This window comes from Meleagris gallopavo, chromosome 9, assembly GCF_905368555.1.
Source record: "Meleagris gallopavo chromosome 9, MGAL_WU_HG_1.1, whole genome shotgun sequence".
NCBI lineage: Eukaryota > Metazoa > Chordata > Aves > Galliformes > Phasianidae > Meleagris > Meleagris gallopavo.
In genome coordinates, this window is record NC_139412.1 from 18,020,157 (window position 1) to 18,452,049 (window position 431,893).

General features: G+C 39.4%; 1 protein-coding gene across 6 annotated transcripts; it reads right to left on the bottom strand.

Annotated features, from left to right (window-relative positions):
- Window positions 1-23,575: 23,575 nt before the first annotated feature.
- Window positions 23,576-371,191, bottom strand: AFF2 (ALF transcription elongation factor 2). 6 transcript variants are annotated; one of them, XM_085230947.1, is made up of 22 exons: window positions 371,057-371,191; window positions 282,757-282,877; window positions 272,883-273,773; window positions 186,753-186,797; window positions 164,431-164,517; window positions 161,763-161,799; window positions 161,452-161,503; window positions 124,803-124,854; window positions 106,784-106,821; window positions 94,578-94,610; window positions 64,156-64,318; window positions 62,645-63,664; window positions 60,420-60,541; window positions 54,040-54,274; window positions 52,106-52,245; window positions 51,518-51,581; window positions 48,159-48,295; window positions 44,359-44,430; window positions 43,895-43,988; window positions 40,584-40,633; window positions 37,362-37,576; window positions 23,576-33,084 (listed from the first exon to the last, which is right to left on the bottom strand). In XM_085230947.1, exons 1-22 carry the CDS (start codon window positions 371,101-371,103, stop codon window positions 32,963-32,965), a joined length of 3,837 nt encoding a protein of 1,278 aa, XP_085087073.1. In that variant the 5' UTR covers window positions 371,104-371,191; the 3' UTR covers window positions 23,576-32,962. The 6 variants fall into 6 exon arrangements, with proteins under 6 accessions (XP_085087073.1, XP_085087072.1, XP_085087074.1 ...); XM_085230946.1 differs by having other exon boundaries at window positions 164,425-164,517; XM_085230948.1 differs by lacking the exon at window positions 371,057-371,191 and adding an exon at window positions 337,013-337,196 and having other exon boundaries at window positions 164,425-164,517.
- Between the last annotated feature and the right edge of the window lie 60,702 nt (window positions 371,192-431,893).

Sequence of the window (431,893 nt, forward strand, 5' to 3'; positions counted from 1 at the left end):
TTAATTAATGAGAATGTATTCTGCACAGAGATTTTTGAGCCCCTTGTTAGCCAGGGAGTGATCATGGTGAGGTTGTTGTCACTACGTGGAGTTGAATGTTGGGTGATCTAACAGCCTTCACAGCACCAGCTTTGAGGATTGCAAGCAATGTTTCAGGCACCCACCTAGACATACTGTTTTTCACTGTAGTTGCAAAATTCAAATGTGTGCTCAAATTCATCAGTGAGACAAACTTACTCGAGACACATGCCAAGATGCATGCTGACAGCGCAGTGCTACATTGGCCAAGGAATGGTTGGTTTGCCTGTGTGTGATCTGCACCTGCCCTGAGTCTCTGCGGATCCCTGTTTTAAGGGACTGAAGTAGTGTCCTTGCTTTGCGCTGGGCTTTTACTGATCAGGAGTTCCTTGTCAGTAGGAGCAATTCCTGCTATCTCTTGCCTGATGCAAACAGGATAAGCGGTAGCAGGGGATTTCTGATCCTCCTGTAAATGGAAACTCCTGGTACTATCCCACATGAAGCAAAGTGTACTGGGTGAGAATGAGATATATCTCTTCTTCTGCCTCGTTTGTTTGAGATCTTACACAGACATCAACTATTTGAAGTCATGCTTGTCTTATCTTCGAGAGATTTTTTGCGGTATTTCCCAAATCATTCCCAACAGATAGCAGGTAACTGGGAAATGATGGGATGGCAGCATGCTTCTGCTTGCCTTGGCTGCTCCTGGGAAGCAGTGGGGAAAGATGAGTTTTACTGCCTCATGTCCAAGTGATGTCATTGCCTTGGTGCAAGCGAGTGCAATGCCATCAATTTCTGCTGATTATACCAAAGTTGAAATTATTCCACAGTATTTTGTTGCATCCCTTTATTTGATTTTATTTCTGCTTCCTGTACCATAAGGCTGACCATCTGAACCATGCAATGTGTAACAATTTACAGTAAACCCTCCTTCTTCAGCTCAGTAATGGATGGAAACAATTCTGGACTTAATGATATAAGTGAGGAAATACAGTCATTCTTAACCAATCTCGTAATGCCCTTTTGGAAAAATGATACTTTAGGCTACTTTTATCATTTGATTTACAAGTCACAAATCTGTGTAAGAAACTAGACTTTAAGTCAGTTGTATACATTATAAACTAAGCAGGGCCGGTTCACAAATGATTTTACAGGTCCATACACTTCCCTGGAGGAGCCATCTCCTTCCTGCTGGCCAGACACATTGCCTTGAAACGGCTGCCAACTTTTTAAGAGTTCCTTTTTGGCTATATTCTTCTTTTCATAGCAGCGTTCATGGCCTCAGCCCAGGTTCATAACGAACAAAGTGTAAAATTAATCAATGGATTGATACACTGCTTAGAATAAAAACAGCACGGTTTTGGCTACATTTTCTGCCTCAGCAGCCAAAGGACTGCATGTGTGTACATGAAATGTAATTTAGTTTTTCCTTTGCTGCCTGTTGATTTTCCTCTAATTCATTTTCCTTTTGCTTCTTATTGAGTCTCCTGTGTCTGGTAAATTTAACCCTGCAGAGCCCAGTCTGTGCAGCACACAACAAGCAGAGGGACCTGTAGGTGGGCACTGGTGTGCCTGCAGGCTTCTTTAGCGGCTGGAAGGGATAAGATGATAGCCAGGAAAAGGTCTGTGTGAGTGTGGCAGCCCATAAGTAAATCCCTTGATAGGTAAAAACTACGTGGAGTTTTAATGACTTGTAAAGCCCTAAGAAAACCTCTCACTTGATATTTATTGCTTTGGATGTCTTCCAAATGAACTTCATCTCACCTGGAAAAGGTTAACATGGACTGGGAGTTGAGTAAATCTAACTCAGCCTTTTTGTGTGCTAGTGTGCCTTTGATTAACCTACCATGATCAATGGAGGCTGATCCTCTCCTCCATGGACAGAAACCTCAGCTGTCACAGGAAGATGCAACTTGAGGCCCTGTGCTACAGAACTTGAGAACCTACACATACACACTCACACTTTAAAATAACACTAGAGACTATTAGTCAAACATCTTGAAGAAGAAAGCAAGGCTTGCACTTTTTGAAGCAAGAGAAGGAGTTGGGCATGGCACTGGGTAATGGCATATATATCACAGACATCAATGAGCCCTCTTCAGACAGGTGAAAGTTGACAAAAGCTATGTTGGCAACTTTAAATTCAGAAGAAGCTGGTCTGGGAAGAAGTTAATCATATTGTAGGCACTGTCTAGTGCTACTCAATCTCATTTCTATCACTTTCAAAGTCGTGTGTTTTTAAAAATACCAAAAGCAATTTAAAAACGCATCTAACAGTAATCACTTCATTGGAAACAATGCACTGCAGTAACATAAAACTGCAGCCACTTTCCTTCAAAGATTTATGAGACAGACTAGTTTTCTCACGACTTGTGTTATTCCTGCCTTATTGTTTTGTCAGCACTGGGTATGGAAAGTAGATGATATGTGAGCACTCTCTGACACTAGGAAGCTTTAGAGTTTTGATTAGGTAACAAAGTTGAAAAACTGAGTTTGCTTGCCCTGTTCAATGTCTGTGATGTACATTTGGGTACAGCAAGTGTGCTGAAGGACTGCTGCCCTCATGCAGCCACTCTGCACCACAGCTTGCATGTGGGATTGCAGATCCCAGGGATACCATCCTCAGCCTTATGCTGGATTTCCTCTGAAAATCCAACTGATTGTAAATATCGGAGTCGGATGCTGACCCTGCAGTGTAAAAAGATAGAGAAGAAATGGAGAAATGAAAACATTCAAGGGCATGTGAAAATGTGATGGAATGGGTCTTGTGATCAGATCAGCGAGAAATGCTTGTGCTGTGGCCAAGGGGATGGCAGCCCTGTTTGTGGTGGCCAGCTGCCCTTGTCCCTTAGATGTCAGTGGCGTGAGGTAATGATGCTGGGCAGAAATGAGGAGACTGCGTGGGAAAAAAGTCCTCAGCCATTCCCTAGGAGCATCTACAGCCTTTGAAAGCCTGGAGAATTCAGTGGTCACTGTTGGCAGAAGTGCCAGGTGTTCATCTTACGGGTGGCTTGGGGGGATGTGTGCTGCCAGCTCTGGCTTGGACTTTTCAAAGTGAGAAAAAGACAGCTGTTTCCAGTGGTTCAAATGAATGTTGATATAAAACCTCAATTAGAATCATAGAATCATAGAATCACCAAGGTTGGAAAAGACCTAAAAGATCATCCAGTCCAACCATTTACCTATTACCGATAGCTCCCACTAAACCATGTCCCTCAACACAGCATCCAGTCTTTCCTTGAACACCCCCAGGGCTGGCGACTCCACCACCTCCTTGGGCAGTCCATTCCAGTGCCTGACCACCCTTTCTGAAAAGTAATACTTCCTAATTAGATAGTTGATCCTCCTATTACAAGCATGCCTCTTGACTTGCACATTCTAATACAAAGTGTCTGTTACATCATCAATGGTAATACAAAGAAGTATGTGCTTTTAAGCATGCTTTTAAATTTATACTAGTCCTGGAAGAGGAATCTCATTAATACATATTTTTTAATATATGTGTGAAGAGAAAAAAAAGTAGAAATAAATGGAGAAACAAATAAATTACCACCCTGGAATGTACTACAAAGTGCTTTCATTATAACCATGCACAAAATAAAAGCATAAAAATGCTCCTGTTTCATGTATTATTGCTATTGGTGCTTTTTGTCCTCTTCCTCTGATGACATTCCCAACAACGTTTTTATATAATTTAAAAAAATTAATTGCAACCTCTTCAAAACAAAAATATTTTTAAAAGTTTATCATTGAAGTCTCATAATTCAGTGTTTCCAATTTTGTCATTGGCATCTTGCAAGTCTCAAGTTCCTTGAGCAGATCTACTCGTTGCACAGCTGGCTGACATCTACCAGGCACATTTACTGATGCAAGACTATTTTGTAGGCTTAGGCCACATATTCATAATAATTTATAACAATTCATTAAAAATGAGTTGCCTGTATTCTTAATAGAACAGCAGTTTATGTATTTTGAAATAGTGATTACTTTGCTGTAGCTCATTAGGAAATACTAATTTAATTTCTATTTAATTACAATCCAGTTACTACCATTTATTACCAATAGTTCTAATGAGGTAAAATAAGAGATGTATTGAAAACTAATGACAGTGTTATAAAGGTTCATTTGGAATTACGCAAAAAAATTCTACTTAATTTCAAAGGAATTCTTCTGCTTCATATACAGGAGTTGGGACGTGGCTGGGATTCTTGCTGAAGGGCTGGCTTGTGCCAAACATGTTTGGTGTGTCTCAGGTGTCCTGCAGAGATATGGGTGCTCAAACAGGAGCTGTAATGGCACAGGATGAGAACTATGGGGAAGAGCAGTTCTGTCCAACTCAATGGGGGGGGATAATTTCTGAGTTAGTAAGAAGGAGGGGTGGTTGTATGCAGAGCAGGGAATTAAATATGTCTGAGAAGGCATGGCAATGTAAAAAGAATTAAAACTAAAAAGAAGAAGCATTGAAGTGTTGTCCTTGGTTTTATCCTGAGTCTGAGAAAAGAACTCTAGCTGTTAATGAGCAATGCAGCTTTTCTCCACTAAGAGCACTGCTGTGCTTTGTTGGTGGAGGTTCCAGGACAGTAGGTCATGAAATGTTTGAGGGACACCATCCTCCGATAAAGTGTTTTCAGGCAAGATTGGGATTTATTAAAAAACAAACACCCCCCATGGAGCTTGACAAAGAATTGTACAGGCAAGCTACACCACTCTGGGTCCAAGAGTCTGCCTTGTGCTTGTCCAGGGACATGGTGCAGTCCCTCAAGTGAAACCAGGACTGTATTTGGGCTCTCTTCCTCCCAGCTTCGTGAAATCTTGGCTCTGCTCTAATTTTAGACATCTTTTGAAACAAAACTATGGAGTCTTTCCTACTTCCCTGTAGCAAGGCTACCTTAAAGTGCTTTTGTGATAGTTATTTTTGCTTTGAGCTGTACAGCCTGGAACATCTGTAAAAAGCTACTCTGAGCTTGCCTTGCTTGCATTAAGGGTTGTTGCCTAAATTTCCTCTTAAAAGCAATGTTACAATTCCATCTCTGGTGTAAGATGTTCTCTACAGTAACAGGCACTCCACCAGGGACTGACGGCACAATCCTAACTCAAAAAATTCAGAAAAACCTTTCTACAATCAGCACAAGGCTCAGGGTAGTTGTAGCTCCCACTTACACAGGCCTTCATATTTTCCCTCATTCTAATTTCTCCCTTCTCTTTATTTCTCTCTGTGTATATCACCTTTTTTCATGTCTCTCCAGATGCATTTCCCAGCATCAGATAATTGAAAGTCAGTGAGTTTCAGGTTATTTTGCTAAAAGATGCCTATTATTTTGATGAAGCAGGTGCATGGAATTTAAAAAAAAAAAACCCTTCCATAATTGCTACTTTACTATCAGGCTTCTGCTGCTTAATCCTCTTCGATTTTGGTAGAACAAGTTTTCTATCTCCTCTAGGATGATTACAGGGAACATTGCTCTGTTTCTCCTACAGAATCCATTCCTAGTGGATATTAAGCCTGGGTTATCAATTAAAGTTTATTTCTGTGCCAAGTGATTAGAGCCAGGATTGTGTGTGACTTCTAGCATAAAGCAAGTCTGAAGTGATTTCTGCAATTAATATTAATTAATCACTGATATGTCAAATGTTCACAAATGAATGCATGGAATGAGCATGTACAGTTTACCATAGTAACCTGGGATTGAAATAATGTTTGAACTGCTCTTGTTTAAAGCATTTGGCAACAATTTCCATAAAGTCTTCTTGATGTAATTAGCTAGAAAAAGAGGAGAATCTGAGTGACTAGTTAGAGTATTCAAAGTATTTCTGCACTACTGCCTCTTAATCAAATGGCTGACACATCCCCTCTTGTACTCTGCTCTCACCTCTGGCTCTGACAAGTATCAAAGCTTTGGTTTAGAATTCTGCCTGTTATTGGCTTTTCTGGGTGAAAGTAACACCCAAATCCAAGCACACCAGGAATCTTAAAATATGCATGTGTGTAAAGAGAGCATAGGGGTTTGTATAGACTCAGATTTTGGCAGCTCAGAATCAGAAAACTAACCACATGTCATTCACATTTAGCACAGACCAGCTCATGACCCCATCCTCCTTTTCCCCACTGTGGGGCTGGGATATCCCTGATCTTATACTGGCATCCCTGGAAAGATTATCTGCTGCCCAGTGTAGGTTGACTTCCACTCTGAACATAGAAATAAATCCTCTACTTTCTCCATGGTGGAGATGGAAAGTCTGATGCTGATGTAGAAGTGATAAATGCCAGCCCTGAGAAGAGGAATCTACTGGAATTTGGAAGGTGGGAAAAGGGACATGCTGACAGGTTGGTTTAGAAGAATGAGATGAGGCCCCAAGGAAGTGGAGAGAGAGCTTGGTAGTGGGCAGCTCAACACTGATAAGAAGTAATGCAGCATGATGCATGCCCATAGACTGGGCAAGAACTGTAACTAGTTCAGCACGTACAGAGAATGAATAATGAACAGCTTGTGCCAGCTGTCACACAAAAGATTTTGAAAAAGCCTAAATCCTGTACTGCACGGTTGTCCTCTGTCTTGCCAACCTTCATGGTGGCATTGCTTACCTTCAGAGTGCCTGATGTCGTGCACACTTATTTGGAATAGACACATAGGACACATGGGTGAACATGTAGAGGTACAGCAACCTCAAACATGGGCATACGGTAATAGCTAGAGACCCCTAGTGCATATGACTGAATAATTTGTTTTCATTTATTGAGAGCGTAGTGATTGCCTTAACATACTGAGTGACACAGGCGTGTTTACAAGTACTTAAGTGGCACTTACATCTGTAGTATCTGATTGCCTGTTTAAAGTGCAGTGAAATTGGGAAGGAATCGTTATTCCTGTTTTGGAGACTGAAAAGACAAGGATAAAAATTCAAATGTCTTGAAGGTTGCACAAAAAGCCAATAACATGTTTAAAAATGGATAAAGAATTTTCATACTGTCAATCTTGTTCTTTAGGTAATCTTGGAGCCAGAAACTCATAGGGTCATATTACTGACAAAATGGTAAAAAGATATGGAATGACCATTGCATCTTTGCCTGTTTAAACCAGATGAGTATCTGGCAAATGGGATTCAATTATCCCACAATACTAATTGCACAATCCATTCCCACTGACATTACCTTTACTTTTGGCAAGAATATAAAAAGTTTTGCCAGGCACTCAGGCATTTTCCCTGCAATGATGTTCTTTACACATGCAACACCCTTTGTACAGGTGGCACAAAACATGTTACAGCTTATTCAGCTGTGTGTCATACCCGGAACCTCTTCTGGATGTTGACCTAGTCCCCACATGTGTGCTGTTCAGGTGACTGGTCTCCAAACTTAGTGCTAGAGCAAGGTGCTGGAGCTGTGTGTGTTCATCACCAGTGAGTGTAGCCAGGAGTATGTGGTAAATGTGTCACTGACAAACACAAATTTCTCCTAAGAAATGCATTTCTTATTGGAAGCTTCCTTGTTAGCACTTGTCTTGTTCACTTGTCTTGTTCAGCAAGTGCCTGGTTTATCTGTTACTCACTTCGTCATAAATCTTAGACAAAAGTAGTTATGAGGAAAGCATATTTCATTCTTTTATGGAATTCCTTAAAGCTGATGAGAGCAGTCAGATGACTATTTTCATCAATGAATCTTTGATAAAGTATTAGGAAACAAAGATGATGTCTTTTAATAGACCATTATCACCTGCCTTGGGTGCAAGGAGCTCTCATACATTCCAAAAGTAAAATAATGGCAGAATAAAACACAACTTAGAAATAATATCCCCAGAAAGGGCCTTATTTTCCTTCTAAAAATGATTTTGAATGTATTTTGTGTTTAATAACTGCTGAACTCTCGTACATCTGCATGGGAGGCAGATGCAGTGAAGCCCCACTGCCTTGGATTCGTGCAGCACCTGTGTGGCGGTGTGCACACACCTACCCCGTGCTTATTCATGTCATGTGACTGCCAAGTGCAAAGCAAAGACACAGATTTTCTCACCACTGGACCATGAAATGTCACAGCAAACCAGTGTCCTTCCAGTCTTTTATGAAGCAGAGGACCTTTTGCAAAGTATTTTGTCTCCTTCCCCACCTTCTTTCACACTCCATCTTGCCTGCCCCACCTGGCAGGGCTGCATTTAATCATGCAAAGAAATGCCAGGAAATGGAGTTTTTTCCAAGAGGGTAAGGAATAGCAGAAGATATTTGCTCCTTCTGCCACCTGTTTCTGTCCATCCTGAGCTCACTTAACCGTCCCCTATGTGAGCGCAGACTAGGCTATGTGACAGAGAGTGGTGGAGATGCCCACGCTGTGAAAGTCTGGATCAGAATCTCCTTGGTGGGGAATACATGGATGAGAAGAGTCCTCAAAATGTTTTGCAGGACCAGACACTCAGGAAATAATCTCAGAGCAGTGAAACTGGGAGAGAAGTTAAAGAGAGGGAGTAGAGAAAAGAAGCATAAGGGAGAGTAATGGATGTAGATTTTTGCATTTAAGTAATGCTGCTGCCTGTGAGAGACAGTGATTCCAGAGAAGGCCAAGATAAAATCTTTGAGGAAACCCAAGAAAAAGATGTGAATGCAGCAATGAGCAAGTTGGGCATTCTGTGCTTATTTCAAAGAGGCTTCAAGGACAGAAGTTGATAGAAAAGTGTGTTTCTCTGTTTCAGGATAGATAAAGCATAAATGTCTCAAAGTCTAATGGAGAGAATGATGAGGAATGCTTGTGACTTGCTTTCCTGAGCTTTGGAGCGTGGTGTGCACAAATGGCCGCAGCACAGCAGCTGTGGCATGCACTCTGCAGCAGCAGCAGGGCAGGAGCCACCAGAAGCAGGAGGCCTCAGCGCTGCCAGCTGCATTGCGGGCTGAGCAGCAGGGGCTTGTGCAATGCTTGAGAGCAAGTAACAGCATATTTTGGGAGATGAATGTGTGTCTGACAACAAGCACGCATTAACTGGCACTTAATTAAAATTGTGAATCTTATAGTTTTTTTTTCTGCATGGCACGTATTCTGTATCCTCCATTCTACTCAGGTAGCTTTTCCTTTAATGATCTTTGCAGGCCATCTTTGAGGAAGAAGCAAGCAAGAGATTAATAAAAGTGTGAACAGGTGGTTGCTCAGTTTCTAAAAAAGACTGGCAGTGCAATAGTTTCCTAATTATTATTATACCTTTAAAAGGTTTTTAAATACATGATAATATATTTCCACATCGCTTCTTCTTGCACCACTCTTGCTCCTGGCATTATTTCTCATTCAGAGTAATAATTAATGAGAGCTGAGTTGTCTAGTATGTATTTTATTCCTTCTGTTTCAGACTCTTAAGTAACCGTCTTGTCACATTTGTTAAGCAAATTTTCACACATTGTGTGTAATTTCAGCAATATGTGAGAATGCCTCTCAAAAATGCCTTGAGTATTTGTTTTATATATCTTGATAACATTTTCATTTTTTTTTCCTTGAAAGCAGTATTTCTTCATAGTCCCTCAGAGAAATGGATGATACATAATTGCTGCTGTTTTTTATGGAGGTAAAAGAAAACAAAGAAATTTTTCTAATTATATGGGGGCAATAGTAATAGCAACAGCAATTTTATTTCTTAATTTTAAAGAGAGCACTCTGGTCTAGCTTATGGGCTGGAAACGGCACAATTAGAATCAAAATAAGTACTTCCTTCTCAATAGCTACCTGCTTAGGTAAGAATTGTGTGCGTCTTTAACTAAAGAAAGTGATTTAATGTAGATGATGGACCATTCAGACTGTCAAAAGAACAGTGCTCTAATGAGAGCTCAGCACGTCCATTGTGTGTTTGTCAGCTTGATCTGTGTGCCTGTAAAATGTTTATTTCCTAACAGAAATCATCCTCACTATAGGCTAAATAAAGGCTTATTTGGACCCCAATCCATCACTCATGGAGTGATGGAGCGGCTCCTCGAGCACACAGTGGCCTGGGAACTTTGTTTGCATGCAGGAAGACTTAGACATAATTCTCTAATAATACACACATGATTACTTGAATGAAAGCCACCTGGGTGATTACACTTCGTATGCGGCAGACTTTGGGGAATACCATGAGTTTTTCAGTGCTGTGCAGCTCCGTGAGCAGGACTTTTCTCTATGGAGTTTTTCATTTATTGGTTTCCAAAAAGAGTGAGTCAGTGGGCCTGCAGCTCTTACAAAACATTTTTACTGCAGTTTTTCATTGGCAAGTGCAACTCTCCCACCTGGTTCTCCCATTTATCTTTAATCACACTTTTACTGCGTTGGGTCGCGGTAACCATTTGCCCTCAGGGTCCCTCTAAGGCCTTGGAAATCTCTTTCTGGTGACCTTTTCCATGCTTTGCTGGAGATGTGGTCAATGCCAGCCTCATAAGGGAGATTAACCTACAAAGAGGAATGATTAATTAAGCAAATTTGAGGGAAAGGCAGATCAATTTGTAAAACCGTTCCACCATGCTGAAGGCTAGAAATTCTCTGTAGAAAAAGAGCCGTCCTTTCCTACACAGGCATATATGGGATGGAAACTGAAACGCAATATTGCTGACGTCATGATGAGTGAATGCTGAGAGCTGAGGTTTGAGCTTGAGCTCTCTATGCCTCCCCTCCAAGGTGCAAAATTATGTTTTATCACACAATTACATATCATGATGTTTTGGATAATTTTTAAAAATGTTTCCTTTCACTTTTAATTCAAAATATTTTAATGGAGCTCATTCAACCTCCTCCCTTTGCAGTTTTCTGCTCTGAATTTTTTTGAATGTTGGCTTTTTACTTTGATTTAAGAATAAGAATGCTTCCCAGTTTTCATGCATAGACCAGGAAATCACTTCTCATCATGTTCCAGCCAGGCTGGAGCTCAGACTTTGAATGGTGACTCCGGATCTCAACTAAGGATTCTCAATTAGAAGCCAGGAAGAGGTCTATGCTTCCATGAAGCCCTATGGGAGTTTGTCTTCATTAGGCCCAAGCAGGTGAGCTCATTGTCACATGCATTGCTACAAGACTTCTGCATCCCGTGTAAACTCCAATACCTTTCCAACGGCCTCAATGTAAACTGCTGGCTGTTGGTTTGGCCATAAGTTTAGACCTTGTCAGCTGATGCGGTAAACGTCTCAGGGTTTGTTTCTGGCTGTGTGTACAAGTATTCTTTGTTCTTGCATCTTACAGCAGCAAACACCCTCCATAAAGGTGGTCTGTACTGTCCTCAGTGCTATGGGGTGTGCTTTGGTGGCAATGCAGCGTCCAGTAGCAGAAACACCAGCAGAGATGCTGCTGGTCCCTCTTGCTGTGTGCACACTGCATTTCTTATCAGCAGGGATTTAAATGAGACCACGTGTCTATCCATTCCCAGCAAAGGCATGTTATGGCTATTTGGGATCAGGGGGTGAGATTTCTTTTGCAAGACACACTCTAGGGGACAGGGTAACCCTCAGCAAATAGGACCAAAGTAGTGAGGGGCTCATTTCAGGTGAATGTCCCTTCTCCAAAGCAGAATCAATGGCTGCCTGTTGTGCATGCATGATTTCTGTTTATCAGCATAGCATGATTTTCAAAGGAAGTGGGCTGGAGTTGGGCTCTCCTGTGTCCTGTGTTGCCCCCAGACCATCTCTGGGGAATTTTTTATGGCCACCATCACTGGGGACATAGTCTGAGGCTCTGAAGCTGATGCTGAAAGTCTGGGTGTGCAGGGGATAGACACTGGCCTGGCTTCGGCTGCCTGTGCCAGGACCACATTTGTGCACCTCAGTACTTACACTGAGTCAAGGATGCTTCAACTCCATCTGCTGCTCTGCCAGAAAAGCGCTGGGAGGCACAAGGAGCTGGGAGGGAACAGAACCAGGACAGCAGACTCAAACTGGACAAAAGGACATTCCATGCTGTATGTTCTCATGCTCTACAATAAAACTGGAGAAATTGGTCAGATGGGGTGCTGTTGGGCACCACTTGAGGTGACATCATTTATTTATTTATTTATTTATTTATTCATTCATTCATTCATTCATTCATTCATTCATTTATTATCTATTGCTTACTTCTTTCCTTTCTCTCATTAAAATCTCCTTAACTCAACTCATGAGCTCTCGCACTTTTACCTTTCTGATTCTGTTCCCCATCCTGCTGAGCAGAGCTGAGCAAGCGGCCACGTGGTGCTGAGGTGCCTGCACAACAACCCCTAATTCCCATACTTTCAAAAACATAACTGGGAGGGTGCTAAAAGCAGCCTTGTATGCAATAATAGAGAGTGATTTTGCCCTCCCCACTATGAGAAGCTGTGCAATAAATATGTTAATATCTGCCTTTAAGGCTTTCTTACTAAACCCTGTAATTTCCTTAAAATTCTTTTTGTATTAAAATTCCAAACCTCTTTGAGATGAGCTTTTTTGGACTGTAATTGGGCTATTCATTCCCTGTGCATACAGTGATCCTAATCTAATATGTAACAAGAACTTAAAAGCTAATCAATAATGGAACACGATTCTCTATCAGTAGAGCTGTCTGTTGACTCCTGTGAGAGGGATCTTCACAAGACAGCTCGGCTCTGATGACAGCCTTATATTTATTTTAAACATGAAGTTATAACATCATCTTTCTCTGTATTGTCACTTCCAATTATTTTTGGAACAAACACCAGGGGGAAACGAGATCCTCATCCTGAAGTGTGCATTCATATTTGATAAATAGCTACAAATTCTGGAGAATGTTTACTGAAATGTGGTCTTGAAATGCTTTCATGTGCATTTTTACTAAAGCCATAGATTATCTATTGCAAAATATGCCCAGGCTTTACCAAGTTAGCCTTTCCTCTGCCTCAAAAGTGAAGAAAGGGGCTTATTACCCCAGTGCTGGATGTCTGTGTTTTCCTTTGGTAAAACCAAGGTAAAATTAGCATTAAGAAGGAATCAATGTGAACCCCCACTTATTGTCCTTCAGTGGAAGTCAAGAAGCCTTTTATGCCCTCATGTGCAAAAGACAAATTCCCACTTTTCATATCTACACAGTGGCTTGAGATGGAGAGGGTGGAGGGAATGGGGTTGAGTGAGTACGCAGATGTGCCTGAAACCGTATCAATCATAGGCATGAGAAAATGCTGCCTGTTTAATAGGCAGACTGAACCAAAATGCACATCTGGATTTTGAATTGTATAGGCTCTCTCAATAGAATGAAAGTAGAAGACATGTTACATCATTCCCACAGCTCTGGCCATTTGTGCTCTGCACCACTTTCCCTCTGAGCCACACAGGGGATGCAGGAGCTGAAGCCCTACAGTTGTAGCCATGTTTGGCCCCCTTGCTGCTGTCTGGAGCTAATTAACATGCATTTTGGAAATATTCGGTGGGTCTCTGATGTCACCTATGCTTTCACGGAGTCGTGGATTTAATCTGGAATTACTCAGTGTATGGGGGATCAGGAGCTGGCTGGGAAAGCTCCTCCCAAGAGAGTCCTAAATGCCAGTGATTTCAAGTGATTATTTATTGAGCTTTATAATAGTGCATATATCCTCATACACACTCTTCTCCTACAAATTACCCTATAACTTTCCAGTCCTTCATTATGGTGTAGAGGTTAAGGCTTTCCTAAGTAATCAAAACATCCAGGAAGAGAAGCTTGCTAAATGCTGAGCTAAGCTTGAACACTGACCCTATCCTTTTACTGTATCAGAAACTTTATGTACATCATAAAATGGAATAATTGCTGTGGTAACTGCTCATTCATATTAACTAAAGGAGTAAACAGAGTTGTGTAGACTTGAGTGCTGACATTGGGAGCGCAAGGGAGGTCTCCTCATCGAAAAGTTTAATTGATACAAGTACCCTATAGGAAAACCTGCTTCTTTCTTTCTTTCTTTCTTTTTTTTTTTTTTTTTTTTTTTTCCCCTTAATAAGTATATTTAACATCTTCAAGGCATTTCTCTTTCATTTTGCTTTTTTGTTTTGCAAAGCCTTTGGGCATAGAAGGCAATCAGACAGTTGCAAGAAGATGGCAGATCAAGCACAAGGCTTTGTTTACCTTCCTTTCACTCCTGCTTTTACAAGTGCAATGATTTGACCTTGGCCTTCTCTCAGACGATGTTCATTATCTCAGGTATGCTGCAGAGAGGGAAGTGTGTACTCCTCCTCTTTACGTGACCAGCGGAGCAGTATTCCCAGGTCTGAGCTCTGTGGTGATATTGATTCCTTACCTTTCCTTTCGCACATCATTTCACTGCTACTTTGATCACTTCCACAGTAAAATTAATAACTTACAGAGTGCTGTTAGATGCTCTGAGAGGTCTGCAGAAAACAATGCCAGTGGGATGACTGGGAATTTTACAAAGGTCAGTCCTGGACTGAGTTCTTAGCCTGCAACCTATAGGACACTTGCACCATTAGAAAACATATATATGTGTATATGCATAAAGGTATAAATCTACATTACTCGTCTCTCTGGTTTGTTCATTTGTGGTAGTTGTACTTTAAGCTGAAGGTTGACTGTTCTGATTTTCTCCAGATGTGAGCATAAAGCTCATGCCTTTTATAAAGCTCTAATGATGGAAAAAAATTGGTGCCGGTTTCAGCTGCAAGTCCCAATACTGGGCAGGATGTGTATGCTGTTGGCAATCATTCTTGACTGCCAGGTTTCTTCACTAGGCCTTGGGAGGCCATTGCAAATGTGGGCTGTCCTTTTTCTGGTCATCCCAGGGAAGCTGAGGGCTGGTTGGGACATGTGCTGTGATACTGAATGGGTGAGCTGTGGTGCTCTTGGTTGAATCGGGGCTTTAAAATGTATGTTCAGGGGTGACCTTCCTAGTGATAAAGAGCACACTCTTCAGTGTGGGATCATTCATATGGTGAGTCACTGTGCTAAAGGTAAATTGCAGCTCATCTATGCTTGTCAGTTGGAAAGAAAACACATTTTATTGGTGGCAGCTATTTCTTTTACTGCATGTTTACAATGACAGTTGTTAGCTACAGGGCTACCAGCACTGAGTTGAAAACTTCTGGGTTCTGAAGCCACAGCACATGCATGCTGTTATTTACCTCTGGACTCCACACTGAGGCACTAGGGATCAAATTATTTTCCTGTGCTAGTGAAGCCACTCCCAATGCATCTAGCCCAAGAAGCAGAATGAATGTAGCTGGATTGCTAAAGATACCTCCTATCAATTCCTAAACACACTCTCTGTAAGCCTTAGTTTAGCATTTTTCCTTTTGCCAAGCTGAGGCTCAGTCTGCTCTTGAATAATAAATGTAAGTTTTTGACTGACATTTAGTGGTAAGCATTTAGCTATCTCAATGTCTTGTCAAGTCATCCTTTGATAAAAGCATTTTAGGTGCCACAAAATGTAATCACTTCACTGCAGCATTCTACATTGCAGATTCAAGTTTCTCAGCACATTTTTCAGCTAAGGATCTTTGGCACCATCGATAGATCTATTCCGAGGATGATTTTGGATGGATCTATTAATATTGTCTCTAAGAGTAATAAGTCTCGCTCTTTTACAAAATGAATCATCTATCTCTCCTTTGGACAAGTGAAATTTTCCCCCATTGGCCAGGGTTTCCTGTTTTTTACTAGCCTTCATATAGCAGTGAAGTGATTTCAAAAAATATTCAGCTCCGTTTTGGGGCCAAGTAGTACATTTTTTGGTTATTTGTTCTTCTAGACAGGCAGTGTCACCATTAGTCATACTTCAGAATGATGGTTTACTTTCATTATTCACTGCTGGCACTGCTTCCGATTCAGCGCTTTCCTACTCGGCAAGATTTTCCTGTACTAATTCATCTGAAACATTTCTAGAAGAGTTTTTATCAAAGGACACATTCTCAACATTAATAAAATGAAGGGGTTTTGAAACAGCCTGTAGTTCTGATTCTTTACAAATGAACACTTTAAAGGTATTCACTCTACGTATGTAAGCACAATATGTACACTAACACTGTGGCTACTGCAACAGAACCAGCAGCTCTGGCATGGTTCAGGATGTGGCTCTCGGTCACCACCACTCAGCTCCATGTTTGAGAGAGAGCAGAGATGGACTTCAACATTCATCAGTGCCATCCAGCCTTAACAGGCCTTGGCATTTCCCTTAGCACTTGTGAATATGCCTGTTCCCTCCTTCCTTCCCTTTCAACCTACCTCCCTCTTTCCTTTCCTCCCTTCTTTTTCCCTTCTTTCTTCCCCTCCTTCCTTCCCCACCTCAGGGCATTTTTGATTTTTTTCAGATCCCCATTGGTTATGGTTGACATTTTTGAGCCCAGGTATTACCAGGTGTTCTTGTTGCTCAGATACCATCAAGCTCTCCAAACCAGTACAAAGCTCTGGGCTTTCAGCCAATTTACTCACAGGTTTATCATATGCTGACATTGTTTCTCTATAAATAGGTCTACCTTTACTGACACTATTGATTCAACTGCCTCTCTTCTCACTAATTCTCTTTTTAATGTATCCAACCTGCCTCAGTATTTCACCTAATGAAAGGCTGAAGTCAGAGGGGTAGAGGTCAAAGAGGTTAACTACCAAGCGTAAAGGTCCTGGGCTTTAAAGTCAGTGTTTGCAATGTGAGACTCACAGTCTGTCAGCAGAGTATGTCTGCAAGTTTGAGCTCTCTTTCCCTCCAGAAGAACACAAATCATTCAGCCAATTTCACATTTTATTAGTAATAATTTGAATTTATATGAGTTTGTTTTTCAAAACACCACTTCTGATTCATTCATGGGTTAACAAGTATTACATGCACCCTAATCTACCCATCTCAGACTACATGGCTCTGAAAACAGGGAGTACACTTTCCCTCACACATTTACAAACACATCTACACATCTCACATGCTGCTTTTCTTGGAGCAAACCCAAAATAACAAATGAATGTTGTAGCTGTCTCACTCATAAGTTAAACACAGCTTTAATAGGTAATGTATGAATTTTCTCTATATGGGAACTATTTATTTTTTTGTAACTGGCTGCCTGGGCAGCTTCTGTACACAGCCCATCTCTAACACAGTGGGATCTGATGTGTTCAACAGCAAGTCCCACTGTCCCTGCATGCAGCAGAGGCTCACAGCACTGTGGGCTGGGGTCTGCTCCAGGCTGTGCTTCCACCCTGAGTCATGCCTCAGGTGGCTGCAGAGTCCTTGCACCCTTGCAGAAAAGGAGTCCTCTGCAAACGAGTGGTCAGAGCCACGGAACTGTGGCTGAGTGATGGGGAGGACCACACTGCTGAGTGGAGGTGAGTGCACAGGGAGATGCCAGGGGCCAGGCACTGAGGCCATACTTTCTAGTGATGAGAGAAAGAAAGACAGAGCTGCAGAATGAGATCAACATAGGGGAAAGCCTGCTAGGATACAAAACTCTGAGTCTTCCAAGGTGACTCAGCAGGACAAACCTGAAGATAGCCCTGTCAATGATTCCTGAAGACTCCAGAGATGCTGGGAAAGCTCTGCTCTACCACAGGAGCACAGGTGTGATAGGAGAATGGGTGCCAAGTGACAGCATCACTCCAAGGAGGTGCCTGGGACCTGGCTGTTTGCTGTTCTACACTACAGCCTTTCCTGCCCTCACCACGTCTCCGGCCTGGCTGTGTCCCAGCACAGCTGCCAGCCCTGGTATTGCCACCACAGTGGGGTAAGACTTAATTAGTCCAGGTGCCTACTAGCATTTAAATGCACTGAGGACTGTGATTATAAAATGTCTGAAGCTAAACACCTCTTCTAATCCTCTTCTGCAGTGACCCAGGAGAGGTACCACTATGGGGCCACTGACGCCTGCAGTGCTACAAACCCACACTCAGCCTCCCTCTGGGTAGACCCGGGTGGTTCTCTGCCGAGACCAGAGTGAGACAAACACATCTGAGGTGGTAGAAAGGCCTTGGCCCCACATGCTGCTCAGTGGTATGGGCCAGAAGAGCTTTTCTCTTTGAGCTTCACTCAAATCAAAAGAATCCTTCTCTGGAGAATCAAGACCATTCTGTTTCAGATTCAAATCCAGCTCTGATCAAAAAGAAGCTTTAAGGTGTTGTACTGTATTTAGCAGAAGACCACATGCTCCCTCTTCCACTCTGCTCGCAAGTTTTCACGCGTCCATTCTCACCGCATATTTGTGTTTCAGCTGGGGAACACTACTGCAGAGGTGTGCTCAGCATTTCAGGGGATCTTGGCAGAGCAGAATTTCTGCTTTGTTTCTGTGTTTATTTATTGACACTCATGCTGTGGGACTCATCTCTGGTGGGGATTACTCCTGCCTCAGTGGCTGTGGCCTTGGGATGTGCAGGAGCTGCGGAGCACCAGCAAAGAGCTGGTAGCACCTGGGACCTGGTGGCATCTGGGATCTGGTTGAACAGCAGGGGGAATGAAGCACTTGGGTCTGGCAGGGGAAGATGTAGGGCTGCCAGAGCAACAGGCATTACACGCCGTGGTCCGATAGGCAGCATCCCCACTCCATAGTAAGTCATAGGAGATAAGAAAGCATGCTCCAGTGCTAAAAGTGTATGTTGTCTCTGATTTTAGAAATGTTGTCTTTAACCTGAAAACTAGAGATTTTCATTTACTCTTTGTTCTGAACTGTAATGAGCCCTTTAACGGTGTAAATAAGAAGATCTAAAAATCCAATAAACGATTATGTCACAAATGGCAGTCATCTGCCATGAAGGCCTCTGTGTTATAAGTATCAAACAGTTGGAGACAAATGCTCCTGTATAATACTCTAAATAGCCTCTCAGCCTAGTACTAATTAAACTGAAGCTTTGACTCTCCTGGACATGGAATATATGAACCAATTAAGAAAATATCTCTTCTTTTCTGTGAGACTTGCACCATTCTTCTTAAAATAAAGCAAAACAACAAAAAAAGGGGTGGGGGATGGGGCATGACACCTGAAAAACAAGAAAGAAAAGAGTTCCGCATAAAAGACCACACTGATGCACCGGGGATACAGTAAAGAGACATTTCTGCTTTAAGCAAATTTTGCACCTGTAACCTGCAGAAATATAGCCATAGCACTTGAAAAATTGCTTCAATGCTGCACAGTGCCATGAAAATTTATCTTTAAGATGATTTTATTGCATGGTTACCCTAGGCAATTAAATCAATAAATCTTAACTGTCAGAAAGGTTGGCCTGCTGCCAGGAATAAATGAAATGCACAGAAACAGTAAATAAAAGGTTTCTGACAACTCATTCTAGGAATTATTTAGCAGTTGGGCTTTTTGTTGGTGGTGGTATTGGTGTACTTTTGTCTTTGGCATTTATTGACATTCTCCATGAGAAATGATTATGCTAACATAAACAGTGCAGCACCGAGATATAGATAGATGGGCGAGAAGATGGGCTCTTCAGGGTAATGAATTACCCTCCTGGAATCAGAGGCTAACAGTGACTTTGGGGACTGGTAGCACAGGTGGAGGTGACCTCAGTGAGTGGGGCCTGAGCCATGGGCTGGCAGCGTTCTGAAGTCCCAGTGCCATGCAATGGGGGTTTTGGTGCTCCATTATGAAAACAGACGTGATATTTTCACTGATTGATTCAGAGATGACTGAGATTGAAATGCCTTAGAGGTGAGATGTAGAGGTGACATTTCCGTGGGCCTGGAGAGCTCAGTGTTCACTGCAGGAGATGCTGGGTTTGACAGCAAAATCATAGTCACTCTGCATTGTTTTCCAGGCTGGTGTAGGAAATCTGAAGGCCTGAAGCTCACTTCACTTACCTTGGTGCTTGACTTGGTAAGACAGTGGGAAGCAACTTAGAATTAGGCTCTCTCCAGAAGACACTGAAGTGGACTCAGATGATCTGATTAACAAATGAATGGATTCTTTGAGGTCACTGTGGCTCAACCTCCAAAAGCCAACAGCAAAATTTCCAGGGCACATTGCTTCTCTGACTCCTCCCGTCCCACAGACAGTTTTGCATATTTTTTTGTTCCTCCATGGCAAATATTCTGCCTCGTGTCTGACGTGCGGAAATCAAACTCTATAACCACAGAGTAATTATAAAGCAGGTATGATTAATCTGTGCTGCCCACACGCCAGATGCAGAGGGTGTATTCCCACCTAGCCTGCATACTGCAGGACAAGAAAGGCACATACTTAAAGAGCAAGCTGCTTACATTAGATGTCCAAGAAAAGGCTGGGTTATTACAGTAAGTCCCCAAAATGATTGACATTCTTCCTCTCGCCCCAAGTCTCAGCTCTTTTACACACACGTATCTCTTGATGGTCTTTCTGATGAAGATCCTCATCTCATTTTATTGGGCTTGGGTTAGGATGGAGGACATTTGGCTGGTTCTAACTGGTCATCTCATCGGCCACAACTCCGTTCACCAATCTGCTGCTTCTTTGTTAATTTGTGGTTTGCCATCTCAGTCTAGCCTCTCGCATTCCAGAGATAGGATAGCTAACAATGTTACTTGGAAGAAGAGGAGACTCGTAGCACTCGTCTGCACTGATTGTCTAAGTCTGTAGAAAAACATCTGTTATCGGCAGCGAGAACCTGGCTTAGCAAGATCAAACCTGCAGCTGCCAATTCGACACTCCATAAGGCACGTGACTTTTAACCTAACTTACTTTCCTTAATTCATGTCCCCACTGCACAGGACAGCACATGCTCGGGGCTCTGCAGTTCTGGGCCTTTGGGGGTGCCCTGGGCAGGAGGGTGCTCCTGGTTCCTCTGCTTCCAGACCACAGGGGGCATAGGGGATCTGACTGTCATGCTTAACTGAGTGAGCTGCATCCTCTTCCAGGTGCCGCCAATGTTAACAGGCTTTTGCAACTCTGATTGGCAAGCAGCTTCTCATTGCAGATAATTCGCTGCCAGCACATCCCGAACATATAGGTGATTGCTCTCAAATTGATGGCTTGAAGCACAACAACAGCCTTTTTATTTACTTCCTGCTTGATAGGCAGTGAATGTAGAGTTGCCAGAAAAAAAATAAGGGAAGAAAAACATGCTGCAGGATTTGCTGCCTGATAGAGCCTTATGAGGCTGCAAACTGGAGCAAGGCCTTGGTGATCCTCACACTCAACATCACCCATGCACTCAACATCAACCCCCAGTCAACAGGCCCTGTCTGAGTCCCATCCTCCTGGGGCTGGCTGAAAAGCAGGGGGCAAATGGTGATGGTGGGAGGATTCATTGTTTTACTTTTCTACTCAAATGTTCCTTTCAAAATGCCAACTCTGTGGCAAGTCTTCATGCATTTCCACAAGTACCAGCAGCCACATCTTCAAGACAGCTGCAAGCCAACAGTGGTAAAACCCAGAGTCCAACAGATGTACCTTGCGTCCAGAGGCTGTGCCCACACCTGTGTGTGAGAATTCACAAAAACAATTGCAAATACAGCCAGAGATACAATCAGAAAGCAGTTGAGAGCAGTGTCAGAGTTAGTTTTTCAGTTGAATAACATTTACCTTAAAGGAAATCTGACCCTAAATGTTATTACCCAGATTTGCCAGACATTCTTGGCCTAGGAAGAAGCGTGGTGCTGTCGGGCAGTGTCTTTCCTTCTGCAGCCCAGCTCCAGAGGCCTGACCAACAAGTTCACTCTTTGCCTTTGGTTTTCTTCATGGCTCACAGGTGTGCAGGGTCCCAGAAGAGAGGAGGGCATTCTCATTTCCAGAAGGACAGTCTACATTCTTCACTAAAAAAATACCAACAGGGATTTCCCACGAAGTCCTACGACCACAAACTTCTGTTTAACATTATCTTCACATGTGAATCTTGTGCCGACTACATTTACATCAGCTATAACAAAGACCTGCCAACTGTGTGGACACAGTATGGGGGAAAACACTGAAAATCTCTATGCACATGTGCTCTTTTTAATCAAAAGGATAAAAGAATATCTGCACTTGCTTTGAAATGCAGGTGGTAGTGACATTCCTCTGCATAACTTGGAGCCTACACAGCATCGCTTCCCTTCTGGACCAGGTAGAAGGGGATTTAGGCTATGCTTCCTGCTCCTGAGCTCTCCGTACTGTGGGAAGCTCCAGCTGAACTTCTTGTTTTTCATAAACTCTATGTTGCTCTTCCTGGCAAGAAAACATCCCTTGCTCTCAAACAGTTTCTTGTCATAGGCAAGTTTCATGAGACAGCAGTTAAATCACCTGCTGGCTGAGGAGTGATGCTGTGGCCTGTCCCAAGATGGCACCGCTCCCCCCAGCACCCTGCCTGCTGCCACCATGGTGGGTGGGATGACATCTCCTGGGTCGAGAAGGGCAGTTGGGCATCTCAGGCAGAGAATGTGTGCTGTTAGGGATGCATATGAGCATCCAAAAACCCTCCTTCACTGTCTTGCCACTGTCATGGTCTGAGGGGACATTCCTCCACCCTCCAGCCAGCAGGCTGGTAGCTTTTGCTGCTGTGGAACTCCTAGGGAGTGGTAATTAATCATTTTCTTTCCTTTTTTTTTTTTTTTTTTTTCTTCTGAGTTATGCAGTAGCACTAACAAAACAGTGCAGATATCTGATTCATCATTCATTGCTGGGATCACAGAGCACTTGGCGGCTGATTACAAGGTTCCATACACAGGGAAGGCCATTCGCTGCCTGGCTTATGTCACACTTCCAGCTGGTTTCTGGGCAGACCCAGAAGATGCTGAGGGCACATGCAGCATCTGACCTCCCTCTGCCCCAAAAGAGCCTGTCCCTAAGATGTTGAGAGGAAACATCCCCTCTGTCTCCTTGAAAGTTGATGGCAGAGGTAGTATAGAACTGGCTTTAAATACCGCATTCAGATTTTCTTCTGAAGTGATCTGCTGCTTAGAAAAGGGATGCCTTGCAGGTAACCATTCAAACAGGTGTGATGTGGAGCAGTCAGCCAGGACAGCTCTGAACCGCTTTGTGCAATGAGAAAGGTGCAGAGCAGCTGGAGATCCCAGAGACCTCCCTGTGTTAAGCAAAGCCTCACAGTAAATAGCCTTGAATCACAACACCTACTTATGTTTTAGTCTCAAGGCATCCTTCTGCAATGCCGTCTGTGCTCTGGGTCCATATCCACCCCCAACATTGCCAAAGAGAGAAGTGGCATCCCAGCTCATGATTAGCATCTCTCTAGAGCTTTTTACATCTCTTTTGAGCTGGTATTCTTGGCACAGGCTCTTAGAGCTATTTCTGAAATGATGCTACAAAGCCTGGCGTTTCTCATTTTGTCATCCTGGAAAGCCCTCGGGGAGAAATGCATCCCTGTAGAGGGGGTCAGTGTGCTGAATCACACCACTTTAGTCATGCTAAAGCCTTGGGCTGCTTGTCAGCAAGAAATCAAAAAAATCCTGCCTTTGGAGCTCATCTCCTTTGCTCTCCAAGTTCGGTTTGGGAAAGACAGAATTGAGGCTTCTGTCTTGCAGATGAGCCCTTGTAGGGTGGGGTCACACCCAGCTGGTGCTGTTCCTCCCAGCTGCTATCAGCAACACATCATTATTTTCTAACATCAAGTCATCTCAGGTCTCTGTAATGATAGAAACTCATTGATTAAAAATTAAAACCTATGGCAACTCTCCCCCAAACAGTACTTACTGTACCATACTTATTCTATCCTGAGAGGGGAAGGAGAAAATGGCAGAAGACAGAATAATTCATAGTGATAAAATGGGTTACATTTTCATAAAAATTTTATTTTACTTTTTTTTGTTTTGTTTTTAAATAATTCAATGCACTGGCAGTATGATTAATCCCTCTATGAGAGACACGAATGTACCAGTTCAACCAATATTATTTATACAGGGACATTGTGTTTAAAAACAACAAAAGTACATTTAAAATGTTTGTACATAAAGTATTACTGTTATTTCTTCTTTTTTTTTTCTCTCTGAAAACAGATGTAAACAAAATGCATAATTGTGCAACACGTCGGAAATACAAAGCAAAACAGGCAAGATACAATTTTATACATATAAAGCAAAAGAAATCAAACTTTTGTAACTATACAACATTTCAGTAATTGCTTGACATTTTAACTGTTACCTTGGTCTGTACAAAACATCTTAACTTATACTTAAAACTTTACAAGAATAACATGCTTGTTCAGAACAAAGACACCTTATGGAATTGCAGTGATTATTGGTATGATATTTGCAGACATAAGGAAAAAAGAAAGCTACTTCAATAGTAAATAAAAAGCAAGAATGGAAGGTAAAGGGCCATTTACTAAACTGTAATCTAATTCCAGTAGATAATTAAGTTGAACTGCAATGCAGAAATTAAATCTGACTTTTGTTGGAAGACCACAAGGTCATCATGTTGCTCTGCTTCCGGGAACCAGATGGAAGTATATATAATTTTTCCTGATATTTTGGTAGGCATATACAAACACACACACAAAAGAAAGACAAAAACGAAGAACAGTACTTGCCAGAACAGCTAATAATGACAGGCAAGTGGATGAGCTTACCGCGCTGCTCAAAAGATGGCCAGGTGAAGAACACCACCAGCAAGGGCAAACATCCTCTGAGTTAGCCAGCCTTACTTTTCCTGAATTTTACTTGTAGTTTGCTTTTTTTTTTTGTGTGTGTCAGAAAACAATTTGAGTCGGGCCATTTAAAAAATACTGGGAGTGCTACAGTCAAAGATCAAATGCAAACCAGAATGCTCAAAGTCAAAACAAAAGAACCAGACCATTAGGCTTCTTTTCATACTTTGCTATGATACGCCATAGGCCTTCTGAATGTGGGTTTTAAAGAAACAGCATTTAAGATTCAGTGGAAGCTATGCAATCCAAAGACGTCAAAAATACAGACAGAAATAAATAATGCAATATTTTATGGAATTACAAGGACTGTCAGCTTGGATAAAAAGTACGTAATTTTAAGTGTCCTCAAATGATGCATATGGCTAAAATTAAACTCCTGATTGCATCCATCTGATATATTCAGTGCCTGATTCTGCAGTCTGCAGACTGAGCACTAATTCACACAGTTACTCCCGTGGATTTCAGTGCAGCAACCTGTTGATTAAGATGCTCAGGGGAAGAATGGCAGAATTGAGACTAGATAAATATTTGCCATGACTTTTGCATGCACAAAATCCATTTGGTTTAGAAAACACACTTGAGCCTGCTGCAGCGCCTTTGAATGAAAGTAATAGATTCCATCTCTAGAGCAAGAGCATTTATGACACATTTGAATTTATCTGCCATTTTTTTAATGGAAGTGAATGCTGAGACCAGAGATATTTAAACTCAGGGGTAATTAAATTGCAACATACTTTTAGTTAAAGAAAAAGAAAAACAAAAACATATGCAAGCCTAGATGGCATGCAAAATTTACCCTTCAATTCTCTTAGCAGGGATTATCTGGTGTTCAATCAGAACAATTCAACATACACTCAGCTTCAATATGTATTTATAAAGCTGCATTAGAGCACATAGCACAGTACAAAAAGGGAGAGGACCAGTTTTTCATCTGGTGTAAATCAGCACTAACATCTATGGATCTATTCACAAACACATCAGCTGAAGCTTTGGCCCACAGTCATCAGAAACATCCAGCTATGGTTCACTCTGTATGTTAAACACGTTGGTGGTGGAAGTGCAGAGAGAAAGTGTAATCAACATCAGATAAAGAGCTACCGTGTTAGTTTCATTTCTGATAAACTTTTCCAGACTGTGTGGTCTAAAGCAGTTTTATGATGTGCTCCGTACTGCATAACTTTGCAAAGTACATTATTTCCTTCCAGGAAACGATTATGGTACATTAATCATTTCACTGGCATGATCAGTAAAAAGGCATGATGATAAAAGCTTTGGGAGTTTATCTGCATAAAGACATATTGGCAAAAATTAGTCCGGGATTAAAGGGTTCGCTCATCACTGTGTGCGTATTGGATGAACTCCACTGAAATCAGTATTCCTATACCAATTTGCACCAGTTGAGGAAATTGTACTCTACCACTGTCATAAATAAAGCATGTTGGTTGTTATCCCCTATGCAGTTCACTCATAATTTCAAGAGTAAATACCTTCTGCCAGTGGGTTAAAGCTTCTTCAAGTTCATGACTCCACATTAACTGTCACAGAAGTCACAGGTGCTTTCCCTGAGCAAGGGCTGTGTCAACATAAAATCTGGATGAAGAGGGAGTCTGCTTGTAGTTATTCTAGCACCAGTCCAGAGAATTTCAGAGGGGTGAGAGCTCAGCCAGAACACAAATGGGTGTAATTCCATTGAACTAATTGGTTTAATGCGACTTACGATCTGGCCCAATAACATTAACTCTGGTAATGCTACACCATTTTTATAGCCAGCTTCTCCTTCAATAAACAGTGCTCAAAGCTTAGTGAGACTTGTATGATTGCCATGCGACAGCAGAATTTGGTCCAATGAATTCCACAAATGGAGTCAAGTTCCTTTACATTTACTTAGCTCAACGTTTGGTCCCTTTTAGTTATTGTTGTCCATTAAAATAATGAAATTCCCTGTGGAATTTGAATTTCCTTCTAACCTAGAGAAGGAAATACTTGAGTAGAAATTAGGAATATCTTTACTTGATGAATTTCAATGGAATTACAACAGGGTGATACTCACACAACTGTGTAAATTCTTATCTATCACAGAGGGGTTACAGAGCTTGCATAGAGGGGAACTCAGTGGAAATTAAAGAAGAAAACAAGTCTCAAACAGTTGCATCATCTGCTCACATGGCTAATACCATGGCATCAGTGGGGCTCAGCTAAGGCCCTCTAAGCACAAGTACTCCTGTGGACACTACAGTATCAACTGCAATCTAGCTCACAGTAAATATTTCTATATATGATGTTAGTGCATGCAGCACTTCTGCCAACTTGTTTGCTGTTTCTACACACGGAACAGGTAAAAGGAAGATCCAAGTCACTTCTGCAGCCACAGAGGACCAAGACCAAGAGGACCAAAAGCAAGGCAGAGCCAGAGCTCATCCGGTACCCAGGCAGTGGAGCTGGGGTCTTGCTGTCCTGTTGGGCATGGCATCGGCGTCACCATGCCTCCAGCACACCCACACCGTGGGCAGCACTTGTGGGACCACACAGTGCACAGCTGTGGTCTGATGCCCCCGAGCTGCCAAGCTGAGTGCCCAAGGCACCTTGCTGTGCTGCATCCTGCAGCAGGTAAGACCTTTCCTGCTGCCTCTCTGTAGAGCACTGAGAGTGTACAGCTCTACTCAAGTGGACTGTGGGGTCCCCATGCTTGGTCCTTGGGGAAGTGGCAAAACAAAATGGTTTTATCCTATGGAGACTTCAGGGCAGTGACAAGCACTGTCTCTCTGTGACATGTGGTGGCACCCTGAGTTAGTCACCTTAAGGAACCAGATGGGATAGCATCATATTCAGACTTTGTATGATACCATGGCACAGCTTGCAGGATATATCAACAGTAATGAATTCCCTTTCCACAGAAACACACGTGTGTTAAATTGATAGTGCCAGTCCATACAAACTTGCCCCAGTTCCTTTAAACCACTTTTCACGTTTTTACTATTACCTGCTAAAATTACAGCATCAATGAATTGCCTGAGATGTTGCTGTTTACCCTGTGATTCTGAGCACAGTTATTCTTTCCAGAGTTTCTGCTGCAGTAACTCCAGGCCGAGTTTGATTCTCATTTGACATCAGTGTTATACAATAATTCATCTGCATCTGAATTTGCTTTCAGTTCTATCCGCAGAGCTGTGTGGTCCTGCTGGCTGTACAAGATTTGATCTCAGCATCTTCTGACTTCAACAGCTACCACCATCGGTTAAGCTGGCATGAGATGATCAGAATCACTGATCATGGAAGACAACAGAATCAGACAAAATATATTTTTTAACAGAACGGCAAAAGTAAAGCTACCAAAAGCACTGGAGGAAGGTCGGAACATAGTATTGTAGAGATGGCAGCTGCTCTGTAATTCAGGCAGAAACATTCCCCATTCACTAGCAGGAAGATTTCATAGTGAAGGAGAGCCTAACTGGCTTTTAGTCTTCACCTATAGGCTACAAAATACCAAGTGATATATCATATCTAGTGAGATATATATTACTCTATAAATCATTAGGCAGTACAGAATGTCTGCATGCATTGCTGTGACCAGTGATCTGATTCTAACACAGAAGCACAGAAATATTCAAGAAATTTAGCCCTCTCAACATTAACATGACTTGTTTGTTTTATATTTATGAACCAGTATGTAAAGCTGGAAGATGTCATAAGGACAATGGACTGGTTTCTCATCTTTGTCCCCTCTGCCTCACTCCCAGTGCATGCTGCCGAGCTCAGGGAGATGGTGTGCGAGGCAAAGGCCCTTTGCGTTGATGCCTTGCTTCAGGTCTGCCATGTATTGACATGTCTACACTCGGTTGAGAATGGCAAATTAATCCTCTTTGGTGAACTGTGAAATTTTTTTCCTTTCTTAAAAGTTCAAGACACTGGCCAGTTGCAGAGGAGTTAAGTTGAAAAAACCTTCAGAACTGACGCTGGCTTCAGGAACCAAGACAGAACTCCTGCTACTTTCTGTCATACCTCCCTTGCTTGCAAGGAGAAAATAGATGCTAATAGGGCTATACAAAAACTACACAAGGAAACATTAACATCCTACCACCACACTGCACCCATGAGGGTGTTTCCTTTTTAAGGCTTTCGCATCATTTTTCTGAGTTATGAAGTAATGAGCGCAGAACTTTGTTGCAAATCCATGTCCAAATCCACAGATACGTGCACACACACCACTATGCACATCTCAGTACTGTGTGCAGCAGTTTCTCCTGAGCTCAATACGAAGAAGCCTAATAATAACTAAATCAGAATCCTTTACAGGCCTCATTTCTTTCCTAATATTTTAAACTGCACTCACAAAAGTTATCACTGGATTTAGACATCATTGAATTCTGATAAAAATACAACGCAAACATCTGTTCCAAAGTACCAAAAAACTTAACAGTGGATTTAAAAGATTACAGTGGAAGAACATCATAAACTCAGAGCATAGAAATTAAGGTCCAGATTCCAACTTCTCAGATTTTGCTTCTTTTGGAGGAATGTAGATCTTGATCCTTATTCTTTACAAAATGCACACTGCGGAAATCAACATATCTCTCCTTCTCTTTCAAAGGAGACCAAATGAGCTAGTATATTAATGGAGAGGCTATTTAAATAATTCAAAGTCCAAAGATCATACAAGAAGACATGAAATGAAGCTAAAAGAAGCAAGCTGGGAAGGCTGCCATCAACACTGTCAACACAAAGGCACTAAGCTAAACCAGAATGAAAATAAAATAAAATAAAGTAAAATAAAATAAAATAAAATAAAATAGCCAAATACTGGGCCAAGTCCAGCTATCAAGCATGAACTATTTACGCTGTTAATTTTCTATAGTGAAAGGTGTGCTTTATCCTTCCAAAGAAGCCAACAGAGCATGGCTGAAATCAGTGACCGCAGACATAGTAGAGGTAGATGATCCATACAGGATACATCTGAGGCTTTCCCTTCAAGCCCTGCTCTCCTGGACCATGGTTTCTCAACACGTCATCATATGGTTAGAGAAAGTCACTGTAATCCAAGCAGGACATTCTGCCTGCACACTGTCAAATCCTTCATTTAAGACCTGCAGCAGCTCCTGGCATAGAGGTTAAGTGCTATGTAAATGTCTCAGTTGAGCACTTAGGACTTTGCTACCATCGGATTGTGTACTGATGGAGTTCTGAAATGCTTGCAGTTAGCCCTTCACTTGCATTCTCCTTTCACTGCTGAGCTGTGGATATTGTGCAAAACTCCTGAAGCATGGCACACAAATGATACTTTTGTCAGCTCTGGCCATTTTTTATGAAGTTTGGTTTCCTTCTTACAGTCCAGCTGCAGAAATCAAGAGATTACATTAGTGTCTCAGTTCCTCACTATTAAAAACAAATATGCCATTTCTGGCCCTCAGCATGATCAAAAAATGCCTGAAAAAGGGTATTGAAATCAGCATCAAAGCTTGTTATCCATAAGGCAACATATGAACAGCAACAATTTTTTTTTTTAAAACCATGATTTGGAGTCAATTTTGTGATTTTTTGGTGCTTGGTTCACGACTTTGAATGCCCGAAGTGGGCAGTGTTAAGAGCAGACATAGCAAATGCCCAACACACACAGCTTCCCTGTGGATTGCAACAAACAAACAAGTTTGTTTGATTAACTCCACTGGAAATAATATCTTAAGGGGTAAAACGATTCCACAAAGATGACATGTTGGCATTTGAAATGAGATGAATACAGTGCATGTAAAAGTGCAATAATCCTTAATAACTAACTCAAAAGAAGCATCATCCCCAGGGATAAGAAGGTAATTCACTCTCCATATTTAATTTGTTTCTAAGCTGCTTTTGAAACAAGACAGCTAAATAGTAAGTTGGCTTGTGATCCTAGGCTTGACTGCTGGACTTAATATAATCAAGCCATTGATTCAGCATACATTTCAAACTTAGTGACAGGAAGCAAAATCAGGTGGGATAATTCCTTAAGCTGTTTAAGCAAAAGATTGTACATGGGGTACATTTAGAGATAGGAGTTTCCTGCAAGCAACAGGCAAAAGATAACATGCTGTCTGCACTGAGTGACTGCAGCTAACTCTTTGACCAGTCTTGTGCCTAAAGATTGTATTTCAAATTGTGTTTCAAGACATAGCCTTCGTAAGTGCACGGCAGTCTGGGGTTTCAGTCTACGTTAAAGGAACGAGGGACGACAATGCACTTGATTAGACTGAATCTCATCAGCAAGATCTTGCAAAGGGAATGGAAAACTCTGGCTTGTGATAAAACCACCTCAACACTGCTTCATCTGTTAAAAAACAATACTGGAAGTGTTTTTAAAAACCCAATACTTTTATTCTACATTTCTGATTTGTCTCCACCATTGTGGTTTTATTCTTTAGCTGCTGGGGCCAGAATCAGCTTGACAAAAGCTGTCGGATTCATGTTTCAGCCGTGTTACTGAAACCTTCCAAGAGCAGATAAGAGTGTATTGACCACTTCAGGAACAGGAATGTGCAGATAAGACAGGATGTGCATGTTCTGCCAATGTCCTTTGCAGACGACCAACTCTAAACTGGATGATTACTCTAATGATGCACCTTGACTATGTTTGCAATACAGTCTTGTGAGGAAAAAAAAAAAGCAAATATTGCTTTTTAAGAAAAGGTAGCATTACAGGCAACTAATACACAACAGCTACAGTAATGTCTGTAGCTGTAATCTTAAATGTGTACTGGGCAGAGTCCTCCAACTGCTCTTATTGCAAATATCCAAGGCCTGCTCTAAAAACCATAACAGTCTGAACCTTTTAAATGCAAATTTGTCCTATTTATCTGGTCGCAACCCAGTGAGTAGAATCCAATAACTCACCATACAGGATTATATAGCAGAAGGTAATTGCAACTAACTAATACCTGGATGGCATTTAAACACATATTGTATTATTTCAATGAGATGAGACAGAATAATATTTACATTGCTATGAGCATCTTCTGTTTACAGAAATTGAATTTACAGTTCAGTAAGGTATGCAGGCGTTACATCAAGAATGAGATGAGACCATTTAAAGTCTTGTGAATTATTGATATAAATTCATTTTGTTTTGTTTCATGCACCGGCGCTTCTTGCAGTGGCACCAGAAGAGCAGTGCAGTTTATAACAAGAGGAAAAAAAAAAGAAGAGGAAAGAGCAAATGTGAAATGGTGTAATTTATTCACAATTGCTTTGAAATTCTATCTGAATTGTCTCATTATTATTCACGCATTAGAAAAAATGGTCTGAAACATGACAGCATGGGTAAATAGCAGAGCTTGGAAAATAGGTAATTTGACTGAAGTATTCATGGCCATTATTAAACAAATGTTATATTGCTTTTGGATAAATCCGTTGATTTTATTTAATTTATCATTGTTTTCATGATAGCAAGGTAAGTAATACCATTTGTTCCTAATGCTCTGAAATGAACAAAACAGGTGTAAATTGATGCCACATGGAATTACATTGTTTCAACAGCAGTTGGTTAGTTAAACTTCCAGAGAGTCTCATGAAGAATCTGCATACACTTATTAATGGAGTTTTACATACAATATCAATGCTTAGAATGTAGCATTCCCATTAAAATCTGCTTTCACTGAGTCTCACTTCGCAAGAAGAGATTGTTCTGTGAAGGAAAATCTTGGATGAGTATTCATTTGAGACTAACAGTAAAACGGAAAGAAAATTCACAGATTTAGCATAGGAACGGCAGAGGAGACTATGAAAGCTAATATTTTGAAATTGCCTAAAAACTGCAATAAATTGTGCTGCCTACTGAAATTATTAAGCCAACAATAAATAGGTAGAATGGAATATCAAAACCTCATTGCATAGTATGTCATCTTTCTTTAATGAGGCATTCCTTCAACCTTTTACCTCTTAACACCTTTGGTGATCTTACATTATGTACCTGTTAGATATTCAACGTTTTCTTCTGGAGATTAAGCCTATTGGAAGCATGAAATCTTAGTAATGTACTGTGTAAGATAACAATGCCAGAATTAAGTGGTGAAAAGCTTGGTACAGGCTCAGAAGATGATTTTGAGTGAATAGCTATAAGTTCTACTAATTTATTTCAGAAGGGACTTCTCATATATACCCTCAAATATTTAAGACGCTTTGTACTATTTCTCAGGAATCCGTATCTTCTCAAAGTGCTTTTTTGTTTTCACTTGAAGGCAGCATGGACTTTAAACAATACTGCAGGGAATGTACCGTTCCATAAAGCACATAAGGATGGCAGGATCCAGGAGACACAAGGCATAGAAAATTGTCAAAAATGATTAGATGGTACAACACATACTGCTCTTAAGTCATAAGTTCCATTTACGATGACTTCTACTTCCAATAGATAGGATATTAAAAAATGCAATAAAAATGAAGTTACATGAATAAATTTCCAGAAATGAGTGGAGTTCCACCAGTGATCGTCTGTGCGCTGGCAGAGGTAGAAGAATGGGGATGTTATGAGCAGGGCAGCAGTCACTACAACAAATGAGCCTCAATGTGGAGCCAGTGGAGTCCTTGGCGAACGTAACGAACCAGATTGGTCATACTGCTGTGTTGTGTTAAGGGTCCCATCACCGAGTCCAGGTCTACAAAGAATTCTGCAATACACAGCAAGCAAAGTTATTGTTTTGGGCAATGGTACATGGGTTATCATGATTTCACATGCATTAGCAGCAATGTACTCTGTGTGTTCCTATATTCTTGTGCACATTAGTACATGGGTAGTAGGAAATAACTAAACAAAGGCAAAAAACATATGAATTAGGTCAAATTAGACTTTCCATGCTGGAAGCAAACTCCAGTGTGGTATGACTGCTTGCTATAGTGAGCTTGGAATCGTAGAATCACCAAGGCTGGAAAAGAGCTCTGAGATCACCCAGTCCAACCACCCACCTATCACCAATATTTCCCACTAAAGTATGTCACACGTACAACATCTTCACTTTCAGGTTTTTAAGTCTAGCCTAGGCTTGCTGAGTATGTGATTTAAATAGTGGACAATGAACTGCAGCACTTCCTTTTCTACGCTGCACCTTCTCCTGGGCATGAAGAGCTAGTCTGCATCTTAAAAAACCTTCTTGTTCTTTCTCCTAGCCTTCTATTTCTGCTTCTCCCATTGCACAGGTTCTAGCCATTTGCTCATTCAGTTTCAAGCTCCAAAGGACATGTTTGGAGTGGAAAGGGTGGAGGAAGAGGAGAGAGGCAACAGGGGAGAAAAACAGCAAGTAGGAGATAGGATCCTCCAAGGGGAAAGAAGAGATGGGTAAGGCCCCTGGGATTTGATGCTGGGAAGGGTTATCAGGAAATCACCGAACAGAGAGATGCAGGTAGAAAGAACACATAGGTTGAGAGAACAAAGTATACCATGTGCTGGATGTTCTCTAGGTGAAAAGCTAATCCTGTTATGGTCAACAGACACTTCCTAACTGCTTTCAATGGAGAATTGACTTGTGCCTTCTATTGTCTCACAGAATTATGCTCACTGCGGCACAGACAATCCCACATATGCAACATTTACACTGTATTCAGGAGAGTGGGAGACAATCACAACAATGGCTCAGATCTTGCATTCTCACCCTATCTAAAATCCAGTGTGAGGCACGCAGCCAACTAACACGGCTGCTGCTCTGGAGTGCAGATGTCAGTTACAAAAACATTATCAATATTTTCTTCAGCAAGTAAGTGCTGCTTTGAGGTTTTCTATCCAAGTATTGATAGCCTGACCCTGGTCAGCATGAAAACTATGGTACTATCACAGCACAAAGCGATTTGGCTGGAGGCAAACATATAACGAAAGCTTAGAGCTATCACCAGTTGAGTTAAGATGCTGCATCTAGCAGTTACTGTTCATCTTCCTTTCTCTGTCTTTTATTCCACTCCTCTAGTGTGAAATCAATACAATTAGGAGTGAAAAAACTAATCGTCTGCATTCTAGTTACCTCATTCTAGGCTCAAATAAATAATAATTTTAAACACTGAGGATTCACCTTAAAGCTTAATTTTGGTTCAACAACTTCAAAATATTTCTCAAAGAAAGCCATAAGCACTGAAGCCACTTATTAAACTCATATGTGAAAGAGCAGGCTTTCATCACTATAGAGTTGACTGTTTTCTACTGTAGAAAAGAAGTGCTGTTATCTTTGGAAGCTTTAAAAAATATCTCATTTGGCAAAGTCAGCTGAGAATTTGGTTGTGTGAATGGTGAAAAACTCTCTTGGTGACCCACTATGAACCAGAACATGGGTTGGCTTGGGGAAGCCTGTCATTTTGCCTGCAGATACAGCTTTCATAACAAATGCCATCTATTTTCCCACACATTCTAAGCTCCATGGACATGGCAAAATTCAACCAGAGGTACATGGCAGATCGTTTCTGCTTTTCTTTTCAAACCAGATTGGCTTGGCAGGTCATAGTTCTGCTGCTCTTCCTCTTGCTATGCTTTTTTATTTTAATGGCACATCTTTTGTCAAGCTGACAAGAAAGGCTTCTGTCTCCTGCTCTGAGCCAGATGGACATGAGTCAAGTCCAAACTGGGAGCGTGGCATATTTAGAGGAACACAAAACCGAAGATGACAGCCATGCACATGGGGAAGCTTCAAAGCTCCGATAATGCAGAGATCTCTTGTATCTGCATGGACATGACCAAAGAAACATCTATGACAGCAATAAGACCCAGAAGTAAAGGCTATTAGACAGTACAATGATGGGGCCACATTTTTATTTGAACTATGTTAGCTCATCAGGGACATGTCCTTGGGCAAGACAGCCCCTGTGATTCAGAAGACAACAGAAACAATGAGAACCGACCACAAAAACAGAAGATTCATTTTCCATTTAAATCCTTTTTTTTTTTCCTTCCGCCTCTCCTTCTCTTTCACCCCTCTCTCCTTCCCTCCCTCTTTTTTTGGAGGGGACTGAGGGGGGAAGAACAGCTCTTACTTCCAGGAAACAAGAAATCCTTTTTTTTTTTTTTTTTTTTTTTTTTTTTAAGATGAACTGACTGATTAAACACCCCTAAATCAGAAATGAAGAGATTTGTTCTTTACTTGGGCTTCAAGGTAGAGTCCGAGGTTTGCACCTGTCCTATCTGCTTTCATGAAACATGTTGAACACTCAGTCCCCAGGCCAGTGAACCAGAGCTTGTGCATGGCAACATAGATATGACTATCACAGCGCTTCTCATATATTTTTATTACAGCATGCGTTTTTCAAATTGCAGTTTAATTGTGTTTAAAAATGCAACTTTACATCTAGTGCTTAATTAGAAATTAGATATCTTTTCAGATAAAATGTAAAGACAGACACATATGAAACTCTGATCTCTCTACCATGGATTATAACATTTAAATGAAATTTGAAGTTACATGAACTTTCCATTCACTGTAACAAGGCTGGAGGTTGTGAAACAAGATATGAAGGAGCAGGGCACAACCCTAGATATCTTGCCCATGTGAGAAACTCTTATTTATGCATTTAGTCCCACTAAAGGCAAGGGACTGCTCATCTGAATAAACATTACTTCTGTATGGCTTTGCAGAATTGGGCTTGTCTGACTGTAAATCAAAAGGAGAACAAAGAAGAGTGTTGAGGGAGAAAAGCAGAAAGAGTCAGCAGGCTTTTTCTCATCCAGCTCTAAGGCTGATAACAGCAGTGGCTGGGTACATTTTCTGTCTGTTGGCTGAATGCCTGAGCTATTTTGACTCAATACCAAGCAGAACATTTAACAACTCCACAACACACAGGGCTAATTACAAGACTATCACCATCCTTCTCCTATCAGAACATCCTTCTGCATTCCCACTGTAATATTATGCAGTACATTTGACAGGGAATCACTTTCATACTTCGTGAAAATGGATGTAAATATGGAAAAAATCCAAAATGCTACTAAATTAACCAGTGCAAACAAAGGCAAGAAGCAGTAGGGAAGACTGGACAGAACTTCTATCCTCACCCAGGGATAGATCATTATGACCCACTATTCAGACATAAAAACCTATAAATCTCAAGCTTGGTTTCTCTAACTCAGTGGAAATTTGCCACTAACATTAATGGGACTAAGATCAAACTGCATAGAGCAAGCTCATTTGTCAGGGGAAGCCAGCCATCTGAAATCCCAGTTTAAGAGAATGAGCCAATTCATGATGAGAATACTTCCCAGTTAGGCTCTGCACCTCCAGTATGAAAGAAAGCTTTGAGAGTGATTTGTGTAAGCCCATGGCTGGATTCTGAATAATTATGGGGCAGCTCACAGATAGGCCAAATCTGTCCTTTAGTTACACCTCTGCAACTCCACTATATTCAATATAACCTACTTCGAACTACTTGGCAAAAGTCTTTTGAAATAACTGCAATAAAAACATACATTTTGATGTTAGAAATAAGTGAGTGGATTTGCAATCCAAAATAGGAGAATCAAGGATGGGTTTTTTAATAGGCACGTCCTAACCAGACTCCCTGCAGAAATATAACATCTTATGTTTGCTTACTATCCCAATCAGCATTTTAATAGTCTTAAACCGGTTGACAGAGCAGTCTGAAAATAACCTCAGTGCTCTATGAGAAGCTGAAACCGTGAACAAATTCGCAGACTCAAAAGCTCTCATCACTTGGGGCTCATGTTTGCTAAATTATTTGCCAGCTGCTCTGATAACCCCACGTTCAACTTGTTACACATCTCCCCTCTTGCTTGACAGGAGAAGATATGCCTTGGCTACAGTGACCAGCAAGCAGATTTAGTCTGTTTGCTCAAGCTGTCACAGTTGTGTTCTTAGATGTGGTTGTTTTGGGTCCAACTCCAAATAAGACCTACGAGAACAGAAAGCAAGCTAAAGCAGATAAGCCCAAGCAGACAAAGAGGAAGCATGCAGGGCACCTTTATTCTCCTTAGTCAGCTTGTCAGCCATGTCCCAGTGCTCGTAGCTCCGCAGAACATTGTTGGTGATGTTGACGTGGCTGGCAGCCATGTGGTGGATGCGCTGAGGGATGGTGATGGTCCCCGCTGAGGAGGAGCCAGTGGTGCCTGCACTGGCTCCGGCAGAGCTGACAGGGGATGGACTCAGGGACATAGGCGATGGTGTTTCTGTGCTCCTGCAAGACAGAAAGGGAGAATGAGTCCCCTTTGTGCATATTGCCAACCTAAATGCACTTGAAAAACCAGCTCTGCGCCCCAGTGAGGCAAGAATGTGCAACAGTATCTCCTGGTTTTATGAGAGAGGGGAGCTTATAAATTGGGGCTGATTGAAACTAAAAAGGAATTTAATTTTCCCTATAAATGAACGTGTTATTTAAAAAAGAACCACACACGTGTCTATCCTAAAAATAGAGCAATCTTTCAGAGAAAGAAATATCTCATAGCTGCAATGATTTTTCTACCTGCTGCCAGAAGCTGCTATGGCACTTAGAAAACACTCAGTGTGCAATATCAGCCAATTATTATTAGCATTTTGTGGAAACCACAATGACAGTTTGCTCCAAATGCAGTCATCACAATAAGTAAAGCGTGAGTCTTAAAAGCACCCTGCAGAGCAGCATTAGGAGCTGAGGGTACTGCAGGATTACGAATATCTCTATAGGATTCTTTAAGACTGGCTATGGAAATTCGGTTCTAATTGCCTACAGTTCATCTGTACAAGTTTATACAGAACAGTGTTTTAAGTTACTTACTTAGAGCAGTATTAATGTTCTAATATAGATTTTCCTTTAATTCCAACACCAGAGATTAGGAATCACCTACTGGCTGCAGGCAGCATGGAGGTAGGCACAGCAAGCTCATGTTTAGAGCTGTGCAGGGCTGAATGCTCACATTTCAGCTATTCTCTTTGAAAATTGGTTTCAGTGAACAAGATCAAGGGTTCCAAAAATCTCTCCTCTTGCACCCATTTGGAAGCACTTACCTAAACAAATGCATTCGATTTACTATAGAGCACACTTGAAATGCAGGGTCAAGATGCTCCTGCTGCTCTGTTCATGAAGCAAAGACCCCCAGGCTCTCTGAGCGGGGATGTTACAATCCCCCTCTAGAGCTGCAGCCATTGATGTACAACAGCATACAGCTCACTCAGACTTGCTACTGGCCTGGGTAGAAAGGTTCCTCTTGGCTTTATGAGCCACCAACAATGACCCTACCCACGAAACCCAGGCAGAGACCTGCTGTGCTGACACCCTGCAGGTGCAGTGCTGGGCTAATAGGCATTAGTGGCGACAGTTCTTGCTGCCGAGTTTCCTGCAGTGCCCTGCTATTCCCAGTGCTCAACAAAAGATTCTTCAAGATGTGATACATCCTTTTTCCAGAGCTAGACGACAAGTTTATTCAGTAGCCAGTAGCTTTTTACACAGCTTATGTGTTATGTTTTGAGCATGTCCTATGGCACAAATGCTTTATTTTTAAGTCTCAAAGCATCCTGGTTATTTGACATGCCACTTTAATGCACAGAAGAACTGAACTATACTCAGTTAGGTCTGGGAGTAGTTAAAAATCATAAGAATCTGAGGGGACTGGGAATATTTTGTTAGAGCCACTTACAATGAGCTGACGCACTTCTGCCAAGTAAAGCACATTGTTCATTGGATTTACCCTGTTGTGCACAGCCATTATTACTGTGGTGAGTCTATTAAATCTCTCTATTTTGTATTTTGTGTCGCTAGAGGTGGGAAACATTTCTGTAATGATACCAGGGAAAACTTGTTTCATTGCCAGCCTGGAACTCAGGCCAACTTCATAGAGGTTCACAATCCTTTCAAAGAAAAGTGGCCAGAAATTCCAGTAAACCAGGCTGAGATTTTTGCTTGTTTGAAATCCTGGGCCAGACAACACTTCATGGCAATACATAAGTTTTGCTTTGTTAAAAAACAGATTTAAGAATATCCTGCTGTCTCCTCCTCTTGAACCTGACCACTGATCTCCCTTCAGTGGTGCCACATTCTAATGGTGTTTGGTCACTCCTATGCAGTATGTGGCTTTTTTTTCCCTATCTGATTGAAAAGTGCAGAAGGATAAGAAGAAACTGTAGAGCCAGCAGCTCTGGGGAAGGCAGAGGGTCTCCCAGTGTCAGCATCAGGCCCAGAGCCACACCCTAAAATATTTTGAAATATCTAAGACAGTATTTTCTTTCAAGCAAAACGATGGAATTTCTGGTTTTGCACTGAATCAGAACAAAATTTGTATGAAAATTTAAATTCTTTGTGAGCCCCTCTACTGCTGTATTATTTTGCTTACTTATTTGGTTGCTCAGGAATGCCTAACAGTCATCTCTTCTCATGAATCACCAGAAAGCCCATTAACAAAAATAATTTTCACCTAGAATTCAGCCTACTCAAACAAAGGAGGAATGAAAGGTCAAATCCTCCTCCTTTGTTTTATCTGTATGTGTGGCCAGGAGAAAGGAGCAGTAGAATGCATGTACCAGATGGCAATAGTAGTCACAAGTTATAGGCAAGGTTGCAGTGGCAATTGAACAGCAGAGCATAGCTGCATTACTCAGGTTTCACGTTTCAGATAAGGATGTTAGTACAGAGCCTCTGATAATTGATTGACTAAGTGCCCTCACAGTTTCACCACTATTATACCTCTAGTTTTATTAAAATGCACTTATCATATATCAACGAAAAATTCATTGGCCTTTCATTACTGAACAAATCACTGAAAAATCTTTGCAATGAAGGTTAACTTTACTTTGACTTCCTGAAATGACATGGTTCTTGCTAGCTAATTAACAGATATTTTTATGGCCTTCATTTAGCTGGAGAAGCAAGCTGTTAAAGAATTCATCACAGAGGCACCATAGCTGCTTTTAGACTTATGAGGAACAAAGAGGAAGGTCTGTATCAGCTCTTCCTTCCCACCCACCTTGGATTGCTCACATGGGTAACTAATTTAGCCCAGTGGGAACTTCTCATCCCCACAAGCCAAAGGCAGATACAGTGACCGTTAACCTTTAAGATAAATTCTGTAGCCTGCTGGATATTTGAAACACATCTGCAGCTCCCAAACCATTGCATCATGGCCTTGCCTTTGCCTTTAACATGCCCCAAACATTCCCCACCCATTCTGGAAACACTTGTTCTCAGATAGAAGTACTTAGCAGAAAATACTCACTTTCCATTGCCGCCCCAAGGTGAGGGGGCCTGTGAGGCTTTTGAAGAGTTCTGTAAGTACAAAACCAAAATGTAAATAAAAGAGATGCAAGAAGGATGAAGTACATTAATACAAAGACTAAAGGTTCAATGTTGCCTGGTTTAGCTGCAAGAGCTGCAGTGCATGTAGCAGAACAGCAACCCTGCACACTGGTCTCACAAACAAGTGGTCTGTGGATGACAGGTAGGTTCCAGCCAGTAGCTTGAAAGCCACTTGACGAAAGAGCAAATGCAATAAAGCCCCAGCAAAAACAAAGGTGATTTACAAAGAATTGGTTTAATTACCATTTAAACTTAGTCTGTAAAATAAGTTCTTCAGAATGCAAATGACTTTTTGTCTTTAGGGAGACCTGCAATCATTAATTGGAACCAAAAAGAATTCTAGTTGATGACTTACTAAAATGCAGTTCCCCCAGGTTGCTAGGGAAGTTGTCTTGAGATTCAGATAGTAGGAGAAATAAAACTTCTACATAAGGAACTGCTTGAATTCTCTTGTTTTTATTTATTTTATTTGCATGAATGGATTTTCCTTACCTGCTTACTCAGTTTGACTCTCACATCTGTGTAGCATCTTGTACAACTCTCTACAAAGACTCAGATTGGATAGTACCTTTCTTAATTCCCATAAAATCACTAGTATCATGGCAGAAGCCATCTACGTGTGCTCTAAGAAAACAATTGATCTGAGGTCCCTTACAAAGCGGTCAGCACAGAGTGAAAATTCAGACATATTTCACAAATTCTCTGCGAAGTATTACTATTGTTATTACAAGATTAATCTGATTCCTATAATCACTATGTTCCATGTGGGGCAAAGAGATTCAGTGGAGCTCAGGATCATGCAACTGACTCTGAGAGTAAACTCCTATCCCTGACTTCTTAATTACGGCTGAACTTGCCAAACAGTGTTGACCAAAGCAGAAAACACTGCCTAGACATAACAGTGCTGTCTGTACAGCACATCACTGCATTTCATTAAAGATGTGAGCATGAACCGGAACATTTGCTGCAGAGCACATGTATATTTTTGCCACCAGCATGTATGCAAGAAAGAGGCAGATTCTAAACTGCTCTGGAAAATCTTCAGAGATGAAAAATGAGCTTTGAGATTAGTTTCTGCCATTTGGGGATCATTTCCGACAGTATCTGGAGTAACTATCTCAAGACTAGACCTCAATGAGAGGGACTTACTTGACAATTAGGATATTTGAAATATTTTTATCAAGGACTACTGACAACGTATTTTCAAAAAAGTTAAACATTCTCCTGAAATTCACAGGTGTAACAAATGAAATGACGTTACTTTCACAGGTTTTACAAAATTTGATTTCAATTTTAAGCATTTATATTTTGACTATATTTTAATCCAAGTTGTTTCTGAATTTCAAAACTTTTTTATGATTGAAAGGTTATTTTGAAACATCTAACTGGAAATTAATCAGAACCAGCTCTGTCTACAGATGTTTTCAATTTGAACAAAGTGGCAGTTGTGAGGAAAAACAGGAAAAACTATTCTATCAAAATATTAATCTCCAGTTCAGCTGTAAGCACTGGACTGCTTTTCACAATTAAAATTGTGCAAAACTTTGAATAACAATTCCATTAAAACAGTTAATCCATTTAATTTGTATTAAAGGTTCTTGCTAGTGAACACAGAGAACATTGTGCAGCAATACAAAACTAATATCTATTTAATAGCTCTATTCTTGTCTTTTCTCCTTGCATGCATTCACTACAAAATGATCCTGAATATAAAATCTGTATAGACTCAAAAGCTATTTCTAGCATACAAGTCGCAGTGGCCCATAACATACATCCAGTAACATCAGCTGAAATACTCAGCAAAATTAGAAAGCCTGCAAACAACTTTTTGGGCATTTTTTAAATTACTTTTTAATTTTCTTCGTTCTTCACTGTATATATGCTCTTTACTTCACACAGCTAGAGAATGTAAAGTGATTTTAAGGAACAAGAGAATCACATCCCCCTTCCTTTGTACCTTCTTACTTTGTTTTTAATAAATCATTGCTGCTTGCTGATAAAATCTAATAATCATTTTTTAAAGAGACAACCTATATCTATCCTGGATAAAATCTGAGGTGAAAGGAATGCATTTCATGATAATGCTGAGGCTACCAACACACCCAGTTCAAATATTATTTGCTGCACAAACTCCTGCTTGAAAATTCACTGAAGACAACACAAGAACTCCTAATGACTTCAAGACACCCTCCATTTAGGCACAAGGTCAGATGTCCTGTTACTGGATTACCAAGATGCACAGACACAACCAAGTTTCTATCTATCACACATAGAACAACAGTCAAGCCCAGGCTGAATAGCAGTTTGTAGCAAGTTCATAGTGCAGTTTTACAGCAGAAAACCATTTCATGACCATTTACATGAAAATATTAAAGCTGAGTGTTAGGAGATTTAGAGTTTGCAGTAGTAGTAAGCCAAAGAGGCTTAAAAAAACCAAACAAACATCAAAAAAGACGGATGGGCTGCCATAGCTGCACAACTAGACAACAATGTAATAGAAAATAGTAACCAAGTACAAGAATAAATGCATGCTTCAAACTGTGTTAACTAGTGAAATATGTATATCAGAACGTTGGGAGAACTGAAGAAATTCTGTTTCATAATTTAGAGAAAGCAAGAAATTGTTCTTATGCTGTACAAATAGCAATTGCCAAAGTAAAGGAAAATATCATTAAGTCAGAACAGTCACTTGCTCTCCACTCTTTCAAGGGAAAGGAAAACAAGAAAGTTCCTCAGAAACAAATGGAGTGCTAAAGGCAGCTCCTACTGAGGCTGAGTTGTAAGGCAGCAAGCAGACTTACTCTGGAGATAGCTGAACCCAATTAAAGAAGAGCCACCAAAAATCTCTGAATTTAAAAACTAAATTTAATGACGTAAAGCCTAAAGAACTGCTTTATCATGGTTCTTTGCAGGGGGGGGGGTGTGAGGAGAGGGCTCAGCACGTAATCACTTACATATTGAAGTCTTTACAAAATCTTGCATAAAGATTACACAGAGTTAAGAATAATGTTATTTTAGTAGAGTTACTGAATATGATCTTTTGAATCAAGTGACTAATCCAAACATCCCTCAAATCACTTCTGTCCCCACTCCCCTGCAGACACCCTCCCTACATTTTTCAGGGGAGAGGTTAAACGGGGGGCTTTTAAGTCATGCAGTTATACTGTGAGAGCTCTCAGTGCCAGTATGAATTTCATTTTATATCAATAAATAAAACAGAATAAAGATTACCTTAAAATATTCCATCAGAGATCTGGAGTACTTCATAGCATGGTCCTTCTTTAGCTTAAACATTCTCAAGTACAGAAGCGATAAGCATCGGTAGCTGTGGTAATTAGGAAAGGATTGTGTTAATTCCACTGCTAAATGAAACTTAAAAACTGAAGGTAAAAAAAAGAAGAAAAAAGTAAGAAAGCTGGCCTATATTTTGTGGTTTCTGTTCTAAGGTTAGATTTTGAAACATAAGCAAATGGAAGGAAAAAAAAAAGGTCAAAAGCATTATAATCCAATCTTGATAAGAATATAAATTAGAAGAATAAATGTTTAGTCAGCTGCTGAAGAAATCCATTAGTTATCCTTTAATAGTTTAATGGAAAACAAGAATAATGATCTTCTGTAAGCTGCTTAAGTAATTCAGTACTTTTTAAGTCCTCCTGAAGATTTCAGCTGCTTCTCATTGTCGCAGTGGGACTTACCATAAAACTGCTAGTTTCTTGTCCCCTTCTGTGGCAGAAGAGCCTGTGAAATTCTTGAGCCTCATTGCATACCTTGTGAAAAAGGTAAGGAGAGAAGAAACATGTTCAGTTGTTTTGAGAAATACTACTGTCACGCTGAAAAATAACAGATGCACAAAGGTAAGCTTACAGCCTCAACAGCTAATGATCACATTGTTCCATAATGGTAAGATGATGTAAAATTCAACAGAAAGCACCACTTAAAATTGGGAGGGCTGAAGTAGATCATCAACCCACTTTAAGGGCCAATACGGTGAAATGTTCTTGGGGATATTACTGATGCAGAGGCCTGCAAACACCTGTGATGAGTGTTGGAGAGGGTCCAGAGGAGAGCCACAAAGATGATCAGGGGACTGGAGCACCTCCACTACGAAGACAGGCTGAGGGAGCTGGGCTTGTTCAGCCTGGAGGAAAGAAGGCTGCGGGGTGACCTCATTGCAGCCTTCAGTACCTAAAGGGAGCCTACAGACAGGAGGGGAATCAACTCTTTGGAAGGGGAGATAACAGCAGGACAAGGGGAAATGGTTTGAAGTTGAGGGAGGGCAGATTTAGGTTGGATGTCAGGGGGAAGTTCTTTGCAGAGAGAGTGGTGAGGTGCTGGAACAGCTGCCCAGAGAGGCTGTGGATGCCCGTCCATCCCTGGAGGTGTTTAATGCCAGGCTGGATGGGGCCCTGAGCAGCCTGGGCTGGTATTAAATGTGGAGGTTGGTGGCCCTGCATGTGGCAGGGAGTTGGAGATTCATCATCCTTGAGGTCCCTCCCAACCCTGGCCATTCTGTGATACTGTCCCTCTGTATGCTGAAGAGTAAAGTAATATGGAAAAATGTTTTACATAAAACATTTTGGGCTTGAATGATGATTACAAAATCCTTTTCGTAAGTACTATTTCAAAGTTTTTAATATATATTCATTTTTTTCTATGTATTTTATATGGAAAATGATGTTAAATACAAGAAAGGTCATGCTCATGGTTTTTTAAGTTCTTCAGTCCATTAATTTACAAATCTTATATACTTTGTCTCCTTTCTCTATTTAATTGCTGTTGTCCAGCATTTGGACAATGAAAGACTGAGAAGATATTCATCCTCTTCCTCTCTTATTTTTTTCTTTAACTGAGCACACTCCATGTCATGCATTTAGTCTCTTGAAAATCAATTCATCACATAAACTCATTGTTCTGAGCCCTAATGCAATTTCACAGGTACTTGTGTTAGAATAAGTAATAGGGTTCAGTGTTGCATAAGAAAGTTTTAAGGTATTCAGGCAATCTTGATGAGTTCTCATTTACAAGGAGGTAATGGAGTGCAGGCAGGCAGTGCTGCTCTCAGCCTGCCTTCCTCTCACCATCCCCATTATCAGCTCGCAGTCTGCAGCTGTAGCACAAACCCTGATGTGCTTCCTCCCTGTCCTATCTCACCTGCTTTTTGATATTGTTGTTCTACTCATACTGAATGAGTCCAGTCAAACACAGAGTGCTGCGTCTCTTTGGGATTTTCAATATTATGTTGGGGATTTTAGCATTACCATCAACCAAAAGACCTTTGAATGTCACACCTCTGATATTCCCAATCTCTTTGATGCTCTGCTTGCTTTGACAAATAGATGTCTGATGCAGATACTCAGGTCAGACACAGATAATGCAAAAAGGAAAAAAAAAATGGGCCTCCAAGAGGGGGAGGAGTGAAAATGAGAAAAGCCTTCTGTTTCATAGCCCACAGTAAAAAATCTATGTTAATATTATGAGCCACATTACAGAAGTGCACGTGCACTGCTGCATGTTTCCTTTGTGCATTCAGCATCCACAGTAGCCCACAAGAGGCTTGTATTTGTCCCTAGAGATTACTGAACTGGAACCAGCCTGCTGCTCACCTGGGCAATCACCTTTTTTCCATGTCTGTCCACTGATGCCAATTAAATGGTCAAATCAGTTTAACCTCTGCCTACAAGATGCTGCATACATGAATTTGTGGACGAGGCTCCATCTTTGATGGTAGGTGGTAGAGTTCACCTCACCTGACTGGAGCTATGTAGAAATTGGAGGTCAACTGTAAGGAACTCCTAGAGATTGCTCTAAAATCAGAAGTGGTTCAAAAAGCAGTCCAGAAGCAGTGCAGGTGCTGCTTCCATGCCAAGATCTATTTATTGTCCATCCCCAGTGGGCCAGGAGCTGCCAGGAAGCTCTGCTATGTGCAGAGGGGCCATAGGTGCTGCTGAAAGTTGGCTGCATCATGGTACAGCCATGGACTCAGCTGACTCCATCCCACACTGGAGCTGTAGGTAGAGGGGAGCTGCTCTTGGAGCTGCCACACACGTGTTGTGGCTCTTGAATCCAGATCCACTTCTGAACACAGACTGCGGGGTTGAGGAACAAGATTTTCAACTGCGCTTAATGGTTTCCTTAAGAAATGAAAATAAATGTGGTGTCTACTACTCACTTCTTTAAAGTGAGTTTGCCCTCCTGTATAGCTGTAGTTATGTAGTGCAGCACAAAAGGTACCAAACTATCTGCTGTTGGAGTACAGGAGGAGTTCCAGCACAGGGAAACAGATTTTCTTAATTCCACCGCACCTGAGGGTTTAAACTTGGATCCTAAACATTGGGTGAATATCATTTTTTGTTGAGTAACCTCTTTGACTTTCTTCCTCTCTTCAAAAAGAATAGAATGTAACAACATTTTAAATATTGAACAGGCGTATTATTAACCTGAGAGTAAGAGCTTCTTAAAATCTGATACATTTTATAATGTAAATACCTACTTATTCAAAATGTAAAACATGCATTATTTTTTGACTGCCTTTAATAGCTAATCTGGCATATTGAAATCCTGCATGCCAAAAAACAACTTTTGTTCTATTAAAAAGCAAACATTTAGAGGTCTGATTAACCACCTTCTCTATCTCTTGTGTATACTGCCAGTAATTACACTGACATCAATGATGAAATTCCCAGCATACGCAGGGGAAAGCAAAGGTGCATCACAATGAAGAAGAAAAACCCTATTGTTCTACTTACAGGTAAATTTAATCCTACTTGATTTCACTTTGATAATTTGCATAGGTAAAGCAAAGAAAACCCGAGTTGCTTGGGAGACCATTATTTCTATGAACTACACATTATGAAATAGGTAACAGCAGCAGATTTTTAAACACTGATTTTACTAGTAAGTACAAGCTCTCTCATCTGTATTCTAGCCTGTAAGTCTACAAAACTGCATTAAAGTGAATTCATCTGGATTGCATTCATCATTAAAAAGTATACTTCTTTAACACAATACAAGCAAAAAGCTTCCTTCACCTTCCACTATGATTTTAAGTGCCAGGTTTCAGGTTTCAGCTCTTTTTTTTTTTTTACTACCAAGTTATAAACCTCTAAATCAAGGTTTGTAATAGAAATCCTGATAGACTCACTTTAGTGTTCTGAATTATAAAACTACACCTTCTAAAAGACAAGTGTCATTGCCAAACAGTGAAATTACTATACTTTACTTCCACCCACTACATCTCAATTTTAATTTTATGAATATTGCAAATTATAACACTCACATTATAACCTCTAAAGGGGATAATTTATAAAAGCAGTGTCCATCAATTATAAATTTTCCATGACATTAATAAAATGGCAAGAACTAATTATGATGACTTCTGAGATGAAGATGCTTTGGACAAATCATTAATACGTTGAAATTATATTTTTTAAAACATAGCAGGTTCTAATTATGACTGAAATGAGCTTATGAAAATGATCACAGAAAGGACATTAACCTGATGAGTTCCACAGTCTCTGAGTACATGGTATATGGAGATTTAGCTTCTAATGGATCTCGCTCCATAGCGTTCCCACACTCGATGAAGGACAGGGCAGCATCAGCATAATTCACTGCTTTGCCGAACTTCTCCAGCTGAAATGGGAATGATATCATCAAGGAAATCCTTCAGCTTTAATTTTGAGGCAGACAGATCATAATAGAAAGCAACACCAGCATTAAGATGAAAGCAAAGCATCGCCACAAGTTAGGGGTGAATGTATACAGAAATTGAAGCCAGGTGTATGTTTATACCAAATCTTTTCAGGTGATATATGGCCAGGCACTGCACAGAAAGCCACATGACATCCATGGGTTTACAAAGGCAATGAGCAAATCAATACTGCTCTTCAATACATAAACTAAGTTTGTGTGCAAGTATGCATGGGTTAAGCAACAGATCTGAGCCATTTGTAAGTTGTCACAATCTGAGGTGACAGTTGATGGAAAAAAAAAAAAAAAAGCCCTCATCATTTATATAGTGATTGAAAGAGGGGAAGAAAGAAAAAGGAGAAAATATAGCACTGCTAAATATTTTATTTTACTAGGATTTTATTGCGAAAGGTTTTAGCTCTCATAATGGTTGTGATTAAACTGACTTAGACATCCTGATTTCTTTTTTATGTGTAATGAATATTATATATGACATTTTTATAGTAAGTATTTTATAATAGTATTTAACATTTTCCATTTTTGATAGCTGGATGTAAGAGATCCGATATACTTTAAGTCATTTATAACATTTCTGTGGATGTCTTTAATATTTTGATGCATCTGCTTGTGTTTCTCATTCATTAAACGAAAGCTTATTCTACCAATATATTTAGCAGAACACCTAATATCAGTTCAAGGTAACAGCATCTCCGGCTTTGCGGCTACTCCTTTTAAGTACTACCCTCTGCGTTTATGGAAGGTTTTAATTTCAAGCCCTGCACTTGCACACTGATTACATTCAAAGCCTTTGTAAGATGGATAGGGATTACCTGAATGATTAAAAAAGGGGAAACATTTCTGGATGTTTTCCCTGTACTCCACTGTACTCCTCAGCATATACTGCTACTTCCTTGCTTCATGTCTTCCAAAGAAAACACATGTATTACAAAGGGAGGAAGCTGGCTGTGAGCAGATTGAGTTTACACACAGCTTGAGACAGAAATGGGATTCCCCCCTGTACTTTTCTCCATACTGACTCCAGTAGAGTAACTGGAATTGCTCCAGCTCACCATAGCACAGCTGAGAATAGAGCAAGCTCAGTTGGTGGATACTGCAATGTGTCCAAACCAGTTGATTCCTTACTGCTGTGCCAGACAAGGAGAGGTTTTCAAGGTGTTGCTTCCATGATACAAAATGCTGTGTCCTTCGCCAGAGATCTCTGTGCCATACAAGCTCAGACACAGCACTGCCATACATCTCATTTACGTTTGATGACATATTCTGAGGCCACGTGTGGTATCTTCCCAACCACTAAAACACATCTTTCATTTCTGCGAGTTCTTTGTTATGTCACCACCAAGTAACCAGAAGCAATTGTTTCTATAGGACATCTAACACTTCAGGTTTTCACAGCAAACGTGTTACATGGAGATAATTTGAGTGCAGCTGTATTGAGTGGGTGGGTGCAGGGGGAAAGGTTGAGACCTAAGTAGCGGAAAGCAAAAAGCAGATTGTTGGTGGGTATCTATGTCTGCCAACAAGTCTTATCGTAGTGTCTGCCCCACATTCCCGTAGGAGCACTCGGGGTGTCAAACTGCATGTGACAGGAGAGGCCTGCCCGCGGGTAGCAGCATGACATGCTCTGCCTGCTCCTCTTAGTTCTGCTTGAGAAGCACCACTAATTCCACAAGGCATAGTCAAAGGTAAGAGGATGGAAGACAGGTCAACACTTATGGAGCAAATCAGACTGTGGAGGAAAGTGAATTGACATAACACGTTGAGATCATCAGGAGCCTGAGCCTCTAAATATTTGCTAGCGCGGAGCAGGCAGCCCTGTGCCAGGTTTCTAAAGGTCAGCCAGCTGAGGGAGGTGCTGCCAGGCTGCTTCTGCCAGCCTTCCTGAGTGAGGCCCCAGCACCGTGAGGAAGCCAGATCTGGGCCAGGCCACAGGCCTCGGAGCTCACCAGCCCCTCTGGATGGGTACCTTGGGAGGGAAGCTGCTGCCTTGGTGACAATTGCGGTGGGATGACAGAAGCCCACACCCATCTCCCATAGAAAACACGCTTTATAATGCAGGGAAAGCTGAAGCAGGCAGCTTGGTGCATCAAATTCTCCTTTACTCTTTCAGCTTATCGACAGCAGAGGGAAAGCAGTGGTTTCTTAATTTTTACAACGTAGCATTTATTTTTTGACAAGCATTTATTTCCAGGCACAAAAATCTCTGATGTAGGATGGCACTGTATGCACACACACAACTGCCCAAATAATCAGTGAAGGTGAAGAATCACCCAAATTACAAGTGAAAAAGAACTGGAGGGATGAAATGAATGGCCACACTCTAAGGCATCTTGGTTTAAATAAATAGATGAACCAAGTTCCACTTAGCTTGCATAAATGAGCTGCTATTCTGCGATCTGTATGGCATAGAGGAGCAAAGACCATACTGCAAACAAATGACTATTAAAGGCACTTCAGTGTTAGCAATATGTCAGACTGAACAAACTATGACTGAAATCTATCAGAATTGTAATGTATCAGATATGGTAGTTCTATCGAAATCAAATCTCTGCAAAATTAGGCCAGTTTAGGTACAATTTAATCTGGGACAAAAGGAGAGAAAAAGCTTTCCCAGCACTGAAATACCTCATTGCAAGACTTTTTTGTAAAAAAAAAGTGCATTCAGTCTTTATTTACCAGCCTAATAGCATGCAATAAAAACAAATGCACTATTTAAAAATCAATTCCTCTAAATTTTAAACAACTGGATTTAAAATATCAAATAGTTTTGCCAAATGATGATGAAATTTGCCTTTTTTAGCTTTCAATATTTTTGTTTTGTGCTCAAAGCAAGGATAAAGGCAAATTTCAAAAACACATCAACTTTTTTGATATTATCTTACATACTTTCCACAGTATGATTGTTGCTTCTCCCCAGAAGAGAAACCAGCTATTGTAAAAAGTTTATTTCAGGGTGTTAAAGCCTAGGAATGATGCTCAGGCTTTGGCTTATTGTGGGCAGTGTGTTTACAGAGTACACTTTGAAGCATATTTTAGTCCACAGAAGGGCTCCTTTGGTTTCTGAGGCTTTAGGCAAGATTAAGAATTCAAATTTTTGTAATACCCAGCTCCATAGTGGAGATAGACAAAAAAGCCTTGAAAACTTACCAATGCATCTGCTTTATGCTTTAGCTTCTTAGCTTCTTGCATATAATAATCTGCATTGTGGAGCCTAAAGAGACAAAATCAATTATTTCAAGTCTTTGTTTTCATACAGTTGGACAAACATTGTTTGAGAAAAGTGCTTACTGCTCCCTAGAACAATTTAGATATATATACCCACTTATCACTTTCAGTCTTATCCTGATATTAACCTGAAACTGCCATATGAAAAGATTTGATGAGTTACCAGAATGCAAAATAACTAGCTGTGGAAACTGGCCACCCAAAGGAGCCATTAACATCTGCTGAACAGAGGAAAAGGAAAAATATTTTAAACTAATTAGAAAAAAATTAAGAAGAATTACTGTGAGCCAGCATTCATAATCTGAAAACATTTATCAGCAGAGACTTCATTAATCAGTGATAACAGTTCATTAGTAAAGTTTCAAATTGTATGTGTCATTGTGCAGTACTGACCACACGCATGCCCAAAGCTACCATTATAATTAAAGACACTTTTCTTTCACTGGGAACTCTACAAAAATCCCAAGTACCTAACACGCAACTAACACAAAAAGATCTAATAGTACTCACACATCATCAAATGTGATTTTAGGTCTTCTGGACTCAGAATTCCCATTGGAAAGAGTTGGCATTGCAGACCAAATGTCTGTTTCTAGATGGTTTGTATCAAGAACAGTGTTGGCTGTTGGTGCATTGTGGGTTTCTTCGTCCTAGAAAAATGGACTGCTATTATTTGAATATTCATAATATTCAAATATTATTCATAATTCAAAATTCAAAGAAAGCTAAGGTACATGCATGTTTACCCAACTATGTCCAGGAGACCTCATAAAATCATCTTCCATCCTTTATAATGTGACCCGATTAGATTAATTAGGCATTATGTCTCCAGTCCAAGGTGATAGTCATCCTGGACAATACAGTGCTACTGACAACACACTCATTAAAGCCAAGTTGGGCTGCAGGGCTGGAAAGAAACTCAGTATGAGGTAGATCACACTAATGTGACAGTTTTTCTACAGAATTAGTAGATAATTGTAAGGTGAATGAGAAGTCTGCTCAGATTTCAGCAAGGAACAGTTTCCTCATTCTTATTATACTGAACAGAAGGAAGAATGAAAAACAGAAGTTGGGAGTTGTGACTTTGCATGGACTGAAAATAAAAGCATAATAATGGTATTTAAATCAGGCAATTACAACTTTCAACCAGATAAACTAAACTATAGATGAACCAAAGAACAGATAAAGAATTCTAGCATATTTTAGAATACAAAAATATTTTAGAAGACAAATGTTTTGGGGATCAAGATAATAGATAAAGCAAGGAAAATCCAAATTGGAGGTGCTGGGAGTGAGAGGAAGTGGCCTTGCTCTTTACATAGCATAGTTTATTTGCTGACATAAACAGTTCATTTTGGCACTGATTTCTCTTGAAGGCATTTATATTACTCTTGCAGCTTGAAGTGACACAATGATATCAGAAAGCAACAGGGCTGAATGATAAGGTGAAGCGATTTGCCACCTATGTTCCAGTGCGACTTCTGAGTTTTGCTATTACAGTGTATGGCAACAACCTCTCACAAGGTGGCGAACTGTGAAAAATGGGGTTACACATGTCCTTTTCTGCAGAAGAATTCTCCTCCTGTCTTTTAATTCTGACAGTCATACTAAGATACGGTTTGATACTGAGAGAAGTTTGAAGTTCTATTTATTTTCTAAAATCAGCCAGAAAACTGAGTTTTCCCTCTTTTCTGTAAAAGCAGAGGACCAACTGATGTGAAATTTTACTTTCTTTTTTTTTTTTAAAAAAAGTCAATTTGCTATGCAGCTTCTAGCTTTGTTTCTTTTTCATGTACATTTAGTATGAAATCATCTAAATCTGGTGAAAGGCAAGAAAGTATTGTTTATGTAAAAATGTTTAGTGGCAAGTTAGTCCTAACAGAATGATGCTTTTACTGGAAAACTAATGACTATTTGCATGATCTCTGAAAAATCAGTACAAAATTTATGAAGATGAGGTGCAAATACACCTAACTTCTAGAAATTGGGAGTCTGCAAACCTGTGAGAAGACATTTTAGTTTTTAGTGTGCTATGGACAGGTTAGATTTTTACTGTCTGTTTAGTTTAGTCCATAATATTTGGCATAACTTAAGTTTGCTCCAGAATTTGTAGTAATTATTAACATTAAAGATACCAGTATTCTTGATGCTTTGAAAACAGCGTGTGTTGTATCTGCAGAGTTGAGAATGGGACAAACTCTGCGCTCTGAAGGCCAGGGTGTTGCAGGGCACTGTGTGAAGTAGATGCCTAACGCTGAGCTAAAAATGGAACTTGCAATAGTCATTTATGCACAGCTCTGCATGGATCCACGCCTTGCTGCTCTAGAGTGGGGCTACCTAAGGATTTAAAAATAGATACTAGAGAAAAATAAATAAATAAACAAAACCCAGAATAAAGGTAATTTTATCTTGTCCTTTTCCAGCAACTGAGATCTGTTACTTACACAGATTCCTTTGGGGTTAGAAGAAGATTTATTTTCATTCTTTCTGTGTTTAGAAACCGAGGAGGAAGAGCTGCTGGTCTGAGGGGTGTTGGTGATGTTGGTTTCTTGGCTGAAGGAGCTGTTGTCACTGCTGTGCCGACGGTGCACAGGCTCGTCCAACAGGGGGGATAATGGAGGAGGGAAGAGCTTATCTTCTCGTTTCTTTGCCATCTTCTTCACCGAGTTACTGCTGCTCCTGGGACACAGATAAGAATCATTTGTATGTCAAGAACCAGTTTCTCCTCCATAGCACAAAGCTCTGGATTTTATTTAATGAAAAGCCAGCTCTGCCCTTAAATATGTGCTGTGATCCCCCATGTCCTAGCAGCTAAGTCAAAAGGAGACAGGCAGTGAAAACTGCTGTTTCAATGGCCACAAAAACCTCCTGCTTTGGAGGACAACTTGCAGTGCATTAGTATAAATTGCATCCACTTTAAATGCTAATTTGAGTCAGTCATAATTTGAGAGGTCATAGAGGTTCTGACTCAGCAAAGTGCTGAAAAGTTTTATGCACAGGGGTTAGTGTACTTGACACCAAGTATAGCTATTTATGTATTTAACATTAAGCATCTTTTAAAGAGGTAGATTAGGGCTCACATAAGCAACCTCTGCAAAAACACATAATAGCACATGTCACGTGAACAAAAATAATACTTAATAACAACTACAAAACGATAGCCATAACAATAATAAGATAATAATTATTTGACCTCTAGAATAAAACCAATGTTCAACACTATATTAAAATGATACATTGTTGCTGGCAAAAGCCCTTGAGCAAATATTGGTTGATGAATTGAAGGTGATTCAGAAAATGAATGTGGTTTTGACATGAAAGCTCAAGTAATATGATAATCTATTGTCTGTTTTATGTACAGAAATTGTTAGCTGGCTACAAAAGGCAGCTGTGATACACAGTAAAAACAACAACCAAAAAACCATGCTAGACCTTTCTTCCCTCAAATCCATCAAGAAAAAAAAACAACACAAAACAGCTCCATAGCGACTGTTTAACATATTAATCTACTCATAGATTTTTGTATTAGGTGCTGCTCTAATTCAGTCAATGAAGATAACCTGAATTTTAATCTTTTGTTGGACATCTAATAGCGCAGTACACAATCATTCACTTTTCATGATTATTGACTAACATTTCAATAACAAATTAAGTCAACAAGAATTTATGTTTCATTCCTAGTTGCTTTCAGTCAGTGTCAGGAATTATAAATTTACTTTGCTTTAAAGTAACAAGCAAAAAAGAAGAATCAACCCATGTTTCCCTATTTCTTATTTGACATGCAGTCTAGATTTTTTTGCATTTTCACCAAAAGTGTCAGTATCTACACCTGCTTTGGTCAGTCCCCCTGCTTTGGGCCTTTGGCAGTACAAAAATATTTCAGCCTCTCTGTTTTCATAACAGAGTGATATCAAACAAAACCCCTATGCTTCAGGTTTTATAGCACTTCTACTCAAAACTCTTTCAGTTCAACTGAAGCAGAGTTTAAAATAACTTATTTGAAATTCTGTAATATTAAAGATCTTCAGACTAAAGAAATAAAATCAGCACAGAATTTATATTGCCTTGCAGCAGGGCAGGTATGGATGCTCTCCTGCTTGGAAAACACATGGGCCTAAAGATCAAAGGGAAGCAATCAGATCAGAGGAGATGGGCAATTCTTTGAGAAGACATTTTATGAACATGTGGTCCTGCAAATGTACTCCAAAAAGTTCTCTCTCAAGGCCCCATCTGCTAGCTTTCTTACCACCAAAGGGTATTTTGGAACTCAGACAAGTCACCATTGCTATAGTAAAATAATACTCTGAACTTTTTCCAAAGGAAAATTTTCCAAAAGAAAGCAAATGCTTCTCCAAGAAAGCATACATGCATTATTGGATTGTTCAGAGGAAAAACAGACACAACTAAAGAAAAACCAAAGAGTAGAACTGAAATCCTCTGCCTCCCAAGCGAGTGGGCTGCCCTGAGCACGGTGTGCAGTAGTGCTGTCTAACAAATGTATATGGATGGGAGCACAGAGCGAGGTGGTTCTAATTGCCCTGCACAGAGAGCTTCGGAAAGAGAACAGCAACTGAACCTTACAGATCTACCTGAAAAGTGCCCGTAGGAAAATGTAAGGTGAGTCACTAGCTAAATTCACTGTAGAAACCACTAGTGAGGTTTCTCAGTACATCTTTGCCTGTTTCCAGGCCTAAAGCAAGATTCTGACACTTGTGTGGGACGGTGCATGGCACATACACAGCAAGTGAAACAACATTTCTCAGTTGCTACACAGAGATGGAGGGATTAAGAAAGTTGTACAAGAAAAAAATGAAGAAAGTTGCAAGTTCCACAGCAGAAGTACCTTCTCTAAATGAGGCTCAACGATTCTATGATTCTCTGATTCTATATATAAATTCCAGAAGAGAAATTATATTCAGAGATCTGACCTCCCTTTTGGACACTACTCAAAACTTTGTTCACTTCAGCTTTGCATTCAAGCACAAGATGGAACAAATGAAGATGCAGGAGTCATTCTGTGGTAAGAAAACATGACTACAACTGAAAGGGCACTTGAGGATATATTTTTTCTGCATGACAAAAATCCAAAACCCAATGACAATACCTAATAATGTTTTTTCTGGTTGCCGACTTAATCCTGTACATTTACAGGATTACCAGGAATTACCCTCATTATTTAGCAATGTTACCTCCCTCAGATTTACATCAAAGCATTTACATTAACAATAACCTCAATGAAACAGGTTGTTACCAGCAGTTAACCAGATTGTCACTTTGCTTTGGACTGTTAATGGGCTAAGAAACTAGTCTTTGATTGCAGTAATCACTAATTCTGAATGAATTTATTACAATAATTACCAAGACTCAATGGTTTAATTGGCTGACATGATTATTAGTTAAACCATATTTAAAATCTAGGGAGAAGCACAATAAAAGTGCAAAGCAAAAAACACCAGCAGAACTGGTCTTCTGGCTGCAGTTTAATCTTTGTGTTGGAGAAGGCCAATTATCAAAGAACAAGAGGACTCCCGTCTGCTTTTTTTTTTTTTTTCAGCCTTATTTCTTTTAGGACAGAAAGCAAGCAAGCAGGGAACAAGAGGTCAGTGAGTGAAGGAGAGAGAATTTCCATCTACTCTAACAATTCATTCTGCTTTCCTTTACCCTTTCTTTAACTACTCCTTGTGGTATGTGGTTGTAGCGCTGGCCTATTAGTGAGACAAAAGCCATTGTCTGTGCCAATCACTTGGCTTTCCTTTGCCTCTACTCTCCTTGTCCACAAAGAAATGCTGCACGTGGATGGTGTATCTGATTTTCTGCAGGGGGTTAGCAGGGAAAGGTCACTCTAGCATTAGCTTGGACCATATGGCAGCAACTGAATGAAGCTGAAGTTGTCACAGATGTAGAAGGCTGCCACTGCCGTGAATGAACTGCAACAAATGCCGTTGTGAGTACCCAAGGGATCCACTAATATATGTTGTGAAATACAGGTGTGTGTTTAGTTAAAGGTCAAACAAAAGTGAACAGAAAATCTTGAAAATCAGCCTAGCTAGATGGCAGGCATGCTTCCCCAGTATGATTCCAGTCTGATTTCAGACTCATAGTTTGCATCAGCACATAACTCTCTGTGTTATTACAAACTGCCAAATGTTGTCAAATACTGCTCTGTCTGGACTGGATCTACAGATCAGGTATTCAGATACAAACGGTATTCAGCAGCACACAGAAATAATGCTTAAATTAAAATTGCTCTGGCAATCAAGTAAATACACAAGCAATTCTCTGCTGCAAAGTGGGCAACTGATCTGACAAAAACACAGCCTCACAGCAGTGTTTCAAGCAATTACTATGAATTACTTGGGCATAAAATAGTATCCTTTATTCCTTCATATGCTTTGAAATATTAGGAATGAGGAAAATACCATGATGATTGTTTGAACAATTTTATTTTGAGTGTCACATCAGATTTATGAAAAAGCATGAGCTCCTGATTTTGTGAGGGAAGGAACAAGAAATAACTAGTTGCTCGTACAATGACTACATAAAACAAAATTGTTATCCAGTTGTCAAATGGCTTTTAAGTTCATAACTGACCATCTGAAATTTCTACACTAAAATTGTACTTGTAGTTATAGGAACTGGTAGAAATTTGGCATATAATTGTTCATATTAGACATGTAATACTTAATTGTGCATCCTTGCTGCTTTACTGAGCCCACACATTTAGTAACAGATTATGAGAGAAAGAATTTAAATACCTAACGCACATATAGTCAGCTAGTAGGAGCTACAAAAGCATAGGTGTGCCTGTCTTCACCCAATTTCTTCCTGAATGTCTCCTTATTTTACTCCAGAATTCACGGTCCTTTGGTCAAAACATTTCTGCAACTATAAAAGAGCCCAACGAGAGTCTCTGAAGTCTGCCTTGGTGTACTTGGTTTGTTGGCACAGAGAGCATGTTCTAACTAGAGATCTACAGTTCTTCCCAAGAGAGAGAATCCACCACGAGACACTGCACCTTCATGGATGAACAGCACTTTCCGCTCTAGCCAAATCATCCTTATTTCTAAAAATCCTTGTGTAGAGAGCTCTGAATGAAAATGAAGGACTTTGGGGAGCAAGGAAGGTTTAAACAGCAAAGCTTTTCTTTCAGCCTTTCATCACTGAAGTGTTATTTTCCCCCATGCCTTTGAACAACACATAGTTTTACCCTCTCCTTTTTTCTGCCTCCCCTTAAAATTCTGCTTAACCCTGTGGAACACAGAACTACTTCTGATTGCTTAAAAACAACCTGGGGCTCTCCAGAAATTTGTTGCCATGCAGTTCAGTCAGCTCCCTAATCTATTGGGAAATATGTTGATCTGTATTCAGAGGCACATCAGATAGAGTTGGAGACTTGAATTATCAAATAATATTGCATTTGTTTTAAATGAACTCAACAGACACTAATAATAAACTTTGTGTGATCCAGGTCTCTGCAGCTGAAGTCAGAAAGTTTTGTATCAAAACTTGAAGCAGATGAGAGGAAAAGATAGCATATAGAAACAACTACTGATGGACACAAGCAAAAAGAAATAACTACCGATGGACACAATTATATTTTTACAGAGAATACCAAAGGCTAGAAAGCTCTGAGGAGCCAAGTTAATGATCTGGCAAACAAGCTCAAATTAAGAAACATCAGGTTGGGGGTGGATCCTTTGGGTTTGCTGAAGACAAGAATAGAAAGATTTTTGTAATGGATTGTGGAGGTGTTGGGGATGGATAATTCTTATTCTCTCTGCAATATATCTGTACTCGTACTTCTAGCAATGACAGTCAGGCAACGCCCATCATGATGTTTATAAAATGTGCAACATATTACAGATCACACTGTTACTTTCAAATCATCTGCCTTTTCCAGACTCCAACTCTGATGTTTTCAGTGGTACAATGTAGTTGTTAGTTCAAGGACTGAAGCTCATCTGTAATTACACTTGTATAAACGAAATAATGCTCAACCTTCTTTATGGGATTTAAAATCTGTGCATTGTCTTAATGATTTTTGAACTTTCTCTAAATTTAGATACAAAAACAGTCAAATTGTTTTCAGAAGCACATTGTGCATTTGATTCTTTGCTTGTCCTACTGGGAAGCAGAAAGCAATGCCTCATCTCAAAAGAAAAAAAAAGCACAAAATTGATGACAGAAGGGAATTGGGTTCTTTGGTTATTTATAGAATGTTAATCTTCTGATTATTATAATCAGAATCATTATTTATGTGGTGCCTGTTTGATGAAACATTCCAGCCATCTCTCAAAGACACCGAAAGGCACAAACGACTTGATTATGTCTGCTGAAACACAATGCTTGTGTCTGAATCATTTAGGGTCTCACCTCTGGCATTTCTGTATACACAATTAAAGTATAAGAGCCACTGAAATGAATGGCAAAGTCATTATTTCGTTCAAGAAAACTGAGAATAATCTCTTAAGAAAACAATTCAAAAAAATATTTTCTAGTCAATCAAATAGAGCCCATTCTGGCTCTACTGTGGTGAAGGATGATGGAGGCAAGAAAAAGCCTTTAAAGAATGTGGTCCTGTGGTTCTGTGAAATGCAATATGGTGAAAAAAGTAACTTCGTAACTCCGGGCTGTGGTGGGACTCTAATTTCCTGTGGCCCATGAGAAGGCTGACTGAATCTCATCCAAAATCACATGGACCCTCTTTCTCTGAGATGGGAATAGCGATGTCACTTACGCTTGCCCATTTTGCTCTACAGCAAATGCATTTGTTGAATAATACTGTGAAACCCCTCTTGAATGTTATAAGAGAAAAAGAACTTACTCTTTAGTGCTGGTTAATCTGTGATTCGGTATTGGAGAGATACAAGGTGGGAGCAAGCATGAAGCCGAAGGGTCCTCCAGGCGCTGCTTCTTGGTTTCAACAAAGGTTTCCAGGTTTTCCGACTGTTTTAACAAAAAATGTACAACTTGAAAAATCAAGCATCTATGCACATTAGGAGCTGCTCAGGAATCTCAGTATATTTTCTTTACTGTAGCAGTGGTTGAAATACTGGCCTATGAGAAGTCACCTGAAATCAGGGCTAAACATGTTCCAAGGACATGACAAGTTATATAACCAGTGACATAGCCAGTCAATTAGGAAGCAAAATACCTCATATGCCATAGTTATCTTCTTCAGCGCACTGGAATTTAATTAATATTTCAGATGGACTGACTTGATAGCACCAAATCTTACTCAAGTATGTAGCTTTTATTCATTTACTTAATGGAAGTCCAAGGGTAAACTTCCTTGAGTAAGTATTTCTCTCAGGACTTAAAGACTACTGCTCTAAGGAGGCAGTCATTAACAGTGATAGCTGGTGTGAAATTTGCTTTGAAAGATTCCGTGGTGCATGACTTCTGTGCCTGAACTGGGCCGATACAAGCAAAGCTGATTATTGCTCTATCACTGGAACCTTCACAGCATTCTTCAATCCTGTTAGTATACAGCTAAAATAAATCTTTTAATAGCACGATTCAGAATCCAAATCTGGCTCTTCCTACTCTGTTTTAACTGTTAATGCCATTGTAATTTGTTTGTTTCCTCTTGGGTAGAGATGAACAATCATTAAGAAGCTGAACAGGCTGTTTCAGAGTGTAGCTCATGTTTGTGCAATCCCAGAGTGAGGTACCTCACAATGCTCCTTTGTGATTCACAATTCCAGCTAATGAAATTCCGCAGTTCCATTTTATTTGTTTTCCCTGGGAGCACTGAGTTAAGTTGCCAGTAGCATACTCTTGTTTTAGCCATCATACTGACACTCCACAGTGACCTAGCAAGAACTCTTTTTTTTTTTCCTGTTTTTCTTTTTTCCCTGTTTAATTAATATACACCCTATTGGACATACATATAAGCACTGACATTTATACATCCCTTTTCTCTTTATTCTTTTCTCCTTCCTTCTTACCTCTCTGCCTTTTGTGTATAGCTAGAATATACATGGAATAAAAACCTGCTGAGTTTGCTTGTGATTATTTCATTTAATTCAACAGGGAAGGAGCCAGTGCAGTGACTCATGTAGGCAGGGTGCAGACCCTGTGTCTGCCTGGCATTGTCTGTTTTCCATGTATTAACTCTCTTGTATGGCTGGACGGCTCAAATTCAGTATTTCAATGCCATTCAGAAGTCCACTAGAACAGACAGCTGAAGTTACATTCATAATGATTTAGAAAACCTGGGGTATAAAACATATGCAATGATAACTTCTCACAAGGAGACCAGAGCACAGACATTTTAGTTGGAAAAAAAAAAAAAACAAAAACAAAAAACCAACAACTACAAAAAATAATTTATGATATAAAACTCCTGTTTCTTTTCTGAGAACACATTTAGTTTGAAGAGCACTGTCATATCCTACAAGATAGGATACCCTTGGGCATAAATAACATAAACACATGATAAAACATAATGCCTTAAGTCAAAACATATTTGCTTTTCCAGGTAGCTGCATACACAGAGCAGCTAGTTAAGCAAATGACATGTCTGTGAATCACATTCATTTGTGTAACAAAAAGATATAAAGACTAAATTCACCATGAGCACAAGCAAGCACCATTTCATAGACTTTAATGAAGTTATGCTTGTTTAAGCAAGTGGTGAAAATGCATTAATTCTGCCAACAATAAAACTTGCCTTCCAAACAGAAGTCACGTTTTCTGAATATGGATGAGCCCTTAGCACTTGTCATGGGGAGTTCTTCTGCAGATTGCAGAACACTGCAAATTAGCATGCAAAGAGCAAACACAGTGAAAAAGCTGGTACGATAAATCTAAAAAAAAAAAATCACCAACCAACTTTGTTCATTGATTTTGAAAAGTGATGTCCATTTTCTTTCTTACTGATTTCTTACATTAATTTGTAATGTACAGGCAAATGTTTGTCTTCTGCAAAAATAATAAAGCCTTAGTGGTACCATGTCTCCTTACAGCCCTGCTGTAATGATTGCTGTCCTAACCTCAAGGATGCACAGAAATAGTGTTTTCTTATGAATGATGAAAATTACTTACCTTGTGTTTCCTTTTGGATTTTGTGGATGTTTTTTCAGCTGCTGCGGTAGGGGACTCTCGAGATGGTCGTCTGTGTTTCACATTTGCCTCTCTTGGTTCGGTTTTCACAGATGTGGTCTCAAAAGGCTCTTGTCCAGGTATCCTAGAGAGTAAACTAAGGTCTATTTTCACCCAAAGAGATTTGAGTTCTTCATATTCTCTCAGTGGGGACAGAAGTTCATTTTGTACAGTTGGGATAGGAGAAAAGAGCTGCTCCTCCAAGTCATTGCTGGTCTGGTCGATGGATGTGTTGCTGCCATTGCTAGTTAAGCTACTTACACTGAGGATGTTACTGCCAGAGTCCTTCACTTTGATGCCGTTGGCCGGTCCACTACAAGCTGGCAATATCTTAGCCTGCAGGCTCTCCTCCTGATCTGTATTTGAGTCAGAAGTAGATGAATCAGTTTCAATAAATTCCCGGGACTTGGGGACAATTTTGCTGGGGCCTCTGTACTTTTTCTTCTCCGAAGTGAGACCTGTGCTCGTTCGAGGTTCCTTCCTTGGGGCGGTCTTGCCAACTGCTGCTTTAGTTCGAACCTTTGGCTGCTCAGGGGGTTCCTGTGTGTCTTTTTCTTTGGGAGTGTTGCTGGTATTATTTGGTTTGGGCCAGTTATACTCTTCTACACTGGAAGTCCTTTCTACCTTTTTGGGTTGCTTTTTCCCAGTAGTCCTTTGTGCAACTGGCTCATTATGAGCTGGCGACTTCTGCTTGGAGCTTTTTGCCTCTGGGGTTTTCTGGGCAACCCGTGGTTTGGCTTTCTCGCGGATGGGACTGAGGATCGCCCGGTCTTTGGAATCGGTTGGGGGCAGGCTGTTGCTGAGCTTCCCTTTGTTTTGCCCTTCAGCCTGCTGGCTGCTCTGCGGCTGGGAGCTGGTCTCACCGTGAGGCTCATTTTGATTGCTGATGATGGTCTTGTTGTGGGGGTTCACTTTATTTAGCCACTTATCCAGCTGCCATTTGTTTGTTGAGGGGGGTTCAGGCTGCAGTGTGAAGAACAAGGAGCAAGTCTCAGATAGAAGCAAAGCTTTTCCCTTTAAGTGAAGATGTTTTTAATGCACCTTTTTATTTCAGTCAACTAGTGGTGACTGCTAGTTTTATGGGAGCATTTATGGAGTATTTATGGTTAATTAGGCTTCCTTATCTGGTTTACAATGTGGCCCTGGAGAAATTTAATACAACTAAAAAGTTTAGCTGGTCCCTGAAGATACAGTTTCGTCACGTTGCCTTTCCTTAGCCCCAGCTGAATACTGTGTCAATAAAATCTCTAGCTACTGGCAGAAATCTAAATATTTCTTTAAAGCAATTCAAATGTAGGCCAGAAGGATTCTTCCAAAAGCTAGAATGAGTATGTGGGTCATACAAGTAAAACTGTAAAGGGAGAAAAAAAGTCAACAGCATCAAACTGCATAGAGCTCTGACATTTTCCACCCTCTCTGCTCCTGCCAGGGAGGTGCAGCGAGCATGGCCATACCTCTGGCGTGGCACTGCGTGACTCCTCGTTGCAGTCGCTGTCACTGGAGCTGCTCTCACTGTCGGAGTCAGACTCAGAGCTGCTCTCGGACTCACTGGAGCTCCCGGAGCCACCGCTGGAATGGGCTAAGCCAGCTGCATGTGCCACCGACACCGGCAGGCCGCTGTGGGGAGAAGATCCTCTCTGGTTAGTATGCTGCTTGTTGACCAGATTTTAAAGTCTTAGGTTGAGGGAGGCACCCAAAGAATTCTGCTCACTCCAACTGTCCTCAGCATCAGCTCTTGCTCTCTCAGTGCAGACCCCAAGGACTCTCCAGCAGCCATGTCTCCATGTAGGGACCAAGGAGGTGGCTGGCCTTATGCTCCTTGTGGAACGCTGATAGTGGTGTTAATACCATCATGATCATCATCACCACCCTCAAGTGAGAAACACTTTAGTATCTTCAGCCCATTAGCCCAATAATTGCAAAAACTAACAATCACACAAATAATTTATTAATGAAATCACACTTTCCAGATTTTTTACTGGTTCATTTATAATTTATGATCAAGAAAAGGACAGCAGGCAACTAATATTGGGCAGAGCATTTTAAAAATTAATTTTAATGAATATTTTTGCACTGTAGTGTATGAAAATTACCTACTTTGACAAATCTCCAAGGAGCGCCCAAGAATTTTTTATTTATTGCTGTTTTTTTTTTTTTTTTTCTCTCAGAAGAAAGATTGCTTTATGATAATTTCGTGGAAAAATTGTGTTCCTACTGAAAGTACGTCTCTGTGAAATCTATTTTTTCTGTGTGTTCAACTGTCCTCCAAGATTTATTTATTAGCAGTGTGCTGTGTCTCATTGTTTTTCCTCAGCATTTATTTCTATACTTAGAGTCTGGATGACCCCAGTTTTCAGAGCTGCAGAAATTTTCCAGCTGGAGTCTTTATACGCTCACCTTTATTCTATTTTATTTTGCCAGAGCAATAACCATAAGGTTTTATGTCTCTTCAGCTGATCTATACAGAGACTTTGATGATTGATTTTAAATTTGTGAAGCTGGCAAAGCAAAGCGTTTGAAAATTGACACCATTTGCTAGTATTCTTATGGATATTCAATATCTCACTTTAATATATCATCTGTTGTGTGTTTCCCATATTGAGTGATCCATGAAAGCCCTGAAGTTATAACACTTTTTCCCTTCATTTCTATCTGCTTTTCTACTGTTCTCTGAGAAGGATTCACATCAGCCAGGCACACGCGCTCTCCCTCACCTTTCAAGCTGAGATTCTATGCGCATCAAGATACCCTCTTAAATAACACTGTAAGCAAGCAAATGGGAGCTGGAAAAGCCAGAAAGAACTGATGTTTGATCCTGCTCCACTACAGTCTTCTGAAGTATTGCCATTGGCTTCCATGACAATAATATATGGTCTTTAATCTTTTTCTTAAGCTAAGCTACTTTCTCTCTCTCTCTCCCCCCTTGTTGGTAAAGCGGTCCCTTGCACTGCGGTTGGTAACATAACTGCATCTTTGAGCATTGCAAGGGCCCTGCAGTGCCCATTGACAAAAACAGCTTGGTGCTTCAGGGCGTATTAATGAAACAAAATTACTCACTTGGGTAATTGCAACAGATCACTAACTTAGTTGCTCATTAAGTGCATATACTTTTCTTTTTTTAGAGGCTCTTCACTCAACTGAGTCTGAAGATTTAGTTGCCAAATTTCAATGGGAAGTAACAGCTAAATCTGAGGACCACCGCTACTTTGTACAATTAAACATTAGTAAATTAAAAAAAAAAAAGTCTTAGAATTTATATTTTATTTCAATTTTTAGAAACCATTTTAGCTTTGTATTTTATTTTTATTTTTTAATTTTTTAGTCCTTTTTTATGTAACCCCCCCATTCAGTAAAGCACAAGAAAATGTAAGGAAGGTATTTATTTATTTATTTATTTCCAGAAAACAGATCAGTGGAGTAAAATTGAGTGTGTTTGTGGGGGAGTTTCACTTTCAGTATCTATCTTGTTATTTTGGTCTTAGATTTTCTATTTTGAAAACACTGAAAGTAGATGAAAACTGAGTTTTCCTATTTTATTACAATTGTCTGCAAGAAGGAGTAAGAATAATAATAAAAAAAAATTCAAGGATTTCCAAACTGATAGGAATATGCTTCACTTCTATTCTAAAATACCAGAATGGAACACTGACCTTAAAACAATATGCCATTCACTGCTATCAGAACAAAGAATTTTGTTTCAGCCATCTGCAGAGATTTAACGCACCTTTGTAGCAGGGCACATAAACCTGCAACAGCCTCTTGTGGTGATGAATCACCTTTTCTGGGAGTAGTTTTTTTAATGCAACCCCCACCCCCCCCAGGCACGTATGTGGGTCTGCTCATGCCTAATTGTGCAGATATGCCTAAAAAAATCCTCTGTTGTCAGTGCTTGCAAATGTGCTCTCATTAATATCACTGATTTAAACAACATCACCTCTTAGAATGGATCAAAGAAGCAAAGGGCAGTACCTCAGCAGCTAAGGCCCAGACCTTTCCAACCTTTAATTACAACCTACATTTTTTAGCACTTTGGAAGAGAACTGACATTGTAGCTGGGATGTGCTTACAGAAAACACCAGGAGTTGTACTGCAGCAGAGTGTGCTGTCTGACAAAGAGCTCAAAGGGCAAGACTAAGATCTTGGGAGGAGATGGCAGCTACAGCCAGGCCTTATTTTCTATTTTTCTGCACACTAGCATCAGAAAAAGTTATCATATGCCAAGGATTACTGAGTAACATAGCTCTGCAAGGAACCAGACAGACTCAAAATAATGTTTTTCATACAAAGCACAATGAGGTCATATTTGTCTTTCATCTGGGATAATAAAATTATGCCATGGCTACATCAGGCAGCTTCATGCTGAAGACATTATTGTTAATCAACATTTTTAAGCAGAAGCATTCACATATCATCATGTAGTTTGAGTTGGGAGTAACACTGTTTGTATGCATTGCAAAGCAACCAGATGATACCCCAAGTGCCTTTCATAGCATCTCACAGCACTAAAGACAGAAAGCTCCTGCATAAAGCTACTTGCACAATCAGATTCTAATAGTGCTATTCAGCAGAAGAAAATGCACAAAACTTTCACATAAAAAAATGGAAAAAAAAAAAAAAAAAGCATCCTTGCCTCCAAGAAGAAAATGAACTTAGTAGAGAGAATTCTGTTTTGTTGTTTAATCTTCTAGCTCAGAACAACTGCTTCCTTTGCACTCTTCCCAATCACTTCCTCAGCTTTAAAGTTACTACACCACATACTTTAAGAGATGCTCTGATAGATTCTGCAAATGTGCATTCAAGCAGCTGTTATACAAATAAACTGAGCTTCTTCACAGAAGTATCAACTACATGAACTCAAGGTTGCCTCTGTAAAAGACTTTCAAAGCAAGCTTTGTTGTGTTGCTAAGATCCAGACAAGGAATGCCAGCCTGGACAAGGTTTAAAATGGATTTAAAGCATTTTATTATCAGACACAAGTCCTCAGAGTGACTAAAGGAGGCAGGAAACACTGGTATTTGAAACTCTTGAATTTTTATTTCCCAGCAGGAGATGAACACTCATATTGTTCCTCAGTGTTTGAGTGGACAATGTTGTTATTTCATTTGAACTGAAAAAAAAAAAAAAATAATAAAAACAATGCTGCGCAATGGAACACAGTGTTGTTTGAGTAAATAACACTTACAAGAAAGCCAGTTCATTATTACCACTTGAGATTGGAGACCTCTACTGAGTCCAGTGACCTGCTGTGCTGGGAGCTATGTAAATTCACGATGAGACACAATCTTTGGGCCAAAGAGCTTGCAATCCAAACACACAAAGCAAACATTAGAGGTATTATGATCCTCCTCGTACTCAGTTCAGGCCTCACAAACTCCATGCATGGCCCCTCTGCAATAATGGAAACATCAATTTTTTCCCCTTCACATTTTGTGCTCCACATTTTCCAGGCCCTATGCTCAGCACTTCAGATGAATGCTGCAGGGCAGTCAGACATGTTGTGCCCTGGTCAAGAGCTGTGACCACAACAGTCCTCAGGAGAAAAAAAATACACATGTAACTCAGCAATAAGGCTCCCCATTCCTCAGACCAGCTGGGTCAATATCTGCTTACCCCTCTCCAAAGTCACTTTTCCTGTAGCACGAAGATGGGAGATGCTGGAATGAAACCCACTGCAGATGGAAGGCGAACTAAAACTCCATCCTTCGCAAAGGTCACTGCAATAACATTTCTAACTGCCTGCTGGTAAGCATTTCAGGTTGCCTTCCTGCTATCAGGTAATGAAGCAGACAGAACAGACTTACACATCTAAAATTAATTTGGAAGGAAGCTCATCTGCAGCACTTCCACCTATTTCCCTTCTTCTGCTCTCACAGCACATGGCACTTCTCCTGGCAGCGTGATGGTGCACAGTGTGGGCACAAAGCATGAGATGAGAAATGTCTCAAGGGAGAAGACAAACACCATCATCACTGGTACCTGACAGCATTTTTCAGCATATTTGAGATCAAACTTGAACTACATATAGAGCAGCTGAGACTTCAGGTGTGTGGCATCTGTCAAGAGCAGGCAGTGGAGTCAGCTGCTGATGGTTCATAGCAGGAAATTGCAATCAGGCTCTCAGGCACACCAGTAGTCTTTCACTCAGTGTGGTGGACTGTTACAGTTTGATTTGCCTAAATTGAAATGTTTCCCTTCAGCTTTTCTGGTTGTATTTATTTACTTTTTGTTTATTTGGTTGGTTTTGACTCAAGAGATCTTTTTCCAGAGCCAGCGAAAGCAGATCTGGCATTAGTATGTGTCTGGATTACTACATTGCCTAGAGAAGTGAAGACCCAACATACACCTTACACTTTGTTACAGTTCTCATCAGTACTATTATTACTATGTTTTCTACACATCATTTAATGTAATGATGTAATAAATGGCTTATGAGATTAGATGTGGTTGTTAGAATAAAAATAATTTGAACTACTAAAGCTCATTAACCTCCAATAGGAAAAATAATAAACAATTTACCCTGTAAATATGTATTTAAAAAAAAAAAAAAAAGCAAAAAGCTGTGAAAAGAATTCAGACTACTGCAGTAAAACTCATCAAGGAAGAAAAATTCCTAACAAATCCTTAGATATTTCCCTGAACTTTTCAGCAATTAGTTGCAGTCATGCTAATTGCTGTGAAGAGGATTTGGCAAACTGATGGTGCCATCCAACAATAGCTTTATTCATTCTAACCAATAATGATGAATTGGCCTCTTGTTCCTTTGCTCTACCCAAAAATCAAAATGTAAACTTTGAGAAAGCAGAGCACCACAGGGTAGTGGGAAAATGTAGATGGAAACTGAGCAGTAAGTCAACAGTGTATCAATGCTAGCAATGTGTTTGTACCAAAAATCAGTACTCTACAAAGACTGCTTCACTGCACTGGTGTATTTTTAGGGAAAATGTGACCAATGATATCTGTAAAAGGGAAGGTCTATACTGGAAATGTGACTACAGACTCAACAGGCTTATTGATCTTCCTGTTAAGGCACTGGATTGGAATTTGCATGAATTTTACTGCATCCAAGAAGTATTTCTGAGCATCACTTCCTGCTGAGACAAGACACTATATTGCCTATCCTCAGTCTGACTTGTCTATTTTTATACTCTTCAGAACAAAGAATGATTGCAAAGGGCACTGGGAAGCAAGCACCCAGTTCTGTGCACTCTCCATAATCCAGCAGAGCAGACTGTGGCACTCACTCACGGGGAGATACGCTGCTCTCCCACTCACTACACTGAATTTTGAGAGAAGACAGGGAGGAACAAACTAGCATCATCTTTTCAGAAGCTGGCCCAATCCCTCCTGCAGAGCCCATTCCTATAGAAAAACAGAATGAACCCGAGGGGCATTGCTAGGATTTACTGGACTAGCCAAATTCCTTGTAAACATTCAAAAAAAGTCTGCTTCATTATTCTAACAGATAATAATAGAGCAGAACCTAGTAGATTAATATTTAGTGTCAGAATTTAATACCATAACTGTTCAACAACAGAGTTTTATTTCTCACACTGTTTTCAGGAAATAATATTCTCTTCTAATTCGAAAGGGAGCTGCCATTTCTTTATAACAAATTGTTCATATCTATATCTTCAAACGTAGATATGACTGCTATTAGATTGCTTTTTAAAGAAAAGGATCACTTTGAATGAGTTGTTCACTGCCTCTCTATTGGTTAGTGTTAAATTATTTATCATCAGGCTGGTAGGATTCAAATCTAAACTTTCAAAGACTGGACTGACACAGGAACTGAAAACTGTATTAAGTCTTTATGAAATATTAAACACCACCCAGGTCAATGAAATGAAATAAGGCGTGGAAATTGTTACTTCAGCTAACATTAGCACACATAGTAAGACATCACTTATGATGGTTGTCTCATGTCAAAACACACGGAGAGCAAAAACCCCTACAGTATGTGATTCGGGATGTGGCAGCTCATCTGGTGGCATCAGTCCTGAGCACTGTAATGCAAATAGGAGATCTGATTTATTTTGAGGGGGAGGGTAATTTACAAGAAGTTGTGTGTAGAAAACCACATTCTCGTTTTACTATGTTCAAAAGTAAATGTTTTAATCAAAGACTGTTTATAACAAGGTTGATAGAGTTACCAAAACAGGCTTTTTTTTCTGTACACATATAACCCTTTTATACTTTCAGCTTTAAGGACCATAAAAAAGGATAGTAAAGATGAAAGAAATAAAAAGAATGACAGAACTAACTCCTCTGAGCCGCAATCTATGTCAAAGCAGAACTAAAGTGATTGACAGCTTGCATTAGTAATGAATAGAGTGGGGAAAAACTGCCAAGAATCTGTAACAAGGTCAAAGCCTTCCAATAAAGAATTACATTAGCCACAAATTCTAGGTGGAACTGTGCATATACTTCAGCAGTGTAACTTTAACCACAGTACTGTTTCTACTGTCTTATTGTGACCTTTTTCCTGGTTTTCTTCCTGAGTTACAGTAAAGAAATTCTTACTCCTCACCACACCTGTGAAGAAGAACAGGTGTAACATATCAAACTCCCTGAGAAATTATGAAAAACAATCAGCAGATGAAGAGGAATTTTAATGGCACATTCCTGTTGGTACACACAAAAAACTTTCTGAACTATTGGTATGTTAATTGCTCTCCTTTCAATTTCCCAGCATTCTTATACACACACGACACGGAAGGGAAGGGGATTTTGCATATTAAAAGCAATACTGTATCCATGATTTGTGCACGCGTCACCCTAGTCACCTCAGAGATTGGAAACAATCTTGTCAGCATGATATTAGTCAGAGGATGTGATGTATGCAGACTTTCTGATGTACAATATTTTAGTGAATGGATTAATGTGTCAGACTATTATTGCGCTGTGCCACGATGTGCTTCTATTTGCTTGGCATGTGGAACAACAAGAATGCTCTGTCACCAAAGGCCTCATTTGATGTAAATGGGACCATTTTGTTTTATCAGTACTGCCTCTGTGAATCCAGCTAGATGAGCATTGATATGAGGTCTGCTCCAAAGGTAATGCCTCCTGTGTTATGATGTTGGCCCACGATATCAGAGGTGGGTGTTGGTGGGATGGCAGTAGAGGCTGAACCTTCCCACCAATATCCCATTACACTGTGTGGCCGTGTGACAGATGGCAGCAGAGGGGCACTCTGACAGAATGGTGTCTGACATGGAAGTGCGTATGGAGCAAAGGTGTGTCACTGCACTGCACTGCATCCGTGCAGTAAAAATGGCACCCATTGACATTCATGGATGCCTGCTGAACACTGATGGAGATCAAACAGTAGATGTGAGCACAGTGAGGCTGAGTGGTGCATTTCAGCAGTGGTGACAGTGACAGTGGTCACCTTTGCTGGTGCAGATGTTTACGAGCATGGTGTGCAGATTCCTGTTCATCACTGATGAAACTGCAAAGCTAATGCAGAGCTAACAGTGATGACTACATTGAAAAATAGTGCTTTGTAGTGGAGAGTTTTCTCTATCAAAAAGTGTTATTGTACTTTTGTATCTGCTGTAGTTTCCATGGAAATAAATAGGAGGCATTACTTTCTGACTTACTGACGTATATAGAAACTTATTTATTGTCCATAACGAAAATGTAGAAAACTACATCTTCCAGTACACTCTGTGCCTCTCTGAAAGTTAATGGATACTGATTTATAATTTTATGTTAACATCCATTTGTACTCAAGTGAGTCACTTATTAGCACTTCTGCTTTACTTATTTCAGCAGAAAGTCCAAGTGTGGCCATGATAAAAAAAAAAAATGTCTAAAGCAAAGTATTGCCTTTTTTTTCTCAATCATGTAAGGCAGAAACTTGGAAAAACGACATTGAAAATGAACCACATGACTCAATTCTAGACATTCAGCCTACAGGGCCCTGCGGGAACAGTAACTGGGAGTTATGCCACCAAAATTGTAGTGGTTCAGATAGATCCACATGAAGCTCCTAATCCCCATTGTCTCTAGTTGCATCTGCTATTTGAGAGGAAAGCTCATTTTACTATACCTAGCAACCAAGCAGTCAGAAAACATGAGGAAGAAGGATTTTTTTCCTTTCGACATGTAAGACAACACCTCTGAGCTTGAAACGGTGCCAAAAAGCGTATCTTGATCTTCCACAGCTTTACAGCAACACAGTCATTCACACCTGCATGCTTTATACGAGTGGTATGAGGTCAGCTCAGGGAACTGCCTGGGAATTTGCTCTCCGGGCGAATCCCTTGGGTGCGGTGCAGCAGCATAACCAACCCTAGACCAGAGCAAAGAGGATGAACTGGGACATATGTTCCTACAGGCCAGCAAAGGGGAACAGCCTGGTAGCCTGGTGCAGCCAAAGACACCTCTGTTTAGAAAGGGCTCAACATGGCTGTTCTCAGGAACGTGAGGGAAACAAGAAATGTAAAAAAAAAAAAAAAAAAAAAAAAAGCAGAGATAAAAAACTGAGCCCAATCAAAACAGTGTGTATAATATTTAATTAAATGAGCTTCACCTGCCACAAGCTGGTAGCAATCTGCATGCCTTATATACTGCACAAAGCATGAATCACCAGGACTGGTGCTGTGGTTTGTTGGTTTGTACTCAAATGAGTAAGACATGAACAATCCATCGCTGCTGAAATGGCTACTGAGCTGCTACTGAGCACTGTGGTTAAAGCACTGCTTTGAAACTCTGACAAACTCATTAAATTCTGCATCTCTCTGGGATTTCATGGGTAAAACAAATTCTTGATGCTCCTTTCCAGGTGTTATTAATAGAGATGGTATTGTGAGCATATACAAGCATACTTCATCAGAGCTGAGTTGTAGGATAACAGGCACTAAGAAAACCCATGAGCAGACAGCTTCACTGCTACTTCCATGAAATGGAATCATTGTTATTAATATTGGGCAATTACTCTGAAATACTTTTGGAGAAAGTATTCCTAAATATACATGATGAATTTATGGTACACCATCAAAGCACATAATGGTTACAAAAATGCACAGTACTTGTTTTTTGAACAAGCAGAAAATATTCTAGGAGAACATTAATAGAGATGAATGTTGAAACATAGATGTCCTCCTTACACTTTATTTTAAAATGAGGTGAAAACTTCCCTTCAGAGTGGAAATATGAACTTTCTGGTTTTCAGCCCAGTATGAGGTCCTTTTGCCAGTTACATTATATACTGCTTTATTTATTTTAAAACAAAGCAAAACATAAAACATTGAATCTAGTTAGGGTTAAACATTGTCTTGAAGGATCTTATGTTAGAACAGAGCTAAATCTTTAAGCAGCATCCACAGCTAATTATGACATACATAAGTTTAAAAAAAGGTGTTTTTTTGAGTGATAAATGAACCTGCAGATTCTTCACAACATTCACTATATATCAGAAAAGACCATTAATAAACAGTCAAAAAAGAATGAGTTACTACAAGTATCTGATCTCATACTTTGCCTAATACCATCAGTGTCATGTTTAAACCTGACATCTTAAATCTTCCACATGAAAACCCTTTAAGACAAAAGGTTCAGCTATTTTAAATAGCATTTTCTATGCTTTTTATTTTGAATGACAGCCAAAGAGAACAGCGAATTTTTAATTCTTTAAACTTATCTGGCTAAAAATCTTTAGCCTTTCTCATCCATATCACAGCCCTTTTCCTGGGATTTTGTGGGCAAGCAGTTAACATTTCTTCCAGTAGGAGCTGTTGGTGCTCAGCACCTTCAGAATGGTGCTGTGTGAGAGTCAGGTCAAAATACTGCAGAGAAAAGGACTGCACTATCTGTGTGCCTGCTGAGGACAAGTTTGGAGTCAGTTTTGATTTAGACAGGAAAGACTAATTGGGACCACCAAAGTAACAGTTGCATTGCTGGATGCCTTCCAGAAGTGCTACTTTAGCACTTTACCTCTTGGAACACTATCTGCTTTCTTAATCCAGGCCAAGAGGAACAGGGATACAGGCAGAGCCCGTAGACAACCATTGCACCTTGTCTATTTTTTCAATATGGACAAAATGACCAAGACCTTCAGGACTAGTTAAATTCTAGTTTCTCATTGAGTAAATGTTTCTCACTGAAAACCTTCCAAGTAAGATGCTTTCATTCTGGATACACGTTCTTGAATTACAGGAAATCGATTTTTCAGCATCATCATCTATTTTCCCCAGACCGACGACAGATTATTGCATTAGTAACCTGCTGGAGGTTCCTGACAAGCAAAGGTCAGGAAAACCCAAGGCCCGTGTGGCTACAGAGGTAAATAAGCAAAGGTCGATTTCTCTTGAACTTCTTATAGTTTTCAACTTGAAAATCATTCCTTTAGTAAGGTGCAAAAGTGTTCTTTACACATCTGCCCAGGCAGAGTCAATCTCCTAATGCCTAATGTAGCACAGTGGCTAATTGTCTGTTACATGAGACTTGAAGCTCTCTTGCTCATTAATAACAAAACGAGGAGTGAGGTGTCACTCTACCAGAAGGGAAGTGGAGAAGTACTGGCTTATTTCTTTTCTGCATTAGAATTAAACAACAGCAACGACTACAACAGAAAAATGCACCCCTCTCTAGTTTTGCCTGCAGTATTTGGGATAGCATAGGCAGTACAGTTTTATTAACAAAGGACAGTGCCCAGATTCCAACCTTCACAGAATAAGGAAGAACAAACTAAAACAGGCTGAGCAGCACTGATTGCTTCTGCACCAGTTTTCCAAGACAGCTCCACTAGTGTTTGCATCTCCTGCAAATGCTCAGGGAGAGACACAAACACGGCCCAGGCCTGAAAGGCTCATACTGAACTTCAGTGCTGAGCTGGAAACTACTTGGTAGTAACACTGCTTGGCTGATCTTTCTGTCTTTGCAGAGCAAAATCTATGCGGCTAGGAGAGCCAAACTGTAAGTCCACACAACACCTTCAAAACTCTGGAACAAGATTTACAATCTTGGAACAATCTTAATCAATGCTTTGTTTCCTCCTTTGCTTTCTTAAAAATAAAATAAAATAAAATAGTAATAATAATAATAAAAAAATCCCCAAAATGTTCTTACAAGTGAGCTATGCAGAGGCTGCTGTGAGAAAACATGGTGTGGCAGCATGTTCCTCCCACCACGCTCAAGTCGGGCTGGATTCCTGCACCAATGGGAGTTTGACACAGGCAGGGTTTTTGAGCTGAAGTTTGTACTTGCTAGTTTTGAAGTGAAGAGGCTGTTATCTTTAAACCTGAATTCATGAAACATTACTTATCGTCCAGGTCACTCATGGGCTCAGGATCTCACATTTGGCTCCCGAGTTTGGAGCAAAAATGCACACTGCATATCTGGTGTTTGGGTTCAAGCCCATCTTGAATATAAATTTAGAATGAAAGAAATGCATACAAATACTAGGCACATTATAGTACACTGCCAGCTGTTTTCTTCTACTTACAAGACTGTTTCTGAGAAAGTAATTTTTTATTATTTATTTATTTATTTATTTTTGTATGTGGTGGAATATGTGAGTGATGACAAGCTGGTATCCCTGAGTTCAATGTGAACCTGACCTCATTCTCAAGTTTAAGGTGCCTCTTGTTCATGACACATGCTTTCCTAGACCTCTCAGGCTACATTCTTTATTAGATTTCTTGAGAAATGGAACAGTGTGCTCACAGCCTTTTTTTTTTTTTAAATTTTCCCTTGAAAAATATCTGTGTTCTATCTGTGCTTCAGTGACAGCCTGCTGCTCATTTCCAAGGAAATTCATGCCAGAAGTCCAGATAGCAGTTGTCTCACAGGCTGGTATAGACAGAGCTGGCCTTGTGGGTCATGTTCCCAACTGAGTAATGGACTCGCTATATTATCCCTGGCAAGCCTTGCAGGTTGGAATTTTCAAGCAAAAGCAAACAAAATCAACTTTTGTTTTGTGATTTGATTATTTTTTAATGCTACGGTTTATTCATTTTTGTTTATAAATTTGAGGGTCCAATGGTTTTTATGTGCTGCAATCCCAAATAGGTCTCTGTCTATTATCATGTTTTATATACATATGGGAAATGAAATGTAAGTCTGATGCAATTACAGTTGTGTGCTGTGCAAGACAATACTGTAAACACAATGACAGCCTGAAAAGCTGCTTAGCAAAATGATCTTAATATACAAGGCAGTGTGAAAATGTAAAAAGAATCTATAATGACAACAAAGATTAGCTATTTGCTCTCTAACCTTATTTACAGAAGCAATCAGAGGTATTCAGGTCAAGTTAACGACCCTGTCTTCAATTAATTCAATTGTCTACAAACAGCACTAATGTAGTGGTTGTCTCAGAGTCTGCCACACAGTCTCTGAGGGAATACGTAAGATTCCATTAAAAGTGACAATAATAATGCATTTATTACCGAAACACTATTGTATTATAAATAAATTCCTGATTTTAAATTATGCTCTATGCTCTAACAGAAATTCAATTACTGAAATAATAAAAAAGACGGTGTATTTGCCAAGTGCTCGGACTATAATTTGGCTGCTTAGTTACCAGCAGTTGGCTCTTCTGCAACTTCTTGTTCACAGAGTATTTCTTTTGAATAAATGCCAGAACTTTTCATACAAATTTCATGAACAAGTTGCAAAATGAAATTTTGAGCTTTTGAATCCAATTATGAAAGACATAACTAAATCTATTATTGAAAAAATATTCTTGAAAGCCCTTCTTGCTGTTGTTCATCTCCGTGTAGTAATTGAGGTAAGCACAGGTGCTGCTCATTATGGGCCATTGTGCACCATCTGAATTCTGGGAACTGTAGAACTCAAATAGTCTCAACTCTGTTTGTGTGAATAGCAAACAGGCACGACTTGGAAGTTGTTTGTATGAGCTTGCACATTGCTCTTCTGGGACTCTTAAGGCACCTGTGTACCCTTTTGAAGCCAAAACAGTATCATTTATGTTCTGGCTATTCTTGCTACAATGATTTTGCAGGAGTAACATATTTCCCCACTCTTCTTCCCCCAGGCTGCTGTTAACAGTTGAAATATGAACAAAAGAAACAAGGACGTAACAATTATCTAATATACTGGGGACGAGCAGCTGTAGAGAAGTTCTTTTAGGCTTGATGAGATTCAGGGAATACCTGTGAGGAGAAGTCCATACTTAGTTTTGTTCCCTTTCTAAACCAGTTTCTCATGGTATACAGTTAGGCATAAAATACAATTTCATTTATTTCCCAAGAACTGGTATGTATTCTCTCTTTGGGGCACAGCCATGGGCTAATAACTCACCCCTCGTCTTCAGATTTTTTCTACGTAAAACATGAAGAGATGCATGCACCTTGCATCCTGCTACGTGAGTGCAAATGAAAAACTGCTGACAAGTCTTCCTACTGCATCCCACAGGTGTCTGCAGCCATATGGCGATGCGCAAATGGGCCCTGGCTCTTCAAGGGATCACAACTCTCACCTCTGTGTATTTCAAAACATGCTGTCTTGACAATATACTTCTGCTGATGGTGATTATACCTTATACTTGTATTTGTTGATGTATTACTGGTAGTTATCAGCAGAGATGCTACTAAAACATCTGGGGATGGAGTGTGCATGTGTGAGAGCAGCAGCCAGGCAGCCCAAAGAAAGGAAACATGGAAATGAAGTTCCTGCAGTCTCAGTGTTAAACTGAAAGACAATTTTTTTTTTTTTTTTTCCTGACAATGATTCCAGTGTAACTAGAGCTGCCACAGTTCAAGCACTTCGGAGAAAATATCAAGCTGATGGGAGATGCTATCAGACAACACTCTGCAGAGTTCAGCAAGCACAAGAACTCCTCCAGCAGGTAGACGATTTAGATATGATTCATTATCTGCGCTATGATTCCTCAAAACTTGCAGCAACGAAAGTTAGATGACATTATTTGAATTAACATTTGTCAAATGTTGTTTGCAGTTACAGCTGCAGACTTTAGTGCCACCTGGAAGCCAAATTATGACTCAGGAAGGGGAAACAACTCCATACAACAAACCAACAATTAAAGAAGGTAACCGCTTTCCTAAGCTTTAGGGAAAAAAACGAACAAACTTGCAAGAAGGCTTGGGATCTCAGTGGGCTGCTTGGTTCCATATTAGAAACTGGCTGGTGACATTGGAGAGGACCATATTTACATTAGACTCCAGACTCCTGAAGAGGGTTGAACTGGCAGTGAGACATAAAGAAAATCCCCTATTCGGTGTCTGACTTCAGCTCTTGAAAGCAGACTTCTCTTTCAGCTAGGAAACCAGAAGGAATCTGAACAAAAGTGAATATTTCCTTCCAGTTGTGGGACCACACATAGAAAGGAGGAGGAGAAGGAGAATGAGAAGCAGAACGAGAAGGAGAAGGAGATGGAGAAGGAGAAGGAAGTTGAGAACACTCACAGTCCAAAAACACTTCAGGAACTTTAGTGGAAGACATACTATCACGCCAAACTAAATGTTGAATGAAGTTCAACAGCAAAACAACATATAAAAGGATGAGAAATAAGGAGTTTTGTTGGGTAAGGTAGAGACCAAAACTGTCCCCATGCATTCAAGTTCCAAGCCTAATGCAGTGGAATTCCGAGAGCACAAAGCTACATTTGTATACAGGTACTGTATTTAAGTAGGAATATGACATGTTTTAATACATGGGTGTCAATTATTTGGGGTTTAGGCTTTTTCACTGGTGATCATAAAAGAGGATTGTTGATATTCTGCAACCTGTACCCTAACAGTAAACCAAACTCCTATAAAAAGTTAATTACCATCACTGAGAAAAAATAGTTTTAAGTCTAAAAGGACTGGGTACAGACTTGATTTTTGCTGAATTTTGTTCAAGTTGTATATATACACATTTAATACAATCATCCCAATACACACTTGCACTTCTGTATAGCCATGAGAGAGAATCAGGAGAAAGGTATTTGCTATGTCCATTCTTCAACTTAGTAACTTCTGCTCACATGAGGGGAAGCTGCTCATCATCTGTGGGAATGACTTGGTTTCAGCTGGGACAGAGTTGATTTTTTGCATAGTATCTGGCTTTAGGAGAAAACGCTTTGGCTCTAGGAGAACAGCAGTGTTGATAACACACCAATGTTTTAGTTGTTGCTGAGCCAAGGATGTTTCAGTTTCTCAGCTTCTTGCACTACCCTGCCAGAAGGGGCTGCAGGGGACAAGGAGCTGGGAGGAGACAGAACCAGGACAGCTGACCTAAGCCGGCCCAAAGTGATATTCGGTACCATGTAGCAATGTGTGACAAAACTGTAACACTGAAGGGGGTTGGCTGGGGGAACTGCTGGTGCTTAGGGAGCTGCTGGGGGACAGTAGGGGGTGAGCAATTACTTTGTGCATCACATGTTTTGTATATATGTATATATTATTACTATAATTACTGTTATTTCTCTCTCTTCCTTTTTATCTCAGTAAACAGTTTTTTTTTTTTTTTTTTTTTTTTTTTTTTTCCCTCAACCCATGAGTTCTACTCTTTTTTCTGATTCTCCCCCTCATCCCAGTGGAAAGGGAACAGTGAACGAAGGGCTGCGTGTTGTTCAGCTGCCTGCTGGGTTAAACCACAACAGGGAGAAAAGCTGTGTAAGTGGGATAGTCAAGGTAATTTGCCACAGCCATTTCTTTCTTCCCAGGGAAACTAGACATTGCAAGAGGGGTAACAGACTGTCCTTCGAAAGGAAGTAAGTGTGAGCACTTGCTTTGTGTAGGGGATGCTTTCACAGGTTTCCATACTGTGTCTCAAGCTTGTGACATGTTGCCACAGTCCTGAACTGGGCAAGATTTAGAATGCCAGATATGGGAGTCATGAAACACAAAAGAACATTATTTGCAACTGTGGCTTTAAGGGAAAATACAGGAGAGAAAAGACAAAATGAGAGCTGAAAGAAGTAACAGATGAAAAGGGCAGCCAGACAGAGCCTGTGATAGGACAGAAAAACGGGGAACTCTTGGGAAGAGAACTGGGGAGATACAAGAACAAGTGAGTAGCCACAGCCACAGAGAAAGAAGGGCTCTGTTGAACAATCTGTCATTCTTGTTAAGAAGTGGCCTAGAGTTTGCGGACTGAAGATGGCCTTGCATTTCATAGAGCCCTGGACCACATGATTTTTGGGAGGTACTACAGCTAGGTAATGATAGAGCAAGTGTAAACATCTGGCCCACAAAAAGCTTTGGAAAGACTTAGCTCTCAATCCTCCTACAGAGATCTAATAGATTGTTTTGTCATTCCTTACTCCTGCTGAAAACCTTCTTCTCCTCTGCAGTAGTTTAATTTACTAAATGTCTCCTCTACACAACGGAGAAAGCAAAGTCTCACTCTCCTGATCTTCATGTTTGCATAGCTCTGTGTATTTCTTCAGTTCAGCCATGGCTGTGGCACAACTGTGTGATAAGTTATTCGACTGAACTGAACTGAAATATGGCCTGAGATGTTCAGACATAATGTGAGGAGGTTGACACGAGCAGCAGTGCAGGCAGACATTTAGGCAGATTATAATTATTCAAGTAGCAATTCAGCTCGGTTACCAGAATTAATAATTTTAACTCAAATTCTTACGAGAAAGCAATGCAATAATTAATGACTGCAAATGCAAATGAACGAGACATTTGTTTCATACCAAATCTGAAGCAACACCTCTTATAGCACAGTGGCGTCCATCACAACCATGAGGTCATTGATTCAAAGCTGATGTGGGGAGAAGGGCTACCTAATTATCCTCCATATCACTTTCTGCAACATCCAAATGACCTGGAACGGGTATCTATTCAAGCACTGATACAGGTCAGCCCTGCACAGCTTCTGAAGAAGGCTGGAGGAGAACAGCACGAGTGGGCATGGCTGAGGGCCAACGGAGCATTTAACTGTCCTTATTCCTACAGCAGATTCACATGTACTGAAAAGTAGGCTTAATGAGAGAGTGTTAATTTATATCCATCCATAAGAGCATTACAGGGCTCTAACACTGACCAACCATGGGTCTAACAGGTTTTAATACTTTGATGCTCTGCGTGGACCAAGTAAAGTTACAGGCATGATAACATCCAGTAAGTCCAACAGAAATGGACATCTGCCAAAGTGAGTCCAGATATTAAATATGACTAATGTTGTTTGACAGTGTTCACAGAAGGTGCATTGGAGTCTCACTACTTCCTTATCATTACCACAGAAAGAGAAAGGTAAAGCACTGCAGGAATATAAATAATTTGAAAAGCCTCATAGACAATATTCTACTGTGCACCTCATTTGCACTTAAAAAAACCTGCCCTACAGACCTTATGTACTTTTAAGATTCATCTGAAAGATACATGAAGAAGTCTTCCAGTCAAAAATGTACATATTTAATGGAATTAGATCTCTAGGCAAGAAAATGTCAGAAGAAAAGGAGAAATATTAAAGTGAATGCAGGGTGCTCCTTTCTAGTGCTTTCCTGCTTTGATAAATATCTTCTGGGATGTCATTTACTAGAAAGTCATGATTTAACAAAAAGAAAAACTGCAGTATAAAATATACTCTCTTTATTGCTGAAGTAAGTTGCTATTTTCATATTTTCCCTCTGTATTCTGCTTTTGTCAGCCAGAGGCCTTGATATTTGCTTTTGTATCATCCCTATTGAAAATGCAGTGCTTATTGTGAAATATTCAATTGCAGAGTTCTTCTGATTACATGGCAAAGGGAGATCACAGGGATCTGTATTGCCACAGTCCTTTCTCTGCCTTCCAGTCTCATGCGAGGGCAAACAAAATTAAAATAATAATAATAAAAAAAGTAAAGAACCCTGATTGTGATGTTCAGTAATCACCTTGGGCCCAATGGACTTGAACAAAATCCTCTTTATTCAGTGCCAGTGACTCCAGCTGCCGTTGCTGAACAGCTGCTGAGTATCTTCAGAGGCCTTCACTCCTCTGCTGCTGGCAAAATGAAAGCTCCTAAAGGTATCAATTCACGTGCAGTCCTGTAGAGGCCCACAGCCTGGACCTGGCCAGCTTGGGTAGGGGCACTGTGATCTACTTTAACTAACATGAACGATCTTGTGCTCCAGTGGTGATGCAAAGGTTGCACCACAAATCTTCCCCAAAGTGGGACTTGAGAAGTGCAACCCTAATCAGCAATTCCCCAGAATGGGTAGCAGAGCTACAAGAAGCCCCCTCCTCCCCCCTGGGATGACCTGACAAAAAAAAAATTCTCATTAAAATTGGTATTGCTGCCAGCAAGAAAATTTCAAAATTCCCTCTAAAGCAATCCATTTCTGTTCAGAAAATTCAAATAAAATATTTTGAGTATCATCCACAATGAAATATTTTGTTTTATTAAATTGAATTAAGGTGTTTCACATAATAAGTTGAGCTCAGAGTGTAGTCTCCACTGAGAACTTTAAGTTGTCTCCATCCTGTCTATGAGGGATGAATCTTGTACAGTGTAGTGCAAAGCCAATGGAACCTTTCAATCAATTTAATAAAAGTATGTTGCTTTCAGGACTGTCAAAATATTTTATGTAGTTTGAGATAGTTATGAAAAACCACTTCATATAGCTGAATTCATACTCAAATTACAGTTTACTTTCCGTATAAAAATGGCCAATTTTTCAGACTACACTTGAAATTTCCTGATTCTTCTGCATGACCAATGACTGTGTTATTTCACATACTTTCACAAAAAGACAAAAGAGAATCTGCTAAGAGTTCTCAGCCCCTTTTGTACATCTAGATGTAGATTTGTGCTGATGTAATTATAAAAGTGATTTTTTTTTCTTCTGCATACTTGTATGCCATCTAGGATACATATATATTACATGGATAGCTGCATATAGTATGAATATTCTATGTATGAAGTCCTTAATAAAATATCTTACACCATGTGCATTCCCCACAACAATTAACTGAATCCAAAGCAAAAGCTTCAGCGCTTCTTCTTTCTATGAGGGCTTTTAAGATGCTGAATCTTGGCAACTGAGCAAGAAAGTTCTGAATTGTCTGAACAATACCACGGAGATTTTGGCAAAGAAAAGGCAATCAGAGAAAATTAGGATTCTTACTTAAATGTCTTGTTTTTAGACCACTGTACTAGATTTTACCAGAGCCGTTTCTCCAACTTACTGGAAGCAGAATGCTGCTGCAGTGGAATACAACCAGTGACATCCATTTATGTCTTGTTCAATGCCTGCACATCTCCCCCACACATATTCCATACCGATCCACATTTTCACACATCTGCTTCCCACTGCATAAGGGGAATTCACCCTATAAATGCCAACACTGTATTACCTTGAGGGTGTTCTTTTCATTCCAAACACGCTGCCTTTTTGGTGTACCAGATGCTGAAGCAGTCCCATCATCATCTGTATCACCCCCACTGCACCAACCTGCTTGCACCTCAGAAAAGAGCAGTTTCAGGCTGTTCACCACCCAGGCAGGCATTTCTGTATCAGTTATATTCACTTCACATTTTAAAGACTTTTTTAAATGCTGTTTTTGCATTTTGCAAAATGAGATGTGTGAAGATCCCTCGGTAGCTGTCTGGGACGTGTGATGCACGTAGGTATGTGTTCGATCACAGTTACTTGTTTCTACACAGAATTTCACTGCCACTGCAAGTCTTGGAGGAACTGATCCAGCTCACATTAACTTCACTAAGAGCTGGAGCTGGTTCTAAGCCACACTGGTAAAGTGCTACTGCTCTGAATTACAAAAAAGTAAACCAAACTTCCACAACTTTACAGGGAAACATCATACTCTTCTTCCTTCTTTCTGTTTGGTTTTACTGAAAGTATTCTCAGCTTTAAGACAAGATCTCCCCAAACATTTCTGGTGACTCAGAACAGAATCTGCCCGTACTTGCAGAGTTAAGGCTACAATAAGCTCAGCTATGTAAGACAAGCTTTTACTTACATTCTATTTAATAAGTAGGATTTTTTTTTTTTAAATCTTTCATCTAGAGAATTAGCTTGCTTACCCAAAGCAACAAGCTGTCTCTCTTCTCTGTATGCCACATATACCTCGCGGCTTCAGCAATGAGCCCTTATCATCTTGCCAGCTTTCTCTTTTTCTGCAGTGCTTTGGAGCCAAATTCTCCGCTAGATATCTCCAAAGAAATCAATAGAGATATGCCAGAAGAGGTTTGGGTTCATGGGACAAAGCCTTCACTGTTATAGAATGATGTTGATCTAACAATGTAAATGGAGAAAGACTGTTTCACACTACCTGAGGACTGTGCATTGTATCTGTAATGACAGCATGGCTATCAATGGCATCTGTGTCTCTCTGCTTTCAGCCTGCAGATGATTTTAAGTTGTCAGGTGCATTTTCTTTTGTTATTAAATGCAGTGATTTTCTCCTACATGCTGGGTAGTCCAGTCAGCCCACTGACTGAAGCAGTACCTTGTTCCTAATATGGCTAAGGGAGACCAATGGCCCAGTGCTACAAGAGTGCTCTGACTACTCACAAACAAGGCCAAAACATATTCCGGTGGCATTTAGTATTTAAAATTTCCTCTTTTGCAATCTGCAACAAGGGACACTGCAATAAGTGGTGGAGACGGTGCACTCCAGCCTCCTGCTCATTAATGTTTACATGGGGAAAAAGATACTTTGCTTTTGACTTTCTGAGCCGTGTTGAGAAATTTATTTCAGTAGTGTCAGTTGTATAAGATGATAAAAATGGTGCAAATCATGCAAAGGAAGAGAAGCTGACTTAGCATGATTTGAGTTTATGCAATAAATAAGGTTACTCATTAATTGAGGGAGTGCTATTTGTAATTGTTCCTCTCTAATAAATGGATTAGAACATATGTTTTAATGTGCATCTTTTCTCATTGTTTTGGACACAAGAGTATGTACAAAACTGGAAAAATAAAAAACCAAAAACGACCAGTGATACAGAAAACAGACAGTGGGAGACAAATGGAGAGTTATGCAAGATTTAAAAAAATACCACGGTCACTTCCTGGAAAAGAAATCGCCCAACGAGCCCAATAACTTTCCCAATATGTGCAGTAAATGATGACATGAATGAGATGTATTGTTCATCACGGTACATAAATAATGCCTAATGCCAAGCATTCATTTAGCACTCTACAGCACAGGACTTCAGCTGCTGAGGAGTGAATAGCGTTATCTTAGGAAATCAAGAGCACAATTCGATGTCAGCTTGATTCTGGGGTGCTGACACAGCCCTCTTCAGAGCCCTGCTTCATGCTTGGCTCCTGAGGAGACCCAGGACAACGGCAGCTGCAACACTGCTTGATGACAACACTGCACAGAGGCAGGTAGCAGAACCTGCCATGCTGCCATGACTGGACATACGTGTACTCCTCCAAGGATGGCTAGCCAGGCTTCCCTGCAAGGGACCAGCATCAGGCATCGGCAAGGTAGCAGAGAAAACAAAGCCTACAAGTTTTCACTCCATCATATAGCTGAAAAATCTTTAGGGCTACCACAGTATAAAGACACTGTAATTAGGTCCTGGCCCTAGATTTGAGTAATCCTGCCTCATCTCCTGGCTGTGGAGAGGTGCTTCACAAAGCCCTCATGCAGAGTCGGGCTGTGCCCCAGCCCACAGACATGAGAGCATCCCTTCCCTGGGCACGAATCTCTTCTGTACACTTTGCTCTCCCCCACCCTGGCAGTGCTCGCTGCCCTAGGCTTTGCATTGCAGCATGTTTGCCTTCCACCTCTTGTGGTCATAAGTCACTGCTGAGGCATTTCCCAGCAATGTAGCACATGGGTGTCATCAGGCCTCTAATCGTTGGTGCACTTGGTCTAAAAGGAACTCTGCAATATCAATTCTTCTAATGGTATTAAAGGAGGCAGTATTACTTTTCATTTGTCCAAAGTAATCTAATTCAGTGTAACATAGTCGAAATTTCATTTCCTATATCTTTATTAAAGCAGTGCCACTCTTCAAAGAGAAATGTTAGCAGAAGAAAAAACAGAAATTGTTTTTATTGTTTAGATTTTTTTTTCTAAAGGAAACAAGAAAGGCTGAAGGTAGACTGGCTCCATATTAGCTTGTTATCAGCCATGAATCATAGAGATTTAAAGAAGAAAATAATAAAAATAAATAAATAAAAGACTTGCAACTGCAATGTAATCCAGTTTCCAGTGATTGGAGGGATTCATTTAAATCTCACTGAAGGAGTTCTAGTTAGCCAGGGTATCTGCCAGCTCTTACAAAGAGCAAATACTTATTCCAGGGGTGTGTACCAGATACTTGTATAATTGAATGGACTTGACAAAGTTTGAGGTATGTTTTTGCTTTGTGATATATAACTTCATCTGGAATGTTTTGCTCCCATTATCCTGCACTGGGACAGGGAAGTCTTTTAAGAAACATGGAGTTCAGTGTTTCAAACTGTTTGAAATAAGATGGAATGCTCAGATGGTATTTGCTTATAGAAACATTTTAATGCTTTAATTAGTGCCTTTACTGCAAGCAAAGTATCAAAACTTCACTGACAAATATTATGGGAATATAGTAAGGCAAATCTCAAAAGATGCTCAGTTTATCAACAAATGACACTATCTAATAGTACCTTGCTTAACAGTAAATGAATTACAGAAGCATTAATGACTTTGAAGTTAATAAAGCCTATATTGGCTTTCAATAATTGGCATTTGTTTAGCTGCTATGATTGTAGCTATTCATTTCTAGTTGAGCAATGTAAGATAGCAGAAGTTTCACCTTTCACAAGTTTTAAATCCCTGTAGAATTGACAGAAAAACTGTAACCACAAATTGGTTTGCAATTTTCCTCTTTCTTCCCAGAGAGCTCTATATGGTTATATTACGAACCTTGCTTCAAACAAACTGCTTCTGACTTTTATGATCCTTTTGTGATCTAAATGGCTATCTCATAAGATATTCCACTGCAGCTCCTTTTTCAATTGCTTTTACTGTGAAATGGCATTCTGGAGATTTCTGGGGACCATTTCACACTCTTGCGGTATTGATTTGCTAAACCTGATGATAGGTTTATACTTAAGATGCAGTCTAGTATATGAACGAAGTGTAAAGCTTATGAAGAACAGATTCAGGACTTTCAATAACCCCATCTTCTTGATGGGGCTTGCCTCTTTAAAGTAGGTTAGTGTCCCACACTAAATTCTTGAGTGCAGGGTGCTATATGGGCTCCATTTCTAATTGTAGTGGAATGTAATGCTTCCATTACACTGAATTACAGTCACAGAAAAGCATGGGGAAGGTTAATGCTAGTAACTTGTAACTTTCCAACGTAAGGTCAGAGCAAATAGACAACAGCGCTTGGGATCTGAAATGGGAAAATACACGTGAAATTGTTTCTTGAGTTCTCACTTCTGAGGTTGACAGAGGATAGATTTTCTCCTGGGTGCACTAGAGAAGTAACAAGAAAACTAATGTCTTTGAGCTTTGTTGTTGCAGATAATCATTTTTCTTTAAAAGGCTGATCATTGTGCAATGCCTATAGGGCTTAGGAAAAAGTCATCTTTGATGAAATTACAGCATTAAAATGAGTTAGAAATATTTTTATGAAGAAAATGGCACTTAATATTTACAGGGCCAAAACAAAAAACCCATGACTCTGCCTTTATTTTAGCAAATGCAATGAAATTAAGAGACACGCCCAGGTAACTCAGCTGAAGCAGAATAAAACAATCAGGCAATCACAACTGCAGTGAGGAACACAGATAGAGCAAAGAAACACCCTGCCGGAGCCCAGGCACTGAGATCCAGAACATTTTGTTCAGGAGAGAAAAGGGAGAAAAAAAAATATGTTTGAGCAGCATTGCACATACATAACCATGTGCACACGACTTTGCTGGTGCTCCTCTAATGCTAATAAACTCATGTAGGAGGGTGGAAAAGCAAGGCAGTGAGGTCCTGGGAGTTTCTGGAATGTAGGCTGTAGTTAGGTCTCTGTATGCCTATATCTGGGCAAATTAGAAAGAACTGAGAAATTCAGTGCAGCCGATGGCACAGGACAAAAGGAACAGGGAATCCTTTACTCTTTTACCAAGATTGCTAGAGCAGTGATTAAAATATCATTTCACTGTAACTCAATTATGTGTTAAAAATGGAATCAAAATGGCTACCTTCAAAAGAGACACAAATAAATATGCTAGAGTCCTGAACAATCCCCTGCATATATCGGACACATGGCTTTATTTTGAAATATGTGGATGAATTCTGGACTATGTGTGTCAGTGATAATATGGTTGTGTATATCTGGTAAATGAAGTCCTATTGCTTATTGATATCAAACAAAGGAAGAAGTTCCTCTTGCAATATCCAAAATAAAGGAAGATAACACTAGTTATTGCTGACTAGGGTGAGCTTTTGCTTACAGAACAAGTTCTGCATGATCATTTCTAGCTTGACGTCTGACTTCTTTCTTCCTACTTTCAGCCACTTCCATCGTTTTGTTTTGTTTTTGAATCTCTATCCCTCTGTGGTGTATGATATGCTCTACTCTTTTAAATGTCAGACTAGAATGAAATTTGGGATTTTCCTCAGTATAATCTTCAAGCCAAAATAGAAGCACATAAAACAAAAGAACTTGCATTGCTGCAAGAACACTGACAGCAGGCGGTACTTGAAGAAATTCCTATGCAGTGGGTTAGCAAATAGACAATCAGAGCTGCTAAGCTTTCAATTGATGGTCAGGGATTTTGAAATGGGTTGCTGTGCATTTTTGCTTGCTTGTTTGTGTGTGTGTGTACAGTTTTGTGTCTTGCTAAACTGAAGCTTTACATATGTGCAAAAGAAGCTGAAAAGTTCATACCCTCCACGATCTTCAGACTTACATAAGGAGTCCTGCAACATGTGCACCCATTTCAAGCTTTTATTAAGTGCTGGTAAGCTATCCATTATAGATCACATAAATTGCCTAAATCATCTTCATTACTATATTACATTTTTATTATAGATCTGGCAAGAAATATCCATCAAGACTAAAGCCTAACTTACTGTCACAGTAGTTATACGATAGACCTGGATATATTATATTATATATTAACAGTCTGGGTGAGAGAATAGGGAGTATGCTTGTTAAATTAGCAAATAATTCCCACGGCATACTTGCATCTAGATGCTCTTATTTATTTGTCTGTCTGTCTGACTGACTGTCTCTCCATCTATATATCTTCAGACAGATCTATGGAAATGAGACCTACACAGCTGGATGCAGTAGAGACCATGGTGCACATTGGTTCTGTCACACACCTAAAACTTTCACCTTACCTTTGCCTCTCAGATCTTTTTCTTTCACCAGATTAAAATTTTCCGTGTTCTGAGATAAATACCTTTGTGTCTATATTTGTTGTAGTTTGTTTGTTTTTTCTTTCCTCCACAGTGTTTACAGATTATTAATACAAAGCACCTTGGGCTGTTAGTAGCTGAACATGCCTTGGCCCTGTACACACATGGGTTGTGTACACAGCTACAGCACTTCAGAAGGTGCATTTCACAACACGGTCATTAACATCCACTCTCTGGATAAGGAGGGACTGAACTCAAAGTAAATTTAACAAGAATTATTCTGTGATTATCTTGTAAAGTATTTTGACAACGTCTCTGAAGACTTAACCAAACATTCCCAAAGCAAATGAAGCAGATGACATTACTCTTCCCCCATAACTTCATGCCCTGAGCTCCTATGAATGGAGAACTGCCAAGATCAGATTCCCAGTCTCAGTGAAGGTATTGGGACTAACAGTGAGGAAAAACTTGTCTGTGCTAGCAAAATATACTGTAAACAGCCCTCTGCACCGCATCAAGGAGGGACTCAACATCCTAGTTTTCAGAACAGCTTTACTAGGAATGATTCCCTTGGAAATCCACTGTGACTACCAACCTCCAATCTTCAAACTTTGTTCAACAGCTTCTGCATTCCAAATGCCTTTGTTGGGTAAATCAAGTCTCTCTTATTTTAGGAAATCACACCAATTAGGCTTTTTAAAAATAACCAAAGAGCATAAGAAGTTTACCTTTAAGAGTAAAGAACTTTATGCAAATATGCTAGGAGGAGATTGAACAATCCAAAATATTCAGTGTTATTTTTCTACGGATATTCTAGATAAATATTCACAATACATGAGCCACTTTTCAGTGCTGGTATCAATATCAAAAGACTGGAAAATCTTAAAACACTGAAAGACCATCTGTGCACGCTAGCAACTGCCAAATCTGCAACTGTGGTTTCTTCCCTGCTAATTCCATATTTTCACGACAGATTAATGGGCACCATTTATGCAGAATAAATAAATGTGGAAGTCCCGCCTTCCCCCTTCACCGCACCTCATCATTTTACTGATTTGCACCAGACCACTGAGCACATTAATGCAAGTGAGCCGCTGTCTGGATTCAAAAACGATCACACTTGGTAGAGAAGGAACACTTGGCACTGCCAATTTCTTTACAGACTGAAAGTCCTTGAAGTTGAAATGAAATATATTTAGAGAGCTCCAGACTTCAAGCAACACAGATAAACTGCAGAAGTTGAAGGATTTCTCTTTCCTTTCACCAACTGAAGTTTGACTTATGTATGGGCAGAAAAGCAGGCGGATATTTTACATTTGCTACTCCTGTTTCACCAAGTGCGTTCATCTTGTTATTTCTTTCGAGAGGCATTACAGACACAAACGTTTTTACTTTTAGCTTGCTAACTTATGCCAGTTAGTGTAAAATTACAGGACTGAGAATAAAGTCAGATAATCAAACCTTTATATGTGCTTTAAAGGAAAAATTTGTTCTATATACGGTCAGACTTACCCAATTTAGAATTTGCTAATCTTTCCATTTAGTAATTTGCATGCCTGCATGCACACACGTGCATTCAGCAACATACATACTTCACAGTTTTAATTAGAGAGTCACATTTCAGAGAGCTCTTATACTATTCAGATTGCATTGATTTCTATAAAATTTATTATTGTAGCTGTTACCACATACTTAGTAGTCTGTTTAATCTATGAAAGTTTAACTATAGGCGTCTAACACATTATCTGCCACCTCCATGATTTCTTTGTGTGTGAATGGGATGCTAATTGCAAATTTGGAATGCAAATAGTTCATAATCCTTTTAGACACATTTCTTTTAAGAGGAAGAGATTTGCCTTTACTGTATGTCCCCATTCACCTTAGCTCCAAGTTTTGCTAAGAGGAATAAGATGATAAAACCTGTTGGGGCATTTTCTGACAGATCTTATCCTGGCTGACTTTATTATGGCATATTATGTCTAAAAAAAATTGCTAGGAACCAGGCATTTCATTGACAAGACGTGAGCATGCCACACGCCACGAGAAGCCCACATGCCATGGATTTGTAGAAACAACACAGAGGATTGCTGCTGTGCAAGGTCTGACAGAGCTATCTGTTGAAATTCTTTGCTGCTTTCTTAATAGACTCTGTCTCCTCTCCTTGCTTTTAAGTACACATTAGGTTAAAAACAAAGCCTAGAAGTTCCTCCAAGTGAAGCACAAGTCAGGAGCCATGCAGACTGTCTAATTCTAAGTGACAAAGAAAGAAGGTAGGGCAGCTTGGGTTCACACTGAGCCTGAACAACTAGCAGATTAAACATTTTGCTTATGTTTTCTACTAAGTAGTCTCCCACCTCCTAGTACACTATTGCTTCTAGTGAGGTAACTCAGCAATAAAAAGGTTAAATTAACCTAAAAGAAATGACTACAGAAATCAAGAGAAAAATGTAATCTTCTCTTCAAGATGCTTTTCTGGATCTTTTTTATTTTGCTAAACACAGACAACAAGAGCTAGTCCAATTCCTTATCTGTTCCAGACAGCTTTTGAAAACCTGGACTATACCAAAAATCTCTGCTGGATTTATTTCCTATCTGCTTTATTTTTGCATATATTAAATGATTGGTTTTGATGCAATTTTTTTATATTTACATCAATGTGTAACTCAGTCATATACATTCATAAAGTCAATAGCATATTAAATAGAACTTTGATTATTACTTAAGTAACGACTCTGAAATTACTTCAGTGAAAGCTTAATGGGGCTCAGTGGGACTCGAGCAGATGATGAAGTATTTTCTGAATCAGAGTTATTTCCTGGTGACCATCTATGGCTAAAATGACAAGAACCAAGAAGCAAGAAAAAATGTTGATAAAGTTGAAGAAATAATTTATTCACCTTAGGATGATACTGACTGCACCTGCTTGTTCATGCAGAGTGTGGCAATGTCATCATTTTGAAGGGAACCAGTTATTCAGTCTCTAGATCAAAATAAATATATCAAAGCCTAGAAAGAAGAAGGGAAAAAAACACCACTAACCCAGAAGGCAGTTAAAAAAATTAAAATCTGTCAAAAACCATGGAATTCCTCAATTATAGCTTATCCAAGATTTTATGGGGAGAAAAAGCTTACTCTTTTGAACCAATACTGTTTACAGTTGCTGCAATGAAAATTCTAATTTTGTGCTCTAATGAACACAAAACGATCCATAGTCAACCTTGGCAAAACTTATAATGACTGTGTAATTGAAGTGACTTTGTCACATTAAAAAAAAATTGTTTCATAAAACTGTAGTAACTGCCAAGAAATAAAACTATGGGAAAGGCACTCCTGGATGTGTGATACGGAGAGCTGTATAGCCTTTGTAGCTTGTAAAGGTTGGGCTTGCAAAGCTGTGACACATTCATATGCAGTCGCTCTCCTCACAGCACGTTAAGGCTAATTGTGAATTACAGCGAGTGCTTCACCGTGGATGTGTGACACTGAATTTGCTATCTAAAAACAGTGCTTGTGCTGTCATGCTGTGTGCCGCAGTCATTATGGAGGGAGATGACAGGCGAACTTCAGTGAGAGCGTGTTGTGACACAAACCAAATGACTCTCCTCTTGGAAACTCCATGGAGAAGGTGCACCAAAGAGAGAAATGAGATCGCAGACTTTTGAGAAGAACAGAGCCTCAAGCAGTGGCATGCTTAGAAGGTTCTCCAAGGTTCCAGATTTCTCCAAAGATTCCCTAACAGAGCTCGCTGACTTCTGACTGCGGTGCATGAGCGTGAGCTTATGCTCTCTGTGGTGTATGTTCTGGACTGGCTGCCTTTATTCTCTGAGTTTCCCTCATCCTCTCTCTACACACTGAACTCCCAATACAGCCCATACCTGTGTCCTCCAACGGGCACAGCACTCAGCCTCCCAGTCTTCCTGAACAGATGGGAACAGCAGAAGGAGAGAAGGTAAGCACCAGGAAAGGAGCAGCTCTGTGTCCACAAAGCATGCTAGTATTTAACAGGTGCTGTGTTGAAATACAGAGGGATCAATTAGAATCAGAAGTTCAAACTTTCCTCTGATGTAATTCCACTTGCACAGAACTTGGCTTTAAGTACCACAGTTTTGATTTCAAATATGAGTGAACAAATATTTTCTATTTATTTAGTACAGCGATGGCTTCAGCAAGGAGGCAGTGTAAGTCCTGTAAAGAATGCTAATCACAATTTTTTTTTTCTGAGTATTCCTTAATGATCTAGGGATTGGGCACCTAAATGTCTTTAGGGGAAATCAATAGATAATTCCTCCCCATTTTCACTTGGTAAGGATTTTTCCAGAGATCAGTGTTTCAAAAGACTTTTCACGGCGCTCTTTCACTTTAAAAACTAATCTGATTCAACATGAAGTTCCATTATGAAGAAACTGTTAAATGCAATGACACTGGTTATGGAAAACTGAAATGTAGTGAGAGAAACCTAACATCAACCCATAGGAACTTCTGCTGTCTTTGAATGACACGAGGAGCTCAATATACCTAATCATCAAAGTAAAGCCCACTGGGAACCGAACTACAGCTGAACTGCAGAGGGTTGCTACCTGATTGCTAGACCCAGAAGCGCTAAGCCATATGCCGCTTATTCCTTTGTCGTGGTAGCTTACCATGATTGATACCAAGGACGACTCTCCTCTTCGCTGTGAAACAATGAAGACAACAGGAAGTAAGAAACAGAGTATAGAGATTATAATTTTACAATCCTAATTTTTAAATCTCTCAGTTCCTGGAGTTCAGTGCACTAAATTCCTGTGTGCAAATGCTTTTCCATCTTTCTTTAGAAAGATATATTTTTTTCACCATCCTTGTGCCAGTCTCCTTGATTTTTCTTCCTTGCTCACCCGTCTCTCTGAATCAGCCTTTTCCCAGCACTCCTCCAGCCTCCACACAAAGGCACCACAAGGTCAGCGGAGGGCCCTGGTACAGGGGTGCCCTGCACGTTCCCTTTCCTGGCTGGAGGCGGAATGCGCTCTGTTTACAATATGCTTGGTTTCCACTTGACAAGGCCTGGAAGCCACTGTGTATATCTGAACCTACATCCCATAGGTAGAGAGAGCACACTGCTGTCGAGATGCAGCCCGCTTCTACAATTAAAGAGCCAGCAAGCTGACAAGGCCTGATGGATGAGGCGATACTGAACACACGTTACATCTGTAACGTGAGCGTTACACGACTCACAGCAACTCGCTGCACGACACAAAACAAAAATCAGCTCAGACGTTACAAGCACCCCCACTCCAACTATGCTAATCTCTTCTTTCATCCATGATCTTTGCAAGTGACATAGCGTTATGGTAAAATGGTCGGCACTTAAAAGAATATCTGCAGCCTCTCTGCCACTATTAATAAAAATATTTAATGCTCTTGTTAGGAGGCACAATTTGATTACTGAACTGTTATCCAACAAATCCTGAAAACAATTCAAAGTGAATTTCCCTAATATGTCTATTTTTCTATCCTGCCAGAAGGGCTGCTAATGAATTTGCTGCTTGAATGAACAGACAGATTGGGAACTATAACTGTGCTGGCCTGGGCAACATGGCACTGGCACCAAAAACCTATTTGTACCCATGAAAAGTTCTCTCCAGAGTATGTATCTCATCCAGAGGTGATTTTCCAATAAAATCAGCCTCGATTATTGCAAGTGCAGGAGCAATCCCTGAGGGAGTATATCAGGCAATTCAATACTAGGAAATGTTGTACTAGGCAAAATTAACCTTGTAGCAGTGTTATTTCCTTTCTTTTGTATTCATCGATCCTAAATGACTGGATTTTTTTTGTTTCTCTCAAATAGCAGAAGATTTTTTTTTGTACTTATATTAAAAAAAAACAACAAAAACACACACACACACACACACAAAACATTTGAAAGATACCCGTTTTTCTTTTTATTACACATTTTACCACCAAAGCAAAGGGCTGCTTGCTATGTGACAAGCTCTTTTTGAGGGATATATCAGCAAAGATAACAAGGAGAATATGTGGATATCAAAGAGCACCACATTTATTCTGTCCTATCTCTAAGACCTCATAAGGCAGAGGAAACCTACTATGAGTGCTGTTCCAAAATTAATGCCTCCTACATTATGATGTTGGCCTATGACATCAGAGGTGAATGTGATAAGATGGAAGTAGATGCAATATTCTCCTACCAATATTCTGTTTTTGTTGTTGTGTGACAGATGGCAGTACAGGGGCAATCTGACAGAATGCCATCTGACATGGAAGTGCAAATAAAACAAAGGTGTGCCACTGAATTCCTCCATGTGGATGTAGCAGCACCCACTGGTATTCACTGATGGTTGCTGAATGTCTAGGGAGACCAAACAGTAGATATGAGCAGAGTGGGGGGTGGGGAGTGTGTTTCAGCAGTGGTGACAGCAACTGATGGTCATCGCTGCTGGTGCAGATGTTTACGAGTGTGGTATCTTGTTCATCACTACTGAAATTGCATCACTGATGGTACTGACTATATTGAAAAATACTGAGCAAATTCTCAGCTACAAAATCTTGTACTCTTCGCATCTGTTGTAATTTCCAAAGAAATAAATAGGAGGCATTACCTTAGGAATAACCTACATTTATTACCAAGAGGCCAAAAGCCAGAAGAACAGAGGAAACTTCATTCTCCCCTCTCACTGCAGTGCAAAATTAGAAGTTCCAATGAAGCAAGAGAGCGGACAGAGGGATTCCAATGTCTAAGAGGTTTAAGATAGACTCAGTCCAATCCCACTGCCAGGTAGCTTTGCATTGCCTCAGGAAGGCTCTCAAAGGCAGGAATCTTCATCTGGAGAATATCGATACAGTGCTAGACCCTAAGTAAATTAGATACTCATGTAAGCACACTAAAACTACTTGCTCTCATTATTTTTCTTCCACGAGGACAGAAGTGGCATAGCAATAAAATTCAAGAGTACATGTGATCTGTTTGCTCCTGTGTAGGATTCAGGGATCTATTCTGAAACCAGGATATTCCCATTCACGCTGGGATCAGGCGTTTTCTTTGATTTTGCTTGTATCTGTTGCTTGGTTGCAATATCTTTGCTCAGAAACACATTTTTAGAGCATTAATTTTGAAAAGATCAGTAGTTAGAAAACAGCTGTTACTTACTACGATGCCCAAGGCAAACACTTAAAATAATTGTTTGAATAAATGCTATGTGGATTAAAGTTGATAATGAGGAAGACAAGTACAAAGCCTAAAATGACCAGCAACATAGAATGAGAACCCGCATACTCCTTTGACCCACAATAAATTGGAAAAAATATTGACCTTGGCTGATTTTCAAAGGAAGAAATGAGAAAAAAAAGAGCTTTTGTTTGCTTCAAACTTCCACTTCATTTTTTCCCTAAAACCTCCGAAATCTGACCTAAATTTAATCTTGACAAACTGTGTCACAACAAAGGTGAGAAAATGCAGTTTTGAAAAATAACAAAAGTGACCCAGTTAAAGAGAAAAATACATATTTTTGCCCAGCTGCAATAGTTGTGGTAATTTTTACACAAAAGATCAAGTGGAATATGCATTTCTCAGTGAATAAAAAATATGCTGAAGAAAAGTTTACTCTAGCAATCCAAAGTTGTGTGATGGCTCCCGAGCAACGAGTTTGGCTCAGGAGCTGCAGCCAGTGTGTGTAGTTGGATTCAGCAGTGCTTGGTATTGATGGTGTGTGCTCAGATTTGTAAGAGATTAGATGAATGAGCTCTCAGAGTGTCCATTTCACTGTCTTGTAAGCAAATGTGCTCACACAGCAATTTAACCATCTACTACAAGTTATACAATCAAGTCAGAAACTTTTCACTTCAAAAATGCACTGTTCTCTTTCCAAGTACCTGTTGTGGTGGGTAGCCAAAAACCTTCAAAATACAAACAATTCCATATTTCAGACTTAACCAATGTGACTCATTTGCACAATTTAAAGTTCAAACAAACTGCTAGTCAAGTGAATTATAACTTATTATCACAGGCTAGAGACTTTTAATACATTCTGTGGTTGGGACAGGACTGATTTACTGTTTTGGGCCCTGCCAGTTCTTACCATGCATCATTTCCTTAGAAATAAAAATAGCCCTACTGTGGTTATCCTTTGGACTGATAAAAATATATCTAACAAGATGTGTCAGAGGGACAAAATTCAGAAAATAAAGGTAAAATATTAAACAGAGTTATTATTTTATGTCTAAAGCACTATATCTTCCAGCTGCTGTGATGACTTTGGAATAAAGCAAAAGGTACTGCAGAAAAGAAAAAAGATCTAAAGGAGAAATTGAGCTCTGATAAAACCACATGGGTATAGATGAATTGTCAGGGCTTTGCAAGAGTCAAAATTTACATAAAAATCAGTATTTAGGGATTAGTGTGCTATCATCAAAAAGGATTTAATATGTGCATTTCTTTGCAAACAGTTTAAAAGCGGCAATTTTATAATCCATTTCCAACACTAACCTTTAACTTGTAAGAGTAAAATAATCCCTCGTAACATTTCTAGAGTTCACATTTTGCTGAGAAAATGTAGCTCCCTAAATAAAACTCTCTGGAAAACCTATGTTTGGTTTTCATAGTGATACTCCAAGATCCAACCCCGCTGGAAGCTCTGCATGCCTGTGCAGATGCAACCATGTGGGCCAGAACCAGTGGCATTTTGAGTTTGGCCAGCTCTCGAGGGACTCGGCTGCTGGTGCAATAAACTGCTCTGATTGACCGAACTCTGCAACTGTGTGGATGCCTAAGTGGACAGACTAGGAGGATCAGGGACTAAAGAACATTGTCTGTAATTGCCTGTAAGCAGGTTTTTCCCTGGATTTCTGCTGGGGATTTGAGTGCTTTCACATGCTAGACTTAAAGTATTAAAACATAAATATGAATGGATTTCTTTGAGAAATGAATGTGAGCAGGCAGTTTAGGCCCTGTGTTGTAATGGATTTTTAGAACTAATTCAGTTGGTGCTGGCTGATTTAGTAGTTAGACAGATATGGACTAAGGAACGTTTATAAGCAGAGACTAACAGGTGATGGCTGTAAATTGCCTGGGAGTTTCACTGAAAATGAGATTTATAGCAAGTTTTGGCTTTTTGTTTAGTTGAATGTGGTTTGATTTCAAGTTCTTTAGCAAATGTCCTTTAGATTCATCTACTCATATGCATATACTCATACAATATGCCTGCATAAATATGGCTATGTAGATACGCATGTACATATATACGCATGCATATGTATATAAAGACACCTTCCCATACATAAATGCAAGTTTTTTCAACCTACACAATCTTTTTTTCTTTTTTTTCTACAGCAGAAATTGCTGAGTACCAGTGGCACACCACCACCTTTGTTGGTTACAAGTGCCTGATCTGACCAGCAAAAACAAACCTTCAAACCCAGCTCAGTGGCCTGCACATTTGACAACAGGAGCAAAAGATCTGTTTATGGTTATCACTATTACAGCATACATTAAGTGACCCTCGGAGTCTGACCTGTTTGCCCTCCTCCATATTGAGTCAATAAGAGAATCCTCTGGCTCTGCATGACTTGCTTAGACCTTAGACCTTTCATGCAAGTCTACCCAGGAAGGGAAAAACAAGATGCCATTCCAGCTGGTAAAACAAAGGTATTTTTTTAAAATGCAAACAGTAGAAATAGTCATTCCTATTCCATTTATAATGAAGGATGAAAAGGCCACAAAAAATACCACTGTGCTTTGCAAATGAGAGGTCAATTGAAATGTCAACATATAAATAGTTAATGGGTTGCAATTCCAACAATGGCTGGGACAGAAAATTGTACCAAGTCAAGACTGATGGCCTTCTGAGAAGATGAGTTTTATGACAGGAAAAAACAATAACCACCAAAAATCTTTCTGGTTAACAAACGTGTGGTTGGTCTTGTCAGTGATGGAAAACAAATAAATTTCAAAAATATAAAAAGCAGTAGGATTTTAACATAAGCTATAACCCTATAACATAAATCTGGTAGTCATTAAGTCTACAGCAAATTTAAACATGTGCAGGTGCTTGGGGGAAATGGCAATGCTTTCTATTGAAGATTTTAATGCTCTGTAATAGAAGAGAGGATAAAGGACACTCAAGGAAGCCAGAATTTTCTTTCCGAAAGCAAGAAGTCAATTTGAATATTATATAGTTCTACAGAAGTTCATGGAGTACAAGAGCTGCTCTTAAAAATATTCATTTTTTATAAAAAAAAAATATATAAAAAAAATATGTATCTTAAAAAATTATTTAATTCTGCTGTGCTGGATGAAACCAGGGTTTTAACTAAATCATTCTTTCAACTGACTGCATTTTCCCAAGGAGTCCCTCTGGTCATTTTCATAAAGGACTGCAATCTGAAGCTTTTGAGCCAGGCTGTATCCAGTTCTCAGTCAGAAGAGCAGCACCATAAAAAGAACTCATCTCTCCAATGTGAAAAAGAATAAAAAGAAACCAGTTATCTTCCTAACCACTGCCTCCATCTGACTGGCTGCCTCAAAGACTTCCTTTCCCAATTGCAAAGAGATTTGCCTTTGGTTGCTTTAGCTCACTGGTGGACTCACAGTCTTAGAGGGAAAAAGAGCATTATTAATAGTGGCTTTTGAGTAGGAAAACTCCTTGGTCTACACAGCAGAGATATGTCGTATCATGAATGAGAAATAGCAAGTAATCTTTTGTTATTTTGCATAACATAGCTACTTGCATGGATTCCTGTGAACGTATGAGGAAAAGGGTTTTAAACAAACAAAATACAGTAGTTTTTCAAGCAGCGTAGTGTTCAGTGCCGCAGGACGTTGTGGGGACAAAAGGTATAAACAGATTTTAAATGAGATTTTGCATGGAGAATAAGTGCATTGGTAACTCCTAAACACAGGATGTGAGATCATGGAAGTGTGAACTGTTGTGCACAGGAAAATGGAAGAGATGCTTTGAAGGTTGCTTCTCTAATTTCTGTCCTTTCCCCGCAGTCTGCCACTGGCAGTAATAACGTACTGAGCTAGCAGACCTTCAGACTACATTAACGTACAGGCTGCCAAGCAAAATCTTGTACTTGAAAGCAAGGCTTAACCCTGACTGTACTCAGATCTGATGGGATCCTGCAGCTCGACCCACTGAGACAAGGGACAAATGATTTGGTCAACTCAACACAGATACAATGCATTTTGGCTCCTAGGCTGATATGGGCTTTCATTGCCTACCCAGGTCTGGAAAAAAGCCTGAGAACTGTGATCATCAGCTGGATTTCAGAACAAGGCTGCTATTGAATTTTAATGAGAATCCAAATCACAGAGTATATAATAGATTATTTCCTCTGGATATGTCATAATTGAAAACAATTTCTCATGTAACAGCTCTTCAGAAATCAGAAAGTGTTCACAGAGTAAACTTGTTTAAGTAATGTTACTTCTTTCAGACGCAGGGATGGGAACAGCATGATAAGAACTAGCAAGTAAGAAAGTATCTAGGACTTTGCATACAAGAAATCCCTTCCCTGCTACTGTCAATATAAATATGGATTAAGTCTGTGATGGACAGCAAGTTCTCCTTTTATGACAGAGGAAGAGGAGTATAAAATAAGTTAAGTTAATAGAATCTGCAGTTGTAGGGTGACTCTGATGCCACATATGACAGAAGAGGGCCTTATGCTTTTGGAGATGCAATTGCATTATTTTCACCAAAAAAAGTCAGTTCAGCAGGTGCAGAGACTTCTCAGCTACTTTCTCTGTGCTTTTTAATGGTAGTAGTATGTTAGATGAGGCTACCAATATACTATGATGAGTTCCTCTGCATGTGTTGTGTCTTCTTGTCGTGCTATAAACAACATGGAACTGAGATCATGCCTTGTGAAGAAGTCAAATGCCACCTGCATTCCTCTGACCTTCAGGAAGTTTGTATAACTGATATGAACTGGATGAACTCAGTCTAAGCACCTACAAACCCTTGGATAGTAAGAAATCAGTTGCACAACTGCCTAATTGAACTGTAGAAGGAAAACTTCCTTGGTTTTCTTTTTCCCCTCCTGAAGTTTTAGGCAACGGAAGGACAAAATAAAAATTAAGTAAGCTTCCCCCTATACCTGAAACCTGCAACATTAATTAGAAGACAAGATGTATGAGGAGCAGCTGAGCTCCCATGGTTCGTTCAGTCCAGAAAAGAGGAGGCTGAGGAGAGGTCCCATGGCAGCCTCACAGGGGAGTGGAGTGGCAGCACTGACACAGAATCACAGAACATCTTGGGCTGGAAGAGATCTCAGAGATCATCCAGTTCCAACCACCTGCCATAGGCAGGGTAGCCAACCACTAAATCAGGGCCATTCAGCCTGATCTTGGACATCTCCAAGAATGGTGCACCCACAGATTATCTGGATAGCAGTGCCAGGTCTCACAACCCTCTCAGTGAAAATTTACCCTCTGGCAACTAACTTAAATCTCTCCTCTTTCAGTTTAAAACCATTCCCCCTTGTTCTATCACTATCTACCCATGTAAAAGGTTGATTTGCCTCCTGCTTTAAGTACCTCCCTTTAAGTACTGGGAGACTGCAATGAGGTCTCCATGGATCCTTCTTTTCTCCAGGATGAACAAGCCCATCTCCCTCAGCCTATTCATAGGACAGGTGCTCCAGCCCTCTGAGCATCTTTGTGACCCCAGACCTCTGCTCTCATGTGACAGCAAAAGGACTCAAGGGAAGTGCACAGAGCTGTGTCAGATGAGATTCAGGCTGGGTGTTAAGAAAAAGTTCTTCACCAGGGGGTGGTTGGGCTTGGTACAGGCTCTACAGGGTCACAGACCCAAGCTGCTGGAATTCAGGGAGAATTTAGATACAGCTCTCACAGATAAGGTTTGGATTTTGGGTGCTCCTGTGTGGAGCCAGGAACTGGATCTCGATGAATCCTTTGGGTTCCTTCCAACTCAAGATATTTTATGGCTCTGTGATTCTAATAACCAAGCAACAAAAGCAAACAGACTATTTCTACAAAAATCTTTGTCGTGTTCCTTAACTAGCATGCTAAACAGTGGTACTACTAAGAACTGAACTAGGGATATTATGAAAACAACAGTCTTTAAAAGGGAATTATTTCTGATTCCAGGTTTGGGAAATAAGAACTATGTCAGAGCAACATAAAAACAAGGAAGTTTTTAATGCTAATGACAACAGATAATATCTTTTTATATATATTTATATACACATATATATATTGTAACAGATGTCAAATGCAGCTAGATTCAACTCAACTTATTAGTGCATGGCTTTTAGCCAAAAGCAATTCACATTTGCAGAAGTGTACTATCACATATGTCTTAATAACAGAAATGTGTTTTGAAAAATGTATGTGGTAAGTCACATATGGCAGAAGGAATCTGTACAGCTTTCAATTCTTACGACAATAGAAGCTACCAACTTTATTTTGCATAGCTGAAGAACATTAAAATTCAAGCAAAATTCTCTTTGACATTTCAGAGCTACAAAAGCAACAGCACTAAAAGCTAGATGTGCTTGAGGTATGCTTAGTGAGGCTGTGCTGCTTGTATACCAGGGCTGCTCTGAAAGTAATTCCTACTATGTTATGATGTTGGCCCATGACACCAGAGACAACTGTTGATGGAATGTTAGTAGAGGCTGAACCCTCTTCAGCAATATTCCCTCGCATTTTGTTTCTGTGCGAAAGATGGCAGCAAAGGGGCAGTCTGACAAAATGGTGTCTGACATAGAACAGTGTAGGGAGCAAAGGTGTGTCACTGAATTCCTCCATGAGGGAAAAAGTGGCACCCACTGGCATTCATCGACACTTTGCTGAATGTTGATGGAAACCGAAAAGTGGATGTGAGCACAGTGAGGGGTCAGTGTTGTGTTTCAGCAAAGACAAGAGTGATCAAGTGATCACCTCCACTTGTGCAAATGTTTGCAAGCATGGCCTGCAGGCTCTTGTTCATTGCTGGCAAAAATGCACAGCTAGTGGTGGTATCTGTGCTGAAAAATAATGTTCTGTAATTGGGAATTTTCTCTATCAAGTAGTGTTTTTGTACTCTTTGCGTTTGTTGTAGTTTCTGTGAAAATAAATAGGAGGCATTACATTCAGGCAGATAAGAGATACATGTTTGAAGCGTATTTGTAAGGTAGATAAGAAACTGGTTGGATGGTTGCAGCAAGAGGGTTGTGACCAAGAGCTCCTATGTCCAGGTAGAGCATGGTCATTGCTGGTGTCCCCAGGGATCCATCTTTAGAGTGGTGCTCTTTAACATTTTTATCAATGACACAGCAAACTCAGGTTTGCTGATAACACCAAGCTGAGTAGTGTAGTCGAGAGAACAGAAGAAAGGCATCCAGAGGGACCTGGACTGGCTCAAAAAGTGGGTGCATGTGAACTTAACAAGGTTCAATAAGGCCAAGTGCGAGGTGTGGCACTTGGGTTGGGACAATCCCAGATATAAGCAAAGACTGGGAGAACTACTTGAGTGCAATCCTGTGAAGATTGGGACCTTGGGTGTCCTAGTAGACAAAAAGATGGACAGGAGCCACCAGTGTGCACTTGTAGCCTGGAAGATAAACAGTATTCTGGACTGCATTAACAGAGGGTTAAACGGTAGGGAGAGGGATGTGATGAGATAATTGTCCCTCTCTACTCTGCCCTCATGAGGCCCTGTCTAGAGCACTAGGTACAGGTCTGGGGCCCTCAGCTCAGGAGGTCCAGAGTAACCATATAGATGCTCAGAGGGCTGGAGAACCACTCATACAAAGAAAGGCCAAGGGAGATAGGCTGGTTTCACCTGGTGAAGAGAAGGCTCAGGGAGATCTCACTGAACCTTAAAGGGAGTTTATAAGCAGGAGGGAAATCAACTTTTTACACCGCTAGTAGTGACAGGACAAGGGCGAACCCAAGACATTCTGATTTTGTGATCCTATGACTTTCAGAGCAACCTATGTAAATGTAATCTATGTCCACAACTGCTATTTTAGAGATACTATTTTTGCTTTTGCCCTAAGAGGTAATATTTTAGCATAAAATTGTAATTGCATAGAGGTAACTTAAATAGTTACATTTCACTGAAAAATGAGACAGATTTATCAGCTGTTCATTATACAGGCTGTAATTAATATGTATAATGTATTCCCTAGGGTACTAATTGAAGCTGCAACCATGAATACAGTCAGAGAGAAGTTAAACAACTAGTTGGGGGAAAAATACATGGTGAAATATGCACACGTAGGTGGAAAGAGTGAGACTATCCATCTGGCCTTCTTCCATTTCAAAATATTACTCTTATTTAAGGCCCATAAAATAATTATTTAACCTAAATCCCCCACTTCCGTACACCCAAATCTCTTTTACAGAGTAATTGGGCATCAGTATCACACATATGCTATTTAATGACTGCAAAGCTCAATACCTTTGTCTCACTTGGGGAAACTCAATTTAGTTGAGCCATTCCTGAGAGTTTGACCCAAAATATTAAAAAAGTGAATTAATGAAAAATGACTGTTTTGGAGTTGCTGCCCAGGACTCTCATCACCTTACAGCACCTCGATTCTCTAGAAGATGAACTGAAATCACAGCTCATTTCATACTTTCTATTAAACAAACCACCAGGTAACAATGACTTTAATTCAGCTTGCACTGAGTTTGAACTAGCCCTACAGGCAAGAAAGGTCCCTTGTCACATTAAAAGTTTAATGTGCTACCAAGTCCCCACTGGATGCTATTTCTAATTTTTATCAGATTAAATGAAACATAAAGAGAGAGTGATTTATGACTATCTTGCATCTTGTCTAATCACTCCAAGGAGTGTTCATACACATTTTGCATTCACTTTATAAGGTATAAATGACTATACATGATGGAAACACAGTGAGAGATCAAACTGTATATTCTTTTGCTATGTGTGCTAAAACACAATGATTTGCAAGTTCTGTCAGTGCATGTTCTTACAAATACTAAGCCACTGTCGTCCAAAACCTGCATGAGAAGCAGACTACAATGAAAGCAAGAACATTTACTCTGTCTCTGACAGGAATATATAGTTACTGGGATTTAGTTAAACTGCAATAATCACCTACTGAAGCTAAAAATCTGTGTTTTATTGGTGCAGGAAAACCCATTAAGACTGGAACATTTGTTATTTAAAGGGAATCACTGATGTTGGTAGCTTTAACTGAAAATGCCTTTTCTCAAAGAGCTAGGACATCTATAAAGCAACTTTCTTAATTCAGTAATAAACGGTTGAGTGTTACTTCTAGTGCACTAAGATTTAAGAACTTCTCATGAAATGCCCTGGAAATTGCTCCCTTGTAGCTTGCTCATACTTCATAGAGACCAACTGTAGAGAGCAGAAACATACATCTGTGTGTGGTGTGAGAAAGACACACATACTGAGTGAGAGAGCACTTAATCAACAGGATGGCAAAGCCTTGATACACAGGTGCAAAATATTCCCATGTGTCTAGAAATCATTTGGCATATTCCTAGTTACTTCCCTCCTGTCAGACCTTCTCAAGGATTGCAATTAAAAATCATAATCTTTTTAGCATGTACAAACCTCCCCAAGGCTAGGAGCACTATGTATTGAGTATGACTGTGATATTTTTTGGCAGCTATTCATAGACAACACATTAATTTATGGAAACTGGATGAATCTTGGGTAGTGCAATCATTAGAGACACATGAGAAATCAAAAGATTTCCTCAACAATACTGACCTTCTAATAGCTATTACTAGGGACAATCTGAATTCCATTTTCTTTTTTACTGCCCTCCTTGCTGTGTGGCTTTTTAGTGATTATACACAAGAAGTTCATTCAAGTTACATTTCCCAATAGATAAAAGAATAACTTACTTTACAGGAATGTTTCTCAATTTTGTCTTTTCAGCAGCCTGTAAACAGAAGAGGGGTGGGGGAGACAAACAATTACACAACACAACTAAGCACAACCAACCTGCACCCAACCTGCACTACTGGATGCTCTTCAGAAGACCACACTCTGGCACCTGGCCGTGGCCAGAGCAGAGGAATGTGTCTTCAGTAGCTGGCCCCTTTCAGGGTCTTAAATACTTCTACCCAAGTTTGTGATATGAGTGTGGCTTGTTTGTTTTTAATGGCTATCATTCTTGAGGAACATTACTTTACTTCCCACTCTGAGTCTGGCCTCTTTTGTCACAACCTATCTGCCCATACCCAGAACAGGAACAACAACAGGAAAAATTAAAGGGAAGAACAGACTTCGTTTCCAAAACAGTTTTTATTTGCCAACAACAGAAATGGCAAGGGATGACCAAATGTTCGGATCAATTTCCTCTTGTGAAACCTTCGAGAAAACACACTCAAATCATCTAAATGAGTAAATCTTTGGCCCTCTCAGCCTGCACCACGTCAGACACAGAGCCCGGTTCCAGTTTATTGCTGAACCCATTGATCTGTGTACAGTTCATTTATCATTCATGAAAAGAGCCAGTGATCTTCACAGTATATTAGAAGAAACAACTCAGATCATCTGTCAACGGCCCTCTTATTTCTGTTTCCCTCTCCATGGGGATTTCATCTTCTTCGATTTTTCTTGAATTAAAATGTTGCTAAGCAACACAGCTAGAGCACTGATGGCAGAGCCATGCCAGTCTATCACACTGGTTAAGTGGCTCAAGATTTTAGTGGAGGATTTTAGGGTGGGTTTTTTTTTTTTTTTAATGTTTCTGTACTATAATTATGTAATCTAAACCAACCTTGCATCTCCTCTCAATTTTTCAGAAAAGGTAAATAACATTTTGCCACGTGCTTTTCCCTTACATTTGTCAGCAGTGTAGCACAGACTTTAGTTAACACACTTCACTGACCACAAGTCAGGTGGTTAACTATAAATTTTTTTAATGTCCTTAAGCAATTACAATCTCCGTTGACAAACAGTCAGCAGATAACAATTCCAAACATACATGAACAAGCAAACAGTCTTGGCAAGGCATACAACAATTAACATGCAAAAAGGGAGAGGGGTGAGAGTGGGATATGTACTTTCAGTTTTCCATGAATTACCAAATAATGGAGTCTGACTCCCCTACAGCATGGTATTAGAATTCCTTGAGAGGGCCGTAGCCAATATTCCCAGGCAAGAAGGGAGATTTCTAGATATCGTTAGGGAGCATAATATGACCTGATGTTTGCTGGTTTCAGTCCAGCTGAGAGGGGATCCCACTCAGTATTGGTCCCTGTGCTGTTTTATACTCTGCTAGCGTCTGGTTACTTAATCGCTACAGTGCACGCTGCTTCTGCTAAATGGGGTTAGTCCAATAAGCTGTGCTAGGCTTGCCTCATGGATGAGGAAGGAAAGCCTCCCCTGGGTCCTACAGGAGGTAGTTGCACTTCTTTATTTAAGCCTAGAGGCACAAGACCAAATCTGTGAGTGTCGTTGTGTGCTTCTGTTTCACCATAGCACTGCTTGGTTTTGTATAATTAGCCACGCATTTGCCAGTAATCCACCAAACTGGTGCTGGGCCAGGCTTTTGACATTAACTAGGCTGTGACTGGGGGGGCAGAATCAAGGTCCCCAGTGATGCAACCACCACAGCTGCACCAAGAGGGTGGACAGGAAGACTAGGCAGAAAACCGCTATCAGACCTTCCTTTCACCCAACTATGCTTTTCCCTTTCTTCAGTGTGCCTTTTGAGGAGAATCCCACACATTTTAGTGCAGGAGGGTTTGAACATCACCTTCAGAGAAACTAGTGTTTTGTACCACTTCAGGAAATTCCTTCTAGCATTCACAGAACCAGACTACAACAGATTTATGTGTGGGAAGCAGTCAGATGATTAGTGAGATTATAAGTACGGGTCGTGGGGAAAGGCAGAAGACAACTGATCCATAAACTTATTACACAAAGAAAAGTTTCACTGTTTAATTACCTGTGGAGGTATCTTTGTAAAGCCTACCAAAAATTGGACAGGAGGATTTTGGTGAGGAACTTTAACCTCTGCTATGCTTGGAAATAAAATTGTTCCCATATAGGAACTGCTAATATTAGCGTTCCTGAAAAAAATGATCACATAAGCCCACGAAGAATTAAATACTTTATGAAAACTGACTAACTTTTGAAACCTCTGGGATCTGCACAATTGGGTTCCAAATTTTGCCAGAATTAGTTCTCCTTTGGGCTCTACAATAGGACTAGCTTATCAGAATATCTTCTATTTTGGCTCTTTTGCCTCCAATCACTACAAAGATAAAATCTTTGATTAAATCTGTGGAAATCCTTAATAATAACTTTAAATTAGGGGGAAAGAATTAAGGCTTGTGACAGCTGACAAGGAAAAACAACAATACCCTGGGTTGGCTCCCAGAATGTGAAGAAAGATGCATTTGTTTCAATTGGTTTACATTTTTCATCCAAAGGATAAATTGATGAAGGTATGATGGTAAACAACTATTTTGGTTGTACAGTACAGATGCTAAATAAAACACTTAAAACTCAGGAAAAACTGAAGTTAAGATTGCACAAAAACATATTATGCACCCAAACCAATTATGATTTCTCAAAGAAGCCCATAAATGAAATCGAATTCCTGTCTCATTAGTGAAATAGTGTGAGTTGTGCATCCTTCCAATAAAACTCTCCCAAATCTTCATTTTTTTTTAGCTGTCACATGTAGGCACAAAATCAAAAAGCATGTTATTAAGGAATATTCCTCAATAATAAACTACATGTAACAGGATGCAAATACTTCATTTACAATGGATTAAAATATCACTGAAAACTACATTTCAGTTCCCCAATCCTCCCATTAAATGTCAAGTTATAGTCCCATCCTGCGAGGAACTAGAATTATTTTTAAAGTTTATAAAGATCCTTTCACTATGGCAGAAGATTTTCTGACTGTGCAGTGACACTTTCATTTGGTCCAGATACCAAATATCTGGACTACAAAAATTCTGATTTCAGGCATGTGAAACATGGATCTAAATCTCATACAGGCTTTTTTTCCTTCTAAATTATTCAAAAGTCACTACAAAAAATGGATATCGAAATACAGACAAGGAAAATAAAACAGAAGAGCAAAGAGTGTCTAGGATCAGAAGTAAATACAGTCAATTCTAATATAAAGTGAAGCAGAGGATATTCAGGAGTGCATGTGCGTGATGGTATGAGCTAAACTGTTTGCATGAAAGATTAAAGAAGATGAAGATATTTCAGAGAGTGACAGCTGGCAATGTGAAAGTCATGGAATATTAAAGAACAGAGTCTAAATTGGGCATTTGATTTTTGATTACTTAGCAATGTGGATGTTTACTCTAAAACATGGTAGCTTCAGGAACAAGGAATTACAGAGGTACATTCTGACACATCTCAGATTTTTACATTAAAAATTTTTCATTTTTCCTCCCGTGTTATTGGGAGAAGGCACTTTCCTAGCTCTAAGAAAAGGCACACTGTGGGGAGAGTGTTGTCCACACATACATTCACTCATATAGAGTTTTAGAAAAATAATCTGGTCTTGTACTAAATGTGGAGGTTGGCGGCCCTGCCTGCAGTAGGAGGGTTGGAGCTTGATCATCCTTGAGGTCTCTTCCAACCCAAGCCATTCTATGATTCTATGATATTGCAAGTTCTCAGTTCAATCTACGTATTAGCCTAGTTCAGTGTTGGATGATGCAACTGATCATTTCCTATTTCAGATGATGCAGTTTGCCTCTGAGTGAGAACGTGATGTTAAACACAGCACACAGTTTGGCAGGGGTTCTATCTGAAACAGAAATGCAGAATGCCTTCTGCTTTTATTTATCTTGTAGGTGCTGCTCATTCATTTTTCAAAGCGTATTTGTTGAGATATCATGAGCACGCCCAGTGGCAGAAGATAAAGAAAGACAAAATCAGAGTGACATTGAGTAACTCTACACATCAAGCTTTGATGCAGAAGCATATTGTTTGAAAATATTTGGTGTACAGCAGGTCTGTCAATTAGAGCTAATTATATTTCTCTGATCAGGAAGAATGCAATCTTGTTTTAGGCGGGTTTCTTTGAAATGTATGACTTTTATATAACTTCATTATAAGAAAATACTTCTCCCAAATTACTTTTTTGCTGAGCTGCTCAGCTATTGACTCAAATTGTCTGCGTTGAGTAGTTCTCTCTGCTTTGATAATTAACTTTTGATCATTACTGAATTTAGCAGTTCTTGTCAGATGTGTTCATAGCCATCCTCCTCAAACTATTTCAGTGTTCAGTGCCTTTAATCTTTGAACAAAATGATTTCATTGAGCCCCCATCAGCTTTGCTACTCAGTTAATAATTCCTGTTTCTCATCTTCACGACTAAGCTTGATTTGTTTTAGACTTGATGCAAGCTTTTGATTATTAATTTAAGATATTTCAAAGACAAATACATTATAAGAGTTATTTTCTATCTTAGATTCCTAGGCTTTACAAGTAAGAAACTGGTTCTAACTCCACATTATTTCCGAAACTTAATGTACTAAAAGTACTATCTAGAAATAGAGTAGGTAGGATGCTCCTAAATCATAATAAACTTACACTGAGAAGGAAAAGATGCTGCAAAAGAGTGGCATGAAATTGGACTGATATAATATAACATTCAATTGGTGTTAAGAGAATTACATCATGGGACTTTTGTTAATTTTGAGCTTGAAAATGTGCATTAAAATAATTTAGGATGATTAGAAAATGGAAGCCAGAATGAACTAGACAATCATTCCACTGTAAATTGTAATTTCCTTTTTTTTCCCCCCCCTCCCAATTATGGCTTTTCCATAATTGTACCTCTACTCTATAAGATCTTATTTCAACAGTTGACTGTAGTAATGAATAAGAAAAAAAGATGCTGAAGAACACATAAAAAGCAGTAAGATACAGAGGATCATTCATCGGAGAGACTTCGCCTGGAGATGTTCTTCTATGACTTTTATAACTGTGAAAGACTAACCCTAGCCCTGTGAAAGACTTCTACTCCATATTTCTTCTTCATATGTTACATCACTCTTGATTTTGGCATGAGTTGTTCAAGAATCATTTGCACAGTGCTTTATTTGTGTAGTGTGAATAGACCCACAAACTTATTTCATTAGCAGATATTTAAACATGATACAAAAGAGCTAACACAGGAACAATGCCTGGCTGCTTCTAGGTTGTGCACAAGAACCACAGAAGGGGAAAAATGACACTTTTTCTTCATGACTGTCAGTCACCAGACTGACTTTTGAAAAGAAGGAACCAGAAAAAGTACTACAGTCAGTACGTTTCTGACATCACAAAGGCCTGGGGAGAATGAAGTCACAAGAGGCCAGCTCAAAAATATCAGTGTAAAATAATTGGAACTATTGAAGGTAAATTAGATTTTCAGAAAAGTTTTAAAGGGGAAATGTCTGCTCTCCAAAGAAAATTAACATTTTCCATTGCAGAGTTGAAAATCCAGTATTTGAAGTGCTTGATTTTATGGAAGTGAAGTTTGAAAATGTCAGTATTTTTTAAGAATGCCTCCTTAAAGTCTTGATTCAGAAGTACTGGTAGCCACCTGAGAAGGCAATTGCTGAGCCTTGAAGAGTCTCTTCGCCTGAGACAGATGGCACTTCAAGCCACTGAATCGTGACGGCAGAAGGAGACAGGCCTCCATGCTTTAATTTTTTCCAGAGCTGCTGCAAATCTAATTTGCATTCACCTCCTAGTTTCTAACCAGTTCTGTATTCCCAGATGAATATCTAAGCAACTCAACACATATTTATATTCTACCATGCTGTTCTTCTGTCTTGTGGGTAAAGAAGAGACACCTCATGGACTCAGCTCAACAATCCAATAAAAACAAAGACACTCTTTAAATTTCTTGATTTGTAACAGACTGTAGATTATCACTTGTCTTGGAAGTTATACTGTGCACTTTTATTTATACAGAATACGTCATCTATGATCCTGACTGCTCTGTATTGCGGTCTGATTCTGTAATGACATGTTTAGTTCCGTGTATGACTTCCTGTGCTTGTAGCAAACTAAACATCTAGAACTGTGCTGGGAAACATAAATTTGAACATGAGGACTGAAGGATTAATATGTATTGGTGTATGCATAAATCTGTGGCTTGTTCTTCTTTTTCTTTCTTTCTTTATTTTTTTTCTTTACTTCATTGGTTACACTCTCCTCTATTTGTCCCCTAATGTCAACAGAGGAGACTGTATTTCCTTCTCGCTAATTGCCTCTGACATGAAGTTAGTAACCTCATATTTGAAATTCTGTGTGTGATGTTTTAGGTCAACTCCACCTTGAGGACAAAAAGCCCAATATTATCATATCTAGAACCAAAAACAATGATGAAGGCACTTTCCTCATTGTATTTTTAGAAAATGAGTACACTTCCTTCAGAAGCCAAACACATAGGATGGTTCATTTGAGATTCATTTTTTGAAATAACAAGTCACCATGCATATCATCTCTACAAATCAGCGCTGTTCATTGGACTCTTGTTGTGTCTGAACTACAGAGAACACTTCATCACTGCTTTCGGCAATTTAGTAATCTTTCTGGCTTTACCAACAGACACTCAAGAATACTTAGGGTAAAATTTTACCAGTAGGAAATTTAATTTCAGCTGGCACAGCAGAGGCCGGGTAAAATGAAAAAGAGTTTAAGTGAGCAAGACTAAAACAGTCATCTCCGTGTTAGGAATTAACTGCATCCATGAAGTGAATTGCTTTTAATAGAGAAACACTGTAGATATATTCGGGCTTCTGTCAGTATTTTTCCCAAAATCTGTTTACATCATGCCAGTGGTCAAAACCAATCTAAGTATGTAATTAAAAATCTGACCAATTCCCATCCTTGACAGACAATTCCATATTAAGAAAAACCTGGACTTAAGAATCATTGTATCTTGAAGGTAGAAGTTTGCAGCAGTATTTACATTTCCAAAAATGTGGAACTACAATACGACATTATAAATTCTATCAAGCCAATTTCTGTAGGACTATATTCTAAAGCATTTTCAAGTTCCTTTACAAATACGAATTAACTCTCAGAACATCTCATGAAATCCAGTACATTTAAATGGTCTCACAATACCAGTTTGGTCATTGTTGAGTTCTGTGGTACAGAACAGAACTCTTTACTAAATAGACGCTTGATTTTTCATAAGAATTGTTCTATCTGAACCAAGTTGAAAAAATTAGGATAAATAGGACTGGTTGGAGACTGGGGGTAGCCAACAGAAAAAGGAAGACTTTCTCTTGGTGGAAGAAGGTTGGGTTAGAAATCATTTGGGCAAACTTAACTCCCACAGGTTCACAGGCCTTGATGGGAGGCATCCACAAGTGCTAGGCGACCCTCCATCAACCATGACGCAGAATGGGAATGGCACCTGAAGACTGGAAGAAGGCCATTGTCACTTCAGTCTTCAAAAAGGGCAAAAAGGAGGACCTGGGAAACTATAGACCTGTCAGCCTCATCTCCATCACAGAAAAGGTGATGGAATAGCTCATCCTGGAGGCCACCTTTAAGCATGTGGAGGATAAGAGAGGTGATCAGGGGCAGTTGACACGACTTCACTACAGGAAAATCATGCTTAGCCAATCTGATAGTCTTCTGAGACAGAATGACAGAGATTGTGGGGAGACAAGTGGATGTCGTCTACCTGGATTTCAGCAAGGCTTTCAATACTGTCTCCCATGACAGCCATGACATACCTGAGACATACCTGAGACATACCTGAGACTGTTCAGCCTGGAGAAGACTGAGAGGGGATCTTATTAATTTGTACAAATATCTTAAGGAAAGGCATAAATGGGATGGCCAGGCTGTTCTCTGTGGTGCCTGGCAACAAGACAAGAGGCCATGGGCTCAAACTCAAACACAGAAAGTTCTATCTGCACATGAGAAAAACTTCTTTATTGTGTGACTGAGCACTGGAATGGGTTGCGCAGAAAAGCAGTGGAGTTTCCTTCTCTGGAGATATTAAAAACCTGCCTGGATATGATCCTGGGCAATGTGTTCTAGGTGATCCTGCCTGAAGCAGGGAGGTTGATCTAGATGATGCCAAGTAGCCTCTTCCAACCCCTACCATTCTAAGATTCTGCAATTCTGGGAAGTACTTCTTTAAGAAAAAAAATATCTGAATTGAAATTCTAGTTATACACAACATTTGTTAGTAAATAAATTGTTACAAATTCATTACAAAAACCCCAGGCTTAGCAGATGATTAGTCCTACTTTGAAAATGTAAAATATTTAGCTGGGAATAAAATGTACTATTGTATTCTTATTTACTGATGGCTTCTCTTCAAAAGTGTTTGATTCAACATCCCAGAAGGCTAATAAAACAAAAAAATCCATTATTTGCTGGGCTTACTCTACACCCATGTATTTATCATCACACGACAAAGTATCTTAAGAAAAAAAAAAAAAAACAGAAAAAATGGTCAAGAAAATTTTACAAGAGAACAAAAAGAGTAAGTCTTCTCAAAAGTTTCCTAAAGAAAGAAGGAGAAAAATAAATAAATTCAAATAATGTCTTGGTACTTCATTGTGCAGGTGCAGATAGTCTCTACTATCGGTGTATTCCGTGGTTGTCCCTGTCCAGCAGAATGAGTATAATTATTTGTATCTATCTCAATCTCTGCGACTTATCTGAATAAGTGCTGGTGTTTTGAAGCCTTGTAATGAAGTGTACTTTTGGTGTGCATCTAATTGCTACTTTCGCAGCATTCATGTGAGTTAAGACTATCTTTGCCAAAATGCAAAGGAGGCTAGGCAAATATCTCTGAAACAGCCTCTCCTACTTCAGTTCCTTTACAGTTTATACGCTTAGATTCTTTACAGTGGCAAAGTTCTTTAACTCATTCCTCCAGGATTCCAATCTATCCTAAGTTTTGTCCCTACTCTTAATGAAGGAAGAGTTTCCTAGATTTGAGAAGCAAAAGGTCTGAGTCAAAGAGTACCAGAACTGGTAGTGCTGGAAAGGTATGTATCGATATTGCTATTGTTCATTTGTTCGTGCTGTTTGTTTGTTTTTTTTTTCCATATACAGGATTTTAAGGATTTTAGTTTATACTGAACATCAAATTTACCCTGAATATTAAATCAAATAGGCAATAGCAGTAAACACACATAAAAAAACTCTTTGCTACACTTGGTCTGATTTACCATATTGCTCAGATGACTTCGCCAAATTACTCACAATATATTGCCATGAAGAGTGGTAGCTTTGTAAAGCACACATGTTCTGTGGGAGAGAAGCAGGCCCAAGCCTGCAGTGTCACACTGTGCTTCAAGCCTGCTCCTACAATGAGTAGGAGGTCTGTTCTTGGAAGATTCATCCTGATAGTACAAAGTGAAGTACCTCCAACTCCAACAAACCTTTCAGTGGCAGATGCACTCATCGTAAGAAAAATTAGGGTGTTTAGTTCTCATTACCATTGTCCTCCTGGAATTCCTCCAGAGGAAATCAACTTTCAGTTCCTCTTCCCTTATTCCGGCTGACAAGTTAATTACTGGATTTATCATGCCCTTTTCATCACCTACTTCTATGCTTGTTCTGGCCACCTATGAGTCCCTCTGTCGAGATACTTGCAGCCCCTCAGCCTTAAGCGAATACTAGTGCTATATTCTACTAGTGTGAAAAACTCCTAGGAATTCAGATTTTGAGGTTCACATACACAGTCGCCTGGGCTTTTACATAAGAGCAGTGCTGCAGATGGCCAGTATAGAAAAGCCAGACAATTTCTTTACCAAAAAGCTTTGCAAAGCATGCATAATAAAAATTACACTCTCCTTTTGAGGAGAAAAGGAAGATGAATGTTTCCTGTGTGGTTGGATTAGTGAGTGTTGAGCACCTAGACGGCCCACAGATACCACAGACCTCAGATTTATTTTTATAGGACAGTACAGTCAAGTCTGGCTTTTCCTTTAACAACAACAATATTGGTGTCAATCAATTATCTCAGCTGCTGCTGCCTTTGCTTGCTGCCAAAACAGTGCAAGACTTTTACATAAGTGGCATATGTATGCCAAAGGACTTGGGGAAATGTATTTTTCTCCATGCTAATAATAAAGCCTTCTTTATAAAAACATGTGTGCACAGGCATGCATGCACACACAGAGTACGTGATCCATCCTGAGGACTGAAAGCTGTATTTCCCTCCTCCCTCCCATTCCCAAAAAGCTGGCAGATCTCCAATGTATGGGCCTTATGGCTCTGCTCAGGAACAAATGGTCTTTCCACCTCCACTTAATTAGTGATAGAGGCACCAGGTCTGTGTCTAAAGCTTTTCCTTGAGGTGAATGATTTCTAGTGGCACGGCTGATAGTTTGGCTGCTTCAGGCTAGTGGCATGAAAAACTAAACCTGTGAAATGCAAATGCTTAAGAGAGCGCTGAGGGGCCTGCTTATTTGTGGGAATGTGAAGAGAGAAATTCTTGCAGCCATATTTATCCTTCTTTTCAACAAAGGCATTTCAGTCTTGGCTAGAGCTGCTCACCTTCCAGTATTTTCCTTTCTTGCATTATTTTCTCTACTGCAGTAGAAAGTTTTTTAGTCACTGAGATGCCAGTGCATACTAGGCAACCCATGGGAAAGGCAATTCAGTGGGAGGGATGGGGCTTCTCCAGTTCCTCCAATGCTGATGCATGCAACTGAGGTAAGACCATGCCTGCAGTCTGCAGGGGCAACCTTCTTGTTGTTGATCTATACAACTGTACAGTCTACAGCAACCATTACTCCTGAGGGCTGTATTAATCCCTGTCCCCAGTAAGAGATGACCTCTGCAATAACAACATGTGCAGAAACAGTTACACGAGATTCTTTGAGTCTGAAAAAGTGAAAAGCCTTTGATAACACCATACAGTTTAGTGGTGTGCCTTGTTCTTTGCTCATAACTACATCAAGTTCACCTCATATCTCACAGCAGCTGCAGAAAGCTTTTGCTGATAATGAACAAACACAACGATAGGAACCTATGTCACTGCCATGTGAATTAGTACCTCAGACGTCAGCCATCAAATCCCTTATTTCCAAAGACTGGTCTAACAGAAGATGGAGAATTCCTTTCACGTGGTTGATGATACACAGCTGTTTCTACTAGTGTTGTGCAGAATAAAATAATTTGAGTATCAATTTAAAGGGACTGAGGTAGCAAGTAGAGGCATATCTTCATGAAAGGATTTTTCATAGTTACAGACTGAGAAGAATGACTGCACTATCCTAATAGCTTCTGTTTTCATTAATGGCTCAATGAAAACATTTCCCTACAATTACAAAACATGACTGTAGATCTTAAATGCTGGAAAGTGGGCTTTTTATCAAAACACACTGCTGTGGCTACAACAGATGCTGCATCACTCTGGGATTTAGATGAAACCTGGTGACAGATAAACTGTTTACATTAAAGACTCTATCAAAGTTATTTTGCACCTAGTTTCATCCTAATCCATCTGATTTTTCCACAGCTTTGACAAGATGACCTCTCTCACTGTGTGTGCAGTATTGATGTCATTACTGAAGAGCTGTTCTTCAGCCTTTCTGCTGATAGATAACAAAGTAAATGGAAATGCAGCGAAACCTTGGGGAGTAAACAGCTTATTCAGGATCCAGCTAAAAAAATGGGATAAATGACCACAGGAAAGGATATCTATTGTTACAACGAAAGTGGTAGACATATCACTTTAAAACATGTTTGAAAACAACAGCATAGTGCATCTTTGCATGTCATAGGTTTTAAAAAAAATTAATTGAATATTTGAACGTTCAGTATGCATTATAACAACTCAAAGCTCAGCTGATCGCCTTTTTAGATTGAGCTACAAAGTCAAACATTTTGTAGGTAATTGCCTAGTAGTAACCTAGCAAAAAATAAAAATGTTTGTGTAAAATACAGAAGACAGATCAAGGCCATGAATTATGTGTATGTCTTGTGTTTGTCTTGTCACAACAATGTCTCTGTAGTTGGTTATCAGAGGAGTTCAAATAAGGTGACAATCATTAAGTGAAGAAGGGGAAAAAAAGACCCAATACAATAGAAAAGAAAAACATCTCATTTGTTTGCCAAAAATACTATTTACATGAAAACAATGCAGTTAGTATCAAAGTTTCTTTAGTTAAAATGCACACAGATAACTAGTGATGTGCTTTCAATTAGGAATGCATTTCAGAGGTTAACAGGACTATTTCTTAGGCAGAAGAACAAAGAGGAGCTTGTTAAGAAAACTGAGTACACTACAGCTCCTTATAATACTGTATCCAGACAAAGCTCTTTTAGCTGAACCAAGCTACTAATTGAAAACAATCACTACTCTTTCTAATTTCCGAGTTAGTTTCTTAACACAGTAATAAAGCCTTCTAAAAATCACTATTCTTACAGAAGAGCATCAATAGCAGCATCTCTGAAATACCTTGTCAGCTAATGTTTTTACTATGAACCTGTGTGTCATCTGCCTTGACACCATCTGTTGTGGGCAACCTAAAAAATATTGTGCAAGAGGAGCTTTGAATGCAGTATGAGTGCAGTGCTCCTCTCTGTAGAGTTTAACACCCAGGCAGTGCTTAAAAGTAACAATACTTCTCAAACAATATATTAAACATTTATAATACCTGGTATTATAAATATATGACATAAAAATCCATTGGGTTGGTCAGTATGCATATTGAAAACCATTTGAGTAGGTCAAATTTTTGATATCTTAAAACTTTAAAGGCAGCAATTTTAATAAAGCTGTCAGTGCAATTTTCTTTGTAAAAACATTTGCGACTGATTATGCTGCTTATATTGAAAAAGAAACACAAGGTCTATATCTTTAGATCTTTTATTGAACTGTGAGCACAGCATCAATAACTGCTTCTCAGCTGTAAATGAAAATTGATTCCAGATCTAACCTGTCGTTTTCTGTGGGTCTTTAATCCCAAATCACCCACAGTGAAAGACATAAGAATCAGCATTTTGTCTAAGAGACAAAGCATGTGTCATGTGGCCAGATCTAAATTGTCTACACTGAAGATGTGGGATGTGTTTACATGTGTTAGATATAGGTGATAACTGCAGTCTCTCCAAGAGAGGCCCAAAAAATGATGACCGGAGGTTGAGTAACTTCTAGCTTCCTTCACGACCTATAGCTATGATCAATACAGTCCAAAGATTTACAGATCAGAAGGGACCCTCGAGGATAATCTCATTGGACTTCCTGCCTAAGAACTTCTATTCCAAGCCCACAGCTGCCAGAGCATGTAGTAATGGCGTCTAAAAAGAGAGGAAAACCACGAATTTTCCTTGCAGTGTGCAGTGGTTTGACTCTAGGTAGTTTGGATTTCCACTCACCACTTCCTTGATGAAGTTTCTTAAGCCTTTTGGAGTGCAATTAGAGAGGATAGTCTCTTCTTTTCCTAGCAGAACCAAGAAGACCTAACATTTTCAAATTAAGAAGGGTTCTCCAGAACATAGCCCTTAGAAACCACTTCCAGCCTGTATGAAAAGTTGATGTTGAAAAGTGAACAGTGTATTCAGTAACAAACCCACTAATGCTATCTAAATAGACTAAATACCTTTCACTAGCTTCAAACTATTAGTCCTCATTTTATCAAAAAATCAGGCTCAGCCTCATCAGGTCAGAATGATCATGATTTAGGTTTCTCCTCAACACTGAGGAGAAGAGGAAGGAGCTGTATAATAACTGAAAAAATACGAGGTTCATGGTCCTCTAAGTGCAATGCCGATCAGAAATATGTGTGCTTATTTGCAGGAGTGAAAGTACAGGACATGAGAGTTTTGTTTATTGCAGGCAAGCTTCTAACAGACTTGCAACAAGACAGATGGACTACTAGTAGTCTCAGAAGACAAGCTGATAGATCACTCTCCACATACCATAGACATTCACTAAAAGCTGGTATCAAGGCACATTTATGGATCACTGCCACCACTGCCCCTTCCATGCAAGTACTGAAGGGTCCCAAGCAATTCTCAAGAGACAAATACAAGCCTAGGTCCTAGGACTCCCCACTGGCCGCTGTTCTCAAAGAATTTCAGCTTCCTTGAAATACTAGTCAAAAGATTATGTTTTTTACATGTCGTATTTTTATAAATAAAAACGAGTAAATGCTAGCTTGTGCTTCACTTCAGCTACAAGCCTATAGCAGAAAAAAATCTGAAAAATTGCAATGAGAATGATTCTTTAGAACAGTGCTGCATAAATTGTTACAATGGTTTTGAGTTTTAATCTTTCTATCCCTTCTAAGTATACACGTGTACAGCTGTAGTTATTTGCATGCAAAATTCCTATGTTAATAAAAACATATTTTTATAAACCCACATTTTTATAAACCCACAGCTGAAAATTCAACATCTTCTAATTTGCATATTGTAATCACCCTCATCCGTCCCTCATGAGTGGATGTTCTGCATATCTTTTGTAAACAATATTTTGCAGACAAAAAACATCGCCGTTACTTTGTTGATGTTTATGTGTCCGACCAATGTGCTTGGTCAACCTTCTTTCCACACCCAGGCCCCCTTCTTTCCTTTAGAGAGTGATGGCAGAAGCTGCTGAAGTGTGAAGGTATTGTCAGTGTAATGCTTGAGTGATGCAGCACAGCCATACTGCTCAGCTTTGCAAGGCCTTACTCTGGGATGCAGTGTGACAAGAATTTAAAGGACAGTCAGATACAGTCACATTTCCAGGAAATCTAAAAACCTGTGGAATTCTTTCCCATAGTATATATCATATTGCTTATACTTTCTATTTGTAATGCACATACAAATGACGCACAGACATGCTTGTGGGCTACATAGGAAAGGTACATTATTCTTGTTAAGTGCAGGAAACTGAAGAAATATGACTGGTGTGCTTAGTGTCCAAACAGTTCATTTATTTTTTACATGATTGGATCCATTCTTGTTTTGAATCTCTAAATATAGATACCATAATCTGCCTCTTTAGAAGACACTTGGGAGATCTAAGGAGATATTAATCAACGCTTATCACTCAGAGTGACATGAAACTCATACTGCTTAAAGGAAAAGAACAGAAACAAAAACATTTTCTGTGAACTATAAAGCTTTGAGAATAGACATGAATGCTCCTTACTGCAGCTCTCTCGTTTTCAGCATATGCTGTCAAACATGTTGCTGTAAAGTCTTGTGAAGTTTTGGTGCAGTTTGAGGCTTCCTGCAGCTTGGGCACAGCTGCACACCTAAGTTGCTGCCTCTGACCTGTGAGCAAGGAAACACTGCTTCCCAGCACCGCCCTGCCTTTGGCTAAAGGACGTGCACTGACAGTACAGCAGCAGTGCTTTTAGAGCAATTCTACGTTGTGGTTGAGACAAAACGTGGGCTTCCTGCACAGGGTTGACATCAGAGATAACACCGGGTCAGTGTAAATTGCATAAATCTGGAGTCTGCTGAAATCAAGGGAAAATTGAAATAGCAAAAAACAAAAAACCAAAAAAAACCCAAAAAACAAAAAACAAACAAACAAACAAACAAAAAAAAAGCAGAAAAAACAACCCCAAAATAAAGCCTGCCTAAGGATATTTTACTGTTTCTAAATTTTGCAGATTTCAATGTCACAATGTCAGCCTATGGGAATATTTGGGCAAGCCAACATGCATGTTGCATCAATGCAGCCTTTTGATTCTTGGCCTTCATGTGAGAATGCCAGCTGTTCTCGGTGCTAATCGTACTGACTTGTACGACTAAGGGGTCAAATGACACTGGAAGGTGCATTTTGCCTGATATGACTCTAAAGTGTGGGTGTCCAACCTTCTGGCTAGCCTGGGCTGTGCTGAGTGAAGAGGAATTTTCTTGGGCTGCATGTAAAATACAACATAGTTAATGTATAGAAATAACAAAATTTCTTTTTTTTTTTTTTTTGCATTTTTATTTGCATATATATATAAAGAGGACAATATAAAGCTTGTGGGATATTTGACCTTGTTTTTGAGAAATTAATGAGTAAGTTAAATTATTAACTTATAAAACAACACATGCCCAATATTAATAATTAAATAAGAAAATCTACTTGTTGGCTTAATAGTAAAAAGGCGCACACTCTTGTAGGTAGGTTGAAATATCACTGCTGACAATAACCAAGTTTTACTTGCTAAGTGGCACAAGTCCATGCCCTGTGTAACACACGTGGGTTTCCATTTGATCGAGAGTGTATGGCAGGCACGAGAGGCAGAGCTGGCACTGCTCTGCACCCTCTCCTCCACCGTGTTCTGCCGTCTCCTACGCAGTCCACATTCAAGCTATGCATAATCAATTCATGAAAAATATTGCCAAAAATCACATAGTAATGCTAAAACTGTGTGGCCTTGTGGAGCCACATTACTGGCTGTCCATGGCTGCACGCAGCCTGTGGGCCATGGGTTGGACACATATGCCTTAAAGGATGGATTAGGTGGGTTGAAGGAGAGCATTCAGGTAATTTAAGAGTAAATAAGAAATAAACATCCACCCATATTTAACATTTCCCTGCTGAACAGATCAGATTAGGCTACTATAGCTTACTTTCCTCATTACTACGGATCTCAGTCTATAGTAGGGCTGCTCCAAAAGTAATGTCTCCTATTTTATTATGTTGGCCCACAATATCAGATAGACGTTGGCAGGATGTCAGTAGAGTCTGAACCTTACTGCCAATACTTTGTTATATTTTGTCACTGTGTGACAGATGGCAGTAGAGGGGTAGTCTGACAGAATGGTGTCTGACATGGAAATGCAAATGAAGTAAAGGTGTGACATTGAATTCCTCCATGCAGAAACAAATGGCACCTACTGGCATTCATTTATGCTTGCTGAAAATTTATGGAGACCAAACAGGGGATGTGAACACAGTGACTGCTGTGTGGTGCATTTCAGCAGTGGTGATAGTAAGAGTGGGACACCTCCACTGGTGCAGGTGTTTGTGAACATGGCCTATGGGCTGTTGTTCATCTCTAGCAAAAATACTTAGCTAATGATGGTGACTATGATCAGAAAAAGTGTTTTGTGGCTGAGAATTTGTTCTATCAAACAATGTTGTTGTGCTCTTTGTATCTATTGTACTTGCCATGGAGATAAATAGGAGGTATTATTTTGAGAGCAACCTATGGATGAATTTAAACCAAAGACTCAGTGTTTTTAATAAGAACGTCGAGGATATGAATTTCACCAGCCTTTTTTTTCCCAGTATTACTCATAAATATTTATAGAGTGGGAAAAGAATTACATCAGACAACTTTCTGAAAATTTTTCTTTGTTAACGTTACAAGACTTTCAGCTTTGATTTAGATCTACACAGTGAAGATTCTACCTCTCACAAATGAGAATTGCTGAATTACTTTTTATGAGACTCCAGCCCTTTTGTCACTTATTGGAGCAAAGCTTAAAGACTCAAACTTCATGTGTGCAATTCCACAGATGAATTGCGAAGTGCAAAACAACTCTACAGTCACGATAGTGTTCTGATGTGGTCATTTTACACCCACTTCCAAACAGGTCATCGATTTCAGAAATTGAGTGTGAAACAAATGGAGGTTGCTCCACAGTTAATTTGGTACGATGGATAGGAACTCAGACCACATTAGTATTCCCAGATGACAACATGCTTGTTCTCCTATTCCAAAATTAGCATTCATTGTTTTGTTTCAGTTTAACCTATTTCACAGTTAATGCAAAACAGCCAAAATGTATTCTTATTTAAGAAGACGTTTCCTCCCACCTGAGCAGACTTAGAAGTGACTGAAAAAGATTCAGAAATGGTTTTATGTGCAGGTAAAATCTAAGATAATGGATCTCAAGATGCTTTTGATGCAAGTACAGTAAATGATCATACAGACACATTCAAGTGACAAAAAAAAAGTAAAAATCAACCTTTGTCAGATTATATGGTCAATGCACTGAGATGTATTTTACCTGTTCATTGTCATCTTCATCACTGCTGAGTTTGAGATCATCCTCAAGCATCCTGAAAAAAACAACACCCAAGAGGCAGAATTACATTCAATGAATTAAAGTTATATAAAATGGGCTGAACCACTCTTTCAGTTCAACAACAGCAGAATCAGAGCCGTGCTAAGGAAACTGATGAATACTCTGTGTATGTATGTTTTTAGATCTGTGAGACGCTAGTTAAGAACAAATGACTTTCAGACTTGTCCATTAGGAAGTTTGGCAGTCAGCTCCTCCTTCACGTTCTCTTTTATTTGCAGATTATCTCATAGTGATTAGTCCATATAAAATGATGTGTATTTCTGTGGCAGAAGGGGAAAGGGAAATTCAGTTCTGAGACTGTTAAAAGGAGAAAAAAGGTGCACCACTGTGTTTCATCCTGGATCTAGGATATTACTGATCTTTTTTGAGGCCTGTACTGATCCCACCTCACCTAACTGACAATGCAGAATGGGGAATAGAAAGGGTAGGAGTTTTTCTCAGTTTTGATGCGTCCTCCCAGTTGTTAATATCTTTTTTTTTTCTTATAGAGATATCTCATGTTACTGCTCCCTGCCCTTCCTTAAAGGGAAGAAAACTCCCAACAGGTCAGGCAGCCCCAAAGCCTCCTTCCTTTTCTTTGACATAAGAAAGAGGTGAATAAAGGTAAATAATGCATACTGTTATATTAACACTTGTCTCACGTAACTTTTTTTTCTTTTTTTTAAAGGCAAAATTAGTATATTTCAAAACACAAAAATGGGGTAAAAACTCATTATTTGCTGTTGTTTGCCTTTGAAGTAAAGGTCTTTCATGGTCTGTCTACCTAGAAAAACATGACTAACAGTGAGCAAACATTTAGACTTTTATCAGGTGGTACTTCTCAGAGCTGATATTCCTCTGGGCACACTTCATAGATTCACAGAATCATAAATGGCTTGGGCTGGAAGGGACCCCATTGATCTTGTTCCAGCTCCCCCTGCCACAGGCAGGGCCACCACCCTCCAGATCTGGTACCAGCCCAGTCTGCCCAGGCCTACATCCAACCTGGCCTTGAACACCTCCAGGGACAGAGCATCCACAGCCTCTGTAGGCAGCTGATCCAACACCTCACCTCTGGTATTGCAGGCTGACAAACAAATCAGCATGTCATCCGGCCTGCTGTGACACTCACTGACATCACCGAGCCTCCTTCCCCCTCTCTGATCTGCCTCACTCTCTGCAGGAGAACGACAAATTGCAGCTTCCACTTCCCTTCTGCTTTGATGGAGACTGAAGTCTATGATTTTTTTTTTATTGTTAGCCTTTAAATAACTGTAGCAATCAATAGATGTTCCAATTATTTTTTTGTTGTTTGAGGACTACTTGCGGAAGCCTCGTGGCATATGGAATTTTAAAGAGGGGACAGTAATGCCAGTGGGAAAACATAAGTTTGAAGCCTGCGGTGCTCATAAAAACAGAAAGTGCAAGGAGATCCTTAAACTGGTTTGTAAGTCATCTGTCTTTAAGTGACCTCTGTTGTCGGACAGCTCAGTGGTTACAAAGTATCTGGACACATAACTACTAGTCATTAACCTCTTGATAAATGGCAGATGCCTCCCTGTAATATGTGAACCCATAAAATAAGACTGTAGTGTGGATAAGGAATCTTTTAGAAGTAAGAATTCTTCAGGAAATATTAATCTTTAGAGGCCTGGACTTCGGTGATGAGCAGGAACTTTTTACGTTGTTTATCTAGCAGACAGACCCATTTGTTTCCCCAGTGCCATTACTTGCAGTGCCATGCTCAGCGTACTGCCGTGCCTCGCTCCATCCACAGCCCCAGGTTCTCATCTGCAAGTCTCATTACACACCAGGACGACAATACCCCCAGGAAATGGAGACTACCTTAATATAGGGCTATATCATCCTGACTCTTGACTCTAATTCAGTCCAACACTCTAACTTTTAAATCTACATCTCACTTCAATGTGTAAATTATCTACTGCTTTAAAGCAGCACTGCTAGGTAATGTACTTATTATTTTTAATGCAGATCTAACAGGACATGATGCAAAGGATCTTTTCATGAATGAAGCCCAAAGGGTTCGTTTTTATTTTCCTCTTTCCAGTCATCTTATTTTTTTCATCTGTTCTAGGTTAAATTCAATTTTTTACATATTCTAGTAGAAATGAGCCAAAAAGGACAAAGGAAATTCCATGTTAGATAAATGGAAAGAAGAAAGGAAAAAAAAAAACAAAAAATAAAACCCAAAAAACAAAAGAAAGATAAATGAATACACTTACTAAACTAGCCAACAGTCATCTGAAACGGGTGATTAATAACTGTCCTTATACAGCCTACTCTGCAGACCCTTTCAGAGAAGTACAGCAAGCACAAGACATGTTTATTGAATATTGAAAAATATAGAATGGATATAAAACATGATTAGTAGGAAGGACAACTGTTAGAGTTGGTTTCAGATAAACTAAATTTGCAGGATTTATGAGTTCCCTTCAAGAGACTAATGGATGTTTAGGCGACTAGAGAGAGGAAAAAAATTGGTTTTCGGTATTTCTTTAGCAGTTCCAAGCTTATCATTTGGAGTATATAATTCTTCTTAGCCAGTTCTGCTAAACAAAGAATATGTCATCTCATTCAGTTACAAAACTCAAAGGTTAAACAACTAAACCACACAGCTTCTAAAATGCATCACATTCTTCAGACAGATGGAATAATTAAGGAGAAACTGAGTAGAGTATCAACAATAAATATATTATGGTAGGGAGAGAAGTGAGGGGATAAATTAAAAATACATAGTATGTTCAAATGAAAGTAGGATGCTGAAAAGTTCAAATAACCTGCTCCCAGGGGGTGTTGGCTAGAAGATGCAATATTTTACAGAAAGCAGAGGACTACATGGTCTTCCACAATTTTAAACTGTGCTTAATATTCTGAAGGCCTAGTAGCTTGTACCATTTAATGTTTCTATTAACTCTCATTTATAAGCAAATAGCATCTGATGACACTTAAAACCCAATAAGGTCTTTCTAAGATTGCCAGCAACCATAACCCCAGGGTGACTATTTCACCGTCATTCATCGAGTTCAGCCTCAAATAGAGACAGAAGAGCTCTGTATCAATAGTTTTCCCAAACATTATCTCTCAGTTCTGAACATGAAATTAGGCGTTCATCAGTGAGAGATTCTCCTAAATTCACGTATTATCTATTCTGCTCTACGTACCTGCCGACCTCAAAAGACACCCAGAATGGAGATTACAGTGTACATTTGTTATTAAGATTAGGCCAGCTATTAATAAGGGCCAATTCTGAGGATATATTAAAATTACAATGAATAGCCTCAATGAGGGCAAATCAAAGAGAAAACTGCCTGTATCAAAAAACTATTTCCAGAGGTGTTATAAATTCATTTTATTTCCTATTCTTCTCTGACCCAGTTGACATTAACATTGAATATACATGTACTTGTTTGTCTTTTCATCCACAGCTAATGCAAAACACCACTTTAGGGGAAGAGTGGGATTAAGTAGGATTTTTGATTTTATTATTAGAGCAATGCCATTTACTCTAACAGACAAAGTTGTGTCAGCATATTTATTATAATCTACAATTTTCAGAGGTTTACAGTTTGGAATGTGAAATTCCTGCAATGCAGAAACATGGTGACAAAACAACACGTTTATAAGTATAAGTAAGTAGGGACGACACTGACTATAACACCCACTTTCTCCAGGGATGGGTATGCTCTCAAAGCACATACTTCTTACAAATTTAACTAGGGAAATGTCTGAACGAGGGCTTTATTAGGATGATATCTGTCAGAGTCTTAGTAGAGACTATAATAACAAAATATCATTTTTAGAGCCCCCAGCTTGCACTGGACATCAGAATGTCATGAAATATTCCAAAATCAAAATGAGCTTTTTAAGATCAGTTTATTATGATTTTGGTCCAGCAAGTTAAATTATCTTCTCTCTTTGTCTCCACATGTATTTTTCAAAAATATCATTTTTTATTAATCAGAAACCTCTCTGTGTCTACCAACAGGCAATATTAAAAGATAATGCGTGTATCACATATTCTGTTTCTCAGCAGGAAAGAGTGTTTTACACATTTTTTTTCTCATGTTCAACACAAAGAGTCACACAGTTCCTCCAACCACTCCAAATGGTTTACAGCAGCTAAAATCTAAGGCTAGGCACCTGCCTGAGCTGCTCTAAGAAGCCGAGAACAGAGGAGGCCGAAGCTGCAGAGCAAGATAGCATAGGACTTCATGGGACACCTGAATCACTGAAATGGGCTTTCCAAGCCATCATTACAGGGAGGAACTACAGCAGCAGAACCCTAAAATTAGCCTGGGTCTGGGTATGTAGCTTACTGGGGTGCCACCAAGCTTGGCTAAATACACACAGAAACAGTTCGCATCTTTAGTGCGCATCAGACCTGCTGTTTTGGGATCTTTTGATTACCAAGACAGGACTTGATTATGAGGTGTGAGATAATCTCCTCCCTGAAAAATTACTGTCCACCACATCACAGTACACCATAATTTCAGGTACATTTTCATTTTACAGAGCATTAGAACTTCTTAAGGGACTATTCTCACAGTTCAACATTCTTTATTTGATTTAATGTGTACCTTATTTAAATGCTTTTTAGAAGTGAATCGAGTCTGGATTGCCAGCAACCTTCCAATAACTTTACACAGTTCTTCCTGCCTGGGATGTGTAGGGCTGTGTTGGGAATACGCTGTATATAATAAGATGTTGTAGGTTTCATGTGTCAGTATCAAGAAGGAGGTGCTTAAAATATTTTCTAAATGGAATCCATGTTCTGCACTTCTAATTGGCTCTCTGATCAGTTCACCCCTGTGTTGAAGCTCCACTGACATGCAAAAAAGCCTTGTGAGAATGGAAAGCAAGGGCAAAGGCTATTGCAAGCTGACAGCATAGGGAATACTGTGAATACTGTGCAGTTCCCTAATCCTAAGCTGCCCAGAAAATTAACTTGATCATGTCAAACCACATTTGTACAAAATAGATCTCACATTTGCGTTGTATTACAACAAACACGAACATTGCTTCTGCAAGAAGGACAGTCTATGGTGACAGAAAGAAACAACATGCCTTATCTGCTGGATTTGTCTCTGGTAAAATCATTCATCATATAATCATTCCATGATTATGGAATGGCCTGGGTTGAAAAAGACCATAAAGACCATCCAGTTTCAACCCCCTGCTGTGTGCAGGTCGCCAACCAGCAGCCCAGGCTGCCCAGAGCCACATCCAGCCTGGCCTTGAAAGCCTGCAGGGATGGGGCATCCACAATCTCCTTTGGCAACCTGTTCCAGTGCCTCACCACCCTGTGTGAAAAACTTCCTCCTAATATCTAATATGAACAGAATCAGGGTGGTAGACTGTACTGCTACAATTTGGCTTTAGTGAAAAGGTAAGGATGAAAGTAAGCCTAGAGACACAAAAGGCACAGCAAAGCACTGATCAGGAGAAGCAGTGGTAAGTACAGGGAGCGTATAGAGAACATACGGGCTTTCCAAGGAAAGAAGTTCCTTCTTGCTTTAACCTCCTTTTGATACAAATGGACACTTTAAAATGAAGGTTTGTGTGACTCAGATTAGAGATGTGCCACAACTAGTTATTCTGTTCGTTACACAGAAAACACAGCCTGTTGTAGCAAATTTCACCTCTTCTACATAATAAGCCTTAAAAACAGAACAGGCAGGAACCAAACATGTTTTTGTGGTGAAAAAAGTAGTGCTTTACCAGCTTGAGCATTGAATGTGGAGAGAACACCTGTCCATGGAAATAGTGACCAGCAACTGGTGAGATACAACTTTTTCTCCCTCTGAACTGTCATGGAAATAAGGCCATTCGTTCAACACAATCTACACTGCCTTATCCTGTGGACACATTCTGAATTGTTTTTCCATTTTCCTAGTGCATTTCTCTGTAGCACATAAGACTTCTCTTGAGAGTAGTAACTCAAAAGGTATCATGCAAATGACAAACTGTATAATGGAATTCAGATGTATTTCAAGACTGTGTTGCACACACTGGAGCACAATTTTATCATTTATCAAGGGGGAGAAAGGGGCTCTATGTGTGTGAAAACATCTAATGATAGATTTCCCCCGAGAAGTTTATAATGCAGTGGACAAAGAACCTGGGGAAATGAAAATAAATGGTAGAGTAATACCAAAGGAAAAAAGAAGAGCTTTTGTTTTAAAACATCCCATCTATAAATCTTGAAACCTGATATTCATTCTTTTGCTGAAATGTGCAAGTCATCTTTAAAATATTTCCTCTGAGACAGTGTAAGAGTTACAGTAAAAGAAAATCTCAGAAGATTAAATGGAATTTATAAGCACAATTTACTCTAATATTCAGGGCCACTTGTCCAGCAATTTTATACATACTTAAATATAGTTTCATAATTTTTCTTTCTCCTCATCCAGTGCTTCCCTTTATTACATTCTGGTCAATGACATGCTCATTCTGGTGAGCTCTTTCTCAAAGGAGTAACTTCTACTCATTTGAGTAGCTTCAGAGGCCCGATTAAAATTAATTTTCTTGAAGAACCAATCAGACCTTCAGCCTCTGACCTGAAGATGCCTCCCTTTAGAAAGAACTGAAGTCATATTGTATGCCTTCACTGCAAAAAAGCCTATAAGCAATAAAGGTTCCTGGTCTCTTCCCTCCCACAGGAGAGGCACACTTTAGTGTGTCAGCCTCCTTCTGGTCCAGTTGATGGAGAAAGATGTCTTGCTAATAAACACTCCATTGTGTGTTGTCACACTCATTCTGCCTTAGTGCTTCTGGCACCATATCAGTAATTAATATAATTACAGCTGGTGAGAGAAATGTAACCCCTGTGATTATCTGTTGGGTGCCTCACAATCAGAAAGTGCACTTCATTACTCATCTCTCCATATCATCTCTTAATTTCAAAAGGATTAAGCAAAATATATTCTTTCAGTGGAATAATTTTTTTATCTAGCCATCTATTAATCTCTATGTTTGAAAATCTCTTCAAGAAAACTAAAATATTAAGTTGGTACTAAATGCGCTATCATGACCTCTCCATTGGCAGACATTTTGTTTTTCATTGAAGCTGAGACAAGAACTATGTGAGGAGGGAGAAAATTGCTACAAAATTTTATCTGTTTGTTACAAGCATAGATGGAACTCCATATGTTTAGTTCAAATAATACTGGTCATATCAAATAATTTTCTGACTCACACCCTTACTGAGGTCCAATCCTGCCCCCAAGGAGAAGGTCCAGTAACATGGGAGTAGGATTGGCATATGTACACACAGAGGCTTTGGGAAGTTAGTACACATTTACACAGTGATTGATAATTCCACAGCAACTTGCAAAGGTAACTTTAAAAAATCATACCAGAAAATATATTAAAAAGCGTTGTTCAGCTGGGAAAAAGTAACATGAGACTGGTTCATCTATCTAATGCTCTACAGTGCATACGGAAGGACATTACTTTCATTCATCGATTACATATTTTATTTTATTCCATTTTCAATATGATAGGAAAGTGACTCCTTTAAGGAGCTGCTTGATGAGCTGTCGGTACCAACATGACATTCACAAATTGTCCTCTGTGCTGCTTTCCCCTTGCAGTGACTAATCTCGCAACTGAAGAGAAAAGCCTTTTTGTTTATGCAGATTGGAAATGAGTTCTGCCTGGAAATCTTAAGCTTCAATAACCTGGTCTGGAGTGGAAGCAGCTTTTCTGTTCATTTTTTGCAGCTCTGACCTCTACTTAAATATATAAAATCATTTCTGCCATTTGAAGCATTTGCTTTTAATTCTAAATTGCTGTCTGTAAAGTTCAGTGTCATGGAGAGACACTGCACTTCAGTGTTAGAGATAAGAACGACATGGAGCCCCCAAGGCTCTTTACAGGGGCAGGGCAGTACAGACTGAGATTAACTCTGTCTCCCTACAGCATGGGTGCTAGGACTGAGAGGAGCTGCACAGATGGATGATGAGATAGAGAAATTCATTCAGTGCCTGCTGTGTGGGAAGGCTGCAAAGCTGCTCACCAGCAGCTCTAGTCTGTTCCAGCCTCTGAGCTCCAGTGGCAGGCACGACCCTTCCACTCAATTGGTGTTGGGACCAGCACTTGCCTGTCCCACAGCTCATCTGCAGTAGCCACTGAGGTCCTACACCTCCAACATGCAGCACAACATGCACAAGGAGACTTCTGCCTCTTTCTGACTGCCTGGGCACAGTCCTGCAGCTGGACCTTAAGAGGATGGGGGCAGCTTTGCAGTCTTCCTCCACAAGATTAGTCCACTTCGTCCACTTCTCAGATACTAGAGTGGATCTGAAATCCAAAAGAGATTCAGAGAGAACTCTGAGTCAGCAAGCCACAGCACCTGCCTGGACCTTGGATGCTGAGTACAGGGTGCCAAGTAAAAAAAGAGTTCATCAGAGGATAATTTCTCACTAGTTCGGAATCTGCTTCCCTACTTCAAATTCATTTAGCCATAACAAGGCCCAACAACCTCTTGACTACAATTACCATGAGAGCTATTTCACTCCATAGTCTCTTTTTCTTGACGAGTTCTTTGAACAGTGTTCATAGCCAACACATGCCTATTCCCTGAAACCAAACACAGGTCTACAAAAGGGCACTGATTAGTTACTGTTTCTCAGTTCAGACACAACATCTGCTGCGGGTTCACAGTACTCTAATCCAAAATGGGAACTTTTTGCTCAGTTTTCATAGCTTCAGCACATATAGAACAGAAAAACTATTTTTCTGGGCCCATCAGAGTTTTCCAGCCCAAATGTGGATGCCATGAGGTTTGTGTCTCGGTTAAGCAGGTAGGTACAAAAAGTGTAGACAGAGAAAGAAAATCCATTTAAAAGTAGTGGCAGTAAAGTGGAAAAGAGAAAAGTCAGAGGTGAATGATATGGAAGAAGAAAACACCAAGGATAAACTAAAAAAAAAAAAAGTAAATCACTGTGCTTTTGTAGGATAGACACTTGTGCCCATCTTGCTTTGGAGGAATAACTAAAGAGCTAGGAAAGGAAAAGATATATTGTCTCTTCTTCCTAACACGAAGCACATTTTCCCCTGTTAGAAGCACTATTTTTAAAATGACCATTGAAAAACATTCACACAAATTACAATGCTTGCTAAAATGAGGAAGCTAGCAAATTCTTAAAAGGAACCCAGGAAATCCTCTATAGCTCAGAGCAGTGCTCATCTACTAACCATCAAAGAAAGGAAAGAGAATTTGGCAAAGAAAAGCTGAAGGCAAAGCCTGTCAGCTTCTTTCACAACAATGGCCGCTCTAAAATAGCTGTACTGTGAACAATGTGCTTGTATTTTAAATAGTTCAGTGTGAGTAGACCCTAATTAGATGAGTGGAAAAATGGCAACAAAGACTCTGGCACTGACCTCGGGTTGAGAGATTTTTGAATTCCTTGTGTCAATTTGTCCTCATGAATGAATTGCTGGACTTGAGTGTACTGTAATGCAATGAAGGGGCTTGGCTACTTCATTTCACTGCAAGTGAACAACAACTTCATAAAACTGTAAAGTATGTCTTTGGTTGTTGAAAAGGAAGGCTCAAGGTGTTTAATAAAGCCTTGCAATGGGAGCTCTTCCAGAGGCAGTAACTGAAGAGGCAAAGCCATGCAGCCACGTGACAGTTTGCAGTGATGTGTTAAGCCACAGAGAATGAGACATTTAGCTTTGGAAATAGTGTGTGTTCATATGGAGCAAAGTGAAATTTGTCACACAGCAGATTTTTCAAGAATGCCTTAAGCTTAGCACTTGACTTAAAGAGAGATTTTCACGGGGTGCGTTACCAAAGCAGGATTCCAAGAAGGAATGGTACTGGTGTACTGGTGGTGCAGGACAAATAAAGAGCAGGGGTTGGGCATGGGGAAGATGAACAAGTGCCAGGGGGTTATTATGACTGCTAACAGAAATGACAGGTTTTCAGTGCTGCAAAGGCATTACACCTTTATAAACATACTGCAGGACCCTGACTGGTACACAAGGCTGTTCAGGGCTGATCAACCAGCAAAGAAATCCCCACAGTAAGCAAGGATGAGATGATCTCAGGGAAGATAAATTCCATTTTCACAGCATTAAATTCTTGATCAGTATTGAAAGCCAATTCTATTGAAGCTCCAAAATCCCACATCCAGAATCCACACCTGTCCCATAGATCCAAAACAAACTTTGTAAAGACAGTTCAATTCTATCCTTAAATGAATATCCCGTGGATCAAGCTAAAACTGTAAAAACAGATTAAACCCAGCATGTACTAAAATTAATATAAATAGAGGGGAAAACTAGAAAAAAAGAAAAAAGGACATTATTTCTGAGTCTGGATGATTTATAAGGTACTGAGTATGCACGATAGAAATCAAGTACCAGGCACAGTTCTGAAAACACTGACTCATGGAACTAATCCTTGCTCCTGCAAGCACTATTTTTCAGGCTCAGATCCAAACACAATGCCTGACACTGTATGCTCTGATAATCACTCTAAGATAAACAGATATGAATAACTGCAAATACTTTCAAGCATTTCCTTTCACTTATAGAGCAAAAAGAAAAATTAGAGGATAAAATGAAAATGTATGTTTCCACTTCCAGGTTTCATACATCATTAATTCTGTAAAAATATATCAGCCTTGCTGATATTTTCTCTCTGCTTGGCAAGCTAGGAGAATGCAATATGCTTGATAATCTGATTGAAAATTTGATCCCATTGTTTAACAAAATGTGGATTGTTTCATAAGGGGCTCCACCATGTCTGTGCACATTTTCCTCTAAGTAACAGTGTACGACTTGTATTTCCCCAGACAGTTGAACATTTATGTTGATGTACTTGGCTGCAAACCCAATCTTGCACTGGCTGTAATACAGGAAAATTTTCCCCAGTATTTGAATGATGGCACTGAAATAATTTTACAGTGCCTTCTGTGCATGCAAAACAAGTTTCTGATACGTGTAGGGTGCTCCAAAAATAATGCCTCATATTTGTTTCCACAGAAACTAGAATAAATACAAAGAGGGCAATGACAGTACTTCATAGAGAAAATTCTGGCTACGAAACACTATTTTTCAATATAGGAAGCACAATTAGAGATGCATTTTCATCAGTGATGAACAAGAGTCATAAACATCAGCATGGATGTCTGGAATGTAGCTTGTCTTTCATTTCTCTGTTGACACTGCTGAAATGCACCACCTACTGCTCACTGTGCTCACATTCACTGTTTGGTCTCCATAAGCATTCAGCAAGTGTTGATGAATGTCAGTGGGTGCTGTTTTTTTCCTTGTGGAGGAATGAAATCTCACCCCTTTGCTTCATTTGCACTTTCATATCAGACATCACTCTGTCAGACTGCTTCTCTGCTACCATTTGTCACATGGCCACAAAATGTAATGGAATACTGGTGGAAAGGTACAAACTACTGCCATATCACCAACATCCGTCCCTGACATCATGGGCCAACATCATAACATAGTAGGCATTACATTCGGAGCAGCCCTGGTATACAAGCAGCACAGCCTCACTAAGCATACCTCAAGCATGTCTAGCTTTTAGTGCTGCTGCTTTTGCAGCTCTGAAATGTCAAAGAGAATTTTGCTTGAATTTTAATGTTCTTCAGCTATGCAAAATAAAGTTGGTAGCTTCCATTGTCGTAAGGGTTGAAAGCTGTACAGATTCCTTCTGCCATATGTGACTTACCACATACATTTCTCAAAACACATTTCTGTTATTAAGGTAGACTTACCGAAAGCTCAGTGTTAGGTCTTACTGAATGTTTGTTTTCCCTATAAAATACACCACGTGGCTAAACTGAGCTTTGGTCTGAAATCTACAGAGGCCTTTATTTTTTTCAGCACTGCTGCAAAAAGCACTACTCTGAAAAACTAGCACTTCCCCACATTCACACATACCACACATAAAATACTCTCTGTTTTATACATTTCCTAGGAAATCTACATTATTTTTGAACTACCCACTCAGTTTGTTTTTGAGGAGACTTCTCCAGTACTAGAATAATGAAGCTGGAAGGAAAGAAGAACAGAATATTCAGTTGTTTGTTTAAAGCGGTATAGTAAGGATATTCACTGCCACTGTTCATATCTAATTAATGGCACTGATTCTAGTGACAACATGACATGTCATTTCCAAAACCAGGAGAAAGATGACCTCCTTACGAGGAGTTTGAAACTTTTTCTCCCAAAGCCATCGCTTTATTGCAAAGCCTTTAAAATACATGGTCTGGTTGATTCTCTGTGAGGTGGGTTAATATTCTTTTCACACTTCCAAATTAATTTAGTTATCAGGTGAAATGCACAACACCACAATAAAAACCCTTGAAAATCATAGCGTGGTTCTCAGTGACAGGAACATCATAGGAAAGAAAATTCCAGAATACTGATTTTTTTGCCTTTTTGTACATTTATACCTGGCACCTGGTTTCTATGTCCATGATGCCCCTCTCCCTGGAAGCACTCAAGGCCAGGCTGGACAGTGCTGTGAGTAACTTGCTCTAGTGGGAGATGTCTCTGCCTATAGCATGGGAGTTGGAACTGGATGATCTTGATGGTAACTTCCCACCCAAACCATTCTATGATTCTATGATCTTAATGTTATTCTAAGGCAATTAAGCAAGAATAGTACTACATTAAATTGGTAAACAGATATTAAACCTTTTCTTCTAGGGCAAAACTTACAAGGCAATGCAGTCCAAATTTAATTTCATTGATGAAGTGTAATGACATCATGACATTACAGGGACAAATTTTACTATAATATGTCAAAGTTGTCAGACTGGATCCAGCCTGTAGTATATCTAGGTTTACATCTTGTTTACAGGAGATGGTTCAATGCAACAATTTGTAATCACCTAATTATTTTTCCTAATATAACTGGAAAGAGACATTGGTTCATTATGCCTGTGGAGCACGTGTCTCCCAAATTCTTTATTGCATTCTCTTTTCAGAATCATTTTTTGTACCCTGATTCTGTTGTTGGCAGCAGCCTGAGTCCCAATTCTGTGCTGAGTAAGAACATATTTGTTTTCCTTGGCTTTTCAATTTTCATGGAATTCTTCCTTTCATTTTTATTGTAAGAAAAGCAATGGGAACTTCATAGGATCTAAGAAGACATAGGTGCTTGCCTCCTATTGAATTTCACTAGGATTTCAAAAACTTAATCTCCTACCAGTACAATGTATCTCTTTTTTTCTACACTATTAATTTTTTACTTTCTCATCTTACTTCATCTACTTGGTGCTGAAACCCTAAGTCTTAGTGACAGTGTCTGAGGAACATGTGTGTAAGTTAAGCTTATGTCTGACATGCAAGGCCTTCCAACTTCTGATCACAGCCCAGTGGAAATAGGATGAGTCCCACAAAGAGAAAAAGATACATCTTGCATTTGGTGGAAGAGCTGCTAATTGACAAACACAGTTGATACAAATGGTTGGGTAGTTGGGTAACCATCAGGATGCAACACTATCTTTAATTTCCTGAAGAAATTCAAAAGTTGTATTTCAAATCCAATTCAAATTGGTGCTCAGAGATGATTTCTCTCTAATTCTCTTCTGGTTGTCAGTAGTGTAGTTTTCAAAATCTCAGATATGACACTGTCAAACAAGAAGCTCAAGACACAATGTGTTTAGCACAAAACCTAGCTATTATTCCTGGTGTCTCTATGTTCCAGCTGTTGTCACATTCAAGAATTCCTCAATTGCCTCGAATTCTGCATTTATTTTACTTTTCCAGACTTCTGCCAATGAAAATACTTCAGCACTGCTTGAAGAGAAAATAATCTTGTCAGTTTTATTGAACCATACTTGAGATTATGAAGGTCATGCTAACTACAAGTCTGCTCCAATTGCTATAGGGTTGACTGAGGTGGGTTTTTTATTTTATTTTTGGTTTTCCCCTTGCTCCCACCACAAAGTAATAGGGATTTTCCCCTTTCATTCATCTTGCCTTTTGTTGTTTTTAATCGACCACCCATCAGTGCCGAATTGCCTTGTAACTGTCTGCTGAGCTTTCATTTGACAGAGATAGCTGCTATTGTTAACAGGAGCCTTCACTTCAGCCCATTTAACTTTCCTCAGTTTGACAGCTTCACAATAGCCACCTTCCATCTAAAGAAAACTGTGATTTAGTAGAAAAGGAATGTGGGACAACAGCCTGATCTGTCACTCAGTCTCCAGTGAGTTCTCTTGGCATCAAGTTCCCCCACAAAGCCAGAGGATGAAACACTACATGAAAATAAGGCAGGCATGTGATGCACTCCATTATACATACTGGTAAAATGTAACAGCAATCATACTCAAAAAGACAACCTTTCCCCATCAGTAATACCTTGCACTGAGCAGCTAAATAAATATTTTAATTGATTTTAAATTTTCATTTTTATATTCTGGATTGATGTTTGACTTTTTCTTCTGCTTTATTTACCTAGTAATTGTTCTCAAATTGCCTTACAACAATTCCTAGTGGAAACAACACGTCACAAGTAAATGAAAGCTTCAATTAGACTGATCTTTGGTCTTATTCCGTGCAAGTCTACATGAAAAGATGGAGATGATTTAAGAGCCTGGATGTGTTCTCTTGCTGACAATTAAAACCATGAAATTACAGCTGTCTAAGTTCAGAATAGTTCTCAGCTCACCCCCACACTCAGTTCTCAAAACACAGGTGGTTTGGAAATATTGCTGTAGCTGACTCTTCTGTGCTGTGCATTTATGCCTAGTGTCCTTGTGCATTTATGCTAACATTTGGTTTTATAATTTGGCACAAATGACAAGCTGTAGACATCCCACTATTAGATTTGTAGGCACCATTTTTTTTTTCTTTCTAGCCATATTTAAATAACTGTATTATTTTCTTGTCCAGAATCCTGGATCCCCATTTGATGAACGCTTTCTTGTTAAAAAATGTGTCTGGAAAATGGAATTTGATTACCATAAAGCATAATTTATTTCAGTCTATCTATATTCCTCTCCTTAGAGCTCTCATTAACTTCAAAAGAAGAGGAATGAGGAAACGAGTGCAGCTGCACACTGCAAAAGGAACTCAGCTAAACTGACTGCCACGTTCATCTGAGTTTGAAAACCATTTTCTAATATTTACAACAAAGAAGCTACCCTGCTAGTGGTGACAGATCACGAAAAAACATACACGTTTTTGTTTTGCAGCTGTCATTCAAAACTTAGGTTAGGGATTTACAACCACAGCAAAGGAAGGTGTGTTCAGAACTGGAGACAGAAAATTGGACAACAGATAAATTCCAGGAAGAACAACATTTACTAGAGAAGCATCTGCCCAGTTTAGATGTGAGAGGGCACCGATGAGGCTTTAACTAGGAAGAGCACCAGGCCTCTCCACTGTTTCTAATTAGGGAGGACATTCCTCATTTTATAGCTCCTGTGGTCTAATTTGTAGAGAGCCATATCCCCTAAAGCTTTCAGTAAACCAAATTAAAACTCATTCCATCAAGGAGTTTTAGCAATATATGGTCTCTGAAGACAATGCATACTCATGGTCACAGAGCTGCTTCAGGCAATTGGATAGGGACATATTCTTTCTTTCTTTTTGGGTGTGTGTGTGTGTGAGAGGAGGCTGTACTTTTTCCTTTCTGTTAGGAAACAGTAAATTTCTTCTAGGAAAATATATTTGTAAGACCAGTAGATCTGGTTCTATTTAAACAGTCATTCATTCATATGAAAGCACAGTACATACAGTCTCTTAACTAATTTTCCTGGCATTCTGTGACTTTTAATTGGAACACTTTTTTAAAATTTTTCCCTACTTTTTTATATAAGACACCTCAAAGTTTCAAGCAGCTGAGTGGACAATGCTAGCAATTTTTCTTTCTCTGAATGAACAAAAGTTAAGGTTTTCTGGGAGACTTTAGGCTTCACAAATGCTTTTGAAATTTCCAGTCCTTTCTTAATTCAAAAAATATTCCTATTGTGCAACATTTACACAAACATCCCACACTTTACTCTACTGGTTTTTAACCTAGGCCTGAACAAGGAGTGTAAATTCAGTCTGTTATCCTGTTCAACCCTTAGCCTCCATGTTGTCTCTATCAACAGGAGTGCCAATTAAAATTATAGTTTCTGGATTTGGACACATGCCCATTAGACTCGAACTGAGACCGTCAGTGCATTTCCACACAGGGCACCAAATGGCTCTTAGAATGTAATGATCTCTGCTTGCTACAAACCTGCTTTGAATTTCAACAGGTAACCCAAGGGTGAGAGGGTCCAGCTTAATGTCAGTGCAGCCTGCACCAGCTGGGCGAAGTTACAAGAATTGAGTGTCGCTTCATCTCTCAACTGGTTGCACCGTGTACATATCATTTCTTGAAAGAGTTTCCCTCTTCCATTTCTGTGGTATCTGATGTAAAGTCCAGGACCTGCAAGTCCCATATCTGCTTGAATCAATCCATGGCACAAACACTCACTTAGATGCTTATTTCCTTTCCCATGCAAAGGTGCTGAGACGCACTTCTTCAAGAGGTAAGAAAGTATTTATCACAGTTGGTATAATTACAGAATTACAAGTGAAAAACAAGGGCTGAGGGATCTAATGAATAAGTGGAAGACTGCAGGCTAATATCAGACAAAGTAACTGCAGTCAAAATATTCTGCCAGCAAGAGGTGATACGTTCCCTGCCTGGAGCAATCGCGCCGCACACTCTGAATACAGGCAGCTGATAGTTTTGTGTACATGATGTGAAGCTGTTCCACTAAACACTCCAGGCTCATTTTGACAATGGGAGGCCAAAGCGTTTCATATTGCTTCACTACAACAGTTCAATATCAGAAGCGCCCGGTGTGAAAACTGAGGAGCGGCCTGCAAGGTGCGTTGGCCTGGGGAGGCTGACAGAATGGGGATCCCCCTGGCACCCACCCTCATGCCCCAGAGGTGCTGGGCCCATTACACCACCTCCCAGATCTCTGCTCAGTATTAGACTTTTCTCTCTCATTGTGCCTTTATCAACTTGTTTCAAAACCCCTCGAATACATTGTTGTCTAAAGGCCTATCTATGCTTCCTGTGAGTTATCTTCATTGTCAGTGCACTGATAAAGTTAACTCAAAGCAAACTGGTGTGAGCAAGAGCTACTGTGTAATGCTGCATCATGCATCTTCTCAAACTAGTTAAATCTCGGCAAGAAGTTAAAAGAAAAAAAAGATCTATTTAAAACCAGATTAAGCTCCAGCTGCTAAAGCATAATAAATTGCTCTATTTTAACTGACTGAACTGTGCACGCTTAGAATACTAGGGCATATTTCATTTGGGTTTATGCAATTGTTCAGTCTACTTTTCTACCATTTCACCCATCATCAGAAGAGAGAACTTGTCAGGCAAAATTACAGTTAATGATGTTTAATGGTGGCTAAGCTCGATAGGCTTGTTTATTTCTTTTCTTTTTTGTTGCTTTACTCTGACTGAAATAATGAAAATATTACATGAATAACTTCTATATTATTTGCAGGAAAAGCTTCTATTACCAATGCTAGGTAACATAAAGCTTTATCTGATTTATACAGCAATCTATATAAATCTGCTTTTATGTTTTATTTGATTTCAGCCATTAGGCTGTGCGAGGAAGTAACTCTAAAATATATATCATAGTGGCAATTCACTGTACTATACCAAATTAATCTACATAAATCTATACCTGTATGCAGGGAACCAGCATGGCAACACCACCAGTGCAAAACAGGAACAGCTGCCAGTAATTCTACTTGTAGGCTTTCTAGGAAATTCAAGCTTTTTTTTTTTTTTTTTTTTTTTCCCAAGCCATTGAGCAGAATACAAATGTCCTCCACTGAAAAATTCCTCTGTCAAAATGAACTGTATCATCCTTACCATAGCTCTTAGATTTTAAATTTCAGAATATGCAACTGAATGTTAGAAGAGTTATTTCCTTTTTATGACAGATCTGAAGTCAGAGGGCCTGAGCATGAATGGGCTGTTTGGAATAGAATATCCTATACAAACCCATGTTCCTTACGGATTTAGAGTTCCTAGTGCAGCTGAAGCCAGTGTGCTTTGTATAGCTGAATGAGGCCAGCTGGCAAAGTAGGAGCGTATCAGTATTCTGACTGCTTTTCTTTTGTTCGAATATTACCTCAGTGGCCATACACTAAACGACGTGAATTTGATGGGTTTGACTATGACCTCAGCTAAACTGAACAATATGAAGCCGGTACGTCTGTAATCTCAGGCTTGCTATTTTTCAATTTATTTTTCACCTGATTTGTATTAAGATGTGGTTCAAATTTTAAAATAAAAATAAAAAGGGCCCTTCTGCATTCCAAATCAATCAGCAAATGCTGGCATGCCAGAAGGCAGGCTTCATCTGGCTCTTCACACCACATTTGGTGGATCCCTGACTTATGAGAGCTTGATTTCTGAATGTTTATGCAGAAAGAAATGCTTTGCACATCCGCTCCTTCTCAGATAGCCTACAGGGATTTCTGGCTGTATTTACATTTTTTTCCCCTGCCTTCCAGGTTTTCTCCCTGTGGACGCATACAGACATAGTGACAGCAGGAGTAGGCTCGACTTGAGCAGCATCAGTACGTATTGCTATTGATACTCACTCCATGAGATAAGCTGCACATCTGTCTTTACTTTTACCAAGTTCCATAAGAATAAACATGAACATGAACGCAGGCTGACCACGGAGAGCTTACTGTGCTCTTTTACAGCCCCGTCCCATCGCGGGGCTTCTGTCACTTTTGTCTGAGCATCGGGTCACAAGAGTTCAAAGCGCAGTCAATTAATCAAATGGTTTCTATGAATGTAAATGCAGTTCAATAACTGTTTCCTGTTCAACATAACCAAGGAAATAAAGGAGGAGGTTAATGTGGGGATAGCTGGGTTACGTGTGGAGCTATAAGCAGCAATCTTTGATTAGCCATCAGCAGACTGGTGCAGTTATTTTAAGTGAGACAAAGGAACAAGCAGAGGACATTTATGGTCTGATCCTGCTCTCAATAAAGTCAGGTTGATTCTGTCATTGACTTATGCCTACCAGCTCAGGATCTATGATCATGACAATTAAACTAACACAGCAGCAAAGAAAAAAAAATCAAAAGAAAGCTATACAAAAATTCTCTCTTAAGACATACTGTGTTTATATTATGAAGGATATAGGATACAAGTTATGAGGTGAAATAACTGCTTTCAGGAGAAGGAGTTCTGAATCTGGGACACAGCAGCCAATACTCTGAATTGATAGTGAGAAAGATTTTACACCAGTGTAGCAGACTTTATATCTGCTCTATCAGTGGTAGAAGGTTGGCATTGTAATGCTGCTGGTTTCAGTTGCTGAAAGTGGAAGTAGCTCAAACTGCTCCATTTCTGGTGCCCAAAATTTATCTATCCAATGGGGAGGGAAGAAGCAAACTCTTTGCCAGCCACTCTGTTAGAAGGGCTTTTCTCTATCTTGCCTTTCAAAAAGTGGGATTTGGATTCACAGTGCCCATGTCTGGTAATAGAGGGCTGAAATAAGCCATCTGACCAGGATGAGACTGCTCCTTTTTGATGGGATTAAAAGCAAAATAAATGTGTTTCTAACCACTGAAGACAGCAAGCTTCAGAGGGCTTAAATGGGAAAGGCTAGTTTATATTGAGCCAATTCTGAGTAGTGCCGCACATGTCAAATAACACTTCACTTGACAAATGGTCCCAAAGAAATCTATGGGGCTCTTTGAGGAGCAAGGTGGTATTGGTATTAGTAAGGAGATTAGAACCTGCTGCTTGTTTTAGTTTCAGAGAGATTTCAAAAATGTGTTTGCTGTAATTTTCCCTTCCTTCTAGGATCGCAGCTGTTCACTTGGCCTGGCCTTAGAGGGAGAGTGATGTGAAAACTGCACCAGTGAAAAAAATAATAAAAAAAAAATCATAAACCTTCTAATATATGGCTAACATAGATTTTCCCTCCTGTAAAATATGTGGCATAAACAAATTCCATAATGATGCTATGTGTTATAAAAGTTTTATTGGCACTTGTTTGGGATTACCCGCATAACTCACTTGTGAGTTCACTACTCATGGGTAATGCACTCATCTCAAATGCATGCTAATAAACAGCTTATGTGAAAAGCCCTATTAGAGTTTGCCAGGGATTAAACTAACAGGTTTTTTACAGAAGCCTCTTATGTCAGGGAGTTTCACAGAAATTACAAACGATCTTAGTCTGTAATAGGTCATGTTCTCATCAGGTTTATCCCAAGCATCCTTTATTAAATCTCTAAGTTCTGAAGCAATGACATGGATATCCATTCTGTGACTTCACGTTTCTCCCCTCCCTACCTCTAACCACACCTTTGTGTCACCTTACAAACATGCCACTGCACCCAAAGAGAACAAGACTCTTTGTGTTAAGTGAACACAAAGACACAGCACAAAAGAGTCCTTGCTGTAGCAGCTATACCACCTAAACTGAAAAGATGGGGAATATGAAAAAAAACACGATTGGTATTTACAGACTGAGAACCCAGGCACAGTCTCCAAAAGGTCATACAGGAAGTTGGAATTAAAATCAAATTTTCCCAAGCACTGCTTCAGTGTCTTAACAACAGATTTATCTCTCTTTCTCACCCTATTCTGTTTTGATTCATCTACTGCACGTCATGCTCATCTCTGTACATTTAAACATCTCTCTTCAGTACTGCAAGCATCATGGTCAGCATCTATCATTATTTAAAGCACCACACACACAAGCTGCACACCTGGACAAATACATCTGTGAGGAGTGTGAGTAAGGTTGTCAGGTCAGGCACTCAGTGGGTGAGAAAGTGAGAGCTATGTTTTCCACAAATTGCTGTTACCAACCAACCTTGTAATTCAATTCTCAGTCTCCATTCCTTAGCCCCACACAGAAGCTTGCAATAGAAACAGGAACAGAGCTGATGCTGAAAGGCAGAGTTAAGCTGTTATTATTCAGTTTTTTTTCCTCATTTCCCCTACTTTATTCTCCCTATATATTCTGACTCACAATTATGTATCTGAGAATGTATTACAGAGGCAACAGTCACACATTGTGCATTCCTGTGCTCAACCTGACATAAGGCCACCTTATGTCAAAGAATCTTCCCTGGACACACGCGTGTCTCTTGCTTGGAACTAATTAGGGAAAAGTTGTATCATTAACCAGTGATTTCTTAAGGCTCACGGCATTTAAAGCCAATGATGCAACTGTGGGATTTTAACATAAAGCAATGGGAAGATGTGTTTTTCCCTACTTTCTTTCTAGGAAAATTGTTTCGAATGAAGTAGTCACCCAAAAGATAATTCCAGGCTAATACCTTGAATGGAAAATTTCCAGTTTAAGTTAAGTTTTGTGATCATAAATGGCCACTATTACAAGGTCTTTTACCAAGATATGAATATGATGTAGACAAATAAACATACGTATGCAAGATGTCCACGAATGGAAAGAAAAAAATCCATGTACTAAATTACATTTCTACATTTTTCGTTGACATCTGTCTGGGAAGAAAAGTTTTTTGACCAGTTATCTCTATATCTCTACAAAAACTGATTTTTTTTCTCAATTTTACCCAAATTTGCTTTAATAAGGTTTCTTTCCAACCACAGCAAGCATGCCCAATTATTTACTTTTGCTTTTATTTTCTCACTTTCAGTCTTTCTACCGTGAAGGGAAAAAATGAAAAAGAGGCAGAAAGACTCCCAAAGTACCTAACCTTTCTTCTTAAAGCAAATATTTCCTTTCAGTTCTCATTCTGTGAAAATTTATGAGAGGTTCTCTAAAATCCGAAGAATTTACCTGTTATAAACAACCTCAGTGGTGTCTGATAATGAAAACAGTTAAGCTCAAACTGTACTTAATTTATACAGTAAGGAGATATAAGCAGTCAACACCAGAATCCTGTGGAGGAATTAAATATTCTCTTTTTCTTTACCAGTTCAAGTATGGTTTTTACCCCTCTACTGCTCAAGCTCAGCAGGTGCGGGGAAAATGGATCAGCTCAGTCATCCAGCAAGAAGTTATGGCAGATGTTGGGAAAAGAGATGCAAGTCTGCACAGGGGAAGTCAGATAGGTAGAAAGTTTACTGATTTTCAGAACATTCTCAGTCATCAATAGAGGAATAAACACGCCATCTGTTTTCATTGAACTCATTGGCAAAGCTATTGCATTGCTGAAAAGAACTTTTTTTATTTTTTGCATAAGCAAGTACATTGCTGAGATGGGTTAGAGCAAGAGGAGGAAAGTGTCTGAATCAACAGAATAGATCAGATGCCCTGGATAAATGCTAGGTGGAAAGATATAGGAAGGACAAACACATACTCTGCTTAGAATATATTAAAAATGAAATGTCAGAGGACCAGTCAGCCCGGGAAAGGGAATGGAAAGAAGGAAAGTAATAAAGCAATAATCTCAAATGCAGCTCGGAATTACCCAAAGTCTGCAGTGCTCTGTAAGGATTTTAAAAAATTTGTTAGGAATTAGGCGAGCAGGGTCAATAAACTTAAACTCTGTCAATAATCACTCTGTAATACGTACAAGGGTCTTCCACCACAGTGCCTAAAGGCTACTTCTGAACTTAGAACTGAACTTCAAAAATTTAAAGAGATCCATTTACTGCAGCAAGTCATTTCAGCAAATCTTCAGTGGAAGAAAGTCTAAAAATAGAGCTGTTTTTTAACACTCAGGACTGAACCCCTCCCATAAAGCACCTACAAACCAAACTATGCTGAGAGGAATATTTACTGACAACTTTTGAAGTCATGATCCTGGCCATAACAGTACCTCATATGACTGCACAGGGATTTGGGAGGCTGGAACAGGCCACACAAGGAACGACCAGGTTATCAAAACACAGAGCCCAACTCTGCACTTGTCATGTGCAGATCAAGGTTTGGTCTCCACATCTCCGAAGAATTAAGGCCATGTCTCCACTGTATCAAGGTGTGTGTAAAGTGATTTGTAGCTCACGATGACCAAACTGATGCCAGTGCAGGGGCTGGCACAGCTCTTGGCCCTTCGGTGATGGCGAGCGTTATGTCCTTGTGGGAACCCCACAGGTTTACATGATGCTGTCATGGTCTGTGTGGAAGCACAAGCTCCTCAGCACTGGCTCTGGGAGCTCTAATGCTGGGTGACAGCACGGCTGTCCTCACAACTCCCATCCTTGCAGGGAATTGTGAATGTCACCCCAGCCCAAGCAGCTCCTGGCACAGCCATCAGGAATATCTTGATGTGCAGCCTTCAGGAGAATGACTACAAATTTAATGCAAGTTTATGTTTTACTCGAGAATCTAGATAAAGCACGTGTTCAAAGTTAAAAGCCTCCCAATCTCTATTCTATAATTCAAAACACTGTTTAGTAAGGGATGCTATCCATACTGAATTGCTACAGATACCAAATGCCAGAGATAACAGCCACTTGAAGTGTTTAGCTCCTAGTGAAGCATGGGAGTCATGTGCTATACATCAAAAATCAAAATAAAAAGGAACTGTGTTTGGAGAGAACTACCTAAACCATGGGTGTTGCCAAAAGGACTATCTAGGCCATAAAAGCAGACCTTGTTCTTTTTTTCTCAGATGACATAACAGTTGTCTTGTTAAATGGCTCCCCAGAAGTAAGTGGCGATGGTACGTTATCGGAAAATAGAAAATGACCAGAAGTAGTTGGTAAGTGTGGTTCTTAAAATGGACCTCCGTGTCCTTCAGATAAATGACACTACTAGCTGAAATGGCTCTGTGTGACTAAATACAATGGGATAGTACTCCAACGTTAAATCACTCAATTTTTCTGGAAACACAGGAAGGAAAATGGATCCACGAAATTTCCTATTTGCAACAAATTTGACTGCAACATCATGTTGCAGATGAAAATATGTGATAAATTAAAAAAAATTCAGCTTTAGGTTAACTGTTATTTTCCAGTTAGAATTTCTGTCAGACTGCCATGGCATATAATCTAAATTCCTTGGGGATTCATGGCAATATAAAGCAAAACAAAACAAAAACAAAACAGAAAAAACCCCCACACTAGATGGCTCTTTTGTTTGTTTGTTTTTTCCCCATTCAAAAACAACAGAAGGCTCAGGTCTACTTTCACCTCTCTTTTTCAGCAGGAAATTTTTGTTTCAGTACAACTTGAAATTTTTGATAACAAAATAGAGGACTGGAGCACCTCTCCTAAGAAGACAGGTTGAGGGAGCTGTGCTTGCTCTGCCTGGAGAAAAGAAGGCTCCAGGGGGACCTCACTGTGGCCTTCCAGTACTTAAAGGGAGCTTATAAACAGCAGGCAGACTGGCTTCTGACACAGTCAGAGAGTGTTAGGACAAGGAGGAATGGTTTTAAACTAAAAGAGGTGAGAAATTTTTCACCGAAATGGTGGTGAGGCCCTGGCACTGCTGCCCCAAGCCATGGGTGCCCATCCCTGGATGTGCCCAAGGCTGAGCTGCGTGGGACCCAGGCAGTCTGAGCTAGTGGGGCAGAACTAGATATTCTTTAGGTCCCTTCCAACCCAAGTTATCCTATGATTCTATGAAAAGCCAATCAGGTCTTCTACACATGAATGCATGTGAGTGTTGAAACACCTCCATACCCTCTGGATTGAAAAGAATGCACTTGGTAACTGCTTGAGTGCCTTGAAGGCTGTCCTGAGAAGGCACAACAAATCCTAGCACGTAGTAAATGAAAAAATGGAGCATATATTTCTGTATGGGGAATGAATGTGACAGATTCGTGACAAATCCACCTGAATGCTGCTCACAACTTCGTGAAACTAGGTGCTCACTAGTGCTGAATAATTAGCAACAGAAAACCTGATGATTTTGACTGCATCCTTTCTTCGTTCTGTTAAGTTACTCTTTCCAAAACACAGTGAAAACAACTGCAGCTTGAGGGATAGTAAGACTAGCCACACTTCTTTTCTGAGTATAAGCTTTGGCACTGTAAAAGATTAATATTAACAAGGGGAAAAATCTGTCATGGACAAACAGTAAAAACAAACAGTAACAACCACTTAAATTTGTTAATCTGAGAAATTCTTTCCTCTGATTCTCTTTCACAAACAAAATATATTTTACATGAGGCTCTATCCATTATGTTCATCCTTGGTGTAGTTACAAGGCAAAAAAAATGTGGATTATTGATGAAATAGATCATAATGGTTCTTTCCAAGCCATTATCATTTATCATTTAAATGTGTATTCGATGAGCTTTAATCTGCAAATTTGTCATGATTGGGAGCCATTACGATTTAATAGATTCATTATGTTTGCTTTATTCTTTCTTTAATATGATGCATAGTGTACATTCTGTAGACAACACGTGAAGAAACGGTACTTATCAGAATGAACTTTTTAAAAAGTTACTACCTGTGAACAGCTGCTTATTAAAGCCTTTAGTCTTTAAAAAACAAGAGTTCTGGAGTGCCACGTTATTACACTAATAAAAAAGTCCTGGAAAATCTTCACAACCGAGCATAGTGCTCACTCTTCTTACAGTCTCAATCTCCAATTACTTCTAACAGCACCAAGACCAGTCATAGCTGAGATTTCATCCACACACATTTCCACCAGTCCCCTAGATAGCTACTTTTTCTACATGTTGAGACAAAGCAAACAAAATCAATGATTGGTTTCTTACTGATATTAATCCATCTGAACTGTGTACCATGTAGTCCAAGACCTACGTCAATCCTTGCGTATTTTTTTTAATCTATAAGTGTCCATTAATAATAATAGTATGTGACTCCAGCTAAAGAAATTAGCATTGACAATTCCGTATTTTGCAGAAGAAATATAATACTGGATGCCTAGCTCAGTATTTGCACAACTACAAGGCTTAAAAAAAATACAAAAATGAATGCAGTTGGCAATATGTCTTTTACTGATTTTTAGCTATGGCAGACTAATTCCATATCCAGTCTGTACATAATTCAATTAACACTTATCTTACTCAAGTTTTTCAGTTTCCTGAATAAAATCCCTTTGAAAAGGAGCTGCATAGTATCTGAGCAAACTCCTCTTGTAGTCAACCAGCAACACTTCTGTTCTCACTGAAAAAGAGATGGTAAATAATGAGAAAAAGCACATCAGCTCAGAATTCAGATCACACTCTGGCTGTGATCCCCTTTTTCTTCTTAACATTTAATGCGGTACGATGGAAGGATCCTCAGCCAGGCATTAGGCAAGATGTCAACGTGAGGTCTGAACAATATCCACACCATGGGATGGGACATCTCACAACCTCCCCATTTACAGCAGGCTGCTCTTCTCTGATTTGAGGTGGACATAAAGGCAAGGGATGTGCACAGTTGATAGACAGCTCTGCCAGGATTATTTGGAATCTGGCCTTCCAAATGGCCATAAAACCTAAGTACATGTGCAGTTGGGTAAGCAGCCTGCAGTCCTGCTGCTGTGGAGCTGCCCTGCAGTGGATGAAAACTCACCAAGCCTCCATGGGAGGCTCTGCATGCCCTGGGAGGTAGGCCCAATTGCCCCTCCATGCTCCAAGGCTGCTGAAAGCAATGACAGCTGAAGGCTTTTCTCATTACAATATTATAATTCCACGCAAAGCTAGCAGATAGCTGAGGTAGGACTGCATGACACCACGGCTGCCCTGCCCATGTGAGGTACATGTGGGCACTTTTCATGCTGCCCTCAAGCACTGTTCATGTACTAATGAATTACTCATGGCTTTTGCAAGGAGGACTGACTTTTTCCTTAAATACAGACATTTCCAAGCATAAAAATATATGTGTCTAAAATAAAAAGGAACTATCCATTGGGCTTGAAATAAAATAATCTCACAAAAAAAGGGAAGTATTTTTTAACTGCACATATCTACTTTATAGCACTGGTCTCTTAATTTAGTGCTTATGAGTTAAGGAAACAGCTCCTTGGTGGATTACTTTTCATAGTTTGCTCAGTAATGTGTTTACAAAGCCATTGTTACAACTAGATGCTTATATATTTTGATATACAGCACACACTACAACAGTACATCTTCAGAGATTTCATACTTATTTTAAAGACCTATTTAAATGTCTTTTTACCTTTCCTCCTGGCAAAACACAAGTTTATTGCCAGACACTCCAGGGCTCCATATTACCGTCTGACAGTAATTAAAGGCAGTATTAGTGGTGCTTTTACAGGAAATGACAACAGTGGTAGTTGTATGCTGGGATGGGCCGAACACATCTCTGATTGTAACTCCTCTGATACAATTAACTTGCTCTAGGAACTAATTTGACACTTGAAATTTCAAATGAGTGGCCTCTATTTTTAACTGTCTGACACCACTGAAGCACATAACTCTGAGAAATGTTAAGTGGATTTTATTTTCCTTTGATAGAAAATGGCTTATCTATTCATCTGCTTTCTGCTGTGTATTATGTCAACAGTCTATTCCAGAAATCAGTTTTTTTAAACATGAGATTATAATGCATTATTTTAACACAACCTGCACTTACCTAATGCTTACCTGCTCTTAAAAATGGACAGTATTAGTGATAACCACTATCTCTAAACCACCAACAGTGAATGATACAAAATACATTATCCAAAACTTTGTGATTGTGATCACCTATAATCATACAATTCACCAACAGGTAACAAACCAAATACATTAGCAGTATGGTGTAAAGAAAACTAAAGGAAGTATTTTTCTGTGCGCATCCTCTACTTGGAATCAGACTCCAAACATGGTCTTAGGATTTTGCAGTGACTGTGAACATCAGCTTTGACAAAAATAATTCTTCAAAATATTTAATGCCATCTACCTACAGCTGTTAAATTTCCATCTAGTTATACCCTACAAATCAATCTCATTCTACTGCTATGTAACTATGGATATCTAGCAGTACAGAGCATCTAATCCAGTGCAGTGCAATCTGCTTATCCATTAAGAAGTCTCCCTTAGCTAGAATGTAAAACTTACCCACCTTAATAATTAAAAAAATCTTTTTTTTTTTTTTTAATAAACGAGGTAGCAATTCCTACAGGGACTTTAGGAAAAGAAGATGGTAAGAGTCCCCTTGGCGATGAGGTGGTCATTATGGCCACCCATGAGAAGGGAAGAACAGGAGTGGAGCCCTCAGAGAATCCTCAGGACCCTTGTGTGTTTTGAGAAAGCCACAGTTAACATGGAAGATCCAATGATCTTCATGGTTACTGGATTTTGGGGTAACAGGGTGTCCTGGGTCGAATGGAAAGGAGCAGGAAATCCATTACATGACCCCAGCATCTGATTCCTTCATGTTTTGCTCTTTTTGGAAAGAAAAATTACCTCCCACAGCAATGAAGGTCTTGCGTCATCATCTCTGTCTCTTGCATCAATTAGATTGAAAAATAATTTGTATTATACTTGATCCAAGATATCACTACCTAAATGATGTTTATTCCTTTCCATTTACAGGGTAGACAATTGCATGGATCCATGCAATGTCAGTTGCAACACTGTGACATTTATTTTGCTCTCTGATGCCTGGTTAAAGGAAACAAGCAGAAAGTGATTTAAGTGGCCACTCTCTAGCTCCTGCTAGTGGCCTGGTCGGGGTGGTTTAGACCCCTATGAGCACGTCCCCAGGTCCACTCTTGCCATGCAGGCTCATTTGCAGCCACCTCTAATACCACAGCCCAGCTGTGCTGGATGCTTCAGGATGTATTTTATTTGCACTGCAGCAGATTTTGCCTAAAACAATCAAGATACCATTTTCTGTTCTCTCTTCCTTGTATTATTATTATTATTTTTAAGTACAGGGAAAGGCAGATTATTTCAGTTAAGAGCCTGTCACTGACAGCTGTAAGCAACCTCTCTTCAGTTCAGTGCCGCAGTTGCAGTTTTAAGTTTCTCCCTGCTTCTGTCAGGATCTAATTTTCAAGGCCTGTTGCCATGGCAGCAAGTTGGAATTTTAATCCAGTACTAAAGGTCAAGACAGGTCACCAGTTTCAGTTCCTCTTCAATCTCTCCATAAAGTACCACAAAAAGAAGCTGAGATAAAGGTTTGACCTCACCAAAAATTCCAGTCTAGCACACAGTCAGACTTGAAACTATATGATTTGTATAGGCTTTCCAATTTGTCTGGAACTATTAAAATTCATGCTAAATCAAAAACGGGCAGCACTGATTTACCTTCCTCTCCCTCTGCAGAAAAGAAATACAGATCCTCAAAATGCAGTAGAATACATGTGGTACCAAAAAAGCAAATACTCACATGGAATATATGGCAGGTTGTGAAAGCAATCCCCTCATTACTGGAGATATTTACTACTTTTACAGTCTGAGCTGAGCCTGACAGCTACACTGAAGTCTTCCTTGTTGATATAAGGTAGAATCAACATCTTTCTTTCAAAACCTGGGAAGATCTTTTTTGAAGTAATTTGACTAAACAAGACTTTTCAATAAGAGACAATTTCCTGAAAGCTAAACTACCTACAGAATTTTATTTTATTTTATTTTTAGTATTTTTATCTTGAAGGATAAAAAAATCCCTCACGGAAATTGGGAAATGACTTTCTATTTGGCAATTTTCTGCACTCCCCTCAACCCTGTGCTTTTTGTAACACGGATTTTAATTAAACAATCAGTTTGCATCTGCTGGAGTAATGCTACAGATACCTCCCTCCTCCTCTAGGGCTACATCCCTTATTAAGGAAGCTATGGTTACAGTATTAGCAGATTCTCAACGTGCACTTTTGCAAGATGCACAGGCACAAGTGAGGCAAGCAGCTCTTCCTCCTGGAACTCAAAACAGTAAGTAGTACAGCAGTGGAGAAAACTTTCCTGCTTTTTTGTCATTTGGGAGGACCCATATATAAGGTAAAGACATTCTGAATCTGTAACTCCAAGGGCCATCCAAGACGAAGGATAATGCAGTGAGCATGGCCTAGCCTCGTGGGGTGTTGTGAGAACTTCTCTTCATAAAAAATAAGCCCTCTGGCCAGAAAACTGATAGGGTTTGGAGCCCTGCTGAGCCCTCAGCCCACAGGATAATGGTGGCAATATAAGTTCATCTGGATGGAGAGTATAAAGCTGAGAAAAATGTAGTGGATTATTGAGGTTGTCAGAGGGATTCAGAGGAAAGATGCAAAGGATTAAGTTGTGATACTAGAAGTGCCTGTTAGCCTTACCTAGGATACTCAGGACACAGACTGGGAGTTTCAAGCCCATTCTGGATTTATGAATGTCAAGCTTCCTTGCAAAATCCATTCTTCTTTCAAGTTTATCACCCATTTCCAATTACAACTACTTTGTTGCATGGTGCAGACAAATCTTGGAGACAATTTTCTCAGCTTACCTCAGGCTTCTCATGACTCAATAACTAGTAAGGTATGAAAATAAGAATGAAAGTGACTAGAGGAGGAAGCATCAGCAGGAAACAGCATGTGAGCTAAATGACTGGGCTCTGAACCTGAAGTTTACTAAGAAATCAGTGTTAAGAGGGAGCAGGGTGAGGCCCAAATTATGGTGAAAAGAGCAAGGAAGAAGTTAGATCATATGGATTTCATCTGTAAGTGTGACACTGCTGGCTGTGGTGGCCTTCTCTGCTCTGTTCTGATATACACTCAGATTTACCAAGTACATTTGCTTTTGAAAATTAATGTTTGAAGTTGCTCTGAAGTTTGGAAGTGATTTCTTTCCACAAAAATGTAAATTGAGAGATTGGTTTCAGGCTTAAGTCATGACGGCACAACATATGCTGCTGCTTGTGGAAAACTCTTTAAATACAGGAAAACCTGTGGCAGATTTAGTCTTACTGTTTTCCAAAATGGTAACTGATACATAGCAGACAGGGAAATACATCCTGAACCCAAACATGTTAACATGTGTCATTTACCTGTCTCTATTAATATTGACACTTTGGTGGTCACGCTTCAGTGATAGCATATATTTAGCTGTGCTGCATTGTACTTGAGAACAAAGTATTTCAGTGTTCAGGGTAAAAAATGTTCATTTAATGAGAGTTTATGTAGTATCAGATGAAATTCAAATGCTTTAATGCTTATTTGAGGTGCAGTCATCAAAGCTGGTAAGACTGCAGTTGCTTAGGTTGTTTCAGGCATTCTCAGAAGGACAATAATTATACCTGTAACAGTCAAGAAAAATTATTCAACATTGATCAGCAAAGTATGAGAGAATTAATTTAGTTCTGTTCATACAATCTTTTAAACTGATTTATAAACATGTCAGGAGAAAGAGATCGTGAAAAAGAATGTAGTAGGAAATAACTTTATTTTGACAGGAAGGTTAAACTGTATGCAAGCCAGCTGAATAATGAAAACAAATTAGAAGTCTAATTTAGAAATTATTTTGAATAATTGGTTTATTTTCACAGATACAGGGTTTTTAGTTGGCGCTGAATTTTAAAATACTTAAGAGCAAAAATGTTTTGCTTCTATAAGCAACTGGCCATAGGAAATGTCTGCATATTTTAGTCCCGATTACTTAGGACTGTGCTCAATAGGAGAAGCCTGCGGCAGTGAGGAATAAAAAGATATAATCATGACTGATTATCATTGTTCCAAATCCCAGGTGGTAACTCCTCAGATCTTATCAGAGTGAGAGGATGCAAAGGAAACCTCTAACTAATAAAACAAAACAAAAGATGAAAGAGGAATGGTATCTTACCAGACAGACCTTCTATTTTCATTTTCTATTTGTCCCTTTAATACGGTGCACTGCAGCTCTCTAAAGACTAATGGAGTTCCAATTAAATGCCAGTGTTGTTTCACTTATCATAATTTGTACATGGCAGTGTAAGTCCCTTGTATTCATAACTTTCCCAGTTTACCCAGAGGGAATATCCTTGGAACTTCCCACTTCTAACAAACAGGCAGTACTTAGTCTAGTGATTAAAGCTTGCCACGCTTGCTGAGTGAAAACGAATGTACACTATAAAACAAAGCAGGCTATCACTACTGGTGGGATCAATTGATGCTCTTGTGTTTTAATATCATTGATTAAAACCTGTAATTAGAAATACTGACATTTCATCTTCTTGAGAGTATCACATCTGGATTGGTCTGTGACTGGAACGCAGATACAAAATTAGATATGTATTCTTCCTAATTCAGATGGAGATGAATATTTCTTTGTTAATTTCTTTGTGATTGAACTGGAAATCATGCATCAACACTGAATGCATCTCAGGTTTTTAAAATTGAATCCTTCCAAGATTAAAAATTCATCAACGTTTCTTGACTTGAACATTCCAAATAACAACATTACTTGTTGCAGCATTATCCAATATACAATCCTTGGTGTAAAATCCTCTTGATGTCTGATTACTCTTCTTAAGGACTTCATGCTGATTCATTTCAAACTGTGAATTACCTTTAATTCATAGCTTGAACATGCTGCCAAATTTTGGTTTGTATGCTTTCATGTGGCTGCCCCTGACAGAGTGAAGAACTTCCAAAAAGCCATTAGATACTTAGGAAAAGTAGTTAGATGTCAGGAAGCACATCTCCATTTTCAAACAGTTTTCCATGAAGTACTGTGATAATCTATAGGATTAGAAAAGCACTAATATTTACTGAAATGTTTTTAGAGCCATGAAGTGAAACCTTGGCGCAGAATCCAGTGGTGTGCATCTTTTGAGAAGTTCTTGAAATTTCACAGAATAGGTTTTAGCTCCTTGTTTTGTTTTTTCAAACCCCCTGCATTTAGCTGCCCTCTAGCCCCCACACAGGTTATGCATCATTAAGTACAGTGGAGCACAAAAACACTATAAAGATAAAATAAGTTGGTTTTGTTTCAACCATAAAAATTGTTGCTCTATGTTTTCAATGGCTTCTGGCAGTTCACCCAGCCCTAGAAAAGGCCTTTCAATACTGTATTAATACAGCAAGTATAGGAAGTCATTTTATGAAAAGGGAAGAATACCATTATGATTACACTATTCTTTTTAGCTGGGCTTTTATGGAAACTAACCAAGACTACTCTGCAGTATGATTTCCAAACACAGGATGTGCTTGATTAAAAAGGTTCTGGGTAGTTTCCAACTGGGCATAGGCCAAGTGCTAACAACCAAACAGAACAAAAGAACTGGATGTTTGAGGATGACATACTTGCAGTGGTAATTATATAACAGATCTTAAGTCACGAGCTGAGTATATACCCTTGAATGCATGGCAGCTGACAGAAAATCCTTCTTAATGCAACTGGTTGCACCTATTCTGTTCCTACTAGCTATGTTTCGTAACAAACTAATCAGAGTGGACTGGCTGAAAACTGACTGCATAGCACCCCATGGAGCATTACAGTGAATTTGAAATAAATTAACAACAACAGCAAGAAAAGAGAGTAAAAATTAAAAAAATAAAACAAAACAAAACAAACAAAAAAAAAAACAGAAGGAAGCCAAGTGGCGTAGATTTACCTAGCCGAGTTTCAACTCTAAAAAGCTACCATGATATACACACACCCATGCACGCACTTGTTCAAAATTTCACTCATGAATTTTGAGTAGAATTTAAGATCTGAGGTTGGATACGTGAGTCATTGAAATAATCCCAACATCATCCATTTGGTCTGATCTTTTGTAATGCCACTGCTTCTACAAACAAATTCTGTAATGAGATACAGGCAGCTTGGCTGCTGGAGCACAGTACAGAATCATGGAGGCAGAGCATCTTCATTTTGCATGTATGACTCAATTAGTCATGGTATAACACAGTGATACGACAAAGGCAAGCACATTAGTATCAATTCCTACAGAAGAATGTCCAGGTTAAAAAGATCTCTAACAGAGAATATCAGTGAGAAAATATAAATCCAGTCAGGTTTGGTCAAACTGAAATCATAGAGTCATAGAATGGATCTCTAAAGATCATCTAGTTCCAAATTCCCCGCCACTGGCAGGGACATCTTCGAGTAGATCAAGGTTGGTCAAGGTCCCATCCAACCTGACTTTGAGCACTTTCAGGTCCCTTGTCACCCTGTTCCACTGCTGGTTGCATCCTCATATTAATGAATTTTTTCCTTACATCTAACTTAAATCTATTCCCTTCTAGTTTAAAACTTCTACTCTTTCTTCTATCAGTACATACTCTGATAAAGAGTCTCTCTACTTCTTTATTGTAAGCCCACTTACTTGTATTTGAAGGCTGAAATATGGTCTCCCAGAGCTTTCTCGGAACCAAACAACTCAACTCTCTCAGCCTCCCACTGGCAAAATACATGAAGATTTGGTGGGGGTACAGTTTTGAAATCAGTAAGATCATGTGGTGTGGTTGACAGTGTAGCAAAAAATGTTCCTGGGGATAAGTTGGACTGAAATTTTACTCATACACTCCAGTATCCCTGACCCTATTCAGTATCAGAAAGATTAAGTCCTTCCTAATACAATTGTATTCTGATAAATACTGAATTATTAAAATACACAACTAGCACAGGAGCTGTCAGTGTATCAGAGTTTATTTAGATCACACTATCCAGCTCTAACTACTTGATTCCATTATGTCTTTCTGCCCCACTTTCTGCTTTAATTTCATTATGCCCAACTATGTCCCAGTGTACAATAATTCCTGTCGAACACGGTGGTGGCTGCACACTCAGATCTAAAGAAACAAATTGGCCTCGTAATACCAAGTCTCACAGTGGACTGCCTTCTAACCTCACAAAGCCCTGTGGAAATTCTTGGAAGCTGCCTTAACAATTTTTCTGCAGTAAAAGAGAAAAAGTGATAGTAATGGGTTAGCTGATCTTCATTTGGAAGCTAAAAATAAAAGTAGCTTTATTGCAGCTCTGATCTCTCATGTGTAAAATCTATCACCTACCATAAGAAGGCAGTTCATTGCAGCAGAAATCTGATTGATAGTACTGGAACTTTAGATCAAGCAGCAGAACAGAGAGCAACTGGTTCATAAAATGTACTCAGTGTCTTTGAGTTTTATATCAGGCTTCCTATAGAGAGCTTTGGTCCCATTAAATGCACTATATACCACTGAGCTCTGAAGTACTGTTCTTTTGAAATCCAGCTTATAACTATAAACCATGATTGACAAGTCTATTACTGTTAGTTACAAACTATTGAAATACTGTATTTTATAGTATGCTCACTAAAATATTTTTCTCAGTGAAGTCCCAATACACTTTCTTTAGGAGAAAAACCATTTTAAGATGCGATAATATATATATTTTTATTTTTAATGTTTTTTATTTTTATTTTTTACCAGAGAATGTGCTTGGTGTTAGGTTTGGGCCACTTAGATGTTCTAAAACATGAACATACCTATTCTGCTATGAAGAACTGAGGGTCCAGCTGGATAGAGTCTTTAAAATTAAAGTCAGAAATCAATCATCAGGAAATCAAAATAGAAAAGGGGAAGCACTAATTTGATACTAAGTTTCATAAACAAATGCTCTTCATTCAAAATAATGTACTTATCATTAGCATTCCTCCCCAGTTCCTTTGCAGAGATTTACTCACAGAGCTAACTTTATTTGAATGAGTACTTCCGTGACTTCGGGAGTAAAGAACTGAACTTGAAGAGATTACTAAGTGTACCACAGAACTGGATACCAGCGGTCTAGTCCCAAATCTTGTATGCAGTTGCAAACAGATCCCTGAATTCCAGCAAGTTATTTCCTATACACAAAATTGCATTAAAATCAATATACTTAAATTAATTAAGAACAAACAAAAAACAAAAAACAAAAAAGTTATCTCTTCACTGAGTTTTGTTCCCCTATACGAATTTAGTCAAAATTGTGTCCTAAGTGAGTGAAAGGGAAACCACTAGAATAATTTTGAAGTCATTCTAAATGAACACATTGTATTTACACAAACTTCAGCTAAGCTGGCACAGTGCTGTATTCTGTAGTCTAAAACACTTGAACACAGAAATAAAATAATAGCCCTAAACTGAAATCAGACTCACATACTTAAAAAGTGGCAAAACAACAAACTACTTATCAGAGTAAGTATTTAATTCCTATTTGCAAATTATTTTGAGATCCTCAGGTAAAAGTAAGGAAACAGTTCAGTCTCAACGCAGTGCCATGTTATTACAATCTTAAACCAGGAAAGCACAAAAGAAAAATGGTTTAGCACAGTGGAGAACAAGCTCTTCTACAACTTTCCACTGTCATATTTATAGATCATCTGTGATTTTCAGCAGTTTCATTGTGTAAGAAGCCCAAGACCCACTTTTCAACACCAGCTAGTAGTATCATTCTGTATTATGCATTTAACTCTTCCTCACAGAAAAAAATTAAAATTCATGCATCATCTATTCATTGGGTTGCATTTTCTTTTCTAAGAAGCTTAGAGTCTGATGAAAGAAGCATAAAAGTGATTTAATTCTAGCAAGCTGTACAACTAAAATCAGCATTATTTCTGCTTAATAAACTCATCTTTCATACATAGCTCTGTTAGCTAATGCTTAAAAAGAAGAAACAGTAATAAGCACTGAAAACATAAAACTGGTTTATGGCTAATTTTTAAGGACTACTGAAAACACCTGAACACCAGGACAACATTATGAGTGGAGCCAGATTTCAGTTACCTTTGCAGAAATAGGCTCATTCTCTGTGATAAATTTAAAAAAGATGTAAAGCTGGAAATAATAATACTTACGACTTTTGTGGCACTGACTTAGTTGCAACTTTCCCTCCTGGATCACTCCACTCTGCAAACAAAGGAAACACATTTTCAAATGTCAAAAGATTACTGTAGAATTAAAATGCACCCAAAGCTGTCAGCCCATCTAATTATACTCGGTTTCACAACATGCCACAATGCATAACATGTAATAAAAAATGGAACTGATTTGCTTTAGCACCACAGAAAGTATTTTTTTTGCCTTTGATTTAATGATGTTAAACAGGAAAAAAAAACAAAACAACAACCTAACCCTGACTCTTAGGATCAGGATGATAAAGACCTACTTTGTACATTGTATCCTGAGGTCAGATGTTGGGAGTCCTATAAAGAAGAACACATGAAATGTCAGCATTAGTTACATGAGATGAAGAAGGTAAGATATATCTTAGCTTGCTAGATTAAGGACACTAGCATTATGTAAATAAGGAAGGAGATGCTACAGACAACAGATCACGTGGCAACACCGGTGACATTAGTTCAAAACACTATTAAGCATGGAGACAGAGCACTAGTTACGGACAATTTTGTAGTTCAGACAACAGCTTGTCCCCAGCTGCCATAAATCTCCATCCCCCACCTTTTTTCAGGCATGGACATATACAAATGTGATGCATCTGTGATGTAAAATTTAAGTACGATAAATTTAACACCGCTGCCTTTCATTTATGATCTTGTTGCTTGAAAATACAGAAATCTTTTCTTGATAGACATAGCGGTTTTCTCTGGGCTGTGAAACACAGGGTTTGATAGAGATGCAATAAGCATTTCCTTGCCTGATGGACACTATTTCATTTCCTTTTAAATCAATGGGAATACAACTCTACACTGGAAAATAATCTGGCTTGCAACCCTGAGCATGCTAATGCAGGGATTTTTGTTGGCTCATAATATCTAAGCTACCTTCATGTCACGGTGGTTTCTTGCTTAGTTTTTCTCTAGGCTCTACAGTCCACAGTGATTGCAATCAGCTTTCCTTCCAAGCAGAGTCTGATCATTTCAAATTGAGGTGTTATTTACAACATTGCCTTACAGCCAAGCACTACTTTGCTGGAAGTGTTAGTTCTATAGGATGTAAAAGTCATTAAAGTCCTCACTGCACTTCCTCTTAGGGCATTATTAGTTCCTAATATTGTACTGTGCTGTCAGTCAGTCCCTTGTGAAGTAAATTGTGCCCTAAGAGTAAACATGGCACTTTAAATTTGAATTTCAACAGGATAAATTGTTCTGATAAGTTCCACTTTTCTAATCACGTCTTTTGTATATGTTTTTCATGAAGATACTTATTCTTCTAGTTAAATTCAGAACTTCAAATGGTGTGTCTCTGGGTTAAGTGGTCACAGAACCTAGCCATGGTATGTCTAATATCAATATTTGGCTAGCTATAAATGATTTAGTGTGATGTTCAGAGAATAAATTTATGGGGTTTTTTGTTGTTGTTGTTGTTTGTTTTTTTAATGGTAAAACTAACTAACCCAGAAATATGTATGTGCTCACTTATTTCCTAAACTCCTAGCACAAATAACTTATATTCTATATTCAAGTGATATGATCAACAATTCTATGATCAACATTTAACATGTCCAGAAATTATTAACACTGATGTGGATATTAAAAGTTCAAAGCCAACAGTAGGAACAGATAAGCAAAATAAAATTTCAGCTTCTCTGAACTTCTGCTTATCCTGCTCTCAATGGAGACAGCAGCTGTCTGCAGTACTCATGTCCGAATAACCCATCAAAAACAGAACACTAAATTAAACCAGAGTATAAATAAAAAAACACATCTTCCTGCAGGCAAAAAAACTCCACTCTCACTTATATATGTATTCACACAGGTAGGAATTCATCTAAACAGGTTCAACTGACTTTAACCAGATTTACAGAGAGGATTCTATTCTTGTATGATTATGATTTATGGTGTTTATTGCTGCAGCAGTTAACTTCACTGACACTGGCAGTGCTGGAAGAGTAACAATCACATTCCATCAAAATACGACATTCTGGGCACTGGCTGTGTTATTTTTAAGGAGCCACAGCTACTGCTAATTTCATACAATTTCCAATTAAGTATAGTGACTACATTTCAGACAGGGGAGTAAGAGGAAAATCACATTCCAGCTTCTAAGGGAGGACATGACTGCATGAACCATAGTGTCAAGTAGTACCAGTACGTCTTTAAAAGCTATTTTCCAAAGTCCTTCCTTTAGAATATATGTAGCTCCATGTCAGTCTGGTTTACATTCCCTGCTAGGGGAAATTCTCCTCATCCCCAAACATCATCAGCTCACAGGTGTTCAGGTCCCAGCAAATGTTAACCCTGGCTGAGACTGCTCTGGGTGCAAGCTCGATCTCTTACTGCTGTACCAGAATCACAGCTAGAAGGCAACAACAAAATTTGGGCTGAAGTCATGTTCAAATCATACAGTTTAACAGTTCACTGCATGTGAGGTGAACTGCAAGGTAGTCTCCAGGCCATGCTTTGGATGTGGCAAACATCGAGTGCATGCTTTTAACAAGACCAATACTAGGCAATGTGTTTTGCAACCACGTGCCCTTGGAGCATGCATGTTACAGATGCCACAGCACTGTGCACCAGCAGAAATGCAATTTCACCGTAATTTGACCATGCAGCCTAAAGTTCATCATGCAGTAATCACAAGGACACAAAATACCATATCAGTCACTGTGTTACACAATGAAAAACAAACAAAAGGCATTATATTGGATGTAGAAAGGCTATTGTAATGAGAGGTAAAGCTCACTTTGTTCACTTCTACAGCTTTAAATATACAGTCCTACTCATAGTAACAATCTAATTGGGAATATCCAACTAAAAATAGCCTTAGAAATTCAAAAATTACAAAAATAACAAATTACAAAAATAAGTCCTCCAATGAAGAACACTCAGCAGAACAGAATGTTAATTGGGTCACTGGTTATAGCTTACTTGTACCTTGCTTGGGATAGAAAACTTGGTCTGTTCAGCCTTTCCAGGAGTGTGAATAGCAGTAAGAGGAGGAGGCCAGGAATGGGTCATCTCCTAGAGAAGAAAAAAACATGCTTTTGAAAATAAATTCATGTAAGTGGAGAGGGGAAAAATGATCATGTATTCTCCCCAGAGCCTGAGGATGCAATTGTTTAGGAAGCATCACCACCCCCCTTATGTGGTAGATGAACACCCTAGCTGCCCACCAGGCATTACTTCCTGGAGAAGAGGGTGAGGATGGATTTCACTCATTAAAATTTTGACCATATGTGTATTCCTCAGGTGGCATCTGGTTCCATCTGGTCAGCCTGTTAAGCTCATCATAAGCATAGAGGAGGTTTTACCTGCAGTGTCCAAGCAGGAAGGGGGTCTCTCCTGGACTGCATTAGGTGCAACCCCATAGAGGATTACATGGTGGCAAAATGCAAGGCTGTGTGTTAGGTAGTGGCAAAATTAACCACAGGCAGCTCTAGAAAAATCTCGACTGGGCTTGCGGGATGAATGCCTGGCATAGAAGAGAATGGGTACAATGCTTTAAGTACTAAAGCATCTTCTCACAGCTCTGGCAACAGCTACTTACAGTGGTATGCAGTGTCACTTTATCAGAGCACTATCAATTTCATTTTAAAATGAGGGACTGAGAGATAAGGTGACTTGTATGGAGTTACACAGGAAGCCTGTCCTTTACTAGGAAGCTCAAAACACTTATGAAGACCTGCAAAAGAGACCATCTAAGCAATACACTCATTTTTGTTATCAGTGTCTTGATTTATCATTTGTATACGTGTGTTCCAACTGTCTTCAAAGAAAGCACTTAGGTTCCTGTGGCTATGAGATACAAAGAGAAGTGAAAGTGATCACCAGGCTTTCTCACATCAAGGCCCAGAACCATCACCCCACTCAGCTCAGTGGGACTGGAATGAGACTTATGTTCAGTAGAGGGGAAAAACTGGTTTAACAGAGAAACTGAAAAAAGTTTGGTTTAGGTCAAGCTTATGGATGCCCTTGTCATGGGTATGCTTTATGATAGATGCTACTGCATCCTCTCTTATCTTTGTTTTTAATTTGGTGAATATTCAGACAGGCAGTAATATTTGTCTCTGGTGATGTTCTGATCATCTTGATTATTTTTGTTGCCAGAACTGATTCTTTCTTGAGTAAAAGTGAGTTTGATTTAGGAACTTATGCATGCAATGGCCATGATCCTGACTGCAGTGAACTGAACTTCCCAGCTGCTATTTCACACTAGTCAAGCCCAGGACATAAGCAATAAAACTTCTGAGCGCATAAGTTTCTGCAGGTATAATGACCACCAGTGCAAATGCCCTACAAGTGAAAATAACACAAATAATACAAATAATTCTGTAAAAAATAGCTGTTATCAAAATGGTAGCATAGTGGTTGCATGTGGGCTGCAGGGGTGGCCTGCTCTACAGCTGGATGTTGTTACATATTTCTCTGAAGACCCAGCCAGCAAGTTTTGTATCTCAGGTTGTTCCTCAAAAATCCCATGTCATAGGTAGGGAAAAAGAAAGGAAAAACTACATGTCACAGACCCCAGTCAAGCAAGTGGGTATGTAACCTTCTCCCACACCTCTGCAAGGCATTGCTTTTTCTTATTGAAGACCATCAGATTTCCATTCTTAGTGTTGCTGCTTCTGCAGCAAAGCTTTACTTGTTGCTTCGGCAGATGGTGGAGGGTGCCGATGTCTAGGGCCTGTTTTCATTGCCCAAAGCCCGAACTGTGGCAAGGAGAAGGAATGGGAAAGTTCATGAATGGTTCATCCCTTCTGGTAAGTGAGTCTGCAGCAGCTCAGCATGACAATGAGAAGCAAGTTGCTTTACTGCACTGATTGTCTAACTTCTACACAGAAGTAGGTGGCAAAAAATTTAAGCATTCAGCATTAAGCTATTCAGTGAGACGCTATAACCCAAATTCTGTATGCCTCTGCCAAAGTCTACGCCACAGAGGCTGCTTTGTGGCAAATCTCTTCATAACAAAATGACGAAACAGAGACTATATCACATAATTAAAAGAGGGACAGGCAGGCAGCCTGATTGAAGGCTGAAATGAAGTAGAAATGAAGCGTATTTTAGAGCTGCAATTATTGGCTTGATTTCAGTCTCTTCCTGACCAAGAATAAAAGGGAGGACAGAGACATTGGGATTCATGCGAAGGTGACACCAGCAAAAATTTTGGAACACTTATTGCTGAAATGCATCCAGCATCCACTGAGAACCAACTCAATGGTCTGAATGTAAGCAAATCTGCTCATCTCCCTGTGAGGGGACAACCAAATGTAAAACCATGAGAAAAACTAAAAATGATTCTGCTATTATTTGAGGAAAATCAATTACAAGGTAGGAGATTCTGACTCCACTGAAGTCGCAGGCAAATGACAGATTTGGTGACGTTAAAACTATCTAACCCATGTGTTCAATAAGTGACCTTGGGAGCACCAAAGTGTATTGCAAAGGTACAAGTGAGCTATGAAAGCATCATAGCATTTCAGTTATTCAATAGAAAATTTCAGATAGGATCATATATAGAAAGCAACACAAGGGTTTAAAGCTCAGCAAATAAAGAAACATTGCACACATGGAAGCAAGAAGATAGCATACAGGCATTTACAGAAAAATGCCTACAGATACATGCTATAGTACTGGTAACTGCACAGTGCCCCCACCCCACACAGTGCACATTCTAGTCACACAGAGCACCACTGAGCTACAGAATGACATACAGAAACGGCACTGCACTGCTTCAGGGAAGGGTCAAAACCTCCACCCCACACTGCAGAGATGTGACAGCCAGCTTAACTCTCCTACTTTGTTCCTTAAGCACATGCACATTACTTTGGAGAATCGGGGCCCAAGAGCAAAGTATGTCATTTGTTTAACCATCTACAGGGCTTCAGAATTCTTTGCAGTGCCCTGATTGCTTTTGGAGGGCCCTCATCTTTAAGTGCTTGCAAAGTTCTACTTTGTTTGATCTAACATAGCTATCTTTTAATATATTGTAACAATAAGGAGCCACTTAATTGAAGTGAGTGTGTTGTAGATTACAGAATCATAGAATGGTTTGGGTTAAAAGGGACCTTTAAGATCATCTAGTTCCAGCCCCCCTGCTATACACAGGGACACCTCCCATTAGACCAGGTTGCTCACAGCCCCATCCAGCCTGGCCTTGAGTACCTCTAGGTTGGGGGCACCCACAACCTCTCTGGGCAACCTTAAAGGGATTGAGTTAAGATGTGCATATAAGCATCTTTATTTGTAAACACTTCACAAAGGAGAAAGAGAATCATAATCTCTTTTTTTTTCTTTTTCTTTTTTCCCGAGGAGAGTTAAAAGAACAAAAAAGTTTGATCAAACCAAATTTGGAAGTATTTAGAAATTCCTGGAAGTAACAATAACACAACTGAGAATACAAAATGCCTTAAGGAAGAATTTAATGGAAACCAAGTAATCCCACAAAATCAAGTTAGGATTTATTTTCACATGGTTTGGACTTAAAGTAATTCCAAAATAATGTTAAATATTGGAGTGGGCAGATGACTGCTATGGAAGCATACATTTTTTACAGACCTGGAGATTAAATGAGAAAGTAAACCTGCACAGTTTGTTGGCTTGAAAGTCACTGTGGTCCTCTGATGTAGTAACATCAAGCATTCTCCTTCCTGAAAACTATTTAAACATGTTTTAATTGAATCCATGTGTTTTATTTATATATGAGCTAAGCACGCTTGTCTCTTCAGTTCGGTCTGCTTTTTTTCAGCTAGAAAAGCCCTCAGGTAGGTATCTAAGATGTACACGTGCAGAAGAGCTCTAACAAATCACTGAAAATGCAACTACAGGTTGTACAACAGAGCTACAGGTCCAAATTGGGGTCTAAAAGGAAGGAGGAGGGAAGGACTGAAGCCTGCCTGTTTCTAAGGAGCAGAGCAGAGGGGATATGAAGCAGATGGTAAATAGCTTTAAAAAATCAGTCACTAAAATTAATAGCCACCTTCCAGATTTATTTCCTTTCTCTATGTTTCATTTTTCTATCATTTCCTTCTTGCTCAAAATGAAAATGCTGTGTTTTAAATACAGGTAAAAGCACGGAGTCTGGCTCTAGGAGGCCACTGGGAAAAAAAAGCAGCTAGATCATGTACGCTGTGTCCATCCTGAAGCAGCTTCTTTCCTACAGTGCACTTTAAACTGCTTAGCCTGATCTAATTTGAGGTCTCCTAAGATATAAGACTTGTGCAACTCCCCTTGGGAGTAGCAAGGGGAGACATGAGAATAGACTGCAATTACAGAAAGGGCTGTTGCAAAAGGAGAGAATAATCTTTTCTTCAGTTTTCCAGTGGATATGAACTTAAACTGCAGCCAGAAGGACACACACACACACAAAAGCTTTCTAACAGGAAGGACAGTGCAGCACTGAAACAGATCATTCATGCAGAACACAATCTCCATCTTTGTAAGAGCACATTTAGGAACAGATTTGCAGCCATCAGTCAGGAACAGCTTGGGTAGAAATGATTCCAGCACTTGGACATGGATGTGTAGTAGATGATGGGATTCCTAAGATCCCACCCAGCACAACAGTGCCTTTTCTTGGCTTGACAGATCTCTCTTGGCTACCCCTACTGCCTCTTGTGGATAGCAGATCCATAAAAATGGAGAAGAAATAAACAATCCTGGTGTTTTTCTCTTCCTTAGCACTGGGGTTTACAAAGGCAGTTTCAGCACTGAATCTTTGCCCATTACAGGGAGAAGGAGGAAGAACAATCCTGTATGCATCGTTGCTGCTAAACAGAGCTTATTTCAGGTATTTTCTCTGTCAGCTGCCCTACTCACTCCTTTTAGATCTTAGCTAAATCTGTTGCTTTAAACTTTCTCTGATTTTTGGTTACACAGTAAGTTAAAGTTGAGTTCAGAAAAAAATTACTATATGATGAATAGACGTTCCAAAGTTATTACAAACTTAATGTTACAGCTGGTGCTAAGCAACCTATTGCCTTGATGGAACAAAGATAACCAAGTGATTTACCATTTATTAAGGCCTCTATAAATGATTTATTAATGTTTAATTAACTATTTATCAATGCAATCTTAATAAAAAGTGTGTCTTGTTTCAAAGTATCTTCCTTGTTTCAGTACTTATACAAATTTGATCAAACTCTCCCTGCTAGGAAGCCAGTAGTGCATGAGGGGCAGCCATGTTGTATGTGTGTGACATATAAAAACTATGTCAACTCTTTCCCTTTGGGGAAAAGGCTAAGGGAAGAATTTATATATATATATGTATATATACATATATTAATAAAAGCAAATTACACTAAAGCCTAATGGAACACAAAGACAATAAAACTAAGGGTTGTTTTTCATATATATTCCTTCTGAAGGAATGGAAAATTGACATAAACACTTGGGAATAGCCTGACTGGTAATTGGTCTGGCTTATACTGTGCCAAAGGCTTCATTAGGAAGGGATTTAGGACATTAAGAAATTATTGGTAGGGACATGACAGATAAGTTCATATATATGGATTTGATTATCATGTTTCAGCATTTAAAATACTTCTCAGCATCAAAGGGATTCCAGATATTTTTCCCTGAAGGGAAAATACATAAATAAAGATTTCAGTGATGGACCAATGGCCTCCAAGACAAAGAGAACTCTCCTGGTATGAGTATTACTTCAGGAAACTTTTTACTCATGTAAATGTTTTAGCAAATTTATCACCAGCAGCAAGTGCCCAGCACTTATTTTCTTCTGCAATGATGTCTTTGTTGTACTAAAATCTATCTTGCTACTGTACCAAAAATTACTAGAAAGCCATTTGGAAATACAGTGCATGCACACACAAGCTTCTTATTACAGAGCTAGAGTTTATTCTACAAAAAGCAGCCATGTCCCTGACCATAATCTAAAAACACAGTGTTCACCTTGTGAGTTTTCTCCATGACAACAAATAATTCCTTCTGCTCAGTTGGTGAGCAAGATGCATTCCATTGCCTCCCATGGTAAACATCTACTCCTTTCCATATTCCCCATATAGAAGGGGAAGGACAGACAGAAATCATTTATAGTGAAAATAAATATAGAAATCACTTTCAAAACTAATAAAGGTAAAACATTACAGCAAATATTTCCTTTTTTTCCCTTGCAAACATTTGGGAACTGTTTACAAAAAGAAACTGATAGCAATACAGACATTTTCTGTTGAGCTTCCTAATATTCTCTGCTTCCTGTATGCTTCACATTTTTCAATATATTTTCCTCATACTGTAGTTTCTATAACTAATAACAGTCATCATCTTTGCTTAGAGCATTTAGAAGACAATAAAAAATAGCAAATAATGATTGATAGTCTTATTGCTCTAATCAATCTTGTGTATATAAACTGAAACAATTCTCCATTACAGTGAGAAGGTATCAACAGGCAGCTTCAAGGGAGAGTAATGAAGCTGCACCACATGAACCCATTACTAGATTTCCAATTCAGCAAGTCTGACACAACCCTAAAACTAACCACAGCCTATATGATAGTGTGTCAAACATTACCAAATGGCTTAGCTCTCTGCTGGGTAGTGGGTCCCTGATGCTGTGCAGGTGCCAGAACAAGCCTAGGCTCTTTCCCGAGACTTGTTGGATGCTTCTCTCCAAGGTGAATCAAGGTAGTTTTCTTCAGGACACATCCCAGGAAGACCGTATGGCCAAAAACTGCCCTGAATTTGGCTCACGCTGTCCACGAGAGTCCTTCAATTCAATTCCAAGCAGATTTTGTGTTCTTGAGCACCTTCTTACATACTCCTGTCACTTTCAGGAACATGCAGCATAACTCCCTAGTGGTCCTACTATAGAAAAACCATTATGATGGACTACGATCAAACAAGACGTGTGGAAGCTGTAGCTCAACTGTTGTCAGGCTTAGGTGATTTGCATGAGTAAAGGGCAGAAGGAACATTGAGGGTTCACAGAACATAATTGGCAATATAAAAGCATGCAGTGTAAATAATGAAGCAGAACTTTACATGAAGCCCACAGGAGAGCTCCCATGAGAAGTTTTTTATGGTGAAATAGAGTTAAGATTTCTGTGGAATTTACAATGTGGAATGTGTGAGATCCTGGGCCACGTAGGGTATCCAGAACTAGATGTTGAGCTAATACCAAGTACAAAGCCCCACAGGAAGAGTGGTAAGATGCTGGAACAGGCTGCCCAGAGAGTCTGTTGGATGCTCCATCCCTGGAGGTGTTCAAGACATGGGGAGACCTGGGTAGCCTGGTCTAGTACCAGATCTGGAGGATGGTGGCCCTGCCTGTGGCAGGGGGGGTTGGAAACTGATGGACCTTGGGGTCCCTTCCAACCCAAGCCATTCTATGGTTCTACAAAAAGTTAATCACACTCCCCATAAATATTCAGGTACTTGAGGTCATGTATAGTAAGCCCACTTACAGAAAGCCAGGTGTCTTTCTTTTGTGACTAAACTAATCACGCTGTTGCCCAATACACAACATCAGAGTCTTGATGCAGACAGCACGGCTAACGCAACACCTCCTGTTCTTGGCAGCTTCTCATCCACACTGAGATGCACAGCCGTATCTCCTTCATTTTATTTATTCAAATGATACTTGTAGCCATATCCAGGAATGGCACATCTAATTTTCTTGAGTTCATGGGAGTTTCATCTTCCAAGAGATAGAAAGAGTGCACTGAACTGTTAAATACAACATAACATCCTGGCAGTACAGCAATATAATATAAACAAAGGCACAATAAGTAATAAAAAAGTTAATTCCTTAAAAAGTTCCTAATACCAACAATTTCATCTTTGCAATTTAAAAAACATTGGCAACATTTCTCCAAGTAAATAAGCAACTGTGTTTTGAAACTATTCACTGCTGGCACTTGTTTAAGGGAATCTGGTAATTTGTTCCATCCATCCCAAGCTTCACAAGCAAAAAGGCATGTCTCGAATTGCCTGTTTTCTTTGAAACTTAGGGTTCACACCAAAAGGAGAGCAAAACTATAATTTAGAGTTACAAAACAAGACTGCACCTACCCTGAGGCACACAACTGCGCACATTTATATGACACGTTGCACCATCTCCTTTATGTTGCCAGATATAATCAATTCCTGGTTTACTTTATTATTATTTTTTTCTTCCATACAAATAGTAGCAGCCCATGACAAGACCTTATCCATGTAATCTATCAAAAAAAGCATTTAATTTCTGCATCTGCTTACACCAACCTAAAAATAAAAATAAAATAAAAATAAAAAAATAATATCTCCAAATTCAGTATCAAGCAAAATTAAATGGGTAAACTGCAAAACATCTTGCTCTGTAGATTTAGCACAGAAACCTCTTAGGTTGAGCACTACATTTTAGACCCATGCAGCGAGTTTATAAACCACATCCTGACAATATGATGAAACTCAATCTAAAAATCTCCCAGAATTTAAAAGCACTGACTTGTGCCAGAAGATACCAGCTTTAGCCTTCAAGCAGGGACATCAATTAGCTGAAATAGTGTATAGAGGGAAATTAAGAAACCAGGATAGGCAACTCGTTTCAGTTTAAAGCTGAAGTCTTTTGCTTAAAGCATGTTTTGCCTTCATTAAATTTGGACTGCAAGTTGTTACTCATCAAATACAAATAAATGAATCTACCACACACTGTTGTACAATACACATTGAAATCTTTTACAAAGGCTGCTTTTTTTTTGCCTTCAAAATCAAAACACTGCCAGATCTCTTTTATGCTGCCACACAAGCAGTACTGTATCCTGAGTTTTCCTGGGGGGGGAGGAGGGGGGAAGAGTGATAGAGTAACATTTATTTTTAATGTGTTTTCCTCTGACATGACTCATCCACACCTCAACTGGAATGCCACTAAAACAGTGATGTGAGTTTGAAGTGGAAACATAGTGCAAGCCAAGAAAAGCTAAAAACTGCTGTCCTTTTTCACCATTTCTTTTTCTTCATCTCTCTGATGCTCTCTTTACCAGCACACCATGTGTCTCAGTTTGTCCCCTACTTCACGAAGAATGCACTCTCCCCTACTGTATATAATTTCCTTCCTGGTGCTTACAGCAGAGACCGAATGCTTTGGGGGCAAAGGCTGCTCATTTTTTGCCTTATGCCATACCCAGGACAGTGCTGGATCTTCACAGTGACTATATGCTGGACAATCCTGGGTGGACAACATAGCCAGCTTGATCGGCATTCAGTAAGCCTGGGATGCTCACAAAAGCTCAATCTGAAGCCTGATCATTGTACTCTCTAATTTGGCACTTTGATTTTTTTTGTAAGGTCAAAAGCTCAGCGTGTTTGCCAAGAGTAAACTATGGGTTCTGGCCTGTTAAAGAGGGAGAGTCCCCGCTGCTTCTGACACTCAACACTTTAATTCCTTTCTCCTAAAGAAAGACCTAAGCAGCCACCTGGAAGCTTACTCAGTATTTATTATAGTAATTTTAGTCTTTGGAAAAGAACATGCATTTCAGTCTTGATTTCCATGCATTTCAGTCTTGATTTCCTTTTCTTCACTTGTGCCTTGATGCAGATCTACTCCTGCATCTGCATGTCCTATAAATCATGCCAACACTGCCCCTTAATCCACTCCTGCTAGGCCAATGAGTGAAGAAAAATAGAGGTGTGTTTTAGAAGATGCTTTGATACAGTGTAAACTTAGTTGGCTGTCAACCTTACTGAAGCAAGAAAAACAACTTTTTTTTTAATCTCCTTTAAGGTATGGCAGATCCAGCGTATTTCTATTAGACTTCCACTGTTGCATGCTTACATTTGATTCCCCATTTCCCAGCTCATTTTTTCTTACAAAGCTACAAGCCTGAGGTTGGAAGCATTAACCACTCACAAACGCTGCTAAAACGTGACACCTGAGGACACCTGGTCCCACACAAAATGGTCCCAGCATTCAAAACCAGCATGCTCAGGCTGAACACCAGATGAACATATTGTCATGGAGGATTGCTTTCCATGCCTACATTGTTTTTAAACCACACAATAGGAAACTACACTGAAATGAAATTCTATTAACAGGGCTGAAAAACAGCAAAGTCCATAACCTTTCTTTTTCCAAACTATGCCTTTTTTTTTCCCCCCACAGGAAAAGGATGCAAAAGCCACGGCACTAAATAGCACTAAGCTTGGTGCTCCAGCACTTAAAAATTATATATTTGCATTACTAGATATGTTTTGTCTTTGTTGCTGCTAGCTGGTCAAAAAGAAATAGTAAGTTGTTCACTAGTAATAGTTTATCAGGGGTCATATGAGCAATCTGGAAAAAACTTGGAGCATCCCCCAAAAAAGACCACCCAGTAAGCCAATAGTTGCTAGTCATCTCTAAGCAGCACTGTTATTTGCAACTCCAGCTGGTGTCAAACAGTGACAACTAGCAGTTATCATACAAACTCAAACTGGAATAAATTTGCCAAATAATACTTTTTTTTTTTTTTTCTTTTTCAGCAGAGTACGTCATTTATTATCTCGTTCAAGCATGTCCTTTACCAAAAGGAGCAGTTGATCTCACTTTGCTGAAGAGATGCAAAGGCTAAAAGCAATAACATGGCTTTTTTTTTTTTTTTTTTTTTTTAAGGGTAACTTCTGTCTTAGGTGAAAGACGCTATAAAATGGCAATGCTGCAGCAAAAGGAGACAGAATGATACATTTAGTGAAATTCCCAGTCTAAGCCTTTTCAAAGAGCACAATCAGTTAGTATAACATTCCTAAGGGTTCCTTCCTAGCTTTCTTGTGGTTTACACTTATCATATTAAGCAAAATGGTAATGAGGAGATCACAACAACTTCTTTTAAAAGCAACAATAGCTCAATTGCCAAGAAAAAAGAAGAGTGATAAATATGTTCATGGTAAGAAACCTCCAGTGAATGGCTTAGTATTGAAGCTGTGTTCTCTTTTTTTTTGTTTTCTGAACTCAGGAACAACAAGGGGCTGCTCTTCAAAAAGAAATCTCTGCACCAGTTTTCATTTCATTGGTAAAACACTCCTTTTCCAGATAAACTGGCAGCTCAGGCCTCTTACTGAATAGATAAAGGGCTTGTGAGATTCAAAATGATACAATGCTGGAATAAGTGGGAAGGGACTAATTGGTTAAATTAACAACAACAAAAAACAAAAAACCCAAAACAAATAAAAAAACCCAATTCACACTACTGGGAATGTTCTGCTACAGAGCACATACAAAGGTTTTTTTTTGTTTTTTTTTTTCTTCTGAGGCTCAGTAGAATACTTTTAAAGCTTGCTGTACCTTGGGGTGTGGGATGCAAATAACGTATACTTCAACAGGATATACTCAATACAAAGAAATTCAAGGACTACAACACCTAAAGGAGCCTTTAACACTTAGTGCTTATATAATAAATTCAATCAGAAGATCTCAAAGAATTCCTCACAAGAGACAATACCCAGTGTTTTCCAGTTTGCCTCCAGAGATGAAATTTAGTCCATGCCTTAAATGATCCGTTGAGACAATAGCAACTCCAAGGGACAGTAACCTGGCCTTTTTTTCCCATTAGCATCACATACGTTTCTTAAGTGCATATATGCCTGTGTTGTTCCTGTTTCGCCCTGCAAAGCACTAGACGGTCTTATTTATAGCTCTTCCTCAACAACAAAAAATATATTTGCTTAGACATTGCACAGAAACTTTGGAATAGAGAAAATCTTTAAAGGAAAGCTTTCAATTGCTGAAAGTAGGGTTTCTAGTGAGCTCGTCCGGGGAGCCTGCTAAGAATTACGGCAACACAGCAAGTGAATTGAAGAGTCCGTATAGAACGTTGAGCAAACATAAACCTGGACACTTCGCTTGGAGCTTCATATTCATGTCTATAGTCTGTTTGTATCTCCTGCCCCTGAACAATGGTCAACAAACACCTAAATGCCAGGAACTGTTAAAATAATCTTCCTTTCTAATGCTACATGCTCACTTTTTGTTCTGCTGTCTTTTGCAAGACTGAGTGCCTGAATGACTGCTTTTAAATAAAAAAGAAATGTGAAAAATTCCTTGAGGGGAAAAAAAAAAAAAGCAAAAAGCAAAAAAAAAGAAGCATTCTGATCAGATTTGCTAGCTATCCAAACAAACTGTTACCAAGCCGACATAAATCAACGTGGCAGGATCTACAGGCTAATTAAATAAATGTGACAATTTTAAAGTGACAGTCTGAAAACTCTCAGAAGTGTCTTCCATCCATAACGTGCATCCTTTTCAAAAGCTTATTAAAAGCCATGTACTATATTAAGAAACTGAAAGTGACTTAAATATTCAATAAAAAACACAGTTATAGGTACAATTTGAAATATATGTCTCAAGTAGATAGGAAGTTCATAAAGTTTCTCAGAACATTAAATTCAATGACACACTTTGTTTAAAGAAACATTAGAAATTATCTATAGAAGTGGATAAGCCACAGTAAGCAGTATAATTTTAAATATCTAATTTTGCACAGTTATAACACCAATAATTCCAGCCAAAGTCCCCAGCACATCTTGCTAGGAACTAATTTAACTTTGAAGTGCAATGTCAGTGTGGGTGAGATTCTCCTTCTCTGTTTCATTGAAGGAGAAATTGTGGAGTGAAGAGGCATCTCAGTGTTATGCAGAAAGATTAAAGATGTTCTATCTGAGTGTAAATAGTCAAACATTTACTGAGAGGGTGTTCCGAGAGATAGGAAGATCGACCATATCTGTCACTTAGTGGCAGGAGTGAAATGGCAGTCTGTATTTTGCCAGCTTAAACAATCTCCACATGTATTAAGGAAAGGATCATCAGAAAGCACACTGCTGACTATGCAGTCTGAAAGTCTTAATATCAAAGAAATAAGGTACTCCCACCCCCAAAAAATGACTTTTGGAATTATTCTCCCTACATAATATGGAATAACTGCTGATGCTTGCAGAACAGCCTTCCCATGTTAGACAGCTTTAGCAAACCCATGGAGGCTGACAACAGCATTGACATATCACTCCTCCACTGGAACAGTCTGCCTGCCTATACAAAGGCAATACTCTTCTTCAAAGGCAATACTTTTTGACCAGTATCTCCGGTAGTGTCTGTAATCTTAACTTAAAAGGACTGGGAGCATCCTGGGTTCAATTTAGACTGAAGTACATTAAGAAGGCCAGCAGGAAGAGGGAGGTGGATGTCTCCCTCTACTCTGCCTTTTTGAGGCCCCTCTTGGAGGTCTGCATCCAGGCCTGGGGCTACAGCATAAGAAGTATGTGCAGAGAAGTGCCAAGAAGATGCTCAGAGGGCTGAAGTACCTCTCCTGTGAAGAAAGGATGAGGGAATTGGGCCTTAAAGAAGGCTTGGAGAATAAAAGGCTCTGGGGAGACCTCACAGCGACTTTCCAGAACTTGAAGGGAGTGTATAAGCAGGAAGGGAGGACCAACTTTTTATGTGGTCTATTAGTGGTAGGACAAGGGGGAATGATTTTAAACAAAAAGAGGGAAGATTTAGGTTATATGTTAGGTAGACATTCTTTAGTCTGAGGGTGGTGAGGCACTGGCACATGCTGTACACAGAAGTTCTGCATGTCCCATCTCTGGAGAGGTTTGAGGCCATGTTGGATGGGGCCGTGGGCAGCCCTACTTAGTGGTTGGCCATCCTGTCCTCTGCAAGACATGGGAGCTCGATGATCTTTAAGGTCTCTTCCAACCTAAGCCATTCAGTGATTCTGTGATTCTATGATTCTGTGATCAACAATCCTTTCACTGTTTTCTTCACCTTCCTTCTTAAACCACAAGAGCATGTAAAACATCAAAGGTTGCAAAATGACAGGTATAGTTAAAACAGTAAAACTCAGTGTTTTCAAGTATATGGACCCTCGTTGGTCCATTTTTTTTTTCTTCTTTTCTCTAGTTCAAAATCTTTCCTTATATGTATAAGGAAATACATGTATATATATTTTTAATTTAATCACATCTTCCAATCCCATCTTCCCTTAGATGCTGTAAGTCTGTCTAGTTTATTGTAGTTCTGTCCAATTTAGCCTCCATGGGCCCAATCAGCCTCTTCAGTATAGTGTTGACTTATGGGAAGCTTCCCACCCAAGATTTTAAATCTTCAATACTCACCCTTAGGCAAATGAGATAAAATCCTCACAGAAGACATCTATAAGCTTTGTCATTTCAAACCAAAACTGTTTTTAAAGCATGCACTCATTTCAGAAAGTCTAACTTTTCAATGTCTTCATTTTGTTCCTAAACCAATTTATTACGTAGAGTACACATTATTAATCTATTTAAATGAAAGGTAACATTGCTTGCAGTTTAAACACTCATGCCCATATATAACCATGTTTCATTTTGACAGGATAAGATGAAATAACAGAAATGATTAATCTGAGACCAGAGGAATATTCTACTACCTATATTTCAAAAGAGGATTTGATTTTTGTCCTTAATAATTTTGCAATAATATATGTAAGAGGAACATACTAGCTTCTGGTTGTTTTTCTGCTTGACCTCACCGGATGTTGTAACAGTATTTGTTGTTACCAGCCATTTTGGAACTGAAAACACTACTCCAGGATAGACACAGAGCAGGCTCTGAAGTTTCTAAGGATGTTTTTAAACAATATAAGTAATGTAGTCCACAAGGTATTTGAGGAAGGATGCAGAGACAGAGCAAAGCATTAAAACAGCATAGAAGTACTCAAAATTTTCCAATTAGTTCACCAGTTTCATTCTTTTTTTGTTCATGGATGCATACAAAAAGTCAAACTTCATGAGAAATCCAGATCTCTGTTTTCTCTAGCCCTCTCACTCAAAGATAAAAGAGTTAATCTTTATTTATATTGATGAAAAGGAACAGGAAGTCAGATCTTGTGAGTTCACAAATCTGGAGCAGAAATCCTATGGCTCTGTAGTTTTACAATGTAGGACAAAGGAAGACATTATGAACAAAAGACCTTGCAAATGAGTAAACAAGCTCAGCAGCTACTTGCACCAGACATAAACAACATAAAGTTGTTTTTGATATTGTCATCATAACAGAGTAATGAGTAAGAGCGAACACACCTAGCATGTAATGCATGTGTACTGGCAGCGTACACTGGATCATTTCTGAAGTGACTACTCATGAGGAAGAAAAACTAGAAGTGGTTGGGCTGGGTCTTGTGCAAAACACATGCTAGAATTAACACACTTTCATTTAGTAGAGGAGATGAGAGCCCTTTCATTCTCTCCAGGAGCAGCAATACACGCCCAAATATTCATGACATCAGTAATGAGTAATTTGAGTAAATTTAGAGTAATTTTAGTGGCATTGTAGAATCAGGCAATGATAGCAAAACTATATAATAATACTGAAATCAGCAATCACAGAATCACCAAGGTTGGAAAAGACCTTCAAGATCATCCAGTCCAACCATCCACCCATCACCAATAGTTCTCACTAATCCATGTCCCTCAACACAAAATCCAAACGTTTGCTGAACACCTCCAGGGTCGGTGACTCCACACCTCCCTGTGCAGCCCATTCCAGTGCCTGACCACTCTTTCAGACAAGTAGTATTTCCTAACATCCAGCCTAAATCTCCCCTGGTGCAGCTTGAAGCCATTCCTTCTAGTCCTATCACCAGTTACACGAGAGAAGAGGCTGACCCACAGCTCACTACAACCTCCCTTCAGGTAGTTGTAGAGAGCAATGAGTTCTGCCCTGAGCCTCCTCTTCTCCAGACTGAACAATCCCAGCTCCTTCAGCCTCCTCACAAGGCCTGTGCTCCAGACCCCTCACAGCTTTGTCACCCTTATCTGAACCCGCTCCAGGGCCTCAATGTCTTTCTTGCAGTGAGGGCCCAAAACTGGACACAGTACTCGAGGTGTGGCCTCACCAGAGCTGCGTACAGGGGGAGATTCAACTTGGCACTACAAAAATATGTTAAAATAATATGTTTAAGGAGATAAGAATGGAATTGAATACTGAGTTTGAAATAGGTGCACTGCAGTCTCCCTCTCCTATCCTGAATACTTCTTGTAATCTTTTGTTGTTATTATTATTATTATTAAAATGTAAACAAGCTGCAGTGGACCCCTATAATGATCAGATTTTATGTTTTGAAGTTCTTTACTAAATAATTTCTTTAATACTATCATGAAAATAAAACCTTTTTTTTTTGCAGGCTGGAATCAGACCTTGCTTGTCTGTTCTGATAAAGGTTTAATCTTTTGCTGCCTTCCATCTGAAGAACCATATACCATACATCACGCAGGTGGAAAATACCACCTTCTGAATACAGAAACGCTGCACACTCACATACATTTGTCAGATCAGATAGTCAACTTTTTCTCTCCAGTACCTTCCCAACAGTATGAAGTCTGCTTTGAATTGATCTGGTAGTAAAAAAGCATATTTCTAATATGTCTCAACATCACAAGTGAACTCCTCTCATGCCTAACCTGGGCCTTGCCAACAGTGCAACTGTGGCCCACAAAATCACCACAGACGCAAAGTATTTGAGCACTGACTAATGCCAACCTCCTACTCAGCTAGCTTGAAGTTAACTTCAGGGCCTCCAAATTATGTACCTAAAGTTAGTATATTGTCTGCTCTTGAGGTGTCTTTCTCATGAGTGACACCATCATGTTGTCACTGCAATGAAATAGCCAAAAGCTTGACTAATCCTGTCCTGCTGTGTTCAGTTACAACTTGCAGAGGCCAGGATGAGCCTCTATGCCAGGGGTCTGCTCTTGACTGAGAAGACCTAAGGCTTCTAGCTCTCAAAGAGTCTTTTGCTTTTTTAAAGACCATGCCAGGATGTCTTCAAATGACTCAAATTATTGATCTCAATGTGTGTGTATGTGTACGACTGGATAATGCACACACACACACACCAAAAAAAAAAAAAAAAAAAAAAAAAAAAAAAAAAAAAAAAAAAAAAAAAAAAAAAGCCCAAACTGCTGGAAAGGGACTTTTTCTGAATTCCTTCCTGGAATTATTGATGAATTCTACTAATACTGAGCTGAGAACTAAGCAGATGACCTACTGACCCAGGAGAGAACTGCTCTGAAAAAACTATTTAGCATTTCCATTTTTCTGGAGTAAAACTACATCCAGACAGCTATCAGAATAAAGGACTGGTAGCTGCTTTCACATATTCCCAAAGCAACGCAGGAGAAACTACTTTTTATGTTATAACAACAGCAGCAGTGTAAGTGAAGCTGCTGTCAATTCATACCAGTGTGGAAGGATGAAGAATTCCATGAAGTCAAATGACATCAGAGGTCAGTGGAATTACCCCCTGATTTATTTTGGTGTGCAAGCAGAAACTGACTCTGCTTCCATTCAGAAAAGTACTGTTAAAAAGCTGAAAATGTAATGAATTGGATATTGCTAAGAAAGGTATAGTTTTTATCCATCCAAATCTTCATGTGCATAGCCACATCTAAAAGAAAAAGACCATGCTGTATTGTGTTTTTCAAAGCAGGCTATTGCCCATTCCTTACACAATTCCAAGGTCTGCACGCCAGACAAGGGACAAAGGCCACAGATACACGTTTACACGTGGGTTAACTTTTCAATTCATTTTTTTCATTTCAACAGAAAGAATAAATCACCTTAGAAGCAGCTTGACAGAAAACATACGGTGCTGGGCTATTTTTATAGTACACCTAAGACATAAGGATTCATTTATTTACTCAGCTATTTAAAAGTGGCTACTCTTACTCATTCTCTGGACAGCTAAATGCCAGGTTGCTAAGTTACTGTTACTTGACATCATCTCCTCCCCAATGTGTTCCCACATTTGACAGGTTCAAATGATTTACTAGGCCAGTCAGCTCGTTATTCACTTGTCCAATGACGTCTGGATAATCATTTTAAATTCACATCATGTCCTCCCCAGCAAGCCCCCAGGTTCCACTTGAAAATATTTAAACTGCTTGTCAGCTACTAAGTGAGTTTGTAACCACACCAGACTGCATACCTGTATTTTTCAAATTACAATTAATGTAATTACGTTTAGCAATGTTCTTCAATGTTGGTTTGTACTTTAGAAGAGAAAACATTTACTGAGGGGGCAAATAATGGGCTGTATTTGTTATGGTCTAATTTTGCTCTGCGAACAGCTCACCTCAGCTGCGGATGATACATATTAAATCCATTAGTGCTTTCAATTGGCATGAGGAAGGTAACACTACACGTAATTTACCCAATCAAGGGCATTTTCACCTGCTGATCAATTTACATATTCTCCAATGTCATTAGATGTGAGCTTGTCATCAGAAGAATAGAATATCATACAAATTACAGACTTTGCTCGTTTAACTCCAGTCATTTTTATACTAATTGCAATCTAAATTACATTTAGGATTAGTTTTGCTTCCAGACTAGAAAGCTTTTAAATAATATCACAATATCCACGTAGCATCAGAAGTCTGCTGAGTTCCTTGATGCCACACTACAGTGAACAATGGATATACAAAAATTCTTTTGTTTCTCTGAGGGGGACAGAGAGAAGTCCCTGCCCAGACAGCGAGCAGCACCCACCTGCCAGCTTCACATGTACAGACCTGAGACTCACCTCTACAGGATTACATCTACACAACCTCGCCTAAACACCTCGCCCAAAATTTCAATTCAAGTGAATAATTTCAATACAAGTCCTCAAGAAATTTTATTTAAAGTTTCCTTTCTTTCTTGTGTGATGCTGTATGCTTATCTCCTCTTTATCCAGAGGCAAACCCATGCTGAAGGTTGTCCCTTCTATGCTCTCTGTAGGCAGAAAAGGAGTCCTGCAAGCTTGCACACTACACACAGCCCTAGATTTGGATCGGCATAATGCCTTCAAATGATATACAATGACAGCAAGGCACATTGGCATAAAGTACTGATATATGTGGCACAACTAACAGCTTTAGAGTATTGGTTTAAAATGTCAGTTCTCTTTCCCCATCTGCACTTTGTATCACAACATTTCAGTGAATTCATTTTTCAATGCCTGCATGTAGCAAGTGGCAACTTAATTTAAATCCATATTAATAAGTTGTGAATTACACGCACATACTGTTGATTGCCTATTTTCCACATTATCCACATGCTCAAAGCCAACATTCTGGTCGAAAAAAATAGTAACATTTTGGAACAGAAAAAAGTATACCAACGACCATTCACTTTTATGTTTCAATTTGGTGTTAACAACCTGTGCTAAATGCAGATCTCCTGCACTACATTTATAGCTTGGCCGTAGGTGTACAACAGGGGTTTTATTTTATTATTTAATTTTAATTTTTAACAACTTTCTCAGACACTCTGGTTAGAAAAACAAAAGGAACGGGAGACTAGGCTGCCATTAACCTTTGTTTGTAGTATCACAAACAGTTCTTGGAGCGTTTACACAAGATGACCCAAGTAGCTAAGTGTTTCAGGAAATCTGAAGGACTGTGAAATTTTGTAAGTGGGCTCAAGATCTTACTCCTCACTCAGTTGGAAAGTTTGGTCCTTAAACTCAATTCAGTACTTTTTGTTTGTTTGTTTGTTTGTTTTTGTTTTTTAATTAAAAAAGGAAAAAAGAGATAAGAAATTGCAGACCTCTACAATTACAAAAAACATTTTTCAAATTTAGCTTGAAAAAAGAGCTCAGTAAAATATGACGTCACAATTCTTAGCTTAACTCCCTCTTCCTTGCAAAGCCTGGCAAAAAACCCTGAAAGTGCTACTATGCCTTTTGGAGGGGTAACATTGAATTAAGGCACTTAATTTTGTGACTTGAAAGAAGAAAAAAACCCAAACTTCAAGTAAGAGATGCCCTCAAAGCAGCTGACAGGGCAGAGTGGGAGCAGGCAGGTGAGGGGGGGCACTTTGGCGTGTGCAGCTCTGCAGTAGACATGGCCAGGAGCAAAAATTGCCAGTCCTTGCCAAGCGTTTGCTGAGCAGCTGCAGGAGTACAGTGGTGTTCATTTTGGATTAAAAGCTGCATATGTGAGTGCGTAATACAGCCAGACATTTTGAGCTGAACTCTGGTTCTGTTTCCATTGGCTAGAATGCATGCTGTTGTACTCCCACCTATCTACCTTTGGGACATCAGTGCTCTGTAACCCTTGTGTTATTTCTGCAGCTTCCCCGACAGAGATGGAAATGTTAGTATCCATTTTTTTTCACCTGGGGAAGCTGTCACCAGAAAGCTAATACCCACGTTCCCAAAGGCTCTTCAGAGCCTGAGTCAATGACCCTAGTAAGCCAGAAATATCTGACGAAGCTGGGAACTTAATCCAGGTTCTCAAAGCACAAATTGCTGCTGCAACCAAGGCTTGTTCTTTCTGTCTGAATCTCCTGACACAGGACTCCCACAAGAAGCCTCAAAGCTAGATTTTGACTACTGCTGGACATCACCTTATCTTACTCCTTTTTTAACTGTTGCCTATCAAGTAGAATATGACACTCTGCATGCAGCCAAAACACCTTTCCCACCAGCTTATTCTGCATTACAAATGTGACAAGAACAAAGACATTGACAAAACTTGAGTACTTCTGTTCCAGGTGTGCTTCAGCACCATATAAATTTGAAAGCCTAAAAGCACTGCCATTGAAGGCAATCAGTTGGGACTGGGACTTGGGACTCAGCCTTTGATGGGCAGCCCCAGGAGCAGATCTGTGATCTCTGGCTTTCACACACTTAGAGACTTAGTTGATCCAAACCCGCTGAAGGAGACAGGAAAACTTGCACTAATCCTGGTGGTTTTCAGAATGGAGTCTGTGAAATTCCAGCGCTATTTGTTGACTCAAATTTCAGTTATGGGGTAGGAAACAGGATCGTCTCCTCTTGATTAGAAAAAAAGAAAATATTTCTGCTTCCTATGATTTATATGCACTGTTCTCACATAAAAGCTGTCAACTGGATGATTGATCCCTGGCGTTTGCTACATCACATTTCTCTTTGGTAGTGTTGACTGAAAACAACTGCTTTCCCCACTTAACACGTCAATTATTCCAAGAACAGTAATGTACCTAATCAAATAATATAAACAGGAGAAGAGATGATTTAAAGGTATCACGTAGTCTAAAAACTGCACTTCAACATTTGCTTTGGTTTTGCTTCCTTATGTCATCTAAGCAGTAAACTGCTGCTCACTTTGAACATTGAAAATAAATTGCATTTATGTCCTTGCATTAATTTCTGCTAGGTGCACATACTGACACAAAGTCCTCTTTGACTGCAGGTCTGCACATGCATGGTTGCCTGCTGGTTCAACTTGTGCAGACACACTGACAACCCATAAGGACATCGCATCAACCCAAGATAACGTGTACTTGAAAAACAGGAACAGGTTTCCACTCAGTTTCAATGAATAGTGCAAAGCCTGCTTTATTTAATGAACACGGTAGTGTCCTTTTAAGCAAGTTTGACACCACTGTTGTTCTTGACTTTGGGTCTGGATGAGTTTACACCAGTTGCTCCAATTGAAGAAGACATGGCCAGCACAAATTTCCACTGAGGTTTTATCCTCTCTACATCGAAATCAGCAGTTGGGCTGGAGATCCCACAGTGGCAGCTCTGACAGATTAGAAACTCAAACTGTGAGGACAAAACCCAAAATGCCAGACAGAAACTGGTGGGTTGCAAACCTACTAGTCCCAGACAAATCTCACTGTCAACACGGAACCTCAACTTTGGAATGTCTGAAAAGCCCACCTTACAGTTACAGTAAGGCAGATTTAGGCATATGCAGCACATTTCCCATGCTCTCTTTTTCTTGTTACGTGATCTTAGCACAATTAGTTTCTCAGTTTGGAGTAGCTTGTAGAGTTTTTTTGTTTTCTACATTTAAGCACTAACCAGAACTTCTAACCAAAAAAAAAAAAAAAGAAAAAAAATGTCTGTACATCTTCCACAAAACTACAAGTGCTGGGAAACTATACTGTGGGGAAAGAAGTAAGATTGTAGACCACTATGGGAGAATTAAGGGAACTTTGCCCTAGAGTGGGAGAGAAATTGATTTTGGAGAGACTTAGAGAGCCTGAGAACTTAAAAACAAATTAACAGGAAAGGATGTAATTCCTGACCAAGACAAGTTGCAGATGTCTTGGGAGGAAAACCAAGACAAGTTGCAGAGTGCAGGGAGAAAGAATATTAGAACTAAACTTAGCCAGTAAGGATCATCCTGAGCCCACCAGGCTGTGTCTCTTTGATACAAATCCACTAATAACTTACTATTTAACTATGATGTTAAAGACAGCCCTTCTCCATGAAAGATGAAATAAGAACACTACAATTAAAAGAAAAAAAAATACAGCAAAAGAAAAGTGTATTACTCACACGCAGTATTTCTTCCACACAGCTGGAGTCATTGGGAAGGGTAACCTAGGTTTGAAGAAAAAAAAATGTTTAGTTAGGCACTAGATGCAAAGTTCAGTGACTTCAGGTGCACAGCTATCAAACAACTGCCTCTGTCTGAAGACTGCTGCATCCATGATTGCTGCATACCAAGTTTTCCAGTTCAGATCAACAAAAGTCATCAGTAGGACTCATTTTGTCACAATTTGCTGCATTATTGTTTGTTCTGCACTACTTTGTGCAAACAATGACACTGTTGGAACAATTAAGTACTCTGATTTCCTCACAGTTGAGAACTGGCAGTTGAATTGCCTGAAACATCTGTAATAGAAGAAGATCCTACTGTTACTCCCAGCAGCAGCCTTCACAGAGAACTCAAGGTTTGGTTTAACTTGCAGCATGCTGTGCCAGAAGGCAGAGATGGCAACACTTAGGAGAAAGTTATTACCTTCAGCTATCTCACTCTACAGTTTCATACACTAACAACCAAGATGGCTATTAAAACTTGCACACATACACTGTAGTAAAGTACTGGTAAAATACTGGCTGGACTATAAGGGCTGAGTCTAATTTTCTTGTCTCTCATGTCACTAGCCTGTTCCATGTAAAGTTTCATGTCAAGACTGAACAGCACACAGTAGTCCACCTCAAGAGGCTTGGCAGGTATCTTTTCTCCCATGCACATACACAATGATGCCCTTAACACCTTCCAGCTGAATATACTTGTTTAAATGATTGTTGCAGTATTTTCCACAGTCCCTCACTCCAGTGTTACTAAATGTCACAGAAGCTCTAAACGCTGTGAACAACAACATAAACAGCAGACAGACAAGACCTGTATGCAAAATATTTTACAATACTTGCAGGCACTTCCAATGGATACTCATCATGGCAGTAGAACAGCAGAGCCAATACACAGGGAGGTACCAGAAACAGGTTAAGCCAAGTACCTTATGCCGTAACAATTCAGTGAGACATTTCTACCTCTTGATGACTAGTTTGATAATGGACGCTCGTGACTGAGATTCATCTGTGCCATTCAAATCTGCTACAGAGCTTGACTGAAAGCATGACTATGGCTTTCCTCCTAGACTTCAACAAGCACAAAGCTTCAAGAATAAATCCACACAAGTGATAAAAGTCAAAGACCAGGAAGACCAAACAGGTCACCATGTTCATTTCCTATTAATGTCGCACACTTTATATTCTGGTAGTGGTGTTAGTCTAGCTCAAAAACTGCAGGGAACTGGGTCCCCAATTCCTTCTCTGAATAAAATATGGAGTAGCGTTTAAAAATATTTATCCCTTTTCTGTGATAATTAGTTAAAATTCTGCTTTTGGTGTTACCTCAGCCTGCCTGTAGAGCTCTTCCCACAACCTACTTCCCTTCTTTCTTACAGCAGGCACAGATATGTAGAATTATACGCGACTTTTCTCAAATGCCGTATGTTCAACTTTTACTTCTTTCCCAATAAGCAAGATGTTCCATTCTTTTGGCTTATTTCACTACTGCTATCTGAATTCCCAACAGTTCAGCAGTATCTTGGTAAAGATGTATTGAAGAGAAAATGACCACACTGAAGTAGTTAGTAATTTCATCTACAACATCAACAGCAGATTATCATTTTCCATAATACCATTTAAAAACACTCAATCAATGAAAAAAACTCCAATTCTGCCCAGCAAATCTAGGCTGAAAGATTCCAGTGGATTGTCAGCATTAGCTACATGGATTCCACCTTCCTCCTGTACTACTTGATATTCCAGAACTTAATTGACCTTCCCTCAATCTCCTCAATTAAATTTTGCTTAAACCACTTCTTTTTTCCTCTCAGTGCTTTTAAACTCTTTGCTAATCTGGGTTTTCCATACCTAGCTTCCAATTCAGAGAGGATAATCTGCCTCGGATAATTGAAAAAGTATTATTGCAATGTGCAGTAGGATAGTAAGAGAACAAATGCCTAATGCACTCCTGATTCTTTTTCATTGAGGAAGTGGTATGTTGGAATATGAGAAAACAAACTAAGTATTACTGTAATAAGCTTGCAGTTTACACACCAACCAAAAAATCTCTCAGAGCAGCTACAAGAGCAGCTCAAAATATGTCTGAGTTGGTCAGACTGGGAAAAGTGACAGAGGTACAGAAGCCATCTCTCTATTTTATGCTCCTCCCTGACATTACACACAGCGTTTCCAATGGTTAGCTTGGACACTGTGTGTATTCTTCTGTTTAGAAATGCCATAATTGTGCACTGAACACAAGGCAGACCACGCACTTACTTTACAGTGCTCTCTCAACTCACAGCCCTGTTTATGTTACTTCAGAACAAATGGTGTTAATAATAATAAACATACTACTCTACTGCAGTAAAGCCCTTTATATATTATACAATCACAACAAGCTTCTGCTGGCAGCACTTACTAATGACTGTAAATGTTCATGCATCAGTTTAATTGTGTTAATGGCAGAGATGATTTTAATGGCTTGACAGAACTTTTGTTCCCTTTGGCATTGCTTTGTTTTGAATCACTGGTATTAAAGTAATGCAAGATGTCAAAGTACTGTGATTGTCATATAGAGAGATCCAAAAAGGAGCTAGCACAAAGAGGAAACATTTAGATTGATGCAAACATTAAAAGAATAATTATTACAACATGACTATCAGAGAGAAGATCAATGTAAGAGTTTTTCAATACATTACTATTAATGGATTTCTCAAGAAATGAGACCATTTTTCTAAATTCATGCTACAGTTGCATGTATTCAAGTTCTAGGGAACTTGAAAGGCACAGATCTATTGGAGACTTGGAATACTCAGGGGGGAAAAAAGAAGAAGAAGTAGAAGAAGAAGAAGAAGAAGAAGAAGAAACGAGCAGACTCCCAGCCTTTCAAAGTATGAATCAAAAATTGCAGGTTAATTTTCCACAAATATCTGCATCCAGCATAAAAATGCATTGCCTACCATGCAAACCATGCAGTCCAAGCACAGGTAGATCAGAGTAGAACAAAACACAGCAAGTAGCTTCACCTCACTGAGTATTAGTACTATAAAATTTTATTGTTACATTTGCCATTAATAAAATGCCACATTTCTCCAGGAGTTTAATCAATGTTGGACATCCCATAGTGTTACCTTCCCCAAAATCAAGCAGTTTAGAAAGCATTATGTGATTCTCCACTCCTTGGCTTTTTGAGCATTCACTGAAAACCAGATTTTAAACCTGAGGACCCAGCTTTCACTTGTGCATGCTTTTGATGCGTTTCTTCCTTTGTGAGCAGCATGGTCTAAACCAGCCAAAAAGACAGACTCCAGGAATTTTGTCTCTGAATGACTGAGCAGTTACATCTCACATCACGAGCTGCTATCAGCCAGCATGAGCTCTGGACTGAAGAACAGTTAATATTACATAAGCTGAAGATTGAAGTCCTGAGGTAATATGACTTCAATCAAAACAAAAAGATTTCATAACAGCTACATGTTACACTGAACTTATCTTTCAATTTCATTTTAATCTGGCAAACCTCTTTTGCATCAGAATGCTTCATGTTTACTTTTAGATATTGCTCCCAGGCTTAAGGAAAAAAAAAGAAAGGAAGAAAAAAACCTAAAGGTTAGATGGTCAAAATCTCCCAGCTTGTATTATAAGGCTCTTCACATTTCGGTCTTATAAGAGAAAGAACAGAACTTAAATGATGTGGAACCAAAGGTTTAATGTATGGCTTGGATGGCTCAGTGCTAAACTTTAAAGAGAAGGAAGGAGGGCAGAAATACTAGAGTGAGGGAATAGTAGCCCAATGTCATGCAGATCAAATGGCATGGGGTTAGTGGTTACACTATCTGATGAGTCATGTTGATCTAACCTTCCATTTATTCATTCAACAGTTCCTTGACCACTCTTAGCTCCTGGACAATTTATAACCTGCATTAGATCAGAATTTGTTTTTGTGGCCACAGAGAAATCACATAAAGTCTCTTTTCCCTGGCATGTCTTCCAAAGGTTAGCAACAAAATCTTCCAAAAAACTTATCAAAAAACTCCTGAAAATTGAAATGCAGTGTCGGGAAGCAGAAATACACACTGAATAATGACTTTACCAAAATTGACTGCCTATATTGTCATCTGAATAAACTGTTTGTGAACAATCCTTCTGGCTCTATTGGTGCATAACTGGCATTCAGTAATCAGTTCTTCCTATCTTTGTTTAATTGGAAAGATAAAGGTAGAATGCTAAACAATTGTAGGAACTCACTCTCATCTTTTGCATAGGAGCACCTATGTGTTTATTCATTAAGAGCTCTTTCACTGTCATCTCCTTTATCAAGAGAGCCATTTTGACTCTGGGAGATGAAGCTCATATGACGACTTACTCCTTCAAACACAAACTGATTTTACACTTGCTAGCAAGAAAGGATATTGTGCATGAGCATTGATTGATCATTTCCACTGTACACTACATGGAGATAAGAGGAAAACTCTTAGAAAACCAGAAGCAGCAAAACCAAGTCTGTCAGCAGAAACTTCATCTTACAAATGCCTTCAGCTCCTGGTAGCTTTTTTAAGAACAGATAGTGCTTCTTTTTTTTTTTTTTTTTTTTTTTATTAATGCATGTGGGAAATGGATCAGGCAGTGCACAAAGCAGAGGGGTTTCCAGGTACGATGGAAAAATCTTCCCTGAGCTAGGTCTTAAACCCATCAGAATATTATGACTGGTGATGCTAGATCTCACCAGAGACCCACTCAGTCCATGGACCATAAGAACAGAGTATTAGTCTCCTAAGTCACACTGATATTTAAAACCCTCCAGATTCAAGCAAGCTGCAGCTCACAGAACAGTCTTAGCTAGTCATGGTAGTGCATGGGTCAGCATGCTGAACAACCTGTAAGAGAATTACTGCCCATGAACCTCTCTCCTGTCTTTCTGGTTGCACTTAACACACAGAATCCAGCTGCAGTGAGTTCCACAAGTTCAGCACACGGTGGCCAGAACTCCTCTTGCCTGCTAGTAGGATGGACTAAAATACATGACTGTTCAGTGTAGTCAGGCTCAGTTAACATGAAAAAGATGAGATGGGATTAAACCATGTAAGAGACACAATGTTGAGGCTGTATTTTCCTGTTATAGTACCATTTGTGGACTCCAAATTGAATTTGAATTTGCATTTGGATTTTGTTCAAGAATTTCACAAAGTTCAAACACCAGTAAATTCAGCAGTTGAGATAGAATAACCCAACACAGCAACATAGTCTGAGGGAAAACAACCTAGAAAGATAGTTTGCAAGCAAGGACCTGGGGGTATTGGTGGCCAACTGCTTGAACAGGAGTCAGCAGTGTGCCTGGCACAAAGACAACCAAGGACACACTGGGCTGTAACAGTAAGAATGTAGCTAGCATGGAATTTCTATTCAGTACTCCAACCCGAGTACTTTGCTTGACTCTGGGCTTCCCAGTATGCAAAACACATTGGTATACTGGAGCAAGGCCTCCTACATGGCTGGGCCTGGAGCCTGCGGCACATGAAGAGAGGCTGAGGCCGTTGGAAGAAGACAAGGCAAAGGGTAGCATCTACCTCATGGGAAAGAGCCAGACTCTTCCCATAGCTTCAGGGGCTAAATGAGAGGCAGTAGAGACTTGTCAGAACATGGGAAATTCCAGTTCATTATTGGTAAAACTATTTCCACCATGAGGGTGGTTAGATACTGGAGCAGGTATCAAAGATGTGAGAGAACGTCCATCCTTAGAGATTCTCACAATTCAACTGGACAAGCCACTGAATAGCCTGCAATAAACAGACCTGCTCTGAGCAGGAAGTTGGACTAAATGGCCTTCAAAGGTCCTTTCAGCATGAATGAAACTATGATCCTGTTCTTGCAATTTTCTCACCAGAAGTCTACAAAGATGCAATTCTTTGTCTGCATTTGAAAGGAGTATACAGCCAGTCCTCTTCAACATCAGCTTTTCTTCCATCAGTATCTCCTTTTATGTTCAGGGTTTGTTTCCCCTTTCCAGACATTCCCTACATCTCTTCTGGACTCACTCCTGTTCAATAGCTGTGTGTCCCTCAGCTGCAATCTGGCTATACGTTACTCCTTCTGAGGAAGACTGTTTCACATTTCCTTGAATTTAACTTCATACCACTGCACAGAGACCACTGTTCTAATTTATTTGGGTTGCTTTACATTTCACGTTTTTTGTCTGTTTCCTGTTTTGCTAATATTTTTCCCAAAAGGGTTGTTCATGTTAAAGACATCTGAAATAGACATTAAGCTGATCTCACTAGCTGAAATGATCTTCTTTACTAACTTTAGTGCAAATAGGTGAAGAGTGGGAGCAGCAAAAGAGCAAGGAATAAATATCACAGTCTAAGTGGTATTTTTTCAGATGTATTTGATATTCATGAGGTTATCACCAACGTATGTATTGGTACTGTATGTTTGGTCCATGGATAGGTTACTGGACTTGGTGGGTCTCTGCTGTGATCTAGCATTGTCAGTCATAATATCCTGATGGGTCTAAGACCTATCAGACTCAGGAAGCTGAATTAAGACAAACAAGGTGGTATTAAGAAAAATAATTGCTTCCTTGGTATTCAAATACATATATGTGTTTTTCACAGGGTTATTCATTCTCAAGGGAACCATTTGTGGGTCCCAAGTAATGTATATTCACTGTTTTCTTTTGGTACTTCCACCATCTTGGAACCAAAATACCACGAAAAGACTACATTTTTCATTATTTCAACCCTCAAAATATATCCTAGGGCTTACTAGAAGGTCTGTGAAAACATATTCTTTGTATATATAAAAAAAAGAGAGAAAGAAGAATGCTTAAAACAAAATATAGAGAGCTTCTTCTCTGCTCACCATTAATGCAAACACTACACTATGAAGGAGTTGTGTCAAATATGCATTTACTGGAGAATCTGGTAACAAGAAAAAGTTTTAGGGAGCAGACCAGACTAATTGATTTATTAGCTAAGACAGCCTGGTCTGCAGTCAGTGCTGCTTTTCAAGTGTTGGATGAAGAAGTATATGCCTGTTCCCTCAAGTACATCACATACACTAGGAAAAACAACTTACTATTGTGGTCCAAAATGTGCCTGATTCAGACTCCCACTGACTTCCCTAGTGAACTTCCCCAGAAGTCTCAAGTTGAGAAGCCCAAACTAACAACAACAGGTAGCTTTAGTTTTTTTTATAAAAGCTAATGGCTCCAACATACTCCCCTCCAGTCACCCCCGTCAAAATGGTGCTGTTACACCAAAGCGGGGCTCTTAGGTGCTAACTCACAATCTGGAAAGCATTATACTTTGGTTTCCCTACAATGAATTCAGCCTACAACAACCTCCCAGTCAGAGCAACTGCAAGGACACTGTTTCTTCTCTGGCATTTAGTTCTGCTGCGGTAACCTTTAAACTGGGTGGATCTGGATGTGACAATTTTATTTGTCTTGTTCTTTGTGTGTGATATTCAGCCCATTTTTTTTTTCTTTTTTTTCATTTCTTTGATGTTTTCTTTTATAAATACCATTTCAATGTTGATCAGCATAAAATAGTTTCCATGAAAACACAACATGCTGATGTTTAATTTAAACTCAATAGTTCTCCATTATTTTCATGTAGCAAGTTGTCAAACACTATTAGAGAGAGAAACCTGATAAAGCAATCTCTCACTTCAGAGTGTCTGGGGTTTTTCTTAATGTTGGTAAGGCTCCAGATTTTGCTTATGGAATAAATATTCTGAATGTAGTGTCATAGAAGCTCTCCATGATGACAATGCCAGACTAACCACTCATGTTAGTTTTCGGTCAGGTCCCAACTAAGATTTTTTTTGCCTCTTATTTGTGACCAAACATTGATGTTGCTTGCATGGGAGCTGTTACATGCCATTAAATATTGATAGAGAACAATCAAGTTTGGAAATTAATTTTTTCCTTTTTCTTCCTTCTCTGTTTATCTTTCCCCCGTCCTCTTCTGCCATCCAACAACTGCAAGTACTCATTTCCCTACGTAACATAAGTACGTTCTCTCATGTGCCTTATTCTGGGAGCAGCCACCTTGTACGTCTCCATTACACTGATGATAAAAAGCACACTGACCTAAAATGCCACTGTGCTCTTGTCCACTTTAAAGATCAAAGCCTGACTAGCAGACTATGCAACCCTCTGGTGCGGTGAGATATGTGGTGCAGCAGAAATAAAGATTAAGTGCCTGCTTCTTGTCTTACTTGTACCAGTGTGAAATCCAACTCCTCTAAAGACAGTGAGGCAGCACAAATACAGAAGGAGTGTGAAGTGAGTTTGGCTTCTGAATCTATTTGCTCTCAGTAATAGTAATGTAAATAAGAAGCTGCATTCATTCTCGGTGTAACCCTAGGAGAAACCTCTTGGAAATCATTCAAAATCCCTCTTCTCTACAGACACAATTATAAAAATTTAATACAACTTGGATCTGGATGTCCTTTAAATCTATTTTACATTAGTGTCATTTAGTGTCTGTTCCCAGTACATGCCAGCAGAATCAGGCAGCAGGCTGTGACAATGCAAGTCCACTGATGTCAGTGCAGTTGCATCAGTGTAGCCTGAAGCACTATTTGACCTCACGAATCCAGGCTGTAGCATCTTTTTTGTGCTTTGTAAGAGTAACTTTTTTAAGCACCTGTTTACATTTGACAATGTCTTTACTGTGGCTGTAAACGCAGCAAGCAACTGTGTTCCTTAGCTGCTCCACTTCACTTTTTTAAGCAGGTATGGACATCCTCACAGAACAATGTACTCCTGTGTTTAATTTGTACAGCAATACAAGCTGCAAGGCCAATGCTGGGACCCGAATTAATTGCTCAAAGCTTGTTTGCCAATACCAAGTTTTCATATGTCTCTTCACCACTGGCACAGCTTGCAAATGGCATCCTCAGTCTGGCTCTTCCTGAGCAAAGGCCAGAACTGAAAGGGCAAGGACACAGAAACAAAACAAATGCAATTTGAAATATCTTCAAGTTGAAATAACAGCATGCCTTTTAGCATATTTCCTACATAAACTTCAGTCAAATAAACAAAGTTCCTATATGAAGTAAAAGCCACTTTCCTATTATGAATACCAACAAAGTAGCACAATTAGTGAGTAAGACTTTATTGGGATCTGATCCAAACTCAGACTACATTAAGAGCTAGATCTTACATTCATTATTATCCCAATTGCCACCGAATGTCCTGGTTATCACACAAAAGGGGAGGTAAAACAATGCTTTTTGGACAGTGCAAAACTTAGAACAAAGAAAATCTGATTTTGAACGGGATCTTTATGACCTCCCTTTTATTACATTTCTAATTAAAATCCTTTGATCTATTAATGCCAAGGGATGCTGCTGAATGTATACAAGACAGAAGTCGCACTTTTCCTGAGCTCCCCAAATCTCTTAGAGTTGTGTGGACTTATGTTACGTGCAGCTAAACTGCTCACTGAAATGAAAAGATATCTAAGAATAACTCACTTCCATTAGATTTATAAATCACATTAATTAATTCAACATCTCCAGTGGTGTAGAGAACAAACCCTAATGCAAGATCTAATTAAAGAAAAGGGGGAAAAAAATTGGAATTGAAACACAGAAGTAACTGCTTAGCCTCAAATTAATGAGGCGCTATGCTAAGCAAGAATGTCCATAAATCCCTAATGAGGATTTTAAACACATTAAAACTTCCTAATACAAAGTGTTTGCCTTCCTTTTATGCAATAACAAATAAGCCAATAATTTTCTGCCTCTAAATGACACTATTAACTGTCATGGCATGTTTTATTTGACAAACCCTCCATTCAAATACAGTAAAACCAATTAATTTGCCTGCTGTGAAGTGTGTTTCTTGATAGCTTTTATGTGATTTTTCTTCTCAAACAAATGTAAATAGGAGGTCAATGTAGGTGCCTGATTTTGCTTAAAAATATGCTGCAATAACTATAGATTTTCTCATCAGTTTGCATTTCAAATGAATTGAAAGATAACCTCCATTTTCAGGTCATCAATCACATAATGGCCTCCTGATAAGTAAACAGTTACAGAGTAAGAGTTTTATTACTAGGGAAATGGTCCCGCATTTGAGCTGCAATAGTTGCAAAATTACCACTTTGTTCTGTTATAAATAACGGTTCACGCTCGCAGCTCTTGGCCTCCCTGCCTTCCTCACCAGCCTGGCACCCACCGGCCGCCAACGGAACAAAATAAGCATAACCAAGCACCTAGTGCCAAGTCGCTTCTTTCGCACCACAGCAAAGCTCCAGTTCTCTTAAGCATAAGCATGGACACCTGGGTTTTTTGGTCAGAAAAAATCTACAGAACAAATAAAAGATAATTCTGTGCTTTCAGTGTTCCCCTGGGCCCCCTTTCATAGATATCACTTAGCAATGAAAAGAAAGACCATGCTACCACTGCCCACAATTACGGCGTATCTGAATCTCTCTCACTTCTCTAAGGTTTTGTTACTTGGATGATCACCTTATTAAAAAGTGTGCATTCTGTACTTCAGAAATGCACTGTTTTCAATCCGTGTCCATTGCGTGAACTGAACCGCATTGTAAACTGAAGGTAAAAATAGAGGATAATGCTCGGTGCACCATGCTTCATGGGCCCTAACTGAATGCCAATTAATCTTTACAACACATATACAGTTGGATAGGCTCTTGCATTGTATCATGATCCCATGGAGAATGGGGTTTATTTGTCTTAAGATGGAAACACATCTTGAAAAAAACCTACACAACACAGCACATACTCATACATGCAGAAGGAACAACAGATGAAATAAAACAGAGATGCCTACCAGCATTGAAAAGGACAGAAGTGCTCACATATTTAATCGCTTGCGATAGATTACCAGCTAATATTTATGAAGCATACCAGGACAGCTGATTTCCAATTTGCACTATCTTGTATCTGTGTTTCTTATCCAAACAAGCAAACAAAATATGCCTAATTCCAGCAGGCATTGCCAAGACCTCCTGACACATGAGGAGAGCTTGTGAGAGGCGGAACAGGGACAAACCAAAGCCAGAGAAGGTGCTGTGCACTTCTGCTAGCTATCCTTCCCTCCTCTGAGGCACACTGCCACAAATCCTTTCTTTCTCTCTTTCCCTACAGAAAATGCTGTTCCCTTTGCTAGAAATATTTGCCTCATGACCTTTCCTAAGGGATGTCTGGGAAAATAATTTCTGTTTACATATTATCATATAAAATTATATACATGTGTATCAAAATAAGAAGCAAAATGCATTATGCAAATATGTTGTGGGTTTTTTTTTTGTTTTGTTGTTGTTGTTGTTTTTATTTCAGTTTGTTTTTTTTTTTTTTAAACTACAATCCCATCTAATAAATTTAGGAACTGAATCACTGTAGTTTCTAAAAATAAATGTACAAGACCCCTTTCCTTGCCTGAACAATGACAAAATCATGTTCTTTCCATATACTCTCAGCTGTTAAAAATTCCCAAATTAAACTTTAAAGAATATATGAGCCAGAACTATGCTTGACATGGTCGAATATCAGAGAATCAGTTTCACGATGGATACAAGCTTTAGAGCTTAAGATAAAACATATAGTAAACCCTATTTTCTTCTCTTTGAAATCCAGAGTTTCTGAAGTCTGACCTAAGTTCCACCTCTCAAGAATGCAGCAGTCTGCATCTAATTTTGCTGATAAAATGTAAACAAAAATGATTTATATTTCTGTAAAAGATCCGATCCGATATCCCACATCAACAGCTTTTACATTCACTTCTTAATCGAGACATTGAATTGGGCTAAGACCACCTGACATTATTTCACTTCTGACCTTTTCAACTGTCAGAGCAGACAGATTTTTATCCTACAAGATTCGAGCCAAAGCCTCAAAGGTGCAGTGCCAGAGCATTAATCCATTTCACTAGACAGTCATTGAAATTATAATTCAAAGTTCAACTTACTTTAGCATTTTATGCTGAAATACTTTTGGCAGCCCAGGGCAGAAAGTCGAAATCTGGTTTCCAATGGAGACCATTTCCAATGGTTTCTAAATGTTGGCAGAAAAATTCCTTATTGTCAAAGAGATCAGCAGATGCCAGCTTCCATTAATTTACTTTCCGTGACTGCTGCTCACTTCAGGAAGCCTTTCTTTACCTAAGGATGTTAACCTGCTGCCGGATCCCATCAGAAACAGACTAGAAAAGACACTAATCTATTAGGAGGCTGGGGACACCTCAGGGAAATCCCCTTCAGCAGCCAGGGCAATTCCCACTCCTCCATTTATTCTGACTGATGCCAAAAGCAGAAAAACAAATCTGCACAGAAGACATAACGTGGATCTGTAAAAGCTCCCAACCCAAGCTAAATCAACTGACCTACACGTATAAAACTATCAAGAGTAACTCCAGAATCTGAAAGCACCAGCAGGCAGCTTTTCCTCTTCAGAAACGGGTTGTCATAAAGGAAAAAGAGACTTTTGAATCTGAAAATAACATCACCATTTTAAGTAGTCAGTGGGCTATAAATCCTCTGTTCTGGTATTCTCGAGCTGTTCAGAGGTCTTTGGCCAGGAAGTTTCCTATAAATAACAGTTTATTATTCTTAGACTAATCTCAAAAGCTATCTAAACATGCATTTAAGTTAAATTAGAGGACATGTTTCATTAAAACCTAGGGTTTTTTTTCTTCATTTTTACAGTTGGGGCTGACTAGCAATTCTGGGTGACTTTTCCAGATGTTAAAAAGTTTCTTTTTTAAGAACAGAATGGAGGAAGAGGAAGCATGAGATCCAATATCTTTTAAGCAAGGTTTATTATTATGTTTTTTTTTTAACAACATTTGCAGGACCACTGTTGTACTTGGTCTAAAATTATACTCTATCTATATCTGCTCAACATTCCTTAAATCCCTGACACCAGGATATTAACATCTTAATTCAGAGCACCGAGAAATAATGCTGCAGCAGTATATGAGCAATGGGAAGAAAACAGCAACATGAAACAAAGATGCAGCCTGACATGGGGGAACAACGATGGCAATTCTCCTCAATGCTGACGGAACCTGAGCTGTTTTGCAGCCGTGCCCTGCCACAGGTTTTGCCCAGAAGACCGCATTAGCTGGCTGCCTGAGGGATCTCCTTGAGGTGCTGCGATCTCAAGGCTCAGCTCTCCAAGTTAATCTGTTCGGGCAAGGAGAGCACAGACTGACTCTGAGGCAATGTAACTCTGACAGGAGGGCATCTGAGACAAGTACCAGAATTGCACGACTCCTAAAGGACATCGACAGTGACATTTGACAGCCTTCTGGACCCTTGGAGAGGGTGTTCTGGCACTTTGTGCTTTAGCACCTTTAATCACATTGCTGTTGCCAATGTTGCCAACTCTGAGGTATGTTACCAGCCTCTGCCCATGTGCACACATGGTTACATTCATGTACCTGAGCACACACATACTTTTCTTTCTCTTTCTTCCTGCGTACATCTGAATGCCAAAGAAGATCTCCAGATGTGGACTGGCACTAGCACCGCTGCACACACACATGATGCCTTCTGAGGTAGATCTGTTTGCATCCAAGTATGGATACAGGATGGGCAAACAATCACTCTTTAGATTCCTGTCTGGGCTATTACCTTTGATCCACAGCTTGCTGCACTGCTCGACCCACCTATGTTGTTGCTGATCCAATGCACAACTCCCATTGCCTACAGTGGGATCAAGGAGACAAGACCTTTATGATTCAGCTTTCACTGGAAACAGAGAGTCAAGCAATTTTATCACAAATTTTATGATAAACATTCTGACTAAATTGAATGAAGTACAAAATAACAGAATTTTGCAACCACAAAGACAGGGGAATTTGGGAATCTATAATCTCACTTTGCTGTAGAGGTGTACTGCAAATTTGGGCAAGTTAATTAACTTCTGGGTTTCTTCATTTGCACATCTGCATACACAGAAGAAGCAATTCCTAATTAGCCATCTACCCTACTTGTTACAGCTGGAAAACAGTGGTCTGGAGATCCTCAGCAGGATGGTATGCTATAGGAGTGACATATAAAAGAGAAAGCTGTATACAACTGGAGATTCCTGACTGCTGTAAATGTCAGTCCTCAATAAATGGTTTGACCTTTCTTTCTATTATTTCTATTTTATAACTGAAGTCAGGTCTGACACAATGAGCATTTCAGGGGAATAAATGCAGCTTGGGGATGGCTTTGCAGTTTCACATCTCACATCACACCCTTGAAATGCAGTGATGTCCCCAGAAATACAAGGCTGTCTTTTACTTAAGCCCCAAGGACCTCCCAGCATCAGTTGCTGGCTGATCTAACAAGGCAGTGAGCCCATTATCAGCATGTCTCTACAAGCCAACGAGGCTTCTTTTAGAGGAACTACTTAAAGCATACAGCAGCTTGATCGTAGAAAAGTTATTCTTTAGGCTTTTAATTGAGACCTTCCACACTCAGAGTCACCTTCTGGATGAACCCACTTCTGCACTGACTACACAAAGTGGCCAGGGTCACCACTCTGCTTAATCGGGATGTCTCACTTAAGGACTGAAAGTTAGGATAAATAAATATGAATCAGAATATCCACAATTGTGCACTGCTGTTCATGAGCCAGACTGAACTCGCAGTGCAGAAATGGAAACAGATGGTTGATAAATTTGCCATGAGACAGTGGCTTGGGGATCTGCATGCAGGACTGAGAGCCAACCACTCTTGTCAAGCTAGACAATAAGTAATTTGCTGTCTAATGATAATTTTGAATTTGAGGGAGGAAGGGAAATTGCTTTGATTTGGACTTAAAACAACACTTAAAAATTTTTCAGAAAGCTGAAAGATTGAAATTGTTCATTTTGTGTAGATTTTAAAAACTTCACCGTGACAAAAATGGATATCTCTCCTACGGATTCCAGTCTGGAAGACACTTCCATTAAGACAACAAAATAAAGCTATGGTAGGAAGTTTAGAAGGGAACAACATAGAATTTGTTTAAAAAAAAAAAAAAAATCGGGAAAACATTTAAATTGCCTGCTTGTGGTTTTCATCATTCCCCAGAATTTTAAAAAATGAATAAATTTTAAAAATATATGTTAGCAGAAACGGCAGAGCTGATAAATTTGAACTTCCACTGCAAAGCTGGTGTGTCTCAAGCTGCTTAGCTGTATGGCTGAATTATAGATGCTCACAGCTTTTGCAATAGGCTATGAAAACACAAGTTTCCTTTCCACGTATCTCTTGGTTCATTAAAATCACAGCCCTGTTGCAGAGTTAAGGGTTTGGATTTTCGGACACAAATGTCTGCTTGTGTGCAACTGGTAAGTTCAACAGAATGAAATGAAGAGACTCTCAGAAGCGAGCAAACTGCCCAATTTTCCCATTGGATTGTCTGGGGAACAGCTACACTTTAATTGGCTGAAAGGAAAAAGCTGTCGTATCGGAAACGGTTAGGAGAGAGAAAACACTGGCAGAATGATGTCTTCCTAGGCGAGGATAGCCCAAGTCTTAATTCTGTGTGTCAGGGCAAGATAACACACAGCCGTACACATATGATGTCTTCAGCTCTTCAGGAGATAGGATTTTACTTGATGTTTTGTAATATTATTTTAGAGACTTTATTTAGAGACTCTGTGTTTGCAGAACACACAACAAGGAAAAAATGTCGTGTAAACCTCCATCTGGATACCACTTACAGGGATTTGCAATCATTATAATCCAAGTAATCACAGCTATATTAATTACAATAGGAAAAAAAATACAGATACACCACCGGTAGGCATTCCACGTGCTAACAAGCATTTACTTTCCAGCATCAGCATTTCCAACTCTCCCTATCTGATGTCTGTGCACTTCCAAACACATACATTTACATACATGTGCGTGCACCCCCAGGTCAGCACCCAGCACCTATCAGCTCAGGGTGTTCTCAGTGCATTGGGGTAAAGCTGTGCCTGCTGCTGCCCTGCCCTACCTGCAGGGATTCTGACATTCTGACATTGGATAGCTTGTGCTAGTTTGGAAAGTTTCCTTCCAAACAACAAAGGTGAAAATCTTAGGGCTTGATTCTCCACTGCCACTCAACAGCTGGAAGGGAGGCTCAAAATCAATCCAAGTGGTGCTGGGTGCAACGCCGGCCGAAGAGAAACAGCAACCCAAGCTCTCTTTAAGCCGTCACAGCTTAAAGTCTACAAAGCTTGACAGCATTTGCACTCTGAGCAAAGCCATTGGCATTTTCAAGTCTTAGGTAGATAGATGGCTATCTGTGTATTTTTGTGTATAATGTCACGTGTATTTGTAAATACACAGATGATTTCCATACACACCCATGCGCCACACAATGCAATGATAAATTATTCTAATAAATGGCATTACTCCAAGTAGGTAACAAGGATAAATGTAATTGCACAAGGTCTAAACAGGGTGTAAATCAGCATTAGAAAAAAAAAAGAAAGGCAAGATAACACGAAGAAGCTGTTTACTCCCAGTCTCAAGCATGCCTCGGGAAGTAGCAGAGAGCAGCTCAGCAGATGAAACAAAGAGGACCTAATTACCATGCGAGGCACAAAATCCTTCAGATGTGATGAGAAACGTGACGGCTTGAAGAACTGGTCCTGGGGAAATTTCAAAATATGACCACCCAAGCACAAAGAAGAGGGTGGTGAAAACCAGAGAAACTGAAGCATAAAGGCATAGTATTAATATACAAAGAATATTAGTTTAAACACGTGCACATACAGAGAATGTGTACATATACAAATCTATAAGCAGGCAAACAAATATGAGGAACTATGTGATTTTAGGTGAAAGCTCAAAACACAGCAAAGCTTTCAAGCCATATGCTACATATTAATAAAAATCACATAAATTCTCTGCATGTTGATCCATGGAGATTCTTGAGGGAAAAACAAACAACCAAATGCAGGAAAAACAACCAGTGGGCCTGGTAGTCCAGCCATTCCACTATTATCATACACAAACATTTAATATTCATTTTTGCCTACAGTTCTGCAGTTTGACTGTAAATGATTTATTAATACTGGCCATCAATTATTATTATTATTTTTTAAGATGACGAATGCAGATGATAAGCACTGACATTTCCTTGGAGAAAGGTTCAGGTAGAGAAGTCACGTCATTTGCAAACAAGTTCCAGAAGATCCTTAAAGCCACAGTGGAGATGCTCTGGCTCCATCACAGATGGGGGAGTGAGACCCCCAGTACTGAAATATGATTTTATGCCCAGGAATGGCCATTACTACCTCCAAGAAGGAAATACAATATACTGTTTGAGCTACCCCATAGCATGCTTCTGCAAGAAACTGATAAAAGAGTATCCTCTCCCAAAGACCCTTTGCCTAGAGAACCTGAGCAAGGCAAATGTTAACCTGTTATGGATTTATTGTCCCTGCCCCAGGGAGAGATGAAGCTGCTGGTGGATCTTAAAAGGCTGCACAAAGTGTGGAAAAATGGAGAAACAGAATTTGTAAATTCCTTGACACAATCAATACTGCTCTTAGCTCTAGATTCCCTTTATCGATGACAGCCTCTCCTCTGGTAGCAATTAGAGATTCTACATCTTTTAACCACAGAGAACATGACAACTACACCCTATCTATAGTTTTGTGATTTACAGCAATTGATGTACTATTGATATTGCATTAGTGCAATGACAGCTTTCGGGTGTTACCCAAGCAGCTGAATTTAAAGGTGTGGTTGTGTTGTGACATAAACTGACAGAAAATTTGACACTTGAATCCAGCACTGACTTCAACCCACACAGCTTCCCGTGTCTCCCTCCTGTTAGTCACATGGATAAACCTTTCCCTTCCTGCTCCACCAATTCTAACAAAAGGAAAAGAGCTGACTAAAAAAGAGAAGCCAGAAGCCACGTTATGGGGCTGTCTGTGTTTATGTTTACAGACAGAACATGGAGTTTGGGGAAAACATCTCTCTCTTCTCATAAAGTGTCAATTCCAGTTGCTGCAAGTGAATGGACTGTAGCTTAGCCAGTATAACTCTTATTTTCAATTTTTTAGACACTTCTCCAGTTTATCTGATGAAGTCAATTAAACACTGATGCATCTTTTTAATTTCAGGGGATTTATTTGTCTTATTTTTAGCCCAGTTCCTGACAGAAATGGAACAGTAACAGTCGGCAGTTGTCGGAGTCTAAAATAATGTGTTTGCATTCTCATACAAAAGGTGTTCAACTCACCCCTGCTGTCCAGCATCAAGGTCAAAAGATAAGGAAACTCTTCAGAGTTTGAAAAGAAGGCAGTGGGGGACAAGAGTGGGGTCCCACTGCCGTCCCATTACAGGGAAAGCTAGTAATGCTCACCCTTTGTAGGATATCAGAGGATCCACATGAGAAAGAGACATTACAAGGAAGGATTCATTAGCTCCTCTGCTCACAGAGTGACTTCTTTTTACAACAGAACAGAAGATTTCAGTGTCCTGAGCTGAAAGAAAGCACAGGCTGGCAGGGAAGAATGAGATTAGAAGAAAAGCAGGTTCTTCTCATCTCTTTCTAAATATTATCATATGAAGTACTGGCTCACATCCCCCAGCAGCGCCCCACCTAGCAGCCCTCAAGACAATGTGCAAGCACCACCATTGATGCTGGCTACCTCAAGCAATGGCAGCCAATTTAGGACAGCTTGTCCCTTTGTCCTAAGCCTGTCCTAATGCTGAAATGGTGATGGCATTTGTTGTGGGCTTCTTGGAAGACTTGTGGTCAGCTCCCTGCCCTGCAGCAGGCTTCCTGCTGGAGTCTGGTGATGGCACCCTGTGGCTGGCACTGTGCAGCCAGGAGGACACAGTGCACCAGGAGTGTGAAGCTGCTTCACAGTTCTTTACACTAGCATCACGCTCACATGCACACCGCAAGCCACAAGATTTCCTCATGAGAGGTTAGGATTGAAAATAAGAAACCAAATGCCGAGAGGAATGAAGGACACTACTGATGGCTTAGATGTCTGCAACAGAAGCATCCAAGGCACAGCCCCCTGTTGTGTCCTTGTTTATGCAGTAAGGTGTAGGTAGTGCAGCACCAGCACCAGCCCTCAGATAGCAGGGCTATCACCACTTCTCCTGAGCTGTGACTGGCCCATGCACTGGCCCTCGGTAGGGCAGGGGGAGGACGTGGGGAAAACTACAGAGCAAATTTCACTTACTTCAGCATTCAGAATTATTCAGATCTCAGAATTATCCTGCATTGCTTTATAATACAGTTAATTAACATGTAACATCCTGGTGGTGTTTCTAAGTAATTTGAAATGAGCAGGAATCAGTGAAGATTACCGTACTGTGGGCAGAGATCCTTGCTCCCTCCTCTCAGCTGCATCCATTACACAGCGGGATGATGCAAGTTGCCTGCAGTCTGCCCTATCAACCTGGCTGCAAACTTGGCTTTGCTGCTGGAGTTGATTATTTTCTCCTGATGACAGAGTGCAAGAGTGGACGAAACCATGTGTTTAATTTGGAAACATAAATAGCTGGAAGGATGCTCAGCACCAGTATGTGTAGAGTGTTTATTGTTCTAATTTGTAAGCCAATATATAAGCTCATCTTTTAAAAAAAATTCACTCTTCTCCCTGATGCTGTGAAAACCCATCCAGACTACTACGTTTCATTTCTGGGATAGATTGTCTATTTTCACTGCTCGCATGGTAGGAGGACCATGGCAGTCCCAGAGCAGACTAATCTCTAGTGCAGCTGTACTGCACTTCTGCTCTGCTGCTCAGGCTAACCCTATGTACTGCTGAGTTGCAGCTTCCTTAAGACCCAGGTAGCTACCCCCAGGCTCTGGCTCACACCTGTGCCATGACCCGCTGGCCCGGCATGCTCACCCAGCCTGTCATTACCAGGTCCCACTAAGCATCATCAATGGAGCTGCTAAGCACAGATAAAGAAATTTGTCTTGGGCAGCTGCTGTGCCCTTTCCAGTCCAGATATTCTGCTTCTGGGTACAGCTCCCAAGAAGAAACAACTGTTGCACTCACAGTGAAATAAATACTTTATCACAGATGAATAATGTTGTTTCTAATTACAGGATCATTGATGTATTTTCCTATTAGAGGAAGATTTCCACTTATTCTTTTTTCATATTTACCCAAAACAGATTACACAGTGTGATGTTTGCAATCGAGCTGCTGCTGCTCTTTTCTGCCAGTTTCACTGCTGGTTGTTTGGTAAAGTTTATCTCATATCCTTCTGAAAGTCAAACAGGTACCAACTTAGTTCAGAGAACTGCTCCCCAAAAAGGGCTCTTCCTGAGCCTTCTTATGATAACTCCACTACAATTCCACTAGCAGTTCCTGGAGCCTTTTCCCTGGAACTAAAAAGTTTTCTGGATCAGACCTAGCAGATATTTAGCTTTCTTCTCAATGCTCAGTTGGCTGTGTTAGGAACTTTAGCTTGATATTTGGTAAACCAGGTCTCTTCTTACTTAAGAGATAGATTAGCACGCACTTAGTTGGAAGAGAAGATTGCTATGCACTGTATGCTAAATACTGCTTCTCCAAGTCAATTTTGTCACTGGTGCTGCAGGGGAAAATTGGAATCACTTAAGTATGGGACAGGCCAGGAGCTGAATGAATGATGGCTGTATTTCTGCATCTGTGCTGCTGGTTACTGCGAAATTCCAGTAACATGCAACTGAGCTGCAGTGGTGACATGCATGTTGGTAATGGTGAAAAACCACCCGATGACCCTGTTCTTCTTTCTTACAGGTTTTCTGTGTCCGAGCTTCTACTGACTGCTCCTTCTTACCTGGTGCCCACTGCCTTTGGTTGTGCAGGTGCTCTGTGAGGATGTGGCTAATCTGAGATTATCATCATATTTAAAGGTTTCAGGTTATCTCTGGAGTGACATACATATGTGAAAATAGCACAAGCAATGAATATATATTCAAGAAGTTCATCCTCAGCGATGCCTCAGCCTGTAGTAAAACTAAGCTTCACAAGAACAAGATGATGACAGTACAACTGAGAAGTGGAGTTCAACAACACAACTCCCTCAGCAATGATGACAACACCACGACATAACCTCGGCAAATAACCACAGAATCAGGTCAGCGGTCCATTACATCGCAAGGGCCATCTCTAGAAACATGCTCAAAATCTGTCAGAGGTTTTTATACAAGTCTTAAGTTCACTGGGTGAAAAAAAAAAAAAAAAAAAAAAAAGATGGGGGAGAGGTTATTGGTTGTTTATTGATTTGACATGGCTTTGAAAGCATGCCATCTACACACTAAGTCTGACACTCATATTCATCGAGAGAAAGCCTCAGTGTCTTTGTTTTCCTATCCATTGCTACAGACAGCATGGAAAAGTGAAGGGGTGTCCTGATGCACAGAAACCATGCATTAAAACATCTCCACGTACTGATGATGTTTGCCGAGCACTCATCTGGATTTGCAGCAAGCAGGTCAGGACAGATGGAGCTCCCAGGGGCGGGGGAGCACAGAACACACTGGCACTCAGTGCAGAGGTGGCAACGCACTCAGGGACCACAGAGGACCAGGAGTTTTCCTAGCAAATTGGGAACCACATCCCAGGTCTGACACCTCCACTGGCAAAACTGCCAGAGATTTCAAACCGTTGATGAAGAGCCACGACAATTTACACCAGCTGCAGACCTGCGCCTGGGAGCCCTGCCTTGCAGCCCTCTGCTCTTACTGTTACAGATCGATGGCTCTTACAGGTCAGATTTTTTGTTTTGTTTTGCCAGGCTCAGATTGCTTCTTTGTACACCGCTGAGATCAAATCAATTACTTTCCACTCCAACCATCTGACCGAAGTAATTCTAATGGACCAGAAAGCAGAAACTCAGATAAAAGAAGGGACAACATATTTTTCACTGTTATCTTTGTGTTGAGAATGATAAAGAAGGAATGAAGGCTGAAATAAAGATCATTCTTAATAATTCCCCCTCACGTAAGAGTAATGATCTTAATTTACATCTTTTGTCTTTGTTGTTGAGACTCTGGATGTGAGTTTAGATGGAAGATGAACCCTGTACGTCTTCAGAGGAAGAGCATTTATGACAGAAACTCTGTGTCTTTGATAATCATATCCAGGAAAACTATTATTTTGGAACTTGATTGCATTTTTCATCTACCTTTATGCCATTTTTACTATTCAGCTGCATGAATAATTACCTAACCTGTTGGAATGGATTTCTTGACCCACACATAGCTACATAAAAGGGTGTAATTTAATGCAATCTAACTAAATTAGCACCAATTAGACAGGCTAAATTAAAGGGCATGTCACTAATAAATTTTATGCTAAACATATTACTGATAATAAGCTCACTAAAAATTGCATAATGAAATAAAAAATTCTTTTTAGCGCTGTTCAGTCTAAATATGAATATATGAAAGTCATGAAATAATGAAATACTTAATTCCCAGTTGCCTTTCAGGATAACATCACAGCCATATTAAAGTGCACAGAATTGAGGTGGTGTTTGAAAACAATAGGTCAGATTCTACAGGGGAGCAGAAAGCCAGGTGAAATTCCATGCAACAACTAGGACCCCAATCCTGCAAACACTTACAGATATGCCCAGCTCCTTTGAACCCAGCAGGTCTGTTCTTGTACCCAAAGTTGTTGGTTCTCTCTGTGTTCAGGGAGCTGCGTTTTAGTACAAAGCAAGGGATGGGGGAGGACTGCAGGAAGTGCTTGGATTTGCATTCGGACACTTCTTCTAAAGACTACATTCCAAGTTTCACTTTTCAAATACCAAGTACAAAAGTTCTGTGAGTGCCCATCTGTCTGTCCCCTCTTCTGTGACTGGATCCTCTAACATCTAATGAGATGGGCTCATACTATGTCCCTTTCTTTGACTAGGGCTCTACTGGATGTTAGCTCAGCTGACTGCTTGCTTTCACAAGTCTTTAAGACAGTGCCCCATCCCTGCCAAATTCAGCTGAAGTTAGCTGGGCGGACAAGAAGACACACTGAACTTCTTCCAATTGCATAAGCTCCTTTCCTAAGATGAGTTAGTGAAAATTCAGTGGTTTTGTTATAAGTGTGCTTTAAGAAGGAGCTGTTTAGCAGATTGAACACACTGGTGCCACGCTTTCAGCTGCACTCCAGTCAGCACTGGGAGAGGTATAAAATGAACTCCATCCATTTTCATCCTCAGGGAACCCCCAAATTCTTGGGCTATTAAGATACTACATAGTGCCAGGAAACCTGATTGCAACCCCACTTTATGCACACATCCTCTGCTGGGTAGGTCTGGAAGTTTGTCTCTTCCATCTTCTTTCTGACATAAAATGATCCAAAGACTAAATAAGCTCTGACACTGTACAATTCACTTATCAGATAGTCGTTAATTGATAATAAAGGAAATCAGGGATGTGGAAGTCACATCTTTATGAAAACAGAGAAGCATGTTCTGCATAGTAACAAGAATGGGCATCTTCATATTCTGTGCACTCACACATTAACTAATTTGGGCCCTCAGCAGGCTCCTTACTCACATGAGTTCACACAGGTAGTCTAAAGTTAATAGGCCTGTTCATGTGAGTAAAAGTTGCAAAACCACGTTCCTGGACTCAAATTCCCTTTCTTTAGCACCTCGGTGAAAAATCAGAATTCAAAATATACTCAGAGGCAGAAATCTCTAGAGGGACTCTTTTAATAAGCACAAATAATTTTGCAGAAAAGCCACACGGACTGAATCTGCACAAGTCATGGCCTAAGGCTGACACAGGACTGAGCCTTAAGCCAGAGAGGAAGAGCAGTAAAATCAAATCAAACTCCACAGGGACATTTTGCAGGTTAAAATTTAGCATAGGTAGACATCCCCCAGTCTTTGGGACCCTAGCCCATTCTCAGAAAATAGGAAGGTAAGATTTCATATGAAAGCATGTTTTTTCTCTCTCTCTTTAAATACATTGTTCCTCCTCTCATGAAAACAAATAGGATTTCCTTGATTCTTTTAAGAACACTGGGAAAAAAAAATAGTAAAAAAAAGTGCAATCACATTGTGCAGTGTCTATTAAAATTCTGAAAAGAGCTAAAGGCACCTGCAAACTTGGCTTTTCCTACTCTCATTCTTCCACTGTTCACACAAATTTTTAAAATAGCTAGAATCAATGCCGGGTGACCACTATTAATCAAAGAATCCTTTCTAGTTGTATGAAAACAAACCAAATAAAAAATGGTGAGCTTCTACCTAAGTACACTTTTCTATAGAGGGAACTGAAAAATGACTCACATCACATCAGTGTGTATGCTGGGGAAAAATGTTGGCTTTGGAATAAAAGGGACATGCTATTTTCTTCAGGAGTATTGTGATTTTGTTTAAAAAAACAAATTCCTAACTTTTAGCATTTTTTCCCATCCACTCCATAGGCCAGAACCCTTCTGGATATAGACTGCCATGGTTTTATTTACTATAGATTAGCTTCCAGCAGACTGGCCAGTACAGGATCTGGCCCGTTGGAGACATGAGTGCTGGTCAGGATGTCTTTGTGAACTGTGCTGCACAAAGCCCCAGACAGAGGCTGCCTCTCTGCAAAACATTCTTTCTAAAGCACAAGCAGTCCATGGAATATATATCCTCACTATCATTTCAAAAACAATACATAAGTGATTTATTCTCTTTTAAAAAATTATCAGTTTGGCTCATTAACCTATCGCCATACAAAAGCGGGAGACAATTATGTTGCTACATCAGATGTGTGTAAAGATAATTGCCCTGAAAAGAAGATGTAAAGGTGTCCATAAAGGCAGTGAAATGTGACCTATTAAATCAAGCTGTAACCTCTTATGGGTCAAAAAACACATCTGTAGGGCCAATAGGCTCATGGCAATGGCCAATCTAGCATGAATTCTGCAGGTGTCTTTTTCCAATAAACAGGAAATCTATCCTTTTTGTATCTGCAACATTACCATCTTTTTACCTTCCATGCACATGCCCACACAAAGGCCAGATTAATGCAGAACATACCAGGTATGAGTGGTGGAATAGCAAACAAGATAAGAAAATATGCAGCAACAACAACAAAAAAAAACTGTAAAGAGCATAATACCTCTGCTGCTCTACTGGCCGTTACACAGAGCCTTTCTGTCATCATACGTAATGTACCCCACCTTAAGTAGGGTAAATCTGCATTGGATTTGTTGATTAAACTCAAGATCTGGCTCAGCTGTTGGTGAAAAATAACAAACATCTTGCGTATGTCCTAAATTCTTGTTTGTTGTCTAGTCACACACTAATATATATAGGTGCTATCGAGATGTCCCAGAATGCAGTGTTCCCTTTGGGTTACAATGGGCTTGATTCTGCTGTCATTTACATCAGAAGTCTTTTCAGAAGTAATTAAATGGAAGTCACCAGACAACCCCAGTAGAACTGCCTGTAATGAAACTTGCAAACTTTCAAACAGAAATTTTGCATAACTACAGGTGTGCAGAACAGAGATGAAAACACTGTGAACAGCTTTACGATAGTCCCAAAGACAGAAGAATACTAGTCCGTGAAGCAGCTGTATTTCTGATGAACAGAGCTGCTGGGTCAATGATCCTAATTCCATTTGCTCTGACAGAGGGAGGAAGAAGAAATGGACTGCGATCTAAGCAACACAGAAATAAATCATGTGAAGCTCATGCAAAGTCACCAAAGATAATGGTGTAAAATTCTAGGTAAAGAACTGGGGCAAAAATCTCTCATTTCTAAATGTATTTGCATTATTCAAAAACAGCTATCCATCAGGGAAAGGACATACAATTTGTGAATTACATATGTATATGTAAGTGCTTTCACTCTGGACCAGGAAGCTTTGCAGGTGACACACACAAGAAACTCTCAGTATCCTTCAGAGTTATTATATTTTTATTCTTATCTCACCTACTCCATAATCCTTTGTATCCTTCGTGCTGCATAGCCGGCTTTTACCTGTTCTAAAAATAACAGTCATTAAAGGGGGTACAGAGATGTTCCAGTCTCTTTGTTGAATCTGGATTCACACCGGTTCTGTCAAGGAAGGATGGCCACAAACCTGCAGCAGGTGTGAGACACAGCTCGTTTTATGGAGAATTAGTCCTTCTATCAGATACATTTGTTTTGGGGTAAGCAGCATGTTGCTCACAGCAAGAGAAATTGAGAAGCCTCCCACCCAGTGCAGGAGAAATGTAAGTATTGGTCAGAAAAGGATAATGATTCTGCAGACATATCTGTGGAGATAAATTGCTCACTTACCTATCTTAATTTGTAAGACCCATCAGGTGTCATATAAGACATTGTTCCAGAGGGAGTAAGTCACCTCACCACAGAGGAGAGAATGTTGGCCAAACACTAACTAAATCAAAAGAAAAAAATAATTTTCTTTAAGGGAACACAGTTTGTGTAGCACAGAAACCCAATAAATGAAAGCTTAGCAAATATCCAGGATCTAGTTTTTGGTTTCTTATATGTAACTATATCTGCATAAATGGTTTTTAAGAAAAGCACACTTAATATCATTATTATGATAGCAATACTATTCTCTGTGCTCCTTCTTTTTCTTAAGCAATTCCAGGCAAGAAATTAGGTATTGATTCTTTTCCTAGCTATGTCATCTTTTCTCTTTAGAAGATTCACTGCTTTCAGGCCTCAGTTCCACAACCCGGTAGGCAGTATCTAAACAAGATTCACTTTGCTGAGAAGAACCGTGATTGCCATTAATTCTTCTTGCTTTCTTCCTTTGTCAAGGTAGTTTTGAAGTGTCTTTCTAGAGAAGCAAGGAATTAAATATTTTCACAGGACAAAACTAAGACAGTTTATTCTTCACACTCACACCAGAATAGTCACTGATGCTAGAACAGTCTCCTATATTTCAGCTGATCTGAAATTTCCAGCTCCTGGTGATATTTAATTATCTTGCACTGAGAAGAGCAGTTCCAACACACTCAGCAAAGACAGATCTACGGCAGAATAACCAAGGCCAGCATGGTGCTTACAATACTGACAAGCTATATGACAGCCTGAGGTTCAAGCCTCTGAGCTGAGTTCGGCAGAGCGGGAGCATGAAGCTTTGCCATTCACACCACAGGTAAGTGCTCTGAGTGCTGAGTGAAGTGTGGTTCCTTGTCATTCTCTGCCAAAACGCTGCCCTTCTGTCTGAACTTGCTGGATAAATCTTACAGAGAAAATCCCTTGTACTTTCTGAGAGCACGCTGGTCTTCTGTTGGATGAATTCCTTTGAAAAGGTCGCTGCCTCTTTGCTGGTGCAGAACACCAATTTTGTGCCAGATACTGGTGTCTCCAACTTGAGACTGAGCAGTGACAACCAGTTGGAGCAGTGGGAGAAGGGTTACTTAGTGAGGTGGTGGAGTCACCATCCCTGGAAGTGTTCAAGAACCATTTAGATGTTGTGCTGAGGGCCGTGGTTTAGTGGGAAATACTGATGGTAGGTGGATGGTTGGACTGCATGATCTTAGAGGTTGTTTCCAACCTCGGTGATTCTATGATTGTATAACAAAACACCTCTGCTTTGCTGTAATTCCACTTGTAAATTATACATTTTAATCCCAAGAAATTAGCTTGTGCTACTGGGAATCCCCGTCCTGTAAAATTCTACTGAATGTTGTACTATTGAGGCAGATGTAAATGGGAGTATCTGCACTGGCTTCAATGGAGTCGGGCTGATTTATGTCAGCTAAAGATCTGCCCTCAGTTCTTTTGAAAAAAGACAGAAAAGACACTTCTAATCAAGAGGTGGAATTTTATAATTCATTTAATGAGGAAGAGCTAAAGTCCACAGAGACATAGCGAAAATCAGATGTGTCAATCAAAATCTATTAATGTTGAGTTGCTAATTTGATTTGTGAAATATTGTAACAAAGATTCATATAATTTTTCCTTAAGGGATATTCATTGGGTATTAAATTAAGCGAGCTGGTATTTGTCTCGTTTTCTGACTAATAAGAAATATGTTCACAATAACTTACTGTGCAGTGCAATGCTGATGAGTACAGAAATAAAGAGAAAGGTGCTTTGGTTTAACATTCATGTTTATTGTAGCAATGTTTCATTTAAATTTGTCTTATTCAGTCCCTTACAGAACACCTTACAATATGGGCTCCTGGCAAGGTTAATTTAAAGAGCCTACAAAATTAAGAGTTCTGCTTTAACGAAAAGTAAGTACTTAATAGACCATTCTGACCAATGAACTCTTTTGCTACCATAAGAATATATATATTTCAGATATGTCTGTATCTAAGGCTTGTATTTTAGCAGATCACAAGATGACTTTTTATCAGGAGAATGTCACTGTAGATACTCTTCTATTCTACACTTCATCCTTCAGAATTGCTCTAAGCCTTATTATTAAACTCCTGTCATTTCTGTAACAATAGAAATAGGACAAGGGGCAACAGGCAAAAATTGGAACACAGGAAGTTCCATACCAATAAGTGAAATTGCTTCTTTACTGCAAGGGTGATGGAGCATGGGAACAGGCTGCCCAGGGAGGTGGTGAAGACACCTTCCCTGGAGATATTCAAGACCCGTCCGGATGCTTTCCTGTGCAACCTGCTGTAGGGAAGCTGCTGTAGCAGAGGAGCTGGACATGACAGTCTCCAGAAGTCTCTTCCAACACCTGTGAATCTATGACACTATGATTCTATATCTTGCCTTGACCAGGCTTTGGTCAAATATGTATGTGAGAGCAAACTTTGGTTTTATGCAGAAGGCCCACTCCAGGGCTATGCTTCACTGTGGCCTGACAGAAGCCAGGCTTCATGTGAGCTAAAAGCACTATGTATAATTTGGGTGGACCTCATTCAACATCCATCTTATGGCATCAACTGAGCAAAAATTCCTGGTTGCTAGGTTTTCCCTTAGCAAATTTTTTGTCAAAATTACAGCAGTTCGTATTTATCACATAGGGACTACGTTGTACAAACTCTGCACCAAGTTCCTTTGCACTCCCAGATTTAAGTGGGACACTTCTCAGGAGACGAAGCACTAATTTACAGCAGTTTTGGCAGCACAGGACCTATAGAACTGCTATGGTTTAGATTTATTTTAATTACCCTGGTTATTTTTGTTACAGCTAACAAAAAAAGTCACTTCTCATTCATATTTGCCAGTATTTTGTTTTTATGTAAAATAATAGTAATCATCATGGTAATAATAATAATACTTCCGGATGTTCATGTAGAGGCAGCTTGTTAAATCACAGTTGCTTGTTTTTCTACGTTGTAATTTTCTCAGATAAGTTTCTTTTTCTTTAAGCAGGTAATAAATACATAAAGCTTTCCTATCTATATATCTTTAATCAACTGCAGTCATTTAACCTAGGCCCTCTAACAAGATTAATAATAGAAAGCGTGTCATAACAATTTCTTACCACAGGATGAATTATCATTATTGTTTTGGCATTGAAAATCCTTTCTGCTACCTCAAATTACCCTTCTTTTCAACAGTGCACAATACATGAATCACTTCCCTAATCCTACATGTTACTAAAAATCACATCCCAGTACAATAGAACCATCTGACAAGCTACTTTCTGATGGCATGCTGAACTATCATGTTGCTGAATTCCCAGAGACTCTCTGGATCTGTTTCATTAATAAATGTTGTAGGTGAAAGCCAGAGGAACTGCTCAAAGTCTATGAGAATTCACCCTAAGACTGAACTTCATATTCCGGCTCTTCCCATCATTCTAAAATTATGGAAATTGCCTCCCTTATGCCAAAGAAGCATTAAGCAGGCAAACACCATTAAAGTTCCAGCTACACCATTTCTGAAATCTACGTATCTAAACATCTGTATTTTGCACAGCTGGTGGCAATTATACTGCTGTTTCCAAACACCACAAATGTGTACATATCCATAGCATTGTATACGCACGGGCTCTGATCCTCAGCTGCGTGGTAAACCAGTACACTTTGACGATGTTGACTCACAGTGGATTTGCATTGACTGAGAATTTAGCTCCCCAGTTTTGCAACCACTCATAAAAGGATGAATGATCTGCAGAATGAGGACATAGCTGAGAACCAAGGAATTAAAATTTTCAATGTTGTTATTTGTCCTGATATCAATAACCTTCCTGGGTTCAAGTCAGTTCTTCCTTGTAGAAATACAATAAAACATATTTGCTTTTCTAGGACTCTCAGCAAGCTAAATGAGCAGCTCCTTCCTTGTGAAAGGGGTCAAGTTTATCCGTGTTAAATGCTGTCAAGATACAAGTTGGCTGGATGGGTATTAAGAAGGCACGGTCCTTCCAAGTGCTGGGCACTATGAATTTACTGCTCCAAACTGATAAAAATGAAGCTTTCTCTTCTCAAGACTAGATCCTGGTGTGGCAAATGCTTTGCTCAGTGACTGGTGAGCCATTCTTAAAGAACAGTTATAGCCTTTAACTGGCAGGAAATAAAGGTGTGGACTTAGGGGCTGCGTCAAAACTCTATGCATGCCCAGGTCTGAACATACTACACAAAAAGGTCCATTCCTATTACTATTCTTTTAGAAAAGCTATTCAATCATCTGCCTCCTTTATGATCTTCTAATCAAAACCAACTAGCGTTTCTACCCGACAAATATTTAGGCAACTTTTTCTTACAACAAACTAGCGTTCATTAAAAGTGGCGCATTTTTAACACTAATTCTAATTCTAACAAGCAGTGCATTTTGTGTGCTTTCCAATTATGCATGAGAAAAGTCATAAGTGTCCTCTCTTATCATAATTATCTGTTTCTAATTTCAATTTTGGCTATGACTTTGCACTCAGTGATGTAAATGTAAATGTTCCTGTCAAATAAAGATTAATTTGATTTAAGCCCTCTTTGTTCTAATTATATATTCTATTTCTGCTAACCATGCAAATTTCATCCTAAGCCACATCTGTATTTTATCACTGTAATGAAGAAATTCTGTGATATTTAAAAAGTAACTACAGGATTTCAACTACTTTTGTCAGCCACTGTCATGATACTGTATGCTAGGACTGTGTCAAATAAATTAATATTTTAGCCGACTAATTTACAGATTACCATATTTATTATTTCAATATTAAAGTATGTGAACTTTTATCAAATGAAATAAAACTTGTTGTCCTAATTGCTCCCTTTACTCCTAAGGAAACATGATCTTTATGGGCTTTGAACCTGAGCATCCTGAAAATATTCAATGATACCCCCAAGGCAGAATCGGGGATTAAACATAGAGAGAAAGACAATTTTATTTCTGACTAACATAGAACATATCTCCCTGATATTTTCCTGTCTAGAAGCCAAGGATTTGAGGATAGTCTGGAAGGACTTCTGTCACTGAGCGTGTCAACACTGCAGGCATCCTGGGAAGAGGGTAAGATACAAGTAGTGGGCAGGTAGCTCCGCAGTATTTATCAAGGATCAGTGGAGTCTCATGCTTATAGGCATCTAAAACTACTTAAGTTCCAAGATTTGCAGGGCCAGCACCACAATGAAAACTTCAAGCTTGTAGACTGCTCCCTGCTTTAACTAAAATGGGACACAGCACACTCGCCAAGTCTTCTGACACAGCTTTGCTGGAGATAGCAAGTGAATATGCTTAGCATAGTTCAGATATTGCAAGGATCACTCTGTCCAACCTTGCTTGCAGTCACTTCATCGGAATGATGCATTTTTCCACCAAACCATGAGCAGCGAAGGCTAGCTAGCTGTAGATTCAGGTCTCCAAGCAAGAGCTCTCATGGGATTCTCATATGTCTAAAATAGATGAAGTTAATGCTCCAGTCCTACTGTCAGCAGAGCTGGTAAGCAGTCTCCTTTATCCCACTGCTTTCATACAACTTAAGGCAATGTGAACAGTATTCAGCAGCTTCTGTGACATTCGGTTGAATCTGCCCAAGAAAATCAAACGCCTCCATATATTTGGATGCAACCACAAACAGAGGACCTTCCTTTTTTAAAGATGTTGGCCTAATAAGTCTTGGAACTGTCAAAATTTTACTGAAACAGGAAGATGTGGCAATTCATCTTCTGCAGTTGGTTTTCCATCCACCTGCATCTAGATCATCCTCTCAGTTTCTGTCTCCTCCCAGACCTCACCTCCCTCCCCTCTCTCTACAGATGTCTATCTGCTCGAAGACTCACTGACAAATGTTTGTACGCTATTTTTAAAACATAAACTTTCTAGAATTATTTACAAAGCTAAAGAATCATTTTTATTTAAATACTAAAAAAGTTAAAAAATACTTCTGACAGCTTTACAATGACAGTCAAGACTCAACAAGGCTAACTATTATCCAAGAGCTCGGTGGTGCAAGATCTCTTTGAACAGTTTTCTCCTGACATTTTTGACCACCTCAGGGGGCAGCTGCTCAAATAAACAACCTAATGACTTGAGAGATCAAGATTTAGACACTTACCACTCATGACATTTAGACTTCCAACTTGATCTGTGCCAACTGCTACCTGAGACGTTGACTTCTAAGCACATTAAGGCTGTAAGCTGGCACACTAGAACTTCCGACTGGGCACTGTCTTCAGAATAAATTTATTGCATCTTCTGGTTTTTCAATGGCTGAGAAAAAAATTAAGTCTAAAAGTGTATCTAATATAATTTTATTCTGTTATTTTGTAAGAGAGGGATAGGATGTGCACCAAAGCATTGTGTTTGGGTTGGTGTTGTTATAAACAGCTTTTCGGTATTATATACATATATTTTCATTTAGAATAACTCCACTGTTTGACTCGCCCAAACAAAAATACACTGCTGGAACATGGCTGTGATCTCAGCACCGTGTTTCTGGACAGGAGTTGACCTTTTGTACCTATTATTGGGAGGAATTTGGCCCATAAAGGCAGAAATCAAACAACACGTGATTCAGAGTTGCTGCAGAACCTGTCACCTCACATCAGCTTGTGATTTAGTGTAACCTGAACAGGGACAGCCCTGATGTTTTGTATAGCAACCAACAAGACATTATCCAGAGCCAGGAGGTCATTGGTTTAAATCTCAGCTAATCTGATGTGTCAGACCAAAGGCTCAGATTAGGCTGTTTGAAAAAATGAAACATTCCTCCACAATTTAATATCATAATTAACTACGGACAAAGGTACAAAAGGAATAAAGCCTTAACAACAGAAGATAATGGGTCAAATTCACTGTTGGTATAAACTGCCAGAACTGTGCTGATCTAACAGATCTCTGCCAGCTTTTGCTAGTGGCAAATTAGGCTACAATTAATGAATTTCAGTGATGAAACTCCAGTTAATTGTTCACTGCTGAAATAATACAGCTGGATGTGTGTCTGCAGACAAACATATTAGAACGTCACTGCAGCAGTACATCAGTTATCAAACAACGACAGATTATTTTTTTACTATAAACTTTGCATAAAAGGAACTGCAGAAAGATTCCAGTAATAATAGGTTAATTCTCCTGCTAATTTTGCTTTAGCTAATCTTTTAAAAACTGTCAAATGTTTCTGTCAGCTAACAGTAAAAGCATTCTGTGTATTGGACTGGCCAAAAAGATGTGCATTGAAAGATTTTCGCTTACATTTCTTAACAATGCTATTACTCTATGAATTCCAAATATTTCTATTAAGTGAGACTTTTATTGAAACACATTGGACTACATCCATTTGGAGATGAATATTGGCTGCGTGTGCTTTCCTGGAGAGCATGCAGTAAAATAACTGAACTGGTGATTAAATGAAACACATTAGTAAAAACATCTACCACAAATTTATACGGTACATTTTTAATCTGAAATATCTCTGACACATTATAAACATTATTAAAAATGATCAGTGGGAACAACTTCACAACACTTACTGCCTTCTTCAGTGGACCTGATTGCCTGAGTTCTTGCCTAATCAGAATGGCCATTACCATTTGTTGGGGTTTATCTGTTATACGTTCTTCAGAAACAGAGTTTTGATTCATGAAAGTGTTTAAACAAAGGCTTGAGTGGTTTCTGTGTTAGGACCCTGATTTCCCAGTACTCGCAGACTTTTATCAAGATATAATTTGCTTGAGTTCATTTCAACAGCTTAAGTACTCCAAGCTAGGTATTTGTGTAAAGGGTTTGACTGGAGAGGGGTCCAATGTATTTCTTCATTTTGAAAATGCTTTATTTGAAGACACAAATAGAAAATTAATAGCAAGCATATTAGTTAGTATATACTAGTATACTAGACTAATTAGTATATTAGTCATTTGGTATGACTGGATAAAGTCCAGTTTTCTAAAGAGCCCTCTGGAATGCTAAAATTCAGCAGCAGGCACTCGTGGTCAAGAGAGTGACTCTGGACTGATATGGATGTAATGGGAATCATTTTGACGTGTTGCCCCTACTTCCTAAATATAACCTGAAGGAAAAGAAAACACACAAAACCACCTATTTGGAACTGACAAAAGTTCTTTGCTCCCAAATGACCTTAAATGACTCTTCCTAATTCTGCAGAATTGCTTTCTGCTCTGGAACTACTGAGTTGCCTTTAAAATTCATTCTGATTATTTGCAGCAGCAGCCTTCCCTGACAATTTATAACCACATTTAAAATTTACCCCATAGTGTGTAATTCTCTGAACAAAAACATGAACTACAAAGCAGCCACAGAGCTAAGACAACTATCAATATAGCTACTACTCATAGTTTCTCCTGGAGAATTCAAAATAGCATCACCCTAAGGCAGCTCTTTCTGTAAAACAAGAAGTAAAGAATATCTGCCATGACTTCTGCATGCAACAAAATATAATTAAAAATGCATAGTATAAAAACTGGAAATGAATGAGTTTTGTGAATTTCCTATTTGTTAAATCCTTAATTATCCCAGCAGCAAAAAAGCTGCGTGACCACCTCTCTGAGCTAAGCCAAGCAAGACAAGTTGCTCATACTCTGAACTACTCCATTTCTACCTTTTACAGATTAATTAAAAAAAAAAAAAAAGAAAAAAAAAAGGAAAAAAAAAGAAAAAAAGACTGTGCTTCCCAGGTAAGTGGGTGACAGAACAATTGTTCTTGAGATGAATTATATTAACTGCAGCACAAGGCAAAGAAAAAGTGGATTTTAACGCTGCTGAAAATTATGGCCTTAAGAAATGTAGTGGATGACTAAAAGTCCTCCATTGAATGAAGAAATCATTGAGAAGTTCTTGGCAGAATGTCAAAAACTGCATTTAAGAAGACAATTAAAACAGTGTAATGCAAACGCTATAATTAGAACCATATCCGGTTGAGCAACATACTATTTTTCTTCCAGGCTGTTAGAAGAAAAATCCCCCATGAACTGTTGCCAGTGTTTATTGGTGTATTTACCACGTAACTCAGATTTAGCAAAAAGATGCATTTTGCTATCATGAAGATTAAGTGAAAAATTGTATGCACCTTTGTGCCCTGAAGGATTCTTCTCTGATACTTCCCACCAATAGCTAGACTCATATAACCATAAATTTATGCTATTTTACAGGGACAATGACCAAGTCCCCTTTATGATTATGCAAACATAGACTCCTCCTGTCAAAGTATCAGACTGCTATGTAGTTTAAAGTGGCACAGCTTCATTTGCACCAGTTGAGAAACATCCCAGGATTTAGAGTAGAACGTGGGAAACCAGCCAGAAATGTTACAGGGAACCCAAATTTCATCTACACAAAATGGAACAGGGGATCCATATATCATGCAATAAGTTGTTGAGTAGTAAAGTGAAAAGAATTTGCTTCAAAAATAAAGTTTACACTTCCTAATCAGTGAAAGCAAGCATTAAAGGAGGGATTTGCATGAAATGAGAAGAAGCGTAAGAAATGTATTTAAAATCTAATGCCAATTACTGTCACAACAAATCTCTTTCTTTCAGAAGCAGCAAAGTCCCTCTTCAGCACGGCACTGGTGAACGAGCAAGGAACTGAATGGGGGACCTTCTCATCCATAAGTAAGCAGTGCCAGCACCAGCAATGACCCCGCTGCCCACTCCTCCAGCACTTTCCTGTGGGCTGGTCGGAGAGAGGCTGGTGCAGCCAAGTATTGCATAGTCATTTTGGAGGGAAAGGAATTAGATTCACATCTCAGAGATGATGCTGGCAGAAGGACCCCAGAGTGTCTACAAGACAGTAGCACTAGATTATTGCCAGCACACTACTATGTGCTGCTATGTATCAGGCACCTACAGAAATCCACAAGCCATGTGCTCTGGGGCACGACTAACTAGGACTTCAAAGCTTTCAAAAAGCTGAAATTGATGATTATCCAAACTAGATTTCAGAATCTTTTGAAGATGGCTTGTCTCTGCTCAGGGCGTTCATTTTACAAGGCGGTGGGAGAAGTTGCAATTGCTTAACCTCATTTTAGCATGCAATAATATTACAGTGAGCTTTCCCTTCTTTCTTAGTGCTCTTGTCCCAGCTACAGAAGTTCGGGATCCCAACGAGCTGGTATCTGAAATAGGAGAACATGAGAAACCACAAGGAAACCATATGGAGAGCCTAGTTTTCCACCCTGAGTCTGGGAATCCCACAATTCACATACACTACCTTGTGTTCGATACTGCCTCTTTGTGGAAAAATGTTGTCATGCCTTGCACGGTTTAATTGTTCAGAGAATTTTGTTTGTGAAGGATAGTTTCAGAATTTTCCTGAACTTAAATCTCATGGAGATCTCCTAATATGGAGTTTTATTTCCTATGGGAGCACTTCTGTGAAGAAATGGGCAGGGGAATACATAAGAACTAGATGCAAATTCCAGTGGTACAAATAATCATAATGTTCAACATGGTGATTATACTGTGAACAATGCAAACTCCAGCAGAGAAAACCCACACATATGCATTTCTCCTATTGAAGAGAAAGAAAGTAGCATTGAAGCATAAATCTTGCTGGTTTTCCTCTTTCTCCTACACTTCTCACTGCATAGATTCTACAGCATATTTTACTTTTATTTTCAGGCCCCGATTAGTCTAGGAGGTTTTTTGTGTGTTTTTTTTTTGTTTGTTTGTTTTTTTGTTTGTTTTTTTTCCCAAGCCCGAGAAATCAGATGTTTTTCTCAGCAGTAAAACATTACAAAATTAATGGATGGTCCATTAAAAATACATTCCCATCATAAATACTGCTATCCTACAACTCAGCCTACAATGAAAGAAAGCAACAAATTTCACAGATACCGTAGCCATCAACTAAATAATAAGTCTATTATCTCTAGCAATGTCTTGCCTTATACCCATGACATATAATAGGTATTAGCAAGATACTTTGTACATGACAGATTACTTCAGATTATTTCAGCATTATTGGAACTCTGGAACATCATACCAGTAAAAAAAAAATAATAAAAAGGACAAAAGAAAAAAATATAGCTCAGATTTGTAAAGGTCAGTGAGTAATTGTTAACCTTGGAGGGTGAAGAAATCAGTTTTTTTACCGACAGCACTCAGAGCCTCTTGTAAATCATATTCGTATTCATATACTTAAACATTAATTTACATACTTAATTTCTGACAGGTTGACAACTGCAGTCCTTCTATCCTCTTGGTGTAAAGTAAGAAGTCAATTGTTATTCAGTGTATCAGTTACAGTGGTAGTGCCACTAACTGTATTTTATATAATGTGCTATCTGCAGAAAAGCAGATAAGAATTTGATTTAACATCCAATTAAAAGCCGTCATTGAAAAATTACTTCAAATAAGCCTTTTATTTTCTTTAATCAGTCCTCAATTCAAGCCTTCCTTGGACCTACTGAACCAAGCATCAGGACTCATGAATTTTGATTAAAAAATTTGAGCCCATTTCTAACTTAAGCAGATTTTTTTTTGTTGCACTGTTTGATAGAAATTTAATAAATCTATGAATCCTTGCCAGCATCATTTATCATCTTTTTTTCTGCAAGACTGGCCTATTATGCCTCAGCAGTAAATTATGAGGAAGCCAGCAAACCAAAACTTTTCAGTCCGATACTGAAGAAGAGATATAATCACTTGCATTGAACCATATAATTATAGTAGAATATGAATCTCTGAAACATTAGGTCCTGTTTTGAATATGTAATGCCTGTGCTTTGAGAGCCAACAAAGATTTCTAGCTGATCTAATATACCTAAGTTTAGTATCATATTGAACAATTTGCTGTAAATGAAGATGACATCAAAAGCCATAAACAACAAGCTGGGAGACTGGTAAAAATTATTAGGGAAATTTCCCCGTGTTTGGATGAACAAATCAGAAAGTCACCTTTTAGGATCTGAGTGAAGCATGTTCCCTCTGAACAAGTATGGGGAGCTTAACCCAGAGCCCTGTTACCAAAGTTGTGCTGATTTATAGTTTAAGCTGAGACACAACTAACAGTGACTTCTAAAAAGTCCTGATGACACAGCACAGCTATCTACAAACATGCACTGCTTATCATTTCCCCCTCTAAAGGGCAATTTCACCCACTCCATGAGGATGGAGCTCTATTAAAAGTGTAAGGAGCCGTGTGCCTGGCTGTAGTGTAAGAGTACTGAGATAACAGTACTGTGGGAGTGTTGCTCCAAAGGATTCCCTAAGACCACAAGTTGGCACCATTCCAGAACTGGTCTTCTCCACTTGTCTTGTGTCGCAGGAAGAGAGAGGGCCCTCCAGAGAGCTACCCTGACCAAAATTGAATTAGAAGCTCTAATTCAGACTGCACAGACACCCATATCTGTTGCTATTGATCTTTGGAAGCCAGGGGAACTTTCTTCCTAATTTCTTCACTAAATTAGAGGGTTACAGCTTGACAGCATCTGTGCTTCCCTGGATGCCCACTTACTTAGGCTGGGATTTCTCAATTTACAGTGAAGGGCAGATTGCTCTGGGAACACGGGAAGCAACTCATGTAATATGTGGGAACACAGACAGAAAGTAAAAGGTGTTTTGGAAACATGTTCAGCCTAGGTTCTCTACTGTTTCAGAGGGAAGGTCTTTTCTTTGATCCAAATGACTTTGGAGTTTAAAAGGTTGTTCCACAGCCTTTGGAAATACTGGGTTTCTATTCCCTGACCTTGCACAGCACAGAAACCCAGTTTCCTCCGCAGCACATCCTGGTCTGGCAGAGCAATGCAATACCCCGAGGCTATGTATGCACTGCTCAGCTGATTGATACCAAATGCACACTACCAAAGACAACACAATCCTGCTGCATTCTGTCAAGCTTTCCAAGGGGTCTTGTCTCTGTCTTCAGAAAACAAAAGCAAAAATATCTTTAATTTATTTGCCCATCAAAACAAAACAAACAAACAAAAAACCAAAACTAAACAAAACAAAAAAAAAGGTTGGATTAGGTCTGCTTGTGATTTTATCTAAACTGGCTCTTCCACCATCACCTGGAAGATCTCAAAAACTATCTGAAGATGGACTTTGTAAAACAGTCACACTTGTCCAGTTTGTTTTTTCTCAGTACGAAAATGACCACTACCCTATACTCTGCCTGATGCAATGAAACTCTGGGGCAGAAAAGCTGTTCTTGACTGTAAAGAATCATATTTCTTATTTTACTTTCAAACCACACTGGCACTTCGTGTGAGTTTGATGATATAAAGTATTCATTCATAACAGAAAAAAGGCTTGAAAAGAAAGGTTAGGCTGTGCTGTAAGAAAACCAAGTATCAATGCATAAACAAGGATAGACATTCAAAGGGGGAAAACAGAATTTTAAATGAAAAAGCCTGTCAACTATTCAGGGATTAATTAAGAATAGATCTAAAGTAGATGAATATTCTACTTGAGTGGCTGCACTATCATCAAACTTTTGCTAATAAAGCAGCCATTTCTTTTGACGCTGTCTCTTATGGATTGATATTTCTTACATTACACCCGCTCAACCTTTTCTTAATTGAGAGAATATTCTGCAATCATGCAGCTAGGGGTGCACAAAATGTCTTTATTTCAGTACTGTCCTGTAACATAAAAGACTTCACTAAATTTTACGCACTCCACAGCAGCTTGAAGAGTCTTCAGAAAACTGAGTTACAGGAGACCAAAAGGTCCTCATACAACAAATTGTGTCACAAATTTGTATTGTAACTTTCTTATGCACACATATGTCAAGCTCCTGGAGAAAAGGCAGGAGGTATGAATTTGGTGTGCAAAGATATTGCTAATTACATGCAACCAAGTTTATCTCTACAAATTCAGTCGGTGTGTGAACACCGAGGGTAACCAGACCCAACCATTCTTATGAGACTCCTGATATAAATCACTCCAGCTACCAGCCAGTTTATTTTATAGTGCTTTCTGATCCCGCTCCATCAGACAGAGCTAGACACAACCACAGAGCCTCAGAGCACATCTTAAAAAAAAGTCTAATGGCTCCAAATTTCACAAATACCTGTTCAAGAAAGCATGCAAGTATCTGGCTGGCAGAAAATCAGCTCTGCAATCTTAAATCTTTAAAGAGCTTCTTAAAGTAAAAATAATGCAAATTGCATTTCCTCTGATCCATGGCAAGGAACAAAACTTCTTCTTTTCTTGCCTTTAATAAGCTTAGTAAACGAAGTGTAACCATACCTGCTAAATTACCTAACCGATGATCTCCTGGCACAGAGAAGAATTTCTGTCTAATAAAAACAAAACTGCCCATTGTGGGACATTTTGCATTAGACTCAGAGGAGTGCAGGGAGTAGAGTTTCCTGCCCCGATTTTGATGCTCTCTACAGGAATTGCCCTCTGGCCCCTTGGCAGGAACTCCATGACCCAGCTGAGCTTTCTACTGAATAGCTCAGCAGGGTGCAGGAGCCACTTGCATGGCTTCACATGGTGCAGAAAGCTGCAGAGCTTTTCTCCTGAACAGCACCTCGGCCATTTTGCAACATCTGCAATAGCTACAATTCGTGGTGTGGAGGGAGGGGGAAGGAATTCTCCAGCTGTTACATCTCTGCTGAATCTTTTTTATTCCCGTCTACCGCCCTCATGATGATTTTGAAGGACACCAAATGGTTTCCATTATTCAGAACGGAATAACATCTGCTCAACAAATATTGTTACTCCTAGGGAAGCACCTCATTCAAGCAGCAGCTCTCTTTACAACATTACTACACAACACAACTTATTTTATATAGCATTCAGAAGACATAGACTCACAGATACATTAGAGAAAGGGGGAGAAAAAGAGATTAGTTGCAAACAAAAAGAAAGTGAAGATGGTGTTTAAAGGAAAGGTCATATTCTGTACTTGAAGGGGGTGAGTAGACTATGTCCCACACATGCAGGGTAGCTCAAGAGGAAAAATGACCTCTCTTCAGTGCAATAGCTAGCATACCAAGGCAGAAAACTGTCACAGAGAGGTGGCCATGGTTATGCGAGCAGATGGACATGAGGTTGATTGCATGGACTAAGTCCAAAATGATCAGTATTTATTTAGACTTGAACTGAAAGCTGAGAAGGAGAAATTGAAGTTACTGAGCCCTGTTTCTCGGAGCAGAAGACAAATCAGCTCAGATAACTGAATTTCAGAGATTGGATTTCATGTTCCTTATATATTGATCCTGCACATAGCAGAGGGGTTGAAACTCGATGATCATTTTGGTCCTTTTCAACCCAGCCCATTCTATGATTCTATGATTCTATAGGCATGTATAGGGTAGTCGCTAACAGCACTAAACTCTTACTGGAATCCAAATGTTCTTTTATTCTGCTTGTTCCACAATGTATGTGCTAGAGCAGACTACCTCAGGTGTCCAAAAGCTGGGTGGCATTTGGCAATGGTAGTTTGGGTGATGACAAATCTCAGCCCAAACCCTTGTTGGACTGTGCTTCCTAACTTAGCTGAACAGACTCCTGTATGACTTTTACTAGTTTAATGAAAATATTAAAAATCACACAAGGATAGGAACATGACTGTCTGCCTAGTACATAGATACCTCTGTTTACATTCATTTTGATCCTATCAGCATTGTTTGGATGAGGAATTATAGAAATGTGATCCTATGAAGGTACATCCCAGAATTTAAATAATCTACAATCATAACTGTTAGCTTTACAATTTCTTTTTATTACGAGGAAAAGTGAATTTAGCAACATTGCCAACATTTCAATTTACTGAAGCTTCACTAATCCCACAATTCTTCAGCACCTGTCAGAAGGGCAATGAAGACTTCCCAGGACTATGTCTGTGGAGATGCAGTCATCAAATTATAAGAGAAAGCACAGACATCTGCACAGATGACCTCGGAAGAGATCTTTATAACAGCTAAATGAAGGAGTTATGTATGGTACTGCTGATGAATAACTACTTAACCTGATTTAGGGTAATTTTTGGACCATGGATAACATCTATCTAATGCTTATACATATAATTCCTGTGATCTCGTTGAACATTTGTGGGTATTTGTGTAGCCATTATAAAGCCCATACGTTCAGTGTTACCTACACCTTTGCATAATGTGCCAGATGATGTAAACTGCAGTTTTACAGACGTCATGCAATTTAAAGGGCTATTTCCACAGCTATTAAAAACTGTTCAGAGGTAAATAAAGTAGAAATATATTTAGATTGCTAAAAATAAGTCTTTCAAAGTTTACGTTTTTAAAGTGTTGATTCTCTAATGCTGTGCCACTTCTGACAGATTTTGATCGACAAACAAGGGACTAATAAGCTTTTATTCGGTAATGCATGGTATGCTATCAGTCTTATAAGAAAAGCGAAGACAAACTCAGCTCTGTGAAAAACACAGCCTTTTAAAAGATAATCAGAAAGTTGTATTTTGAACAGTCATCTTTAGCATTTGTCTTTTGAAAGTCTAAATTGTATTCTGAGGGAATAGATGCCATGTTTTCAAAGTAACTCTTTCAGAAATTTGATTTTTGCTAGAATCTCACAGCCTCATTTTACTTTAGATCAGAAAATACATATCTGTGCTGCATTATTTCAACTTTACCATTGTGTTTAGAAAAACAGCTTGGAGTGTGTAAATGTATTTAAAAATGATCTCTTTAAGGATAACTTGCTGCAAAGGAACACAAAGAGCATGGCTGCTGGAAACCCTGCATTCAGTCCCTAAACAAGCTCGTTGGCTGGGCGGATCAGGAGGGCACATGCCCTACCTGGATTCAGCCCTTCCTCTGCACAATGCACAGTACAGCAGAGGAATCTCATTAACAGCAAAATCTGGGGACGCTGCCATCATTCAGACCAGCAAAGTTCATCCCCTGGCACCTGCTTGTGCTGGTACGCATCCTTTAAGTTGCATACTAAAGGTTTTTCACAGTGAATGAGTATTTCAGAACCAAACAATAACTAAAGTGGGGGCACGAAGCACAAAAAAACACACGCAGCAGCAGGAACAGCAGGCACAGCAGAGGTAGTAACAGATTGACGTTCAGCTCTCTGAGTTATTTAGATTAATGAGCTCCAGAAATGTGGGGTCCCACTGTATCAATATCCATTACATAATGTGCTCCCTCCCCTAGTAAACAGAGGATTCAGGATGCCTGGGGTACAGACAGTCTCTTGCAGAAGATAATGGGCCCAACTGATTTTAGACACAGGTCCCTTTCCCTGGAGACAGTTCTTAATGATCTTCAATGCTACAAAGGCGTGACAAAAATAAAAAGCAGTCACATTAGCACAGATAGATCTTTGACTATTACCTTGTCTTCTGAAAGTACTCTGCCATATCTTATTCACAGAATTTGTATTTTTCCCTGTTTGTACTTACACAGCCTTCCTACTAAAGCCTATCATATCATAAATGGAATATACATTTCTTTTTTTATGGGCACATCATACATTTTGAAATAAAAGAAGCCAACGCCTCTCACAGATGTACCTAATTTTAGTTTTCTTTCCTAATATGTAATTGCACCACAAGTGTTTATATCAAATTATATTACTAGAAATTGCTACCATAACTAAAGCATTGTTACAATGGATGTGGATGTTTTCTAAACATGGGTTCCAACCTGATATTTACTCCTGCAGGAAACTCTGAAACAGCTTTGCTTCTTATTTTCACTTGTTTCCATTCAAATAGGGTGAGGATCTGTCCCCCCCAAGATTAGCATTTTGTCAGTCATTCTGTCAAATTAAAACATTTATTTATGCTCGTGAGACTGAAAGCCTCAATTTTCAAATATTAATGATACTCGCCGGCGGTAAGGAGCACATACACACACAGTGATACATTCAGAGGACGGCAGCTTTCCAAAAACAAAGCCTCGCAGCCAAAAATATTAAACATTGGTAATTTACAAAGAATAATCAGATTTTAAGAAAATACGAACTTTTTGCTCAATCATCATGAAGGCAAACAAGTGAGCTTTCTGGCAAAACTCAAAGGGGAAGACAGAAACATCCAGGAATGTTTTTACTAGCTCTCACAGATGCCATCAGCATCTGAGAAGCACAGCAATACCCTCATGTTGCACACCAAAGGACTCTTCTCCTTTTTTCCTAAAACTTGGGAAGGACAGTGAAATGAAGGATTAGAGGCACAGGCACAGAGTGTGTAAGGCGCCCAGCTGGGCTACGCAGCGGTAGGTGCTGAAGGTGCAGAGATGTCTGCTCGCACAACCTGCTCCCCAGCAAGCAGGGCCCTGGCCTGCTCACATCCCCGCCATTCCCTGTCCTGCCTGTGGCAGCCCTCCTGCCTGCTCCTGCAGCACGGCTGGGCAAGGAGCTGTCTTGCAGGCAAAACCCAGTAGTCGTCTGGTGCTGTCTGTGCTGGGGTCTGCAAGGAACTTATCATTACAGCAATTAGTCTCGTGCCCGAACAACAACTTGGTTGTGGAGCAGCTCTATATTCCCTGCTCAAGCCTGGATGAGTCAAAGGCAGCACAAAGGCAAATAGCAGCACAAAAACATTTGGCTGCATGTTTGTATGTTTTGTTCTAATAATGCTTCAGGACAAACGCAGAGGAACAACATCTGCAATATTTACAGTGACAAAGTGCTAGCATAATGTGTCTCTCCCTGTGCAGAACAATTTGTAAATGTCTCATTAAAATGTACTTTTTGTTTCTTCCCTCCTCACCTTAAACTGGTTTTTCTCCTTGCTTTTCACCATTGCCTAGGAGAAAATGTCAGACTGCAATGTATCATAATATGTGCTCTAGTTTAGGCTTTTCAATTTTTTTAGACATCCTTAGCTGCATCGTTCTGACACATTCAGTGGTCATAGAAATCATTTGGAGATTCACATGTTCAGAATGATTTGTCATTTTCAGTTTATATTTTTTATTTCTAGGACAGCTACTTATAACAGTTACAGTCGTATCTAAATGAAACAGATTGGATACAACTTAATATGAGCCAATATTATTCTACACAGTTCTCAGCATTAGCATGCATTCCACTGCCACGATCTCATGCTTAAAATGTGGTAATATAGGAGGAATGGATCTGCAGTCTGTTTCAAAACAAAGAGAAGAAAAATGATGTCAGATGTAATTTAAACAAACTCAAAGAGACTAATTAATAGAGGTTTGGAGAAGAAACGCGCATTTCTGGTATCACATATCCTGCAATACTTTTAAATGATTTTATTACTTTCCATATGTTCTGCTGTTTTCCCATAGTGTTTATATACTTGCATAAAAAATCTACTTATGTATATGCAACACATTAGTTTTTATAGGAAATAATCAAATATAATGGGCAGAAGGTTCTTTATTTTTATAAGAAAGGTATGACCAAAAGCAAGAGTGTAAAAATGGTAGGGATGTGGGCCTGCTCTTGTCCATTGAATAATCCCTTTTATGTGTTCAATAAACTGACCGAGGAAAGGGAGCGTGCCTCCAGCCAGGCAAAGTTTTACTATTCTCCCATGGAACATCCACCCACTCTGTTCCTATTTTATTTTTTTTTTCAGCTTCTTATTGCAGAAGAATATAAAAACTGTAACTAGGTAAGACTGAAATGAAGCAGGGATAGAGTAAAGCCATAAAATTGGGATGCAAACTTTCCCAAAGTTTGAAGGTATTTGAACCCAAGATTTTGGCTCAGACCCATCCTTAATTTGAAGCAGCATCTGGCAGGCCAAATGCTGTGCAAACACTGGCACTGTGAAAGATGAAGTCCCACGCGACACAGCAAGCTGGAAGAAATGCTTCCCCCATGGCTGCGCAGGAAGGGGGAATGAAGGAGAGCTGGAAGCCGCAGCTGCACAGAGGGAGCCTGCTCCTGCCATCAGCCCCTTGGGTCTGCCTTCACAGGATGGCAACAAAAGGGACAAGACCACCTGCTTTGGTTCACATAGCGCCTGTCCTCCCTGTTGATCCTCTTGCTCTTGTCCTTATTCTGTTTCTTGACACCTAAACCCCGTCCAACTCAGGCACAACTGTTAAGGAACCAGGTTTCTGGCACTTGGGTGTGTGCTGCTGTGCAGGGCCCCATGTCCCAGGCTAGCTGTGTCCCAGGAGGCTTTTCACACTTAGACTTTCAAAATTATTTTGGTGCCCAAGGATTCGTGAGAGTATGTAAATGGATTTTCCTTAGGAACAGAAGAAATTTCAAAGGCACCTCTAGTCCTGTGTTCCTTGTGATTGGGAACGTCCTGAGCATTTCTTAAAGCCTCATTAAGTTTTACACATAAGTTTGGTCTTCTAGCCTTAAATTCACATTTTCCACCCAGAACAGACAGATGCCTTACACTGGTATTTGTGCACTTAATGTTACATTATAATTATATCCAAAAACTCTATCTCCATATTTTAATGGGTTTATAAGTAGTCACAAAAAAAAAAAAAAAAAAAAAGGCTTATTAACTGCTGTGAGGGACATTTCACAAAAGGATCTGCATTTCGCTAGAACTGTGTAATTAAAGTATGTGCTAACGTGACCACAACATTTTTAAACAGCTGGCACACGGAGCTGAAAAAATAATTAGTTTTCAATAAAAAAAGTTGTTTTTATTACCCAGGCAAAGTTCTCCAGCGACTTTTAAGGATCTGCCAAGTGAAATTCAAAAATGAAAATAGAGTCTCTCTGCTGGCTGTTAGCCAAGCGGAATGAAACACGAATACACCAGTTTGTGCCAAGTATTAGACATTCTGAACTGAGGCAAAGTGGTTAAGTATCTCCCCAGGTTTAATGTTACACAAAACAGTGCATCTCCCCCAAAAGCTCTGTACTCAGGGGCCCACCACTGTGGCTTTCATTTTTTTTATCCTCCTTCTCCCAGCAGTCAGGAAATGAAAAAGTGGTCAGAAGACAACCAAAATATTTCTCTAGGAGAAGCTGAGACCCTTGGCAGCGAAGCCTAGATGTTTGCGTTAAACAGTTAAATAATTAGGAGAAGGGAAAAGAAAAGCCAGTAAGAAATAGGAGAGCGCAACTGAAGCGCTCGCAGACTGGCCCCGCAGGTTGCGCTGGGCTCACTGCTGGCCAGAAGAGCCAAAGAGCACGGCTTTGCACATGGAAGAGAGGTGGGATTAAGCTCCTCTATTCGGCCACCTTTGCTTTGCTGATGAAAATGGTGCTTAAAAGACGATTTTATTTTATGCTATCAAATCTAGAAGATCCACAGCTGCACCTAAGAACGAATCTATGGATCTCATGCAGTTGGATAATGGCTTTTCTCGTGGTTCTTTCCACTGCTGGTCCAGCAAACTCTCTTTGCGTGTATATTAATGATAATGTCTTTAAACACAGACCAGCTACTCAGAACATAGGAAACAGTAAAAGCAGATGATTTCACTGACATGTACTACAATACCAGGCTCTATGAGAAGCTGAGACTCGCACTTGGCTTAAACTGTTACAGAACTTGAGATGAGGGAAAAAATAACAATAATTAATAAAACATTGCAACATAATGGCACTCTCAGAAAAAAGACACATGAAAGCTATGGGATTTTATGAAAACATTGAAGTTCTTCCCAAAGTTCCTGGGTGCTTTAGCTTTCCCCTTCAGTTGACAAAAGGTAGTGAAATAACAATTAAGAGAAGTCATGGTTTCTTCTCCGCTTTTATTTTAGCTTCATCACTTCATTCCAAGGTACTAAAGAATTACATCCTTGGATGCTTGTAACTCAAATCTAATGGCTATTGGGAAGCCACATGGCCAGTTCTCCCAGGTTGTATGGAGAAACTACAGTTGGCAACTGAGCGCTTATCGAAAACACCAAACATGTTGTGCGTGATTCAAGCCAGGGCCTAAAGGTACTTTGGCCCACTCCACTCCACAGCTGCTTTAAGAGCTATTTTTATAGTATAATTTGTCTACTGATTTATTACTACTGTTAAATGGATTCTAAAATTTGCTTAAACATTTCTGCTTGAAGTTGAGGAAAAAATAGCTTCATTAGCAAAGGTTGAGTCTAATAAAATGTAAACAAGTCATTTGTCCCCCGAGCCTACACCTACCAGCTCATATGAATCAGGCAAATGGTGGTAAATGAGTTCTGAGGACAGGGGAAAAAGAGGTAGATTTGTATTTCATGCTCCAATAAGGATAATTACCACATTATTGTTAATTCAATATATAAATAAAAGCAGGAGGGAAATGTATTTCAAAGTTCAAGTATTCTGTTGAATCCCCTTTCATAGCACAAATCTGAAGCAAGCCAAACCTGGAACCAGTTACTTCAAAACATATTTTCATTAAAACACATGGGCTATTTTCAGGTGGATAAAATCACAGTAGATTAAATGGCAAGGAGCTGGCTGAAGCTGCATTTGCACACGAGTAACCTGGTGTTAAATCATTGCAGCAAAGGTGCTCTGTCCAGAAGGCTTTCAAGTATCACAAGTAGAATAAGTCTGGGTTGCTTAAGTTCTTACAGCTGATTCCCTTTCATGGAAAAAGCCAATTACAGTTCACAGATGTCTAGACTAATCCTTTTAAATATCACAGAGGCAGGAAATAACGTGAAAGTGCAATAAATGACAATTTGTATAGCTTGGGTAGTGATGGAATAAGACGGCACATGAAAAACAAACACAAAAAGGCTCAAAGGTACAAAGGAAAAATAAAGGGTTATATTAACATTCAAACTCGCTATGGTGAGACTGGAGACTGGAGACTGTGGGCTAGATTCTGTTCTGATTTATAGCCTGTAAATTCCTTTCAACTGCATGGAGAAAAATTAAGCACAGAATGGCTGCCTGCGCTATTGAATTACTTGTTCCTCCTCTGTTCACCTCCCTCCTCTTTATTTCAACATAGCATTTTATTTCAACTTTTGTATAATTTCTGAAGTTTATTTTAATCAAGGGAAAGGAAAATTCTATTTTCTAATAGTGGCTGCATCTTTCCAAGGCATATGTCTGGTAATTAGCATGGCGGGATCATTAGCATAAATATACAAAGAAATTTGATTTTAGAACACGAATACCATTTTTGCTACAGAGCAATATAGGACAGGTGACAGGCCCAGCTGGGAAACCTCTTTTTCATTTTTCTGTGACCACAAATCAGACATCTTGGGCTCACAGCAGGACAGGCTCTACTGGCAGTAATTGGCACCATCTGTAGCTGTCAGAGCAGCGCCTGGCATTCCAGCATTTCATCTTTCCAGTCAAGGCATTCATCACTAGTCCAAAACTCAGCCAGCTGACACTGAAAGATTAACTTGCATTGATTTGCTTGGATAAGCTCGCCTGTGCCTCAGTTGGTACTGAATGTTCCTGTTTAATAGCCATCACCATCACAAGATGTTTACAAGGTGATTGTCTACTTTGCTTTTTTCATTCTTCCTTTTGGTCCTAATGTGTTTTCAATTTTTACAATTTAGGAGATAGTGAATTAAAAGAAAGGAAAGAGAACACAGCCAACAATCATACAGAGGAAGACTTAATGAAAGGATTAGAAAAGTAGTGGCTGTTTACTGGTCTTAAAATAAGCAGTTTTCTCCCAGCCCTGTGTGTGTGTAAAGAGACACAACTTGTTGATGTAGGGGTTCGGCAACAGACCGAATCTCCTCCAGCTGTCAGTCTGCGTGATAAAACTAAATTAAACTGCTGTTATTTTCCAATGCAATTTTCCAGTACTCGGGTAATTTGGTTTACATTTTCCAGGAAAGCCTTATGGTAGCTACACCAGATAAAAAGTTCAACATCTTTCTCCTAAATACCTAACACTATACCTACTTACCAGTGTTTTTAAGCCTCCGAAGCATTGAAAGCACAGAACTTAGTCTTTCACAGTCGTACAAGGATCGTTACTATTTCAATTTAGAAATGTAATGTAGAATGTTTTTGGGTGAACAAATTACCATCGGAATTAAAAATTTATTTCCATTTTAGAAAATCAAAGCTAAGCATAACAGCTTCAGGCAGACAAACTTAAGACAGTGGAAATCTGTGAGTCTCACTTGAATGACCATCCTCTTTCTTGATAATTCTGTGAGTAAATAAAGAGGATTAAGTGTTGTTGTTCTCAGTCCCCTATTATAATCTTAAAAACTCCCATTCAGATAACCCTATTACTTCTCTGTTCTCAGCAATTAATGAGAAGATGCCTATTTTCTACACAGCAAAAGAGATGTGCCACTGCCTACTGAGCCTGCCTGTGTACGGCTGATTGATACTTTGAGATATTTGGGGACTTCTCTGTATATCTATTTCAGAGCAAAAGCTCTAACAGCCCAGGCTTTTTTCTGTACCCATTTTGGGGAAAAAAAATGGGGTGAAGAGTTGGAATTAACACTTAAGGGCACTCATGGTATCAATGTGGTGTACTTACAGAGCACAGTAAAACATGAGGGAGAGACACCTGCTAATGCCACACAACCCAAGCTGCTTTTTAGAGCAGCAGGGCATGTCAGCCTGGGCAGAGTCGCCCCTGCAGCCCCGTGCTCCCAGTGCCTCAATGCCTCCGCAAGTGGAGGTGGCATGCTGCTCCAACACAGCCACCTGTGCTTCAGCACTGCACCAAGGCTGTCCCTTGTGAGAATGTCCAACTCACCTGGAGAAGTTAAAAAGCAGTGTGCTCACAGACATAAGCTATGGGTGTGCATGTGAACTAAGATATCACGGAAAGAAAACAGCTGGGAAGGGGTTGCAGAGCCTGTAGGAGGAAAGGGACGGCAGATTGATCGATCAAGGCCCAGGGTTCAGCTTCAACGACGACAGCTTCACCTGGGCAGACAAGCTCTGCAGGGCAAGGAGATACCAGAACTAAAGTTAAGCATTAGTGAAAGGTAAAAAAAAACACACATGAGAAAGTGATCTGAGTTAGTCAGCACTAAAGGAGGCTCAGGCAGAGCCTGCTCCCAGCAGAACTGAGTTTGTGCCCCTGAAAGTCATTCCTTTTTCCCTCTGACAACAGGGTAATTCAGTTAACAAGGAATGCTGTGGCCATCATTAGTGGGCCTTGTCCAGGTGTGGGCTGCCCTGAGTACATGGACCAGTACCTCCCAGATCCCAGCCTTGGAGAGACCAACATGTTAAAGTAAGTTTATAATTTTGTGAGGCTTGTCCATTTCATTTTTTGTATACAAAAATAGCAATTTTATCTTCTTCTACAAAGAAGACAGGATGCACAATATTCCTTTAAACAGAAAAGGGCAGTGGTATTTAAAGTACGTTATAGAAATTGCATATATTTTAAACCACGCCTGTTAGAAGTATTTCATTCTCTACAGAATACTCCTGAGTGTTTGCAACAAATCTGTCGGACAAAATAAAGAAAGAGTTAAGCATGAAAGAGTATTAAGTCATCTGGTTTGGAGGGATTTTTGTATTAGATCTTGTTCATTTATTAAGTGTAATGTGATAGTGGCCAGATGATTAATACAGTGTGGTGGGAGTTAAGTAACAGGAAAGATAAAAATGGATATTGTAAGCAGAGAAAAGGGCAGAGATGCAGGGGGGGTGTACTAAGGAGTTCAGTGTTTATAGTGTCCAAGTGTGACAGGCTTCCTTTGGAATGGATTTCAGGAAGGATTTACTCTTTCAGTGGCTGATTATATTCTACAGGATGTCCCAAGCAATGGGAGAGAGCACAGCTTTAAGATGTTTTGAGAAAGGCATTGCCTCCACACCACCACATACAGCCTATTTTTCACATCCCAAAGCAGTGAGACTCTGGTTAGCCCTACGGTGCAGCATTAAAGGTGTGAGCAGAATTCAAGAGGAAAACTTCTGACGGAAGTGGACTTCAGATTTAATGTTTAAATCTAAAGGGTTTAAGAGGACACAATTCAGTGAGACAGTGAAGTAGGAAGTATGAGCTCTGGTTTTGCGAGGCTAAGGATTTATAGGACTGGGAAGCTTTATATTTGAAATGTTTGTTTTCAGTAAATGGCAGCTTCTTTCCAGCCCAGCCCCTCCAAAGTCTGCTCTGAATGTATGTGTCAGTGCCTTTCAGAACAGCCAGCATACAGCACCTTTGGGATAACACTCTAAAACAGCACTGCATCCACTAAGATTAAAGTAATCATAGAAAAAAAATGTGCATTCTATATGCATTCTAAGACACTTCTTCAAAAAAAACAGCATCTAAAGGAACTAAGCAGTATCTATTTGCTATCAGATATACTACAGGGATAAGGATCTCTGTATTTTTCAGATAGCACTGACCTTTTTTTTTTTTTTTTTTTAATTATTTTAAGGGATGCATCTTTGCCTAGCAAGCATTAGAATAAATTCAATAACTTTGAAGAAGCAGTGCTAGCTCACCAGATTTACATAGAGTTCTGAGACATTTGGTGCTCCTCTTAAAGTCTAAGCTACCACACCATTTATCCACATGAAAAACTTAGTTTTCATTTATTTAAAAGCTTTTTAGCTTGCAGAGTCACTGAGAACAGCTTCAGAATGCTACATTTATTGGTTTAGAAACCAGAAAGCAAATAAGAGCACATAAGACCTTACTACTTTTTTAAATGTCATGATAACTATGCCAGTCCCTTTTCTGAGAAGGTACTTCTTTCTTTTTTCTCCCTCTCACTTTTTTTTTTTTTTTTTTTGCTTTTTCTTTTTTTTTTTTTTTAGTGGTTTATCTGGTTCTGATAAATCATGGGTAAATGCAGGCTAAGACTTTTGGCACTACAAACAATGGTTTCCAAAATCATTATTGGTCTGTGTATCTCCGAGGAAGTCCAAAGTGCACTTCTAAATTGTTGAATGTTTTCTGTGAAACTCAGGCTTTTTTTGGGGGGGGGAGGGCCTCTTAGCTTGATCCACTTGCTCCCAAAATAAGCACCTGAAATTGCATGGGACAAAACAATGTTCTCTGGATTTGCTGAATCCATTTATTTTGCATATATCCTCTAATGACACAGAACAACATGTTTCTTCTCCAGCAGTAAACTATCTGTAAAAGCACTACTGAAAGATAAATTAGGAAAATCTATAAGACAGCCCTAGTTTAAAAGAGATAAGACCTTTGTATCTATTAAGCACATTAATAATGATAAGAAAATATTTGAAAACAAAGGTCTGATGTGACATTTTTAGTGCTTCACGTTGCACAACTTTCATTATGGAGTCTTGTCTTTTTCATTACATGCATGTTCTTCTCATTAATGTCAGAAGGATTTATGTGTGCATATGGAGGGAGAAATGTATGTGTCTGCCGTCTCACCTGTCATTTTTCCTTGTGATTATCTAGTAACTTCCAAAGGACAACATTTATAGCTCACTGATAATGTAAGATAGATAGATAAATTTTAGGATCTAGAAGAGCATTCTTATGAAGTTCCTCTGACTCAATTGTATCAAGCCAGCTGAAACAGATATTGTGTACACAACAGATGCAACTCTCATTTTGGAGCTTCCATGAGGAAAAATTCCTCTGTCAAAAGAAAATCAAAACATGAGGTTGAAATATGGTGGATCTCAGGAGTTTCCTTAGCAATGATGAAGATCTCTACAAAAATGAACCATTAAAAAGCAATCTTTATGTTTCAAACCTATCGACTATAGCACTTCATCAAAAGTTTACATAATTCTTAAAACCAGACGCAAAACACCAACGGACTGCAGCTGAATGCATCATAGATATGGAATACTCCTGCAGAAGGTTTCATTAAGTCTAACATGATTTACAGGACTTAAGACACACAGCTTCAAGATTTTTATATCACTGAAGTAAGTACTCCAGGGATGTTTCAATCCACTTGAAATTGTTTTAGCTGTGCTATTACCTGGGTCAAAACTGATGGCAGCATATATCAATTACATTGTAGCAGTTTAATACCTGCTCCTATGCATCTGGTCACTCAGAGATTCACATCCTAAAATCCCCATGCCCTGAAAAGAATATTAAAACAGAAATCTGGAATGGTCTAAGGTTACCTAATTTATTTAAGAAGCAGCCTTAAAGAAACGACACAGAGAGACTGTTCAGATTATGGATGTCCTCTCCATTCACCACAAAGGCTGACTTTTTTCTCTGACTCCTGACAAGTGCTTGTTCTTACTAGACTGAAGATTCTGGTGCAGTACTGCTTTACTAATTAGGAACAGTAGACTGTAGACTTCTAGGTATACTGACCTGGTATCGCTGTTAACCCCAGTTCAACATCTGAGCCCTCATTTCTTTTGTTTTGATCACTATTAAACATGCTGCATTCAAAAATAGTGCCACTTCAGTCCCTTCTCATACTCAGTCAGAAGTATGTGGGTGTTACTCATATGTAGAGAGGTAATTACATCTAATGCTTATGTCAGTCTTGACCACTGTGCATATTTTATGTGGCATAGGCAGAAGGACTGTTTTGCTGCAAGCTGTCAAGCACTGACTCGATTGGCAATAAGTTTGTCCCTGAATGTTACCCAGCTTGAGGCTAGGTGCCCCTGTGACATAATTTGGTTACTCAAGACCGGTTTTATCCCCAAATTTTTCACCAACACGGTACAGCAAGGTTAGAGCTGTCCTTTCAGTAACACCTGAGAGTCTTAATCTCTTCAGGAACATCAGCTCCTCACTTCTCTGCTGTATAATGTGAGATTTTCATTGCCAGAAATCCACATTTGGTTACCTAGCATATACAGCAAGAGAAAGTTTACAGACAAATGACTTTCCACTGATAAGACAGGAAGAAACCTAAGGCTGCTAATATACTGTGTATGGCTATGCTCTTCTGATCCATGTGCTGCTCAGTACATTACCTTATCTAGGCGTCATTTTTGGCAAAAACCAGGACATCTGCAAAAGACAGAATCAATCTCTATTGTGCTCTTCTGCGCCTCTTCTTCAACCAGAATACGTTTCTATAACTGAGTGCCTTATTCTAACAAAAAGAAAACAAGCTTTCAACACCTCTTGCTCCCTGTCTGTGCTTGCCAAGGTATCAAGCAGGAACAAAAACAATTCAGTGTAAACACTAAAAATATGGCTAAGTCATGATCAACAAAAATACTGGCCTTAACATTCTGTTAAAGCAAAGAATTGCACATCTAAAACAACTCAAAATTTAACTTGCATATTATGTAGAAGTAGCATTTTTGCAATAACACTGTTAAAGCTCAGCAAAAGCTTAGTAAAAGAGGAAAGCAGGGCTATAAAGGCTGTAAGCTACAGGATTTGCCCTCCAAACTTTCCAGTGGGGGAAATCTATCTCTTTTAATGCAACTGTGTGCAGCTTTACAGTGGTCCTGCTCCTGCATGAATTTCAGAATACATTTACTAGAAAATTCATTATATGAAACATTTATCCCATGAATAAATTAGAGACTCTGAAATACAGCGCAATAAAACTTTTGCTGCTAGAAAGATTTTTATGGGTGAAATAATGTGAAAATTAGTAACATTAAATATGATTCTCCTTAACCCAGAATAGTTACCGCACAATTATTTTGACATGTTCTGGCATACATCATCATAGATCTAGTCAAATAGTGTTACAGAAAAGATTTCAAACCCTTTTATAAAGAATCAAGGAATACACTAAAAAGGGCAGTGGAGAGGAGACTTTTCAATCCCAAAATGCTGAAGAGAGAAGTTTCTACCATTATATTTAACAAAAGTAGGATGATGTTCAGAATAATTTTCCTTAGTCTCCGAGCTCACAAGCAAATATTCTTTACTTCTGTCTCTGTTGTGCATTAGGTATGACAGTTGAACACGGAGTAAATGCATTTAAGGCAAGCCTCCATATGTATTAAATGTAATGGTCATAAAAGAAATCTGCATGGTACGTACAGACCATCTTTCCGCTAAGAATTCAAAACTTAATATATATATAAACCACACGAACCTTACTAACAAGGTGTTAGTTCTAGTCAGATTCTCCCAACCCTTTTCATGCAGAACAGCTAACTGCATGTGTTGAAAGAAGATTCCTCTTCCCATGAGTTCCCCTGAAACTTAATTCTCTTCTTGGAAGGTTAAGTGCTAGGTCAAGTGAAGCATAGTTTCAAGCTAGGCAAGGCAAGTGAGATCTTTCACCTACTCTTCTCAATTGGTTTCACGGAACAACCTAATCTTGGCCTTACAATTTCCACAACTAAAATCTGGTGGGATGGATAACACTAAATGCAACTCCACACAGCAGGACTTCTGCATGCTGTACCTTCCCAAGTCTCACGGAATTGCCATGTGTCACAGACCTGCCCAGCTGCGCTTCAGAACACTGTTGCCAGGCTTGCAGGAAAGTTGCCTCTGCTTTGGAGTGCAAACACAAATAGATTATTTTTTCTTTATTGTGGAAAGTATGTTAGGTGAAGGGAGACTGAATCCATGACTTTTCTTTTCCCTTTCCCTGTTCATAAACTTGTGTCTACTTTGGTGGATCTTGGTTTTTGGCAGACTAACAGCAGACTTTGCCTATTGCCTATTCTGAGAAACAGCTCTTTACATAGAGCTGCCTTTTTCCAGGCTCAAATGCTTATGAGTGTTAAAGTACTTCTCTTTCTTAATAGAGAGAAACAGTGCTGCAACTGAAAGTGCAAGGTTGTGAAGCACCGCATGCACAGCCCCCAGTGCACTAGCACAGCTGTACTTGGAGGAGTTAAATCAGCCTCCCTTGAATGCTTTATCTCTCTCTCCCTGTTTGGTTTCCCACAGCAAAACTTTACACATTACCTCATAACATCTCAATAATGGTGGAGAAGAAGATTAGACACCAGTCCTTGAAAAATCGCAAAGACAGACTCATTTATAGCATTTGGCTGTTCTAATTAGCACATCACTAAGGGGCAATGAAGAGAAGTCTGCGAAGAAACTTGAAAATTAGTACCACTAGCAGTGTTAGAGTAAAAAACAGAACCGTGAGTAACAGTACACAAAGGATTTGGATAATTGCTGGATACTCCCAATATAAGATCTGTCACTTGATCCTAAGGGATGCTATGGCTTCAACAAGTCTCAGAGGCCTGATATTCTACCCCAATAAAAGAAGCACACAAAGTTCATTCAAAGTCAATGACAGCATCATGACTCTATTGTTCTTGATCTTATAAAGGAGGTTCGTAAACTGCATGGAATTAAACAAACTTCTGTATGTTAATCATTGGACTCCTACATCTGTGATATTATAGTCTCCATGTGTGTGAAAGCATAGAAATTACATCACCCTCATAACCAAATGCAAAGGAACATATGGATTCCTAAAGACCCACAAGCAGCTGCAGCGTTTGTGTTAGACAAAGGCTTTTTAGCATTTCAGTGGTCTCCAACTAATCAAAAGGTGACTTCTGGGGCATAGTCAAAGGAGTGGGAAAGGTTGGCAGTAGCTAACCATGGGCAATCTTCAGAAGAAACTGAGCTATTTGCTTCCCCCTTTGTGAAAGCAACACTGGCCTGGCATTTCTGAGTGCCCTCCCTCAACTAAGCTAAGGCTTCCTGCCCCCTTACAGAGAGAAGCCTTCAGTTATGACCCATCCTCAACATGAAGTAAAGGGGCTCCAGCCTGTAGTTTATGATATCTTTTTTAAAAGGGCGCTTAGGATCAACAACTTCTATTGCAACTTTCAATTGCACCACGCACTTATAAAGCTAGATTAAGCTGGAGTCTGAACATTGTGGCCTTTCCTCTTATCTACTCCCCTTCTTTCTGCCTTCCATCCTATTTTCTCCAGGTGACTTCACTATTAAGAGTAAAAATAAACAAAAGTAGAAGAAAATGAACTAGAGCCAATTTCTATATAAGCACTGGCAGCTTTCAGGGTTGCTTTTCCTCCCAAACCTAACAGGCAAAAAGCATCAGCGCATTTGCAAGCTTTTGCAAGCGAGCCTAGATGGCCTGTTTACCAGAGATCAAATTTCTGGCAAACAGCTTATTGTAGCTCTTCAAATAAGCAGAAATTATGACCTCACGTTATGTTTCTCAACAACCCAAACCTTTGATGTAAACTAATGTTGACCTTTTCAGAATATATTTGACACAAAGCCACTTTTGTTTAAAACACCCTATGAAAATTCAGATCCAGTCATATTGGATAAACCCTTTTTATGGGATAATAAATAATAAATAATAAACAACTGGAGCCAATTTATTCATTGAAGTACTTTCTGTTTCCATCATAACAGTTGTTTTCCACTTTGTCTTTTGTAGAGCCGTCTCACACCACACTGTGAACCCACCCAGCCTAAGTCACAGCCTAGTGAAGTTCATGGAAAAACTCAAATACTCCAGGTCTTCAGTCTGTGAGTGAAACCTAGACTGAGTCAAATAGATTAACACCCACGGAGCACTGCAGATTTCAAGCACCAGGAGATATTTCTAACAGCTGCCTTAGTTTTCCAGCTTGAGCATCCAAGGTAAGCAGGTGTCTTCAGAACCAACTTACATCATTTGGTCAGTTATGCTCCTAATTCAAGAAAGTTACTTATGTCAATTATAGCAAGCATGTGGATGCGGGCTCCTTACACTAGCACCTTTCCTCTGCTGAACTGGTGGCTCTGTTCACCCTTGTTCCTGTTGACTGACAGGGATCCAACCATCTTCCACGCTAGCCGAAAATTATTGATGACTATCATACGTAGGTAAGCTGAACATTCCCTTCCAACACTGAATTTCATTTTTTATGATTAATTTCCAGCCTCTTTTTATTTTGTTTATCAATTAGTAAGGTAGTAAAAGGGAATCAACAGACAAAAAGGAAGATAATTCTGTTAAGTTTTCAAAGTGCTACTATTAATACATAGTGCTTTCCTCTCCAGCTTAGCAGTTTTCAATACCAGAAATTTATTTGGAGATTAAAAAAAAATGAGCAACCTTTATGTGGAGTCCATTAACTAATGCTAAATTGAAGTGGCATTGAAATGGGATTACAGAGGGAGGTGTATAAAAAAGAACACATGACAAGCACATGGATACCACATGAATCCATTATGATAAGTATTCTTCCAGTAGGAGCAGATGAATTCATTCTGACCGCTCACTTCGAATAAAGCCAAACTGAATTTTTGTTTAATAATTATCAAAATGTCACCTCATTGTTAAAGTAAACATTCTATCTTTTGCTGAGCCAAAGGGTTCATAAGACACTGCTTCAGTGTTAGAAGTACAATTTGTCCAAATATCCCTCATTCTCATAAGAGCTTCACTTTCTCCCACAGATTTTGTCCTTCAAATTGGGGCTGCAACCCTTAACTGAGCCTGTTACAATAATCTGCTTTACTGCATGACACATGCTTAGAGTGTCTAAATTGTTTTCTTCAGGAAGCTTTTCTATAGCTTAACCACCTATACCAACCTGAGTGAATATGAGAAGGCTGCAGTGCGAAAGTGATGAACTCAAGGATGTAAGGTAAGCTCCACTAACAGCACTATGTCACCTAACTGAATAGCTGCTTTCAGAAGGGAACATACTTGAGATAACTATCACTTAATATCAGAAATATCAATCCTCGATTTAAAATCCAATTTGGGGGCCAGACTGAGAGGCCATGTATTTTTTGGAGAGCACAGTTTCATGCAAATAAAGTATGCACTTGTGAACTCTTCTTGCTAATCAAAAAGCAAGCCCCATGCAAAACATAAAAAAAGCAATGACAAATTTCATGGGTTGGTCATGGCAAAAATGGCAGATTTCACAGCATGACACTGATTAAAAGACAGGGACAGAAACATCACAAATAAAGACATGTAAGCTGCCAAGAAAATTAAGGTATTATGTATGGAATGTTTTCATTATTACTATAGTTCTCCTGGATAGATACTCTCCAAAATAGAAAACTGCCACTATTGCAAGTCTGTAATAAAAAAAATGCTTACACTTTTAGGAATATTGTCCAAAGGAAAGTAGTCTCCCTAATTCTTAATTTAGATAATAGATGAATAATGAAGGAAACAGCAATCCCAGATGACTAAATGAACTTCACAGAAATGTATTTTCTGAGCATAAGCTTCCTTGAACTGTCAGAAAAAGTCTTTATGACAGCATTAGTATGAAGGTATGTTACACCTTCCTGCACAAGAAGAAAACCCAAGGGAAGCCTAGTGTCAGACAGTAAGGTACTAGTTTTCATTGACAGACTGAGACATCCCATTTGTTCTCAGAGCCACTTACCAATCACTCATGCTGTATTTTCAACTGCTTGTTCAAAATTTATGCAAAATCCAAAGCTGCACAAAACACACCTGCTCTACGGTTTGCATAAAGAAAAATTAAGTAGATTAGTTCAATGCAAAACCACTTCATTTTGGTACGAGGACGGAGCTTTCGTCTAACCTTGAAGCTGAATTCAGGAACAAGCTGTTCAAACTCCAGAGGCCTCTTTTACAGCCCCGAGACTCTAGTGGGAGCCCAGAATTTGAAGAAGAAAAGGCAGCTTTCACCTGCCCCAACTACCTCCTTCAGCATGACCAACTTTTCCCACCATTCTCCTTCATGCTTCTTGAAAGAGCCTGATGAGGGAAATGCAAACTGCTTACTAAAAACATTATTCTGCTTTAAAAAGAAAATAAAATTGTCTGTAAGTCAGAAAAAGTGAGAAATACAGCTAAGGTCAAAATAAAAATTCCTAGGGAGTAGAATGTATCTTGATGACGTTTATTAATTTTAAAGATAAATGCATAAACACTATGATACTGTGTTCAAAAAACAAAAACAAAACAAAAACAAACAAACAAAAAAGAACTAGAAATATTCCTTCTTGAGAATATAATTTCAATTTGGAAAACAACAATATATTCTAATCCATTTATTTACTAAACCACATACTTTCCAGTTCTTTCATTTAGTATATCACCTCCTGGTTTTGACATCTCCGTCCCTTCAGAGGCTATGTTTGAAAAACCAAAGGGGAATACAATGGCACCATTCCGACAGGAGCATTGTGCCCTACAAGAGGAAGGTAAATTTCTCTGCAGTACTGTTCCAGGGTTTATCTAAATACAGTCCTTTACCGCAGATTTCTTTCAGGACTGGAAAGGTTTGTGGAAGGATGATGCCAAGGGAATTTTGTGAACAGAAACCTCAAGGATCTTACAATTTCCAAGACCCTTAAATTAAACCTCTTATGGGATACCTCTAGTAAAGGGAAACACCAATATGCTATCCTCCTGGGAGTGTGGCACTATCCTCTCATGAAAGTATGGTTATTGCAGCCTAATTGGTACAGAAAATTAAATTGAGGATTTTGCACATAATAGAGGCCCAGCAATGAGCAACATTCACAGTATACTGGTTACATGTTTTTATTTTCATATATCATCTCCTCATAATAAAAAGTGGCATGAGCCAAAGAAAATTTCATAAAAAAGAATGAGTTTAGCACCTGTTGAAGAAATGTAGGCAATCCCTCATGCAGGAACAAAAAATGACCCCAGCATTCATTTCTATTGAGGAAAGGACCAATTTCACAATAGAGTAACTACACAACAGACAAAAATTTTTTATTATCACCTACCTCCCAGTTCTGCTCATCTTTAGCTGACCAGAGAAACAAAGTGTTGAAATTTACTATGATGTTTAAACCCTTGATGAGGTTCAAGACATTAAGTCAACAGGCTGTTGACCAACAGCAGAAAAGTGCACCCAAGGGTCAAATTAAAGAAAAAAAGAAAGAAAATAAAAAAGAAAATAAAAAGCATACTCTTCTGGGCTTTTTGTTTCTTACACAAGAAGTCTAATGATCTGACTTCTCCTACGATGGACCTTGGCCCATCCAGTCATTAGTTTTTTTCCTCCACCCGAAAGGAAAATCCTTGTATCTGAGCTGAGGATTTTGAAGGTGAGGCAAAATTTTTTTGCCTCTTGAAAGGTGAGGCAAAATCTCTTCCAAATGTCAGTGGCACACATATGGCATGGTGGACATTTTTCCAAACACGCCCCCCTTCATTTTTCTTGATTGCTCAACACATGGGTCTATTACTGTAGTAACTTATTTCAAGCCAAGAGATACAAACGTCTCTCTGTGCTGACTGGCAGGGTGCTGTAAAACAACACATCCAGCCGATCAAACATACTTTCTTCCAAATGGGGACACGACATCTATTTTCAGTGTGATATATCTGGAGCTGACTGCCATCAAGCATGAGCTGGATTCCCAGTCCATCTCTGCAAAGAAGTATGCTGAGCAAAAGGCCAATCTAATTCACCAGTACCATTTAGTAAACTCCTGAAACTTTATTAGATTAGCTTTTTGGACAAAAGAATAGAAATAATCAGTTCATCGATTCAGAAAAAGTCAAAATGTTTCCAAAATTAGATCTCCGCTACTCTTAAAGGTAAGCAGATGGAAAACATTTGATTCCTATTTATTAGCAGTTAAATTTATGTCCTTTATTTCACCATAAACTACAAGACTTCACAAAAGTGTATCTTATTTCACTGATCTTTAATAATCTGAAAACTGGTAACAGAAACCTATAATGAAGCACCCCATATACTGTAAATTAAAAATAAATAAGAGCCCTCAAAGAGGTTTTCTGCAAAAGCTGCTTCAGTTTAGTGTTTCATTTTATATATACACTAAGAGAGAGACATCTGTAAACATTTCTGAAGTTTAAAGTATAATGCAAAGGAACTAGCTATGTTATTATCTGTTCCAAGCACATGGTTTACCATTTGTTTATGCAAACCATATAATTGGAAACTCTGTCCATTTTCTGCTTGTGCTAAATATTCTGTGTATAAATACTTCTCATAGTAGATAAATAGGGTTTTTATTTAGGTCTTATCACCTTCATATTACATATTCATTGATTTCTAAACTGCCTTAAACAGCTCTGTAGATGTGAAACATTATGAATTCAGTTTTGGCACGTTGGTATTAAATTTGCATATCAGGTCACGCACCGCTTGACATACATGCAAAATTGCACTGCGGCTATTTTATTACAACCCACAAAAGATATTCAGAAACTGTGTGCAGCATCAAAATAAATTAAAGTGGATAAAAGACCCAATAGTGAGCCACCTTTTTTATTGTTTAGTAGTGCCTGAAGCCATTTATATGCTCTACTCAATAAACAAAAGTTAGACTAAAATAATTTTTTGTCTCTCTGTTATTATATTTTAATTGTAGGGGTAAATATATTTCTTACTTAATTTACAATTGTATTCTACTTGGAAAAGAAATTCCTTGAACTTGTACACCCCTCCGTGTTTCTCTGTGTATGTCAGAATGTATGCAGATCCTGTTTATCAAGCGATGTATTTATCCAGTTGATTTCATCTTTAAAATGTTTCTGCATCTCACAGTGTATGCCAAGACTGCATTTGCATGGAAACTCCGCGTTTACCCAAAGTTCAAAGTGCATCCATCAACGCTGTTAAGATATATATTAGAGTGCTTTCAAAATATACCAGCTAAGTACATTAGGTGGATCATCTGCAAATTAACCTTTGTATTCAGCAAACTGTAGTAAAGATATTAGAAAATTGCCCTTCGCTAGGGCTCCATTTTGATGCCTACAACATTTCAGGATAAATAATATGGCATTTCCATTCACTTGTTTCCATGCCATGCTCACTTGGCTGCTCAGGCACCTCATCAAGCTGGCAGATTGGGAGCCCAGGTGTCATATGGGCTCTTGGGGGCAGCGTGGTGCCCGCAAGGGATGGTGCCAGCCCTCAGCAGGTGCCGGAGGGCAGGGAGCATTGCAGCTTGGCTGCCTCTCCCAACTCTGCTGCATCCAGACGGATGGGCAGCACAACGCACTCCATGCGGCTGGAAGGAGGTCCTGAAAAGCCAGCCAGCGCTCACACTGGGGCCTTCTGCTGCATGCCCAGCATTGTGGTTGCTTTTAATCACCCTCTGAAAATCCACAGCTCCTTTCTATGTAGAAGCTGGCAGTATAGGCATCATTTCCTTCTATTTTGGGTAACGGTTAATTGTGAGCACAGAAATGAGTCCATTTCTCAACCAGCTCAAACCTCAGTCTTGTGCAAGAGGACCCACTGCGTCCCCAATAAACTCTGCATGTTGTCAGGAAGAAGAACATTGCAAGGCCCACGCTGCACAGTCACCACCTCCCACTACTACTACATGTGCCAGAGGTGCTTCCTATGTGAGCTCTACTCTAGTTTTAACCACCTGTAGCCTTGGGAGTTCCACTAGAAAAAAAATGGCAGGGGATGTTGTTTAAGAGATACAGTAGTGCCTTCTAAATTGCTTATTCCATCAAATGAGGACAACAGCCCAAACAACGGAAATGCTGTAATCGACATGCAGCAAATTTATGAGCACATTCTACTGAGTTGCTCTAACTCAATCTAACATGAAAACCAAAACCGATACAAAGTCAGTGATCAGTCCTCTCCCACATAAATGAAACAGATGATGTTTACACTGCTCAGAGTCTACTGCTGGGCTCTCAACCAAAACTTCTGGCTTCTAAATTCAAAGAATCATAAAATCATTTGATCTAGAAGGGATTTTCAAAGACCACCTAGTCCAACTCCCCTTCAATGAACAGGGACACCCACAGCTTGATCAGGTGCTGAGCCCATGCAACCTGACCTTGGGCGTCTCTGGGGATGGAGCATCCAATACTTCACTGGGCAACCTGTGCCAGTGCCTCACCAGCCTTATTGTAAGAAACTGTTTCCTTATATCCAACCTAAATCTCCCCTCTTTTAGTTTGAAACCGTTTCCCTTTGTCCTGTCACAACACACCCTGCTCAATAATCTGTCCACTTCCATCTCACAGTCCCTCTAAATACTGACAGGCCGCTCTCAGCTCTCCCCACAGCCTTCCCTTCTCCGTGCTGCACAGCCCAGCTCTCAGCCTGTCCTCGCAGGGAGGTGTTCCATCCCTCAGATCATTTTGGTGGCCCTCCTCTGGATGCGCTCCAGCAGCTCCGTGTCTCTCCTGTGCTGAGCACTCCCCATCTGGACGCAGCGCTCCAGGTGAGGTCTCACAGCACAGAGCAGAAGGGCAGATCCCCTCCTTGCCCTGCTGGCTGTGCTGCTTTGGATGCTCCCAGGATCCGGTTGGCTTTCTGGGCTGCGAGGGCACAGTGCTGGCTCATGTCCACTTCCATCCACCACCACCCCAGGTTATTTTGGCAGGGCTGTGCTCTATCCTTACACCCCCCAGCTGGTATTGATAGTGAGGGTTGCCATGACCCAGGTTCCAGACCTCTGTTCCTTTTGTTCTCAGTACATCAGCAAAGGAATCTGAACCTCTATAATCCTCAAGAAGATTGCTCACTGAACTGGAGGTGAATTGGGAGAGAGGGATCAAAGCTACCTCTGTCATAGCTCAGTAGTAGAAGAGTCTCATCTGTAGAAGCTGGCAGAAGTAGAGACTCCTCTTAAGCAACATGAAAGTCTGCAGCAAAAATCTGATCTAATCAGGACCACTATCTTTAATGCAGAAACCTTAAAAAATTGACATAATGTAACAAATTGGTTCAAAGCATTACTACAGACCTCCATGCTAAATTCCCACATTCTTAGCAGTTTGTAAAAATGTTTAATTTATGTTTATGTATTCTTATTCAAAATGTTAGTTAACGGCCTGTAGGGACCTGGTAATAGGATCCTTTTTTCTTTTTTATGTTTATTAGCTACATTAATGACTGTTTCTGCAATTCTGCTACAAAGGCTTGTGTTAATGAACGCCAATTAATTCTGAAATGATTTTAAACAAAGGGTGATGAGAATAACCAATCAACCATGACAGTTAAAGAGCAAGCAAGCTGCTGTAACCTAATTTTTTTGTGTTGAGTCTTTACTGTCAGACTGCACTGTTATTCTTCAAGAACACCTATGGATTTTACATATACCTACTACAATACAGTATATCATTCTATACTTTGGAAATTCTCTGTTCCTTTTCAGCATGAGAAATCACTGCATTTAAACTACAGGTTTCATAATACTGACTTATAAATAGCAAAAACCTCAGAGGTCAGGCATATCCTCACATTAGAAGGACCTCAGCAATTTCAGCCTCTTAACTTTTAAGACATGAGAGCTGGCTCAAACAGTTGGAATACGTGGCCTTCCAGACAGAAATACAATAAAGAACCATCCCTCTGGTTCACACTGTTTAATTAGAGACATAATACCCACAACCTACTTATTTATTTATTTATTTATTTATTTATCTATCTATTTATTTATTTATTTATTTAATTTCCATAGCAAATGTGTCTTTTGGCATTTAATTCAATTCATAAGAACCCGAGTCTAAAAATTCACTGAAACTGGGAACAAGTTGAGCAATTACACTCCTGAAATAACACACGTATGTGTCAAATCTGACCTAAAAAGTAAATAGACCATGGAGGCAGATATAACTTTTATGTGTTTATTGAATGAACAAGCATTCAAAAAGTCACCCAACACTATTCTAAATTTAAACAAACTGAACTGAAATCAAGAAAAGCTATTTGTATTTTTACCAAGTATCCACATATTGGGCTTCTAGGACAACAGTATTTTTCATAACAAAAGCTGCATACTGTAAATCCCTATATATCCCAGGTTATCTAAAAAGACCAAAGTCCACCATTTCTTTATTCTTTATTCTTATTAATGGACATACATTAGGAAATGGGTCTCGCTTATTCATTGTCATTTGTAAAGGTTCTCTTTAGCTGGGATAGCACATTAAGTGGTATTTTAGCCCAGCACACTAAGGGGCATTCAATTTGTCGCCCAAGGAAAAGTCATGTTTTGCAAGGAGGCAATTCTTCTTTCCATCACCTTACTCTGGAAGAAGAGGAGGGAAACATATGCGGGACCATACATGAGGTGCTGCTGTCAGAGACAACACGAAGGATTCCCCAGGTGTCCACTAACCTGCTTCAAATCCAACCCTGAGGTCAGCATTTAGCCTCCTGTTTTCAACAGGAGATGCTCATGGTTCACTGGTGGGGATGTCTTTTCATCCCTCAGAGAAGCACAGCTGAAGAAACTCCCTTGTAAAGAGAGACCAAGAAAAGAATGAGATAAGAAGCTCAAGCACAAAAATCTTTTTGTTCAGTTCTCTATGTGCAATATAGACACTTCTATTCTTAAAACAGTATGAAAAACATTTATGAAAATCCAAACGCAAAGGGCTGTATCAGTTTTACCAAAAGAAACTTGTATTTATCACAATAGGCTTCAGTTGAGTAAAGGCAGAGCAGGATCCACGATGCCACAGAGTCAAATGCAATGTTCTCCAGTGCCTGCATGAAATACCTACTGAGGCCATGTTTAGAAGACAGCAACCCATTTCAACCTCCTTTCCTCAAACACAGTGGATGCAGAGTCTGCAAATCCTTTCCTATGGTGCCAACCGAGCCATGAGTAGCACTCCTACCTCAAACAACCAATTGCAACTACTGGACTGCCATCACCTTGACAGAAACATTTATAAGAGGAGGTTGGTGGTGTGATGTGGGGAGATTGAGACACAGTATCAGCAAGCAGGATTTCTAGCATCCATTTACTGAAGCCCCTCCATATTGTTGATGACTGATTCATATTCATAATGATCAAAGATTTGCATCAACATCTAGCCCTCTACAAAGGGTTTATTAACTGAAATGCCAATTCAGCTATAGCTATAATGATCCTACTTCTTAATGCACACATTTCAAGCACTTATGTAAATGGTTTAAAAAAACCAAGCAGTTATATTATGCTCCTAACATAATATGAATGTGTCATCACACCCTATCAAGCAATCACATCAAATGGTGATGTGATAAGGAATTTTGCTGTTATGATACAAAAGAAGGAACTTGGGGGAAAAGGTGAGTACTAAAGCAATGATAGGCTACACCACCTAACATTCACCAATCTGGAGCCTCTTTCAGTTATGAGAAAGTCAAATAGAAAGATGAAAGATAAAGACAGTGACATATTATTTCTCGTTTTCTTTGCTTTCTTAATATTAAATGGAGGATCTCTAATTTACCATGCATTTCAACCAGAAAAGCTGCTGTGTGAAATAACAGATATCTCAATCATAAAGAACTTTTATTTTCAAACCCCTGGACTCCAGGTTTTTCATCATCATATTGCTGTATACACTGTACCACTAACAACACAATATACAAAAAGGACAAAATGTCAGCCCTTGATGGAAATGAACTCACCACCCTTTGCTGGAGTTCAGCATTCAACAATCAGACCTTACTTAATTTAAATGTGTGTTAGATTGCCAGTCTATTATTCCTCCAGCTTTTCATAATGATTTCTAACAGTGGCCAGAATTCATACATCTGAAGCTGGCTGAAAATGTTTCTTTTTAAGAAATGCAAAAGCCAACCAATATGTAAACCTAATAATTAAATTACATTTAGCTGCTGGCCACTGATATTCTGCAATACTTTCCCACTGAGGGAGCTATAGTGATCTGATTTAAACAGTAATCTAGCAGAACACTTTTCATTGCCTGTGATTGTTGTGCAGAGTAAATAGGCTCACACCAGATTTAACTCTAATTTGCGTTTTAGAACAGTTAATTTGAACTTAAGCGCCTATGGAAGGGCTGTTAACAAGAAGTGTCTGCACACTGGAATCCCTTTTGTAGCTGTGCTATTTAAATCCAGCACCAAGAGCTCCTTGTAGACAGAATATACTTTCTAGCAAGCCATTTGAAATGTTGTGGGTAGCAGAAAACAACTTATCAGATATTTAGCAACGTCAAGGGAAAATAAAATGGATGTACATGTTGGATTCTTGCTGCACGTGTGCCAGGCAGAAATAAAGACACAGCTGTCTTGAGGCTGAATTGTCCTAAGATCAAATGTGCCTCTGTCCTTTATCGTGATATTTGGGTGCTTAAGCAAAAGTTCCTGAGTTACCAAGAATAGCATGCAAATATCTAAAGTCTGAATTTCATCATCATTAGCTATTACATTAATAGCACAAATGTCTTAAATCTTAATATTCTGGTTCATTACCTTAGATAAAAGGCCATTAATATAAAAGGTGTCTTAGTCTAGCAACAGAATTTTTAAAGGTCTTTGTTTTGCTTTAAAAGAGTCTCTCTTACGGTATTAGTGGTTAGCACAGGAACTAAATCATAATAATATTATGATTAATAATGATAATATTGCATAACAATGTAAGTTCTACTAGGACTTTGGCTCAGACACCATTTAGCTTAATTTTACTCTATCATAAATCAAGCCTGTTAAGCTGTATTTGTATCTGGCTGGTAAATGAACATTTCTTTCTACCAAAATTGTAAGAAGTATAGATGGGGCTGCAGGAAATCTGCTTCGGATTTGTTGGCTTTCAAACATACATCACAAAACAAATTATTCTAAATAAGACAGAACAGAAGTGGCAATCTTGCCTAAAGGAAAAAAAAAAAAAGTGTACAGAATAACTCTCAACAACCAGGACAATCCAGTGGTCCAGGGTAGACTCCTGATATCTCAGCATCTCATTAGAAGTCTCCTGCTATATCCAGTGCCCAGAGTGATCAGAAACAGTGGTCAGTTCCAAGTGTTCAGCAGAAATCATGCAAACAAAGTTAGAAAGAGGAGTCCACTGGGACAGTGTCACACAGCTGTCAGTTTCAGATTAGTTTCTTGATACACAGTAAGATCAGTCAGGACCAGCAATTCAAACCAAAAGTAAAGTGTATATGGTTTTGTAAAGAAAACACCATTGATTCTGATCTAGTTAGGGTAAATTCAGTCATCATTAGAGCACCAGTAACAGACTGTCATGGCTCCAGTCTCTGTGTAGTTAGTTTTTTTTGTGTTTCTTTATCTGTTTCTTTTGTATATGTGCTCATGGTTGTGTTGGGGGGACGGGGGGGGAGAAGGGAGTATTTTGTTGGTTTTTTGTTTGTTTTTTGTTTGTTTTTAAAGAACAAGCAGTCAAAATTTGCCCAGAGTTGTACTTGAGCAACTGGAAATAAAAGTGCATTTAAGACATACATCCTAAATGCATCATTAACTCAACTTTGAATATTGCCTCTTTGTATCTTCTGTTGAATTCTGTTTTTAGGTTCAGATGTATTTAAAATAATTAGTGACAGCAACTTCTAGCAGTTTTATTTTCAATTAAAATGTGTTTCTTACTGTTCTTCCCACGTACTTGTTCATTTCCCCCAAACATAAGCAAGGTGTAGACAGATACATTGTTTATTTACGACCCCGATGACAGTTAATGTGGTATATGCTCCTACAGTGTTTGACAGATAAAATGAGTTATTTACAGAATCTGGGTTTATTTATTTATGAATACTGAAGCAGCGATAGCATCTGCAAAGTTCCCCATTTACTTTCCCAGGAGCTTGCTTCAGTGCAAGTTGTGGTGTTTTGAAGTGCTGCGTAAAAGGACATCACAAACAATGAGTCCAGCCTGTCAGTAACACATTCATCATCTGTAGGCACTAATTTCAAAATTTATTTTTATAGACCTTGATCCAAACACCACTGAAGTAGATGAGAAGATTTCTGTAAGGAGTGGGTTTGGAATTTCGTCCTTAAGTTGTCAGTAGATTAGGGTCACGTCTGGGTTTTGCAGGTGGGCATGGTATGTAGAAGTATGAGGGGGTTAAAAAACAAAACAAAACAAAACAAAACTTTTCATCTACTAATCTGTATAATCAATGAATATATAGATACTACAATTAAGAAATACACAAGACAGTTAGGCTAAACAGGTTATCACACTAAAGAAGAATGGATGGAAAGCTTACTCTTGCCCCAGGATCACTGAGAAGACTCCAAGAGGAGCAATCTCCAAAATAGACCCTTTCCCACTGGTAGTCAGCTCTTAAATGGGGTCTAGGAGAGGTGGAGCAAAGCTCCATCCCTTCCAGCAGCACAGGTGAATTGCCTTCAGCTGTGCTCCCAGGACTGACTCATTGCTCACCTCAGGTGGTGAATCAGAGGTTTAGGCTGTGATTCAGCAGCCCCATACACTGATCTTAATTATAAGGGATCAAAACCTGCTTCCACTGAAGCTGAACATAAAAATTATACTGAATTAATCAAAACCCAAATTGATTTTAATGGAGAAAATGCACTGATTTATCATTGTTGGTAAAAACAAAATAAAACCCTCAAATGTGGGGATATTCAATTTTGACATTACTTAGATCGTTGTCACTTAAAGCTAAATATGCAATACAATGTGATGTATGGTGGGGTACTGTCTGTTTGTTTATTCTTTTTCCCAGCAGCCCCCTTTGCTGCATTTTCCATCCTTTGGAACAGCTCAGAACTTCCCCTCAGAACACTGCAGACAATGTCAGCAGCAGTGACTGCAGCTCGGCGCCTTGCCTCTAACCCTGCTAGTGATGAAGCACAGCGTTTGTGCAAATGTGTTATGCAAGATGCTGCAACTTTGAGAGCCCAGTGTCAAAGGTAATCCCCAAGGAGACTTGCATAACTGCCACACACAGAAATACCAGTGTTGTCTTTTTGTTTAAAAACAAAAAACAAAAAAACAACCAAACAACACAGAGGAATGAAAAAGCCAAAAGGAACCCTATGCAATGTGTCAACTATTTTTTTTTCCATAGGCAATCACAATTGAGCTGTGTGCACATTTTGCCTGATTTTCAAATGGCTTGAATACATACCCTTTTTGGTATATACTTTTATGCACACATACAAACCCTTGCCATAGCTATCTAGTCCTCAGAACATTTGGAACCCTTTCAAAGAGTATTTGTGCTGTCTATTGTGGGTAGACCTGAGTTTTCTCAGCTTCTGCTTCAAGCTGGAAAAAAAAAGTGTAAACCCAGTCTGGAGCTCTCAGCAGAGTTTATTAGGTCAGGCACAGAGCTGTGGCAAATGCAGTTCTGTGGCTTATTTTCTTCCCCCTCAGAGCAGACAGAAGGCAATCACTCATGAAGGAAAGCTGTGTTCCAAAATATCTGCTGTGTTCTTTGACCACAGGACACTATATCCAAGGACAGGCTTTGCTACAAGAATGTGGGATTACAACAATCCTTATGCAAAGTCCAGCCATTACCACCATGAAAACAGACAAGGAATAGCAGGAGAACACATTTGAATACCCTCTCTCACATGCATACAAAAATATATAAGCTTCAGTAATACATTGTATACATGTGTACTACAATCATCTTAAGGTTTAAGAGCAGCTTTCTAACTCAAAGCCTCCTAACAGAAGATGACTAATTGTTTCTTAGGTACCAAGCAGCTGCTGGAATGTCCAGGCACTGCTGTGACAGGAGTACAGGCTGTGCTGCTATCACAGCCACAGCTATTTGCAGCTGAAGGCATACAAGGAGCAACTGGAGTCATGCAAGAGTCTCGAAGTGGATGTATCACTATATCTAAGAACCCATTATTGCTCTCACTGCTTCTCCCTTTGAATGGTGCAGACTGGTCACAAAGAGGCTAAAGCAGTTGGGAATTTGGCCAGAAGAACAGCCCCCTGGTTTCCCCTGTGACCAAGTGGGCACTCCTGCAGCTGCCTCCTCCAAGGCAGCCAAACTTCAGCATCCTAAGCCTGGGTGAATACCTGCCCTGCTCTTCCCTTGCACTTCTCCTTTTCTCACAATTTTATTTTTCCATCATGTCCACCAAAGCATGCACTGACATGTTCACCTTTCTGTTCTTCTATCTGGTGGCTGCAGTACATCCCTGTTTCTCCTCCAGTCTCAGTAACACATCTTGGCTCCATGGGCAGCAACCTAACTTTTTTACTTGCTTCTCCACTGCTTTTGGGATACGACCTCTTTCTCAAAAACCTGCAGGGCAAGGCTCTGTCCTGCCTCTAATGTTGGTGCAGATAGACGTTCTCTGGCTCGTTTCCTTCATAGCACTCATGGCTGGGGGAAGGAGAAGCGCTTGGAACTCTGTCATACCAACACTGAGGACATAGCTGGTTTTGCTTGTATTTGAGAGGAACCAAGTGTGAGTGAATAGCTGTGGGAACAGAGAGAAATTTAAGAAGTAATTGTATGAGCTCATGCAGCAAGAGGCAACAAAGCAATGCCAGTAAATTCAGGCACTGAGCAGAACACAGAGCATTCAGCTGAAAACCAACTCCCTTGGGTCTCACTTCTGGAGGGAGAAGTAGAAATGACAGTTGTTAGGGCTTGTGATACTTGTCAGTATTCAGGGCCAAAATCAGAAACCAGATGTGGTGAAGCACTTCACAGAATCACAGAATCGTAGGGGTTGGAAGGGTCCTCCAGAGATCATCGAGTCCAACCCCCTGCCAAAGCAGGTTCCCTACACCAGGTCACACAAGTAAGTGTCCAGGCGGGTCTTGAATATCTCCAGAGAAGGAGACTCCACAACCTCCCTGGGCAGCCTGTTCCAGTGCTCCGTCACCTCACCTAAAGAAGTTCTTATGCACATTTGTGTTGAACTCCAGATACATATACCCTTCATGTGGCTTTACATCACAGAAAGGAGGCAAAAAAATAAGTAATTCTTTTCCACTTTCATCACTTGTGATCTACTGTGAAACAACAGTGCTATGCCAAGAAAAGTCTCTTTGGCCTCTGTTACTGCAAGATCTAAGGGGCCATATTTCTGCCTATGTACTACATATACATTATTTTACAACTGTATTTATAAAGATGCACACAGAGAAAACAAACGTATATCACTGACAGAAAAATCATCATCTGAGTCCTCTGCCTTAGCCTCACACATTTTACTGACTGAATTGTCTTTAGCCCAGGCTCTGAGTGCTGGTAGAAGCAATCCAGTTTTCCTTCCTGCAGCAGTTGCCTCATGCTGCCTGTGTGCTTGGGACACCTATGAAAGCATGCCCACCACACTCTAGTGCTGCAGGCTTGGTCTTCCTCTCTTCCTCTCCCCCTCTACCATTACAACAAAATACCACGGATGATCCTTGAGAGTGCCAAGCAAATACTCCCTCCACTGTATACAGGTTTGCTATCACAAGGGAGTTATGTTCAAGAAAACATTTTATTAAGGGCATGCCACAGAGATAGCATCTTTCTTTCTGCCTTTGGCTATTGACTTTAAACCTGGAAATCCCACCCAGTAAGGCTTTCTGACAACACCAAACTCCAAGAGCAGCTTACAGTAAAGTGCTGTATTCTATTTCAATAGTTTAAAATTCCACTCACTGCAATCACATCATTACCCATCATGGAGGGCTCCATGTTAGATCATATAGAGTCAGGATCCCAACTTGGCCTTGTTAAAGGACAATCCTTACAATAGTTTGTCTGGGAACAGTATTTCCTATGTATATGACACAAATAGCCTTTTCTTCAGCATCAGAGCCGTATGTCTTTTATTCTAGCTATTTGTTCTTAAACAAACATATTTAATGTATCTAGTGAAAGGGAAAATCCCTCAATCCCTCTCCTGTTTGTGTCTCTGTTCTCTTCTGTCCTGCAGTGACCTGACATGTGCCTCACCCCAGAAACTGAAATGCAGCCAAGAGTTGTAGAGAACTGTTCTGGGCTCCCACTACTGAAAGAACATGCTTATTCCTTATGGAAAATCTCCCACGCAAGTCTGTAAAAATCAGCTCCCTTTTAATGTGCTTAACTTATGGAAGTAACTCCATTACAGGCATGTTCCCTTCTCCAAAAGCCTGATTTCAGCTGTACCTGTGGAGATGCAGCCAGTAGTGAGGGGAAAGCAGGTTCTTTTCTCACCATCTGCTCACACAGGTGTTTTCACTTCTTGCAGGCAAGCTATAGAGGTTCTCCATGCTCATTCACCCTTTCTATAATACTGTCAATGTCTCTGCAATTTGTGCTGGGTCACCAGTCTCTGCACCAGAGCATTAAGCTGTATCCTCATCTGTAAGAGGCATGGCACAATAACTGACCTACAGAGATCTGTAGAGGAGAGGAAGTGAGGGAAGGGGCAGAGTGGTTATCTAACTTCCGAGCATGTTCTAGGCATCCCTGCAGAGCTTCTCTCCTTTCAGTCTCAAACTTAAGAAAAGAGACTGCTCCACAGGGAATACCAAACACCAGCTGGACAGCTGTTGATGTGTTTCCAAAGGTTGATCCTAAGCTAGAACAGTATCTCTTTTTCTGAGTTGCTCACTCCAGGCTCTTGTAACTGAGCAGTCAATTGGTGAGATGATATTCCTGGTTATTTGAAATCTGGTTGCTTATCTGAAGTCTCCATTATAGCTAAAGTATTGGTTCTGAAAAGATGGGATAAGAAACATGAGTAAGCAGGCCATCTCTCAAGAGTTCTGACATTTGGGATTAGAGACTTATGGGATGTAAAAAACTGATAAAAACAGAAAAGAAAAAAACCCACAATATTATTAAAGTAAATCAAATGTATTCAGTACATCAACATATATTAAAAACTGTAGCAAACAAGTTTCCTGATGAAATGCAGGTGCAGTTACATCTTAGTATAATGTGTTTACAAAAACTGCATTTGCAAATTTTAATTTTTCTTCTCCTCTGAAAAGCAATAATTCTCTAAATCCCTGTGACATCCCACCTTGCTACTCTCCCTAAGTCTTATTCAGGCCGATCATTTATGGTCCCATATTGCTTTTTCTATTCACAATCAGAAGTTCTCATGTGGAATCTCTTGCACAGCAATGACAACAAAAAGGGGCAAAACAGGCCTAATCTGGCTGTATTTTACCATCCCCTCTGTTCCTTAGAGAAAGGTCTACTCCTTCACTTTGTATACCTAGAGCAAATCGGGTACTTTATGTTTCAAGGAACTGGCAAGAGCTGATTTATCACTGTGCTGAAGGGAAGGAGCAATAGCAGTTACAAGTACAGATTTTTTAGGATTTAAACATATTTCCTCATATTCACAGGCAGAAATTTTTTGAATGCAGCCCTACCTCGCTCGCAGTCTTCACAGTTACTAACTTTCTACCTGGTAGAAGAAGAAATAATTTATGACAGTGAACAAAAGTCAGCCATTGGCACAGACAGTGCACAGCCCCTCATTGGCTTTTTGTTACTCCATAAAACTTCATAGGAAATTCAGCAGTTTGCTTTCAGAAACACTAGTAAAGCTCTACATCCCCAATTCCCATACTGGGATCTGCAAAACATTTGTGGTTCATGACAAGGCAGTGTGAGGACCATACCATGACACCACGTTAACCACTGACCTTTGTGATCATGGTATTGTGCAGTAAATGATGTATTTGCTAGGATCACTGCTTGGAATTAAAATTACTTTCTAATATTTCCCTAGCTAACTTTGTGCCATATTTCATCTCAATAAATAGCTATACATGTTGGTAAGAGGATGTTACAAATCCCTCTTACTTTCCAGTACAAAATAAACCGTGCCACTTTCCTTCACAAGGAAGCTGTATAAGGAAGCTACTTTTTTTTTTTTTTCTGAATACAAGATGAATCATATCATCATAGAATTGTAGAATGGCCTGGGTTGAAAGGGAACATAACAATCACTGAGTTCCAACCCCCTGCTATGTGCAAGGTCACCAACCAGCAGCCCAGGCTGCCCAGAGCCACATCCAGCCTGGCCTTAAATGTCTCCAGGGATGGGGCATCCACAACCTCCTTGGACAACCTGTTCCAGTGCCTCACCATGCTGCATGAAAAACTTCCTCCTAATATCCAACCTAAACCTCCCCTGTCTCAGTTTAAAACCATTCTCCCTTGTCCTATCCCAATCCACCCTTGTAAGCAGCCGTTCCCCCTCCCGTTTATACGCTCCCTTCAAGTACTGGAAGGCCACAATGAGGTCTCCCCAGAGCCTTCTCTTCTCCAAGCTAAACAAACCCCATTTTCTCAACCTTTCCTCATAGTAGAGGTGCTCCAGCCTTCTGATCATCTTAGTGGCCCTTCCTCTGGACTCATTCCAACAGCTCTCTATCTTTCTTGCACTGGGGGCCCCAGGCCTGGATGCAGTGCCGCAGATGGGGCTTCACAAGAGCCGAGCAGAGGGGGACAATCACCTCCCTCTCCCTGCTGGCCACCCCTTTTTTAATGCAGCCCAGAACACAGTTGGCCTTCTGGGCTGCAAGCGCATGTTAAACGTATTCAAGCATCAATAGCATATGGTAGTAGAAATCATATATATTTTTTTCAGATATTTTTAGTATCTGATTGCATGGAAGTTATGTTTTTTTTGGCATTGAAAAGGATAAAACCCCACAGATGCAGGCTGCTGCCCAGGATATACAGCTTTCAGTCAGCACTAGCTCTAATAAATAAAATCCAAACCCTAACTCCTCGATGTAACTTGTAGGTCTTTATGGTTGCCTATGCTTACAAAGGGTACATGGCAGTGCTTTACAAATTATTTTAATTATTTAAGAAATAATTATTTCAACATTTATGTTTAAGAAACAGGCAAAAGTAAATAGGTGCAGAACTAATTGCCAGCTCCACTTGTGGATTTAAGTGTAACAGCTTGCAGCTCGGTGAAATGCAACCCAGTGAGTTTACACATCTGGGGATATAACAATGGGAAATGATTCCAAGGAAGCGTGCAAAGGAAAGCAGAATGTATTAACTGAAATATGTTTAGACTGGCAGCATTAATGGGCAATAGCAATGGAGATTGAGGTTTATACCTATGGTGATTGACCCCTCTCAGACATCCTTGCAAATCCAAAAAAACCAGATTCACCAGCTTGGAAAACTACTGAATCTGTGTTTCCCTGCTTCTTCCTCCCTCTGCTCCCAAAACCTTTTATTTGCACTCCCTATTATTTTGCAAATGGACACCCGAACAGCAATCACAGATAAACTTAAAATCAGTATCTGCCTGCTTCACAAGCTCCCTGCACTGCATGTGCACCAAATCATTTCTGCCACCGTGACTGAGGGAGATGAAACTTCAGGAAACCTCTTGGAGGCTGTTTTTGCTTATTGTGTTTTAATAGAACAGAGAGACTGCTCCCTCTGCTTCCTGCTGCCACAAAAGCAGAGGGAACGTTCCTGCCTCTGGGCTAGAATCACCAGATTGTCCTAGGGGTCCACTGGGAGATGGACAGTGACAGATAGGAGATCAACAGTGTTCCCACAGACAGTTTCGCTTGCCTTACGTGTGCTAATTTAGGGTGAACATACCCATTTGTCTGGCCTCGTTTGCATACTTAACTCAATTTATGCTCTTTTTGCTGCTCTCAAGACGCAGTGTGAGGGAATGGGAAAAAAACTTTGCATTGATCCAGCAGCAATAAATGCAGAAGTGAATTTTGCCTACTTGCAACAGGAGATCTATTGCTGGTATTTGCTACATCTTTGGGATTTTCAAAGGGGAAATTTTAAAACTTCCTTTGGCATGAGATGAAACTCAGCATTTTTAAACTGTTTTCTCTTAAATGAGGGAATGACTTAATGTTTCTTTTAAAATGGGAAATGACATCTCTCTGCCATTATTAAAGTCTGTTTTAGATTGTTTTACTTCACAATTTTTAAATGCACATTGCCACAGTATTTCATAAAGAGTATATTTACATCTACCTTCCGAAAACACAGTGTATTATGTTGCAATTAAAGGCCCACAAACTCAATCTGATATTTCTTCACTAATTTATTCCCAAACCAATACGCATTTTAGTGTTTTAAACCATCGCTAATTAACACATGGAAATATTTTAACATGGATTTTGATTAATTCCATTTAACAGTCTAACCAGTGCTAAAACATATGTGGTGTGTCATTTCTTTCTTTTGAGGAAGGCATTGGCATTAAATCTTTCAATCTTCCTGGGCACCAAATGCTAATTTCAGGAAGATTAAATAACAGACTGCAGCTACAGTTTCCTTTCTTTACTTCCCAGAAAGTGAAAAGAACATATTTATGTGGGAGGAATCTTTGCTGCACAAGCCAAAATAAAAAATCTTTCCCCCTCCCCCCCCCCCAACATTGCTAATACACTAGCAATCACATTGCCAATTAAATAACTTTAACCCATATCTGCAGATCATGGAAAGATGCCAAGCTATACTTCCAAATTTCTTTCACTCTTTTTTTTTTTTTCTAATTAAAATATCCCCATATGATGTTTTCACTTGCAGCTCCAAGTTTTTCCATACTTGAATCAGAGACAAGTAGCTTACAGTGTGCTGACTCTGGCCATAAAGCCAGAAATGCTCGTATATGGCCCTCCTCTGATTTTCACACTTTGAAGGTATGCTGTAAACATGGTCCACATGCTATTGTTTTAATGGTTTCAAGTTTAGTATAATTAGCATGTCAATGGACTTAGCATACCAAATACCCAGAGGTATGCATGTGGGTATCTTATGCATATAAAAGTAGAAGAACATAGAGTAGGAGGCTGCTGCCTTCCGGATCATGAGCTAATTGCTGCATACTGCATACAGCTTTTCACAAGATGTACTTCAATGAACTTAAGAGCAGTTAAGCACTTTTGCTGTTAGGATTCCCACCAGAAAGCCAACCACACCTCAGAACTGTAGTTCCTCTTCCCCCCCGTGAGTCCAGTTTCCATGTCCTCGCTTTCACCATCCATCTCTGCTTCCTTCTGGAGCTGAAGCAAAAGCTCACTGTACATTAAGATCTTGCTTGTAGTTCTTTCAAGCCTATTACTTCTCTGTTGTCTAGTAACATGCTTTTCTTCATCTTCCTCTACTCTTCTTTTTACTTTTTGCTATATTCTTTGTAAGTTGTAACTCAGCTCAACAATATGTGGTGCAATTCGTCCTCCATTATCTTTCAGTAGCTATATGTCTGTCTCAGATGCTATACCACATCATCTGTAACACTGGTTTCTGTTTGGTTTCCTATTACCTCTATAAAATCTAATCACACTTTTTGCACCATTTGGCTTCCTAGATTCCTGATATTTGCACAAGAGCATTCCAGTTGTTTCTTACCAGTCAAGGCTTACCAGATGAAGCAAAGTCCAATTTTCTACTTGACTACCATTTTCGTCTCAGTCTGTATTTGTGTCCACTGATTTTCCTGTATTTCCTTTATGTCTCTTTTTATATATTTAACAAGTATTCAATGGATGTAATGTTTTCGTCATATTCACTTAGTGAGTGATCCTGGGAGAAACTGTAGCTGTTAGCAAGAAATTCCCTGTTCAAGGAAATGAGGCTGTTCAGAGACACCCCATTTTCAGTCCCAGTGAAGATTCATGATAGCAGCAGACTGTCTTGCCAGTGCTTAAAACTAAACAACAACCAAAAAGTGACTTCTGCGTTCTCAGACTGCTTAAAACATTAACTCCTGTGCTCTCCATAAAGAAAGGAATGAAAGAATCTGTGAAAAAAAAAAACCAAAAACTCAAAAAGTTGTGATTGGAAAGAGCGATGAATCTGTACACAGGCTCTTTCCACTAGATGTGTGTTACTTTAAAGGTTTGAGTCAGATAAAATAATATTTAACTTAGCTCATGGTAAAGTTTACAAATGGCCGTTTATTCTAGCACAGAAAGCCAAACGTCGGTACACAAAAATTTGCCAATCCTGTTTGCCATGAAAACATGTGCTGTCCCACTGAGGGCTGATCACAGCCTGAGTGAAAACATACATCTAAAAACTCGAATTCCTTTTGTTACAGAGCGTTTTTTGTTTTACAGTTTGCAGAGACAATATAGTTACAAAAGCATGTCATGTTGCACAGAAGTATTAACAAATATGTGCAAATGCTCCAACTTTGTTACACCTGCTGGACTGGTCTAAATTACGCTTAGTTGGTTGACAGCTACACAGAGTATCATGTATTTACAATGCAGATGGATGAAAGTAAGAGGCTGAAAAATAAGCTCTATCAACTTCAGGTCATTATTCAGAAAGTGCATTGACAGTTCACATAAAGAAAATATCACAATACTTGACGATGTTTCTGTATGGTTTGATATGTTTTCTGTAAGTTAATGGGAGGAAGTAAAAAAGAGATGCAGTTTTAATTATTGAAAAGCAGTCATAGTGATATATACTTACTCCATGCTTTTTAAAACCAAAATTTGAAAAATACTCTTCTTTCTTTCTTTTTTTTTTTTTTTAGTCAGATACATCAAAATAGTGAGGACACACAAAGGGGGAAGGGGGGAAGAGAAGAGCATTGATTGTTTAAAGATTTCTGACTTCTGATAAATTAAGAAAATCAATAAATTAAACTGGCTATGAGTTTGAGAAGTATCAACGAAGTGACACACCAAATCCATTAGTGGAGCTGTGAATACACTCTGCAAGACACCTCAAGTCATTAAATTATGCCTCTTCATCTTTTCTCAAGCAAAACCAATTCTACTGCTGCTCTCTCCAAAGTCTTTAGGGTCATTTTATTTTGTAAGATTTCATTTCAAACAATTTGAATACTAGTTTTTCTGTTAATTAAATTGGACCAATAATGAGCCAATTATAAGCAGCTGCATTGGCATTAGGGAATGTCAGAAAGGTTAAAAAAAAACAATTTTATAACCTTTCCTTCCCTGAATCAAACGTACACAGTCAGTTCTTTTAACCATACCTAATTTTAAGAGCCTGTTCTGCAAATTCTGAGATAAAGTGCAAAGTTCCCATTGGTCATGAAGGTTAAAAATCAGGCCCTAAATACACATAATTATTTTTTTATATTTGATTTAAAATTAGCAAGTTGTCCTCCCACTATTCCTGCAAAACAGATTTCCCAGCAATTGTCCAAACAATCAGACAGTAGCCTTTGAGAGGCCACAATAAGAGGTCTTCAGTCGAGTGCTGTCATATGGTCTTCATTTAGGAGTATCACAAGAACATTACTTCTCACAGTATTTACAAATGAAAAACATATGTCCTTAACCTGTAATACTGCAAGAAATACTGCTCTTTGGGTTTGTTTTTGGCCTCAGACTTTTGAAATATGAACCAAGTAAAGGGATTTCAGCTTAATGTTTGATTCAGTCCATTCTTCAGAGCTAAAAGACTGGTGAATGGATAAAGCTCATATTTGAAAGAAGCAATTTGCCCACAAGCATGGTAATGCACTGTAGTTGGCAACCAGAGAGGCGTGTGTATCAGAAGGGTGTGGGGTTAGTTAATTAAAGACATCTACTTTCCATTTAATTAAAGAAAAAAAAAAAAAAAAGGATATTAAACTGGCTCTGATTCCTATAAAGAGTTTTATAAGGAATATATGGGTCCCTTGCATTTAGTATTTAGACTCAATCAATATGGTTATCTACCTGTCAATTTTTCCTCCTCTTCAATGCAGAAAGAGAGAAGTCTTTTTTACAGCCAGCTCAGAAAGTACTAAGCTAATCAATACATGCAGCGATAACAGAATGATTTGAAACATGTAACTGAAGCTTATCACTTTGCAGTATACTGAGCCCATCAAAACATTTTTCTAGAAGTAAAGTGAAAACAAAGGTTCTTCACTTTTTACTATGTAAGTAGTTGGTGATACAGATGTAGGCCTTTTGCATTTGTTCCTAACTTTGTATTTTTGGGAACATTTGGTATACCTGCATTTGTTACTCTGTAGGAATGTGAGTCCAATTGCTCAGTGAGATTTAAAAACTCTGCCTAGAAAATCAAACATTCTCTCAGTTGCCCTCGATTTCTTGTCCCTAAACATTTATTGGAAATCTATGCATTGTTCTGGAGATCCATGCACAAGATTTTTCAGGAACACATCTGTTATTCCCACAGTCCGTAAAACTCCTTCCTCCGTACTCTCAGTAATTTGTGTTTCGAGTGCAAGCTGAAAAGTGGAGGCTTTCCTTTCAGCTGCCTTCTACTGAGTTAGTTGATTTGAAATAGTTCGTAAGCACTGGATTCCTAGGGGTTAAAATATACATACATGTATCAAAATTCTGGATTCTAACATGGCAGAGAGATTATCAAAAGTTAGCATGGTCCCTAACCTCTGCCTTTTTGAAGAAATGCATGTAGGATTTAGATACGCAATTCTCCTTGACTGGTAAGTTACAATTGTCCACCATACAGTGGGTAGAATTCTACATAATACAAAAACTTTTTGTGGATAACCCAGGTTTGCTACAATTTACCAAACATTCAATGCAAACTCAGAAGTAACATCTGTACGCGTACAATGTATAGAATAATAAGAAAAGAACATGAAATAATGTTTATGGCTGGGTGCATAAGTGCTGCTGCCACTACATCCTGACCCAGTCTGGTAAGTCTGTGGGAACTTACCAGGAATCTTTACAAGCTCAGAAATCACTAAACCACAATCCACTGCATTGTGGAGACATGCCAGCAGTGAGGCATTAACAGCTGCGTCCATTCCAAAGGAGCTGAAAAATGGATGGATATATCTGAGGGCAGAATTGGGCCCAGTGAATGAGAAAAGATTCTTAGAGCAACACCTTGAGTGACACAAATTATGTTACAAAATTGATCACTTCCTTACATATGGCAGAAGGCTTCCAGGGCACTCAACATCCTATTCCATTAAGCTGTGATAAATGAGACATCACTTCCACATCACTCTGAATTCATTTTTTAAATGTACTTCTTCAAATATTCGGTTACTTAACCCCATCCTTAAGTCATCAAAAACAGTCTTTTTCTTTCCTATCCGTTACAGATATTAATAGGTGTCCTTACTGCAAGACCATCACCTAGGAGTTCTATTTCTCCACATTTTCGAGCAGGCAAAATTTTGAGAAAATCACTGAATAACGTTTGGTTTGCAGTCTCAATGTGCACACTTGGCATCTCAAAGAATGGATGCAGAGAGATGGACAGGACAGCTACAAAATGATGGAGAAATAGCCCTCAGAAGCAACTCTCCTATGAAGATCACCACACTATCTGGAACTTTGTTAGGATGGAAACCCATGGAGCAGGAGCAGAATTGTTTCAAGCTGATCAGCACAGCTGGAGGTGGCTGGGGAAGGTTCATAAATTGATAAGCACCACCGAAGGATCATAAGTCTCCATATCAATTGTATAAATATTACAGCAGAGCCACTCACTGCAGTCATTCTGAAAAGGTTATGGGTTTCACAGGTGTGTGCTGTCAGTTCTGATTAAGCTTAAACTAAACCAGTTATCTATAACGTTGGATTGGAAGGAGTTTTATTGCTGAACACAGGGTAAATCAAATTCAGGATACACATCTGTGGAAAAACACAGAGGGCTGAAGTTCACAGTTCTGACATAGGCAAAAAAAAAAAAAAAAAAGCCAGCACTCCAGACTCAGGAGGAGATTTGCCTATTCATCAGTCTGCCTATCATCATATGTTCTGCATCCAAAAGGAGGGTTATACTTCCCCTGAAAACAGCTTCAGGTTTTCTTTTCCTTTGCAAATCATGGTTCATTTTTTGAAAACAGAGACTATTTTAAGATTATTCTCTGCATTCATTTCTAAAGTGCCTATATTTTACCAATTATTTGATAATAAATGAAATTAATTATACACGTGTACTTTTCACTACACAGGATACACACACTGAAGCATCTGTAGCAATAAACTCACAACTTCATTTTTCATCTCAGTGAGAAAAAGCTTTATGAAAACAATTTACACCAGAAATTCCTAGAGCTTCATAATAAGACAGTTGGTGAAATCCTAAGCCCAAAAAGCACTGGTAGCAAATCAGCTGATTTGAACAGTGCCAGGATTTCAGTAGAATATTAAAGAAAAAAAAGATGTATTTTTAATAGCTGATACAAGTTGCAAAAGTCACATTCTATTCCCAAAAATACTCCATATTAATGCTGCACTTGAAAGTACGTCTATTGACTCACAGTGCTAATAGATGGCAAAAGTGAATAAATGTATTTGCTTTTACAACATCATTATTTCCTTTGCATGCAATTATTTACTTGCCAAACAATGCTAGTGACAAATCACAACAGACTACGAAGCCATCTACATCAGCAGAATTTTAACCTAAGGTAAAAATAAACAGAAACATCTGTAATCTTGTACAAAGCTATGTTTATTAACAAATATATTTTCTAATAAAACACCATCTGCAAGCAACCCTCGCCTTCCATTTGATATAAATAGGCCTTTTACTGTTTTCAGATGCAGTTCCCAGAAAATTATTCCAAGCTCTACTGCAAAACACATCAGTCTTTGTTGCTGCCTGGAATGTTAATAAATAACATCGAGTTTTTAAATAGTCAAACAAATTATTGGCTTGAAACAATTATTTCAATAGAAAAAGCTGACCTTTTGCAATAAAGTGTCTTAAGAATGCATCACTCCTCATTCTTACTATAAAAATATTACCAAGCAGCAAGATATATGCAGAAAACAAAAAAATATGAAAGAGCAGTGTTGCAATTCTGTTCCTACGTGAACCATAAACCTTCCTTGCAGTAGTTACTGCTTTAGAGAAAGTTGGAATAAGAGAAAAAATATACAGACTGGAAATAGTTCAATTTGTATCCTTATTCTACATCTGTGCTTGGAGTGGGCATGAATATGAACCGAATAAAATGTTCTTCACAGGAATACTGTACTGACCAGCAATACAAAATTCAGCAACTTAAACTGTTGGTAGCAGAGATGAGGATTGAATCCCAATATTAAGAGCTCTTCAACATGCATAAAAGCTTTAGTGTGACACGTTTTCATAAGCATTATTGAGAACTTCAGCCACATTAATTCCATTAAAAGCAATGGGAATTCAGCAAACTGCAAATAAACTCCTTACTGGGGAAACTGTTCAGTAATACTGAAATTTTGATGCTGCCATTTTTCATTAAAGATCTTAAAAAGGTGATATTTATACCAAACTAGCTCCTACCTGAATAAGCAAACTAGTGAAAAGTGTGCGTGACCTAAGAGATCAGAGTTCTCTATTCAGAATTCCGGTTGGTATAAAAGTATTAGACTCAAAAGAGATCTATTTTTTTTAATATGAATTGGGAACAAGTAATGTTAGCATTCAAATCTGTGATTTTAAAACTTCAACTAACTGGGACTACCGCAACAAACTTTGCCAGAAGTTAGTCAAGCATTAAATAAGTAAATAAGTAAATAAATAAATAAATAAATAAATGTTTTAGAACATAATTCCAGGAAATGGAAATGCATATTTCCAAAGACAAATATTCAGTGCATAAAACACTCAAACAGTATTAGAGAAAAGATATTTTAAATGACTTACTTCACCAATAGGAGGAATATTAAGCTTTGGTACTTTGTTCTTTGAACTAGGTGTGTTTACTTTTCCTTCCAACAGTGTTCCAAAGGACTGATTTCCATATCCATTCTCAATTTCTACGGGAGGTTTCAGTTCAGGTGAATCATTGGGTACCTGGTCCTGACCATCCATTGGCCTAACATACGCCGTAGGCTTTTGCTGGACCATGCTGCTTTTACAGTGAAGTCCTGGTGGGAAATTCTGGCTTGAAAGACCATTGTTTGCAGACAACAAAGATGTGGAAGGAAGTGGAGATCCAGGACCATGACCTACAAACTCAAGCTCCGTGGGTGATTTTGAATGACTGTTTTCTTTGTAAGTATGTTCTCCAGCTGCTGACTTTGAATGAGTATGCCGCCTTGAATGTGAAGATGCTGCCATAGAATTTGGTTCATCAGTTCCTCCACTTTTATGCTGCTCACTCTGACAATTATAGAGATCTTCATACCTGCCCTGTGGCTGGTCATGAGAAGAGCTATGCTTTGTCCGACTTTGCTGACTACTGGATTGGCTTGGCTGGGCACCACTAGAGTTGTGACCACTGCGTGACCAGTCTGTCCTCGACTTCCTGCTGCTCTGGTGACTGTGTAGCAAAACAGAATTAGATGACAGCGACGAAGGTGGAGGCATTGATGTTGATGAGTGGCCACCGATCTGATGAGATGGGATCATCCTGTTTCTTTGTTCTGAAAAAAAGTTCTGTTCATTTTTGTCAATGGGCGTCTGTGGGACAGAATTCTTTGGGATTCCTACAAGATGGCTCTGATTGGAATGGTTAGTTAGCAGATCCTTCATCTCATCATAGTTTCCCAAGGTGTTCTGGACACGGTTTGCAAGAGCATCACCTTTATTTGTCTAGAATATAAACATAAATAAATAAATAAAGGAAAGGAGTGAGTAAATTTTTAACTAGGAAGTTACTGCTTGGAATAGTTGTCTAAGAAGATGGCAAATGTTAGCTGTTTAATGGTGTCATGCTGACATTTAATCTAATTTCAATTACATTTTACATATGTTATGTAAGAAGAATCTATGAGTAACTGTGTTCAAAGAATTTCTTGAAACAAGCTTGCATGAGTAACGCTTGCTGCTTCCCATTTTCTTAAATTTGTTCTCAGTGAAATGTTTAAATTACATCAGTTTATAGATGTTCTGAGGAAAACAGGCTGGTTTTATGTCATAGAAGTTGGTCTTGTACATTTCATATCTTACAAAATATGCAAATGCGCAATTACTGACTACTCGGCATTTGAATTGCAATCACACACTTAATTTAAACATGATATTGCAGTATCCCCCCTTGACCCATAGTTCTGTCATAAATAGAAGTAGTCTTTGATAGGCACACAGGGGCAAACTCTTCTTGTGTAATGCCAATTACTTTTCCATGGAGTGTTCAGTTTGAGCCAAGATATCTGATATCTGAGTCCAGAAAAGAAAAAGCTTGTAATAACTGAAATGCTATAACAGCTTCAAATAAAACATCAAAATAATTTTTTTTACAGAAGAATATAAACAGGGATGACTGTCACGTTCTTAAGTATAAAGATTCTTCCCACTGATTATGAGCTGATTGTATTTGTGAATTGTGCTTGGTTTTCTTTTTTAATTCCAATAATTGTTAAATAAATTCTGACTCATCTGTGTCACACCACTATTGTACTTCCCTTTCTAAAGCATAAAATGCTCTTTGTTGATTTTATTTTTCATTTATACTTGTAAAAAGCAGGACAAATATGCTGGGTGCTATAATTAATATGCAGCTAATTTCCTCTGTCCACAGAGATCCAATGTACCAATCTTCTTACTGACCTTTATGTTCTGTTGAAATGACCAGCAGAGAACTAAAACATCCTATTTCCCATGCTTATTACTTAACAAGACTCAAAGGATAAAAGCAGAGCAAAGGTACAGCTCAAGCAGATGGTTAACTTCTACAGTTTGGAATTAAATTATGTCAGTGCAGTACATGTAAATGGTGTAAAACAAAACTTCAGGGTAGAGCTAACTATGCTTTTATTTACATTCGGTTTTCTATTCAATACATCAAATAATGTCTCAGTCCAAAGAGGCCTTAATGTTGGGTCATAAAGAATTTGTGGTTGGTTAGAGAGTTCCACTTAATTCCTCAAGCAGGGATACTACCATGCTGCTGATCCAATCTTTCTCAAGTATTAAGATGAAGTCTGAGTGATGAAAAATTTCCACGCACAGATTCCTCCTGAAATGTCTGCTTATATTACCCACTGTTGAACTAGTCAGGAGATGAGGAGAGTACTGCAGAAAGATTTTTCTTTTAGTACATACTGCACATGCCATAAAAAATGTTGAAAAAGAAGATAATAAATGCAAATTTTATTTTGCTCATTCTCAGGGTTTGTAACGTATATTACCACCGCACTGAGGCAGTGATTTAAAAATTAACTGTTCAATGTATACATCTATATACATTTTGCCAGTGCTCCTCACAGTCAATAACCCCAGTTGTGAAGAACCACGAATCACTTTTATTCACTAAGTCCCTAGGTTGGTCATTTTAGTGGCAAAAATTATATTCTTGTTATACCAAGAATAAGCTCTTTGTACACAAGCAGCCTCCTTCAACTGAGTTGTACAATGAGCCATTTGGGCAGCAGCCAAAACCAGGCTCTCTCTGTTCAAGCCCCAAATTTAAAACAAGGAGATTCCATTGTGCTTAAGGGCCCAGCAGGAATTATGATGCGAAGTCTAAACACTTACATACTTGCTCTGTTTCCTCTTTCCCCACCAAACTATTTAACTCCTTATGGGATGGCACATGGAAAACAGCCAAGTAAGGAGAAAATCTTGCCCCCTAGATTTCACCTCCGGTTAAGCTAGACTTCCAGAGTGCATTTAGCTTATTATACAGAAAGTAAAAGAGAAAAGGGAAGGAGTGAAAGAGAAAGGGGAGAAGAAAGAGTACTGAAAACATATAATCACTGTAACTTCCACATTATAGCACATTAAATGAATCACACAGAATCACAGAATTGTAGGGGTTGGAAGGGACCTCTAGAGATCATCGAGACCAACCCCCCTGCCAAAGCAGGTTCCCTACACCAGGTCGCACAGGTAGGCGTCCAGGCGAGACTTGAATATCTCCAGAGAAGGAGACTCCACAACCTCCCTGGGCAGCCTGTTCCAGTGCTCCGTCACCCTCACCGTGAAGAAGTTCTTACGCACATTCGTGCAAAACTTCCTGTGCTGCAGCTGATGTCCGTTTCCCCTCGTCCTGTCTCCACGTACCACTGAAAAGAGACTGGCCTCACCACTATGGCCGCCACACCTCAGATATTTATAAACCTGGATCAGGTCCCCTTTCAGTCTTCTTTTCTCAAGGCTAAACAGACCCAGTTCACTTAGCCTTTCTTCATAGGGGAGATGCTCCAGGCCCTTCACCATCTTTGTGGCCCTCCGCTGGACTCTTTCCAAGAGATCCCTGTCTTTTTTGTACTGGGGAGCCCAGAACTGGACACAGTACTCCAGATGAGGCCTTACCAGGGCAGAGTAGAGGGGGAGGATCACCTCCCTCGACCTGCTGGACACGCTCTTTTTAATGCACCCCAGAATGCCATTGGCCTTTTTGGCCACGAGGGCACACTGCTGGCTCATGGCCAACCTGTCATCCACCAGGACGCCCAGGTCCCTCTCTGCAGAGCTCCTCTCCAGCAGCTCATCCCCCAGCCTGTATTGGTGCATGCAATTATTCCTCCCTAGGTGTAAGACCCTACACTTGCTTTTGTTGAACCTCATCCGGTTTCTTACTGCCCAGCTCTCCAGCCTGTCCAGGTCTCGCTGAATGGCAGCACAGCCTTCAGGCGTGTCAGCCAGTCCTCCCAACTTCGTATAATCAGCAAACTTGCTGAGGGTTGCCACTATACCCTCATCAAGGTCACTGATGAAGATGTTGAACAAGACCGGATCCAGCACAGACCCCTGGGGGACACCACTGGTTACAGGTCTCCAGCCAGACTCTGCACCACCAATGACGACCCTCTGCACTCTGCCAGTCAGCCAGTTCTCAACCCACCTCACTGTCCACTCGTCTATCCCACACTTCCTCAGCTTGGTTATAAGGATGTCGTGGGAGACAGTATCAAACGCCTTTCTAAAATCAAGGTAGATTACATCTACCGCTCTTCCCCCATCCACCCAGCATGTGACAGCATCATGGAAGGCCACCAAGTTGGTCGAGCATGACCTCCCCTTGGTGAACCCATGCTGACTACTCCTGATAACCTCCTTTTCTCCCAGTTGTCTGGAGATGGTATCCAGCACAAGCTGTTCCATCACCTTTCCAGGGACAGAGGTGAGGCTGACAGGCCTATAATTACCCGGGTCTTCCTTCTTGCCCTTTTTGAAGACCGGAGTGACATTGGCTATCCTCCAGTCTTCAGGGACCTCCCCTGTTATCCAAGACCTCTCAAAAATGATGGAGAGCGGTTCGGCTATGACCTCCGCCAGCTCTCTCAGCACACGTGGATGCACCCCATCAGGTCCCATGGACTTGTGGACCTTAGTACTGCCTAGGCGCTCACGCACGTCCTCTTTCCTGACTAAAGGGAAGTCTCCCATTCCCCAGACCCTCTCACTAACCTCCAGGGTGTGGGATTCCTGCGGAAGAGCCTTTTCACTGAAGACAGAAGTAAAGAAGGCATTCAGTATCTCTGCCTTCTCAGCATCCCCCGTTACGAGGACCCCCCCCTCACTTAGTAAGGGGCTCACATTCTCTCTAGTTTTCCTTTTGCTGTTAACATAATTGAAGAAGCCTTTTTTATTATCCTTTATCACTTTAGCCAGATTCAATTCCAGATGGGCTTTAGCCTTCCTTGTTGCATCCCTGCAGGCCCTGACTACACTCCTATATTCTTCCCAAGCGATCAGACCCTTTTTCCACATTTCATGGACCTTCTTCTTTCCTTTGAGCTTGCGCATGAGCTCCTTGCTCATCCACAAAGGTCTCCTGCCACCTTTTCCCAATTTCTTGTTCACAGGGACGCACCGATCCTGAGCTTGGAAGAAGAGCTGTTTAAATGCTGACCAGCTCTCAGAGGCCCCCTTGCCTTCTAACACCCGAGCCCACGGGATAGCTCCAAGTAGGTCCCGGAAGAGATCGAAGTTGGCTCTCCTAAAGTCCAGGGTAGCAATCCTACTTATTGCTTTGCTTCTTCCGCTCAGGATCTCGAACTCCACCATCTCATGATCACTACAACCCAAACTGCCCCCTACCTTTACTTCCTTAACAAGTCCATCCCTGTTGGTGAAAATAAGGTCCAGTAACACCCCTCCCCGCGTCGGTTCCTCCACCACCTGCATCAGAAAGTTGTCTTCAACGCACTGCAAGAACCGTCTGGACCGTATGGCTCTTGTCTCAGTCCTCACAGAGGGAATCAATATTTTATTTTGAAAATAGAGCTTTGCAATCATTTCTGAGTTGGAGGTAACCGATTATTTCAAGTTATTTCCTTTAAAAGTTTGGATTATAAATACAATTGTGCTTAATATTAACAATAGTCTATGTAAAATGTCCAAATACGGGGAATAAGAGACCCAGTACAAAAAGTATTATTATCTGTACTCATTTTCTGAGACCATTAATAAAAATATTTATTTCTTGAAAAGTGTGAAGATAATGAATTAAAACATCTTTAGCATATTTTATGTGCACTAAAGCTCATATCCAATAACTAATGCAGTCAGCAGAAAGACTGTTACTTCTTTCGATGTTTCTTGGACCAGATTGCAAAGTAAGAGGACATAGTGAATGTAAGCAGCAATCTGGCTTACAATGAAATAAAACTAGGACACACATAACTAACACTATTCACGTGCATTACATAACCTGACTGAGCTCACTGTTGTGTAGTGCAACCTACTACCTGCATTTAAGGAATACAGAGTAACATTAATGTTTGGGTTTTTTTTTCATCAACAAATTCAGGGCTCTCATGAGAAATAGAGGATTCTTGACAAGCCTGGATACCAGCAAGATAAACAAAAAATCTGGTCATAATTTCTGGTTGTTTTTTGTTACTTCCAGACTGGGGCCAATTTCTACCTTCACATTCTGTGTAATTGGCTGATTTCTCAAAGGAGACCTCTGAACAGCTTATTTTCTGAACAGCGTGTTGAATCACAATTTTGCTGCTATCAAGGAAATGCATTTTCTGAGTATTCCAAGGCATAAATTACACGGCTTGTGACTTGTGGCTAGCAGCCTTCCTCCTCATTCTATGCTCTTACTAATTTAGGAAATGTACACCTTCATACATTCGCTTCTCCTGCTTTCAAAAATTGTCTGTAATAGAATCCCATTGGAAGACTAATTTGCTAGCTAGCTATTGCATTATACTTTTACAAAGAAAAGAACTAATGCGCTCAAGCTTATAGGCCCAATTAGCAAGGGTTTTGTGACAATTTCAATGAAACTTGAGGTTTCATAATTCTTTTGCTTTCTCATGTCTCAGGTAATCTAACCTCTGCAGATCAGAAGTTGAGATGTTTTGAGATCTGCTAACCCTGAGTAGTGTGGAGAGTTTTACCCCCAAAAAAGATAATAAATGATTTAACATTCACCTAGCACTACCCAATGGAAATGCTGCCCATTAGGTTCTATTCAAATTGGACTCTTCCTTTAAAAAAATAAAAAGAAAAAAGCAACAAAACCAAAACAGTATCCACTCATACTGTTTTCTCTAGAATAGTCATCTCTGAGATACTTTACTGATTTGAAACATTAGTAGATATTAGTGACTCGCTAGTAAAAATCCAGCTTCTCTCTCAAATTAAGCATTAGTGAGTTGGATCCCCTTTTAAAGGCAAGACCCACAACCCACATGCTCTAAAACACATCAGTGGGCACATTGCTCTCGCTGCCCAACCTTCCCAAAATATTGCTGGATGGCATTGCATTGTTGAAGGTGTTGCTTCCACATAAGACAGTGGAAGCAGCTTCAAAGTAATTTTTTTTAACTTTGAATGCGCTTGTGCAAACCATTTCTAGATTTGTAAAGAAAAAATATATTTTTTTCATGTATGTTTACACATGTATACTACACAGAATCAGTGCAGACACATGAGTTGTTGAAAATCATAAAGATCATCTGTATTTTCTTTGACAGATAGAGGGACAGATAGAAAGACAGCTGCACCAACAGCTAGAGTGAAAAGGTAATAAATGGACACAGATAAACTGGAAAGATATATTTTCAGATCACGTGTCTTGATATACACAAGGAGTAGTAAGATGAGATTGTCATTTCCAAGAAAATAGAAGAAAAGAGGGATTATCAGGAGTAATCAGCATGGATTCACCAAGGGGAGATCATGCTTGACCAACATGGTAGACTTCTATAACATCATTATCAGCTGGGTAGGTGAGGGGAGAGCAGTGGATGTTGTGTACCTTGACTTCCACAAGGCTTTTGACACAAAAAATCTCCCACAACATGCTTGTAACAAAGCTCAGAAAGTGTGGGATAGATGAGCAAACAGTGAAGTCGACTGAGAACTGGCAGACTGGCGGAGCTCATAAGATCATGATCAACAAAGCAGAGTTTGGCTGGTGCCTGCAATAAGCAGTGCTCCCCAGGAGTTGGTGCTGAGTCTGTCTTGATCAGTATCTTCATCAACATTCTGGATGAAGGGACAGAGTTCACCCTGAATAGGCTTGGTGATGATACTACAAATCTGTGAGGAGTGGCTGACACACCAGAAGGCTGTGCTACCATTCAACAAGATCTGGACAGGCTGAAAATTGAATGGAGAGGAACCCAATGAGATTTAAAACAAGCAAGTGTAGGGTTCTGCAGAGCACTAGAACAGGCTTCCCAGAGAGCTGGGGGACTCTCCTTCTCTGGTGATATTCAAACCTGCCTGGACATTTTTCTGTGCAATCTGTTCCAGAAAACCTGTTTTGTCAGGGTGTTGGACTTGACGATCCTTGGAGGTCCCTTACAAACCCCTTCAATTTTGTGGGTGAAACTTGCTGTACGTGCAAGACCTTGAAACTGATCCACACAGAAACATCTGTTCATTTCAAAATGGAAAAGGACTTTAAACAGAACATGAAGTATACTCATCTTCATCCCATGACCGCTTAATTTTATTCTAGAATAAACATAGATAAGACCTTGAATTCAGCTTTGCAGTCGCTTAAGAATACAAATTACTATTTCACTTATGAGTCAGATGCAGCTCTTGATTTGTTCCTAGGAAACTGTAGTGTGGCAGGTTGTTAGAAGTGTAGGACTTAGAAAGGAAACACCAGTCTTATTACTTTATTCTTTTTCCAGACTGTAAAATGGAGGCAAGACGTAGTGCTCCCTTAGTTCTCTATATTTTGCAAATTTTATATAACTATTTATGTATGCAATTGCCTCTTTATACATTCCTCAACTTATCATTATGATACTTTTTTTACCATACAGTATGCTTTGTTCAATTCCGTAGATCCTAAAATCTCCACTGTAAACATTTGAAAAGTATTGAAGTTTCAGTATGCTGTGGTTTTGTCTTTTTTTTTTTTTTTAATATATACATAAAGAAAATTCTGTCCGGAAAATTACCAGGTCATTTTTTTCCTTTGTAGTTTCTCAGTTTTTTTATTGTATGCTCTGCATAGGCTCAGTGCAAACACATGCATATTAAAAATATGTAAAATTAGATATTATAACTCCTATCCTAAAATAGATAAACGTTGGGGTGAGTGTTTTCAGTTCTTTATCCAAAATTGAGCTCTGATTTGCATATATCTCTATCCACTGAAATTCCAATGAGCACTCACTTGGTCATAGGGAATGATGAGGAAAAAAATTCAATGTGGGATTTGATTGCACTGGATTTGCAGGAAGGATCAACAAAATTGTTTCAGAATAAGACACTATTTCTTCCAAATAAAAGTGCTAAAATGTGGTCCAATGAAGAAATAATGTACTGATTAAATTTTTATAAAAACAACAAAACACAAAAAAATTATCCCATTGCTTAATCCTTATCTGGCTGAATAAGTCTACCAGGTATAATTATTAGACACCATTTGATATTAATGCCAGTCTTTCCTCCTTCTTTTCTGGTGATTTTCAAAGAGCCCTCATCCTCCCTACAGCTGTTAACAATGTGAAATGGAAAGATGAAGTGGTGGCCTTTCAATGGATGCCACTGATTGGGAGGAGAAAGGGATACGGAAATTTACATTCTGATGAAATCTTCAGGGAATGTCTTACTGAAAATCAAAGCAGCAGAAATCATAAAGGGGGACATCCCTTGGTGATGAAAATCTCAGGCAGCATAGCTCCTTAGAGAGAATAAGACATATCAAAAGTCCCTTCACACCCTTGTTATGGTCCCCAAGGACTCAGACACTCTCCCAAAAGACTTTTTCAGATAGTTATGATTGCAAAAGAATGGTTATGGACTCACTATTTACAGAGAAGTCCATCAGTTTTAACAATTCAGGTATATTCTTGAAACTAAAAGGACTAATTGTTATATCTGCAGTATGACCCCACTGGTAGAGATACCAGCTACACATACATGTATTGTTGGGCATTGGTGCATTTTTAAAGGAAAACATCTTTAATTGGAATTCAAGCAAAATTCCCAATTCTGCTAATGTTAGCATACAAAGCTGGGTGGAACAGTCAGTTTGCTCCTCTGCCAAATGCTGATTTGGAACATCAGTGTATTCAATAGTGTAAGTACCAACACAGATGTCACACTTATTTCCCTTAGCTTTGTGTGAAGTTTTATTTATATTTGCAAAATGCACTGAGGTAAAAGGCATTCAAAAAATGTAAAACATAGCAATGCAATTTACCTTGTAGGGTTCCCCAAAGAGATTAAAACCTGAAGCAAAGAGGTCTTCATCTTGCTGGACTTCTTGGTTTCTTCTCTCCCATTCCTTTCGCTTAAGTGCATTCCGGTCTTGCTCATAGTGGCTGAAGAAGAGAAAGACAAAATAGACAGTACATTATTTTCCCCATAATGCAGTTACATGTTCATTACCATCAGTAAGAACAGCAAAACATGAGAAACTATTCAACTCCTGTGAATAGTTCAGAAAGAAAGAAAAGCCACTGAATCATTTTGCTAAATGTAAATTTGGAGTCATAACACTATGTGAAAGTGGATAACAGGAACTAAACAGTACACTTTCAAAATGAAAAAGACAGAATGTCCTTTTCAAATTAATAGAATATAATGCATGAGAGCATTACTGAGAGCAGCCTTACAGAGTAGGACTTGGGGGTCCTGGTGGACAAGAAGCTGGACATGAGCCAGCAGTGTGCGCTTGCAGCTCGGAAGGGCAACTGTGTTCTGGGCTGCATTAAAAAAGGGGTGGCCAGCAGGGAGAGGGAGGTGATTGTCCCCCTCTGCTCGGCTCTTGTGAGGCCCCATCTGCAGCACTGTGTCCAGGCCTGGGGCCCCCAGCACAGGAAGGATGTGGAGCTCTGGGAGCGGGTCCAGAGGAGGCACTGAGATGATCAGAGGGCTGGAGCAGCTCTTCTATGAGGAAAGGTTGAGGGAACTGGGCTTGTTTAGCTTGGAGAAGAGAAGGCTGTGGGGAGACCTCATTGTGGCCTTCCAGTACTTGAAGAGAGCGTATAAACAGGAGAGGGAACAGCTGCTTACAAGGGTGGATAGTGATAGGACAAGGGGGAATGGTTTTAAACTGAGACAGGGGAGGTTTAGGTTAGATATTGGGAGGAAGTTTTTCACACAGAGGGTGGTGAGGCACTGGAACAGGTTGTCCAAGGAGGTTGTGGATGCCCCATCCCTGGAGGCATTTAAGGCCAGGCTGGATTATGACAGCAAGCTGAGTGGTGCAGTTGTCACAGTGGAAGGAAAGGAAGCCATTCAGAGGGACCTCAGGACACTTGAAAGGTGGGCCTGAGTGAACCTAATGAGGTTCAACACAAAGTGCAAGGTTTTGCAACTAGGCTGGAGGAATCCCAGGCATCCATACAGACTAGAAGGAGCGGTCCTTGAGAGCAGCCCTGCAGAGAAGGACCTGGGGGTCTTGATAGACGAAAACCTGAACATGAGCCAACAGTGCGCCTTTGCAGCTCAGAAAGCAAAAGGTATCCTGGGCTCTATCAGAAGAGGCGTTGCCAGCAGGGACAGGGAGGTGATTGTCCCCCTCTACTCTGCTCTCGTGAGGCACCATCTGCAGCACTGCGTCCAGGTCTGGAGCCTCCAGAACAAGGAAGACAGAGAGCTGTTGGAGAGGGTCCAGAGTAGAGCCACAAAGATGATCAGGGGACTGGAGCACCTCCACTACAAAGACAGGCTGAGGGAGCTGGGCTTGTTCAGCCTGGAGAAGAGAAGGCTGTGGGGTGACATCATTGCAGCCTTCAGTACCTAAAGGGAGCCTGCAAACAGGAGGGAATCAACTCTTTGAGAGGGTAGATAACAGCAGGACAAGGGGAAATGGTTTTGAGTTGAGGGCAGATTTAGGTTGGATGTCAGGGGGAAGTTCTTTACTGAGAGTGGTGATGTGCTGGAACAGCTGCCCAGAGAGCCTGTGGATGCCCCATCCATCCCTGGAGGTGTTCAAGGCCAGGTTGGATGGGGCCCTGGGCAGCCTGGGCTGGTATTAAATGTGGAGGTTGGTGGCCTTGCATGTGGCAGGGGGTTGGAGCTTCGTGATCCTTGAGGTCCCTTCCAACCCGGGCCATTCTGTGATTCTGTGATGTGGCTCTGGGCAGCCTCGTCTGGTGGTTGGTGACCCTGCACATAGCAGGGGGTTGAAACTACATAATCATTGTGGTCCTTTTCAACTCAGGCCATTCTATGATTCTATGAATAAAATAAATTTTGACGCAATGCATGCACATGCATCTTCAAAGAACGTATCTGTGCAAAGAAAGATACCATGAAGCCAAGGAGGCACTGAAATGCCTTATATCCATTTAACTGTGTAAAACCTGTCTATATCCACCCCAGTGCTCCAGCAAGCCTCATATGACTTAGACCACCTAATTTTGTCCCATGTACTTGTCAAAATTTTTGTATGGCTTTATTGTGGGTGTCAAGGGTTTTTTAAAATGTGTTTCTGAAGCAGAGTGCCAGAAGAGACTTCAGGATATTTGATTCTAATGCAGATAAATTTACACACAAACAAACAGAAAAGCATCTATTGGCTTGGTGTTGCAATAGCTAGTGGCACTTATCTGCGTGTCAGCTCACTTTGTGCGCTTGCCAGACCTAGACCATGAGCTGAGAGATCATATTCACTTCTTCCCTGAATAGCACTGAAGTACTTTGGTCTCCTGGTTCTGCAAGATACTTCCTGCTCCTCAGAGGGAAAAGATATAATTAAAAATCTGAAGAGAGGGAGGGGAAGAAAGAGAAAAGGAAGAGATGCATGCTTCAACTTGCTCTGACAACTCCTCATGCGACAAGCATTAAGGGACATTTCTGTGCTTTCAACTCGTATTTGATTCATTACAAGGCTTTTGGCTCTACTTTGTGTCACTTAATTAGCTACCAAATTCCAGATGACAATTTGAATAACAGATTTGGTATATGCACTGATGTCATATGCTCTAAGCAATGTTTCCCCAATAGATTCTGGACATGCACATGCACACACATACCCATCCATGCCTACTCTCTATGTACAAATGCATACACACAAATGGACATATCACATATGTAACAGAACAGTTAATTCTCCTATCTCTGCTGTGAATGAATTAAATCTCTATAGAGCTACACTGCACTTGGAAGATAACCAAATATCTACAACTTTTGCCTTTTCAGCTCAGCATGATGTTATATTGAAAGCTTCACACCGAGAGATATAATGAGGAATGAACTGCACAGTGATGAGGCTTTAAAAGTGTATAAAGTCACTGATTTCTGAGTGAAACCACAATTACTAATTTGAAGCACCAGGTAATTAAAACCACAGCTATGTATTTAGCCCCTTGTTATACCTACTGCAGTTTATAATTATGAGGACCTCTTTATCTACTCAATTAAAGTTCTTATGATTCAGGCAGGTTGCGTTTGAACCTGTGAGACCTACAGAGAGCACAGGAAAGCATGTGTCTGTTTCTTGATGACTCCCTGTATCCCTTATGCTGTTTTTGTACAAGAAGGGAAAGAAAAATGACAGACAAATGCAATCTTTATATCAAAATATGAATTAATAATCAGTACAAGCAACTAAGGATCAGTCAGGTTTGAATTGCTTGAGCATGGCTCACAAACAGAAGACAAAGCCACCTACATAAGCTGAGCTGAATTATTTCTATCCATGTTTTTCTTCTACATTCTGGAAAACGCCAGATTTCATTTATTTATAATACTACTTGATGTAGTGACATCACCGGCTCACATTCATTCACCAACAGCAAGCTTCAGAATATTGTTATAATCATTATTGGTATTTTTTTACAGTAGATAATAGCATAAATTCCGAGTTACCTGAGGGAGAGAGAAACTATTGTAACTGACATTTTCCTATTCTATACATGAACATATGCTGCTAGTACAATGCCGCAAACTACAAGCTATCTATTCACTACAGGGTAAAGGGAGGGGATATGAGTCTTTCTTCCTGTCAAGTCTCAACTTCAGAAGAGTCACTCAAGTGAGTGGATTTAATGCATGTAGGATTTTATATCCTGCGTGATTAACTTTTTCTTATGGGAACAGTTGCAATCCAAGCACTGCCACTTCAGAAAGAATCATTCATGAAAACTATGGTTGCATTTCACATTCTCACAATGGCAACCTTGGCCCAGAGTTTCAGGGTGAAATCCTGAATCCAAACAAATTGAATGGGATCTGGCTATAGAACACCAATCACAGATTTCAGCATGGAACAGGAGATGTTATCTTTCACGTGAAGTTCCAGCATTTTAGATAAAAATTGGCTCAGGTCTCAAGCATGTGAAGCATTTAGCAAGCCAATTGGAAGCACTATTCCACATCTTAATGGAGAAAAAGCAGCAAAGCTTTTAAGACAATTTACAGAAGTTTTGTGACACACTGAAAAACAGTTTATTCGAAAATAACGAAATGGCACAATTAGTTTAGCTTTGTGTCTTTTAAAGTAAATTAGTATTTACAAAGTTAATAGAAAAAGGTTCCTTTCCTTTCCTTTCCTTTCCTTTCCTTTCCTTTCCTTTCCTTTCCTTTCCTTTCCTTTCTCCTTTCCTTTCCTTTCCTTTCCTTTCCTTTCCTTTCCTTTCCTTTCCTTTCCTTTCCTTTCCTTTCCTTTCCTTTCCTTTCCTTTCCTTTCCTTTCCTTCCTTCCCTTCCCTTCCCTTCCTTCCCTTCCTTCCCTTCCCTTCCCTTCCCTTCCCTTCCCTTCCCTTCCCTTCCCTTCCCTTCCCTTCCCTTCCCTTCCCTTCCCTTCCCTTCCTTCCCTTCCCTTCCCTTCCCTTCCCTTCCCTTCCCTTCCCTTCCCTTCCCTTCCTTCCCTTCCCTTCCCTTCCCTTTTCTCTTTCCCATTCCCCTTCCCCTTTCTCTTTCCCATTCCCTTCCCTTCCCCTTCCCCTTTCTCTTTCCCCTTCCCTTCCCCTTTCTCTCTTCCCTTCCCTTCCCCTTCCCCTTCCCCTTCCCCTTCCCCTTCCCCTTCCCCTTTCTCTTTCCCATTCCCTTTCCCTTTCCCTTTTCCACACATTTTTTTCCAAACAGCACCCTTAGGTAGTTCTCTTCCAATGCACTTCATTCTGAAAGATGTATTGTCCACGAACCCAGTACACAAGCACAAAGGTCCAGTTCATGCCCTGGTCCCCAAAGATGCCTGCAGAATACCAATCTATGAATAGCACGTAAGTAAAGCTCTAAGTAAATTCGCTGTCTCCAAATCAATCCTAATCTTTATCACATATTGTCCTGTGAGAATAATATATTAAAAAAAAAAAAAAAATGAAAGGTTCTTTTTGAACTCTTCGCTCACACAGCTGTAAGTGTACAAAGAGTATCTGCTCAAAAGGAAGTGGTTGCTCATCCTGTCGGGGCAATTCCTTGGCTTATTCCTTTGCAAATGCACTTTCACCATGTGAAAGCCTGACATGATGCTGACTGTGGATATGGAAAATTAAATAAGATAAGATCATACACAGATTAAGATAACAACTTCTTTGAGTTCTTTAGGATCCAAAGAGTAATACTGATTAGATCTTAAAGCCCCAGTACACTGAGAATGTAGCAGGATGTTCCACAAAACTCTTAATGCGGTCACAACACAATCTCTGAGGCTTATGTTTAATATTAAGCCTAAATAATGTTCTGTGAAATACGGAGATGTGATTAGTGGCAAAGGTGCCAATGGAAACTACAGTCACTATGAGGAACAGCAGAGTTCATTCTGTCCCTTTAGTATGAGAAATACTTCATGACACGTCTAGTGCCAGGAGAGCAGGAAATCACAAATAAAGTTTCATACACCTTTTAAAAAGAGATTTAGAAAAAAAAAAAAACAACAGCTGGAGGACATAATACCCATTACATCTGAGAAGACCAGTTCCCTAGATACAGCTATTAGGTAACAAGGCCATTTAAATACATGAGCTTTATTGTTTTGTTACCACTTATCAGATTAATAATTGAATTAGAACAGGGAGCCTGTACATAAATCTGAGAAGTGCAGGAATGATGAGCAGTAAGAATGCTACAAAGTACATGAGACCATTAGTCTAAAAATTACCAGTGTGCTGTCTGTAACAGAAAAAACAGTAACCAAAGCTGCATTGCTGTTTTGGTCTGGTTTAACATCGAGACAAGCTGCAAACGCATTTCAAATAACAGCGTGTGATACTTAATCCTTTACTATCAGACCAGCAAACATTCATTATTTTTTCTCAGTACAGATGTCCTTGGGAATAGTGGTGAGGTGACGCGCTGTGACAGAGCAGGTGCTCGGCCTGGCCAACACACAGTGCCAGCAGGGCGGCTGTGTGGCACGGAGCGTGGCTGGGGAGCAGATGATGGACAGACTGGCAGCTGCAGGCAGGACAAAGATGGCAAGCATGCACCTGGGTGTTGGGTTGGAAGCTGAAAATGTGGATCTGATTTGAAGAGAAGGAAGTCAGACATGCACAGTCTACAGAATGAGAACTAAAAGTAGTAGAAAAATGCAGGCATTGGAAAGAACGGTGCAATCATCTGGGGTGAAAGTAACAGGATATGGTGCAAAAGAAAATTTTTTTTATGACAGATTGCAAAAGAGTGAGAGGTTAGAAGGAAGAAGTAAAGGGAAGGCTGAAGAAGTGAGATGAAGAGCTGAAGGCTGAGACCTAGCATTTTAGGCTTATCTTCAAAGATGTGGTAACTAGAGATACAGTCTCCAAAGCATGGAAGACTAGGAAAGGCAGGTGAGTCTGACGGTGGAGACAGGGTGTAAGAAAGAAGTCAGATCAGACAAATTTGAAGGAGTAGTCTCTGTGACAAGAGGAAAAAGCAGACGAGAGTGATCAAATACCTAATGTTGCAGAAAAAATCATGAATGAGAACAGAACACCACTCTGTTGATTTAGTCAGAACAACAGAAGCACAGTGGGGAAAGGATCAATAAAAAAGCAGAAACAGAGAGGCTTTACAGTACTGGCAGACTACATGCCAGAGGATAAATGCACAACACTGAAGAAAAATAGCATTTATCCACAAGTTAGGGAGAAAGTAGTTTCTGTTTTCAATGTTTAAAGAAATGTCTGAATTCAAAAAATGCATGCTGATCAAATCAAATATTCCCCTTTCAGAGTTGTTCTCCCCTCAGCCTCAAAATATCAGTTTAGCCTAAATGATAAAAGAAGCTCTCAAACTGAAATGTTGGTCATTTGTGGAAAGAAGAAATAGAAGTGTTTCTAAACTAAGATGCAGTGGATGTAAACTGGTACAAATTTAAGAACTACAAATCACAGAATCACAGAATCACAGAATTGTAGGGGTTGGAAGGGACCTCTAGAGATCATCGAGATCCCCCTGCCAAAGCAGGTTCCCAACACCAGGTCGCACAGGTAGGCGTCCAGGCGAGACTTGAATATCTCCAGAGAAGGAGACTCCACAACCTCCCTGGGCAGCCTGTTCCAGTGCTCCGTCACCTCACCGTGAAGAAGTTCTTACGCACATTCGTGTGAAACTTCCTATGCTGCAGCTGATGTCCGTTTCCCCTCGTCCTGTCTCCACGTACCTCTGAAAAGAGACTGGCCTCACTGCTATGGCCGCCACACCTCAGATATTTATAAACCTGGATCAGGTCCCCTCTCAGTCTTCTTTTCTCAAGGCTAAACAGACCCAGTTCACTTAGCCTTTCTTCATAGGGGAGATGCTCCAGGCCCTTCACCATCTTTGTGGCCCTCCGCTGGACTCTTTCCAAGAGATCCCTGTCTTTTTTGTACTGGGGAGCCCAGAACTTCCAAGGTTATTATCCCTTCCCAAGGTTATTTCTCCACAGTTCTGACTGTGGGACAGATCTGTTGCTCTGCCACAAGCGCTCTGTTAGTTGGTGAAGTAACTCCAGAAACTGGATTTTCTTGAACTACATCTGAGCAAGGTACTCAATATCCCAACCAAAAACCATTCGTGAATATAATTGGCATATGTGAAAAATCCAGCTCAAATCAACCAGAATATTCCTACGTTAGAAGTACACTCCTGACTGCTCTTCCACGAGGGCAATCATATTTCAGAATGAGGAAAAATATAAGGCACAGAGCAGTTCCAACAGAAAACCAAACAAAGTGAAATCCTGCTTCTAGCAAATACATTACAGTAGCAATTCACCTCTACGTTACTTCAGATTTATCTCAGCATTACTCCACTGATTTCATGTAAAACTAGGCTACCACAATATTGTATGGGGGAAGAACAGGCTTCCTTTGTATATTCAAATTCTCCCCGTACATACTCTGGTATTTCAATACATTTACTCCAAATGAAAAAATCAGCCTGAGGTCTTAAATTTCATTACAGTTCTTAAAATGTGTTTAGTAAATGAGAATTTGAAAACCTGATCTTTAACTAAAATATAATTAATTTCACATGTCTTACCGACCCATCTGAAGTTTTTCTTTCACTTAATGATAAAAATCACGAGTAGTACCACATTTAAAATAGCAAAATTCTTCTTCATCTGTTCAGCACCATTGCTCCTGTATCTCTATCCTGGTAATTTTACTACTTAACAGGGAGCAATCAGACCATGATAGAATAAGTTTATAGTTCTCTCTCTCCTGTATTTAACATTTACTTTAATGCCATGTTCTTCATAGTATGAATAGTTACTGAAAGTATCTAACACTGAACATATCTATCACTGTACTTTGAGATAAAATATTTGTTTTAAAATATAGAATATCCTGTCTTTGATGTTCAACAGTTCTGTAGAGAAACACTTGAGCTGGTCACTGGTTATCTATCCACGTGAGCTAAAACTCTTAACAGTTTGCATTAAGAACAATGCCATTCCCATAGACTGGTTGATAGAGAATACAGAAGATTAAAGCCTCTGAACAAAATAACACCCGAGAGACCCCTAGGCAATTTATGGAAATTTAAGCTAGAATGCTGAGGGTTTGTCTTATATTTGTCACATTCTTCATTCACTTTAGATATTTTCCCCTAAGAATCTAGAAAATGCTATTTTCACTCAATTTATCTTCCTTATGGCATTATGCAGTCCCAAACCTTTCCTAAACATGAATTTGGAAGGAATAATTTGGGGGAATGGATGGCAAAGATAACTTCCTGAATAGTAAGTGTATAGAGTGGCTGAGGTTTCAATGGGGAGCATTTATTGTTTCCTGTATCATCGCACATTGTCTTTCAATATGATTAGTTATCAGTCTGTTATCAAAAACTGGGATGAAATAAAGCTCTTAGGCAGTTATGCTTCATTGATGTCAGCTAGGGGAGCATGAAAATCTCCATGAAGTTGGGTAATTGATGTGTAAATCAGAGTTCAATCACTCTGTAATAGAAATGGTCCCACTGAAAGTAGGGTTGTTGAACAGTATTGCAGAGGGGTGGGAAAGAAAAAGAAACAGAGTCAAGATAAGGCTTATTTATTTAAAATGATAGTAAGTGGCAATTTACACAATTTTCTTTTCAGAGGGAAGCACTGTCAGATCCATTGAGCCGCAGACCACTGTTTGAGGATATTCTTATTTGACAATAATTAACTGTTTCTGTTTTATTAAAATGCTCAGGGACATTGCTATGGATATTTAAAAAGCAAATTAAATGAATATGTTCATGCTTTGAAAGGCAACATGTGTAAACGACATCAGTGATTGTAATTTGGTTAACAATGTATGTTCAAGGTATGTTTCGGAGTCCTGTTACAGTTCACTTGTCAGTTTAGATTTGTTGTAAAGGAAATAAAAGGAAAACTGAAGGCAAAGGGAAAAAGGAAACAGAAGAGAAAAACAGTTATAATAGAAACACAACTGCAAAGGACATTAAAAGACAATCATCAGTACACCAACCACACTAAATAGATTTACAACATATTATTTTTCTGAGTGTGTTAGATATGTAAATAAAATATTAAAATAACATGGTAGATTTTTTTGTTGCTTTTGTCATCATCTTGTTTGTTTTAATAAACAAATGCACATCAATGCACTGATATCAATTTTCCAGTAACACTTGGAATCCAGTAGTTTAGTTATGATTTACACTGAACTGCTAATAAACTGTAGCAAACTCACATAAAGGTGAAATTTATGAGCATTTTTGCCACCAGATGAATTACGTTCAGGACGCTGGACCTGCATTAGGAAGCTCTATTAGATGGGTAATGTGCTGTGACTGTAAGGAGACTCTGATAACTACTAGGGGGATGAATAGGGAGGTTCCACCCAAATTCTGAATTTCATTGCCTTGCTGAGTTTAACGGAATATTGTGGTAATTTTTGCACACTCTTCTTTAAGATTCTGTTCATCTTTTTGGGGATTAGAAATTTCTTCAAAATTCACTGATGGCAATGAAGCCCAAAATACACAATATAATCGAAAACATTTCAGAGCACAGTTTCCTAGCTGCCATAATGCTTCTCACACTCACCAGCACCAGCATTTCACATATTAATCTCTTACTGATAAATACAGATTGTGTTTAGTTGCGTGCTGTGCATTATTCTTTATACACATCAAGAGCAAATGCTGCGTGGTACTCTAATAAAGATTATATATGTACATGTATTAATTGCAAGGAATAACAATAATTTGAAGCAATTAAAGATGTTAGTGCTCATAACAGTCTGTTTTTCCCTTGGCTGGATATCTCAAATTATTAATCAAAAACATGCTTGAAAATATTCCTCTAAGTTTATTTTGTTTATATATGCACCACATTCAGAAAGAATAAAATGTATTTTAATAAATGGAAATATAAGAGATTTAATTTATTACTATTTAGTGCATACAGGCTGCATTCTTACATCTGACCTGAAAACCACTTTGGAACTCTGCTTTTGTTTTTACCTTCTTCATTTTTATAACTTTAATATTTCTACCTAAAACTTGTAGGATGCATCCTCAAAACCTGAGTCTCCACATTTTCCAAACACTTTTTTGAAATATTGGCAACAGTGTGCAATAGACAGCTACATAATTCTATCCTTTTCAAAAATGTTACAAAACACATCCTTCTGGAGACAGACTCAACTGCTTGAGTATTTTATCACAGAATTACTTCCGAGCTACTCCTAAACTCTAATACATGCACTCATTTACTAAGAGGCACCTCTACTCCCCTGAGCATTTTCACATGCTGTGCAGCTCTTTAACCATGTTTTTAAACTTAACTTGTGCAGAATAATAACACCACAGGAAAATAAAAAATTCAGTAGGATGGTTTTCATTCATCAATTTTAGATTGAAGGAGAAGTGCACATTGGTCTTGGTGTATAGCGCACACACGCGCAGACTGATTCAGAGACCCCAGTACACAGCCAAGTAGTGTTGTAAGTCTAATATAATTTAATCTATTGTTATTTAGGATTCTGTCTAGAGAAATTATCTCCTAATAAATCATTCTTCTCTCATGAAACACTATATAATTGCTTCCATTTGTTGTAGTAATATCTACTGGAAAGGATGAGATGATCAAATAAATGCAAAGCACTCTCATTTCAAATTCAAGTAAACATATCTTCTTTTCAATGCCATCATAAAACATATCTTGAGTACTAAGCAAAATGCAGGAGATAAAACAAACTTGTAGCTTACTGAGATTTAATGGTAGTCAGCTTGGAAAGAACCTAGAACATTTCAAACTCTAAATCTTAGGTCTTCTTCAATTAGATCTTAGAAAGCCTCACAGCAATAAGGTGCCTATTATACATAGATTAGGATAGAACAATATTTTCTAGTTATTCTTCCTAAGTAGAAACAGAGTCAACAGGTGAATGGATTATCATCACTTTGGCTTATAAAGGGGTAATCTTTAACAGGTATTCTCATATTTTCAGCACAAATACAATGTTTATTCCTTGTTTATAAACCAAGTATAAACTATGAAAAAGTAGTTGAATCAAAGCAGTGCAAAGTTCATCAGCAGTGCGGACGGTTACATCCTCTATGAGGGCACAGTTCAACGTCAGCTGATGTTACTGGAGATTTTCCCAGTGATTTTGATGTGGGTTGGATGGGAACTAGCTTTGTGCTAATGACAAATAGGCCAGGTCTCATAACACTTCCAGTTTTAAGCAACACAGCAACTTTTTGGTACAAACTAACTTCTCTGCTGCATTCTACATTCTAACTCAAATTCTTTGTCCACTGCCAAAAATTCAAAAACACAAGCTTGAAATTTGCCCTGGGACTTGAAAGCTAAAAGTAACCACTTCACAAACTGTGAATACACGGATACTGTGAATGCAAACTGTGATACATTTTACTGCATCCAGTTATTTACACTACAAACTCTTTATAAGTATTTCTGTTCTATCAATCAGCAAATAAGTATTGTTATTTACTTTCATTACATAAAGATAACTTCAATAGAAGTGCATCTTCTTGAAATTCCTTATCATCAATCATTTGTCTAATAGAAATACACTATGTAACTTGCAAATATTAAAATGTGATGTTAGTAAGTTAAGTAATATTCATTGGAGGCTGGCCAACTCCAGCATATTTCAATATTTAATAATAAAATAATCTAGTGTAAAAATATGTAAACTAGCTTCCATCCTGCTTTAATCCTCACTTAACATGTGAAGAAAGTGAATGCAATTTTGTTTAAATATTAAACATTACATTTCTTCTTTTGATTATTAAAGCATTATTAAAGCTAAATGAAAATGTGTTTGCAGCCTCCTTCTTCTGATGTCTTATAGGTCATCGTTGCCACTAATATTTTGTCACTCTAGCTAGCTTTTTTAGAGGATCTCAAAGCTCTTCACATATCAGTACAAGTCGTGTCTGACTATGCCTGTGGGAAGGAGTAACTATTGATTTCAGGCAAAACAACAGAGGGAATGAAAGTTCAAGTAAGTTGACTGAGGTCATTCAAGAAGCAAGAGGCAGCTGTGGGAATTAAACTGAGGAGTACGGTTCTCCCAGGCATTACACTTCACTGTAAGATCAGCTGTGATTTGCAACCATTTGTCCACTACTAACTTCTGAGATGATAACCATCCAGTTGAATTTTGAGAATATCTAACAGCACTGTAAGCAAGAAAGAATTATCTTTATGTGAGTTTCCAGAACATTGGGTCACACAAAGCGAGACAAGTTTTCTTCCAATGAACGTCACTGGGAGGGGTCAGTAAGGATGATCTTATTACATTTGCTGAAGGATAGAGTGTATCAAATGATTTAATTTTGTGTAGTGACCCACTTACCTTGAAAAACTGATACTGCACAGGACACAGTGTCATTAGGTGATTAAAGTACAACAGCACTCAGCTTGCCAGCTCCTTTCATAGCAAGGGCCCACAGGTGCTACCACGACAGGCCTGAGCCCGGAAAAGCCATGCTGGTGAAGGCAATTCAGGCCCGGGAACACGGGCACCCACCTCCTCCTCTCCCCGAGACCTCCCACCCTGGAAGGGTGAAAGAAGCTCATCAGCCCCCTAGAAAGAGCAGGTCTTCTCTCGGTCTCTCAAAATATTTTCACAGCATTGGCAACAGCCCAAAACCTTATGTGACTTTCAAGTGTTGTGTCCACGATCTCCTGACCCCAAAAGCAAAAGAAATTCAGCTGAATTAACAGTAAAGTGATGTGACATGATCAAAAAAGTCTGATGTACTTCCACTTTGCAGTTGGTATTGCCTTTGAAAATAACTAGCATCTAGCTCTCCTCATTATGCCAAATGCATTAAAGCCTCAGTATCCACGGAAGGAAATGTGTGTTTTGTCATACACACTCTTTAATGTGACAGAAATGCAAATTTATGTTTTCTTTCATACAAATACCTAATGGGGTTTGAATAAAATAAAATCTGCATGCTGCCATGTGGAAATTAATTTTAAAGAACTGTTTATCAATTTAATTCCACTGATAGTAACAGACAGATTTATGAGGCAATTAACTAAATATTTGTTTTTTCATGTTTCAATTCATTATAGTAAATTAACAATTTTCCACTTGAAATTCTTGCTTTGCTACGCTGAAAGCCTAAAAAATGTGTATATTACTGTCAGTCTAGGAAGGATTCTCCAATTTTTAGAATATGTTCATTCTTCTCACACTAACTTAATGTATGTAATTTAAACACACAAACAACACCAACCAACCAACCAAACAAACAAACAAAAACCCACAGCAGAATAGCCCCCCAGCCAAAGAAAACCTCACATATTTCAGTACTATTTACTAACATTCTTTAAAACCATTTTTCAGTTTCAAACAATCAAACCTAACTAAAGAATAACTGCAGCTCAAGAATCAATGTAACATCTGTTCAAGCAGACATCCTATCAAGTTGACTTCAGAGCCCCCTCACATCACATCCTCCTATGCATCCAAGGAGACAGCCTGCAGCCATGGCAGACCCACCTGCCTCCTCGTGCCTGGTAGGGACAGATGTGCCCTCTGACAGCCCACCCTACCAGAGCTCTAGGATGAGGCAAAACAAAACATAAAGTATAACACCAAGAAAAGAGCTCACAGGCAGGGTCAGCCTGCACCTGAAGGCAGCGCATCGATGTGGGCAGTGCCTGCAGAAAGGTCACAGCAGGTGGCCCCCTCTGTGCCCAGGGCAACCCCTACGCCTGGTGGCCTGGGGGCAGCTTGTGAGGCAGTAACTCTGAGCTTGGTCACAGCACATGCAAAACCGCATTTCACATCTACCTTTACTCATTTTGATTATATAAATATTTTAATACATGACTTCAGCTCCAAGGAGGTCATCTGGTCGTGGCCATGCAGATCTCTTCACAGCTGTGGGCCAGCTATGAAAGGTATTAAGCAGAAGCCAAAAAGCAGAACTACAGCTTTATGTTCTTCTAGCTGGTATTGATCCTAATTAACACCGGGAGGATTACGTCCTGTAAATACATAGAAGTAGCTGCTTGGATTCTCTTCTTGTGACTGGTGAGGTTCTGCTGTCTGGACAGAAATAGCTCTCTGCACTTCATCCTGCCCTTGTGGAAAACAGGTCTATCAATGCTTACTGATCTCATGGGCTTCTGCCAGGTCAGCTCACTAACAGTGAACACACCTGAGTGAACAGCACCAACTAGACTCCCTGGTTCTGCACAGATTCTAAGTATTTTCTTGCATAAAATGTAGTTGGCTTGTTTTTAAAAATCTTCCTGTTAATTCACTGGATTACAGCACATCAGAACATCAGTCTGTGATTTTGCAGCTAGATCTGATCAAAAAGATTTACCATTTTTCAGGACTATCTCACAATACGTACAAAAATCCCCAGGAAGAAGGAAGAAAATGGGACTGCCCACTGCACCAAGTAATGAGAGCTTGCGGTTCACTTTTTCCATTGCTAATATTTACAAATTTGATAACAATGACAGGGAACACGGGCTCTCCCGACAGCTATTAATTATTTCAGAACAATGCACAAACACTAGTTAAGAAGATAATTGCCATTATCGAAGTGCATTACAAATGAGAAACTGAGGCATGGGGAGACGACAAGACTTGCTCCTGGTCGCAGGAGGGACTGGGGGCAGCAGTGGAGCCGATTCCCATGGCCCTAGCTTGGTCCCCTTACCTCCCCAGTGCCACTAACCTCCCTTTGTCACAGTATGGAGCTACTTCTATCACAGCATCCTCTTTGCACTACCAGCAAAGACACCTACCACATACCATGCCACAAGGCTAAAGCTGATACAGAATGTTACCATTAATACTGTTTATAGTGTTTGCTCTGTCCAAGATTTAATGACACTACCACCAGCAGGGACTTCAATTTTAGCACTCAGGAAGCCAATAATTATCAAATGAATAAAATACTAACTAATGTATAAGTGCTCCAACTGGCTATTGGAGAAGCATTAATTCTTGATAAATGCTCCATACGTTAATATTTATCAAGCTGTTAAGCACTGTGCATTATGTCATCCTATCAATCCACTGAGTTAAAATAGATTAAATATAAGCATAGTATCTGAGTACCATTATAAATGCAGACAGCAAATGTTACAGTACCTTATTCTTTTTAACTTTAAAAAAAAATAAAAAATCAGTAAATCAGTGACCTCTGTACAGGGCATTTTCTGGAGATTAATGATGGGCTGGGAGAGATGGCCCTCGCTTGTACTACGGGTTATCAACTCCTCCCATCCGATCATTAATTCCCCAGGAAATGCCTTTTGCTTCAATAGCTTTTGCTTAAATAGATCACTAGCAAGAGAAAAAAAAAATCATGCCACTAAAAATGAATTTCTGTAGAACATGAGTTGCAGATGTCATAATGTGCACATAAAGACTTTACAGGTGAATGCAAAGAGCTTCCTTATGAGGGCCGCTCTGAAAGTAATGCCTCCTGTTTTATTATGTTGGCACACAATGTCAGAGGGAGATACTGGTGGGGTAACAATATAAATAGAAACTTCCCACCACTCTCCTGTTACATTTTATTCTGTGACAGATGGCAGCAGGAGAAAAGCCTGACAGAATGGCATCTGACATGGGAGTATATATGAAGCAAAGGGGGGAATTGAATTCCTCTATATGGAAACACCCACTGACATACATGGATGCTTCTGAACACCAATGGCTACCAAAAAGTGGTGTGAGCAGTGACAGGTGGGTGGTGCTTTTCAGCAGTGGCAATGAAGCTGTGAAAAAAAAGCCATGTTCCAGATATCCATGAAGATGTCTACAAATGTGGCTTGCAGGCTCTTGTTCATCACTGCTGAAAATACATCATTAATGGTGGTGACGATGTTAATAAACCTTGTTTTGTAGCTTAGAATTTGCTCTATCAAACAGTTTTATTGTAATCTTTGAGTCTCTTGTAGTTTCCATGAAAATAAAGAGGGGTACTACTTTTGGAGCAGCCTACTGAATTGTATTTTTGACTCCACTTTTTTTCCCCATTTAATACAGCAATAAAGGTAAGCAATGGGAAAAGCTTTTGATATTCCCTATAAGCTTACAGAATATGTTTGGAAAGGTCTTCAAGATGCTTCCTATGAGCTCTCAGACAGGATACTGTGCTTTAATTAAGAACTACTTTTCCATGGTGTGAATTTCTGATATGTTAAACAGCATTAAGGCCCTGTTTTATCTCGAGGGGGAGGGAGCAGCAGGACATAAGCAGATACTAAGAGTATATGACCAACTCCTTATTTTGTTTGCAAGACAGCTGTAATATCAGGATGTCGCGGAAAGACTCTCTCTGACTCAAGTTTCTTTATCATTACAAAATACAGTAGAACGTCTTCACTCAGAATTTTATTATCATAAATTATTAAAACAAAACTATCCTTATGGTATGAAATAAATGAACGAAGTACATTATAGGATGCATTTGTTCTGGGTTTTATTGCTGTTTCCTGGCTCCCTGCATCAGAAAATTCTAAAACTTGCAAGCACTCTCCTGATCATTAGCCTGAATTGGGAAGATTTTACTGCAGCTGGCTCAGATGACTTGTTCTTTCCAAAACAAAAAGAAACAAAAAAAATACCCTTTACTAGTTACATGTGCAACATATATTTATGTTATAAATCAGGGTACGCTATATATGCAAAGTGGTAAAAGAAATCAAAATGCAGTATTGATTTCTAAGCAAAGGACAGAGGAGAGAAGAAATCTAGTTTGAGAATTAAAGACTGTCTGATTTCTAATTACAAGAATGTGCTAAGGTACAGATGAAATGATTTAAATGTCTGCAGTACTGAAGCTAACAGTATACTGTTCTCATAAGCTTGAGAGTGTCGGGCACATTCACGTTCTTTGAAGTTTTGCTTTGTTCTTTTGACTTATTTTATGCAGGTCAAAGATCACCATCACTGCACATATCTGTCACTTCAGGATAATAATGCTACAACTCAGTTTGGAAGCAGGCTAGGCTGGCATGTTAGACTAGCAACAGATACATCAATCTTACTATCCTTGAAGTCCGTGCAGTTCAGCGCCTGGAGGTTCCAACTCAGAACTAATGATGGTTACTAGTTTCTGCATCTTGATGCATCAGGTTAGGTCTCTTTTTTTTTTTTTTTTTTTTTTTTGAGCTGGCTATCCCTATGGACAAGTAAAACATGCCAGGAAAGCAAATCATCCTGCTAATCCAGCAAACACTGACAGAACCCTTTTGGAGAGCAGCAGGATGGTGGGGAAGCATGCAGAGATCTATGACAGCAAAAAGAGCTTTCCAGGGAAAAGATCTGGAAAACAGAACAGTCATCATAAGCTCAGTAATAATCATAATTTGTGAGAAATAGAAATATTACTACTATTTGTGCAATAGCATAAAACATATTGCAGCATACCTATTGTCAGCCAAGTAACTGATAAGCACCTAACAGTAGGCAGGTCAGGATCTAATTCCTCACTAATCATCTAGAAGGAAGTTTTCTTGTGTTTTTCTTGTCCTGGATAGGCTGAAGTCAAATAGTCTTTGTTTCTGCTTGAGAAAACTGTGTCCTCCATGAATACTGAAAGCAATTACCTGCGAGTTTTTTTGCATACAGCAAACCCAATTAAAGAAGCCCAAGGAGGAACAGTACCTGCTGAAATTCCAGTCTCTGTCTTACACTTGCATATAAATGAGATCACTATGTCTCTAACAAAAAGCAGCCATATTCCTGCCCAAACTGGAGGTTGCCTGCTATGCCAAACAGAACAATTGTATACATTAAGATGATGATTCTTAGTGCCAAAAAGAAGGGGAAAAGTGGCGATGTTTACACAGTGTTCCTAACCTCCTGTCAGCAGGAGGCTCTGCTGCTGAGCATCAAAGAGGACATCTTTGCCGTTCTGTTTTGTTCTTGTTACACTGAGCCAGATTTCAGAGCAGGTATATACGTGTACATGTGTCTGCACTGCACCAATTTCTTAAATGCCCCCAGCTTACGCTTTTCACCATGTGAGCAACCAGTGGGGGAAATTTAAAAGAAACATATCATGAAAAAATCCTACATGTGAGTGCTTGAGAAACCCAGGGGGCAAATAGGCATTTTTTGTGTTGAAACTGTTGCAGCATTTTAAAGCAAGGAGAGGAAAAGTGGCTCGCAAGTGAAGGAATGTGTTTAATGGACTATAATTTTATCACAGAACGTGGAAATTGAAATTGCAAGAACAGTGAGAATATATTTGTTTCTAGTTCCACTGGGTCATCATCTCTCTCGGGTGCCTAACGGGAAGTACCTCACTGCAGCGCAGTTTCTGTTCTTTCTATCCTAAGCACAGTTCAACACACTTGTAGAGAAACCTTCCCCCACCATACACCAGAACCAAACCATCCTAAATGAACTGAAAGCTCCCCGCTGACCTCAGAGCACTAAATCTGTCCTCAGTGCTTACAAATGATGCCTTTACTTTGCAAAGAGGCAGAAAATATTCATCAAAAACACATGAAAATTTGTAAGCACACAAAAACTGTACAACACACACATATGTATATTTAGGTAGAAAAAAATGGTCGCTTCTTTACACAGATATTTCCGCTATATCATTATTAAAAGATGGAAAAAATGAAGTTCACTCTCAAAGCACCCATGCACTGCTGCTGTTTCCTTGGGAAAATCTGTTCTGAGAAGTATTCTAGGGAGTAATGTAACCATGTATTGTTTCATTTTTGCAATAGAAAATAAGATGGCGCTTAAGATGCAGAAGTGGTTAGAGAACGTTATTAATGCACGTAGGATTTTATTTTCTTAATGGGAAACTGAACATCACCAGCCACTCTGCAGTCACAGCATGTAACATCTCCAAGTTGTTTCTGGAGCTGCATGAACTAAAATAAAAACATTTAGGGAAGAAAAAAAAAAAGAGAGAGAAATAACACTGAAATTACTTCAGCCAGTTTGATGCTTGGTAATATAACCAATCTCAGACAAGCTGGTGGTCTGCTAGGGAACAAGATGGAGCACCCTACAGGAGACTAAATCCCAATCCTTGCACAGGAGTCTCTCTTAATATCAAAGTCGCTTATTCGGAAAGCAAATGAAGTACATTACCTCGGAAATGGTTACTGTTTACTCCTTGAAAAGCCTTGAGAGAGCTCTCACAAAGCATAGCCTATGTTTTATTAAATCCTATTGTGTAGTTTTATTTTCAGGTCATATAACCTGAAGGACAAAGAATTCTCTTAAACTTTTTAAAGCAGTCTGTTTTTACTGGGGATTAGTTGTTCTGATGCTTCAATAATTCAGGCTTCATCCCAACAATGCATTACACCTAGATGTCAGCAGTATTAAAGCAGAATTGATATAGTAGCTATTTCTATTGTGTCCCAAACACTCAGCAAACCACCAGCAATACTATCAACATGAATACTTCACTGAGAACTTGAATTCTTCACATTTACTGTTAATACTAAGCACATCTCAGTACAATAAAACACTTAATTGTACGGCGTAAAATATAGTCGTATCTGCCCACAGGTGGCTACGTTGTTATTAAGGAAATAAGAAACAGAAAGAGCGAGAGAGACATTCCCTCTTCACTAGCTGTTTTATAGTTACATCAAATGATAAACTACAACTGCCTTGTGCGATGACGGTAGCTAGAAAAGCCACATTAATGGTCCTGCTAAGCTGTGATACAGATACTCTGCATTGCAGTGATACAAAGCAGCAGATCAGTGAATCAGGACCATTATGTGTACAAAAAGTAGAACATGCTAATACATTTTATTTTAAAATATTTCTTACAACAGTTAAAATCATGCAGTCACCAAGGTGCTTCTATGGAGAGCAACTTCTGCTCACTGTAATGTTAATTTTGGCATTCTAAAAAGGACACAGAGAAACTTTACCCCGGGTACTGGGGATGACCAGAGATGTGACCCATGCGGGCAAACACTGGGACACGCTGGGAACTGTAAATGACAGAGGGATAAGGCAGAGAAGAAATTATACATTTAATGTGAAATTTTGCTAATGACTGAACAGACAGGTCTTTGTAGAAGAAAAATGCCTGAAAAAGGCATGAATTCCCCTCATTTGCTAGGTGAAACACACTGTTTTGTTTCTCCACCATGATGTTCTTCTCAGCCTTCTCAATAGCAATGAATGCTTCCTGCTACCAAACTGCTCGACCAAACAGAAGTGGGCCTCCTCTGTTTAGCTGCTTTATTCCCTACCTTCACTAACACTTGGAAAGGATTCAGCCAAGAGTTACAAGAGCGATTAGAGAGCCTGGAGAAACTTACCTTACAAGGAGAGACTACAGCTTATTCTATTTAGTTCACAAAGGAGAAGGGTAAGAGGCAAACTGACCACACACTAGGAGTACTTACACAGGCATGAGATTTCTAAGAGCAGATGGGTATTTAATCTAGCAGAAAAAGGCATAACAAGACCCACTGCTTGGAAGCTGAAACCAAATTCAAACCAGTTTACACGGTGTCAGTTTTCAACAACAAAACTACTCCTTTTTTTAACAACTTGACTGGAAAACCAGTGCATGCGCTGGTTTGCAACCTTTAGCAGGGTCCTGGAGCATAGTGGGACAGGAGGTTTGACATAAGTCCTGATAAAACTGATACAGCAAAGCCTTCCCCAGCTGAGTAGTGCTGTGCTCCTCACAGAGGATCACTTGTGGGAAAGTCACCAATGGCCCCTTCTGACCCCTCACCTCAGGAACAGGACCACACTGCACAACTAGTTTCCAGCACAGGCACTGAAATTCATGCACTGGTAACAAAGAGACCCTGGAGTTTGAGGCTACGATATGAAGATTTGGAAATGATCTTAGCTGAAAAACAGAAAACCACAGACTAAAAGCAACAAAAGATGCACCTAAAACAATCCCTCTTATGCTAGGCAACACAAAAAGCATTATTCACCTACATCCTGACCTATCAAAAACCACTGGGCTGTTTTGCTGACTCTCTCCTGGCAGCCCCCCCTGCAAAAGCAGGAGCTTCCCCTCTGCAACAGACACAGTGCCAGCAAAGGGGCCTGGGGAAAAGCTCTGTGCTCTTTCAGATCTTCACTGGAAAGGGACAGACTGACTTGATTCAGGCAGCAGTGCAATAGTTAAACATTGCTGACCATCAAACCAATTTATATCTTACTGTATTTCCTTTCCATTCAAACCGTATTATGCTGCATACCATTTCATCACTTCACAATGCCACAAACTCACTTTTAATGCAAAACAAAGCCTTTCAGTGTTAGGCCCCATATCGTAATCCAGAATAACTTTTCTTATCTATTTCTACAGCAAATCTTTAGTGGCAACCACATGTTATTGTGTTTTAGGGATTGAGACTTTTATACGAACATGCTGATTGTCTCCTTGAGACATATATAATCAGCATTTTGTGCCAAGAAACACTTAAGCCAACAGAGACTTTTACCACTCTGAAATGTTGTTGGAGTTGGAATTGTACATTTTGGCTTATTTCCTGAAGCCTGCAACAGCAAGAATTCCTTGGTCGTTTGGAACCTTTTTTTATTATTATTTAACTTCATTCTCTTCTCAAACTCTCACAGCTGAAGGAAAACATCAAAGCATATGTTCAGAAAGAAAGAAACAGTACTAATAAAATAATTCGCACTGATTCACCAGCGATACCTAACACAGATACCTCCTAGAAAATGGACATCTGCCTCAGAAACTGCTTGGTCAATTCTGCCTCTCTCCATGTGCAAAGAGCTGTGCCTATGCCTGCTGTGCCCACGAAGCAGGCACTAGTGGCAGTGAAAAGCAGCGTGCAGGTGACTGTGAATCTCATACATTAGAGAAACCACACAACTGTCTAATGGTGTATTTCAACAGTTCAGAATACAAGTTTGCTGTTCAGAAGAGCTGCAGGAGTAACATACTCAGTATTCATGGAGCATCCTGTCACATTTGCTGCAACAGATATTTTTAACTCCCTTTTGCTCCATATGTAGAATGTTCAAATACACAAAAGAATGTCTTAATTGGTCCTGCTTTATATAAATGAATAATTGGCTAAATGGGTTGAACTGAATACTGTATTTATCTCTCCACTGAGGAAAGACATGATGATTCAGAAACAGTGAAGCCAAGAGGATTCAGAGCTTTACTCACTAGTGGAATATATATCTCCAGTCAGTACATTATGCATTCCATCTACTACAGCCCCCTAAAGGCACAAATAGAAAAAGTGGCAAAATCCAAATACTTCATTTCTGCTCAACATACATTCGTGGATGTGGGCTTTTTTTTTTTTTTAATTAGTTTTTTTTTTTTTAAATTTGCTTTCAGGATCTAAGACTCAAATCTCTAAAGAATCTCTTCATTTTACTAAATTTTTGCAATTGTCAAACTCTCCAGTGTTTGTTTCATCATCTGCTATCACCACTCCAAAGGATATTTGATATTTGTAAGAAGCAGAGGCAAAAAGAGCACAAAGAAGGCCTGAGCTTGCCCTTACTCACTCCAGCCAACAGCTCTACTCTGCAGCTGCAGCATCTTCCCAATTAAGCAAGGATACAGCTTGCTGGGCATTCCACAGCATGTGAACAAAAGAGATATTTCAGTTGTCATTTTCTTCCTGCTTGCATGTTTCCATATATGACTATTAATTGAAAAATATATGTAATCAGAATATGAAAATCCTTTTTAATCCTCCTCTACAAAACATAAACTTAACTAAAGAGATAAAAAAATAAAAATAAAAAAAATAAAAAGTACAGGATGGGCAAGATTGGTTGATATTTTTCATTCTGCTGAATCTGGAAGCTGATTTTTTCAAGTGCTGCCAGTCTGGTTAGATTTTATAATTATACTAGCAGAAAGCAAGTCGCCTCTGTGCTCACCCCACCAGGCAGGGAATCACTTTTAGGGCTGGTGGAAAAGTGGAACATCTCATTTCCATTAATCTGGCTCATAGCTTCAGATTTGTAGATGGCATTAGCAGAGCACTGCTTTCAGCCAGAGTGTAAGTTCAGCCTCTGTTTAACTCTGCATTAACTTGAGCATGACAGAGTAAAAATTCAGGGAGGAAAAAAAAAAATCATCTGGTAATATTTTTTCTGCAGAAGGAAATGCTTTACAAAATGTATAGGTTCAGTTATTCCCAAAGCAGTGTTTTGTTAGTAGCACTGTTGTGCATACAGTGCCACGGCTTGAGGATCTGCCTTGCCCATGGCAAGGAAGGTAAAGCCTCAGGCACATGTAATTTAAAATTCATTTCTACTCTAACAGACAACTTCAGGCCAGCACCTATTTTTATTTTATAAATACGTCTCTCTCAATTTGCATTCCTGTGGTCCTCGAGAGTTAACACCAAAACCATTTTATGCTCTAGGCATGTTTTAGAAAATAATACTGCATCTTTAAGCCCATTGGCTGGGATTGCAAAGGATCTTTCTGTGCTCTCCCACCAACCTAAACCTGCAATCATTTGCCACTGGACACCACGGAGTGCTTCCCATTACAGTGTCATTACTGGCAGAAGGTATTTGCCAGCTTGTTTCCAACCCGGTAAGGCACGGTCCTCGTACCATATCATTTAAACACAGTCCCTTAATTAAAGGGAAGATTCCCCAAACATTAATAATTCTTGACTCCATAGACAGTTACTAAATGTAAGATCATGCATAGCATTTAGGTGCCACATAAAAATGATGGACTAATCTTTTACTGTTTCCATTTTCCTCCCTCTCTCCTCTATTTCATTATCTTAATATTTAAAATACTGAATATTTCAAAATAGATATTCGGGGTCAGTAGTGACTGTTCTACAAAATTTAAACTATTGTTCTCTATTAGGAGTGAAATTTGTGAAATAGAATCTAGCTGGCATGCTTAACTCTCAGTAAAACAACAGGCCAAATGTTGCCCTTTGCTGCACATGGGCAAGTGCTACTAGTAATTCAGGGTTTCTACATACACCAGAGACCAGCACTCGAGCTGAAATACCATTGTCCCAGTTGAACAACCAATTTATTTTCCATGTTACGCTATTTAAATACAGCTCAATCCCTTCAAATCCCACTGGCTCCCCTATAATGCACAATTAGACCTTTTATCCCATCATGACTTAGAGGGGGGAACTTAAAATAACTATGCCTTCACTAATGGTGGTATTTTAAGTCAGTTTGAAGTGGAGCAGTTATTGGGTGTTGCTTTAGTTGTTTGTCTTTTGTGGGGGGAGATGAGTGTGGAGTGGCTTTTTTGTTGGTTGTTGTTGTTGGTTGGCTCCTTCACTTGTTTGTAGGACTACGCAAACAGCATGGAGCTAAGTAAAGTATGGCTTTCATCCAAGGAGCCTGGGGCTTTACCCTGGAGGGAGATGACAAATGTAAGTTAAAAAAAAATGCACTCCTCCTCTCTTGAGTCAGCCTGTTCCACTACCACCAAATATATTCTATATCCACTTTGGAGATTGAATATTTAAGTTGCTCCCAAAACAATCCCTAGTAGTTTCCATGAAAACTACAAGAGATGCAAAGAGTACAATAACACTATTTAATACAGCAAATTCTCAGCTACAAAACACTATTTTTTTTTCAATAGTCACCACTAGTGATGAACAAGAGCCTGCAGGTTGCACTCATAAAAATTTGGATGACCCAGTGTCGCCATCACTACTACTGAAACACACCACCCCCCCTCACCCACATCCACTGCTTGCTCTCCATCAGCGTTCAGCATGCATCGATGAACATCATCGATGGCATCAATGAGCCATTGTTTCCACATGGAGGAATTCAGTGACACACCTTTGGTTCATACACACTTCCATGTCAGATGCCATTCTGTCAGACTGCCCTTCTGCTGCCATCTTTCACATAGCCATTTAGTGCAATGGGATATTGGTGGGAAGGTTCAGCCTCTACTGCCATCCCACCAACACCCACCTCGGACATTGTGAGCTGACAGGATAAAACAGGAGGCATTACTTTTGGAGCAGCCTTCATAACTGCTTCTGCTCAAAGTAGCTGCAATACCAGCAACATTTGCAAGACAAATATGAAGTTTAGGTATGGCACAGCTGTGGATATGTATATCATACAAGATATATGCAACCTGGCTTCCAAGAATCTGTATGTGCTTTTCAAATGTCTGCTATAAGAAATAAAAAAAATTCAACATTAGAGAACTACTTTTTCAATTTAGTTTAATATCAATACTGAACATTTCATTGACATTTTAATTAAAAGCCCTTTGCTTTTAAAAATAAAAACCTTGTACTGTATATAAAAATACAGAGTACAATCACCTACTTGTCTTTATAATAACAGGTTAGTAAGTAAATGGAATTAGTAATGTAGAAACATGCCATTTTCCAAACACTATTTAATAATGAGTCTCAGTTTTTAAATGTAAAAAAATGCTTGATGGAGCACAGCCACATACATTACTGCAACAGATCACCCCAACTGTGTTCTTCAAGATAAATAGTTGGACAGAAGGAACAAAGGTCAATGAGTGAATTTAATGCTGGATGGCTGCATAGATAACTGCTTCAGAACACCTCTAAAACCCAAACTCTACCTACAGGCATTTGAGACAGTGTCACAGTCTTAGTAACAATGGAAGACAAGAAAATCCTGGTCTGCATGAGCATTTGACGCAGACATTTCATTTTCTGAAACCTTGAAAGTATAAATACTACCAGAATCTTTATGAAACATTGCAGTTATTGCATTAGGAAATAACAACAAATATTCTCCACTGCTGAACAGTTTAAGGCAATTATTCACAGGTAAAAACCTCATGAGCTCAAAAATGAATGTGAATTTTCATCTGAGTAGAAGCTCTTAGAAACTGCTCATAAGGATTTCAAACAGTAAGCTCATACATCTACTATCTACTAGAAGTTGGCTTGATGTCGACATTGGTGTGTTATCAGCATTGCATTTCTCCTAGAGCCAAAACATTGCATCTCACCAGACACTATGAAGAAAATCAACTCTGTCCCAGCTGAAACCAGAACACATCCCAAGGTCTTGGATGTAGAAGTGATGGATGATTGGAATAAGTCATTAATTGGTTTATTCAGCCACAGCTCTGATACCAAATAGTTTCAACTTCATTTGATGTTACCAGCTCTGCTGGACACATATTCATCAGGCATGCAATAGCATGAGATATGTATCTGACATATGAAAAAAATATATATATATATGAGTGCTAACTATTCTGTAATTGTAGGGATTTGAAGGAATCTTTTTTTTTTTTTTTCTTCCTATAGCTCTGTTTTTACTGAAGGCTTTAAATCTATTGTAGTTTCCCTGCCTTCATGAAAGATGAAGGAGGTATCCAGACAAACTGAGGGTAAGAGACAAACTACTTTACTTCTGAGTAACAAGGGAGGAGCGATCAGATTGAAAAAAGGAAACCAAAAGAGGAAACAGTAGATTAGGTCAAAGATGGTGTATAGCAAAAACTATTCACATTTCCAGAATAATATTTGGTTATTAGCTTGATTCACAGTATAAGAAAAGATATTGCATATGATGATGTGGCTTAAGATCCTTTCTAATCCCTTGGAAAAGCAATACACTATTCTCAGCTGCACTTGGCAAGAAAAGAAGATATATGCAAAAGGATAAGCCTGGCTTGTGTTTCTAACACATTGTGCAATGTTTGCTTTCACTGTTCCACAATCAGTTAATAGAGGGATTCAACTTTAATAGCTCTACTGACCCAAGAAATTAGATGACTACTGTCCATACTGAGCACACAGGCTTCCCCTGTACTGAACAGCAAAGGAAGACTCAAAAAGCGATTCATTTTTAGCCTGGACTCTGGCTAATTGCCTGTCATTTTCCATCGAGGGACAGCACATGATCACACCTTCAAATAACAGAAAAAGGAACTGTGTTCTACGCTTAAAGGAACAAGGTATTGAAGGAGATTAAAGAAAATACTCATCTTGGTACATCTTCCTGTGCATAGCCGTGTCAGCCCCGTGCCCAGGTACATTCCTGGGTGCCTGCGTGGTGTGACAAACCACAAGAGCAACCATCTAATTCAGCAGTGGATGGAATCAAAAGTTTTAAAATTTTCACAAACATTAATGAATAATTATGCACCTTAGGGCATAGGCTTCACTGGGTGAAATTCAAGCACCTGTCTCATTCTTTGCTCAGCTGTCCTCAGGTCATGTTTTTATCACACACGAAGCACATTCATACTGAAGATTTTTCCTAAGCAGCACTGGCTCTCCGTTCAAGAACTCCTACCTCAGAAGTGGTGAGTGGGTCAGCTTCACACAGAGTGATGTTTCCAGCAGTGTCCAGCTGCCACAATCTATGTCATACAGATGGACTAATAAACTCTGTCCGAGGTATTATCTGAGTTGTAGAGCCAGAAAGCAGGAGAAACAGATTGAGCACTTGCCACGTTGTGAGAAAAGGTAAATTGTCAACAAACATTTCCTACTTCTGATATGTTTTGTATGGAGAACAACCCTTTTAATAAAGAAGCAGCTGCCACTGCTGAACGATTAATCAATACCGGTAAGCTGACATCTTAAGAACTTGCTGAACTAAAGCTTTTCTTTTCCTCCTGCATTTACAAATAAAGTGCTCACTATTTGACTAAAGCCTGTCTACTTGACTGGAAAATATCAGAGTTCTATTTAAATGACATTTGCAGAGAATGAGATTTTATCCTGGTCGCTGCTCCTTATCGCTAATAATAACATCAGATTAGTGGATTTAGGCCAGCCGAGTAGCAATGCCTTTTCTGATCCCTACTTAAAGCAGTTCTTTCCATCCGTCTAGCCAAGCTTTCCTCCGCTTGTACGGCCAACGATTAGTTCTTAAATGGAGCTTCAATTGATACCATGTGGGATATCTACACAGAGTTTCATTGTGTTGCTAAATTCCAGCCAAAACATTCATCAACTGTGACTGCTGCTTACTTCAAAAGATCAAAACACCTGGATATTTACAGGTACAAACATTCTTGCACCTTCTTACAGTTACAATAATTAGGCAATCCAATTTTAAAATCACGCAGCTTGTTTCAACATTTACTTTTTCAAATAAGATAGGAGCAGACACTAAGCTGATGTCAAATGATAAGTCCCAGCTGAGTGCTGAGGAGAACTCGACACACAAAACTTTCTGCACATTCAGGACGTGACCCACAGTCCATCAATTAACGGCGACTCTCATTTGAGCACAGGGCAGCTTGTTAGCTGCAGTGGCATTCACAGTGCGTTAGATGTAATGGCTGACCAATGGGGAGCAAACAGAAAACATTCTGCATGTACACATGCCATATATACTCACAATACAGTATTTTTTTATAGAACAATTACTGGTTTTGTCAACATTATTTTTATTAGTAGCTGAGCAAAGCAACATAAGCAAGATATCCAAATGCTCTCAACAAAAAAACTGAAGCCAATTATAAAATGAATCTACATTTCATTTCCCCTCCCCCTTTTTTGCTGTTTTAGCTAAAAGGTCATTTTGTATTCCCAGCTAGGCCACTTACAGTACATTAATAACAAACACTTCCTCTTCTTAACACGTAATGCAGGCCTGACTACTGCTGCATGTTGGAGATAAGATGTGAAATCAGTATTTCTCATAAGAAAGCAGTATTTCTAGATCATGCAAATTCCCTATGTCCTGTGCCTGTTTAGTTTTTAACAAGGTCTTGCTCATTCCTAACCTCGACCAAAAAAGTGTTTTCACATGGCGGTCAGATTCATGACCAATATAGCTACACACAGAAAGTTGGCTGGCTTAATCAAGCAGTGATGTAGACATGAGATGAATATTTAGCAAGGTCAAAATCAGGCCATAGCTTGAGAAGCAGCAATAGCCTACAGTTGAATGAACAGCACACAAATCTGGGACCCTATTTCAATACATACATATTTTTACTATTTGTCATCCTGTTAACAAAACTGCATTAAAACACAATATTGGAAACCTAAGAACATTTTTATGGAAGGGATACAACCTGCTGTATATTTATGCATGTCATAAAGCCCATAATGTATCTTGCATGAGACCATTTATCTTCATTTCAAAGGGTCACAACAAGTACACACTACTTTTCCTTCAGGAAGCCTGTGGCATGTTGAGCCAAGCATCAATAATAAGAAGGAAAAAGACAAACTTATTTCATTGAAAAATAGTGCATGAAGTAAAATGGAAAACTCATTTTTTTTTTTAATTAACAGGATTGTGAGCATCGCTTATCTTTGAAAACAGCAAATTAGAATTAACCACATTTCAAGACCAAGTTAATATTCTCGCTCTTCTACAGAATCACTGTGATTGATGATCTAAATCTAGTTATTTCATCCAAAACTGGGTTAAATTCTATGGATCTTTACAGCCACACAGAAAGCATTATCATGACAACCTACATTATTGTATTTCTGTTGCTGGGTAAGCCACAGCAAGTCCAACCACAAGCCACCAAATCAGGAAAAAATCTCCAAGCCGTAAGTACAAACATTTGACCAGTACAGTTTTCAAAGGAACAAATGACTGAATTTCCTATCACTCAGAAGCAGCAGCAGAGCCATCCAACACAGCTGCTTTCTCCTTGCCATGCGCTCCTAGCGAGGGCACGGCATGTCAAAGGCAGCATGGCCCCAAAGGAACACCACCTGGTACTCCTGTAGTGTTCTGTTCCCAGCTCTGATCCCAGGGAACACAAGAGAAGCCTGCCACATCTCTGCCAGGTACAGGGGGCTTGCAGATACCAACCATGTTTCACAGGGAGAGAGGCTCACCATCAATCTCTGGGAGGTACCAGAGCAGCATGGTCCTGAGACTGGGCAGCTGACACTTGCACTCAACTAAGCACCAGAAACTATGTCATCCTTTTTTAAAATATGCGTATGTGTGGCATCTATGAATTACCATGTAAATACCTGCATCGTGTACAGAGACACATTGATATCTCAAACCAGCTATAAACCATTCTAATTCTGTGACCATGAAAAACACTGTTAACGTCTCGGTAATTTGGGGTAATGAGAAGTAATAACAGTACAATAAATTATGACAAACATCACTGCAAGCGTTTTGCAGGATTCGTATATTATTTGGTGCATGTGCAAAGATGGAAGCTTTATAGCTGAAGGACCACCATCAGGTCCATGTCAGCAACCTGAGCTCATGGTTTAGCATCTGTGTAAAGATCCTAAAAGGAAGGAAGGCCACATCTGTTTGCTCATCAAAAGAGAGCTGCATACAGTCAAAAGCAGATCTATACAATATTCACAGAACCAGCAAGAGAAGATGGTGGCTGCATAGTTATGACTTTTAAATGGAATCTTCTGACCAGATTGTGGTAAGAGGTTTTCTCCCTAAATTCAGTTTTGTATAAAATCTTAAATAAATTCCTGCTAGCAAAAGGCAACAGCATAGTGTGGTTATAGGAAGACTCCTAGGGCAGCAGAGGTCCTCATGTGTATTTTTTCTTTAAAAACAAAACCAAAATCCCACTCTCCCTCCCCCCCCCAATCCCCCAGTGATTTTTTCATAATAACACACCCCTCTCCTATCATGCCTTACTGCTTCATCAGCTGTAGTTCTGTTCTGTTTGCACCAACTATGCCTATTGTAATTGCCCTGAATTGCAGTCCCAAGAAAAAAAAATGGATCAAATAGCTACATATATTTAGTTTGATTAATCATGAAGAAATCATTAAGGGATTAAAGTGAAACCACTTTACTCTTGTTGATCATGTTCAGCAACTTGAAATTATTTTATGATCCTGATCAATGTAATTAATGAGAACGGCTGTTAATTAGTTACAGTAGCAGGTGGGCCATGAAAAATGTATTCACTTAATATCATAGAATATCATGCTCTTAGAACTCATGTTGATTCTGCAATGTTCACAGAATAAGGACTTTGTTCTGTGAACTTTTGGTGTGTGCACCATAGTGCATACATGCACCCACCACCACACAAAGCTCTTATCATCAAGGCAACGCAGCCCAGTGTTTGGAAGCGTGAGAACATCAGCGTTCTTCTTTTTGGGATTGTCTTCCTTGTGACAAGTCCTACACCAGATCTTCCAGCAAGTCCTCCGGGTGCCTCAGGAATGGAGTGCAGTGCATAGGAAGTGGGGCTTTGCTCCCAGCACTTGTCATTCAGTCGCTCTTGCTGGTCCCTTCTACTCTGTCCCTGAGGACAGGGTCTCCTTCAAGAGCAACAGCTTCTTGGGTGTGAATTGAGAGAGGCAATACAAGAGTTGAATGCTCTGCAGTGTTGTGCAGCTAATTAGCAGCACTAAGAGTGTAATGGTGGGTCAGCACTGGATCCCCACCCCGAGGAACAGCATGTTTTGCAAGGGCCCCCCTTGCCCCGGCACATAGGTGGTTCTTCCCCTCCTTCTCTCTAATGCTATACTTGAAATAGATATGTGATTCTGTGCTCTATAGGATGGACTTACACATATCTTCTACTCACACACAACCATGTGACTGTGCTAAAACAAAACTACTTTTGATAACCACTGAAGTTAAAATATCCCTTAAAAAAGAACATTAAATAAAAAGAAACAAACAATCAGAAACCAACAAACACAGTTCATCCTTCAACAGCAGAATGGCAAGTGCCACGGAAATAAAGAATGGTTTGAACTTACTGTTTGGAGACGAAGAAATCAAGATTAGATACCTCAGAGGGGAGAGTGGCTGAAGAGAAATGTTCCTGGCTGCACAGCTGAGTGCTCAGCCCAGCTGCTGTGTTTGCTGTGGACAGGGAAGCTCTGGCCGTGCCTGAGCTCCTGGTCAATCCCCGACAGGTTGGCTCAGCTCCTGGTTCTGAACCACTGGTTGCAGAAGAATTTCTTGCTATTAGTGTAAGGAAAGCAGGGGCTGTCTCCCTTTAAGAGAGACTGACGTATGGGTGAATGAAGAGACAACAGAGCAGAAGTGGTATTATAAACGTCAGGAGTGAGCAATCACACATGGGTCTGTTGTTAGTGGGACTGGAGCTTAATGAGTGCCTCAGTGACTGTAACTTCTCATCACCAGGGACATCTGAGCATAAGAGTAAGGAGTGCTTTAGAGAGAAAGTACACCCTAGTTTAAAATAGGAGAGGAAAAACAAAAACATCACTGTTGTTCCTGTAACGTCTGAATGGTAATTCCAATGGACTGGATCCAGATTGTAAGGAATCAGCTTCAGTCTTACCTGCTGGCTCCTGCACTAAATATTCCATGTACATAACTGTCGGCTTGAGCCAGTGTATATTGGCCTCTTCAGATGAAAGAAAATTGGTGTCGGCAGCCTCCTGAGCACATTTTAATAATCAGCCTGATCATGGGTGCATGGCAGCTGCTCGATTGATGGTGTTAGACAGCGAATAAAGAAAGATGCCAGCAGTGCCCTCAGATCTGACATAACGAGGGAAACATCAGTCATTCGGCTAAAAGGCTCATAAAGGCTCCATCAGCTGTGACACAGGAGCCTGTCTTATGCAAAGCTAATGAGGAAATGTGGCAGTGTTAGCATTCTCTTTAGACAGTAACAAGTTGCAAGTGAGTTGCATTTTAGGTGAAAAATCCAGTTGGAATCAGAGCAGTTTTCATGATTTTTGCCGAAATAACACACTGATGTCTGGAAAAGACTGCTAGAAATCAAAAGATCTTGAATAAGGCTTATCTCATCTGACTGGATTTTGACCATCCTCACCATGCCCCTCAGACTTGCACATTCCTTCTTGCAATGCTGGGGACTACTGGGTGCCCAGGGTTTTAACTGAGCGATGCAGACCTGAACGGAATGTAACAAAGACGGCTGCATAAGCCAGTCTGGCTCTGATCCGCTGCTTTACTCACCTCCAAGTTTTAGAAGCAGCAGTTTGGAGCCTTTTGGGAAGAGCACCCATCTCTACCATATGAATATTTTAAAGCAGTAGCTTTGCAAATGGTTCAAACCCTTGTATTGGGTTGCAAAGTCTGAATGTGAGAATAGTAAAGCTGGAAACGGTCAGAAGGGCTGCTCTGGAGAGTAAGATATAAGAAGGGAAGTAGGGAAGAAGATACAGATGAACTTTCCCTTTTAGTCAAATTTCCATTTCTAACAACTTCTTCAATTTCAGGTTCCTAGCTTGTTGATGTATTGCACTAATTATAAAAGTGACCTTCTCCCCTTCTATGTTTTTTTTCCTTCCTACCATTGCTTCAGTCAATAGATTTACAGCCTCATGTTTTTTCTGTGTATGCCATCAGAGCCATTCCAACAGGAACAGGGCATTATGAAAAAAAGTAATTAGAAATCTTGCTGAAATGTTATGTTTGTTACATGAAGATTACAATGAATGATTCAGTGAGCTCAAAGTTCATCCTTAACATTGATAAGTGGCTTTCTGCCAACAAATGCACAGCTGGTGACAGCAGGGATTCAGGGCTTGGGAGGGACACACACATCTAAGGTGAAACTGGAGACAGGAATTAGAATTAAAAAAAAAATAATAATCAAAAAACAAAGGAGGTTTTTATTCCTGGAAATGTTAAAGTCATTTTTCAGTGACAAAGGAAATGCCATTTTTACAGCACATACCTAATCTCTCACTTAGTTTTGATAGCAGATGTTTAGCTGTATAGGTGGAAAGCGGGATTCCAACATTAGAACAAAGAAAATGGCAGTGGAGTTGTCTGTTTTGATCCTCAGCCATAAAGGTGCTACATCACACTGGCTTTAGACTGCAGTGCTCCCGTGATCCTCTGTCTACCTGTACCTCTAATTCCACATTAACAAAGAAATAGGAAAAACAAGAGGCTATTAGTAGGCAGAGTCAGGTCGATATCCAAAAATTGCCAAAACAGAGAACCCAGCATGGCCAACCAGTGACTGCAGATGCACAAATGATTCCCCACAAGTCCAAACTGCTCCTGCACAAAGTTATGCTGTAAGGCAATAGCAGTTCACCGTGTAACCTGACTGAAAAAGCAATCTGCTTAAGTAACGCCTTCTCCTAAGAGGTTGTCCTTAAGTACTCTTGACTGCTATAAATAATCTCTTTCATTTTCCATAGAGGTCCACCTCAATTGATTTTTATCAGCCCTCTGAATGACCATTTACAACACATTTTAAAATAATATTCATGGACCATAGCTGCTATTAAGGTTAATTAATTAATGTTTGTGAAGTCTGTTGAGATTCTTGAATGAAAGGTTACACACAGTATACAGGTGCTGTAGAGGACAAAAAAGACATGTTTTCTTATGAAAATTAATTCTTTGGCTTCCTTTCAGACCTCTGTGTTGTAAGTTCATTTTGTTGAACTGTTTTTTGTTTTTTCATATAGCTATAATGACTAACAGATCATAATACCTTTTCCAGGACTTCAGAATTGCAGCAGCACCATGGAACACCCTGTCAGCATCACAAAGTTACACTACAAGTGCTCTGAGCACATATTTTTATTTTTATTTTTTTTAAACAACAGGGCTTTATTTTTGTTGAAAGTTAATACCACTGAGGCATTTTACTGGGTTTTTGTTTGTTTGTTTGTTTGTTGCTCTTTTTTTTTTTTTTTTTTCCCCGGCTCCATTTGCACTTACACTTGCTTGGTAATGTGGCTTTGCCAAGTTATACTAATAGAGATTATAGATTATTGTTTTGGGACACATTCTTTTTTTCAGCTTATATTTTAGAGCTGCACAATTTGTATGCGGTTTTTCTCTCCATTTGCTTTCTGCAATGTATCCAGGGTAGCCATTTAGTAGAACGTATTAGGTTAAGGGTATTACAGAGCCTAGTTTGTGAGAAGCCAGTAAAATTTCCTGAGAAATAAATGCATACCCTAAAGCTGTTTTTGCAAAATACAAAATGGTAAACAATTACAATGCTTATGGTACGTTCAATGTTAACAGCTGTATGCATTACAGACTGACGTTCAGAACACTGGTACAGCAGTGTCTGAACAGAACATATTTAAAACCGTATTTCAAAGCTTGTAACATGCCAACATGCAAATTAATAAATTCTTCTTTCCAAATGTCACTGGCATGGTGATTTCCTGCCAGCCTGAGCATCATTCTCCTGAAGCAGTAAAAGTAACACAGTCAATCTCCTCTGAATCCTATCTCCCCTGCTTCCTGCAGGGTCCCTGGGAGTTTATGATTCATATTCAGAAAGCTGCACGCAGTAGCCCTTTGGGGATGTATATTAATGAAGAAATTTTCTCACGCCAGAGCTGCCTCTTTATTGGAGTACGAAGGGTACAGTCTGTTCTGAGCAGCTTTTTAATTTCTCATAATTAACCCTGCCAGAATTAACATTGGTGGCATCACTGACAGCAAATTAAAGAAGTCACATCAGCAGAGTTAAGCTTTTTTGTGTCTTTTCTTCTCCCTCCCACCCTTTTGAATCTCCCCCCTCTCTTTTGGTGTGTGTTTAAAAAAGAAAGTTCTGAGTCTGTCAAGACAATCCTCTTGTCACTGCACCAAGAGCCCTGCTGGGATAGGTATGATGAGAGCATTTTCAGTCTTCCCTACTGCTGGTACCAACCTGTTCCAGTTCTTAACTGGCCACGTGCATGTAGATTCCTGGCAAAGATCCATGGTTTCAGTTTCTTTTGCTCTAAGAGGCATAGTGGTTCAACTGATCTCCATTGTGAGCAGATGAAACCAAGACCTAAAAGCCCTTTGGGGCATTCAGACACCCTTGCTTCTCACAAGGTATTCATCAGATCTGCTTTGAGGCTCTTTCATCCAGCTTTGCATCAGCCCATTTTAAACAATCCTGTGCAGATGATGAAAAGAGACACAAAATATCCAAACAAACATGTTTTTGTTCTGCTACATCAGAAATAAATGTCTTAAGTTTTGATATTCCTGCAGCCACTTCATCTAGAATTTCATAGAAAAAGAGACAGACTCCCCATTGAATTTCCCCATTGAATGCTTGAGAGGAGAACAGACCCAGAAGAAAGCCTGACATGGCGAGTGCCATTATAAGAACTATGATTCAAGTGCACATTCTCTACATGCATGCTCTGAGAATTAAGGCTCCACACGTCATACAAGTGTTCCCCCCTTTGTTTGATCCTTTGGTGAAAAGTGACAAATTGTAAAGTTGAACTGCCTAACAAAGGTGAGATATAAGACTGTTGCTGTTAAAATCAAGTGAGAAGCAGAAGAGGGTGAAATAAAAGCAGCAATATTCATTCATCTGACTACTAATTTCTGTAGAAATTGTAATTATTGATCCTCTTATTCTTTCAGAGAATGAATAAAATGAATAAAAGTTTTGTTTGTTTGTTTGTTTTCTTTTTTTCAAACGAATAAAAGTCATGATCACAATTCTGAAGGAAAGAAGCTAACTTACACAAGTCCTGGCATTGGATCACACCAGGAGATCATGACTTTAGCAGTCCATTAGGAGAATTTCATGACTACCTGCTACTCTGAACTTGCATCTGTTTGCATTGCATTCTTCCCAGGGGCCTATCATTATACCCTACTTAAAGTTTCCAAGTGCCAAAGCACCTGCTTGGACTTCAAAATGTTCCTGTAAAGAAGGATGCATATTTTGACAGTACAGTGTGAGAACAATCTTCCACCAATTCTCTGGAATTACGTTACTGTAAGACATCAGTCTGAAAAGCCCAAACCCACAAAGTCAATAATGTTATCAGAGTCATTTGGTGGCTGAAGAGCCAGAATAGGGATTTCCATCAATAGGGGGTAGAAGTCAGGAAGAACACAATGGTTATGAGCAAGCATGTGACAGCTAACAGAGTACCTCAGCAAACCACAGATTGCATTGCAAAACACTGCAGTCGGTGTAGCTTTGGAAATATTCCAGGGCAACCAAAATGAAGGTATGCTTCTTGCACTGTCAGCTGACTTGACAGCCACTGCTCAAACACAATCTCTGAGTAATTTTCGTTTGCCACAGAGACCACCGGAGGGTAAGAATGTGATTTACATTCCGTGGCCTGAAAGGTCGCAGCAATGATGGTACTGCAGATTACTTGCAGATATGACAGAACCATCAATTGCTTGAAACTATAAAATTGCATGTGTCTGTGTGGATATGTATATAAATATATTTCTGTGAGAAGGAATCTAAGTAACTGCTAAATAACTTTCTGTGCCAAAACCTACAGACAACTGGATTTTTGCAGAAGTCATTAAGATGACTTTAGATGACTTTGTTTTACTAAGGCGCTAAATAGCAGTAGGCTAGTGCTATGCAAACTACAAAGTTAAACTAGAAGACCAACACAATAGATACCAACAGCCTGTAGTATTCTGCAAGTATTCTGCATCTGTGAGTATCCCTAGAGTCAGGCCTGACTTTTGCCTTTACAAACCAGTAACTGTGTAACAAGTTGTTACGATTCAAAGTAAGGAACGATACATTCATAAAAACAGGCTCTGATGAAGTTATAATCTCATTGGAGGTAAAGTGACACTGTGATAAAGTAACCATAAAAACTCTTATTGTGTTGAATGACAGGTGAAACTGGCGCCTGTACTTGCATGTGAAAACTAGAAAGAAAGCAATGTTTGGGAGTTAAGAAACAAATTAAGGTATTGCATAGGGAAGAGAGCATGAGTTCTGACTTCAAGGAAATCGTAACAGCCTGAGTGGTAATGAGTTTAAGACAGCACTGGTACCAAGGCTGTATAGGTTCACAATGGAAGGAGAAAGGCTTTTTGCATTAAAATATTGAAGTCCTACCTGAAAGGCAGGAGAAAATGAGGAGAGCCAAACACATTATTAAGATAAGCTCTTAGATAGGTTATAATTCCTATGTGACCCCAGCTGTTTTTGTGGGAATGACAGTTTGACTCATCAGTGAATTACCCAGCATGCAGTTACAGTCCTGGACCAATTTCTCATCCCCCTTTAACTTCTCTAATCACTCTAAAAGTGTGAAGGACATGCAGCATTTTAATTAGCTCCCTGCAGACTCTTCCCAGAAAACAGTACAGCTGAGAAGATTAGCAACTGCATGGGTTTTCTGGGGTTTTGAAAGTTCTCAGGTAATTACGAGACACTTCCAATAGGCAGTAGATATTTACACATCTTTCTGAGTCGGCTCTCTGAGTGTTATGGCTGTTCCATCACTGACATACAAAGTCTACAGATGGATGACTTAACTGGGAATGCTGGAATGTAATAAGTCAGGAAGGAGGAAAAAGAATGGCCAAACAATGCACAGAATTACTGGGAAGGTATTTAGAGCTTAGTGCAAAAAAATCTCTGAAACCATTCATTCCGAATGTGGCATGGCTGCAGTAAAGGAAAAAACAACAAGGACACAGAGATGTATCAACAAAGGGCTGGAATACAAATCACAGGAAGCAAGATTATTTCTGTGATAACTACTTCACTGCTGGAATTCTGTTCAGTTTTAGGCAGCACACAGGTAAGTTAGTTTTACTGCAGAGAAGGTGCAACGTTAATGGTTCAAGGCTCTTAAGAAGATTTGTTGTCCAGACAGGCCAATGTGACTGAATTTATACTTCCTAGGAAAGAGATCAGTTTGAAGTGACTGAACAGAATTATTTCATTTCATATTAGGAACATTTTAAATACAGCACAGGAATAACCTGTTTATTAGCAATTAAAAAAAAAAAAATCCAAAACCATAAGCAAAACAAAACTATAGGCATCATTTCACATTTGGAAAGAACAAGCCAGTACCTGCTATCAGTGACAGCTATAAAACTCTCATCAACTTCAATGAAAGCCACAAGTGTGCATCTAATTGAGGAACTGAATCACAAAATGTACAGAAAAATCATTTTGCTTAGAGAGTAATGAATATGCCATATCATGATGTCAAGTAATATTACTGTCACACTCTCAATGAATTTATGAAAGATTGATCTTTGATATTTTTATTAGTAGACAGTAGATTGAAAGAGAGCAACAAAACAAAGTAAGTATTAATAAAGGTAAAAGAAAGCAGAATTAATGGGCAAAAAGGCTTTTTCATGTCCATAAATTGCTAAGTGTATTTCTAATTAATTTCTCCATTCAAACAGGCAGAAATAAAGAACAGAGGCTTTTGAATGTGCCGTGAACTCAGGAGAGACTCTGTAGACTTGGACAAATAATAGTATAAAATGGTTTATGAAACCAGAGGGTTTATGGTCTATAAATAACTTCTGTGTATTTTTATTCCTTCCACGTACAATATTACTGAGGACTGGATGATAGCTTTTCACTGCTGCCTGGTTGACTTCTTCCACATACACACCCAAGGTAATGACGATATTGATCCCGAAGAGACATTTTTTGAGGCAGATAAAAAAGCCACACAACTGAACTAATAGAAAGAGCCTCACAACTTTGTGGTAAAGCTGTGGTCTTTTAAGTGAATAGCAATTGGCTGTACAGTTTAAAACCTACATCCTAGGATCTTCAGGGGTCTGGGATGCGGGAAAGAAAAAAGAAGAATAAGACATCTAAGAGATGGCTCAGGGCGGTTAGTGCCTTTAATGGCCCTTCAGATAGCTATCACGCAAATTTTTAGGCATCCAAATACTATTTGTATCCAAAAATACGTGACACGTGCTCATCAGTGCAAACAAGAGACTTGCTGAGAAAATGCTTCTCATCTTTAGGACTTACAACATGCTCTTTTTTGGTTAAATGTGCAATTCAAAACATGCCTAATTCCTAAAACCCATATATGTGACACAGCCTGGGTTTCCATGACTACTGTTCTGAAAACCATATTAATTATTCAAGAGGTCCATGCCATTCTCCCTGCGTTCCATAAGGAATGCTGGGAAGCACTGTCTGCCTTTATAGAGCAACACAGATATTTATAAGGGCTGCATCACTGGCTCTAAATACCACAGATATTTTTTTACAGCACTATGACATCTGCATGATTGGTCTCATAAATATTATTTAAACACTCTAACGCATCAGTGAATAATAGTAATCACAATTTAACACACACACACACACACACACACACAAACACAGAAAAAACTCTCCTCTGCTTTTTTCTTCTATATTTCCACAGTATTTAAAAAGATGTTTTGATTCTAGTCTCTGTTTGTCATCCTGATATGATCGTATTTTAAACAAAGCCAACAAGCTTGCATGCAGTTAGGATTAATTGCCTGTGTTTTCTTAAGGGGTATTATTTCAAATTCTGAAACTTACATTAAACAACATTTCTCACACCAGCTGTGAAAAAGTCAGGAATGCAAGCATTCAAGCAATACATCCCCCTGCCAATGTCCTGCCACAGCCAAACTATCAGCACCACGCAGGTGCATTACAGGGCCCATTACTCAAATGCAGAGAGGAAAGGAAAGTGGGACAGATTCTGCCCTCAGTGGGAGCAAGACAACAGAGTTACCCCAGATTTATACCTGTGTGACTGAGAGCATAATCTGGCCCAGCATCAATCTTCCCGACATAGAGTCGCTCGGGATCTCTGATTGGCATACATGTAATACTCAGGCATCCCTTAAGAAAAAAAATTTATAGCACATAAGAGAAAATGATAGCTTTCCTGCAGAATTTTCTAAGTCAAACTACTATACAAAATTCCACTGCTGACATATTCTAGATCTCAATTAAATGTTCTATAAGCCTTCCATGTCTTATCTGCAAAAATAACATTCTCTATTAATTTCTACAGTTTAGGGAATATTTTTCCATATTTAAAAAAATATATACATTTTTTTCTTTCCAGAATCTTGAAGTTTTAGCCCTGTTATCTCCAGTAATACTTATACAATATCTGAGTATGCTGCTGACTGTTTATGTAAAATGGGGACTTAAATGTGGATGGTAAGGTAAATTTGAAGTTCCACACTGCACAGAGACTGCCTTCTTTTAGTCCTGTCATCACCTAACAATGCCAAAATGAACAACAGGGAAAACAGAGCTCCAGAGTCAAAGCCCATCGAAGTCAAAACACAATGAGCAGATCCCAGATAGATGCTCCCTTATGTATCATCAAATACACAACAGTAAACAAGTCGAGCAATGCATTGGTATTTTTAGGTCCCAGAATTACTGGGACATGCTGTGAACCCGTGCTTCCCTCCCTCAGTGCATTATCTCCTTCTGATGTCATCACACTCATTCTGCACGTTACTAGCTTCTCTGCATTCTGACATGGATCAGGGTGTAACAGCAGAGCAGGAACACGACCGAGGCCTGGGATGGCAGTTTTGTTTGAGAATCTGCCACATCGCGCATCACCTACTTGCCTTCTGTGAACACTTGCCTCCTCTCCTAACTTGTGCTAGGTGGAAAAGTTCTCCCCATCTGGCTATGTACAGTGCCTAGAGCAAGCCTCATCTTCCCTCAGTTTAGCTGGAATGTCAAGACATTGCTATAAAACTGTTAATATGGCATAGAACAATAATTTCCAGTTGCGTACTCAAAGGATTTTCTTTTTCCTCTTTCTCCCAAACATTTCCCTAACAGGGTGCTATCATTACTATTATTATTTACTATTCAGATTGTAGCTCTAGTGCCCACAATGTGCATTCTTTATTACTCCCAAGGTCTCACTTGCCATACAAAGTGATCCATCCAAATACAGATAAAAAGTAATTTCCTCAAGAGCAAGGTGTGAACTGAGCATACCTAATTGTGTACTGTTATATCAACTGCATAATGTTGCAATAAAATTCCAAAACAATGTGATTAAAAATTATATCAAACGAGGATACCAAGGTGCCATAGCCAGTCAAAGTGCATTTATCTAATCTAAATTATATGTTAAGCAAATGAAATAAACATGCAATTTACTAATTAAAGTGCACTCTCATTTATCCTGTAACCACCATAAATTACACTGCAACATTTAATTTTTTGATTGTTTAGCAAGGTTTATGACTGCTCTGCAAAATTAAACACAGAAAGAAGGGAGGGGGGGTTGGATTAGTAGGAATGCACTACTTTTCTCCTCCCATTTCATTTTAGATTCATTCCTTTTAGTAGGTTTTTGTTTAAAGGGCTTTGTGTGTGTGTGTGCATGTTCTCTTTTCTTTTACAAATAATCATTCCTTTCTATAATAGCATCTTAATTTCATTGTGAATCTCTTCTATTTCCAAAGCATTCCACCCTGACTTTTGACGTCATTTGACAGCTATACATTTATTTATTCATTTTCGCGTATTTTCTGCAATGGTGTAGTCTGATCATTTTGTTTACCTTGTTTCAGTTCCTTTAACAAAGATTCCATGCTTAAAGCTCTCACACAAAGTCAGTGTCAATGGCTTTCCTAACCATACAACAATTTTCTGCCTTTAATCCAGAAGAGACTGCCCAAGTTACAAATATCAGCTGACTGGCTTCTAGTTGAAGCTGTGAGTCTTCCTTCATCTAGAGTCAAATGCTGAAGGCACTCCTGGATTCCACTCACAGGGAACTGTGAACAGTTGGGGTTTGTTTTGTTTTAAAATACAAGAGAAGACTCAGGATCTCACTGTGCCTATCTACCAGGTCAGCTGTGTTTCGGACTTCTCAGAAACGTTTAATCCCAAAGCAAGGTTATAGCAAGAGAAATGGGCAGGGGCTGAGAAATCTGAAAATTACTGCTGAAGTCCTCACTCCGCCTGACTGCTTTGAAGATTCTCTGAAACTTTGCTCAATATTCACATTCAGTATCTGAAGATTAACATGTCCCAAAGCCATCCATCTATATGATTTGACAAGCTACCTGTAACTAACGTGCTCTTACAAGTTCCCATGAGAGCAAAAGGCCACAGGGCAAATTTCGTAGGTTGGCCAATATTATCTCTACCAATAAAACAGAAATTAATGCCTTGAAGTATTAAGATTAGAGCTGCTGCACCCAAGAGCTACCCACAAACTCTCCAAACCACCACACACCACTGACATACTATAAACCCTCCATAGACCCAAGGTGAGTCATGGATCTGTGGGTAGCAGCACTTCTGAACTGGAAGTCTGCAGTCTCTGCTGCATTCTGCATTCCAAACAAAGGGGCAACTGCCAAGAGAATGCAAGAGTTTTCACAGCCTTAATCATCTTTACAGGTGCTTAAAGGCTTTCAGCTGAAGCCTACGATCACTCCAGAAACTCTGTAGTGACTGTATCCAAACAGAAAAAGAAAGAGTTGCTTTCACAGCTTCATTAAGAGGACAAAGTGCTTTGTTGGAAATGCACGTTTATGTTCTAATATCAGTAAATTTGTTCAAAATTGAGAATTTTTGCAGAGCTCTTTTGTCTAGAATATTCTAGAACTGAATGCTATAAATGAATGCATATGCTAGCAGAAATTCAATGGTAAGCACTTTGCACAGAGTGGGGTTTCTTACAACAAAACAACCGAGGAACTCTTCCATCCAACCTTTTACTTGCAGTTCAGAAAATAGTATTTTTTCATGCACGTCTCCTCTGTGGCAGATGAGATCAGTACTTTTGCACTTAGTTGGTTATGGATGCCTCTTTAATTGGCATTACTTAGCTAGGAGAATCAGTAAGTCAGCTGCTTTATTCACAGGGCTGCTCAACTTACAGTTTTGCTACAAAACTATTTTCTTTAGAAATTCTCCTGGATTCCTGTTTTCAGTGAAAACTGTTTTTCACTAGAACAAGGAAATAGTTTTGCTATCTAATCTGCCTCCTGAAGCCTTGCCTAAAGACAGCTCCTGCTTCATTGGTGATTTATGTTTTGGAAAATGGGAGAGAAATACATTTCTTTCTTAGGTCCTTTTTCTTATTTTTCCTGCTGACTGGCATTTAATAATATTGCTTCTACACTGCACAGAAAGAGTCCGCTGAAAGCAAAATGTTGCCATTTGGTAAATAAATAAATAAAGCAATTTCTTCTTACACATGTATGGTGATCTGTTAGGTAGAAAATACCCATTATGCCTAGTCTGCGGTGGGGATGGGAACACCATCTCTCAAACTGCTGCTGATGTCATATGATGAAAAACAATTTTAGGTACTGAGACAGAAACAGCCCCTGAAACCCCATGGGATTTAGGATGTATCATGTTTTCTGCTCTCTGAATTATGTCTCAATCTGCTTTGATTTTTAGGACTGGAACGAGATCTTGGACTTAAGAGTTGATACCAACAGCTTGTGGAGCCAATGTCCATCAAAAAACGTGTCTTTAAAGTGAATGGTCTGTGCTAAAAAGTATTGTTAATCTAAAGACTTTAATGCAGGGACAAGGTGTGCTAATTATGAGGAAACAGTAGCTGCCTAATTCAGGGGTTACAAAATGGACTGACTAACTGTTAGACTCAGTAGCATTTGGTGCAGTTGTTTAACCAAACTTAGCACATTTCCATACGACCTTCTGCAATCCCTCCTCCCCTCCTGACCGCCTCAGAAAAAAAAAAATCGATAGTGCTTTGTTGTAGGGTTATGAGAAATTCCAGAAGTGCAAGATAAGCTGCTCTCTCAGTTCAACCATAATAGCCAATGGAGCTCAAGGGAACACACAACGACCAAGGCTATGGCTCACTATTTCTGGTTTGTTATGACTTGAGTATATTTTGATGCAGGAAAAAAAATAGTTGCCAGCATTTCCAATTTTTTTCTCCTGAAAGATACTTGCATACCATTTCCTGGAAAATCTTCCTACGAGGCCTGAACTGCTGGACAAATGGAAACCCGCAAGTTCTCCTCCCGACATTTAACAGTGAAGTTATTTTTAAAGTAAAACAACTGCAGAATGTATTTCTTTCATTTAGTTCCAAAATTATTTAGAAGAGCTCACTTTATTGTACAAAAAAATGTCACAGTACAATTCTTATTTGTACAGTGGGATTCATTTCTGTTTTGCCATTGTAAATCCAAAGTAACACCACTGGGCTGAATTGTATTACACCCGATTTTCAGAAAATAAAGGAGACTGCAGCTCAACCTATTGACCTCTGCAGGATATTTTTGCCTAAGTGATTACTGCAAGATAAAGCCTTCTGACACAAGTGGAGTTAAACTGAATTTTAAAAGAAAAATGGGCAAAAGGAAATACAAGGCAATTATCTGATTACTAATAGGAAGAGGTACGGAGCCATAATGTATAATGTTTAAGGGATTATTCAGCTTTGAAGAATGCTTGCTTAACAGCTGCTACCGAACTGTGGTTTGTGTACTCGGCAGAGTGTTTCATTAATGATAATCTACAGTGTTTACAGCCCATAGGCTTCTAAATATGTTAAGAACCTTTTTTATTTTTATTTTATAATCCTTTTCCCTTATGTTTTATGTTTTTCCTGATATTTCTGAGATCTGAGGAGTTTTTTATGTTTCAAAATGATTCATTCTGCTCTGACAACTGCAGAGCAAGATTGCAGTAAATGTTCCCTTGTTATCAAGACTATGTATTTATAAACAGAAAGGAATACCATCTAAATTCATACCAGGGGTTGGATTGCCATCAGCTAATACATTCAGATGCCAATATACAGTGCTCTATTGTTTACATCCAAAAAAGAAAATGTCAAACAGAGGTGGCTTTGCCAGTTACTAGATATTCCTCAGTCACTTCTTGGGTCTGTCAGGTTGCAGCAAATTGAAGCTGCATTATTTTTGACATCACGTTTGACCTGAACTTCATTCAGAGGTATCCCACAATTATTTCAAAGGTATGGTATTGATTACAACTCAGATATATTTTGGAATTTGGCTTTCAAATGCTTGCCTGACCCGCCCTTTACGGCGACGCTTCGGCGATGTTAGGAAAACAGAACATCATTGAGATTCTAATTCCATTGTGAAGGGGATTACATATCACGTAGAAGACTAGGAAGAAGACCATGATCCAAAAGCCAAGTCACTGAATCCTGGCTCTAAGTGTTTTGACAGGCGCGATCTCAGTGGCCATGATTCTGTCATGACAAAACCAAAGCAGATTATTGCTTCAAAGCAATTAATGTCGTTAATTTTGACAAAAACAGCACACTTCTCTGTCGGTGTTTTCCAATTCCTTCACCTTCTCCCACTTCCCGAGCCCCAGCTGAAGCTGGCCCACACAGCGGCGCGCCGGACTGCAGCAGTAAGAGGAGCCTTTTGCCGCAGCAGCGCGGCCCAGCAGTGCTCAGCGATGTGTCGCTTCGTTCCAGCTGCTACCGGAGTGGCACGAGCACTTCTCCAGCCGCTAGAGGGTTGGTTTTCTACACAAGCCCTCCACTGCGCTGAGCTGCTGAGCTAGCCTCACTAAAATGTACACTTGAAAGAAATCCTCTCCCTTCCTGATCACTATTGGTTACTATAGAAACAAGAAAGAATCTCTGTTCCTCTCTAAATTTTTCCCCTAATGCTTTTTGCAACGCTGTATGAAAGCAATTCATTTTTTTATTTTTAAGACTCCATTCATAATCTCATTTATCCAGTTAAAGAATATTATATATATATATACATACATACATATTATTATTTTTTTAATGGGCATGAGGTTTAAATTAAAGTAACACAATCCTGTGCATTAACTATCTGTGGTCAGCCCATCTCTCCTGGGCCATTTTATGGCTCAAGCTTTTCAAAGTAAATAGTTTAAAACAACGGTATATCACAAGAGTTAAAAGGGGTCAAGAGGATATTTACTTAACCACTAGTTGACTTTTTAACTTGGAAATATTTCTTCAGTTACTGTATTTAAATGAAATCCATCTCCCCAGTGTCCCCATAAATTACTAAAACTCCAGGGTTCCCATCCACATTGTGCGTCACCACCCCAGTGCATGCAGCTCTTTATGCTTTAGGAAACTGTGATGTTCGCTAGCTTTGTTATTGTGCCCTTCTCTGGAGACCGCATTTGCACAGGAATTGCCGAGGCCTGTAAATATTGTATCTGCCTTGTTGTAAACGCTAGGCAAACATACTTGCACTCAGTTGTGTTAAAAAAAAAAAAAAAAAAAACACCCAAGAGCTGCTGAGCCAGGAAAAAATTCTCTAACAGAAGTTTGACTTAAAAAAATAAAAATATTTGAGGAGAAAATCTTTACGCTAAAAAGACTAACAAAGGCTATGCTAGCCAGAAACCAAAACAGCAATGCAAACAAATGTTATTTGGGGTCTACTGCATCCTCCTATCAGAGGAAAAAAGAAGAAATAATCATTTTTCACACTGTAATGATGCAATATAACACTTCTTTTGTCAAAACAATAATGGGCACACCTTTTCAGTGCACATAAATAACTTTCTTTTACAGTCATGTCATATTTATTCTCACATGTTGACTTCGAAAGCTTAATATTCATGCACACTACAAATCATTTACTGTAGGTAGTGAGACAAACTCTGCAGAATAGAGGTTGGCTATATTTTGCATTTGCAGACGGGACTAAATTCAATCCTGATGTCATTAATGCAGCGAAGTGGCAGCCAGGCCAGATTCTGTCCTGCGAATCTGAAGGAAGCATTCGGTACAAGCATCCATTTGCTACTGCTAATTACCGCACGTGCACCATCAGTCAGCAAAGATGAAAATAAGGCAACCACGGAGCTGCAACCTTGAAAGTGTTCTTTGTTTTCCTTTTTTGTCGTTGTTGTTTTGGTGAATTTTTGCTTTATAGGAATTAAAATCCTCCTGCGGGTGCTACTAATATTATGACAGTTGTAAATGAATCAAGCGCTGGCTCAAACTCATCCCCAGTTAAACTGTCAGCCAGCATACAACTCTTATATCGCTATCTGTAATATCATTATTAGATCATCTGTTGGGATGCAGCATAATAACATGCTTGAATTAAGTCACCTGAAAGCTTGTGGTGGTTCTGGTTAAGACTTAGTAAAAAAAATATTTTTCCTCAATAAAAGAATGAAAAGAAAACACACTTACTGTATTTTTTTTCCTCTGAATGTAAAGAGTAATTTGCCTCACATTTTGTAACCTTCTTTTGTCTTGTTAAATTTGAGATGACAGCTCCAAATGAAAGCCCTTCAATTCCATGAAGAAATGAGAACTGAGTCAAGAAACATCCCAATGTTATATTTTTTTTCCAAAGCAGTTGGCCTGCTCATAGCAACAGCTGCTTAATATTAATTGCTTTACATTGCTAGAGATAACTTCTTCCATAACCAACCTAAGTTTCTTAGAAAAATAATTACCAAGCATTTGCTCCACAAGCAATAATCACACTTGGAGTCATTAATTTGCAGAAATTTTGTTCCGATTCACTACAGAAAAATACTCTGTGTCTGCAAAGAACCACCTTCAGCATCAAATTTCATTTCACTTTGACATATTTAAGCATTGCTACAAAACAAAACAAAAGCAAACAGCATCTCCCAGCTCAGACCAGCACTGCTCAAAGGCTAATATGAAGAAAGATGTTTGTGGTTGGATTGATATTTCAATACTCAGCAAACTATCAGTGATGCACCAATATTAACAAGGATAAAAATACTGAATGCCTGGTGATCTGCCAAAAAATTTATGGTACCCACTATGCATTTTATCTTTCTGCCTCTTCAGGAAGAAGGAGTTCTGTATAGTTTTATGCACAGAAATCCATTTTAAGGGATATGCTGAAAATTTCATACCAAGAACCAAGAAAAAATTTGCTAACTTTTATTGCCATATCGGGAAAGCATTTAATATAGTCTCAACAGAAAGTCAACACGTATTCAAGAGCATTAGAGCTGCATGGTTAACTAATTATTAGCTTGGAAAAGCTCTGTGAATGTAGTAAATCTCTCTGCTCACGTAGGACTTGTCCCAGTGCTACCGGCTTCTAGTGTGGCTAGAAGAACACAAGGCACCTTGATGAAATTACATAACTAGAACGAAACCTCCTAACTAGTAAATAGTCCTTGCTACTGGAAATGTAGTCTTCGTTTGTATTTATTCCCAGTTTACCCTATGCATAACTCAAGGTCCTACTCATGTTTGACCATCTCCAGCTCTCCTGAGCACAGCTAAATGGAAGCACTGCATATCTGCTGTGGCCGCTATTAGCAGATTATGTAGCTAAACAAGAATATCCAGTTGTTGGTCATTGATTTATCAATAAAACAGTAACTGTAAAAATGATAGAAGAGGCTCTGTACTAGATAGTCTTGTGAAACAGTTTATTTCTTAAGCATTAATGACCCGTTTAGAGGTCTTTACTGGTCAGGTAATGACCAGCTAAAGGAGTTAAGAACCCGAGGCAAAGCATTGTAATAAAACCATGCATACAGCATGTGTTTGGTTCCTCCAAATTCTATTAGGATAGAGAACTGTAACGAATAATGAAAGACATGTCCAGAAGGCACTCATATCAGCCCTCTCATTTTATACTTGGCATAACGCACGTGGCCTTATTCCAGCTGCACAATTCTCTCCTTGGTTATGCTTCCACCTATAACTGGGAAGTGCAGTAACTGCAGCACAGAATGGCTAGTCATGACATAAAGGACCCTGTTCCTTTGGGCAAATAATTCTTTCTCTGGCTGAAGGAACCATCTAGGATCTTTTGCATCTGGAGGGAATGTGCTCCACAGAAACAGAAGGGAGCTAATATGCTGACAGGCATTTCAGCCAATCCCGTGGGCTCTAAATCCTATTCTACTAGTACTCAAGGTGGAAGGATTAAATGTCTTCTGTATTTCTCAGCAACTCTACACAAAAATATTGAGTTAAATATAAATGTTTTTGTTTTGTTTTCTTTCTCATGCTTTTTTTCTACTGCTTGCATTATGAGAAGAATTACATTAAAACAGGAGTTTAATATGGATATCTCCACCCTAAGACGGAGACACAAAACAGCTGTGTACATGTAAATGCCAGTAAATGAGAAGCCAAGTGTTGGAACAGCAGCCATCACCCTCACTCTTGGCTTCAGAGGCAGGTAGAATGCTCAGGCCCACATAACCGCATCTCACTCTTACAGCCCCACAGCATCATTGATTTTGGTCCTGATTTATGGCATCACTTGTTCTTGATAAGAGCCACTTGCCAGCACTACTCAGAAAAAATAAAATACAATCTGAGAGAAGAAACGAGAAAGAAGAGAGGATAAGAAATAAGAACTGCTAGGAAAACCTGCACAGATTCCTGTATTTGCAGGATGAGGTGCTCTAGGTTTATCTGCTCAGCATTTACGACCATATAATCAATGGAAAAATGAGGATAAACGGCATTCTGGAGACTTAGTCAAAAAGTTATTTAATTTCACTGTCACTTCAATGACTACAGTATATTTTAAATGTTTACATTGAAAACCACTCTGTAGTGTTTACATGACTAATTATAATAGCTTCCTGAGAGTATTTCCAATTCCCTGTGTAAAGAGCCTTTAAGACATGTTCAAGGCTTATTTCAAGCCTTAACAATCCTTCAGAACCATTGCAGCTAATCGTATAAATACATATTAAGCAAAATTTGATTTTAACTCGAGTATAGAGTAGAAAGGATAGAGGCAGCTGCATATTCACACCACTCCAGTTTGAAAGGTCAAATATCTCGGAGCTTAATTTCGGACCATCTGATCACAAGTACAATTTAGGCATTTACTCAAACTACATTTTCCACCAAAAACATAGGCAGAGTAGAAAGCATACACTAAATTAAATAGATATGATTATTTCACAGCCATACACTTGGAATAGCTGAAAATACAGAAATAAAACTCATGCCCTAACTAAAAGCTGATTGGATGCATGCATAGCAAAACCTGAACTTAAACCAGAAGGTTTATTCGTTTTTACAGCCAAATTATAAACTTTTGCAACACAGGGTTAACAGCAGAAGTGCTGACACAACAGTGAGGATAGTGGCGTCTGTAAGCAGCACTATAATTAATCTAAGTGTACTGTCACTACACTGAACACTGCTTCTGCAGGATCATTCCAAATCACGAGATGCTCTCTCTTTCTTTCTCAGATAACATGCAGTTTACTTCCAATCATGCACATTTCCAGTCGTAAGAAGATTTGCCAAAGGAACACTAGGTCTCAAAGCAATATCTTAATCAAATCAAAGTTTTCTTCTGTAAAAAAAATTTTTGGCTTTTGGAGAATTAGTAACATCTAATGCCTCAGGATAGAGATGTGAAACTGTGAGCTGAAATATGCACTGCTGGAGTCCGTACTCAGCCTCCTTGCTTCTAGCCATTTACAAGTACATCTATCTAACCTCCTACCCACACACCTACACTTTATATGGTCATAAACCACCGATGCAATATCTAAATTATACCCTGAAAACTCCAGGTTTGAAATGGGTTGTATGAAAATTCACCTCATGTGGTTTACTCATTTCTGCAAGAATAGAAGGCTCTGATTCCTTTTGGATGGAACTCATTTAAACAAAGCCCAGCAGCAAACACCCATAAATTAAAGCATTATTGGTATTTATGCAAAGAGATACACGTAAACTGCACGAATTCCATGTAAAAGGCTTTAAAAGGGAAAGCATTAGAATCTTACACATACTGCACTACCTGCATTTACAAAGTTAATACGTTCTTTGTGAATTAATACTTAGAAATGCATACTACAAGGCAAGAAAAAATTGTATCCCATCTGGAAACCTAAAATGCATGTGAATAAACAGATTTTCCCTACTGCCTCTCATATCCTCTGAAGCAATACTGCCTTAATAAACTAAAGAAAAATACAGGAACAAAATAATATTTCTAAAAATTTCACTATATCTGTATGAAGCTGGTAATTTATAAAGGATAGACATTTACATAGAATATATTGACAATATATCTCTTCAACATAAGCCATATTTGAAGCAATAGTCTGCCTCATGAACTTTATAACCGAACTATTGTGACTATGTTTACAGAATTTTTTTTATATATATATATGTATATATATACACACACAAAAACACACACACACCAGAATTACTCATTCTTTATCTTTGATATGCAGGTTTGTGATTAAAGATGGATTTGAATTCTACAGTAAAATTAAAATTTCTATAATAGTAATATTAACATGCAATTGCTACACTACAATAATGTAAAATGATAAAAAAAATGCAAAATAAAATTTGATGGCGTGTTTAGAATCAGGGCCACTGGGCCAGTGCAGACCTTTCACCATTTTTGCCCTTTGAAAACAGAGTTGCAACACTCTGAGAATTGGATAAAACATCTTCAGAAGAACATGTGTTTAAAAGACAACAAGCAGATGTAGCATAATCATTCATGTCAGGGCTGCTGTGGTGCAAAGTTGAGTTATGTTTTTCCACTAATAACAGTATTTTATCTAGCAAGCAAAGAATGCCACAACACACACACACACACATAGATATATATTCAGAGAAGCCAAAAAACATGTCTGATGACTGCTCTACATTTGAAGAGCAAATAATGATTACAGTCATATGGCCCAGACCAGTAGTTTGTCAAAACCTAGAGCAAAGAAGTATTACCAAAGTAATGATATTTATTCTTTCATCTAAGTATGGGGGTTTACAAACACTCTAAATTAGCACTAATTTTGTTCCCCTCCTTGTGTTGGTAGTGGCATTCATGCCATTGAACAAGCAATAGACCAGGAAATTAATTTAGCTGCAAAGTCCCCCACCTTGCACCTTCCACTCCGCTCAAAAAAAAGATGATTTTCAGCGGGAACATTTGCTTGATCTGATTCACAACATGACATCCTAAAAGCTACTATCAGCACAAGGCAGACAGGACAAATGCATAGTCAGTGTAAGACTGGAGGGCACAGGAGCATTTGTCCTGGCAGCCTGCGTGTGTCAGATTTAAAAATGAATGCACGTACAAGTCATAGTGTCCAGGCTGTAGATATTTTATGGATGGTTAAAGAATATCCAAGGCTCGTTATCCCCTTTGCTTTTTGCAACATCTCCAACTCTCACCTTTGGAAATTCAAACTCCTCTTGGCTCAGATGACTGCGTACAAAAAAGCACCCATAACTGCTACCATTGTTGCATCCCCTGCTGGGCAGAAGTTGCACATCAAGCTATGGCTACACAACTGGAACAACCAAACTACACCAACTCTGTTCCAGCCTGCAGGCATACCTGTTGCGAGCTAATCAATAATATCCACAGAACGCACTTGTGGAGCCCACCTTGTCACTTGGTGAGATGACCCTCTGAACTAGAGACCTCCAGAAAGCTGTTGACAAAGAATGTGCACAGCCAACATCCTAAAACATTCAGAAAAGAGGTTACCAAGCGTGCACTATCCTTTATGACTTAGGTAAAACTTTAGCATTAAGAGACAAGGCAGTCCAGTAGTGTGGCAGGCCTTATTCCTTTGCAAATGGTACCCACGTAACCCCCAAAGCTCTCATGTCACCAGTGTGCCTGACAACTTGGATGAGTGCAGCAGGTTTTGGAAGTCACAGACAGGTTTTTAGCTACTGCGTCCACAGTATCTACTTAATCAGCCTTCACATTTTTAATGTCTTTTCCTCAGTAGTGTGAAAGATCTGCTGAAAACAAAGGCAACAAATGACACTTGGAAATAACTATTGCTTCAGACGCAAAGCAATCCACTGGGACATGGAAGCCACAGTTACAGAGGTCCTGCTGAGGCTCACAGGCAACACACTCCCACATTACAGCAGCAGCTCACATCAATCAGCCAAGACCAGGAGATCCCAGTTAATTATCCAATACCTACATGCTAGAAAACGAACACCTTCAGACCAAAGACCCAAACCCCCTCCAAACCCCAAGGCTACAGGATCAGACTTACTTCTGGTGCTGCATTTTCGGTTGCATTGTAGCGCATCTTCAGGCAGGTGATGGAGGCCAGTTTCTCCAGGATACCCTCTCCCAAGCCAGGATGCAGGCTCTGCCCCCTCAGGGCACTGGTGGCTCCAAAGCCATGATCTCTCTGTCACCAGGTTATTGCAGAAAAGCCATGAAGTATGATTTAGGCAAATACCTTTTGCTGAGGGCTTCACTACTTCTAAGAAGACATGATGGGCTCAAACATCTCTCACAGAAGATGGCTGTAGGCTCCAGCTCACTACTGGTCAGATGCAACCCTGAGTCAGAGCGTTATTCCAGCCCTAAAAGGCAGGAGCTCAGACATCACTGTGGATCTTACATTTGCTAGTGGCTAAATCTAGTGATTAGTCAGCACTGGGAGCTGCTGAATCATTCTTCAAAGGCACCTATCTCTGCTTACATCAGTGAGGCAGCTGCTGTACTTCACTTCCACAGCCTGAGCTGTCCGTCTGTGCCTAAGATCCTTGCACTAAGACTGCATGATGCCTACGCTGTAACAAATGCCTGAGCCCTGCCCTGCCACAATGCACATGCTAATGAAGTAACAATATTGATATGCATAATAAAAGATGCATAATATTCAGTTCTTCATCTATTTTTTCTGATAAAATAATTTCAAATGTATGCAGCATTATCTGACGTCATGACAACTGTGAATGTTTTTAAGCATCTTTGAATGTTTCTGTTAATCCAGACTCTATCTCTCATTATAAATTGTTTGGGTATTAATTATTTTTTATTAAATGCATGTAGGCATTGATATTCATGGAAGACAAATGACATACTAAGCAGATGAGACAATTAGCATGAATTACTTCAATAACCCTAAACTCTTCCAAATCTCTGCATTATTAAACCCTTCTTTGATTAATAACAACAACAAAAATTAATATCACATTTTATTATTGTTATTCTTCAACATTTTTACTGACCATGACAGACTTCATCTGACTAAATCTGAATTCTGTCGACTTTCATTGTAGTAAAGCCCAGCCTTTGAGATACGGTGCTCTCCACAGGGGCTAAACAAAAGCAAGTCAATATTTTCTTGCAAAAGGACCATCCCTGAGTCAAGAGTGTGAGGAAAATCTTTAGCCAACTCTTAGAGGAAACTAGCTACTTAGAAATACATAATAAGCAATTAAACCTATTGCTTCAGAATTTAATTGGAGTTTTAAGAACAGCGGCAATTATTTTCTCATATCAGTGGATGAAATTTCTCACAGTTGTGTGCTAGCAGCTATTAAACTAAAAATGATACAACAGAAAACATTTGAAAAACACAACAGAAAAAGTCATAAACTTCTGCTCCTCAGTGATAAAACTGAACAAAAGGCATATTGGTTTGCAGTGGTTTTGTCCACAGGAGAATTTTGGTACTATTCTAATATCCACTCTGACAGAAAACAGCTGTAATGCCCTAAGTCAAGACTATCTGAATTTTTTTCTCTTGCTTTTTTTTCCCCCTTTTTTCTTCTTATATCTGAAATCAATTAAACAATAATTAAAAATTGATTTTGGAATGCTTAATCCTGCACATCTGTGCAATTTTTTTTTTAAAGTTGCTTCTGGGGAAACTTAAATATCACTGAACAAAATCCTCAAAACTTCTGTCACCAAACAGCGGGATTTAAACGAGACAGAGAGGAAAACCCTACTCTCCTTATTTAGTGGAGCGCTGCTATCACAGTCAACAGCACTGCAGCATCTTTAAAAGCGACACAGCTTACACTGTATCACCCACTGGAGTCAATAGGAGTGCCAGAAGGATGATAAACAGCTATGTTTCAGAAGTACGTTAACACCTAACAAGAGACAAATTAGAGACACTTAGGAGAGGTGTGCATGAGTAAGGTTAATACAGTTCTGTAGAATGTTGCAGTTCAGTTCAAATCCTCTCTCTGTCCGTGCACAGGGTGGCAAGAAGTCAGTATATGCATCTCAGGAACTATCAGAAACTTCCCCACTAAATCCTGCCTGTATTACATACATGGGAAGACACAGGTTGCCTCAAATAAACAGAAATACCTAGCACATCTGTATTTGAAGGTTGAGAGAAGGACCTCTTCTGACCACGAGAGGGAGAATTGAATCATACTCATTGTTTATTCACATATATTTGTTTCTCAAACCAAGCTTGCATGGAACACATTTCATGAGTTCATCACAGTCAAGTGACACACCTCAGCAGATATACATATATGATATGTATACCCTATATACATACTAGGGGTGAGCAAAAGCAACTCCCAGAATGTCTTTTTCATTGAGGGACACTGAAGAAGATTCAGTAACGGTGAGGTCATGCACTACTTGAGGCAAGTTAGGGCTTAATTTTCATGAGGATTTCAGGAATGACTCCTGAATGCTGCAAGTGGGATTTTGCAGATTCATCTGTGCCTTGTCTTTTTCATCCCACACTCTCATGGCTGCCTGTTTCTGCCCCACTTCACAAGTCCCACTGGCGCTCCTAAGAACACATGAGCTGTGGGCTAGCATTGAGTTAAGGCCTTCAGACACCAGGTTTAGCTCCTCACACTCCTGCTAGTTCAGATCTCACCTACTAGGAAGTCTACTCACATGTAAAAAGCCAAAAATTATGACTGGAGGTCCTTACAAAAAATGTAGACAATCCTGACGAAAGCGTGGTTTCCTTGAAGAACACGGGATGCTAAAACCTGATCTTTTCCTTAAGTCTGCAGACACAGATTTTGCTGATAACCTTACAGACACAATGCAAAGTACATCTATTTTTCAGGCTGCTAGGGAAGTTACAGACTGAGGGATGTATGAGATTTTCGTGAGAGGTTTATGTTTATTACATCTATTGCTGCTGATAGCAATAACTAAGAGGATTCCCCACTGTACAAGCCTTTGCAGATCAGCAATAAGATCTTATGTTCTGGTTGTGCTTCAGTGCTTGGAGAAGTGTGGAGTAATAGAGGTAAATAAATAAATTACAACATGTTTTTTTTCACCCAGCTTCAAAACACAATCCTATTCCTCATTTTTCAGAATCAGCCATTACTCATGTTCACTCCTGAGGACTGGCTTTATTTACAGAAGAACTCAGACTTTATGTCATATGGTTAGGTCTCATAGCCTCCCAATGTTATTTGTGACTGGAATAATCACAGACCATTTATAAGAAATTTGAGGCAATATTAAGTACAGAACATGTTTTGGTTGTTGGCCAGCATGTCTGGACCTTATACCATGCTCAGTCAAATATATCATCAAATCCATTTGGTGGCTGGTCACAAGCGGTGTCCCCCAGTGCCCGGTACTGGGGCTGCTTCTATTTAACATCTTTATTAATGATCTTGATGAGGGGATTGAGTTCACCCTCAATAAGTTTGCATACAACACCAAGTTGGGAGGGAGTGTTGATCTGCTTGAGGGGAGAAAGGCACTACAGAGGGATCTGGATACACTGGATGGATGGGCCAAGGCAAACTGTATGAGTTTCAATAGGGCCAAGTGTCGAGCCCTGCATTTTGGTCACAACAACCCCAGGCAACCCTACAGGCCTGGGGAGGAGTGGCTGGAAAGCTGCCTGATGGAAAGGGACCTTGGTGTGCTGATGGACAGGCGGCTGAATGTGAGCCAGCAGTGTGCCCAGGTGGCCAAGAAGGCCAATGGCATCCTGGCTTGTATCAAGAATGGAGTGGTGAGCAGGACCAGGGAAGTCATCCTGCCCTGTACTCAGCACTGGTGAGGCCTCATCTCCAGTACTGTGTTCAGTTTTGGGCACCTCAGTACAGAAAGGACATGAAGTGCTGGAGAAGGGCCAAAGGAGCAACAAGGCTGGTGAAGGGCTTGGAGAATATGGCCTACAAGGAGAGACTGAAGGAACTGGGGCTGTTCAGTGTGGGAAAAGGAGGCTGAGGGGAGACCTTGCTGCTCTCTGCCAATATCTGAAAGGTGCTTACAGCAAGAGCAGGGTTGGTCTCTTCTCACTGGTGATAGGGTGAGGAGAAATGGCCTTAAGTTGTGCCAGGGTAAGTTTAGGTTGGATATCAGGACAAACTTCTTTACAGAAAAGGTTGTTAAGCACTGGAATGGGCTCCCCAGGGAAGTGGCTGAGTCACCATCCCTGAATGTTTTTTAAAACTGTTTGGATGTGGTGCTCAGGAACATGATTTAGCGGAGGGTTAGGGTAGTATGGTTAGGTTGTGGTCAGTGATCTTTAAGGTCTTTTCCAACCTGAGCAATTCTATGATTCTATATTCTATGATCATGCTAATCTCCAGCCAGTGAAAGGAGATGGGAAACAAGCTCCATTCCACCAAAGAACATCGCAGTGGATGTGACTGGGACCCAAATGCTGTCAGCAGACAGATGTGGAAATCCCGTCCCAAAGCAGTGGTAGTTTCTTAATCTACTGATATGTAATGAATAGCTACTGATGTCATCATCAGAAAAGGCCATGCACGGTTTCTATTATGTTCCTTCTAAGGCATGCACTTATTTTTCTCCCTTGAGTTATGAATTCTTTTTTCTTTTCAGAACATGGCTAAAATCTAATTCTACATATTGAAATTACTACAAAAGGCAGCTTGTATCTGACATGCAATGGCAGTACAGTAATACCTGAACCACATTTTCTGTGCTACTGCAGCAACAAAATTAATGAGCTGACCTATATGAGAAGGAAGTCAAAACAAATTTTTCCTACACAATGGCAAGGGCATTGTATAGGAATAGGTCTACTTATGTCATTCCATATTATAAATTCACATACACTTAGGCACAGGAAAGAAGATTTTGAAATTTGGACTGCAGAAGAACAATTTCTGTTAAATCAGTACAGCACATCTGTACTCAACCTAGCAAGAACCAACACTCACACACCCATTTTTTGAATGTTTGAAAATACAGCTGCAACCACAACATCCCTCCATGGGATGCTAGGGAGAAGCATCTTAAGAAAACGAGTGCTGTACCCACAAGGCAATGTGGGTACAGCTGTGTACCCACAAAAATATTTTGTTCATATAGATATATTATGCAGAGCATATTGTTATATGTAATACATAGATCTCCTGTATTACATGCGAGGACTGCTCCAAAAGCAACGTCTCCTATTTTATTATGTTGGCCCACAACCTCAGGCAGATGTCGGTGGGATGGCAGTAGAGACTTGAACCATCCTACAAATACCCTGTTACATTTTGTTGCCTTGTAACAGATGGCAGCAGAGGGGCAGTCCGACAGGGTAGCATTTGACATGGAAGTGTGTATGGAGCAAAGGGGTGGAACTGAATTCCTCCATGCAGAACAAATTGCACCCATTGACATTCACTGGCATTTGCTGGACGTTTATGGATGCCGATATGAGCACAGCGAGGGGTTTCAGCAGTAGTGGTGACGACAGTGGCCACCTCTGCTGGCGCAGATGTTTATGATGTGCAGGCTCTTGTTCATTGCTGGTAAAAATACACTATGTTGAAGAAAAACAAAAAAAAAAAGCAGAGTATTCTATAGCTGAGAATTTGCTATATAAAATAGTGGTGTTGTGCTCTTTGTATCTCTTGTCATTTCCATGGAAATAAATAGGAGGCATTACTTTCAGAGCAACCCATGTACATGTAAACTATATGCACCAGCAAAGGTGTGTCTCTACACAGCTACATACGAGTTTTCCATTGGCAGAGAACTCCAAGCACAGAATGTAAACTTGTTAATGGACAGCATCCTAGACTAACGCACAACATGCCTGCAACTGCAATGGATCCGCAGTGTCCCCAGAGCTACCAGGGCTGGTGCTCATCTATCTCCCTGCAGCAGGGCATACAAGGAAAGGCTAGAAGGCACAACCACTGCTCAACATCTTTGATCAAAGGGGTTGTTCACAGGTAAAAGGGGAAAGGTCCCACCCTTAGAGACACAGCAAAACAGGTTCATTTATTTGAGTATTTTTTTCAAAGCTAAAATCTATGAAGAAATGTTAGTGAATTCCACAAATCCTGCAGAAGCACTCAGTGGATCAGTTAAGCCAGCCAGTGATACTAGAAAATACTGATGCCAGCACTTCTGATAAGCAGGTTAACCTGTAATGCTTCAACTACTATCCTTGGTGTCACTAACTGCTTCATCCTGAGAGTAATTGACTCCAGGGGAAAACAAAAGAGGGGATTTTGGTTTGTTTTGACAAATCCACTGCAAGGCACCACACTAAGGTGCCAAAGGCTACTTTGTATTTACAATGCTGATGATACACACAACTCAGAAGTTTCCTGACCTCAAGTACAAACACAACATGAAAGGTGATATATCAAACTGACACTATCACAGCCAGGAAAAAAAAAGGAAGAGAAAAATAGCTTAGATTTATACCAGGCTTGCCTGCCTAGCATAAATACTAATATCAAGCTATGCAGGCTTTGTTATAAGGCTGCCTAAGAGTTTTGTAATGTACATAAGCACAGAACAGCTCCAAACAAAATGGAAAGCACTTCCAAAGAAAAACATGGCAGGAAGTAGAGAAAGAAGTCTTATGAATCTGGAGAGTAACTTTAAGTTTACAGAAGCAGCAGCATATTCAGGCTTCGCTTACCCTCTCATCACCATGCCTCATCTTACACTTCCAGCCTGCAGGCCAGCAACCACCCCTCTATTTATTGGGCCCATACTTTCTTTTTCCACCATACTTTTGTGCATGGGTGAGCCACCTTATCTGAAACACTATCAAAGGATGTCAAACAGAAAATACACCCTCCAGAGAGCATCTGACCCCAAGGCTTCTTTTAATTGAGGCATTAAGACGACTGATCTCATAGAGGGAGGGAAAAACAACAACAAACCTATACACCTTGCCCTCCCCCCGAAAAACAACCTTCCTGTTAGTTACCTGGTGTAATGTCATGCCCATAAGGGAAGGGAAGGAATCAAGGACATTGCTCCAACACATAGGTTAAGATCATCCTTCTGTATATAGGGGTATTTTAATTGTTCAGGAAGAGCGTTTACCCACTTTGTCACAGCTGTATCTCCATCACTTCCAACCGTTCAGGGCAAAAGCTACTTGCAGTACTCCAGGACAAAATACAACTGAGGTGAAAGGAAATATTTGTATAAGTAGAGATAGATGTGTGGTGTCTAAATGAAAGCAAAAGCAGAGAATTCCGCAGCTGTAATTCTTCATAATGTCTGTGTGACCCATTAGAAGAGAGACATTAAAAGAAGTCAGTTACTTTAGAAAAGATAACATGAAGGCATTGATCACAAGGATAAAGTAAAAGTGGAAATTTACGAAAAGTTTTGTAGTACTTTCTATATCCTCTCATGCACTACAGACTAATCAGAGATACTGTGAAAATATTAATGTGAATAACACAGGTGCATTTCCTCCAAAGAACATACATTTGAATAATATAACTTATAATACAAGCTCTGTATCATAATTTAATTTAACCATGAAACCAATTTCTGCCTTCAACATTTTATGTTTTACGGTATGAAACAGAACATTATTTGCTGTAATGTAGTTTATTTAACCTTAACCTGATGTGGTGCAACAGTGAATGCAGATACACTCAAAATGTTAATAATATGACACATCAAACTGATTAAAATTTCAGTTGTGTTTCCTCCATCTCCTTTGGAAAGTTAATGAATTAATGAATCTTTAAAGGATAGTCAGGGAGGCCTTAAAAAGAAGATGCCTTTTTGAGTAAGGAGAGAAAGTGGCAGATTACAACTTAATGGCTTCAGAATAATGGTAATTTCCCTATTTTCTTCACTTGCCTTAGCTCAGCTAATGGCTTCATTAGTGTCCACACTCTCAAACAAATAATAGGGGACCATGTCACATCCATCTTAGTCACATCACAATAAAACCGTTAAATACAATTCAGCTACCTGCCTTCTGCCTATGCTATGAGGCAGAATTAGCAGCACAATCGATACAGAATCCTGGCATTAAATGCTTTTTTTTCTAAAAAGAAGCGTGTCATCAGGTATAATCATGCATTGCTATTTAACAGTATGGCAAATTTTATGGTGATTAGATTAGAGCTACTCAGAAAGGACACAAAATAAAGGGGAAAAATATCCTTACTTTACACCTATTGATTTAAAAAAAAAAAAAGAGAGAGAGAAATCAGAACAACAGAAACCAGCACAAACCATCACCAAAAGTACTCAGCTCTTTATTTGATAAAATTGATGGATTACCTAAAAGTCAACACAGACATGTCAAGTTCTTCCTGATATCTGACATCCCATATACCAAATCATTTCACAGACCAGGCTAATTAAGCAGCTAAAAACCTCCTTGGCTTTAGCTACATTTGTCCTGGGAGAAGAGATTCCATTGAGCCAATTAAAATTTTTGGAACAGATTCAGTGCAACTGAATACAGCTCCATTGAAGTGTATGAAGACTGATGCAACAACAACTTCACAAACTGATCCTGAAACAGTAAAAACAGATTGAAATGATGACTTTTCAAACAGGTTTTTTCAAAAAGGGTTTTAATTTTCAAAGGGATTGAATTTCAATTATTTTTTATCATTAGTTTTAAACTGAATGCAAGCAGCATTGTTCTTTTCACTCATTATATAGTTTGGCTGCTCTATGCAAAATGAAATACATTTAAGCATATTTTTCTCATTATATATGTATTTTGTACAATAAATAGTTGAGACATGCACATTTGGCAGAATCTAATGCACAAGTACTATTATCCTCTACTTTTTATCTGTGGAAACTAAAGGAACAAGCTCCAACTTCTACCCAGCTAAACCGCAGCTGGCAGCAGTACACCAGTGATGCAGGTGGGGAAGATGACCCATTGCATACACCAGGAAAATCTCCAGTGCTTCAGGCAAAATTCTGTTCACAGATCCATACCACAGATCCCCACTCAGCATTCTGCCCATTCGTGACCCAAGTATCTGATGCTTCCAAAAACTGCTATAGACAAGTACAGGCAGAGGTTTACTGGATGATACCAGTTTAAGGTAGGATTTAGCAGAAAATATTTCCTGGGCTGACTCTCTGGTTTTCTACATTACTCTACAATAACCACGTCCAACTGATGTGCAGGAAAAAAACCTGCTTTTGTAAATCTTAGAATACATGAAGTGCCAGGCATCTGCACTTGTCAGATGAATAAATTCTTCCGACAACATAAATCTGATCCCACTGAGAAACCTTTTTAAAAATACATTATTGACTAAAAATATTTATATGCAGTATTTTTTCTGTTAGCAAAGGAATATATTAACTACTTTGCTGTTACTGTAAGTAACCTCAGGCCTAAAACGAAATTTTTTTGCATGCGTGCTATATATCCCTTTTGAATTAAAATATGATAATGATATTATACTAAATAACAGCTGAAGTCCCAGCCTTAAACAGATCTTGAGTGACACCTGAATTCTAAGTTTCTATAAGCAGTTTGGAAACGATGAGGCCTTAGTGAGAAATACTGCTTTCAAAATATCTAGCTATGGGTAAACACAAAATATCCTTTTTTTATATTATTTATTGTTAAGTGCTTTGGTTCTTATGCACTATTTTACAATGAATTAAGTGAATTGCAACAGAGAGATGGAAGAGGCACATGAGATCATCTGCATCTTGTCAACCTGAGGATACTAAAACCTTATAAATAGCAATAAACTTATAGAACGAACAAAAATGGAAACCTGTCAGATTTGGGCTATCATTGTGTTTCTTCAACGACTTGTTCACTGCTCACTGTGGACAGCACTATACTCTGTGTACAGCACTATACTCTGTGTACAGGTATACAGCTTTAGCCTAAGCAAATTCCCATCAAAATGAATGCAGATGGCTCCACAATACATTTGTCTATTAGATGTACTTGAAGACATCACAGCACACACTAGCTTTCTATTAGACGTGAGCCCACTAGAGCAATGATAGATTTTGTTTTGGGGGCACTGGGATCTTCGTCTATGAACAGGACAAAATCACTGGGCCACGACTCAAGATGTAGTTACAACATCAGCATGATAGCATCACAGGCAAATCAAAATGTGACTTTTTTGACGTCAAACAACCAAATTTTCACCTATGCTTTTCTCTCTTTTTTTTTTGCCCCCCCCCACCCCCAAATTTGTAGATTTGAATACATCATTGAAACAGTACATTTAAAAAAATGCAACAGTAAATTTTAACACTTGCTTTTACGGGAATCCTTACGAGTTCAAATGGAACTTTCTTTTTCTGCTTAACAGTCTTCTAAAACTTCGGTATTGCCCCTTTACTCACTTAGTTGCCCGTAGAAAGAATATGTTACTGCAAGGCAGAAGAGGCAAGAGGGAGATGACTATTTGTAGGTAAGATAGGCAAAAAAGATGTATTTACTATACTCCTGTTTTAACCACCACACCGAGCAGTTTTACAGAGTAGAGGTCTCCTCAGAGTAAGCTTGCTTAGCATTCAAGTACATTATCTGCCTAAACTCTGCTTTTCTGATTAAAGTTTAGTATTTAATTAAAATTGTCTTTAATTAAAATGCAAATATTCTAGGACTTCAACAATAAATTGTTTACACTAGACTGAGAAACAGCCCTCAAAGGCTTTGGAAAAAAAAATAGTCTCAATTGCAAGCAATATATTCAAACTTCACTGCTCAGTGAAAATGGGTAAAGATCTTTTTTTCTCCTATTGGCTTAATCTTTTTTAAACAAATGGAAAGATATTCCAATTTGTGTGCAGAATTCAAATAGAAAACAGTCCCCAAAGTTACTGGCTGTTGAGCAAGCAATTACGCCAGTTCAAAACATCTTTTGTGTTTGAAACAATTCTTTTAGCCAATTTTGCTAGGAAATGATACTAACACCACAAAAGAATTGCCAGTTAAATGAATGATACACATAGTTCCTTCACTGAGCAATAAACGTGTATGTGCGCCTGTGTGCAAGCAAGGATTCATCTGTTATCCCTTTACCAGAAACATCCTGCTAGAGGTTCAAAAATAGCTGTTCTGTTTACAAAAGAGCACAGTTTAGATACAGCAGATATATAACCCTGCTCATTTCTTTCTTTAAACACACACAGAAAGACTCTACACCCTGGGTTCTGATTTACTGCAAGCTAGACTATATGCTCCGTAGCATCAACAATACTTTTCTGTGTGAAGTGCTGCAACTCAAAGGTGAATTATGCTTATGACCAATTCATAGCCATCCTCTATTGGGAATAAAATTGAGTCCTTGTAGTTAACCTGACTCAAGCTCACAAAAATACAGCTGTTCTTTCAGGAACTATATTTCTAAAGACATTTAAAATCAGGCTTTTTGTAATTTTTGATATTACACTAGAGTACTATTATGTAAACCTTACTCAGAAAAAGAAAGAAAGAAAAGAAGTAAACAATACTTGGAAGGTTTTATGATTTATTAGGAAAATCCTGCATTATACTTGTCATGGCTTTGCTGTTCAAATACTGAAGAGCAGTGATGCAAGTTAAATGAGAAAATGGAAGTAACATTTAGCAAGTTTGCAAAATCCATTTACAGAAGCCAGTGGAACAAATCGTATGTGGGAACTTTTTAACTGGAAGTTCTCACCAGAGTAATGGCATCAATCTGACCCCAATGGAAGTCCCATAAACTATACTCATTCTCTCAGAGAAATTCTTACAGAGATCCATTTGCTATAAATTTGAATTTCCTAAATTCATTGCAGATCTGAGAAACCAAAATGAAATAAATTACCACAGTCTGGCACTATCTCCTTCATCATACTAATTCCAGATTTCAGTATAAAAGCCATTACTTAACTTGCACGCCATAATTTACACACTCTTTTACACAATAATTTTTGATCCAAGAGAAGATTCATTTTCCTTTTGTAATTATCTTGTGTCAAAGTCTTTAACCTTTTCATCTGAAAAGCTGGAGCTGGATTCCTTCTTGTAACATACGTCAAGAGCTGCACTCCTCAACGTGCTGCAGGAAGATGCTGGCTGGAGCAGGGAGCCATTTGGTGGCACAGGGTTGCAAAACAAGATAACACTGAACACCAAGCAACGACAGCAACTTCTGAGAGCGGTCCTGATTCTGTACAATTCAGCACTAATTTCACAGTTCCCTAAACCTGACAAAAGACAATATTTCTAATAGGATATATAATCACTTTAATGTCTCCACAAACATCCCCAACAGCAAAGCAGTCCATGTGCTGCTGGTTCAAGCCATACACAGTGAGAATCAAGCTCACTGACCTTACAACCTGGATTTCTCCAACAAAAAATATATTGTTAAATAAATCTTAACAGAGTGCACCAGTGTCACCAACAACCAAGCACCGCCATCAATTGTTCTCCAAGCACTCCACAACAGAACAATTGATTTCAGTGAATAAAATCTTTGTCATTCCAACATGAAGTTTTAAGTACAGCCCCACCAGACCCACTTGGTAGCAGCAGCTAATTCGTATGACTTATACAAACGGCTGATGATTCATTAATAAGCACTCCCAGAGCCCAGGGAAGGCAGGTGGAGCCCAGACACCAGCAGCCAGCCTCTCACAGAGAACCAACAGCAGGCACCAGCTGGGCACAGTGCCTTGCCCCAGCATTACATCAGGATCTCACTCTGGCATTACTCCAGCACTACCAACAAAACATAAGATCAATATTCTGCCTTCTTACAATTTACAGTAACTTAGCCCACTCAGTGCACATCTAAGGTGTCTTTTCAAAATGGCACCTTTTAGTCACACAAGAGGCCTTGCTCATTCTAGCAGCTGCAGTATCTCTTGGGAGTGGGGAGCAGCTGACACCCCAATAAAAGAGGATCCTATGCAAAAAGACAGATGCGTCTCCACATTCGCTCCTAGCCTATCCCACTGCCATTGTGTGAGGGTTGTGGTCACCCTGATCCCTGCACCCATAAGGCACCATCATGCACACACAGCTGTGCGCAGCTGCCCCGGCCAGCAGACTTCTGCTGAGGTGAGGTGTTCCCTCTTCTCGAAGGAGCTTCACACTGCTTCAGACCTTGGCCCATAGATGGCACAGGCTTCTGGCCCACTAAGTGGTACACCGACTGGACAACAATTTCAAGCAGGAGGAAACAGGTGTCAGACCATCAAACGCATCTCATAGGGTTCGCTCCTGTCTCCAGTGCTGGTAGCAACATCAGAGTGTCAGATCAGCTCTGTGGAAATGGCCTGCCTTCCGGTCCACCCCAACAAGCTTGAGAAGGAGGCCAACAAGCTGGGCATGGGCCCCAACCAGAGGCATGGCATGGCAGCGGTGACCCACGGCAAGGGCAGCACCACGCACTGCTCTGCTCTCACAGCCATCCTTCGTCTGAAGAGAAGGGGTGCTGCTGCAGCGAAGGTGTGAGGTGACTTCCAGCTTAATTTCTCCACTGAAACAAAAAAAAACTTCTTTAAGTGATACAAATTCATTCCTGACTCCTAAGAAGGTGACACTGCATTAAAGGGTCAGAAATTAGCTCTTACTTCAGTCACCTTTCCTGGGTGAGGAACAGACCTTCATCCTGTTTCCAATTTACTCACTGGCAGAGGTGTATGAATATTCTCTACCAAAAAATTTGCAAACCCATCTCAGTAAAAATTTTCTTTTTGAGAAGTTTCAATCTTGTATTTTTATCAGAGATCGGTGGCTATGTGGAGGAATGCCTATAATAATTTTTCTCTTTTTCAGGCTTATTCTAGAACTGCATCTATTTTGAGGTTTTGTTTAGATCTGTTGCAGCTTTCATACCATCGATCATGTTTTTCTAACCCGCTTTGAACATCTGGTGGCTCATTCCGAGGCTGCATAATCCTGGGTTGTTGATTTTTTTTTCTCTTATGTGTTCCATTGCTATTAGTTGGCTGTTTTTCTTGTTGCTGTTTTTCAACTTAGATTTTATTCATCTTAAATTACAAAGAAAAAATAAAATTAAAAGCACAAGCTCTCTCTGGCCTCATCCTGCAAAACAAACTCATATCTGCCACAGCTTTAGTTTCATTCTGCTGTTTTGTTGGATTTCTTGGTGGGTTTGTTTGTTTCTTTTTGTTGGTTTTCTTGTTGTTTTTCGGTTTTTTAACTGCATCAATATAAAAAAAATCTGCTAGCTCAATCTAGAGGTGGGATGAGGAGACGATAAAGGATCTTGTTTTCTTAAAGATAAAAATCATACTTATAAAAGATGCCAGATTGGCAGTCCCACAGAGAAGAGAGCACACACCGTTTAACCACAGCCCAGACACACACTCTCAGCAGGACCACTGCAAGCTCTGAAAAGGGAAATAACAGTCAAACCTTGGCCTCCTCTCTGGGGCTGCCAGCAAGGGCAAAAAATAGCACCAAGCGTGGGGATGGGTTGAGTGACACTGACACTGAGAACTGATTAAGGAGCACAATTATTTTGCATAACCTAACAAACAGTTATCAGACGGTAACAGATTTGATCGCTACCAGGCTGGACCACATTCAAACCTGACAAAGAAAGACATGTATCTCCTCAGCCAGCAAGTCTCCTTACAAGTGATTATAAAACAAATAAGATCTGGAGGTTGACAAGAGTCCCTTTTAGAAGCGTTTGGATTATAAAATTGCTCTGACTCATTGCAGCATATTGCTCCCTCTTAATTAACAGGGCTGAACTTTGTGCATGTCTAGACTTCCTCCTGTAGAATGGCAAATTTTGGCCCTCACGAATATCATTTGAGGTCATATTATTTACAGAGCTTTTATTCATTTGAGTCATTTGTTTCAAACATATTTTCCACAAAAGGAAAAGAAGCAACAATTGCTGGGCCATTTAATCCAAACTTAACAGTTTAGATGTTTTATTCAGCATTTTAAAAAGGATTGTCTTAAGGAATTTTATGTGCTGCATTTCTAATGTTAACTTTACAGACTGTAAAGTGCCTTGGGATGCTCTGGCATGCAAGGCATTAAGGTATTGCAGGATTTAACCAAATGTGTGTTGCACTAAAAAGAACGTTTTATGAAAGATAAAAAACCCACGGTAATGTTAGTGTTTATTAAAAGGTGCTCAGATTTATATCTTAAAACAAAACAATTTTTCTCTTCCACTGGTAAAAATGATCTCTTCTCTAAATGTAAAATTTTCCAACAGCACTGACATAAAAATTTTACACTTTAGCTAAAATATATTTTCCCACATAAAAATTCAGCCCTTTTTTGTTGTTGTTCCTTAAGTAGATAGGCTTTAGGATTTCTGTTTGCGATGGCTTTTTTCCTAGTAGTTAGTGGTCTGAACAAATTAACTATATTAATTACCTTGATTACAAGATTTTACAGGTGAAAAATAGGATGAATCACACATTTCGATCCATGGTTTCTACTACTATCAAAAAGTTGCATTTCAAATACAAGAAAAAGCTTGTACAGCTAAATCCCTTGACATGCCTTGAAATCACAGAATAGGCTTGTAGGATTTAATGTCAGTGGGTGAAGTTCACCACAGTGAGGAGGGACAGCATTAACACAGACAGAGCAGCCTTATCAAGGAGAGGTGGGGTACTATATCAGGCTTTATCTCCACCTTTTAAACGGGAGGGTGGATTTGATCCTTCACCACCCCCTCCCCACATTCTGCCTTTGTAACACCTAAGTACTCAAAAGCTCTTTGGTCTCAATCCAGACACTGTTACTGACTGTTAAAAATATGGATTGATTTTAAAGGCTACAGATAAAGCCCAAAGATGGTGTCATGGATTGCAACTAGTATGGTGTCATGGATTGCAACTAGTATGATTAAACACAAGATCAAAATTTACATGCAGAATATTTCATGGAAAAAAAAAAAACCAAAAAAACAACCAAAAAAAACCCCACAGATAAACAAACCCCAAACACCTACCACTACTGGAATGCTAGTCTCAGTGATATCAGAAGAGAAGCAACAAACAACCAGTTTTAATGGTAGATCCATCTTTTCATTATAATTACATCAAAAATAAAATATTGTGAAGAGCAGTATACAAAGAAGGGAAGGATTAGTCATCTACATTCTGAGTATGAAAATTAATATGGCACTCATTATACATTTTCATAGCTGCAGATTTTTTTGGAATTATAGGAACATTTTCACAATGAGGGATACTTTCTAACAGAAAGCAAACAGATCTGTTTCTGCAGGGTGTCTGCAGTCTAAATAGAAAAGTTAGCATTCATGGAGCTTTTAAACAAACGCCTTCAGATGATGAGTCTAAAATCCAGTAATATTCTCCAATTTAAAGAAATACTAGTGGAGCTATGTCTTCCTATTACAGTGGTTCTCTAAACAGAATCAAAAGAAGATACTTTATGTTAGCTAATCATGCCTAGTAACTACCCCTCCTATGGTTTTCTTTTCAGTTACTTACATGTTACATTTTGTTTTCACTCCCTTTTTTTCAGCCCAAGTTCAAAGTAAGATCAACCCATAAACTCAACTTACATTTTCACTGCAGACATCCCCTACAAATTGAAATACAAATATGGTCCCTTTCTTAAATCTAATATTTGGTGAACTGTGCTACTGTGTAACAAGACAGCAAATCTCAGGACTCCCAGATCTGATTTGAACACCATACTGAATATTATTGACTGAAACTGGAGCCACTTATGGCATCTTTTACCTCAACCTCTTTCTCTGTTTATTTTGCACTGATACCTGAAACGTCATAGCATACAGCACTGTGTTATCTCTGTATCTATCTCAATATCTATAATTACTTTCTCTTTTGTAAAAACTAGGACAGGGAGTTGCAGCCCTCAAAGATTACAGATACCCATCTTCCCAAGTCAAACTAAGCCCCAACATGCAATCATAAGATTGTAAACAGCAGTAATTGTACACTAAATGTCTTTTTAAAAAGCCAAATGTGCACTTAAACTTTAACTCCCAACCACTGGTGCTCTAGAACAAACAGTAAATTAGTGAATACAAAACTAAAAACTACAAAAAGCCCTGCAGCATGCTCCTCAGACAGGAAATGACTGAGAATTTCACTTTAAAAAAAAAATAAATCAAAACCTCTGTAGATATAATGCTGGACAGCTTCAATAAAGCACTGCCTGAAGTAAATGCATGAGATGATCTTGTAATCCAAAATGAAGTGTGACGTGTGGTAATTACCATGCATGGACCACCCTCACCCTACAAATGAGCCCATTCTAATTTCTCAACTAACAATCTATTAGCTGACATGTTCTAAAATGGAGTTATTTGCACCTGTGCATCTGAGTACAATTCAGCTAGTTTCATGTATATAATAAGGAACTGAGGCTTCCTCTTCTCACTGGAGCAGGTGGCACGCACGGAGCAGAAAGCACAGGACTATTTTTAATCCACGTAAAGCAATACGGCTTTGAGGTACCATTCCAGCCTCATTCACAGTGAGGATACAGACTTGAAACTCTGCACAACCATGTGATGGATTTGTCTTTTGCTGGGCTGGGGAGGAACATTTTGGGAGTGTTTTTGGAGGGAGAATATTACACAGTGGGAATGGATATAAAGGTGAACACAATGATTCAGATTACAGTGAAGTCCAGAACAGACCAGGATGCCTCCTTGCTTTCTGAAAGCAGCCAAATCAGAGTGTGGAGGAAGATCTCATTCAGCCAAGGCATCCTGATGACAAAGGACATGGGTTTTCCAGCCTTACACAATGAACATTGTTTTTCTGGGGAGTGAGAAGGAAAAGAATCCAAACATTTTAAAAAAATAATAAAACGTAGCTGAGAAATGACAGAAGCTGATTGCTCTTGCAGTGTTCTATAGCATGTGCTACTGCTTGACAGCTCTTCTGACAATTAAAATGGAGAGGTCATGTGCACTAAGAGCAATGCCTAATTATGAAAAACATAAAACATTGTATAAATATTCCAACATTTTCAAAGAAAGTGACATTTACCACCAAAGGTATTGTGTTTAGTTTTTTCCATATTACAATATTGCACATTTAACACCTTCTGTGAATCAGGAAAAGCAACACCCAGGCAAAAGAACACCAATATTAACGTGCTCTTCTTTTGCATGGATACGTGAAAGATATTTGAAAGATCTCAGAGTACCTTCAAAAATCTTAGGCATGCCCTAAAACACCTCTAAGATTAAATGCATCCCACAGTATCCATTTTGCAACTGTGCTCAGTGATAGAGATGAAGCCCAGAATGCCCTCCAAATGGAACTCCAGATCTAGACCATAGCCGTCAGATTGCTTGTTGTTGTTATTTATTACCCAACAGTTACTACTTTAACAGCATCTGGAGACTGAACAAGTTAGGCCACACTACTCTGTGCCATGCAAATATGTGATGAATGACTACATGGGGACTTTATTGTAGTACAAAAGCTGTAAGAACCAATTAGCCTTGCATAAAGTATCACAGAATAGGGGAGAAGGGTAGAAGATGTGGTGTGAACCTTAAGCTCTTATATTTTAGGAATCAAATGTGAACATATTAAGTCCTCCCAAAAATCTTAGGGTTAAAATACAGATAATTATTTGGTTTTAAAGCATGCCTTTATGCTGACGAGAGCAGCTAAGCAAACCAGCACCTGTCAAGTCCATTAAACTATTCTCTATTTAACCAGAATTTACATTTAGTTCAGTCAATTAATATAAGTCCTATCAGGTTCATGATAATTAGCACACATTAACAGCATCAACAGCAGCAGAAATAGCATCAAAAGAAGAGCTTTGTTGTAGTTCTGCTGTTACCACCAGAGACTCCTATCTGATTTTACCTGGTGATCTACTTGTACTGCCAAGGAGACCCACTTATTTGCCCTTAAGCCAGACAAATTACTGTGACAAGAAGCAGACTTAGGGTTGTTTCCATTCACAGATCACTTTAAGTACTTTACGGGTCATGTGCTGATAAACTACTTGCTTTACCAATTTTGTTTCCTTATCTATGGCTAAACTGTTTTAGTTAGAGGGAAAAGATGTGTTTTACTGAATTTGTTTATTTGTTTGGTAGGGTTTTCGTTTTTTTCTTTTCCTTTCCTTCCTTGTTGTTTTATTTTAACCATGCATGCATTGTAAGGTTCAGGCCATTATAGTTAAGAGCTATTGGACCAAAAAATGATTTGAGGTCAATAAGAAAAAAGAAATCCTATTTCCTTTTTACCCTGCATAGTTACTGTGACTAGCACATTAGCGCATGCCAGCTTCTTAAATGAAGTGCCGCTTTGAGTAGTCAATCAATAAGGACACTTTTTCTTTTTTTTTAGGTTGGTATTTTAATGAAGTTAAATGGCAGGTACAACTCTGATCCTTCACACAGATGATGCTCTCTAGCTCAGACATTAACTATTTCAATCAGAATGGTCATATTTCAGATAATTGTTTACACACATACACACACACACACACTTACTTTATAATTCTCTTCAGCTGCAGAATCATTAGGATATAATTTACAATGAGAACTCTATTATTTTTGTTGTTTATTAAATAACAAGCACTGATTTTTTTCCCAGTTTGAACATTTTTCTTTATCTCAAACTCAAAACCATGAAGCCAAATGATTAGTCTAAATTACTTTGATAATAAGAACAAAAGTCAACATTCTTTGATAAAATTAGCCACTGTTTTAACAAAGTGGGCATTCTTCGTCCTTCACTTATCACTGTTATCAGTCCAGCATGAGGTAAGAGCTGAAAAAAAATTAAATCCATAAATTCTACTGCAAAGAATATTATTTAAGCAGATAACTTCAAAAGGTGAGACGCTGTTAGAAACCAAGAATCAAATAAGAATTTTAGATGCCTAGGCATTTCAGCGTTCAAGACAGACTCTCACATTAGTTTAAAACAACTGTTTTTGTAGAAGAAGCAACAGAAGAAGCAGGAGAAAATTGCTACAAACCAGGCTGAATTTCACCAGGTGAAAGTGTTTTGAGGCTCCATTTTTAAGAACATACTGGAAAGATTAGCAGAACAATCCAGAGCTCTGATTCCTTTGTGAATTCTAAGCAATGATATACTTAAGATTTTATTCACACACACACACACACGCAAAAAAAAAAAAAAAAAAAAAAAAAAAAAAAAAAAAAAGAGAGAGACAAGAAAAAATGGAGAAGGGGGGGAAAAAAGAAGATGTACATGTTTTTTCCATTTCAAGTGAGAATTTCAGCACTTTACTCCTGACACGCAATGAAAAAAGCACTTGTATACGACCCAGCCATGCCAGCAGAGAAATGAAGGGCTGTGTAATGATCTAAGAAAATCCAAATGGGCATACAGGAACAGCTCATTTTGCAAGACCTCCAAAACCAACCTACTGATAAACACCGGAGGGTGCCTGACTGCCTGCACGCTCACATGCCTATTTGTTGCTGTTATTCTTATTCATTACTGAGTCATTATTATTATTTAAGTGTCGGCAATGCACTCATGAACCAGAACAGATGCAAAATATCCTGTGCTAATGAGAAAATCAAAGCCTTTCTTATATTAGCAATTTCATATTATAGGATATCTTTATTTTTGCCAATAAAGCACAACAGTAATTAATACAGCAATATTTTCTTATTGTTCACAATGAGTAAAGCAAGTGAAACTGCTCAGATTTTCCTCTGGCTCTCCCCCCTACTAGCGCAAAATACAATAAATGTTATTGAAGAATTCCTACTAAGACAAACAGCTGCCAAGTAAAATACAGCAAACATCTCCCATGAAAGGCTGTTGTCTGCTTATTCAAATACAGTCAGTACTGCTCACAGAAAACAAACTGGGGCACTGCTTTTCCATACTTACACTGTATCTTATCACCACCACCATCTCACAGGGCTGTTAATTGCCCACTGGACGGTGCTTCCGGCACCCATTCAGCTTTCTGAGCAGCAACTGGAACCGTACTGTAACCAGCACCCCTGAGCATATGCCTATATGAGGAGACTGACAAACGCTTCCATTTCCAACTGGCTGTCCTCAGGCAGGACGCCCGCAGTGCCGGGTGCAGCTCCCACCATGCACAGCCCCAGGCTGACCTCTGGCACCAGCCAGACCACAGGGAGCCTCGGGACGGCCGTGCTGCCAGCCTCGCAGCATCAGTGGGAGCAGGAGGCGGCACAGCTGTGCCTGCTGCCGTACAACCGCCCATTTGTAAAGCAGGCCAGAGGTGTCAGAGCGGTTTGATGGGCGTAGGTAAGCCTGCTGCTGAGGATACTTTAGTTTAGCTGAGAAAGAGGGCACTGTTCACTCAGTAATACCAAAGGTAAGCCACTCACCCTCAGCAAGCAAACCCATTCATATTCCTTACATTTGGCCCCCAAACCTAGAAGTAGGGTGCATCTCCGCCTCGGTAAACATTTCTGTCTTTCCTCGGAGCGTTCTGTGTCATAGGAATGTACTCACGACCAAAACCACTTTCATGACAAGTAAAGGTTTTTTCTCAATTTCAGGAATGAACAAAGTTTAACCAAAAAAGCTGTGGCTGGGTGGCTGTCAGGGAGGGCAGCGGTGCCTCAGTGAGCAGGCAGCTGGGAGCAGAGGGCTACACGCTGGCAGTTCCTCCTGAACCAAAGCAGGCTGATGAACCCCATGGGATTTTTAAAGTCTTATTTATAAAGCATCGTCAGGACCAGACACAAGCCCAATCCTTCACCAGGAGCAAAGTGCATGTAATCCTCTGTCAATGCTGTGGCAACCCCAGGAGGAGCCCGGCACACCTCCCTGCCAACCAGGGCTGCAGCTGCTCCCACTGCTTCTGTGCCCAGAGCTTGCAAGTGGGACTTACAGAGGAGAAGCTGACTGTGCACACATCTGAGAGCAAAGCACTCCCATCAATTGGAAGTATGTGGGAAAAGGAGCCAAGCCTGAAAAGCCAGAGCCAGTACAACTGCAACATGCATCAACAACTGAAAACGTGAATGAAGATGTTTCACACTCCATAAGTCCTCAGAAGGGAGAAATGAGACCTTCAGAATCTGCATTTCTGAGTAAAAAGGCAACTAAAATCACTGGATACTACCTCTGTGTTCAGCATCAGAAACCCAGAGAACCTCAAGTTCAGAAAACCCAAGCCTAGCCCTAACCACTTTACAGAATTAAACGAAAACGGCAGGAACATCAAACACAAAGAAGAAAACATCCACGAACAGATAATCTTCCCACACTTTAAAGGCCTACATGAAGCCAACGCTCAGTTGTAACAGCAGCATCCTGTCAACGATGCAGACTTAAACAGAAGGAATAAAAGGTACCAGCAGTAAACTGATATTCTGAAAATAATGCCTAAAAAAAAGGCCTACATTCATAATTTTGTAATAAAAACGTTTAATAAAACAAAGAATCAGTGCATATAAGCTAGAAGATTTGTTTAAAAAACTCTAGCACCATGACATCTGAATGACGTGGGAATCTCCAGCCTTATGTCTTCTTAATTCAGCCCTAAGTCAACATGCATTTTCCATTAAAGACACACTTGTGTCCACTGACATGGGCACACTTACAGTAATGCAATGCATTAACTTAAATACCTTGCTGAATCTGGGAGTGTGTACATATTTGTTCCTGATCATGAACGTTTTGTCACAGTGTTTACAAGCCCTTGCAATGCTCCCCTAATGCAGTCTTAGGCACAACTTTGAAAACATGCTGATATTATAATATACAAACATGTACAAAAGAAATACACACTCAGACACACTAGGGGATAGAACAGAGTGGAAGGAAATGAGGAACTTTATGTTACTGTCTTTTCTAATGAGGTAGAAAGTGGCAGATGTAAAGATTTCATTCAGCTGACAATCTCTTTTATGATATGAACAAACTACTAAAACAGATTTAATCCTTTATAAAAATCAGATTAGAAGTAACAGACAAAAATCACAACTTTATTCAATACGCCATTTTATCCAGTGTGACTAATGCATTATTTGTATGAAGTTAAAGTGAAGTGTTAGAAAGCTATGAAATAAATCAAACGCTCTACTTTGTGTAATCTTAACAGACAGATCCCATTAGCTACTATGCATAGCTGTTGGTTAAAATCATTTGCTCTAATCTACATTTAGAATTCACTGCAACTTTTCAAGCCCTTTGGAAAAGGTTTATCAATTCTCTCATCCTTGCTTCAGACATCCATTTCACTGTTAATTGTTTACAAAAGACCAGGTACAATGGAACTGTACCATTGATATTCTCTTTCTTTCCGCAGACATTATAGCCTATATTGACACTAGCTTATAATTAGTTAGAAAGACATTAAATCTTAACCAAACATTCCAGCCTGCCTCCATTTTTTTATGAGATCTTTTATCGTTGAAGTCGAATTTGCAAGCAGAGTGTATGAGTTCACACGAGTGAAAATCATTACAGAGTCTAAAATAACTTGATCTCGTTGAAACACAGATAACGGGACATTCTTAGTTACGGCTATAAAGGAGATAAGAAGTGGTTTAGATACTAAATTATTTGCGGAGTCCTAATGCGTTTTTAAACATACAACTCCTGTGTTAGGTCTGTATATTTTGTGTAGTTTCTAGTCATATTTGTTACATGTCTGCTTGTCATGTACTGCAAGATTCATGAGCAGTCTACAGCCAGGCAGAACTCTCACACAACAGCTTGTCTTAGGTATCGGGGAAAGAACTAGGCAGAATGAAGTGGCAGAAAAGTGTAATATTTATCATTCTGACAAGGAAAACACCTAGTCATGGCCTACAATCCAAACTCACGCTCAGTGTCCTGAAGACAGGACTGGATGATTCTGAAAGGGCAAACAGGTGTTTTCCTACACAAATACTGAAAACCTTTATAATTATTATGCTCCCTTATCTATGGTCCCTTCATGTGCACATTAAAGAGCAGTCAGTTCAGGCAAGGGCTGTTTAAAGAGAGAAGGAAAGACAGCACTGAGAGTATTGCCACAGATTGCACAATGTTTTTGGAGCTTTTGGAGCTAGGGTAGTATATCTTCTCATCTTCTCCAGAAAAGAGAGTGAGAAAGCAAAGGAAGCTCTGGCCAAGTATGTTTTAGAGGTCAATAAATAAGTGAAAAACTTCAGCCAGTGGCCTTCAGTTCAGCCCTCTAGCACAATTTTGCTGGCCCACAGGCAACTGTCAAGGCCATGAAGACAATAATTCTAAGCACATACGCTACTATTAATCTCCCTAAATTGCCTTAAAATATATACACAATTTCATCAACATTCTTGAAAAGCCCATAATTCAGAATCAAATTCTACAAACATAATCTATTAAAATCCATATGTGGAAATAACTTCTGATAGTCTAGAACAAAAATAACGACCGTCAGTTGTTTTTGCAGTCTATTTTCCCTTGAACCTTGAAAGAAAGGACCTTTGAACAATCTGTGGTGAATAAAATTTTGCCTCTCTCTTTTTTTTTTTTAAACATCAAAGATGTATTCTTCCTAGTCCTTGCTAAACACAATGCTGTAATTTGTATCCCCAAGTGGTATAAATAGAAAATATGTTCAGTCTAATGACATATGTGAAGAAAACCCGTGCCCAGGGTTAACCAACAAAATGTCAGTCTGCTAGAAAGGCAGTTGGCTCAAAGAGCATCAGTGCTTCTTGAAAAAGTGTAGATGTCCAGTCAAGTGTCCAAGTCTTGGTGTTTACTTAAGCTACAGCTGCATATACAATGCTTTGCTGTAAGACCCTGAGAAAAATAAGTCCTCTGGAGCAACAAGGCCATTCTGACTCCATAATGCTCGTGGCTCTCACTTCTGGCTCAGAGCAGGGTAAATTAAATCAAATATGCACACTGTACAAATACAACACATTCTTCGCTCTTCAAAATAGTTAAGCTGCCTTGGTTCTCTTTTCTTGCGGATATGCTCTGCCCAAATCTTCCTGTCTCTCTTTATGGTCTTGCCTTTTCCCTACTAATACATCTGCCTAGGTTCCTGTCTTGCTCTATCACCATAAACATTCATAAACATTAAGGGGCTTAACCTTATCACACCCCTGTGGAATAGGAAAATGTACCCATCAGAGTGGGCAAGCAGTGAAGTGGAACCCAACTGACAGCATCCTGGCCAAGGCAGAACCCTTTAGCAAGCCCTTTGCCTCTCATAGCTCCCATTTCCCTATGTATAAAAGGGGGTAATAACACCGACTTCTTTGTAAAATGCCTCAGTCTAACAGTAAAACTCTGAGAAATTATTCTTTTATTCTTCTCTTCCCTTACAAAAGGAAGTATAGAGACATAAATCAACATCGCTTGAAAGGTCTGTGGCCAGAAATCTCAGCCTATTTTTCTATGTGTGTCTGGTATCATCAGCACAAAAGTTACATCCAGAACAGGGTCTTAAAGCATACGCTATGCCACAGACAACCTACACTGACATTCGCTCTTCTTGCAGGCACAGGCAAAACAATGCAATCTTATGAAGGACAGTGTAGCTAGAGCAAGGTTAAAAGTAGAGAAAAATGTAAAAACAGTTTTAAATTGATCCCAAAGAATATGAAAAAAGTTGACAGAAACACTGGGTGAAACTAAATACATCTGGCCTCCCTCTCCAGCTTTCCATTAGAACAACAACAAACCAGTACAATTTATCAAAGATGAAAATATCATTACCCCATTTTGACACTTTCCCAAGACAGCAAAGCAGCTAGTGGCAGAGCTGATAAGAGAATCCATGTTCCAGCTCCAAATACATATTCACCTCCTTTTAGCAATCTTACAAAGGATGACAATAACTCTGCCAAGTGTTACCAAAAGATCTGCAGTACGACTTATCTCCTTCTCCAAGCAACTACTACCCTCAGCCAATGGTCAATGCCTCAGTCCACCTATCCCTCTTCAAAGGCTTGGTGAAGACAAATGAGCCTTCCAATGTGCAACGAAGCACAAAGCCATGAAAAATCAAAGGGCTGCTTTTTGAGTAAATATAAGTTCCAGTCATTTTCCTTTCCCACAGAGGAGATCTACGAAAATGCTTACCATAGCATACACACAGTGTTCTTTACAGCTGTTCCTCCCTGCTGACCACCAGCCCCGGGGCCCAGTCAGCTTCACCTTACAATCAGCTTCACCACGCCCACTGACTTGTACTGGAATTCTTTCAGGAACTCTAACTAATGAGTTTATAAATACTTGTAAACAGCAGATAATTTCTCATCATTATTCTCCATAGGAAACACCAGAAAGAATGTCATTCTACCGTTCTACAGGAATAAAGAACAATGAAAAATTACCCCCACGTTACCCAACAAAGAGTCCAGCATTTTCATATGTAAACTGGTCACTCGAGCCATGGGACAGGGTATCAAAATCATGCAGTCCACTGAAATTAAACACTCTATATTTAAGTAACGTCTCACACTGGCCTCTGTGCAAACAAGTGAAATTTTGACCTAAACTACTAATACAGAAAGAAGTGAAAGAAGAATAACTAGACCTACATAATGAGCTGTTACCCTTCCAGCTAAAAATATTTTAAATTATTAACATTTCATTTTAAGGTCTTCTTAGCACAGATCACAAGCTACCAAGTACTGATCCATTTTTACCTTTTACTTTTGGCTGTCCTATCACTCTATATGATGTAAATACCATCACTGATCACAAGAGTTAAATCTGAATGACCAGAAATAAAAGTTTTAAACTACACTGAATCCTGCTAGTAGTTTATATAGAATGCCATGAGGAAAAAACACTAGTCTCAGCAGTAAGATGTTTGCAGGTTTGAGCTCCAGGCACTGGAAGCAATGTTGAGCTACAGAATTTACTTATTCCATACCACGTACACCCACAGCAGTACAAAAACAGTGATTATAATACTTGTCAAAGGAACAACAGAGCACCAAGTTAAAAATCACTCAACCTCATTTTCTTCCTCACTAGTTGTTTATACCCTACCCCTACCAAGACATATAATTACGAGCAGGCTATTCACATCTTACTATAAGTGGTAACACCATGCAGCATTGAGTAAGGAATCCATCTAAACTGCTGACTAAACAAGACTTACACACCACACAGTAAATGGTATTCTCCAATTTTCTGTGTCACCTGCAGTGAAAATCAGCTTCTAGTTATGGTATAATCTCCAACTTTCCCTAAACTACAGCACCTCAGATCAACTGGAACAAGGATTCACCGATTCACCAATAATCACCAGAAAACAGTCCAGTAAATTAACTGCTGAAGTAACATACAGAAAAGAAATTCAACAAGCATTCGATAAAAAAAAACAAAACAAAACAAAAAAAAACAATGTGTCTGGAGTTGAACACATACATAAAATGTCATGAAAGTGTGGTACAAAGTTTTACAGAAGAGACTACTGACTAGACCTTTGTTTAACAGTAGTAATAGTTTATGGTGTGGATCTGCTGCGTAGGAGTTGAAAAACAGCCTCTTCATGATAAAACAGATTCTAATATCCGGGAAGTTAACTGCAGGAGGTTTTCGCTTACTCCTTTACTTCAGCTCTCTAGTTCCATGCTATTTTCTCAGTACTACAAGCCCAGCCCTGCAAATCCATTGTACTGAGTGCTGAAATCAACAAGGAATTTCCAATTGTTTCCAAGTTTTTGCAAGGCTGGGCTCTGGTACAGAGTTTTTGAAAACAAACATCTAAACCTCCTTTCCCAAAATCTTCACTGAACATCACAGACTCTCTTCAGCTAAATAACTGTATCATTAGAAGGTAATCAAAATGGAGATTAAAATTCTACTGGCACTTATGTTGCCATCCTTCCTTCCTCTTTTTTTTTTTTTTTTTTTTTTTTTTTAATCTCTACAGTTTTCCATTAGTTCAGGAGTAACATACCTTCCAACGTCTCTGATTAAACAGGAGGAGGTACTAGAATAATTAATTGGTTTGATTACAAAGAACCAATACACAAAATTCAGTAACAACAAAAGAGTAGAACACCTGTCTTCTCCAGTCCCTGTTGTGACTTTCTGACTACTACATGATAAGCAGTTTAGAAGGCTGTAATAACTTGATATATTCCTGGGTTTACTGTCTTCTTTTTCAAGTCCTTAAAAAGTATTCATGGCATTGCAAACCCAGAGTTGGGGCAGATTCAGATCTCAATATCAATAGATGTTTGATGGTTTTATAAAAATCTGTTACTGTTAACAGCATCCAAGAGAAAAGTTCAGGTTTCTTCTCAATTTTTCTTTTCTTTTCAAAAGGAAATTAGTAAATATGAATCAGAAGGATTCAAAATTGGATACAGATTTGTTCACACACGTGGTATTAAATGTGTGCAAATTGCCCTGTTGATCTTGGTCAGTAGACAGCTGCAGTACATTTCTAAAAGTCTCCCATTTTACCATGATAAGGTCAAACACAGCACCATCAGAAGTAAATTAGGAGCATCTCCATTGACATTGGCTAGAGCTCAAATCCATACTGGAGGAGCACATATATACTTTATGGTGTTTATTGATTATATACATTTAATGAGTATCCAATCGTCCAATCCTTCAGGTCCCCCACACAAAGAAATTCCATTAAAGGCACTGGGGAAATACAGTAGTCTCTGGCTGTTTAGATGCCGTTACAGCATTCTTCCAGGGTTCAAAGTGTAAATTATTTCCTACAGCTCTTCTGGATACAGATACATATTTATTTATTTTTCATTGAGCTTTAATATTTGCATTCTTTCTGGCCTCTCAGTCATTTGTGCAACGGTGTAAAACTGCAGATAGAGTTCAGACAAATGGATGCCATACATTTGCATGATCAAGTATGTGAAGAACTAGGGTTTAAAGCATTTGGGGAGTGATCAAGAACCCAATTCAGTAAAATTTAACTTCAAATCAGTATAGTTTAAGTATGGTTGCTTGTTTGTTTAAAATTTTATAGGTGTCTACAGACTCTGCTATATAAAGACCTAGTCTTGTCATATTTGTCCAGTCGCACATGATAGGAGTTTTATTCTTGACTCAGATGACAAGAGAATTTGGGGCCTCATAACAGACAGCATCAGAACACTCCTTCCAAGAAGTTGAAGCATATTATTGCAGTTCCTAAGAGATACAAAAAGAATAGAAGTATTCACCCAGTTTTTCAGAGATCTTTTAGTGTATTTAACACATTTCAGAATGTCACATTTTGCCTTTTAATTATTTAGTTAAATTCTAGATTGCAGTGACAGTCTTCTCAGATGCACAAAAGGAATAATTCTGCTTCACTGAAGGACCTGCATCACAACATCATCTTTACTCAAAAACAAAATCCCAAACAATATAATTGGCATTCATATAAAAAGTGATCGAATCCTCTGAAGTCCTTGCCTGGTTTTGGAATAGCTGAACAGTATCTGAAGTATCTCCCCTCCATCCCAATTTGTATATTTAAAAAGTCACTAAATTCTTGAATGAATCATTAGAAAAACAATTCAAATGCTGTTAAACTGATTGTAATTTTGCCTCTCAGGATAGATGGGAGCTTAATGTTAGCAAATGGCCGAATTCTTTCAAGATTTACATTCCCGGAGTTCAATATCAGTCAGGGAAGAATTACTAAATCAGGATGTACTTAAAGTACAGGTTTTTAGCCCAAGAATATTTTTGGTCTTTCTCAGTTGCTTGTTTTGACAGCATCTAATCCCCTTCACCTACCCACCAGCAGCCACACAACCCATCTATTCACACTTTGAAAGCAAATTGAAAATGAAACTTCTTCAAATAATTACTTGAGAACCTCTTTAATACAAATCTAAGAAGTAATGACAATTCAACTGTAATATTTTTTAAGGAGAAGAAAGGAGGGGGAGAAAAATTCTTACTGAAATCCATTCAAAATGCGACTTCCTCTTGAACTAACGTTCTCACCGCCCCCAAAAAGAAAATAAGGGGAAATAAAAATCAGTCTAATTCCCAAAGAGCCTTTCTACTGTATTTCACACATTCCCTTCAGAAGCACAACACTGTTGCCACTCTCAGAAGGCTTTCCATTTAGCAAGCTAGCACAGACCCTGGTGAAAGAGCAGGCTCTGAGCAGGCCTTCTGCAGAGGCACAAGGCAAAAACGGAAGGCAGATGCAGGGGGATACCCAAGGCTGGATGTGAAATAGTCCACCTTTGTCTGGAGAGTAGGATCACCCCTCCAGGTTGTGGGATGCTTTGGAAGTGCACACTGCTGGGGCACGTGGAATGTTCCTGCATTCATGCAGAGGGGAACCTGGCTCACAGATGTCCTGTTCTCGGCTTTGTCAGCCACAAACAGACCTTTGAACTTTCTATTTATATAACAGTTTAGTGAGTTTAAGCCTCTTCCTGTATAACTGGCAGTTTGCTGGTTTTGCTGTAATGAGGCTACTTGCGATACAGACTATGAAAAGACAACAGGCTTGTTTCTCTGCGGAGTGAAGTCTTCACTATCCCCACCACACAGCTACGACTGTACCACCTGCTGGTTTTCTGTCCTTTTGCCAGCTTTTACTTTACGTACCTCAGTGTGTACTTTGCCACTAACTATTTTCTCTGCTCCCTCTTTTCAAAGGCTGTAGGACTTACAAAGTATTAATACCAACAATGATAAATGAAACACACCATGCATCTCTCCACCTTTCCGTTACCAAAGAGCTCTATATCCTGGGTTGGCTGGGCTTTTGTTGGGGTTTGTTGCTTCCCAGCTGCTGATTAATAGCACCTCCTTACTCCATAAGCAGTTTCAGACCTAGCCACACGGTCCCAGGACACTTCAAGATTTCATTTACTTGGTTACTACAGACAAGCATGGAAAGTGATTTAAAAGATGAAATTTGATTTTTATCAGCAAATGGTCCCCTTGGTGCACAAAGGCATTCAAGCTTTTCATTATATCCATCTCCCTTCTTTTCCCCATCATGGAATGGTTCATATTAAATGCAAGCCCAGGTGAACATTTTCTATTCACCCAGAGATCTCAGCAGACTTTAACTTTGGCCCTTTCTCTTAGCCCAGAGTTTAGATTAACTGAAATTGTTTTGGGTTGTGTCTTTTTATTTTTCTTTTTTTTTTTCCTGCTTTTCAAGTCTGACAAAATATCCATTAGGTTGACTGGAATACTTGTGGCCTTATTTTATACATTTTACCCAATTTCTACCATGTAAAATTTAAAACCTTCTTGATGGTCAACAAAACCCCTCATTCTTGCATTGTTGTAATCTTGTCTACTGAGGAAAACTAAGGGGCTGACTCTGCAGTCCCTGCCAAGACAAAGCTCCCACTGCCCACCCCAAACACCAGGTGCAGTGCACACTGCAACTTTGATAGTTCTTGACAAAATGCCCATCAAGAACGGACAGATAACTACCTCTGGTGGAAGAAAAAACAAAATAATGGCATTCTTCCCATCACTCCAAAACTTTTCAGGAATCACCTCCTCATGTGCACAGGGAGTGTTATCTTTAAACCTCTTCACTGGATAAAAAAAGCTGCAGTCAAGCTATAAATTTTTTTCATGCAAGTTTCTCAGGCTCTTTAGGTTTGCACTGCACTTGTATGTGGATAACACATACAGACTCCCCCACACACTGTAGGCCTGAGCTTGCCTGCCTGGCGATTGCAGCACAGATTACCACAATTTTTGTGTTGGCAAGCAGTGCAGAAGAGGGGCTCTAATTGCCTTATAAACATTTATAAAACACCCTTCACAAATGCCAGTTTGCAGACAAAAGCACCGAAGACTGTTGCAAAATGCGAAGCACAAATTCACACAAGATGCTAAATGCACTTACTTGTAAACATTATACAGTGACCAAAGCACACTGAATACAGACAAAAATAAATCAATTTCGATGGGCAAGCATGCTTATTTCTGGGTGTGCAGAGATGATACATGTACACATATATTACATATATTAGCACACATTTATGGATAAATGAGCTAAGTTCCTCTCTTCTTAAGAATGAAATGACTTGTGTGAGACATAAATCTATATACGTACAATAAAATACATGTAATGTTTTCATATGCATGTAGATTATGTACCCATATTCTATATACATGTGCACATGTATATACTGATTGGATTATTAAAGGCTAAATCCAACTTGATCTCTGCAATAGTAATCCAACTGTGTATGAATGCCCATGCCTTACATACTTTGTGTATCAAAACACTTTGCAACAGCCATAAAGTAAAACATGCTTTTGTATCACAAACCCTAAAAATACATACACGTAGACACAAATTTCATTGTAAGAAAACAAGGAAATTTTATTTATGGAATGAGTGGTGATACCGTAATAATCTTACACGAAAACAGAGGCATGGGAGTTCCTTTCTTTCTGTGCACATCTCTAAATCCACATAAAACCACTGTCAGATGAAAGCAAGTTATTAAGCAAACATAAAATCTCAATACTTATAATGTGCTCAGTATTTGAACTACACCCACATATTGGGTTGTAACAGCTTCTATTAAATTAATGATGTTACCCACACTATAAATTAGGGAAATTGTATGCAAATATTATTTCAGTAGTTATACATTGGTTATCGGTTGTCGGCAAAATAAATCAGTGGAGCAAAGATCGTGGTAGAGGCATAATATTTAACTGAGCATCAATTTTATCGTGATTATTACTTTTAAATAACAACAGCATGTTAAAACAGATGCAATAAGATGGTTTATGCAGAGCTGATAAAACACTCTTCAGATCCAAAATGCCTGCTCCCAGATTAATAACGATACAGTGTAATTTACGGTTCTCAGGATTTACTCCAAACTGCTATAAAACAGAACATGACAGGTATTTGGTTCTGATTATGCTGGATTTGCAACCACAGCAGCTACATTGTGTTTGGCTAAATGATAGTTATTTACTAAATATGTGATCTTTTTCCTAGACATGCTTTCATATAGCAAAGTAAAGTAGATTCTCTGCAAAACATGAGGTGCAAATGCACATGCATACACACGAAACCAGTGCGAGTTCAGGATCACAACATGCAGTATTTTGTTTGCTTTCCTGGCCGGCTGCACACTGCCCAAAAGCTCTTAGAGCAGTAACCAACCTTTGAATTTAACCGCATATAGTTAGAAAATGATCATTGTATTTGCTAAATTGAAAAGAAAGGACCAATAAAGAATATTCATAAACTCATTAACCAGCTGGTAAAGCTGGCTTTAAAAAGACAAAAACAAAAAACAAACAAACAAACAAAAAAACAAAACCAAGGGGAAAAAAAAAAAAAAAAACAGCTGCCTTAATACCGACCCAAATAGCAACTTTCCCAGCTACTCGTCCTCCATCGGAAATTCCCCAACATTCACTTCAGTAACAAGTTTGCACTGCGCTGTAACAGATGCAGCGACCCTTCCAAGGTGCGCGCTCACTGACAGAGCAACGCATCCCCGCCGTCCTGCCCCGAGAAAAAAGAAACAAGAAGAAAAAAAAATACAGGAAGAGAAAAGAAGAAAGAGAAAATGGCAAGAAAATAAAAAATAAAAAAAAAGGAAAGGAAAACAAAAAAAGACACAGAGAAGGAAAAAGACTCAGATCTTTCCACTTCCAAAACTAATTTCAATAACGCTTTCTCATGAAAGGGAAGCAGTAAAACCAGCGAGAGAAACCCCCCGCGCCGAGCAGGGCTGCAGTTCAACTGCGCGGCACGGCAAAACTACAGTTACGTTTCCCCCCGCGAAAGGAAGCTTGTCACTGACAGCAGTAAGCACGACGCGATCGGAGCCGCGATCCCGGGGAAAAACCATCGCCTCTCCGCATCGCGACCCTTCTCGGGGCGGGGGTTCGCCGCTGCCGCCGCTCACAGCCGGCACGCCGGCACATGTCAGCGCCCCCCGCCTCCCCCCCTCCGGCCAACTTTGCCTCCCGCAGCCGCGCAGCGCGGGCCGATCTCACCAGCCGCAGCCGGCAGCGCGGAGCCGGGTATTCCGCGGCGGACACCACCGGCCCCTTCGCCCCTCAACAAAGGCTAAGGCACCCAGGGAGCGAGCAGGGAAAAGAGGAAGGAGGCAGCTGTTAGGAGGAGAGGGGTGGAGAGGTAAGGGCGGGTTGGGGGGATGAGGATTCGAGAGAGAATCGCAAAACCAAAACCAAAAATTAAAACAATATTAAAAAAACAAAAAAAACAAAAAAAAAAACCACCTACCATTGCTGCTCTAAGTCCCAGTCCCTGAAAAAGTCGAATAGGTCCATAACGATCTGGTGGCGATACTCGAAGAAGTGGTACCCTCTCCCCGCGCCGAGCCGAGGCAGCGCGCCACGGGCAGCCCGGCCGGCACGGGCAGCGGCGGCCGCGGCGGCCGCCGCGGAGCAGCGCGGAGCCGCCCGGGGCTCGCGGTGCGCCGCCGCCGCCGCCCGCCGCCAGCAGCGCGGCGCGGCTGCTGCCTGGCTGGGAGAGGCGGGCACAGCGGCGGCGGCGGCCCTGGCGCGCGCACACACATCCACATCCACATCCACATACACGCACACGCTCACACCGCGAGGGGAGGAGCCGGGGAGGCCCGAAGCCGCGGCATGGAGCCGCCGCGGCAGCAGCGCCGGGATCTGGCGGAGCCTGGCAGCCCTCGGCCGGGATTGCACGGGGAAGTTTGGCGGAAAAGGAGGAAAAGGGCGAGCAGCGCCGGTTTACGCCTCGGGCTAATTCCTGAGTGTCCTGGCGAGGCTTGGAGGAGGGAGAAGGAAGGAAAAATGAAATGGGCACCTCTGGTTTCAGTGGCAAAGCCAACTCCTGCCAGCAAACCGAAACGGTCCCGCTTGCACGAGCAGTGCCGTGGGGAGACGCGGCCCCGACTGCGTTCAGGGCTGGCCCCAGAGAGGACAGGCGGGGCGGCTGAGCAATCAAGGCCCGGACGAGGCCGGGAGAGGCGGCTGACAGCCCTGTCCGCACAGCAGCAGAGGTAACATGGCACCGGTACACCCCCGGCGTCCCAGTCTGCTCCTCCCCAGTGGGGGATTGGGAAAGTAGCTGGCTGGGCCCTCTGGAAACTTGCATCCTGCTCACGTGCTTTTGCATCTCGCTCCCTTCTAAGCAGTAACCAACATTTACCATTTTCCATGTGTACTTTTCTCCATTTCCTAAGATTCCAAACACATATCTGCCCAGAGCAAACAACCGTGCTGCTACTGGTACTGTGAAGATGAGACAAAAGCTCTCTTAATTCTGACCAGCCCATCCTGGCCATCCCATGCATCCCAGACTCAGTGCTGGGCAGAGCCACAGCTATCCCACGTTTGGTGGGGTCTGACCTCACAGCCGAGGCTCCTGCAGCCAGGCGCAGCCATCTCGGAGAGCAGGCTTCAGCAAGCCCTGCAACTAAGGTGTCTTTATGGGCTTACTGAGAGCTAGGAAACAAACCCAAGGATGTCAGTCATGTCAGGGGCAGAGCATCTAGTGCAGCTGAAGATTTTTGCCTTCCTAAGGCATTGACCAATGCTGTATTGCATTAAAGAAGAGTGCTGAGGAAAAACTCTGGAACCATTGTCAGTGGAAATCAAACGTGATGAAGACTTCCTAATCTGAACCTGGACTTCACTGGAAGATCCCCATTTGCATCGTGAATCTCATGGGCCCAGGAGAGGAAGCTTGGGCGAGGCCAAACCACCAGCAGCCTGCTGGCACCAGCCCCACTCCTGTCCCTAGTGCAGGCAGGTGGATGCCACAGCATTTCCTTTCTGACACCTATCTGTTTTCTCCACAAGCAGGCTCAAGTTTTGTCATTCTTGTTGCTTTGTAAAGCCCTGTTCAAAAATCAAGCTTTGTGGCTAGTGCTGCCACATCTCCAAAATTTTCTCTGAAAACAGGCACAGAGGATTTTTTTAAAGACATTATTATTAATAAAGATGTAATCATAGAATCATTTGAATTGGGAAAAAACTTTAAAGGCCATCAGGTCCAATTCCCCTGCAATGAACAGGGACGCCTACAGCTCCAACAGGTGCTCAGAGCCTGGTCCAGCCTGACCTTGGGTGACTCCAGGGACAGAGAACAACCACCTCTCTGGGCAACCTGTGCCAGCGCCTCGCTATAAAAGGTACTTTTTACCAAAAGTAAAACGTACTCTGCCACCTTATCAGTTACATTTGATCACTCCCCTATCTTCAGCATCTTGAGCTTCACTAAAAAGCAGAGCTAAATGACTGGCTGCATGTGTCACATGAGGCAGCGGGAGCCAGCAGTGCTCTGTGCCTTACTTGCAGAGGGTCCCGTGCCCCTGCACTGAGTACGCCTGTGTGTTGCATTGCTGTTACAGGGCAGGACAAATATGCTTCTCGGATGTTAGTACTTTCACTTGATGAAAGTAACCCTTCCAATTTTTCAGAAACTATCAAAATCTGCATAAAATAGCAAGAAGAAGGCTTTCAGAGCTCACTGCAGCAAAAATAAAGGTGGAGAAATCCAGTGCAAGCAAGGCGCTTCCCTTGATGGGTACTATCAGAAATAGGGTATGATTTGGACACCCTGGAAACCCCACGCCCACAGCTGCATGAGGTAGTTTGTGCACAAATCAGCTTTTGTAGGCAGATGTCAAATCACCCAAGGATACACCTGATTGCCGTTGCTGCAGACACTGGGTGAGCCAGGACCAGGGCCCTGCTGGGGTTGGGCACACTGTCTGCTGCCACAGGGCAAGTGGGGGAGACCCTGGCCCCCAGCTCCCTAGGAGGCAGCACATTGAGCTCACCCAACCTTGCATGCACTGGCAAGCTCAGCATTTGCTAGGGGAGCGTGCTGGGGCTGTGCACACTACCATACCGCAGGGGGTGCAGGCAGCTTTTAGAGCCACCCTCATCTGGAGTTTTGTGGGGAGAGGACCTGCAGGAGTTCCCTTCTAGCAGAGCACAAGAGCCTCTCAGTTTGCTGCCACCATTTTGGCCCCAGTGCAAAGAATGAGGTTGAGAGAACTCTCCGAGCAGGAGAGCTGCCAAGCTGTACCCAAGCTGCCAGGCTTCCCATGTGCTCCCGCAAGCTCATCAGCAGATGATGAGTATCAAGTTTGAAGCAGGGAAGGGGCACCCCAGGTTCATCCTTTTTCTTGCGGACCTACATCCCATGCTCATCTCCTAAGGCTTCGTAGCATGTGCTGTGCACATACGCCTGGTCAGTGCTGAGCTCCAAAGTGTTTTGCCTGAGCTGCAACCACCACACAATGTTGCCCTCACTCCTGCAGATGGAGTAGCAGAACTATGGCCTAAGTGGGTGAAGGGGACTCCAGCCAGCTGTCCATGGTCAAAAGCAAGAGGTAGCTGAACTGAACCCTTGTGATACAGCACGTAAATCCTTTCTGCTCAAAACACTGCAGTTGATCCAACAAAAACCTATTTTTCACAGAGCAACAAAAATGAAATCACAGTTTTCTATCCAGAAAATGTTAATGGAAAATTCGTGCCCAGCTATGCTGCTGAATACAGATTGGGGATATTTGGATTTCTGAGGAAAGGAAGGTCAAGTCATTTTCACAGTGTGAAAAATGAAGCTAACAGAGTTCATATTTCTCTGTGAAGCAATGATTGATTTTTCTTTCTGTGTCTCATTCATACTGCACTAAACATGTATATAGAACAAACTTATAGCATTTTAGATAAAGTGCGCAGATTACATTAATACATTGAAAATTAAGTTATCATTAGCATCTACTTGAAGGCAGCACAAGAACACTTAGCCCTACTTGATGAGAACAGGCTCTTGGCATGGATGCATAAATTTGTCGTACCCTAAAGCCGCTAAGGTAGAAGAACAGTCACCACTGAGATGTGCATGTATAAGGAGCCCGTCATATACAGCTGCTATAGCTAGATTTCCCATTTGGAAGCACATAAGAATTGTAGATACTGAAAGTATGTTGTTACTCATTTTCAAGAGCACATATGTAGGTGATATTTATTTGTCTGCCACTTTAATTGCAATTATTATTTCTGTGCTGCCTGAGTGATTTGTTTAACTGTGCAGAGCTATTCTCTTATTATCATTGCTACTCTTATTTAATGAAACAAGAATAATTTAATACATAATCACATCTGAAAATACACCGATAATGCTTGCTCGCTGTGAGAAGGAGGAGCATTTTCATGACCTGCTGAATAAACCCTTTAGTACTGCAGTGCTTAGACACTGGTGCTGGGTGACCCCACCTTATGGAGGCACAGCTTCACCATGATAACTTGGCACACTCAGAAAAGAATGAAGTGGGGAGAAAGTCTATAATAATGGGATTCCTGTTTATTACTGTCATTCTGCACATGAGAGAGACAACTCTTGAAGCACTTAGAACAGTCTAAACTTTCAAAACTAGCCAAGGCACGGTGTATTGAAAAGCTATGAGAAAGTCACTTTTTAGAAGTAAGTAACCAAAAAGTTCTGTTGAAAAGCATATACAAATCAATTGTGAAAAACAAGAGAGAGGGTGGCAGAACTGAGAACCTAAACAGTACCAGTTGTTGGAAGTGCAAAGGCTTTATGGGGGAGAAAACCCAAACCAACCAAACAAAATAACTGGCCTCTCAAATAGACATTTTAAAAGATCATCACAGCTGAATACTTTCTTCCCTTCTCTCTCATTTTTCTTTGTGTAGTTTTTTTGTTTGTTTGTTTGTTTGTTTGTTTACCTATACACTGTTGGGCAGGTTTTAAAGCAGCAATCTATCTTCTCCAAAGATTTAAGGAATACCATTTTGTTCTGTGCCTAACAGCAGACTGTAAACAATAGACTGAAGCAAGCGACTAAGCAGGACACCATCTGCTGCAGTCCCTTCCTTTAATCAAACCCATTGCTTATAACCTTATCATGGACCTTGCCATCTCCTAGCCTGGCACTCAGAAGCAATTCTTGTGGTAGTTTTTTAACTGACTTCATGATGATATGTTCCCCACGAGTGGAACCAAAGCTAAAACACAGTATAAAACAAAGTTACCAAACCAACACTTTGGACGCAAACACAGACAGAAAATTGAAATGCAAAGACATGGTAAAAAGACTTTTCAAATCACGTTCCCTTCTTTCTGCCATGCTGCTTCAAAAAGACAGAAGCACTTTACAGCAGTGATGTCTATATATATGTCTGTATATAAGCTGCTGAAATATTGTTTTGTCTTCAGTGATTTTTATGATGATATTCACTAAAGCACTTCACAGAAATATAAGACTGTGCAAAGCTTTCCTTTTTATGAGGGAAACGAGAAGAATAATATATATTGCAGATAGCATTACCATGGAGGTGAAATAGAAAAGTTGGTCTCTAGTTCCTCTTCCTTTCCCCCTTTCTTCTGTTATTCTGAACAGATGGCTCCATTGTATTCATACACTACAACATCAATTATGTGGTCACTATGTTAGAAAAGTAGGATTTTCTGTCTTCTGCCAACACTGGAACATGACATCTCCAACAAATACATTGTTTGAGAGCAAAATCTGTAGCTGTTCAAGGTTGACTATAAGGAAACAACATAATACAGCAGCAGTTTGAGAGTGGGTCTAGGTGTCTGGTACCAAGTAAACAAAGCAATTTGATGACAAATGTGATGCATTAAAAAGGGTAGATAATGTCCACATCCATGACATATTCCATGAACACAGGGAAGAGACCAGACAAAATTGAAATTTGTTTAAGGAGAGATTTTCTTCCTAAGAGGAAGCTAATGAATACCGACAGAGTGTTTCTTTCGTCGTACAAAGCATTAATAAAATTGTATCAACTAAACTGCAGAATCAATTTGTTTTTGCAAATGCATGCCCAGCTGAAGGCATCTGGAGTAGTTGTTCACAAGTTTTATCAATTTCATACGATTTCATCACTGTTTTTCTGGTACCGGGGGGACGTAGACTGAAATGACTAGACTTCTTCCTGGCTGCCTTGCAAGAAAAATAGAAGTGCCTGCTTCCCATGGGCAGACACAGCTAGTCCTCCAGGCTCACAGGTCATTAACAGATAGCTTCTATGAAGCTATGGTGTAAAACATGTTATCACATAGAATATGCCTTTACAATGCCAGCACACACTTCCATTTGAAAAATGCAGAGCAGTGCCATTAACATCCACAAGAAACAAGAAACCAATTTTCTGTGGGAAGCAAAAGCTGATTTTAACTTGAGAAACAGATAGTCGTTTCTATCACTAACAGATAGTGGCCAGCCACAAGATGGAAAGAAAGAAGACTTAGTCTCCATATGAGCCATGGAAGACCAGTAGAAACAGATGCTCCGCTAGCTTCTGAGATGGTTTATCAAAGGCCTTTGAGAGGCCTTGGAAAGATTTTGCTGAACACAATGCAAGACCATTGCAGCAATTTCTTTTCATTCAAGAGATGAATGTCTGGCATATTTATTTCATAAAATGAGAACCAGTATCCCAAACAAATAGCCAGAATGAGCATTATCCAGCCTTTTTCCTGGCAACCAGCTTAAATGACCATGTCTTGCTTTTCTGGGAAACCTGCCAGGTGAGATTTGAAAGGATTGTAGTGTTAATGGCAAAGTCTAGAGGATTCACTCTGCTTGCTAACTGGAGATCTGCTAAAAGAATCAGGAGACAGAAGCCTTCATCCTACCCAAGAGGATAGGGCAGGAGCGAAACACCATCAAGAGGGAGAAATTGAGAGGGCCATTAAACTCGCTGGGGTATGGACTGTCTTTTATTATGTGTTTATACAGCTCTAGCATGGAGGCACCACAGAGTAAAATCTTGGAAAGTGATTAAATGACTTACACTCCTAAAAATCTGTTTCCAGAAGAGAGAACTGCTGCTTGCTTCTATCCTTGTGCCTGGACTGCTGTTCCACTGCCACTTTCTTTCTTTTTCTGCCTTATCACTTGCCTGGTTCATTTACGGGATTCTGCACCCCATGAAGTCATCTCCACATCTAGAAAAGTCAGGTGGCAACAAATAATACTATACCACTGTTTGATGTCATCACATCTACTGAAAGTAAAATTTTGCAGGGAAAAACATTGAATAACTGAACGGGATTCTTAAACCAGAATAGATCCAAGCTACATAATGAAGAGCTGTTAAGTGAAAAAATTGCTACTGTGACTTACGTATTGAGAAAATTTAAATTATCTAATTTATTAAAATACATTTTAGAATGCCTCTCTATCATTGTAGAAAACTAGTCCTAAAAGAGTCAACAATCATTCTTATGAGGGTATTAATGTAAATGTCTCTATCATATAGTATAGATTATTAGCTGTTTTGTCTGGAAGGAAAACACTGATATTGACAGGGAAGAGAATTTCACTTTCTGAGTGAAAAAGCAGCACTTGGCAAGGATTTGCCAGCAGAATAGCATTTATGTAAATATAATGAGAAGACTATAGCTGATCTTCTTGACATAATTCTTCTGTAAAATGGCAGAAATATTAAAAACCTAACTGGGCTATACTAAAATAACCAAACGTTGAAAGCTCATACAATGAGCTACACTGAGGGGACAACTGAATCTCCCCCCATCCTCGTTAGAAATAGAAACCTCTTTGCTGTTTTTAGATGACTAAAAATCAAACAGTGCTTGTTTCAGGTTTCAGTGCAAAACTCCTTAGGAGTTGACCCAACTGCTCATGGACCCTTGTTCACACTCCTGATTTTAAAGGCCCAGAAATTACAACTGAGGCCAATGACACATCATTTTCATGAATAGAAATATGGAATACTCATAAATGCCACTTTTTTATTTTTGTTAGAGGTAGAATTTCAATATTGCATCACTGAACCCAGCTACAATTGGAAATCACCATGTCAGGGTCAAGTTCATAGATTTTTAGTTCATAAAATTTTAGGCATATGATAGACATAATGAAAAAAGAAATCAGTCAATAGCAGAACAGCGAACTACAGCCTAGGGACAATGAAAATGTAGAACAAGATCTATCACCCCAACTGCAACTTTAAAACTGGATGACAGATCAGATGTAAGCAGAAAAGAGTCAACCACAGAGCAGTGTAATCAAGTGACTGATTATTTGACTGAGAAAAATTAGTAACCTATGCATAAAAAGATTTCTTTCTGGATTACAGTGACAAATGCTTACTGATCTTTCTAAGACCTGTATGCATTTGCTGATGATTCATTCAACAAGCCTTTGAAGAGAAAGATTTTCTTAAGTAGGTGCTTGATATTGTATTGCCATTTTTAGAGGAAAATGAAAGCAGCTCCCTTAGTCCTGGGTTGTGCATTTAAAAATGTAATTTTAAGCATAAACACTTTAAAATCTGGACAAAAGCCCAAACGGAATGTGATACAGTAAGCAGAGGCAAGTAAATAAAGTAAATAAAACAAAGCATGGCTAGATCAAGACAACTGCTGTTGTTTTCTGCATGTTGTTTAAAAATAGTATAGTCTTTCTGATAAAAGTACTTTACATCTCTCCTGTTTCATAGAATAGCAAGGCTGTGAAGTAGTTATACTCATGTCAATATGCAACATGAGAAGATCATTTTAGTGCTCTGCTCAGTCCTTCAGTTTCTGAATTCCAGTTTTATCATGTACAATTTGCGACCACTGAGCTCACTTTTCTTGGTCAAAACATGTTCATGCTTTATTAGAGTTAGTCATGTTAGCCTGTACTTTGAGTGCAGTCATAGTATTAAATGATAGATACCTATTAGAAGAAGGAAAAAGTTTGAGTCATCAAATCCATTATACAACATTTTTGTAAAAATTTAAACATTGTTTTGAGAGGTAAAATATGTACCAGTCCAGTGATATCTGTCATTACTCATTTTTCATATACTGAATGTGATTATTCATTACTCAAAAATGACATAGTTAAATGCTATGTCTTGCTAAAATATTGATCATAATATGCAGAGGCATATAATTTATCTGAATCAAGTGAAGTATGTTTTCCTCAGTGAGATGATGAAAGGTTGACTCATTACAGCATTATTTCTACTGAAGTTTCCACCATTAGTTAGTTTAATGACTCTGTGAACATCTTAATTGAGAAGATCCCTGGGTAAGAGGCTCATGCAAGACACATGAATGGGTTTACACTTGGGAAAGGGAGAAATGTGTTCAGACTTGGTTCTCAGGCAGAAGATAGATAACAGTGAAAAAATCAGGAAGTCCATAATAATAGAAGGGGGGGGGTGAGAGATTACAAACTAGGAATTACAAAAGCACATAACTTGCTGGTGAGGTTGCCTGGACCAACAATGTGGTGTCCAAATATCTGTACAGTTAAATTGTTCTCACTCTCACCCAAATTTTCACTGAGAACACTGGAAAACTACACTGACCTCTGAGAATCAACCTTCATAAGAAATGTATGTATGTTGATATTGTGAGCCTCTGTGTGTATCTGTTCCATAAAACAGCACAAGTTAACAGGCCTACATCATCTCCTACTCACATGTGATGATTCATACACATTTGAATAAAAAAAAAGACTTTAAAACACTTTCCAGTATCAGCTAAATGTAGATGGCCAACAGATTGTCACTAATTCAAGCTGTGCTCTACACCTCACTCTGAGGATGTGAGCTGGGTCTTTATCAGCTCCTCCCTGAAGTTTTGTATCAATGGCAGCAGTGACACCAAAGCCCCAGTAACAAAATATTTTGTGGCTGACATTGTCCTTATTCATAGAATTATAGGATCACAGCAGCCATTCCAGTGCCTGACCTCTGAGAAAAAAAGTTCTTCTTTATGTCCAAACTAATTGTTGAAAAAGAAAGCTTTGCTCAAACAGACTGTATACCTCAGTATCAGTGGCCTAGTCATCCCCCCACATTTTGAGAACAACCTAGGCAAAAAATAGACTCCAGTAACATTTTTAGTTAATCAGAATAGACTTGGGGTGGAGAGAGAGATTGCAATTTCTGCTTCCCAGCTACTGAAACAGAAGCCAAGAGGCTGTTGAGTAGTTTTTCCCAAGCCACATAGGTCTATGCATTTTGGTCTGGATGGTAGAACACACAACTAAACCATTAGCTCAGTCTCCTTTCAGTTGTTGCTGATATTAAGGAAACACAAACGTTGTTTTGAGCACCCTTCAGAACATGTGAGAAGTGGAAGTTAGGGATCTCTGAGTGTAGTCTACCTTCTTCAGCCATCAATTTAATTGCAAGATCTTTGACTAAAGACCACAACTTTTTTAGCTATCTAGTGTCCAGCATGAGAGGCCTAGATCCTGACTGTACTCTCTTAGAGGTCTTATTACTGAACATGGGAACTAGTGCCTTGCAGCAACAAACCTAAGCAAGCTGTTCAGCACAGACAGCTGATTAAAAGCAAATGGGTTACTGAGGCATAACTACTTCTTGTCATGCACACACACAGACCAAAAGTGGGTACTTTGAAACACCATATGATGGTCAAAAACTCAAACATTTCACACACGTAACTTTGGTACTATACACACCGCAGACAGCATTCTCCTTCTGTGGGCTATTATGCAACAGCTTCAAGTATCGTGTGTTTAAGTTACTGCTCTGGGGCCTTCATCAAATGATTGGCCAAAGAACTACAGTATTGTTAATGGAGACCAGCAAGATTTCTGCCACCGCTCATCTCTCACTTATGGATAAAAATAGCAGAGAAATGCATAGACATTTAATATCACTTCTATTAGGAAAAAATGAAAAGGGATGAGCCTCTGAACGTTTCTCACAATACCATATTAGATACATTCACAATTGAAAAGCTTAAGCCTACAGAAGAAAAAAACAAATTGTGGTGGAACTCTTTCTAAAGAATCTCATATTTTGCATAAAGAAAATTGTGTGACATAAACATTTCACGAGCAAGATGATTTACATTAGTTTTACTTTGTTTCTGATTTTTGGAAATAAAATTATGTAACCCTGCACTCTATTGTGGCTTGTCCTGTAGCACCCTTGCTAACGTTTCTGTGAAATCACACACATGCAAGATCAAAACAGAGATGGGAAGTTGAATATACTTCATTATGGAAAGTACAGCTCATATCCTCCTCCACAACACAATTTATTAGTATCTAATAGAATTGTAATGTTTCTCATTCTACATTTTTACAGCTGCATCAAAATATTAAAGTGTGAATTGCGATTAAACTCACACAGTGTTCTTAGTGTAATTTCTCTGGTATTAATACTTAGCAAACCAAGTTATTGGTGTAATATTACTCTTGATACTGGTTGCCAAAAAGGTATAAAGCTTCCAAATAACAATAAAATGTATTTTACTGAAGAGAGAGCAGCAGTACAAAAAAGCATTATGCTACTTACATTGTTAATTTTTTGTGTAGGGGGGTAGGAAGAAAAAGGCTTTTGACTCTTTAAATTATAGTTTGCAGGTTAGTACACCAACTCAATCTCTCTAAACAGGTAATTTACTTGCTTTCTGAAAGCGCCCCTGTGCTAGGAAATGCTAGTGCACTCCAGGGATGATTCTAAGATTGATTGCTTGGCTCTAGTCACCAATAACTGTACATATTCTGCTAAACTCTATTTTACATGTGTCTAAAATCTTCAAAGATGTGCTCTATTTTACATGCATTTAAAATCTTCAAAGATTTCAGAGGAAAAATATGGAGGGACAACGTTCATTTTTAGATAACTTCAATTTATGAGTGTGCAGTCTGATTGACTGAAGAATTTTTAAGCAGAAGGAATCTTCAATAAGCAGAAGGGCAAAAATACTATTTTCAAATGGCAGTAGAAACATTAACTAGGGATAAAGCAATTGCAGGTGTGATACACTTATGTTAGCCCTTTGGAAGGAGCATTTTTGTATTTTTCATTTGGTCCTTAGATTTACAGTTGGCTGTAGCTTTTTGCTACTGTTCAGAACAGAGCTCTGCAGAATACACTCATGGAAGAAATTGAGAGATTTAGTGTTCACTCATGGGCTGAAAAATACAAAAAGGCTGAATTAAATACCATAGAGCAGCAACGACTTTGTTAGGATTGCCCAACTTGGACAGCTCTATAAAATTGTATGGAAGTGCACATAGTGTCAAAGACTAAATGGTTTCTGCTACATTTAAGAGTTAATTGGATAAAGCAAATCATTTAATATTGTGTTAACTCATACTGTAATAAGAAATGGAGCAGTACAGCGAACATGTTTGATCTAGACTTAAACTGCTTTTCTAGAGTGCTGGAAGCTGAGAAGACTTGGACATTCAAGGCCATGAAGGATGCAAAAAAAGAAAAAAAAAAAATTCTGATGACTTTGTGCAGTCTATCATGTCATGAAAACAAAAGACAATTTTATTAAGTTAACAGTAACATCACAGTCTCAGGGTGATGCTGAAGAATGTTTTGAAAGAGATTATCTTGATTTATTTCAGATAAGCTTGTGTTTTTGCTAGCATTCAGTGTGTGCTGCTGATAAAGGAACCCAATCAGCTGTTGCCCTCTGATTTGAAGTCATTTCTGCCAGAGCAGTTGGTCTCACTTCCGCATGAGAAGTTCCTTTGCACCCAAATTAAAAATTGATGGGTAAAGGAAGTGAAAAAAACTATGAATGGACCCTGAAACTCTAGTCCATACACAGTGCTGTGCAATATTATGGAGAAAAATAAAAATAAAGTAAACCTCCCTGTGCTGCTGCAAGCTCCATTCCCACCTCTGTTGATGTTTGATTGTTTTTAACAGAGTAGGATTCTCCCTGTGACAATTACTGGTGATAGATCCTCTGATATGGACAGGCTGAATATGGGAGTCAGTATCACTGCCTGCAGAATTAACACTGTTTGTAGTGTCTGGGATTTGCAGCGCCATTCATGAGCTGCCAAGATAATCACATCATTGTTATTTGTCACATATCTCATATTTTTCCTCTGCTTTCCTTACTTCTCTGCCATATTTTATCTCACACAAGTTTAATCCCTCCTGCCTACACGACCAGCTACACAAATAGAGTAAAATACCTGAACGAGATGAAAATGCTGTTAATTGCCAGCAGCTTGGCCTCCCATCACAGGCTTCATCCTTCCTCACACAGTGTGGGGAGTTTTCTCTCCTAATGCTGTGCTGGTGTACCCAGTGCAGTAATTGCTCCTGAGCAACAGTAAAAAAAACAGCTTGTAAGGCTATGAGAACATGAAGAGCTGAAGTCTACAAAGGCAGTTTGTCAACAGTCTGCACAAAAAGAGGTTAAGCATTCTAGGGTCAAACCCAAAGCCCATTTAAATTCTGGACAAGTTTCAGATGTGTCCCTAATATTCCATGCACATCTCTGAAATATCTTGAGCAAATTTACCCCAGACTGTGGCAAAATTTATTCATCTAAGTCTGTCTGAAAGTAAAATTCTCCATTCCTTCCTGTATTCCTCATGGTACATTTCCTAACAGTATAATTTCCAGGAAAATGATGAAAATATCATTAAGAAATGTCAGTACTCTCAGTCAAGCTCCCTTCAGAAATACAAGCAGTGTGCAGCAGACATAATAAAGTCATGATTAGGAGTGTCCTTTAAATCACAGGAAAGGGAGGCAGATTGGATGTGCCCTATTCCATCTCTGAATAGGTTCTTTGCGTGACTGTGAGCAAGCACATAACCAGGAAATGTCTAGGCATAACTCAATTTTTAATGAATCTGAAGATATTTGTACTTCTGCACTAGCCAGCTATAGCAATAACATTATTTTCTCTCCACACATGGGAAGCCATTAACACACCAGCTCAGAGAAACTTGTGGCAGAAACTTCATCCCCCATCAATCTAGTTTCACAGTCAAGTGGAGGCAAAGCATCAGCTCAGCCACAGAGCACAAGGACAGATACTGATGTGACCCTAGACATTAGCAGTGGCTTCATTCACCCCAGAATTAGATTGGGTTTTACCCTGGGAAACAGAGAATAGTGAGGCAGGGGAGAAGGACTTTGAGGAAGGTTACCAGAGAAAGAGTTATTGTACTAAAAAAAAAAAAAGAGCTCTGCAACATTCTCACTTTCCTGGGTCATGTCTCACTAGCTCCCTTCACTAGAGCTCATGGGCTGGGAGATGTCCTGAGCATCTCTAGCCCCCCTTGATCTCTTCCCAGCCAGGTTTCTGCTAGCCACCCATGCACAACTAGCAGGGCAGACAGGTGTGCCAAAAGCAATCCTTTTGTCCTATGATCACATGACTGTAATTACAACCAGGTATCATTAGTAGTTAGGACTGTGCCTGAGAAGGGGTCATTCCTCGGTGCTTGGTCTTCTCATAATAAGAAGTGGTAAAAAGGCTTCTGTAGGAAATGCGCTCAACAAATGTATTTGGATAGACCTAGGAGCTTTATCAAACAGAATAGTGACACTGTTAACTCTAAAAGCAGCTTGAAGGAAAAAAAAAAATGAATTAGTGAGTAATCAAGCACATCTCCATAGGCAGAATTAGGTTTTTGTTCTAAATGCTTCGTATTTTGAAGGAAATCTGTCCCACTAGACAGCAGAAAAGGTCCTCACAGGACATTGTTCCAGGGAGCTATTTGTGGCTCACTTTCAGAAAGGACACTCCCAGAATGGATATTTCTATTCCAGAACAAAAACATCTCATTTTTATTTCTTTAGCCTTTTAGAAACAATAGCTAACCTGCTAATTTGGCAGATTCTGACAAATTACTTCTCTGGATAGATATTCCCTTCATTGAAAGGAGCCTATTCTTAGATTTAGGTAAAGTGTCAAAATTATGCGGCCAATCCAGACATGAGTTAAGGAGAAAGGTGTATGAAAAGTACTGAATACATACATCATCCATTAGAGATGCGGGGGAACTGGAGACATTAACTGCAGCTCCAGTCTACCACCAGTGGATGGAGAAATACAGGAAGTTCAGTTTAGCTCAGGGTAATATCACCACATGCATGCATATATCATTAGCAAGTCAGTCATAAAACAGTTCTGGAGCACTTCATAGTCAAGGAAACTCCTGATCTTCAGACATGGTGAAAATGAGAGATTAATCCTATCAATGGATTCTCTGCGAGCTTGTTTCTTTCTCAGAAGCCTGCAAATCCATAATCACTCTACGTCTAGGTTGCCAGATATGAAGCAGATACCAGATTGTTTTAATTCCAAAGTGTGGACATAGCAAACAAACAAGTAAAAAAATCCTCAAAACCACAAGATAATACATCTAGGAGCTGAGAGCTTCTCTTAAGGCTAAAGTGATTCTTTCATGGAAAAAGATATTGTTGTTAGCCCACTTTTGCTGCAAATTTAATCAGTACAAAGGGCACATTGCTTTTCCTCGTCCCATTTGTCCTGCTCTGTCACAAAATTGTAAAAGAAGACAGTGCCTAGATGCCAGCTAAACCTGCAGCAAAGACAAACGTATAGACATCATCATCTTGTCCTACCTGCTGGAAAGAGCATATACCCAAAAAAGGTTTGACAGATAGACAAGGTGACAGTATTTCTGAAATAAAAGATTGGAATACTTTTGTAGTGACTTTGTTAGAGTCATAGAAAGACAAAATGCCCATTTACAGAAGATGCGTGCTGGTGTTGTTATTGCCACCTTGCAAGGCAATAGCTACACTTGCATATTACTTACAGTGTAGGTTTATTTATCAGTGTTCTGGAGACATTTATCATATACTGCTGAACAGCTAGCATCCACTTCGAGCAAAAGAACAACTTTAAATGTCTTTGCTTATCCAAATTTTCTCTCATTGCTCCTCTGTTGTGCAAGACAGAACACTTGTTCCACTGAACTGTTTATTCCCAGCAAACACAGAACAAATTCTTCTCAGTCTTGGAAAGGAGAAGCTTGTAGTTATTAAAAAAAGATAGAGAAGCAAAAATGAAAACTGGGTCACTGATGTGGCAGGAGAAAGTAATTGCTGAGACCAAAATAAAAAATAAAATCAAAGTTGTCCCAGGCTATGTTACAGAAAGGATGAACAGCAAGGATCTTCAAAAGAAGGTAGAGTTTACATTACTGTGCTACACAATGATTTCTGAGATGCCAAAGGGCTGGCAAATCCAATAGCTCCTCTCCAGAAATAAAGAAAAATTATAGCTGGGCAGCAGAAAATTGTTACCTCCAAAAGTATAAACTCCTATGCTGATGCTTTCCAGCAAAGAACGGAGCTGGGCTGGTGGGTTTCAAATATAAACTCATCCTGTCTGTTTAATTCTGCTCTTGTTTAATGCCTGTCTTTTATCTGGCATTAACTTTAATGTAATATTGAAGGCTCTGTTTTTTAATAGCATCATAAGTGTAAATGTAATACTTATATAATAATGATAATAAATCAAGAATGTACCAGAGTCACTGCAATAACTAATAATAATGTTAAGACAGTGTATGATTATTCCAAAGTTCAGTACCTTAGAGAGTTAATTAAGTCCTAAGTTAATTGGCAGCGATCTTATTTCTAGACAGGAAATGTAGCTGATTATCTTGTTTATGCTTAAACGAGTAACTGAGATCATAATAAGACTTTTTGGTGTATTATTGATTGATTTACAATTTCCTAATTAATTTTGATTGACTTTTCAAATATCTTGCATTTTGACTTAATTCTTTATTTCTGAGAGATGCATCTACTGGCAAGACTGTTGATAGCATAGTGTCTATTTTCCCTGTATGAAACACACTGTTTTCACAACTCTGCTGTACTTCTGGGATGCTGTACAGCTCCAGATGAAGATTCTGTGGCAAAAAGCAAACCAGCTTATTGTTTTTATAACATCATACCTACCTTTATTTGTCATAAGGCACACACAGATGCCAAGTTGCATTTAATTATTCAGACAAGCACTGCTATCTTCTTTCACGTGCGCTTACTGTTAACATTACCATTTTAATGCTTCAGGAAATGATTAATTTTTAAAATTAGTTAATCAGTACATATATGAAAAACAAACCCAGGTAATGTTTTCCAGATTAGCATTAAGACGAAGAAAAGCAATCCTTTACAAAGCAGTTTTGTTACATCACATCCTGCTTTGCTTCTTTTTCGAGTCTAGGTGCCTTCTCTCCACACATTCTTCTCCAGAACCATCTGACCAACCAAGTTTAGTGTTAAAATTTGATTCATGTGCATGAATGGGACCAAAGGATCACATCTCTGGTGAATAAATTCTTAAACTGCACAGTCACATAATGTCATGCTAACAATGACAGAAGGCAGAAGCTATCCCTTGAAAAAACACTCATTTCAAGAATTGTACAGGCTGATATATTGCACTTGTCTCCCGTGGAAAGGCAGAAGTTTCCTAGACTAAGCTACTCCAGAACTTGCAGCATTTTGCAGGTAGGGACCCCAGTGCTAAGAAAAGGCTGTGATTGGGGCTTCATAAGTAGTTTCACCTCTGCAGAACTGTGGGACCAGTTCTAATTTGCTATTTGCATTTTGCTGGTATCTTATCTGGAATGTAAGTTCACCTGTTTAGGGAACTACACTGAGATATGATGGTCCTAGAAATATTGTGAGAGGTTTCAGGAATAAATGGAGTAAAGTAAAGCTTGTTTTTTTTCTTTCCTTCTATCCTTTTCCATACAGTAACTGTCACAGTGGTGCCCTTGAAGTCTGAAAAATCTGCCGTGAACATTCACGCTTTCTTTCCACAATTGGAGCCCAAATTTTAAAGTACTCATGGTGAATGTTTCTATCACTAGTTTCTTTGGTATACTTTCAGATGCACACTGTACCAGCATCTATCATTAGCAATTTGCTCCCTCCCCACCTGATCCTTAAATTCTAATATCAAGTCTACACCTCTCCTCCTCACTCTCAAAACTTAGCCAGGATTTTTAAAATTATTATTATTTTTTTAATCAAGTTCAAGCAGATGAAGAGACAAAATTTTAATGTCCATTTACAAGTCTTTACTTTTTAATATTAGAGAAAACTCAACCTCCTTCTTCCCAACCGGACAATATGATCTTATTGCAAACCAAAAAAGCCTCAGTAATCTATTGTTTTAAATTAAGTTTTATTCTTCTGGCAAGTAATGTCTTGTTTCCCGCAAGATAACACTTAGGACACATTGATAGTAAGTAGTTACCAAGATTTGCTTTCATACTTACTGATGTCAGGAGTCAGTATGTAAGAATGTATTTAAGCTGATTGAAATAATTCCCTAAGTAGAATGATTAGAGAAAAAACCTTCTTGATTTACCTGCAGGTGCAAAGCACATGTGCACCACCCGACATGCGAAGCAGAGGAGCCAGGGCTGACCAAGGCAGCCAGACCAGCTGCGTGCTGCTGCTCCCCAGGCACAGGGTGACTCGGTGGTGTTCCTTGGGGTTTGTTAGCTGTGATGAAGCATCCTGCCAGCATAGCCATGTGACACTGGTGTTTTTTTCTGGTGGAAATGAAAGCAGGGTTTGGCTTAGGTTTGGCTTGATCAGGCTTCATTTAAGTTACTGCTGCTCTCCATACATCATTTAAAGGATATTTGACTATTTGTATTAATGAAAGCAAGAAGCTAGCACAAGATAGGAAAAAGAAACTAGAAGAGTTTGACAAATGTATGTCCAGAGGAGGGCCACGAAAATGATCAGAGGGCTGAAGAACCTCCCCTAAAGGGATAGGCTTAGGAAATTGAGGTTCCTCAGCCTAGAGAAGAGAAGACTCCGGGGAGATCTTATAGTGGCCTTCCAGTACCTGAGAGGAGCCTACAGAAAAGCTGAGGAATGACTTTTTATAAGGGTATGTAGCAACAGGATGAGGGAAAATGGCTTTAAAGTGAAAGACAGTAGATTTATACTAGGTATTAGGAAGAAATTCTTTACTGTGAGGGTGGTGAGACACTGGAACAGGTTGCCCAGTGAAGTTGTGGATGCCCCATCTTGGAAGCATTCAAGGCCAGGCTGGATGGAGTTTTGAGCCACCTGGTTTAGTGGGAGGTGTCCCTGCCTATAGCATGGGGGTTGGAACTAGATTTTCTTGAAGATCCCTTCCAACCCAAACCATTCTATGATTCTATGTAGTACTGGGAAGTGTTTCTGCGTACCTTCACCATCTGGGCCAGGCCATGCTGCATAGGGAACCCATGTTATTTAATTTAGGACAGCCTGGACACAGCAATGCAACAGGAACTTCTGTATTTATTGTCCTGATTTTTATGGCTTATTAAAAAAAAAAAAATAAAAATCATCCAAATTATACATCCCTGTATTTTCTGGTTGAAGTCCTGTGGCGAGAAGACTGCTATTAGTGTTTCTTTGGAGTAAACATCTTTCTTCTTGCCTACTCAATGTATTATCAGTTAAAAATATATTAATAGCGATGATCCTTGGCTACACTCATTTAAATAAAATGAGTGTCAAGTGGTACAGAGCCTCCTGTGCCATCCTTTTCTGAAGAGATATAAAATGACTGGAGATCACTGTAATAATCTGGTTATTTCCTCGAGCAATGAATGTACTGTGATGCTAACTGTTACCAATGCATTTCAGTTTGCTCCTGCTTTTCTTGAATCACAAATGGGACTTAAAACAAAAATATATAATCCTGGTGTGGTACACAACCCTTAACAAAACTAGTATCCCATTGAAAAATGCCATCAAGTTTACGAGCAGTGTCCTCTGTGTTTTCAAGAGGAAACACAAAAGTACAGAAGTAAAAGAAGTTGAAGCAGCCTAGCCTGAAATCATTTATGTTGACAATCATGTCAACAAAATAATAACTAGGACTGTCACTGTCACTGCCTTCTTTTTTTTTTTGTTTGTCTTAATAGGGCGGGCAAGAGACAGGCTTGTTGGGGTCACCTAATTTCATCCAAAAAATACAGGTAGTCTCTTGGTCAAGATCAAACTATCTCTAGCAATCAGAATTTTAAGAACTGTTGCAGGAATCTCATTCTGTACAGCTCTTTTCCTGTGTTGAGGGTGGGAGGAGAGGAAGCAACTTACACAGTCTGCAAAATAAAAGTACTACTTGAAACTATGTATGTATAAAAAGCTCTTATCTGCTGCTTGCAGTAGGCTTTAGGATCAATTTGATCAAAAGCCCAAACAGCCTCAATGGGGCACAAAAGCATCAGCTGCGTGCCCCATGCTCCCAGGATGGGGGTGCCTGTAAGCAGCTCTGATTACGACACCTCTTTTGAAGTGACTATGCTTCAAACGTGCCACATTTCAGTTTAGATTCAATGAAAAGGAAGCCCATTTGCCTACTCTGGAGCAGCCCTGCAGTGTAAGCCAGGATGTGCAGCCTGGCCAGGCTGGAGCTGGTCTGAAACAAGTGCTTGAAGCCTGTGTAAGGCTAGTTCTGGATGGCCAGCAACAGCTGGTTTCCTCAACCCTTACTGCATAAGTTACAAAACTTAATGCACAGTGTGTGTGGGCAGGGAATTTCAGTCCTGAAGGGCAAAGGCATGGGCGTCATCCTGTACTGTAAGATAAGCCAGCAAGCAGTAAGACTGGTGTGGCTAGCAGGGAGCTTTTGCTGATACTCTGCCTTTGGAAGAAAAGCCAGGTAACTTGAGAAGAGTGAAGGGGTGTTGCTAAGACACACAGGGAAAACTAGGCAAAAGCCCAGCAAAAATTTAATCTGCCCACAATTCTTAAAGAAAATAAAAAATGTTTTTACAAAAATATTAACAGCACAAGGAGAGCTAGGGAGAATCTCTATCTTTTATTGGATGTAGCAGGGAACATTATCACCAAGGATGAGGAAAAGACTGAGGTTCTCAATGCCTTCTTTATTTCTGTCTTTAGTAGTCAGACCAGTTATCCTCAAGGTACTCAGACCCCTGAGCTGGAAGACAAGAATGAGGAGCAGAATAAACCCCCACAATTCAGCAGGAAACAGATAGTGACCTGCTATTCCACTTGGACTTTCATAAGTCCATGGGGCCAGATGGGATCCACCAGAGGGTGCTGAGGAAGTAGACAGAGGTGATAGCCAAGCTGCTTTCTATCAGCATTCTTGGTCAAACAGTGAGAACCCAGGGGATTGGAGACTTGCCAGTATGATGCCCACCTACAAGAAGGGTTGAAACGAGTATCCGGGGAACTACAGGCCTGTCAGCCTGACCCTCAGTATGGAGCAGGACATGGAATATTGAGTGTGATCACAAAGTATGTACAGGACAATCAGGGGATCAAGCCCAGCCAGAACTGATTCATAAAAGGCAGGTCCTGCTTGACAAGCTTGATCTCCTTCTATGACCAGGCTGTGCATATAATCTACCTAGACTTTAATAAGGCCTTCAACACTGTCTTCCACAGTATATCCCTGGAGATTCTGGCAGCTTGTGACTTGGACAGATGTATTCTGTTGGTTAAAAATGGTCCAGAGGGCTGGACCAAGAGAGTGGCGGTGAATGGAATTAAATCCAGCTGGTGACCGGTCACTAGAGGTGTTCCTCAGGGGTCGATATGGGGGCCAATCTGATTTAATATCCTTATTGATGACCTGGATGAGGGCATTGAGTGCACCCTCAATAGATTTGCAGATGACACCATGTTGGGAGAAAATACTGACCTGGCTGAGGGTAGGAAGGCCTGACAGAGGGATTCGGACAGGGTGGAGGACAGCTGGACTGAGGTCAATTGTATGAGCTTTAACAAGATCAAGTGCAGGGGCCTGAAATTTGGTCATGACAACACCAAGCAACGTTACAGGCTTGGGGCAGAGGGGCTAGCAAGCCACAAGGAGAAAAATGATCTGTGGATGTTAGCTGACAGCTTAGCATGAGCCAGCAGTGTGCCCAGGTGGCCAAGAAAGACAGTAACATCAAGGCTTTTATCAGAAATAATGTAGTCAGCAGGACTAGAGACGTGATTCTCCCTCTGCACTCAGCACTGGCAAGGCCACAGCTCAAGTGCTGTGTTCAGTTTTGAGCCCCTCACTACAAGAAAGACATCGAGGCCATGAGTTGAGTTCAGAGATGGGCAATAAAGTTAGTGAGGGATCTGGATGATAAAACTTATGGGGAACAGCCTGGGGAACCAGGATTTTTCAGGAAATGGGAGAAGAGGAGGCTCAGGGGAGATCTTAGTGCTCCCTACAGCTGCCTGGATAGAGGCTGTAGTGTGGTGGGAGTTGGTATCTTCCTCCAGGCAACTAGCAGTAGGATGAGAGGTAATGGTTTTAAGTTACACTTGGGGAGATTCAGATTGGATATTAGGAAAAAAAAATTCTCAGAGTGGTGAAACACTGGAACAGGCTGTTGTGGAGTCAGGGTCCCTGAAGGGAACCCTGGAAATGATGCATTTAGGGACATGATTTAGTGGGCATGGTTGTGATGGATTGATGGTGATCATATAGGTCTTTTCCAACCTTACTGCTTCTATCTGCATACAATTATCCTTTTTTATGCAAAGAAATATCTCTGGATTTTCAGGCTTCAGGATTGAGCGAATGAGGAATTAGCTGCTCTGTAAAAGGCTCCTAAAATGTATTTTCAGTTGCTACCAGTTAAAATCAAAGAGACAAAATTACTTTTTTTCTGCTTAAATATTTTTACTAGATTTTTACTAGAACACAATCTTCTTTTCTCCTTTAATCTAAGGTGTTCTTGATTTTTCCTAGCTACACCATGAGGCATAATTTATAGATCTAGAGTTGTTCAAAGTATTTATAAAGAGTAGTCCACAGTTAAATGCATTTTAGTATATATATTCTACGTACACAGACTAGTGCCCAGGAACTTTGTAGCAAAAGAACTGAGTCTGACTCTATGTCCAACGTGCCTGTCAGCAAGTTCCGCATTCGCAGTGCTAAATGACACCCATATTCTAGCTGCCCATGGCTTCATGCAGCCCACACACATTAATTGTTCCATCTAGACACAAAATTGAGAAAGGCATGTGGGACTGTGGATGGAGAGGGAGGCATGCTTCTTGAAATTCATGCAGTGCTCTGCTTGATTCTCCAATCCACACACAGTGGATTGTATGGAACCTTCAGCCATAGGCAGCTGCATTACTGTCTCCAGAAGAGGGAGGAAGCTGGGCAGAACTGTTTCAATACGTGATTCCCTGCTCTTCCGATGTGGGAGGCATAAACTCAGGAACCTTGCCTGTCAGGTTTCAGTGCCTGAAAACCTAGAATAAAAAGCATCCAGAGCTCCTGTGGTAACTGTGTCAAAACTTGTGCGCTTAATCAAACTCCAGAAATTTTTTAGAGAGGAAGAAACTCCAAAACCTTAAAGTTTTTCATGAAAACATGTTCATGTGTTCTTCCAAACTGAGATGAAACTTCTCCTGCCATATGTTCCTAGAAAACTGCCCAGCATTTTAATGACAAGTCTCTTTACTCTCACCAAAACTGAAACAGCAAAATGTTAAGTGCTATCAAATAAAATAAAAAAATCCTACCACACAAAAAGGCCTCACAAATTACAGCACTATCCCAGCACTACTGAATGTGTGTTTTGGCTCTCTACAAAATTATTTACAGTCCTTTGCTGGTATTGCTTCCTTAGAAGCACTGGTTATTTCAGCAGAAAGCTCTCTACAGTGGCCATCCCAACATCAATGCAGGCTTGAAAATGAAGGTACTTCAATTTCAAAAGCCCATTTGTTAGTTCATTCTTATCAACTGGTGCAAGTCAGGATCTCCATTCCCATTACTCCAGTGTAAAACCACTTTTGAGAGCAGATCCACTCTAGTCTTGCAATTCACTGAAGCATCACAGACTCCAGGCTTTTTGCACCATTTGGGGCTGAAACAAGGAAAGACTTGCATTTCATAGAGTTCCACTGCTGATCTCTCTGAGCATGACTTGTCTGCACAGCATCCAACACAGTATGGCCCACAGGGAGAGATACAAGTACAATACATTACTTTCTGGCTAGATTGAGTTTTTGCAAGTGCAGATAACTTTTTAATATTTTAAAATACATTTTGAATTACAATTATAATTAGGCAAGAAGATTTTCCCCCATAATCACATGAAATGGCCCAAGCAATTTACTGTTCCAATTTTCTTATTCATAGAGCAAATATTAGGCTGTCCAGTTACATTATTGAACAATAGATAACATTCCTGGGTCATGCTGTATGTTCTTTTTAAGTAGATGTGTAATATGGAAGACAAAGAAATACTATTCTAAAATTATAAGGGTTCTTTTTTTTTTTTTTTTAATACATATATGTTTTTGGCTTAGAATTGTAATTATAACTGTAAAAAAGAGCCAAATTATTTCTTAGTATCTCTGACCCCCTGCTTGTGGGACACTGCAATCCTGAGCTAAAACAACTGCACATTTTCAAAGTCATCACTTAAAAATATGAGCCCATTTATGTCAGACCCCTGTGAACCCATTAGTCCAAACCTAGAAGCATGGCACAAAACGATGTATTAAGAACATCATCTGCTAATTGAAAAAAAAATGGAGCTAATTAAATATATATTTGCTCAGCACAAATTAGGAAGGATGTCATTCTGCCAATCCCACCTTCCAGAACCCAATTCGAAAGCAGATATTACAAACATACAGTCTTTGATAAATTGTATCTTCAAGGATCCTAGAAATCCACATTTCCATACATAAAAGTTTCCTTGAGCTCTTGGATTGTTCTTGGTCTGAACCCAACTGGATCCTGTCACACTGCATTCTTCAAACATGCACTGCTATTCTGTCTTTGATGTTTTAAACAAAATTAAAATGAGACTTAACACTTTTAATTAGATGTTTAATTCATGCTTTTGTGAGCTATTTCCCTCCAATCTGAATTTTGTCACATAACTATAACAGACTTTCTGCGTCCAATTTTTCTTCTAAATGCTAACTCAGTGCCTCATAAAGGATGTGCAGTGTACAATTTAGTAAAGAATTTGAAAGTGAAACTATTATTTGTTAGAGAGGGAGGAACGCCTCATAACTGTCACAGTCTGTAGTTGAGAAAATATGCAACGTTCGGAACGAAAAAAAACATCAAAACCAATGGAGCATTTTAATGTACATATTTATGGAGAATGCAGTAAGAACGAAGTTTGAGGGGCTTACCGAAAGAGCAAGTTGAGCAGAAATTGAAACTTATGTATGACACGTATGTAATTAATTACATTCATACTTTTATTTTTAAAGGAACATATCTAAATATTCCTCTGAAGATCAGCAAAACAGGATCAGCTCTTTGAAGAAGACAGCAAGAAGGAGCCCATTTCTCAGGAGGATCTGTTTCTATTCTTCCTGGCATTCAGTGCACTTATAAGTACTGCTTTTCAAACTCTTTGATTCTCAGTAGCTGAGTATCATTCAGACAAAAGATCAAGAAAACAGCATGTACTAGGCTATAATTTGGCCTGTTTTTAGGACTACATTGCTCACACTGTACCTTGGAGTGTGTTGCTCAAGCAGAGTGCTCTCATTTCTCTTTCCAAAGCAACTTGCTATCCAGTACACTGACAGTATCATCAACTAGTTGGCACTTTGTTGTTTTATTCATTGCCCCACTGCACAGTGTGGCAACCTTCTTTTTTGCCACTTATTGCTGTAGGAATAAACTTCACTTCACTTGGGTGATAGAGGCAATATCTACACATGTGTTTCTAGGTGAATTTGTAAATTATTTTCTAAAGTACCTGTATTCCAGCATTATCAGTATAATGGATTGTCAACAATAATAACAAGCTGCTCTGTAGGCCAAGAATTCTGGTTCTGTTGCTCATTACCTAAAATAAGCATCCCCATTGAATTTCCTTGTTCACACTTTTACAGGCATGTAGCTAACCTGGCGATCCCACCCAGTTTCCTGTACAGCCTCACCCAGAACATACAAGCCACTCTTCCAACTGCATCCTCCACTGGGCCCAAAGGCAAGCCTGGCAGTTGCTGAGAATGATCTCCTGAGTTCCAGACAGCTTCTAGTTAGTGATGGAGACAGTTTTGGGGATGTCCCTGAGATAGCTGAGGTTTTTGGAAATTACTGATTTTGTACTGAACACTATTACTCACCTGCACTGCAGTCAGAAAATTTTGGATCTGGATTTTTTGAGGTAAGATTACGAACACCTACTGCTTTAGTGACAGAACTAACAACAGGCAACTATTGCAGCAAGAAGCAGTCTGCCTCATAACCAAACATCCTGTAATTCCTGCTGAGTACTACATGGCCTGGCTGCTGGTAAACACATTAAAAGTAACTACCCGTTGCTATTTCTCATCTTGGATGTTCACAGCCTAAAGATGGTGTCAGCCTGGATGAAGGAGGAGCACAGCAATGCAGCATGGGCAGTCTGCTGAGTTTGTGCTTGGTCTGACTCCTTACTCTCCTAGCCTGTACCTCAGCAGCCATGCCCTCCTTGTGAAACACTCCCAAAAACATCCCCCAAAAAGGGGTGAAAGTGCCTTCAGGCAGCACTTAGGGTTATGATTTCAGGGCTAGACTGAATGTATCTTTGAGCAACCTGGCCTAGAGGGAGGTGTCCGTGCCTACAACAGGGGAGTTGGAACTGGATGATCGAAAAGATCCCTTCCACCCCAAACCATTCTATGATACCATGATTCAATGATTTGAAAATACCTCCAGAAAAAAAGCTATCTAGGAATCTATCTCAAAAATAACTAAAATCCAGATTTCACCCCAGGGAACTGTTCAAAAATCTACTCAAAGGAGAATTTATTCACTCACATTTGTACTTCAAGTTTTCACCAAAGCAAGGCCAAATTCTCAGCAGCTGGGGAGGGGGAGCCCATAGATCTCCTGAGCACTGAGCAGCAGCTCACGTGCAGACAGCTGTGACCAGCTCACCACGGAGGCCTTGTGGCTGCAAGTGGGCCTCTTTCACACAAGTCACTACCTTCAGACACAGCTTTCCCATCTGTGTGGCTGAACTTAGAAACTACTTCGGATTCCTGTCAAAGTCTTTTTTCAGCTGGGGGCCTAGTTAAAGCACTTATGGGGAAACCCAAATCAAAGATGGTTTTCTGCATCCATCTGAAACGAATTCTTGAGTATTACAAAAATATAGCCCTTGAAGTGGGCTCAGGGCTCTGTGGAGAAGTGCAAATGTTGGAAGCAATCTGCATGAAGGAGAGTAGCTGTGTGGGATGGAAGGCATATTTCTCTTTTAACAGAGTTACTAATGAGATAGCAAGAATGGCTCACCAAGAAAAAACAAAACAAAACAAAACAAAAAACCCAAAACAACAACAACAGAAAAAAAAATTAAAAAAAAGCATAAAAGCATACAGATACTATTCTGCTGTGAATTATGTAGTTTGATAGAAGATAAAGTAATAATCGGCTTACTATCAAGACCAAACCCCCAAGCTGCTTGTACGATCATAATCAGAGAGGTGTTGAGTCACCTCTTTTGCATACATCCTGGTATGCAGCATTCTCAGCATACTGACAGCTGCACCTGCAGATGCAGTGCAACCCAGACCCAACACAGCAAGCAGATGTGGCCTGTATGCCAGCATACCCTCACTCTGAAGACACGTTTTGTGTGATCTACAGCTCCTTACGCTGCTGATTGTCTGACCATCTCTCCTTCCTTTATCTCCTCAAAAGGCACTTCCCACCCACCCACACCTCTGAAGGACTGAGGCATTCAGTCAGTAGAGTGGGATGGTCAGTAGCCAGCTGCACTTTAATTTTGTTGGTGTAAGGAGCTGTCTCTAGAAATAGAGCTCTCTCTGGTTCAGAAATTTAAGGAGCTGCCACAGTATTTCTAGGCTGCCTGATAACTTCCTTGTCACCTCCCTGGATGGCTCTAGTAAAAGTGCAATCTTCTTTGGAAGGGCAGGAACTTTCAATATAATTAAATATGTCAAGCCAGTTCTGATCCAGTGTGTGGAAACTCTGGGGTAATATTCTTACCTTTATAAACCTGAACTTAATTTCTTTCTAGATAAACATGTATGCTGTTTTTCATCTCATGACCTGTTATTTACTATTTTTTAGATAATTCATTCTTCCAGACACAAATCACAATTGCCAGAGACCAGAAGGAAAGAGCACAAATTCAAATGAATACATATATACATATGTGTGCGCGCACATTCTATTAAAGCACTGCCTATCAAAGGCAGTTTAATGAATCTGGAGGAAAGCTTTTAAATAAAGTCATGGAGAACATCCAGTGATGAGAATGAATCTGGTTAAACACAGAGAAAACTGTTTTTCCTTTCATTTGGCTTCTGATTTATGTCAAGATGAAAAAAAATGTTGATAACACAAGTTTATTAGAGTTCTCTATGTTATAAATACAAAGTGTATGCATTTAGAAACCTTAGGATGATAAAACACAGACGGAAGCACATCATCCATTAGTTCCAAACAGTCTCATTTGTAACACATGCAGTACAGACCGAAAAGATCTTGCTTGAGAAATAAAGACTAAGGTCTCTGAACTTGTTCTGAAGCACAACCTCCTCTAAGAGGGATATTAGCACAAAATTGTTTGAAGGCAGAGGCTGGCTGGTGTACAAAAATGCCAATATTGTGTTTAATTTTCATCAAAACTTAAGAAAACCGTGGTGTGCATACGTTATTTTTACAGTTGCAAAAGGCATGAACCCAGCAGAGTGCAGAAACATGCTGCAAGGGAGTGTGTGCTCTCTCCAGACCGCTTTCCCACCTTGCTCTGGCACTGGGCTGCGTGGCAGAGGAGAGCTCTGTTGCCCTGTAATCATCTTCTGAGGAAATACTGTCAGTGTGAAACAACTGTGTACATCCTGCATGTGTTTCTTTGCTACCCACATCCTGTGTGCATACACAAGGGCCACTAGGGTTGCCCTGTGGGCAGGATGTGTGTGCAGCCCTGGTAGCTTCCTACTGCCTGATTATTTTCCTCACTTTCTGGGATGGAAGATCTCAGTAAAAACTTCTCTGAACATACCTGCGGGACATAAACTTCCAGGAAAGTGGAACTGCCTTTTCTCAGCTTCTTTTACTGTGAGACATTCTGGTAGTGATTATATTTGACTATAAATATTAATAAAATTTATGAATAGGAAATGAATATTTTTGTACATATTTTTTCAACAAACTCTAGTATGATTCTAAGCTCCCTATTTGAGAAATCATCTATGAGAGTGATTGTATGTCAAAATATCAAACCCAGTGATGTTGTGTTGGTGCTATTTCAAGAACAAGTGGGAAATGCAATTTAAAGTGATAAGACCAGCACAGAACAGAGCCTTTGAATATTTTCCCGTAAATGTGACTAAAGACCTAATAACTGTTTAACTGTAGTAAAAAGCAAAACCTCTGTGCCAGAAAGCGTGCTGCAGGTATAAACACTCCAGTTTGTCCTTTCTGTATTCAGAAAATACTAGCCCATACATTCTTTTATGCATTCAGTGAAGATATTTTTAGATCTGCTTTAAATTTCTCTTTCCTTAGAATACACTACTGTTTGATTATCTTTTTTTACTTTAAAATTATGTATAAATGGGATGGTTCAGTTGTGTCTGATGTTCTAATGTACTCCTGTGTGATTACAAGAAAGGTCTTGTGTTATTTGACAAGTGACATTTGGGATTTATTACAAAAGTGTTTTTGGAGGTATAGAACCTGAGGGGAGCCAGTTAAACTTTCCTATACATCATCTTCTCGGCAGTATCCTCCTCCCATCTTACCTGCAGAGATGTTCATTGGGAGGCTAAGTTCACTGGGAAACTGAAGCTAAGATCAGGCCCATAACCTTCAGGAGAGAAGGGAAGGAAGAAAAAGAAAATATGATTGCAGTTATTTTCATTGTTAAGGTTGCCAAAACACTGCCCCATGGAAATAGCCTGCCCTCCTTGTCTGTGATACTCCAAAGAATCTGTGGCATTACCTGAGTAAGTATGTGAGAGAATAAATAAGCTCTACAAGACCAGAGAAGCAAAACTGTGTCACTTGAACTTGGTTTCCTCCCTTTTATACAAAATAGATTTCTGCAGCATGAAAGGCAAAATTATGCCTCCATTTATTCTCACCATGTGAGAATCCAGCATAATGCAGGGCAGATTTCAGTTGGTAAGGATGGGTGAGGAAGGGTGACCCATTCTGGGCTGCCAGAGTTCAGGTAGAGGCTTATTACAGCTGCCAATTAGAAATGCTAGCTTTTAATTGCAAATGAAGAAGATTTGTTCAGCAATTGACATGGAACCATGTGATGACTTTGTTACAGCATCATTTTCAGGAGAAAACTTGCACTTGGATGGATTTATTGGGATTTTTATAGCTGTACTTCTGGTCAAGAGATATTGATTTTACTGCTAGATACAAATGAGGTAAAATAAAGGGAAAAAAAAATACTAAGCTTTATCTCACTGACCAGAGCTATACCTGCTGTTGAAGACTTTCGCTTGTGTAGGTGTATTAATATTTCTCAGTTCAGGCACAGCAGTCTTTGTGTAGCCAGGCCATACAAGGAAGCTTAGTATCACTCTAGCAAAGCCACTTGCAAAGGTAAAACAAGGTTCTTAGGAGAAGTGCAATTTTAGCAGAATAATTCTGTTTATATAGCAGCTTTCACTGGTGCAATTATGATGACTAGATATTACACTTTCATTTCTCTGCACCTGAGAGGATTCACTGCTGTGCCAAGAAAACCTACAGACCAGGCCAGAAGCAAAAGTTGAGTTAATTAGAATACAGATAAGCTCTTTATGACATATCTCTGTTTTGCCACTGTTATTACACAAGCAAAATGAAAGTCACATCATTATGCTGGAAACTGTACTGACACTCAGCTTCTTGCTATTGATTTCTAACTGGAAACCAGCTACTGCAATGGATGTAGTGAGGAACAGGCAGGTACAGACAAGGATCAAGGGAGCAGCTAGTCATTACAGGAAATACGATAATCTTTGAGTCTCTTGCTATATCCAAATCATTAAGACGTTGCAACCAGCAACAATAATGTCACATGGAAGCTCTCATGATGCCTCAGTGTGCACTGTGATCCCTTATATAATCCCCTTCAGACATCAGAAACTTTTTGCATTATTTTGTTATTGCTTGTTTACTTTTTCTCCTTCGCCACAGACCAGCTCTGTTGGTCCCACTACCTGGCTATATTAGCTCTTATCAAGCATTAAAGCAGAGCATGTGATACACTTCTTCAGAGCACTCGAGCGAGAGCTATTTTTCACTCTGGATTCCCTCTGTCCAGTTCTGCTTCATAACTTTTCCCAGTGCAGTGATCAACCCGTCCTCCAATCAGCTTTACAGCCTCACCAAACAATACTGCTCCATAGATCAGACTAGGTTGCTGCAGGATCACGATGACTTTATGCCCCCAGCCTGCCACTTTACACTGCCCCAAACAACCTGGCGAATGGAAGTCTCAAGGTTGTTTGTAAACTAGCACATCTTGTGCAGCCAGCAGGCTGGGCTGGGCAATAAACTTGATGTATTTCATACTTAAGTAGGAGTGTCAACTGTTAAATCCTTTCTTGGCTAAAAATAAAAGCTACATAATAAGGCTGATACTGTAGATCACTTTAAACCAGATACTGTAGTCTCCACTTGAGACAGATACATGACACATTAAATTAAACATAGATTCCCTCAAATTACATGCAGAACCTTTCTCAGATCAGACTGATTCCATTACTTTACCCAGTAAATAGAAATAATGAACTCCTATATATGTACATGATGTATATAGTTACTCATCAGCTTTTGTATATGCATGCTGTATTGGCAGAGGTGTACCTTGAAAGAAATGTGTTGACATTTTCCAATGCAAATGCCTGATACCATCTTCCTAAACACAGATCTAATTTTGTTAATAAAACACACCTTTATTTTCTGAAGAGGTGACATCTGCATCAAGTGAGTATACTCAGAAACTCAAAGAAAAAAAATTCATGCATATTAAGGTGCCAATTAATTAATTTGGGAATCCACATTTGAAAAGAAAAAGACTGTAACAATTGAAAAAAGTAGAGCTGGCAGCCTTGGAAGTATCCTTATATTTGAATAATTCTGCTGAGATGTTCCAGATTTTTCTGGGGAAACACATATTACTGTAGAATTCACAACTTGATAGACTCCATTGTATTTTACATCTTTCAAACCATCTTCATTCTGTCACTGAAAGCTTGCTGTGGCAATTTATGCAAAGGAAGCAGTGAGAAGAGCGCTGGAGTGAGAACAGGAAAGAATACAGCCCTGTGACGTGGTCTGGAAAGAGTTGTGTGGTCATGCCAAGACCTGACTCACCTTTTCATGGTTCCTGATATGGATGGAAGAACCACTGCTGTCTTTATATGAATTTCCACAGAAAGAAAGAAAGAAACAGGTTATGCATATTTTATGCCTGTGTGGCACATAGTTAATGTGTTTTACCGCCTACTGAACATGGACTGGACACTGCATTATGTGATTATGTACAGGGTTAAAGCAGATTACTGCTGAGCATCCACACCCAGTGTTTCACAGCTACTGTCTTACTCTGGCAAACAGTCAGGGCTTTCTTCCAGCATAGCTCAGCAAAACTGTTACCTCCATGTCTTGCAGCAATTCTCCTTTATTTATTCAGATTTATCACCACACCTATCAAGCTCCTCTCTTTAACACGGGTTTTGTTTTTTGTTTTTTGTTTTTTGTTTTTTTTTTGTTTTTTGTTTTTTGTTTTTTAATTCTCAAATTTTCTCATCTCCTCAGCTATTTTTCGAAGGGTTCACTTCAAAACTGGGGCTCTTTCCATTCTTGGGGTACTACAGCAGCTTTGGAATTCCCACATCAGACTCTAAATCAGGGGTGCCAAATAGGATCAAATGAATCTGAAAAACAAGTCAACTGACCATACAAATGAATAAGCAAAAAATAAGCAGGTTATGCAAGCCCACCATCCAAGTGAATGCAACAAACAATGCTTGTACTTCCGGAATGAGAGGATAAATCCAGATGAAGCCGTCTATAGCAGCATTACAAGAGTAGTGTTTTCCCACACAAAAAAGCAAAGTTCTCTTGAACAGTTCCTGCAGTGGATGAGTCACTGTCTGCCTTAGATAGTTTATTCAGTATTATTTCTGTCAGGCAAGAATGGAGGAGAAATCTCATTTTCCAGTGTATGTGAACTCTGATATTTCCCAGTACCATGCTGATGTAGTACAACATTTTACTCACTGTTACTCTCAAGCTTTAGCAAAGTGTGAATAGGTCTGCTGTTTTCCAAACAGTGTATCTATTTGGAAGCAATGACACTGAGCGTACTTCATACTTCATGATATAAGGAAGATACACTACTGAAATTTTTGTTTATGCATAACACATCAAGGCTGCAAAGGTAGTTGCAGTATGTAGCTACACCAGCTGATGGTGGTTGGAAGTGCAAAGCCTTTCTTGGAGGTCACAGCATTAGAGAGAAGTTGTGACTGGGAAGATCTGAAGCCACTCCTCTATGAGAAAGTGCGAACCCAGCCTACATATTGGTGAAACCACTTCAGGGATATGCTTAGGCAATAAGACATGACAAGTGTGAATTACTGCGCATTAATTCAAGCCTAGCATATTGTCAAGTATGGGGCCAAAGGGCTAAAAGCCATCCCTGCAACTAGGTGTGAATTAATTCACACTAGTTCACACACTTAAGTGTCTTATTGTGATAATAGATTTAATACTCATAAAATGTTATTTTTAAATATCTATATATTATTAAGATAAGAGTCTTATGCCTCCTGAACACTGAATTATATCTCAATGAAATCATTGTTCAAAATTCTTATTAACCTAGAAGGTCACTCAATTTCTCCTGCCCATTTGGTAATAATAAATAGTATGAAGTGTTCAGACCATTCAATCTCTTTGTTGCAGGAACTATCATCATCAAAAGGGAAATCTCTCTTCCTGTATGTAAAATTAATGCTCAAGTATGCGGCTGGATAAATGTTTCCTGAGTGTAGATATTCACCCATACATTTCTGGATTTCTCTTTTATAAGTAGCTGCTGTCTCCTGCAAAAACTGTACTAGGAGAAAAGGTGCCTGTACACAAGCTCTAATCAATGAACTTTGCTACTCGTCAATTCATGTCTCTAAGAGCGTGCATTGAAATGAAAGTCATTGTGGATGTGCCAGTTAGTAAGAAAAATACATTGGACTTTTGTCTCTCGCCAGTGGAGGTCAAGGCACTCTAATTTTAATAGAGACTCCCTCAGAGAAGAGTTGAAAATAGTTTGGGTGGAGCTTAGCCCTGATGGAGGTCTATTGAAGATTATGGGAATTGCTGAGAGTAGATCAGACTCAGTTGCTTCCACCAGGAATGTGTTTGGTCCCCTGTGAACAGTTAAATATTCAATCCTTTAATCCATTTCTGGTTTTTGTTTTGTTTTACGGTTTGTTTGTTTGTTTGTTTGTTTGTTTTAAGTGAATTGGTCTCCTGAGCTGTCTATAAGATAAAGTAATATAGTAAATAATGTAAGATAAATTATACAGACTGACAGCACCTGTAGCATTCATAACTAATTTTAATTTTTTAAGTTACTTTTAAGCTAAAGCAGCACATACTATACTGGGCTGTCTTTGAGATTTATTGCTTGTGTTAGAGAGTCATGTCCGATTTGTTTAAAATGTCTGTGGTGCCATGCTGAGACTGTGAGCTATGCATAAAAGGGTGAAAATCACAGAGCCATAGAATCACAGATTTGTGGGAGTAGGAAGGGACCTCAGGAGGTCACCGCAATCAACTCCCTGTTAAATCAGTTCCCTTCATTAGGACACACAAGTAGGCATCCAGGCGGGTCTTGAATCTCTCCAGAAAAGGAGACTCCACCACCTCTCTACAATCTCTCTGTTGCAGTGCTCTGCCACTCTCACAATTCTTCCTTGTGCAGGCAGTGGATGAGCAGAGAGATCTGCTTCAGAGACAAATTGAAGTAAATGACCAACTGCCATTTAAATGCCTCTCTATCGAAACACAGCTCTACCAAGGGGTGATAATGGAAGACCTTGGCATGGGTGAAGACAAGCTTCTGCAGTTCTGAAGGAAGCAGAAACAATAAGATTTGATGGTTAGTACAAAGGCAGCCATAAGAATACTCATCTTCCATGCACTGGTTAATCAGACCTGTCTCCTCTTAAGATCCAAGTAAGCATTTTTACATTTTATTAATCTCTGTCTTTTTTCTTCCTTTGCAGTAAACCTTTCTGACAGCACAAACATTCTATTAGTTAGTCTGTAACAGAACCACTGTATGTTCTTTACCAAGCGCACCTTTTCTGTGCCATACAATTTTTGCCTTACCAAGCAGTTAATTATATTGTTATGAGCTTTCATTGCATCACATCCCAACTGCGCTCACTGAGCAGCAAGAGTTACAAAGATATTAGCAGGCAGAGCTGCTCTGACCTCATTTACTGGGCAAGCCATGGAGCCTGAACCACAAGAGCATAACCTTGGGTATACGTTAGCATTTCAGACTGTGCTACATGGGTAAGCAGGGAAAAGAGACAGTATCTAAGCATCTGGGAGAAAAGTCTATGACAGCTTTATTTGATATTTTTACTGGAGACCATAGAATTACTGGAATACCTGGATTTATTTGAATTGAAGTATTATAGAAATATTCTATTTTGTGGTTTCCTGTATGGAGAGGAAATTTCATTTTTCAGCCAAAATTTTGTCAGAGGGTCACAACCTTGTTCTCAATGCTGACAAACAGTTGGAGCTCACACTCTAATAAAATGGAAATCTTCCAAAGAGATCAACCCCCTGTTGGCCCATGACAGAGGGAGCATGCTGGGTGCTGCCTGGGGCCCAAACCATGTGAGGGACAGCATCCTCACAAGGACCTGCACTGGACAAAAGATGCTTGTAGGAACAGGCACATGATGGAAGAATGAACACAAAGTGTATGCTAACAGTGTTTCTGAAGGCAGCAAACTCCTGGAAGTGAACGAGGCCCTGACTCCTGAACTTGTAGGTTCTTGTGGTTTCAGAAAAAAGAGCATCACTAGTAAACCTGTGCATGATCTTGACTGGTGCAAAATCCAGCCAGGCTTTGTTTTCTCATGGAATTATTTCTGGTTCCATTCTTATTAGTGAAACCATTTATACATGCAAAGCTTGTGGCTAAAATGAGACTTCAGAAGTACTACTCCGAATACTTTGAAACGAAAGTTTCATTTTGGAAATCCTGATGGTGTGGTACTGTCTTGCTCTACCCCTTTCACCTTCTGTGGAATCAGCTTCTGTGACCATTTCTGTGCTAGCATGCATAACAAGAATCAAAAGATACAGCAATCCTGTTCTCTTTTATTTCCAGCATATGACTTTCCAGACTAAATTAGGACTGGAGGCTACCTAGTCCAGTTTCTTGTCTCTGATGACAGCCAGAACAAGATGCCTTGGATAAATGCATAAGAAATCTTGGTTTTGGCAAAAAAAAAAACAAATAATCTACTCCCCTTGATGGGTTCATCTTAATCTCTGAGAGTGGGAAAATGTTTGAAACCCTGAAGTATGAGCTCTTACATCCTTTCTACAACTCTTTAAGCATTAATTATCGTAACTCTGGCACCTCTAAAAGCTTGCTGTAGTTTTTGGCACTGTGTCGAAAGTAAAGCGTGTTGAAAGAAGAGGACTTCTAAAAAAGCTGAGGCACTGCTGGGATTATTGACTCAAAGACCTCAGTGAGGGAACATAACACAGATTCATGTTTCCCAGTAATAACATGGGTGGTTGACTTACTAGCATAAGGAAAAGCTGGAAAAATTGGAACTCACGTTGTTTTGGATAAAACCCAAGAAATTACTGGAGATTTACAATTAGATCATGCAGAAACTTTGAGCTGATTTGGTTTCATTTTTTCAAACAGATGTTGGAGGGGTCCCACAAGACATGATGTGGAGAGCGGCTATATTAGTAACTGAAATAAGACTAGCTAATTTCAATTTAATACCTTACTTTGTGTGCTGGAATCACTTTCCTAAGTGTAAAAACCAAGCATATTAATTATTCCAGAAAATTATTTATTGATTTTCTAGTCTTACAGTTAAGTTGCTTTTCCTTCAAAAGAATATTTAGAGTTCTGGCTCAGATTTTCAACAGGCATTTCTCCTTTTGGCAGCAACATAATCTCTACTATTGTCAGTGACAAGATCTTCTGACTAAGAGGGAAAGCAAAAGTAGCTTCTAAAACTGGTCCTCCGGAAGGGTGAACTGAACATTGCGTTATCAAATGAAATGGAGAGCAGTTCTGTGAGGCCAGAGTCCATTCCATCTGTCATTCCTGGATGCAGAATGTAGCTGTCACACATCACAGGCAGTTGCAGAAAACATTCAAATTACTAAAAGTTGATCATAGTAAGATGAATATAGGCAGTTCTGGGGCTCCTGGTCAGTGTGGGTTTGTAGCATTGTATTTACTCTTCTGGTGGGGCACAGGGGATAGTGTTGGTCTAAAGGACAGCATGTGGAGTAGTATCTGATAGACCTTCTCAAAGATTTAATCTTATTTGATATATCAGTGGATCATTTCTGCTTTCCAATACTTGGGTACTAATCTTAGTAGTCACGTTTTACCCAGTTGTGCTCAAAGAGAATTGTTTTGTATTGCTAGATCTTTAATTACATCCTACAGTACCCAGGAAAAAAGTAGACTATTTCCCTGTTGTCTACTATTAACAAAAGCCTAGTATTACTACCAACATTAAGTACTGTAGTCAGAAATCACATTGCTTAGGAAACAATCTCATTTTCTTTTCCTTTTAAAAGCACAAAAAATCAAAGTATGGTTTTTATGTTCCTGATTCTCAAGTGCGTATTTTCTAAATACTGGAGGATACAGAGAAATGGGGAAATGCTCAACTGGGCAATCAGCCCCTCACAGAACTCCCTCTGGATTCCTTAAAAGTCCTGCATGTAGATCACAGAGCAAGCAAATCCCCCTGTGGCTGACCCTCTATTCTTGTACAGACACCTACCAAAAATAATTTCTCCCCATGCTTTTGACAAAGCACAGATAAGCTCAAAATTTCAAGTGATATCCATGTCCTCTAAGAATAGAGCTTCAGTCCTTACTGAGAATTACGTCAGGAAACTATCAACACATGGTAGTCATTCAGCCTGCTGACCTGGTGATTCTCCCAGCTCTCATGCAGAATATTACCAGCCCTTTCATTCATCCATTAGTCACCTGTCATATTTGGAAGAGAGTAATGAGTAAATAAGCAAGCACATGACCCTTGTAACAGTTCAGTGTACTGTAAAATGCTAATGTTTCTAAAGTAAAGGACTTATGTATTTCTGACATTCTTCCTGCCCAGCCTCAATATAAAAAGTTGTGCTACATAGCATCCACTATGATTAATCTGAAGGTGATTAAGGCTTGGTTCTTAATCAGCCATGGTTCATTTTATAAGTCTAGAAGGATCACAACCTTCTCAGAGCTTTGTAGGCTAGGGCTGGACATGGCTGAGTTAGCCTTTAGGCACCTCTGAAAGACTGCTCTGATGTGTATTTAGTACGTGAAATGAAGACTATAGAATAATTAGTCCCTCTATCCTCTGACAGGTCAATTGCTTATTTTAGAACTGTCTTAGCTAGCTGATTATTTAATTTCCTTGAAAGCAAGCAAAATAATCATTAAGAAAGTTGCTAATGTATTCTGGGTGACATGCATCTAAACCATTCCAATATTCACATTAGTCAAAATATACTCACAGATGTGTATTCTGACCCTTTGCTCACTCTACGTCACAAAATAATTATAAAAATGATTAAATGATTTTAAAGTATTGAATTCTAATTCAAGTTGATCTATTAATGATTGACTTGACATTTCAATTCATTATTCAATTGAGCTTTCAACCTGAACTGAAATATATTCCACAGTCCTTTTCTTATGTTCCAACTTTGCTGTTTTCATGATTGTCATTAAATGAAGAAATCACTAACCAATGTTTAATTGAATGCCATGCTTTGTATGCAGTGCTCTACAATAGGACTTCATGTGTATTCACTATAAACCAATCAAAACATGAGTCATTTGATTTTTCTTCTTGGTCTTGTGAATTTCAATTCAATTTGGAATTTTCATAAATCCTTTTGTAAAAGCTCATGTTCATGTGCATTTAAATATCATTGATGGAATCATAAAAGGAAGTTGTAGTTATACTGTCAAATTTCTTCTGCGCATTTCTGGCAATATTTAGAGCTGCTTTATGTTTCTGCTACCAGATAAACCCAACTTGATTGCAAACCATGTAAATTAAATAATCAGTTACTTTCTACACACTGTGCTCTTTCACAGCTTATGAGCTCATTCAGATCATAGAAAAGAATACCAGCTACCTGGTCTGTAACACTCATGGATGGCTTTTGGTGAACAATACGTGTTAAACAGACATTTCAGGGCCCTATATCTAAACCTTGCATGCTTTTTCCTCCTTCCTAGTGACTGCAGTTGAGGAGGAATGTAACATCCACTCAGCCTTCACCAGGGAAGTGTCCCACTGCCAGCAGTGCCCAGCAGAAGTTAATATATTTGTGTTTCTCTCCTCCTTTCTGGGGTGTGCTCAGCAGAAGTCTGTCTGTCTCTTGTTCCCTTGCAGGAGATGTCACAAGTCGTGCCATATCACACCATCCTATATCATAGCAATATTCTTGGGGAAGACTTGAAGGAAATCAAGTGGCTCATGTTTTCAGCCATTTGGATGGAGTAATGGACAAGAAGAACTCTCATAGTTATCTCTAGATCTAAGAGGGAAAAAAAAGCACCCATGAACAAAGGGAGAGCGTGACCCTGGGAGCACATGGTTAGACTGATCTTTAGTGGAGCAGAGACATGAGCTGTGCTCTTCACTGTTTTTTGTGCAGTTATTTTGTTGCTTGCTTTTCTTTTTTCTTTTCCTTTTTTTTTTTCTTCTCAAGCACTGACCCAGCATTTCTAGCAGGATTGTGAAGCTATCTAATTACACACAAACCAGAATTTTTCAATTATTAGTGTTACAGTCAAGTGTTTTCCTTACCGATGGGTTGAAGCAGACGTATTCTTTAGCCCATGGCGGCATCTACATAAATGTTCCTACAGCACAAAGGCTGAGTTATTCAAAAAGAGGAAGATGGCAATGGAAGGGATCCAAACTAATCAAATGGAAGCAATTTCAATTATATAATCAAACAGTTATATTTTAATTATAATTGTTGCCACAGGGTAGCTCACGATTACTTTCTGCAAAACTCTATTTAAATGTTTATTTCTGAAGAAAAATGTTGTAAGGTATCTATGGCAATTTCGTTATTATTAAGAAACTAAAATGAATTTATAGTTAGCTAAGGGACCAGTGCAATTACCTACATCATCTTTCAGAACCGTAACATAATAATAAGCTACAATGAGGAACTGGAGTCTCAGAAATGAATCAGATGGCACTAAAAGAGATTCACTGAAAGGGAGCTCACAGTCTACTGAGCTGTTATTTATTACAGGGCTAGATTTTTTAAGCTATGCTGAGAAAACAGAGCAACAAAAAATATTGCACCACAATTAATTGTACAGATTCACTTTACAAGCAAAAATAGACTAGCAAGATATAGTCTGAAAATGAAGTTCACAAGACTGAGAAATTAATTAATCTCCCTAAATCTTCACAGAAACCATAATTTCTCTGACAGAGAGCTGAGTACAACTCAAATTCACTTTCTCTTTACTACCAATATCCTATCCTCTTCCATCCACCCCTCTGGTGGTTGGGGAAGTTCTTCTGAAACCCCCTGCTCCTACCACACACTGTCTAAGTGTGCTTTGATGGATATCTAAGCTTTTCTGGTCCAGAAGAAAAATATTTGGGGTTTTAAAAAGATTGTTGAGTCAAAAGGAGGATTCAGCGAGAATCGATCAACTTCCCATTGCAATCCAAGTGAACAATTGTTTGAATATAAGCAGGATGTTTATTTCATTTAATTTTGGAGTTTTGACAGAGCTTTTTTTTTTTTTTTGTCACTGAATGTGAGAGTTCGGGCTGTTTCCTGTCCTCAGACCCATTTCTCCTTCATTACAGCTGACATAGGTCATCACTAGACACTTTGTTGGATGAGGACCATGGCTGTGGGCTTTGCAGAATACTCTGAAAACCTACACATTCTGTATCCTATCACATCAGAGTGCACAAAAAGCAGGCCATCGTTCTGCACGTCAAGAGAGAGGAAGATTGCATTCCATGGCTTGCAAAACTGTTTTTGTCTCTTTGAACCAGGATTGTGCTCCACAGATGATAAGGAACAAAGTAGCTACAGCCAATACCAGAAGAAATTATACAATTTCTGAATGTAGACTGTATTAACTGGGAAACTGAAATTGCACAGGAGAATGCAGAAAAAGGAGAGGTTTTATTCAGTAGCAAAATATCTACTTTGTTTTGGGTAAAAACAGAAAAATAAACCTCTTGAGAAAGTTTTTATTTTATTTTTAGTGTTTCTCTTTGGAAATATGATTGTATTGAAGAAAAGTATGTTCTCCATTTCTTAACTAAATTTGTCACCACTCCCTACACAATTTTGTACCAGCAACACAGTTTGATTGTTCTTTGGTCAGCTTTTTCTCAACACCAATGACTCATCTTTAGAACTGACCTGTTATTAAAAGGCTTCTGGCCTCAGGGAAAACATTTAATCTCAGACAGATTGCAACAGATCTTTCCAAACACTGGTTCAGACCCCACCAAGAACTGCTTAAAATCTTTTGAACCCAGACTTCCCCTCCAAAGATTTTCTAAGATGAAAAAAAAAAAAAAAAGTATTCAACAATGGTGCAACGTATTTTAGGCTGACAGGAGAACCATAGACACAAATGTTAAATAAAAAGAAAAAAAGAAAAAGAAATGCACTACTTATATAGTTAGAAAGGACACAAAAGGAAGCAAATATGGAAGCAAAAATTACGAACTGCCCAGAATGCTGTAATGGCAGGTTGAGGCCAACCTTTGAGCTCTTACTGCCTTGAGAAAATTTACATTCTGTTTTCAGAAATAATTGCTATCCTGGCTCTTAACATGTCTTGGTCTTCAGTCTAACCTATGCGGGTGGTTCTGCTGAAAAAGGAAGAATCATTCCAGGGTGCTGGAAAAATTATAGAGAAAGAACTTTTTTGATGGTTCTTAATATATTAGTATGACTGCTTTACCACTTTTTCTAACATATCAGCTTCCAAAGAGTTTACTCACACCAAACTCTTAGTTATACATGCTATTTTGCCTCTTACACAACTGCTATTAGCTTTACAACTCTTGCTTTTCCTTGAATACAGCTGCTCGGAGATGTTTCATGCTTATAATATCATTCGTTTTTAAAAAGTATTTCTTGCCTGAACCACTGCCAAATGCCTGATAATTTCACTTTATAGTTTAATTTTGCATTGGCTTTATATTACAGAAAAGGAACAGAAAAAAATTGCACGGAAGTTTTAAGGCTAGATTTAGTTCACTTTCTTCACACACAAGCTGATGTTAATCCAAGACAAATCCACTTTGGAAATCTACCATATGCAGCAGCACCATTTAATTACCAGATAATCACTGCATTCAACTAGAACCTTTCCAGAGCCAGATCTGTTCAGCCTGAAGGCCTGGTGGAACAGCAGGAACTAGTTACAGGTTTTCCTTTTTATCCACTAGTTTGTGCCAGTCCCAGCTCTGACCCTTGAATACTTTAAAGAACACGCGGTGTTTTCTCACTTCTGCCACCCTATTTGAGAAGCCCTTTAAACTCCTCTGTCCTGGTAACATCGTCTTGTTTCCAAAGTCAGTTTTGCTGCCACTGCCCTAATGTTAATGTTACAGTTAACACCACACTACTAGATTATACATAGGCTTTTGCAGATAGCTCTTAAACATAGCATTATTTACAAACTTTCTGTAAGACATGACCTTTTCCCAGGAAGTAAAGCTGCCTTGAACCGACCACACTATACCCAAGCAAAACAGGCATAGCAAGTTTATTTGCATAACCTTGTCACAAGCTCTCTTTCATATACTTGCATATTTACACCTTTTCTTTTTTTTTAATGTTATAATGAGAGACCATATGCAGTACAGAAATAATAAACCTTCATAGGGAGGTTCTTTCATGCCATGTCTAGATATGATATGGAGTTATCATGGCCAGTCTGAATGTGTCATTTGCTTGTTAGTGTGTCCTGGAAATTTTGTTAGTGGCAGTAACCAGATCCAGGAATCATCTGCCTCTCTTCAGTGTTTCTAACCATATAAAGGCACATCTTGTTCCAACTTTATAGTATGGCAATTTTTTCAATGGACAAATACTTTCTGAAAAATGCCTTCCTTTTGTGTCTCTGGTTTGAAGCTCTAAACCATTAAATAGTAATTTTTTATTGTATGTCTTTTGGAATTCCTATATCATATTTTAAACAACATAAGCCACATTAGAGGATATATAGAAAATGACCAAATCACCACCTCTCTTTTTATATCCATTATTTCCACTGATGAAGGCTAGATAATGTCTTTGGTATCCCAGGACTGCTGTTTCATCACTTGTATTACTTTCCCTTCATCCATACAAGCTGACTTAGCTTTGATGTTCTGGTCTTAACTGTTATATCACATTGTGTCCCACAAACAGAACGTGGCACTACTGGTACATAAAACAACAGGATACTCAAAGGATGGGATGATATAATAAAACAAAAAACAGGCAAGAAAGCCACATATTGGTTAGTGATTAGAATACATACAATGTGTTCTCAATAGAGTTTAAATAAAGAGATAAACAAAAGTCCATCAAATGACAGCACAAGCATTGTTTACTTCACCAGTGGGAACAGGACTGCAACACATCAGAAGGCACTTGATCTTTCCAGTGCTTTCTTTCCAATGTTTAGCATGTCTTAAGCTTTAAACAAATCTCTCAAATAAGATGAAAAATTAAATTTTCATAATTGAAACTAACTGAAAACAGAAAACCATGAAGCTGGTTCGAGCTAATTTAATTTTTTTTTTCAACCCCTTCTTTTCCTTTACTGCATTTAACACACTAAGATTAAGTTAGTCCTCCCAAATCTCCCAATGATCACTAGTCATAAGGGGAAAAGAGCATAGATTGACAGAAATATTCTGAGACCAGAAAAGTAATAAAACTGCATTTATTTCCAACAGTTTTGTATTGGATCTCTCAATGCTGCAAAATGAAACAAAGCACTTTATGGAAAATATCTATACCATACAGTCATCTGTAACACAAATAGCAGCATCCATGGGACGACGATTCTCCTACTCCTCATCACAGCAGAGGAGTGCACCGTGCAGACACCACTCCATCCCTTTCCAATGCATCATGAGAGAAGGACAGAGATTTTCAGGCAGGAAGAAGATAAATGGCAACATATACAGTATAAGTTACCTCCTGTGGGAAGGGAAGTTAAAAAGTGAGTTTCCTGTTCTGTTTCCATAGAGTGGGATCTAATAACTTTGTTTTTGGCAAATAGAGAAACATCTACTTGCATCTTTACCCTTAAAAGCAATGTGCCTTGAGCCAGGGCAGTGCATTCTCAAATGTATGCTGCTGCATTTGCCAGCCTGTCCCACAAACCAATGGATCCCCAGGCTTTTGATCAACCTACAGCCACATGACACAGACACCTCACACGGATTCTTCACCTATAGTTTCAAAAAGTCATACAAGGAGACATCTGTAATAGTTTAGTCTTCCTGGCATGACACAATCAGTAACGGCCACTGGCTCCTAACTTGTCAGAGCACACTCCGTTTCCATGTAATTGAGAAGCACACTAAGTTTGCACAGATTATATGGCTGGTTTAATGAAGTTTTAGTAAACTGAGCTCATTAATGCAGTTTTTGAAGAAGTTCCATTTTCTACATCGCAAGGCATGATTTTACAATCTTTCAGCACTAACATTAAAATCTCTCCAATTCTCCAATTCTGTCATGCTGCCAAATCGCAGAGTGCATGTGGAAACTCTAGAAGTTCCTCTAATTGCTTGTAAAATGCAATTGCCATCATCTACTAATCTGAAATGGGGATGCAACTGGCATTTCCCTAGCTGTGAATGGGATCTGCAGCTCCTGTTCCCATTTACTTGTTTCAGGAATATCATAAGGAATGCAGAACTACTTCTTCTTTTTCTTTTTTTTTTTAAAGAAACATCAAAAAGTGGCTCGGATATTTCATAACGATACTGTATATGCTTTTATGACATTTTAAATACCCACAGTTGAGTGTTTTCTGTATGATTTCTAATTTCTATTACACATTTGTTTTATCACAACATTTGAAATCTCCCAACATGGTTTTGAAAAGAGATGTTATCTTAGACTGGCAGTACAACACAGAGAAGAAAGGAGGTGCTGCTGCATAGGGAAGTATGTGAACCCTTGTTGGAGTAAAATATCTAACATGAAGATTTCTTGTGTCCCTGTAAGATACCTAGAAGCCAATGTTTAAACCTAGTTGTACAAGAGAGAATCCATGTTCTTGATCAGAATGGAAGTTGTTGTTTTTTTTTTTTTTTCCCCACTCTTGATTGCATGATGGCACTTGTTTGCTCAGATATCTGCCATATTTTTTCAAAGCTTGAATCCTATTGAAGGTGGCTAAATTTCTCCAAGTGGCTGTTTTAATTTACAGCCTGTCTAGATGCATGAAATGTAAATCAAAGCAAGGCAGGGAGTTCAACAGCTTTGTAGATCACTGTAGGATTTCCTGTCACTATGGAAAACATACAGGAAAATAAAAAGGGAAAAGGAAGTACTTGTATTTGAGAGGAGTTTATGTATTTACTGACAGCAAGCAAACAGATGGACAGAGAAGGATGGTGGAGGATGTGCTCCAAATCTTTTTACCATTCCTTTTTCTGCAAAATTTAGTATTTAACTCTATTAATGCAAAAAAATCTAGCAATGGTGACTTTCAAGAAAAGAGTGACATTGCTCTGGCTTTAAAATGTTTGAAAACTGCTTGTGAAGAAATTGCATTTGCAGTCTCTGTATTCCTATGCAACACCTAGACATTGTCAGAAGCAACAACTGGGATGTTTCTGCATATATATATAAACTTGTTTACATTATTTTATCATGAGATGAGTTGCAAAGCACAGTATTTGAGATTAGAAGTATCCAGGGAGTCACTGACCCTGAAGGTGCTCAGTGAATGTTTAGATGTTGTACTGAGGGACATGGTTTAGTGGGAAATATTGTTGGTAGATGGACAGATGGACTGTATGACTTTGAACACCTTTTCCAAACTTGGTGATTCTATGATTCTATTATTCTACTAGTTAAACTCTATTGGTTCAGTGTTCAATTAAATCACAGGAAAGTATTTCTATTCCCTCTTTGGATGGTGCATACTGAGCATGAGAAATCACCTCTTTCCTGCTTTTTCACCCAGAACAACTTAGTTCCACACGTTTCTAGAACATGTGCGTGTTGCCAGAACTTGAATTTATAAGGAAAACAATGAAACTGGTATGAATTTGAATTTGGAAATGTATGGGTCTGAGACTGCAATAGAAGAGTAACAGAGGAAAAACCTGATTACTGCACATGAGAGTACCCCAGACATTGAAATGAGCCAGTGTATCCAATAATCACTCTTCTCTTTATTGGTAAAATGAAATAAAATGTGGCATTTTCGTCAATACAAAAAAGTCTTTCTCATAAAGGGTCATTGTATCAGTTACTGAAATACACATGACAGTCAACAATTACAAAATAAAGTAGATTTTAAATGATTCTCCAGTGAGTAAGACAGGTAGCAATTTATTTATTTATTTATTTATTTATTTATTTATTTATTTATTTATTTATTTTCCCTCAAACATCTTTGACACTCCTGCTTGATGTTTAGAAGAAAAAAAAAAAGAAAAAGAAATGAAATATGGAATCTGAAATCATTTCTTTCATATTTCTCTGATCTCTGAAATTTCTTGAGACTCATAGAACATCAGTCATTATGGGAAAGAGTTGCCCATTATCCTTCATTCCTTCAGGGAGAAGCCAAAAGGAAGAAAATTGATGATAATGGAAAGAATAGTGCTAAAGATGATTCCCACTTTGTGCCAACACAATCTCCCTGCTTTAAACAAAACAAAGCAAAGCAAAACAAAAAGAGCTATTCTACATAATCTCCTATGCTTGTTGTGCTCTCATTGCTCCTAAGATCTTTGAAATAAGTGGTGAAAGAAATCAAGAGAGAAAACAGATTTTATAGTGCTAATGGCATTAAGCCATCAGAGATTAGTTAGTTTGTATCAGCACAGATGGTGATCTCCCAGAGGAGACTTGGACCTTGGTGCCTCTAAGTGTTACACAAACACAAAATAGAGATAGTGTCTGTCCCACAGGGTTTACAGTCTGAGTAATCACTTTCTAAACAATTACCCTCATTCAAGTTCATTTGTAGCTTAAAGCGTGAGGTAGAATATCACTGTAGAAAGTTCTCAGTTTGGTAAATACATTACTACTTCTATCGTTACTATAATTACTAATATTTCACTAGATTAAAAAAGTTATGGAGGGTAGGGATTGACAGAAAAGTCATTCCAGACCTTGATGTGCAAGCAGGTTACTACACAGTTGCAGAAAATGTCAAAGAACAGTAAGGGATGGATAGAAGTACATCTTGGTTGGCAGTTTCCACTTCAGATGGAAACTTCAAGTGGGATTTTGCAGTTGGACTGTATCTGTTTCACTTGAAACGATGGTGAACATTGTGAACTTTCTGTGACTGTGGCCCACTGTTTTCATTGAAATAGGAGCTTCTATGTGAAGTATGTAACTAATCTGGGAAGTTGTTCCAAGTTTTCACCTCATTAGCCATTTTGGTAGAAAGCAGCTGTATAAAGAAATATATATGAAACCCAGGTGTGATAGATTTTAATGTTATATGGCAATTTCTAACTAAACATTTATCAAGCATAAAAACTGTAATTTCAAGATTTCCACCAAGCCAAACAGAACACCTCTGAGGGAATGTATTTTAATAGCCCACACTTGTTGAAAAATGTTGGCAATGCTTTTGAGAGAGGGGGCAATTCCTTAAAGTCCAAGGTTTCTCTCCTCTCTCAGTTTCTTCTTCTATTGCTCTTTTCTTATTCAGCATCAATTTGCCGATCTGCTGTTCCGAAAGACAAGTGTGTTCTTTCCTTATTTGACTTCAGTTTTGGCTGGGTCTCAAACCAAAGTCTGTGTTTCATGCTTATTGATTTATTATTAAGTACAGCCTGCTGGTTCTTGAATCAAGTCTTTTATTTTCCCAGGACTAAATCCACAAAGGGACTAATAAGCCTGTAGTGGAACATGGGAATTTAGGCATTTATGTACAAGAGCATAATTCCTAAAATGTCTTATAAGAAGCTTAGATTAAGTCTCTAGATATCTGAATTTGCATTTTTTAAATCTGTAGGTTTTTAACTTGCCCTTCAGGAAGTGCTGTCCTCCCAAACATCACAGCAAGTTAGTGCCTTGTTTGCTCTGGAGCTCTCCAGCTTGTTAAATTAAGGCCTGAGTCAGGCACCCAAGCCAAGCATAGAATGCACAGAAGCAAGTGAGTTACACAAAAAAAAACATAGCAATGAAGGCAACTTTCACCTAGGAAGATACTGTTGTCCATCTCATCTACACTGTCTCTACACTGTCTATAACACAAATTATTACTGTATGTTCTGGGACTGGGAAACAGAACCATACTGTGCGCATCCCAGCAGATATGGACAGATACATCCAGGATGTTTATTAACGCTCCCCTGAGAACATGAAGTAGGGAATTAGTAAATTGCCCTCTGACACAGCATTAAGTCATAAGTATTCAATCTACGCATTTAAAGAACTTGTTGACAGCCTGGAAATGATCCAGAAACGCTTTTGCAAAGATATTGAGACTCCAGAACCCATCTTGCAGCTGGAGACTCCAGAAACTCCAGGGCCAGAGAAGGTCAAAATGTTATTGACTCATGGCCCGTAAGTAAGGAAGAATAGTCTGTATTAGGACAGAGACATTGGTGAAAACACAGAAGTTAGGTTTAGTTTAGGGAAATTAGCCTTCATATTTTTGGTAATAAATAGAGACAAATCTACTGTCTACTATTCTGAGGTGTAGAGATTCTTAAGGTCACCAGAATGGTTGAAGACATTTTTAAGAACTTATGCAGCTTAGAGTAGAAGTCCTCAACTATTTAATTCTAGGCAGTATACTTTCTGTCATGTTTTGCATTGAATCTTTCAGTGAAATATGTGACTTTCCATTTCACTCTCCAAGACTGTCTTTTTGGCATGGGTTGTCATAGTTGTTTCTTTTTTCTTCCCCTAAGGATGTCAATGGGTTCTGCATTTTGTCAGACTTTGTGGTAAATAACTCAAACATTTACTTCTCTATTTCTCCAGTTGCTGCATAGATAGAGTGCAGGACCTTTTCTCGAAGCCAGTATATCATGTCTTGGGTCTGTAAGGTAATTCTAGGAACAATCTGAATGGTTTCTATGACACTGAACTAGATATAACGTTGATGAGTAACTGTAGTAAAGTAATTAGTGGCTGTACATAGGCACAATGGTGAGAGTAATTCTGTGCTCAGGATTTCTATGTTGCTGCCAGTCCCTAGTGTAGGCAACCTGTCGTATCTCTGCATTCTGCTCTGATAGCAATTTCCTCTGGCTACTTTTATCACCATTCTGGCAGTGTGATACCTGCCATTTCTGTTATACTAATTACACAAGCATAGTTCAGTTAAGTGATACGGATCATGTACAAAAACAAAATACAACTATAGCAATTAAGGGGAGCCCTAAGTCACCAATGGTGACTTAAAAGAAGATGGAAATCTGTGGTATTTCATATACTGTTTGCCCATAGAATTTCTGTTCTCGAGGCAAAATTGCCAATATCAATGGGTCAGTTCCTAAGAAAGAACCATTACACTTTCAAAGGACTCTGCAAGTCAGTAATGAAAAGAAAACTTATTTAAATTAAGGATGTCTGTGAGCCATTACTTATAAGGTTTGCTAGGAACCGCAGGATTTACTGGATGTCTTGAAGCCAGAATTTGGGTGTTTTTTATTGAACTCCTGATGAGCCACAGTAGCAGAGGGTTATGAAAAGCTATCTGACTGATGTGTTGAGCTCCTGGATTTCTACCAAGCTAGGACTGAGTGATCTTACAGCTTAGTAATGACAGGAATGATTACCTCTCAGAATGAATGTAATGCTACATTTCAGGGCTTAGGTGCATAACTGCTTTCCTCTTATTATATCTCCCTTTTGTTATAGATGTATTCTAGTCAATGACACTGTAATTTCCCAAGTAACTCCTGCTTTTGTAAGGAGCCTTCCTAATGACTCTGCCTTGCCTCATTTTCTCCTCAACAAAATGAATATCTCCCATGACCTGAGCAGAGCCTGTTTTTATTTCCACTCATTCATTTTTGTGTGTGGATTTTAAGCAGAGCATCTGGCACACTGACTCTAGAGCAAGGGAAGGATGTAACCTGCACGCTCTTGTAAGCAGAGGTACATAAGCTAAAGGGTACCATCACCAGCCTAGATCTAGAGGCAAAGATCATGAAAAAGCTGTGGTAATTTTGGACTTGGATTAGACAGTTGGCATGAAATACTCTACCTTAGTCATCCTCCAGCATCAGGTATTTCTAATACACTAATTCTGCCTTCTCACATTTTTGTTAATTTAAATGTTGCCTATGAGACTTAAGATAGTGACTCCCATGCTGATTTTTCACTGATATCTATCAGATACAGATCCACAGGCAATGACAGATCCCTCTATACCGAGTCAGTTTGCACTTGTTTGGTACATTATCCAAGATGTATTCCTTGTTCTATTTGCTATGCAAGACAAGTTCTGAAAGGCAGTTGGCAGTCCTGGAACATTCATGATTATGAGGGAAATCCTCCAAGTTGCAGAAGACAGACAGTAGAAATCAAGCACTTTCCTTACTGTTCCATCTTCAAAAATCTCCTCTTCTATACTTTACAGCACTTCATTATTCTCCCTTTTTCCCTACAGTGCAAATCCATAGAACACGGTAGCTGATATTTTCTTTCGTCCTCTCCACTAATCACTTTCTTTCCAGGAAGTACAATTTTCAAAATTCTAGCATTTGTTTCATATTTGTAGTCTTATCTTTTTTCAATGTGGACTCAAATAAAGTATCTAACAATATAAATGACACTTGCATCCTCATTTTTACATTCACTTCACGCAGAACATATTCATACTCACGGCACACTTACCAAAGCACAATATCCTTTAAATCACTTGGAACATAATATCTTTAAAGGACTGATTAAGTAGTTGCCCCTATCAATGTAACTACTGCCTGCTAAGGTGCTGTTAAATCAGCAGCTCATCAAATGGCTTGATGTTAGGATGTAACAAGTTTCTGATGGAGTTGTGCTCCTTCAAAGAACACGCATTTTTTTCATCACCCTCTTAGTCACCTAATTTGACTGAGATCTAAGATCCTAATGCATCAATCTTGTTAATTCCCTTGCCAGTGCATAAGAAATTGAAGCAATAAACCACAACCTGTTTGTAGTGGTGCTAACATTATTATGTAGTATGCCAGCTGACAGAATCAGTGCTTTTCCATTAAACTTCAGCGAGTACAAGCTCTTGGGAATGTCTATCTTGCCTTTTTCCTTTTCTTCTGCTTTCTATACCACTGATGATTCTCCTGTAGCACCGACTCTACATCCACACTACTCAGTGTTGGGTTTTGTGTCGTACAACACTGACATACATCTCTCTATTGTACTTCATATTTGTTTGATGCTGTCATTTCTGTATTGCAAATGTTAAGACTACAATTCAAGCCAGCAGGTGATAGTCTAAAATACTGTTAAAAAATGTACAAGGGTATTAAAAAATATTTTTCCATTAGTATGACTTCGCTGTAAAGCTGAACTCCTTTTGTTTAAACATAAAAAAATAATTATCTGAGGCAAATAGCATCAATTTCAAAATGTCAGTTGTGAAGCTGAAGTTTGGCAAAATTGTAAATACAACTATAAATGTAACACAGAATATGATAATATGCAGTGTTGAGGAACTGTAAGCATCACTGATAACAGCTCACCCTTGACAAGCTGTCTTTATCAAAAAGAAAGAAGTTCAATTTCAAAAATGGACACAAAAGCAAAGTCCCCCATAAAAACTTCAATGAAAAGTATATGGAATGATAACCGTAAGACAGGATTTTAACGGCAGTTTTGTCTGAATAAAATCTACAACATTTCTGCCCATGTGAGTCATAGTGGTGCTGGTGCATGGGAAATGGAGAGAGGGAATTCTTCAGGAGGATCCCCCAATTGGAGCAAACCCAAAGTTGTTTCTTCCCTTCTGCAGCCTGGTTTTCCCATCCTTAATTATAGTGCTTTATTTCCTCCCAGAAACAAAAACAAAAACAAAACAAAACACACGCATGCACACACATAAAGAACAAACAAACAAACAACAAAAAAACCCCACTCTTCTGCATTTGTCAGAAGATGCATATTCCCCATTGGTGATTGTTAAAGATACCCAACTAGTACATAACTTTCCATGCCTGGGCTGCCATGGTAACACAATTTACTGTATAGCAGGGTTAATATGTGCATAGACACAGAATAATGTGCAGACACACAAATTACTGCTTCCCTATGGACGACTTCTTCTGGCACTGATTTTGTTGCTGTTGTTGGACACATGCTTTATAAATTAAAGACAGAAAAGGCCTCTCTGCTTTTGATCTTGTATGCTGAATACAGGGGTACGTAACAGAAATATGCTTTTTACACTTCGAAGGGGAAGAGGTTGCAAAATCATGAATGCATTTATGCTCATGAAAATGCTACATGTAAGTGAAATAAAAGGTGAACTGATTTCCAGGAATTTTTGCGAAGGGCAGATAAGAAGCCAATTGTTTGTTAGAGGTTCAGCTCACATGCAATGGTAAGATCTTCTTTATTCTAAAAAAGGAAAACATCATTTTGAAAAATAAATGAATGAAGCAAAATAAAAGGTTTGCAAGATAGCAATGGGATTTCCTACTTGTGGTGATCTATTACATACACAGTGGTGTGTACTATATACTATATGCTTGTGGTGATATACTTGTGATATACCGTGTGGCACTACCAGCTATAGTATATCACTCAAATGCTGCTTTTAAAGGAGTAACTGTCAGCCTACAGGGATTAAGATTGAGAATTTGCAATTCATCATCTTTATTTGGAAGTCTGGTTGCTTGCCTGCCCAAATTAAATATTTTTTCTATCACAAGTATACTTTTCAATTAGTTAGAAACATGGACTGCATTTGATTTCAATAAATAAACAAATTATGAACTCTTGAATCTTTATTAATTTAAATTAACAGTTTAAAATTCAGTCTTGCAAAGCACATGGCACTCTGAGATATCTTAATATAATTATGCCAACCTACTTTTCCGATTTTCAGAGGCTCAAACATTAACTCAATTGCTTCAAATACAGCATACTTTAGACAGGCTGTCATTATCGAGCTCCTTTAAACTTTTGCCACAGATATTTTGCAAAATGTGAACTTTAAAACAGAATCAGGCCCAGGTTTCTACCTTTTCTTCCTCTCTTTCAGGTCTCTGACCTTTTTGGCTCAGCTGTTCCCACTGCAAGCCTGGCTTTTTCATTCTGCGCACAAAAATTCAGCTCACTTTTTCAAAGCCAGGGAGGTGTGTTTATGCATCCATATATGTTTTGTGGGTGGTAGGTCCTGGACTCGGGACAGATTGGTTCTGTCACATTATGTACCACACACATACATGGAGAAGCATGCTTCCAGAGCGTTGTGGTTCTGTGATTTTTGTTGCTGTATTCCACATCAGAACATCATGTAAAGCAGTGGGAAATAAAGAGTGAATGTTCTGGTTCCATGGACTGCCTTTTTTGGGAATTTTGGTTCTTGGATGGGAGGGGAGGAGCAACATTCCCCAGAGGACTTCAGGCCCAGAGGAAGCAAGGTGAAGCTTCTGGCAGGACACCAGCCGTTCTCGCTTTCACTCGCCCTCTCCTAGTCCATGGCAGAGAAGCACGTGGTTCCCCTGCAGTCTACAGAGTAAGGCCTTGGTTTTGGACATTCTCTCATTTTGTTTGATTTGTTGGTCTCAGTTCCAATTGTATTGTGTTGTATTGTATTATCTTGCATTCCTAGATAATAGTTAGTAAATTAACATTCCTCCTCAGATCATTGCCACTGCTCTGTTTATTTAGATCCATCTACTACCTCCCTACCCTTCCCCCACTCTTTCCCTCTCCCACGGCGTGGGCCCACAGTGTCCTGCCTCCTTGGTCCTGGGGCTGGGTCAGACCAGGGTTAACACTTTTTTGTTCCCTCTCTCTTTTTTTTTTTTTCTTTTTGGGGGGAGGTCCTGTGCCCCTGTCACGGACACAGGTCTAGAGATAACTCCGTGAGAAAGGGCCTGAGGGCATACAGAAAGCAGCAGGGTTCTTGATTTAATTCAGCAGCACATTTCTAAGATGTATTTTGACATTAATGGGTGAGTGAAGTAGTTAACAACAAAAAAATAATACAGCCTTCTCAACTATCTGCCCATTTATTGAAGTGCGAGATGAAGGTTACAATAGTCCTATGAATCTCAAAATTTTCTTTTGCCAAGTTTCCAGTGACTTAACAAGGACACAGTGAAATTACCAAGGGTGCAAGCCAGCATACCATGTGCCATTCCGATCTCTTGCATAGAAACCACTCACGGATGCTTAGGAGCTATCCAGGAATGGATGTTGAATGTCAGCCCAAGGCATGCTAATTCAGGATCAGAGTCATACTGGTGACTGCTACATGGTTTTCACATGGCAGATAGAGTCTCAAAAGCATAAATAACTTTTACTTCCAGTGGGATTCAGCATTTCTGGAAACAGCACCCGTACTTTCTACTTCTTGGGCATATAAGCCCTCCTTCTAACTCTGTGGCTAGACAATAGCTCCTACAAATTCCTGCATGAAGCTCTTTGCAAGCTCTGATCACTGCCAGCCCCAAGTTACCTGAGAGATCATGGGCCCCTGTGTTTTCAGTACTGGAATCTCCATTAAAGCCATGAACAGTAATGGTTTGAACGAGTGGAGCTATCAGCACAATGGAGTAGAAATAAATCCAGGTAAAATGAGTAAGTGCTTGCTTGGACATTAAATGATTAAACCAGCAAGGACTAACTGCATGTAAGACTGTTCTTCCTTCAGTGAAGGGAAGCGTGCTGAGAGGAAATCTCCTTCAGTAACCATAAACACAGAGTAAAAGCACACATAGGATGCCATGTATTATTCACCAGCTATAATTGTTTCCTGTCCAAAATGGACAAACAGGCAAAAGTCATTATCAAGGAATCATGGGATGGCTTAGGTTGGAAGGGACCTTAAAGTCTTAAATCCCACCCAGCCTCAACCCCCTGCTGGCTGCCACCCCCAGCTCTGACTGCCCAGGGTCCACCCAGCCCAGCATTGAGCATCTCCAGGGATGGGCACCCAGAGCTCTGGGCAGCACTGCCATGGCCTCACCGCCCTCTGAGTGAAAGTTTTTCTCCTAATATCTAATCTAAATCTTCCTTCTTGTAGCTTAAAGCCTAAAAAATCTGCACCACCAGGTGATGCTGCCATGGTTCTTCAGCGATTGGCTATGTGGGTAGGACCCTGAAGGTTTGTAGGCTGGGTATATTAGAACATCATTAATATAAAACACAAAGTAGAAACAGTCTTATCCTTGGTAGGTCTCCAAAAAATAGGTATAAATTAGCCTTCATAAACATTTATCTGTGCTTTTGAAACTAACACATCATAAAAGGGGAGTTTTTTTCACTTTTTGCTTACATATAACATGACGTAATACTAATCTTCAAACACAGAAAAGTAACAACTTCAGATACAGTTTTATGAAATAACAGTCCTCTGATGTCTAGCAACCACCTCCTAAAACAAATTAGAGCCCAAACCAACAAACTGACTGATCAGTCCAAACTAAGCTATATTTATGCATGCAACAATTGCTTGCTAATCGTTAATCCAGTTGAGGTTCTATAACTACCATAGAGGAGAGAGACAGAGTTCATTTCTCCTTCTTTTCAATGCTATTGAAAAATAATATGATGTCTTGAATCCATGGATCACAAACAAAGTATATCAGATGGTGTGTACCTTCAATACTTTATTACGTTAAAAAAATAATAATAATAACAAAACAAAACAAAAAAACATGCTTGAGTGTTTTTTAAACAAAGAAGATGGAAAGTTCTGGAGTGAAATCCTTAATTGGTATAATCTGTCATCCACTGGTGTTTCTGGAGAAATTCCCCACTGGTCTTGCTTAGCAGAGGCTGAGATCATCTTTTGTCTGCTTTGTGCCAAATTCTCTCCAAGCCTCCCCAAGTAACAGTGGAGGCCATACACAGACTCTGGTGCCAGTCCTTCTAGTAGCCTTAATAGAAGCTGGCAGAAATTTTCAATTTATAATTTTTAACCTAATTTGTGTTTTTTCTTTATTAATTAATTTTTTTCCCCTCCTTGTGGAGTTTTTTCCAAAAAAAAAAAAGCTTTTCTAGTAGTTTAGGATTTATGAAATCCTGCACTGAGAAAGAAAGGATGCTTCTCAGGACACCACTCCTATGTACAGTGCCTAACCAGCAGGCATACTGTTGTATGGTTCTTTTCAGAAAAAAATGCATTGAACACATTTCAAACTACTTATGATTATTCATTTTCCCCTTTCTCCAAGTTCATAAAGTTCTTCCTAAAATGACACTCCATCTTATCCCTGTAAAAAAGAGCTTTTCCTCTGCAAAGCCACGATCCAAGAAACTATTAAACTTCAGAATAGCTTTGGTGCCATTCAGTTCAAGGTTAGGAAGTGATATGTATAGTGCCTCAGTTTTCATAGTGATGTATGTCACCTCAGAGAGATAACTGAAAGCAACAATTTCTGCAGTTATGAAGCCTAATAACAAAGAAATGCTTTCACAAAACAGGCAAGAAACTTAAAAAAAAAAAAAATCAAATTCAAAACTGAAGAAACTCATTAAAACCAGGACCTGAAGGGAAAAATGAAAAAAGTACACTGTCTCTACTGTGTGAGTACTGTACATGTTCATCCAATTTTTGAGTGGTATAAAAAATGGTTTAAATATGATGTGCAGGTTACATTTCCAAGCTGTGTTTCAGAAAAGGCCTTTTCAACATCTCCTCATGGGAAAATCATGACACAGTTTAAGTGTTGACATTTCAGAAAGTAGAAACGTTTCACAGTATGAAATTATCTGACTACGGAAGAGATGAATACGCTATTTACTATGATAAGTACTAGTTATGTCCAATCATTCAGAATTTACTCTTTAATGTGTGCAAGCTACCTAGGCTGCAATAAAATGCAGCTTAGGCTATTGAAGTGATGAAGAAATAGTAGGAGAAGCATAGAAGAAATCTTACAAGTGAGCTACGAGAGGGGTAAAAAGGAAGATCGTAATTGCAGAAGCATATCTTATGATATGTATAACAAAGTAGATCAGAAGAAACAGGTACATTATGGACCACAGGTTCTGTAAGGAAGAGGCAATAAGTAAAACACCAGCAAATGAGCTGGTCAATAATTTGCAAAGAAGGAATCAGTTTTGATCGTTGCCTTCATCCCAGGTTTAGCAGTCCCTTCCCAGGGAACATGGAGCACTCTGCTTACATGCTTCAATAAATGAAGTTAAATGGAACAAAAATGGACCAACAACCCCACCCTTATTTTTATTTACTTAAATTCTTAAGCAAACATTGTTACTTTCTTGATTATAAACCAAACAATTTTTTTGTAGGATATTTCTGAGAAGAGGACAAAATGTGGGTTTAGATGGATACAATAAATAACTTTTCTCAAGTAAAATTTTACTCACTTTATCAGGAAAATTAAATACTTCATATTGGAATTCTGTATAGAAAAGGATCCTAAGTGGATGCCACCCAGGTCCATACTCCCTCATGTAAACTTCAAAGATGGTCAGGGAAGGATGCAAAAATCTATAGAAAACAGGAGCTGCCAGTGTGTGCCAATGGAAAACAACCAATGCAGTGGTGATGCATGAATCTAGCAGCCGTCCACTCATTCACAAAAGGGAGAACAAGCACATGTACTGACTGCACCAAAATAAACTTTACAATAAATTCCACTTAGAAGTGTCAATCATTATGATCAGAGAGTCATAAGAAATGGAAATCTGTTTTCAGTTCAAATATGCACATTTGCAAATTTATCCACACAAACAGTCAGTGATCCTCAGATTCTCTTTTTTCAGAGAGGCACAAGATGTATCAAGCCAAGAAAAATAAGCTTGCCTGTGATTTATCACTCTGCTACATGGGTACAAAATCCTAAGAACCTGAATGAACAGCATAACTACAGAATTCTGCTATGGTATGATGAGTCTGAATCTAGCCAGATACGTTTTTTGAAGTAAATCATTTTTACAGTCATTACTGTTAATGACAATTGCTGAATTAATTTTAACTCTTAGTAAAAGAATCCTCTCTGGAGATTCCAGAATAAGATTCCAGAAAGCAGTTGATGGAATAGCAAAGGTTTATATTCCACTTGTGTTATCTTGGCTATTTGAATCTTCCATACATAAGGGGAGCGGGCTGAAGTGACAGTATATAAACTTAAACTTTAATAGCTGTTTTTAACATGCTTAAATTACATAATTCATAAAACTTTCCTACTCTATTCCATCTCACTGATTACTGGACTAGTGATCGAAGTATAATAATTGCAATTATTATAAGTATTAGTATAGTGTAGAAGTGAGAGAAGCACAAATTAAATGGGCCTGTGAAAATTCATGCACAAATATCTGATTCCTGATTCAGTGTGCCTGGACTTATATGTTAAAATACTTCATTTTGACATAAAGACATAGTGCTGAACTTAAAGAAACTTACTTCCTAGCTGCGTTTGTCAGTACTAGCTGGAAACTATGCATCTCAACTCCAAAATTCTTGAGAATATAAACTGAAAATAAAGTAGCTGTATACAACAGATGATGTAGTCAGATAACAGGTAAAAATAAAGAATTGAAAGGAAGAAATAAAAAGAAAAGTGATTAAAACACCAGCAGAATGTAAAGCTTTTCCTTGGTAATTACTACTTTATGCAAACTGTAATCATCCAAGAATTGTATGGTCAATGATGATGAAAGATTCCATTTCCAAGCTGTAACGCTGAAAATCTGGCTAATGATTTTGCACCTCTGTGCTATAGTTGCATATTTTCTTTTAAATTTTGATAGAATTAATTAACATATGAATAGTATATTTTAGGAATGGAAGAAAGGTTACTTTTTGCTTCTTTTGATTTGGAAGAGAGATACTTCTGTATGAAACAGGATTTCTATTGAACATTCATGGAAAAATGCTGTATGCATCACACCTGGTTCAAGGAGAAAGCGATGTTCTAAACAGATGACACTCAGGTAAGAATTAGCATTACGAATTTTATTACTTTTGTCAAAATACTGAGTGTAGTTGCAAATTCATAAATTTAACATTACATTCATACAACTTTCATAGACAATATTTTTTAACAAGTTAAATCTTGTTAAAAAAATGTAACATTCATTAGATAACAGAGATTCCCAGAAACATCATCAATAGTGTTAAAAGAAACTTCATGAAGTTCTGTAATGAAGCACAGCATCATAATATAAAGAAAACAGAGATGAGTGTTTCATTACCAACTAAAACGTTGTTGAAGCATAACTGATAAATGCATCAAGGTTTGCATTTTAGAAATAGTCTTGTCATTTATTTATTTTGTATAGCTATATCTAATGGTTACATTAGAAAGTTGAGTGGCGTTTCAAAGAGTAGGAAGAATCATTAGAAATAATATGTTGTATTTGATATTTGTGAAAGCATTCAAGCTTATTTTGTAAAAGCATTTAAGAGATTGGATGATGATTAGAAAGAAAGGAAAATACATCAATGTCTGGAAGCTAAATGCCTTGTAGAGTCATTTTAAAAGCCCAAATCTTCCTCACAGTTGAGATGACAAGAGAAACAAATACTGAACAGTCATGAACTCATAAAACTGGTTGTAGCTCTGTAAATTCAAATGTTTAACTTCCAAAGCTCGTGAGGAAAAGAAAAATGACTGTGTTTAAAAGGCTAGTGTTGGGTAAATTCAATAGCACCTATCACAATGGACTCTTTACTCTTAGCTACATACTTAACATTTGGTAGGAGAATTGGAAAACAGATGATGAATACCACTGTTCTGTTGTGGATTTCTCCTATGATTTTCTTTTTCCTTACTTACTTCTCTGATTTTTTTCTAATGTATATGCTGTCTTCCATTAATTTCTTCTGGTCCATTTTTTAAAAATATATGAAGGTAAAAGAAGAAAAGAGGTGCACAGTCATGTTTCCACACCCCTTATCAATTATGCTTAATGTTCGGTTTTTCAGGAAAAATCCTTCATGCGCACATGAATTTAAGGCCATTTTTGAAGGTTGCAATGCCCACTGGAATACAGATTCCATGAAAAATTTTCATTGCAAAGGAAGATAGAGGTAGTCTTCTCAATCTCCTCAGGGTTTCTTGAGAGACTGAATTATGCACTGAAAATCACATATGCTATTTCCTCATATTTAAAAGGTGCTTAAATTAGTCAAATTTTTCCCCCAAAGACATTGTGACGTTAAACAAAGTAATATTTATACTAAAAAAAATACATCAAGCATCAGATGAAGTATTGAATTTTCCTGCAAAATATTGCATTTCTACTATGACTAAGAAGACTTGAAACCAAAAACAGTGAAGTAAGAATAACGCTGTCTGAGAGTTGTGCCTATCATATAAAATTTCACAGATAGTATTTTTTTCATTGATTAATATCCCAAAAGGCCTTTGTTTTAAATATAATTTCTAATTACCTATGGTTTGTAAAGGCGAACAGCAATAATGTTGAGAAGAGCAGACAGCTGTTTAATGAATCGGATGGGAACACTGACCTGTAAACATGTACAGAAATGGATATGAACTTGTATAGTTTCATGGTCATGTAAAACAACTGGATTTGTTCAGATGGAGGATTTTCTTTGCTTAGTAATAAACATTGTGTAAACAGCTTGCTTTTAATCACAGGAAGCAGAATACAAGATTAAAACAAATGAACAAACAAACAAAAAAAAAACCCACAAACGGAAAAGATACTGTGAAAAAGTGA

What these genes read in the sequence shown, in the direction of transcription:
- AFF2 (XM_085230946.1), bottom strand. Translation starts at nt 371,103, where the DNA reads ATGGACCTATTCGACTTTTTCAGGGACTGGGACTTAGAGCAGCAATG. An exon ending in CTAACCCCAAAGGAATCTGT is followed by an intron (nt 52,246 to 54,039) that starts GTAAGTAACAGA and finishes CCATTTTTCTAG; the next exon opens with GACGAAGAAACCCACAATGC. An exon ending in GCTGACTAAGGAGAATAAAG is followed by an intron (nt 33,085 to 37,361) that starts GTGCCCTGCATG and finishes TGTGTATTGCAG; the next exon opens with AATTCTTTGTAGACCTGGAC.